The sequence below is a fragment of the Elephas maximus genome, chromosome 2, assembly GCF_024166365.1.
Source record: "Elephas maximus indicus isolate mEleMax1 chromosome 2, mEleMax1 primary haplotype, whole genome shotgun sequence".
In the NCBI taxonomy this organism is placed as follows: domain Eukaryota; kingdom Metazoa; phylum Chordata; class Mammalia; order Proboscidea; family Elephantidae; genus Elephas; species Elephas maximus.
Window position 1 is genome coordinate 62,562,924 of NC_064820.1, and position 576,716 is coordinate 63,139,639.

At 39.3% G+C, this 576,716-nt stretch overlaps 3 protein-coding genes across 4 annotated transcripts; 2 read left to right on the forward strand and 1 right to left on the reverse strand.

The window, feature by feature from the left end:
* Positions 1–24,389: 24,389 nt before the first annotated feature.
* Positions 24,390–30,324, reverse strand: PLK2 (polo like kinase 2). The gene is made up of 14 exons (XM_049864072.1): positions 29,924–30,324; positions 29,264–29,371; positions 29,003–29,119; positions 28,676–28,805; positions 28,367–28,454; positions 27,742–27,837; positions 27,437–27,635; positions 27,200–27,347; positions 26,748–26,845; positions 26,321–26,450; positions 25,942–26,182; positions 25,684–25,813; positions 25,299–25,409; positions 24,390–25,160 (listed from the first exon to the last, which is right to left on the reverse strand). The coding sequence occupies exons 1-14, from the start codon at positions 30,191–30,193 to the stop codon at positions 24,969–24,971; spliced, it is 2,058 nt and encodes a 685-aa protein (XP_049720029.1). The 5' UTR covers positions 30,194–30,324; the 3' UTR covers positions 24,390–24,968.
* A 26,400-nt stretch (positions 30,325–56,724) lies between these two features.
* GAPT (GRB2 binding adaptor protein, transmembrane) lies at positions 56,725–61,432 on the forward strand. The gene is made up of 2 exons (XM_049864108.1): positions 56,725–56,787; positions 59,597–61,432. Exon 2 carries the CDS (start codon positions 59,998–60,000, stop codon positions 60,472–60,474), a length of 477 nt encoding a protein of 158 aa, XP_049720065.1. The 5' UTR covers positions 56,725–56,787; positions 59,597–59,997; the 3' UTR covers positions 60,475–61,432.
* A 104,052-nt stretch (positions 61,433–165,484) lies between these two features.
* Positions 165,485–474,140, forward strand: RAB3C (RAB3C, member RAS oncogene family). Of its 2 annotated transcripts, none has more exons than XM_049864094.1 (5): positions 165,485–165,752; positions 195,100–195,327; positions 318,023–318,141; positions 430,145–430,269; positions 465,546–474,140. In XM_049864094.1, exons 1-5 carry the CDS (start codon positions 165,735–165,737, stop codon positions 465,731–465,733), a joined length of 678 nt encoding a protein of 225 aa, XP_049720051.1. In that variant the 5' UTR covers positions 165,485–165,734; the 3' UTR covers positions 465,734–474,140. The 2 variants fall into 2 exon arrangements, with proteins under 2 accessions (XP_049720051.1, XP_049720042.1); XM_049864085.1 differs by lacking the exon at positions 165,485–165,752 and adding an exon at positions 166,317–166,546.
* The last annotated feature ends 102,576 nt before the right edge of the window (positions 474,141–576,716 follow it).

Genomic DNA, 576,716 nt, shown 5'->3' on the forward strand with positions numbered 1-576,716 from the left:
CTCTTTGAAAAAGTATGGTGAAAGAATACAACTCTGATGCACATCATTCCTGATATCAACCCAAACAATATCCCCTTTTTCTGTTCAAACAATTGCCTCTTGGTCTATGTACTTAATTGATCACAATTAAGTGTTCTGGAACTCCCATTCTTCGAAATGTTATCCACAATTTGTTATGATCCATACAGTCGAATACCTTTGCACAATCAATAAAACACAGTTAAACATCTTTCTGGTATTCTCTGCTTTCAGCCAAGATCCATCTGACATCAACAACAATATCCCTTGTTGCAAGTCCTCTTCTGAAACTGGCTTGAATTTCTAGCAGTTCTCTGTCAATGTACTGCTGCAACTATTTTTGAATTATCTTCAGCAAAATTTACCTGTATGTGATGTTAATGCTATTGTTTGATAATTTACACGTTTGGTTGGATCACCTTTCTTTGGAATGGGCACAAACATGGATCTTTTCCAGTTGGTTGACCTAGTAGCTATCTTCTAAATTTCTTGGCATAGACGAGTTAGTGCTTCCAGCTTTGCATTCTTTTGTTGAAACATCTCAATTGGTATTACTCAATATCTGGAGCCTTGTTTTTTACCAATGCTTTCAGTGCAGCTTGGACTTTTTCCTTCAGTACCATTGGCTCCTAATCAAATGCTACCTCATGAAATGGTTGAATATCAATTGATTCTTTTTGTTACAATGACTCTGTGTATTCCTTCCATCTTCTTTGATGCTTCCTGTGTAGTTCAATATTTGGCCCATAGAATCATTCAAAATTGCAACTAGAGAAATGCTGAGCAATTCTTTCCTTTTGGTTTCTTCTTTGGCTTTGTTTAAATTTGTTAATAATACTGATTATTAACAGTACCTTATTTTGGTACAGCACTTTGCACTCTACAAAAATATTTCAGATCACTTATTCAGTGTGATTCTCACAACACTCCTACAGTAGATTAAAAAAAAAAAATCAAACCCGCTGCTGTTGAGTCAATTCTGACTCATAGCGACCCTACAGGACAGAGAACTGTCCCATAGGGTTTCCAAGGAGTACCCGGTAGATTCAAACTGCCGACCTTTTGGTTAGCAGCTGTGGCTCTTAACCATTATGCCTCCAGGGTTTCCTGATGTAGAGTTAGGACAGCATTATACTTGATTTGCAGATGAGGACACAGACTCAGAGATGATTCAGTCTAAGTCAAACAGCTTGTGAGTGACAAAGCTGACTTCCAGTGACTTCTATCATAATCTCATGCTGCCTGTTCAGCTGTGGCGAGTTTCAGAAGAAAAGAACAGGTAAACTGCTGGGATGACTCATCCTTAAATTTTGCTAATCCCAATGAATTCAGTGGCACTATGGCTCTTTGGTAGTCCCTGGGTAGTGCAAAAGGTCAAGGGCAAGTTGCTAACCAAAAGGTTGGTTGTTCTAACCCACTCAGAGGTACCTTGGAAGAAAGGCCTGGCAATCTACTTCAGAAAGATTGCTGTTGTCATTGTGAGGTGCCATAGAGTCAATTTCAACTCACAGTGATCCTATGGGACACAGTAGAACTGCCCCCATAGGCTTTTCTAGTCTGTAATCTTTACGGGAGCAGATCACCTGGTCTTTCTCCTGCAGAGTGCGTGGGTATGTTCAAACTGCCAACCTTTCAGTTAGCGGCCAAGTGCTTAATTGTTGCACCACCATGGCCCTTTCCAAAAGGTTACAGCCATTGAAAACTCTATGGAGCACGGCTGTACTCTGAAACACGTGGGGTCACCACAAGTTGGAACTGACTTGACGGCAACTGGTTATGACCTCTCCAAAAATGTTTGCATCAGGCGAACAAAGAGGTGAACTTTATTTTTCACTCTTTGTCTTCAGGTTCTATTTACTGCCAGTTCTGTTATGATGAATAAATTGTTAACGTCTCTGATGATCAGTCTCTCTGCCTTTAAAATGGAGAAGATAATATTTGCCACCTACTAACTTCACCAGAATGAAAGAACTAATGCTTCTAAAATGCTGTGAGAGAAATGCTTTCAAAGGGATGCTCTAGAAATAGAAATATGAGATTTACATTTAGTACATTTAAATGTGATCTTTTAACTGAAATTAAGTTTTCACCAATGCTTCTTGCCACACTGAACTCAGTATAATTTGTATTATAGTGACTATTTTTGTCTTTTTGGCTTTGAGTGCCTAGGCAGTAAATGTGCCTTCCAGTTATACGGATTCTGCCCTTTTACAGACCACTGTTGGAGGCTAAAATCCCCTTGTCTTATACCCTCTACCTGAGAGTTCATTTTAATTTGTTTATGCTAGTTAAAGATTGAAGAATTTTCTATTTCGCTGTACATAGGTAGCGACATGTTCTTTTGACACCGACTCGGGAAAAGAATAGGTAATGAAGCAGACTTTGCTTCGACATTAGAAGAGCAACTTTGCTATATAACCCAGCAATGGTGCAAAGGTGTTGCTGGCCCTGGTGAGCGCGTCACAGTGACAGTCTTCATTAGTCAAGCTGGCGTGCCTCCCACTAAAGGGGACTATAGGATGCGTAATCTCTCCAAAGAGAGTTTGCAGTACAACGACCAGACAGACAGCTGAAGTCTTCTAATGATGACTCTACTTCAGCAAGCCAGACTTACTAGGGATAAAACTATTAAGCCTCAGAGACAGCTTCAGCTTGCAGACTTCATATGGAATGCTTATTCTTCAGAGGACGTTTTTAGACAAGGAGTGCAAACTTTCACACTGGACTGGATTGTCTAAAGCACGTGAACCAACAAAATGTTTTCCATACAGGAGCTGTTGGCTGATAAAGTTGACCTTGCAATAATACAGGAGCATTTTTTTCTGAAAGAACCTGAAATTGATTAATAAGAATTTTTATGAATTATACATTATCCACTATGTCACAGGAGTTAGTTTTCTCTAAATTGAGTTAGTATCATTTACCTTTAGCTTTTTCCTTATCTCTTATTTTTAAGAGGACAATGAATTAATGAACTGTTACATGTTCAGATCCACCAGCCACTCTGTGGGCGAAAGCTATGGCAGACTGCTTCCTGAAGGATTACGGCCTTAGGAAACCCTATGGGGCAGTTCTACTCCGTCCTACATGGCTGCTATGAGTTGGAATGGACTCCATGGCAATAAGTTTGGTTTTTGTTTTTAATAAGTGTCTACCACAAAAGAACTCGTTCATTTCTCAAAGAATGTTATTTATTTGTTTTTTAAGTATAGGGAGCCCTCGTTCAAAGAACTCACAAATGTTCATTCTTCCTCATGGGTCCTACCTTATATTTTGGACATGTATTAGGAGTGTGCTTTTTGTGTTGTTTTGCTTTATTTTATAAAGTGAGCAATGATGTTCTATTAGTTTGTCAAGAAATTGTCTTTTAACTCATCTCAAGCCTGATTAAAATAAGTATACAATGTGTGAAAAAAAATTTACAGTAAATTCAAAATGGTCAGTACATTGGAATATAATCCAATGTTGACATTCTCTCTGCTTTATTGACCTAAAATTCTTTCATGTTGACAAGGAACTTGCCTTACAGACACTTGATGTGTTTTAATATCAGGCTGGTACCGTGGCAACAAAGGAGCCCTGGTGCTCCAATGCTTACATGCTCGGCTCTTGGTTGGAACTCACCAGCCACTCTGCAGGAGAAAAGATCTGTCAATCTGCTCCCATGAAGATTACAGCCTAGGAAATTCTATGAGGCAACTCCAGTCTGTCATATGGATCACTATGAGTTGGAATTGACAGGACAGCACACAACAACAACAACTATGGCAACCAAAAAAAGAATAACCCATTGTCCTAGAGTTGATTCTGACTCACAGTGGCCTTATAGGAGAGAGTAGAAGTGCCCCATAGGGTTTTCAAGGAGTGGCTGGTGAATTCAAACTGCTGACCTTTTGGTTAGCAGCCGAGTTCTTAGCCACTGTGTCACCAGGAATCCAACAGTGCTAAATAAATGATATCAATATATTTAGTACTTTCTGAAAAACTCATAGAGCTTCACTGAAAAAAAAGTCACTAAAAGACATTAAGAAATTAAGAAAATGTCTGTGTAACTGAAATAAATGATATTTTAAAAATCAATTACTTAGGCTATTTTGAAGCCGAAATAATAGAGTGGAAGATGAAGAAACTGAGTCTACTTTCCTTAGAGGATTTTTGGGTTTTGTGATATGACTTGTTGTCATGGATTGACTTATGTCCCTCCAAAAATGTGTGTATTAACTTGGTTAGCCCATGATCCCCAGTATTCTGTGTTGTCCTCCACTTTGTGACTGTAATTTTATTTTAAAGAGGATTAGGGTGAGATTGTAACGCCCTTGCCAGTCACATTCCTGATTCAACATAAAGGTCACTTGCCTGGGGTGTGGACTGCTCCACCTTTTATCTCTCAAGAGGTAAAAGGAAAGGGAAGTAAGCTGAGAGTGGCGGACCTCCTACCACCAAGAAAGCAGTGCCAGGAAGGAGCAGAGTGCATCCTTTGGACCTGAGGTTCCTGTGCTGAGGAGCTCCCAGACCAAGGGAAAATTGTTGTATCACAAGGACCTTCCTCCAGAGCTGGCAGAGAGAAAAAGCCTTCCCCTGGAGCTGATGCCCTGAATTTGGACTTGTAGCCTACACAACTGTGAAAGAATAAACTTTGCTTTGTTAAAGCCATCCACCTGTGGTATTTCTGTTATAGCAGCACTAGATGACCAAGACTCCTGTAATATCTTTAAAAATAAAATAAAATAAAATTTTAGGCTTTCAATAAAAGCACTGACAAAGCCCAGAGGGTTTTTTTTTTTTTTTTTAATGTATTTCTTTTGACTATTAATTCTTGGAAATCTAAGTGGCTTTTCTCTGAGCCTTCAGGGTGTAAGAGTGACATGACATGATTTCTTGACAATATCTTGTTATGTTTTTGGAAAGAAAAACAAAAATAGAAATAAAGGTTGGAAATGATAATAATGAAATTTAAGTCTCAATTTTCATTTCTGGGTTTTGTTCTTCTCTCCAAAAATATGAAAAGATAGCTTCAAGAAATCATGATACACCACCCTTACACACTGAAAATTAAGAGAAAAACCACTTTGCATTAGGGAAGCCCAAATGAAAATTTTAAATTGCTATACAGTACATTAAAAAGCCCTGATGGCACTGTGGTTAAGTGTTCGGCTGCCAACTGAAAGGTTAGTGGTTTGAACCCACTAACTGCTGCTTGGGAGAAAGATGTGGCTGTCTGCTTCCCTAAGGGTTACAGACTTGGAAACCCTATGGGGCAGTTCTACTCTGTCCTACAGGGTCACTATGAGTCAGAATGGACTTGACAGCAATGGGTTTGGTTTTGGTATAGAGTACATTACAGTGTATTTTCTTTGTCACTAAAGCAAACCAGCTGTTAATATGACTGTTATAAAGTATATTCTTGCTTTTAGTTCTTGGATAAGCCCATAAAATGTATCAGTACAAGTGTGGTTTTAAATGCATCATTACATAACATAGATGATGTTACAAAATTCAAGATAAAATTCTTTTGATGCGTCTAGGGACTCAAAACTGTATTATTTTACAACATCCTTCCCTAGATAAATAATTATAACACTTGGTATGTTTGGTTAGCATTGGCATTTCAGCTAATGCTGACCAAAGGAGCTAGTGTGGCTATATTTAAACTCTTATCTTCAGAATAGCTTCACTACCACTCCACAGGGTATTTTAAAATTAATGAGATATACTCTTCTCAGAATACTTTTCAGTTTCATCAAAGTGAACTTTACATTCATTCGTTTTCCTGTAGATTTATTTTTCCAGTTGTGTCCACTTAAATTGGCGGAAATCAATTTTATTTGAAACATGGACTGCATATTTCTATTTCGGTCCTTTCTCTTTGATCCCAGGATGAAATCATGTTGCTGTTTAATATAACCATGTACCTCAATGTTGAAAATGAAAGTAACTGATAATGAGTCAGAGTCTGTAAAAGATTAGTGATTAGAGAAACCATATCCTGCCCAAATACATTTCTTTCACTCTCATTTACCAGATGGTACTTTTATCATCGACAATCATTCGTAATTTTTACCTCCATAGCTGTATGTGGTCTTAACAAGCAGATAAAATGAAGAAATATATATATATATATATAATGTGTAGTAGGATAGGAATTAGTTTATGTAGACTGGATTCATTTTTCTGCTGTTCTGTTAAATAAAGCATAAAAATAAAGACATGGGCAAAATATTAAAAATCTGTATCACACTCTTTGTAAGAGAAGCAGTTGAAATCAAATTTGTGGCAACATGGAAATTGGTCCATGCTGGATATATTTCAGCCTTTTTAAACTCACATGGCATATTAATGAACATTTCAGAGGATAATCATATTATTCATCTTCTAACCAAGATATACTAGACTGGGACAAGGCATAGCTGGGACTTCCTCAGGCAAACCAAGGTGCATGGGCACCCTCTTTACACACAATATCTTTGGCAGGGAGTGGCCATACAATATCACTTAAAAAAAAAAAAAAAGCAAGAACCAAAATGGGACTATTTCATCTAGCCCAACATTTTCCATACCACGGAGCAGAAGTTGAAGGACTCTCCTCAGTTGAACTGAAAATATAAAATGATGTTTCAGGAACCACTTGAGATTTATTCAGTCCAGGTTTCCTGACTTCGTCACTGAACCGAGTTTCTGTATCACTTCTGAATACTTAACTCCTTTTCTCAGAATACCTTTAAAATAAATCTATTAAAGCTTACCCTTCTTCAATGATCTCCAGATAAAACTTTAATTTTAAAAATCTTACTCTAGGAGGAGGAGCCAAGATGGCGGAATAGACGGACACTTCCGGTGAACCCTCTTTACAACAAAGACCTGAAAAAACAAGTGAAATGAGTATATTTATGACAAGCTAGGACCCCAGAGCTTCAAAGACAAACTTAGAAAACGAACTGAGGGGTAGGGGGAGGAAGAGACGGGTCAGAAGCGGAGAGGAGTTACCAGACCTGAATCATGGGGAGCCCTCAGGCACCATTCCTGGAGCGGCAGCAGCGGCGGGCTGGTACTAGAGTTCAGCCGCAGTTTCCTCGGGGAGAAGCAGTCAGCCACACAGCCTACTCACACCTCTGGAACCAGAAAAGAACAGCACTCCCAGCAAAAGCTAATTACTTGTGTGTATTTTACCGCACCTCCCCACGCCCAAGCAGGCTTCAGTGGCTGAATTCCATGGGCCTGAGATAGGCACTGTTGAGCACCTAGAGCCATCCTCCTGGCCTTGGGGAGGGAAAAAATTTGCAATTGGGGGAAAAGATAATTTGCTAGCTCCACATACCAGGGGAGATCAGGACAGAAGTGGCTTTATCCAGGCATAAATAATCCCTGGACTTTGAGCACCTTTCCCTTCTGCATGGACATGTGTGAGCCTATTTTGGGAGAACACGCCCTTGTTGGCAGACTCCAGCCATTTCAGCTGTGCGGTGGAGAGGTGGGTGTTTAATGTTTGGCATTGCTTTGCCTATTAAACAAGGTCCTCTCCTACCCACATCAGGGACCTAAGGACTGGTAGCTCCACTCAGGTCACCCAGCCACCCGAAACAGGGGTCGAAAGATAACTGGTACCTCCCAGTCCTTACAACCAAAAACTTTGGGTGCCCATGGTCCACCTGCAGAACCCACCCACCTGCATGCTCTAGTGAACAGGGATGCGCTTTCCTCAGAAGACACTCAGAGGTCGGTTCTCAGCCCCTGCCTCCTTCAGAGCATGACCCCCTGCGACAACCAGATACCGGTATATATGCCAATCACCCCTGCCCCTCTAAGACTGTAGGACAGAGCCTGTACCACACACTTGATGATCAGCTACCTGGAAACCTGAGTTGAATTCATACAAGGAAACTGAATGGACTCCTAGGCTGATATACCTGATAACAGCTCTAGGCAGCTGGGGACAAGATATCAGACCTCCAAAGGTGAAAATAATCAAGCTAGCTCACTCAAGTAACCCATAGGGGTATGACAAAAAGAAACAAAGCAAGCAGCTATGACACAGTAAGCAAGGATAAACTAACACAATAACTTATAGATGGCTCAGAGAAAACAGTGAATATCAAGTCACATAAAGAAACAGACCATGATCACCTCAACAGGCTCTCAAAACAAAGAATCCAGGGATCTTCTAGATGAAAGTACATTCCTGCAATTACCAGAGCCAGAATACAAAAGTTTAATATACAGAACTCTTCAAGACATCAGGAAGGAAATGAGAGACTATGCAGAACAAGTCAAGGAACACACAGATAAAGCAATTGAAGAAATTAGAAAGATTATTCAGGAACATAATGAAAAGTTCAATAAGCTGGAAAAACCCATAGACAGACAGCAATCAGAAATTCAGAAGATTAACAATAAAATTACAGAAGTAGACAACTCAATAGAAAGTCAGAGAAGCAGAATTGAGCAAGTAGAAGCTAGAATTTCTGAAAATGAAGATGAATCACTTGGCACTAATATATTTGAACAAAAATCAGATAAAAGAATTAAAAAAAAAAAAATGAAGAAACCTTAAGAATCATGTGGGACTCTATCAAGAGAAATAACCTTTGAGTGATTGGAGTACCAGAACAGGGAGGGATAACAGAAAATACAGAGAGAATTGTTGAAGATTTGTTGGCAGGAAACTTCCCTGATATTGTGAAAGATGAGAAGATATTTATCCAAGATGCTCATTGAACTTCACATAAGGTAGATCTTATAAGAAAGTCACCAAGACATATTATAATCAAACTTGCCAAAACCAAAGATACAGAGAGAATTTTAAGAGCAGTGAGGGATAAATGAAAAGTCACCTACAAAGAAGCAAACAAGAATAAGCTTGGACTACTCAGCAGAAACCATACAGGCAAGAAGGCAATGGGATGACATATTTAAAAAATTGAAGGAAAAAAAATTGCCTGCCAAGAATCATATACCCAGCAAAAATGTCTCTTAAAAAAAAAAAAAAAAAGAAGGTGAAATTAAGACATTTCCAGATAAACACAAGTTTAAAGAATTCGTAAAAACCAAACCAAAACTACAGGAAACTCTAAAGGGAGTTCCTTGGTTAGAAAGTCAATAATATCAGGTGTCAACCCAAGACTAGAACACTGGGAAGAGAAACCAGAAGTCAACCCAGACAGGGAAATCCAAAAAAACAAAGCAAGATTATTAAAAAAAAAAAAAAAAAAGCTCCAAACAGGGTAACAGCTATGTTATTATATAAAAGAAGACAACATTAAAATAATAAAGAGGGACTGAGAAATGTAATTATACACCTGTAATCATACAGCAATACAAAGAAATAAATGTTAGTTTTAAATTTAGAAAAACAGGGATAAATACTAAGGTAACCACAAAGGAGACAAAGTATCCTACTCAGCAAAATAAAATATGAGGGAAAAATACAGACTCAGCAGAAACAAAATCAACAACGAATATGAGGAAAGGACAATATAAGAAGATAATCTACTCAGCGCATAAAATTAAGTGGGAAAAAGAAACTGTCAACAACACACAAAAAATGACATCAAAATGATAGCACTAAATTCATACCTATCCATAATTACCCTAGATGTAAATGGACTAAATGCACCAATAAAGAGACAGAGAATGACAAAATGGATTAAAAAACAAGATCCGTCTATATGCTGCCTACAAGAGACACACCTTAGACTTAGAGACACAAACTAAAACTCAAAGGATGGAAAAATATATATCCAGCAAACAACAATCAAAAAAGAGCAGGAGTGGCAATATTAATTTCTGACAAAATAGGCTTTAAAGTTAAATCCATCCGAAAGGATAAGGAAGGACACTATATGATGATTAAAGGGACAATACACCAAGAAGATAAAACCATATTAAATATTTATGTACCCAATGACAGGGCTGCAAGATACATAAAACAAACTCAATCAGCATTGAAAAGTGAGATAGACAGCTCCACAATAATAGTAGGAGACTTCAACACACCACTTTCAGTGAAGGACAGGACATACAGAAAGAAGCTCAGTAAAGACGCGGAAGATCTAAATGCCACAATCAACCAACTTGGCCTCATAGACATATACAGGACACTCTACCCAACAGCAACCAAGTATATTTTCTTTTCTAGTGCACATGGAACATTCTCTAGAATAGACCACATATTAGGTCATAAAGCAAGCCTTAGCAGAATCCAAAACATTGAAACATTACAAAGCATTTTCTCTGACCATGAGGCCATAAAACTGGAAATCAATAACAGGAAAAGCAGGGAAAAGAAATCAAACACTTGGAAACTGAACAATACCCTGCTCAAAAAAGACTGGATTATAGAAGACATTAAGGATGGAATAAAGAAATTCATAGAATCCAACGAGAATGAAAACACTTCCTATCAGGACCTTTGGGGCACAGCAAAAGCAGTGCTCAGAGGCCAATTCATATCAATAAATGCACACATCCAAAAAGAAGAAAGGGCCAAAATCAAAGAACTATCCCTACAACTTGAACAAATAGAAAGAGAGTAACAAAAGAAACCCACAGGCACCAGAAGAAAACAAATAATAAAAATTAGAGCTGAACTAAATGAAATAGAAAACAGAAAAACAATTGAAACAATTAACAAGACCAAAAGCTGGTTTTTTGAAAAAATCAACGAAATTGACAAACCACTGGCCCAACTGACAGAAGAAAAACAGGAAAGGAAGCAAATAGCCCAAATAAGAAATGACATGGGTGATATTACAACAGAGCCAACTGAAATTAAAAGAATCATATTGGGTTACTACAAGAAATTGTACTCTAACAAATTTGAAAACCTAGAAAAAATGTATGAATTCCTAGAAGCACGCTACCTACCTAAACTAATACAAACAGAGGTAGAACAACTAAATAGACCCATAACAAAAGAAGAGATTGAAAAGGTAATTAAAAAATTCCCAACAAAAAAAAAGCCCTGGTCCAGATGGCTTTACTGCAGAATTCTACCAAACTTTCAGAGAAGAGTTAACACTGCTACTACTAAAGGTATTTCAGAGTATAGAAAAGGACGGAATACTACCAAACTCATTCTATGAAGCCACCATATCCCTGATACCAAAACCAGGTAAAGACACCACAAGCAATGAAAATTGTAGACCTATATCCCTCATGAACGTAGACGCAAAAATCCTCAACAAAATTCTAGCCAATAGAATTCAACAAAATATCAAAAAAATAACTTACCATGACTAAGTGGGCATTCATACCAGGTATGCAGGGATTATTCAACATTAGAAAAACAATTAATGTAATCCAACACATAAGTAAAACAAAAGACAAGAATCACATGATTTTATCAATTGATGCAGAAAAGGCATTTGACAAAGTTCAACACCCATTCATGATAAAAACTCTCAGAAAAATAGGAATAGAAGGAAAATTCCTCAACACAATAAAGGGCATTTATACAAAGCCAACAGCCAACATCACCCTAAATGGAGAGAGCCTGAAAACATTCCCATTGAGATCAGGAACCAGACAAGGATGTTCTTTATCACCACTCTTATTCAATATTGTGTTGGAGGTCCTAGCCAGAGGAATTAGGTTAGATAAAGAAATAAAGGGCATCCAGATTGGCAAGAAAGAAGTAAATTATCTCTATTTGCAGATGACATGATCTTATACACAGAAAACCCTAAGGAATCCTCAAGAAAACTACTGAAACTAATAGAAAAGTTCAGCAGAGTATCAGGGTACAAGATAAACACACAAAAATCAGTTGGATTCCTCTACACCAACAAAAAGAACATCGAAGAGGAAATCACAAAATCAATGCCATTTACAGTAGCCCCCAAGAAGATAAAATACTTAGGGATAAATCTTACCAGAGATGTAAAGACTTATACAAAGAAAACTACAGTACACTTCTGCAAGAAACCAAAAGAGACTTGCATAAGTGGAAAAACGTACCTTGCTCATGGATAGGAAGACTTACCATTATAAAAATGTCTATTCTACCAAAAGCAATCTATACATTTAATGCAATTCTGATCCAAATCCCAACGACATTCTTTCATGAGATGGAGAAACAAATCACCAACTTCATATGGAAGGGAAAGAGGCCTCGGATAAACAACGCATTACTGAAAAAGAAGAACAAAGTGGGAGGCCTTACTTTACCTGATTTTAGAGCCTATTATACCACCACAGTAGTCAAAACGGCCTGGCACTGGTACAACAACAGATACATAGACCAGTGGAACAGAATTGAGAACCCAGGTATAAATCCATCCACATATGAGCAGTTGATATTTGACAAAGGCACCAAAACAGTTAAATGGGGAAAAGACAGTCTTTTTAACAAATGGTGCTGGCATAACTGGATATGCATCTGCAAAAAATGAAACAAGACCCGTACCTCACCAAAAACCAAAACCCAGTGCCGTCAAGTCGATTCTGACTCATAACAACCCTATAGGTCAGAGTAGAACTGCCCCATTGAGTTTCCAAGGAGCACCTCACACCATGCACAAAAATGAGCTCAAAATGCATCAAAGACCTAAATATAAAATCTATAACAATAAAGATCATGGAAGAACAAATAGGGACAATGTTAAGAGCCCTAATACATGGCATAAACAGTATACAAAACATTTATTAAGAATGCAGAAGAAAAACTAGATAACTGGGAGCTCCTAAAAATCAAACACCTCTGCTCATCCAAAGACTTCACCAAAAGAGTGAAAAGACTACCTACAGACTGGGAAAAAGTTTTTAGCTATGACATTTCTGATCAGTGCCTGATCTCTAAAATCTACATGATACTGCAAAAACTAAACTACAAAAAGACAAATAACCCAATTAAAAAATGGACAAAAGATATGAACTGACACTTCACTAAAAAAGACATTCAGGTAGCTAACAGATATGTGAGGAATTGTTCACGATCATTAGCCATTAGAGAAATGCAGATCAAAACTACAATGAGATTTCATCTCACTCCAACAAGGCTGGCATTAATCCAAAAAACACAAAATAACAATTGTTGGAGAGGCTGTGAAAAGATTGAAACACTTATACACTGCTGGTGGGAATGTCAAATGGTATAACCACTTTGGAAATCGATTTGGCGTTTCCTTAAAAAGCTAGAAATAGAGCTACCATACGATCTAGCAATCCCACTCCTCAGAATATATCCTAGAGAAATAAGAGCCTTTACAAGAACAGATATATGCACACCCATGTTTATTGGAGCACTGTTCACAATAGCAAAAAGAAGGAAGCAACCAAGGTGCCCATCAATGGATGAAAGGATAAATAAATTATGGTATATTCACACAATGAAATACTACGCATCGATAAGGAACAGTGAGGAATCTGTGAAACATTTCATAACATGGAGGAACCTGGAAGGCATTATGCTGAGTGAAATTACCCACCCAGTGCCGTCGAGTCGATTCCGACTCATACCGACCCTATAGGACAGAATAGAATTGCCCATTAGAGTTTCCAAGGGGCACCTGGCAGATTTGAACTGCTGACCCTTTGGTTAGCAGCTGTAGCACTTAACCACTACGCCACCAGTCAGTTGCAAAAGGACAGATATTGTATAAGACCACTATTATAAGAATTTGAGAAATAGTTTAAACTGAGAAGAAAACATTCTTTTGTGGTTACGACAGGGGGGAGGGAGGGAGGGTAGGAGAGGGGTATTCACTAATTAGATAGTAGGTAAGAACTACTTTAGGTGAAGGGAAAGACAACACACAATACAGGGGAGGTCAGCACAATCAGACTAAACCAAAACCAAAGAAGTTTCCTGAATAAACTGAATGCTTCGAAGGCCAATGTAGCAGAGGCAGGGGTTTGGGGACCATGGTTTCAGGGGACATCTAAGTCAATTTGCATAGTAAAATCTATTAAGAAAATACAACAGAGAGCTCCTGAGGGAGCAGGAAAGCAGTAGCATGCAGACCCCAAATTCTCATAAAAAGATCAGACTTAATGGTTTGACTGAGACTGTAAGGACCCCAGTGTTCATGGTCCCCAGACCTTCTGTTGGCCCAGGATAGGAACCATTCCCAAAGCCAACTCTTCAGACATGGTTTGGTCTGGACAATGGGTTGAAGAGGGATGCTGGTGAGGAGTGAGCTTCTTGGATCAGGTGGACACTTCAGACTATGTTGGCATGTCCTGCCTGGAGGGGAGATGTGAGGGTAGAGGGGGTTAGAAGTTGGCAAAATAGACACGAAAAGAGAGAATGAAGGGAGAGTACGGGCCTCTCTCGTTAGGGGGAGAGTATCTGGGAGTATGTAGCAAGGTGTATATGGGTTTTTGTGTGAAAGACAGACTTGATTTGTAAATTTTCACTTAAATCACAATAAAAATTGTAATAAAAAAAATCCTTAATATATCCAACATAAGGCATCCATGGCCTTGTTAGGTAGGTTTTCCATAGGAGACAGCCTGTGAGGGGGAGGTCTTACAACTTTTATAACAGTAATTTTCAGTACAAAAGACTTCCAAACCTAAAAGGTCTGTTGCAAACCAAAGTGAGCACGGACTGAAATTTATTTTAAAACATCTCAATTCTATCATTAAGGAAACAGAGATGTGAAAAAGTCAATTGCAGGTCACTCCTTATCTGGAGATGAAAAGTCTGCATTGTAAATTTAACTTAGCTACCTGGCCATCTGGTTGATTTCTGGGCCAGGAGCTTCTTCCTCTAGAAGGGAAATTTTCTTACTGAGACTTAGATAAGACATTGTTGGGCTCTGGAACTGTGCTGTCAGAGTTTGTATTAAATTTTCTATTTACCCAAATATTGTCCTACTGTCATAAAGATCTGGGCTTTCACACTAAGCTGTCTGACAGGTTCAAGACATTTTAAGAGTACATTTTGTTGATCCAGTACAATTATTACATACGTTGGCAAACGGTGTTCCAAGAAACGTTCCTTGAGATTGTAAAAGTAATTGCAGGAAAAACAGTGTGTCAAGGCAAATGAGTTTGGAAAAACCTTCATATTCTCTCCTTTTCTTGGAGATTCACAATGAAGATTTAGCATATTAAGTTTCCTGAGAAGTCTTGACTTAAAGAAAGTTGTTTAATTTTATTTACTGGTATTGCCCTAAAAAATTTTCCAGTAGGATGTTGGGTTTTTTTGTTTGCTTGTTATTTCAGGGGATATTGTATGACCTCAAGAAAATGTGCTATTCTTTAGAATACAGTTGGGGAATTTTCCTGAAGATAGTTGAGAAATGACTTCAAAAAGAAAAAGTAAAAAAAGAGAACTCAAAATGCAGGAAATGTTCATGTGAATTGCCTTTGATTTTGTCAGTCAAAAGAAGGTAAATTGCTCTTACTTTTGGGGACATTTCTCAACTTGCTTATCCCAGGAGCATCATAAATAAAACAATTAGTAATTGAAAACCTCTAATAATAATTTAATTAAATATTAGATACAGTCTTTATTGAATGGCAACAGTATAATATAATATGGAATATAGATAACCACGATGTTGACATAAATGAAGTAAAGAGGTAATATGCACAGGAAGATCTTAATAAATATACAATATTAAAATAAGTAGAGAGGGGAGAAAACTAGCATTTTCATTTCTCCTTTATTTTCTTATGTTGAACCAGAAGACATTACTTTTGTGGTGGTCAAAAATTGCCAAATATTCTCAATATCTTATTCTTCATCTTAATAGATTCTAATATAATTTTTATTATTATTTTTATTTTACAGATGAGAAAAATTAAAATTAAGTGGTATCTTATTCATGATTACTCTGGGAACCAATGGCCTAGCTGCTTCAACCTTGATACATGTGAACGAAATTCCAAGTTTTTCCTGCTGCACCATATATTTGCTTATTTTTGTTTGTTTGTTTTTAGGTACATAATGTTTCTCATTTTGGTAAATTATTTTTTGCTATAAGTTTTATATTTTAAACAAAAAGAAATTAAGTAGCTAATTTCCTTTGAGGCTAATAGTTATTTTTTCCCCACACAGTTGACACTTTAAAAATGTATTAATTTGCATGCTGATATTCAGGTCAGACAATTGTGTTTTCATTGCTATCCCTGAAGGCAATTATAAAAGCCCATTTTCAATGATATTTTCAAGTTCAGTCTGTGAGTATTAAAATAAAAAAAAGTGTCTCTACTGTTGACCACTTTCTTCTCACTTGAACAATTGTAAAGCAATTGACTTAAAATGTGCGTGCACGTGTGTGTGTGTGTGTGTGTGTGTATATACACACATACATGCATGGTACTGGGGAAAAAAAAAAAAACCTGAGAAGACTATATTAGATTCATTTATTACAAAACTCAAAATTTATTATGTTTCTTAATCAAATGGGCAGAAAATATTTGGGGAAAGATTTAACTGTTTCAACTGCAATTATATTATTTAGATAAAATTAGAAAGCCTAATGCTTCTCTTGGGCTTAACTCAATTGATTGCCCCTCCCTATGACTAATCTTTATTGAGAATGTTCCTCGGCATTTAATCTTCAGTCTCTCTAGTGAAACTATCAGCCATGTCTACAGGAAAGTGAATATAACATGGAAGTTTGTCATTAAAGAATACGTGGAAGTCAAACCCATGTGTGGCAGATGAAACTTGCTGCAATAAAGCTGTAGCTTCACCATCCACATATATTGCTTCACCTCCAGTGAAGCAATGATCTCTATCACAGGTAAAAGAAATGAAGAGAGTTCAGATATTTCAGAATTAGTAAATTGAGTCTGTCAAAGAGTCTGAAGAAGGAAGTGGTGATTATGCTACAGAAGTTTAAATTTGAACCAACAGTGTGGTTAAATTAGAAACAATTTTTTGTTGTTATTCTACTAAATTTCTAAATTCACCTTTATCCCAAATTTCATCAATTGAATGAGAATGAGGCAATATTGATTTAATCAACTCTAATCCACCTTTAAAACCACTTAGCTTAATCACATTTGAAAACCTCAAGAAGGTGCTATTGGTGAAATCCATACTTTCCCCCAAATTATCCAAAATACACTTCATAGAACTAAAACCAACTTTCATAATCAGTTTATCAGCTTTTGAAAATAGATAGGTCTCCTAAAAGTTTCATCTGACTCTAAGACAGAGTTCACATCCAAATATCTGGAGACACCAAGTAAGTGAAGCAGTCAGGTGAGAACCGTAGGGTAGGCTTGTCTTTTCTAGAGAGGGCAGGTGCTTCTCATCTTCAGCTGATTGTTCATATGTAGAAATGCAAAGCCAATAACGCTCGATCATGAAGTTTTTTCAAAAGAATTTTGAAATTTAACATTGTATCTGAAATCTCCATTGCAATTACTTGAGAATGTTTTAAAACGTTCCATGTTTTACGTAGTTCATACCCGAGTTTTAGTCAGACTAGCTGCTGTGCTGGAGCTGGTCTATACAGGCTCTGGAAAGCTGATGGTTAACATTTCAGAAATTATAAAAGACGATTATTAAACAGAGCCATTAATAAAAATTAAATCATATAAACTTATAATTAAAGTATATTGAAAATAAAGGTAATAAATATTCAAAATCCATCACTAATTGTTTTATCACATTTTACTATTATCTGTGTTCTTGAAGTTATTTACATCTATTGCAGTTAGTTATATGGAGGGAAATAATAGTATACTACTATGGATCTCTTTCCAACTTCATGCTCAGTGATGTGCAGAGGAGTATCTAAGGTATGGCAGGTATGGCAAGTGCCCTGGGCTCCACTTGGGTGGGGGGGTGATGAGCAGTTTCTATCGGCCATCTCGGTTTCCAGGGCCATCTGTGAGAGATGATTCAGTAATTTACAACTAATTGCCATAGGCGTTATTTTCTGTAGATACACCGCTGGTGATGTAACACTGGTAGCTTGATGTTCGCCATCGTGAAAGAATTTACAGCATTGAAATCAGCAAGGGCAACAATTCAGGGCTACCCCCAACCCAAGCAAACTGGTTGTTGAACATTTACAGCATACTGCTAGTTATATCGTTATCTAATTCTCTGTCTGAATTCCCTTCCAGGGATTTTTGGTCTGTTAGGGTTTTGCATTTCTTTAGCTCTTGAGATATTTAGTCATTTTTCATATAGTTCTGTCTTTGAAATGAATATAGCCCTACGTTCTTTTTTTGCATTCCTTCTGTTTAGTAGGACCACACAAATCAGATATTAAATTGATAGCTCACTGAAATTCTCTTGACATTGTCTAGTTATGTGGTCACAACTTTAAACACAATTCTACCACCATTGATCCCATAGGAGGACAAAAGAAAGGTATTGTTTATTTTAGTTCCTTTAGGACTGTTACCTGGTTTCTTGTAGCACTGATCTGTTACAAGTCTAGAAGAGAGCTCTTATTCTAACTTGTGTGGTTGGGATAAAGTATCTAATCATTCAGTATTTCACAGCATTAAGCAGCTCAGTAAATTTATTATTTTTATCTCAAATCAGAAGGGAAATTATTGCACTTTAATCATTAAAACCAATTTTGTTTTATATATAAATGTATTATAAGGCTAATCTCAGGAGCAAAATCCATATAGTCTATTTAACTGAACTCCAAACATTGATGAACCATGATATTAGATTCGAATGCTGCATATGGAAGTTTAACTTTTCAATTTAGTTTAACTAATATAATTTCACTGTGGCAATTCAAAGAAAGAAATGTTTTCCATTACTAAAGTTAATAAGGCATAAACAAGTGCTAGAAGAAAGCATGAATCTAAGCATCTATAGTCAAGAATCTCTTGCAAGTCATGAAAAAACAAAATGGAATCTACGGGTTTCTGTTTAATCTTCACAAATGAGAAAACTGAGGTTCAGAGAATCTAAGTACTTATTGAAGATTACATGACTAATACGTGATTGAACAGGAATATGAACTCAGGGCTAATTCCAAAGCTCAAAGAAAAAAAAAATTTTTTTTTTCTTTTTTTTCCACTGTAGAATGCTTCCTCTCAAGGAGCCCTGTTGGCGCAATGATTAAGTACTCAATTGATAACTGAAAGTGCAGCAGTTTGAACCTACCAGCAGCTCCACAGGAGAGAAGACCTGACATTCTGCTCCTGTAAAGATTTCAGCCTAGGAAAACTTATAGGGCAGTTCTACTCTGTCATATACAGTTGCTAGGAATCACTGAGCAAATAATCTGAGAACCTAGAGTATATGAAGAAAAAGGTGGCATCAGGATTGAAGAAATACTCATTAACAACCTGCAATACACAAATGATGCAACCTTACTTGCTGAAACGTGTGCATCATAACATATTATGGATAACATTTTAAAGAACGGAAATTCCAGAACACTTAATTGTGCTCATGTGGTACCTGTACATATACCAAGAGGCAGTCATTAGAACAGATCAAGGGAACACCGTGTGGTTTAAAATCAAGAAAGATTTACCTGGCCAACCAATTGGAAAAGATGCATATTTGTACCCATACCAAAGTAAGGTGATCCAACAGAATGTAGAAATAATCAAACAATATCATTAATCACATACAAGTAAAATTTTGCTAAAGATCGTTCAAAAGTGATTGCAAGCAGTGCATCTACAGGGAACTGCCAGAAATTCAATCCGAATTCAGAAGAGGACACGGAAAAAAGAATATCATTGCTGATGCCAGATGGATCTCAGATGAAAGCAGAGAATACCAGGAAGATGTTTCCTTGTGTTTTATTGACTATGCAAAGGCATTTGACTGTGTGAATCATAAATTTTTGATAATAATGGGAAGAATGGGAAGAATGGGAATTCCAAAACACTTAATTGTGCTCATGAGGAACCTATGCATAGGCAGTGTACGAAAAAAAAACTAGGGAATACTGCACGGTTTAAAGTCAGAAAAGGTGTCTGTCAGCTTTGTATCCTTTCACCACACTTATTCAATCTGTATGCTGAGCAAATAAGCCAATAAGGTGGACTGTATGAAGAGGAATGAGGCATCAGGATTGGAGGAAGACACACTAACAATCCATAATAAGCAGGTGACACAACCTTGCTTGCTGAAATGAAAGAGGAAACACTTACTGATGAATATCAAAGACTATAGACTTCAGTATGGATTACGCCACAACATAAAGAAAACAAAAATCCTCATAACTGGGCCAACAAGCAACATCATGATAAAAGGAGAAAAGATTGAAGTTGTCAAGGCTTTCATTTTACTTGGATTCACCACCAACACCCATGGAAGCAGCAGACAAGAATCAGATAAGGTATTGTGTTGGGCAAACCTGCTCCAAAAGGCCTCTGTAAAGTGTTGAAAAGCAAGGATATCACTTTGAGTACTAAGGTGTGAAAGTCTGACAATGAATAAGGAAAACCAGAGAAGAATTGATGCTTTTGAACTATGGTGTTGGCAAAGAATATTAAATACATTATGGACTGCCAGAAGAATGAACAGATCTGTCTTGGAAGAAGCACAACCAGAATGATGAGACTTCATCTCATATACTTTGAACATGTTTTCAGACTGTTATCAGGAAGTGCCAGTCTCTGGAGAAGGACATTATGCTTGGTAAAGTAGAGGGTCGGTGAAAAAGAGGAAGACCCTCAATGAGGTGGACTGACACAGTAACTGCAGCAAGGGTCTCAAACACAGCAACGATTGTGAGGATAGCCCAGGACAGGGCCATGTTTCGTTCTGTTGTACACAGGGTTGCTATGAGTCAGAACTGAGTCAATGGCACCTAACAAGAACAACACGAGTTGGAATCAACTAGAGGGCACATAATAACAACATTCTTCCTTCCTAGCAAACATAAAGTTACATTTAGAAAGCATTCTTGAAGAGTTGAGAGGACCAAGATATAAAAGTAATAATAATAATACGGGTTGCCATCAAGTCATCTCCGACTCATGGTAACACCATGTGTGTCAGAGTGGAACTGTGCTCCACAGGGTTTTCAGTGGCTGGCTTTTCAGCAGTAAATCACCAGTCCTTTCTCTGAGGTGTCTCTGGATGGGCTCGAACATCCAACTTTTTGGGTTTACAACTAATTGCATTAACCATTTACATCACAGGGACTTTAGGATATAAAAGCAATAAAGGTCAAATATCTCTTAAATGAGAAGTTAATTAGGAACACAGGTTACTACTGTGGCCACACCACACTTAGCTGAAAGTAGCTGTTACCACGTGTCAAAACTGGTACATCTTTAAAGACTACCTTTTATCTCACGCTATAAATTATTAGGATTTGGAATGGCTACAAGAGAAATATTCTTGGGGATCAAAGTAATTCATTAAACACATCTGTTATTTTGGAACTCTTCTTTATAGAATTCAGGGTTCCTTTGTTTGAAAGAGCATAATTTCATTGTGAATTCTTCATTCTCCTTCCCCCACTGTAAAGGTTTATCAACACTGCTAGGTTGCAAATTTTCTCAGTACTGCCTCCCCTCATCCCCCTCCACACACACACACAAAAATGCTGCTGGATAGAAGGGACCATGGAATTCTACCCAAACTCAGTTTTTTCCAAAATCTGGTTACTCCAAATCTAGCTCTCTCTTGAGATACAGATATGTATGCCCAACTGTTTTTTAGACCTATTTAAGTAACCCCATGCAGGTCTAACTCAACATGCCCTAAACTAAGCTCATTATATTTCCCAAATATGTTTTCTTTCTATATTCTCAATTTATTTCAGTGAATGGTACCACAGTATATCATCTTTCCCCTGTTGGCTGCCCCAGCCAATCATCCTAACCCCTGCACTCTTTCTCAGGTTCTACGGTCAATCAGATGACAAGTCCTACTAAATCAATGTCCTAAGCCGCGCCCCCCCCCACTCCACACACACACACACACACACACACACACACACACACACACTCATACATCTGTCTGCATTTACTCATTCATTCATTCAAAACTTGATTGGCTCATGCATGGTCTGGTGCCTGGCACTGGGGATACTGAAACGAACCAGACAAGCCAAAGGATCTACTACTGCTTGCCTAACTCTTTATTTGCTATTTTTCATGAGTAAGGCTCCTGTCCTTTCTCACCTGGATCACATTAATCTCTTTTCCCTTTGGGCTTTCTCCTTCTTGTTCTCCACCCATATCCCCTCTGCCCACAGAATGATTTATATCACTCTCCTCCTTAAAATCTCTCAGTAGCTACACATTGCCTTCAAGATACAACCTAAGTGCCTTGGAGTGGTATATGGGATACATCACTGTCTTATCTTTTCCAGCTTTTATCTATGATGTTTCAGACCTACCTACTTCTCCAGCGAATTCTCTCATACTAGGGCTTCTGCACATGTCATCCCCTCTGCTAAGAACACCCTATCCTAGCTCATCATTCTATTTAACCCCTATTCATCTTTGAAGGGGGGCAGCGGTAGTTCAGTGGCAGAATTCTTGCTTTCCATGCAGGAGACCTGGTTCGATTCCCAGCCAAATCATACCATGCGCAGCCACCACCGCCTGTCAGTGGAGGTGATGCTAGACGGGTTTCGGTGGATCTTCCAGACTAAGACAGACATGGAAGAAAAGCCTGGCAATCTATTTCCAAAAATCAGTCAATGAAACCCTACAGATCACAAAGGTCTGATCAGCAACCTATCCTGGGGATTGTGCAGGACTGGGTAGCAATTTTTTCTGCTGTGCACAAGGCCTGACTCCTCAGAAGCTAACATCTTTCAAAACTCAATGCTAAAATCCTTTCCTTCTCTGGATTCTATTATCTGAGTCCACCACCTGCCTGGTGCTCCTTCCTTATGATTCCTGTTCTCCATTCCCAGAACACTCAATGCATACCTAAAGCATAGTACAATAGCACTTATCAGACTGGTAGGTAAATGTACTGTCTTTTCCACTCTGCTGTGACTTCCTTGAGGGCAGGGAGAAGCACGGGTTCATACTCCATCTCCAATGCTGTGCCCTCGACCTGGCACACGGTGGATGTTCAGTACATACAAGTATGGCTAAGTGCATATTTTAAAACTGTGAAGTAATGTACCATGTTACCGTGTGAAAATCATTACTATTGTTCTTACTATTGGCAAACTCTTGTTTCATCTCTGCTTATAAGAATAAAAATAGATTCTACTTCTGCACACCCAGCTATTACAGTGCAATTACTTTTTTTTTTTTTTTTGAGCTATTACTATAAGCTATTTAACAAAGACTGAGGTTGTATACATGGCCAGAGAACTCCAGCCAGTAGGAGTTAACCTAGGACCTGTGAAATATGCACAATAAATTCCCCAACTTTGGCCTTTATTTATAAAATACACCAGGCTCAGAGTTTAAAGTACAATCCCCGTCCCTACACTGTACCACACAGTGTATACAGAGCCTACTGAACTCAAGGGCTCCTTTCCTAGTACCGTATTTTCCTTACAGTGGGGTTAGAGTTTAACAAAAAAAATTATTTGCATCTATTGCAGGTAACTCTGTAATTTCAGAGTAACAGGATGAGCAGCTTTTCTTTACAGTTGTCAAAGAGTAGATCCCTCTGGAAAAGAAAACCTCTTCTCAGACTTGCCTCTTGAATAATCTGATAGCCTAAAAGCATATCTTTGTTCCCACACCACTTCTCAACCACCATGCACTAGAGGAAAGGAAAATGACTTGTTTCAAAGTACTCCCCACTCCCCACTACTGCAATTGTGTGCTAGTACTGCCAGCAGCACTAGAAGTGTTTAGGCAGGTTCAAGCTGAGTAACACATTTAGGTGGTGCAAGGGTTATAATGCAGAGTTCTGCCCATATGAAGATAAACTTCCTGTGCTGATTTACACTTACAAACAGAGATCTGTTTACGCAGGATTATTCCAGCTTTCAATTCCTGGGTGGCACAAATGGCATATACTCATCTACTAGCCTAAAGGTTGGCAGTTTGAACCCACCCAGTGGTACCATGGAAGAAAGGTCTGGCAATCTACTTCATGAAGATTATCGTCAAGAAAACCCTATGGAGCACTTCTACTCTGTAACACATGGGGATTGCCATGAGGTGGAATCGATTCAATGGCAATGACTTTGGTTTTTGGATTTTTGTTTCTACAGGATTACTCCAGTTTTCAGCTCCAAGCTAAACTATTTTTGAGGGAAGACTCCGGAGAGCAATTGGTTTTCAATTTAGTAGGAAGCCTATATTTTGGTTGCAGGAAGAGTGGTATTTTTGTTAGTCTTTTCAAGCTAGATATACCCAGGAAGTTTATGATTGAACTTCTCATCAATTATGATTAGAAAAATTAAAGATCTTTGTCCATGTGCTTCGATACACTTGCCATGCCAAAACAGAGCCAAGAACCCATTATTAGAAGTGCTGTGATACAGTGATACACCACACTGAACACAGGAGAGCGGTTTCTGCTTTTCCATACTCTTTATTGCCAACAGTTTTAAATGGTCAACATAAAAAAAAAAAAAAGTTTTGATAATAAATACTGCTCTTTGGGCTGTAATAAATAAAAAGTTTATTAACAAGGAATGCACTTTTCCAGCCACTAATGTCTTCAAAAATTAACAAAAAAAAAAAAAAAAAAATTATATATGGCCATAGTTCACAGTTAAGCAGCCAAAAGCTGCTCCAATTACAGCCTTTAAACAACGTGGGAGCTTCCTCCCTTCTCCCTCCCCTTCAGGAAGTATATTCACAGTTCCAAGTCCTCTGTCTGAAATGCTCTCTTCAGAGAGAAGAGTCAACGCATCTTTCAGCAAAACTGTCTGAACAACCTTTTAAAAGCAGGTATATTGAGAAAAACTGCATCCTGGTTCACCCTTGGATTAGTCCAAAGTCAAGAATTGTATGCTTCAGCCTGCTCTGGTCCCACTCAGTCCAGCAGGCCACAGAGGCGTTGTTTTCGTACCACCACCTGTCCATCTTCTTCAACATGCTGTAGATCACTCTACTGGCTTCCCTGTAGATCTCACAGTGGAAAAGAGGAGTCCCATAGGGTCCATTCAAAAAGTTCTTTAATTACATCTCTGTAAGAGCATGTTCAGAGCATATTCCATACGATTTTTTAATTCTAACGAACAGCCAGACATCAGCAGGGTTGTCAGTCTGAACGTCGTCGATATCCTATCCTCATTAATGTAAGTGAGGAGGTATTCTTCACTTTGGCTACAGATGATGATTTTTGTATGATCATGGTAGAAATTCACCTTTAAAAAAATTAATGTAGAGATTAGATCTTTCAAAATACTCAAGAACTAGAAACGTCAAAGTCTAGTAATTACACTGGCCAGGTGAAAAATAGTTTTCAGGAAATTAACACTCAGTTTTCTGAAAGATGAATTTACCTGAAAGGTGCCATCGTTGAAGAGCATCATTAAGGCTTTGTCAGATTTGAGCCACTGAAGGAGGTAGAGCCGAGGTCTTCGAATATCAGTAACACTAGGCAGATCTCCACCCTGGAAGAGATTAAAAGAATTAGCTGGTGCCTAGAAAGATTTCGCAGTATATGCTCAATTCATCTAAGTGAATGTGGTTCAAACTTCAGGAAACATCTGAATCATGTGAAGATTTTGGGCCCTACCTCCCGGAAATACTGATTCTGTGGATCTAGGTCAGGACATGAGAATCTGAATTCTAACAAGCTTCAAGGTGATGCAGATGCTACTGGACTATGGACTACACTTCCAGACTACACTTCCAGTATCACTGGTCAAAAGCCAGAGTACTTACATCCATGAGGTTCTCCTCCATGTAATGAGAAAAGTACTTCAGCACCGTCACTTGACTAATGAATTGTTCAGGGGCATCTGTTGCTGGGAAAACAGAGCACTGGCCAAGCTCTGCGTAATAGTGAACTGTCCTAAAAAGCAGCAACGATAAGGAGAGAAGAGAAAAAATAAATAGAAGCAGCAGTTAGTTGCTGTTTTTCAGATTTCTTCAGTCCCAAGACTAAAGGCTAACGGGATTTCATTCACTGGATACACTTACTTTTTATCTGGAAGGAGACTCATGTGAGCACCATTGTTGAAAAGGACACCGACTGTATGGTCTGAAAGCTGATACCCGAAGCCGTACTTGTTGGAGTAATCAACCCATTTGGTGACCCACTGAAACGAGGTACTCAGCTGCTCTTTGGGAATGCTGTCAGCTTCTGGCATGTTTTCCAGACATCCTCGAAGAACCCTGGCCACTGTATCTGCAACACTCCCCATGGTACTGTCCTCGAGGCCTGAAAAATTGGAGAAAAATATAAATTTGGCTTTTTCCATGTGAAATAAAGCTTCGAAACAAAGTGACTTCAGTCACTTGGTATTTAGCACCGGCATTTACGGTTTTATTATTTAGAAAAAGAATGACAACCACTCACATTCACTGCTACTGCTGCAGCTGCCAAGGGTCCCTCTGACTATCATGCGAATAGCATCCCCAATCTGCTGCTTGTTTTCTACTGCGGGTGTTCCAGATCTGGCAACTGCAGTGGTAGGCAGCTGGAGCTCCTTAGGAGAGAGAAGAATCGTGCCATGAGTCAAGCATCTAAATTCATTTATGGCTGAGGCTTCGAGGTTAAGATCAGGTTCTGGCAATGGACACCAGCCAGATGAAAGACAGTGCAGTAACGCAATGGCACGCATGGTTAAACTAACAGACACAGGCATTCCTTTCAAAGGGTGAGGAGAAGAGCTTTAAGTCAATAGAACATGCTTGAGTCATGGTAATCACAGGCTGGCTGCTGATTAACAAAGAGAGGAAATGATACAAGGTATTTATGTCCATTTCTTTCTTCCCCAACATACCTCATCTGTCCTATGTTTGTTGGGTTGCTGAGTTATTGAAGTCTTTTTCAAATCATGCCTAAGCTTATAAATTTCTTCATCTTCTTTAGACACTCTATCTGTAAATCAAAGAAAAGAATTGTAAGCGTTACTCTACCTCATCAAGGTAGAAACAGAGCCAGCCATATTTCCTCCTCTTGCATTATTAAGCACCTTATAAGCATCCAAGGCAAAAACAGCACCTTATCACTGCCAGCAGCTGCAGTTATGCAAGGGGCACACGTTAATGGTTAAGAAACAAAAAGCTGCCAATCATAATTTCCAGTGAGGATTTACTATGCTATAAACGCCAATGTTCAATAGCATACAAACATACTAGCTAAATTATGCTAATATAAAAGCTTCTTTTAACTAATCTCTTGAATTTAAATATAATACTGAAAACGTAAAAGGGGAGAAGTCTTATAACTTACTATGTGTATCAATATATCTGGCTTTGTCTTTTTTGCCTCCGAAAAGAGCAGCAGCAGCTTTCTTAAAGAAGTTCTTAGCTGGGCTTGACAAATGGAAATCTGGAACTGTATGACAACAGCTAGAAGAAAGTCTGTCTGGAGTGAAGCCCTGTGGAGTATCAGAAAAGGCTGTCAGAATCCTGTTGCGTAACTGGGATCAATAGCATGTAATGAAAAGACATAAGATTACACACCAACCTGCAAAAAAAAGTCATGTCGAATGATGTCATCCAAACTAGGACGATCTTCTGGATTTTTGGACAACATGCTAGCTATTAAGTGCTTTGCAGGAGCTAACAAGGAAGATGGTATTGTATACCTTGCTTCTCTTATACATCTATATGTTTCTTTCAGATTTGTAGTTTCAAATGGGGGTCTTCCTAATAACATTGTATACCTGTGTGTGAAAAACACTTTCAGTAATAGTTATAAAACAATTCTCTTCAAGTGTTAAAATGTAATTCCAAATTTTCTTTTTAATTCACTCTGGAGCATTTACTTACATTACACAGCCTAAGGCCCAGATGTCTGATTCACAGCCATGTCCTTGTTTGTTGAGAACTTCAGGAGAGAGATAATTCGGGGTACCACATATTGTTCTGGAAGGACAAAATATCAAGATTTTGTTAGCAATTATTCAGGCCCGTTTACACTTAGTTCTCTGGATATGACTTGATGGGAAACAAAACCTTAAAAGTACTATGTTGAATTTCTATTTTGAAATATTTGATCTCAAGTGGCTTTTGATAACTTTTTTAATGCATATGCAATTTTTTCAGCTCAAGTGACAAAGTGTATTTAACCAACCCAGACCAGTGTGATTTCTAGGGAGAGTATAGTATTTTCATATATTTCATGCAAACATGACAGATTTCTTAGACTATCAACGTATGGGTATAAGGTACCCTGCCTGAGCCCATGTCGTTGTTGTGTGCCCATCGAATTGATTCTGACTCCTAACAACCCTACAGTAGGCACTGAATAAATGCTTCCTTAAATTAACATTGTTGTGTTTATAGATTTTATTATCAACGGACCTTCTCTGAAACATTAACTGGAAACTAATCAGGGCCTATTTGATCTTCTTCTCCACAAAACCCTAGCAAGATACATCCTGCTGACTCTTACCTTCTTCTATGCTCCAAGGGTTCCAGCCTGGCTGCCAAACCAAAATCTCCAACTTTTAGCTCCATGGCTTCATTGATAAAAAAGTTTCCTAAATGACAAGCAAAAGGAAACATGAATTCCTTTGAAACGGTGTCAGAACACATATTCACTCAGGAGGCAGGCAGCCAGTTGTTACATTAAAATCACCCATTCTACAGTAAGACTGTATAGGCCACATTTCAATTAATAACACTGATAAGAAAAAAGAGAAAAACAAAAACAAAAAACCTCTTTCTAAAATAAAAATCAGTCTTTGGGGAAAGGGCTTACCTAGTTTGAGATCTCTGTGCAAGATTTCTTGTTCATGAAGGTACTTGAGCCCCGACACAATCTGCCTGAGGTAGTATCGGACTTCTGGCTCTGTCAACACCTTTCTTGCTTTCAAGATATGAGCCATGGACTAGGAAGACAGAAGAAAAAGAGAGACAGAAGCTGTCAGACAAAGTTATGAAAATCAGTTTCCCTTTGCAGGACAAGTGATGAAAGCTGATGTTGCAGTATCATAACCACCATAGCGAAAATTCCGGATATAATGGAACGTGAATACCCTGTCAGCTTTAGGGAAGCAGATGTACTGAAATCGGAGTCAACACTTACCCTTCTGCTGCAGTACTCCAGGAGAATGTATATGTTTTCTTTGTCCTCAAAGTAATGATAAAACTGCACCACATGCTTATGGTGAAGAATCCTGTGAAGCTCTATTTCTTTGTCAATCTGAAAGAAAAAAGCAAGATAGGGCATATTAGCCTTCTGCCACCTCTGAAGAGCCAGCGCTTACACATGCAGAAGACATTTTCCTAACAGGGAAGGGCCATCCCTGCACACAAAGAAAATACTTTACTCAACAGTCATACACACCTTTTCTCTTTGATGAGGTTTGGCTACTCTGCTGTGAGGAATAATTTTTGCAGCATAGACTTTGTTGTTTGTCAAATCTGTCATCTCGTAACATTTTGCAAATCCACCCTGAAAGGAAACAAAGCCGAGACAGAATTAAGTATGGCAGAAAAATCGATGGCAGGCAATTAAATAATAATTAAAAAAAAAACCTATGGGGGAGGGAGGGTGGAAATAGGGAATGTAGTCTGGTTTATTAAAGTCACTTCAAGAGGCAGACGGCATTCGTGAAAACAGTAGTTAAAACAGTTTCTTATCTCCCTTGACAAAGAGAAGCTTTACGGAGGAGGGGAAAAGGTGAGGGAATTGTGTCTGAATAGATTTGTCAAGAAAGTCAATTCTCCGGGCAGGTGGAGGGAGATCTGTCGGGTGTACACAGCCTTCGTTTGTGGGCTCAAGATCAGTTTCCTGGGGCTGCGGGAAGCACACGGAGCAGTAGCTGAGGACGTAAATAAAGCAGATCCCCAGCGCCGTCAGCGCACAAAAGCCAGCGGAGAACAGGTGAGGCGCCCCGTTGCGCCGGGACCGGACCCCAAGAAGCCAAGAAGCGGCCGGGGCGGGGGCACGCCCGGGCAGACCTCCCTCCGCCTGCCTGCCAGCCCGACGCCCGCCGCTCGTCACCTTGCCCAGCACTTTGCCCCGGCAGTAACGCTTCCCCGTCGTGGGGTCGACAATAATCCGCGAGATCTCGGTCCCCGAGTGCGAGTGGTGGTGATGGTGGTGCGGGGCCGCCGGCTGCACCTGCAGCTGGGGCTGCAGCGCCTGCGACTCCTCGGGGTGCTGCTGCTGCCGCTTCTTCTTCGAGTCCCCTCCGCAAGCCTTGCCCAGCGCCTGCTCGCACATCTTGGTGCTGGCGGCCGGCTGGTAGGTGATAGTCCGCAAGAGCTCCATGGCTGCCTCGCTGCCCGGCACTGCCTGCTGCCGCTCCGAGGCGCGGACACACGTCCGAATTTGCCCCCAGCCCGAGATCCCCCCCAACCACCACAAACCGCGCCCGGCACCTTCGTCCACTTGTGCGAGTGAGAACGCTCGGCGGCGTCTTATATAGGGGCCCGGAAGGGGGCGGAGACTCGAAAAGCTCTGAGACGTCACGGACGACGCCCCGCCCATCGGCCTCCAGAGCGCGGGCAGAACCCGAGGTCGGGACGTGGAGCTCGGGAGCTGGCCGCTGAGGAGGCGGGCGCGGCTGGGAAGCCGTCCGCAGGGAGCTCTCGCCGCTACAGAGAGGCGCGCTGAGGTGCCCGGCCGTCTCCCGGACGGCCACTCCGTTCTTCCAATGCTCGGAGCTTGGGCGTTGAAAAAAGCAAACGAGGCTGACGCCCCGCCCCGCCCCCTCCTCGCCGCCCGCCCTGTCGGGCACTTTACTTCAGGTTCCCCCCCTACACCCCGCACAGATCCTTCCTGACGGACCCGCGACCTGACGCGTCTCGTGTCAAGGTGTGAGTGTGCCAGAGTCCATTAGACGGGCACGCAGAGGTCTCTCCCTGGCCTTCGGGGCTGCCGCCCGCCGCAGCGCCGCCCACCCGCGGCTGCGCCCCCAGGCTCGTACGGAACTAGCTCCCCTGTAGTTGGAGGCACCGAGGAAAGGCCCTGCCTGGTGAAAGGAAAGGTTCTTAGAGCGCGGTGTTCCGGGCTCACCGCCCGTTTGGAATGAGGTGGACTCCGGCTCGCAGGCAGATGTGCTGACCAAGCTCGGGTGGAGTTTGAGGTCGGTGAGGCCTCTGCCCAGCCCAAAGAGCGGGCCCCTTTCGGAGGTTAGGACTTGCCCTTAACGTTGGCGAGGGAGGCTGGCACCCCGCGAAGGCTTCCACTTCAGCTTGCCCAAAGACGGGCAGGCAAGAGCGCCACCTCGTGGAATGTTCCAGAAGTTCTGCTAGCGGTTCTGAGTGGGCAGTAGTTACAGTGTGGGACTTTCTGGAAAGGTGAAAAAAAAAAAAAGAAGGGTAGTGGTGGTAAAAGCGCTGTTGGTTCTAATTATGGTTTTGCAATCGAAATCATTTATCACTTAGAATTGGTTATTCAGAGTGTGTCGTTGAAACGGCCCATTAAGCTATGTTGCTGTTAGTTGCCATGGATTCCATTCTAACACCTGGTGACCCTGTGTGTGCAGAGTAGAACAGTTCCAGAGGGTTTTCAAGGCTGTGACTTTTCGGAAGCAGATCGCCAGGCCTGTATTCTGAGGCGCCTCTGGGTGGGTTCCAGCTGCCAACCTTTCAGGTGGCAGAGGAGCACTTAACCTTTGCACATCCCAGGGAATACTTAAGCCATGTGTTGTTGTTAGATGGCATCTTATGGGCTCTGACTCATAGAGACCCTATGTATAACAGAACAAAATGTTGCCTGGTCTTGCGCCATCCTCACAATTGTTGCTATGTTTGAGCCCATTGTTGAAGCCACTGTGTCAATCCATCTTATTGGTGGCTTTCTTCTTTTCCGATGACCTAGTTTGCCGAGCATGATGTCCTAATAAGAGGGATTGGTCCCTTCTATTAACTTGTACAAAGTAAGCGGCACAAAGTCTTACCATCCTTGCTTCTAAGAAGCATTCTGGCTGTACTTCCTCCAAGACAGATTTGTTAGTTCTTCAGGCAGTCCATGGGATATTCGATATTCTTCATAAACACCATAATTCAAATGTGTGAATTGTTTTTTTGTGTGTGTGTGTGTTCCTTTTTTATTCAGCTTTCTCATGCATATGAGACAATTGAAAAGACTGTGGCTTGGGTCAGGGCTCATCTTAGTTGTCAAAGTGACATCCTTACTTTTTAAGATTTTAAAGAGGTGTTTTGCCCAATGCAATACGTCATTTGATTTTTTTTATTGCTGCTTCCACGGGCATTGACTGGTGATTAAAGCAAAATGAAGTCCTTGACAACGTCAGTATTTTCTCTGTTTATCATGTACCTTCCCTTTCTGCTGGAAAAGTCAACCCAAGCCTGTCTGAAGAGGGCGTTGGTAGGATGAGGGGAGTTGCATAAGCAAGTGAGCTAAAACAGTGGGTTAGTCTCCAGTTCCCAGATGCTCCTGTTCAGTTTTACTACTTTGTCATTTTTGTTGTGTGCCTTCCAGTCAATTCCAACTCGTAGTGATCCTATAGGACAGAGCAGAACTGTCTCCATAGTATTTCCTGGACTGTAATCTTCATGGGAACAGATCGCCAGGTCTTTTCTCTACCGATTGGCTGGTGGGTACAACCATTCGACCTTTTGGTTAGCAGCCGAGCACGTAACCATTGTACCACCAGGGCTCATTTTACTAACCTAGGAACACCATATTTTTTCTTGCTGTAATAACAGTAGTGTAGCGTTTATTGAGCACTTACATGCAAGTGGCATAGAGGTTAAGAGCTACAGCTGCTAACCAAAAGGTCGGTAGCTTGAATCCACCAGGCGTTTCTTGGAAACCGTATGGGGCGGTCCTACTCTGTCCTGTAGGGTTGCTGTGTGTCAGAATCAACTGAATGGCAACGGGTATGTGCAAGGCAAGGAGCCCTGGTGGCAAAATGGTTAAGTGCTCAGCTGCTAACCGAAAGGTTGTAGGTTCAAATCCACCAGCCGATCTGCAGGGAATAAAGACCTGGTGATCTGCTCCTGGAAAGATTTCAGCCTAGGAAATTCTATGGGGCTGCTCTACTCTGTCCTATAGGCTATGGCAACATCTGTCCTCATATACATCGGTGGTCTGATAAGGTTATAATAGAATTCAGAAATCCCGATTGGACTGAACTGGGCATAGCAAACTCAACAGCTTCCCACATGCAACACATTAAAGAAACACTTCCAGATACACTAAAACATCTTTAACATAATATACAGTAATAATAATCATGTTTTGATGTATGTCGCAAAGTAGCACACATTATTATGAACCACTGTATGTACTTCTAATTTTTAATACAATAGGCTTTATGGGGATTGGTTCATAACTACTGCTTCACGTAAGTCAGAAGTTCATAACCCAGGGACCAAACCAAAAAAACCCACTGCCGTCGAGTCGATTCCGACTCATAGCGACCCTACGGGACAGAGTAGAACTGCCCCATAGAGTTTCCAAGGAGCACCTGGCGGATTCTAACTGCCGACCTATTGGTTAGCAGCCATAGCACTTAACCACTACACCACCAGGGTTTCTACCCAGGGACTGCCGGTATATAATATGGTGTTCGCACAATGTCCAAATCACATAACATATCCTAGACGTTAAGCAACACACGACCGTATATATTTCATCTACGTTAGAGTCATGTTTATTAGCAGCATACTTAAATCTTTTTATCTAAGTTAACAAGATATGGTAGTTTGTTGATACTGAATTCTAAAAAAAAAAAAAAGCCAGACCCGTTGCTGTTGAGTCAATGCCAACTCATAGTGACGCTATAGGACAGGGTAGAACTGCCCTATAAAGTTTCCAAGAAGCGCCTGGTGGATTCAGACTGCCAGCCTTTTGGTTAGCAGCCATAGCACTTAACCACTACACTATCCTACCAGGGTTTCCATACTGAGTTCCAGAACCATTTAAAAGACCAGATTAATGATGCCTTGGAAGGAATTTAGAAAAAGGATTTGCTCCAGTCGACTATGAAGTTTCCATATGTATAAAAAAAAAAAATTGATTAAATGTACATTTACCAAATATTGTCTCAAATATTTACAACATAACACAGAAATGAGGCCTCATTGGCATTACAAAGTAGGTAGGGAAAGTCTTTTCTCTCTCTCTCCTTTCTCATTATTCTTTAATAAATTCAGGGCAAGCCCAGGCATGCTTCTTACTCCAAAGATTATCAGGGCTGGAATAAGGGGTGGGGCTAGGGGGTGGAGAGGAACAATTACACAACCCTTTTCTTTTTTCATGAACCTAGGGATGACCTTTGCTCTCTAGATTTTTGCAACCGACTCGACTCATTAGCCTGTAGTTGGCTTGCCAATTTGGGAAGTACTACTTTGGAAACCCTGCTGGTGTAATGGTTAAGTGCTACGGCTGCTAACAAAAGGTCGGCAGTTTGAATCCACCAGGTGCTCGTTGGAAACTCTATGGGGCAGTTCTACTCTGTCCTATAGGGTCACGATGAGTCAGAATCGACTTGACAGCAGTGGCTTTGCCTTTTTTTTTTTTTGGACCTTAGTGTTCAAGAACCCCTGCTGGGGCAGTGGTTAAGCACTCAGCTGCTAAGTGAAAGCTCTCTGGTTCAAATCCACAAGCTGCTCCGCAGTCTGTTTCTGTAAAGATTACAGCCTTGGAAACCATATGGGGCAGCTCTACTCTGTCTTATAGCGCTGCTCGATGGCATCGGGTTACCTTAACGTCCCACCCCATTGCCAAACCCATTGCCTTCAAGTCAGTTTCAACTCATAGTGGTCCTAGAGGACAGGGTAGAACCGCCCTGTAGGATTTCCAAGGCTGTAAATCTTTACAGAAGCAGACTGCCACATATTTCTGCCACAGTGCCTGGTGGGTTCAAACTGCCAATCTTTCGGTTAGCAGCCAAACACTTAACCACTGGGCCCCCGGGGCTCCTCCTGTCACGTCCAGACCAAGTTTTACACCCAGCCTTTATTATATAGGTAAATAGTGAGCTTCTTTATGATATTTGTTTATGATCCTCTAAAATAGGAGTCCCTGGGTGTTGCAGATGGCTAAGCCCTTGACTCCTAGCTGAAGGGTTGGTAGTTCGAACTCACCCAGAGGCACCTCAGAAGACAAGTCTAGCAATCTGCTTCTGAAAGGTCACAGGCTTAAAAGCCCTGTGGAGCAGTTCTGCTCAGCATTCATGGGGTAACCATGAGTCAGAATCAACTCAACAACAACTAACAATAAGGTAAAATAATTGTAAAGAATAGGTTGTCATTGTTTTTATTATTTCAATTACAACTTCCTGATTATCATAAAAAAAATTTTTTTATATGTTTACCATATATACTTAATTATTTGATAGACTATTGAACTTTCCACATGAAATTCAGTTCTAGCCTACAAAATATGCAGGCATTTAATAAAAGTCTAACACTGTGTGTGTTAGGGTGTATCCTTTCCAACTGTGAAAATGATCATGAATCTGATTTTTCAGTTTGTAGTGCCATCATGTGGACAGGACCAATATTGTAACTCATAAAACAAAAAAAAGAAAGAAATGTAATTTCCTTTGGAGATAAATCCTTACAAAATATTTTTATATAAATCTGTAAATTTAATGCCATTACAATAAAATTCCAATGGGATTTTAGTGAAGCTTGACAAGCTGGTTGTAAAATTTATATGGAAGTGGAAAGGACCAAGAATAGCAAAGTCACTTCAAAGAAGAGTAAAAGGGGGAGGGGCTTTCTTTACCTGCTATCAGGGCTTATAATGGAGCTATAGCAGTTAAGAAAGTTTGGTTCCATCACAGGGATAGATAGACTGCCCAGTGGAATGCAGAACCTAGGAATAGAGCCTCAAATATATGGAACTTCGACATATGACAGGAGTGTCATAATAGATTGGTGAGAAAAGAAGAGACTATTTAGTAAATGGAACTAAGAATGAATGGTTTCTTCATAGAGAAAAAGGTAAATTCCTGTCTTATGCAATATACAAAAAATCTATTCTGGGTGGAGTAAAGATTCAAATGTCAAGAGCAAAACTTTAGAATATTAATAGAAAATATGGGCATATAACTATAGGGCCAATATGAGATGAGTTCTGAATATAGGGTAGGGAAAATTTTCTTAAAACACAAAAAGTACTAACTCTATAATAAAAGATTAATCTGACTAAAATTAGGAACTTTGATTCATCAAAAGCTACTTTAAAGTAAAACTATGCCTATAAATTAGGAGAAGGTATTTGCATTCATATAACCAACAATTAATACAAGAACATATAAAGAGCCCCTACAAATTTATAGGGGGAAAAAAATTACAACAGAAGCATGAGCAAAAGACACAAGCATTTCACAGAAGAGAAACTATTTGAGCAAAAAAGAAAAAAGGATGAGCTTCTTAACATCATTAATAATCAGGGAAATGAAAATCAAGACAATTTAGAAAGCCTAAAAATATCCAGAGTTGGAGAAGGTGTGCATGAACGATTTACTTATACAGTTCTGCTGGGAGAGTAAATTATCATTCTTATGCCCTACAACCCAGCCAGAAAAATGCTTGTACCTGTGTACCAGGACACGTACACAAGCATAGTCATAGCAGCACTTTTTGTAATAGCAAAACAACTGGAAACAGCCCAAATGCTCATTGATAGGAGGATGGATAAATAAATCCTGGTGCATACAAGTAATCAAAAAAAAAAAAAACCAAACCCAGTGCCATCGAGTCGATTCCGACTCATAGCAACCCTATAGGCCGGAGTAGAACTGCCCCATAGAGTTTCCAAGGAGTGCCTGGCGAATTTGAACTGCCAACCCTTTGGTTAGCAGCCGTAGCACTTAACCACTACGCCACCAGGGTTTCCATACAAGTAATAGGATATTAAAAAAAAAAAAAAAAAGCCATCGAATCAATTTTGACCCATAGTGACCCCCCTGTATTACAGAGTAAAATGGTCCTGACAGGTTTTCTTGGCTGTGACCTTTATGGAAGCAGATCTACAGGCCTTTCTTTCGCTGTACCACTAGATGGGCTTGAACCGCCAAATTGTAGGCTAGCAGCCTATCACACACGACGTGCACCACCCAGGGATCTTATAGGATATATTGCAACAGTGAAAATGAATGAATTACAGATATCCACATCAATATGGTTGAATCTTAATAATGTTGAGTTATAAAAAGACAAAATTACCCTTTTTATAAAATTCTAAAACTACATCTAAACAGTATTTTGTTTAGGCATGCATATATATCTGACTAAAAATATTATTTTAAAAAACTAAGGGAGTGTTAAACACACAATGGAAAGTAGTAGTAATATGGTGTGGGTGAGGACTGAGGAGGAATATTCAAGTCCATATAAGTTATTGTCAATGATCTAATCCTAGGGTTAGATAGCAGGTTCATGGGTGTTATTATAATTCAATTAAAAAAAAAAAAAAACACTCAAATGGGTCATGCATGCATGCAGAAACCAATGATAACTATGTCATGAGCCAAGAAGTCCAGCTAGGCCCACCTTAAATCCAAGTTAAAAAAAAAAAAATTACTTCTGCCAAGCAAGTGATGTGAGGAAAATAAAAGAATGAGAAAAACGTTTTGATATGTGAGTGTGTTCCCAAGAGGATTCGAGAGATAGGTTGGGCATGTTAAATCCTGCATGATCTCTAAAACTTCACCTGAAGAGTGAAAAGAATCCAAACCTAATTTTATATTCATGACAACATAGGTAATTGATTAGATATCTAAATTTAATGTCCAACTCTTTGAAAAGTAGCTTAATGAATAAAAAAATAATAGGTTAATTTTAGAATTTAAAATTAAACATTAAACATGTGAACTATCTTTTATGTTATGTTCATTTTACATGCTGGCATTTTGAAAAAGAATAAAAACCCTGTGGTAAATCTTGCCAGTAATCTTTGACAGAGGTTTATATTACACATATTTTAAAATGTTTGACCAAAAATGATTTTATTTCTTATTTATTACCTTTATCCACTCATCCATCCGCCAGTTTTTTGCATGTGATAATAACAATATTTCAGGACAACTTTTATTTCCCCATTCACTGTTGCACCAACCTCAGTATATTGTTGTGGACTTAAATCTCCCTTTGCTGATACACAGTGATAACACCAATCAATACTGTAAAGTTTTTAAGGTTTTTTTTTTAAATGCAGCTATTCCGTTAAGTCCTACTCACTGCGTTGTTGCCTTGGGCAGCACCAGCGAAAAAAAGAAATCTGGCATTTGAATCTATATTAGACAGCACAATTATTTACTTTCTAAGGTCAATTCATTTAAAACTTTATGATTAAAAAACAAATCATTCCATGAACATAACATAAACAAAAACAAGCTAAAGGTGCTTTAGTTTTTCCTCATTCTTGGAAGTGAAAACCTCCCATAAATATTTTTACTATTAAAATCTTGTCTTACTGACATGTTAAAAAAAAAAAAAAAATTAGAGAAAAACTTCCATTCTTCCCTGTTTGGATTCTTAACAGTTTGCTTATCCTCAGCGCATGAACTTCTAAATTTCCTATTCATTTACGACTGTGTCTTCAAATATATACTTAAAAAAAAGATGAAAACTTTTTTTTCTTACACTATACAGTCCATTGGAATTTAGACTCTTCAGAGTATTACCAACATCACAATGAAATCTCATTAAATTAGAATCTTATGCATACATCAGTATCAACATGAAAAAAACAAACTTGCCATCGAGTCAATTCCAACTCATAGTGACCCTATAGGACAGAGTGGAACTGCCCCATAGAATTACCAAGGAGTGCCTGGTAGATTCGAACTGCTGACCTTTTGGTTAGCAGATGTAGCACTTAACCACTACGCCACCAGGGTTTCCAAATATCCACCTATAGTCCCTTAATAGCATTTTCTTTAAAGAACTTGCTTTTGCCATTTCTGTTTTAACAGTGGAATTTTATGAGGTCCTGTTTTACTATTTTTAAGTCTACTTGAAAACACTAGTTAGTAATTGTTCGTTACCCCTGAAAAATTATTTTATTAGGAAATTTATGGGTACCTTAGATGGGAAATCAAAAGGTGGAGAAAAAAATCTGGGTAGATTTAGTTTTAGCTTCCCAGGACAACACAAAGACAAATAAAGATTATTAGAACTATTCCAAAATGCTGCTTTAAACACAGAATAAATAGCTAAAGCTATTGAACTTATATTTCTTATCAAGCTTGATAAACGAAGGGTGATTTAGCACACAATAACAAAGTGCACGCCCTCCCTGTCAGTGGATGGTTGTTTTATTAACCGGTTCAGAGAAAATACTACCCACTTTGGTGACTGCTCTGGAGTCCCTGGGTGGTGCAAATGGTTAAAAGCTTGGCTCCTAACCAAAGTGTTGTCCGTTTGAATCTACTCTGAGATGCCTCAGAGGAAAAGCCTGGCAATCAACTTCTGAAAGATCACAGCTATTGAAAATCCTGTGGGAAACCCTATGGAGCTCAGTTTTACCCTGAAACACATGGGGTCTCTATGAGCAGAATCTACTTGACAGCAATGGTTTGTGTGTGTGGTTTTTTTTTTGTTTTGTTTTCTTTTGTGACAACTATAACCCCAGGGTCTTTTTCCTCTTGAGGATTTCCAGTGAAGAACATGCATACATGTAAAACTGTTCTTTACTTTGAATATCCTGGTTCCAGTGCCTTTTTGTTCTTCCCAATAAAATCTCTTCCAGGGAGTCAAGGAGAGTTACAACTCAAAGTTGCTAAAATGCTTCAAAAGCAGTCACTCTGGAAGGGCCAGTTAGCTTTGTGCTTGCCTCTTTCACCAGAGTCTAGACTTATATTATTCTTTTTCCATTTAAGAACTGAACTGTTTTCATTAACTAAAGGTTTTTTGTTTTTTTAGTTCTGTCCCACTTATTCTGTGTGTGACCTCTGTCAAGTTATTTTGAGTCTCTTTCCCCGTCTATAAACTGGAGACAACACCACCTACCAAATAGGGTTGTTGTGAGGATTAAATGACATAGTCCATGTAAAATGCTTTCAAAAGTGTTGGAATATATTAAGTGTTCAATATATATTAACTATGAGGAACTTCTAATACCAACCACATCCACTGCCGTGGAGTTGATTATGACTCATAGCAACCCTATAGGACAGAGTAGAACTGCCCGATAGGGTTTCCAAGGAGCGGCTGCTGAATTCAAACTGTCAACCTTTTGATCAACGGCCTAAGCTCTTAAGCACTGTGCCACCAGGGCTCCCCAATAACAACATAGCTATATAAGTTAGCTTCCCCCCCACCCCCCGCCACTTCTAATCCAAGAAACTATCTAAAAGAAGAATGGATAATAAGACCACGACATCCATTTTTGGTATACAAAGGAGAAAGACTGTATTTGTACAGGCTGCCAAAAACAAGCATAGTTGTTCAGAATTTGCATTAGAAAATCTTAAACAACAATTGGATCAAATAAAAATTGCAAACCTAAACCTAAATTTCAGAGTATGTAGAAAAAATAATGATAAAATGTTATCAGGACCTAAGTTATACAGCTAAAGCACGTAGTTCTCAACTGGGGCAATTTTGACCTCCCTTGGGACATTTACTATGTCCAGAGACATTTTTGGCTGTCACAACTCGGTGGTGGAGTGGTATTCACATCTAGTGGAAAGAAACCAGAGATATTGCTAAACATCCTGGAATGCGCAGAACATCCCCCACAACAAAGAATTGTCAGGCCCAAAATATCAATAATACTGAAGCTGAGAAACTCTAGCTAAAGTAATACTCAGAGGCAAATTCACAGCCTTAAATACTTCTATCAGTAAATGAAGAAGAATGAAAATAATCCTGTGTATTTACAAACAAGTAATAAAACGTATAAAGTGTTAGCTAGCTCACACTCTGCTCCCCCCACAACAAAAGAGAGGTAAGGGAAAGAGTAAATATACTTAAACAGAACTGAATGGAAATGTGAAAGAGAAATGGCATTCTGCCAATAGCAGTGACTTTAGCCTGGTTCTGGGGGCTCAGCATGGTACCTGCAACCTGGGATATTCAATCACTGTGAAAGGAGAAAGCCTTGTCAAAGAGGTGATGTACTGGGGCAGCTGGCTGTGCACTGTGACGAGAAAAATTATCAGTGGTGACAGGCAGCAAAGAGTCTTATTTTTCGTTTTAGTAAATTTGACAAAAATTGAATTATATAGAAAGGTGGAAAGAAGAGTACAATGAATATTCATATATCTACTACCTAGATTGACTTTTTGCCATATTTGCTGCATCTCAAATCTCTCTGACGTACCATTGAAGAGTATTTTACAGATACCATAATACTATCCCTAAATACTTACTCATGTGTCTCTTAATATAAGGAAATTCTTATATGTATTTCCAATACGCTTATTACACTTTTCAAAATAATAACTCTTCAATATCTAGTGTTGTTGTTTTTAGGTGCCATTGTACACCTATGTACAACAGAAGGAAACACTGCCCAGTCTTGTGCCATCCTCACAATCGTTACTATGTTTGAGCCCATTGTTGCAGCCACTGTATCAACCCATCTCATTAAGGGTCTTCCATTTTTTTCCCTGACCCTCTACCAAGCATGATGTACTTCTCCAAGCACTGGTCCCTCCTGATAACATGTCCAAAGTACATGGGACAAAGTCTTGCCATCCTCGCTTCCAAGGAGCATTCTGGCTGTACTCATTCCAAGACAGATTTGTTCATTCTTCTGGCAGTCCCTGGTATATTCAAGATTCTTCTCAAACCCCATAGTTCAAAGGCATCTATTCTTCTTTGGTCTTCCTTATTCATTGTCCAGCTTTTGCATGCATATGAACCAAAAACCCTTGAAAATACCATGACTTGAGTCAGGCACACCTTAGTCCTCAAGGTGACATCTTTGCTTTTTAACTCTTTAAAGAAAGAGGTCTTTTGCAACAGATTTGCCCAATGCAATACATCCTATGATTTCTTGACTGCTGCTTCCATGGGTGTTGATTGTAGATTCAAGTAAAATTAAATCCTTGACGACATCAATCTTTTCTCTATTTATGATGTTGCTTTTTGGTCCAGTTTTGAGAATTTTTGTTTTCTTTATGTTAAGGTGTAATCTATACTGAAGGCTGTGGTCTTTGATCTTCATCAGTAAGTGCTACAAGTTCTCTTTGCTTTCAACAAGCAAGGTTACATCATCTGCATATTGCAGGTTGTTGATAAGCCTTCCTCCAATCCCGATGCCATATAACCCAGCTTCTCCAATTATTTGCTCACTATACAGATTGAATAAGTATGGTGAAAGGATACAACCCTGACGCACACCTTTCCTGATTTTAAAATATGTAGCATCCCCTTTTTCTGCTCAAACAACTGCCTCTTGGTCTATGTACAGGTTTCTCATGAGCACAATTAAGTGTTCTAGAATTTCCATTCTTCGCAATGTTATCCATAACTTGTTATGATCCACACAGTCAAATGCCTTTGCATAGTCAATAAAACAAAGGTAAACATCTTTCTGGTATTCTGTGCTTCCAGCCAAGATTCATCTGACATCAGCAATGATATCCCTTGTTCCATGTCCTCTTCTGAATTCAGCTTGAATTTCTGGCAGTTCCCTGCCCATGTACTGCTACAATTGTTTTTTAATTACCTTCTGCAAAATTTTACTTGTGTGTGACATTAGTGATATTTGATAATTTACAAATTCTGTTGGATCACATTTCTTTGGGATGGGCACAAATATGGATCTCTTCCAGCTGGTTGACCAGGTAGCTGTCTTCCAAATTTCTTGGCATACACAAGTGAGCGCTTCCAGCATTGCATTCATTTGTTGAAACATCTCAGTTGGTATTCTGTCAATTCCTAGAGTCTTGTTTTTTTTCAGTGCCTTCAATGCAGCTTGAACTTCTTCCTTCAATAGCATCAGTTCTTGATCATATGCTACCTCCCGAAAAAAAAAAAAATTGAGTGATGACGATGAGGAAAATAGAATATTATCTGGAAAGACCATTGGGGTTAAAGTTGTTTATTGCAGAAAGAGCAATTCAAGATGTTGGATAATGAAGGCTACTTGAAGAAATATGATCTCTGGCAGGGGTGGATTAACCAGTAAGCAAGGTACACACCGGCTTACATTAAGCAAGGTACACATGGGCTTACTTGTGTTTACTTCCTCATCTGTAGTGAACAATTTCACATGGATTTCACTGCATCTTTGATGTGATGGAAAACAGGTGAAATTGTTCACTACAGATCAGAAAGTATGCACAAGTAAGCCTTTGTATACGTTGTTTATTGGGTAATGCAGCCCTGGTTCCAGGGAGGGACAGAGGAGGAGGAGTTTGCCTTCAGGACAAGGAAGAAGCAAGTCTGCTCCTCTGAAATGGGCAGGAGTAATGAGAAGAGACTGGAGACAGCTGGAGAGAAGAGAAGTGATGAGAGCCCCCACTCAAGGCGATAATCATCTCAGTAAGTATAAAGTGAAGTCATGTGCTAAGAGTAGGGGTGTAGGAGGAGAAAAGAGAAGGTGTTAAACAACTGTTGGGAAGAGTATGCCAAGAAATCGATAGTAGAGGAATAGGAGAAAGCATCATTCAGGCTTGTTGCCCATCCTAGCTTTCCTGTGAGCTTTAAGTGTAATTTTATCAATATTGATCCCTTTAAAGTGTCTATATTTTTCAAACTTCCTACAATAAACAAGGAATAAATAATAATTTTTCAAAACAAGGCGTTTGAAAAAAAGATCAAGGAAAGGGAAGATAATCTCATCAGCAAGCCCGCTTAGTACTACAGTGTAAGAGGCTGCTGCATTTATGTGGAGTAATTTGATGATTCCTCAGGCTGTTTTGTCAGTCTCAGGTGGCTTAAAAAGATTCCCTCTTAAATAGTAGACAGTACATTCAGGGAGTCTATCCACAGCTGAGCAGACAAGCTAGAATGGTCATCCCTCGAACTTTGCTCAAGTTGTGCTGGCCGGGAGTATGATGCTTCCTATCGATCAGTTACGTAGAAGTCATCTTTGTAACAAAAACAGTGATAACTGGACATGCAGCCAAAACTGGATGTGAGACAGGGAAAAAAAGCACAACCCAAGATTTTTAGCCAGTAGAGGGCAGCCTTTTCTAGGTTATTGTGGTTAAACAGCATTTCCTCCCATATTGTGAGGTCCTTCACTTATTATCTTTTTTTCCCTACAGGTCGTATAATCAAATTAAAAAACCCATTGCGGTCAAATCCATTCCAATTCAAAGCAAACCTATGGGACAGAGTAGAACTGTCCCATGGGGTTTCCAAGGAGCAGCTGGTGGATTCAAACTGCCAACCTTTTGGTTAGCAGCACAGCTCAACCACTGCACCACCAAGGCTCTGGTGATACTGTAGAGGGTATGAAAAGTAGTTTAATGATAGAAATATAATTAAATACCCCCTTCTACAAATATAATAGTGTTGGTGCTTTGGAGCTGCACTGTGGCCTGAGAATTTGGGAGACAACTCCAAAAATAGCTACCTCTGTCCTCAGGAACTGGTTGCCTGGCTTTTTCTTTTCCCTTTAAATAATGCAGCAGAACTGAAGGGGCCACCAGTTGTTTCTCCTGCCCAGCATCCATTCCCTTCTTCTAGTCAGAACTTCATGGTATCCTTTGACGAACCAAGCACTGGTGGGGAAGAAGGAGTGGTTAACCTCACTCACCAGCTCCAGGGTGGGTATGATGCTGACCTAACACATTAGAAGACCACACACCTATAGCCACAAAGGTTTTCCCAAGGATTGGCTTGAAACTTGACTCAGGCCAATAGTCAGCCTAGGACTTCTGGAGCTGTTGAGAAAGATAAGCACTCTTGCCACTATACTGCTAGCTGCAAAGATATTAAGCCTGGAGCTTCAGGGGATCCCCATCTGGAGAGGGCCTACATAGAAAAGGAAACCAAGCAAGAGAAGGCAATACCAAGCTATGAAGTTGTTCAAGTCCCTGGACCCAGCCATTTCATTTTGTCTTATTTTGTTTTGTTGTATTTTATTATGAAATGTTTCAGATATTCATGAAGATTATTGTAATGATTATCCACATACCCACCAGTTAGGTTGAGAAATAACTGATTACCAATGAAATTAATTCATGAACTCTTCAGTGACGTAGGTCAATGAATACATTTTGCCTAAGCCAGCTTGAGTTGTAGCTCTGTCCTTTGCAACAAAAAACTGGTGGAATACACACATATTTTTGACTGCTGAATAAAAAGGACTTGAAGCACTTACTGATGAAGATGGAAGACCACTGCCTTCAGTAGGGATTACACCTCAACATAAAGAAAACAAAAATCTTCACAACTAGACCAATAAGCAACAGCATGATAAATGGAAACAAGATTGAAGTTGTCAAGTGTTTTATTTTACTTGGACCCACAATCAACACCCATGGAAGCAGCAGTCAAGAAATCAAAAGGCACACTGCATTGGGCAAATCTGCTGCAAAGGACCTCTTTAAAATGTTAAAAAGCAAAGATGTCACTTTGAGGACTAAAGTACGCCTGACCTAAGCCATGGTATCTTCAACCACCTCAAATGCATGCGAAAGCTGGACAACGAATAAGGAAGACCAAAGAAGAATTGATGCATTTGAATTACAGTGTTGGCGAAGAATTTTGAATATACCATGGACTGCCAGAAGAATGAATAAATCTGTCTCCAAAGAAGTACAGCCAGAATGTTCCTTAGAAGTGAGTGTGGTGAGACTTTGTCTCAAGTACTTTGGACAAGTTATCAGGAGGGACCAGTCTCTGGAGAAGGACATTGTCTTAGTCATCTACTGCTGCTATAACAGAAATACCACAAGTGGATGGCTTTAACAAAGAGAAATTTATTTTCTCACAGTTGAGTAGCCTAGAAGTCCAAATTCAGGGAGTCAGCTTCAGGGGAAGGCTTTCTCTTTCTGTCGGCCTTCTCATCACCCTTCCTTTGGACAAGGAGATTCTACTCATGGAGACCCCAGTTCCAAAGGACGGGCTCTGCTCCTAGCACTACTTTCTTGATGGTATAAGGTCCCCCCTCTCTGCTTGCTTCCCTTTCCTTTTAACTCTTGTAAGATAAAAGGTGGTGCAGGCCATACCCTAGGGTAACTCCCTTTACATTGGATCAGGGATGTGACCCTAGTAAGGGTGGTATAATCCCATCCTAATCCCCTTTAACATAAAATTACAATTGCAAAATGGAGGACAACCACACAATACTGGGAATCATGGCCCAGCCAAATTGATACACTTATTTTTTGGGGAACATAATTCCATCCATGACCGACATCATGCTTGATAGAAGGTCAGAGGAAAAGAAGAAGATCCTCAAGGGGATGGATTGACACAGGGGCTACAACAATAGCAAGAATTGTGAGGATGGCACAGGACCCGGCAACTTTGTTCTATTATATATAAGGTCTCTCTGAGTAGGAGCTGACTCAACAGTGCCTAACAACAACAACAATAGGAAGCTACTAAAGGGTCTTTAGCAAGGGGCTGATGTGATCTGATTTGTAATTTTAAAAATTTCACTCTGGCTGCTCTAAGGATAAAGTATTGTAGGATGACAAGGTTAAGATGAGGAAGACCAGTTAAGAGACTATTGCAGTTATTCAGGCAAGAGCTGATATGTTCTAGAATAAGCACATCCTTTGCATATGCAAAGAAGTGGAAAGATGTATTTTCAGCAGCTCACTAAGTTTAGTCAAAGCTAAACAAGAAGTTATTCCCATCTCTTCTACATAATAACAACAAGAATCACCATACACAGGCCCCATTTTGAACATGTCACTCCCCTTTAGAGAATTATACAGAAGAAAGATTCTTAGTCGTGGACTTCATGAATCTTATACCTCAGCCTTTCATTTTTATACCTCCTCCATTATTTACTCATAACCCTCATGTTTTATTAAGACCCAGGCAAGAGCTGTGCTCCAGCCAGTATACTGCGAGCCCTCCATAGTCAGGGTCACCATCTTTATCTCCAGTCAAATATTCCAAAATAGACAGGGACTCAACTAAGTGCACACAATTTGAAATAAAGCAGCTCTTAATCTGGGGCTTCTTCATAGGAATTTGTACGCAATTAAAGAATAAAAAAGTGAAAAGCACAGGCTCTGGGCTCAAGGTATGTGGCCCAAGTTTGAACTCAAACTCTGACATGAGCTGTATGACCTTGGGTAAGTAATTATGCTTACCTTACTCATCTCTAAACTAGAGGATAATACTCACCCTTATACTCATTGTGCAGATTGAAAAAAATAATCTATGTAAAGGGATTATCGAGCTGTCCTTCACATGCTCAAGCGCTCAATAAATGTGGGCTATTAACACTATTTTAGCCAGTATGCAAATGCATGTTTTTCTTAAATAACATATATTTCTTTGATGACCTTTGAGCACTTCACAGATTATTACTTTTTCTTTGCAACACTACCTCTCAAGTTCCCCTTTTTACGGTGAAGAAAGCTAAAGTGTTAAGTGGCTTACCCAAGATGATACTGCACAGAGTCATGGAATATTAGTTCAAAAAAGCCCTAAATGCTTCTCAATACTGGCTGCCTGGGACTTTTAAATACCTGGAAAACTTAAAAAATACTGATGCTCTAGTTTTACTCTCAGAGATTTTGCTGTAATTTTTGTGGCCTGGAACTCATGCGTTAATATTTTAAAAAGCTACTCAGGAGATTCTAATGAGTAACTAGAATTAAGAATCACTGACCCATTAAAATCCACTTTACAGATGAAGAAATTGAGGTGATATATGATTGAATGACTGGCCCAAGCTAGTTAATGTCAGAGACGGAAATAGATTCTGAAGACAGCAGTGAGATAATCTCAAAATTTTGATAAATTCATAAAGGGTGTATATCATTGTAAGGACTGTAAAGCTTTAAAAAGCAAAGATATCACTTTGATGACTAAGGTTCGCCTGACTCAAGCCATGATCTTTTCAATCTCTTAATGAGCATGCAAAAGCTTGACAATCAAAAAGGAAGACAGAGAATAATTGCTGCATTCAAATTGTGGTGTTGTCAAAGAATACTGGATATACCATGGATTGCCAGAAGAACAAACAAATCAGTCTTTGAAGAAATATAACCAGAACGTTCCTCAGAAGCAAGGAAGGTGAGATTTCAGCTCGCTTACTTTGGATACATCATCAGGAAAGAGCAATCGCTAGAAAAGGACATTATGTTTGATAGGAAGGCCCTCGATGAGACAGATTGACACAATAACCACAACAATGGATTCAAACATACCAACAATTATGAAGATGGCACAGGACTGAGCAACATTTTATACTGTTTTACATAAGGTTGCTATGAGTTGGAACCTACTGGACAGCAACTAGGAGCAACAACAACAATCATGGTAAGAAATACAGCTCTCTTAAGAAAGAATAACTTGACTTTAGCCTAATTTATTGTTAATACATCTAAAGGGAAGGCAGGAATCTACAAGGAAGCACAGAAAAATGGGCTTCAGAGATGCAGATTTTGCAGGAACATCACACCGGCATACCTGAGACCAAAAAAAAAAAAAAAAAAACCCAGTTGCCCTTGAGTCGATTCTGACTCATAGCGACCCTATAAGACAGAGTAGAACTGCCCCATAGGGTTCCCAAAGAGTGGCTGGTGGATTCCAACTGCCAATCTTTTAGTTTGCTGCTGAGCTCTTAAATGCTAGTTTGCCAGGGCTCCTACCTGAGTCCATGAACCATTTATGCTCCACACACTAAGGCCCCTGCATTCTGAGTGAGCTTTCATCAATCAGCCTTCTGAAGATGAATTTGTTTCCAAAGTATATTTGCCCCAGGGGGAGAAAAAAGGAGTCCTGACTATCAGGACTCTTTTAGACAGGTCCTTGGCCCCACCCACTCTGTTAGTGTTTGCTTGCTTTCTTTAACCTGTCCTATTCCGTGTTGGAATAGACTTATGCAAAGCACCATCCCAACTGGTAAAAAGAATGGATATGTAGTGGCTACTGCTCTCTGTCTGCCCTTGTTTCTCACCCAGAATCAGTGTTCAACTGAGATCATGCAAGGTCTTAAAGCAAAAAGTTCTGAGGAGTTTAGCTTCTTTCTCCCTGCAGGCTTGAAATTATAATAGAGATTGACGCTGTCCATGGAATAAAGGCGTCAGCTCTGCAGTAGTTCTTACAGTTAGTCTGACTAGAGTGTGCACTTTCAAAATATTTATTTTAAAATTATGACATATTATTATATACCTCCCTACATTTACTGAAAAAGTTGGAAGAATCAAAGACTGATATGGTGTCTGTTATTAATCCTAGTTTATAGTACTCTCATAGCGCTAGAAGTCAGAATCGACTCGACAGCAGTGATTTGGTTTTCTGGTTTTTGTACTACTCTCCTCCTCAAATGAACAAAAAAATTTGTTGAAATAGTTTATGAGTGATCTGACTTGTGAAATTGTATACACAGTTGAAGATGAATGGGATATCTACTATAAAACCTGTTGCCATTGAGTCAATTCCAACTGATAGTGGTGTGGAACTGCCACATGGAGTTTCCAAGGAGCATCTGGTGAATTTGAACTGCTGACCCTTCGGTTAGTTGTTGAGTTCTTGAAACCACACTACCAGGGCTCCATACCTACTATAAAACAATTAAAAAAAAACATTGCCATTGAGTCAATACCTACTAATAGCCACCCTACAGGACAGAGTAGAACTGCCACAAAGGGTTTCCAAGGAGTGGCTAGTGGATTCGAACAGCGAACCTTCTGGTTAGCAGACATAGCTCTTTAACACTGCATCACAGGGGCTCCATATCTACTATGGGAATCCTAAACCATGCAGCTTTCAATCTTATTTATAAAGAAGTAAAATGTTTTCTCATAAATTTTTTTTCATAATCAATGGTTACTCAAGTTTCCCAGTGTCTACTTATTTTTACTGGAAGGAACAAAAAAGGTGAGAACAAGAGAGAGGGAGTGTCACTCAACTGACATTGAAGCAAACCTCAAGTCATATCTGATCTGCTTTAGCAATTAGGAAAGACTTATGGTGAAAAAGGGGAGTTGGACCAAAAAGAAGTTCTGTACTAAACATGAAAAGCAATGTCAAACATCCTCTTCAGAATGTGATGATGGCCATTTTTATACTGTTCATTTGTACTCAGTAGATTTTGGGGAACCACAGGGATCACCCAATTCATTGTTGTCTTATGGGTAAAGAAAGCAACTCACAGAAGTTGTGTTACTTACCCAAGCCCCAGAATCATTACTTAAACGAAAAATTACTTTATGCCTGTATGTTCTTAGGTTGCTTAATTTTTTCAGAAATAGATCTCTTGAGTAAGTCAAGGTGTACCAATGACTGACTATATTCATGATCCCAGAAAGTATGAATTCCCTGCTTAGGCTCAAGATTCATTAATAACTCCCATCTTTTTTTACCGCAGTCTCATCAACCTCCACACTTGAGAAACTTCAGACAAAATTAGAGTTTATCTAGCTCAAAGTATACCTACAATTTAGCTAAGTATCCCTGCACTCAAACTAGTAGATCAATTTGCCAAAGATGGTAATATGAATAAATAAAGAACACATGTAGTCATCTCAATTTTTCATGGCTTTTGAAAGAATTCTGTGTCACTAATCATGACCTGGTGGTGTAGTGGTTAAGTGCTACAGCTGCTAACCAAGAGGTTGGCAGTTCAAATCCACCAGGTGCACCTTAAAAACTCTATGGGGCAGTTCTACTCTGTCCTATAGGGTCGCTATGAGTCGGGATCGACACAACAGCAGTGGGTTTTGGTTTTAATCATGACCAGTTTGTTTTGTTTTCTAAAATTAAGATAATTTACATAAAGAGCACAAGACTTTAATGTACAGCTTGATGAATGTTACATATAAATACACAGTGTAACCACCACCCAGATCAAGATATAGAACATTTCCAGCCTCTGAGACTACCACCTATTTGTCAGTTTGTTGTTCTGCAGTGGCTTACATGTTGTGGTGATGCTGGAAGCTATGTGGCCAGTATTTCAAACACCAGAAGGGTTACCCAAGATGGACAGGTTTCAGCATAGTTTCCAGACTGACAGACTAGGAAGAAAGGCCTGACAATCTACTTTTGAAAATTAGGCAGTGAAAATCCTATGAATTACAACAGAATATTGTCCATTATAGTGCTGGAAGACTAGCCCCCTAGGTTGGAAGGCGCTCAAAATACACAGTGGCCACACAATGGACTCAAGCATACCAACAGTTGTGAAGATGATGCAGGACTGGGTAACATTTCATTCTTTCATACCTGGGGTTGCCATGAGTCAGAGTCAACTTGGTAACTAAGAACAGCATTTGAGAAAGCTCCTTCATGCACCTCTCCATTTGTAATAACCACAGCTTTTCTTACCTCTACCATCATAGAGCCATAGATTCGTATTAATAATTTTGATCTCATGTAAATGGAATCATACAGTATGCACTTTTTTTGTGATGTGTTCTTTCATCCTACATTAGATTTGAGAAATTTGTCCACGTGGTTGTGCATATCCATAGTGTGTTCTTTTTCATTGCTGTGTAGTACTGCGTTGCGTGAATTTATCATGCTTTATTCACCCATTTTACTCTTGATGTACCTTTGGATTGTTTCCAAAGCTATAGCATATTATGAATAAAGTTGTTGTGAACTGAAATTTCTGTTGGATATATATCTGGTAGTGCAGTGGTTAAGTGCTTGGCAGCTAACCGAAAGGTTGGTAGTTCAAATCCACCAGCCGCTCCATGGGACAAAAATGTGGCAGTCTGCTGCCATGAAGATTTATAGCCTTGGAAACCCTATGGTGCAATTCTACTCTGTCCTATGGGTTACTATGAGTCGGAATCAACTCAATGGCAACTTTTTTTTTCTTTTCCTATACTTAGGAGTGGAATTCCTGGTCATTTTACTTTTTTTCTTTAAGTTTGTTCTTTTTTCAGTCCTAGACCATAATCTAGTCTTTCTAAGTTATCAAATGAACCATAACAACGTGCATCACTTTAGGCCTGAGAAGAGCAGGTGGCAGATTTCAGTTAAAAAAGGCTCCCCAGTTGGGCAACACCTTTCATGGTTCACTACCTCTGGCTCCCATGACGGGTTTTGCTCTCCCATTTCTCTGTCTCTCTCTTTCTATCGTAGTGTGGTGACTTATGTACTGCTACAATGCTGGAAGCCATGCTTACGAGTATTTCAAATAGCAGCAAGGTCATCCATGGTAGACAGGTGTCAGTAGAGCTTCCAGACTGAGATAGACTAGGAAAAGAGGCCTGGCAATCTAGTTCCAAAAAGTAGCCAATGAAAACCCTATGGATCACAGCTGAATATTTTCTAATACAGCGCTAGAAGATGGGCCCCCGTAGGTTGGAAGGCACTACACAATAGCTACAACAATGGACTCAAACATGCCAATGATCAAGGGGATGGTACAGGACTGAGCAATGTTTCTTGCTATTGTACATGGGGTCTCCATGAGTGGGAGTCACTCAACAGCAACTAACACAGCAATAAAAATCTTCCCTGTCACGTGTATTCTGACTCAGTGTGGGGGGGGGGAGATAATCTCTTGAAGGAGACATCTGAGAACTTTCTCCTCATTTATTCCTCATGGAGGTAGTATGGCACAGTGGAAAAGCTCTGGGTCAGAATCAGAGGACTGGGTTTTTATACTCAGGCTAGGTTATTTTCTAGGCTGGAGGGTATAAATTAAACCACATCATTTCTCCAGCCCTCAGTCAGAGGTCTCATCTGTGTTAATGGTTTCCAAATCTGGCCACAAATCAAAATCATCTAGGGAGATTTTAATGTTTCTTTTTATTGCAAAAATGTACAGTGGTAATGGAAAAAGATCAAATAGTACAGAAAAATGTAAAATAAAAAGTAAAAATTCCTCTTCCTCCCACAGTCTGCACAATCTCCCATACCTCTAACCCAGAAATTCCTTGGTGGTGTTCTTAAATTTTAAAATAGAGATGCTTGGGTCCTACACCAGACCTAACAAAATGGAATTCCAGGGCTCTAGGAATTCATTTTTGTTGTTGTTTTTAAGCTTCATATATGATTTTGATATACTTTCAGGTTTGGGAATGCCTGACTAAATAATATCTGAGATCCCTTCCATTAAAAAAAAAAACCCAAACGTTTTATGATTTAAGTTTGCTGGCTGCTAACAGGATTGGCCCTAAGCATAACAAAAGCAACAATGACTTTATTTTGACCTCTTGCCTCTCTTCTCACCCTCTGCTGCTCAATTTCCTCATTTAAAAATTCTCCTAACTCCTTGTCCCACGCAGTGAAATATTACAAGTTGAAATGACTCATTTCTTTAAAGCTCTAGTCGATCTGTAGTAAACATAAGCCAGCAAGTATTGATGAATTTGTTAGCTAATAAATATAGTATCTTTCCCAGGAAATATAATGCCTTATGTTAATATGTAGATTCCAATAACACCCTTAACAAGGGGCGTGGAGTTTTCAGTACCTTACAGAACATTCAGAAAGCTGCTTTTAGTCAGGCAGTTTTCAAATAAAACTCACACATACAAACATTTGTCAATGTGGTGCAGTGGTTAAATAAACGCTTGGCTGCTAACAAAAAGGAAGCCACTCAGAAGGAGAAAGATGTGACAGTCTGATTCTGTAAAGATTTGTTCTTGCTTTAAGGTGCCCTTGAGTCCGTCCTGATTCACAGTGGCCCTAGGTACAACAAAACGCTGCCCGGTCCTGCACCATCCTCACAATTGTTACTATGTTTGAGCCCATTTTTCCAGCCTCTGTTTCAATCCATCTTGTTGAGGGTTTTCCTCTTTTTCACTGACCCTTTACTTTACAAGCATGATGTCCTTCTCCAGGGACGGGTCCCACCTGATAACATGTCCAAAGTACACGAAACAAAGTCTCACCATCGTTGCTTCTAAGGAGCACTCTGGCTGCACTTCTTCCAAGACAGATTTGTTCTTTCTTCTGGCAGTCCGTGGTGTACTCAATATTCTTTGCCAGCACCATAATTCAAATGCATCAATTCTTCTTTGGTCTTCCTTATTCACTGTCCAGCTTTACTTGAATAAGCCATTCAGTCCCAATCACACTACAGAATTACCTCCAAGGCTTTCTACTGTCCATATCACATAACTGTAGAAGAAAAAGAAACCTAGGCACAAACTGCTGTGATTATAAAGGGAACTCTAGGAAGAAAATAAAAATGTGCCTTGCTTGGCGGAAGATCGGGAAATAGAAAAACAGAGCCCTAGAGATGATAGCTGATCCCTGCAAATAATAATTATACAATAATTTTATTTTCAGTGGATATAGCATTTTTTAAAATAAACTACAAGGATGATTATATCTATTACTCAAAAAAAAAAAATTCTTGCCTAGTGGAACAGGCAAGACAATAAATATCCTTCCCTTGTATTTATTGGTAAAAAACACTGAAGTGATACAGGGTTCAATAACTCTCAAGTTTAAATGGCAAAACCTGAATGAGCCTCCAGTTGTCCTGGTTTTTAGGGTGGATCACATTAGTTAATACAATGTATTTACCGTATCATGTGCAGATTGTATACGTATGTGGTATTTGTGTGTATTTGGAATGGTGGCTAATATTGAGGTTAAATATACTGATGACTGAGGAATGTATTGAAGTTCATAGACTCACAACTTCATAATCTCACTCTGAGGTCTTCGTCTGGCCTCTCCTACTACACCTGATTAACCCCTTCCTATTCTTCGAGAGGTGTTCCTTGGGGGTTCAAACAGTTAATGCACTGGGCTGCTAACCAGAGGTTGGAGATTCGAGTCCACTCAGAGGTGCCTCAGAAGAAAGGTTTGGTGCCCGACGTCCGAAGTCAGCCGGTGAAAGCCCTGTGGACCACAGCTGTACCCTAACACACAGGGTAGTCAGCCGCTGAAAGCCCTGTGGACCACAGCTGTACCCTAACACACAGGGTAGTCAGCCGCTGAAAGCCCTGTGGACCACAGCTATACCCTAACACACAGGGTAGTCAGCCGCTGAAAGCCCTGTGGACCACAGCTATACCCTAACACACAGGGTAGTCAGCCGCTGAAAGCCCTGTGGACCACAGCTGTACCCTAACACCCATGGGGTCAGCACGAGGCAAAGTCGAGTTGTCAGCAACGCGTTCGTTTTTTACTTCTATGAGGCTTTCGCAGGCCTCACCTTACCTGACCGCCCTGAGTTGAGTGCTGTTTTCCTACTCCCACAGTTATCTGTGCGTGACTATCCGTTCCTTAGCTCTTGCCCTCTTGATCTGAAACGAGCTGTGGATTTAGCCCTCTCTGGCGTGCCATAGGGAGCGCCATAAGGGAGTTTACCTGTTACTGCATCCCTGCTGCTTAGTGTAATGCCTGGGCACATTATTATTACTCTAATGACTGGTCGGTGTTTCAGTAACTAAATCCTTCTTTAAAAATTACCTTATTGAGCCCTGGTGGCACAGTGGTTAAGAGCTCTGCTGCTAACCAAGAGGTCGGCAGTTCGAATCCACCAGTCACTATGAGTCCGAATCCACCCGACAGCTTTGGTTATAGAAAGTTAACCCTCTGTGGCTGAAAAAGTTATAATACATTTTAGAAGAATTGTCATTACTTCATCATCTCATCTGCCTATGTCATTTATCATCTTTCTCTTTCAATATTTCCTAATTTTGTATTCCATAGAGCTGGTCTCTGAGAGATATTGAATAAAGTAGTCTGTGTGGCTAATGTGTTATTCAACCCAGCAAGGAGAGGAGTGCAGTGGTTTAGCACTCGGGTGCTATAGTCAGATTGCCAGTCCACACTAGGTGACATTATTTCACCTGTCTATAGGGGCATTGGACACACTGGTGACATAGTGGTTAAGAGCTATGGCTGCTAACCAAAAGGTCAGCAGTTCGAATCCACCAGCTACTCCTTGGAAACCCTATGGGGGCAGTTCTACTCTGTCCTATAGAGTGGCTATGAGTCGGAATCGACTGCATGGCAATGGGTTTTTTTTGTTTGTTTGTTTTGGTTTTATATGAGTTGGAATCAAATTGAGGGCAATGGGTTTTGTGCTTCCATCTCCATCTCTGTAAAATAGGAAATGACGGTGCCTCTCCCATAGGTTGGTGGCAGGGTTTACTGAGGGTTATGAAAAGGGGTTAGAATACTAAATTACTAAACAAAGTTAAACAGCTTTTCTTTCTTATTTGGTTTTGTTTTATTTATTTGCTGTAGGACTGTGCAGAGCTTTTAATGCTGGTATGCCTTTTGAATCACCAGGTAGTTTCTCATACTTACTTGATGGGAAATGTAGTAGAATATTCTAGAAATAGCATACCTCAGAATGTATTTTGGGAAATTCCAATCTAATCAATTTAAAAGAGTATCCTTTCAGAAAGAAAATTGGGACACTGGTTTGACAAGTACAGTTGTAACCTGAGGCACTGGGACATAGTATTTGAAGTATGGACTATTCTAGAAATCATACAAACAAATTTTTAAAAAAGCGAGATTCATGTTACTGCATTTAAAAATCTTTATTTTTGAACTTTAAAGTACCAGTGAAATGACTCATTGATTCTAAAGTGAGAACTTTCAGATGATATTCTAATAAAAAAACACGCTTCACGTATCATTTTCTGATAAGTTGAAGAATTGTTAGTTGGTAAAGACGAAGGCTTGGACTTCCTTATTCAAAAACTCAAGCCATTTATCTTAATTCTGGTGCATCTGAAAAGAACTTCCTCTAGGGCCAGGAAATCTTGCAAGTATGAAATAATCTGAAAAGAGGAGGTAAAAAAGGAAGTAACTGACCAAAGTGAAAAAGAGGAACAAGTACTAAACGAAAGCAGGCTTAATGCATAACTGCACAAACAAGAGACAGTGTACTATACCAGCCTGAAGGTAAGTAAGAACCTGGTTTAAGGTGTTTGGGTGATACAAAACTATAAGAAACAAGTTCATTTTTAACTAATGAATGCTCTTATGAACTCAATTTTTAGAAAAAAAAATTGCCTTAGGTAGTTATAGAAAAAACAAATTTATAACTGTTTGAGAGCGGTGTTAATGTTTTGTTACCAGTATGTACGCTCACAAATATAAGATCATGCTTCACAGCTGCCTTGTTCCCAAACAGAAGAGCAATATCTGATTTGGAAAATTTCAGAAGTTTGTCAATTATCTGTGATTTTAAAACAAATAAATAATTGTTAGATAACAGAACTGCTTTTCAAAACAAAACGAACACAGCCTTCTTCAAAACTGGGCAAACTTATTTATGGGTTAAACTATATCTGAAGTTTTCTTGTTTGAAATTCTTTTTTTTATTTTAGTATATCTTTGTTTTTCCTATAAAGTTGTTTTGATGAAAGGAAAGAATGCCTTTCTTTTCCTTTAAAAAATTTTCTTGTCTTTATCTCAGTGAACACCTCTTAGAAAAATTATTTTAATATTTGGCATGTCTGTGCTACATAGAACAGCATAGATGGTAAAAATAAATTCTCTTGGAAATCAAGAAGACCTTATTCTCAGCTGCAGAAGGGACAATAGCTAGACTTTCCCATAGTCAGGTCATGTTGCAGGCCTTGAACCTATTAAGCAAATGCTTGGTTTCAGTATTTTCAATTTATTTCAAATATTTGAAATGTATTTCAAGTATGCTCGCAAATAATTACTCGACAGCACTGGGTTATAATCATTTACACCATAAAATATCTCACGTATGATAGGTTCTCATCTGTTTCAGAGAAGGAAATGAGGTTGTAATGATTAAGTCATTTGTCAGACTTTCACCCTTAAACGAAGAATTGTATCTGGCCTTATAAAGGAGGGACCCTACAGATTGTAAATCTCATGCGGTGGACCATATAATTCTCAACCCCAACACCACTTCCCAGAAATTCGAAGAAGATTACAAAGTGTCTAGATCTGGGATGTCTGTCCCTATATTATGACCAAATACATTTCAAAAAAAAAATTAATTACCTGTGATATTCAATTTGATATCTCATATGAAATGCCAAATTGAAAATTTGCACATTGATGTCTTCTAACATTGAACACATTTAGAAGAGTTCACTGTCATTCATGAGTAGTCAGTGAGGGCAGGGCACAACTTGGTGGGTCTTTTTTTTTCCTCCTCTCTGTTTATCTTTACTATCCTGTGAGCAGATTCCTTCGTTCACTCAACAGAGATTTTATAATGAGCTAATCTGTGCCTAGTGCTAGTGCTGGTGACACAAAGATAAATAAGACTTGGTCCCCCAGCCATCAGGAATCTCAGAGACAGTCAAGTGATACAAATTTAGTGATGAATGCGCTTGATAGCCATTTACAGATATTTGGGTAAGAATAACGTTTTGAGGAAAATGTTTCTTGAATCCGGGTTCAGCCTCTTCTTGGCTGTTAGTCAAGTTATATAATATCTTTAATCCTCTCTTTTCTTACCTATAAAATGGGAATAACAATACTACCTATTTCATACGGTGGCTGTAGAATTAAAGGGGATAATGCATGTAAAGGATTTAGAAGTTGACCCAAAGTAAGCTCTCAATAGATACTACTGATGATTGCATTCGTTAGATGATGATAATCATTTCACAAGCACTTTTACAATATTGACTGTAACCATTTCTATGTCTAGGTTGAAAACATACAGTAATAATGTTTCATTGATAACGTCTTAATAGAACATTCAGCCTAGTTGAACAATTCCCATTTTGCTCCGCTTTGCCATTTTAAGCCAGTGACTGAAAAACCCTTTGCTTTCGAATCTATTCTAACTCATAGCTACCCTATAAGAGAGCGTAGAACTGCCCTATAGGGTTTCCAAGGAACGACTGGTAGATTCGAACTGCCAACTTTATGGTTAGCAGCCATAGCTCTTAACCACTGAGCCACCAGGGCTCCAAACACACTAAAAATCTTAACTGAAAAAAGTTATTTCTGTAAGGTATGAGAAGACTGGGGATAGGAAGGGTTTCAAAGATATTTTGTTTTATTTCAAAGAGCTATTCTCATCTTTTAAATACAAACTAAATCCTTTAGAAGACATACTTTGAATTTTAAACTATCAACTTAAGCAATGGGGTACTGAAATTGGGAGTCATTTGCTCATTTAATTTATTTGGTTATTTATTCAATAAATATTGATTGAGTGCCTTTTCTTTGTTAGGTGTTATGATACTCTCTAGAAATATAAAGATGAAAAGACTTGGTCCCTGCCCACCACTTGATCAGATAGGAAGACACACAGTTCCTTGTAACTTGAGGTTCCATGCTGTAGTAGAGAATGGGCTCATTAATATGGAAATAGAGAAAAGAAGCAGTGGTTAAGGAAAGGACGTGGTTTCTGCCCACTCCGACGAGGGATGAGCAAGGCATCACAGAAGAGGTAATGGGTAATGGAAAGTATATCATACATATGCTCTTTCCCCTTTCCTCCTACTGGGTTCAGAGCATTGTCTTTCACTTAATAATTGTTAGCCTTATTGTCAAAAAGCTTATTTAACTCTAAGTAATACAACCACTCAGGGCAGGGCAGGGACAGGTTACTCTAATTCATTTTATCTTCACACAGCAGCTGGTACTGTATTCTATATTAAAGCAGAAACTCAATAAATTCTGGTACTTAATGTATTTGTAGAAATCGGTGATTTTTTAAATTATGCTGCGTAATAAATATGCAATTAATATATTTTTAAATTTATAACAGGTTACTGAATGGCAGATCGTTCAACCCTCATTTTCTTGAGTTTTCTGTTTTGTTAGCATCTTCCATTCATTTTTGCTTCATCTTGTGATTCACTGATAGAAAAGGATATAGAATGGAGTAAAATCCCCTGCGATACTGTGCAATTGTACAGTAATGGTTGTAATGTAAGAAGCATCAGATGCAAAGAAAACTATCATCCAAGACAAAACTTACTCAATCTCTCCTCTAACTGCATCAGGACTTTGCCAGATAGTGTTTTTTCAAGGCTAAAAGGAAAGTGCCTGCAGGAGTTTCCAGAATTATTTTTGAACCGTACACCACTACAAAGAATTACGTTGGACTGTACCTGTGTATTCATTAAGGACAACATCAAGCTGCTAAACAATACCATCTGTGAAGAAATGCTGAAAAGCTGTGGGGATACTTCAGTGGCCTTTTCCATAGGAATTTTTCTGTTTTTACTCGTGGTGTTCTTGGGAATTGGGTGCTTTTGGCACTGGAAACACCCTGACACAACCCGATTTACCTTGCCAAAGTTTTTGCGACGAAGAAGCAGCAAGAGAAACAACTATGCTAAAACGCCCTCCTTGAGTTCCCAAGTTATTGGCCCAAAGCATAAAATCTCAGCTCAAACCCAAGATCACAGATCTGCTATGGGGAAAACTACCATACACGGCAACTATGAAAATGTGGAAGTAAGACCTCCCAAAGCTAAAGAAGAAACTGATAAGGAAATATATGAAAACACAAGGCAGTCCAGTTTTGAGGAGCATATCTATGGAAATCAAATATCATCTGACTATTACGACTTCCAGGAGCCTCATACTTCTGAAGCCCCTCAAGATGAAGATATATATGTTCTTCCAGATTCGTATTAACTTTTCAAAATACTGGATTTAGTTATTTGAGGATAAATATTCACTGGGGTTTTTATTGTACTAATATCATTATTAATCAAGTTCTTCTGATGAAATTCAGTGGCCGCTCATCTATCTCTACCCCTTTGAATCTTTTGTATGTGTATCAAGTAGATGAATTCTAGATGTCCTCTCTACCCTCTTTGCCTTTAGGTTAAATCTGTATTTATATTATTCTTCCTCCCAAATGTTACCTGAATTTATCTCTTCCTTCCGTTTCTACCGCTACCATTTTTTTCTGGCTCTGGATAATTGTCACAGCCTCTTCACCAGTCTTTCTGACCTTAGTTTCTACCCACTCAATTCCTCGTGATGCTGCCAGATTTTAATCTTCAGAAAATATCCTCAGTGTCTACATTACTCCTTTGCTTAAGAACTTTTAATGCCTCCTCTTTGCGAAAGACATAAGACCCATAACCCTAACTCCAGAATTCATGATTTTCCACAGTTGGGCCCAATTTACCTTTCCAATGACTTTTTCCTAGTAATTCCTCACTTCGCTGCTTTCATCAGAATCATCTAAAAACCTGCCAAACTCATCTCAACTCCATAGTTTTGCTTGTATGCCCCCCTCAAACCTGTCTTAGACCGTAAGTTCAACGAGTCTTCTGAATCATTTCAAACCTGCATTTACCTTTTTTTTTTTTTTCTAACTTCCTATACTTGTCCTGCCTGCTCAATGTCTTAGGCATTTAAGCATATCAATATTTGTTATAATATTTTATTACTAAATGTCATATGAAAATGCCTTAAATTCTCAGCTAAAGAATAAGGAACTGCCTCACATTCCTATTTTTATCCCCAATGCCTAGACCATCATATGAGGCAGTCAATACTTATTGAATTGACATGAATTGAATTGTATATTTTGCTAAGTAGCTTTGAGAAAAATCTAATAAATGAATTCATTACTCATCCACCCAGGCAATATTTATTGAGTACCTTCTGTCTGTTACAGTCCTGTGCACATGACCAGGGCAGGGGAGGGGAGCACAACAGTGAAAAGAGTGACTTGAATCCTGAACAGGTACAGTCTAGTAGGGAAGAAAAGCAATATACAAAACAAGCAAACAAATAAATACTGTTCTAGTTATTAACTATGATATCTCATCTCTGAACCTCCCTTCTATATGCTGCTCTGAATTGCTTGGGCTAGAACTTGTCAAAGTACATTTTTCCTTTGTCAGGTGACTCCATGTTAGGCTCTGCCAAAACTGGGTGCTAAAGAAGACTGGAAGACAATTTACCAGTTGCCATTAAGTCAATTCATACTTACAGTGACCTCATGTGTGTCAGAGTTGAACTGTGCCCCATAGGGTTTTCAATGGCTGATTTTTTCTGAAAGTAGATTGCCAGGCCTTTCTTCCAAGGTGCCTCTGGGTAGACTCAAACCTTCAACCTTTCAGTTAGCAGCTGAGGACTTAAAACCATTTATGCCATAAGTCAGAGCCAACTTGATGGCAAGTGGTTTGGAGCCACTAGGTGGTGAAAATAGTTAACACACTTGACTGCTGATCGAAGGGTAGAGGTTTGAATCTACTCAGAGGCACCTTGGAAGAAAGGCCTGGTGATCTACTTCTGAAAGATCAGCCATCAAAAATCCTGTGGAGCACAGCTCTACTCAGACACGCATGGGATTGCCATGAGTTGGATTTGGCTTGACGGCAACTGGAAGGCTATAGGAAAAAAAAAATTTTTTCTTACTGTCCACATCAGGTCAGACACCCTAGCCATGTTCTTTACTCCAGCATTAGCTGGAGTTTTTAGCTTCCAGTTTCTGGCCCCTTCCAGCATTCCCAGAAACAGTTTTATTGCCCCCTGTCAGAAGTACCAGCACCTGCGAGGCAGTACTCACTCCTTACAGTCTGAGGACCAGCCTCCCAGGACTCTTCTCCAAATTCCTGAGGTACTAGCAGGAGCCAAGCAGCACCTGCTTTTCAGAGTCCTGGGTGCCAGACCTGTAGTTCTTCTCCTAGGTTCCAACAAACCCCAGGCTAAGGGGTGGTAGCTGCTTCCTGAAGTTACTATCTCTGTGGTAACTCAGTGTCTCTTTTTTGCCTTTTCAATCTGCTAATGCTTGTGTAACTAATTCCCTAGATTAAATTCTCTCTGTTAAAACAAGCTGGTATGTTTGTTGGATGAAACTGAATGATACACACAAAAATGGTTGTAGATACTTTGAAGAAAAAAATAGCTATTTTTAAGAGCGATGAGGTTAACAAGCGAAGAGGATTTTAATTTAAATAGTCAAAGGAGGCCTCTCTTAGAACATGCTTAAGCTGAGGGTAAGAAAGAATCTAGTCACGTTAATGTGATGACGGTCAAAGTAGGGATGGGATCAGAATGTGAAAAGAACCTGAAGCATGAAAGAATGCATGGTGCTTTAGGAACTTAAAGAAAGCTACCGTTGCTGGATCTTAGAGAAGAGGGGTTGAAGCGACACCTGATGGGTTGGTGAAGAAGGGACTAGCAGACCATACAACCTCTCATAGGCCTTTGTATGCATCTTAGATTCTATTATGAGTGTAATTATAATGTATAAAAGAGATTTAAGCAAAGAAGTGACATGACAACATTTTTTAAAAAGATTCTGGATTGAGAAATGACTGTAAAGGGGCAAGATGGAAGTTGACAGGACAGTTAAGAAATTTTTGCATTTAATTTAAATTGGAGTGGTGGCAGCGCAAAGACATTGACAATGCTTCCCTATATTTTAGAGAAAATGCCAATAGTATGCACTGATGAACTGAATGTGTGTATTTGATTGGAGAGGGGTAAGACCTGGGATTGTGGGAAAGGGAAGAATCTAGAAAAGCCAACTCTATTTCTGGCTGGAGCAACAGGGGTGATTGTAAAGCATTTTACTGAAATGAAGAATATTTAAAGAAGAAACAGGTTTGGGGGTATATAAATTAAGCATGAGTTGGACTGTCAATAACAGAAAATCAGGCTACATCGACTTAGACACCTAATCATTTTATTTCTTTCACATAACAAGGAGACTATAGTTAGTCATCCAAGGGCTTGTTGTATTGGCTCAGTGACACCATCAGAGATCCAGGATCTTTCTATCTTTCCTCTCTGTCGTTCTTAGTGTTTGACTTTTACTTCATATGTGCTGTCTCACAGTAACCATCTGGCTACGGAATCTCCAGGCCTTACATCCATGTTCATGAGGAAGGGAGAAGGAGAAAAGGAAATATCAGGAGATATCTGTGTATGTCCAGAATTGTGTCACATGGAACTCTCTAGGGTGGGAAATTAAATTTTAGTCTTTTTTCATCTCATAGAGATGGAGGTAAGGGAGAGCAGGAATTGTAAGTGGAATTTGGGTCAGCCAACCTAAAGATTTGCCGCATGGTCAATAATCAATTTTGGACATGTTTATTTTGGTATGTTCTAAGACATGTATTAAGACCCAAGTAGAAATATGCAGTAGGTAGATGAATATACGTATTTGGATTTTGGAGAACAGGTCTTAGTTGGAGATGTAAATTTGAGACCTTTAAGCATTTAAGTGGTTTAAGCATTTACAAGAACAAGGATGTATGTAATCACCTGGGAAAAGACTATAGGGAGCAGAGAGTGAAGAACACGGAGAGAAGAAGGGGAGGAATTTAGAAGTTTCTCCCCAAAGCAATATTTAGAAATTAGATCAATAAGGAGAGTCTAGCGAAGGAGGCTGAGGAAGAGTGGCCAGTGAGAAGGGAGGTAAATTCTTATGAAATCTACAAATGGTGGTTGATATTGTGGAATATATTATAAATTGGAACTTATCTACTATAGTTAATTATCCAAAGGAGTCCCTAGGCAGTGCAAACAGTTAAGCCTTAAGCTCCTAATTGAAAAGTTGGTGGTTCAAATTCACCCAGAGGAACCTTAGAGGGAAGACCTGGTGATCTACTTCTGACAGGTCACAGCCATTGAAATCCCTGTGGGGCACATTTCTACCCTGAAACACATGGCATCACCATAAGTCAGAATCAACTCCATGGCGACTAGCTTGTTTTTGCTCTCCATTCTTCTCCCCATCCTATTTCCTAATTCCTCTTCTGTCTCTTTTCCTCCTCCTTCTTCTTTCTTTCTGTCTTTCTCCCCACCCCACTCTCCAGTTTCTATCTCCAAGGAGTGCTGATGGTGCAGCGGCTAAGTACTTGGCTGCTAACCATAAAGTCATGCTGTGGGAGAAAGATATGGCAGCCTGCCTCTGGAAAAATTACAACTTTGGAAACCCTCTGGGGCAGTTCTACTCTGTCCTACAGCTTCGCTATGAGTCACAATCAACTCAATGACAAGAAGTTTTGGTTTTTATCTACATCTCAAAAGTAAAAAAAAAAAGGCCAATGAGAAATAAAGATAATAAAGTTCATGTCCGTCTATTGAGAGCAGTTTTTATTTGTGTTATATTGTTAGCAAAAGTAACCACATGCACCACAATGAGAAGAGGAAGGATATTGGGGGTGGGAAAAGAGATGGTACCATCAAATACATTGAGTGTGACTTTGCTATGCTATGTACTTAGAAATGTAGGCATGTTTATATCCTATGACTCATGGCTAGTTACTGTAAGACATCACGGCCAGCATCCAGCAACAATGAGCACTTGGCTTTGACCTCTCTCTCAGCCTGTAATTTGAAACACTTCACTTCAATCTGCCTTATACTTCACTTCTTAACCTATTACTTATTTCCACAGCAACCCTAGCCCATTTGTAAGCTTCCTTTACAACTTCCCAGTTATTGCTCAGCCCAGACACTTGAGGGTGCTTCTTCAGCATCCATTTCTGGCTTCTTACCTCAGTGGTGGCACTTACTCTCCCCTTAGACAATACTCCCTCACTGTCCTGATTTAACTCCCCTACCCAATCCAGCCTAGTCCCCAGGCTCCTACTGAGACATAGGCCCTGGTGGTATTTCTGTCAGGTTCCTTTCAGCTGCTGTGATCGGGTACCAGATAAACAAAAAAAAAAAAATTTGCCTTTCAGCTGATTCTGACTCATAGCAATCATGTAGACAGTGTAGAACTGCCCCATAGGGTTTCCAAAGCTGCAATCATTACAGAAGCAGATTGCCACGTCCTGCTCCCATGGAATGGCTGGTGAGTTGGAACCACTACCTTTCAGTTAGCAGCCGAGTGATTTATCCAGTGAGCAATAGGCATGGATATTGATTATTCTAGCAAAAAAATGTCCTGTTTAGGACTTTAAAATTGTGGCCATCTTCTCCAAGTCCAATTCTGAAGTTGAGAGCAATATTAATACTTTCCTTCTCTAGTAGGCAAATAGAAGCAATTTCAAACATTGTCATTCATACTTTCTGAATTTTCATCAGTGGTAAGGTATAGAAAAATAAACCAAACCCAAACCCGTTGCCATCGAGTCTATTCTGACCCCATAGGACAGTAGAACTGCCTCACAGGGTTTTCAAGGAGTGGCTGGTAGATTTGTACTGCTGAGTTCTTGGTTAACAGCAGAGCACTTAACCACTGCACCACCAGGGCTCCATAGGGTTTCTGAGGAGCAGCTTGTGGATTCAAACGGCTGAACTTTTGTCTAGCAGTCAAACTCTTAAGCACTGCGCCACCAGTAGCATATAGAAAAATACCAAAAAAACCCCAAACCCTTTGCCGTTGAGTCAATTCTGACTCATAGCCACCCTATAGGACAGAGTAGAGCTGCCCCATAGGGTTTTCTAGGACTGCCTGGTGGATTTGAACTGCTGACCTTTTGGTTAGTAGGGTTATATTTTAACCTGTGTTCGGCTTTACTGCTTTTAAAGAAAATAAATATGACTTTGATAGTGTTAAGATATGGAAACCTCAGACCAAAATGAGAGAAAATCAAAACAAAAAAAAACAGGCCATCCAAGGTCTGGGAGTCCACTGACCATAATCAAGCTATTTTGTACCAAAGAATGTGAATAATCAGCCTTCTGTGCTTTAGAATCAAGAAGTGGAAGCTGCCAGGCATTACAGAACTCCTTAAAGACAATCAAAGAGCCTGGTGGCACAGTGGTTAAACACTGAGCTGGTAACTGAAAGACTGGCAGTTCAAACCCACCAGCTGCTCTGAGGGAGAAAGATGTGGCAATCTGCTTCTATAAAGATTACAGCCTTGGAAACCCTATGGGACAGTCCTATTCTGTCCTATAGGGTCTCTATGAGCCAGAATTGATTCGACAGCAGTAGGTTTAGCACGAGTAAAGACAATCACTAAACTGTCCATTGGGTTTTGTCCTTTGCTACAATATAAAGCCATCAGGCCCTACTGTCTCAAGAATGGAGTGGAATATGGTGAGACTGGTGTTGCTATCAGAGTAATGGTGACCTCATAGATATTCTGGAATAGTTAGTACAGCATTGGTATTATTTTTTCCTTAAATGTTTAGTAGAACACACCTACTTTACATATAAACCTGAGATTTTCTTTGTGGGAAAGTTTTTAACTACAAATTCAATTTCTTTAATAGACATAGAACTATTCCATTTATCTATTTTGTTTTGATTGTATGTTTGATCAATTTCAGACTGCGGAAGTTGGTAAAAATCTTCAATTCCCTCATTATTGGCATTAGTGGTTGGTGCGTAAATTTGAATAATAGTCATATTAACAGGTCTTCCCTGTAAGTATATAGGTATTATCCTATCACTCACAGCTTTGTACTTCAGAATACAGCTTGAAATGTTCTTTTTGTTTATGAACGTGACACCATTCCTCTTCAATTTATCTTTCTCCACATAGTAGACAATATGATTGTCCAATTCAAAATGGCTAATACCAGTCTATTTCAGCTCACTAATGCCTTTTTTTTTTTTTTAATGCCTAGGATATCGATGTTTATGTGTTCTATTTCATTTTTGACAATTTCCAATTTTCCTAGATTCATACCTCGTACATTCCAAGTTCTCATTTTGAGTTGTGCCACCTCAGCAACTGAAAGTCCTGAAAGCTTTACTTTATCCACGTCATTAAGGCCCACTGTACTTTGAGGAGGGAGGCAGTACTTCTCTAGTTGTATTTTGAGCTCCTTCCAATCTGAGGGGCTTATCTTCTGGCATTATATCAGACAACATTCCACTGCTATTTATAAGGTTTTCACTGGCCAATTTTTTCAAAAATAGTCCACCAGGTCCTTCTTCCTAGTCTGTCTTAGTCTGTAAGCTCAGCTGAAACTTGTCCACCATGGCTGACCTTACTAGTATTTAAAATATTAGTGGTGTAGCTTCCAGCATCACAGCAACATTCAAGCCACCACAGTGTGACAAACTGATAGATGCATGGGGTAATTACAGGTGATTGGAATGCAAAAGTTGGAAACAAAGAAGAAGGGTTGGTAGCTGGAAAATATGGCCTTGGTGATAGAAAAGACACCGGAGATCGAATGATAGAATTTTGCAAGATCAGCGTTTGCTCCATTGCAAATAGCTTTTTCCAATAATATGAACAGTGACTATATACATGGACCTTAGCAGATGGAAAACACAGGAATCAAATTGACCACATCTATGGGAAGAGACCATGGAGAAGTTCAACATCATCAGTCAGGGCAAACCTGGAAGCCAACTGTGGAACAGACCATCAATTGCTCATATCCAATTTCAAGTTGAAGCTGAAGAAAACTAGAACAAGTCCACGAGAGCCAAAGTATGACCTTGAGTGTATCCCACCTGAATTTAGAGACCATCTCAAGAATAGATGGGATGCATTGAACACTAATGACCAAAGACTAGACAAGCTGTGGAAGGACATCATACATGAAGAAAGCAAAAGTTCCTTAAAAAGAAAGAAAAGCCGAAAATGGATATCAGAAGAGACTTTGAAACTTGCTCTTGAACATCAAGTAGCTAAAGTGAACAGAAGAATGATGAAGTAAAAGAGCCGAACAGATTTCAAAGGGCAGCTCAGAAAACAAATTAAGTATGACAATGAAATATGCAAAGATCTGGAGATAGAAAACCAAAAAGGAAGAACACACTCGGCATTTCTCAAGCTGAAAGAACAGAAGAAAAAAATCAAGACTTGAGTTGTAGTAGCAAAAGATTTTATGGCCAAAATTAAGCATTTGTCTGCTAATCAAAATGTCAGCAGTTGAATGTACCAGTTGCTACTTGAAAACTTATGGGGAAGTTCTACTCTGTCCTATGGGATCACTATGAGTTGGAATCGACTTGATGGTAGTGGGTTTGGTTTTGGGTTATGGGCAAAATACTGAACAACACAGGAGGCATCAAAAGAAGATGGAAGGAATGTACAGTCAACTGTTCCAAAAAGAATTTGTCGATATTCAACCATTCCAGAAAGTAGCATATGATCAAGAACCAGTGGTATTGAAGGAAGAAATTCAAGCTGCACTGTAGGGAATGGTGAAAAACAAGTCTCCAGGAATTGACAGAGTAACAAACTGAGGTGTTTCAACAAATGGATAAAGCACTAGAGGTGCTCACTCATCTATATTAAGAAATTTGGAAAACAGTTTCCTGGTCAACTGACTGGAAGAGATCCATATTTGTGCCCATTCCAAAGAAAGGTGATCCAACTGAATGTGAAAATTATCAAACAATATCATTAATATCACACACAAGTAAAATTTTGCTGGAAATCATTCAAAAGCTGTTGAAGCAACATATTGACAGGGAACTGCCAGAAATTCAAGCTGGATTCAAAAGAGGATATGGAACCAGGGATATTACCGCTTATGTCAGATGAATCCTGGCTAAAAGCAGAGAATACCAGAAAGATGTTTATCTGTGCTTTATTGACTATGCAAAGGCATTAGACTATGTGGATCATAATAAATTAGGGATAACATTCCAAAGAATGGGAATTCCAGAGCATTTAACTGTGCTCCTGAGGAACATGCACATAGACCAAGGGGCAGTTATTCGAAAAAAAACAAGGGGATACTGCATGGTTTAAAATCAGGAAAGGTGTGCATCAGGGTTGTATCCTTTCACCATACTTATTCAATCTGCATGCTGAGCAAATAATCAGAGAAGCTGGATTGTATGAAGAAGGTGACATCAGGATTAGAGGAAGACTCATAAACAACCAGTGATACACGGATGACACAACCTTGTTTGCTGAAAGCAAAGAGGACTTTAAGCACTTAGCAATGAGGATCAAAGACTACACACAGCCTTCGGTGTGGATTGCACCTCAACGTAAAGAAAGCAAAAATCCTTACAACTGGACCAATAAGCACCATTACGATAAATGGAGAAAATATTGAGGATGCCAAGGATTTAATTTTACTTGGATCCACAACCAATGCCCATGGAAGCAGCAGTAAAGAAATGAAGACCTCTTTAAAGTCTTAAAAAGCAAAGATGTTACTCTCAGGACTAAGGTGAGCCTGACCTAAGCCATGGTATTTTCAATTGCCTCATAAGCATACGAAAGCTGTACAAGGAATAAGGAAGACCAAAGAATAACTGATGTCTTTGAATTATGATGTTGGTGAAGAATATTTAATACACCATGGACTGACAGAAGAACAAACAAATCTGTCTATCTTGGAAGAAGTATAGCCAGAATGCTCGTTAGAAGTGAGGATGGTGAGACTGTATCTCAAGTACTTTGGATATACTCTCAGGAAGGACCAGCCTCTTGAGAAGGACATCCTGTTTGGTAAAGTAGAGGCTCAGAGAAAAAGAGGAAGACTCTCAACGAGATGGATTGACACAGTGGCTGCAACAATGGGCTCAAACATAGCAATGATTGTGAGGATGGTGCGGAACCAGGCCGTGTTTCTTTCTGTTGTACATAAGCGGCTATGAGTTGGAATCTACTCGAGGGTACCTACAACAACTGTATAAGAACCTTAAAGCAATACACCTCTGTTTATCTCCTCCAAGCCTTTGTGCTTTCATTATCATGCTTTTTACTTCTACATGTGTTATAAATTCGCAAAAAACTTGTTACTTTTGTTTGAAATAGTCAGTTATCTTTTAAAGATATTTAAATAACAAGAAAAAGTATTTTACGTTTATCTACCCAGTTATTATTGTACTTATCATACCTAGTTTGCTTTATTCTTTGTGAAGATCCACGTTTCCGTATATCATTTTTCTTTTGCTCAAAGGAATTTTTTTGTTTGTTTAATCTTGTAATGAAGGCTGTTGCTAAATTTTTTCATCATTTGTATGTCTGAAAAGATTTATTTCACCTGTAAAAAAAACCTATTTCACCTGCATTTTTGAAATATGTTTTTGCTGGGCATATAATTCGATATTGAGAGTAAAGATGTTGTTCCCCTGTCTTCTGAACTGTCTTGTTTCCAACAGGAATTCTGTGTGGATTCTTATCATTGATATCTTCTCTAAGAACGTCTTTCTTGTTTTTTTAAATGCTTTTAATATTATCTCTTTATTACTGGTCTTCAGCAATTTTGTTACGATGTGTCTTGTATGTTTGCTTGTTTCTTTTTTCTTGAGTTTAGTGTTTGTTTAACATCTTAGATTTGTGGTTTTATAGTTTTCATTGAATTCAGAAAATTTTCTGTTATTAGTCCTTCAAATCTTTTACTGTCCTCCCGTTTACCTCTTTCCTCTTCACTAGAAACTACAATTGCATGTATATTAGGCCTTTAAAACAAACTAACAAACAAACAAACAAATCCATTGCCATCTAGTCAATTTCAACTCTTAGCAACCCTATAGGACAGAGTAGAATTGCCCCAAATGGTTTCCAAGGAGCGCATCGCATGGTGGATTCCAACTGCCGACCTTTTGTTTAGCAGCTGTAGCTCTTAACTGCTATGCTACCAGGGTTTCCATATTAGGCCTTAGGCCACTTGAAATTGTCCTATAGCTTAGTAATGCTCTGTTCAGTTTTCTTTCTTTCTTTTTTTTTTTTAGCTTTTCTCTGTTTCGTTTTAGGTAACTTCAATTGCTATGCTTTAGTTTACTAATCCTTTTAAAATGTTTAATCAGCTGTTTATCCCAACCAACAATTTTTTTTCTTCCCAGACACATTGTAGTTTTAATTTCTAGAAGTTTGATTTAAGGCATACATATATATTCCATGCCTCTATTTAATGTGCCAAATGTTTCCTCTACCTTCTTGTAAATGTGGCATACCATTATAATGGCTGTTTTCATGTCATTGTCTACGGCTTTTATCATCTGTGTCATTTCTCGGTCTGCTGCAATTATTTGATTTTTCTCCTCATTATGGGTCATATTTTCTGCCATTTTGTATAGTTTGTAGTTTTTTATTGGATGCCAGATATTGTGAATTTTATAGTGCTGGGTACTCAATGTTTTTGTATTCCTATAAATATTCTTGAGCTTTATTTGAGGGTGCAATCAGAAAGAGTTTGTTCTTTACAAGTTTGCTTTAAAATTTTTCTAGGTAGGAATACTTTAGTCTAAGACCAATTTTGTCCCACTGCTGAGGAAAAATGCTCCTGAGTACTCTACTCAATGCCCCATCAACTATAGTGTCCCATTCTGGTGGTGGGAAAAGGAACTATTCCCAGCCCTGTGTGAACTATGGAGAAGCTTTCCTCTAATCCCTTCAGGTGGTTATTTCTCTGACCTTGAGCACTTTCCTCACATGCTTGCACTGAGCAGTACTCAGCTGAAGACTCAAAAGGGACCTTCAGCATGTATCCAGAATTCTCTGTGTACCTCTCTCCTCTTTAGTATTTTGTCCTGGTAACTCCAGCCTCCTTTATCTTCCCAGTCTCCTAGATCTTTCTCTTCAACTCAGAGAAACCACTGAGCTTCATCTGAGTTCCTCGTGCTGTGTGATGCAAACTTTTCCAGGCAGAAAACCTAGAATTATCTTACCTAGGAATTACCTTGTTTTTCCTGTCCCCCAGAGATCACCCTCTGTCCTCCGTTGCCTGATGTCCAAGGTCTTGAAAATATTCCTCATATATTTTGCTAGTTTTTTAGTTGTTTCTGGTGGGAGAGTATATCTAGACCCTGCTACTTAATCTTTGCCAGGGGCCAAAGTGGTCATTGAGTCTGGAATATTAAAATGACAACAGTCTGACACTTGGGGGTAATATCTGAGGGAATAGGTGAGTAATTGTCTGGGATGGATGGGTGCCAAATGAATTTCAGCAATCACCCACACCTTTCTTCCTCAGGTATTTCATATGGATACACACACACATACAGAGAGAGAGAGAGAGAGAGAGAGAGAGAATGATGACAGCTATGCATCAGAACCTTGGAACGTTAAGGAAAGGGTACCTTTGGCCATGCAAAGCATGAAGAGAGTGGCCTTGAAAGCCAGTGTTGTTGGCAGGGTTGTAGAGTTCACACCAGTGACTCACTGATCAAACTCTCAAAGGTTACATTAGGTGGCAGTGAAAGGCAGTGTAGACCTGTATAACCTATCTCCTCTGCCTAGAATGCAAGCTCTACGAGTGCAGAAACATTGTCCGTCTTACTTTCTGCTTGATTGCCAGTGCCTAGAGTATAAGATATGCTCAGTTATGTTTGTTGATCAAATTAATAACCTTTTTTTCTTTAAGACTAACATTTTTATGTAATTACTGAAATATTATGGAAAATGACCTAATGGGAAGAATTACATTTATTATTTTAAATATCACTAACACGCAAGGATATATTAAGGCAGATTTTTGATTAATTCAGAGTCATATGTCTCCTTTGCTACCCATAAAACCCATTGCCGTTGAATTGATTCTGACTTATAGCAACCCTATAAGACAGAGTAGAACTACTCCATAGAGTTTCCAAGGAGCAGCTGGTGGATTTGAACTGCTGAGCTTTTGGTTAGCCACCATAGCTCGCTGTAGCTTTTAACCACTGCGCCACCAGGGCTCCCCTTTGCTTCTTAGTCAGATCAAAATCTGCTCCTGTGATTCCCAGTCACTAGAGCCAGGTGGTACCATGTCAGGTACTATGAGAGCAGAGGAGACCGGACACTTAGGTAGGAGAGGCAGTTGGGACATTGGGCTCAGTGGAAGAGGTAAAAGAAAGAAATCAAAAAGCGAGTGGGGAATGGGGCCAAGATGGCGGACTAGGTAGACGCTACCTCAGATCCCTCTTGCAACAAAGACTCAGAAAAACAAGTGAATCGATCACATATATAACAATCTATGAACCCTGAACAACAAACACAGATTTAGAGATGGAGGACGAACAAATACGGGGAAGCAGCGACTGTTTTCGGAGCCTGGAGCCAGCGTCCCAGTCAGGTAACCTTGGCGCTGGGCTTAGGTCTGGGCCCAGGGGAGCTGATCTCAAAATCTTGTAATGGCACAAACAAGGGGCACAGCTCTACCTCCCTGAACTGACCCCTGGAGGGGGCCTAGCAGGTCCGCGCAGGCGGCCTGGTGATGCGGCTGGTGGGAGAAGTCCCCGGGAGGCAGTGACTGGATTTGGAGCCAGGAGTGCAGCATCCCAGCCGGGGAACCTTGGCGCCGGGCTTTTGACTGGGCGCTGTCATAGCGCAAGCACGGGGTGCAGCCCTACTCCCCTGAACTAACCGCGGGAGGGGGGCCAGCCGGTCCACGGAGGCAGCACGGCAACGCCACTGGCGGGAGGAGAAGTCCCCGGGAGGCAGCGACTCATTTTGGAGCTGGGAGTGCAGCGTCCCAGCAGGGGAACCTTGACGCTGGGCTTTGGACTGGCAGCGGAGGATCTGACCGCGGCTTCAGAGGGACAGACCCTGGGGGGCAATCTCCACACAGCCTGCACACATAGGCAACACGCCCCTCGGGAATCTCAGATAAAATAGTCATTCCAAGCAAGATAAGCAACTTTGGCTATATTCCGAGGTGCTGCTCTCCTATTTCTCTGAACCCTCCCCCACCCTTCCTAGGCGGCCTCATTAACATTGGAATTTCCTGAGCCAGAGGGAGAACCCCTCCAGCTCCGTGGCGGCTTTGCTTTTCCCTTTTTTTTTTTTTTTGGTCTTTTCGTAACCCATTCTTCCGGCCTGAGAGAAGGGACCACAAAAAACCCAGAGACCAAAAATCCATCCCTAATTGGACTAAAAACACAGAACCAGCTACAGCCAAGCATATATGATCCAAATCTCGGACTTTCATCCTTACAGGGAACAAGGTGGCGGTTATAATCCAAAGGCAGTTCTGATAGGGATCTGACTGCATTTTTTTTTTAGCAGATTTTCTGGAAAAACAAGTTTCCCAGGTCTGATATCTCTGCTTATTCAACAGAGCCCTAACTGACCCACAACAGGGAACTGAGAGCTGAAGCTCCCCCCAGACCACCTAGCCTCTTGCCTTAGGGGTCTAAGGAGGGTGACACCTACCAATCAGTAGAGGTACTTGCATTGGGGGCCTAAGGTACAGCTGCAGTGTCCTCCCACCAAGGTGCTATAGGAATAGAGACACACCTACCACACTGACACTTGAGGGAAGCCTGTCAACATCCTACCCCCCCCGGAGGGTGAACCCCAGCTGCTAATAGAATCTGGTGCACACAACTATCACCACTACTTCTCGAGGTGGATAGGTGTTAGGGTGCAGCACAAACTTGATGACCCAAAATCAGATTCTACTCAAGAATAGTGAATAGACTCAGGCATATATATCTGGCAACAGCCCAAACCAGCTGGTAATAGGTCATAAGTAAGTCAAGGGCTACAACAAACAAGACAGCACAATCTAGTAGCCCATCCACGTATATTGAAAGAAAACAAAACAAGATAAGACTCAGTGAGCAATTATAGAATAAACCACTACCATAGTGATGGCTCGGAGACAGCAGTCAATATCAAACCACATAAAGAAGCAGATCATGACAGCTTCTACAACCCCCCAAACAAAAGAATCAAAATCTTTTCCAAATGAAGATACAATCCTGGAACTATCAGATACAGAATATAAAAAACTAATTTACAGAATGCTTCAAGACATCAGGGATGACCTCAGAAATGAACTAAGGTAAACTGCAGAAAAAGTCAAGGAACACACTGATAAAACAGTTGAAGAACTCAAAAAGATTATTCAAGAACATAGTGGAAAAATTAATAAGTTGCAAGAATCCATAGAAAGACAGCATGTAGAAATCCAAAAGATTAACAATAAAATTACAGAATTAGACAACGCAACAGGAAGTCAGAGGAGCAGACTCGAGCAATTAGAATGCAGACTGGGACATCTGGAGGACCAGGGAATTAACACCAACATAGCTGAAAAAAAATCAGATAAAAGAATTAAAAAAAAATGAAGAAACCCTAAGAATCATGTGGGACTCTATCAAGAAGGATAACTTGCGTGTGATTGGAGTCCCAGAACAGGGAGGGAGGACAGAAAACACAGAGAAAATAGTTGAAGATCTGCTGACAGAAAACTTCCCTGACATCATGAAAGACAAAAGGATATCTATCCAAGATGCTCATCGAACCCCATTTAAGATTGATCCAAAAAGAAAAACACCAAGGCATATTATCATCAAACTTGCCAAAACCAAAGATAAAGAGAAAATTTTAAAAGCAGCCAGGGAGAAAAGAAAGGTCTCCTTCAAGGGAGAATCAATAAGAATAAGTTCAGACTACTCAGCAGAAACCATGGAGGCAAGAAGGCAATGGGACGACATATACAGAGCACTGAAGGAGAAAAACTGCCAGCCAAGGATCATATATCCAGCAAAACTCTCTCTGAAATATGAAGGCGAAATTAAGATATTTACAGATAAACACAAGTTTAGAGAATTTGCAAAAACCAAACCAAAGCTACAAGAAATACTAAAGGAAATTGTTTGGGCAGAAAACCAATAATATCAGATACCAGCACAACGCAAGGTCACAAAACAGAACATCCTGATATCAACTCAAATAGGGAAATCACAAAAACAAATTAAGATTAATTAAAAAAAAAATGCTCATAACAGGGAATCATTGAAGTCAATACGTAAAAGATCACAATAATCAAAAAGAGGGACTAAATACAGGTGGCATAGAACTGCCATATGGAGAGTGATACAAGGCGATATAGGACAATACAAGTTAGGTTTTTACTTAGAAAAATAGGGGTAAATATTAAGGTAACCACAAAGAGGTATAACAACTCCATAACTCAAGATAAAAGCCAAGAAAAACGTAACGACTCAACAAACATAAAGTCAAACACTACGAAAATGAGAATCTCACAATTTACTAAGAAAAACATCTCAGCACAAAAAAGTAAGTGGAAAAATGAAATTGTCAACAACACACATAAAAAGGCATCAAAATGTCAACACTAAACACTTATTTATCTATAATTACGCTGAATGTAAATGGACTAAATGCACCAATAAAGAGACAGAGTCTTGGATTGGATAAAGAAACATGATCCATCTATGTGCTGCCTACAAGAGACACACCTTAGACTTAGAGACACAAACTAAAACTCAAAGGATGGAAAAAAATATATCAAGCAAACAATAAGCAAAAAAGAAGAGGAGTAGCAATATTAATTTCTGACAAAATAGACTTTAGACTTAAATCCACCACAAAGGATAAAGAAGGACACTATGTAATGATAAAAGGAACAATTGATCAGGAAGACATAACCATATTAAATATTTATGCACCCAATGACAGGGCTGCAAGATGCATAAAACAAACTCTACCAGCATTGAAAAGTGAGATAGACACCTCCACAATTATAGTAGGAGACTTCAACACACCACTTTCGGAGAAGGACAGGACATCCAGTAAGAAGCTCAACAGAGACACGGAAGACCTAATTACAACAATCAACCAACTTGACCTCATTGACTGATACAGAACTCTCCACCCAACTGCTGCAAAGTATACTTTTTTTTCTAGCGCACATGGAACGTTCTCTAGAATAGACCACATATTAGGTCATAAAACAAACCTTTGTAGAGTCCAAAACATCGAAATATTACAAAGCATCTTCTCAGACCACAAGGCAATAAAACTAGAGATCAACAACAGAAAAACTAGGGAAAAGAAATCAAATACTTGGAAAATGAACAATACCCTCCTGAAAAAGGACTGGGTTATAGAAGACATCAAGGAGGGAATAAGGAAATTCATAGAATGCAACGAGAATGAAAATACTTCCTATCAAAACCTCTGGGACACAGCAAAAGCAGTGCTCAGAGGCCAATTTATATCGATAAATGCACACATACAAAAAGAAGAAAGCCAAAATCAGAGAACTGTCCCTACAACTTGAACAAATAGAAAGTGAGCAACAAAAGAATCCATCAGGCACCAGAAGAAAACAAATAATAAAAATTAGAGCTGAACTAAATGAATTAGAGAACAGAAAAACAATTGAAAGAATTAACAAAGCCAAAAGCTGGTTCTTTGAAAAAATTAACAAAATTGATAAACCATTGGCTAGACTGACTAAAGAAATACAGGAAAGGAAACAAATAACCCGAACAAGAAACGAGAAGGGCCACATCACAACAGACCCAACTGAAATTAAAAGAATCATATCAGATTATTACGAAAAATTGTACTCTAACAAATTTGCAAACCTAGAAGAAATGGATGAATTCCTGGAAAAACACTACCTACCTAAACTAACACATTCAGAAGTAGAACAACTAAATAGACCCATAACAAAAAATGAGATTGAAATGGTAATCAAAAAACTCCCAACAAAAAAAAGCCCTGGCCTGGATGGCTTCACTGCAGAGTTCTACCAAACTTTCAGAGACGAGTTAACACCACTACTACTAAAGGTATTTCAAAGCATAGAAAATGATGGAATACTACCCAACTCATTCTATGAAGCCACCATCTCCCTGATACCAAAACCAGGTAAAGACATTACAAAAAAAGAAAATTACAGACCTATATCCCTCATGAACATAGATGCAAAAATCCTCAACAAAATTCTAGCCAATAGAATTCAACAACATACCAAAAAAAAATTCACCACGACCAAGTGGGATTTATACCAGGTATGCAAAAAAAAAAAAGGCTGGTTTAATATTAGAAAAACCATTAATGTAATCCACCACATAAATAAAACAAAAGACAAAAACCACATGATCTTATCAATTGATGCAGAAAAGGCATTTGACAAAGTCCAACACCCATTTATGATAAAAACTCTCACCAAAATAGGAATTGAAGGAAAATTCCTCAACATAATAAAGGGCATCTATGCAAAAAAAAAAAAACTAAAAACTTTTTTTTTTAGTTTTTTTTATGCAAAGCCAACAGCCAGCATCACTCTAAATGCAGAGAGCCTGAAAGCGTTTCCCTTGAGAATGGGAACCAGACAAGGATGCCCTTTATCACCGCTCTTATTCAACATTGTGCTTGAAGTCCTAGCCAGAGCAATTAGGCAAGACAAAGAAATAAAGGGCATCCGGATTGGCAAGGAGGAAGTAAAATTGTCTCTATTTGCAGATGACATGATCTTATACACAGAAAACTCTAAGGAATCCTCCAGAAAACTACTGAAACTAATAGAAGAGTTTGGCAGAGTCTCAGGTTATAAGATAAACATACAAAAATCACTTGGATTCCCCTACATCAACAAAAAGAACACCGAAGAGGAAATAACCAAATCAATACCATTCACAGTAGCCCCCAAGAAGATAAAATACTTAGGAATAAATCTTACCAAGGATGTAAAAGACCTATACAAAGAAAACTACAAAACTCTACTACAAGAAATTAAAAAGGGCATACTTAAGTGGAAAAACATACCTTGCTCATGGATAGGAAGACTTAACATAGTAAAAATGTCTATTCTACCAAAAGCTATCTATACATACAACGCACTTCCGATCCAAATTCCAATGTCATTTTTTAAGGTGATAGAGAAACAAATCACCAACTTCATATGGAAGGGAAAGAAGCCTCGGATAAGCAAAGCACTACTGAAAAAGAAGAAGAAAGTGGGAGGCCTCACTCTACCTGATTTCAGAACCTATTATACAGCCACAGTAGTCAAAACAGCCTGGTACTGGTACAACAACAGGCACATAGACCAGTGGAACAGAATTGAGAACCCAGATATAAATCCATCCACATATGAGCAGCTGATATTTGACAAAGGCCCAGTGTCAGTTAATTGGGGAAAAGATAGTCTTTTTAACAAATGGTGATGGCATAACTGGATATCCATTTGCAAAAAAATGAAACAGGACCCATACCTCACACCAAGCACAAAAACTAACTCCAAGTGGATCAAAGACTTAAACATAAAGACTAAAACGATAAAGATCATGGAAGAAAAAATAGGGATGACCTTAGGAGCCCTAATACAAGGCATAAACAGAATAGAAGACATTACCAAAAATGACGAAGAGAAACCAGATAACTGGGAGCTCCTAAAAATCAAACGCCTATGCTCATCTAAAGACTTCACCAAAAGAGTAAAAAGACCACCTACAGACTGGGAAAGAATTTTCAGCTATGACATGTCCAACCAGCGCCTGATCTCTAAAATCTATATGATTCTGTCAAAACTCAACCACAAAAAGACAAACAACCCAATCAAGAAGTGGGCAAAGGATATGAACACACACTTCACTAAAGGAGATATTCAGGCAGCTAACAGATACATGAGAAAATGCTCTCGATCATTAGCCATTAGAGAAATGCAAATTAAAACCACGATGAGATTCCATCTCACTCCAACAAGGCTGGCATTAATCCAAAAAACGCAAAATAATAAATGTTGGAGAGGCTGCGGAGAGATTGGAACTCTTATACACTGCTGGTGGAAATGTAAAATGGTACAACCACTTTGGAAATCTATCTGGCGTTATCTTAAACGGTTAGAAATAGAACTACCATACAACCCAGAAATCCCACTCCTCGGAATATACCCTAGAGAAATAAGAGCCTTCCCACAAACAGACATATGCACACCCATGTTTATTGCAGCTCTGTTTACAATAGCAAAAAGCTGGAAGCAACCAAGGTGTCCATCAATGGATGAATAGGTAAATAAATTGTGGTATATTCACACAATGGAATACTACCCATCGATAAAGAACAGTGACGAATCTGTGAAACATTTCATAACATGGAGGAACCTGGAAGGCATTATGCTGAGTGAAATTAGTCAGAGGAAAAAGGACAAATATTGTATAAGACCACTATTATAAGATCTTGAGAAATAGTAAAAACTGGGGAGAACACATACTTTTGTGGTTACAAGGAGGGGAGGGAGGGAGGGTGGGAGAGGGTTTTTTACTGACTAATTAGTAGATAAGAACTGCTTTAGGGGAAGGACAACACTCAATACATGGAAGGTCAGCTCAGTTGGACTGGACCAAAAGCAAAGAAGTTTCCGGGATAAAACGAATGCTTCAAAGGTCATCGGAGCAAGGGCGGGGGTTTGGGGACCACGGTTTAAGGGGACTTCTAAGTTAATTGGGAAAATAATTCTATTATGAAAACATTCTGCATCACACTTTGAAATGGGGTGTCTGGGGTCTTAAATGCTAACAAGAGGCCATCTAAGATGCATCAATTGGTCTCAACCCACCTGGATCAAAGGAGAATGAAGAACACCAAGGTCACACGACAACTGAGAGCCCAAGAGACAGAAAGGGCCACATGAACCAGAGACCTACATCATCCTGAGACCAGAAGAACTAGTTGGTGCCCGGCCACAATCGATGACTGCCCTGACAGGGAGCACAACAGAGAACCCCTGAGGGAGCAGGAGATCAGTGGGATGCAGACCCGAAATTCTCATAAAAAGACCATACTTAATGATCTGACTGAAACCTTCTGTTGGCCCAGGACAGGAATCATTCCCGAAGACAACTCATCAGACGTGAAAAGGACTGGACGGTGGGTAGGAGAGAGATGCTGATGAAGAGTGAGCTAATTATATCAGGTGGACACTTGAGACTGTGTTGGCATCTCCTGTCTGGAGGGGGGATGAGAGGATAAAGTTGGAAGGTGGCAAAATTGTCACGAAAGGAGAGACTGGAAGGGCTGACTCATTAGGGGGAGAGCAAGTGGGAGTACGGAGTAAGATGTATATAAACTTATACGTGACAGTCTGACTTGATTTGTAAACATTCACTTGAAGCTCAATAAAAGTTAATAAAAAAAAAAAAGCGAGTGGTAACCCTTGTTTGCACATTTTTAAACTGCCTTTCTAAGCCACAATAACCAGTTAGTTTTTAAAATTCAGAGGGGATAAGTCCAATACCTACTTCTTTGTGCTTACCTTGTATCTGTTTGCAGCATTATACTTTTGCACCCTCTTCTTTCCTTGTTAAGCTCCTTGGAAGGCTCCTTTTCCCTGTATACCCATTCCACGTAGTTCTCCATGATTCTTTCCTTGGCTATCAGATTCTTTCCTATCATTCTTTCCCCAGGTGACCTGAATGTTTAACATAAACTCACCTGCTCCAATATCTTTTCAGAGCTCTTGCCCCATATAGCTCATGACCTACTTGTGATGGTTAAGATTGTGTGTCAGCTTAGCTGGGGCCATGATTCTCAGTGTTTGTATGTGATCACTCACATGATGGGATCTGCTGTGAGTAGCCAATCTGTTGAAAGGGAGTTTCTTTGACTGCGTGGCCTGCATCAGAATATAAGTGCTCGTTCTGGGTTTTGTCTGCTCTGGGTCCTGCAGCTGCCTCTTCTTCGTCTAACCTCTGGCTCTTGGGACTTGAGCTAGCAGCTTATCTGCCAGTCTTGGGATCCATGGATCTTCACAGCCTGTGAGCAAGAGCCCTGCTCTCTGATCTGCCAATCTTGGGTTCACCAGGCCCTGCAGCTACATGAATCAGGAGAAGCCTTTCGGTCTTGCCTGCCATTCTTGGGATTTGTCAATCTTCAGAGCCCATAAACAAGAGCCCTGCTCTCCGACCCACCAGTCTTGGGTTCACCAGCCCCTGTGGCTACGTGAATCAGGAGAAGCCTCTGTCCTGATCCACAAACTTGGGATGTTCCAGCCTCTACAATCACATAAGCCATTTCCTTGATGTAAATCTCTCTCTCTGTCCCTCTCTCTCTCTCTCGTTCTCCCTCCCTCTCTCTCTTTCTCTCTCTCTCTATATATGTATGCTTTACTGGTTTTGCTTCTCTAGAGAACCCAACCTAAGATACTACTCTTTATTTCTATGTGAGAGTTCTTGGACACCTGAAGCTCAGCATGGGCCAAGTTGATGAATTGGGGTCCAGGTGGAGGTGTCACTCAGAATTAGAGATGGAATTAGTGATGGGTTAGGAGAAGGCTCAGATGTGAAGGGAGGATATCCATTGCACACATTACTTGCTAATTGAAAAAGCAGAAAGCTCAAACTGTCCTAGTGTCAAAAATATAAACCTTGAAATATAGCAGTAACAGTATACCATGTCCTGAGTGACTGTTTCTTCAAGATCAATGCCTGGCTCAAACAAACAAGGTTTGTCTCTGTGGACCCCCATCACTGGAGCCTGGTGGTATCACATTTAGAAAACAGCATGTCTTTTCCTGCTCTTTCCCTGCCTTCTGAGTGATGAACACTGTATGTGTAGTAGTAAGAAGGGGTCCAGGGCCATCAAGGCAGCAGGCAGAAGGACTTATTTGATAACTTCTAGGTGCATGGCTTGGTAGTGATTTATTCAATTTAATTCAACATTTTTCATTTGCTACTCATTTTTAAATTTCTTGGGATAGTTATATTGAGCTGGACCTAAAATCTATGGTTAATGAAATATATTATTTAAAAGAAAAAACAGAGCAGGTATTTTAGAATTTGTCCATTTTGAGTGAATGGATAGTCACTGATATCCTTCTGAAAGTTAAGAAGATGGCAAATATACTTTGAGTGAAAAACACTTTCTGGCAGATGACTGCATTGGGATAGACAAAAGGTTGCAAAGCATCAAGATCATGGAATTTATAACAAGTGTCCTTCATGGGCTAGTAGGGTAAATAAAGTGATTTCAGTCTTTCACAAGTAGTTATTGAGGATATTGAGTGTATCAAGCATTGAGAGGGCACTGGGAATTTAGCAGTGGGATTAGTGGATGGAAGGTATAGGAATAGATGTTATCCCTACCCTCAGAAGGCTTACAGACTATGAGGGAGTTCAAATACTTATGTTGTTGCTGTTAACTGTTGTGGAGTTGGTCTCCTACTCATGATGACCCCATGCACAACTAAATGAAATGCTGTCCAGTTCTGTGCCATCCCGACAGTTGGTTCCTCCAGTGTTGTTTCTAACCATTGTGGTCCACAGGGTTTTTGCTGGCTGATTTTTGGAAGTAGATTGCCAGGCCTTTCTTACTTGTCCATCTTAGTCTGGAAACTCTGCTGAAACCTGTTCAGTATCATAGCAACATGCAAGCTTCCACTGACAAACAGGTGATGCTACACATGAGGTTCATTGGCCTGGGTCTCATGCAGGGAAGGTGAGACTTCTACCACTGAGCCACCAATAACCTCTCAGATACTTGCACAGGCAAGCAAAATGTACTGTGGTAATAGTATGACAGTAGAGCACAGGCTGCAGTGGAAGACCAAAACCAAGCTTGGGGTTAGGAAAGCCTTTCTGCAGAAAGTGACCCAAAACTGAGACCTGAAGGACAATCAGAAGAGCCAGAAAAGAAACTGGGAGAACAATGTTCCAAAAAGAGCAGACAACATGCGTGAGGCCCAATGCGTAGGGTGAGTTATGGGTTGAATTGTGCTCCCTCCAAAAATGTATTGAAGTCTTCCTCTGTACCTGTGAATGTAATCTTGTTTGCAAAGATTTTCTTTGCAGATGTTACCAGTTAAGTTAACAAAGACATAATGAGTAGAGTGCATCCTAACTGTAATTCCTTCTGAGTGGCATCTTATAAAATAGAAGACAGATGTGAAAATAGTTGCACACAGAAGACAGCATGTGAGGATCCATTTACAAGCTAAGAATACCAAGAAGCTGAAAGAAATAAGGAAAGTTCTGTCCCAGGTGCCCACAGAGAGAGAGCATAACCCTGCTGACACCCTAAATCTTGATTTCTAGCCTGTAGAACAATGAGAAAATAAATTTCTGTTCTTTAACACTACCCACTATGTGATATTTTGTAATGGCAACCCTAGGTAATTAAGACAGGGTTTGGTCAAGACACTGAAAGAACATAAAAACTACTTGATTGTGGAGTGTCAGTGGGCTAGTGGGAGGCAGGACATGTGAGCAAAGATCAGACGATGCCAAGTTTTAATATGAGGTTAAGGAGTTTAGATGTTATTCTAATAGACCTGATACCCATGATATTAGAATACAGTAATGGAAGTCAGGACTTTTCCTTCCCCTTAGGACCTTGCAAGCAAAGAATTTCCAGGCTGCAGTAGAATACTGGGAGCCCGATTCTGAGGTTTAGGATACAGCACCTGATTTCAGGAAGCACATATCTATGAGTTATAAAATAAACAGGGCTCTCAGTGTTTTATTAAAGGAAAAGTCCTTGCCTGCCTTCATAGCTTTTCATTTAAATCCAGTTCCTGTAGTTTTGCATTTTGAGATCCACCTAAAAGAGATGGGAATTAGAAAAAAACAAGAGCAGCTCAAACAAAAGGAAGCGCTGAAGGTGGTAAATTACCAAATGCAATCAAGGTTAGGGAAGGTGTGACTACAGCTATTGACCTATGCTGTTGCCATGGACACCAAAGCTCTGTGGTCCTGGAGTGCTTTTCCTTTTTAAGAGGAGATTGTCTTTTGTGAGTAGTTAGGGCCTTAAATTCTGGAAGTTGGATCATCCACCACCACATGGACTCTAAATTTCTGTTAGTGATAGAGACAATGGTTACGTGGATTTGAAAGGAACTTTTTTTTTTCCCCAGTAGCCTAGAAGCTGTTAGAAGCATAAGGTTGAAGCTCAGCGAAAGGCAGAGTTTAGCTGTTGCCTCAGGCTCAGCTCCTCTCTGTATCAGACAGACATGACATATTGTGAGTGATACCCAGAAATTAAGAGGAGTAATACAACTAACTAGGTTTACATCAAACTAGACAATCTGAAACTCATCAAACAAATAAATTCAAATATATGTTTGGTTTTTCTTCCTAGATATTTCTGAGAAGATTATAGTCTACATTAAATTCCAAGCACTGGAGTGCCTTTTCAATATGGAGTGTCATAATAAGGATTTACATGAATTATCTTTCTTGATCTATCAACAACCTTATCATGTAAATACTATCATCATCTTCATTATACAGATGAGACAATTGAGACTTAGAGAAGTTAAACTTTGACCAGAGATCTTAGAGTCAATACAAAAATAGAAGCAGTATTTGAACCCAGTTTGTCTGATGCCAGAGACTTGCTCAGGTTACTTTATTATGATATTATTAGTAGATGATAGTATTTTCTGTTTTGCCAGTATGGCATTGCCATGAGTCAATTCTGAACATGGTGGCCCATTATGTCAGAGTAGAACTATGCTTCATGGGATTTTCAATTGCTAATATTTTGGAAGTAGATTGACAGACCTTTCTTCTGAGGTGCCTCTGGGAGGGCTCAAACCTCCAACCTCTCAGGTAGCAGCTAAGCACATTAACCACTTGCACCATGGAATTTTCTATCTCATTTTGAAAATAAGAACGATGAGCCCTTGAAAATCTAAGTGACATCCTTAAGCTCACACAGTGAATTAACTACTAACCAGGACCAGAACTCAGGGCTGCTGGTTTCCAGTTCATTGTGATTTTCAACATATGTTGCTGCCTCTCTTTTTGATTATGAAACTACAAAGTTTTTTTTTGTTTTTTTTTTAAATCCAAATATTCCTCATAGCATTCCTTTGAGTCCTAGTTTTAAAGATCTTTGCTTCTCTCTATTATATCTTAGCTGGGCATTCTCTTCTCTGCATCCAGAAATGACTCTGATTTTCCAGATGTTGAGCAAAGACAGCCCTAAGAGAGCAGAGTAGACAGCTTTCCTAATGTGTGTGCTCTTGTGTGACCGGAATTAAGTAATGAAGGCAATCAATCAGGGGTGCAGCCATGTACAACATGTCCTCTTCTGGCCATTAGTTCTGAAAACATGCTCTTTTGTCCTCCTGCAGGACTTGTCCAGGCTAGATACAGTTTTAACTCAATTATCTGATAAGAGAAAAACAATGACCAGCAGAAGAGCAGCATTAAGAGTGACAAGTACATTACAATGAGAGGGCTGAAGAGCATATTTGAAGGAATGGCTGATGACAAAGTAAATATCCTCTCTCAGCTGGCATGGAAAAGAACTAGAGGGTATTTTTAGTCTCTTTGTTCCAGAAGAAGGTGAAGGAGAATATTGTGAAATACCACCGCAAAGAAGAAAAAACCTGACGCTACATTTAAGGGAGAGCCTCCTTTCAAAACAAGGGGATGAAGGAACAATAGTAAAATCATAATGAACTTTTAATTTACTAGGTCAGTCAGTTAAAGTTTAAAGCAAGGGTTTGGGAGAGGACCAGAAAAGGGCATGGGAGAGAGAAAATTAAGCAAAAGAAGTAATGAAGACATACACAAATAAAGAAGGCATTGATAGAGCTATACTCCCTTGATAATAAGCCAAAGACAGAAAGTTCTGTCAAAAGTTGTAAACTCAGACATCTATAAGGGTTAGGCAGGGCCCATATAGGTATGAATTAGGTCCACTGAAAGGCAGTGGGTATCACGAGGCTTGTATTTTTGAGCAAGTGAAACACCTGCCTTAGTTGTATGCAGGGCATACAATATTCAAACAATATGTATCCCTTGGCTCTAAACTAAGATGTAATGGTTTGTTATTTCTATTTATATTGTATCATGCAGGTCTGTAGAAAGGATAAATATGGTTTTAATTTTACCTTTTTAGTAAAAGTCCTTTCTAATGAAATATTTTGTTGCTAAAGGAAGCCAGAGGGGAAGTGGGAATCTGTTCACTTCAGAATGTTTTTCATTTCCCTTTTTAATTAACTGCTTTGCTTAATATACTAATATCTTCTTCTCTCACATGTGTTGAAAAAGAAAGCTGTGAGACTTAATTTAGGAAACATCTCCTTGGTTGCACTTAAAGGCAGAATAAAATTATATGTGTGTATATATATATATATATATATATATATATACACAAAGATTTCTATTTTCAACACATGGATTAAGATCCTTTTGCTCCCTTTCCAAAGTCTAGGTTAAATCCCAGGTTATTCATCAAGCCTTCTTCAATACCAGCAGCCCAGACTGACCTCTCCATTTCCTGATTCCCTTCCTTTATCTATGTACCTATCAATGCATCCATGCATCCATGCATCCATGCACCATGCACCCATCCACCCATCTACCCATCCATCCAGCCGTCCATCCAGCCATCCATCCACCCACCCAACAAATATTTGTTGAGTATCTATTCTTTGTTAATGGAGTCCCTGTCTGTTACAAATAGTTAAGAGTTTGACCACTAACTGAAAGTCCACCAAGAGCCTCCTCAGAAAAAAAGGCCTGACAATCTACTTCTGAAAACAAAATCAGTCATTGAAAACCCTATGGAGTACAGTTCTACTCTGACACATATGGGGCTCACTATAAGGCAGAATCCACTCAATCGCAACTGGTTTGATTTTGGTTTATTCTCTGTTAGGCACTATGATAGGTGCTGAGGATTCACTCAGTGATGAACAAAACCACACAATGCCTACAGTCTAGTTGAAATAATTAAAAAAAAAATCACAGAACACATGCATAATTACAACATAGATAAATACTACGGAGGAAAGAGAAACATGATGGTATGAAAGCTTATAGTAAAAGAAATTGACTTATTCAAATAGCCAGGACAGACCAATTAAACTGGATCACTAATATACTAATCATATAGGTAGAATTTACCCAGAAAGAAAACAAGAACTAATGACTGCCTTTCTACAAAAGAGACCCATTATTTTCGAACATTATTATTTGTGCTGGGTTGTTTGTTTAAAAAGGATAAAATCTCAAATTGTTTTTGAAGGGCTTGTAAACTGTGATTAAAAAATTAGAAAGAAATGTGAAAATATTAGTTGAGAAAATTTCATAGGGATTACTTTTCTACCCAGGTCTGATACAAACTTCAATAATTTTAGGTAGTATAATAAAACGGGAAAAAATAAACGCTATAACATATAGCACATGCAAGCCTGAATCACAGTTCTCTGAATATTAGCTACGTGGTCTTGCAAGAGTTATTTATCTTCACTGAACCAGAAAATTCACAGCTGAGAAGTGGTAATAATAAGAGCTCGACAAGGTTATCATGAAAATTGAATAAGATAATGTGTGAAAATGCTTCAAATATTAAGATGTATTTAAATATTAATCTGTCATATTACTTGCTCAGTTATTTTACCTACATATTGTATGGGACTCCACCAATAAGGGCCACTCTTTATGATTTTCTTCTCCAAAGTTTCTGTGCTTTGAAATATTTTTCTCCATAAACTTTATTATATAATAATTCCTTTAAAATTTTTCAGCAATCATATGCTTGTAACTATCAGTCAGAACTTCTGATTAGCATGATCACACTGAATTTATGTATTTTTAAGTAAAAAAAAAAAATACAGAAACTGCCTGCACCATTTCTGTTATTTTGTTTTAATTAAAAATAACCACCCCTCGTCTGGGGTCTTGAATGCTAACAAGCGGCCATCTGGGATGCAACAATTGGTCTCAACCCACCTGGAGCAAAGGAGAATGAAGAAAACCAAGGTCACGCGATAACTAAGACTCCAAGAGACAGAAAGGGCCACATGAACCAGAGACCTACATCATCCTGAGACCAGAAGAACTAGTTGGTGCCCGGCCACAATCGATGACTGCCCTGACAGGTAGCACAACAGAGAACCCCTGAGGGAGCAGGAGAACAGTGGGATGCAGACCCCAAATTCTCACAAAAGGACCATACTTAATGGTCTGACTGAGACTAGAGGAATCCCGGCTGTCATGGTCCCCAAACCTTTTGTTGGCCCAGGACAGGAACCATTCCCGAAGACAACTCATCAGACATGAAAGGGACTGGACAGAGGGTAGGAGAGAGATGCTGATGAAGAGTGAGCTATTTGTATCAGGTGGACACTTGAGACTGTGTTGGCATCTCCTGTCTGGAGGGGGGATGGGAGGATAGAGAAAGTTGGAAGCTGGCAAAATTGTCACGAAAGGAGAGACTGGAAGGGCTGACTCATTGGGGGAGGGCAAGTGGGAGTACGGAGTAAGGTGTATGTAAATTTATAAGCGACAGTTTGACTTGATTTGTAAATGTTTGCTTGAAGCTCAATAAAAGTTAATAAAAAAAAAAAAAAAATAGCCACCCCTCATATGAACGGTCTCTTAAAAGCAACTCTTGGTCAAATTCTTTTTCAGGAAAATCAGGGCACAAATGTTGAACCAAGAGCAAGGTTAGGCTTGGGCTGGAGGTAGATGAGGTATGTGACCCCCAACATCTCTGAGAAGCCCAACTGGACTCCAGTGCAGTAGAAAGATTTAGCTAAATACTTAGTTTCAATATTCATCAAGGAAAAATTATGCCTATAAACTCAAAAACATATTCTTTGTTGTTTCTTAAAGTTTCTGTTGATTCTAAAGTTAAATCCTTGACTCACATATTTGGATTGATTCTGTCATTACAGTGATATCTCATCTTCTGAAGGTTGTCACATTCTTTTTTTTTTTTTTTTTAAATAATATTTTATTGAGTTTTTGGTGAAAGTTTACCCAGCAAGTTATGCTCCCACTCAAAAAATTTCTCACAAATTGTTTAGTGACATTAGTTACTTTATTACGATGTGTCAACATTCTCTTTGTGTTCTGTTGGTTCCATTTGTCACATTCATTTTTGTTGTGTTCTAAAAAATGTAGGAGCCCTGGTGGTACAGTGGTTAAAGCACTTGACTACCAACTGAAAGGTCGGCAGTTTGAACTTACGGCCGTTCCTTGGGAGAAAGATGCGGCAGTCTGCTTCCATAAAGATTGCAGCCTTGGAAACCCTATGGGGCAGTTCTACTCTGTCCTATAGAGTGGATCTGAGTTGGAATCAGTGAGTTTGTTTGTTTTGGTTTTCTAAAATATGTGTATAAAAATGCACAATTTGATTTATATTTCTCCTCAAAAGGTCATCAACTTCTTCTGTATCTTGCTGCCTTGCCTTGGCTGCTGCCCTTTGAAGAGCTGACCCAGTTGGAGCATTATTGAATGCCTCAAGGTATTCTTACAATGGACGTAGAAGTAATGCTTAAAGAGAAAATGCCCTTTAAAATTAACAGCCTCCCTTATTTGAACCATGACGTGATGCTCAGAGGTGACCTCTTTTCAATTACCAAAATGGCTCAGGAGCCCTGGAGTTATCTGCACACACCCTGCCCCCCACCACACACAATGATTTGCTAGTGTGAATGAGTACACTTGACTATGTGTAAAGCTAACAGAAGAGGCTATCACTCTAAAAAAAAAAAAAAATAGTCATGGTTAATTGAAGAATGTCAGCCATCCCCTTTACCCATAGCTCCTGCTGTCACAGAGTGTGATGCTCACACTATTACAATTTTCCCCTGCTCTCAGGAGTCTCCAGGGTTTCTTTGTTTCAATGAACATATCTTTGTGTAATATGCTTTTAAACCATCATCTGCTATTTAATACTATCAAGAGTTCATGTTTCAGGTAAGTGATAGGAATTTGTACGAGAGCCACCCACACATTTGAGCAACTGATTCAATGCTTTCTTCTAAGGAAGACAAGTAGTAGCTTAGCGCAGGAGTTTAGGGGTCTGGGCTGGTTCCCATGAAAGTTGAGATGGCTTTGGGTAAAAAGATACTGGCAAGAGACTTAGCCAAATTGCCCACATACTACTCCTATATTCCTGACTCCTGGACCCTGACTGTCCTTTTTAACCCCTAACTTTTGCCACCACTTCTGCTTAATTCACATCTCCTGCTGCCCTGCAGGTATCAGCCCATGCGATCCCCCAGCAAGATGTTAAGCTGAGGTATGACATTTGAAAGGCAAGTTCAGAGTTTGCTTCCTCGAGGGGACTCCTTGAAGAGTTTACAGTCTACTGAACCTTATAACCACATTTTTCCTCAAATCATGGATCGCTTTTTACTTTGCATTCTTAAGCCTGAAAACTCTCGGAGCCCAGTATCATTCTAGGTACAACATATATTGCTTTATTAAAAAAAAAAAAAAAATTTCCACATATTAGAGAACTTACTAGGCTGTAGTGATATAATCTCACAGACTTCACAGGTTATTGCGAATGTCACAAAAATAAAACAACAGTCTAGCACAAATATGAGTGCTATCTTCAGCAGAGGTGCAGATTCATAGGTATGTGAGCAGAGACGAGGAAGCCTAATTCTTCCCAAGAGGGCAAAATATGTCATCAGAAAGTCATGTTGAGCTGAGTTTGTGGGCTGGTACAAGACGTCATTAATTTGGAAGTCCCTGGAAATGTTAGATACAAGGTAAATGCATTTTCAAGTGAGAGAGAATCTGAGCATGGAGTCATGGAGTTAGAGAAGTATGGGAGCCCAGCAGGGGATAATGGGAAAACAGGGAGCATCATAATTAATTCTGGACAACTAGGGGCCAGAGAGGGTTTTGATGTCTGGAGAACACTAAAATTAGGGGACAGACTCGAAAAGGAGAGGTGAGAAGCTGATCAAATAAATATAAATGTATACTTAATGCTTGCAGAAAATGTATATATAAGTGTGTATACACATATACATATAACTCATTGCTGTTGAGTTGATTCCAACTCATAGCAACCCAATAGGACAAAGTAGAATCACTCCACAGGGCTTCCAAGGAGCAACTGGTGGATTTGGGCTACGGGTTAGCAGCCATAGCTAACTGTAGCTCACTGTAGCTCTTAACTACTGTGCCGCAGGGCTCCAGGGCTCCAATCTTTATGGGAGCAGACTGTCGCATCTCTCTCTTGCACAGCAGCTGGTGGGTTCAAACCACCAACCTTTGGTTTAGCAGCTGAGCACTTTAACTACTGTGCCAACAGGACCCCTGTTGTGAGTATATAGGCACTTCTAACATAAGCACTTCAAATAGTGCAAATTTAATAGAGAAGTTGGTTGCAGAGGTGTTGCAGGACTAGAGGAAAAAAGAAGGTAAATTTACTGAAAAGATCAGCAATTGCAGTAAGCCATTCCCTCCCCTACAGCAGGGAGAATCAAACCTCTGCCATAGAGTCAATTCCAACTAATAGCGTCCCTATAGGATAGTGTAGAAAACCCCCATAGAGTCTCTAAGGAGCACCTGCTGGATTCAAACTGCCAACCTTTTGGTTAGCAGCTGTAGCATTTAACCACTATGCCACCAGGGCTTCTCAGCAGAGAGAGCTAAAGGGAAATGGTGCTGCTGAGAGCTCACAATTACCATGACCCTAAGGCTGCTGCTAGTGGAATCAAGCTGTGGGAGCAGGAACCCAGGAAGCAACACTGAGCCATCATCGTTACTAATGCCATCACTGCCAGAGGTACCACCAGAAGCCAGAAATGGTGGCTTCTCACTTTCTCCCACCTTCCAATCTAACAGAAAACCAATGGGAGAGCAGTTTGAGAATTTGGGAAATATTTGCAGATTTCCAGCCGGGGGCAGATTAACCAGTAAGCAAGGTTCACACGGGCTTACATTAAACAAGGTATGTGTGGGTTTACTTGTGTTTACTTACTGGTCTGCAGTGCACAATTTTACGTGAGATTCACCACATCTGTGATGAAAAACAGGTGAAATTGTGCGCTACAGTTTGGTAATTAAGTGCAAGTAAGCCCATGCATACCTTTCTGATTGGGTAATCCCTCCCTGTTTCCAGCCTTGGTGGTACATAGGAGAATACAGACATGAGACAGATGAGAGACAATTGGCGCTATCTAACAGCTTCATGTCCTGACTTAGGCATTTCTTGGGCCCCTCCGAGATCTCCAACAACAAAGAACAAATGGAGGGCACACACGTACTTATTTATATTTTCATTATTACCTACATACATAGTTGTTTTTACTCTTGGAAAATTGTTCTAAGTACTGGAAAAAATTAAAGTTTGAGCAAATGAGAGAGATGCATATCCAGAAGTGAACCTTCAAAAGCAAGGAGAAAAGCTCCAGTAGTAATTATCTCAGAAAAATAAGTCTCTTCCTTTCCCAATCTCCACTTTACCAAGACACAGGCACAAAATCAGATACACTTATTTTATACATTTAGGCTTTCATTTTAATGTTTTTCGGTCACCATATCTGATTAAATCCCACTGTTAAAAATTTGAGTAGAAAATGAGTTGTATTTTTTTTTCCAATTCAACAGTCTCTGATAATGAAATGTGACAAAGCTAATGCTAATATGCAGCTATTCAAGTTGTTCAAATATGTTCTATTGTATGCATTTGGACAGAAAAATAAAATGCATGTTTCAAAAAGAGATTAAATGGGTAAAGATTAGAGAACAGTGACAACAGGGAAACTCAGTTGGAGAACAAAACAGACATAAAACCAAAGATAGAAGTTTGGGTTTTCAATTTTAAATTATGAAATAATTCTTCTCTTAAGAATAAATCATTGCTTTTGTTAATATTTAAAAGATTAGTATAATAATAAAAAAGTTAAAATAAGATCAGGAAAAATGATTTTATGCTTTTCTTTTTGCATTTCTATTTCCTCTACGTAACATTTAATTTTTAAAGGTACAACATACCAGTGGGACACACCTATACAATATTCTTTAGGGTCTATTTTAAATGGTAATTGGTGCCATTTGATTGAAAGCTCAAGTTGATAAACCAGGAGATGAAAGCGCCTGGAGTCTAAAGCAAAGTTCTTACCCTTACAATTAACTTGCAAAGTTATAAAATCATCCAAAAATTACTGGGTACTTGGGGCCAATTTGCACAGTATTATTGTGTGAAGGTAGCATTCATGGTAAGGAACACCCCTGACTATTTGTATTTTGTTTAATAGTAATTTATTAAATGTATATATTTAATAAATAAAACTGAAAATTTTTTTTATGGATATTTAAATATAAATAACACATTGTAGTGAAATGAGTTTCTTTGTGTGGCCATTTTCCTTCGTCCTCTGAAAGAAGAGCTTGGAGATTTTTCCTCTAAACCCTGAAGAGTTACTTTTGCCCCAGTTTTCTGTTCGAGAGGATTTGTTACTTTTGTCCAGATTGATTGACATTTCCTGAGTAGGCTATAAACAACTCATAGTTTGATACTTTTTATCTGGTCCTGGGCTGCAGCCTGTCCTATGATTGGCCTGCTCCTTGCAAGGATTGGTCAATAGACTATGCAAATGAAGTGACTACAGACTATGAAAATGACGTCACTATAGCCTGCTAAGAAAATGAAGTGTCTGCGGGCTACTGAGAGAGGATTGGTCAGTTCGTGGTGCCAGTGGCCAAGCCTTGAAATTGATGAGGAGTTTGTGTTTATATCCAGCCAAACCCACGAGGTTTTTCAGACAGGAAGCAGGAAGAAGCAGAAAGGAGAAAAAGCAAGAGAGAAGAAGCAGAGAGAAAACAGGCAAGAAACCTCTTAAAAGAGCTGGAACATGGGTCAACAGCTGTAACACTGAAGACCGTGACAGGCCCGGAAGGGGCCCTGCAGCAGAATCAGTGGTGACAGACATCAGGGCCAAGAGGAACCTGTCCTGAGGGGGCCAAGAGGAACCTGTCCTGAGGGGGCCAAGAGGAGGCCTGTCCTCAGGGGGTCAAGATGGGGCATGCACAGCAGAGAGAAGGGCCTACATGTTGACACTGCCGAGAGGAGCTGAGAGAGCTGTCCTGCACTGAAGAAGCGTGACTTTGCCGGCATGCTTCTTGATCTTGATCCTGAATTTGTAGCCTGTTGATCCTGACCCCGAGTTGTACTGTTACTTCCTTAATAAACCACTTAACTGTAAGAATGGTCTGTGAGTTCTTTGTGACCATTGCAATGGATTATCGAACCCAGAAGAGAAGAAGAAAGTGTCATGGAAGGAACAGCTAGTGTCAGATTTGGTAAAAAGGTTAGAGAGTAGAAATGTCTGACCTCCACCTCATGGGAATCTGCTTTGGGTTGATGCTGGTCATTATCCCCCCTGATGTTAGACAGGTTCTGATGTTACTACCACTCCTACCATTTTACACAGGTAAATAATTAAATTGCCTTTCAATTTAAGCTGGAAATAACGAATTCACTTGGACTTTTTGGATGCTTCAAACTTCATAAAAAGGCAAAACTTACTGTTCTACTAACTCATAAGCATTTCTACACCGCGATATGTGTTTCATTCATTCATTTATTAGTTCATACTTGCTATTAATATATTAGTTATGTTGTTGTTATTAGGTGCTGTTGAGTCAGTTCTAACTCACAGCAACCTTATATACAACAGAACGAAACACTCTTGAGCCATCCTCATAATCCTTGTTATGCTTGAGCCCATTATTGCAGACACTGTGTCAATCTGTTTTGTTGAGGATCTTCCTCTTTTTCACTGACCCTCTACTTTACCAAGTAGGATGCCCTTCTCCAGGGACTGGTCCCTCCTGATAACATGTCCAAAGTACGTGATGCGAAGTCTCACCATTCTTGCTTCTACAGAGCAGACCAGTGTGGCTGCATTTCTTCCAAGACAGATTTGTTTGTTCTTCTGGCAGTTCATGGTGTATTCAGTATTCTTTGCCAACACTATAATTCAAAGACATCAGTTCTTCTTTGGTCTTCCTTATTCATTGTCCTGGTTTTGCATGCATATGAGGTGACAGAAAATACCATGACTTGTGTCAGGCACACCTTAGCCCTCAAAGTGACACTTTCTAAAAAGGTCTTTTGCAGCAAATTTGCCCAATGCAATACATCATTTGATTTATTGACACCTGCTTCCATGGGCATTGATTGGGGATCCAAGTAAAAAAATTTGATATATAGCTGGCACTGCAGTAATATAATTTTGATAACTTCCTGAGGTTGGAATAATCTTACCAAATCCAAGAGAAAAATATCTTCTCAGACCAGTCAAGGATTTTCATTACCAACGACTGAGACAAAGAATTTGACTACTTTTCCCAAAGTGAGCTTGCTCTGAATGGGTACACTTTACTTGTTATCTCATTAAGTCTTTTGAAAGGCCTCACTCTTCATGTGGATATTATTATCATCGTTATCTTGCCTCCGGGTATCTTTCCCCGGACATAATGTACTTTCAAATACTCACTTAGCCAGCATTATATAACCCACTGTCTTGTCATCATAATATATTAATCTAGTCTGTTAGCATTATTAAAAACTGGTGTAGTCCTTGCTAGAGTTTTATTATTATCAATGGTGTTGTATAAGAGTTTCATGTTCCAGGAGATAAGAAATTAGCTCCAGGTAGTTAGCTCTCTTCATTAGGGACATTAACTTATTTTTTATACTGAAACAATGTTGATTCTCCTCTCTATTTGTGTTTGTGACCACTTGTTCTGATTACTTGTTAATTCTACTTTTCTGCCTGACTTTTCTGTTGGATGACCTGTATTGCTCACTCATTCCTGGTCTTGCTACAGAGCCTATTCTTCCCCAGAACGTCTTGGTCTTCTCCAGGTTTCTCTTTTTATTCTTTCTACTATGCACAGGTGAAAGCAAGATCATACCTATTTTTTATAAACAGACAGATTGCAGACACATAAAAAGAGAAGAAACTGAACACCTTTATATAGTAATTCTTCTATAGTAAATATAGCCTTTTATATCTACCTTTCTTTACACTGTATTTTTTATAATGTTTATACAAATTGTTCTCTTTACACTGTATTTTTTTATAATGTTTGTACAAAATTGCTGTCTTGGGAATGGCATTAGAAACTCAGTGACTTTCACAGATAGACCTTATTTAAGTTAACAGCAATGACCATTATTATTATTATTTAAAGTTTAAATTATCAAAACATGATCAATGAAACCTTTTTATGCAGGTTTTTTGTACTTTTGGAGCCCTGCTGGTGCAGTGGTTAAGTATTTGGCTGCTAACCAAAAGGTCAGCAATTCCAATCTACCACCCACTCCTTGGAAATTCCACGAAGCAGTTCTACTCTGTACTATAGGGTTACTATGAGTTGGAATCGACTTGAGGGCAATGGGTTTGGTTTCTTGCTTTCTCTTTTTTTGTTGTTGTTTCTGTCCTTTCAGACTGCCTTGCTTTTTGGTAATACTTGAACATATCCTGATATTTCTCTTCTCTATGACTAAGGAATCATAAGGAACCCATTACCTTCTGATGAGACCCATTGTGTCTTAGTGGAGAACAGTACTAGAGTAGAAAAAAACCTCAGTGCTCAGATTGCACAGAGTGTTGGTAGTGGGCAAAATTGTTCCTTCTGCATTTGTCCTATTTTCATTAGTGACAGAGGTTAAAAAAATGCTTTTTTTTTTTAAGGCATGAGTTTACCCTGATTTTTCAGTTTAAAATATATGAAGTTTCATCAAGTACCAGAAAGGATGTTTTGATGTGCCCACACTGATATTACGTAACTAGAGAAGAAAACTATTAGGCTAATGATAATAACACTTTACCCTGCCACTGCTAAATGATTAAGTCTAACCTTAATTCTGCAAACGATTAGGTTTTTGAAGCTGATAACTTAGTTTAGAGAATGAGTTTTACCCAAGCCTTAATCTCCTACTCAGGGTGCTGCATGGGTGTTTGACCTGTGCAGTCTCACAGGGCCTCTTGCTCAGAAGGACCATCGTTCAATGCTCTGCTGTCTCTGTCTTGAAATTCTTCACAATTTTCTAACACAAGGCCCTGCATTTTCATTTTGTACTGGGCTCTGTAAATTATATACCCAGTCCTGATCATAATAGAGTCGCTGGGTGGTACAAGTGGTTAACACACGTGACTGCTAATCGAAAGGGTAGAATTTTGAGTCCACCCAGAGGTGCGTTGGAGCCCTTGTGGTGCAGTGGCTAAGAGCTACAGCAAGCTATGGCTGCTAACCAAAAGGCCACTGGTTCATATCCTCCAGCCACTACTTGGAAACCCTATGGGGCAGTTCTACTCAGTCCTATAGGGTCACTAGGAGTTGCAATTGACTTGATAGCAATGGGTTTAATTTTTCTTTTGGTTAGAGGTGCCTTGGATGAAAGGCCTGGTGATCTACTTCTGAAAAGTCAGCCACTAAAAATCCGATGGAGCACAGTTCTACTCAGACATGCATGGTGTTGCCATAAGTGAGAAGTAACTTCACAGCAACTTCTCATAATGTATGAGATGTTAAATTAGAGTTTAAGGTCCTTGTTCTCTTACCTTTTATTCATCCCAAATAAAGGGCAAATTCTTAGCATGTGTGCTTCCAAAGAATAACAAATTTATTAAATCCAAGGGACTTACAATTGCCCTCTTTTCATTCAAATTCTATATAAAATGTATCACCACAGACAGAGGAAACTCAGCCTAAAGTAAGTACTCTAAGTATTTTACCCCTCACGAAAAATCCTTATAGAATTTAAAACCATGGTTTTCTGGGCTCCTCTCCAGACTGAATTCAAATCTTCTGGGCTAGAAAAGAGAAATCTGTAATTAAAAATTTTTTTTTTTTAAATCTTTAGCATTTTTTTTTTTAATTGCAATTTACATATGGATGGGGGAATAGAAACAAGAGGCTTCTTTAGGCTGTTGAAATTTGTAATGTGAGAGGCTTGTGTTACCATGTGGTGTGAAAGTTCTTGTTAGATATTAATCTGATACGGTTTCTGCCTACTTCCAATCCACCAGCAGGGTACCCAGTCCAAGAGGGAACTAATAGCTTCTGCTTATACCCACAGTGGATCTGAGAGCTCTCAGATTTTCTAACCATGTTCAGCTAATATTCCCAGGAAAACACTGGCAGAACAAGTCTCTTTTAGTTTTTCTAATATTACTCTCATTTATCACGTCCTCCTTCCCCTTTTGTGTCTCTATTTCCTCTGGTAACTATATCTGCTCAGTTCACTTTAAGTTATTCCCCTTTCTCTTTCCTGTATCTGATCTTAATAACAGCTGTTACTTTCTTCTGATCAGCTTTCCCACTTTTGTAGGAAAAAGAGAACAGAAGACAGAAGCAAAGCAGAAGCAAAAGTAGCATCTTAGCATTTACATCTGTGAAGTTACTGTTGCTGATCTCACATTTATGCTGCATAATTAGCACATAAGGGTGGCTGATTTCTCCTCTGCACTTGGGTTGTATTTATCCTTTAGGTACAGAGCCAATGGCCCATAACCTTTAGTTTTTTAAGTTTAGTGGGTTATTAGGGAAAGGATAAAACAGGGGATCAGGATCAACTTGGAAGTACCAGGAACAACTCAGAACACAGTTCCTCAATCAGGACAGCATCTTCTTGCCCTCTGCCGCAGGATGCTGCTGGGGACCTTCTAGGGCAAATGTTACACCTCTTAGCTCCTTGTGTCAGCAAGCCCCACTGCAGAGGTCTCATGCCGATCTCCCGGTTCCTGCGGTCTCATGCCGCTGTCTCTTGCTGTCTTCTTTTCAGGGAACCAGGACCTTAGACAAACAACCAAAAAAGGAAGTATTGGCTCTAACATGAAAAAAATAAAACTGCGAAATCAAAATTGTTGTTGTTAGGTGCCGTTGAATCGGTTCCGACTCAAAGGACCCCGTGTACAACAGAATGAAACGTTGCCTGGTCCTGCACCGTCCTCACAGCCGTGGCTATGTCCGAGCCCATTGTTCCAGCCGCTGTATTCATCCATCTTGTTGGAGGTCTTCCTCTTTTTATCTGACCCCCCACTTTACCAAACATGATGTCTTTCTCCAGGGACTGGTCCCTCCATAACTTGTCCAAAGTATTTGATACGAAGTCTCGTCTCGCCATCCTCACTTCTAAGGAGCATTCTGACTGTACTTTTTCCAAGACAGATTTGTTCACTCTTCTGGCAATCCGTGGTATATTCAATATCCTTTGCCAACACCAGAATTCAAAGAGATCAATTCTTCTGTCTTCCTTATTCATTGTCCAGCTTTTGCATGCATATGAGGTGATCGAAAATACCATAGTTTGGGTCAGAATCAAAATAAGTAAATACCAATTAAATATATGTTACATTTACTTAATTGCCACTATAAATATTCGCAAACACTATATTACATTTGAAAATATTTTGTAAGTTCTTTTTTTCTCACTTTGCAAGAATTCCTGAGTATACACGATTGCTGAGAAATCATTGCTAAATGTTAATTAAATGCATAACCCGTAGCCAAATAATTTCAAAAACAAAACTACATGATTCCTGTCAAAATTATTCATGCAAAAAATATATTTATGGGCACAGATGCCAAATGAAAGAATTACCAATGGCCAAACCTGGTACAATTTGAGCAAAAAATAAATAAATAAAGAGCATAGTATTGGGTTATAACACAAAGTATAAAACAACTAATACTGTTATAAATATATAAATTTTAAAATATATTTCATGTGGGATGTAGGTAATTTAATATATTTTCTAAAATATGGGGAGGCCATCAAACCTAATGCCAAAAGTCTACCATGGTTTTAAAATATCCCCATTAATAAACTACTATTAGGTTTGTATCAGTTTAATAAAACTTTGGAAAGTCAGATTAGAATTGCTGAAGTAGACAATTCATTGAACCTGCCGTGTTGTGGTATTAACTTCAAATATTTTATTAAAACAAAATTTTATTCAGTACTTCAATATTAAAAATATATAAATGGATAGATAGATGATAGATTAGACAATGGATGGACGGACAGACGGACGGACGGACGGACGGACGGACAGCTGATAGATAGATGAGCTAATCTTCCCCTTATCTCCCAGGTAGTTCTTCAGAATTTCGACGCTCTGTGGAACTCAGTTTGTAATTTTTTGGTACAGTGGGAAAAGCTGGACCTTTGAAGAGAAGTCATAAGACTTAGAGAATAGCTGCAATATATGTATCTGATATACGGCATGCATCCAGATTATATAAACAACTTCTACAGCTCAATAAAAAAAATTAAGATGACAAAAATCTCCACTTAAAAAATGGCAAAAGATTGGAAGAAATACTTTACCAAAGCAGATATACAGATGGCAAGTAAGCACATGGAAAGTTTCTCAACATCATTAGCAATTAGGGAAAAGTACATTAAAACTAAAATGAGCTATCACTACATACCTAATAGAATAGATAAAATTTATAGACATATATCACGTGTTGATGAGTATTTGGAGCAAGTGGAAATCTCATATTTTGAAGGTGGGAATCCCAAATGGTGGAGCCACTTTTGAAAAGAGTTGGCAGTTTCTTATAAGTTTAAACATACATTTACTACAAGATACCCAAAAAAAAAAAAATTTTTTTTTTTTTTACCATGCCTAACTGAAGATAAATGAAAATATATGCCACACAAAGACCTAAACGTGAATGTTTATAGCAGCTTTATTCTTAATGGTCCAAGCCTAGAAGCAACTAAAATGTCCATCAACTGGCATATGGATTAAAAAATTGTGATACGTACACACTGTGATGTAAGGCCTAAAATTAAGACCTGATATTATGAGCCGCCTTGACATCTGGTGAAATTGTGAGGGCCTTATCTGGCCTAACTGCAATTTCCCCTCCTGGCTCTGTTCCCACAGATAAGTTCCCCTACCAAACAACCCTCCTTATCAAAGGACCATGCACAGTCCCTGCTTATCCCTGAGTAGTCAGTTTCAGTTCCCTGTCAACATGTGGAATTTTTCAAATGAACCTATCAATCCTCCCATGGAAACCAGAGGGCATCCCATTCTCTCGATACTACAAAGCCTGCCTCCCTAAGCCCTTGGTTGTTCACTCTATTCCTGAGTACAGTCCTGGTGTGGCTCTGGATGGTGTGCCGTGTTCCCTTCCCCTGGGTTGTGAGTATATGTGACTAATAAACTATTGTCAATCTCATCTGTCCAGTGTTGGATGTCATATATTTGGTCACCTCATACCCTAGAGTGAGAATACCTCCCTCATTAACGGGGTGAATGGGAGGCAATTGAAATGCTTACAGTGGAACACCACTCAGCAATAAAATGAAACAAACTATTGATACATCCAAGAAGGTGGATGACTATCAAAAGCATTATGTTAAGTGAAAGAAGTCAGAAACAAAGGGTTACATGTTGTGTGATTCCATATATGACATTCTGGAAAAGGCAGAACAACAGAGATGGAACTTAAATCAATGGTTGGCAGGAGCTGGGGTAGGAGGTGACTGAAAAAGGATATGGGAATTTTTGGGGTGATAGAAGTGTTCTATATTTTGACTGTGGTGATGACTGCATGACTAGATACATTTGGCAAAATAAATCAAACTATTCACTAAAAACCCGTGAATTATACTGAATATAAACTATATCTGTAAATCTGAACCTCATAAGACACTGTACGGCACATGATGTTGTTAGGTGCCGCCCAGTCGGTTCCAACACATAGCGACCCTGTGTACAACAGAATGAAACACCATGCCATTCTTAAAATCATTGCTATGTTTGAGCCCATTGTTGCAGCCACTGTGTCAATCCATCTTGTTGAAGGTCTTCCTGTTTTTTGCTGACCCTCTACTCTACCAAGCATGATGTTGTTCCCCAGGGACTGGTCCCTCCTGATAACATGTCCAAAGTACCTGAAATGAAGTCTCGTCATCCTTGGTTCTAAGGATCATTCTGGCTGTACTTCTTCCAAGAAAGACTTGTTCAATCTTCTGACAGTCCATGGTATATTCGATATTCTTTGCCAACACCATAATTCAAATGCATCGATTCTTCTTTGGTTTTCCTTATTCATTGTTCAGCATTTGCGTGCATCTAAGGCAATTCACATGCATCTGATGGCACACGATAAATGCCTAACAAATGTTAGTTTTGCTTGAAAACTTCAAAAAAAATTTTTTTAACTTTGTGATTGTTTTTGGTTCTTATCAGCCTTGGTTTGACTAAGGGAGTTAAATAAAAGAGCAACCATATTTTACCCCTCTTCTTTTTGAGGTTTGTTCTGCCTTTCCCATTGCTCCCCCAAATTTTACCCCAAAAGATTGAAACAGAGATTATAATCCGATTATGAGTTTCTATATTAATAAAAGGAATCTGATTTTTTTTTGAAGCTGTATCCCAACATTTATCTTTGAAAAAGAAGACGAGCTATTCTACCTCTGAATATACATTCATTTCCTTAGAAGAATATAAACTCAAAAGCAAACAACAATTATCATAAATTGCCTTTCCTACCATGTTGTAGATTAAAAAAAAATTCCAGTTTGCTATAATGTTGTTTAAAAGTCAAGTAGTTCTTCAAGAACAAAGTACCATAGAATGACATTTTAATAAACAATTTAGACATTAAACATCACAGACTCATTACTTAATGTGTTCAGTACCGTATGTAAAGACCGTATGTAAAGCTAGCTAACTCAACACGTCTTCTTAACAACAAATAGATGTTGTAACATTTATAATATTTTTAAAATTATATTCTTACAACTGTCTAAGGTTATATTGAATTCATATTTTTTAAATTCCTATTGCTAGTTTTAGATTACCACATTTATGCAGATAAATGACAAAGTGAGCTGATAATGATAAAGTGATAATGGATTCTTACCTACCGTATCTAAGAATATTTTCTTTTTACACTTTGGTCATCAAGAGAGAAATGACAGTGCAGAGCCTTCAGGACACAGTTTTCTAAGAGGAATTAAAAAACTTTGCATGGTAGAGATCCCCCATTAGCAGATTCTCAGAATAAAATTGCTAAATCATCTGTTAAGCGCTCTCTTACATTTTCTGCTTTTTGCATCCTCTACTAAAACTAGAAACGCTTTCATAGTTTTCTTTGGGATAAGCTCTTAGAATTCTTCTGCATTTCTTTTAAATGAGATGGCGGCATCATTTAATTGTGAAACCTGTTTCTTTTTTCTCTAAGAATTGTTAATTTACCCACCATACATCCTAAGAATTTCGCAGCTTTGTTTTTGTGCCTTCTTTCTCCTTTCATTGTATTCTGTGTTTCTCCAAACTGGCCTTTTTCTAATTGACATTTATTGTTTTCTACCTAAAAAGTTGCCTTCAGTAACTTCAGGGGTCTCAAAAGAGGGAAAAATAGTGATATTTGACCCCCAAACCAACTACTTTAAGGAGTCCTGGTGGCAAGTAGAGCCCTGGTGGTGAAGTGCTTAAGAGGTTAGCTGCTAACCAAAAGGTTGGCAGTTCAAAAAGCTGTTCCTTGGAAACCTTATGGGGCAGTTCTGTTGTGTATTACAGAGTCGCTGTGAGTCGGAACCAACTCAACTGCACCTAACAACCTTAGGCCAAATTATGAAGTGACGCAAGCAATTTTATATTTGGCATTTCTTATCTTATAGGGTCGCTATGAGTCAGAATCGACTGTGCACAGCCATGAGTTTAATGAGAGTTTTTACCTTTCCTTTCAGCATGGCTCATTTTTTTCCTTCCTTCTCCCTTTTTTGGTACATTTTTCCATCTCTCTTCAGCTTCCAGCTCTTAGGCCCAAGTGCCAAACTCCTGTCTGTAAATTAATGTGTTTGCTAGCCACCATGGGAGATAATCTGGATTTAAGAGGAACTCAAACAACACAGTGTAATTTGAACCTCCTGGCAGCTTGCTATGGAGCTAATACAGGATGGAAGAAGTAAATCAGAGGAAAAAGGTAAAAGGATTTTTAGTTGTCAAGCCCCAATTTTAACTGCTTCACCAATGCATTAGGCTGGGCCTAAATCTTGCTAGATTCACTGGAGAATGGCTTGAAGTCATTGCCGTAATGAAAACGTGGTTAAAACAAATCATTTAAATATTTAATGTTAAAAGCTCACCATCTAATTTAATTTAATGGTAAGAAAAAATCTTCCTACAAGTTGATGAAACTGTTACTATTATTCTTATTTGCTCCTTGTACATTTCTTTCACTTCTCAAACAAAACAATAACCCTCAGCATTTCTTTTGCTACTACCTCCATGTGCTTCTCTCTTCTACTTACTATAGAGTTCCATGAGGAGAGGATGGCAGGTGTCTTGCTCCAACTGCCAATTCCAATCCATATTGCTTTCACTCGTCTTTTAAGTTCATGTCATCCATTAAAAAAGTCAAATAAACAAACGTGTCTCAGTCAGGATTCTCTAGAGAAACACCGGAATCAGAGGGATTTACTTCAAGGGTTAGCTCACTGGATCATGGGGGCTGGCAACTCCAAAATCTGCAGGTCAGGCAGTAGGCTGGAGACTTCTGCAGGCTTGCATCCCAAGATCTGTAGGTCAGGTGACAGAAAAAGTGCAAAGTGGAAAGAGAAAGAGAGGGCCAGTTCTGCCAAAATACCTACTTGTAGCCTGGAGGCAGAACATACCCTAAGGGAAACTTCCTTTTCAACTGATCGATTAATTATACTACATTAGATGGCGTTGTAGAAGGTGATTACATTACATTGCATTGCATTGCAGAAAAGCAACTAGTCTAATATTTTGCCAACCTACTAGCCAAGTTGACACTTAAAATTAACCATTACTAAACCCTTTTTTGTATAATGAGAGACAATAAGTTTAGCATTAAGAACATGAAGTCAAACAGACCTGAATTTAAGTGCTAGCCTTGTTCCTTCGTAACTGAGTAAATTTGAGCCTGTTACTAAAGTAAGTTACTAAGCTTCAGTTTTCTCTTCTATATAATGCAGGGTTAGTAATAATACCTTTCTCACAGGGTTGTAAATGGTAGCTACAACAGTTTTATACCAACTCTAAGACAATTCTGAATTTCTAGGAAAGTCTCCAAAATCTGTCTAAAAACCTAGAGTTATGCAGGACAAAATATGTCTGTGATAAACCTGGGGTCCATTATACTCTACAAAATTCTCTCTACACCATTTCATTCTATGGTGTCAACTTCCTGAGGGGACAGAGAATGCCTGTTCAGTTCAGCCATTACCTACCTAGTTGCTTTCAAATCAACAGGCTCATGCTTCTTTTCATCTTTCTGACATCTGTATTTTCTGCCAATAATTCTGGGGTCAGAAAGAGGCAAGCAGCAAAGAGGAGAGGGAGAGGTATGGATAGGAGGCAGGTGGGTTCAAAAGCTGGTTTAGAATTTAAGATCATAGAAATGAAGTTATTTCTGATGACGACGAGACTACTGGCGAAGCAGAGCCTTAAGATGAATAGCTTCAGGAACGATGAGACTCCATGAAGTGTTGCCTCCTGAGTGAAACTCCCTATCTTCCCCCAACTTGCAGATAAATTTACTTTATACTCCTCTGAGCTCCATTTACATTTGGACCTCACAATTTCATCACCTCATGTGCCCACATCAAATGCTGAGTTTAATCTATTTCTCTTAAAACACTTTCTTGACTGGGCTTTGGCACACCACTCTTTCTTGATTCTTTTTCTATCTTCTTTGGATTTTCTTTTTTCAATCTCCTTTGCTTGTTCCTCTCCATCTTTCAGATGTCCTTGCAGGTACCATGTAGAAGTCAGTAGGGAGGCTAGTAGAAAGAGAGGGCCAGAAGCATGATAGGTCTAAACTAGTTAGTAGTGAGCATTTAGGATAATGTCACAGGTCAAGGACTATTAAGGCTGCATACAATAAGGTGATGAGGACTAGAAGAATTGAGAACACCTCAAAATAATACAGTGAGGGCTGAAGTGTGGAGTCTGGGGTCTTAAATGCTAACAAGTGGCCATCTAAGATGCATCAATTGGTCTCAACCCACCTGGATCAAAGGAGAATGAAGAACACCAAGGTCACAAGATAATTATGAGCCCAAGAGACAGAAAGGGCCACAGGAACTAGAGACTTACATCATCCTGAGACCTGAAGAACTAGATGGTGCCCGACCACAATTGCTGACTGCCCTGACAGGGAGCACAACAGAGAACCCCTGATGGAGCCGGAGAACAGTGGAACGCAGACCCCAAATTCTCATAAAAAGACCAGACTTAACGGTCTGACTGAGACTAGAAGAATCCCGGCGGTCATGGTCCCCAAACCTTCTGTTGGCCCAGGATAGGAACCATTCCCGAAGACAACTCATCAGATGTGGAATGGACTGGACAATGGGTTGGAGAGGGATGCTGATGAGGAGTGAGCTACTTGTATCAGGTGGACACTTGAGACTGTGTCTGGAGGGGAGATGGGAGGGTAGAGAGGGTTAGAAACTGGCAAAACAGTTACCAAAGGAGAGACTGGAAGGAGGGAGCAGGCTGACTCATTAGGGGGAGAGTAAATGGGTATATGTAGTAAGGTGTATGTAAGTTTATATTATGAGAGACTGACTTGATTTGTAAACTTTACTTAAAGCACAATAAAAATTATTAAAAAAAATAATACAGTGGGGGGAGGTGATAAAGTGAATATGAGTATAGAAAAAACATGATTAGCCATTTGTTTTACATTTTGGAAGCTGAGTGATGGGTTGTTGTTATCTTTAGGTGCCATTGAGCTGGTTCTAATTCAAACTGACCCTATCTGCAATAGAATGAAACACTGCCCGGCCCTGCACCATCCACACAATTGTTATGCTTGAGATCATTGTTGCAGCCACTGTGTCAGTCCACCTCACCGAAGGTCTTCTTCTTTTTCACTGACCCTCTACTTTACCAAGCATGACATCCTACTCCAGGGACTGATCCCTCCTGATAACATGCCCAAAATATGTGAGACATAGTCTCACCATCCTTGCTTCTAAGGAGCATTCTGGTTGTACTTCTTCCAAGAGAGATTTATTCATTCTTTTGGCAGTCCGTGGTATATTCAATATTCTTCACCAACACCACAATTCAAAGGCATCAATTCTTCTCTGGTCTTCCTTATTCATTGCCCAGCTTTCACATGCACATGAGGCAATTGAAAACACCATGGCTTGGGTCAGGCGCACCTTAGCCTTCAAAGTGACACCTTTGCTTTCCACCACTTTAAAGAGGTCTTTTGCAGCAGATTTGCCCAATGCAACAGGTCGTTTGATTTTTTTTTTTAAGTTGTACTTTAGATGAAGATTTATAGAACAAACTGATTTCTCATCAAACAGTTAGTACACGAATCGTTCTATGACATTAGTTAACAACCCCACGACATGTCAACACTCTCCGTTCTCAGCCCTGGGTTCCCTATTACCAGCTTTCCTATTCCCACCTGCTTTCCAGTCCCTGCCCCAGAGCTAGTGCGCCCCTTTAGTCTTGTTTTTTCCATGGGCCTGTTCAATCTGGCTGAAGGCTGAACCTCAGGAGTGGCCTCATTACTAAGCTGAAAGGGTGACCAGGGTCATACTCTCAGGGTTTCTCCAATCTCTGTCAGGCCAGCAAGTCTGGTCTTTCTTTTTGAGTTAGAATTTTGTTCTACATTTTTCTCCAGCTCTGTGTGGGACCCTCTATTGTGATCCCTGTCAGAGCAGTCAGTGGTGGTAGCCAGGCACCATCTAGTTTTAATGGACTCAGCCTGGTGGAGGCTGGGGTAGATGTGATCCATTAGTCCTTTGGACAAATCTTTCCCTTGTGTCTTTAGTTTTCTTCATTCTTCTTTGCTCCCAAAGGGATGAGACCAGAGGAGTATCCTAGATTGCTGCTTACAGGCTTTTAAGACCCTAGATGCTACTCACCAAAGGAGAATGTAGAACATATTCTTTATAAACTATATTATGGCAATTGAGCTAGATGTTCCCCAAGACTGTTGTCTTACAGCCATCTCAGCCCAACAATTTGGTCCTTTGAGGAGTTTGGATATGTCTATGGAGCTACCATGACCTTGCCTTGTACAGATTGTGCTGGCTTCCCCAGTATTGTGTATTGTCTTACCCTTCTCCAAAGTTTCTACTTATCTATTGTCTAGTGTTTTTCCATCCCCACCCCTTCCCTTCCTCAGTGTTTTTCCATCCCCACCCCTCCCCTTCCTCATAACCATCAAAGATTGTTTCTTTTTGTATATAAACCTTTTCATGAGTTTTTACAGTTGTGGTCTCATACGGTATTTGTCCTTCCGTGATTCACTTATTTCACTTAGCATAATGCCCTCCAGATTCATACACGTTATGAAATGCTTCACAATTCATCATTGTTCTTTACTGGTGCGTAATGCTCCTTTGTGTGTATATACCACAGTTAGTTTATCCATTCATCTGTTGATGGGCATTTAGACTGTTTCCATGTTTTTGCTATTGTGAACAATGCTGCAGTGAACATGGATGGGCATTTGTCTATTCGTGTGACGACTCTTATTTCTCTAGGATATATTCCTAGGAGTGGGATTGCTGGATCATATGGTATTTCTATTTCTAGCTTTCCAAGGAAGTGCCACATCATTTTCCAAAATGGTTGTATCATTTTGCATTCCCACCAGTTGTGCATAAGAGTTCTGATCTCCCTGCAGCCTCTCTAACATTTGTTATTTCCTGTTTTATTGATTGGTGCCAGTAATGCTGGAGTGAGATGGTATCTCATTGTGGCTTTGATTTGCATTTCTCTAATGGCTAGAAATCATGAGCATTTCCTCGTGTGTCTGTGCGCCACTTGAATGTCTTCTTTGGTAAAGTGTCTATTCATTTCTTTTGCTCATTTTTTAATTGGATTATTTGTCTTTTTGTTGTAGAGGTGTTGGATTTTCTTATAGATTTTAGAGATTAGACCTTGTCTGATTTGTAAGAGCCAAAAATTTTTTCCCAGTCTGTAGGTTCTCTTTTTACTCTTTTGGTGAAGTCTTTTGATGAGCGTTTAAGTGTTTAATTTTTAGAAGATCCCAGTTACCTAGCTTATCCTCTGGAGCTTGTGTATCGTTTGTGGTTTGTATCCTATTAATGCCATGTATTAGGGCCTGTAGTGTTAATCCTATTTTTTCTTCTATGAACTTCGTGGTTTTTGGCTTTATATTTAGGTCTTTGATCCATTTTGAGTTAGTTTTTGTGTATGATGTGAGGTATGGGTCCTGTTTCATTTTTTTTGCAGATGGACATCCAGATTTGCCACACCATTTGTGAAGAAGTATCTTTTCCCCATGCGATGGACTTTGGGCCTTTGTCAAAGATCAGGTGACCATAAGTGGATGGACTTGCATCTGGGTTCTCAATTCTGTTCCATTGGTCAATGTACCTGTCATTTTACCAGTACCAGGCTGTTTTTTCTACCATAGTTACATAGTAGGTTCTGAGGTCAGGTAGTGCGTGTCATCCTACTTTATTCTTCTTCTTCAACAGTGCTTTACTTATCCAGGGCTTCTTCCCTTTCCATATAAAGTTAATGATAAGTTTTTCCGTCTCTTTTAAGAATGTTGTTGGTATTTGGATAGGTATTGCATTGTATTTGTAAATCGCTTTGGGTAGAATCGTCATTTTCACAATGTTGACTCTGCCTATCCATGAGCATGGTATGTTTTTCCATTTATGTAGATCTCTTTTGGTTTCTTGTAGTAATGTTTTATAGTTTTCATCTTATAGGTCTTTTACATTCCTGGTTAGATTTGTTCCCAAGTATTTTACTTTTTTCGGGGCTGTTATAAATGGCGTTGTTTTCCTGACTTCCTTTTCATTGTTCTCTTTATTGGTGTACAGGAATCCAACTGATTTTTGTATGTTTATCTTGTATCTTGCTGCTCTGCTGAATCTTTCGATTAGTTCCAGTAGTTGCCTCATGCAGTCTTTTGGGTTTTCTATGTATAGTATCATATCATCCACAAATAGGGGTGGCTTAACTTCTTCATTACCAATTCTGAAGCCCTTTATTTCTGTATCTTGCCTTATTGCTCTAGCTAGGACTTCCAACAAAATATCAAATAGGAGTGGTGACAAAGGGGAATGTTTTCAGCCTCTCTCCAATAAGAATGGTGCTGGCCATTGCTTTTGTATATATATCCTTTATTATTTTGAGAAATTTTCCCTCTATACCTACTTTATTGAGAGTTTTTATCAGGAATGGGTGTTGGACTTTGTCGAACACCTTTTATGTGTTGATTGAGAGATGATCATGTGATTCTTTTCTTTCCTTTTATTTATGTGGTGGATTACTTTGATTGATTTTCTAATGTTGAACCATCCTCGCATACCTGGTATGAATCCTACTTCGTCAGGGTATATTATTTTTTTTTTTGATATGATACTGAATTCTATTGGCTAGAATTTTATTGAGAATTTTTGCATCTATATTCATTAGAGATATTGGTCTGTAATTTTCTTTTTTATGGTGTCTTTGCCTGGTTTGGGTATCAGGGTTATGCTGGCTTCATAGAATGTATTTAGAAGGATTGTTTCCTTTTCTATGTTCTGAAATAATTTGAGCAGTACTGGTGTAAGCTCTTCTCTGAATGTTTGGTAGAATTCTCCAGTAAAGCCATCTAGGCCAAGGCCTTTTTTTCTTGGGAGTTATTTTACTACCTTTTCAATTTCTTCTCTTATTATGGGTCTGTTCAGATTTTCAACACCATTTTGTGTTAGTATGGGTAGATGGTGTGTCTCTAGAAATTTGTCCATTTCCTCTAGGTTTTCAAATGTGTTGGAGTATAGTTTTTCATAAACTATGATCCCTTTCATTTCAGTTGGGTCTGTTGTAATGTCCCCCATTTCATTTCTTATTTGAGTTATTTGCGTCCTCTCCTGTTTTTCTTTTGTCGGTTTGGCCAGTGGTTTGTCAATTTTGTTGATACTTTCGAAGAACCAACTTTCGGTTTTGTTAATTCTTTCTATTGTTTTTCTATTCTCTATTTCATTTATTTCTGCTGTGATCTTTATGATTTCCTTTCTTCTGATTACTGTGGGCTTCTTTTGCTGTTCTTTTTCTATTTGTTCAAGTTGTATAGTTAATGCTTTGATTTTGTTCCTTTCTTCTTTTCTGATGTGTGCATCTAGTACTATAAATTGACCTCTGAGGACTGCCTTTGCTGTATCCCAAAGGTTATGGTATCATGTGTTTTCATTCTCATTTGATACTAGGAATTTTTTTATTCCATCTCTGATTTCTTGTATTACCCAGTGGTATTTAAGTAGGATGTTACTCAGTTCCCATGTAATTGATTTTTTTTTCCTTTGTCCTCCTTTTTTTTTTTTTTTTAAGAGAACCACCATAAAATCTTAGCAGGTGTCCACTGGGATTCAGAGATGAAGGAGCTGGAGCTTGACCCATATTTGGAAAAAAGGCATGTCAGTCAGGGTTCCACCAGAGAATCAGAACCAGTAGGATATATATAAGTATGTATACATACTTATATATGTGTATGAGAGAGAGAGGAGAGATCATCTATACATTTCTATATCTAGCTATCTAGAGAAATAGATTTATTGAAAAGAATTGGCTCATGCAATGTGGGGGCAAATCTGAAATCCATAGGGCAGACTGTTAGGAAGGTCAGGCTGGAAACTCTCAGGCAGCAGTTACTGCTGCAGTCTCCAGACAGAATTTCTTTTCAGGAAAACCTCAGTTCTACTCCTAAAGGCTTTCAACTGATAGAATCAGGCACACCCAGATTATTGAAGATAATCTCCTTTACATAAAGTCAACTCACTGTAGACATTAATGGCATCTACAAAGAGCTTGACTGCAACACCTAGATCAGTGTTTGATTGAATAACTGGGCACCAGAGCCTAGCTAAGTTGACACATAAAACTGACCATCACAGGAGGTGCACTACCAGATGGGCAAAAAGCTTGTGGATGCATCACCCATGTCTAGGAATGTAGTGAGTACTGAGAAGAGGTCCATTGACAAAAACAGTCCACCTTAGAAACTGTCTTACCCAGAGATAGAAAATGATACTTGTGAAAAGTGAGCTTCTTGGATCAAGTAGACATATGAGACTATGCTGGTATCTCCTGTCTGGAGGGGAGATGGGAGGGCGGAGCGGGTCAGAAGCTGGCCGAATGAACGTGAAAAGAGAGAGTGGAGGGAAGGAGTATGCTGTCTCATTGGGGGAGATCAATTAGGAGTATATAGCAAGGTGTGTATAAATTTTTATATGAGAGACTGGCTTGATTTGTAAACTTTCACTTAAAGCACTCCTCCTGTTGTTAATTTCTACTTTGATGGCATTGTGGTCAGAGAAGATACTTTGTATTATCTCAGTGTTTTGGATTTTGTTGAGGGTTACTCTGTGGCCTAAAATGTGGCCTATTCTGGAGAATGTTCCATGTGCGTTGGAAAAGAATGTGTACATTGCAGCTGTTGGGTGTTCTATATATATCTATGAGGTTCAAGTTTGCTGAACTTTGGTTGATTGTGCTCTTTAGTTCTTCTGTATCTTTGCTGAGTTTTTTTCTAGGTATTCTGTCCTTTACCAAGAGTGGTGTGTTGAAGCCTCCTACTTTTATTGTGGAACTGTCAATTTCTGTTTTCAGTGCTGTAAGAGTTTGTTTTATGTATTTTGGAGTCTTGTCATTGGGTGCACAGATGTTTATTATGGTTAAGTCTTCATGATGGGTAGTTCCTTTAATCATTATATAGTGCCCCTCTTTGTCTTTCATGGTGGATTTTGTTTTAAAGTCTATTTTATCTGAGATTAGTATTGCCACTCCTGTTCTTTCTGGTAGTTATTTGTTTGATATATCTTTTTATCCTTTGATTTTTAACAAATTTATGTCTTTGTTTCTAAGTGTGTCTCTTGTAGACAGCATATTCATGGATCTTGCTTTTTTTTTTTTTATCCTTTTTGTCACTCTGTATCTCTGTACAGGTACATTTAGGCCATTTACATTCACTGTAATTATTGATAAAAAAAAAAAAAGATAGATGTGAGTTTATTGCTGTCATTTTGTAGTGCTTTTTTTGTTGTGCTAATGTTTTCTTTGTTCCTTTTACTTTCCTGTGCTGAATTCCTTTTGTTTGTGGATTCCTTCTTCTTCTGTTTTTGTAGGTTTTGTTGTTATTGAGACTTTATGTTTTTCTCTTTTTTTTTTTTGATGAGTAGTTTTGTTAACTTTCTTTGTGGTTACCTTGAAATTTACCCTTATCTTTCTAGGTTTGAACCAGTCTTTAACTGCCCTGCCTTCCTCTCCATTAGAAAGTTCTATATCTACACAGTTTATTCCCTCTTTTATTGTTCTGATGTTGTTGTCATTTACAGATTAACCTCTCTGGTTCCCTGTTGCAATTCTTTTGGTTTTGTACACTGCTTGAGAGTTTATTTCCTATTTTGGTATCTGGCTGGGACACTCTTGGATCCTAGATTCAGGCTGTGGTCTGAAGTAGTTTGTTCTCAGACTAAAGGATTCCCTTTAATAATTCTCGTAGGTTTGGTTGGTTTTTATATATTCCTTTAATTTCTGTTTATCTGGAAATGTCTTAATTTCATCTTCATATTTGAACAAGAGTTTTTCAGGATATGTTATTCTTGGTTGGTAATTTTTTTCTTTCAAGGTTTTATATGTCATCCCCTTGCCTTCTTGCCTGCAGGGTTTCTGCCAAATAATCAGTGCTTAGTCTTATTGCTTCCCCTCTGTATGTGACTTTTTGTTTTTCTTGAGCTGCTCGCAGAGTTTTTTCTTTGTCTTTGGTTTTAGTGAGTGTGATTATGATATGCCCTGGTGTTTTTCTTTTGGGATCTATCCTATATGGGGTTCGTTGACCTTCTTGGATGATCAGCTTTTCATCATTCATGATATTAGGGAAGATTTCTGTCAGCACTTCTTCAGTGAACCTCTCTGTGTTTTCCATTTTCTCTCCCTGTTCTGGAACTCCAATCACTAGCAAATTTTTGCTTTTGATTGTATCCCACATAATTCTCAGGATTTCTTCCTTTTTCTTCATTCTTTTTTTCTGATTTTTCCTCAAACAGAGTTGTATCCAAGTGTTTGTCTTCAATTTTGTTGATTCTGTCTTCCATCATTTCAAACCTGCTCCTCAGCCCTTCTATGACACTGTCCATTTCTGAAATCTTGTTGTTCATCTTTTGGATTTCTAAATGTTTTTGTATGATTTCCAGTTGTGAATTTATTTTGGCATTTTGTTCCTGTATTATGTTCCTGAATTGTTCCATTTTTTTGTCTGTATTTTCCATGAATTTGTCTGCCTTTTCCAAAAATTTGTCTATTTTTTCCTCATTTTTGTCAGTTCCTTGCTTCAACTCTTGGATTGCTCTGAATATTAGAGATTTGAATTCTCTGTCAGGTAGTTCTAGTGCCTTTTCTTCCACTGGAAAGTCATCTGGTGTTTAATTTTGGATGCATACTGGAACTATCCTGTCCTTTTTTTTTTTTTTTAATATGTTTTGATATTGTCTGCTGTCTTTGGGGCATTTAGTAATTATTTTCTTCATTTCTTCATTGTAGATTTGCTTGTTTCATCCTGATTTTTTGTTTTATTTGGTTATGTCTGAGCGGGGGGCTGTGCATTCTTTGTTGTTTGCTCATCTCTAGTCATGATACTGTTCATTTACTTGTCCAATGGGCAGGGCCAGTCACTCAGCTATGATACAGCTGGGCAGATCAAGCTGAAGGCAAGGGGCTGGGGTGGGTTGTTTGTGGCACATACTAGGGTTGACAGGGCAGACCAGGAATCAGTGCCAGGCAGGTTCCGGTAGCCTGTGCCCGTGCTGCTCAGAGGTGTGATGTTCAGCACACGGTCATCATTTGATTTCTTGACTGCTGCTTCCATAAGTGTTGATTGTGGATCCAAGTAAAATGAAATCCTTGACAATTCCAATCTTTTCTCCATTTATCATGATGTTGCTGATTGGTCCAGTTGTGAGGATTTTTGTTTTCTTTATGTTGAGGTATAATCCATACTGAAAGCTATGGTCTTTGATCTTCATCAGTGTTTCAAGTCCTCTTCACTTTCAGCAACCAAAGTTGTGTCATCTGCATAATGTAGGTTATTACTGAGCCTCCCTCCAGTCCTGATGCCCTGTTCTTCATACAGTCCAGCTTATTTGCTCAGCATACAGGTTGAATAGATATGGTGAAAGGATACAACTCTGACACACATCTTTCTTACTTTAAACTACGCAGTATCCTCTTGTTCTGTCTGAAGAACTGCCTCTAAGTCTATGTATAGGTTCCTTATGAGCACAATTAAATGTTCTGGAATTCCCATTCTTCACAACATTATCCATAATTTGTTAAGATCCACACAGTTGAAGGCCCTTTCATAGTCAATAAAACACAGGTAGACATCTTTCTGGTATTCTCTGTTTTCAGCCAGTATTCATCTGATATCAGCAATGATATCCCTGCACCCATGTCCTCTTCTAAATCTCACTTGAATTTCTGGCAGTTCCCTATTGATGGGTGATGGTTATATGGGATTTATTATACTGTCTTCCTTCCTTTTGTATACATTTGAAGTTTTCCATTATTTTAATATATTCATATGTATATATGCGTGAAAAGGAGTTCTGGTGGCACAGTGGTTAAGTGCTCAGCTGCTAACCAAAATGTCAGCAGTTCGAACCTACCAGCTGGTCCATGGGAGAAAGATGTGGCAGTCTGCTTCCATAATTTACAGTCTTAGAAATATGGGACTGTTCTACTCTGTCCTGTAGGGTCACTATGAGCCAGAATTGATTAGATAGCAAAGGGTTTTAGATATATATGCATGTATTACATACATATGTTTATGTTTGTGTTTGTATTTGCATATATATATGTGTATATATATGGAGTTTCTGAGTGGTTCAAATAGTCGACACATTTAGCTGCTAACGTAAAAATTGGAAGTTCAAGTCCAACCAGAGGTGCCTTGAAATAAAGGCCTGGTGATCTATTTCCAAAAAAATCAGCCATTGAAAACCCTATGGAGCACAGTTCTACTCCAACACACATGATGTCGCCATGAGTTAGAGTCAACTTGACAGCAACTGGTATATGTATTTGTATCTGTATCTGTGTATACATATGTGCATTTGTATGGATGTGTGCATACACATACACATGTAAATATAAATATGTATATGCAGGCAGGAAGAATAGAAAGTTGACTGCACATGTCCACACATCTTGGATAAGCTCTTTTTTTAATATAACTTATTTCATTTTTGTTGTTGTCAAGAATATACACAGTAGATCATACACCAATTCAAAAATTTCTACATGTATAATTTAGTGACAATGATTACATTTTCGAGTTGTGCAACCATTTTTACCCTCCTTTTCTGAGTTGTTCTTCCCCCATTAAGATAAACCCACTGACCTCTAAGTTTCCTATCTACACTTTCGAGTTGATGCTTCCAATTCGATCCCGTATAAATAGATCTTAAAAGAGCACAATGTTCAAGGCAGGCATTCTTTACTAGTTAAGATAAATTATTGTTTGTTTTTAAGAAAACTTCTGGGGATATTTTTCATTTACAGTTTAAAGGTTATCTCAGGGTAATAGTTTCAGGGTCTCATCCAGCCTCAATGGCTCCAGGAAGTCTGAATTCCATGAGAATTTGAAATTCTTTTCTGCATTTTCCCTCTTTTGACCAGGATTCTTCTATAGACTCTTTGATCAAAATGTTCAGTAAAGATAGCTGGACTCCATGCAGTTCTTCCAGCCTCATGGCGAAGGGAGTAGTTGTTCATGATGTGGGTGAGCTCTTAACATACAATTAACTAGTTTTGTGTTTCTGATTGCATCGTTAGTGAAACAATGATGCCCTGATAGTGGCAATCTTACTACTTCATCCTGGGTACATTAGGTGCAAGATTATTGTTGGGTTTTGCCTAAGTTCAGAATCAATTAAAAGAATCCAAAGAATAAACAAGATAGAGAGCAAAGTCCAACACTTATTACTGATATTGGCAGGTTTGGAGAAGTGGCTTTTGGTCTACCAGGCAAATTAGCTTGTTAATATTACAACACAAATTTGGCAGATTTATATATACAGTCACAAGCACAACTGGATATCCACAGCCGTTCCTTGTGGGAGCTTGCCACTATAAAATTCTGTACTTGGAATAATGAAAAATATGTGGTTTCCTGGTAACAGCTGGATCTTAAAAGAGCAAAGAGTCTGGGATATGTATGCCCAGTTCTTCTCTCCATGCTCACCAATAGCTTTTGGAGAGGCAGGGAAGAGCTAAGGCATATTCATCCACATAAAAGGAAACATTGTGAGTAGAATATAAGAGTTAAAATCATATAGATGTGTTAAATAGAAGCTTTTACTTGGGAAATCAATAAGAAGGCACTATTACAGTTTTAGTCATCAACTAAGTTATTAGATCATATGCTATGTTTATTATGACTACATTTGAAGACTCCTTTGTTGACCCCCATTAAGGGCATCTTGAGTCTTGAGGCTTTGCTTAACATCATGGTTCTACTTCTATAGCATATGGAAGCTGTATAGTCTAAAAAATGATGGTTCCCCAGAAGTATAATTTTTTGAGGGCCTGCTTAGAAGGTAAATTTAATTATTGGCTCAGGAAGATTTATTTGATGTTTCCAAGAAGATAATTCCTATCATATTGATTGTACTTTTTGGAAGACTGTTTAAAATTCCAATAGATATTTCTGGCATGGAGGCTATCCCATCTATCATTACTGGGGTATCAGTCTTAGTTTCCTAGGCCTGCCATAATAAAATCCCACAAAGTGTGTGGTTTAAAGAATAGGAATTTATTTTTTTATATTCTAGAGGCTGAAAGTCTAAATCAGTGTCTTGACCATGTTCATTCCTTCTGTGGGCCTCTCTCTTAGTTTTTTTTGGCTGCTGCAATACTTGGCATTCTTTTGTTGCTTATAGATGCATCTACCTTCATAATCACATGACATCTCTCACTGTGTCTGCTCTGCTTTTTTTATACTCAGCACTCAGAAGCGATTAGGTTTACGATCCACCCTAGTCTGGGATGACTGTGTTAACATAACAAATGGAAACCCCTACTTCCAAACAGGGTCATATTTATACATATAGTGTTAGAACTTCAACATAACTTTTTGGGAACCCAATTCAATCCATAACAGCATTTATTTTCAAAAAATATGGATCATTTTGACATTTGCCTTTAAGGCATTCCCCAAATATTCTGTAAATATGCTTAAGAATTGAGTACATCAAGAGATATTATTTCCCTTGAACTCTTACTACATTATATTTGCACCTCTCTTGTGATATCTTGTGATATTTGTTTAATGACATCTTTCACTTACTGGCAACTATTCTTGCCAATCCTGCACAATTAGAAACTCTTAAAGGGCTGGGACCATATCTAGGTCAATTCTTTATCACTACCAGCCTGAAGCAGAGTCAGTACTCAATAATTTTTGTTTTTAATGCATGAATAACCACACGACAAAGAACAAATCAAATTTCCTTTTTTATCATCCAGATTGTTTGCTGTGTTTTTCCCTTACAATTATTCTTTCCTGCACAAATCTTTCTGCCACTGAAGATCTTCTGCCTTCACGTATTTTTTCTGACATTATCTTTGTTGACTAGTATGTGATTTGTTCTATTTATTTCTATGTCCTCTAATCTTCAGATATTCTAGGCTTAAAATATAGCCGTGAGGAAAGAATGACTTTGGACAGAGAAAATAGAGTTAAAATGCTTTTTGTGTATTCCTTTAAAATGTCTATCAAAATAATACATATGCGGTAGTTTAAAAAATTAAATTGTCTAGAAGATTTTCTAGCAAAAAGACAAGTAATTGGTGACTGATGTTACTAGCCCTATTTTCCCTTCGTAGTTACAACCACTTTTAACAGCTTTTGAATCTTTTTCTGACTACTGTCACATTTCTAAAAAAAAATATGGTGATACCATAATTTATTGACTATTCATATGACAGGTGAGGTGTTATCTCACCTGCTCTGCCAGCCACAATCACCCCTCTAGCTCCTCCTGTATATAGATGCATTTTCTATTGATAATCATTGTAACTTTAAGTTTTTGTTGTTGTTAGGTACCATCGAGTTGGTTCCAACTCACAGCGACCCTATGCACAACAGAATGAAACACTGCCCAGTCCTGCACCTCATAATTGTTGCTATACTTGAGCCCATTGTTGCAGCCACTGTGTCAATCCATCTCCCTGAAGGTCTTCCTCTTTTTCACTGATCCTCTACTTTACCAAGCATGATGTCCTTCTCCAAGGATTGATCCATCCTGATAACATGTCCAAAGTATGTGAGACATAGTCTCGCCATTAAACGTAACATAAAATAGCATCCTTTAACCTTTTATTTCATCACCCATAAATGTATCTCAACATTTTTAATTTATTTTTTTTTATCATCACCTCATCACCTTCTCCTAAAGCCACCTATCGGTACACATAGCATATTTCTGTAGATTAGATAAAGATGCTCCTCCATGCAGAGTTACCCCATATGAGCATGGCTGATAGCTCTTTTACGTGAAGAAAAGGTACCCCTTGCGCTAAGTGTTAGCTTTCAGCCCCCATTGCTGTATCAGCTGGGTACCTTGGGCACTATACACTTGTACACTGACCCCAGACTTCACCCCTTTTTTCCTGCACTCTCCTTCCATTTACCACTAGTATCATTTTATCAATGGCACTTAATTTTTCAGCTCTTTCATTCTATTTTGTAACCATAGTCATCTATATTTTGTATATAAGCCAAATATTAATACTTACATTATTAAGTTGATGTATTCATGGCAGAAAAAAAGTGTGTTAAGATTACATTTCCTTTCTTTTCCATAGGTTTTTGTTTTCTTGGAATTGCTGTTTTTCATCTTTATCCTCGCTCTGCCTTTCTCTCCCTGTCCCCCTTATCCTCCTTCTCCTCCCCGTCATCCTCCTCCTCTTTCTCTTTTTTCTCCTTTCTCTCCTCTTTCTCTGCAGCTCTCTACCTTTCCCCTCTCTCTAGATATGTCCTATTCAGAGCTCTTCATTCCTTGCTTCAAGCTAGATTAATTAGTATCACACCTACTGCAGAGCTATCATGTAGGGTGTTTTCTAATTGTTTTCTTGGGTTTCTTTTTTTTTTTTTTTAATTTACTGCCTTGTTTTGCTAGATTGAAGTAGAACCTCAAGCAACTACCTATGAAAGGAAATAAAGTTCCTCATTTCTTGGACATATAAATTATCTCGGAAACCCTGGTGGCATAGTGGTTAAGTGCTACAGCTGCTAACCAAGAGGTCGGCAGTTCAAATCCGCCAGGCACTCCTTGGAAACTCTATGGGGCAGTTCTACTCTGTCCTATAGGGTCGCTGTGAGTCAGAATTGACTCGACGGCAGTGGGTTTGTTTTTTTGAGTTAATAAGTTATCTCCTTGCTGCCCTCACACTTCATTGATAATTTGACTGAGTACCGAATTCTAGATTTAGCACAATTGCCCTTATAATTTTGAAGTAATGGTCCCAATGTCTTCTAATATCTGTTGGGGTAGATCAGATGTCTATTCTCAGTCAGCTATCGTTTGGATCTGTTTTTCCCTGCCTTGTTCTGTGACCATACCTCTACCCTAATATAATTGTTATCATGTTCTATTTCTCCTCATTGCTTTAAAATTTCACAGTGGCACGTCTAGGTGTTGTTCTTTTTAAAATTCACTTCTATGATATTCTAGTAAGCTCTTTCAATATGAAATCTTGTGTCTCCCTTCAGTATCTCTTGGGAACTTCTCTTCAAATTTCTTTGTAATTTACTCACCTCCCTTTTCTCTGTTCTTTATTTCTGACACTACTCTCAGTCAGATATTAGATTGATTGGATAGGGACCTTATTTTCGTATTTTTACCCCTTTGTGTTTTAGGTACTATAATAGACTCTGGAACAAGACTACATGAATTCAAACCTCGTCTCTCCACATGTTATCTGTGTAACTCATGGAGGTTTCTCAACTTCTCTTGCTTATGTTCATTCATCTGTAGAATGGTCTAATAGTGATACCTTCTTCATAAGATTGTCCTGAGAATTAAATGTGTTGATATATTTAGCATTATGCCTGTCAGAGAATTAAGTACCTAATAAATGTTAGCTATAGCACTTTTTTTTTTTTATAGCACTGGGTTTCGGGGTTATAGTACTGAAAATAATATAGCATGGTATTAAACACATGGGCTCTAGAGCCAGACTGAGTTTTAATTCTTGCTCATTAGTTAAGCGACCATGGATAAATTGCTTAGTCTCCGTAAATCTCAGCTATAAAAAAGAGCTTCATACTACTATCTACATGTTAAACTTGGTGTGATGGTTAAAGTACTTGGAACAGTTCCTGGTACTTACAGCACTTAATAAATGCTAGTTATATGGAAAAGTTCTTTGACTTTATCTTTTAAACTTGATAAGAAGCCTTATATAATATATATATGTATATGCGTGTATATATACATGTAATTTCTATATAAACTAGTGTGACCCTTGTTGAAATTATATGTTTTAATATATAATATATATATTTTATATATTTACATATATATTTTGATGTATTCTGGAATTCATGTTCTTCACCTTGTCCAACAGGAGACATGAAGTGGTTACACATTTTATCCACGTAAAATGTTTAGTAGTGTACTCATAGAGTGTCATAGCATCCAAGATTTAGAACATGAAAATGAGATTCCATTTTAAGCAAAGATTCTATGTAAAAATGAAGTGCTTCTACCAGAAGAAGTGGAATATAACCTCTGCGTGGGCAGAAGTCATGGTGCACAGACTTCTGGGGAACACTCAGACACAAGATGATTGTTAGGCCATGCAAAAAGAAAGACATGTCCTTGTTTGTGACTCAGTCAGACACAAAAGCTGGGTCATAAACACTCTCAATTTCTGCTTTTGAATCTTGACACTTAGAAAGATATAATGGCAAAAAGTAGTTCATAATTAATTTCTCCACTTTTTAAAGTCTTTTACTTCAAGACTTCCATATTTGTATATAGACATACCAAGTATCAAAGATTTGACTTTGTCTGGGCCTGCTTAGTAGAGAACATCTAGTTTTAAAAAATCAGGTTTACTATTGCTGCTGTAACAAACTATGCAATGTCAGAAGTCTGACATGTGTCTCATCAGGTTAAAATCATGATGTCAGAAGGCAGCATTTCTTTCTGGAGGCTCTAACAGAAAATCTGTTTCCTGCTCATTCAGGTTTTTGGCTTAATTTGTTTGTTGCAGTTGTAGACTGACATCCCCACTTATGACTTTTATATTTTGTCAATCATATTTAAATTCTAAGACTTCCTTCACGTTCTCTGATAGTTCTTTTTTCATCGCATACTGTTCATGCTTTGTGGTTACAGTATATCTTCCCAAATTTCTCTGAGGATACTAATTCAACACTCTGTTCCCAGAATAATATTCATTTCTTTCTGAGAGATTCTAAAAATTTATTTTCTTCTTTTGCTTTTATTTAGAAAATTTCCCCAAAAAGCCTTATGCACCTTGATTGGTGATTTTATATTTCAGATCAGGGTCATATAAAGGTTAACTTGGGGTCCTGTGAATTTTTGTGGAGCATCTTAATGGTTACTATTGTTTTAGAATGAGTTGGCAAGGAGATGGTCAGTGGACTGGGCAAATCCCAGAAAGCAGTGGGCTTTGCTTTGGTATAACAATATTTACACTGGCTGCCTTTGTTCTCTCAGACAGTGTTTATTTAGTTTCTTTATGGAAGAACCCTCATGTTTTTCCTCAGGGATATGTCTGTCTCTGGCTGTCAGGACTGATATGGGAAAGTCGGCTACTCTGTACTCAGACATTCCGTTAATCCCCCACGTTTCACTCCCTCCACCAGGCCTTGAGTCTGAAGTCTTGCCAACACTCTACTGAGCAGGTTGTCAGCTCCCTTGGCAACATCACATACAGCATGAATTCTAGGCTGCATGCATCTTCCTCCCACTCAGCCTCTACAGTCAACACCATCTATTGCCTTTCTGTCTTGCAGAAATTTGTTAAATCTCTTTTCAGTTGATAATCTCTTACATTTTTTATTCATTTTCTACTGATATAATATAGACTTTGGGGAGAAAGGAGATAAATACAAATGTCCACTTTGCCATTTTTAATGAGAACTCTGGAGGTATATTTAAAAGGGTTTATCTTAGCCTCATTTTGGCACACTTTAGTTTTAATGTGTTAGTGCCTACATTATTCCTAGGTAGGGATGAGGAATGGTAAGAGAGATGTTTAGCTTTAAAGGCATTTGTCCTTAGTTTGTAAATACTAAGGAGTTTAATAAGGAAGCTAGTGGCACAATAGTTAAGCAATGGACTGTTAACTAAAATGTTGGTGGAGATGGAGCTCTGCTCTCATAAAGATTGCTGCCTAGGAAACTCTATGGAGCAGTTCTACTTTGTCACATAGGGTCACTATGAGTCAGAATCAACTCAACAACACACAACAGCAACAAGGAGTGTAATGACCCCTTCCTGCCTCTTGATAGTTGTAGCTCATGCCTCTTGGGTGTTAGGAAGCTTCTTCTTGTTGGTTTTATACCTTATTGGTTGCTTTCTGATTATCTTAACAAGATGTATTGTGGAAGATACTGGTAATATGCACATTATTAGCTGACCTTTTCCCCCTTCTAGTCTCTAATCTGTATGAAAGGTCTAGACAACAAAGAACCTTCAAGAAGCACCATTCTATACAGCCTAAAGCAGAGCTATACCTAAGAAACTCATTTGATATATATATTAATTTCTATTGGAAAAAATATTTTGGTATCTCTATATTTGGAGATACAGTGGAGAGTGGGATAGACATCGTCCTTCTCATTATAGAGCTTATTCCACAGAATTCTTATTAGTCCAGGACTGACTAGTTCTTATCAGCTTTTCTGAGTTGATCGCTTCTCAGCAGAATGCGCTTCCAGTCCCACTTACTATTTGGGAGAGACTAGAACCTGGGAACCAGTAAGAGCTTCACAGAAAAAAGTCATAGTGTACTTTGCAGCTCCCACCTAAGGTTACATTGTTCCCTCTCATCTTTATCCTTAGGATCCTCTAAGTTGAGACTGATTAAAGGTAAGCAGATTCTGTTACCAACTAAACCAAATGTTGTTAGAAACTTTTTATGCCTACCCCGCATTTTAAGATGGCAATGAGAGGAAGGTAGAAGTACATTTCCTGGACCAGTGTACATTGAACATCTCTCATATTTTCCTAAGAGAAGCTCCTGAACTACTAACTCAATAGCACATACAAATAAAGTCAAGAAGCACCAATAATGTTGTCTCTATTACATCTTCCACTCACCTTTTTGGTCACTTCAAAATTCCCTAGCTGTTCACATTGAATTCTGGGCATAAAACTCTTCAAATGATATACATTTGTTCTTTTTTTTTTTTTTTTTTTGATGAGGCTGATGGCCACTAGAGGCCCTCCAAGCCCAGAACTCAACAATGGCACTGGAATACTAAACAGCTCTCAGCAGCATATTCCGCCCAGAGGTAAACGTGGGGATGATTAATCATTCTGAAAGTACTTATTTGCCGGCCACATACACAACTGGCATATTAAACACCTGCAATCTCTTATGGAGCCTGTGTAGCTTCTTTTCTGAAGACTACTGTCTAAGAGAAGCACGTTTGTTATTTTTCACCTGTTCACTTTACATTTCCTTTGCTGCATTTTTTTAAATAGTCTTCTGTTTCAAAACAAACTCTCAATGCTCACTGCCCCTTGTGAGGGAGTTCACAAACAGGCAAAGATGACTCTGCTTTCCCAATGCTGATAACACTCATTGTTATTCAACAAAGGATTGGCATAATATGTTTCATTCTATGTCATAAATAATAATGCTGAGCTTTGATTCCCTGAGTCAGAAGGGGGATTAAGGTTGAGTAGCCTAGGTTATTTCTTTGCAGCTTATCTTTACATTATGTGAGTATACAGGGAACTAGTTAGGGGATAGTCTAGGACAGAGCTCAATGGTCTCTCTTGTTTTCCACACAGGCACTGTCTTAGTCATCTATTGCTGCTATAACAGAAGCACCACAAGTGGATGGCTTTAACAAAGAGAAATTTTTTTCTTCACAGTAAAGTACTCTAAAAGTCCGAATTCAGGGTGTCAGCTCCAGGGGAAGCCTTTCTCTCTGTTGACCTCCTCATCAATCTTCCCCCAGACTAGGAGCTTCTCTGAGCAGGGACCACAGGCCCAAAGGATGCACTCTACTCCTGGCACTGCTTTCCTGGTGGTATAAGGTCCCCCACTCTCTGCTTGTTTCTCTTTCCTTTTATCTCTTGTAAGACAAAAGGTGGTGCAGGCCACACCCAGGGAAACTTCCTTTACTTTGCATGAGGGATATGGCTTTAGTAAGGGTGTTGCAATCCCACCCTAATCTTCTTTAGCATAAAATTACAAGCACAAAATGGAGGACAACCACACAATACTGAGAATCATGGCCTAAACCAAGTTGACACATATTTTGTGGGGCTGCAATTCAGTCCATGACAGGCACCAATAGTAGAAAGAGACATTTCGTAATGGTTTTATCCTTCCAAGGTTGGGAACAAGATGTACATGCCAAGGCTGGCATAACTGTGGACCTGAGGAACACATTAAGCCCAAGTATTCTAGGCCAAGAAGATCTCCCCACTAACTACCACCTCAATATTGAGAGTTTGTAATGATATTTTATTTCTATCCTCATTAAGATTCATCTTATTTCCAGAATGGCCCAGAGCAGACTGATTTCTCAGCTGGCTGTCAATTTCCCTTTCAAACCATTTTCATCCTGAAGCTATATTACCCTTTTAAAAATGTCACATCATCACATCACTCCTTTGCCCCAAGTACTTTAATGACTCTCCATTATTAGATAAGTTTAGACTTCTTTATCAACTCATTCAAGGTTTCCCATTGTTTTCTCCCCAATCAAAACTTCTCTACTACATCTTCCACTTCTCTTCTTCTCATAGCTCTTTCTATCCAAAGTTCATCTTTGCTGTTATTGTTCACCCTACTTGAAATTCTGCAACATGTTTCTGTGACAAGAACTCTACTCAGTTACAAGAAGTTCACTGCTAACCAAACCCTATGCATTTCTCTTGGACTGAGAGTTTGAGACAAGAAGAAAATGTTCTGGTCTTTGGGAGTGACTCCATTCTAATCTACTCCTCTAGTGAGGTTCTAAGAGCCCTAGAATGTGGCAAATACACTTGCCTTCTAGGGACATGGGCTGCCATATTTAGTTTAGGTTATTTGTCTTTTGAGAGATACCTTAGAGTTTCAAAGAGCACTGATACACCTTGGAACTTGGAACTGAGTAAATTTTCACACAGAAAATACATTACTTGTAATTTATTTTAACTTCCTTAAAAGGTCATTTTTTTTTTAAAGGTCATACAATTGTAACTGTATCAAGAAAGGAGAACATATGCAAATAACTGCTCCTTTGCCATTAATTGAGATGTTGGTTCTATGATTAAATGCATTGTTCATATTGTACCTTAGATTTGCCCAGCTGTCTAGTCACTTAAGAGAATAATTTATTCAAGCACTCTTCAAGAGAAGAGTGCTTTAGAGTTTTTGATCAATTTAATCTGGCTGATAACAAGATGGCAAAATATCAAGATTCTGATCTTAACCAAATGACTTTTTTTAGTCATCAGATGGAAAGAATTTGGGAGTAACTGATTCAGCTCCTTAAATATTCTGTTTCTGGTGTGATAATTTCAAAAAGGAAGCAAATGTTTTCAGGGTGTTAACTTTTATTTGTATAGAACTGACCCAGTCATTTAACTTCCCAAATCTTAAAGAAAATGTCTTGCACATTAACATTGGTGAACTGTGACCTGTAATTGATTCCTTGTACCTTGATATTTTTTTTTACCTTGATATAGTGGACTGTTGACTTCTTGCTTCATGAGAATGTTTCTGTATTTTTAGTCTGAAATTCAAAAATTAAAACGAGCTATTCCCTACCACATTTGGACATGGCGATTTTAATAAGGCATGGTAGTGGTTTGCTGTTATCGTCACGACCTTTGACGCTGCATATGCACTAGTCACTGAAAAGAAAGAAGCTGAGAACAAAATTCATAATGATTAACACTGGCTGCTGCTTTTGTGAAATGGTAGATTCTGTTGCTGGGAAACTAAGTGAAAGGGAATGAGAGAAAACTACAGCTTTTAAATTTGCAGATTTAACGTATGTGGAAAAAAGACTTGTTGCAAGGGTTTGATTCTCTTTTGCTTGATTTAATTTAGTTGATTGTGAGACAAGGCATCTGCATACTAGCTTTTAATATTCTCAGATCATTTAGTGATATTTAGGTGAGGATTTGTATTTTTAATCAATAGTTTGGAGCAGATAATCTGAGGGATTAGGAAACTACCCAAGGAAAAAGCGTGCACGTGCTCATACACATGAGATCTAAAACGTGTAGCATTTGCCAGAAAGCAGAAAAATAACTCAATAAAATATGTGCTTCAAACATTGGCTAATCTGCGTGAAAACATCTCATTACTAAAGCTGAAACATGCTAGTGAAGAAAGCAAAAGCAGCTCTAAGATAAAAAATAATTTATGTAAAAATTTTGCTTTTCCCTACATAAGCGATTGCTCTAATTCACTACAGAGAGCTTACTGTTTTTTTTTTTTTAGTGAGAGTCACCTTGCATTTATGAAGTAATTATCTAAAAATCTCAAATGGCATGGATTAACTTGCATTTAAGAATAACCTGTATTCTTTGAAAACTTTCTACCTCCCTAACACAGAACTCATTGACTATAATTCATTTAGGGCCTGGATTAATTTCATTTTAGAGTCACCTGGAGAGCGTTAAAACAAACACAATAAATAAACTAATGACCCAGCTCCACCGCTAGATATTCTGATTTAATCGTTTTTTTGTGTGTGTGTGTAAGGCCAAAAACCAAAAAAACCAAACCCACTGCCATCGAGTCGGTTCCAACTCATAGTGACCCTTTAGGACAGAGTAGAACTGCCCCAGAGAGTTTCCAAGGAGCGCCTGGCCTAAACAAACTGCTGACCTCTTGGTTAGCAGCCATAGCACTTAACCCCTACGCCACCAGGGTTTCCTTGTGTAAGGCACAGGTATTTATTAAGCACTCGGTGAGGTGATTCTAACATGCTATGAGCTGTTGCCCTAAAGATGACAGCCTAGAAAACCCTGTAAGGCAGTTCTACTCTATAATATAGGGTTGCTCTCAGTCAGAATCTAGGGCACCCAGTGACAACCAGGTTTACTAACCCCTGGCCCAGCTGGTTCGTTTCTCCATTAGCCCCTTTCTCTTTCAAGCAGGGCTTCAAACCAGTTCTTCCCAGTTCAAACCCTTGCTGGAAATTTGCATTTCTAACAAGTTCCCTGCTAATAATTTACATTTTGACGGGAACCTGAATCTATAGTTTAACAAGATTCTCAGGTGATTCTTATGTATAACTTCCTGGGAACTTGTTAGAAATGCAAATTATCAGCAGGAAAACTGTTAGAAATGCAAATTTCAGCAGGGAACTTGCAAATTCTCAGCAGGGATTCGAACCACTTCAAAGCCCTGCTTTGAAGCTATCCTACACATTGATGTTATGTTTTATCATGCTGTTTTATCACATCACTCCTCAGTTCCAATTCCATCACTTGCTCACCATTACTGGACCATTATCAGCTGTCTAAAATGTGATTTATATCAATGGGAAGGCTCTACTGTGTATAACAGTCACCAGTTAATATTAATTTTAATGCTGGGAAAAGGTTTTAAACCTTCAAAAACTAACACACAGTATGACATAATGAATCTAAATGCCCACGGTCAGAGCTGGGTCCACTGTAACATATTAGTTACCTATGTCGGATAAAACATTTCTTGCTTTGTGAATCATGTCTAGAAAACTGAAATTCCAGTATCAAGGCTTTTTTTCTTCAGGTTAAAGAAGTAGACTCTATTAAACTACAAATATCTATAAGAGGGAGGTCTAAGCTGGGATTGCTTAGTATTTCCTTTCTAGCAGGATCCTTAAATGAAAGGAAGACATAATGAGGAGTTAGTAGAGAAACCCTGAGAACACTGGGTATCTCCTGGAACTCTCAGAATGAAGAAAAGCCTGCAACAGAGAAGGAGCGAGAATGCTGTAAAACCGTCTCTCTTCACTTCACGTTTTTCCTATAATGGTATTGATTTAAGATGTGTGTGTGTGTGTGTGTGAAATATGGATAATGGAATAGGGGAAATATTATTTTAAATTAAAACTATCCTCTAAACTTAGTTGTCGTTTAAGTAGCAGCAATCTTTTAGTTCAAAATTTTAAAGACAGAGCAATGAGAGAGAATTTGTTCAAATATTTAAAAAGCATTATACAGTTAAAAAAAAAATAACCCAACAGTTGCAACAACTAAAATAGCATGGGAGTAGTGCAGGACTATGCAGGGAGATAAAGGAATGGGGAAAAAGCCAATAAACAGATTTAAGTATACAGATGTATGTATACATGTAAATATTATTTAGTGTATGATAAAGATTGCTTAAATATCACAAAGCCATTAATATAATGTAGAAGTATATTTATTTGCATAGAGAGTTAAAGTATGAGGCTCTTGTTTTAAGGATAGATAGGTAGATAGACAAGAGACTGGTAGATAATTCTGGAAATGTGTACACCCATGCTAAAAGAGGTTATTTCCAGGTGGTGGAACTTTAGATAATTTTTATATTTTCCTTTTTCTTAATCTGAAATTTTTAAAATCTAAATTATACTCATGTTTTAAATTGTTATAAAATTGTTTATTATTTAAAAATTCTAAAACTGATAAGACTTTATTTTTATATTAGATGCTTATTACTCAGTGATAATTTATCCTGATAATATTTTATAATTATTTCGCAAGGGTTCACAGAAGCTTAGACTGCTTGTAAAAACACAAGAGACACAGGAAAGCCTGCGGAGTATAGATTCACATCTTCAAAGAAATGCGTCCCTAAAATCTCAGGGGAAGGTTGTGTAAATGTAGTAAATTCTAAGTTTAGAGAAAAACATGAACAGATGAATTGTCTTCCAGAAGCATGGACATGGAAGGTGAAAGTTCCAAAACTTTTACTGAGGCCTGAGAACTACAAGTTAGGTTGGAAGAACTTATTTTATCAATATTTCAAGATCAAAGAGGTCGGAATAAAGGGAAAATACAATTACTTTTTGCCTGTAATTTTCTCTGCCCTTTTTCAGGGACAAGCCAGCAAAGATTGAAAATGTGCACAGAATAACGCTGAGGATGGTGGCAACTCACTCACAGGAGAGAGCATGATCTGAGAACCCACACAGGATTGAAGTAGCAATATGTTCCAGCAAGCCTCTGCTTCTATTGCTAAGGGGACTGTATAAATCAGATAAATGCCAAACTCATAATTCTCTCAGGCCCAGCTTTTAGACCAATCAGGTCAATCCAATTATCTCAGAGCAGGGACAATGGAAGGAGCGCCTGAGGATGTATCAGGCAGTTTTCCACAGGCAAAAGGGGTAAAAAATACAGATGTTCTCCACTACCACCTATCCCCTTTCATGTGTCCAAATGGCTCCCAGTAATAACCTGTTGGCATCAAGTTGATTCAGATGTATTTGTGATCCTACACACACACACACACACACACACACACACCCAGTGCCATATAGGACAGGGAAAATCTGTGCCATAGGGTTTTTGAGGCTGTAATCTTCACAGAAGCAGGCTGCCACATCTTTCTCCCATGGAGTGGCTGTTGGATTCAAACTGCCAACCTTTCGGTTAGCAGCTGAGCACTTAACCACTGCACCATCAGGACTTCTTCCCAACAATAACAGCCAATACTTATTAAGAGTTTACCATATGTCAGGTACTGTTTTAAGCCATTTGCAATTATTACCTTATTTAATGTTCATAACCCAAGGTGGTACGTGCTGTTATCTCCTTTTCATACACGAGGAAGCGCAGACATCAAAATTAGGTAACTTGATCAAGGCAATAGCCAGTGAGAGGCAGAGCTAAGATAAAACCAGAGTCTCCACATATTAGGTCATAAAACAAACCTTTGCAGAGTCCAAAACATCGAAATATTACAAAGCATCTTCTCAGACCACAAGGCAATAAAACTAGAAATCAATAACAGAAAAACTAGGGAAAAGAAATCAAATACTTGGAAAATGAACAATACCCTCCTGAAAAAAGACTGGGTTATAGAAGACATCAAGGAGGGAATAAGGAAATTCATAGAATGAAACGAGAATGAAAATACTTCCTATCAAAACCTCTGGGACACAGCAAAAGCAGTGCTCAGAGGCCAATTTATATCGATAAATGCACACATACAAAAAGAAGAAAGAGCCAAAAGCAGAGAACTGTCCCTACAACTTGAACAAATAGAAAGTGAGCAACAAAAGAATCCATCAGGCACCAGAAGAAAACAAATAATAAAAATTAGAGCTGAACTAAATGAATTAGAGAACAGAAAAACAATTGAAAGAATTAACAAAGCCAAAAGCTGGTTCTTTGAAAAAATTAACAAAATTGATAAACCTTTGGCTAGACTGACTAAAGAAATACAGGAAAGGAAACAAATAACCCGAATAAGAAACGAGAAGGACCACATCACAACAGAACCAAATGAAATTAAAAGAATCATATCAGATTATTATGAAAAATTGTACTCTAACAAATTTGAAAACCTAGAAGAAATGGATGAATTCCTGGAAAAACACTACCTACCTAAACTAACACATTCAGAAGTAGAACAACTAAATAGACCCATAACAAAAAAAGAGATTGAAATGGTAATCAAAAAACTCCCCCCCCCCCACCCCCCAAAAAAAGCCCTGGCCCAGATGGCTTCACTGCAGAGTTCTACCAAACTTTCAGTGAAGAGTTAACACCACTACTACTGAAGGTATTTCAAAGCATAGAAAATGATGGAATACTACCCAACTCATTCTATGAAGCCACCATCTCCCTGATACCAAAACCAGGTAAAGACATTATAAAAAAAGAAAATTATAGACCTATATCCCTCATGAACATAGATGCAAAAATCCTCAACAAAATTCTAGCCAATAGAATCCAACAACATATCAAAAAAATAATTCACCACGACCAAGTGGGATTTATACCAGGTATGCAAGGCTGGTTTAATATCAGAAAAACCATTAATATAATCCACCACATAAATAAAACAAAAGACAAAAACCACATGATCTTATCAATTGATGCAGAAAAGGCATTTGACAAAGTCCAACACCCATTTATGATAAAAACTCTTACCAAAATAGGAATTGAAGGAAAATTCCTCAACGTAATAAAGGGCATCTATGCAAAGCCAACAGCCAATATCACTCTAAATGGAGAGAACCTAAGAGCATTTCCCTTGAGAATGGGAACCAGACAAGGATGCCCTTTATCACCGCTCTTATTCAACATTGTGCTAGAAGTCCTAGCCAGGGCAATTAGGCTAGACAAAGAAATAAAAGGCATCCGGATTGGCAAGGAGGAAGTAAAATTATCTCTATTTGCAGATGACATGATCTTATACACAGAAAACTCTAAGGAATCCTCCAGAAAACTACTGAAACTAATAGAAGAGTTTGGCAGAGTCTCAGGTTATAAAATAAACATACAAAAATCACTTGGATTCCTCTACATCAACAAATAGAACACCGAAGAGGAAATAACCAAATCAATACCATTCACAGTAGCCCCCAAGAAGATAAAACACTTGGGAATAAATCTTACCAAGGATGTAAAAGACCTATACAAAGAAAACTACAAAGCTCTACTACAAGAAATTCAAAAGGACATACTTAAGTGGAAAAACATACCTTGCTCATGGATAGGAAGACTTAACATAGTAAAAATGTCTATTCTATCAAAAGCCATCTATACATATAATGCACTTCCGATCCAAATTCCAATGTCATTTTTTAAGGTGATAGAGAAACAAATCACCAATTTCATATGGAAGGGAAAGAAGCCTCAGATAAGCAAAGCATTACTGAAAAAGAAGAAGAAAGTGGGAGGCCTCACTCTACCTGATTTCAGAACCTATTATACAGCCACAGTAGTCAAAACAGCCTGGTACTGGTACAACAACCGGCACATAGACCAATGGAACAGAATTGAGAACCCAGATATAAATCCATCCACGTATGAGCAGCTGATATTTGACAAAGGCCCAGTGTCAGTTAATTGGGGAAATAATAGTCTTTTTAACAAATGGTGCTGGCATAACTGGATATCCATTTGCAAAAGAATGAAACAGGACCCATACCTCACACCATGCACAAAAACTAACTCCAAGTGGATCAAAGACCTAAACATAAAGACTAAAACGATAAATATCATGGAAGAAAAAATAGGGACAACCTTAGGAGCCCTAATACAGGGCATAAACAGAATACAAAACATTACCAAAAATGACGAAGAGAAACCAGATAACTGGGAGCTCCTAAAAATCAAACACCTATGCTCATCTAAAGACTTCACCAAAAGAGTAAAAAGACCACCTACAGACTGGGAAAGAATTTTCAGCTATGACATCTCCGACCAGCACCTGATCTCTAAAATCTACATGATTCTGTCAAAACTCAACCACAAAAAGACAAACAACCCAATCAAGAAGTGGGTAAAGGATATGAACACAGACTTCACTAAAGGAGATATTCAGGCAGCTAACAGATACATGAGAAAATGCTCTCGATCATTAGCCATTAGAGAAATGCAAATTAAAACCACGATGAGATTCCATCTCACTCCAACAAGGCTGGCATCAATCCAAAAAACACAAAATAATAAATGTTGGAGAGGTTGCGGAGAGATCGGAACTCTTATACACTGCTGGTGGGAATGTAAAATGGTACAACCACTTTGGAAATCTATCTGGCGTTATCTTAAACAGTTAGAAATAGAACTACCATACAACCCAGAAATCCCACTCCTCGGAATATACCCTAGAGAAACAAGAGCCTTCACACAAACAGATATAAGCACACCCATGTTTATTGCAGCTCTGTTTACAATAGCAAAAAGCTGGAAGCAACCAAGGTGTCCATCAATGGATGAATGGGTAAATAAATTGTGGTATATTCACACAATGGAATACTACCCATCGATAAAGAACAGTGACGAATCTATGAAACATTTCATAACATGGAGGAACCTGGAAGGCATTATGCTGAGCGAAATTAGTCAGAGGCAAAAGGACAAATATTGTATAAGACCACTATTATAAGATCTGGAGAAATAGTAAAAACTGAGAAGAACACATACTTTTGTGGTTACGTGGTGGGGGGGAGGGAGGGAGGGAGGGAGAGGGCTTTTTATTGATTAATTAGTAGATAAGAACTGCTTTAGGTGAAGGGAAGGACAACACTCAATACATGGCAAGGCAGCTCAATTGGACTGGACCAAAAGCAAAGAAGTTTCCGGGATAAAACGAATGCTTCAAGGGTCAGTGGAGCAAGGGCAGGGCTTTGGGGACCATGGTTTAAGGGGACTTCTGAGTCAATTGGCAAAATAATTCTATTATGAAAACATTCTGCATCCCACTTTGAAATGTGGCGTCTGGGGTCTTAAATGCTAACAAGCGGCCATCTAAGATGCATTAATTGGTCTCAACCCACCTGGATCAAAGGAGAATGAAGAACACCAAGGTCACACAACAACTAAGAGCCCAAGAGACAGAAAGGGCCACATGAACCAGAGACCTACATCATCCTGAGACCAGAAGAACTAGTTGGTGCCCGGCCACAATCGATGACTGCCCTGACAGGGAGCACAACAGAGAACCCCTGAGGAAGCAGGAGATCAGTGGGATGCAGACCCCAAATTCTCATAAAAAGACCATACTTAATGGTCTGACTGAAACTAGAGGAATCCCAGTGGTCATGGTCCCCAAACCTTCTGTTGGCCCAGGACAGGATCCATCCCGAAGACAACTCATCAGACATGAAAGGGACTGGACAGTGGGTGGGAGAGAGATGCTGATGAAGAGTGAGCTAATTATATCAGGTGGACACTTGAGATTGTGTTGGCATCTCCTGTCTGGAGGGGGGATGGGAGGATAGAGAGAGTGGGAAGCTGGCAAAATTGTCACGAAAGGAGAGACTGGAAGGGCTGACTCATTAGGGGGAGAGCAAGTGGGAGTGCGGAGTAAGATGTATGTAAATTTATATGTGACAGACTGACTTGATTTGTAAACGTTCACTTGAAGCTCAATAAAAAAAAAAAAAAAAAAAAAAAAAAAAACAACCAGAGTCTCCTATTGTAACCTCCATAATGTGTTTTGAGAGAAAAAAAATTGACTTAGTATAAGCATATTGATATTAACAAGTCTCCAACCCCAACATAGGATCAATAAGTGTACTCAAATCTGACCAAATAGAGAAGAACTTCACCTCCTTGAAGGTAAGGATAGAGATGAGCAGAAAAAAAGAAATAAGAATTCAGGAAGAATGAGGAGAGGGAAATCTTAAGTCATTAAAAACAAGCCCCACAATGGTTAAGCAAACTGTGTGTTACAGATTGAACTGTCTCCCCCAAAAATGTGTATCAACTTGGCTAGGCCATGATTCCCAGTATTGTGTGGTTGTCACCATTTTGTGATCTGATGTGATTATCCTAACCCAGTGCCGTCGAGTTATTTCCGACTTGTAGTGACCCGCCAGGACAGAGTAGAACTGCCCCATAGAATTTCCAAGGGGCGCCTGGCAGATTCAAACTGCTGACCCTTTGGTTAGCAGCTGTAGCACTTAACCGCTATGCCACCAGGGTTTCCAAAAGCCTACAGCACCCGGTATTTCCAGGCGGTCTCCCATACAAGCACTAACCAGTCCAGAACCCTGCTTAGCTTCTGAGATCAGATAAGATTTGAGATTCGGGGGCATTTAGGGTGGTATGGCCCTGATTATCATCTGTGTTGTAAATCCTAACCTCTGTAATGTTAAAGAGGCAGGATTAGAGGCTGTTATGTTAATGAGGCAGGACTCAATTTACATTTTACTGTGAGATAATGTCTTTTTAAATTTAAAAGAGATAATGGAGCAGAGAGCAGAGGGACATTCTACCACCAAGAAAGAAGAGCTTGGAATGGAGTGTGTCCTTCAGACCTGCGGTCCCTATGTTGAGAAGCTCCTAGACCAGAGGAAAATTGATGACAAGGACCTTCCCCAGAGCTGAAAGAGACAGTAAAGTCTTCCCTTGGAGACGGCACCCTGAATTTGGACTTCTAGCCTCCTAAGCTGTGAGAGAATAAAATTCTGTTTGTTAAATCTACCTACTTGTGGTATTTATAGCAACACGAGATAGCTAAGGCACTGTGATTCATCCATACAATGGAATACTAAAAAAACAAACCAAACCCATTGCCATCGAGTCGCTTCTGACTCATAGCAACAGTATAGGACAGAGTAGAACTGCAGCATAGGGTTTCCAAGGAGTGGCTAGTGGACTTGAACCGCCAACCTTTTGGTTAGCAGCCATAGCTCTTAACCACTCGGCCACCAGGGCTCCAGTGGAACACTACTCAGCAATAAATGAAACAAATTACGGGCATGAACACACTCCGGAACATGAGTGAACTTCAATGCATTATGCTAACTGATGGAAGCCACGTACAAAATGTTTCATTCTGTGCAATTCCATTTACATGACGTTCTGAAAAAAGTCAAACCTTAGGGTTACTGATTGCCAGGGATCTGAAGTGGGAGGAGAAGTTGACTGTAAAGCTGTGTTTCGGATGATGGCCTATGTCTTGATTGTACTGATGGTTACACAACCGTATTCATTTGTCAGAACTCTCAGAAGTATAAAATAAGTGAACTTTACTATATTTAGATTATACTTAGTTACAAAAATAAAAATATAGGGCCAGCAATATCCAGGACAGCTTTAAAAGTACCACTGCACCGAATCGACATTTGGTTGGTATTCAGTAACCACTTAGATACTACATTCTCTCTACGGAAAAAGCTCTCTTTGTGATGTGTAGTGGGGTGAGGGTTCTTCTGTTTTAATAGTGGGTTTTTCAGAAATTTCCTTTTAAAATTATGGCCTTGAGAATCGGTCCAAAGATAAGGGATATGGCATGAAATATACAGAGCTCACGTGTGATGATTCTATAGTATGGCCATTGGGGTGGCCTCGTAACTTCTAGTAGAGCAGTTCGTGTTCCTTAGCCCAAACCAGCCGCTCCCAAGATTGTGGCATGAGATTCCTCCTAGAGCAAGGCCAAACTTTAAGTTTTGTACATGCTACACATATTTATTTAAAACTCTCTGAAGACTTTCCGTGCTGCCTGCAGGAAGGCATTCCATGTCCTGCCGCTTGTCAGTCTAGGTGTTTCAGGCCCAAAGATGTTGAACCATCCCTTCTTTGTCTTGAGAGGAGGCACAGCCATTTAATTAACTAAATGTAGTTAGTGTCTGATGACCCGGTAAAGTATCCTCCAGAGTCCAAGAACAATAGTTCATTCCCCTAATACAATGAACTCAATGAAAATAGACATATAATATCAAGAAATGCAAATGATTAAATATAATAATGTTTCCTGTGTGTACATGAACTGTACTGTTGAAATATGCAAGGCCAGAATATTCAAACGTAATGATAATTACCACCTACCATTTACTGAGATAACAGCACTTCAAGTGCTTTCATGTATAATTTCTCATTTAACTCTTTAAGCAACCATAAGAAGCAAGTTTTATTGTCCACGCCTTAAAAACTGGGCTCACAGCTTGAAAGAGCTTCCACTGGCTAAATATGGAACAATTTTTATATCAAAATAAATAATAATAGAAATGGATTATAACCCACTGGATAAGAATACATAAGCCTATATTGAAATATATGAATAAAAACATACCTGCATGTCTAAATGGGGGTAAAGAAAAGCTCTTCTTTACAGTAGAAAGCAAGATAATAAATGTAAAAGTAATGGAGTTTTTTTTTAAAAATCACCATTTCGTTGTCACCATAGTTATAACTATTCCTGCCAAAATTACATAAACTAAACCTAGTTATAGCGGAACCTCAGACAACCCCAAAGGGACATTTTACAAAATTGAAGCTTGAACTCTTCAAAAATGTCAGAGTCGAGAAAGTGCATGAAAATCTAATTCAAGAAAATGAAAGAGACATGGCAACTAAATAAAATGTGTGATTATAGGGTTTATTAGGGAAGTAACAGATTACAATCCAGGCTCTGGATCTCTCAGGATACAGTTCTTCCCATCAGGACAGCCCTCTTGCCAGCCATGCTTACAGGCACACCTCTCTGGCCCTCAGCCTCTGCCCTGTTTGGCAAGTGTTACAGAGCTCTTTTAGCTCTGCCGATAACTGCCCAGAGGCACCCCATTCCGTCGGTAAGCCTTGGCTCAAAGACACTCAACTTTCTCACTCTGTGGGCCAGGTGTGGGCCAGAAAGTGCACTGTACCATCTCCTACTGGTCTTTCCTGTCAGTTTCTCCTGCCGCTATTTCTCTGCCTTCATTTCTCACTGTCTTCAGTGACACAACTCTCTGTCTACTGGGTCCAGGCATTTCTCAGCACAGGGATCCTGGGTTCTTTGTAGTGGTAGGATCCTCTCCTTCCTGCCTCTGGGATGGCTCACCTCAAGCCCAACAGAATGGCAAAAACTGACCAATCCCCTTGGGGGGCCATGATTACCCTATTTGCACAGTCCTACCCAGTCACTTGAATGAGAATTACAAAACCAAGGCAAGAAAGGCCACACAAAAGCTACCCATCGCACCGCAACTGTCAATTAGGTAGTAGTATTGTATCAAGGTTAAATTTCCTGATTCTGATAACCGTACTCTGATATGTAAGAAAATATCTTTACTTAATCTCAAGTAGCTCAGAAAAAAATCACAGGTCTGCAAATATGTACATACACATACATGTATCACATAGAGAAAGAAAACCACAAAGCAAAAGTGAAAAAAAAAAGTTAACAGTGAATTGAACTGAGGGCACATATTTCTTTGTATTCCTCTTGCAAGTTTTCTGTAAGTTTGAAATTATTTAAAAAAAAAAAAAAAAACTTCATCCAAAAAAATCAGGGTTCAGAGAAGTTAAATAATTTATGAACAATCAGAACACTAGTATATGGATAGAATCAGGACTCAAACTCAGGATGGTCTGTTTACAAAGATCACTCTCTTTCCACTGATTCACGTTGATTTCCAACATGAGTCTACAGCCTGTCCCTGTGCCTCCGAAGTTCCACTATCAGAGAATAAGAAAAGAAAAATAATGATGTAGGTAGTTCACACAACAGTTCTAATGACGACAGCTTGACTGACACAGTAGAAATACTGCAAAACAACTGACATTTAAGTACTGAGATTAAGTAGCCCCATTCTTCTTTGTATAGTCTAGCTTCTCGTACTATTTGCTCTACATACAGATTGAATAGGTATGGCGAAAGGATATAACCCTGACACACACTTTTCCTGACTTTAAACCATGCAGTATCCCCTTGTTCTGTCCGAACAATTGCCTCTTGATCTATGTGCAGGTTCCTCAGGAGCACAATAAAGTGTTCTGAAATTTCCATTCTTTGCAATGTTATCAGTAATTTCTTATGATCCACACAGTCAAATGCCTTTACATAGTCAATAAAACACAGGTAAACATCCTGTGTCAATGCATGTCCTTGAGGACCTTCCTCTTTTTCGCTGACCCTCTACCTTACCGAGCATGGTATCCTTCTCCAGGGACTCATCTCTCCTGACAACATGTCCCAAGTCTGTGAGATGCTGTCTCACCATCTTTGCTTCCAAGGAGCACTCTGGTTGTAGTTCTTCCAAGACCGATTTGTTCATTCTTTTGGCAATTCATGGTACATTCAATATTTTTCTCCAATACCACAATTCAATTCTACTTCAGGCTTCTTATTCATTGTCCAGCTTTCACATCCATATGAGGCGATTAAAAACTCCATGGCTTGGGTCAGGCAGACCTTAGTCTTCAAGGGGACATCTTTCCTTTTTTAACACTTTAAAGAGGTCTTTTGCAGTAGATTTACCCAATGCAATGCATCTTTGATTTCTCGATTGCTGCTTCCATGGGTGTTGATTGTGGATCCAAGCAAAATGAAATCCTTGTCAACTGCAATCTTTTCTCTGTTTATCATGATGCTGCTTATTGGTCCAGTTAAGAGGATTTTTGTTTTCTTTATGTTGAGGTGCGATCCATACTGAAGGCTGTGGTCTTTGATCTTCAACAGTAAGTGCTTCAAGTCGTCTTCACTTTCAGCAAGCAGAGTTGTGTCATCTGCATAACGCAGGTTGTTAATGAGTCTTCCTCCAATCCTGATGCCCTATTCTTCATATAGTCCAGCTTCTCAGATTATTTGCTCAGCATACAGATTGAATAGATATGGTGAAAGGATACAACCCTGACACACACCTTTCGTGACTTTAAACCACACAGTATCCCCTTGTTCTATTTGAACAAGTGCCTCTTGGTCTATGTACAGATTTCTCATGAGCACAATTAAACATTCTGGAATTCCCATTCTTCACAATGTTATCCATAATTTGTTACAATTCACACAGTCTAATGCCTTAGCATAGTCAATAAAACACAGGTAGACATCTTTCTGGTATTCTCTGCTTTCAGCCAGGATCCGTCTGACATTAGCAATGATATCCCTGGTTCCATGTCCTTCTCTGAATATGGCTTGAATTTCTGGCAGTTCCCTGTTGATATACTGCTGCAGCCACTTTTGTGTGTGATATTAATGATATCATTTGATAATTTCTACATTTGGTTGGATCACCTTTCTGGGGAATAGGCACAAATATGGATCTCTTCCAGTCAGTTGGCCAGGGAGTTGTCTTCCAATTTTCCTGGCATAGACAAATAAGCACTTCCAGCACTGCATCCTTTTATTGAAACATCTCAGTTGGTATTCAATCAATTCCTGGAGCCTTGTTTTTTTTTGTCAATGCCTTCAGTGGAGCCTAGATTTTTCCTTCAGTAAGTTCCTGATCATATGCTACCTCCTGAAATGGTTGAACGTTGACCATTTCTCTTTGTGTATTTCTTCCATCTTCTTTTGATGCTTCCTGCATCATTCAGTATTTTCCCCACAGAATCCCTCAATGTTGAAACTTGAGGCTTGAATTTTTTCTTCAGTTCCATCAGCTTGAGAAATGCCAAGGGCGTGCTTCCCTTATGATTTTCTATCTCCAGGTCTTTGCACATGTTAATACCTTACTTTGTCTTCTCTAGAGGCCCTTTGAAATCTTCTGTTCAGCTCTTTGACTTCATCATTTCTTCCTTTTGCTTTAGCTACTCCACATTCAAGAGCAAGTTTTAGAGTTTTTCTGACATCCATTTTGGTCTTTTCTTTCTTTCCTTTGGTCTTTTTAATGACCTCTTGCTTTCTTCATGTATGATATCCTTGATGTCATTCCACAACTTGTCTGGTCTGCCGTCACTAGTGTTCAATGCGTCAAATCTATTCTAGAGATGGTCTCTAAATTCAGGTGGGATATACTCAAGGCAGTGCTTTGACTCTCATGGACTTGTACTAATTTTTTTTTATTTTCAACTTAAACTTGCATATGAGCAATTGATGGTCTGTTCTGCAGTTGGCATCTGGTCTCGTTCTGACTGATGATACTGAGCTTTTCCTTTATCTCTTTCCACAGATATAGTCGATTTGATTGCTGTGTATTCCATCTGGTGAGGTCCACATGTACAGTCACAACTTATGTTTGTGAATAAAGGTATTTGCAATGAAGAAGTCATTGGTCTTGCAAAATTCTATCATGCAATCTCTGGCATTGTTTCTATCACCAAGGCCATATTTTCCAACTACAGATCCTTCTTTGTTTCCAATTTTTGCATTCCAATCACCAGTAATTATCAATGCATCCTGATTGCACGTTCGATCAATTTCAGACTGCAGAAGTTGGTAAAAGCTTCAATTTCTTCATCTTTGGCCTTAGTGGTTAGTGCTTAAATTTGAATAATAGTCGTATTAACTGGTCTTCTTGTAGGTGTATGGATATTATCCTATCACTGACAGCACTGTACTTCAGTATAGATCTTGAAATGTTCTTTTTGATGATGAATGCAACACCATTCCTCTTCAAGTTGTTATGCCCGGCATAGTAGATCATGTGATTACCTGATTCCAAATGGCCAGTACCAGTCCACTTCAGCTCACTAATGCCTAGGATATTGATGTTTACGCACACTATTTCATTTTTGATGATTACCAATTTTCCTAGAGTCATACTTCATACATTCCACATTCCTATTATTAATGGATGTGTGCAGCTCTTTCTTCTCATTTTGAGTCACACCACATCAGCAAATGAAGGTCCCAAAAGCTTGACTCCATCCACATCATTAAGGTCAACTCTACTTTTAGGAGCAGCTCTTCTCCAGTCATCTTTTGAGTGTCTTCCAACCTGGGGGGCTCATCTTCCGGCACTATATCAGACAATGTTCTGCTGCTCTTCATAAGGTTTCCACTGGCCAAGACTTTTCGGAAGTAGACCACCAGGTCCTTCTTCCTAGTCTGGCTTAGTCTGGATGCTCAGTTGAAACTTGGGTGCCATGGGTGTCCCTGCTGGTAGTTGAATACCTGTGGCATAGTTTCCAGCATCACAGTAACACACATGCCCCCACAGTACAACAAACTGGCAGATGCATGGGGGTGTACTGGGTTAGATAGCACAAAAGTAGAACAGCTAAGATTTGTTGGTCTGGTTGTAGGGTCTGTACTCTAAATCATTCCCCTTTTCATCCTCTCAGGAAAGAAAAATGCTTGCCAATCACTTTGAAGCAAAGCAAACCTTCAGTGTCATGCATAAGCTTATGGCATCCATAGCACCAACCTTACCTCAAAGATGGAATGATAGATCCCACGGAAGTTAATTAAAGTATATAGGGGTCTTTCTCCATCACCAATATAGAAAGAAAATAATGACCATTTGATACTAAAGCAGATAATGAACGTAGTATGATGATAATTCATTTTGCCTTTCTTGTTCTTCTTGGGACAAAATAAAGCAAGTGTCTGATCATCATCTCCCGACAGTACCTGATGACTGCAATCAGGACAATACATCATATTTGATCAATTCCAACATGTGCATTTTTACATTTCACATTTTAACATGCTTGAAATTGGGATGCAACTTAGGTAGGAGCAAGGCATGGCTGATTGGCAGAGATTTTTTTTCTTCTTCTTCTTTAATGGTAAATAAAGTAATGATGTTTCATGCAGTGATGGCTTCTCAGAATTGACGAACTATGTTAATCTTCTCCCTTTCTCTCTCTGACCATAATCAAAGAACATGTAATATTAAAAAACATTATTTATTCTAGCTGATTTTCATTTTTTATTATACAGTATTTGCAGTATTGCAACATATATAACAGGAATTAGTGAATTTGAACTAGTTTTTAGATAATATAATAAGGGACAAAGATATTGTAGGTGGCTACATTAGGTCTTATTTCATAATTATTATAGTGTAGAAAACTGTATTGTACTGATACTGAAGGAAGATCTTTATTTACTCCCAAATGTGTATTTTCACTTCTTTGAGGCATTTACTATGAGTCTAAGATCAATTGAAATGGTGAACATGGGTGAGATTACCTAGGGAGACAGTAAAGAGAGCACAGGAAGGATATGAGGAATAACCGGAAGCAGCCCTAACATGTTCAAGGTGAGGAAGAGAAGAATAGCCCTTAAAAGAGAAAAGACTCTAGTTTTTAAATCAGGTTAAAAATAGGACTTACATGACAAGCCTCCTTTAGATTTAGAGATGAATTCACCTCAGTACCATTGCCTTTAATCGATAAAAATTTTTTTTTTTTCTCCGCAATTCATGTGTGGATGTGAAAGAAACCAGCTGAGATCTAAAGACATCAAATGTGTCTGAGTTGTGGATATGCTCTCTTCCTATACTAACATGGTCTGACCAGCATGTGCTTTACAGGTTGAAAACCCTGTTCACATGGACATATCCTTTCATTTAATCTGGAAAAAAAAAAGCCCTATAAGGTAGCAATTAGCATTATTCCCATTTTATAGACCAGGATGCTGAGGCTCAGAGAAGTTCAGTAAGTTGCCCAAGCTCACACAGTTCCATCCAAAGCCTCTGACTATCAGTCTTATCAGTATAGCTCTTTAAACCGAAAAAAAAAAAAAAAAAAAAAAAAACACCACTGCCCTGGAGTCAATTCTGACTCATAGTGATCCTACGGGACAGGGTAGAACTGCTCCATAGGGCTTCCAAGGAGCGGCTGGTGAATTCCAACTGCCCACCTTTGGTTAGCAGGGCAGCTCTTAAATACTGCACCACCAGGGCTCTGATAGCTCTTTAGTGAACACAATATTCAAAAATAGCCCTGGAGCTATGGTTGTTCCTGCTTTGTAAACAGGAAAATGAAGGCTCACAGGAGCACAGAGGCCAATCAAAATCTCTTTGGAAGTGGAGTAACTGAACTTGCCTTCAGCTCTCTTGGCTCTAATGAACTTTTAAAACCTGCAGACTCACAGTAAGCTGCTACTTAGTAAATCTTTATGGTCCATGACTTCTGTGACAGTTTTGTTTTGTTACATTCATTTGTCTGGGAATGAAACTGAGTCTCTAATTATCCTCAGCAAGCACTGTTTTTTTTTCTGGGAACTCACTAACTTTTTGCTGGAAGATACATAGTTCCTTCTGAAAACAAAAGAATAAGTAAATGTTAGCTCTAGTGATTATTTTTCTGCTTTAGCTCCAAACTCTCCTAGTATCATAAAGTAAAATTAAAATATGAGGGCATTATTTTGAAACCTTCAATTTTCTGCAAATGTTAAATTTTGTCATCAAGATTATAAGCATCAGTTACAAGAAATCAATGAGAAACAACAATGTAATTCAGTGGTTAATGCAGCAATACTGAAAGACCCTTGTAATATATAAAAAACTGATGAATCATTATGGAAGAATCCACCTACAAATGATTGATTTGCCCACCCTTCACCATGGAAGTGCATACCACTGTTAAAAACAGTGTATTCATCTTCCACCTATAAGGTTGTTTTGAGGATCGATGACGTAATCAGTAAGAATGTCAATGGCAAATGCCCTCATTATCAGATTTCTGTTTGTGAAGCAGGCCCATTCTGCCACAAAGCAAATCACCTTACTTAAAAATTCTTCACAGGTAATATCTGCATCCAGATGAACTCAATCAATCCAGAACTCCAGCACCAATGAAAAGAATATGCAGATTTAGGGTTTTTAGAAGGATGTTGTTGAAAGAGAAAGTGCCTCAGGGCCTTGATGAAGGCTCCTTTTTCACTTTTCCAAGGTTCTAGGTGCTTGGTTCCCAGGGCAATGCAAGTGCTGGAGTGCTGACCTGAGGAATAACCTTGTATTTCCTAGAATGGCGATTATGCCTAGCATAATTTGTGGCTTCTTTTGTAAAACTGGGTTCTAGTTTTGGGTCTTCCATTTGCTTGATTTATAACCTTATGCAACTCATTTTATCTTTGATTTTGTTTTCTCATCTATAAAATGAGAATTTCAACAATAATGTCTCTACCACAGTTGCTACAAAGGTATAAGGAATTATTACTTTATTAGTCTACTTTTTCTTCTGTGTGTGGAGCCCTCATGGTACAGTGGTTAAGCGTTTGGCTGCCGACCAAAAGGTCAACAGTTTGAATCCAACAGCGACTCCTTAGAAACCCTATGGGACAGTTCTGCTGTGTCCTATAGGGTCGCTGTGAGTCAGAGTCAACTTGACAACAGAGTTTGATTTGGAAACCCTGGTGGTGTAGTGGTTAAGTGCTATGGCTGTTAACCAAAAGGTCGCAGTTCGAATCCACCAGGTGCATCTTGGAAACTCTACAGGACAGTTCTACTCTGTCCTATAGGGTTGCTATGAGTCAAAATCGACTCCACGGCAGTGGGTTTTTACTTTTTTCTTCTGAGGTTTTATAACACTGCATCTTTCTCTTTGAAATGACTGGAATGCAACGTTACAGAATTATTAAAGGGAAAATATTTGTATATAAGAAGCAATGTAAAAAAGGAGCATATGTTCTCTCTGTATAATACCACGAACCTAATGAATCTCGGAACATATGAACTATTTTTTATAAATAAATACACATATTCCTCCTTTAAGTTTCTTATCTCAGGCTGTATTTTTATTTTCATTATATTTTGCATTGGTTATTTTCTTAATTCAAATTTTAGATTGTGGAGGGGCAGAGCCAAGATGGCGGAATAGACAGACACTTCCGTCGAGGTCTCTTTACAACAAAGACCTGAAAAAACAAGTGAAACGAGTATATTTGTGATAAGCTGGGAGCCCTGAGCAACAAAGGCAAGCTTAGACAACGAACTGAGGGGCAGAGGGAGGAAGAGACCATTCAGAAGTGGAGAAGAGTTACCAGACCTGATTCACGGGGAGCCCTCAGGCACTATTTCCCGGAGCAGCTGCAGCGGCGGTGGCAGGCTGGTACTAGAGTTCTGCCGCAGTTTCCTCAGGGAGAAGCAGCCAGGCACACAGCCTACTCACACCTCCGGAACCTGAGAAGAAGGGCGCTCTCAGCAAAAGCTAAGTACTTGCGTATATTTTACTGCACCCCCACCCCCACCCCCAAGCCGGCTTCAGCGGCTGAATCCCTGCACCTGAGATAGACCCTGGTGAACATCTAGAGCCATCCTCCCTGCCTTGGGGAAGGAAAAAATTTGCAATTGGGGGAAAAAGATAATTTGCTAGCTCCATTAACTGGAGGAGCTCAGGACGGAAGTGGCTCCTGCCCAGGCATAAACCATCCGTGGACCTTGAACACCTTTCCCTTCTTCATGGACCTGTGTGGGCCTATTTTGGGAGAATAGTCCCTTGTTGGCAAACTCCAAACATTTCAGCTGTGCGGTGGAGAGGTGGGTGTTTGATGTTTGACATTGCTTTGCCTATTAAACAAGGTCCTCACCTACCCACATCAGGGACCTAAGGACTGGTAGCTCCACTCAGGTCACCCAGCCACCTGTGATAGGGGTCCAAAGATAACTGGTACCTCCCAGTCCTTACAACCAAAAACTTTGGGTGCCCACAGTCCCTCTGCAGAACCCACCCACCAGCACGCTTTAGGGAACATAGATGCATTTTCCTCAGAGACACTTGGGGGTTGGCTCTCAGCCCTCTGACTTGTTCAGACCATGACCCCCTTCTGCAATCAGATACTGGTATATATGCCAATCACCCCCGTGCCTCTAAGACTGTATGACAGAGCCTGTACCACACACTTGATATCAGCTACCTGGAAACCTGAGCTGCATTCATACAAGAAAACTGATCGGACTCCTAGATTGATATACCTAATAACAGCTCTACCCAGCTAGGGAGAGGACACCAGAGCTCCAAAGGTGAAAATAATCAAGCTAGCTCACTCAAGCAACCCATAGGGGTATACCAAAACAAAACAAAACAAGCAGCTACAACACAGTAAGCAAGCATAAACTAAATACAATAACTTATAGATGGCTCGGAGACAACAGTCAATATCAAGTCACATAAAGAAACAGACCATGATCACCTCAACAGACTCTCAAAACAAAGAATCCAGGGATCTTCTAGATGAAAATGCATTCTTGGAATTACCTGATGCAGAATACAAAAGTTTAATATACAGAACCCTTCAAAACTTCAGGAAGGAAATGAGGCAATACACAGAACAAGACAAGGAACACACAGATAAAGCAACGGGAGAAATTAGAAAGATTATTCAGGAACTTAATGAAAAGTTTAATGAGCTGGAAAAATCCATACACAGACAGCAATCAGAAATTCAGAAGATTAACAATAAAATTACAGAATTAGATAACTCAGTAGAAAGTCAGAGGAGCAGAATTGAGCAAGTAGAAGCTAGAATTTCTGAACTCAAAGATAAATCCCTTGGCACTAATGTATTTGAAGAAAAACCAGATAAAAGAATTAAAAAAAAGAAGAAACCTAAAGAATCATGTGGGACTCTATCAAGAGAAATAACCTATGAGTGATTGGAGTACCAGAACAGGGAGGGATAACAGAAAATACTGAGAAAATTGTTAAGGATTTGTTGGCAGAAAACTTCCCTGATATTGTGAAAGATGACAAGATATCTATCCAAGATGCTCATTGAACTGCACATAAGGTAGATCTTAAAAGAAAGTTACCAAGACATATTATAATCAAGCTTGCCAAAACCAAAGATAAAGAGAGAATTATAAAAGCAGTGAGGGATAAATGAAAAGTCATCTACAAAGGAGAGCCAATAAGAATAAGCTCGGACTACTCAGCAGAAACCATGCAGGCAAGAAGGCAATGGGATGACATATTTAAAAAATTGAAGGAAAAAAATTGCCTGCCAAGAATCATATATCCATCAAAACTGCCTCTTAAATATGAAGGTGAAATTAAGACATTTCCAGATAAACACAAGTTGAGGGAATTCATAAAAACCAAACCAAAACTACAAGAGATACTAAAGGGAGTTCTTTGGTAAGAAAACCAATAATATCAGGTATCGACCCAAGTCTAGAACACTGGGAAGAGCAACCAGAAGTCAACCCATACAGGGAAATCCAAAAAAACAAAGCAAGGTTATATATATAAAAAAAAAAAACCAAAACAGGGTAACAGCGATGTTATTATATAAAAGAAGACAACATTAAAATAACAAAGAGGGACTAAGAAATGTAATCATACACCTTCCATATGGAGAGGAAGATACGGCGATACAAAGAAATAAAAGTTAGTTTTAAATTTTGAAAAATAGGGGTAAATAATAAGGTAACCGCAAAGGAGACAAACTATCCTACTCATCAAAATAAAATACAATGGAAAAATACAGACTCAGCAGAAACAAAATCAGCAACAACAAATATGAGGAAAGAACAAAATATAAAGCAAATTTACTCAGCACATAAAATCAATGAGAAAAAGAAACTGTCAACACGGAAAAAAAGACATCAAAATGATAGCACTAAATTCATAAAAAAAAAAAAAAAAAAATTACCCTGAATGTAAATGGACTAAATGCACCAATAAAGAGACAGAGAGTGACAGAATGGATTAAAAAACAAGATCCGTCTATATGCTGCCTACAAGAGACACACCTTAGCCTTAGAGACACAAACAAACTAAAACTTAAAGGATGGAAAAAAAAAAGTTTAGATTGTGAAAGTTGAGACAGAGATTCCTGGAGAGGGAAATTCTATGAGATTTGATTTTTGAACACGCACCTAATGAAAACAACTAGCAATTTGTGTGCTAGTTTGGGAACTATTTGTTTAAAATTTAAAAACTGAGAAAGTCTAGAGTGACAAAGCCAAGCACCAAACCTACCTCTCTGGTGTTGCAGAGAATTATTCAAGAACTTCAGAAAGTATCCTGCATATGTTTCTCATCATAACAGGGCGGGATACTTGTTCCCTTGTGGGAAAGGCCTGTGGCATGGCCGGATAAGCATGTAGCTCTGGACTTCGATGACCTGGATTGGAACCCTTATATTTTTGCTTCCAAAAGGCAAGCTTCTTAAACTTCCTGTGCCTCCTTACCTATAAACTGAAACCATTATAACATCTACCTTGTAAATTTTATGTGAATAGAAAATGATAAAATAATACATGTGAAAGGTTTAATAAACTCTCCTGAAAAGCTAGTTATTAAATGCACTGGTAGATTTTGTGCCTAAAAAATGACTTTGTCTTACCTTTGTCTTATCTGTGCCTATGATTCATAAGAATGAGACAACAAACAGGCCAGTAATCTAAACCTCATCATTCACGAGCATATAAAATATACATAATTCATAGGGCAAAACTTTTTCTTGTGTATCCTTATCCCCACTCTTCCAGAAATCATTTGAGCTGCATGAGTTAAACTTAAAATCACTTTGTGGATTCCAGGTTAAGGAAAGAGCTGACATAGCTGCTACTCTGAAGTCTTTGAATGCTAGGCTGGAGAGCACTTCTGAGATTATATATTCCATCTACCTCATTTCTTGAATAAGAAAATCAATTCTCCAAAATCTTGTATAATTTTTGTCTTTGTTCTCTATAGGCAAAACAATGAACACAGAAAAAAAAAAATTAATAATGGAGTGAGTTAAACTGAAATCCAATTCAATTCAGTTCAATTCCAATAGTGCTGAAGTGCTTAGGTGGGAATGCTGTGTTCCAATCTAGAATCTCCTCTGAGGGTTGAAAGTAATTCTCTCTCAAGTAGCTTCTGAGAGTTAAGAACAAAAACCAACAACCACAAAAACACTTTCTGTAAGTCCATTGGTAATGAAGGGAAAAACTTCCTACTTGAAAGTTCTTATAATCTGTGATATCACGAGGCATCACAGGTGACTTTGAGAGAATCACTTACTGTAGTATGCTAAAAGCAACATAAATTGACAAAGTCCAAGAATCCCTGGCCTCGACTGGCTACTATTCACAGAGGGAGTACTTTTTTACCAAGACATAATGGTCCATTAGTCATGGGATGAAAAGGTTAGATCAGAAATTGCATTTTGCCACACTAACTAAACGCAGCTAGAATTTATAGTCCTAGCAAAGTACAGAAAGTAAGCTGGTTATTTTTGTTTCTTATTTCTCAGTGTGGTAACTAACTTGCCTGGTTTATGCAAGACTTATAACACTGAACGTCCTTCAGTCCTGGCCAAACTGAAATGGTTGGTCACCCTATTTCCTAAACTAAGTCAGTCCTACTCTGAGCTACATTTATAGTGTAATATTCAGGATTCCAAAAGCCCCTATCCCCCTAAAACATCTTCATCAGCTTGAAATACATCATTTGGGAAGAGATAGCAGTATCATATTCATTCTGAGCTGTGGTCACAATTAGTATCACAATGGCTCAAGATCCTGCTTATAGGCTAAGTAAATGAGCCAGATGCAGAAGGACAAATATTGTATAGTTCACCTTCTGCAAAATATCTAGAATAGGCAAATGCAAAGGGATAGAAAGTAGATTAGTGGTTACCAGGGCCTTGGTGAAAAGGTAAATGGGAAATTTTGTTTAATGAGTACAAAGTTTCTGGTTGGAGTGTTGAGAAATTTTTGGAAATAGTGGTGATGGTTGCATTGTGAGTACAATTAATGCCACTGAATTGTACACTTAAGAAGTAGTTAACTATCATATTTTGCATTATATGTATTTTACTACCTTAAAAAAAAAAAAGCTCCCCATTGCTTATTGGCAACACAGTCATTCATACATCATTTGGCAACAATAAGACAGTCCCAGATGTCCAGGCACTTATTGTGGGGAGAGAGGCCATTACCCAAGACACCTCAATACACCCGGATAAGAGCTGTGATAACAGAAGCTCTGAGCACTGTAGGAGCATGGGGAAGGGTGTGTGTGTGTGTGTGCATAATATACCTGGACTGTGGAAGGGCCAGGAAAAACCAACCAGAAGGAGGGACATCTAAATGGAGATCTTAAAACGAAAATAAATAAAATTTATTCTTAAGTTAGGGCTAGAAGCCAACAAACAATGCCTTAAACTGAGAAAGGAAGCCGAGCAGGCAGGTTTTCCTGAACATCCTACTACCTAAAACAGCAGACATCGCTGGGGAAAGCAGGCGATCCAGAGTGGGAGGAGGGGGAATGAGGGAGAAATATAGGTGCAGGCACTGGAAGGAGCATAGTGGGTAGCTCCAAAAGAGACTTTTCTCTTATCATGTTTGCCTTGATTTCCTGTGAGAAAAAGATAGTCCCCAGGACTAAGTCCCTCTCAAGTCTAAAGTACTGAAATGCCCTTCCCATTCATACCTATCACGCTCTGTTCATGTTTCAGTGGACCTCTTAACATCCCTATTTTCTACCAAGCTTCCTCTGTCTACTTCGATCCTCCTTGGTCTTCATCCTTCCTGGCCTCCTCTTTACTGCGCGTGCCACACATTTATGAGTTTTGTTATATTTGACCGTCAGTATATGATTTTTCTTTATTATTTATTGATTCATCAATCCTTTGCTGAGGACCCACTATGTGCCAGGCACTAGTGCAGATACTGAATAAAAAGTAGTGAATAAGTCAGACACGATTCCTGCTCTCCTGGAGCTATAGTGCCTTTTTCTTCCCCTTTTTAAACAAGATAATAAAGAATGAAAGTTTCAGATCATGTCATGTATAGCTATGTATCCCTTAACTGCATACAACAGTCGTGGACACATATGAGGCAATTAATAAATACTTAATATCCTGAGTAATTAAAGCGCTGGGTAGTGAAATTGCTTGTATTAGGAAGGAATAATCAAAGTAGATGAAAGAGAGATGGTCCATAGAGGTTGCTTGGGGGCTGGTTACATGATGATGCAGGTAACCATCCCTTACATTGTAGTGCTGGGGATAATAAGGACATGAAAGATAAATGGTGAAATATAAGTATTTTTTCTCTATACCACACTGAATAGGGCAGTTAGCACATATAATGCAAAGAGAACTGAAAAGACTCAAGTTTAAACGGTTTTGCCTCTGTGACCTAAGAAAGTCATTTTTTTTTTTTTTTTTTGGACCCTCCAATTTGCTCATGTTTAAAATGGTGGATGTGCTGATATCTCCTGTTTGTCTTCCTTATCCACCTTTGTACACCCTTCAACGCCCTGCTCTGTATCTTAGGAGCAAATATGCACAGAAAGCATAGGCAGCCTCTCTGGGTTCTGGTTTCAGCTGAAAGAGAGCTAGCAGGAAGAAGAGGGTGGGACCCAGAGCGCTGGTTATTTCCTCCCACTGAAGGTCCTATCTCCTGCCAGACAGCCCTCTGTGATCAGCAATTTCTCCTTGTTCTTGTAAATGCTCTCTTCCTGTGCCTTGACCCTTCTGGCAACAACTCATCAGGGCTCCTTGCTGTTGCCAGTCCTTGTCATTTTTTGTTAACCCTGCCCACATCTTTGCAAATAGTCCCTTTATTAAATTCTCTACAGATTACCCAGTTTGAGTCATCTTTTCCTGTTGATACAGAAGACAATCATATTGACCTCTTGCTGTTGTAAATATTAAGTTAAACTATGCGATGTATCTGGCACAGTGCCTAATACAAAGTAAGTCTTTGATAAATGTGGGTCTCTTATTCTCCTTCCTATAGAGAACTCTGGCACTTATAGACATGGTCTTTATCTATGCTCTGATGGAATCTGTGGTTGATGTGATTTGTAATAGTTTAATGAAGTTCTCCTTGAAGAGGCTTTCATTACTGTAAAGGAAAACACTTGGGTATGTAAAGATCATTAGCAAATAAAATTAAGAGAATACATCTTTCCAAAAGTCATGGCATAAGTGGACAACAGTAACTCTAAAATGCAGGCAAGAACTTTAAAGGGCAGAGAGCATAAGTTAACAGTGGTGAGGCAACATGGCAGAGAAGGGGGAATAGTGTCACAATGTGAAGTATGTAACTATCGTCAATAAATTGTACATGTAAACATTGTTGAATGGGTATATGCTTTGTTGTGTATATTCTCCTCCTCCCACCCCCCCAAAAGTCATGACAATATAAAGGAAAACATATTTCAACCATAATTGTTTCAAAGAGAGTTAAATATATGCATTATAATGACATGATTTCCCCCCCATCAGGAATACTCATGTACACAGACTATAAGAGAGCTAGAGGACCAGATTGAATAAAAAGTAGATGGGAGCAGTCAAATTATTTGACAGAGACAAAATGTTTGCGGACAAAATATTGTTTACAAAAATTTGTTTTGGAAATGATTGATAACATGTTTAGCTCAAGTTTGTTATACATGTCCTGGCAGGGAAGTTAACTGAGAATTTAATATGACAGAATAGCTATTGAGAAATGACTGGGTCTTTTTTTTTTTTTTTTTTTCAGTAGGATGCTCACACAACAAAGAAAGATGTTCTCTATTTGCAATAGGGGTAATTAGGCTTGTCAGTCCTTCTGTCCAGGAGTTCATACTTTCCTTTCTTTCTCAGGCATATTTAACAGCTAGAAGGAGAATTTATCAGCTATTGTGGGTCCACTGGAAGGAATTTCCTGAACTTATCCTTGTTATTTTGTTCGAATAGAACAAAAGGAATACTGCATGGTTTAAAGTCAGGAAAGTTGTGTGTCAGGGTTGTATCCTTTCACCATACCTATTCAATCTGTATGCTGAGCAAAAAACCCAAGAATCTGGACTGTATGAAGAAGAACAGAACATCAGGATTGGAGGAAGACTCATTAACAACCTGCATTATGCAGATGACACAACCTTGCTTGCTGGAAGTGAAGAGGACTTGAAACACTTACTGATGAAGATCAAAGACCACAGCTATCAGTATGGACTACACCTTAACATAAAGAAAACAAAAATCCTCACAACTGGACCAATAAGCAATGTCATGATAAATGGGGAAAAGATTGAAGTTGTCAAGTATTTCATTTTACTTAGATCCACAATCAACACCCATGAAAACAGCAGTCAAGAAATCAAAAGACGCATTGCATTGGGCAAATCTGCTGCAAAGGGCCTCTTTAAAGTGTTGAAAAGCGAAAGATGTCACTTTGGCCTGACCCAAGCCGTGGTATTTTCAATTGCATCATATGTATGAAAAAGCTAGATGATGAATAAGGAAGACCAAAGAAGAATTGACGTCTTTGAGTTATGGTATTGGTGAAGAATATTGAATATACCATGGACTGCCAAAAGAACAAACAAAGCTGTCTTGGAATAAGTACAACCAGAATGCTCCTTAGAAGCGAGGATGGAGAGACTACGTCTCACATACTTTGGTCATGTTGTCAGGAGGGATCAATCCCTGGAGAAAGACATCATGCTTGGTACAGTGTCAGCGAAAAAGAGGAAGACCCTCAATGAGATGAATTGATGCAGTGGCTACGACAATGAGTTCAGGCATAACAACTATTGTGAGGATGGCACAGGACCAGGCAGTCTTTTGTTCTGTTGTGCATAGGCTGGCTATAAGTTGGAAGTGACTCAATGGCACCTAACAACAATCCTTGTTATTAAAGGCTTAAATAATTAGATTTGTCAAAGAGGAAATGTATCAGTAGAAGAACTGCAATTGAGGGTTGAAGAGGTGCCCTGTGTGGTTGATTATATCCCTTGAAACCAGGAAGATAGTGGTAGTTATGGTTTCAACAGCAGCAAAGGCAGAAGCTCACTTCTTCACTTGTGGCTCAAATGCAGAACCTCTGAAGTGGTAGAGCCTTGGTGTGGTCAGTTGACTGTGGTAGATGGCAAAGATGGTCCCAATTTTCCATGCCTTCTTATACTTATGTCTTTTGAAATGTGTCTTTGCAGCTCCTCATATTCAGAGATGGAGCCTATTTTTCCACTTTTTAAATCTGAGCTGACTTTTGACTTCTTTTGGTCAATATAATGCAGCCAAAGCAAAGCTATGCCAATTTCAAGCCTAGACCTCAAGAGACATTTTGTGTTTCTGCTTTCTTTCATGGAACCCTGCAAAGCTACACTGTGTACAAACCTGATATAGCCTGCTGGAATAAAAGAGACACATGACCTAGTCCCTCCCTTATCCCCAGCCAACATTCTGATAACCCCCAAGAAACAGAGCTACTTTGCTGACTTATAGCTGACTGCAGATGCATGACAGATTCCCACTGAAACAGAAAGAGCCACTCAGCAAAGCTCAGCCCCAATTGCCAACCCACAGAATCACGAATTAAATAAATGGTTGTTATTTACCTCACTATGTTTTGAGGTTGTTTGTTTTACAGCAAAGCTAACTGATGAACTATGCGCCTGTGATCTTGGGACTTTGGTCAGCAACTTTGTGTTTTTGCTTGGCATGAGATGAATGTAGCTTCCGGCCTGCAAAATGATCACATTATCCTGAAAAAGACAGCATCAGCAACCATCAAAGAGTGAGGAAGATGCCCAGTGTCCACCATTTTCCTGTTCTACCTATTCTCCAGAGTTCTTGTGCAATGCAACGGAGGAAGGAAGGAAGAAATCTCCCCCTCCCTACTCCTGCCAAACCAGTTAATACTGGACTTTATCCCACCCTAATATGTGGGTGACCTTGGTGGCACAGTGATTAAGAGCTTGGCTGCTAACCAAAAGGTCAGCAGTTCAAATCCACCAGCCACTCCTTGGTCCCATATGGGGCAGTTCTACTCTGTCCTGTAGGGCTGCTATGAGTCGGAATCAACTCGACACTAAAGTGTTTTTTTTTTTTTGGTTTAATATGTGGCGACTTGGGTCAAATTTAAACTTAATTAGAAAAATTATGAAACTTTAGTTTGGTAGCTTAATTGCTATGTTACATTTTTTTAATTATATATTTTTCAACATTTTCTAAGAAAGGATAACTAAATACTTTTTAAGTTCCTTTCAAATTCTCATAGTCTATGTCTCTCGTTCTTCATTTACCACTGGATGGCCCTCTTAAACATACAAAGGCATAATTTACTCCTCCATAGAATGTCCCCTAACTGATAACTCTCTCCTATAAATCTTTATGGCAAATACTGATGATAAGGGTGCACAGACAGTTAATCAGGCGCTGCTTTGTGTTATCTCTGTCACTGATGTGCTACTTAACTGTTAACCTGTTTATAAAAGGACCCCTGATGGTGTGATGGTTAAGTGCTTGGCTGCTAATATAAAGGCTGGTGGTTCTAATCCCCAGTGGAAGAAAAATCTGACAACCTGCTCCCTTAAAGATTAAAAACAAAACAAACAAACTCGTTGCTGTTGAGTCAATTTTGACTCATAGCAACCTAGAAAATCCTATGGAGTAGTTCTACTCTGTCACAGGGGGTCACTATGAGTAGAAATTGACTGGACAGCACCCAACAACAACAACCTGTTTGTATATCTGGTCTCCTGAACTAGTTTGGAGCCCCCTTGAGGATGAGGACAGTGTCTTACACCTTTTAGTGCTTCATTTTAAATTATAATAAAAACCAAAAAAATCAAACCCGTTGCCATTGAGTCCATTCTGACTCATAGAGACCCTATAGGACAGAGTAGAACTGCCCCATAGAGTTTCCAAGGAGCTTAGGTACCCCTAAAAATAAAATCTATAAAATGGATTGTATTAATAATGTGCAGAATACTTTCAGAATAGCTGTCTTTTGTCAAATATTTGTTGGATAACTTGTAGGCTTTAGGTAGGTCATTTTACTTTCCAAGGACCTAATTTCTTACCTCCAGTGGCACAGTGTTTAAGCACTCAACTGCTGTCCAAAAGATTGGCAGTTCAAACTCACCCAGCAGCTCCGTGGGAGAAATACCTGGCAATCTGCTCCTGTAAAGATTACAGCCTAGGAAACCCTATGGGGCAATTTTACACTGTTATGTGGGGTCATTAGCAATCAAAATCAACTGGATGACATCTAACAACAAAAACAACAATTTCTTACCCATAAAATGGGGGGCTTGAACTAGGTTATCCGTAAGATCTCTTCTTGGTGTACTAGTCCATCACACACACACATAGACTGTCCACCCTGTTACAAGCCCTCCCAGAGATGCTGCCTTTGGCCACCCTCTGTTCTTAGAGTCAATGCGTTGGATTGCATTTCTTTCAACAGGTTAGAAGGGTATAAACAGAATGCTTTACATCTAAACTGCGCATAAGTCAATCTGGTCTTAATAATAAAATTCTTATCAAAATTCCTAATAACTTTACAACTGTAATGATTTTTTTCTTTTAAGATAATGACAGCTCTGTCTTTGGAAGTACACCAAGGTTTAAAAAAGGCATAAGTCACATAACCCAAGGATAGCAATCTGAAACCTGCAGCTGACTAAGTACTTTGCAAGAAATGTGGGGATTATTGCTTAGTAATGGCTCATTATTTGAATAATTATTATCTACTTATTCTAAAATTGTCTTCCACGAGCTTCAAAAGACCTGAATTTGATTTTTTTTAATTTCTTAATAATAATATTTCTAATTAATCAAATGCATTGGTATTTATCTGAAAATGTTGATAGTTTTCAAATTATCAAGTGTCACATGAAAAGATATGTGTAACCCAATAATTCTGTGATAGGAATGCTACTATAAAATAGTATCCTCATTCCCAAGCAAGCTCAAAAACAACAAAAATTCAGTAAAACTTCTTTGTAAGAGATTTTAAAACACAATGTTTTGAAATAACATTATCTTCTATGAGAAAAACTGCGATTAGGAAACTAGGCTTTGAAATCAGATAGCCCTGAGCTTAAATCCTGACTAGTGAGGTGTCCATAAGCCAAATACTTAACCTCTCTATTTGTTTCCTTCTTTGTAAAATAATAATTGCACTATTATTTAGTATTAAATGGAATAGTATAGGCAAAGCGCCTACCACAGAGGGGGTGCTAAGAAAGAGTGGCCATCATTAATAGTATCACGTTTATGTTACAGAAAGAAAATACCATTTTCGTTTCATTCAGTTAAAGTGCATTTATTTGTATTTTACAAAGCGACTTACTTATATTGAGAATTTGTGAGGTTGGAAACATCATGAGCAGGAATGAGTTAAAATGACTTTCCTTTTAATTAAAAAAATCAATAATATCATAGAGACATTTAATTTCTTCAAAAGGGAACACTAGACGATTGATAGCATCTGTTGGTATGGTTGCTGCATAAAACTGAGATCAAAGCCAGCACAATACAGTAAGTCAGACAAAGGTAATTGAGCTCAGGCCAGAAAAGCCTCTCATTGGATTGGAAATGGTCCCAGAGTTACCAAAGATTAGACACCCAGCCACATCCTCTTATTATGAATTTGAGCAAGGCTTAGGTGAGGGAAGAAGTGAATTCCCAGGGACATCCATATCCCTTATACCAATTCTCAGTAATTTTACTTTTCAGTGTAAATCCTAAGACAGAGATAGTGACAGTGATGGAAACAAAATGTATATTGTTATTTTTTTTTTTTATTAAACTAACATCATCATTATTAATTGATACTTAGTTATCTTTGTTCTTGGCTTTGTTTTGTAAAATAAGTTATCCCCACTTGATCCTACTTGATATAATTTTACTGTTTAACAAAGCTAATGAAGACACGGACTGATAGTAACAAGGGGAATAATAAAAAAGATAGATAAATAGCAACACAAAGTAAATACTAGCAAATATTAAACCCAGAGTTGTAAAAAGCCAGTCAATAATAAATGGTGATGTGGGACAGTAAAAAGAAAACTGAGCCAGAAAAAAAAAAAAAAAAAAAATTAAGAGTTCTAACCCCAGCTATTCCTATAGTGGTTTGTGTAACCCTGGGTAGTGGTTGTTGTTGTTAGGTGCCTTTGAGTTGGTTTCAACTCGTAGTGACTCTAGGTACAACAGAACGAAACCTGGCTCCATCCCGCATCATCCTCACAATCGTTGTTATCCTTGAGTCCATTTTTGCAGCCACTGTGTCAATCCATCTTATTGAGAGTCTTCCTCTTTTTCACTGACCCTCTATTTTACCAAGCATGATGTCCTTCTCCAGGGACTGATCTCTCCTGATAACACGTCCAAAGTATGTAAGACGTAGTCTCACCATCCTTGCTTCTAAGGAGAATTCTGGTTGTACTTCTTCCAAAACAGACTTGTTTATTCTTTTGGCAGTCCATGGTATATTCAATACTCTTTGCCAACACCACAATTCAAAGGCATCAATTTTTCTACTGTCTTCCTTATTAATTGTTCAGCTTTCACAGGCTTATAAGCCTATTGAAAACACCATGGCTTGGGTCAGGTGCACCTTAGTCTTCAAGGTGATGTCTTTGCTTTTCAACACTTTAAAGAGGTCCTTTGCAGGAGATTTGCCCAATGCTGTACGTTGTTTGATTTCTTGACTGCTGCTTCCATGGATGTAGATTGTGGATCCAGGTAAAACGAAGTCCTTGACAACTTCAATCTTTTCTCCGTTTATCATGATGTTTATCATAATGTAACCCTGGGTGGGTTGCTTAATTTCTTGGGTTTCTACATTCTAAAATGGTGATATGCTCATGTTATATACTTCGTGATATTCACTGGTGGCCCTTTCTCCTAATTGTATTCTGATATCTGTATTCTGCTTTTTTGAATCTTTTAATATCAACTTCTAATTAAGGAGCCTGGGTGGTCAAGAAGTTTGTGATCAGCTGCTAACTGAAAGGTTGGCAGTTCAAACCCACCCAGCATCTCCATGGAAGAAACGCCTGTAACCTGCTTCTGTAAAGATTACAGCCAAGAAAACCTCATGGAGCAGATCTGCTTTGTCATCTGGGTTCCCCTGAATCAGGAAGTGACTTGACAGCAGCTAACAACAACTCCAGATTCATATGTAAGTGGAGGATGTTTCCTTCTTTCCCTGTTCTCTCATCAACAGTCAGAAAATTCTAACCTTTGGGCATCCTTTTAAGGCTTTGATTGTTGCTAAATTATAGATATTCCTGGAAATTAGTAATTTTTAAAATAGACATTTATACCTCAGTGTAATCGCAAGGGAGGAAAATGCTGTAAGCTTTATTTTACAGTCCCCTTTATCTTTTTTTTTTTTTTTATCCCATGTGGCATAGACTGACAGCTGTCTGTACCTTTTCTTTCTTTCTTCTTTTGTAATAGAACTTCTGATCTTCAGCTTGACACATATCTACCTGGAATAAAGACTATATTTCCCAGGCTCTCTTGAAACTAGGCGTCTTAGTCATCTAGTACTGCTGTAACAGAAATACCACAAGTGGATGGATTTAACAAAGAGAAATTTATTCTCTCACAGTCTAATAGGCTACAAGTCCAAATTCAAGGCATCAGCTCCAAGGGAAGGCTTTCTCTCTCTGTCAGCTCTGGAGGAAAGTCCTTGTCATCAATATCCCCCTGGTTAAGGAGCTTCTCAGGTTCAGGGACCCCAGGCCCAAAGGACATGCTCTGCTCCTGGTGCTACTTTCTTGATGGTATGAGGTCCCCATGTCTCTCTGCTCAATTCTTTCTTTTATGTCTCAAAAGAGATTGGCTTAAAACACTAATTTTGTGGATCTCATCAATATAACTGCCACTAATCAATCTCATTAACATCATAGTGATTTAAAACACGTAGGGAAATCATATCAGAGGACAAAATGGTAGACAATCATACAATCCTAGGAATCATGACCTAGCCAAGTTGACAGATATTTTGGGGGGACATGATTCAATTCACGACACTAGGTAGGGTGATATCATTAAGTCTTAGGCACTGGTGTGCTTAAAGGGATGAGAGATTGCCCTTCTGTATCCTTTCGTCCTTCTCTATGGCTGGGATGTGAATGCAAGAGCCTGAGCTCCAGCAGCCACCTGCTGACTTTGGGAATGGAATTTGGATGGTGGAGTGATTTTGAGCAAAGTTACAGTTTTGCTCTGACTAGGAAGATAATCAGCTCCAAGCCACTTTTATTTGTTTAGTTAGCTCCTGGCTAGCTTTACTTCCCTCAACCCACCTAAATATCCAGCTGAGACAACAGAAACAAGACAGAACTAAGTTTGTTGAAAACTTTTGCAACTCTATTTTTTTAACTCAATTTTCACAGGTTGTTCTTTGACAGATAAAAGACATGCTAGGAAAAAATAAAGAGGTATTATCATTTTAATAAACAATAAGAAGGGATGAACATTTCAAAGATTAGTAAATTTGTAACACTTAAATACTTGTAATATTTAAATATATTCTATAATACCAGACTCTTTGAATTCTTAGAAGTTTAGAAGGTGAGGGTATTACCAAAATTACAGGGAATTGTTCTGAAGAAACAGAGGCCCTAAAGTAGCTGGGCAAATATTTTACTATTAAATGCCAAAAAATTCTACACATTTAAGAGGCAGTGTTATTTTGTTAGTACTTCTCTTTCTTTTGTTATTGTTGTTGAGAATGTACAAAGCGAAACACACAATTCAACAGCTTCTACACGTACAATTCAATGAAATTGATTACATTCTTCAAGTTGTGCAACCATTCTCATCCTCCTTTTCTGAGTTGTTCCTCCCCAATTAACATAAACTCACAGCCCCCTAATTTTTCTATGGAATCTTTTGAGTTGTTCTTGTTCTAGATCTTGAAAGAGCACAATACTCAAGGCAGACATTGCTTACTAGCTAAGCTAAACTATTGTTTGGTTTTAAAAATTCAGGGATTATTTTTGCTTTAAGTTTCAGGGGTTCATCCAGCCTCCATGGCTACAGAAAGTCAGTAGTCCATGAAAATTTGGTATTTTATTCTTAATTTTCTCCCTTTTGATCAGGATTCTCCCACAGAATCTTTGATCAAAATGTTTGGTAGTGGTAGCTGGGGAACAATCCAGTTCTTCTCATCTCATGGCAAAGGAGGCAGTTTGTTTCATGGAGGCAATTAGCCATACATTCCATATCCTCCTCCTATACCTGACTTTCCTATTCCTCTGTTGTTCCAGGTGAGACCAATTTTTGTGCCTTGGATGGCCGCTTGCAAGTTTTTAAGACCCCGGGCTCTACAAAATGAACTAGGAGGTAAAATAAAAGCACTAAACACATTATTAGGTTGATTAACTGGGATGTGCCATGAAACCATCACCCCGAATCTTCAAACCAAGAAACCAAATCCCATGAGGTATTTGGTTGTATAAAAGCAGCTTCAGCAGCTACTGGTTTTTTTTTTGTGTGTGTGTAAGTATATATGTATCACAACTTTTGCAAATTCATCTTTTTACAGGTGTACAACTTACTGACAGCAATTAGTACTTGTCTTGAAGGAAAAAATTTGTAAAAAGGTGCATCTTTAGATATGTCTTAATTTAAAAAAAAATTGCATAAGTCTAACTTCTAATAGGTTGCTCCCGTTGAAGTATATCGTCATTGGATTCTCTTTTACTTTTGTTATTAGATAATTTAAACACAATTGCTTTAACCATCACATACCCCACAGCTATGAGGTAAGCATTTTTTAAATATATATTTTTTAATTTTTATTGTGCTTTAAGTGAAAGTTTACAAATCAAGTCAATCTCTCAAACAAAAATTTATATACACCTTGCTATATACTCCTAATTGCTCTCTCCCTAATGAGACAGCCTGCTCCTTCCCCCAAATCTCTCTTTTCATGTCCATTCCTCCAGCTTCTAACCCCCTCTGCCCTCTCATCTCCCCTCCAGATAGGAGATGCCAACATAGTCTCAAGTGTCTACTTGATCCAAGAAGCACATTCTTCACCAGCATCTTTTTCTAACCCATTGGCCAGTCCAATCCCTGTCTGAAGAGTTGGCTTGGGGAATGGTTCCTGTCCTGGGCTAACAGAAGGTCTGGTCTCAGTCAGACCATTCGGTCCAGTCTTTTTACAAGAATTTGGGGTCTGCAACCCACTGGTCTCCTAGAGGTGAGCATTTTAACATGTATTTTCTGAATAGTTACAGAAGCTATTTACCTAAGTGATAGTTCATTATTTTCTCACTGATTGGAAGATTAGAAGACAGATCTTAGTCAATTTTTTCTAAACCTAAAATTAACAGAGCATTTTGAATATGGTGAGGTCTCAATACATGATTGTTGTGTTTTGAGTCTATGCTGTGAAATTTTTGAGGTTTATATGTTTGAGAAAGTCTTACATACAAATCCTTCTAAGGCAGTATTTCTCAAATTGTGGTAAAGGAAGCACTTGCATCCAGAATTGCTGGAATATTTGTTAAAAACACAAATTCCTGGACCACTCATTTAGATCTAGTGAGTTGGAATTTCTACATGTGGCTTGATAATATGAATTTTAAACAAAACCCCTCCAAGAGATTTTCAAGCCGAATGTTTTTCTACTGCTTTTTTCAATGCAACGAAGTTTCAGGCTGATTCGTTATTTTTTCCATGCCTCCCTGCCAATACTATAACTATTGCTTTTCCACTGTGGCTTCAATATCATATTTTGACCTCATGCCAAGGCAGCGATCGAAGCTGGATTTAACTAACGTTTACTCCTGAGGGGAGTGGGGTATCTCTAGCGGGGTGAAGACATGGGTGGTCCTACGTATTAGTTAGCTAAAGAGAATTGGGGGTGATAAGTGTAGCAGAAGTATAGTTCCAAAATTTCAAAACCATTTTTACACTAGTCCAGGCGGAGTAGGATTGTAACATAAGGAATAACTGTTTTAAAGAAAGGACAGCCTAACTTAAAAAAGGTCTCCCAGCTCATTCTGTGACGGTGCTTCTGGGCTCTGGTGATGAATGTGTTCATGTTGCATGACTTGCTTTGGGTAAATACCCCAGTGCCCTATCAGCTCTGCAGCCCGCGGCCAGTGGCTACTGCGTGTGAGCGCTAATGACGATGGAAGGTGCCTGGGGGAGGGCCTGGGGAGGGGCTGCCCAGCGCGCTCGCGCCCCTGGCACTTCCTAGGAGACTCTCAGCCCTTTCTCTGCAGCTGCCAGTTGGAGACTCCAAGCTTCCCCTACAGAGGAAAGAAGCCGTCCATCTAAATCTGCTGTCCATTCCATGTCCCTCGTTTCTCCCTTCACCAGCTGCCACCCTTACCGCTTCCATTGTGCCGTGCCTTTCCAGTTCAGCCCCCCTTCCTGCGAACGACCCCAACCCGGTTTGTAGCAGAAAGGCTTTTTTGAGAATTTCGGAACCTCGGTTTGCAATGGAGCTGTATGGAAAGGTAAGCAGCTCAGCTTGCTCAGGGTGAAATTTCGTTCTGACGGACTTTGGAGTGTGTGTGTGTGTGTGTTGTGTGTTGTGTGTTCATGCTCATGCCTTCTCAATGCAATTGTGCGAATAAACCACTTTTCGTGTGTGTGTGTCATTTACCGTCTTTCTCCCCCGCGTTTGTTGAACGAGATTGTAAAACCACCCCACTCTGCCTATGGAAAGGTATAAACTTTCCCCATTTGAGAAGGGGAGGGGTGGAATGGAGAGTCTCAGAACGCAGCGCAGGCTTCGTTAGTATTAGGAATTAGCACAGGATACCGCGTGTCTTAACCAGGAAATCACAATCTGGCTTCGGAAGGCCATCGTTAGCGGAGAAAAAGCTCCAGCTGAGATGAGCTGGGTCACTTTTGCCTGCGTTTTGCGAGGAAACGGCCTGGGGCGGAGGAGAGCGCTAACTGCCGGGAGCGAGCCAGCTAGAGGAGAAGGTAGGCTTGGCGGCGAGGGCCGACTGGGGGAGCTAGGTTGTTTTATGCTTGTTTGCCGGGAAGTGTAGTTCGCGGCTGGCCGGTTTCCAGGGAAGTCCGGCAGGACGAGACTACAACTCCCAAGAGCGCACGGGGCTCTGGGCCAGTACGCGTGTGCGGCGCCAGGAGGGACAGCTCCGGTGCTGATGTTGGAGCCGGTTAGTGAACCCCAAGTGTGCAGAGTGTGGAGCGTGGAGCTGTGCACGCGTGATCCGGCCAGCTGTCTTAGCAAGAGATAAAGGACATTTTGCCAACAATGAGACACGAAGCGCCCATGCAGGTGGGTCTATGAATAAAGTGTGGCCTCAGAAGGCGTAAAGGGAGATGGTTGCTCCTCATTTCGGGCACGAACTGTGCCCAGCCGAAGGAAAGGTCTAGGCGGCCACCGGCGGAGACGCGGCTCCGGGACTGGGTCCTGGGGACAGAGTTGGGTTCTTGTGAGCTCATGGCTGTGACTGGTGCTGTCTTGGTGAGGGACAGGGATATTCGTTATCTTTGCGGGCTCCGCACGGAGGGTGAGAGGGTCTGTTTAAAACGAAAACCCCAGCAAACAAAAGTCAGAGGAACATGCAATCTCGTGCTGGCATTGATCTGCCCTCTTGGCTTCCCTGGTTTGTATTCAGTGTACAAAAGCACAGACTTAAGGAAGATCAGCCAGGTCCGGGGTTACGAGCTCTCCACTGGAGTAAGGAGAGATCGAATTCCTTTTGGATAGGAGCGCGTTAAGTAGGGGGAAGCCAATATTAGCGTCCGCAAAGCCCCCTTTCTTTAATTAGGGTCCTAATAATATCAGCGGAAAATGAGAAGCTCATCCAGGCTTGGCTCACCCTACAACTATACCCGTTGCTGTCGAGTCAATTTTGGACTCACACAGCTGGTTTACTCCTGCGTGCCGAAGAACTCCCTCTGAGCTTTCCTGTGTAATGTGCAGGTTGGTTGTACGCTCTGATTCCACATTTCAATCAGATGCTTAGATTTGCTCCTTCGAGAAATGCAAACGACCCCGGTGCAAAAGTGCTTTTGCTTAAGTTTTATTTGTAAGTAAAGATGAGTGATATTTTCTCCTTTGTATGTACAACCAGTTAACGCTAAACATCAGCCTGTGTTTGTTAACCAAACGGGGTGTTACCGTTGAGTAACAGAAAGGCACTTTATGAATGGGGTTGAGAGAATGGAACACACCATTTGAAATGTGTTTTCTCTTGAGAACCCTCCTCTGCTTTCAAATGCAACCATATAGGCATTTGACTTTATTTCACGTTTAAATGTTTTCCAATTGCTATCTTCTGAATCAAGAACTTTAAACTTAGGCTTCAATTTACTTTTAATTTATTTTCTGGGTTATGTATGTTAAGATACACTAACTGGACTATTAAGTCTATAGAATGTGTTTGTTGAAAGATTATATAATGGAAGCCCTCAAATTACCTTATGAGTTATTGAAATTTTGATACGTTCCATAGGACAGTGACCCCATTGTGTCTTCTAATACCTCTGTTTGTAACTTTGCATTTCATTATAGACCTGATGTGAAAAAATCTGGACAGACAATAAAGGTGCAGGCTGTTGCAATCAAGACCTATCGGCTTATGATAATTTTCTGATACTAGAGGGTCTGTCAGGAGCCAACAGATGAAATTAATCATACTTGATTAGAAATAAACATTGATGATAGACTTTAAAAGTAGCTTATTATATTTAAAGTCAATCCCGTGTATCTTCGAAGTGTTTGTCAAAATAACTAACTAAAATATTAACCATACTGTGTATTCATTTTTATTTTCTTACAGAAGTTGCTTAAAATGGTAAGAAAGGTTATTCTAATTTTACAGAACTGTATGAAATTAATGCCTTTGGAAATATTTTAAATTATTTCATGTGCCCACTAATTATAGTAGGCACTGTAATTCTACATTTTAGTTAAAACTTGAAGAAATAATTAATATAAAAATCAGGCAACATAAAATTAATCTTCTGGTAGATAGAGTTTTTTTCATATTTGTGATGGATTTTATCATTGGACTAGATTTTTGAAATTTAAAGATTTAAATACCCAACTGGTATCATGAATAATATGTACATTTTAAGAAACCAAGTACTATTTTTTTTATCATATTTTATTAAAGAATATGCATTGATTCAGTTTAACTAGTAAATATGCTGTTGTCATGGTGACTTTCCTCTCCATTACTATAAGGTTTTTAAAAAGATATAATGATAGGGGGTGCTCTGGTGGTGCAGTGGTTAAGAACTATGGCTGCTAACCAAAAGGTCAGCAGGTCAAATCCACCAGCCACTCCTTGGAAACCCTATGGGGCAGTGCCACTCTGTCCTGTGTGGTTGCTGTGAGTTGGAATCAGCTCGATGCCAATAGGTTTTTTTTTTTTTTATATATAATGATAAAAAAATAATGATAGGAAGAGTAAAAACTATAATGTGCTTAATTCTTTTTTAATGGCAAACAAGGTCTCGGCGCCCATGCTTGCTACTCATAATTGTATTTCAGGTGAGTTTGGTATATAAAAATGCAGTAAGATAAATAGTTGACATTTCATATTTTTCCATTTAAAGACTATACCACATCATCATTTTAAATATATGCCCAAACTATTTTTTACTTTGGTTTCCAGACGATGAGTCACAAGCAAAACCTCATTCTATAGTTTCATTATCCTAAGAGATTTGCTTCTCCTTTTGAAAATATCCATTTAGTTAATTTGCAAATATGAAACAAAATAAAACTTTTAGTTTAATTGTTGATTTTCTAATTTACTTATTATATTTCCTTAAAACAAGAAAGCCTTTTTGAAAATTACATAATGGCTTTTAGAAAGCATTTGATGCACCTATGTAGAGAGTTCGGTGTTCTGTTCAAGGTAGCTATCTTTGATATACGCATATTTTCTGGGGAATCTTTATTTCTGAATCAATGGAAAATGAGGGATACTAATTGTTCTTTTATAGTGATTATTAAAGCAATATACAATGATGGTCTTTGATATCTGTATTTCCTTTGCAACTAAATAACCAGGAATAGCATTTGGTAAGTGTTCCAAGTGATGAGCTTAGAATTTTAGTGCAGGAGATGGTCATTTTATGTCTTCTAATCCAGTGCCTACAGAAGTGGAGAAGAGCAGGGCTAATGACTTGAGGGCATGACTCTGGTGTAAAAACTGTCCTTTGATTCTGGAGCCAGACTGGATATATTCCAGTTTATCCAGTGCCTTGTCTGTGCCAAGTACTGTGTCTTGCCCTCAGACTTCATTTAATATTTATAACAATCCTTTAGCCTAATTACAGGCAAGATAACTGGAGCTTATGAAGATTAAATAACTTTCCTAACATGGTAGAGTCCAAATTCTACCAGATCTCTCTGTCTACAAAGCCTGTGTTCCTTCTTCTGTTATTTTTCGTTCCGCAAGAAGACCCAAAAGGGTAGTATAAAGAATGTGGACACTGTTGATATAATTTGATTCATTCGTTTTGTTCAGAAGACAGAAAGAATGACCCTGTCTTCTCTTTATAAAATAAATTGTGTGAACTTAACCAAATATTTGATATGGGCCAGTGTTTTATGTCTCCTGGATCTGTAATCACTTGCAGGACCAAAGTAGAATCAATTGTCTCTGATTAAATGCTGACTCTTCAGTTTTGTTATCCACAGGTTTTGTGGGTCATCTCATAAATGCAGAGCCTTCTGACTATGGAAAAACTTCAAAGAAAAATATCCAGCCAAAGCATGGAGCAGTGTGCTTGGAAAAAAAAAAAAAAAAGTTGTTTGGCTAGCAATGAGGTGGACTGAAAAAAGAATATAGTTGTAGGCTGAAGATGAAGGCGAGATGAAAACTGTAGAATATTAAATTATACAGTTGTGCTGTATGCAAAAACAACTTACAAAGAAAGTCCAAATATCATTGTTTCATTAGGCTATGGAAAGTACATGGTATTTTTGCATTTTATGTTGAATTTGTGACCATATCCAGCATCCTTGAGGATCCCTTTCTTTTTGTAAGAAATGGAAGTTTATCCTCATCCCTCAAAGAAACAGAGAAAATCCCTGGTGGGCTTTGGAGAAATAAGAAATTACTTTCTACTCCATTTGGGCTAACTCTTCAAGTATCTACCTGTCTTCCATAAAGCAAAGTGGTAGATACGGAGGGTACTTAACCCATAGTAAAAATAGATTTACACTGTGCAAGAATAAGTTTCCATTTCCAAGAGGTTGTAGATTTATTACATGGTGCCATTTTAGGCTTGCATTGGACCTGGATATTCCTTTCTTAACCACCATGAATTAAGAAGGAAATATATTTTATGCCCAGGCATGGGTTTTCCTGGGACTGCCCTTAAGCCAAGGACACCCATCTCAATGAGTACAAAAAACTGGGCCACTTGAAAAATATTCTTGTGTAAGTTAAATGTTGTCCAACGATTTCCCCCCTTTTATCATTCATTAATTTGGTTCAGAGGTTCTAAAGGAACCATTTTAGTAAGTCTATTACAAAGAATACTGCAACCTGTGAAGATTACATCTTTGAGAGCTAGATGGAATTATAGAGATCTATAATATTTTGTGTTTGTTGGCTTATAGTTTTTTGTTTTGAGGGAATATTTATATACATTGAAACACATAAATCTTATAAGTGAACAATTTGGTGAATTTTGATAAATGGATATACCAATGTTAACACATATTGCTAAAAAAATATAGGATATTTCCATCACCCCAGGATGTTCCTTCATGTTTTTTTTTTTTTTCCCCAAGTTAATCCCTCTACACAAAAAGTTTGGACTTTTTCACTATAAATTAGTTTTGTTCGTTTTAGAACTTAATGTGTTTCGAGAACATACAGTATGTACTCTTTTGAGTCTGGCTTATTTTGCTCAGCATAATGTACGTGAGATCGATTCATGTTGTTACATATGTCAGTAATCCATTCTACTTTATTGCTGAATATTATACTGTTGTATCAATCTATCACACTTTCTCAATTTATTCTCTTCTTTTTGATGGAAGACATTGAGGTGGTTTCCAGTTAGAGGCTACCATGAATGAGGCTATAGACATTCTTGTATTTTATATTATTTATAATAATGTGTGTTCATTTATCATGGGTTAATACCTAAAGAGTAGAATTGCTGGGATAAAGAGTAAGTGTATATTTAGTTTTATAAGAAACAGTCAAATCATTTTCCAAAGTGGTACTGCCATTTTACCTTCTCACAGAGTGTGTGAGTTTCAGTTTTTCCATATCCACACACACATGGTATCAAGGGTGTTTCTAATTTTGGTCATTTTAATGGGTGTTTTTTGGTATCTCATTGTAATTTGAGTATGTATTTTCCTGATGACAAATGATGTTGAGCATATTTGTGTGTGCTTATTGGCCATTTACATATCTTCCTTTGTGAAATGTTTCAGTGTTTTAGCCATTTTTTTGTGGAGTTGTTTGCTTTTTTATTGTTTAATTGTAGATTTTTATATAATCTTGAAAAAAGCCCCTAATCAGATATATATTTTGTGTTTTTCTCTTGGTTTGTGGCTCGTGTATTTATATATGAGTAGCATCGCTTGATGAGATTACTTTTATTTTTACTCCAGTTTATCATTTTTCATTTATGGTTATTGCTTTGGTATCCTATCCAAGAAATATTTTCCTATACACATGTTTCAAAGATATCTTCTCAAAATTTTTAGTCCAGCTCAAATTATTTTTTCTATATTGTAGAAGGTAAAGATTGAATTTTTTTCCCCCCATATATCAAGTTTTTCTAGCTTCTCTTGAGAAAATATTCCTTTCCCAACTGAGTTGCTTTAATGCCTTTGTCAGAAATCAGTTGACAATGTAAGTGCTTCTTTAGGTGGACTTTCAGTGTTCTATCTTTAGCCTGTTCATATTGACTCTGCTCCAGAGACCTTGCTAATTTTATTATTTCTAGTACTTTTTCAGAGACTCCTTATGAATGTCTACATTAATAATCATATCATCTGCAAATAGAGACAGTTTACTTCTTCCTTTCCAATGGCCCTAGTTTTTTTTTCTTTACTGATCAGGGAAGGACCTCCTGTGCAATGCAGAATAGAAGTAACGACAGTGGACATCCTTGTTTCCAATCTTAGAGGGAAATCATTCAATTTTTCATCATTAAATAGGATGTAAATGATTTTTTTTAACAGATACCTTTTATCATATTGAGGAAATTTCTTTCAATTCCTAGTTTTCTTTTAATATAAATTGATGTTGAATCTTGTCAAATGCTTTTTCAACATTTATTGAGGTGCTCATGGCTTATCTTCTTTATTCTGTTAGATTTTCACTGTCTTTTTCCAGTTGCACTAAAGGTTTTTCAATTTTATTTATGTTTTCAAGTGGCCAACTTTGGTTTTGTTAATTTTTTTGTTGTTTATTATTTCATTGATTTTGGCTATTTATACTTGTCTTCCTTCTGTTATTTTAGTAGAACCTCTATTTTAGCTACTTAAGGTGGAAATTCAAATCATTGATTTTAAATATTTCCTTTTTTTCTAACAAATGTAGGCATTTAATGTGATAAATTTCCCTCTTAAGTACTGCTTTAACTGCCTTCCACAAATTTCTGTGTGTAATATTTGTATTGTCTTTTATTTATAACTATTTTCTCATTTCCTTGTGATGTTTTTCTTTGGCCCTTGAGCTATTTAAAAGTGTGTTGTTTAATTTCCAACTATTTGGGAATTTTTAGATATTTTATTGATATTTATTTTTAATTTAGTTGCTTCCAAAGAACATACTCTGCAACATTTCAATCTTCAAAAAATTTTTAGACTTGTTTTAGGCCAACATGCGGTCTGTCTTCATGAACATTTCATGTACAATTGTGAATACTTCAATTTTGGTATATACCCAAAAGACCCGTTGCTTTTGAGTCGATTTGGACTCATAGCAACCCTATAGGATAGAGTAGAACTGCCCCATAGGGTTTCCAAGGCTGTAATCTTTATGGAAAAAGACTGGCACATTTTTCACCTGAGGACTGGCAGGTAGGTTTGAATTGCCAACGCTTTGGTTAGCAGCTAAGCACTTTAACCTGGTGTTGCTTAGATATTTTTATTTCGATTAAATTCTGGTCTAGTTATTCTATCAATTACTGAGAAAGAGTTTTTAAAATCTTCAACTATGATCACCAATTTGTTAATTTTATCTGTTAGTCCTTTCAATTTTTGCCTCATATGTTTTTGAGCTCTACCATCGAGTACTCATTTATAATTGTTGTAGTTTCCTGAAGAATTTTCCTTTTTGTTGTTACAAAATGTCCCCCTTTATCTCTAGTTATACTCCTTCCTTGAAGTCTATTTAGTATGAAATTGGTACAGACACTGTTACTTTCTTAACAGTGTTTTCATGGTATGTATACTTTTTCATATATTTATTCAGTTTATATGCATCTCTGTATTTTAAGTGTGACTGTCATGGTCAACATATTGTTGGCTCTTGCTTTATTATCTAGTCTGGAAACTCTCCGGCTTTTAATTACAATTTTGGTCCATTTTCCTACATTGCAATGATGAATATGTTAGATCTACCATTTTGCTATTTTACAATTATTCTTTCTGCTTATTTTTGTTTTGGTTTCTTCTTTCCTGCCTTCTTTTTGTTTAATTAAATATTTTCAAGTATTTCATTTAATTAAATATTTTAAGCACTTCATTTTAATTCCTCTGTTGGCTTTTCAATTATACATCTTTGTAATTTTTTAGAGTTTATTATAAGGATTATGATATGCATCTTCAACTTATCATAGTCTTTTTAGAGTTACTAATAAAAAACTAAAAAAAAAAATTTTTTTTTTTTTAGTTTTTTATTGTAATACTAAACACAAAATGTAGTAGCTTTGCAGTAACAGAACTTCATTGACCTCATCCTTTGTGAAATTGTTATGATATATACTACATTTGCACTTCTTAAAAATCCCCCCAAAATAATCATATGTATTTTTTAATTAAGATAAAAGCTATACACACACACACACATTTGTCTATCACCCAGTTAGAATTTCTGGTACTCTTCATTTCTTCCTATGGCAGCTGTTAAGTGCCTTCCAACTCATAGCGACCCTATGTAAAACAGAAAGAAACACTACCAGGTCTCGCACCATCTTCACAGTTGTTGTTATGCTTGAGCCTATTGTTGCAGCCACGGTGTCAATCTGTCTCATTGAGAGTCTTCCTCTTTTTTGCTAACCATCTACTTTACCAAAAACATGATGTCCTTCTCCAGGGACTGATCCCTCCTGATAACATGTCCAAAGTATGTGAGATGAAGTCCCATCATCATTGCTTTTAACGGGCATTCTGGCTGTACTTCTTCCAAGACAGATTTGTTTGTAGTTTTGGCAGTCCATGGTATATTCAATATTCTTCACCAGCACCGTAATTCAAAGGCATCAATTCTTCTTCAGTCTTCCTTATTCATTGTCCAGCTTCTGCATGCATATGAGGCGGCTAAAAACACCATGGCTTGGGTCAGGCACACCTTAGTCCTCAAAGTGATGTCTTTGGTTTTTAACACTTTAAAGAGGACTTTTGCATCAGATTTGCCCAATGCAATGTGTTCTTTGATTTCTTGACTGCTGCCTTCCACGAGCATTGTTTGTGGGTCCAAGTAAAATGGAATCCTTGACAACTTCAATCTTTTCTTCGTTTATCATGATGTTGCTTATTGGTCCAGTTGCGAGGATTTTTGTGTTCTTTTTCTTGAGGCATAATCCATACTGGAGGCTGTAGTCTTTGATCTTCATCAGTAAGTTCTTCAAGTCCTCTTCACTTTCAGCAGGCAAGGTTGTATCATATGCATATCGCGGGTTGTTGATAAGACTTCCTCCAACCCTGATGCCCTGTTCTTCTTTGTATAGTCCAGCTTCTCGACTTTTTTGCTTAGCATGTGGATTGAATAAGTATGGTAAGAGGGTACAACCCTGACTGACGCACACCTTTCCAGACTTTAAACCATGCAGTATCCCTTGTTATATTCAAATGACTGAGTCTTATCTATGTACAGGTTCCTCATGAGCACAATTAAGTATTCTGGAATTCCCATTCTTTGCCATGTTATTTCCTTATTGTCGTTCTGAGTTTCTGTCTGGTGTCATTTTTCTTGAACCTGAAAAACTTCCAGTAGCATAGTTTGTAGTGTAGTTCTGCTGGCAAAAAGATTCAGTTGTTTTTAATCTGATAATATTTTCATTTTCCCTTCCTTTTTGAATGATAGCGTCACTGCTTTTTGTTGTCGATTTGTTCTTTTTTTCCCTTTCAGTACTTTAAGCATGTTGTTTCATTATCTGCTGAATTCCATTATTATGTGAAGAAAGCTATTTTTCATATTATTACACTCTTATATGTAATAAACTACTTTTTCCCCCTCTGGCTGTTTTCAAGATTTTTTATTTAACTTTGAATCTTAACATTTTGAGTATGATGTGCCTAGGTGTAGTTTTCTTTATATTTAATGAATTCGGGGGCTGAATGAGCTCCTTAGATATTTAAATTTATATATATATATTTTACCAAATTTGGAAAATATTTTGACTATTACAGGTCAAGTATCTTTTTTTTTTTTTTATCTCATTCTTCCCTTTTTTCCCTTCTGAGACTCCAGTTACATGTGTATTAGATTTTTGCTAGTGTTCCACAAGTCACTGAGGCTCTGTTCATTTTTTTCTTCTTTCTGTTGTCCAGTTGTATAATTTTTAGTGGCCTATCTTCAGATTAGTTAATCTTCTGCTGTCTGTAGTCTTTAGTTAAGTCCCTGTAGGACTTTTTGATTTCTGGTATTATGCTTTTCATTTTAGATTTTGTATTTGTTTCTCTTTGCATAGTTTAAATTTCTCTGCTGACATTACCTATCTACCCATTCAATATGGCTTTATCTTCCTCTAATAATGCTTTAAAATAATTTCAACATCTGGGTCATCTTAAGTTCAGTTTCTGTTAACTGCTTTTTTTTCGTGACTATGAATCATATTTTTTTGTTTCTTCATATGCCTGTTTATTTTTTAATGTACACTGGCTATTATGGATGATTCATTGTGGGGACTCTATTTCAGTTATGTTTCTCTGAAAAGAGTTGAGTTTTATTCTAGCAAGTAATCCATTTGGCTGCATTTGAACTGTGGTCTGTGCTCCCTGCAGTGGGCAACAGCTTAAGTCTGTTTTTTTCAGCTTCCACCTGCTATCTTTACTAGGCCTTCTGGACTGTTCACTGTACGTATCTACTTCATTGATCATCCAAGAATTTGGGCAGAGTTTATATGCAGATTTAAGGCTAATTTTCCTGCAGCTCCCTTCTTTCCAGGACTTTTCTTCTACATTTGCTGCAGTACCAAACTCAATCCAAAGTATTCCAACGTTAGAATTTCATTGATTTGAGTAAAAATGATATTTCATAAAAAGACTTAGTGCTGGCTTCTTTTACATTCGAAACATATATTGTCAAGTGAAGATAGATATAAGCTCTTGGGATGAGATATTTGAATACTGAAAGAAATTATTAGGACTCATTTATAGTATTGTACAGAAACCAAGAAAGCACAATGATGAACTGAGCTTACAGAGAAGGTGATATAGAAATGTCAGTAATAATGTTAGTGCTTCGATTATTCTTTTAGAATTTTTTGGAAACGTATGTTTACATTTCAGTTTCTACATTTAAAGTATATTTCTATTGGTCATTGTTTCTGTGGTGCTGTACTTTTATCTTTGTTGTTTTGAAATAAAACTGTGGGCTGCAAGAGGATTTTTAAAAAATTTGAACAAGGTACAGAATTGTAAAAATAAAATAATAATGTTAACCATTACTTTCTTTTGCCAACTAATGTATTCCTTGACAGCTTTAACTCTGTGGACACAAAGTATCTTTTTCAACACTCCAAAACCAAACCAAACCAAACCCAGTGCTGTCAAGCCGATTCCGACTCGTAGCTACCCTACAGGACAGAGCAGAACTGCCCCATAGAGTTTCCAACGTGCGCCTGGTGGATTCGAACTGCTGATTCGAACAGCTGTAGTGCTTAACCACTATGCCACCAGGGTTTCCTTTTCAACACTAGCATGTTGCAGATTGGTTTGAAGTGTGATATCAGTTTTATCGAGGTTGTGAAGTGTCATTCTGCCCACTAAACAATGAAACCAGAGGGATAAATGTTCTAGATCTTCATTTATCTAAAAAAAACAAACCAAACACATTGCCATCAAGTTGATTCTAACATATAGTGATTCTATTGGACAGAGGGTTTCTAAGGCTATAATCTTTATGGAAGCAGCCTGACACATCTTTCTTCCCTGGAGAGGTTGGTGGGTTCAAACTGCCAACTTTTTGGTTAGCATATGAGCTCTTAACCACTGGGCCACCAGGTTTCCTCTTCAGTTATCTACTGAATGGTAAGAGGACAGGATCGCTGGTTATTTGAACTACTCCGGCATGTTGATTGGATTGCGTCTAGTATTAGGGATTTAGGTTTAGCAAACTTAAAAAAAAAAAACCACATTCTGTGGCTATCTGGCTTCATAACCAGGAAAAACTTGAAACTATAGTTACTTAGCTTCTACACACTGGGCTTTTTTGGGATCTGGGAAGCCAAATCACAGTTAACTTCAAGAGGTGAAGCATTGACCCTCTCATCATTTGTGTAGTTGCTTTTAACTCAGGGCTTTGATCTAGTTAGTTCAGGTTTGAACCTCTGCTGAGAATTTGCATTTCTAACAAATTCCCAGGAAACTATATGTAAGCATCACCTGGGGATCTTGTTAAACTGTAGATTCAGCATATCTTGGGTGGAAATGCAAATTCTCAGCAGGGAACTTGTTAGAAATGCAAATTCTCAGCTGAGGTTCAAACCAGAGTGAAACAGTTTGATGCCCTGTTTAGCTTAACTTTACTCCATCAAAGATAAATGAGTGTGACTTGTTAGCCAGCCAGTAGCTTGACTGGTATCTAAGGCTCATCAACTATAGAAAACTGTAAGCCAGCACTGATGAGGAACTTTTGTTGAAATGACCATAGCTTGAGGAACCTGAGAGAGCTTAAAGAAAGAATGTGTTAAGTACCAATTTGCAAACCTGTGATTTTCACATGGCACTAATCTACGACGCTAGCGTTAGCAGTAGAACAAGGCTTTTGTGAATGCTTGATTCACTGAACACCTGTCTGAGCGGTAGGACTGATGAAAAGGGATAATGGAAACACAGCACACCTGTGGATGTGAGCGCTTTTATAAATGTGCATGCCGACTTGTTCTTTGTAGTACATAATAGCAGTAGCTTTTGAACGAAAAGCAGAGATGATTATAACTAGAAAGTGATTCTGTAAGTCATCCTGACTGGTAAGATTGCACACTCTGGAAACACAGATATGAAGACTACTAAGCCACCAATTTCCTCATGAATGGTACACAAATCCTTTTGACTCATAAGTACGTGGACAAAGGATGATTGACTCTACACATAACCTACCCTGATGAAGGAATTAAGGGAAGATAGATGTCAAGATTTGGAAGCAGTCTCTAGAGCAAATATTTGGAGGCATTTTGCAAGGGCCCAAATGTTTAAAAAAATGTCTTAATGATGAAAACTTTCTGGGAAGCAAATATGTTGATATCAAAACTTAGTTTTTTTTTTTTTAATCTAAGGAATATTCAAAGTATTTTATTAGATAAATTTTGAGGTTTTTTTTCCTTATACCATTGTCTTAGGTTTGGTTTTCTAGAGAAGCAAAGCCAGGGAAGCATAGATAGGTAGGTAGGCAGGTAGAAAGAGAGAGATTTATCTCAAGGAAATGTCTCACACAGTTATAGAGAGTGGCAAGTCCCAAGTCTGTGGGTCAGGCATCAGGTTGGAGGCTTCTCCCGAGTCACGTAGCTGTAGGGGCTGATGAACCCAAGATCAGCAGGTAAGACAGTAGGCTGCTGACTCAGTCGGCAGAGGCTGACGAATTCTGAGATCAGCAGACAGTATGGCAGGATGCTGGCTCAAGTCTCAAGAACAAGAGGTCAGAAGTTGATGAATCAGATGCAAGATTCAGAGCGAGCAAGAGCCAGTGAGCTTTGCCAGAATGTTGATATATATCGGATGCAGGTCGTACCCCCGAGGAAACTCCTCTTGCAACTGATTGGCTGATCACATCAGATCACGTCATGGAGGTAATGACATTATATTACAAAATAGAGGATAAATATTACATAAGTGCCAAAGTACATCATTATGTAACTGCCAAACAATATCGTTGCATAACTGCCAAACCTCTAAGAGTCATGGCCCAGCCAAGCTGACACACAATCTTAACCATCATAGTCACATAGTCCTGGGTATGTCTATTCTGTTTACGTTTTTCTTTTCAGGAACAGATATGCTTATATCATTTTGTTTACTCTTTGAACACTGTCCTCCTGTAGGTGTGTGATGCTTTCTTATGGAGTGAGGGGAAGTAATGTCCAATTATGCATCATTTTAAAAAGATTCATCAAGAAAGTCAAGACTACCTTACTACCTACCTTACAGAGCTAAGCAGAGCAGAGGTGCATGTGCTCTGAAAATGTGATTACTGCTTCTTATGCTGCCATTCCTCTTCATAGCCTACCAAGGAGCTCAGTGAGTTATATCTCAGGTCCTCAGGAGGGTCTTGTTTTTAGTACCAGTTGCCACCGAGTCTACTCTGACTCATGGCGACCCTATGTGTGTCAGAGTAAAACTGTGCTCCATAGAGTTTTTAATGGCTGGTGTTTTGGAAGTAGGTCAACAGGTGGATTTCTACCTCCAGCCTTTTGGTTAGCAGCTGATCACATTAACCGTTTGCATGACCCAGGGACTGCCTGGCTCTTAATAGGAGAGAGATAATTCATTAGACACATTTCTCAGAATTCAGCTCACCTGGGCAGGCTGGACATTGTAGAGTGTAGACCCTTCTCAGCAAGAGTCAAACATATTATGGTGAGATCTGTTGTCACTGTATTGCTGGAAGAGGTGGCTAGTGACTACAGCAGCTGGTAGAGACCTCTGTGCTCTTATTTCACATCCCCTGGGATCTGGGCCTAAATGTCAGATTACTCAATCTCCTCTTACATACATCCCTGAGGCCTTGACAACGTGCACCTGCCCTGGCTTCCATGAGGCATTTGTTAATACATTGGATTGCAAGCCTTACTGATCAGAATCATAGGCGCAGCTTTAAAAACCATAGATTCCTGGTCCTTCCCTGAATATTCTAATTCTGCAGGTTACAGGTGGAGCTCTCTAAGTTTGAGATTCTTGAATCTAGTTCACCCTATGAGGATTCAGTTTTATATTCCTGAACAGTGATGAGATTATTTCAGGGAAAGCTTTAGTATACTTTACCCAGATCCATGAGAAAAGTTTTGAAGGATTCTTCTCATTTTGTAGCTGATGGAGAGGCCCTTTCATTTTTATAAATTAACATCTGCATACAGGAAGTGTGAATGTCAGAAATGTTTAATGATTATTTTTTACGTTTTAAGTTTAATTTTGTTGTGTCAAACTTATATATGGGGGAGGTAGTTCCTTGGCTATACAGAGCCAAGGAGGGATGTGGGGCTTGGGCTTTCAACCAAACCAAAACCAGACCTGTTTCTGTCAAGTTGCTTCTGACATAACAACCCTATAGGACATAGTAGAACTATCCCATAGGGCTATGGATGTAATCTTCGCAGAAGCAGGTTGCCACATCTTTCTCCCACAGAGTGGCTGGTGGGTTTGAACTACCAACCTTTCAGTTAGCAGCCAAGCACTTTAATTACTGTGCCATCAGGGATCCTTGACTTTCAGCCAGTCCTCCTGTTTTCCTGCCCTGGCGATCAGCTGTCCCACAATTCTGCTCTGACACACATGGGGTTGCAAGGAGTTGAAGTCAACTCAACAGCAACTGGTGTCCCACAAAACCACTCAGTTTTAGGCAAACCAGGACAGTTGGTCACCCTGGCTACGTCCCATAATCAAGATCTCTGTTGCTCTAATCCCTAGACCATTATAGATTCTGCAAGGTAAGTGTCTTGTGAGCTTTCCTAGCAGGCTTAGGATTCAGTGGTCTCTAGTTTATCTGGTTCCAGAACTCAAAATTTTGTTAAGCTTTCTTCTCTCCTGTTGTCTCTTTTCTTCTTAAGGATTTTTGCTTTTGCAGAAACATTTTTACCACTGTTTCAGAGGGGTTTGAAAAAGAATGGTGATAAACATCATGGGAGCCTCCAAATGATTTCTAACTATGAAATGAAAATATTGTGGACCTCAGTGGTTTTTCAAATTTAATATCAGAGGTTAGATTAAACTTCATTCAAAACCAAATCCAAGGCCATATGAGAAGGCAGAATTTTCTGTAATCTCTATCAGTTCCTGGGCTCCTTTTCTCATGTTTTTCTCACTGTACATTACTTGCATTCTGCTTCTTATTAGTCCAGAAGTGAAAACTAGCTCTCTCTCAATGTTCACAAAAGTCTACTCAAATCCAAGGATTTCATGAGTTTAGTAACTTTCCAGAAGTTTCTGGGTAGTAGGCAGGGTCATAGGGCAGGTCACATCACAGTTATAGGGCTTTTGGTAACGTCTTCCTCCTCATACCCCTTTTGGTCACAGAAAGCTTTCCATCTGCTTAGTTGCCTTCATCTCAGCATCTACCCTGAGCAGTATTTTGGTGAGTGCTGTCCATGTCATAATGTTTGAAATGAAAGAGTGTGTTAAGGTGTTCATTTCAATAATTATTAAAGTTTATAGAGTAGAAGTGTTGCGTGCCAAAACTGCTTGCCCTCTGAAGTTATGAAATAAGCATATTCTATGAAATTGATCATTTCTGTTTTGGAGAGTAGCATCAGTGGGAGTTGGGGAAGAAAGTGAGTGAATGGCGTTTGTATCATTTCAGTGTACCATAAGGGATAAGAAGGATGATAATGGCAGCTTTCATCAAGCACTTAACACATAACAACAACTTTAACTTGATGATCTCCTTTAATTTTTGTAAGAAAAGGTACTACAGTCATCCCTAATTAACAGATGAGGAAATTGTGGCTGAGAATTGTTAAAAACAAACAAGCAAGCAAAACACTTTGCTCAACATTACACAAGTAATAGGAGTCCCTGTTGTTGTTGTTAGGTGCTGCCGAGTGGGTTCCAACTCATAGCAACACTATGCACAGCAGAACAAAACACTGCCTGGTCCTGCACCATCCCCACAATCACTGTTATGTTTGAGCCCATTGTTGCAGCCACGGTGTCAATACATCTTATCAAGGGTCTTCCTCTTTTTTGCTGATCCTCTACCAAGCATGATTTCCTTCTCCAGGCACAGTCCCCTCCTGATTATCCTGATTGTCCAAAGTATGTGAGACAAAGTTTCACCACCCTCGCTTCCAAGGAACAATCTGGCTAAATTTCTTCCAAGACAGACTTGTTTGTTATACTGGCAGTCTGTGGCATATTCAATATTCTTCACCAATACCATAATCCAAATTGTCAGTTCTTCTCCAATCTTCCTTATTCATTATCCAGCTTTCACATACGTATGAGGCCATTGAAAATATCATGGCTTAGGTCAGGTGCACCTTTGTCCTCAGAGTGACATCTTTGCCTTTTAACACTTGAAAGAGGTCTTTTGCAGAGGATTTGCCCAGTACAATATGTCTTTTAATTTCTTGACTGATGGTTCCATGGGCATTGATTGTGGATCCAAGTAAAATGAAACCCTTGACAACTTCAGTATTTTCTCCATTAATCATGATGTTGCTTATTGGTCCTGTTGTGAGGATTTTTATTTTCTTTATGTTGAGGTGTAATCCATACTGAAGGCTGTAGTCGTTGATCTTCATCAATAAGTGCTTCGAGTCCTCTTCCCTTTCAGCAAGCAAGGTTGTATCATCTGCATATCACAAGTTGTTAATGAGTCTTCCTCCAATCTTGATGCCACATTCTTCTTCATGGTCCAGCTTCTCAGATTATTTGCTCAGCGTACAAACTGAATAATTATGGTAAAAGCGTATAGTCCTGGTGCACACCTTTCTTGATTTAAAACCATGCAGTATTCCCTTGCTTTCTTTGAACGACTTCTTCTTATCTATGTACAGGTTCCACACGAGCATAATTAAGTGTTCTGAAATTCCCATTCTTCTCAATGTTATCCATAATGTGTTATGATCTACATAGTTAAATGTCTTTGCCTAGTCAATAAAACACAGGTAAACACCTTTTGGCATTATCTGCTTTCAGCCAAGATCAGTCTGACATCAGCAATGATATTCCTGGTTCTGCATCCTCTTCTGAATCTGGCTTGAATTTCTGGCAGTTCCTTGTCAGTGTACTGCTGCATCTGCTTTTGAATGACCTTCAGCAAAATTTTACTTACATGTGATGTTGATGATATTGTTTGATAATTTCTGCATTCTGTTGGATCACCTTTCTTTCAAATGGGCACAAATGTGAATCTCTTCCAGTCAGCTGGCCAGGTAGCTGTCTTACAAATTTCTTGGCATAAATGAGTGAACACCTCCAGTGCTGCATCTGTTGTTGAAACATCTCAATTGATATCCCATCCCTAAGTGGCACAGATGGCTAAGTGCCTGGACTAGTAACCAAAACATTATCATTTCGAACCTACCCAGAGGTGCTGTGGTAACAAGGCCTGGTAATCATCTTCCAAAATGTCATAGTCTTGAAAACCCTATGGAGCTGTTCTACTCTGCACACACAGCGTAGCCATGAGTCAGAATCAACTCGATGGCAACTAACAACAACAACACACAAGTACAAAATAGCAGACCAGGAATTCTGTCTCAGGCAGCCCAGCCACAGAGACTGTGTTCTTTACCCATAAAAAAACAAAAACAAAACCCCAGTGCTGTCAATTCCGACTCATATTCACACAAAAAGGTGGAATGCTGTTTTTCATTTAGATGTCTGTGTGCACATCATTTCAGAACTGCTAGAGAAAATGGTATTTCTCGACCTCTCTGCATGCTGTGATTCCTAAGCCTGGATTTGTTGTACCTGGGTGCTCGCCAGCATCCCAGGCATGCACGAAAGATCCTCTGGCTTCAGCATCAGGGACGATGTGCTGGGGCTGCATCATGACAGCTGTCAGAGCTGCATTGTCAGAGTCCAGAGCCCTCTCCCAGCCACTGCAGTTCCCAGCAGACCTTACTTACAGTCCTCTGTGGTCGGGGTGTCTCCTTTATCCAGCTGCACAGCCCCAGCTCAGGCTCCTCACTTCTGTGAACCCTTCTGTACCCAGACCAGGAGAGAAGTGCAGCATGGGCTGAGAGGAAATCAATTGTCTTTGATACTAATAGGAACCATTTTTACATGGTTTGATAAATTTTGTTTCTTTTTTCTTGACATTATAGCATATGCATCTACAAATTTCAAAGTGGGTTTATTTAACAATCATAATGAATTTTAAAAATATATATCAAGTTTAGGTCATGTTTCTCTTCAACAAAGGAATCCATGCTTTGTAGAAGCAAAGAGAAATAGCTTCCTTGCCCCTTCCAACATTCTCCTCTGTGATTGAAGTTCCAGACTTGCTAATTTGGTGAAGAAAAGAGTGAACCAGCTGATCCTGCATATCCCTAACTCTTGAAAAAACTCATTTGGTCCAGGTAATCAGGGCTCAGTACGTTGCCTGAGAGGAATGAAGATAACTTTTTGAGAAACAAGAACCATTACACTTCAGCTTTCTCTCCAACCCATTGCTGTTGAGTCGATTCTGACTTGTATCGACCCTATAGGACAGAGTAGAGCTGCCCCATAGAGTTTCCAAGGAGCACTTGATGGATTTGAATTGCTGACCTTTTGGCTAGCAGCTATAGCACTTAACCACTACACCACCAGGGTTTCCAGCTTTCTCTCAGAGATCCTTAATTTTCTCACCTTTAAAACAGGGATACTAATAGTTATGCCTCCTTGGAATACCAAAAGGATCCTGGTAATTTATGTAAAGCACTTAGGACAGTGCCTGGTACATAATAAGAGCCATTATTGCTGTTATTACATTACTGTTACCCTGTACATATGCTGAGAGTTATCCACATCTACTAAGGAAGCTATGAGTGAGGTGGACACCCAGACAAAGGCTGTAAGGAGAATATGGGATTTAGCCTGAAGAATGCCTTTAAAATATTACAGTGATACACATCTTAGAAGCACCACTGTAACTTGGCATACCGTCATATTCATCCTTTCATGAGTCTTGTTGTTAGGTGCTGTTCAGTTGATTCCAACTCATAGCGACCCTATAGGACAGACTCGAACTGTCCCATAGGGTTTCCTAGGCTATAATCTTTACGGGAGCAAATTGCCAGGTCTTTTCTCCCTCTGAGCAGCTGGTGAGTTCAAAGCACTGACCTTTTGGTTAGCAACCAAGCACTTTAACCATTGTGCCACCTAAGATTTCTGAGTGCTGCTTCATTTATCCCAGACTGTTTATTTCAGAGGCCGGGGTTAGTTTAGAGTTTAAATCCGTTGGTGCCTTGGCTGCTTCCAAATCCCTGGACAGCATCCTCTCGGCTCAACAACAGTGACATAAGTAATGTCTTATTGCTTCTCAGCGGGCTTCTGCGAGCACAAACAGGAACAAACACATGGAGAGCTTGCTGGCCATGACTGCAGAACATCCCAGTCCAAATCGATCTTGACAGACAAGCAGACAGCCCCAAACCTGTGCCCAGATGAGGACATTGACCAGGAGAAAAAACTTGGAGTCCAGATGACAGCTGCCTGGAAATCCTAACCTTTAATATTCCCTTCTTGGTTTTAACAATTTAGTCTTTACTTTGAAGCTCCCAGCAATACTTCTTGTTCTTCCCCAGCTAACAACAATTGAGATTTGAAACTATTTTATGTGTTTCCACACTTCTAATACAATGTCCCATTCGTACTTTCATCCTTCCAATTTCAAAGAAGAATTTCTTTTTCTGAATAATTTAACCTTTCCTACCCCCATTGTCCACCAGGCGCTCCTTGGAAACTCTGTGGGGCAGTTCTACTCTGTCCTATAGGGTCACTATGAGTCGGAATCGACTCAATGGCGCTGTTTTTTTTCTGGGACCCCCATTGACCTTCAGGCTGTTACCCGTACTTGTAGCTGAAAAACAGTACATTTTTTAAATGACTTCTTTTTGTTTTCTTATGTCAGATCAGCAAAAAGGCTGAGTAGAGTTTAGATTTTTAAGCGCCTAAGTGTTTTCCTGAAAATAATTTGCTTCTCCCATTTATTTTGAAAAACAAATGTCAAAACAAGGAGGAACAATTTGGAATAAGAGGCTGAGGATGGTTGCACAACTTGAAGAATGTAATCAATGTCACTCAGTTGTACATGTAGAATTATTGAATTGGTATATGTTTTATTGCATATATTTTCAACTACAATAAAAAAAATACTAAAGTTGGCTGTAATTGAATATATGAGTCAGAGACATTCTATTTGGCCCCTGGCCAATACGACATCCAGGGAAACTAGAATTGAGATTAACAAATGGCATATCACTGAAATCCATGATTACCTGCTAATGGACCAAGGTACACCTAGAGCAGCAGTACAGCTGCAAGATTTCTAAGGCACCAACTCCCAAAGGTTAAGGCTTTACTTCAAACTCGCCAGAGTCCTTAATGACATATTGTGGCGGTCTCATCTATAAATTTAAATATTCAACAAGTAAAAACATTAATTGTTATTTGTCTATCAACTCATTAGCATTTTCATCAGGGTCTTAGATGAATATATATAAAATGTACCTTGATCAAATTTAGGAATGATAAAAATCTGGAAAAGATAACTAATATTTTTGATGATTGGACATAAAGCTACCAGATCAGAATCAAATTGTAGATCAAAACAAGCAAGAAGAAATTTAACAGGATCCATATAAGGGTCAGTACCACCAATAAAAAATAAATTCCCTAAGAGTAGGGTAAGAATGGGGAAGACCTATGTTCATAAATGTTAATATGGAAAAAGAGCTGAGCATTTTACTGTTAAGTGGATCTCTGTGGTGGTACAGTGGTTAAGAGCTACGGCTGCTAACCAAAAGCTTGGTAGTTCGAATCCACCAGCCGCTACTTGGAAATCCTGTGGGGCAGTTCTGCTGTGTCCTATAGGGTTGCTGGGAGTTGGAATCAGCTCGATAACAATGGGTTTTGTTTTTGCATGATATCCTCATTGTACTTTGCACTGACCAGATAAATATCTAGAATATTATGATCAATAGGGAGACATATATGGGACTGTGACAATCTGGAAAGATGTCAGTTTTAACCTGGCAGTTTGAGTGAGGTTTTTAGGGCATGTCCTATGGGAAAGAGGGGAGAGGCTAAAGCACTTGGGCTCTTTCAAGCAGAAGAAGAGGAAGCTTAAGTAGCATGACTGCATTTCTATCAGGTAGAAAGGAGTGGACTCTCTCTTTCTTGATTCAGAAGGTAGACTCTAGAGCACATGGGCAGAAGTTACAGGGAGGTAAATTTTTTTAAATAATTAATTTATTGTGCTTTAAGTGAAAGTTTACAAATCAAGTCAGTCTCTCATACAAAAAGTTATACACACCTTGCTATGTACTCCCAGCTGTTCTCCCCCTAATGAGACAGCACATTCTTCCTCTCCACCCTGTATTCCCCGTGTCCATTCAACCAGCTCCTGTCCCCCTCTTCCTTCTCATCTCACCACGAGACAGGAGTTGCCCACATAGTCTCATATGTCTACTTGAGCCAAGAAGCTCACTCCTTACCAGTATCATCGTCTATCTTATAGTCCAGTCCAATCCCTGCCTGGAGAGTTGGCTCGGGTAATGGGTCTAATCTTGGGCTCACAAAGGGTCCGGGGACCATAACTGCCAGGTCCCTCGAGTCTCAGTCAAACCATTAAGCCTGGTCTTTTTACGAGAATTTGAGGTCTGTGTCCTACTGTTTTCCTGCTCCATCAGGGATTCTCTGTTGTGTTCCCTGTCAGGGCAGTGATCGGTGGTAGCCAGGTACCATCTAGTTCTTCTGGTCTCAGCCTGCTGGAATCTCTTGTTTATGTGGCCCTTTCTGTCTCTTGGACTCATCTTTACCATATGTCTTTAGTGTCCTTTATTATTCATAGGAAGGTATATTTTAACTCAAATCTAAGAAAGAAATTTATAACAGATGGAGTTATTCAGCAATGAGATAAGCTGCTTCACAGTGTCGTGAGCTTCCTGTCACTTGTGTAAAAGACTAGACTAGACCCTTGTGTACCTAAGATGCTGAGATGTCATCACAAGGGATCCCTGCAATGAGTGAGAAGTGGGACTGCCCTGAAAAATATTTCCAAACTCTACGATTTTGTCCTTTCTGACATTCAAGATTAAGGCGACTTGAAGGGTTATCTTTTACATATATTTTATGAAATTCAATTTGCTCTCTGGGAGGTTAGTTCATGCCTACTCATATTTTCAAATTTCAGTTATATTTTCCCATTTTGAAAATGTTCACGTGATTTAGTATTTAGAGGTATCAGTAAATTTGCATAGTGACTGTCTTCAAGTCCCTTTGACATTCATATGCTGTCAAATTGTTTCATTTCTGTTCTCAGCAAGATTAGGGCTGCCACTTTCTCCATGCTCTGAATGAGGATTTATTTCATTGTTCTGGGGTTTTTATAAAACACACATACATTCCCATCTTTTTTGCTCTTTGTCAATTTTGTTTTATAAATCAGGAAATAGTAAAAAGAAATTGTAGTCTTCAAAAATAAGCAGGTTAGTTAACTCTTCTAATTCTTCAGGGGCTCTGCTCTGAGAATTGCACTGCATACACATATCCACCACCTCCATCCTCCCTAATCCTAGACAGCCTTTGTGCTCCCATTACCCCCTCTGCTGCCAACACAGCAAGGCATACTAACCCTTGAAATTGAAGATGCTGCTGTCCTGGTATGGTTTGCTCCATCCAGATCCCCACAATTCCATACCAAAAGTCTGTATTGCGGTGATGTGTATATTTCTTCAGGTTTTGGAATCAATCTAATTTTGGTATAGGACGTGGGATTGATAGCAACAGCGTTACCACGTTGTTTTGAATCAACCTGAAGATTCACAGGGCTGTGGGTGCAAGATGTGATAGGCTATCTGGCCAAGTAAATGCACTGCTCTAGGGAATTTATCCACCACCTGTCTTTCGGTTTGTCATACTGTGATGACTCGTGTGTTGCTATGATGCTGGAATCTATGCCATCAGTATTTGGGTTGGAAGGTAACAATGGACTCAAGCACACCAACAATTGTGAAGATGACACAGGGCAAGGCGGTGTTTTGTTAAGTTGTATATGAAGTGGAGCTGACGTGATGACAACTAATAGCAATAGTATCTCTATAGGGTCTCCTTTCTGGCAGTTTGTACAACCAAACAAAACACTGCCTGGTACTGCACTTTCCTTACCATCATTGCTATGTTTGAGCCCATTGTTGAAGCCACTGTGTTAATTGATCTTGTTGAATGTCTTCCTCTTGCCCTGGATATTTTTAATCCAGAGCCAAGAATCTGGGCTGTTTCATAAAAAGGTGGTAAGAGGATCTTATTAACAAAGGCCATTTGCAAGGCCTGGTTGAATGTAGCAACTACATAAGAGAAGGATTTTCATTGTCGAAAGGCCTGAGCCTTCAGGAAGAAGAGTGCCAAGCAGAACAGTTACCTGATTTTCTGAGGTATAAGAAGTTATCAAAGCAGGACATCATTGTTGAAATTGACAGTCGAGAAGTAATCCCACTTTTGTCCCTGGCTGTCTGCTTATATTAGGAGAGGTTAACCTTAGTAGATGAACTCTTGAGCCAGAAAGTGATAATATCTCCCTGTTTTAGTGGCTCAGTTTTTCTCACTGACAAACACTTGTTAAAAATTGTAACAATTGCCAAATAGGTAGGTGTGGTTGTTGTTGTTTTGTGCCATCGAGTCAGTTCTGACTCACGGTGACCTATGTACAATATGTTGCAGCCACTGTGTCAATCCATCTTGTTGAGTCTTCTTTTTTGCTGACCCTCTACCAAGTGTGATGTATTTCTCCAGGGACTAGTCCCTCCTGATAACATGTCCAAAGTGAGACGTGAGTCAAAGGCTACCCATCTTTGCGTCTAAGGAACATTCTGGCTGTACTTCTTCCAAGACAGATTTGTTCCTTCTTCTGGCAGTCCATGGCATAGTCAATATTCTTCGCCAACACCATAATTCAAACACATCAGTTCTTCTTGAGTCTTTCTTATTCATTGTCCAGCTTTCACATGCATATGAGGCAATTGAAAACACCATGGTTTAGGTCAGCCATGCCTTAGTCCTTAAAGTGATAGCTTTGCTTTTTAACACTTTAAAGAGGTCTTTTGCCGCAGATTTGCCCAATGCAGTATGTCCTCTGATTTCTTGACTGCTACTTCCATGGGCACTGATTGTTGGATCTAAGTAAAATAAAACCCTTGACAACTTCAAGCTTTTCTCCGTTTATCACGGTGCTGCTTATTGGTTCATTTGTGAGGACTTTTGTTTTCTTTATGTTGAGGTGCAGTCCATATCGAAAGCTGTAGTCTTTGATCTTCATCAGTAAGTCCTCTTCCCTTTCAGCAAGCAAGGCTGGGTCATCTGCATAATTCAGGTTGTTAATGATGATGCAGTGTTCTTCTTCATATAGTCCTGCTCCTGGGATAATTTTCTCAGTATAGAGATTGCATAAGTATGGTGAAAGGATACAACCCTGACACACACCTTTCCTGACTTTAAACCATGCAGTATCCCCTCGTTCTGTTCAAACAAATGCCTCTTGATCTATGTACCGGTTCCTCATGAGCACAATTAAGTTTTCTGGAATTCCCATTCTGCTCAATGTTACCCATAATTTGGTTTGGTCCACACAGTTGAATGCCTTTACATAGTCAATAAAAGACAGGTAAACATCTTTCTGGAATTCTCTGCTTTCACCCAGGATCTATCTGATATCAGCAATGATATTCTCATTCCAAGTCCTCTTCTGAATCTGGCTTGAATTTCTGGCAGTTTCCTGTCAATGTACTGCTACAATCTTTTTTGAATTATCTTCAGCACAATTTTACTTACCTGTGATATTAATGATATTGTTCAATATTTTCTGCATCCTGTTCGATCACCTTTCTTTGGAATGGGCAAAAATATGAATCTCTTCTGATGGGTTAGCTAGGCATCTCTCTTCCAGGTTTCTTGGCATAAATGAGTGAGCGCTTCCAGCATTGCATCCATTTGTTGAAACATCTCAACTGGTATTCTGTCAATTCCTGAAGCCTTGTTTTTCACCAAGTGCCTTCAGTGCAACTTGGACTTCTTCATTCAGTACGATCAGTTCTTGATCATATGCTACCTCCTGAAATGGTTTAACCTCGACCAATTCTTTTTGGTACAGAGACTCTGTGTCTTCCTTCCATCTTCTTTTGATGCTTGCTGCATCATTCAATATTTTGCCCATAGAATCCTTCAATATTATAACTTGAGGCTTGAACTTTTTCTTCACTTCTTTCAGCTTGAGAAATGCTGAGCTTGTTCTTCCCTTTTGGTTTTCTAGCTCCAGGACTTTGCACATTTCATTATAATATTTTACTTTGTCTTCTTGAGCCACCCTTTGAAATCTTCCGTTCAGCTCTTTTATCATTTCTACCATTTGCTTTCGCTACTCTATGTTCAAGAGCAAATTTCAGAGTCTCTTGTGACATCCATTTTGTTCTTTTCTTTCTTGTCTTTTTTAATGACCTTTTGCTTTCTTCATATATGATATCCTTGATGTCAACCCACAACTTGTCTGGTCTTCAGTCATTAATGTTCAATGTGTCAAATGTATTCTTGAGGTGGTTTCTAAATTCAAGTGAGATATACTCAAGTTCGTACTTTGGTTCTTGTGGACTTGTTTTAATATTCTTCAGCTTCAGCTTGAACTTGCATATGAGCAACTGATGGTCTGTTCTATAGTCAGCCCCTAGCCTTTTTCTGACTGAAGATATTGAGCTTCTCCGTCGTCGCTTTCCACAGATGTATTCGATTTGATTTTTGTGTATTCCATCTGGTGAAGTCCACGTGTATAGCTGCCATTTACGTTTTTGAAAATAGGTTCTACCAGTGAATAAGTCACTGGTCTTGCAAAATTCCGTCATGCAATCTCCAGCATTGTTTCCATCACCAAAACCATATTTTCCAACTACTGATCCTTCTTTGTTTCCAATTTTTACATTCTAATCAGCAGTAATTATCAGTGTACCTTGATTGCATGCTTGATCAATTTCAGACTGCAGAAATTTGTAAAAATCTTTAATTTCTTCACCTTTGGGCTTAATGTTTGGCATGTAAATTTGAATAATAGTCATATTAACTAGTTTTCCTTGTAAGGGTATGGATATTATTCTATCATTGACAGCATTGTACTTCAGGATAGATCTTGAAATGTTCCTTTTGACAACTGATGTGATGTCATTCTTCTTCAATTTGTCAGTCCCAGCATGGTAGACCATATGATTGTCTCATTCAAAATGGCCACTACCTGTCCATTTCAGCTCACCAATGCCTAGGATATCCATGTTTATGCGTTCCATTTCATTTTTGACAAATTCCAGTTTTCCTAGATTCATATTTCATACATTTCACATTTCAGTTACTAATGGATGTTTGTAGCTGTTTCTTCTCATTTTGAGTCATACCACATCAGTAAATGAAGGTCCCAAAAGCTTGAATCCATCCATGTCATTAAGATCAGTTCTACTTTGAGGAGGCGGGTCTTCCCTACTTGTCTTTTGAGAGCCTTCTAACCTGAAGGGCTCATCTTCCAGCACTATACCAGCCAATATTCTGCTGCTATTCATACGGTTTTTGCTGGCTAATTTTTTCAGAAGTATATGGCCAGGTCAATTTTCCTAGTCTGTCTTAGTCTGGAAGTTCAGCTGAAATCTGTCCAGCAAGGGTGACTGTGCTGGTTTTTGAAATATTGGTGGCATAGCTTCCAGCATCACAGCAACACGAAAACCACCATGATACGACAAACTGACAGATGAGTGGTGAATAGGTATAGTTATATGGATTTAAAAAGAGAAATGCTTAAGCTTACCTTTAATAAGAAAATGTAATATGTGATCAGAATCCTTATTGCTCTTAGCTTTCATAATGGATATAGATTTTCTTTTTGTTCTTATAATCTTGGTGACAATAAGTATTTGTAGAAGGGAGTGTGTTGTCTTATCATTTACCTTTTCCGCTTTTATTCAGTTGCCTGTAAACACACACACACACACACACACCCCTGACTTTAGTCAACCAGTGTCTTAGATGAGACCGAGCATTGTTTTCATTTTCTAGCATTCCACCATCTGCTAGCGCTTCTCCCTTGTACCTGTCCCTCTCAAGAGAGTAATTATTAATCATCTTTTATGGGAAATGAAATAAGGGATTGTCTAGACCAGTACTGTCTGATAGAAATTTCTGCAATTTTGATACTGTATATCTGTGCTGTCCAATACAGTAGCCATTAGCTACATGTGGCTATCGTGCTCTTGAAATGTGGCTAGTGGATTGAGGGACTGAATTTTTTATTTTAATTAACTTAAATACAAATTTAAATGGCCATGTATGACTAGGGGTTACCATGTTAGACAGTGCAGCAGTACCCAAAGAATTCATAACATAAGCGAAGTTGATAGATAAAATCAATAGTGTTTATCATTCTAAATAACTCTCTTCTATCTTGAGCCAAATGGCACCTAGAGGTAATGTACCATTATTTTTGATAGATGTTGAGATTATCATCAAAAATCTGAGGGAAAAAAACAACTCAAACATTTATAGTTAGTAATACAGTCTATTCTCTGTTCTGTGCTGGGTACTTTGCACATATCATCTATTATTTTCACAATTATTCCAAGTAAGATACATATTTTTTTCCATTTTATGTAAGAGAGGCTAATGAGGTACACCAATTTAAAATAGCAAACCTGAGGGGACACAGCCATAAATGGTGTAGCCAAGATTTGAACTAGAAAGGGTTCTTCATTTATACATCTCACAATGAATATTTCCCACACCGTCTTTTAGAGCACTTACACATATCTTCTTAGTCATCATTGGGAATATATTGTGGGAATTAAGAACATGGACTCTGGGGTCACACTGCCTGATTTGAACCTTGCCTCTACTACTTACTACCTATGTGAACTTAAGCAAGTTACTTAATATCTCCGTGCCTCAATTTCCTTGTTTTAATATATAATCAATAAAGGTCCCAGTTTGTAAGGTTGTTGTGAGAGTGAAATAAATTATCAGGACCTGGCATGTTGTTTGAACTGTAGTGTTTGCCGTCATCATTGTAACTGATTTGGAAAAGACTGTCATTTAGGATGCTGATTAGATGTGAGGTTAAAAGATGAAATAGAGATATTCTTTGGGTGTGCTTCCCTAGGAAATAAGACAGACTCTGTACTTCAGGAGGAAACGCCCTGCTGTGCAACCACTTTGGTGTCTGCTTCACTGAGATCACAAAGTTTCAGGGCCCACAGGCCCCTGCCAATTCTTCATAGCTTTGCTTTTCATGTTAACCTTATAGATGTCTCCTTTGGTGTCTTTGATTGGCTCTGAATGCTGAGCAGAGACAAACACCAGCACAGCTGGAAAGAGCTGTAAGACGTGCTGTTCTCCCTTCCAGCAGGGAATTATTGCCATGGATACCAGCATCAGAGAAGACTGGGGAACACTCTCGGCTTGCCTCCTGAGTGGTCTGACATCTGTTTCTGGCAAGGCCAATAATGAGTGTGCTGCTAGCTTCATATCAAATGGGAGATTGATTCACACCTCTTTTGTTTTTACCACAGATGGCCTCTGCCCAAGACTCCAGGTATGGCCAGAAAGACTCCTCTGATCAGAACTTTGACTACATGTTCAAATTGCTTATCATCGGCAATAGCAGTGTGGGAAAAACATCTTTCTTGTTCCGTTATGCGGATGACTCCTTTACATCTGCATTCGTCAGCACGGTTGGGATTGATTTCAAAGTAAAAACTGTATTCAAAAATGAAAAGAGAATCAAGCTTCAGATTTGGGTAAGTGACTTTGACCTGACAATGTTCTTCAGTCTGGGGTGCTGAATGTATAAGTGTGTAAGGGAAAAACTTTCTTCCTTGTTCTGTCCCCATGGGTCCACAAGCTTCTATTTCTAGGTTCTTCGCTGCAGAACATTTTGTTTCAAAGGCTGTAGATGATATATCTTTAAGGTATGCAGCTGAATTATGCCTTGTTGTAAAATGATACTCCTTACAAGTTTTTCAGAAGAAAAAAATCCAAACGTCTCTCTTGTTGGTGGTAGAAGGAACACTCAGTGAAAGTCTGGCTCAGCCTTTTGTTATCTGTGTGAACTTGAGCAAATCTATGAATCCTTCTATGCCTCTTTTCTAATCAACAAAATAGGCAAATTAGATCTAGCCTTTTAGTTCACAGGAATCAGCCTGTCCTGGACATTTTAAAGAAGATGGTCAACAGCTAAAGGCAGGGAAAGCTTAGGTTTAGTCCCTTCATAAAACCACTGGTACAACACTGAACATGGTCTATTTACACTTCACAGACGTTGTGTTCTTAGCTCTGAACCCATTGCCGTCGAATGTTTATACACACACTCAAACACAAACAGAGCAAAACAAAACAAAACACTTACTTGGAACAGGGTCTTCTCTATTCCAAATAAGGAAGGTTTCCTGATAAATTTTGAGACCATTTGTCTAGCTTTCTGCCTCTCCCACTCTGTCAGGATGAAGATCAGAGGCTTCTTAACTAAAGTGCTGGGATCAGTTTAGGAGAATAGCTAACAGTAAATAGAAGGAAAACATATGTGGATATCAGGTTGTTGTTGTTAGGTGCTGTCGAGTCAGTTCTACCTCATAGCGACCCTATGCACAATAAAACAAAACACTGCCCAGTCCTGTGTCATCCTCACAATTGTTGCTGTGTTTAAGTCCATTGTTGCAGCCACTGTATCAGTCCATCTCATCGAGGGGCTTCCTCTTTTTCTCTGACCCTCTACCTTACCAAGTATGATGTATTTCTTCAGGGACTTGTCTCTCCTGATAACATGTCCAAAGGACATGAGACGAAGTCTCCCCATCCTTGCTTCCAAGGAACGCTCTGGCTGTACTTACTCCAAGATGGACTTGTTCATTCCTCTGGCAGTCCATGGTATATTCAATATTCTTGGCCAACACCGTAATTCAAAGGCATCAATTCTTCTTCAGCCTTTATTCATTGTCCAGCTTTTGCAGGCATATGAAGCGAGTGAAAATATCATGGCTAGAGTCAGGCATACTTTAGACCTCAAAGGTGATATAAGAGATGAGATAACCAAAAAATTATTTATAACAGGAGGATTGTTGTTGTTGTTATGTGCTATCAAGTTGGCTCAGACTTAAAGTGACCTTATGTATAACAGAATGAAACATTGCCCAGTTGTGCACCATTCTTATAATCATTGCTATGTTTGAGCCCATTGTTGCAGCTACTATGTCAATCTGTTTCATTGAGGGCCTTCTTTTTGCTGACCCACTGCTTTACCAAGCATAATGTCCTTCTCCAGAGATTGGTCGATCCCTCCTGATGACATGTCCAAAGTAAGCGAGACAAAGTCTCATCACCTTCACTTCTAAGGGGCACAGTAAAAAAATGTATGAACATCAAATAATGCATAGTACATAGGTAGAAGGTTTCTGCAGTCAGTTCCACCTATACACCTGCCATTCTTAACTGATTTTAGCTATCAACAGGCATTTCCTACGAGGTGCTTTCTACCTACTTCTGAGACAATTCTGGTAGCTACTACCATCAAGACCTGGTGTTAGGGTTGATATATAGGACTAATGAGAAACCTTCCCCCTCAAATATAGAAATTTGAAGGAAAGATAAATTCCAGAGCACAGCATTTATATTCCTTTTATGCCCTGTGTTAAAGTATCTGTATGAACTGGGTGACCTTTAAATATCTTAAAGCTCTTAGAAGTAAAATTGAATGTTTTGCAGCAAAGAACCTGGAAATAGAGGCTTGTGGATACCATTGGGACAGATAGAGACACAGACAAGTGTCTTCTTAGGTAACTAATAATAGATTGTTGCTATTTCATTTAGCCTAACTCTGACATTTTCTAAGTCTAATCAGAACTCATTTAAGAACTTGGAAAAGTAGGCCCCAGGCTGAGTGTCTTTTCTGCTGTGCTGTTACCTAAAGCCATATTTATTAGGAAGGTCTTTCTTTCTTAGATGCTTTACCTCAAGGATGTAGATACCTATGTTTATAGAAGCAGAAGGAACCCTGTCCATGGCTTCACATTGGGGTCTAGGTTGTTCTCACATCCTTCTGAGCTTCAGACAACCAACTTTCATATTGAGATCACTTCGTATTCAGGTTTAAGAAAGGTCCCTGTACTCTAAAGAACTTTGGTGAATTGAAAATTAAATTAATTTGGTAACTACACACCTCTTAACTCCGTGACAGCTTTCTTTCTGGTGATATGAAAGAACAGTCATTCCTCTGGGTAACAACTTCTGTTTTCTCCTCCCTGCTTTGTATCTTAGAAATGTTTAAAGATGGTTAAAAAGAAAAAAAAGTTGTCAAGTCGATTCCAACTCATAGTGACTCTCTAGGACAGAGCAGAATGCCGTAGGGTTTCCAAGGAGCAGCTGGTAGATTTAAACTGCCAACCTTTTGGTTAGCATCTAAACACAACCACTGCACCACCAGGGCTCCAGAGATGATTATTGTGATAATTTAGATGAAACCCCAATGTGGTTTGTTAACTGAATACTATAATCCGTAGTAATTTCTCAATCTAGGCTTTTGACAGAAATTCTCTGTGGAGATATAAAATCATTTATCCTTAATCTAAAGCGGATATGTTTCAAACAATATAAATTATCTTTCATACTTTTTTTTTTCTTCTTCTTTAAAATGCTTGCAACGAGGCCAGAGCTAATTCAGTCACTTTTCTTGAGCTGTAAAGTTATTCTGTCTAGGTCTTATTTCAGAATGAAGGTTGCTCTTCTCTGAGCCAACCAAAACTCAACCCGGATACTTGGGATGCCTCTATTCTAACAGCTCCTCATGCTTTGTAATGTCCATGACATCACTCAAAAGCCTTTGAGATATCATTCTGTTCAAATTGATTTCTAACCTTCCAGGTCCCATAATTTATCTAAAACCCTCAATTCTCTGCATAGACCTATGCAGCCTGGGACCTCATTTAAGGGCTTCCTGTCTCCTATCCTTTGGACACCCTCACTCAGGAATTAGCCATTCAGGAACCCATCATCTTGGTCTCTTCTCATTCTCAACTGTATGTAAAAACTGTATGTAGATGACCATTATTATCTTTGTAATTAAAACACAAATCTATTTCTTTCTTTTTATGTACATTGGGAGCTCTTAACCCATATGTGATTCTGGGGGTAGAAAATGACATTTATAGTACTGTATGCAAACTGGCCTACCAAATTGTGAAACGTTCAAAAGGCATACTTGTCTTAGGCTGGGTTCTCTAGAGGTGCAAAGAACGTTCATATATATTGGATGCAGGTCATACCTGCAAGGAAACTGATTGGCTTTCAACTGACTGGCCTTTGGACTGACTGGTTGCTCACATCAGACCACTAAAAGGGAGATGATTACATAATATCTGCCAAGCCACTAAGAATCATGGCCTAGCCAAGTTGTCACATAACTTTAACCATCATAACACTATATAAAGATTTTACACTCACTGAACTTGTAATATAGTTTGAGAGAGAAATTAATGCTTATGGAATAATAACATATTTCTACATGTAAATGCCAAGTTACGTAAATATACATAAAAAAAGCCAAACCCGTTGCTGTCCAGTTGGTCCCAAGTCATAGCGACCCTAGAGGACAGAGTAGAAATGCCCCATGGGGTTTCCGAGGAGTGCCTAGTGGATTCAAACTGCCAGTCTTTAGGTTAACAGCCAAACTCTTAACCACTATGCCACCAGGGTTTCCATAAATATACATAGAAAGTGTTTATTGAACATATACTTATGCTAGGCATTATCTATGCCTCATTTCTAATTTTCACAACAACCCAAAATGATATTTATTATTCTTTCCCTTTTACATGACAAATCTGAAAAGCAGGATAAATATTTTGTCTAGGATCATACGTGATAATTGGCTCAGAGAGGACTCCAAGCCAGGTCTATCAGATTCTAATGCCTATACTTATTCCCCTTCACCATGCTGCTGTGATTACCATGAAGTCTTTTTGAATATACTGGTATTTTTGTGAAAATAGAAATCTTGGGAGAGACATCTTGGAACGTTGAAGGAAATGTTTCTGAAAGCGTTTGGCTATCTCAGTTAACTGAGGCATGGGGCGCATTCCCACAATAATTCTAAGAATCCTTGATTTATGCTATAAGTATGCTGAGAAAATATTTTAATGCAAAAATGTTTAATGACTTTAACAAATCATTTATTTTGAGGGTATGTTTGTTACTGGTGGGATTGTCATCTCATTCTGTTTTAATAACCAATTAACTGTACTTCCCAGCTCATAGTATTTTTATACACTTATCTTAATGTGTAACAAATTCATTAAGATGTGCACAATCATCTTAACCTGTTATATATTTCAAAGCAAGGGAAACAAAATAATTTTATAGTAATAAAAACCATCCTGGATTAGTGCAATGCACTATTACTTTTACCAGGACAGGTTGCAAATATTGATATAATTCTGATTACTGTATTAATCTTAAGCTGTTGACAAATAGAACTATTTCCAGGTTAGGAAAGCACAGTATAAGGAGCTTAAGTGTATTTGACCTTACCTTAGAGTTAGTGCTAGAGCAAAGCTAGAACAAATCCAGGTCTCCTACTAGCTGGGGCAGTCTGATTTCTACTACACCAAGTAAGCTCTTGGAGTAAGTGCTGTGCTGTAACAAATGTGATAAATCTGAACCTTGCTGTTCGTGGAATCCACCAGGCATAGAAAAATCAAACTGTATACTAGATTTCAAGTAGCATTTCTAAATATGTGAGTGAGGAACAGCCTGGGTGGGATGACTGCCCTGTGTTTCTGGGTAGATTGATGTGCTACTTAGCAGTTTTCTTTTTTTATTTAGAGGAAGGTTTACAGAGCAAATTAGTTTCTCTTTAAACAATTAATCCACGTGTTGTTTTTTGACATTGGTTGCCAACTCCATGACATGTCAACACTCTCCCCTCCTCGACCTTAGGTTCCCTGTTACCAGCTTTCCTGTCCCCTCCTGCCTTCTCGTCCATGCCCCTGAGCTGGTGTGTGCATTTAGTCTCATTTTGTTTTATGGGCCTGCCTGATCTTTGACCAAACGGTGGACGTCAGGAATGACTTCAGTACCTAGTTAAAAGGGTGTCTGGGGGCCATACCCTTGGTGTTTCTCCAGTCTGTCAGACCAGTAAGTTTGGTTTGCTTTTATGAGTTAGAATTTTGCTCTACGTTTTTCTCCAGGTCTGTCCAGGACCCTCTATTGTGATCCCTGTCAGAGCAGTCAGTGGTGGTACCTGAGCACAATCTAGTTGTGCTGGATTCAGTCTGGTAGAGCTGTGGTAGTTGTGGTTCATTAGTCCTTTGGACTAATCTTTCCCTCGTGTCTTTGGTTTTCTTCATTCTCCCTTGCACCAGTAATTAATGATTTTCTGATTCAGGAAACTCAATTACTAGATTTCTAATAGTGTACATTCAAATAAAACATTTTAATGGTTTTTAGAAACATCAACATCTCCTTCTGGAAGTGTTACAGCATCTCTCTGTGGAAGTTCATTTCTGTCTTAGGGTAAACTTGTTTATAGAAATATCATTGTTCATTTGTACTTAGTTAAAAACTTTGTCTTCCTCTAGTATATATATGAATCCCTCTATCCTTTACTATATTAACCTTTTTATTACCTTTACATTTTATTGTCATTTTTATGATTTTCAGATCACAAATTTTCAAAATTTTAGAGATCCCAAATATTTGGTTTGTATCTTTTATTATTGTGGCTGTTTAATGCTATTATGAATACATGAGAGATAAATTCAGTGTTGTTTTTCACTTTAATTACAGAAAAATATTTTACAGTGAGGGTCTGTGATATTTTACTTATAATTTGCAAAACAATTTAGCCTTGAGAAAGGATATATAGAGTGAATTTCTGCCCATTGAGAAGACTGAAAACAGTATAGTATCCATTCCTAAAGAGAAAGCCTCATGTATTTTTCGTCTAGATTACTAGTAAAAGAACATCAAGACTTATAGCAGATCTTTGCAAATTAAAGGAAATTATTAAAATTAGACTTTGTAGAGTGCCAGTCCTGAGACTATGGTTTCCCTGAATAAGTGGCAGTTTCTCTGGGTTAAGAAAGAACATGGATCTCCTTCTTCAACTACATCTGTGGTACATTGTTTAAGGCCAAAAATCACGGGTGACTCTAACTGATGGAAGGCTTAGCCTGCAAAAACCACAGCTTAAGTACAGAATATAGGTTTAACACGGGCAGGAGGCAGGATAGGAAAGATTACTGGTAAGAATTAGAACACATTTATTATTTTTAATGGTAAACTGCATTCATTCAGTTGAATGTAAGTTCTAATTATATTCTCTTTTTCCCACCCTAACCCTTTAACACTCCTTGTTTTTCCTCTTCCTCCATCCATGTTCCTGCTTTCTCCCTCCCTTCTTCATTTCTGAGCTCCGGCTGTGTTGAGTTAGTAGGAAAATCATCTTCAAAGTGGTCCGAGACCAGGGCTGCCCCACATAGATGTGCAAGTTGTGTACTGTTCAAGGGTGGCTGGCCAAAGGGTCAAGCAGGGCTGAGATCCAGCAAGAGCTCTGCTTGCTGAGCCTGTGCACTTGCTCAGGGCTGTGACTGGATCCAGGAAAAGGTGCTTCTTTCTTCTTTTAAAGGTGTTTTCTGTTTACCAAGTATTTGCCTCCTGGTATGCAGGAAACCAAAAGGTTTTCTGATTCTCATAAAGCAGCCATATACATAGGCAGTATCTCAGTCAGATGCTAATGAAGGAGATGGAGAAGCAAACTGAGAAGGACAGAAGCCCTGATTATCTAGCACAGGCCAGAAAAAGAGTGCAGTTTCTTGGAACTGTAGGAGCAGCCTCTTCCACTGACTCCATTCTGACAAATGTTTGTGATTTCACCCACTCTCACCACAGACTGGGCACATTTCTGAGTCTAAGTATTTGGAACATTAGATCAGGAAAACATCTTACAGATTTTCTGGCTCAGCTCCCTCACTTGAGAACACTACTAATAATAACAACATTTACTGAGCCCTTACTGTATATCAGGTGTGGTGGTAAGCACTTATGTTTATATGCATTTCTAAATTTATTCTTTGCAGCAAATCAATGAGAGAAGGTGATATTATTAGCCTCATTTTATAGACAAGGAAACAGAGACTCAGACAGATAAGGTGATTGCCCAAGGTCACTCTGGCCTCTATCAGAAACAGAATTCCAACCTGAACACTGAGTTCAAAACCTATGCATGTGGCATATAGGAGGTTCTGAAAGGGCAATTGATTTGTCTAAGGTCTTCAGGGGATCCAGTGTTAAATCCTGCATACCTTAGTCCTGAAAAAAAAAAAAAAACTTTTTCCATGCTATTTCATCACTCAATATCTTTCATAATTCCTTCATTGCCTGTTCCAAAAATTATGCACCATTTCAGAAAGGAATCTGTTGAAACTTGCTATGTGCCAGCATGAGTGGTTTGTGCATTATCTATTTTATGTTTAAAACACATATATATGCACGGAGGAAGGACTGGAACACATTCAACTATCTTCTTCATGCACGTCCTGGATTGCCTGTTTCTACTTTTTTTTACTGCTGGAGATATGCATAGGAGGAAGAGTACATGCTGGGAGGGGATTGAATAAGATGGAATAAAGACCCACAGGAAAATATTTCTGCCTGTAAGGCATTTGTGCTCATTTAGCCTATTCCCCCTGCCTGTTGATTTCAGGGATGGTGTCAGAATCATCTAGTCTATAAAGGAACCAATATTTCCTGCCCAGGCGAGTTCCTTAAGAGAACCACAGAAGCCAGTGACAGCTGCCAAGACCATTCCTGGTGCTGTCATTTGTATGCTCTTTTCCTTCATCGCATTTCTTCTAACTTAGCATCTGCTTTTCCTGAGAGATTGGGAAAGGCAAGATTTAGTTTCACTCTGGAAAGGAAACTGATACTCTGTGTGAAATGTCAAGATGCATGAAAACATTCACTTTGTTAGGCAGCCTCAAGTAGCATCTCCTGCATGCTGCTGTGTTTCAATCACTCTTCTCATCAATGACAAAATACAAAGGACTGTAAAGGCTTTCTTTATTCATAGCCTCTAGTAGAGTTGACCAGCTAAGTGGGAAGACAGGAGCATTATTAACATGGAAGAAAGTAACACCACATGAATCACATGGCCAAAAGGCAGTGTGGTCTAGCTACTTCAGAATGGAACATTGGAGCCTGGAGATCCAGGGATTCTGAACCTGACTGTCACTGCCTGTGTGACTCAGAGCTCTAACTTTTCTCTGTGCCTCCATTTACTTATTTGTGAAACCAGGGAAAATAACACCTACCACTTAGCTGCTAAGTATTTGCTATAATAAATACTTATATTTAGTAAAATACCTGGCAAAAAAGAAGCACTCTCGCTAAATGTTAGCTTTCAAAAAATTAATAAATGTTAGCTTTCTTCTTTTCTAAAAATAGTGTACCAACTTTCAGATTTTTGTATTTAATGGAGTAATTTACTTGACTCAAATTCTTGTTGGGTGCCTACACTGTGCTAGGTGCTGGGATACAATAGTGAAGGATATACAGTGTCAGCCACAAGGAGCTAATCATCTGGAGGGTAGATGAACAGGTAAAGAGAAAATTCCATCTGCTGAGATGAATGTCTCAATATGGGTGAGCACCCCAGTACACAGGAAAGATGCCTGATCTAGTCTTGGGGACTTAAGGAAGGCTTCCTGTGGCAATCTAGATATAAACTGAGAACTGACAAATTTACTAATCAGCATTTGAGTTTTAACTGTGTGCCAGACACTGTGAAGGAATTTAGAATTGCACATAAACACACAAAAATGTATAGATTGTGAAAGGGCTATGGAGAAATAACATACTCTGATAAATTAAAAACAACAACATAAGAGAGAAACCTTCTTTAGTTAGATGATTAAGGAGAATTTGTATAAGATGATAACTCAGCTGAGACCTGAAGGATAAGAAGGAACTGGTCTTTTGAAGATTCTTGTTGTTGTTAGGTGCTTTTGAGTTGGCTCCAATTCAGAGTGACCTCATGTACAACAGAATGAAATGTTGCCTGGTCCTGCACCATCCTATCAATAGTTGCTATGTTTGAGTCCATTGTTTCAGCCACGGTATCAGTCCATCTTGTTGAGGGTCTTCCTCTTTTTCTCTGACCCTCTCTTTACCACGCAGGTTGTTGTTCTTCAGGGATTCATCCCTCCTGATAAGATGTCATCCAGAGTAAGTGAGCTAAAGTCTCACCATCTTCTCTTTTAAGGAGCATTCTGTCTGTCATTCCTCCAAAATAGAGTTGTTTGTTCTTATAGTCAATATTATTCACCAACTCCGTAATTCAAAGGCATCAGTTCTTCTTTGGTCTCTCTTATCCATTGTACAGGTTTCACATACATGAAAAAAAAAGGCAATTGAAAATACCATGGCTTGGGTCAGGTGCACCTTAGTCCTTAAAGTGACGTCTTTGCTTTTTAACACTTTAAAGAGGTCTTTTGCAGCAGATTTGCCCAATGCAATATGTCTTTTGGTTTCTTGAGTGCTGCTTCCATGGGCATTGATTGCAGATTCAAGTAAAATGAGATCCTTGACACCTTCAATATTTTCAGGAAAATATTGAATTTGAGAATTAGAAGTGAGTTTTGGCTTTTGAAGGGGGGTATGGAGAGAGAGAACTAATTTTATTTTCTATCATAGTTTCATAAAGAGCATTTATAGCCTACTGCTTCTTTAGCAAATCTAGCTTTTCTTCAGTTTTGCCCTTCATTTGAGCAGGGATGCTTTCAGAGTATTGGGGCCTGAAACTTTTACAGTTTGGGAACCTTCTTTAAGGAAAACGGTAAAAAAAAAATCACTTTTGGAAAAGCAACAAAAAGCAGATACCCACGTGAATGCATTGCTGGGTTCCACTTCGAAGGAGAACTAAGGGTTAATCCTTAATCAAATTCATGATAACTCACCTCTGCTTTTGAGGAACACTTTACCTGGAGGTCAGTAGGGGTGAAAGGACATGTTTGGGTAAGGAGGAGCAGTTACATCTAGTGCAAAAGAGGAATGAACGGTGGGAGCGTGTGGGCAAGCCAGACAGAACTGTGTCAGGGCAAGTGGGATAGAAGGGAAGGGACATTGGCATAGAAGACTGGAGTCCCCACCGCACTGTGTGACCTTACAGCAAATGACTTAACCTCTCTGGCCATCAGTTCTGCAGTCTGTAAAATGAAGGAGGATGGACTCAAAAACAAAACTGCCATTCAGTGATTCTGAATGCGCCAAGCGTAATTGTACATGCTTTGTTAAGTCTTCAAATCCTCACAAAAACCTTATGAGATAGATGCTATTCTTATCTCCAGTTTATAGATGAGGAAACTAAGGTGCAAACAGTGTGAGCAACTTGCTCATGGTCATGTAGCTAACAAGCAGTTAGAAAACCTGGGTATGAATCTTGTAACTTTGAAGCCTTTTCCTTAAACCATTTCACTGCCTCCTCCATAACTGCTACTGTCCAGCAATTACTCTGGACCAACCACTGTGCGGATTTTTTTTCTGATGTGTGTAACAACCTCCAAATGTTGGTATTAATAACACTTTTAAAGATGAGGAAATTAAGGCTCAGAGAGGTTAAAGAATTTTCCCCAGGTCACATAGCTCTTTCCACTGATTTTGGAGTAATTTTGAACTTTATCACTCTTCTGGTTATTGGGGAAACAATCAAGAAGTAGTCCGTAAGCAGTGGAGGAATTTTTTCTTCCAGAAATGTATACATATGGTATTAATGGAGAAATCATGATGTCATTTTGCTACTAGAGATGTATCTTTCTTGATCCTCTAGTTAGCCTTTTTTTTTTTTTTTTCAATGACTTCTATCCCAAGACTTCTGCTCTTAAACCTTCTATAACTTGGAATACCACCTTCGGGAGCAGAGAATGATGATTTTGTGTAAGAGAAATTGCACATAATTGAAGCTTTAATTTACCAACATTTTAAACAAATATTTTAATAGAAATCCTTCTAACGTGTTTGTTGCACATTTACTAACCTTAAAAAAAAAAAACAAAAAAGACATTTCTGTCAAGTCAGTTTTGACTTATAGTGACCCTATAGGACAGAGTAAGAACTGCCCCATAGAGTTTCCAAGGAGTGCCTAGTGACTTCGAGTAGCCAACCTTTTGGTTAGCAGCCATAGCACTTAACTGCTATACCACCAGGGTTTTCTTACTAGCCTTAGAGGACAAAAAAAGAACATGAAAGATAACCATGTCGTCTTGGAGTCTCAGTATTATCAGTATGAATCCCTTGTGGATGTCTATTCCATTCAGTCATCTCAGCATGATATTTTCTGTATTCTAAATTTTACTTTTTTTTTTTTTAATTTCTTTCTCCAATGTCAAGCTATTCTCCTTTGTATCTCTAGCTGTCTTCATCTCCCATCCTAATTTGTTTCTTCCAGTATAGTTTTCTTATAAGCCAAGTAACCAAGTTTATTGTCATTGTTGGCAGAATTAAGAGGAAAGTGGCTCAGATTGTGAACATACGAATCTTTATTATTACCACGCATGAGCTTTGGTGTATGGGTGCTGAGAAATCTACTTTGACCTCACAGAAGTCTCCCTTTGCTACCATATTGATATCTCCGTCTGTTTACCAACCAGATGTTTTATCTGCCTGAACACATTGGTATTAGCTTGACATTAGGCCTATTCTAGAGTTCCTGTTGTTTCTGCTTTGTGCCATTGAGTTGATTCCGACTCATAGCAACCCTGTAGGATAGAGTAGAATTGCCTCCATAGGGTTACCTAGGCTGAGATCTTTATGGGAGCAGATCATCAGGTCTTTTCTACTGTGGAGCCAGTGGTGGGTTCGAACCCCTGACCTTTCAGTAAGCAGCTGAATGCTTAATCATTGCACCATTCTAGACTTAAACCAAAAACCAAACCTGTTGCTGTTAAGTTGATTCCAACTCATAGTGATTCTATCGGTCAGAGTAGAACTGCAACATAGGGTTTCCAATGCTGTAATCTTTACAGGAGCACATCACCACATCTTTCTCCCATGGAGTGGCAGTAGGTTTGAACTGCCAGCCTTTCATTTAGCAGCCAAGCACTTAACTCCTGTGCCACCAGGGCATTCTAGACTTAAAAAACTTGGATTTAAATTCCCCCAAGATGGTAGTATTGTGGTTTTATGATTTAGACTCAGAAACTGGGCTGTCTGGGTTCAAATCTTGGTTGTAAGACTTATAAATATTGTGATTTTGGGCAACTTAACTTCTTTGTACCTCGTTTTTTCAACCCATACACAGGGGGTAATAATAATGTTTTCCTTATTGTCTTGTGTAATTATTAAATAAATGATATTTGTAAATTTCTTAGCACAGTACCTAGCACATAATAAGTGCTCAGTAAATAAGTCATTATTGTTTCTCTCAGTCCCCTGCTCTTTACCAATACTGACCTCACCTATCTAGCCTCATACTCTCTGGAACTATAAATGGAATTTGAGGGTCATAAATTGCCAGTTATTACAGATGGACATTTATCTAAGGAACTATAATTTGAGTGTCCTGATACAGTTGTGAAATATACAAGTACACTGACAAGGTAAAACATTTTCTGGGCACTTGGGTTGATCTCACCATCCACTGGTAAATTTCAATATGCCCAAGTGTAGTCAGCTGTGCTGTTGAAGTATTCCGTGGTGTTTTGAACCATCTGTGCATCTAAATAGAGGCATCAGCTCCATGGGGGAGGCAAACCTATACAGCTTGTTTATTAAGTGCTAATAAAATTGATGTCGTGCCCCAGAACAAAACAATTATAAATCATTGGGTCCATAGAGAGCTATTATTAAAATACAGGGATACAATTTTCTCAGGATATAGCCTAGCTCTGCTGACAGCTTCTGATCTAAGAAGGCTGTATCTGTGTCACCAAGTCACTCATTGTTATTTTCTATTGATTTGTTTGAAGTTTTACTGAACTGACCAGTTGTTTTGGCATTATATAAAGACAGCCTAAATCTAGGTACAAATTAAGCATTTAATAACCTTCATGTTTATTCTTTAAGTTAGATTTAAGGAAAAAACACAAGATTTCCCTAGATAAATAGTACTTGGAACAAAATGATGCCAATTGTTGTCAAGTAAATTTCCTACTCATGGCTACCCCACGTGTGTCAAAGGAAAGCCATGCTGTATAGGGTTTTCAATGGCTGTGATCTTTTGGAAGTAGATTGCCAGGACTTTCTTCTGAGGGGCCGCTGGGTGGATTCGGTTAGTAGCCAAGTGTTTAATCATTTGTGTCACCCAGGGATTCCTTAAATAGTGCTTACTCTACTTATTTTCAGTACTAGAAATTTCTTTCTTCTCCGTCTAGTTTTGCTCTCCTTACACACTAATTTTACTAGTCTTAAACCTTGTCACTATAGAACTGAACCAGAAAGACACAAGAAATAACAAATGTTAGCATCAGTTGATACAAATCACTTTGTTCAAGCATTGACTGATATGCAGAAATGAAAGGCAAGTTCTGTGCTCTCAAGGAGTTTACAGTCTTTGAAAAGCAACTGGGTCAATTTTAGGATGTCTTTATAAAGCATCTTGTGCAAAATTATAGCATAGAAGCTAAATGTAAGTGTACAGAGAAGATATAAAAGTAAAAAGAATTAAGACTGGTGAAAATATCAGACAAATCTTGGCAAGAAACAAACAGGGTAATGTAGAAGAGTTTAATGACCCTGCAAAGGTATGGGCACGGTTTAGGGAACCAATGAAGAATAGTGCAGACTCCAGAGCTCGCACGTCAGAGAGCCATGACCATCCCTTGGACCGGAAGGGAAGAGGAAGGAGCAGTTGCTGGGACCAAGAGAAAGCTGGAGCAGTAGGAGAGGGCCATTAGACTGGAGCCTGGGCCTTTTAGAAGAATGTAGACACAGCTAATCAGTGGCTCAGCAGGGAAGGATCCAAAGGAATGAATAGTCTGACCTCTCATTCCTCCTGTTCTCTGATCTCTTACCAGTGCTTGTGTTGGCTGAACTCACCAGGAAGGTAGGACTCAGGGAGCTCTGCTTTAGCAATTCAAAACAGTTAGCCTCCTGGAGCACAGAAAAAAAAAAAAAAAAAAAAGAAATGGATAAAGCCCTTGGGTCTGGAAAAGGAAAAGAAACATACCCAGCACAATGAAGAAGGTGGTTTTTGATTAATATTTTCAATATAAAGCAATTCAATATCAAAGAAGAAGGAGTATGATGAACATAGGAGCTCAGCTGCTAACCGAAAGGTCAGCAGTTCCAATGCCCCAACTTCTCCTTGGAAACCCTATGGGGTAGTTCTACTCTGTCCTTTAGGGTCACTATAAGTTGGAATTGACTCAACAGCAACAAGTTTTAGTTTGATATGAAGGATGTAAGGAGCCCTAATGGTGCAACGGCTAACTGAAGGGTTTGTGGTTCGAAACCACCCAGCAGCTCCATGACAGAATGACCTGGGATCTGCTTCCGTAAAGATTACAGCCATGAAAACCCGTGGGGAAGTTCAGCTCTGTCACATGGGATCGCTATGAGTCAGAATTGACTTAACGGCAACGGGTTTTTTTATAATTTGGTAAATTTCACAATATATTTTATTTTGCTTTGATTGCCCACATGGTCTCCCATAACTATTTTAACAGGCATTCATTGGATAATTCTATTTATGCTTCATGATATTGTTAAAGAATCAGCCCTTTGAACATAATATGTTAATGAATGTGTGCTTCATAAAGAGACAAATTAATTTTCACTCAAAATTGGGTGAACCTCTTCATTGAGAAAATACCAATGAGCAAAGACTCTTTATCTAATCCTCTCTCACAAGCTCCTGTCCCCTGGAAAGGAAAAACAAGACAACAAATGGCATGAGAGCCTCAGCACACCTGCATTGACAGGTTGCTAAGTGTCAACACTGAGGGCTGATATGTCATTGCACTTTATTTTAGTCAACAGATCTGTCCTCCTCTTTTAAAAGAGAAAAAAGTACAGTAGGTTTTTTTTTTTTTTCTTTTTTCTTTTCAAATTTTGCAAAGCAATTAACCTCTGGGTCAAAACAAAGCTCAGAAGATTTCATCTCTACTGCTTAATTCTTCACAAATTTATAATCAATTGGAAACCAGAAAGTGAGAATTGAAAGTGTTTTTCTTACTTTGCTGTATGGCTGGCTTCTGATATAATGAGGTCTGTAGGTCTGGTTTTCAGACTGAAATTCTAAATTGAGTTTTGTAATAACATGGCTACCAAGGGCTGTAAGCAGGGATGAAAGGAAAGAGGCTTGTTTTCTCAGGGACTGAGGAACAATCAAGACCTGCTGAGACCTTTTAGCTTGGCCTGATTGATGGCACGGCAAGAGCAACATGAAGATGATTCTCAGTTGTGAGGCACTCAAATTTGCAAATAGGCTAATCTCAGAATGTGAGATAAACTCATGTATGAAAGTAACCAGACAAAGAAGTCTGTATAAAGCAGGGGCGATGAACAGTTTTGTTTCCCTGGAGTTCACAGTGTTATTGTTTCCGGAGAAATTTCTGGTCAATGATTTGAGCACAGAAACCATAACCTCTCCAGAGATAACATTCCTCAAAGTGTGGTCCCACAGTCTGACCCTTGTCCCAGTTGTTCTGGCAATTTGTTAAAAATATAGACTTTTGAACCTTATCCCAGTTCTGCTGAATCAGAATCTCTCTGTGAGCAGAACCAGGGTCTCTGGAAGTTTCCCAGATGAGTCTGATGCAATACAGTTTGAGAACTGTTGTCCTAAGGAACAGGTCTCAAGTGGCCTAAAGGACCTCCTGGCACATGTTGTCAGCTCATGTAGAGCAGAAGGTAAGTCCACTTGAGTCAGTTAATGGTGAAAATAGATCTGGGGAGGGGCAGACTAAGGTGCTCTTCTCAGACTGCGTCCTGACTTCTGGGGCTACAGAACAAGTGTTAAAAAACCTACTGCTGTAGATTCGTAGTGACCCTACAGGACAGAGGAGAACTGCCCCATAGGGTTTCCAAGGAGCAGCTGGTGGATTTGAACTGCTGAGCTTTTGATTAGCAGCCTGAGTTCTTAACCACTGAGCCACCAGGGCTCAAATATAAGAACAAGTGTTATGCTGGCCCAAATGTGGCTGCTGAACAGAGGCATATTCTTCAGCGTATCTGGGGACAAAAGGGCATACGCCTGGAAGAGTTACATCGACACTTCAGGGCCTTGAACACACTCTGTCTGACCACAGGTTTACCTACTCCTTTACCTCCTTTTCCTCTCTCTACCAGCAGATTGTCCATCCCTGTCTTCAAGGCCAAATACAGTCCAGCTTCCTATAGTTCACTAGCTTTGCTCTTGATTCCTGCTTCTCTCTCTTATTGGATTAGATTCCCCTCCTGTTGGCTCCTACATCCTTAGATAATTGAAGTCTGGAATCCATTCTCTCTCCATTCCCCTTCAGCTCAGGTTTCTATCCCATGTCTCTGAATATACCGTCAAGTAAAATGGGATGGGGCGGGTCTAGTGCTATCTCTGTCCCAAGCAAAGAGAATTTTGTTTCCTCAAGCAGTTGCCACAGTTATTTGCATGTATTTGTTAAGCCATGAATCATTTCTTCAAAGGAAGGCAAATGGAAAAGCCCATTAACTAGAGGGGACTGGCCTGTTTTCAGCACAGTAGAGAGTCCAGAGCCCTGTTCCTTCGTCTTCCCAACCCCATACTTGGATGAGGGCTCAGCCTAGAAAAATCAACGCTCTATGGGATCTTGTAGAAGGAAGGCTAAGGATTTTATAGGCCATGCCTCTTTCTGACCCCATCTGTAAGGCAAATTCCCTGGGAGATGGCATATCTTAATGAAAGAGCCCAAGGCCCCTTAAAACTTCGGCTAGGTTTCTATTCCATGTCTCTGAACATTCCATCAACTCAAATGGGATGATTCTAGTACTAGGTATAAAAAGGAAGGTGGCAGGGGAGATATAGGCTTAGGATATCCTACCCACAGGGCAACCTGCCATGACCTTAGTCTTCTAATTGTGTATGTTCGTATGAAGACGATTTGATCATAAATAGTGCCAGTGAAAACAATTAAGATGGATATTCTTTCCTGATAGTAGACAAGAAGAACAAATCAATATGAGAGCAACAGTTAAAACTTGCCATATCTAAGTAAAAATCATATTAACAGACATTTACCTGAACAATCTGTCATTTAGTTCTTGACTTTTTTATTTTCTTCTTCTACTACATTATGTGCGTCTAGGGAGGTGTACATTATCCAGCTCAGGGTTTCCAGCACCTCAGATGCCTGGTCTGTAGGAGGTGTCAGTGTGTGTCGTATACCCAAATGAGTGTATTATGACTGACAGGGCTACGACCATGCTTGTTAGCTCCATAGATATTTGTTGTCAAGTTTATTTGACTGTACTCCTAAATTTTATTCACATATTTTCATTTTATCATAATAATCACCAGTCTACCTTCCAATTGCAGGTAGTCCCTGCCTTATGTTGGAGTTGCGTTCCCAAGGACTCTGTCATAAGTCAATTCTGATGTCAGTCAAACACCTCTTCTTTTTTTTTTTTTTAGTTTTCATTATTATTTATAAATCCAATCTTTATTTGTCTTTTGGGGCTTGGTCCTTGTAACTCGAATACATCCTAAGTCAGGGACTACCTGTATTTCAGTTGCTCAGATTGAGGGATATTTGTTGTTACCTTTTGAAAAAGTGGAGGAATTATTGTAAGGGCAAGAAGATCACCTGGAGGAGCTCTGCCTCCCAGGAGAAAGTATAGCATCCTGGTTAGGAGCACAGGCGTTGAGGTCAAACTACCTGAGTTGAAAACCTGTATCTGCAGTGCTCTAGAAGCTTCGTAAGCTCTCAGGCTCAGTTTCTTCATCTGTAAAATGGGCATAATGAAAATGTTTACCTCATAATATGGTTTGAGGGATAATAAGGGTAAAACATGTACATCACTTAGCACAGAACCTCGTAGATGGTAAGATTCAATAAATGTTCACTCTTGTTATTATTTCAGGCTTGGATTAAATATAAAGCTCAACATTCAATCTCATAGAGTTGTGTTTTGTCTTTTTAAAGCTTTCTTCTGTTGTTATAAGATTACCAAGTCAGAGTGCCCTACCAACACCACATAGAATCACACTTCTCTGACTCTTTACCTGAGAAAGACTGGAAGGTCTAAAAGATGCAGGTGGGCCCCCAAATTGTATAATCCTCAGGCCCCACAAAACCTGGAACCACTCTTGCTTAAACTTCTCCTCCAGGGCAGTTGGAAGAAAACCAAGGAGTAACAGATAGAGGTACAGTGAGGGGTGGAGCCCTTGGCAGTATAGTAACAATACATTGGGGGTTGTTGATCCTCACTGCAGAAGGAACGGTCATTCAAGACACAGATTTAGAGCTGTACAAAAACAATAGTGATAGAGATAGTGAAGAAAGGACAGAGCGTCTTTTATGCAAAAGAATTCCACTTTTAGCTAAAGGTGCATAGTTGAATTCAATTCAATTTGGATGCCCACAGTAAAGGGTGATAAGGAAATTGTTATTACCATGTTCAATATGAGTTGAAGGGATGAGACATCTGAGCCATCTATCCTGCAGACGAAATGCTAGAACACTGACCTGTATGTAAAGCTCTTCTATATTTTCTCTGGTGACAAAATAGGAAGACATATGCTGAAATGACCTAGTGAAAAGCTTGTTGGTCAAATGCTTAGGGAAGAATGTCTTGTTTTGATATATGGAGAATTTGCAGTCCTCCCTTAACACAAGCTTTCCAAATGAATACATTTTAATTTGGCTTCAATAGTTTAAAGAAAGCGGAATATTAATCTGACAACTTATAAAGGTGCTTGCCTCCAAAAAAAAAAAAAATTTTTTTTTTTTAAATTGTGCTGTCTGGCATGTGGAATAAATCCCTGAGTTTACAGGAACAATTTTGACACAATTGGATTTATTTTTTTAGCCAGACGGAGAATTCTAATTCTGGGAAACAAATTCAGACTAATTGTGTCTGGACCTGGAAAGCGCCTGTGACCTGGCTGGTACGAGTGCCTGTCAGGACCAGGGTTTGTACATTTCTCCCTGACGTTTCTTCTAGCTCCTGAGGCTGTGCTGCAAAGCAAACTTTACTTCTAGAATGCTTGTTCCCTAGTGTTTACTTCCTGTCCTGTTATAGGTAGTCGATGATCATAATGTGGGTAACAGGGCTCTCAGAAGGACAGAATTTACTTGATGGTGGACAATACATGGGGTTGTGTAGTGGAAGTGCTGGGAAATAATGGGAAGGGGCACATAAAAAAATAGTGTTTATGCGTCAGATGTTTATCTTAATATGTTATTTAATTATGATGCCTAATTTATACTTGCATTTTGGAAATGGATTAAATACAGACATTGGAAGTCTCTGAGTATATTAAAATTGAAACACATTCAAATTAGGAATGCTTGAGAGAGGACCAGGAGTGTATAGCATTATGTTAATTATCTGTTTGGCTCATTGCTCCTGTATCTCTCAAATTTGCAAATATGGGACAGCTTAAATCATTACTTGTTATTTTGGTCCCACTTTGGGACCAGTCCTTTGTGGATGAAGGAAAATAATGAATCAAGACACACTTGTTCAAGTTTTAAGTCTTTTTTTTTTTTCTAGTTGGTCTTCTTTGTATCCCAATTTCCAAGAAATTGGATTTTCTTTATCCAGAATCCCAGTTATCTAGTTAGGTGGGTTCCTGCCTGGATCACCTTCCCTAGAATCTCACTCCTTGTGGGGGCTACACTCCTGTCCCTAATGTTAATCTCTGTATAGTCTGGACTCTGGCCAAGTGTCCATTAGGGCCTGACCTTTTAATCTGAGACCTATCTTTTGACTCATATCCTTGTGTGTCTGCCTCTTGATTAATCATCACCTTGCTTTTTTACTCACATTCCTTTATTTACTTTTGCCTTACCTTGTTGATCTGCCTGTAGGAGTGTTCCTGAGTTTTCTGATTTGACTCCCCATGTCCCAATCCATGGAGCCCTGATGGTGAAGTGTTAAGGGCTCAGCTGCTAACAAAAAGGTCAACAGTTTGAATCCACAAACTGCTCCTTGGAAACCCTATAGGACATTTCTAGTCTATCCTGTAGGGTCACTATGAGTGAGAATCGACTGAACAGCAATGGGTTTGTTTTTTTGTTTGGTCCCAACCTGTTGTTTGGACCCCATATTTGACAAATGCTTCTACCAGTCTATTTTCAGTTGTGGTAAGAGCCCTAGTGGCATAGTGGTTAAAGTGCTCAGCTGCTAACAGAAAGGTCAGCAATTTGAACCTACCAGCCACTCCGCTGGAGAAAGATGTGGCAATCCGCTTCCATAGGGATTTACAGCCTTGGAAACCCTATAAGGCAGTTCTACTCTGTCCCTGCAGGGTTGCTATGAGTCAGAAACAACTCTATGGTGATGGGCTTTTTTTTTTTTTTTGGTTAAGATCATTTTGTCAGTCTTCCTTGATGAGAAAAGATCAAATAGAGAGAGAGAGAGAGGAAAAAAAAAAAAAACAGGCCAGGATGGCAAATGAATCACCCATAAAGTGGTGAATCATAGTCCTTGGAGTCTTGCTTTTCATCCCCAGGGGCTCAGTGCTGCAATGTGAAGGCAATAACAGACCATCAAAAAGAAAGGCATATGAGAATTTTAACCTTCTTATTGATTTTGTCAGAGCTTTTCATGTGTGTGCTTCTTAATTCCATGCCTTTGTGTAATCTTCAGATTCAATGTATCACTTGGAAATGTTGGGAAAACTGATAAGGGCGTATAGAAATCAGAAGTATGATTAGGAAAAAAACTTTTAGTAATTGATCAGGCTACCATTTTTCTAGCAAATTCACAGTTCATGAGCAGTAACCATGGAAAGAACTTGGCCATTTGGAGGAAAAACATTATCATTGAATTTCTTTTATCCAAAGAACAATTTTTCCATTTCTACTATCCAGTTTGTACTTTTATGGTTAATTTCTTATAGCCCACCCGTGATAGTTCTTACACAGATAACTACCACATGTGGGAAACCGTGGGTCAGGCTGGTGACTTCTCCTGATTCATGTAGTCACAGGGGCTGGCAAACTCAAGTTTGGCAGGTCAGAGAGTAGGGCTGTTGCTCAGAAGCTGCAAAAACCAGTAAATCCCAAGATCGGCAGGTAAGATAGCAGGTAAGCTGTTAGCTCAAGTCCTAAGAACTGGAGGACAGATGAACAGGAGCCATCTGCAGGATCCAGAGCGAGCAAGAGACCATGAGTCTTGCCAGAAAGTCTACTTATATATTCTATGCAGGCCACACCCCCAAGGAAACTCCCTTTCATCCAATTGTCTACTCACAGCAGATCCTATTATGGAGGTGATCGTATTATATGAAATCTCATCATGAAAGCGATCACATCATCATATGGCTGCCAAACTGCATCATAACCGCCAAACCACTGAGAATCATGACCCAGCCAAGTTGACACATAACCTTAACAATCACATTAACTATAGCACTAAAGTAGAATTTTTGAAAAATAGAGTAATTTGTTTTTATTAATATTTAAAAGTACATACATGCATTGTAGACAATGTGCAAATAAGAGTAGAAAGAAAACCACCAAAAACTTTACTACCCAAAGATAATTATTAATAGCTTGGTGTATAACTATTCATTTTTTTTCTGTATGCATATTCCATATTTTAAAAACAAAATATATACTATATTCCCAACTGTTTTTAACTTATATATTATAAACTTTTTCCAAAATACTTAAGTATACCTTGAAAGTCTGATTATAAATAGCAGTATAGGAATAATTTATTTACTCGATCTCTTATTGCTAGCTTTTCATTTTGCTTCTGCTTTTTATTTTTCTGTTATAAATTAGTCAGTTTTCACTAATATAAATACCTCTTTTTGTGGATAAATTCAAGGAAATAGAATTAGTTTTTTCTTTTTTTAATTTATGTCATCCAGTTAACATCCTGGATAACTACGATTTTACATTCTCAACAAGACGTGAGAGTCCCATTTCCTTGAACCCTGCAATATATGGCATGATCACTTTTTAATTGCTAATTTTAAATCTGTTGTATTTTCCCTTTGAATTTTTTTGGAGGTTTTTTTTTTTTTCAAATGTTTGTTTTCATTTGCATTTTTCTTACTTAAATTACTAACTTTTCTATTGTGCTGTACACATTCTTATTGATTTGTGCCACTACTTTTTTTCCCCAAAATAAGTTTGTTCTTTCTGCAAGTAAGTTTTTCCTAATTCTTTGCCTTTAATTCTGTTAATGGAATTTTTTGGCATACTTTTTTTTTTTTTTAATGGAGTCACATTTATCACTTTGTCCTTTGAAATCAGAATTTCCAAAAGACAATCCATAGTAAAATCACACTACTATGAGACAAATACATCCTGTTGTTCTTTTGAAATTATAACCCACTTTATAGCTCAGGTATTTATGCCAGGATTAAGGATAATGGGAACTTCAGCAAAGACTTAGAACCTGTAAAACAGCAATGCCAGAATAGAGACACAAAGGAGTTTAGAATGAAAAATAACAGAATATGGACAACCCTCAAAATGTTGCTGGAGGTTCTAGATGTAGTTGACATCATCATTTGAAAATGGTATTTCCTTCTTCAGTGAATGTATGTAGCAGGTGCCTCAGGGGCCCCTTACTCATTTTCTTGGACTGCTTCTGATTTTTAGCTGCAGCTACAGTAAACAGTTACGTGCATGCTCAGTGTTCTACTTCAAACACATCTCACTTGTCTTTCTGCATTCTAAGGGCTCAGAGCATAGCTCACCAGGTCCATGCTTGCAAGCAAAATCTGGAAATGCAGGGACATGGATCACCCTATGCTGACAACCCTCTAGTTGCCATCCAGTTGATTTTGGCTCATGCCGACCCCATGTAAGTTAAAGTAGAACTGCTCCAGCAAGCAAGGAAGAATGAAGAACACTAAAGATAAAAGGGAAAGATTAGTCCAAAGGACTAATGGACCACATGCACCATGGCCTCCACCAGGCTAAGTCCAGAATAATGAGATGGTGCCCAGCTACCACCATTGACTGCACTGACAGGGATCACAATAGGGGGTCCCGGACAGAGCTGGAGAAAAATGTAGAACAAATTTCAAACTCAAAAAAAAGACCAGACTTGCTGGCCTAACAGAGACTGGTGAAACCCTGAGGGCATGGTCCCTGGACACTCTTTCAGCTTAGTAATGAGGCCACTCCTGAGGTTCACCCTTGGCCAAAGATTGAACAGGCCCATGGACCAAAACAAGACTAAAGGAGCCCACCAGCCCTGGGGCGGGGACTGGAAGGCAGGAGGGAACAGGAAAGCTGGTAATAAGGATCCCAGAGTTAAGAAGGGAGAGTGTTGACATGTTGTGGGGTTGTTAACCAATGTCATAGAAAAATGTGTATAGCAGCTGTTTGATGAGAAACTAATTTGTTCTGTAAACCTTCATCCAAAGTACAATTAAAAAAACAAACAAACTGCTCCATAAGGTTTTCAATGGCTGATTTTTCAAAGTAGGTTGCCAGGCCTTTCTTCTGAGGTACCTGAGTGGACCTAAACTTCTAAACTCTTAATTAACAGCTGACCCAGTTAATCATTTGTACTACCCAGGGACTCCACACCAACAACAACCCTCGCTAATAAAGCATCAGAGCCAGTGAATAAATCCTCCAGCCTCTTTTCTTTCAGATGGACAATTCGGAAAAGCTTTCTGCATGCTTTTCAGGAGATTTTAGCAGAATGGAGACCCTCTCCTTACTCACTGCAGTGACTTCAATAATATTTCCTTACATTGTCTTTTTCTCCTGTCTGTCTCAGTCTCCCTTTTCCTTTACTCCTGTTTTCTGGAATCACCTCCCACCTGTACTCAGTTCTCCTCTCAGGCTCTGCTTTTGGGGTTAACCCAAATTAAAACAATATCTTCTTAAAGACATGTGTGTTAATTGCTCTTGGATGAAATACCAGATTTCTTAAAGACTTATTTATAAAGGCATTTCCTCTTCCTTTCTGATGTTTGACCGCCAGCGTTTCCTAACACTGCCAGCCTCTCTGTGTTCACCAGATTCTGTCAAATAACCAATGATTTTTAGATGTTCTAGAGATATTTACTACATACAGAGAAAATACTATACACATAGGTATAATGTAAAAAACCGTGCATGCTATGTGTCCTTTCTGTGAAGACACATTTCCATCCCTAGTGCCTTTTCAAAGTGTGCTTGATTTCTTTCCCATCCTCATTCCAGCTAACAATGGAGTGGCGGTGTGGGGGGAGCCTCTCCTGGTTTCTTTCCTGGAGCCAAGTTCATTCTTGGCTCTTGGAATGAACGAGCTTCCAGCTGCTGGCAGTAAATTTGTCTGCCTGCCCGGGAGGTGTTTTACACCCACCCAGATCCCTGCCAGAAAGATGACTATCAGGAGTCGCTGTGTGAGCATCAGAACTTCCAAAGTAGTAGGATAGCCATTACCTCGCCCTCTTCCCCAAGCCCTGTGCATTCAAAATAGCCTCTAGGGCAGGGAAGATTCAGGCTGACTATGAAATCACTGCAGATTGCATTATTTCTATTCGGATAAGCAGTTATCCCCACAAATGCCAGGAAGGTTGGCAATCACCATTGCAGAGAGAGGGCCATTAAAATGTATGAGCCAGCATACCGTGAGGAAGTAATTATAAGTAATAATTACCATGATGCTCACTGTTATTTTTATTTGGAGTTGCCTTCCTTCAGGTGGTTTATAAGATGCAGCTGAAATATATGATTCTAGGAATACTTTTCTAAGCATGGTCTAAGGATTCCTGAAATGGAAGAACAGAATGAAAAATCAGATGGCTTTCAGGGGCACTGTTGTCAGAGGAAATGCCTGCTTGTGGGAGATGCTGGCCTCCCTTAATGTCGCTGTAGGATGGGAACAGCAGTTCTCTTGCTGTAAACCAGGACTCTAGTGCAATATTGTAATGACATTAACTTTGCAATTATGTGACAAGAAAGGTTTCCAAAAGACAGTTTTAGTCGCGTTGCATTATTGGCATTTTGCACTAATCTTTTAGGAACAAGAAAATAAATGTTTTCTTTATCACATCTTTCCTTGGATTATGGTTTATCTCATCAGACCAAGCATCTGGAATCATGTCAGTGGAAAAACTGCTTCCACTGCTTTTGATCTCCCCTTCAGGCTATCAGCCATCACCTGCAATCAACGTCGTATAATAGAATCCAGCGTGCTTTGTCACGTTTACATCAGAGTTGACCCGTCAGGCTGGGCTGTGCTGCTGGTACCGGCTTGCTCAGTAGTCAATAGAACATAGAGCAGAAGCTCCTTGGATACTTTTGCATCCATCAAAACTTTCCTACTTCCTCACTTTCTTAACTGAGAAAAATAAGAATCAGCCCTGCCAATTAGAATGGAAATACTAAAACAGGATGGCTTGTAAGTAAATCCAGGGGAGACAATTATTAAGAGAAGTAGGGATCCATCTGGACATAATAAGGAAAATATTATAAAAAATATAGGATTATAATATTTATATTATAAATATAATTGTATTATATTATAAATATTGGGCTTTCTACCCCCATATCTGCACCCAATATCTGCATATATTATCCTTAGAGCCCCAGGTAGACTAAAAACACCAGTAAAACCAAACCAAACTAGTTGCCATCGACCCCATGGTGACCCCAAGTGTTGCAGAGTAGAACTGCACTCCGTGGAGTTTTCAAGGCTGTGACCTTTCAGAAACAGATCACCAGGCCTTTCTCCCAAGGCACCTCTGGATGGTTTGAACCACTAACCTTTTGGTTAGTAGTAGAGCACTTAATCGGTTTTGCCACTCAGGGACTAAAAACAAGCAAAACAAAACAAATAACATTCTTATCATATTCTACATGAGAACTTTCAAAACAGCTTTCATACTTTTCTCATATCCAATCTCCATCTTAAAAACGTGCAGCCTTCCACATGTTTATATCATCACTTGCAACTTAGAACATATTTTCCTGTTTCGAAATATTAGTGAAGAATAGTTCTTCGAGAGAGCTACAAAAACCTATTTAGTTCATAATATAACAATAATAACAAGAAAATCAGGTTTGGGAACTATGTAAAGAACTTTGGAGTTGACTGGATACAAAAAGATCAGAAGCCTATTTCATTTTTGAGGGACTTGTATTGCCAAAGAAACCTATTTATATCCCCCAAATCTAAATCTCTGCTTCTGTGCCATATATGAGACCCACTAGACATCTCTACTTGATGTCCATCACATAGCCACTCAAACTTAACAGTCTAAAACAGAAGTAAATTACATTAAAATCTGCTAACTTTATCTTCCTGGTCCTTGGTGACCTCAGCTGTCATACTGACTGAGGCTTCTTGAGAACATTCCACCTACCATACAGGCAATGAGCTGGGCATCTTACCATTAAATCCTCACAGCACTATGCAAAGTCCTTATCACTCATCCCCATAAGGGACAATCAAAACTCAGAGAAGTGATTCTCTTATGGTCACTCAGCTAGCGAGTGACAAAGCTAGAAATTGAATCCAGTTCACAAAACTCGGGTGCTTAACCACTAGTCTGTTATCTCACCCAATTTCTCATGATTTTTAGGATCCTCTGTTTTTCTATTATTCTACACATATCACTTCATAAAAGACTGATACTTTGTGGCAGATAAAAATAGTATTCCTTTGGCAATTTAAATATACTTTTTATTGTGTTTTGTTTTTTAAGTTCTAGTTCTATCCCTTGCCATTTATGGACTATTCAACTTTTAGAATACAGTCCAATTTTCTACATATAGGTTATACTCATTATTTGCCCCCAGTCTGTTTTAAATTCACCTTTTCTTCTTACTTATTTTGTTGGCTGCATTTTATAGGAGCTGGAAAGATGAGCTGTGAAAACCTGAATGATCTTATCCTAGTTTCAGAGGTGGTATATTCCCATTATCTCTTGGGACAGGTTACCAAGACAACCTAGCTATGATTTAGACCAGTTCCTTGGATGACTCCGATAGGTGGGGATGTGATCCTTTCCCAGCATGAGCTGGGAATCAGCAGGAGAGGAATTGGTGGTGTGGATCAAGGGGAGGCATTTTGGAGGAGGCCAAACCTGCTTGGCCTATATACTTTGATATAGATGGAAATTGATGCTAATTGTTTTTATTACTTTCATAATCTGCATTTAGTCAGCCCTATGTAGCTGATTTAACTTCTATCCCAATTTCTACAATAATTAAATAGAAGAACAATTTCTGTTTGTTCTTCTAAAAGATGTGTGGAAAGAGAAAAAAAAAAAATCCTTGGACCCTAAAAATAGTCACAGGTGTTACTAGTAGCAGAATAGCTGAATGTGCATAGAAATAACCCGGATAACTGACTCTTGTGTCCTTTATCCTCAATTCACTGAAAAGGATTATTCCATATTGAAGTAGTACTGGAGACTTCAAAAGGAAAATGCTCTTTTAGAGGTTAATATCAATTATCTGCTAGTGTACTCAACCGCATACCCCATACTTGGGAAATCTAAGGTTACAACACGACAGGTATTTTAATGGTATGTAATTGGTAATTAGCTATAAAAACAAACTATTGGCAAATGTGCCACATTTTGCTTTTAGAAGTTTAGGCAAATTGCACTCAGTTAAAAACATACATTAAAATGTCTGATTTGGCTTCCAGGTTGATGTATGAGTGAAAGTAATGATTTTCTACCTTTTAAGCCATCCTTTGTGACCTTCTAAATTCCCTATTGTAAATTGCCCGTTTCTGAAATCATGCCTTTGTGTCGCCACATCCAATTAATTATGGTACCACTCCTGAAAAGGTTTCCTGCCTCACTCTCCATAAAATAGTTCATTAGCTTCTCAGGGATTTCACTCCAATACTATATTTAGTTTGCACTCCCTGAGATGTTGGAAACAGAAGAGTGAACTCCCTCAGGAGGAAGCAGCAGGGTTAGAAGAACAATCAGGAAATAAATATCTGGCTTTGAAAAATGTCCTTGGCTGTAAAGAACAAAGCATTACGAGGGATGATAGTAAGTCAACAGCACTGTTTCTCTAATGGGCTTTCTCTTAATGTGAGCTATCCCAGGCAAATCAGGCCTCGGCTTTCTCTAACAGGGAAAATTAGCTGTGAAGCTGAGGAGCTATACCTGCTATCACTGTTGTCCTTATGTTTAAAATGCTACTGAGGCCTAGTATTATACCCTTCTAAGTACCACGTGGTTGCTGACTAGACTTAATAGCTGCAATAAATGGGCAAGCAGAGGGAATGTGAGAAGAGCAGTTAATAGAAATCGTAGTTATGAGCGAGACAGCTTAATGTAGAAGAAAAGCCATTAGCTCTGGAGTCCAAACAGGTGGAATGTCAAGCCTTGGTTCTACCCCGTGTGACCTTGTGTGAATTATTTCACCTCTCTGGGCCTCAGTTCCACCTTCCATTGGAACCAGAGAACCAGTTGCTATTGAGTTGATCCTGACTCAAGATGCTCCCGACTCATGACAAACCTATGTATGTCAGAGTAGAGCTGTGTTCCATAGGGTTTTCAATGACTGATTTTTCAGAAGTAGATCACCAGGCCTCTCCTCTGAAGAGCCTCGGGGTGGGCTTAAACAGCCAACCTTTTGGTTAACAGCCAAACGCCTTAACTGTTTGTACCACCCCTGGATTCCTCTTGCATTGAACTAGGGCCTAAATCTAAGATTTCTCAGGTCTCCTTTAATTCTAGTATTCTGTGATTTAGTATGATGCAGGCTAAACAGATCACGTGTCTCAAATTAATGTTAGGCCAACAGCCAAAGCATCTCATCAAGCAAATGGTGTGGCTTAATAATAACAGTAATAGTACATGCAAAATAAGCACTGGGATATGCCAGGCACGTTATACTTACAATAACCATAGGAGTAGGTGTTACTCTTATTCTCTCCATTTTATAGAAAGGAAACCGAGGCAAAAGGAGTTCTGTAACCTGTCCAATTTCATAAAACTGATAAATGGCTATGAGCCTAGGCAGCCTGACCACAGAGTCTGTATTTTTAATTACTATACTTTCACACAGGCCAATTATTGGTCAGTATATTCCAAAAATGTTATTACATAAATATCATAAATAATAACATCCTTCCCCATCTGAGTTTTGAGGAAATCGAGGAAAAAAAGACAAAACTATTGACAGATAGAGACAAAAAACAAACAAAAAAACACCTTTAATAATTATAAGGCTGATATTGGAGGAATATTAAGTGTGAAAGCCCTGGAGTTAGATAGACTCATCCCTCAGTAACAAAATGTGCTGGTCTACATAGACCTCCCCAAAGGGCAGGTCGTCTTTAAAACTCCAGCCCCAAAGAGCAGTGAGCAAATTTCCCACAGGAAGAAGCAGTGCTTCACAGTCTTTGTCTATTTTGTTTGTTTGTTTTTGCTTTTCCTCAGACTCACTAATCAGCTAAGTCTGCCTGGGCAGAGTTGAGTGAGAGGCAGAAAGAGGCCAGGAGTGTTCTAGTCACTGATGGTCCCTCAGTTAGAAGGAAAAATCAGGAATGGAGAAGAAATGTTCCCATCTTAACCCTTTCTTCTGGTTCTTCATTTATAATTTAGTTCCTCATTTTCATGGTATTTACTTCTGGTGCTAAAATTATTTAAACTATTTTGACCAGCATGAAAAGAAATTAAGATGAGCACCAGCTGAGTTACTGTCGTTGCAGGCTTCCATGTCCTTCTGTCCTCACATTTGTAAGTGGGCCATGGCAGGGGGCTTGGAAAACTAAATAGTAACACACAGCAATGAAAGCCTGATCCATAAACACAGAGCACAGAGAAAGTGGTGAGTTGGCTGTTTGTTGTCTAATAACCAAAATGAGTGGTTCAAGAATCAGACAATATTGAGGAAGCTATTTATGATCAAAAGCAGCTATCATTTGGCACCTCGATTCCAAGATGGTGTCCAAGACAGTGGAGCTATCAGGAAACAAAAGGTTACATGATTCAGATGAAGCCCCTTGAATATGGCTTTGAGACAATTGAAAACATCAGAGGATGACTGAGCCTCAAATGAAATTAAACAAGTCTCCCTCTGCAAAGCTTATTAGGCGGCAGCCTGTCGGCAAGTGTCACTGGTTGATTATTAACACCACTGAATACAAATTGAGATATCACTGGATTTTAATTTTCTCTTGTAAGTCTCCTAAGTGCATGTGTGGGTCATAAATTTCCATGACCAATCATGTGTCTCACTTCTAAAAGAAAAAATATGCTTCAGATTTACATAGATGCATGAAATATAACTAGCTGAAAATACGGAAGAAGAAACTAACAGCAGTTGCTCTTGGAATAGGATGACTGTAGGAGTTCTCGGGATTCCTTAAAGACAACAGAAATATAAGGGCATAACAGTTTTTCATCCCTCCATCTGTCCATCCGTTCATCCATCCATCCATCTTTCCATCCATCTATCTAACCATCGATCTACCCATTCACCCATGCATCCATTCATTCTGTAATTGTGTTTGAGTATATACTGCTTACCAGACACTGTGTACAAAGAAAAAGAAGACATAAATCCTGTCCTTAAAGCAGACAGAGTAAAAATATAAGAGTGCCATTAGTGCAATTTGTGGTAAGCTTGAAGTAACCATGTTTGGCAAAGTAGCCAGCCAGTGCTGTTGAGTTGAGCAAAGTAGACGGCCGATGAAAACAAGGGAAACCCTCAGTGAGATGGATTGATACAATACATGCAACAATGAACTCAAACATACCAGTGATTGTGAAGGTGGTACAGGGCCAGGAAACATTTCATTCTGTTATATAAGAGGTAACATTAGTTAAAAAAAAAAACCATTAGTTAGAACCAAATTAATGACAGCTAACAACAGCAACAGAAGTAACCAAGCAGCGAGTACCAGGCGGAGCACAGAAAATGGGTATCTAACTTTTATGGGGAGCCCTGGTGGCACAGTAGTTAGGAGCTCAGCTGCTAACCAAAAGGTCAGCAGTTTGAATCCACCAGCCGCTCCTTGGAAATCCTATCGGGCAGTTCTATGCTATCCTGTAGGGTTGCTATGAGTCAGATTTGATTCAACAGCAACGGGTTTGGTTTTTTATGGGGGCAGTGCAGGAATATTTTCTAAGATATGATTGCTTCTCTGAGCCCTAAAGTCAAGAAAGAATGAATAGGGGGTAGGTTAGGTGGGGAGTAGCGAATTCCAGGCAGAGGGAGAAGAAAGGGTCTGAGGTGGGCCTGGGGCTCCTTCTGGCAGATATTATGGACACCATGGGCCGAGTAGGGCCTGATGATGAGTGACTTTGAGCAGAAATGTCATTCTTGGTGCTTCTCAAATTATTGCTAAGGCTACTCACCTCCACTTGAGCAGAGAAGAGAGTGACTTTAGAAACAAACTTCTTTCACCTTCACTTTGCCTGTTGTGATTTGGGCGGGACAACAGCTGCTCTCTGGAGCCTCAAGTCCATTCTACCAGCTCAGAATTTCACTAACGGCCTTTTGCTATAGAATTTTCAAGAAAGGTGAAAGCTAATGATTTTTTCTCTGCTGCATGATTACTACTTTGTTTTTTTTATTTTGGTTTGTTTGTTTTTGAATTATAGGAAGCCTCTGGGGCACTACCCGTGCCCATCCCAAGACTGAGTTAGCCACCCTTCTCTCTTCTCATAGCACCTTCTGTCACTGTACCTAGCAAAGTATGTTGTAAATAATGTTTAAAAATAGTTCCTGTCTCAGTTTCTTGAGGGGCATAAAACAATGTATATCCTTAACAATTGGCATGATGTTTGGCAGATATTAGTACTCAGTAATGTTCTTTACAAGAATGAATCAATGAATCCATGAGATAGCTGTTCTGATGGATTTTAAGAAAACCTGCTGGGTGTGACGTTTCCTAGGAAAAACCCTGTTAACAGGGCAAGCGTCACACCAGTAACCCATTCGGCGAAGCAGATACCATATTCTCCCCTGAGCTTTTTGCAGGCAACCAGGCTGTCATAAAAGGGAAGAGCAAACCCAGCTCACTCAGATGGTTGGGGAGGGCTGTATAAGGAGAGCAGGGAATCCACCAATGGAAATAGAAGGCATCAAAATCAATTTCTCCTGCTTCCCAGTGTTGCCTCTAGCCTCCCATAGCTGTCTCCCCAGCACTGTGGGGGCAGGGAAAGTCGGCCCCATGCATCACTAGCCTGGGCTTTAGAGCATCATTAAATGGAGAGACCAGTGATCAGTCATGGCTGACACATTCAATTAGGAGCGGAACAAATAATTCTTCTCAAGCTGCCCCTTGGCACCTTCTGCTGTATCATTTTAAAGTGCAGAATCAGCTAAGGAGAATAATGGTCACACTCCATATTGCTCATCTGTATTGCAGGCTATGACTATTAGTTCTAGGTCTACCTAGAAAGTGTCTAGATATAAAGGAGTAGTGTGTTACTTGATTCAGTATTCCCCTTCAGGAGCTGGAGGTCTGAAAGCAAAACCAGATCCTCTATTTTGAAGAGCTTTTGGATGAGGCCCTTAAACCAATTAAAAGAAAAGTCAGCATTCAGAATGAGTAAAAAAAAAAAAAAAATCCATACAGCAACTTTTCAGCTAATAAGATACTTCAGCTATTTTGTTCACCTGATGAACAGAATAATAGCATCCTGGACCCAAGACTTTGAGTTATGTATTTGTGCTGACAATTTATGCCTTCAGGCAACCTCACAAGCACATCTGAAAGCAGATGGTATTATGTTGAGTCCAGGATAAATAAGTACCATAGGATTTTTTAATGACATGCTCGACTTGATGGCAGCTGGTTACCGATAAAGTTAAAGATGATCCCAACCCTTAGATTCAATCATGCTCAGAGCCTCACGTGTACTGGAATTGACTAGATAGGTCTAGAGATTGAAGGTCACCATGATCCTTTAATATTGGAAACAAAATAGTACTTTGGTATTGCCTTTCATTCCCTTTACAGCGACTAAAAACCACCAAACCCGTTGCTGTTGATTCCAACTCAGAGTGATCCTATAGGACAGAGTAGAGCTGCGCCATACAGTTTCCAAGGAGTGGCTGGTGGATTAGAACTGCCTACCTTTTAGCAGCCGAATGCTTAACCATGGTGTCACTGGGACTCCTTACAGCAACCGGTTAAGGTTAAATGAATGTTATCATCTGTGTATTTCAGATAAAGAAAAACAACAGCAACTGAGATTAAAACATAAGTGATGCATTATGGGGAAAATAACACCATTCTTGGAGTATGAAAATCAGAGTTTTCACCTAAGTTTTGACACAGAGTAACTTCATGGGTATGAGCAGATCTCTTTACTTTCCTGGGCCAGTTTTCACACGGCAAAATGAGAAGCTAAAATGAAAAAGACATCTAAATCCTTCTAAGTCCACTGATTCAAGGAGAATTCTGCATCACAAAGTTAATTAGCAGAAGACCCCAGGTTGATCTCCATAATTGCCTTCTAATTTAATTTCTGCTAGTATATGGCTTTTCTAAGTAGCAATGACTTCATTTGTTCACTCAACACACATTTACTGAATCGGTCCAATAGACTCTGTGCTGTGGGTACAAAGATGAATGAGACACAGTCCCTCCCCTTAGAGAGATCACAATATAACATCACTTGTGCTGGCTTGGGATTCATGAAATGGGCCTATCCGTGTGAATGGAAACCCCTCATAATTCGCTGTACTACGGATGTAAAGCATGCTCCAAAATGTGAGAAAACAGAGAACAAAATCAAGCAAAAATCCTTTATTATTTCTGGGAAAAATTTTACCACCAGATCCAAGAACTTATTTCTTTAAATCCTTGTAGTTCTTCGGAGGTTCTACTTTGCTGAAAAGGGAACTAGGAAAGACCTGGCTGGGCAGCCACTTCCTAGAACACATCTCAGTTGTTCAGCCATATTCCTGTGGTAAATAGCTGCTGTCTCAAGTTCCCCAAGTGCCCTATCATCAGCTGGCCCACTGAGAACCTCTAAAACTCCCTACAGTCCAGAGACTAAAGCGTTAATACCCAAAAGGGTGCGTGCTCTAGGATTCTGTCCCACAGCTCTGCCTGACATCCCTTTTGATTGGTTGGTACCCATTTAGTGCTGTTGTTAGTTGCCATCAGTGGTCTCAGACTCATGGAGACCTTAGGTATGACAGAATGAAATATTGCCTGGTCCAGCACCATCTTCATGATTGTTGGTATGTTTGAGTCCATTGTTATGGCTATTGTGTCAGTCCATCTAATTGAGGTTTTCTGTCCTTTTCCCAGACCCTCTACTTTACCAAGCACGATGTCATATTCTGGCACTTGGTCTCACCCGATGAGGGGCCAAAGTAAGCATGCCAAAATCTCGCTATCCTCACTTCTAAGGAGCATACTGTTTGTTTTTCTTCTAAGACTGATAGGTTCATTCCTTTGACAGCCCATGGTGTATTAAATATTCTTTGCCAACACTGCAGTTTGAACGCATCAATTCTTCTTTCTTTTTCATTAACCAACTTTGGCATGCATATGAGGTAATTAAAAAGACCATGGTTAGTTGTTAAATATTTTGCTTATCACTGACCTCTACAATCTCATTTTCTCTATGGGAGCTCCTTTAAACTTGATGACTGATACTTTCCTGAAATTCTCCATCTTCCTTTGCCAGGATACATACCTAAAAAAAAAAAAAAAAAAAGTACCTACTTCCCTCAAAACCTCATTTACCAGCTATGGTCTATTCCCACCCTCTTCTTTGTCCATTCCTCTCCTGAGTCCCCTAACAACCCAGAAAGAGAGTTTGATATTCTCTCCAATGTACAAAGGGCCTTAATCTCCCTTGGCTTCTGGGTTCTTCACTGTCAGGCTCTACCAAGCCTAATACAACAGGCTTCTGGGCTCTTGACATATGCTGTCTCCCTCCAATAAAGAAATATTGCCAACCCCACCTCATCAAAATCTGCCAGGCCAATGTTGCTTTCCCTGGAACTCTGAACTCTATTAGCTAAAGTAATGAACACATGTCTGCTAATGTTTTAATGAATGGCCTGCATATCCCAGACAGCACATTTTCCTGACAACTGGAGACTGCTAAAGATAATGCCTTAACTCAAAACACCAGCACTTTTGCTAGTTCTTTCAGGCATTACAGCAGCTTCCAACTCGACTATTCCTCCCTTGTCTATGCTGGCCCTGATTGATTCTTTCTTTTCTGCCTTCCTTCCTGTCTGCCTTCCTGCATTCCTGTCTTCCCACCTTTCTGATTACAATTCACAATTTATATGAAAATAATTTTTCACCATCTGTCCATTACAACCTCAAAAAAAAAAAAAAAGCATAATATTCTTAGAATCCTATTTACATGGAATTAAAAACTGGACTCATTTGCCCGAACACTTTAAATTATCAAGTATTAATACTGACTTTCCATCAATTCACATTTTCTTAAATGTGACATGGGGATTTCTCTATTTTTCACTCAGATTTAAGGTGCAGTATTTTTATATAACTTGTGCTTGTAATTTAGAAAAAAGGATGATTGTTAGTAAATTCTTAGTAATGTCACATAAAAGAGTGGAGAGCAGAATCAAAGATGAAAGAGAGGAAATGAGAGAAATAAAGAGAGAGCTCTAAGGAAAGAGGGATAAGGGGAGAAGGCTGGTGAACCTGGGGAACAGAGTAACAGTCAAGAAAGATTACAAGAAACAAATGTAAAATTGTGGTGTTTGAATGAACAATGAGGAATAATGAATGATGGATTTAGCAAGTAATGAGGTAACTCTAGTAAGGAGGACCCCTGAGAGTTGCTAATACGTATGATAATTGGCATATGTATGCTAAAAGCTATATTATCAACTCTGCATTCACATATAATGAAGTCTTTTCATACCTCAGTTTATCAGCTTTCATAATTATATTTGTAAATTATAACTAGGGAGGCTAGTCCTTGAAAAATAAATATGGTCAGATTTGTCAAATTTCTATTTATTATCGTCTCAGAATCTCCTGTAGCTGTGTTTCTGCAGATGGTTGAGTACAAGCATTAGCAACCATGATTCCCCTAAGAATTACTGAGAATTGGCTTGGAAATCCCTGAGACCTGCTTTGAAAATAACTTCCACAACATACTTGTAAATTCCAGTTTGAAAAAGACTAAACTCCAAGACAAAGAAAATGGGAAAATTCCGAATTGAAACACAGAACAGCCTTGAATATTTGGATGAAGCAGGTTCATTCAAGATTCTCAGAGATCTTTTTTTTTGACCTGTGATTGGATTGGGTATCTGGTTCCATAGGAGCTGGTAATGTCTTTGCTTTGTAGCTTACATCAAAATGCATAGTCTGTAACATGTCACTGGCATGGGAATGTTGAATTTGGATAAATCTGATTCTACTTAAAGTCGGTGTTTTTTCCGTTTACCATGTAAACTGCAGGATCTGCAGTAATTAGTAGCAACCTCAAAGCTTTGACATGAAATATGTCATGTCACACATTGTGAGACAAAATGCTGGTGTTCGTTAGTTATGGCCACAGTACCCTTGAGACTCCTGCGGGTGTTCTTTCACTATTAAATGAGACAACATGTGAAACTTTTGGTGATTATCTTTAGAGCAGTAGTCTTCAAAGTGACAGGCGTGGTAGAGGTAATGGATGTAATGGAGGGGGTGAAGGTAATGTTCACAAGACAATCCATTAGCAGTAGATATGAGAAAATGTATTTACCCTTAAAAAAATTATTTTTAAGAATATGTTACCATGTACATATCACATCATATGTGAAAGCTGGCAACAAATAAGGAAGACCGAAGAAGAACTGACACCTTTGAATTGTGGTGTTGGTGAAGAATATTGAATATACCATGGACTGCCAAAAGAACGAACAAATCTGTCTTGGAAGAAGTACAACCAGAACGCTGCTTAGAAGCGAGGATGGCGAGACTGCATCTTACATACTTTGAACATGTTGTCAGGAGGATCAGTCCCTGGAGAAAGGACATCATGCTTGGTAAAGTAGAGGATCAGTGAGAAAACGACGACCCTCAATGAGATAAATTGACACAGTGGCTGCAACAATGGGCTAAAGCATAGCAATGATTGGGAGGATGGGGCAGAACTGGGCAGTGTTTCATTCTGTGGTACGTAGGGCCACTATGAGTCAGAACCAACTGGATGGCACCTAACAACAACAACAGATAATATACTAATACAGTGGTTAAAAAATAAAATAAAAATAAAAATTAGTTGCCATCAAGCCTATTCTGACTCATATAATTTATTATGTACATAAGCTTAAAACAAATAAAATGATTCATTATCAAGACTGAAATTCAAACCCAACTTATTTATTATTCATTCATTCAACAAACATTTGCCTAGCACCTGTTTTGTGTCAAGCTCCATGCTAGGCACTGGGGATACAATAATAAATGAGATAAGCACAAACCCTACATTCACAGCTTTCAGTCTACTTGGAATAGTAATTGTAAGGGTGATGGGTGCTATGTAGGCTTATAATATGGGGACCTGGCCTAGTCTGGGGCAGGAGTCATCGAGGAAGGCTTCTTAGGGGAGGGATGTTGAAGCTGAGCCTGAAGAAATAGTGATGTTCAATATTCATCAGTGATGTTTCACTCTTTGGTTGCATTTTATTCTACTGTGTTTTAGCTTCTGGTAATACTTGGGAATATTTCAATAATACTTATTGTCCTAATCTGAAGAATTAAATGCAATATAGTTCTTTTTTCCTCTTTGTCGCTGTTGTTATTAGGTGCTATTGAGTTGGTTCCAACTCATAGCAACTCAATGTACAACAGAACAAATTGATGGTGCTTTACCACCCTCAAAGTCATGCTTGAGCCCATTGTCATAGCCATTATGTCACTCCATCTCATTGAGGGTCTTCCTCTTTTTCACTGATCCTCAAGCATGATGTCCTTCTCCAAGGACTGATGCCTCCTGATAGCATGTCCAAAGTACATGAGACGGAGTCTCATCATCCTCCCTTCTAAGGAGCATTCTGGTTGTCCTTCTTCTAAGACACATTTGTTCATTCTTTTGGCAGGCCATGGCATATTCAGTATTCTTCAACACCACAATTCAAAGATGCCAGTTCTTCTTTGGTCTTTCTTATTCATTGTCCAGCTTTTGCATGCATATGAGGTGACTGAAAATACCATGCCTTGGGTGAGGTGCACCTTAGTTCTAAAACATCTTTGCTTTTCAACACTTTAAAGAGGCCTTTTGCAGCAGATTGGTTGTTTGATTTCCTGACCGCTGCTTCCATGGGTATTGATTGTGAATCCAAGTACAATGAAACCCTTGCCAACTTCAGTGTTTTCTCTGTGTATCATGGTGTTGCTTATTGGTCCAGTTGTGAAGATTTTTGTTTTCTTTGTATCAAGGTGCAATCCATACTGAAGGCTGTAGTCTTTGCACTTCATCAGTAAATGCTTCAAGTCCTTTCACTTTCTGCAAGCAAGATTATGTCATCTGTACATTGCAGGTTGTTAATGAGTCTTCCTCCAATCCTGATGCCCCATTCTTCATATAGTCCAGCTCCTCCTTAGGTTTTATAAATATGTATTGTTGGGAGTGGTGGACATAAAAGAGGAATGGACATTTTCTAATTCTAACATTCTTATGATTTTCCTTTGAAATTGAAATTAAAATATATTTCAAAATATTATCTACCACAATCAGTTTATATTCCCTAAGGAAGCCAAACCCATTGCTGTCGAGTCAATTTTGACTCATAGTGACCCTATAGGACAGAGTAAAACTGCCCCGTAGGGTTTCCAAACAGTGGCTGGTGGATTTGAACTTTGGACCCTTTTGGTTAGAAGCCGAGCTCCAGGGCTCCCCCTAAGGAAGAGAAAGTGATTTTTTTTTTTTTTTCTCACAAAACTTTATGAGTTATATATGCTCTTTTCTCCATTGTCTTCTTGGAAGTTGAAATCATTATTATATGAAATGTGGCGGCAGAAATACTATTATTGCTAAGCTTAGAGTGTGGCCCAGAGGTTGCCATCGTTCCACTAGGAAATAAAAGGATAAATACTGTTAATCATACGTTGCAACACATAGTTTCAAACCCTGTAACTATGTGTGTGTGTGTGTGTGTGTGTATATATATATATATACCCAAAACTAAACCAGTTGCTGTTCAGTCAATTCCGACTCGTGGTGTCACCGTGCATATAGAGTAGAACTGCACTCACTTGTATTTCCAAGGCTGTGACCCTTTGGAAGCAAGTTGCCAGGGCTTTCTTCTGAGGTGCCTCTGGGTGGGTTCAAGCTGTTAACCTTTTGACTAGCAGTTGTGTGCTTAACCATTTGTAACACCCAGGGCTGTCTCCCTGTCTCCTTTTCTCTCTCTCTCTCTCTCTATATATGTATCTCCTGATGTATTATATATTTAATAAAGCTAGCTGGTTGGAGACATGAAAAATAGCTAATAAGGTTTTTTTTTTTTTTTCTTAATAAGGAAAAGAAATTCGGCCACAAAGACAAACAGAAAAGATGAGATAAATTCACTGATGGCCATTTATATAAGCTTTTGAATTTTAATCATCTAAGTCAGATTAAAAAAAAAAAAAATTCTAAAGGAAAATACGTTTTAATAAAATACATATCCTTCAGCAAATTAGGTGACTTTTTTAGTTTAAAATTACTGTAATAAAAGTGTCATTAATCATTGCACTGTGCCCAAAATATAGTTCCTTGTATTTTATTGTATCAATTTCATAAACAGATAAACTGTTATATTTAAAGTTATTATTTTACTTGTATAGCAAATGAGATACACTGGGAATGAAATATAATAATTAATGAGTTTAAAACTTTTTTCTGTATACCAATCTACATAGTTTCTCTCTTTGTATATGAATTATGTGTTCTTTTCAAAATATGGAATTCCAGTTTATTTTTCTTTTGTAATGCTTTTGTAGGTATTTCCTAAGTTTATTCTTTCATATAAACTTTATTTTGTTTAAAATAGCTTTGTAAATGCTTTAAGTCCTCTTTTACAATTATTATACATGTTATTGTCAAAAAGGAGCCCTGGTGATGCAGTGGTTAAAATGCTCAGCTGTTAACAGGAAGACGAGTATTTGCAACCCACCAATCACTGCAGGAGAAAATGTGACAGTCTGTTTCCATAAATAGAACAGCCTTGGAAACCCTATGGGGCAGTTCTATTCAGTTCTGTAGGGTCGCTATAAGTCGGAATCAGCTCAACAGCAGTGGGTTTAGGTTTTGATTATTGTAAAAATTTCAAACAATACATAAATATTCAGAGAAGAACATAAAAATGATCAGAAATCTCGCTATTCCTGTTGGAGGATGATTATTGTTCTTATTTTGTGGTACATCCTTCTAGACTTCTCTCTGTATATTTATAGACTTGTAGAAATAGATGTAAAATTTTATAGACCTATTTAAATCTGCCATTTTACTCAACAATATTTCGTATCTATTAAAGCTTTGTTGTTGCTGTTAGTTGCCACTAAATCGGTTCTGACCCGTGGAGACCCCATGCATGCAGAGTAGAACTGCAGACTGTCAGGCCTTTATTCAAAGCTCCCCTAAGTGGGCTTGAACCACCAATCTTTAGGCTAGTGGTTGAGCACCTAACCATTTGTACTACCCAGGGACCATCTAGTAAAGCTTTTTCATATATTAAGGATTTTAATTCTTTGTCATTTGTTTTGTAGATTTTTTTGCAATATTCTCTTCATCAATCTTCTGAATTTTTTTTTTTTAAAGAAAGTACTACACTTCTAGGATTTCCAATATGTTTATCCATGTTTACTTCAAGTAATTTTTTATTTTGTTTTTTTAAATTTAAATCTTTGATTCTTATGGAAGCTATTTTGGGGAAAAGATATATGGATCCAGGTTTTTTGTTTTTCCCAATTTCACTGGCATTGTTGTTCGCTTTCATTGGGTGAATAGTTATCTCTCCCCAATTACTTTGGAGTGCCATCTTTATTTTTCTGTTATATATTTGTGTAGTTTTCTGCATACTGCTTTCACCGATCTGTCTGTCTAGTTCAGTGCTAGCGCCTTGCTTTTAATTATTCCAGTTTCAGAATATGTTTCAATATCTAATAGGACACTTTCTGTCTCCATATTGTCTACTGTCAGAAGCTTCCTCTATTACTCTTCTAGATAAACTTTAGTAAAATTTTGACAGCTTCCAAAGTAAAATTTTATTTGAATTTAATTTTAATTACATTGAATTTATAATTTAGGAAATTGTTGCTATCTTTACAATATTGAGTTCTTATAACAAAGGGAAAATACATTTCATTTATTCAGTTCTGTTGCATTCTTCCGTACAATTATACAACATTCTTTATATAAGACCTACACATTTTTTATCAAATTTAGTCCTAGATACTTAAAGCTTTTTGTTGGTAAAGTTACTTTTAATTTCTAAATTGTTGTTGCTTTAGAAAAGCTGTTAATTTTTGTTTTTATAAAGGTCTTTTTCTGGCTGTTATTTAAAAGTGAAATAGGTGACATTTTATTGTAACTCTGGAAGAAAAATTACAGGTCATTACTAATGCATTATAAGTGTTTTCAATGTATTCATAAAATAAGTGTTGCCATCGAGTCAATTCCGACTCATAGCGACCCTATAGGACAGAGTAGAACTGCCCCATAGAGTTTCTAAGGAGCACCTGGTAGAGTCAAACTGCTGACCTCTTGGTATGCAACTAAAAAAAGTATGACACAAAGAACAATGCAATGTCTTTACATAAACTTAGTTTTACATGTATACAATTATAAAACAGTGATATGCGAGAAGAATATTATTTTTATTTACAATGTTAAGTGATGCGAGGTGGGATGATGAGTTTTGGAAATGTTTCTTGTTAACAAATTAACGTCTCCCAAGAAGCATGGTATTTAGTAGCCTGCAGGAAGTGAAAGAGACATGATGGGAGATGATTTGGGAAGACTGGTTGAGTCCAGATTGTGAATGATTATCAGAAGTTTAAATTTTGAAGGCAGTAATGGCTGGCTTTGTAGCCCTGGTGGCACAGTGGTTAAGCATGCAGCTGCTGATCAAAAGGTGAGCAGTTCGAATCCAGGAGCTGCTCCTTGGAAACTCTATGGGACAGTTCTACTCTGTCCTGTAGGGTCACTATGAGTCGAAATCGACTCGACAGCAAGGGATTTGGTTTAATTACTGACTGGTAACTAGTTAAATAGGGAATGAGAGTAAGAAAGGAAGACTATGGGACTTTTTATTTGTGGAGCCAAGTGAATGGTAGTGTTATTGGCTGATATAAATAATACAGATAATACAGGAGATAGTTGAGTTTGTTTGGGCTCTGTTAACGTGATGATAGGTGATAAGATGGTGGTAAAACATTCGGTTGGTGATGTCCAGTGGAGCATTTCGAAGAGATGGGAACTGGTGATAAAGATTGGGACATCGTTGGCCTTTAGATGGTAAATGGAGCATAAGAAGATAAATTGTATTCTGATTGAAAAAAAAATTGTCAGAGTTTTGTGCAAACTCAGTAAGTCCCACAATCTTTCAATTACATATAACCTACTTAAATAAAAAAATAAAGGTTCCCATTATTCTTATCATAACAGCAGTAGGAAGAATAGGCAAAGTGTTTTAGAGTAAATAACCTTGGAAATAAAACCCATAGTTGTAAAAATTCATATTTAATTTAATGTTTTCTGCATTTGCTTTTCCCTGACCATCATTTTTCAGACCTGATTTCTTCTGTTTTTTTTTTTGTTGTTGTTGTTTGTTAGATGAGCTGGCTCAGTCTAAGCATTTGATTTTAAAGCTTATAGCTATTTAAGGTTTTCCAAAGCATTCTTCGATCCACTACTAGACTGTAATATGTCACGGAGGTAATAAATATTGCTTGGACAGTATAATTTACCCAAAGGAAATAGTTTTTAAAAGCAGATAATAAAAGGACTTTTCATGGTCAATGATTTATGAGCTCTTTCCTGTTTTTTTTTTTTTCCCCGGGAGCCCAGTTAGTTGAAATATATTTTAAACTTAGAAATAAGAAATATTTTCTAGAAGTCTTATTTTATTCTACAAAATTCAAGTCCCACTTTTCAGATAGGTTTTATGACAGGGTATATACCTGATTTTGTAATTTATAGTTATGATTTAATTTTTTAAGTCAAAGGCATGCTACAATTTCTACTGCAGAGAGGGTACTTATATAATTAAATAAATTTTCTTAATTTCAAATGAAATCTTTGAACTTGGATGAGAACATGCTTCAAGAAATTCTCAGTGTCATTAAAAGCCATTAATAGAAAAGTTCATGGAGCAAGCAGCAATTAAATCACTTCATATGTTTCATAGTAATAATTCAGTAGCATTTGTTTATTTTTTTTACTTGACAAATATTTACTGAGTGATTACTGTGTCCCAGGCACTGTCCCAAATGGTGGGGATATAAAGCAGAATGCCTCAGAGAGCTTATATTCTTGTGGATGAGACAAATAATAAACAAGTCATCAGATATATACACACATACACAAACATTTAACTTCTGTAGTAGTAAATAAATTATATATATATATAAAGTTCATTAAAGATTAGTAGTATGTAGAAAATGAAGTAGGCTAAAAGAGACAAAGAAAAGCCCTATAGGATGATGATTGCTTTCTAAAACCAAATCTTTTCTTTCATGGCCCCAAAGCTATGCAGATCAATAAGGAGAATAAATAAAAAGCACCTACAACTCATGCCTAAAGCATAATTGGGATACAGAGATACAAAACATCAGAGAATCCTATACTCAAGTTCCCTTCCTGTGGTACAAACTAGATGAGCTTTATCTAATCAAGAGATGAGTGGGGTGTCTTTGGCAATAAAGATTTACAGTGACCCTTGAAATAAATGGAAATCAAAGGTGGGACAAGAGTGGAAAAATAGCCTCTAAGAGTTTTGTGTTTTGACAAAGTAGAGATAACCAACTCAAGAAATCGAGGAGGCAGAGAAAAAGAAAAAAGTAGACTAAGCTCTTTGATTGCCATATAGGTAATAGATAGGAGGCCAAGGATGAAACTTAAGACTGATAAACCAAATAGTAGAAAGTTAAAAAAAGTTAAGTAAGGAAAAGGAGAAATAAGAGAATTACAAAAGATAAAGAATAAGATTATTGACTAAGAAAAAAAATGTAAGCCTACCTAATTACCAGAATTGGTTAAAAAGAAAAAGAAGTGCAAAGAAGCAGATTATTTGTAGGAAAAATAAAAATACAATTAATATAATACCATAGTAAAAATAACTCAAAATTTCATGACATAGTTGAAACCAGGCATATCTATCATATATCAGCTAAAAAAAAGAAACCAAACCCATTGCACTGTTGAGTTGATTCTGACTCATAGTGACCTTACAGAACAGAGTAGAACTGCCCCATAAGGTTTCCAAGAAGAGTCTGGTGGATTCCAACTGCTCACCTTTTGGTTAGGAGTGGTAGCACTTAACCACTACACCACTAGGGTTTCTAATAACAAAAAATGAGGAGAAGGGACAGACAGTACCCTTGGGGAAGTAGCTTTAGAAAGGGTGGCCAAAGAAGGACTTACTGAAGAGATGATGCTTGAAAGAGATCTGAATGATGATATGTGCACCATGTGAATATCTGGGAGAGGAACATTCAGACTTGGGGAAGAGCAGTATAATAGCCATAAAGGCAAGGATAAATATGGAGTTCCCATACACCAGTAAAACAGTCAGTTGCCTCCAAGCAAAGTTAGTGAGAAGAGTGGTGGGTGATGAGGTAGGAGAGATGGGCAGGGGCCAGACTATACTGGGTGTTAATAGGCTGTTATGAAGTTTAGATTTTATTGTAAGTGAAAGGGAAACCACAGAAGGATTTCAATCAAAAGGAAGATGTGATCTCACTTCTGGAATGCACCTTGACATAGACAAGGACTTAATCCTCCTTTTCCTCTAATTTGATTCAAATGAAAAAATATTGTTATTTGTTCATGCTATGCTCTTCTTCTAATTGCTAATTTTATTCGTAACATAAACTTTGGGAGATGTTAAATGTAGTAAACCTAGTGAAAAGACCCATGAATATGTTTTTGAAAAATCCAAGAAAAGAACCACTAGAATTAAAGTTAGCCAACCCTTTATCTCAGAGTGGTAGTTCCAGAACTAGTCAGTGACACGAGGGGCTGTTGATCATTTGCACATTTAAAAATAGAGGGAAAGAAAAGTTTGGGAGGAATAAGAACTGCTTTATAAGTCTCTATTATGTTTCAGGAGCCCTGGTGGATAGTAGTTAAGAGCTTGGGTGCTAACCAAAAGGCTGGCAGTTCAAATTCACCAGCCGCTCCTTGGAAACCTAACAGGGCAGTTCTACTCTGTCCTATAGGGTCGCTATGAGTCGGAATTGACTTGAAGGCAATGGGTATTACGTTTCAGGCATAGTATTGGGAAATTTATGTGTATTACGTTATTTAATTCTCCCAACAACTCTATGAAGTATCATCACTCTCATTTTACAGAAGGACAAAGTATAGAGAGACCAAATGCCTTCTCCAAAATCTATTTAGTAAATATGTGGGGAATTTGGAATTTAAACTCAGGCTTGCTTACGTGTTTACCAAGGTGAGTCCTGGAAGAAAGGAGAATTGTACATTAGTAAAGAGAAAGGAAAGCTTTACTTTTTAAAATAAATAGAATATTATTTAGCAACCTACTAAAAGCTGTGTTATGGTTAATGCAAAGATTTAAATATCTCTTACTGGTTGCATCAGTTATCTCTTACTGCTTAGCGAAACATGCTAAAGCTTAGTGGCTTAAAACAACAACCATTTATTTATCTTAATATTTTATGGGTTAGTAATTTGGGCTGGGCTCAACTGTGTGATTCTTTGAGTCTTTTTCAGGTTCTCTCAAGCATCTGCAGTCATCTTTATATTGGCAAGGCGGCTTTGTTTCTGAGAGTTGATTGGCTGTTGGTTGGGGCATCGGGGTAGTGGGGCTACTGAATCATGTATATATCATCATCCCAGCAGGCTAGCCTGGACTTGTTTACATGGAGTTTTGGCAAAGGTGAGAGAGAAAGGGAATAGAAAGAGAGAGAGACAGCAAGCATTCAAGACCTCTTAAGACCTAACTCAGAACTAGTACAATATCACTTCAGTGTTATTTATTGACCAAGCAAGTCAAATTCAAAGCCAACCCAACTTGAAAGGAATGAAGAAATAGCTACCATCTCTTGAACAGAGAAGCTGCAAAGTCACATTAAAAAGGGGGCATGGAGACAGGTAGGTTTGGAAAATTGTGACAATTTTTGCAACCTACTACATTAAGCAGAAACCCTGGTGGTGTGGTGGTTAAGCTCTACGGCTGCTAACCAAAAGATCAGCAGTTCAAACCCACCAGGCACTCCTCGGAAACTCTATGGAGCAGTTCTACTCTGTCCTACAGGGCCGCTATGAGTCAGAATTGACTTGATGGCAACAGGTTTTGTTTTGTTTTGTTTTTTGGTACTACATTAAGCACACACACACAAAAATCATTTCCTTTCGAATGAGTTAATCACACAGGAAAGTAATTCTCAGCATTGCTATTTGAGATACACACAAATATATACATACACGTTATATAGATTATATTTCCAGATTGCCTTAGGCTGGGTTCTCTAGAGAAGCAAAACCAGTAAAGCTTATAAATATATATATATAGAGAGAGAGAGAGAGAGAGAGAGAGAGGGATTTATATCAAGGAAACAGCTCACGAGATTGTAGAAGCTGGAATGTCCCAAGTCCATGGATCAGGATAGAGGTTTCTCCTGATTCACGTAGCTGGAGGGGCTAGCAAACCCAAGATTGGCAGGTCGGAGAGCAGGGCTCTTGCTCACAGACCGTAAAGTTTGACAAACCCCAAGATTAGCAAGCAAGACCACAAGCCTTCTCCTGATTCACGTAGCTGCAGGAGCTGATGAAGCCAAGATCAGCAGGTTGGAGAGCAGAACTCTTGCTTACAGGTTGTTAAGATTAATGAATCCCAAGATCATTGCTGCTAGCTCAAGTCCCAAGAACCAGAGGTCAGATGAGCCAGAGGCAGCTGCGGGATCCAGAACAAGCCAAAAACCTCAGCAAGGCAAGCGGGAAAGAAGTAGGCGGAGGGCCGAGAAATGAAGCCTGAGGGAGTGGTGAGCCACCACAGGCCCTGCCCCCAAAGGTACCATTCAGCAGATTCCATCATGGGGGTGATCACATATCAGATTTCAACAGGGAAGTGATCACAACATTATACAACTGCCAAAACACTGAGAGTCATGGCCTAGCCAAGTTGACACACAATCTTAACCATCACACAGATAATGAATATGAATATATTTTTTCAAATTAATAAAGATACTGAATCGAAAGTATGTCTCTTCTGCTGGAAGAAGTAATGTCTTCACTACATATATTTTCTCATTCCCTCTTGGGGATTTATGCCTGTCATATAGTAAACTCTCAACAAATATTGGGTGAAAAATTATTTGCAGAGTTTATACGATTTGTTTTTTTCTTCCTTTAGCTTTACAGAGGAAGAAGCAATTATCTATTCTTATATCACTAATGTTTGCCAATGAGGAAGGATAGACTTGATTGTTTTTCCAGATGACCTTGTACACCTCCAGTCTACAGTAGGGAGGAACATTTATTTATACCCTCGGTGCTACCCAGAGATCAATTAGTCTACTACATTTCTCTGACAGAATCAAGCTTTACCTAGCTGACTTTAATTCTAGGAATTAAAAAAAAAAAAATTTTTTTTAATTGCCAGTGTTTTATTTTCCAAGAAATAATAAAATTAATTTTTACTCACGCTCCTGAAAAATGGTTATAATCTACTGGCCGTTGATCTCATAATGACCACCTCTTTGCTTAAGTTCTTAATTTGCTGATTACCTTGCGTTGCAAAAAATAAAAGTGCAAAGAAACAGAAAGCTTACTATTCTGTCCCTGTCTATGCAATGTAGATAAATGTGCAATTTCTTATATGACTTCTTAGACCTATGACATTTTAGAAGCCCATTATGGAAATTCTAATTGTTTTGCCTGAGATTCAAGAAGTAAGAGATGAAATAGTTTCTGAGACTGCTGCTCTAGGGCATAAACTTCCCTCCTGGAAAGGGAAATATTTAACCTTCTTCCCACCAACCCCTGACCCCAAGCCCGCCCATGCAGAAATAACAGTAAGAGGATGATCTCAATGGATCCCCAAAGATATCTGCATTCAGTCTCTGGATTTGGAGGGATAACTCATCTTTTATATATCCCCCATACTTTAAAGTTTTGTCATTTTTTAGGGCAGAATGTTGGCAAGTAGTCTGCATTTCAATCTATCATCATTAACCCATTTTATCATATGCCACATTTTTACACAGATAACATGCATATTCTGTGTTTGTCAACCGTGCCCTCCCCTGTGAGTATTTTTGCAAGGGCACTATGCTAAGTTTTTTTATGGCAAAAATCGGCATAGAGCACTTATGAAAATACCTTGAGGGGGGAGGGTTGGCAAACAAATGCAGAAGATGTGTACATTATTTGTGTAAAATTACTGTAAATCAGATGTGAAAAAGAGACCATATTAGTCAGGGCAATTGATGGTAACACGGTAGACGAACCCTAAAGTCTTAATGAGGTAATACAATACACGCTGATTGATTTCCCATGTCATGGTCTGAAGCAGATTGAATAGTTTCTCTGTGTGGCACTCCTAAAAGCTTCAGGTCTCAGGCTACTTTTATCTTCCAAGTTGGCTATCTGGGAGTCCTATATTTTCAACCATTAAGGAAAGAGAGAGAGCACACGCAGAAGGCACCAAAAAAAGAAAAAGAAAAATCCAAACCCGTAGCAATGAATTGATTCCTACTCCTGGCAATCCCATGCGTTACAGAGTAGAACCACTCTGTAAGGTTTCCTTGGCTGTAATCTTTATGGAAGCAGATCACGGGTCTTTCTTCTCAGGTGCTGTTGGGAGAGTTGGAACCACTAACCTTTTGGTCAGTAGTTGTGCTCAAAACACTTGCACCATCCAGGGACACTGTAGAAGGCACACATGTTCTTAAAGGGAATGGACTGAAAGTGAGACATCACTTTTGTCACAATCCATTGGTGAGAGTGAGTCACAGGAACCATGTATAATGGATGCACTGGGGCTGGGGAATTTAAAGGAGTATGTGGAGATTAGGTGAAAGCTCACTACCTCTGTCACAGAGAGGTATTCACTAACCTCAACTCTATCAAAATAAAAACATGATAATGTTCATGCCCACCAAAACCTATCATTTAAAGGTTCCATTAAAGTCATGATTGTACTTCATTTCTCATAAAATAAACAACAGGGTATTTGTTAAGATGTGAAAGAGTAGAAACTCAAATTTACTTTGAAGTACAGTCATATGGTCTCATTAGAATTTTGCAAACCACAGCAAATATCATTATACTCAATGAAATAAGCAATAACCCGAGGCCAGGAAGGGAAGAGTGCTGACAAATTGTGGGGTTGGCAACCAGTGTCACAAAATAATATGTGTATTAATTGTTGAATGAGAAACTAATATGTTCTGCAAAACTTCATCTGAAGTACAAAAAAAAAAAAAATTGTTAAAGAAGCCCAAGACATATAACAAAAATTGAGAAAAATAAAAGGAGAAATGAAAAAAGAAGTAAATTAATGCATCACATAGAGTTATGTGCCCATATGTTACTTATGCTCTGATTTTTTTCTATGATGTTGTTTTTAATATGTATGTTGATGTTAATAATTTGTCATTCATAGTAAAACAGTTTGCACCAACCCAAAAAAAAAACCCGTTAATTTCCTAGAACCAAACATTGGCTACTTAGAGAAGTCATTGTGTACATTTTTTTCATACTTACCATTGCATTCCTGACTAAGCCACTAGAATAATCCAAGTGTGAAAGACCCTTCTGAGCAAATGGAGCTGCAGCTGATTGAACAGAGAAGCCCTAGATGAGACAGAATTAACTTTCATCAGACATATGGGCTCTGGCTTTCAAGTGCTAACCTTGAGGAGGAAGGGGTAATGGTAAGAGAGAGACGTTGTTTAGCCAGTTAAAGCAAAGTTAGTTAACTAAATCCATTAGCCCTAATCCTGAAAGATGCGAATTGCTGGAATTATTAGCCTCCTTTCATAACCCCCTCACCCAAGCTTCCTCTGAATGATGCTCATGTTATAATCTCGTGGATGCACAACAGAGGAAGAAATGGACCAGGGGGCAAGAGAATAAACTCAAAATGGGATGAACAATGGTAAAAGCAAAACAAAGCTAAAATATCAGTTAAAGATTTTCTGGTGTGAGCAGGAAAGGATTTGGGAGAAGTCACCAATCAGGGAGGACACATGTAACCCTTCCTGCCACACTTCATCTTTCACACCCAGTTCCTCATTTAACTGAATCAGGGCAGGAACGATAAGACTATTTTTAGAAGAAGGGAAGGCCTTTGCATTTAGTCTTATGTATTGACCTTTCTGGGAGGGCTTAGTGAGGCCTTTGGTTCTGGTCTCTCACTCCTTTTCTAGTCAGGAGAAAGGAGGACATTTTGCCCTTTTCTTGGAAGCCATTTGATCCTGGAAGGGGCAGAGTAGAAACTGGGGCAGAGAAAACAGAACTGACGGCTGCTGATTTGCTCAAGTCCAAAGGTGACAGGGAAGAAGGAGGCAGATACTTGGAGAATATTTGTTCAATAATAAAAATTATGATTGTAGAATTTCCTTTGTACTGATTTCTTTCATAGAACATGTCAAACTTGAATAATGTTTGCAGAGCTTCAGTAGTATTTTCTTCCTTTGATAAGCAGAGTGGGTAAAGGATAACTCCACAGTGATACAGATAAATGTATTGAGCACCAAGCCAAGTACTTTGACATTAATTCTCACAACAACCCCATGAGAAAGGCACTAATAAGACCATTTTCAGCTAAGGAAACAGGTTAAGTAATTGGCCCAAATGTCATGCAGCTTGTAAAGAGCTGGGATTCATCCAGTGAGCTGGGTGAATCTCAAAAACATTATGCAGAGCAAACGAAGCCAGACACAAAAGAGAACAGACTGTATGATTTCATTTATATAAATTCTAGAACAGACAAAACTTAATTTACAGTGGTAGAAATCAGATCAGTGTTTGTTCTGGTGTGGGGTGGGAGGGAACTGACTTCAGCGGGTCATCAGAGAATTTTAGGGGATGATGGAACTCTCAAAAACTCATCAAACTGTAATTAAAAAATAAGTATATCTTATTACATATAAACTTTAACCCAATGAAGTTGATTTTTTAAAAGCCAATGCACCTACCGGTATGAAACATTTTTTCCTCTTGAAGATGTTGCCACCAAGAGAGAAACTGTTTCTGCCCACATAAGGGGAGCAGGATAGAGAATATAAACATAGGATTGCTTGCCTTCAAAGGAAGAGCTAGATTGTGTTTCCTTGGTCTGAATCATCCAGGCAGTACTTCTGCATTTTTTGTATTTAACTGCTGAATGTTTCACCATATTAAACTAATAGAGACACTTACTAAAGTTATGTGTAAATATACAGAGTATGCAAAGTATAAAACCCAGGTAAACATTCTTTTGTTTAATTATCTACTTTCTTCAAATTAAAAACAAAACACGTTTTGTTGTTAGGTGCCATCAAGTTGGCTCCGACTCATAGCGACCCCATGTACAACAGAAAGGAACACTGTCCAGTCATGCTTGAGCCTCTTGTTGCAGCCACTGTGTCTGTCCATCTCGTTGAAGGTCTTCCTCTTTTTTGCTGACCCTCCACTTTACCAAGCATGATATCTTTCTCCAGGGACTGATCCCTCCAGGTAACATGTCCAAAGTATGTGAGATATAGTCCCACCATCCTTGTTTCTAAGGAGCATTCTTGTAATTCGTCCAAGACAGATTTGTTCTTTTGGCATATTTTAGGGAATTAAAATATTCACATGACTTTTTAAATTAATCTTAAATGTGTAGACATTGTATATGTGAAGATAAGGCTTTGTTTGCATAGCTGACTACTGCCTAGCTTGACCCCAGTAGGAAATGGAAGTTATAAAATTATGTCTCAGTTCAGATCAAAGGTATAGAATTAGTAGACTGGTCCTTGGCATAGACATTCTGCCTTATAAATACATTTCACAAAGAGATTTGGATAAAATTTTGTTATTATTTGTTGTAAAATTAATTTTTCAAAGAAATTAAATCTCTTTCTCCTAAGAACTTCAAGTTTAAAAAATTAAAGTACAACCAAATTTATTTGTATGAACCAGAAAAGGGAAGATTTATCCAAGTGTAACCATTTAGCTAAAAGTAAATATCACTTGGGGAAAAAAATCTGAACAGACATTTCACCAAAGAAGGTATACAGCTGACTGATAAGGATATGACAGACACTTAATATCATTAGTCATTCCAAAACCAAAACCAAACCCGTTGCCATCGAGTCGATTTCGACTCATAGTGACCCTGTAGGACAGAGTAGAGCTGCTCCATAGGGTTTCCAAGGAGTAGCCAGTGGATTCGAACTACCAACCTTCTGGTTAGCAGCCAAGCTTTTAACCACTGCACCACCAAGGCTCCCATTAGTCATTAGGGAAATGCAAATTAAAATCACAGTGAGATACCATGACACAGTTATTAGAGTGGCTAATGTAAAAGTAAAGTAAAACAAAGCAAAAAACTTGGTAACACCAAGTGCTGACAAGGTTGCAGAGTAACTGAAACTCTTCAACAGGGATGGCAGGAATATAAAATGGTACAGACATTCTGGAGAACAGTTTGGCAGTTTTTATAAAACTAAACAAGCCTACAATGTGACCCAGAAATTGCAGTCCTGGGCATTTTCCCAGAGAAATAGAAACATGTTCCTACAGAAACCTGTGCACGGATGTCTACTGCAGCATTACACTAAATAGCCTCAAACTGGGAACAACCAGTATGTCCTTAAATAAACTGTAGTGCATCCATAAATGCAACCACATAGGTGACTCTCCGGAGAATTACGCTGAGTATAGAAAGGCAACCCCCAAGGTCGTATATTATGATGCTATTTAAATAACATTCTTGAAAAGATAAAATTACAGAAACATAGATTAGTAATTCCTAGAGGTCGGGGGAAGCTCTGGTGGCATAGTAATTAAGAACTACAGCTGCTAGCCAAAAGGTTGGCAGTTCGAATCCACTTGGTGCTACTTGGAAACTCTATGGGTCAGTTCTACTCTGTCATATTGGGTCAAAATGAGTTGGTATTGACTTGATGCCAACAGGTTTGTTTTGCTTTGCTTTTTTAGAGGTCAGGGATGGAGGAGGGCGTGAGATGCGAACGTGGCTAGAAAGGGCAACAGGAGGGATCCTTGTGGTGATGGAAATGTTCTGTAACTTGACCATATTAATGTCAATATCCTGGTTGTGATACTGTACTATAGTTTGTAAGATGTAACCAATGTGGGAAACTGGGTAAAGGGTACACAGCATCTCTCTATATTATTTCTTACAACAGCAAGTAATAAAAAGTTGAATTTAAAAACAATACATCAAATCATGTTATGTTATTCCTTGTCTCAAAATCATCCAATAGCTTCCTATCACAGTAAAAATCCAAAAATCCTCAATATTGCCTTATAAAACCTGTTCATGCTGGCCCCTAGCATTCCCTCACAACTCATTTTTTACCATTCTCCTGCCAGCTGAGTTTGTACTAAAACCACATTTGACTTCTTTCCATTTCTCAAATACTCCAAGGCCATTTCTACTTCAGGATCTTTGCACTTGATGTCCCTGGCCCCTTGAATACTCTTCTCCCAAATTTTAGCATGGCTTATTCCCTCACTGTTCACATTTCAGCTCTGTAATCTCACTGATCTGATTTCGTTTGTGAAAATATCACCTCCTGAAAGAGGACTTCCCTGACCACTTTATCTAAGGCAGTACGCCCACACCCCATTCTCACAACATTCTCTATTCTCTGATGCTGCATAATTTCCCCTTTGGGTATTTATTATTCTTACTTAACATTATGATACCATTTTTATTTGTTTATTTATCATAATAATTGGTAATGTTAAGTTCCATTGTAGATGATCACTGAAAAAGAGGAAGACCCTTGATGAGATGGATTGACATAGTGGCTGCAACAGTGGGCTCAAACACAGCAACAACTGTGAGGATGACACAGGAACATGCAGCGTTTCATTCTGTTGTACGTGGGGTCGCTATGAGTTGGAGCCAAGTGGACAGCACTCAACAGCAATAACAGGGGCCCCATCTACCCTATTCACCACCAAATCCCCTTCCTCTATAATAAATATTTGTTAAATAAATATTTTTAAATTAATGAATGAATGAGCGAGCAGACAGAAGCAAGTTGGGAAAGTATACATACATATTTGACAGAATTGTAGATAAAATGTAGCACAAAAATCATTATATAGTATTTCATCCTTTTAGGCAGTTTGTGCACATTGCTTCACTTTATGAGTGACAGAAGAGGCTGTTACCTGATGGCCATTAGTGTTTTTGCAGAGGGTATGGGAGTATGATCTAAGGAAAGTATATTATGAACAAATTTGATAGCAACTCCTTTCTGTTGTAATAATTTTCCTAGTTATTTCTGTTAAGCTGTCCTGTAGATAAAGTAGATGCGATGGCCTTGTCCTTATAAAAATACACCAAAATTTGGGCCTTACCAGGAAACAGAATGTTGTTGATTATCTCCAAAGTATGGCACCAGTGATTTCAAATTTAAGCAGTATAATGAGAGGTCAGTTAAATGCTCTTGAATCTATGTGCTCTGATTCCATTATGTTATTCGATTAACTCCTCGATGGACTCTAGTTTTAGAAAAATCATCTTTCAAATGCAAGCCCTGGGACCAGTGCTCCTTGAGGTTATTCAAGCTCTGTAGTATTCATTTTATATTTCCTTGGCATCATCATAGTGCCTTGAATCAGAACGTTGCCTTGGTTCTCAATAAATAATGTTTTAGAACAAAGGAATAAATGATCAAAGAACAATGCAATTCTATTCCACATGGTTAGGAATGGGCATCTTTGATAAGCTTATTTCTTCTGAATCCCCATGATGTCATGGAATACCCAACTAGTAAAAAGAAATCCTTAAATGATAGATTTAGTAGGAAATCCTTATGTCCACTGAGGACCATGAAGTCCAACACCTCTCACCACATTCTTGAGGGAAACAAGGAGCTCTTTTTATTGCCTGCGTTGCCAATTCCTGTTTGCTGCAATAGCTTTCTATGACTATGTAATAGGCAATACTATATATTAATTCAATGCTTCCAGCAGATATCAACACGCAGGGGTGAGAGGGTGAATCAATATGTAGGCAGCTATGATTATTTGGTTAAATTGTATAGGGTGACATTCATTGTCCCTCAGGAAACAGCATGGCCCAATATAATTGACTTCATTTTCTTATGTTTGGAATGTTCTTGTTTTGCCAAGCCAGCTACGCTTCATCTTAATGCAATTAAACCAACAATATTTAAAACATTCTCTGCTTGTAAATGGTCATTGACAGAGAAGGCAAACAAGCTATTTCTTGTATGAATGATTAGCCCCTTTTTTTTATCAGCATCTCTATTTCTGCTGAGCGTTCAGGGTACAGATAAGCTGAAAACCCCTAGAGGAAAGGACGGTGTTTCCCAAATTTGAGTATAAACAAGAATCTCTGAAAGTTTGCTAAAAGTTGAGATTCCTGCACCCCACTCCCAGAGATTCTAATTCCATAGATCCAAGGCAGACACAAGAAATTGCATTTCTAACACAATCCCAGGTGATGCTCGTCCACAAACTACACTCTCTGGAGCTCTGCACTTGGCCTGGAGAGGACCATATACATAGAAATAGAAATGGAGCCTGCTGGTCATACTCTTAGCTGAAATTTTAGGTGAAAATCAGCTAGAGGCTTGAACTGAGGTAGGAGCAGAAAGGTCTGCATTTTCCCCTGGCGGGAGGGAGGAATTGCAACCTCTCTGAAGACGGATGATGAATATGAAGCTGATTATGTGGGAGATGACTCAGGATAATGGAAGTGATTCAGGGAAAATGGCGACTGCTCAATGGAACGGAGACGTGAGAACAGCAGTGAAGTGACAGTGTGCGTAGAATGTCAGACCAGAGCCACAGCTTTCTTTTATTTGCATTTGGACCTTTGAGCATTTAGTCGTAGGCAAATAGCAAATTGCCATTAGGATCAGAAAACAAAATTGTGTGATCCTTTGATAGAGTACATGATGTGTAAATTCATTCTAGTAATAGCTGTGGAAGACCCTCCTGGTTGTTTTCCCCATATCATTTCACCCACTCCACCTTACCAACAAAGCCACAATATCGTATTAAACTCTGTTGCTGTCAAGTCAATTCTGACTCATAGCGACCCTATAGGGCAGTGTAGAACTGCCCCATAGGGTTTGAAGGAGCAACTGGCAGATTCAAACTGCCGACCTTTTGGTTAGCAGCCAAATTCTTAACCAGCGTGCCACCAGGGCTCTACAATATAATATTAAGAAAAAAAAAATTTTTTTTTCTTAATATTATATTAACCGGGAGTAAATGTGAATTGGTTTTATACACTGATGGTAGTAACAATGGGACAGATTACTTTCAGTATAGCAATGTGCCCAGGAGCCACTAGTGGTTCAGTGGTAATTCTCTCTTTCCATGCAGGATTCCTGGGTTCAGTTCCCGGCCAGTGTACCTCATGCACAGCCATCACCTATTTGTAACTGGAGGTTTGTGTGTTGCTATGATGCTGAACAGGTTTCAGGAGAGTTTATATATTAAGCCAGACTAGGAAGAAAGGCCTAGCAATCTACTTCTGAAAATCAACCAGTAAAAACCCTGTGGATCACAATGGTCCAAGCTAAAACTAGTCATAAGTTTGGGGCAGAACTGGCCAGCGTTTTGTTTCATCGTGCATGGGCTCACCATGAGTTAGAGGCCAACTCAAAGACCGCTAACAACATTAAGCAAAGTGCCCAGTTATAAATTCGAATTCTTAGGCTTCTTTTTAGCTATGTGGATCTACATGCCTGAGTTCTAGCATGTGAGATATAACCAGAAGTCCGCTAGTCAGGCTTTTTGGAATCCTATTCTTTTCCTAAATTAAAGAAAAAAAAAAAAAAGACTGAGCTGGATCGTGCCCTTTGCCATTTCTTCCTCTTCCTTGCTTGGAACGTAGTCCTTAGGCCTGGAGACATAGGAGTCGTCTTTGGACGCATTAAGACAAAAGCCCTGTGGGAAATGGAAGGAGCCTGAGATTTTGACAGCGTAACAGAGCTTCCATACCAGCCCTGGGCTGCCCACCCCAGATTTCTTTTTGCATAACAAAAGTTTGTGCAATGGAATATTATTCAGCCATAAAGAGAAATGAAGTTCTCGTACATGCTATAACATGGATGAACCTTGAAAACATTATGTTAAGTGAAAGAAACCACCCAAAAGGACAAATATTATATGATCCTGTGTATATAAACCCTGGTGGCATAGTGGTTAAGTGCTATGGCTACTAACCAAGAGGCTGGCAGTTCAAATGTGCTAGACGCTCCTTGGAAGCTATGGGGCAGTTCTGCTCTGTCCTATAGGGTCACTATAAGTTGGAATCAACTGGACGGCAGTGGGTTTGGTTTGGGTTTTATATGAAATATTTAGAATAGGCAAATGCATAGAGACAGAAAGTAGATTAGAAGTTGCTAGCAGCTTGGGGGAGAGGGGAATAGGGAAATATTGCTTAATGGGCATAGAGTTTCTGGAAATGGTATTGGAAATAGTGGTGATGATAACACAATATTGTCAATGTTCTTAAAGCCACTAAATTGTACATTTAAAAATAGTCAAAATGGTAAATTCTAATGTTATTTGTATTTTACCATGGTAATTTTTTTTCAAGTGTGTATTTGGTTAAGTAGCTATTTTTTGTGTACCAGTTGCCTGTTGCTGTCGAGTTGATTTTGCCTCATAGTGACCCTACAGGACAGAGTAGAACTGCCCCATAGATTTTCGGAGGAGTGCCTAGTGGATCTGAACTGCCAGCCTCTTGGTTAGCAGCCATAGCACTTAATCACTATGCCACCAGGGTTTCTGTTGTTGTTAGGTGCCATTGAGTTGGTTCCGACTCATAGCGACCCTATGCACAACAGAACAAAACACTGCCCAGTCCTGCGCCATCATTACAGTTGTTGTTATGCTTGAGCTCATTGTTGCAGCCACTGTGTCAATCCACCTCGTTGAGGGTCTTCCTCTTTTCTGCTGACCCTGTAATCTGCCAAGCATGATGTCCTTCTCCAGGGACTGATCCCTCCTGACAACATGTCCAAAGTATGTAAGACGCAGTCTCACCATCCTTGCCTCTAAGGAGCATTCTGGCTGTACTTCTCCTAAGATGTATTTGTTCGTCCTTTTGGCAGTCCATGGTATATTCAATATTCTTTGCCAACACCACAATTCAAAGGTGTAAACTCTTCTTCGGTCTTCCTTATTCATTGTCTAGCTTTCACATGCATATGACACAATTGAAAATACCATGGCTTGGGGCAGGCACACCTTAATCTTCAGGGTGACATCTTTGCTCTCAACACTTTGAAGAGGTCCTTTGCAGCAGATTTACCCAATGCAATGCGTCTTTTGATTTCTTGACTGATGGTTCCATGGGCATTGATTGCGGATCCAAGTAAAATGAAACTCTTGACAACTTCAGTCTTTTCTCCATTTATCATGATGTTGCTCATTGGTTCACTTGTGAGGATTTTTGTTTTCTTTATGTTGAGGTGCAGTCCATACTGAAGACTGTGGTCTTTGATCTTCATTAGTATGTACTTCAAGTCCTCTTCAGTTTCAGAAAGCAATAGTTGTATTAACTGGTCTTCCTTGTAGCCGTATGGATATTATCCTATCACTGACAGCATTGTACTTCAGGATAGATCTTGAAATGTTCTTTTTGACGATGAGTGCAACACCATTCCTCTTCAAGTTGTCATTCCCAGCACAGTAGACTATATCATTGTCCGATTCAAAATGGCCGATACCAGTCCATTTCAGCTCACTAATGCCTAGGATATCAATGTTTATACATTCCATTTCATTTTTGATGATTTCCAATTTTCCTAGATTCATACTTCGTACATTCCAAGTTCCAATTATTAATGGATGTTTGCAGCTGCTTCTTCTCATTTTGAGTCATGCCACATCAGCAAATGAAGGTCCCGAAAGCTTTACTCCATCCACGTCATTAAGGTCGACTCTACTTTGAGGAGGCAGCTCTTCCCCAGTCATCTTTTGAGTGCCTTCCAACCTGGGGGACTCATCTTCCAGCACTATATCAGTCAATATTCCGCTGCTATTTGTAAGGTTTCCACTGGCTAATGCTTTTCAAAAGTAGACTGCTGGGTCCTTCTTCCACGTCTTAGTCTGGAAGCTCAGCTGAAACCTGTCCTCCATGGGTGACCCTGCTGGATCTGAATACTGTTGGCATAGCTTCCAGCATCACAGCAACATGCAACCCCCCACAGTACGACAAACTGACAGACACATGGGGTTTCTGTTATATAGAGCCAAATTTCCTAACTGATGAAATGGATAGCATCTATTGAGAATTTACTATATGCTAACTACTTTTTAAGAATTCCATGTGTTATATATAGAAAACCCTAAGGAATCCTCCAGAAAACTACTGAAACTAATAGAAGAGTTCGGCAGAGTCTCAGGTTACAAGATAAACATACAAAAATCACTCGGATTCCTCTACATCAACAAAAAGAACATCGAAGAGGAAATCACCAAATCAATACCATTCACAGTAGCCCCCAAGAAGATAAAATACTTAGGAATAAATCTTACCAAAGATGTAAAAGACCTATACAAAGAAAACTACAAAGTACTAGTGCAAGAAACTAAAAGGGACCTACATAAGTGGAAAAACATACCTTGCTCATGGATAGGAAGACTTAACATGGTAAAAATGTCTGTTCTACCAAAAGCCATCTATACATACAATGCACTTCCAATCCAAATTCCAATGACATTTTTTAATGTGATGGAGAAACAAATCACCAACTTCATATGGAAGGGAAAGAAGCCCCGGATAAGTAAAGCATTACTGAAAAAGAAGAAGAAAGTGGGAGGCCTCACTCTACCTGATTTTAAAACATACAGCCACAGTAGTCAAAATAGCCTGATACTGATACAGCAACAGGCACATAGACCAATGGAACAGAATTGAGAACCCAGATATAAATCCATCCACATATGAGCAGCTGATATTTGACAAAGGCCCAGTGTCAGTGAATTGGGGAAAAGATTGTCTTTTTAACAAATAGTGCTGGCATAACTGGATATCCATTTGCAAAAAAATGAAACAGGACCCATACCTCACACCATGCACAAAAACTAACTCCAAGTGGATCAAAGACCTAAACATAAAGACTAAAACGATAAAGATCATGGAAGAAAAAATAAGGACAACGTTAGGAGCCCTAATACAAGGCATAAACAGAATACAAAACATTACTAAAAATGACTAAGAGAAACCAGATAACTGGGAGCTCCTAAAAATCAAACGCCTATGCTCATGTAAAGACTTCACCAAAAGACTAAAAAGATCACCTACAGATTGGGAAAGAATTTTCAGCTATGACATCTCCGACCAGCGCCCGATCTCTAAAATCTATATGATTCTGTTAAAACTCAACCACAAAAAGACAAACAACCCAATCAAGAAGTGGGCAAAGGATATGAACACACACTTCACTAAAGAAGATATTCAGGCAGCTAACAGATACATGAGAAAATGCTCTCGGTCATTAGCCATTGGAGAAATGCAAATTGAAACTACGATGAGATTCCATCTCACTCCAACAAGGCTGGCATTAATCCAAAAAACACAAAATAATAAATGTTGGAGAGGCTGTGGAGAGATTGGAACTCTTATACACTGCTGCTGGAAATGTAAAATGGTACAACCACTTTGGAAATCTATCTGGCGTTTTCTTAAAAAGTTAGAAATAGAACTACCATACAACCCAGAAATTCCACTCCTTGCAATATACCCTAGAGAGATAAGAGCCTTTACATGAACAGATATATGCACACCCACGTTTATTGCAGCACTGTTTACAATAGCAAAAAGCTGGAAGCAACCAAGGTGTCCATCGATGAATAGTTAAATAAATTATGGTATATTCACACAATGGAATACTACACATCGATAAAGAACAGTGACGAATCTGTGAAACATTTCATAACATGGAGGAACCTGGAAGGCATTATGCTGAGTGAAATTAGTCAGAGGCAAAAGGACAAATATTGTATAAGACCACTATTATAAGTTCTTGAGAAATAGTATAAACTGAGAAGAACACATTCTTTTGTGGTTACGAGAGGGGGGAGGGAGGGAGGGTGAGAGAGGGTTATTTACTGATTAGTTACTAGATAAGAACTACTTTAGGTGAAGGGAAGGACAATACTCAATACACGGAAGGTCAGCTCAATTGGACTGGACCAAAAGCAAAGAAGTTTCCGGGATAAACTGAATGCTTCGAAGGTCAGCGGAGCAAGGGCGGGGGTTTGGGGGCTATGGCTTAAGGGGACTTCTAAGTCAATTGGCAAAATAAATTCTGTTATGAAAACAAACATTCTGCATCCCACTTTGAAGTGTGGCGTCTGGGGTCTTAAATGCTGACAAGCGGCCATCTAAGATGCATCAATTGGTCTCAACCCACCTGGATCAAAGGAGAATGAAGAACACCAAGGTCACACGATAACTATGAGCCCAAGAGACAGAAAGGGCCACATGAACTAGAGACTTACATCATCCTGAGACCTGAAGAACTAGATGGTGCCCAGCCACAACCTATGACTGCCCTGATGGGGAGCACAACAGAGAACCCCTGAGGGAGTAGGAGAACAGTGGGATGCAGACCCCAAGTTCTCGTAACAAGACCAGACTTAATGGTCTGACTGAGACTAGAGGAATCCTGGCAGTCATGGTCCCCAAACCCTCTGTTGGCCCAGGACAGGAACCATTCCTGAAGACAACTCATCAGACATGGAAGGGACTGGACAATGGGTTGGAGAGAGATGCTAATGAAGAGTGAGCTACTTGTATCAGGTGGACACTTGAGACTGTGTTGGCATCTGCTGTCTGGAGGGGAGATGGGAGGGTAGAGAGGGTTAGAAACTGGCAAAACGGTCACGAAAGGAGAGACTGGAAGGAGGAAGCGGGCTAACTCATTGGGGGAGAGTAAATGGGAATATGTAGTAAGGTGTATATAAGCTTATATGTGACAGACTGACTTAATTTGTAGACTTCCACTTAAAACTAAAAAAAAAGCACAATAAAAATTACTAAAAAAAAAAAAAAGAAAAGAATTCCATGTACGTTGTCTCATTTAATCCTCACAACAGCCCCATGAGGTATATTGTTACAAAAGCTTGTAAGAAGAATGAATGACTTTTAAAAAAAAAATGCACCTTTAATAATGCCAGGGTAAATTTACTTGGGTAAATTTGGGTTGCATTTATTTTGACCTGTCTTAACTATTTAAATAGTCTCCTGACAACCCATTTTATACTGATATTGTTTTATGCCTATTATAAGGACTTGTAATTATCAGTCTTCACTTTCCATTGCAGTGAGAAACAGGTGAAACTTCTAAAAACAGACCAATTTTGATTCTTGTAATGCGGACAAAGACGATGGAGAGAGGCTGTCTTAAGTAGAAACTGGCCCGTTGTAGGTGCTGTCAGTACATAACATAGATTACCCATGTTTATCCTGAAATTAATATTACATTCCAGCAACACAGAAGGTTTCATTATTATTTTTTTTTTATTGCAACTGCCTCCTTAAAATACTGTCTGTGTTAAATTGTGTTTCTCCCTCTCCTCTTTAAAGAAAAGTGATTAGAACATTAAGTGGAACAAAGTGACCTGAACCTCAGAGATAAATAAAGGGAGAAATTAGCTTGCAAAGAAATGGTTTGCACTATTTAGAATTTATTAGCAGCTTGGGTATGGGGGTGGGAGGTTAGGAGCCTGGAGACAAATTGAGAAACTGCTTTCAAATTAGATTTAAATGTCAATCTGGAATTCTAGTTAAATATCCTTAAAATGCCTGAAAATTTCTTTGGCATTGGCTGTTCTGTAAAGTCATTATTAAAACTAATAGTTTTAATAAATTCCACAGCATAATTCCATTTATGGAAGGTATCACCTGAGTTTACAAAATCGTATCTTCTGATTCATATCAGTTGTTATGGCCTGGATTGTGTCCCTCAGAAGTATATTGGAATCCTAACCCCTATTCCTGTGGATGTAGCCCTGTTTAGAAATAGATTTTTTATTTGTTTGTTTTGCTATGTCAATGAGACCGTGTAAGTGTAATGTTTTCTAAACCTAATCATTTCTGAGTTATAAGGATCAGCATAAAAACCCAAGAACCAGTTACTATTGAATCGATTCTGACTCATGGCAACCTTATAGGACAGAGTAGAACCACCCCAGAGGGTTTCCAAGGAGCAGCTGGTGGATTTGAACTGCTGACTTTTTGGTTAACAGCCAAGCTCTTAACTCCTGGGCCACCAGGGCTCTAGGAGCAGCATAGACACAGAGAAAAGCATTCCCTGCTGGGGAGGGTAGATGCCACGTGAAGATTGCCAAGGGACCTAGGAACGTTGGGACTGTACAAGTTTGACAACGGCATTCCCACAGAGCTGGCAGAGAGCCTTCTAGCCTCCTGAACTGTGAGAAAATAAATTTCTGTACTTTAAAGCCACCCACTTGTGGTTATTTCTGTCACAGCAGCACTAGAAAACTAAGACGAACATCTAGTATCTTTTTTTATATCTATTGCTGTTAGATGCCTTCGAGTTGATTTTCTACCCATAGCAGCCCCATGTGACACAGTAGAACTACCCTCATAAGGTTTTCTAGGCTGTAATCTTTATGGGAGCACATCACCAGGTCTTCCTCCATCAGAGCCACTGGGTGGGTTCAAACTGTCACCCTTTCAGTTAGCAACACAGCACTTAACCATTGTACTACCAGAAAAAAAAAAAAAAAGCCAGGGCCCCTAATATAATATCTAGTTTTGTATAAGGTGGCATGTAGCATCCAGTTTTATATAATAGTTTGCAAATGAAGACACTATAGCTGAGAGTTGAAGTCACCCCTGCTAGTAACTAAGTCAGGACTAGAATTCCTAATCTACATTAAAAACTATCCCATGATCTCCCATGGAAGATTTCCTTGGCATTTCTTTCTATATTCTGGGGATCACTAGGTGTGTATAACTTTTGAACTCAAGCAACTGATCGCCTTCAAATGTTTTCCTTTGCTGTTGCTGAAATCTAATCCCCATCCAAACTATGGTCACCTACAGTATCATTTCCTGTGGACAGAAAGAGAAAATTCCCCTTTGGAAGTATACCACTGTTCAAAGAGCCTGCTGCCCAGGTCACCCCAGACTACTCCCAGAAGCTGCTAGAATAGGAGAGAAGGCTTGTCAGCACAGAGGGATAAGCTCAGCACACCTGCTTGCTGACACCTTCTCTCAGCCCCAAATCAAAGGCACAACAAACAGTGATGGCATAAATGGCCATTTTGAGGCCAGCCCAGTGTCTCCGTGGAGGCACTAGTCCTAGGAATTAAGAAAAACTGGCTTTGGAGTCAGAATGCCTGGGATCAAAGGCCAGCTCCAGTTCTTACTACTTAGTTCATTGATCTTGAGCAAGTAGTTCATCCTTTCTGTACTCTGGTTTTCTCATCTGTAAAATGAAGCTAACTTTTAACTCGTGTAGCCCTGGTGGTGCAGTGGTTAAACGTTCAGTGGCTATCCAAAAAGTCTGCAGTTTGAATCCACCAGCCACTCCTTGGAAACTCTATGGGGCACCTCTACTCTGTCCTACAGGGTTGCTATGAGTTGGAATTGACTCGATGGCAAAGGGTTTTGGGTTTTTTTTTTTTTTTTTTGGTTTGTTTTTACCTCATAGAGTTAAAAGAATCAAGTGAGATGAGTCATAGAAGGATCCTGGTCCATAGTAAGTGATTCTAGCACTAGACTTTTTCACAATATGTGAATACTACTCATACAGGCGAGACAAAGTCACTCAAAACTCAGCCTCCAGCTCTCATAAAAGATGAACGCTTCACGTTTCCTTTTCTTTAACCAGCACATTTTCCATGAGATGTTTTGGAAACTTCTGAATACTTTACTCTGTTTTGCCCTCATCCTCTTTTGTCTTGGCAATCTGAGAGGTAACACCACCATTTAAACGTCTGCATGAATATTCCCTCATTAATGAGCCTATCCACAAGTCACCCTTTCACCTGTTTCTGCATTCTCAGCACTGATTTTATTTTTAAGGGGTCATAGAACTTTTTGAGAATCTGATAACAGCTGTTACCATCCCTCCTCTCACCAACCACTATCCCCACATATTACCTACAATTTCAGAGGCCCCCCCACCTTCTGATGCCTATTCATAGACCTTCTGGGAAGGTCAGTAATTACAAAGTCCTCTCTTCTACATACACTTCTTAAAATAAAGATGTTTTCTGAAGAATAGATTAAGAAAAAAAAAATGTTCAAACTTTAGCTAAGATATAATTTGAGAAAAAAATTTGGTAAACAACAGAAGTGATTTGTGAGCAACTTCAGTGGAAAAGACATATTCCTCTTCAGCTGTCTTTCCCTTTTTGGTGATTTTGGACTTCCTCAGCTAGGCTGAATGTGGTAATATTCTAAGTCAAATCTTTCTTCAGGGGCTGCAAAATTTCAAAGCAAAGTTGTGTAATTATACTCTTCCAACATATGGAAAAGTTAAAAGGTACACATGGAAACATGCCCCCCAAATGTGAAAATGTTAGCAAAGACAAATTATATATTTACCACCTCAAAGTTCTGATCATAGAGAACTGCAGTTATTATTTGTTTCAATTATCTACCTGAGATGTAACTGTTAAGCAGAGGCCTTATGCCCAATTTTATGGTAAAGATATTTTTAATATGTTTTACTATAGAACTTTCAAGTGGGGCTACAGCTACATCTTCAGGACCATATTAAGCTTTTGAAGTTGAACCTGAAAGCCCTCTAGCCACTGCCTGTGTGTGTCTCTTATTGAGTGGCTTTCTCATGCTCACCCAACAAGATTTGCTTCAACCTCAAACTGTCTCAGGTTTAGTGAGTATCTTTCTACAAGACTTCACTGTGAAAATCACTCATGGTTCATCCCATATTCCATTAATTTAGGTTCCTTGAGACTAAATTTCAGATGACATTCAATATGTCTCTGAAAAAGAGAAACATATTTTTCCTCCAAACTTAATTCAACACTTCCTTTATCTAACTCCCATTTCTGTAATAACACTTTTAAGCTAAACACTTTTAAGATTATTTTATAAAGATACATTTTTACCTTTCTGTATATCGTAATTTAAGTTTTCTGTTCCTTTCTCCCATCTGCTGTTCAGTTTGTTTTGTTTTTTTTTTTTTTTCCTCAGCAGAAAACCATGCCAGTGCTTCATATCCACACATGGCAGGCATTCAAGCATAGCGAACTAGAGTCACAGTTACCCTGAAATGAGAAGGAAATGTGCTTCCCAAGGCCCTGCCAGTGTCTCCACGAGAAGCCATTTGTCTTTTCTGCCCCCCATCCGTTTTTTTTTTTTTTTTTTTTGTCTTTTAAGCAAATGATTACTAAAATGATTATCAAATCCCAAATCAGTAGCACCTCAAGGATTGTTGTATACGTCACTGGATTTGATCATTTAAGGTTTAGAATTTCTATTAAAAATGGTGAATCTGAGCTGAATGTAGCATCTAAGCTTTCCTTTATTCTTTCTCAGCCTTCTCATTTTCATCTCATCCTTTCTTTAGTGAACCTTCTGCTGGCATCAGCTTTTCCTTCCAGGTGGTTCTTTTGGGCAGGGCTCCTTTCCATTCAGCTCGAGCCTGGCTCTTTTAGCAGGTCCCCATCTGCCCAAGAAATGACTCGTGCATTCTCACCCTGGGGTCCTGTGGAAGGACAGTCCTTTGGCTCTTCGCTCTGCAAGGAACATGCTCCAGTCAGCTTTTTACTTTTAGGCTGTTTTCAAGGAAAAATCCCTACATTCCCCAGGCTCCAGGGGACATGGACCCTGCTTTCTGAGTTGTTCTCTGAAGCGTTCCTCATTCAAAATCCCTTGAGGGCTGAGAAAATGCCATACCACTCTGAAAACTTTCTCTCTAAACTCTGAAGAACCCATCACCACCCTGAATTTCAACCCTTGCTTATATAGACTCAAGGTGGGGATGGGCTGATATTGGCAAACTCAGTTTTGATCACCCTCTTCACAAACCTTGCATGGATGACCCAGCGCCTTGATTAGTATGTGAGGATACTTGACATGGATTTCGGTCAGCTTTGGAACCAAAACTTAATTTCAAAAAACAGGAAGGTTTTTTTGTTTTTTGCTTCATTTTTCTTTCCTTTGCCAGACAAATTATTTTTTTACTCTCTATGTGTTCAAAATTATCAATTGTATGGCTAGATTTTATGTTTGCTTAGAATGGCCTTTCATATTCCAATATTTATTCAAATTGTCCCTACTCTTTTATATAACTTTCATGTAGCTTGATAGCTAGAGATAATCGACAGACAAAAACCAAAACCAAACCCATTGCCGTTGAGTCCGACTCATAACGACCCTATAGGACAGAGTAGAACTGCCCCACCAGGTTTGCAAGGAGCGGCTGGCGTATTCACACTGCTGAGCTCTTAACCACTGTGCCACCAGGGCTCCAAGGTAGACAGACAGATAGACAGACAGCCAGATAAGATAGACAGGAAGATAGGCTTGCTTTTTGTTTGTTTTATTCCCCCATTGGTGATGCGCTTGAACTTTATTTTGGTATAAGGAAGGAGATGGGCATAGGGATGCCCCTTGATACTTTGCAAAAGAGTTAGTGCTAGCTACAGTGTCTTACTCATTATATTATCCTTTCTGGAGCCTAGCAAGGTGCTTGAAACATACCAAGTATTCGATAAATAAATAAATTGAATCAAACTACTTTCTAGAAAGCTGAATTGTTAACTTTATGATTAGATGATACGTATCTACCTGCTGATTGTTCGAATAGGGTCTACCTAGAAGTTTGATCTCAGGTTGTGAAGAAATTCTAGAGAGTTGAAAGAGCCACAGCTGCAGTGATCTGAAAGGATATTGAGTTAAAGAAATACAAATATTTTTCTATTTATTGAAGAAAATGAACTTAGTTCTTGCTACATATCTTCTTTATGAGCCTAGAGGATGAAGTAGTGAACTAAATTTTAAGACTGATTTGCAATATAGATATCCTCTAGTTTTACTGCGAGGTAATAGTTAGATTGGAGCCCTGGTGGTGTAGTGGTTAAGAACTTGGCTGTTAGACAAAAAAAGTAGACAGTTTGAATCTACCAGCTGCTCCTTGGAAACCCAAGGGGGGAGCTCTACTCTGTCCTACAGGGTTGCTATGAGTCGGAATCAACTTGACGGCAACAGGTTAGTAGCTATATTAAGGAGCTCTGAAGGAACAATGGTTTAAGTGCTTGGCTGCTAACCAAAAGGTTAGCAGTTCAAATTCACCCAGTGGCTCCGTGGGAGAAAGACATGGCCATCTGCTTCTGTAAAGATTACAGCCTAGAAACTCTATGGGGCAGTTCTGCTCTGTCACTTGGGTCACTATGAGTTGGAATTGACTTGACTGCATACAAAAACAGCAACAGTAGCTAGATTATCTGAGATGTATGTATGTGTCTGTTAAGTTTATGTATGTGGGATGGGGTAAGGAAAGGTCTAAACCCAGCTATGGAAGCTCATGAAAATGTTTATAAGCACCATTTTAGAATAAGGACAATAAATCATTGTTTTGGATCCACTCTGAATTTGAAGCCTTAGAGAATCCTATTTTATGGTGCGAAATTCACAAGTATTTATTTTTCAAATAATACATTAAAGTGATGGAAAATATTGAAAACTAAGTTTTGGTGACTAGTAAGAAAATTTGTATGCATCGTGTTTGATATTTGGTAACAGTTATGTACTTGGAACATTACAATGTGAGTAACTGAAATTTATACAATATAATTTGTGTTCATGTCCAATCTGATTAAACCAAACCCATTGCCATCAAGTTGATTCTGACTTATAGCGACCCTAAAGGACAGAGTAGAACTGCCCCATAGGGTTTTCAAGGCTGAAATCCTTACAGAAGCAGACTGCCACATCTTTTTCCCAAGGAGCAGCTGGTAGGTTCCTACAGCAGACCTTTCTGTTAGCAGCCGATTACTTAACCACTGCCCACCAGGGCTCCTCCCAATCTGATTACAGATACTAATTTGTGTTTAAAGGAGTATATGGTCAGCTTTATCCTTATCCTTAAATGAAGATGCTTTATATGGCAAGATAACAAGATAAGTCACTGACTTCAGGCAAGTGATTAGCAAAAATATATGTTAAGAGGTCATGTCTTAGCAAAACAGTTCATTGCTTTTTGAAAATTTATTTAAACATGCTCTTCTCCCCTTCTCAGAGAGAGTATTAATGCTTTAGCTTCTAGAAACAGATCCTTCTTATATTATTAGCAGATATATTTTTCTAACTCTGCCTAAGAGATTTATTTTAAACTGAGTAGAAACTGAATTGCAACCATTCTGTTTTCTCTACATTTTAACAATAGCCTAACTGCAAGTCATCCCAATTCCAATATAATTGTGATTAAAGAAAAAAAAAAAAGAAACTTATATGAATTATGCCAAGTTTCTTTATCATTGATTCAAAAGGGTTATTCTAGTAAAATATTTTTCTTTTACTGTTTTTGCTGGATGTAGAGTATAAATAGAAAAACTCCGTATAACCAGGAAAAGGCTGTTGCTATCATTGTTAGGAGCCATTGAGTCAGTTCTGACTCATAGCAACCCTGTGTACTACAGAACTGAAACACTCTTCAGTCCTGTGCCATGCTCACAATCATTGTTATGCTTGAGCCCATCGTTGAAGTCACTGTGTCAGTCCATCTCGTTGAGAGTCTCCCTCTTTTTCACTGACCCTCTACTTTACCAAGCATCATGTCCTTCTCCAGGAACAGATCCCTCCTGAAAACATGTCCAAAGTACGTGAGAGGTAGTCTCACCATCATTGCGTCTAAGGAGCATTCTTGCTATATTTCATCCAAGACAGATTTGTTTGTTCTTTTGACAGTCTATGGTATATTCAGTATTCTTTGCCAATATCATAATTCAAAGGGAAAGGCTATTGTGTGTCAAATAAGACTTTTTTTTTCTATTTAGGAAACATTAGCATTTTATATTCTGGCTAATATATGCTTCCTGACCTGATGGACTACAAACTGGTCATATTTTGGCCCCTGTTGTACGCTTCCACCCCAATTATCCAAGCCAGAAAAAGGAGACATAGTGTGGGGTGCTGTGAATGAGGAGATGCAGTGTGTAGTGGTGTGAAAGAGGAGAGACAGTGTGGGGTGGTATGAATGGAGACACAGCGTGAGGTAGTGTGAATTAAGAGACACTGTGTAGGGTGATATGAACAGAGAGACACAGCGTGGGCTGGTGTGAACAAAGAGACACTGTGTGTGGTGCTATGAATGAGGTGGTGTGAATGAGGAGGCATAGTCTAAGGTGATATGAACAAGGAGACACTGTAGAATAATGTAAATGAAGAGGCACAATGTAGGGTGATTTGAATGAAGAGACGCAGCATGGGATGGTGTGAATGAGGAGAGACATTGTGGGTGGTATAAATGAGGAGATGCTTTGTGGGATGGTATGAATGAGGCGAGACACTGTGGGTGGTGTGTGGTGTGAACAAGGAGATGCAGCGTGGGATGGTGTGAATGAGGAGATGCAGTGTGGACTGGTTTGAACTTGAAGACAGTTTGGTGTTGACAGTGTGATTAAAGGCAAACAGTCAGGGGTGCTGTGAATGCCATGGTCCCGAGCTCAGGACTTGGCTCACTTTCTGTGGCTCTCAGTGGGTTCATTGATCGCTTTGAGTCTCATCTTCACAATTTGGACTAGATTCTCTCTACAGCCCTGTCTTAGTCATCTAGTGCTGCTGTAACAGAAATATCACAAGTGGATGACTTCAGCAAACAGAAGTTTATTATCTCACAGTCTAGTAGAAGTCCAAATTTAGGTGTCATCTCCTGGGGAAGGCTTTCTCTCTCTCTCAGCTCTGGAGGATTAATCTTCCCCTGGGCTAGGAGCTTCTTAGCGCAGGGACCCCGTGTCCAAAGGACACACTCTTCTCCTAGCATTACTTTCTCGGTGGTATGAGGTCCCCACGTCTCTCTGCTAACTTCTCTCTTTTATATCTCAAAAGAGATTGGTTTTAGACACAACCTAATCTTGCAGATTGAGTCCTGCCTCATCAAAATAACTGCTGCTAATCCCATTTTATCAACATCGTAGAGACAAGATTTATAATACATAGGTAAATCACATCAGATGACAAAATGGTGGACAATCACACAATACTGGGGATCGTGGCCCAGCCAAGCTGACACATATTTTGGGGGGATACAATTCAATCTATTACAGCCCTTTCTGACTCTCAGATGCTGTAATTCTATTACTCTGAACAGTGACTCCCCTGAAAGAGGATTCTTTTTCCTGATTGAGAGCGCAATATTTGGAGCATTTGAATCTCATTATTTTTGAAGTATAACTCTGTTAAATTATCAGCTGGTTTTCTTATTAACTCTGTTATGACCTATTAACATGGTGGTCTATTTCACATTAGTTCTGTTATGACTTTTAACCTTCTATGGTTTTTCCACATGTTATGATGCATTCAAGTTCTCCATAATCTCAAGCCTTCTTTCCTTTGACCAAAGGCATTTTTTCCAGTTAAACATGTTTTCAGTAGCTGCCTCCCTGAAAAGGGGGAAAAATATAAAATGCTTTCAGAAGGTGTCTGTACTGTATGTGAATGATTTTACCTCAAATTAAGCAATTTAATGCTGCTCTTCAGTTCAAAAATCAGAACCAGAGAATCCAAATGTGAGTTATCAGCAAAGGCATGCACACTCTCCTTTGCGCAGTGAAATGAGCAGAGGAAATGTTTTCTTCTGAGTCAGTGAATGGCAAACGTGTCCTTTAGGCAATGGAATGTTTGATTTTCGGTGCATAAATGTGTGCTGAACTTGGTCTTTTAAAGGTTCAGTTTGTCAGCAGATTTTCATGTCATTCAAATGTTTGTTTCTTTGGGAATTTAACATTTTTTTGTCTGAATATTTTAAATATCTTATGGCCACAACCTTATAAACTGAAGTAAATCAGAAAATTGGAGTTATTTACAAACAGTAAGCAGGGAAATGTGGCACCAATTTATAGCAGATAATAAGAATATAAAAATAGAAGGAGATTATACAATTTATGAATGAAGAGTTCAAAAATTTCCTATTTAAAGAAAATAGCATACCCCAGAAACAATACCAGCAATATAACTTCTTGTTAAGTGGGGCATTGAACCTTCCCTTGAGATTCAGGAATCTGAAAAAATAGGTAGCTTTGCCAGGCCATCTAACTAAGGAAAAAAAAACTTAACAGTGACCAGAAATCAGATCAAGAATGATTCAGAAAGATCACAGCTTTTGAATGTGATGTTATTGAATTGTGAAAAGAAAATGACCTGACTGCTCGGGAAAAGCAACAACAAAAAGCTAAGCAACTAACTAGGAAATAAAATATCACTTATACCCTGTGGTACTTTCTTATGGTGTAACAAGTTACCACAAGCTTATGGTTTAAAACAACACACATTTGCTATCTTACAGCTCTGGAGGTCAGAAGTCCAAAATCAATCTCACTTGACTAAAGTCAAGGCATTGGCAGGGCTTTATTCCTTCTGGAGGCCCTAGGAGAAGATTAGTTTCCTTGCCTTGTCAAGCTTCTAGGGGCTACCTGCATTCCCTTGGCTCCTGGCCCCTTCCTTTGAATGACATCATCCCAAATGCTGCTTCCTTTGTCACATCTCCTCCTCTGACCCTCATGTGTCCCTCCTACCCGTTGATACCCATTGCTGTCGAGTTGATTCCAACTCATAACAACCCTATAAGACAGAATAGAACTTTCCCATAGGGTTTCCAAGGAATGCCTGGTAGATTCGAACTGCCAACCTTTTGGTTAGCAGCCGTAGCTCTTAACTACTGTGCCACTAGGTCTCTATACATTGGGTTCACCCAGACTATCCAGGATAATCTCCCATCTCCAGATTCTTAACTTCATTCCATCTGCAGTCCCTTTCAACATGTAAAGTAGCACAAGTTCCAGGGATTAGGACCTAGATATCTTTTGGGGACCATTATTCTGCTTACCACATATTCCTTGCTTAATTCCACTGTTTAAAAACCAATTGCATAACCCTTAAAGGGAAAGGAGCTTTTTTTTTTAAAAACATTCATATATCTATCAACAGAGACCTGACCATGTTTGTGGGAAAAATATATGCTGTTTATATAAATTTTTTCTTCTATCAAGTGTCGCTTATTTCTAATCTTTGAAATAGATTAAAAGTGTCAGAAAAGAGATGATTACAGAAGGAATTAATGTCTCACTGCTTTCCATGTTCAAAGAACCTCCACCGCTCTTACAGCATGAATCCTGGGATCTTGCCAGTGTGAAGATCTGCTGTATCCTTGAAATGAAGGAAATTAAACATGTACTAAACTAGAATATCATTTTGGAAAATTGAATAGGCAGTTAGAGGAAAATTCATATTGTGATGAGGTGCTTTTATTTCCCATGAGAGAACTTTACATTTAAATAGTTACAATTAAGCAACTTCTTCTTAAATTAAGATGAAGTGGCTTAGGATACCTGAGCGAATAAATAAGATTTTGATTGCTCTGTTTCCTACAAAAATCAGGTTAAAGCTGTTAGGATGAATGTCTAGTATGAACCACCATGAGCCAAGATGAAGGAAACATTTGTATCTGGGAAAATAGTTGGAGTTGAGAATACATGAGAGAAAAAAGTCACCGTTGAAACTTCTGAGGCTATTGCATGGAGATCCTTAAATGCCAGACTGTAGACTAATATTGGTTTTAATAGAAAATGAGGGATGATTGGGAATTTTGAGCAAGGTTGTGATGTTTTTGGAAGTGTAATCTAACTATTCCGTATTATTAGATGCAGGTTGAGTTAATTAGAAAAGCAGTTAATGAGGGGCTAAGCAAGTTGTAGCCAAGGTAATGCAAGAGGAGGGGAAGGAAGATATCTGAGACCGAGCAGAGAGAGCGTATTCATAATATAGCAGCCAATTAGATTTGGATACAAGGGAAGAGCGTGACTCCAAGATGAGAACAAGGTTTCCAGCTTTCAAGCTTTGGTAATAGCTGGTGGCATTAATAAGAACTGTAAAGGCATGAGGGGAAACATTTGTGTGTGTGAGGTGGGGGGCATGTGTAAGTTCGGTTTGGGAAATGTTGAGTTTAAGGTGTCCGCAGACATGCCAATGGTGATGTCAATTGAACTTGGTGTGGGAAATTCAAGAAGAAAGGTCAGGGACAGAAAGGAGAATTGAGTCAATTGCTTAGAGGTTATGTACTAAGTCACTAAATGTGAGACTGGCTGTAAGGTAGACTGTTATTCATTTTTTAATCAAATTTCTTTTTGAACTTAGGTCATTTTCCTACTGCCGTTATATTTTAAAATAGCATGGAAAATACTCTCGTGAAGCAATATCATTTAAATACAATTTTAAGACTATTTCAGAAATATAGAAAAAGTCCAAAGAATATTTAGTTCCATTATACTGATGAAGTTTAATTCTCTGCAAATCGAACTCCACACTATATGATGATTCACTATTGTGATCAAAGTGTAAATGGAGGAATTATAAGTAGTTATGAGTATTTCAGACCATTTCAGAGTAACCTTTCCATAGATCCATGCATTGCTCTAGATTTTGGTATTGCTTAAAATATTCCTGAGAATCTACAATTCCCAGAGTTATAACACAAAATACTACTGCTGTGGATTGAATTGTGTCCTCCAAAAAGGTAGCTGAAGCCCTACTACCTATACCTGTGAATATGTCCATGGTTAGAAAAAGGATCTTTGAAGATGTTATCAGTTAGGTTGGCATGACATCATACTGGAGCAGGGCGGGTCTTAATCCTGTATGACTGGTGTCCCTATAAAAGAGGAGAAGATACACAGAAACAGAGAGACAAAGACAATAACACCATGTGACGCTGCAGCTGCAAGCCAAGGAATGCCTGGAGCTATCAGAAACTGAGACAGGCATGGAATATTCTTTCTAAAAGCCTCAGAAGGAATCAATACCACAAACACCCTCATCTCTGATCCCCAGCTTCCAGAACTACAAGAACTGAATTTCTTTTCTTACAAGTCATCCAGCTTGTGGTATTTTGTTACGGTAGCCCTGGAAAACTAACACAACTACATTATCAACTAGTAAGTCCCCTTACCCTGTGTTGTTATTGTATGTCGTTACACAGGAAGCAAATAGTAACTTCCCTGCCTGAATTAGACCATTTTTCTCTTTTCTCTTACTGAATGGGGCCTTGTTGTCATACCATCAGTCTACTTTGAGAGATACTATATGAAATAGCCATTTGGTACTTATTGCTTTATATATATTTAGAGATGTTGTTGAGAACATTGTTTATTAAGTTGCACTGTGTCCACTCTATGAGGATACACTGGAGAAATTTCTCCCTCATATCAGGATCAGGAATAAATATGTTTCTCATGAGCATTGTATATTATTGTGTGGCTCAAACACTGAATCTTGTATCACTTTGCATCATGTATATCTCTTTGCATTGGCTGCAGAAAAGCATAGAGAAAAATTTTATGACCATCTTAGCAAATGTTTAAACCTTAAAACATGTAATTTGGGTACTAATTTAATTCCTGGTTTCATTTTAGATTCTCTTTCTGCATTTCCACTTCTTTTGTGCATTATTTTTTACTTTCTTTAAAAAAAAAAAAAACTTTATTATGTACATTTTGTGGGCCATTTGGAATCATTTTTGTAACCAGTTGTATATGTATGCATTTTTGTTATATCTGCATACAGACACACATACAAACATACTTTGTCATCTTACTAGGATAATGTATTAGTTTCTTATTGCTGTTGTAACAAATGTTGTCGCTAGTTGCTGTTGAGTCGATTCTGACTCATGGCAGCCCCATGTGTGGAGAATAGAACTGTGTTCCATAGGGTTTTCAAGGTCATGACCTTTTGGACACAGATTACCAGGCCTATCTTCTGAGGTGCCTCTAGGTGGGTTTGAACCACCAACCTTCCTGCTACTAGTTGAGCACTTAACCTTTTGTCACCTAGAGACTCCTGTAACGCATTACCACAAACTTAATGGCTTAAAACATCACTAATATGTTTTACAGTTCTGAATGTTAGGTGTCTAAAATGGTTCTGCAGGGCTGCATTTCTTTTAGATGTTCCAGGGGAGAACCTCTTTCCTTGTTTTTTGCAGCTTCCAGAGACCACTTATTGGATCATGGTCCCCTTCCTCCATCTTTAGAGCCAGCAGCATAGCATCTCTTGTCTCTGAATTCTTGCCTCCCTCTTATAAGTACTTTTGTGATTACACTGGGCCCACCCAGGTAGTCCAGGATAATCTTCGCATCTCAAGGTCCTTAACTTAATTACATCTGTTAAATCCCTTCTTCCTAATAAGGCAACATATTCATGGGTGCCTGCAGTTAGAACTCGAATATCTTGGGTAAGGCGGAGGACGTTATTCAGCCTTCTATAGATAATGGCCTCCTACCTGAGGGAACTGGGCCAACCTGAAGTTGTTGTTGTTGTTAGGTGCCGTCGAGTCGGTTCTGACTCATAGCGACCCTATGTACAACAGAACGAAACACTGCCTAGTCCTGAGCCATCCTTACAATTGTTGTTATGCTTGAGCTCACTGTTGCAGCCACTGTGTCAATCCACCTCATTGAGGGTCTTCCTCTTTTCCACTGACCCTGTACTCTGCCAAGCATGATGTTCTTCTCCAGGGATTGATCCCTCCTGACAACATGTCCAAAGTATGTAAGACGCAGTCTCACTACCCTTGCCTCTAAAGAGCATTCTGACTGCACTTCTTCCAAGACAGATTTGTTCATGCTTTTGGCAGTCCATGATATATTCAGTATTCTTTGCCAACACCACAATTCAAAGGTGTCAACTCTTCCTCGGTCTTCCTTATTCATTATCCAGCTTTCACATGCATAGGATGCCATTGAAAATACCATCATGGCTTGGGTCAGGTGCACTGTAGTCTTCAAGGTGACATTTTTGCTCTTCAACACTTTAAAGAGGTCCTTTGCAGCAGGTTTACCGAATGCAATGCATCTTTTGATTTCTTGACTGCTGCTTGCATGGCTGTTGATTGTGGATCCAAGTAAAATGAAGTCCTTGACAACTTCAGTCTTTTATCCATTTAACCTGAAGTTAGTTGATATAACTGACTGTTCATCTGTTTTTGTAATACATTTATCAGAATTTTGTTGAGTGTCTACTGTGAGCTAGGCATTCTGCTAAAAGCTAAAGATACCATAGTGAATAAATCCAGTAAATTTCCTTATTCTCTCAGGGTTTAGAGTCTATGTGAAAAAAATTCTAGGCACATAAAAAAAAAAAAAACAACTTAGAATATATGTACCTCTCCAAGACTTGAACGGTTTTATTTGACAGTAGCAGAGTACAGGGAACAAAAGAATCAAGTTATTGTGAGCTATGCTAAGAAATTTGGACTTAATCCATAGGAAATGTTTTCAAAAGGGAGGTAAGTGACATGATTAGATATGTAATTTACAAAGATTCTTTTGGCTTAATTATGAATTAGAAGGAAGCTAGACTGGAGGTAGGAAGACCAATTAGAAGATGCTGCTTTAAGCCAGTGGATAAGTTATCTGAATTAAGGTAATAGCATAGGATGAGGCAAGAAGTAGAATAACTTAAGGCAGAACAAAGTGATTGATGATAATCACTATGGCAGTTGTAGAGCAACCTATGGAGTCAAATATGAAAAGGAAAGGGAGAAAGAAGGAGCCTGAAGGGAAGAAACAAAGGGAACAAGGAATTAGAGGTCTAGATAAAGTAGAAAAATAGGTATAGTGGGAGTGTCTGTGTGAGAAAACCGGAAGAATTAGTGGTTATAGTCAGAGAGGGAAGGTCTGACTTCAGGAATTCAGAAGAGATGACCAGAGTGCGATCATAAGAGTGGTCAGATGACCTGGACTTGGATGTAAAGATTGCAGGTGATACATAGGTCAAGGAAGTAAGTAAGAGGCTAAGAAATGAGCCATGATTAGGGACATCGAAGTTACTACAAGAAACACAGGTTGGGTGGGAGATTATGTACCAGTGTTCAGAAGTCTTCAATGAATAATTAGAAGTAACTGGAAAGGATGGAGAGAGGGATAACCAAAGAGTCTGAACCTCAGTGGAGCAGGGTAATATTGATCTGGAGGCAGCATTAAAGGTATTAGCCCCAGTGACCAGTCTTGAGCATGGCACAGTAATTTTCTTGGGGACAAATTGACTTAAGGAAAATTTAAGAATATACTCAGTGAAGAAGTTGAGGTAACATAATTTGTTAAACAGAATGGTAAAAGAGTGGATATTTATGGGTAAACATAGAAATTTGAGCACAACATTTATCTTCTCTACTCTCTAAACCGCCGGTAAAATAACAGAAATAAAGAGAACAGGAAAGGAAAAGAACATTTTATGAATTTTGGAATATGGAAAGCTATGGAAGGGAGCGGTAACTGACTTAACAGGTGGTGGAAGCCATAACTCAGATGCTAGGAGAGGATTCATTCTGAGGAATCTTGTAAAACCTCAGAGCTAGGTAACGCCAGGTACCATAAAAGGTGGAAGGGAAGATAGATTATCTGATGTGTTTTATCAAGTGACAATTGTGTTAAGAGGCCAATGGAGTAATTACAAAGAATTAATCATAGGTCCATACACTATAAAACAAGTGAAAAATCAGGAAATAATTAACTTCAGGAAAATCTAAAAGATGAACAGGAAAGGAACAGCACTTCTTTCAATGTGAAAAATAGCCACATAGTTATAATAATATAAAATTGACCGTTTGATTAAATGAAAGTTTGTACTATTTTGCTCTTAATTCATTGAGTTTGGGAGGAAAGAAAGTTGGGGAGTAGGGGGAAAATTGAGCTCAGTTCCCCTCTACTATAATAGGAAGCCAATAGATATGTCTGAAATTAATCAATTAGAAGTAGCAAGAGAAATATATTATTGAGAAATACGGGTGTCAAGATTGATGTTGTATGGAACATTGGGGCCTTTGACTGCTATTTTTCATAATATGCCTTTCAAACTAAGTGTACATATTGCTATGATTAAAATTAATATTTATCAGGAATAAAAACAAAAAGAGGGTCAGCCAGCATTATCCTAAATGGAGAAAGTCTGAAAGCATTCCCCTTGAGAACAGGAACCAGACAACGATGCCCTTTATCACTGCTCTTATTCAACATTGTGCTGGAGGTCTTAGCCAGAGCAATTAGGCTAGATAAAGAAATAAAGGGCATCCAGATTGGTAAGGAAGAAGTAAAAGTATCTCTCTTTGCAGATGACATGATCTTATACACAGAAAACCCTAAAGAATCCTCAAGAAAACTGCTGAAACTAATAGAAGAGTTCAGCAGAGTATCAGGATACAAGATAAACATACAAAAATCAGTTGGGTTCCTCTACACCAACAAAAAGAACATCGAAGAGGAAATCACCAAATGAATACCATTTACAGTAGCCCCCAAGAAGAAAAAATACTTAAGAATAAATCTTACCAGAGATCTAAAAGACTTATACAAAGAAAACTACAAAACACTTCTGCAAGAAAACAAAAGAGACCTACATAAGTAGAAAAACATACGTTGTTCATGGATAGGAAGACTCAACATTATAAAAATGTCTCTTCTACCAAAAGTGATCTATAGTTACAATGCAATTCTGATTAAAATTCCAGTGATATTTTCTAATGAGATGGAGAAACAAATCACTAACTTTATATGGAAGGGAAAGAGGCTCTGGATAAGTAAAACATTACTGAAAAGGAAGAACAAAGTGGGAGGCCTCACACTACCTGATTTTAGAATCTATTATACCGGCATGATAGTCAAAACAGCCTGGTACTGGTACAACAACAGATACATAGACCAATGAAACAGAATTCAGAATCTGGACATAAATCCATCCACATATAAGCAGCTGATATTCAACAAAGACTCAAAGTCAGTTAAATGGGGAAAAGATAGTCTCTTTAACAAATGGTGCTGGCATAACTGGATATCCATCTGCAAAAAAAAAAAAAAAAGAAACAAGATCCATACCTCACACCATGCACAAAAACGAACTCAAAATAGATCAAAGACCTAAATGTAAAATCTAAAACAATAAAGTTCATGGATGAAAAAATAGGACAACACTAGGAGCCCTAATACGTGGCATAAACAGCATATAAAACATTACTAACAATGCACAAACTCTAGGAGAGAAACTAGATAATTGGGACCTCCTAAAAATCAAACACCTATGGTCATCCAAAGACTTCACCAAAAGAGTAAAAAGATTACCTACAGACTGGGAAAAAATTTTTAGCTATGACATTTCCGATCAGCATCTGATCTCTAAAATCTATATAATACTGCAAAAATTCAACAACAAAAAGGCAACCCAATTAAAAGATGGGCAAAGGATATGAACAGGTACTTCACTAAAGAAGACATTCAGGTAGCTAACAGATACATGAGGAAATGCTCATGATCTTTAGCCATTAGAGAAATGCAAATAAAAACTACAATAAGATTCCATCTCACTCCAACAAGGCTGGCATTAATCCAAAAACCACAAAATAATAAATGTTGGAGAGGTTGTGAAGGGACTGGAACACTTATACACTGGTGGTGGGAATGTAAAATGGTACAACCACTTTGAAAATCGATTTGCTAAGCTAGAAATAGCAACTTCGCTAAGGCCACCTTTGATGCCATCTCCAAGACCTACAGCTATCTCACCCCTGACCTCTGGAAGGAGACTGACTGTGTTCACCAAGTCTCCCTACCAGGAATTCGCTGACCACCTGGTAAAGACTCACACCAGAGTCTCCTTGCGGAGGACCCAAGCTCCAGCTGTGGCCACCTCATAGTGGTTTTTATACAAGAAAAATAAAGTGAATTAAACCTGAAAAAAAAAAAAAGCTAGAAATAGAACTACCATACAATCCAGCAATCCCACTCCTTGGAATATATCCTAGAGAAGTAAGAGCCTTTACACGGTCAGATATATGCACACCCGTGTTCATTGCAGCACTGTTTACAATAGCAAAAAGATGGAAGCAACCAAGGTGCCCATCAGCAGATGAATGGGTAAATAAATTACAGTATATTCATACAATGGAGTACTACACATCAATAAAAAACAATGATGAATCCGTGAAACATAACATGGAGGAACCTGGAAGGCATTATGCTGAGTGAAATTAGTCAGCTGCAAAAGGACAAATATTGTATGTGACCACTATCATAAGAACTCAAGGAATAGTTTAAACAGTGAAGAAAATATTCTTTGATGGTTACTAGAGTGGGGGGGAGGGAGGAAGAGAGAGAGGTATTCACTAATTAGATAGTAGACAAGAACTACTTTAAGTGAAGGGAAGGACAACACACAATGCAGGAGAGATCAGCACAGCTGGACTAAACAAAAAGCAAAGAGGTTTCCTGAATAAACTGAGTGCTTTGATGGCCAGAGTAGCAAGGGTGGGGTTTGGGGACCATGGTTTCAGGGGACATCTAAGTCAAATGGCATAATAAAATCTATTAAGAAAACATTCCGCATCCCATTTTGGAGAGTGGTATCTGGGATCTTAAACGCTAGCAAGTGGCCATCTAAGATGCATCAGTTGGTCTCAACCCACATAGAGCAAAGGTGAATGAAGAACATCAAGGACACAAGTTAATTATGAGCCCGAGAGACAGAAAGGGCCACATAAATCAGAGGCTACATCAGCCTGAGACCAGAAGAACTAGATGGTGCCTGGCTACAACCGATGACTGCCCTGACAGGGAACACAACAGAGAACCCCTGAGGGAGCAGGGGAGCAGTAGGATGCAGACCTTACATTCTCGTAAAAAGACCAGACTTAATGGTCTGACTGAGACTAGAAGGACCCCAGAAGTCATGGTCCCCAGACCTTCTGTTAGGCCAAGATAGGAACCATTCCCAAAGCCAACTCTTCAGACAGGGATTGGACTGGACTATAAGAAAAGGATACTGGTGAGGAGTAAATTCTTGGATGAGGTAGACACATGAGACTACGTGGGCAGCTCCTTTCTGGAGGGGAGTTGAGAAGCAGAGGGGGACAGAAGGTGGCTGAATGGACATGGAAATACAGGGTGGAGAGAAGGAGTGTGCTGTCTCATTAGGAGGAGAGCAACTAGGAATATATAGCCAGGTGTGTATAAATTTTTATATGAGAGACTGACTTCTAAACTTTCACTTAAAGCACAATAAAAATTAAAAAAGAAATGTTCTTATGAAACCCTTGGAAAGATGTTATATTTCTTCTCTCCAATTTTCTTTTCCCACTCTAAAATTAGGGTATTTATCTGGGTCATTTTTGCTCAGAGATTTCTTCCTAACCTTTCAGTCAATAGGACTTTGTGAGTAATATCATCTGTAAGTGAGGATTTTTTTATTTTTTGAAAACCAGAGAGGAAAGTGAGCCAATTTTCTGTATGATTTAGGTGGAAAAAAATAAATGTGATGCCTAGATCATCGAATTTAGTTGTCTATTTTATTCAAGTTTTACCTACATAATTGTCTACACAATTGCAAACACAAATCCCCAAGTAATAAACTAGTAATTACCACTGTTGTTAGGTGCCATTGAGTCTGTTCTGACTCAAAGTGACCCTATTTACAGTGCAAGGAAACACTGCCTGGTCCTGTGCCATTCTCACAATCTTTGCTATGCTTTAGCCCATTGTTGCGGCTACTGTGTCAGTCCATCTCTTTGAGGGTCTTCCTTTCTTTCGCTAATCCTCTACTTTACCAAGCATGATGTCCTTCTCCAGGGACTGATCCTTCCTGATAACATGTTCGAAGTACATGAGATGAAGTCTCGGCATTCTTACTTCTAAGGAGCATTCTCGCTGTACTTCCAAACCAGATTTGTTCGATCTTCTGGCAGTCCATGGTACGTTCAATATTCTTTGCCAACACCATAATTCAAAGACATCAGTTCTTCTTCGGCCTTCCTTATTCATTGCCCTGCTTTTGCATGCATATGACATGACTGAAAATACCCTGGCTTGACTCAGGCACAACTTAGTCTTCAAAATGACATCTTTGTTTCTAATACCTTAAAGAGATCTTTTGCAGCAGATTTGCCCAATGCAATATGTCATTTGATTTCTTGACTGCTGCTTCCATTGGTGTTGATTGTGGATCCAAATAAAATGAAATCCTTGACAACTTGAATCTTTTCTCCATTTATCATGATGTTGCTTATTCGTCCAGTTATGAGCATTACCAGTAGTTGTCCTTAAGTGTTTCCCGTTTAGCTCCAACTAGCAAAAAATGTCTATTATTATTATGATCTGTGTCCTGTTGCTAGCTGTGTCTCTCTTTTCTATGCTGTCTCTGTCTCTGATTCTGTCTCTCTCTCACACACACACACACACACACATACACACATGAAGATTTGACTCATAGGGCCAGATTTCCTAATCAAATTAGGGGAAGAAGAAAAAAGCCTGGTCACTACCTTTCATCTTGAAATAATTTTATAAATAGCAAGTCCACTTCTTGGCCTGTATAGTTGCCCAATCCAGTGACCACAAAACCGGTAAATTTAAGGAGGATATATGCCTTAATTTATTGAACAAGATCTCTCTGACAACATTACCAATGTTGATGCAAGCCCAATAACCCTTAGAGTTAGGGGGGAAAAAAAAAAGTCTTAAATCTAAAGAGATTTCAACCAGTGACCTAGAGCTCAAGGACTTTTCCATTGATAGCGACTCCAACCACCCAGCTCCCCAGTGAATAATAATGTCAATGGAATCATCTTTGCTTCCGTTAATGGTTTATTGGGAACAGGATCATTCTGTCAGCCTTCATGATTTGAAGCTCTTCTGGAAATGATTGTGGTTCATTCTGTGCACCCACTAGATACCAAAATAACCTGCTGCCTTCGCAAAATGTGTATTCTCTCCCCAAATCGTATTTTATCCCAAGTTTGAGCAAAGAGGGAACCATGCCAGGATTCATTTTAAACCAAACTCTGTTTTCTATTTCTAGTTCTAGCTTGTGGTAGACAGCTGGAGAGTACTTCATTTAAGTTGATTTCATCCTTGACACTTTCTTTTCAGATATGAATTAGCTAGAATGGTGCTAAAAATGAAGTTATTTCATTCTGAACTAAAAAACAAAAAAAGGTCTTGATATGTGCTACATGCTACAACATGGGTGAACATTGAAAACATACTAAATCAAATAAGTTAGTCACAAAGGGACAACTGTTGTATAATACCACTTATGAAATATCTGAAATAGGCAAATAATATGTTATTCTTAATATATCAGCTATTTTAATTGATTCTTATAAATGCTTTAGAAAGGCCAGAATGTATGTTTTTTATAGAAATGCCAAAAATTATTGTTCTTGGTATTAAGAGGTATGGATTGTTTCCTTTTTGGTGGAGGTATTCTCATGATCGCTCTAGAGAGTCCTATGAAGAAGGAGTCCCATAAAAACATTAAACTCAGTTGACTGTTTTTCTCATTCATTCCTTCTCTTTCTTCTAAATGTAAGTTGCTCCCCACAGCTCTGACCCAGGCTGGCTAAAGTTTCTTTTCCCAAGTAGCATATTCCTTATTGGCAGTTCTGCACATCATGGGCCAACTCTACCTCTCCCTGCCATACTTCTAACTAAATAGGAAGATTTCCAGGACACAGAATAGGTCATGGACAACTCTAAATTGTGGCTTCCATTTTGGCAATTTATTTACCCCCATCCATTCTGTAGATTTTATCTGATTATATTCAGAAGGCAGTCTAATCCATCTATTTAGAGAGCAGCCTTTCTATGTCACTAATTTTGAAGCTGGTAACTAATGCAACATCCCACCCAAAAGGTTTAGTTCCTCAGTTTTCATAAGAACATATCAATACTACTGTTTTCTCAGGCCAAAGATTCTGCAGGAAAAGCAAGCAACCTTTATGTCCTTTATTTTATCACCTTATAGTCTATTTTAATAACTTTGCATTTTTATCGATATTTTATTAGCCTTTGAGTCTATGGACAGGAATTTATCATAGATAAGCTCTGTGAGCATATTACACATCTCTGGTTGTCAATGCCAATGACTTAATACTACGGAAAAAATTAGCAGAAATAGTCTCTTGAAGGATCCAATAGTAATTTCACTGAAATTAAATATATGTTTGCTTTGATTCACCTTCTTTGTAATTTATACCTTAATAATTTGTTATAACTTTTTGGTTAATTGGATATATAGATATAGATATATCTTCTCTGATATATATCTTCTATAATATATATCTTCTATATATTTGTATCTTCTGTAGTTTGTATCTTCTATAATATAGAGCCCTGGTTGCACAGTGGTTAGGAGCTCAGGCTGCTAACCAAAAGGTCAGAAGTTTGACTCCACCAGCCGCTCCTTGGAAACCCTGTGGGGCAGTTCTGCTCTGTCCTATAGGGTTGCTATGAGTCAAAACCGACTCAACAGCACCTAACAACAACAATAACACATATATATCTTCTATAATGGGGAATAGAGATATTATTAACCTTTTACTGTGTGTCAGGAATTATGCTAATCATTCTATATAGTTCATCTCATTTAACCCACACAGAAACTCTAGGAAGTTGATGCTATGTTTACTTCTCATTTTTACAAGTAAGGAAACTGAAATCCAGAGAGATTAGCAAAACTTAGACAACTTATCCTGCTCCCTAGTGCCAAAGTAATGTTTTACATCAAACATCTAAAACTAAAGGTAAATTTGGAAACCAATTCCTAAGGAGCTTGAGTTACGATTCTGAAGCAAGTTAGATCTTTCGGTTACATAGATGACTCTTTTGTAACCAGTTAACTTAGAGGGCACCCTGTGAAGTAATGGTCTCCCTAGGTAAGTATTATCATATATGCTTTAGTAAAGAAAAACACGTATGGCTCAGATGGGTTTCTGGTTATGTTTGTTCAAAGATTTGGGAGTAGATGGTAAAATCAGTGTAGCCATGCTTCATGGTAAAGACAATAAGGCCTCAATTACTCATTTATCTGTGTGATGGAGCAGATGCAAAGTTATTTCTTAAGGAGACTCATGGTCTTCTTGTATTCCCTTGACACACTTTGAGTGAGATTGAAATGTCCTGTCTTCAGGCTGTTATCAGCAGCCTCCTCAACTTCTCTAAGAGGATATAAGAGTTCTCCTTGTTCAGATGACTACTAAAGCATATTGCTTAGTGCTTAAGGGGTATCATAGACCAGTTGCTCTCCAGATTCTTATCTATTCTCTGTCACACAATATTTATCAAAAGCTCAGTTGAATGAAGCAGTATTTAGAGAGGATATCCTGAAGGTTATGTCTACCCATCCCTTTAAAGTGCTTTACAATCTGTTCTTTGATTTACACACACTAACAAAAAAATGTATATATATAACCATCCAAACCACCTCCTTCTAATAGAATGGCTTTTCTGAATTCGCACCTTTTACTAGAAGGGGTAGAAGTAAGATTATAGGGAAGCAACAGAGACTGCTGTATAGGCCTCCATGTCATTCTCTTCTGCATTAAAAATAAATACTTCTAGTTAAGTAATTCTATATTCATTTGAGTTCTTTTTTTTAACTTTAAGAGAATTATTTTAAAAAATAAAATAATAGTCACTGAATACATTGCTATTGCAGTTATTTGTCACAAGGTTACAAATCACCCAGAAGCTAAGTGGCTTAAAACATTTCACTGTTTTTTTGTGATTTCATGGGTCAGAAATTTGAAAAAGGAACGGTGGGGATGGCTCATCTCTCTCTACATGATGTCTGCTGGATTAGAATGTCCAAAATGACTTCTTCACTCACATGTCTCACGCTTGAGCTAATATGGCTAGAACAGCTGGGGTTGGCAGGAGTGACTCAAGTTGAGTTGTAAGTTTGTGACCGAGTATTTAATATAAGCATTCTGAAAAGGCAGTTTTGTCTATCATCTGGGTTTCTTAGTTTTTCTTCATGTTGTCTCAGGCTCTTTCCTTCTCTCTATGGTCTCTCCACACAGCCTTACCTTTCATGGGATCTTAAGGCTCCTAAAGGCACAAAAGTTGCAACTGATAGGCTTTTTTACTGATTAGGCTCACAGTTGGCACAAGGTTACTTCCAGTGCATGTATAGTTAAAGCAAGCCACAGTCCCAGCCCCTGTGTAGGTCTGAATGTCAAGAGGTATGGTTAGTTGGAGACCACCAATGCTACTGACTACCACAGTTCCATTAGGTTGTAATACAGTGAAGTAACTAATAAGATTTGTAATAAATAATAAACCCAATTGCCACATTTTAAAATGCAGCAGTTGATCATGAGATAAGAGGCCATTATTGGTGACAATCTGTAGAGGTAAATTTCCTGTGTTCCTTCCTCCACCACTTTGATGCCCATTGTGGAGTGAATGAATATTAAGCAGGGCATGATGGAAGGTCAGCATGTGGTAATTGATCCAACTCTCAGGAAATCATCTGGGCCCCACCTCTGGATAGTAACAGGAAAATGCCCCCAGATATCTAAGGCACATCTGAGACCCATGGCCATTTGATTTTTAATAGATTATCAATTTTGAAGATTCTATAACTTCCACTGGGATACAGATCTAGTGACTGTTGATCTTTTATAGTCAAATAATTTTTCTACACAAGTGAAATATTTACTGAAAACCTGTTAGGTTCTAAGCACTAGGCTTTTAGATTTGAAAGACTCAGTCTTTGCCATGAGCAACTCATGGTAAGGTGTTTAGTTAAGCATGAGACTAAATGATGTCCTTTCTAAAATGGTATTGTCTACTATATAAACCAAACCATGGGAAGCCATGGGGGAAAAGCTGTTTGGTTTGATCATCTTGACTTGAAAGTTGAAATGTTATACCTGTCTCTGCTGTTTGGTTGTGAAAACTGTGAAGGGGTAAATATGAACAAGAAATAATGGGTTCAATAGATGCAGGTTTCTTCTCATGCTGTGCTTTTAGGAATGGGTTAGGGCTACCTCCTTCATTTTAGCCATGTTGACTTTAAGTGGTTTAACTTTGAGAAGTGGTATGATGTGAGATCTAAATTATGAGAAGGAACTAGCCTTGTGAGATTCTGGGTGAAGAATGTGCCAGGCAAGCAAGATCACATATGTTATTGTAGATTATGTTGAAGAGTATGAATTATGTTTTAAATTCACTGAGAAGCCACTGGAGGACTTTAAGTATTAGAAGATTATTTGTCTGCTATGGGGGAATATGGAGTTGAATCTGCATTTGTTAGTACGTAGACTGAGGTTTCTCCCTCCAGATAGTAAAGAGCTTAACAATCAGAGTGCTAGAGACATGCAGATGGGGATTCTGATTGATGAATATCAGTAGAATCCACAGGAAATGGAAAGCCAAGGAAAGAAACAAGGAAGGGAGGAAGAGAAGTTGTTCCTGTCTGCTTGCCATTTGTAGAAGCTCAGCATTAATGCAAATGTAGGAGAAAATCAGCCAAAACACTTTGATGATCCTTAAACACACTAATTAAAGTTCTGGCTGGAATCATTACTGAACGTTTTGATCAAAGATTCCATAGGAGAATGCTGATCAAAAGGGGAAAGTGCAGAATGGAATGCCAAATTCTCACGGACTTAAGATTTTCTGGAGCCACGGAGGCTGGATAAACCCCAGAAACTATTGCCCTGAGATAATCTTTAAGCCATAAACAAAAAATATCCCTTGAAGCCTTCTTAAAACCAAGCAGTAGTTTAGCTTAATTAGTTAAGAATGTCTGCCTTGAGTGTGTTCTTTTAAAGAAGTATCTACATGGGATTAAATTGAAAGCAGCAACTCCAAAGGTTAGATAGAAAGCTTGGGGGGCAGTGAGTTTATATTAAGGGAAGAGGAACAATTCAGAAAAAGGAGGTAAGAATGGTTGTACAATTTGAAGAATGTAATCAGTGTCACTTAATTGTACATATAGAAATTGTTGAATTGGCTTATGTTTTGCTGTGTATATTTGAAAAAAGTTCTGGGTAGAAGGGGAAAATATGGATAATTACTAAGCATAATGGACTATCTGGAAGACTTTGGCTGGCACTCAGGATGAGCAGTCTTGGTATAAAATGTCTTTTCAGGGAACACACGTAGTGTCCCAATTCACTGAAAGTTTCTTGTAGGCAGAGAGTGTGACTTCATTGTACGTTGTACCTAGAACACAGGCACTCAGTGAATACTTAGTGGGCGTTTGATCGCAAGAAAAAAAAATTTTTTTTTTTCTTAATGTAGTTTTGAACTAGATTTGATCTATTTTCTCTTCATCTATGATGTCACTGAAAAAGATACATCAGATAAATTTCATTTATACCATGATTTGATTAGTGTGTGGAACTGGTCTTCCTGTTCTTTTAATCACAAATGAATCATTCTACTCTTCTCTTCACAAATGTCATTGTGTTCTGAAGATTGATGGATCCAAGTACATTTTGGACTAGGGGATCACAGTCTAGACTTCAGCTAAAGCAAGGTCGGAATACCCAGGATGAGTAGGCTTGATGCCTAATTCCCATTTAACAGACTAATCTATTACATTTGACATAAAAATAGCCCCAAAAGTTTGGATACTTTTGGAGTAATACAGCAATGAAAGAAAAAGATGGTATATACATAATTTAAATGCATCTCAAATATAGGTATTTGTCTTTTTATTGCAGTATTTTATAAGCCCTAAGTTTAGCTAACAGAATATTATTCAATGTGTGTTTAAATGATTGAATAGTGCATTTGTCAAAAAAAAAAAAAAAGATTTATTTATCATTAACCAGAAATGTAAGATACATATTTGCTAGTAAGAAAATAGTGCTAAGGGAAAAAAGGAAAGAATAGATGGATCTCATATTTATAAACAAATAGTAAGTTCAGGTATGACATCTTCTGCCAGTAGTTAGAATTTTATTGGGCCTCCTAGGTGGCACAAAGGTTAAGCACGTGGCTTAAAGGTTAGTGATTTGAATCCCCCCCAGAGGCAATTCAGAGGAAAGGCAAGGAGACCTACTTCCAAAAGATCATAGCCATTGAAAACCCTATGGAGCATGGTTCTACTCTGAAACTCTTGGGGCCACCATGAGTTGGAATCAACTCGATAGCAAATGGTTTGGTTTGGAATTTTATTTTGATGTTAAGCACAAAGTTAAGTCAACTATCCACAAGATATGCTAAATGTAAATAGAGAAAAACAGTTTGAAAATTAGAACACATTCCATTTGCTCCTGTGTTTGACCCATGTCATTTTTACTGCAGTAAACATTGAGGTAAAAATGGCATTCTATTTGAATATAAGTAAACTATTAGCATAAACCAACCTCCTATTACCACCATGTGTTTAATGAGACTCTTCCTTGGGACAAATTTTCTGGCATTGCTTTTCCATTTCTATTTATTTTTAAATTATTTTCCCAAAAATAAAGTACTTAAGACAATGGATGTAATACCTTAAAATACCTATAATTTACAAACCTTTATAAACTCAACATTTAATTTTTTAAAGCTATGTAATCTACTTGGAATTTAAATTTTAATATAGCCTGAGAATGAAATTTTTTTTTTCCATCTGTGAGAGATAGGGCATAATACATTAGCTCAATACCAACCATCATATTTTTCTACTTTTTACCCAAATCTGCCTTCTCAAGGTAGAGACCTTAATGACAAGGATGGAGTAAAGCTTTTGGGACCTCCATTTGCTAATGTGACATGACTCAAAATGAGAAGAAACAACTGCTAACATACAATAATAATTGGAATATGAAATGTATGAATCTAGGAAAATTGGAAATTGTCAAAAATGAAATGGGACGCTTGAAGATTGATATTCTAGGCATTAGTGAGTTGAAATGGGCTTGTATTGGCCATTTTGAATCAGACAATCATATGGTCTACTATGCCAGGAATGACAAATTGAAGAATGACATCATATCAGTTGTCAAAAAGAACATTTCAAGATCTATCCTGAGGTACAACGCTGTCAGTGATAGGATAATATCTATACATCTACAAGGAGAACCACTTAATACAACTATTATTCAAATTTATGCTCCAACCCTAATGCCAAAGATGAAGAAATTAAAGATTTTTACTAACTCCTGCTGTGTGAAATTGATCAAACATACAATCAAGATGCAATGATAATTACTGGTGACTGGAATGCAAAAGTTGGAAACAAAATAGAGGGATTAGTAGTTACAAAATATGGCCTCAGTGATAGAAACAACACTGGAGATTGCATGATAAAACTTATGACCTATTCATTGGAAATACCGTTTTTCAACAGCATGAACAGTGACTACACAAGTGGACCTTGCTAGATGGAAGACATAGGAATCAAATAGATTACATGTATGAAAAAAGACAATTGAGAAGCTCAATATCATCAGTTACAGCAAGGCCAGGGCCAGACTGTGGAACAGACCACCAATTGCTTATATGCAAGTTCAAGCTGAAGCTGAAGAAAATTAATGCAAGTGCAGGAGACCCAAAGTACAACTTTGACTATATCCCACTTGAATTTATAAACCCTCTCAAGAATGGAATTGATGCCTTGAACACTAACGACCAAAGACCAGAAAGATTTTGGAAGGACATCATACACGAAGAAAGCAAAAGGGCATTAAAACAGACGGGAGAGAAAGAAAAGGCCAAAATGGATGTCAGAAGAGACTCTGAAATTTACCCTTGAACATCAAGTAGCTAAGGAAAATGGAAGAAATGGTGAAGAAAAAGAGCTGAACAGAAGATTTCAAAGAGCTCCTTGAGAAGATAAAGTAATACAATGAAATGTGCAAAGCCCTGGAGTTAGAAAACCAAAAGGGAAGAACACTTTCAGCATTTCTGAAGCCGAAAGAACTGAAGAAAAAATTCAAGCCTTGAGTTGAAATATTGAGGGATTCTATGGCCAAAATACTGAATGATGCAGGAAGCATCAAAAGAAGATGGAAGAAATAGAGTCACTGTACCAAAAAGAATTGGTCAACATTCAGCCATTTCAGGAGGTAACAAATGATCAAGAATTGATGGTACTGAAGGTAGAAGCCTATGCTACACTGAAGGCATTGGTGAAAAGCAAGGCTCCAGGATATTACAGAATACCAATTGAGATGTTTCAACGAACGGATGCAAGGTTGGAAAAGCTCAGTCATCTATGCCAAGAAATTTGGAAGACAGTTACCTGGCCAACTGACTGGAAGATACCCGTACTTCTGCCCATTCTAAAGAAAGGTGACCCAACAGAATGCAGGAATTGTCAAGCAATATCATTATTATCACATGCAAGTAAAATTTTGCTGAAGATAATTCAAAAATGGGTACTGTAGTACATTGACTGGAAACTGCCAGAAATTCCAGCTGGATTCAGAAGAGGATGTGGGATGAGGGATAACACTGCTGATGTCAGATGGATCCTGGCTGAAAGTAGAGAATACCAGAAAGATGTTTACCTGTGTTTTATTGACTATGCAAAGGCATTTGACTGTGTGGATCATAACATATTATGGATAACATTATGAAGAAAGGGAGTTCCAGAAAACTTAATTGTAGATACGAGAAACCTGTACAGAGACCAACAGGCAGTCATTCGAACAGAACAAGGAGATAATGCATGCTTTAAAATCAGGAAAAGCACCTCTCAGAGTAGTATCCTTCTACCATACTTGCTCAATTTATATGCTGATCAAATAATTCGAGAATCTGGACTATATGAAGAAGAATGTGGCATTAGGATTGGAGGAAGACTCATTAATAACCTGCAATATAAAAATGACACAACCTTGCTTGCTGAAAGTGAAGGGAACTTGAAGAAGTTACTGATGAAGATCAAAGACTACAGCCTTCAGTATGGGTTATGCCTTAACATAAAGAAAACAAAAACCCTTACAACTGGACCAATAAACAACATCATGATAAATGGAAAAAAGATTGAAGTTGTCAAGGATTTCATTTTACTTGGATCCACAATCAATGCCCATGGAAACAGCAGTCAAGAAATCAAACAACATATTGTACTGGGCAAATCTGCTGCAAAAGTCCTCTTCAACGTGTTAAAAAGCAAAGATGTCACTTTGAGGACTAAGGTATGCCTGACTTAAGCCATGGGGTTTTCAATCACCTTATTTGCATGTAAAACCTGGGCAATGAATAGGGGAGACCAAAGAAGAATTGATGCATTTAAATTATGGTATTGGCTAAGAATATTGAATATACCATGGACTGCCAGAAGAACAAACAAACCTACCTTGGAAGAAGTACAGCCGGAATGGTCCTTAGAAGTGAGAATGGCGAGACTGCCTCTCACATACTTTGGACCTGTTACCAGGAGGGATCCATCCCTGGAGAAGGACATCATGGTTGGTAAAGCAGAGAATAGGTGAAAAAAAAGGAATCGTCTCAACAAGATGGATTGACACAGTGGCTGCAACAATGGGCTGAAACAGAACAAGATTATGAGGATGGCACAGGTCCAGGCAGTGTTTCGTTCTGTTGTACACAGGGTCACTATGAGTCAGAACTAACTCAATGACAACAAACAACGACATACATATACATACACACACACACACGCACACACACACACACACACCATTGCTGTTAGCTGCTATCAATTGCGTACTTGATTTATGGCAACCCATGCACAAGGAAACCAAGGAGATCCAGCCTTGTGCCATCCCCGTGATAGACTGCTGATTGCACAGTGTTTCCTTATGAACTATAGGGTTTTTTCATTGGCTGATTTGCGAAGTAGATCTCTAAGCCTTTTTTCCTAGTGCATTTTGGCCTAGAAGCTCCGCTTGATTATACTTTAGTTCACATTGGCATTTCCTTTCCAGGATGTTGCAATTGCCTTCTTACTGTTTTTCCCAGCTTCTAGGCTCCTCCTAACAAACCTGTTTGTATAGAACCTGAATTAATTAGCTACTGCTGGTATAAACTTAGTGGTTTAGATTAATGCAAATGTATTATCTTACAGTTCTTAAAGTCAGAAGTTCAAAATGACTTCGCAGACCTGTGTTCCTTCTGGAAGCTCTAGGAGAAAATTCATTTCTTCGGCCTCTCCAGCTTCCAGAGTCACCTGCATTCTTTTGCTCAGGGCATCCTCCTCCATCCTGGAAGCCAGCAATGTAGCATCTTCAAATACCTCTCTCTCTTTCTCTCACTCTGACCTCTGCTTTTATTGTCACATCTTCTTCTATACATGTCAAAAGTATGTACTATGCAGTCTCACCATCCTTGCTTCTAAGGAGCATTCTGGTTGTACTTCTTCCAAGACAGATTTGTTCATTCTTTTAGCAGTCCGTGGCATATTCAGTAGTCTTCGCCAACACCCCAATTCAAAGGCATCTCTCCTTTTTTGGTCTCCCTTATTCATTGTCCGGCTTTCATATGCATATGATGTGATTGAAAATACCATGGCTTGGGTCAGGCACACCATAGTCTTCAAGGTAACATCTTTGCTTTTCAACATTTTAAAGAGGTCCTTTGCAGCAGATTTGCCCAATGCAATGAATGTGTCTTTTGATTTCTTGACTGCTGCTTCCATGGGTGTTGATTGTGGATCCAAGCAAAATGAGATCCTTGACAACTCCAGTCTTTCTCTGTTTGTCATGATGTGGCTTATTGGTTGAGTTGTGAGGATTTTTGTTTTCTTTATGTTGAGGTCCAATCCACACTGAAAGCTGTGGTCTTTGATCTTCGTCAGTAAGTGGGTCATGTCCTCTTCACTTTCAGCAAGCAAGGTTGTGTCACCTGCATTACACAGATTGTTAATGAGTCTTCCTCCAATCCTGATGCCCTGTTCTTCTTCATATAGTCCAGCTTCTCACATTATTTGCTCAGCATGCAGACTGAATAATAATAAAAAAAAGGTATGGTGAAATGATACAACCCTGAAACACATCTTTCCTGACTTTAAAACACTCAGTATCCCCTTGTTGTGTCTGAACAACTGCCTCTTGATCTATGTACAGGTTCCTCGTGAGCACAATTAAGTGTTCAGGAATTCCCATTCTTTGCAGTGTTATCCATAATTTGTTATGATCCATACAGTCGAATGCCTTTGCATAGTCAATAAAACTCAGGTAAACATTTTTCTGGTATTCTTTGCTTTCAGCCAGGATCCATCTGACATCAGCAATGATATCCCTGGTTCCACATCCTCTTCTGAAACCAGCCTGAATTTCTGGCAGTTCTCTGTCAATATACTGCTGCAGCCACTTTTGAATGATCTTCAGTAAAATTTTGCTTGTGTGTGATATTAATGATACTGTTTGATAATTTCCACATTCGGTTGGATCACCTTTCTTGGGAATAGGTATAAATATAGATCTCTTCCAGCCAGTTGGCCAGGTAGCTGTCTTCCAAATTTCTTTGCATAGAGAAGTGAGCACTTCCAGTGCTGCATCCATTTGTTGAAACGTCTCAACTGATATTCCGTCCATTCCTGGAGCCTCTTTCACCAATGCCTTCAGTGCAGCTTGGACTTCTTCCTTCAGCACCATCGGTTCCCGATCATAAGCTACCTCTTGAAATGGTTGAATGTGGACTAATTCTTTTTGGTATAATGATTGTGTGTATTCCTTCTATCTTCTTTTGATGCTTTCTGTATCATTTAATGTTTTCCCCATAGAATCCTTCACTATTGCAACTCGAGGCTTGAATTTTTTCTTCAGTTCTTTCAGCTTGAGAAATGCCGAGCATGTTCTTCCCGTTTGGTTTTCTGTCCCCAGCTCTTTGCACATGTCATTGTAATACTTTGTCTTCTTGATCCGCCCTTCGAAATCTTCTGTTTAGTTGTTTTACTTCATCATTTCTTCCTTTTGCTTTAGCTGCTGGACATTTGAGAGCAAGTTTCAAAGTCTCCTCTGATATCCATATTGGTCTTTTCTTTCTTTCCTGTATTTTCAATGACCTTTTGCTTTCTTCATGTATGATGTCCTTGATGTCATTCCACAACTCGTCTGGTCTTTGGTCATTAGTGTTCAGTGCCTCAAGTCTTTTCTTTAGATGGTCACTAAATCCAAGTGGGATATACTTAAGGTCATACTTTGGCTCTTGTGGTCTTGCTCTGATTTTCTTCAGTTTCAACTTGAACTTGGATATGAGCAATTGGTGGTCTGTTCCACAGTCAGCCACTGGCCCTGTTTTGACTGATTATATTGAGCTTTTCCCTCGCCTCTTTCCACAGATGTAGTCAATTTGATTCCTGTGTTTTCCATCTGGCAAGGTCCATGTGTATAGTCATCATTTATGTTGGTGAAAAAAGGTATTTGCAATGAAGAAGTCCTTGATCTTGCAAAATTCTATCATTCGATCTCCAGCATCATTTCTATCACCAAGGCCATATTTTCCAACTACTGATGCTTCTTCTTTGTTTCCAACTTTCTCATTCCAATCAGCAGTAATTATCAATGCACCCTGATTGCATGTTCAATCAATTTCAGACTGCAGAAGCTGATAAAAATCTTTGATTTCTTTCATCTTTGGTCTTAGTGCTTGGTAGGTAAACCTGAGTAATAGTCATATTAACAGGTCTTCCTTGTAGGCATATGGATATTATCCTATCACTGATAGTGCTGTACTTCAGGATTGATCTTAAAATGTTCTTTTTGATGATGAATGCAACACCATTCCTCTTCAAGTTGTCATTCCCAGTATACTAGACTATATGGTTATCCAATTAAAAATGGCCAATACCAGTCCATTTAAGCTCACTAATGCCTAGGATATCAATGTTTATGCGTTCCATTTCATTTTTTACAATTTCTGATTTTCCTAGATTCATACTTTGTGCATTCCAGGTTCCTGTTATTAATGGATGTTTGCAGCTGTTTCTTCTCATTTTGAGTCGTGCCACGTCAGTAAATGAAGGTCCCAAAAGCTTGACTCCTTCCACTTCATTAAGGCTGACTCTACTTTGAGGAGGCAGCTCTTCCCCGATCATCTTTTGAGCGCCTTCCAACCTGGGGGGCTCATCTTCCAGCACTGTATCAGACAATGTTCTGCTGCTATTCTTAAGTTTCTCACTGGCTAATGCTTTTCAGAAGTAGACTGCTGGGTCCTTCTTCCTAGTTGGTCTTAGTCTGGAATCTCATCTGGAACCTGTCCTTCATGGGTGACCTTGCTGGTAACTGAATACCAGTGGCATAGCTTCCAGCATCATAGCAACAGGCAAGCCCCCACAGTATGACAAACTGACAGATACTGGGAGAAACAAACCCTCTAGAGATAATTATTAATATTCGTATATTTTCAATTAATCTTTTTGATATTTAGGTCTATATACTTCATTAAACAAAACTAGGATCATGCTATAGAATGGCACACCCTGCTGGGGATAGACCTGGCATTGGCCTGGATAGTGAGCATCAGTTATGACCAGAGATTTTATACAGAAAAATCCAGGGCAACCTATATATTGGGTTAAGGAATACCTAGGATATATGGTAATTAAAGGTGACTTCCATGAAGAGGAGAAATTTAAAGAACTTTTAATAAAAGAACAAAGAGCTGATTCAGAAATTTTATGTGGCAGCCAAAGTTGAACTCTGCAGATAAATAACATTATATGTATTTTTTCATAATCATATTTCTGAGGGCAAAAGAAGTTATTTGGAATTATTAGTATACCTTAATATCCTGTTGAGGCAGTTTTTCCAAGGATTAAGCCAGGGTTTTTGAGAAATTGCTTTGCTTCTTTTAAGTCACTAGCTCAATTTCAAAGTCCACAGGACACTTCCCAAGTAGTCTATCTCTGTCTCTGTCTCTCAGAGGCTATTAAGTGCCGATTCCCATGCCCCATCCTCTCTCCTCTGTCTTACTGAATCAGTCTTTAGTGATGGGGCTCAGAATTTCCACTTTTAGCAAGATTTGATGCATAATAAATTTCGAGCACTGAAGCTAGTAAAACCCTTAAATTAAAGTACTAAACAGCTTTTTAAGGGTTTTATACTGTGTGTGGAGTCCCTGCAAATAGTTAACATGTTTGGCTGCTAACCAGAAGGTTGGAGTTTTGAGCCTGTTCAGAGGTGCCTTAGAAGAAAAGTCTGGCTATTTACTTCTGAAAAATCAGGAATTGAAAACTCTGTGGAGCACAGTTTTACTTTAACACACATGGGGTCACCATGAGTCAGAATTGACTAAACAGTAACTGGTTTACTGGTACAGTGTGTGTTAATGTAAATTCTCCCTAGAAATCTGTTCATTTGTGTACATACATATATATATATATACACACACACACATATGTATGTATCTTGGGTACATGAGAATAGCAAAATAGAAAATATATTTATGGCACATGTTTTCATGAAATAGTTTTAAAAAACTTTTCGTTGTGTTTTATGTGAAAGTTTACAGTGCAAATCAGTTTTTCATTCAAAAATGTATACAAAACTGTTTTGTGCCATTGTTTGTAATTCCTGCAAATGTGTCAGCACTCTCCTCCATTCCTTTTCTACCCTGGGCTCTTCTGTCTGTTTGTCTGGGTTTCCTGTCCCTTCCTGCCTTCTCTACTTTGCTTTTGGACAGGTGTTGCCCATTTGGCCTCACATACATGATTGAACTAGGAAGCATGTTTCTCATGTGTGGTACTGTTCGTTTTATAGGCCTGGCTGATGTTTGGCTGAAAGGTGGACTTTGGGAGTGGCTTCAGTTCTGAGTTAGCAGGCTGTCCAGGGGCCATAGTCTCGGGCTCCTCCAGTTTCTGTCAGATGAAATCAGTTCCCTTAAAAAGGCTTAATCTTAGGAGTCTTTAGAACTGCGAGAGGTCTTTAAAATTTATTAATTCAGTCACCTCGTTTTACAATTAAGGAAACCAAAAAGATGAAGTGACCTCCCTGAAGCCACAGCCCTGAGTGTGGAAGAACCTAGCCTTTTACTCAGAAAGAACTGACTCCAAGTCTCTTCCACACTGGAGTATGTTTAATATGTCCACTGTATTATCTGTTTCAAGCCACTTTCATCACAGCCATTTTAATCCTTGCTTATTTGTTTTCTAATGACAAATCCTGAAGCCAATTTTTTTTTTATAAAAACACATTTTGCTGTTTAAGGAGAAACATGCCTGGCTTTAATGTAATGAAAACTGCAGAGCCATGAAACCTCCTTTGTCGATTGCATTCGGCTTGGGGCTTGCATGTAATTTGTTGTCCATAATTCTCAAGTTTGCCTGCTGGTGTACTCTGATAAGAGGAAGCATTGGGATCTCCAAATTAAAGAGCTCCAATAAAATAAACTGCAAGGGTATCTCTATTTCCAGAAAAGGAAAGAACTCTGCTTGTTTAGTGAGGTGAAACGTAATCTAAACAGCTGATATAATCTCAAGCACAGAATTCTTGAAAGCACTGAGAATCTGGTAGGAAAAATACACAAAAACAATGCTGTACTAATGAACTGTGCTGAATGTATGAGAGGCTGAGATTCTATTCCATTTCACACCTGCAGTCATAAAAAGGAATGTGATGAGCAGGTAAAATGACTTCCTTTATCTGAATTATTTTGTTCACTATTATTTTCATAGCTCTAAAGAAGAGCTAACTATTCTTCTATTTTATTGCTGTGACTTCCATTCTACTCTCTTGTTAGATAGCTCCAGGTTTAATTAGGAGTGGTGATCCCATTGCTAAACAAGAGAAAACCTGATTTGTAGGACAATGCCTTGTTCAAGATTAATTAACATAAGAAACCCAAGTTGCCAAATGAGAGAGAACTTCCAGGAAGTAACTAACTGTGGGAGTTTCCATGGATGGTAGATTCAAAGTGAGTCACAGTGCAATGTTGTACTGAGAACCAGTTTCATCAAAGCAAAGCAGATAATAATTCATTATTTTAAATGATCACTGCAATACTTCATTTTCCCCCTGGATATTTGTTAATGTTTTCCTAACCATGTAGTTATTATGGCATCATGTTGTATGTCACACCAAGGTAAGGTGGAAAGATATTTCTTCAAGGAATCTCTACTTTCATAGAACTTTTACAGTAAACAACTGACAAATAGAATAACTATATACCTTATAGAATACTTTTTAAGTTCTTATTTTATAAGCAAAGCAATCTTGACCTTTAGGGAAAATAGCTTCTCACAAATGAATTTCCTTATAGCAATTGGAGAGAGACGTGTCTGGTTCAAATGTGAACAAGAGTCTCCTGCTTTTTCCAACGTCACTGTTAGGTGAAATAGCCGGAAATCTACTAAGAATTGGCTTTCTCTTGTGAACTCTTAGAATATTTTAATGATGAGTTTTGTGTTGTGATATTTAGATTCTTTAGATAGGAGGTAAGAAGTTACTTGAATTTAGAATATGGGATAAAATAAATTTGTTTTTTGGTTAGCATTAGTAAGGTTCTGAGTTAGCAGGCTGTCCAGGGGCCATAGTCTCACGGGTTCCTCCAGTTTCTGTCAGACGAAATCAGTTCCTTTAAAAAGGCTTAATCTTAGGAGTCTTTAGAACTGAGAGAGGTCTAAAGAAAAGACTCCTTTTGGAGGTGAGTATAAATCACTTGGAACTGGAGGTATGGAATAGAACTAGATTATTCCCATATTTACAATTGGAAGAACTCCCTGATTAAAATGACTTGTTCTCAAGCACTTTTGTTCTCTCTCTCTCTCCTTTCTGTCTTTCTCTAAGGAGCTTCTGGTTCTTAACCCAATTTACCATGTTTCTGGAAATGAAGCAAATTACATTTTGTATATTAATTTCTTATGCCAAAGTATCTACCTCCTCATGACCAGGAGATTAGGGTTGCATTTGATCCCATGTTAGCCAGTCCATCTCCTGTTACTTTCACATTGCTTATAGTAACCTTGCAGTTTACTTAATCATAGCAGATACTTAGACGTTGCATCTTCAATATTTTCCATATAAAATTATGATTTTATGACCCATACTATTTCTCTGATTGTTTCTGGGATAACTGGGACAACCTGTAAAAATACAAATGAAAATGATCTAGTGCCAACAACCATTGGGTGATCTAGGAAGCCCTAATTCATATTCATTGCTAAGAGTAGTGCCCTTATTAGTGCCATAGAGCATCAATAAGTATAAAGGATATTCCAAATATAGACATATTTTTTGGTTAAGGAGTAGCTTATGGTGGCTGCCTCGAATGGTAAGCTCTACTGTCCCACCAAGTGAAAAGATCTCACTCAGTTCCAGCTTTCAAATGGTGAGACAGCTGCCTCAGAAGTCAGAGAGATTGGACACACTCTGGAGAAGCATATTTTCACCTGCTACTTTAGATGTCTGTCCCAAATTTGCATCTCCCTTTAGAGATAAATGGCACATCTCCCTCACTGAACCTTGTAGGATAGGAAAAGCAGAAAACTGTAAGTCAAAAAGTTTTTGGAAGAAAAAGTATATTTGTAATAAAATGGGAAAATACCTCTTTATAGATTGTTGGTTTTAGAACAGCTCTGCTTACAAGGTTCTACCTAGACCTAGAGTAAAACATGTCTAAAATCTGAGTTCCTTGTCTTTCCATAGACTTTCAGTAACTTCTCCACTCCTTCTGTAATTATCAATGACACCAACCTTCTAGTGGAGTCCTGGGCAGTGCAAATGGCTAAATGCTTAGCTACTATGTGAAACATTGGTGATTTGAACCCACCCAAAATCTCTGTGGAAGAAAGTCCTGGTGATCTGCTTCCAAATGGTCACAGCCATGAAAACCCGATGGAGCACAGTTCTATTCTACAACCCATGGGCTCACCGTGAGTCAGAATTGCCTTGAAGGCAACTGATTTGAAATATATATATATATATATACACCCATATATAGAACGGGAATTCCAGAACACTTAATTGTGCTCATGAGGAACCTTTACATAGATCAAGAGGCGGTTGTTCGTACAGAACAAGGGGATACTGATTGGTTTAAAGTCAGGAAAGGTGTGCGTCAGGGTTGTATTCTTTCACCATACCTATTCAATCTGTATGCTGAGCAAATAACACGAGAAGCTGGACTATATGAAGAAGAACGGGGTGTCAGGATTGGAGGAAGACTCATTAACAACCTTCGTTATGCAGATGACACAAGCTTGCTTAGTGAGAGTGAAGAGAATTTGAAGCACTTACTAATGAAGATTAAAGACCACAGTCTTCAGTATGGACTGCACCTCAACACAAAGGAAACAAAAATCCTCACAACTGGACCAATGAGCACCATCATGATAAACAGAGAAAAGACTGAAGTTGTCAAGGATTTCATTTTACTTGGATCCACAATCAACACCCATGGAAGCAGCAGTCAAGAAGTCAAAAGACACATTGCATTGGGTAAATCTGCTGCAAAGGACCTCTTTAAAGTGTTGAAGAGCAAAGATGTCACCTTGAAGACTAAGGTGCGCCTGCCCCAAGCCATGGTATTTTCAATCGCCTCACATGCGTGTGAAAGCTGAACAATGAATACGGAAGACCAAAGAAGAATTGACACCTTTGAATTATGGTGTTGGTGAAGAATATTGACTATACCATGGAATGCCAAAAGAACAAACGAATCTGTCTTAGAAGAAGTACAATCAGAATGCTCCTTAGAAGCAAGGATGGCGAGACTGCGTCTTACATAGTTTGGACATGTTGTCGGGAGGGTTCAGTCCCTAAAGAAGGACATCATGCTTGGCAGAGTACAGCATCAGCAGAAAAGAGAAAGACCCTCAACGAGGTGGATTGACACAGTGGCTGCAACAATGAGCTCACGCATAACAACCATTGTAAGGATGGCTTAGGAGTGGGCAGTGTTTCATTCTGTTGTGCATAGGGTCGCTATGATTTGGAACCGACTCAACAGCACCTAACAACAACAACAACAACATATACATATATATGTATGTGTATCTATGTAGAGGCTTTAAAAACCCCATACAATAAACATAAAGCATATTAATGTATAAAACTGCATATGAAAGAGAAACTTCAGAAAATTAAAGAAGAGCTGGGGTTTTAACGGCTAAAACATGTGTTCTCCCTTCCTGTGTTTGAGGTCCTTTGTCAAACAGGTTACCTGCATTAGCTCATTTAATCTTCAGCAACCTTAGGAAATAATCTATCATGATCCTCTTTTTAAAATGAGGAAACTGAGAGGTTAATTGATTTATGCAATGTCACACAACTAGTAAGTGATGGAGCCAGAGTGTGACTACAAGTCGTCTAACCGCAAATCCTCTTACCAGTTGTCTGGTATTGGTCAAACCAAGAGCATTCAAATCACCAAAGGTGCTTGGAGAAAATGCAAATCCCCACACTCTGCAGCCACACCTACTGAAGGAGAACTTCTGAGGGTGGGGTGCTACGTCAAGTTGCCAAATGTAATTTATAAATAACCCAAATAGAAGGAATAGGTCTCTTAAAACTTCCCTGATAATGAGGGATAAGGGGGACTCTCCATTGTATTTGTTTCTCCAAGTCAGCCCTGAGCTACATCAGAATTTGACTCCAAGAGGAGGAAACCTTGCCTCACCTGGTCATGTTCTCCAGTAGCTTACAGTAGTCTTTGGGTGCAAAGAATTACCCCTTCCTCTCCCTGTGAAGAATGGTTAATCTGTGCAAATCTGGCCTTACAGTCTTGCCCAACCTTCTGCCTCTCACGTCTGTGAAATAACTAGCCAGCTTGAGCAGATAGTTGGCACTTGGAGGGAGAGAAGAGCACGCAGGGATCAGACCCTGACCTTATTAGCACAGCGTGATCATCAGGCCTAGCAAAGCCCAGCCTTGGTGGTGCCCAGCTGGAGAAGTTTCTATCTTTCCTGTAGGAGAAGGGTCAGTCGATGCCAGTGCATCTGCTCTCTGACTCTGCTATCCAGCTATTCATTGCAATAGTCTGTTTACATGGTAAGCAAAATACATTTGTCTGGCACACAAGTCCTAAAAGAAATGTTTGCGTTGAAAGTAGGAATTTGGATTTTAGTTGGAATGCTAATACCCTTTTAGGCTTCTGATGTCAGCATTCATGTTGCCAGTGAAACATAAATGTGAAAAAAATGTTTTTATATTTTGTCATATTAGTAGACAAATGATTTAGGTGTATTTGGTCTAATGGCAATACAGCGATTTTTGTAACTTTTTACTATGAAAAAAACAACTAAATTGTGCTTTTTAAATGGGTTTTTGTTTTGTTTTTTCCCCCATTAATAATGATTTTCTTAGTCCTGACTAACCTTTCTTTTTAAATTTAAAATGCTAATTTATGGGTATATTGTATGTAATACGGCATATACTGCAGTGGCCTGCCTGCGCTCTCTTTCATACAAATCAGTACAGGTTCTTTGTCACGTGTGGCTTTTACACTCTTATCCTCTGTTGGTCTGGGAATTATGCTGTTGGTTCACTTGTAATGACAACTGGAAACTTACTGTTTCTTACTTATAGAGAATTTAAACCCTAAGTAGAATTCAGATTAAATAAATTCAGTAGATGCTATTCTAGATGTAGATTGCAAGTTTTAACACGAGTTTGGCTTCATTTTAGATTTTTTACTTTGGCTTCACTGATGGACTTTGTCCCATTCAAAGGCAGCATCACACAATAACAGTGTAAATGGGTGCTGGCCACTGAGACGCTCACTCTCCCCTTCTGGCTCTGGCCCTTCTACCTATCCAGAGGGCAGGGGGCTCTCCTCCACACAGGGAGAACACACAACTCATAGTCCTAGAACCGGGGTGCCTGACTTTCTAGATTCCCCAATTCTTGCTACCAATATCCAGGTCCTGTTTCCCTCCCAGTGACGTCCAGTTCTGTCTTGAATAGAAAAAAATAAAAAGCCTCCCATGCTATCAGAAAGACATGTATATCTTCCTAGCTTGTAGGAAACTGAGGGCTGAAGGAAGCCCCCTTGAATCTCTTTCCATTGGCACATCTCTCAAATGTTTAGTCCTCTTTGTAGCTGGCCTCTGCCCCCTGTCTCTGATTTCAGTTCCTCCATCCGTGGAGCTGAGCACCAGACTCAGCTCTGTATTGGTGTCTGATCAGAGCTGAACAACTGAAGCCATCTCTAGGTGCTTTCGACATAAACAAAAAATGTAGACAAAAAGCCAGTGCTTGTCATCTATTTAACCACGTGATCCTAAAGCCTCACCTGCAATTACATTCATCTTAGGAGGCCCTGGATGGCTTTGTGCCTTGTAAAATTTGACATTACATAATCTTATACAGAAATATGAGGTCACAAAGGTCACATGTGAAAGTGTTCCATGCCACGCAAGGCCTAAATCTAAGGGTCTCTGTTTCCTGAATGCCAAGCAAATGGGCTTAATATTTTCCACTATTAACAAATTGTGAGATAACTACTCAGCAACCCAAACTGTCCTTTGATGTTTAGATATTCCAGTTGGAACGTAATATCATCTCACTGCCTTCTTAGTATTATTTAAGTCTAAAGGCTGTTTTTAGGAGTGGTTAACCACCTGGCTGCTAACTGAAAGATCAGCAGTTTAAACCCACCAGTCACTCCCTGAGAGAAAGATGTGGAAATCTGCTTTTGTAAAAATCACAGCATTGGAAACTCTATGAGGTTATTCTTCTACTCTGTCCTAGAGGATCACAGAGTCAGAACTGACTCAACGGCAACAGGTTTTTTGTTGTTGTTAAAGGCTATTTTTAAATAAGTAAGTACTGTTGTTTTTTATTGTTGTTGTTAGGTGCTGTTGAGTCAGTTCCAACTCATAGCAACTCTGTGTACAATAGAACAAAACACCGTCTGGTTCTGAGCCATCCTCACAATCATTTCTATGTTTGAGCCCATTGCAGCCTGTGTGTCAATCCATCTTTTCTTCTTTTGCACTGACCCTCTACTTTACCAAGCATGATATCCTTCTCCAGGGACTGGTTCCTCCTGATAACACGTCCGCAGTACTTGAGATGAAGTCTCTCCATCCTTGCTTCTAAGGACCATTCTGGTGTACTTCTTCCAAGACAGATTTGTTCGTTCTTCTGGCAGTCCATGGTACATTCAGTGTTCTTCACCAACACCATAGTTCAAAGACATCAGTTCTTCTGTCTTCCTTGTTCATTTTCCAGCTTTCACATACATATGAGGCAATTGAAAATACCATGGCTTGGGTCAGGTGCACCTTAATCCTCAAAGTAACATCTTTGCTTTTTAACCCTTTTAAAGAGGTCTTCTGCAGATTTGCCTGATAAAATATGTCATTTGATTTCTTGACCGCAGCTTCTATGGACGTTGATTGTGGGTCCAAGTAAAATGAAATCCTTGACAACTTCAATATTTTCTTAATTTATCATAATACTGCTTACTGGTCCAGTTGTGAGGATTTTTGTTTTCTTTATGTTATTTTTTTTTTTTATGTTAAGGTATAATCCATACTGAAGGTTGTTGTCTTTCATCTTCATCATTAAGTGCTTCCAGTCCTCTTATAAAAGAGAAATGTATGTAATTTATTAATAGGAATATTATTTAGGTCAGTGAGGCATTGGTGGTTCAGTGGTAGAATTCTCACTTTCTGTACAAGAGACCCAGGTTTGATTCCCGGCCAATGCACCTCAGATGCAGCCACCACCTGTCTGTCAGTGGAGGCTTTCCAGTTGCTATAATGCTGAATAGGTTTCAGTAGAGCTTCCAGACTAAAACAGACTAGAAGGAAATTCTGGCGCTCTGCTCCTGAAAATCAGCCATTGTAAACTCTGTGAATCACAAAGGTCCAATCTGCAGTCCATCATGAGGATGGTGTAGACCGGACAGCATTTCCTCCTGTTGTACGTGGGGTCACCAAGAGCTGGAGGCTGACTCAGTAGCAGCTAACAACAACAACATTTGGGTCAAGTCAAGAAGCCTTTCCAAAGTAGACACTCAATCCTTGACATGTGTTCTTCTTGGCTTTCCAGTGCTGTTTCCAGAATCAGACAACCCCTTCAGCCTCTTGTTGCCCTCGTCTCTTGCACAGCCAGCTGCCTGCTGCAGTCTGGCTTTTTCCCTACAAGGAGTGCACAGTGAGATGCTGCAGCAACTTCTGTTTCTCTAGCATCTGATTTCTACATTTTCGTTTCCTTTGTCTCCCTGTATATTTTAGAGCATACGTTTGCCAGATATAATTTTTTTTGTACTTATTGTTAAATGATGTTTGTCAACCAATGTGAGCAGTAGTTTGAGATTGAGGATCATTGCTTTGATCTTGAAACACCGTTGTAATTCACTAGGCATTTTCTCTCAATGAGGGTCAAAACAATCATAAAAATAAGAGCGTGCAGAGGACCTTGAAGGACCCAGTAAGCATAATTAAGTGATCATCATGATAGAATTTTAATTGCGTATTTCACCTTTGAATTCTCTTCCTTTTTTATATAGTGAAGGGTGGAGCGAGTGAATGAGGGCATATGGATTTGGAGTGATTTTGAAGGACAGATACCTTTATTTTGCCTCTTCCTGCAGGGATGAGATGAGTAAGGAACTACATACAGTGTCCTACTGAGCAATCCTATTGCATCTTAACAGACATGTTCTAGTGGGATTTGATGGACTGGCTTCGATTCTTTCCTCTCATTAACACAGTCAGTAATAATGATGCTATTTATAGCATTTTATGCTTTACATAGAACTTTTCTTATTTGCAGCTTGCAATTCAACTAAGTATTAGGCATAGATTTCATTTTGGAAATCAGGAAACTGAGGTTCAGAGAGGTTAGGTGATATTTCCAAAGCCACACAGCCTATGAGTCTCAGAACAGGGTAGGAACCCATGTGTTCTAACTTCAAATTCCATGTTCTTTTGTCCAAACATTTCTGCTTCTGAAAAAATGGAAGTGTCATTCGTTGAGCACCTAGTGTGTGGAAGAAATGTTTGTATTTGTGATTTTATTTAACCCTCACAAAAACCTCAAGTTAAGGAGACTGATAATATTATCTCTATTTTAGCTAGGAAATGAAAACCCAGAATGCTTAAGTTACTTGCCCAAGGTCATACAGCTGGTCCTGGGTCATAGATTATATTTTCTCTCTTCCATTCCATATATGGATCCTGATGTAGAAGGAGCAAGAATTTGTCCTGTTGTCCCCCCCGCTATTTGTTATAGTTTAAAGAAAGAGAAATGGAAATCATACTACCAGTTGCAGCACCTGAAGAATTTTTAGATGCCAAACAAAAGCCTCCTGCAGTACTTAAAGATAAATATTGTTTTAATCATTGCAGAGGAAAAGTGGTGAGCAATGCACAAAGAATAAACAGTGTTTTCATTTCCTGACCCAAGCCCATGGCTTTTCCCATCATCCTGACTGTGGCTGTGTCACTCCTCTGTTAACCACATCTTCTCAGCTCTTCAAAGCCTGCCCATCACTGGGGATCTGCACAACCCTACCTTTTCTGCAGCTTTTTCCAGCTTTAGTCTGTTCTTTCTCTGATTCCTCTACCACATATTGCACACATTGTATTATAAACACTTCATACACAGCCACGTTCTTGGATTGCTTTATTTGCCTGTTTACAGAGAATGTAAATTCCTTGATTTAGAGATTGCCTCTCATGGACACTTATTTTGTATTCTTCACAGTACGCAGCGCAATACTAGTCATATGAATTTTCAACGTGCAGTTGGTTTTTAATGGGAAGCTGAGAGAGAATACTGACTAGGTAAAACAATCTGATTTTTGCCTTACGTAAATTTTGAAGCCCAAAGCTAAATTTGACCTAGGCACTGAATTACTTGGACTAAGTTAAAAACTAGTTTCATTCTTGGTTAGGAAGCTCCAGAAAAAGAATATTCAGTTAATAGAGTATTTTTACTTCTTTTTGAAGACATTCTTGGGTTCTCTTGAGCTTGAAAACACAAGGCTAAACGAATGGGTGCTTTGATGAATATACTTACGTGAAAAGGACACAGATATCAGGAAACATGGGGAGGAATTGGGAAATGTGGTCAAATTCTGACATGAAGGGTATAAAAAGAGGAATGAATACATACAATGAATAAAAAGAGAAAGTTGGAAAGGAATATTGGGCCAGATGAAAAGAACCTAAGGAATTTGAACTTTATTTCTGGCCAATTAGAAGACATAGGATGGTTTTGAAAAGGGAATAAAGGTTCTAGTCCTACCATCATGGTAGTATACTACTACTTATGATAGTGAGGGTGGTGGGGTAGTCTCAAACTGCAATACCTCCAGGGCCAGGCAACCACATAAAGGAGAGAAGAGAGCCAGATGAGAATATAAAAGGGGCAGTTGCTACTCAGTTCCAGCCTTCTGTGGCCACACGGTAATGCAGGCATCATTTTTGCCATCTCCTTTAATTTTTTCAAAAGAAATTAGAAATCTGATTCTTTATATAAAAATTCCCAGATTTTAAAACATTGGCTGCAGAAATTTTAAACACTATGTTAATCAAACAGAACCCTTTTGTGATTGAGATAGCAGTCTGTGATCTTGACCTGCAGAAATAACACAATCTCTTTTCACCATGGATAAAAGAAGAAAGCTGACCAGAGAAAGAAGTGAATTGAGCAGGCAACCTAATGATCTAACTGGATAGGGACTGAGTAAGGCACAAGAACTCTGCTATTCTAATATTAAACTCAGACCACAACCATATATTTGCACCCAGCTCTGGTTTCATTTTAAAACTAGCAAGGTTTGCACTGCCGTTACTCACCTGACCTTTAGAACTTTTTCAAACCTTTTTTTTTCAACTTTTTAGAACTGAGAGTGGTGGTATGACAGGAATCTATAAATGATCTCAGAAGCTATGGGTGTATTTTGAAAATCCAGACCTGGTTTCAAATTTGAATTAAAGTGCAGAAGTTCTAGAGAACTTTTGAGTATGAAAAGAGACAAATTAATTAATCAAGTTGGTATGTAAGCATGAATTGATCATAAACTGAGGCATTCCTGGGCTAGCCAGGATGTACAATGACCGTATCTACCTGGCATCTAGTTGGAATTCCAAAATAAAAGAATAATAAAAATGGGCTAAAAAAAAGAAAAAAAAAAGGGAGAGGGAGAGAATGGCTGAACTTTTTTCCCCCAGAATTGTCAAAAGATAAGAACCCTAAAAATTAGGAAGTAAGATGACCCCCAGCAGCATATGTAAAAGAAATATATATGTAGACTCATCATGGTGAGACTGGAGAACACCAAAGATGAAAAGTTCTCAAAGGCAGTTTCAGAGAAAAGATGTTGTATGAAAGATGTTGGTGTGTGCTGAAAACAATGGAGTAATGCTATAAATAGCAGAGGGACTATAACTAGCATTGTGTAACTAGATAAACATTAATTATGAATGATGGTTAAATATACAGTCAGACATACAAAAGCAGAGAAGTTATATCCTGCCCCTGCTAGAATACTCCATAGCCTATTGTGCCTCATTCAATAGACAACCCTCCTGGATGTGAGTCCATGATAAGATGCCTCAAGTGCAGCTACTTGCTGGCGTGTTCACTGATCCACTGGAAACTCACATAACCTAGCCGTGCTAAGCAATGAGATATCAACCGCTGTACTGCATCCCCCTCCTCAATCCTGCTGTCTCTCTCCAGGTATCATATACTTCAGCATAAAGCACAGAGCAGCAGTTCCACTGCTTAAGCAGGCATCCGTCCAACCATCCTGGCACATGGCTTGTGGGAGTGGAAGCTCCCCATTCCTTTACAAGGAGAGTCCTGATTTGAGTCTTAGTTGCTAATTCTCACGCAACAGTAAAAGACCCACTCCATAGCCTGTTATCCTTCAAAACAGTGTATTTAATCTGATGCAGGCATTTCTATAAAGAAAAAGCATTTCTATAAAGAAAAACACCTACTAACCTTGACTAAAAGCTCTAAGCTGCCTGCATTTAAATATTTATGCCCCAGGTTTTTTAAGAAGTTGAGTATAATCAAAATCACCCTGGAAGAAGCATGTCAAAAAGATTAATTAAGAAGGAAGCAAAAAATGGCATCTTCCCCTGCCTCTGTGCTAAGCATTCTTGGAAAACAAGCTCTCAAATAAAATGAGTAAAGACTCCTTTACACAGCTTTGATTGCAAATTTTGCCAAGGTCTTAAAGAGAATTCATCTGAGTATTTAAATAGTATTTACTAAAAAGCATCTCCAACTTTCATGAGCGTAAGAATATAATTAATAGATATGCCAGGGTATCATTGACGATGGAGTCAAAGGCCCCCTATAACAGATCTATATATGGCTTTTTCTCTCTTCAGGAGAAGATGAATTGCCATGGTAACACTGCCATGAAATAATAGGTCAAGTTTTATCATTCTGCCTTGGGCTTATTTTATTAGGTTTTACTTAAAAGTGGATGCCATTGTAAAATGGAGGTTTTGGTATTTCAAAGCTAAACATCATGACAAGAAAGTCTAATCAATAAAATCTGCTGGCGTCAAGAGGATGGATAAAGGACAATAGGTAGGAAGAACATTTAATTTGATTGAAGAACTATTTAAAGGTAGGTTTTTTAGTACTGTCTTCTAAAATGTGGGCTTGTTTTACAAATGCTAGTATAGCTAAGTGTGTGTAAATGAATTCTAACTGACTGTTTGCACAAGATTAATAGTGAAAAGAGGTTTGTAAATTTTATTTTATTGGAGGATTAACTGCTCTAAGGCAAAAACATTCTTATTCTAGGTCAAAAATAAATAGGCAAAAAGAAAGCATAAAATATTTAAGCTTTCTGTTTTGCTTACTATTTTTATAAGAATGAATTCAATGCTGCTTTATGTCTATTTATGGAAATAAAGAAGTACAGCTTGGGGAAAAGTAATATCATGCAAAAGAAGTGATGTGTAATAATGAGCATTTTGGGTTTTTTGTGTGTGTGTGTGCATTTTTGGATGTTGTGTCTCAGTATACATGATGGCTTAAAAATTTTCTGTAACAGTATCTCAATCATTTCAGGATGAAATTCCAGCATGAAGTAATATATGATTTTTGTCACTTCAAACAATGTTATTCAGTCCTTCTAGCAGTCTTATGCATAAACAGATAAGAGAGATGGATTACCAAAGATCTAGTTTTTAAAATAACAACATATCAAGCCACCTTCTTCTTTTAACAGAATTAATTTTACATAAATAGGATATAAAAATACATTTTAGCATAACATCCTTCATGAATTCACACAGTAAGACTATGTTAGACTTCCCCGTAGGACTACCTTTAATTTTCTGTATTTTGTCTTCTGTAACATAATAAAGGGGTGTGTTAGTAACTGTGAAATTTATACTGTTTTTGTCATGATTATGAAGATTGCAAACTGGAGTCAGTCAGTATGAATTAAAGGACCTTACCACTTAGTGAATTCTCTTCCTTGAGATTTTTAATTGTTATGCTGTCTGGTTCTTTAAAAAACTGTATTTTCAACACTATACGTAACCTTTTGCACACATGTAGGAAATATAGCATTCTGGTTAATAAAATTCTTCTAGAATATTTAAATATACAAAACAGGCCTAGAACAGACAAAATAAATTTAATATATACATACACAGTCCCTGGGTGGTACAAACGGTTAATGTACTTGGCTGCTAACTGAAAGGTTGGCCGTTCAAGTCCACCCAGAAGTCCCTTGGAAGAGAGGCCTGACGATCTAATTTCAAAAAAAAATCAGCCATTGAAGACCCTATAGAGGAGCAGAGCTGGGAAAGATGGTGGCGTAAACAAACCATCTTTCCAACCCTCCCCACAAATACAACAAGGAAACTGCTGGGCTTTGAGAGACTCTGAATAGGGGAGCAGAGGAAAGCAACAAATCAACATATCAACAACAGGTTGCATGCAGTAGGAGAATCACTTCTCCCACCGTCCCTGCCCCTCCCCAAGCCACACAGGTCGTGGCTGCTATGAACTGGGATAGTACCTCGGGGTGGGGGTTGGGGGGGGGGGAAGCCTGCTTCCCTAACCACCACTGCTCCTGTCTGTACAAAGAGACAGGACGCCAAGTTTCTGCCCTAAAATCAACAAGGCAGACGCTCCATATAGGTCTGTTTGCTGTATGACGGCCTCTCCTCACCCAGACGCTGTCACCTGCAATCTTGCCGTGAATTCCTACAGAAGGGCCCTGCAATGGAGTCAGCTCTCACAGTCAGCTCTCTAGATGCTCCCTGTGCACTCCATAGCTCTGGCCTCTGAAACCAACAGGACAAAACTACCTGGGAGTCAATTAGGGTTAGTCTGCCGCCACTTCCAGTTACTGAGGACTGCTGACTGAGGCTGCTGCGTGTTGGGAAGCAGGAGTCTTGAGTGGAGGCTGCACTTACAACCAACAATCCACCAGGGAGACTCTGATAGCAACAAGGCAGACTTCCACGAGGATCTGACCAGAATGTGACACTTCCTTCTCCACCTGGTAATTGTTGGCTGTCAGGCTGTTGCTAACTGCTATAGAAGGCCCCCACAGTGGAGTCTACACCCATATCAGAACTTTACTTGCCTTCCTATGCACTCCATAGCTCAGGCCTCTGAAACCAACAGGACAGATATCTCAGGGAATCAACTGTGTCTGTTTGCTCACCCTTAAAGATGTTACTGAGGACTGCTGACTGAAGCTGTGTGTGCTAGGAAGTAGGCATCTTGAATGGAGGCTACACCCACAGCCAGCATATTTCAGCATAGTACTGGGCTCTGATAGCAACAAGGTAGACTTCCCTAGAGATCCATTCAGAGTGTGACTACCCCACCCCAATTGGTAACTGTTGGCTGCTGGACTGATACGAACTCCTACAGAAGATTCCCTTCAGTGGAGTCAGGAGGTGGGTCATCTAAGCAGAGACTGCTCCCCCAACCACCACAGGGTTCACTGGGGCTCTGCAACCAATAAGACATAGCTTTTGTCAGTCCTTCTGGGAAGTGCCAGCCTCTCCTCCTCCTGAAACGAAGCAAATCTGCCTGTGTTTGCCCTGACTGCCAGCTCAGATATAAGCAGCCCCCACAGAGCAGGTAAGGAAACCAGAGACAAAACTGGAGGGCAACACCTATCCCCGAAGAGGGCTTGCTGGGTGTGGGTTTTCTGACTAAAAATGTGATTGCAGAAACACAGAAGGGAAGGGAGTAACATCCAGAGAAGGGACTGCACTACCTGGGGGACAGATTGATTAGTACACAGTATCTCACCTGAGTGGCAGTTCCCTCTTGTGGACAAAGTGACCGCAGCATGTTCTCTGGTCTGTTTGGGAGAGACTGAAAGTTGAAAAATGAGATCTGAAACTTTTGAATCCCAATTAAACCAAGGAGGGAGAAGGAGCTATGACAGAGAGAGAGGAACTGGTAAGCAAAGGCCAAAGGCTCTGCCCACCTTAGAGTTTCTTACAGAAAGTAGTGTGGCAAAAACATCAAATACAGGGAAAACCAAGAAAGTTAACACCCTCAAAAATCCCAGTGCCCCAACAAAAGATCACGAGACATACAAAGTTCAGAGAAACAATGACCCATCCAAATGAACAAGACAAAGGGAGTGAAAGCACATATAGCGATGACCAAATAATGAAAAAAAAAAAAAAAAGGAAGAATATAATGCAGCAACATTAAGGGAAAACATAGACAAAAGCTAAAAGAAATAAGGAAAATAATGCCAGAACAAAACGAGGATCTAAAAAAAAAAGATATTGCAACTGAAAGGGACATTAACTGAAGTGAGAAACACAATAGAAGTATTTACCAACAGATTTAATCAGGTGGAAAAAAGAATCAGTGAACCAGAGGATGTTGTTGTTATTGTTGTTAGGTGCTGTTGAGTCGGTTCAGACTCATAGCGACCCTATGCACAACAGAATGAAACATTGCTGGGTCCTGCGCCATCCTTACAATCGTTGTTATGCTTGAGCCCATTGTTACAGCCACTGTGCCAATCCACCTCATTGAGGGTCTTTCTCTTTTCCGCTGACCCTGTACTTTAGCAAGCATGATGTCATTCTCCAGGGACTGATCCCTCCTGACAACATGTCCAAAGTATGTAAGACACTTCTAAGGAACATTCTAGTTGTACTTCTTCCAAGACAGATTGTTCTTTTGGCAGTCCATGGTATATTCAATATTCTTCGACAACACCACAATTTGAAGGCGTCAATTTTTCTTCAGTCTTCCTTATTCATTTTCTAGCTTTCACATGCATGTGATGCAATTGAAAATACCATGGCTTGGGTCAGGTGCACTGTAGTCTTCAAGATGACAGCTTTACTTTTCAACACTTTAAAGAGGTCCTTTACAGCAGATTTGCCTAATGCAATGCGTCTTTTGATTTCTTGACTGCTGCTTCCATGGGTGTTGATTGTGGATCCAAGTAAAATGAAATCCTTGACAACTTCAATTGAACTAGAGGATAAAAAAAAAATAAGCGAGTAAAATTACAGGCACTGAAGAGCAATAAGAACAGAGGCTCATGAAGGCTGAGCTCAGTTTAATGGAATTGTGGGACAGCAACAAAAGACCTAATAAATACATCGTAGGAATTCTGGAAGGAGGTAAGAGAGAGGGAGAGACATAAAGAATATTTGAAGAAATAATAACAGAAAATTTCCCCAATCTAATGAAGGACATGAATCTACAAATCTAGGAAGTTCAAAGAACCCCAAGCGGGATAAACCCAAAGAGATCTACTCCAAGTCACATCATAGTTAACCCAGTGCCCAGTGCTGTCGACATCATAATTAGGCTCCCAAAAATTAAAGAGAGAATCCTGAAATCAGTGAGAGAGAAGCAAACAGCCACATACAAAGGATCTCCAATAAGATTAAATGCCAATTTTTCCTCAGAAACATTGGAGGCCAGAAGGCAATGAAGTGATATATTTAAAGTTGTACACCTGTAAAAAGTTGAATTGGCAAAAGTGTGATGGATGTATTTACAACAAAGCCAAAAAAAAAAAAAGGAGTAGCTGCTGGGGCTGATAATGTACAAACACACACCTCATGGAATTTGGTTCCTTGGTTTAGAGGTTTAAGGTCATGGTTTCATGGGACATCCCAGTTAATCGGGCTAATAAAAACATAGTTAGTGCTTCTGTTCTATCTCCTAGTTCATTGCCTAGTACCTGGACTCTTAAAAGCTTGCAAGTGGCCAGCCAGGGCGCAGCAATTGGTCTCTGTTCACTGGACAACAGAGAGAGAAGGACGGTCAGAAATAGGAGGAAGATATGTAATGAGTGGCTAATTGCCTCCATGAACAACTACCTCCTTTGCCATGAGACCAGAAGAACTGAATGGTGCCTTGCTACCATTACTGAACATTTTGATCGAAGATTCATAGAAAAATCCTGATCAAAAAGGGGAAAATGCAGAACAGAATTTCAAATTCTTATGGACTCCAAACTTTCTGGAGCCATGGAGGTTGGATGAACCCCTGAAACTATTGCCTTGAGATAATCTTTAAAAAATTTAAGCTGAAAATATCCCCTGAAGTCATCTTAAAACCAAACAGTAGTTTAGCTTAACTGGTAAAAAAGGTCTGCTTGGAGGATTTTGCTCTTTTAAGAACTATTTTTAAAAAACCCAGTGCCTTTTTGTAAGGGATCAAATTAACAACAGTAGCTTGAAAGATTAGATAGGACCCTTAAGGGGCAGTGAGTTTATTTCAGTGAGGGAGGAATAATTTAGAAAAGGAGGATGAGGATGGTTGCACAATTCATAGAATATAATTGATGTCATTAAATTGTACATATATAAATTGTTGATTTGGTGTATCTTTTGCTGTGTATATTCTCAACAACAAAAGCAAAATTTAAAAAATTTAGGAAGACAGGAAAGCCCCGTGGAGCACGGTTTACTCCAACACACATGGGGTTGCCGTGAATCAGAACTGGCTGGATGACAACTGGTGATGATTATGATGATAGTGAACTTGTAGTAGATATTCGCTAAATGTTTATTGACTCCATAAAGGAATTGATCAATCACTTTTAAAATTAAGCTATATTGAACATAGTTTAATCTTCCTTTGGTGATTTAAAATAATCCCTTCAAAAAACGCTTAATAAACAGTAGATAAATGGTAACTTTGGTGAAGGGTAAGACAGCACACAATACTGGGGAAGCCGGCACAGCCTGTGTGAGGCAGGGCCATTGTAGCTCCATAGACACACTCAAACTCCCTGAGAGACCGAATTGCTCGGCTGAGGGCTGTGGGGACCATGGTTTCAGTGAACACCTAGCTCAATTGGTGCAACAGAGTTTATAAAGAAAATGTTCTACATTCTACTTTGGTGAGTAGTGTCTGGGGTCTTAAAAACCTGTGAGTGGCCATCTTGGACACTCTACTGGTCTCGCCGCTTCGGGAGCAAGGAAGAATAAAGAAAACTAAAGACACAAGGGAAAAATTAGTCCAAAGGACTAATGGACCACATCTACCACAGCTTCCACCAAACTGAGTCCAGTACAACCAGGTGGTGCCCGACTACCACCACTGACTGCTCTGACAGAAATCACAATACAAGGTCCCGGACAGAGTTGGAGAAAAATGTAGAACAAAATTCTAACTCAAAAAGAAAGAGCAGATTTGCTGACCTGACAGAGACTGGAGAAACCCTGAGAGTATGGGCCCTGGACACCCTTTCAGCTCAGTAATGAGGCCACTCCTGAGGTTCACCTTTCAGCCAAAGTTTAGACAGGCCCATGGAACAAAACAAGACTAATGAGGTGTACCAGCCCTGGGGTGGGGACTGGAAAGTAGGAGGGAACAGAAAAGCTGGTAATAGGGAACCCAGGATTGAGAAGGGAGAGTGTTGACATGTCATGGGATTGTTATCCAATGTCATACAACAATGTGTGTACTAACTGTTTGATGAGAAACTAGTTTGTTCTATAAACCTTCATCTGTAAAAAGAATAGTTCAGTAAAAATAAATAAAATAAAATAATCCCTTCAGGTAAAATGTAGCAAGGCACAGGTTAAGAGATCTTCACTTGCTTGAATGCCAAATGACTGAGCTGTTATCCCATTTCACCTCTTTGTGTTCCTCTGGAAGCTCACTAGCTAATGTGTATTTTATGTCTTGTGTTGCAGTGTTCCTAGTCCCCATTTATACTGACTTTCCCTGTAGACTATTGCATAGCCTTCAACTTATTTCTGTAAGTTTAATTAAATTGCCTTTGTTGATTGATTAACACCAGTGTGTTCTCTCCATCTATAAAATTACTTAGTTCATCATGTATAAGGATTGTCCATCCTACTATCTATTTTTCTCTGTCTAGACATTCAATAAATGTATTTTGATTGTGTTGATATTGAGTTCTGTTTCTTTACTAATGGTTGGTTCCATTTAATTCAATTCAATACAGCGAGAAGTACCCGCCACAACAAAGAGCAAATTATAATACAACTCATACCTTGCAAATAAAAGCTATTTCCTCACTCCTAAAACTACATATTATTATCTCTGTTTGGCCTCCGGAGGATTTGAGAAGGCAGCACATACACAATTGAAAAAATAAAATGTTTCATTGGGGAAAATCTTTAAAAATATATAAAAACAAAGACAAAATGCCAAAATTCAAACTGACAAAAGCTATTCTTCTCTTGACAGTTAATGAAGTATTTGTTAATCAAACCTATCATTAAAGTCAATTTTTGTTCTTAAAAATACTACTGGAAAGTCAAAATATTTGACCCAAGTAAAATGATTTTAGTATTCTTAGAAAAGGGGAAAATGAAATCACTCCTGGAAGAAAGTTTTTATTTTTTTCAGGTGTTTCTCCTTCATTTTCTTGGTAAGAGATTTCCGGTTGTGTTCTTCAATCACTAGAAGACTACATTTATAGGAAATCAGCAGGTATTGCAGTTACTAGAGTCAGTAGGGGCTAGGAGGAACTCAAAGCCAGGTTTAGAGCTGGTTTCCTGAACAAGCTGAGAAAAGGTACCATTTTAGTCCCTTACTTTCGGAGATTGCTCACATTTAATTACATTAGTGGTACTTGGCATTATAAAATGGTCTTTTTTTTTTTTTTTTTTAAATATAACCTTCGGTCGTCATTAGTGAATGTAAAATATAATGAAGTGTTTTTCTGAGCTCTTTTTCTTCCGGATATCATGGAAGAAAATGCTAATGAGTTTATAATCCTGAAATTGTCTTAATTATCCAGAATCAATGCACAGCCAACTTGGAGTATGTTTATTAGTTTAGTTTTATTCTTTATATTTTCTTTACATACGGAGGGAAAAGAAATTCCCTCTGTGTTTTTTGCTACATTTTACTCATCTGGTGTGGTTTCTTATTCTTCTTAAAAGCTTTTAGGTAACAAGTACCTCCAATTAGATTGTGTTTCTGGGATTAAATCCATATAGTGTTGAAGATCCTGCCCCTTGCTGTGACTTGAATGCTACTGGGTGGCATGAACAGTTAACCACTCAATTACTAGCCAAAAGGTTTACAGTTCAAACCTACCCAGAAGGTCCTTGGGAGACAGGCCTGGTGATCTATTACCAAAAGATCACAGACTTCGAAATCCTATGAAGCAGTTCTACTCTGCACACATGTGCTTGCCATGAATTGGAATCAACTCAAAGGCAACTAACAACAACAACAACACTGCATATAACATTTTCTGTTTTATTTTTTCTTGAAAGCTGTTTTTTTTCCCCTCCCCTTTTTTTAAATTTTGATATGCAGTGGTTATACAACCCTGTAGTTGCTAGCAGTTTCCTGTAACATTTCAATCATAATATAATTGGGCCTTGATTTCAGCTCTCTCAGAGATTTAATACACCTACAATGTGAAATTAATATATTTCATAACGGTAGAGCTAGTTTCTTTACTGTCAAAATGAAATTAACATCTTAAGAAAAAGGGATGCTGTTCCTGGAAGAGGTCAAGAAGAAAGAGGTAAAGTATCATTTTTAATGTCTGTGTTGAAGACATGCTTGACAGGAAGGGTCCAAGTCACCTTTTAGCAGTGTCCTGGCTATATTGGCTGTTTTCCCCTACTGAGAAGTTGGGGAAAAGATGCTTATTGTATAGAGAAGGTAGCAGGTATTGGGTCCCCAACCTGTAAGAATGTTAATCAATTCCAAGAAGACATTTTGCCAAGAGAAAAGTCATTTAAAGTTTCTTCAAAATGGCGGGGGGCGGTGGTGGGGTGGGGATACAGGTAGATAGATGATAGACAGACAGACAGATAGGGAGAGACAGACAGAGCGTTCTGGAAAATAGGAACGTAAGTCAATCAAATGTCGAAAAGTTTAAAAATAGGCTGATTTTTTCAAGGGGATCTGCTCCCCAGAGACCTAAAACACATTACAAAATCTCTGATTATACTTTTTTAAATGTAGTCTTTGGGAATTTGGTTCTGGCATTTTATCCATGTTCTTTATCTCTCTTCTTTGTTTCACAGTAGGATACACTGTTAACTGAGTTAAATGTAGTGGGTATCCAAGAGTATTCACTATTAAGCTCAAGATTGGCTTCTTTTTTAAAAAATATTTATCCCAGTTATATACAGTTTCTAAGGTCTGTGTTTATCTCTAGTATCTACAGTTTCATTTTTAATATTTATAAAATAGTAAGCAAAGTACAATAAAATATTCAAATACTTGCCAGGTAAATTCTGTTATACAGGTATGCAACTCTGCTGCAAAACGAGAGATGATTCCACCCCATTTGCATTTCTGTTATTACTGTTGGGATTGAATTCTTTTACAAGTTAACTTACCATTTATGTGCCCATTTATAAATACTTTTTAATTAGAATATTTAACATTCACTTAATGATTTCTAACATCACTTAACATATTAAAGATATTAACTTTTGATCTCTCTGTACAATGCAAAAATACTTCCCAGTTGGTCGTTTGGTTTGATGTCATTTCAATTTTATTCATAGCATTTTTTTCTATATTCAAGAAATTGCCAAAATTTTATATTTTGAGATCTATACTTTCTTTCCTTTTTGTTTCCTGCCATTAGTATTATGTTCTAAAAGATCCTCCCCACCTGTTTTGCTTTATTTCTGCTATTTTAGGTACCATAATCTGTTCTCATCCTACCTTTGAAGCCTCATTTCTTCATACTACCTAATAAACACCTTCTCCCTGCTGCAAGAGTAGAATGTAATTCTTGCTAGCTTTGTGAAAAGTCACAACCTTAGCTAGTTTCCTAGTTCCGTTTCACGTCCTATTTTCTTCCAGAATCATTCACCGATTTCCCCAGCTTTCTTTCATCACCCCTCTCTGAGTTTTTAGGAGGCAAATAGGATATACCACACAGAATTGTAAGCAATCTTGAGTTCTCGTTGTTGATCTGTGGTGGAGTGAAACATCCAAACAGGAGGACACCTGTGGGTGAAGAACATTATATTCAGTGTGATCCTATCTCAGTTGTGATATCCACAAGATGCTAATTTTATTCTCATAGTAAAGGATCCAGTTCTGTATCATTCAATACATTAACATTCACTTTAGAACAAAAGAACTCTTGCCCTTGAGTAGACTTTGACTCAGGTCAACTTTGTGTTCCACAGTACTTTCACTGGCTGATTTCTCAGAAGTTGATCTCCAGGCCTTTCTTCCAAGGCACTTCTAGGTGGACTCAATCCTCCAGCCTTTCATTAGCAAGCAAGCCAAGTGTGTTAACTGTTTTCTCCACCCAGGGACTCTCTTTTTTATAGTTAAGCCATTTGCCAAGAACTGATTCCGGCTCAAGGAGATGCCATGTATGCCAGAGTAGAACTGTGCTCCATAGGGCTTTCAGTGGCTGATTTTTCAGAAGTGTGTCACCAAGCCTTTTTTCCGAGGCACCTCTGAGGGGATACAAACCACCAACCTTTCAGTTAGCAGTGAGCACACTAACCTGTACCACCAGTGACTCTTTCTATAGTCAGATGCTACTTAATAGGAGTGAACGTAAGTATAAAGTATTTGCGCTAGATCTTTGCCAAAAAAAGAATTTTTCAGAATATTGCAGAGCCACCCTATGAAAATCATTAGGAAAAACAAGACTAAAAAATATAAAAGAAATATGTAGTTATATTTTGCAAATACATTTTAGAATTTGTGCTATGGATTTTCAGAATCATGTATCACTCTGCAAAAGATGTTTTGCCTTATTTTTGAGAAATTATTACTGTTGTTATTTTTTAGGACACAGCAGGCCAGGAAAGATACAGGACTATCACCACAGCCTATTATCGTGGGGCCATGGGCTTTATTTTAATGTATGACATCACAAATGAAGAATCCTTCAATGCAGTACAGGATTGGTAAGTAAGAACAAATACTTCCATTACTAATAATGATCATTTTCATTCAACTCTTTCTTCTTCCCTAAAGCAATTACCATATTGCAGCACAACATATATTTTTATTATACTCTACAGTCCTGTTTGTCATTTATAAAACAAACAAATCAAGTTATGCTTGGAACCATTATGTAATGATTGATGACAAATCGTTTTGGTGTTTTTTTTCTACATTTTTTCAGTTCTAATGCTTTGCATTCTGTCATCCTTAGTTCCATGGAGAGTAGTACCTTGCTTTTGATTTTTTTTTTTTAAATGCAAATGATGAATGGTTTGAAAATTTACTAGTCTAGAACGGACATCAACAAACTACAGCCTGTGGGCCAAATCCGACCTGCAGGCCAAATTCAGCCCACTACCAGTTTTTATAAATAAAGTTTTATTAGAACACAGGTGGGTTCTTTTGTTTATTGTCTACATTGCTGACACCCTACAGTGGCAGAAATGAGTCATTGCAACAGAGACCATACGGCCTGCAAGGCCCAAAATATTTACTATCTGACCCTTTACAGAAAGTTTGTTGGCTCCTGGTCTAAAAGAGTTGCTAAATAGGTTCTTCAAAATGAAAAACTTCAAAGGAGTGGGATGAAGGAAAAGATAAAACCAAAACCCTTCCTGACTCATGCTACGTGAGACCATCTGAAGATAAATCTGTACATTATCAGTGTGACTGCAGGGGACAGATCACTACAACTTTCTGATGACTGCAGCTTTCTTCCTCCTTCCCCATCAGTGACTTGGGAAGAGACAGTGGAGATTTGACGGTAATGAAGTAAAGCGGTGAGGCTGAAGTGGGCTGTTTTTCTGTAGAATGTCCTAGAGTCTAACTACAGCTTTGTGTGACATTAGGAGGAAAACGAAATCCCACTCATGTGGATGGAAAATAGTGACGAGTACTGAACACACACCACATTTTAACTCCAAATACTGAAACAGGCAGTCACCCCTCGTCTGTGTAAGGGAAAATTAGAACACCCAGGTGAAGCACAGATCATTCTTTTTTTTTTTTTTTTAATCTGTTTTCCATGATAGTATTATCCAAAATGATTTTTTGTTACATGTCTATCACCTTACTGAGGGGCAGATGCTATAGAAACTTCAATTAGCTTTAGATTCTTTTTCATTTTAATTGTTCATCTGGGAAGACACCTACATTTTCCTCATATATACACACATACACACGATGCAAGAAATACTGTTTACGATAGTAACTCCAAAGGGAAATATGTAGTTATAAACTGAAAAGATTTAGGGCCTATATGGAAAAAAAAACACAAAACTATCTTTCATTGAAGGACATAAAAGGAGGTTTAAGTACCCTTCTCTTTAGAAGATGCAATATTATCAAAATGTCAGTTCTTAGCAATTTGTAAATTCAAGAATCCCAATACCAGAAGGTTTGATAGAAATAGAGTGAAATAGAGTCCAGAAACAGACACAAATGCATATGAAGATTTAATTTTTGATAAAAGTGGATTTCAAATTAGTGACAAAAAAAAGTTTTTTCAGTTAATAGTGTTGTGATAGCTAGCTAATTGTCACACATAGCTTCGACACATGTGTTGGCCAGTAAAATGGTAATTTTAACCTTCACCATTTCAGGAAATAATGGGACCCAGTGTTCCTAGGCAGGACATGTTCATGAATGAGGTTCCAGACTTTCAGGGTGTCAAATGCTCTTTGTACCCGTAGTTCTTCTTGCCCTGCTACTTCAATTAATTGACTAATGAGATTACACTGAAGAATGCACTGAGCTCATTAAAATCAAATGGCAACAACGCCAGGACCCATGCTGTCAGTATCCCTGAGTCTAGCTTCAAAAGTCATTGGAAAAGTTCGGCTTTCTTGTGCCTTCCTCCACGCCTTTCCTCTATAACCCCGTCAGTCTGGCTTCCACCCCACCAATGCTTCCTCACATGTCAACAGGACCACCTCCTCTTTCTCAGTCTTCTTCCTCCTCCTCAAATCCTGTAACTATTTGACTTTATCTGCTCTTCCTTTTGAAGCTCTATTTTATGTCTCCTGAAAGGCTACATTTTCCAGATTATTTTTTTCTCTTTCTGACAGTTCCTCTTTCTCCATTCTAGATCTCACTACCCTCTCCCCGCGACCACCACTACCCACCAAAAGCAACTGTGCCCCTGTGACTTTTTTTCGTGGGCTTATTCTTTGTTTCCTTGGCAATTGTATCCTCTTATACAGCTTCATTTATCACTTATATCCAGATGGCTACCAAATTTAAATTTTTGGCCCCCAATCTGTCTTCTAAACTGCCGTGTTGCCTTTCCAAGTACCCAAAATATTTCTCCACCTGGACACCCTACTCACACTTCAGAATCAATTATCATCACCAGAAGCTGCTTACCACCCTAGCATCATTATTTCTGTTCATTGAAGCCTCATTGCTGTACATCACCCAGGGTCCACCCCAAGTCCAGTGCTAACTTCCAGCATGCCAATCTGGGTCCTGATCTTGCATATTAGTTTTTTTCTGAATATCCTGTGAATCTGTTCCTTCCTTTCCATGCCTTCTGTGGCCATCCTTGTTCAGTTTATGATCTTTTGCCTCTGCCCTCACTGTAATCTTTCAACTAATTTTTATCCCTGTAGACCTCTTCCTGTCCCATTCTATCCTACCCACCGATGCCATAAGAATCTTCCAAAAGAACATGACTCTAAGGATCACAGAACACCCTGACTCAAAAGCCTCCCATGACTCACCATTGCCTCCTGAATTAATTAAAATTTACTCAGCTTGAGTTTTAGACACACCACATTATGGCCCCACTACATCTTTTGAAGCTTATCTCCCTTGCCATTCTAGAATGAAACTGGACTATTCACTGTTTCTAGAACCCAGCCTATATTTTTCAAATTTTGTTTTTTGTTTCTTTTGTGGTTCCCTCTGCTTTGCATATCTTCTTTCACAACTTTCTACACACCCCTCAACTGTATAGATCTGTCAAAAACCTACAAAGTCCAGCTTATAAACTAATTCTTGCTGATTTTTTCATCCTCAATTGGCTTAGTAGGTTCTTTTATTCATTCAACAAATATTTTTGAACACCTATTTTTTTTTTACTCTTTGAGAGTAAATTTTCTAGACATTGTGTTTAGTACCTGTTCCAGCATTTACTATCTCAGTTAATGAATCCACTAACACTCGGTTATCTGACATAGAAATCTGAGAATTATGTTTGATTTCTCCCTCTTTACCCATCACATCTCATTGACTATCAAGTCCAACCATTTTGACTTTCTAATTGTCTCTCAAATCTATTCCTGTCCTTTGTCCCTATTGCCACTGCCTTAATCTAGACTGTCATTAGCTCACTTCCATTTTAGGAACCTTCTATCTTGTCTTCTTATGTTCAGGTCTCATTCTTTCCAGATCATCCATCATACTGCCATCAGAGCTATCTTTCAAAATAAACTTGAACATGACTCTCACGTTAAAAATAAAACCTTTAATAACATCTTATTACCATAGAATCTTATTACCATCGAATGTTATTAAAGGTTTTATTTTTAACGTGAGAGTCATGTATTACCTACAGTAATGATTTGAGAGCACACCTGAATCACCTGTGGAGCATTAACAATGTGTAGATGCCCAAACCCCACTCTGGACCTGCTAAATCAAAATCTCCAGTGATAAATTTGGACATAACATGTATTTGTTTTATTTTTATTTTTTATTGTACTTTAGATGAAGGTTTCCAGAACAAACTAGTTTCTCATTAAACAATTAATACACATTGTTTTGTGATGTTGGTTGCCATCCTACAACTTGTTGACACTCTCCCCTTCTCGATCTTTGGTTCCCCATTACCAGCTTTCCTATCCCCTCCTGCCTTCTCATCCTTGCCCCTGGGCTGGTGTGCTCATTTAGCTTCATTTTGTTTTATGGGCCTATCTAATCTTTGGCTGAAGGGTGAACCTCAGGAGTGACTTCATTACTGAGATATAAGGGTGTCCAGGGGCCATACTCTCAGGGTTTCTCCAGTCTCTGTCAGACCAGTAAGTCTGATCTGTGTGTGTGTGTGTGTGTGTGTGTGTGGTCTGTGTGTGTGTGAGTTAGAATTTTGTTCTACATTTTTCTCCAGCTCTGTCAAGGACTCTCTATTGTGAGCCTTGTCAGAGCAGTTGGTAATAGTAGCCAGGCACCATTGAGTTGTGCTGGACTCCGTGTGAAGGAGGCTACGGTACTTGTGGTCCATTAGTCTTTTGGACTAATCTTTCCCTTGTGTGTTTAGTTTTCTTCATTCTCCTGTGCTCCAGATGGGGTGAGACCAGTGGAGTATCTTAGATGGCTGCTCACAAGCTTTTAATATCCTAGACACTACTCGCCAAAGTAGAATATAGAACATTTTCTTTATAAACTGTTAGGGACATATGTATATTTGAAAGCTCAAATATACAAAGGAATCTGAAGCCTGTTTCTGGTTCAGACTGCTGATTTAGAATGAAATCCAAATTCTCTAATACGGTGGACATTATAGCCTCCATATATCTTTTCACTAATATCATCTCGTACCATTTTCTTCCATGTTTCATTCAGACATAATTTTTCCCAATTTATAAAATTTCTGACCTTTTGATACCTCTGCCTAGAACACCTTCCTGTTATCTGCATAAATTCACTCTTCAAGCCCAATTCAAATGTCAACTCTTCCATGGAACTTTTTGAGACATCTCTACCCTTCTCCTACCCACCCCAATCTCTCATCTCTACATCCATCCTGCCATAAAGAACATAATGGACTATCTTAGGCTGGGTTCTCTAGAGAAGCAAAACCAGTAAAGCATGTAAATATATAGAGAGATTTATATCAAGGAAATAGCTCATGTGGTTGTAGGTGCTAGAACGTCAAGTCTGTTGATCTGCATAAAGGCTTCTTCTGATTCATGTAGCCACGGTGGCTACTGAACCCAAGTTCGGCAGGTGGGAGAACAGGGCTCTCACTCATGGGCTGTGAAGATCAATGAATTCCAAGATCAGCAGGCAAAACAGAAAAGCTTCTCCTGATTCTGTAGCTGCAGGGACTGGTAAACTCAAGATCAGCAGATTGGAGAGCAGGGCTGTTGCTCACAGGCTGTGAAGATCGACAAATCCCAAGACTGCAGGTAGGGTGCAAGCTCAAGCCCCAAGAACTAGAGGTCAGACGAACAGGAGCCAGCTGCAGGATTCCAGAGCAGGTAAAAGCCAGAACATCCACTTACATTTGGATGCAGGTCACACACCCAAGGAAACTGACTGACTACTCACAACAGAACCCATCGTGGGGGCGATCACATATCAAATCTTAACAGGAAAGTGATCACAACATTACACGACTGCCAAAACACTGAGAATCATGGCCTAGCCAATTTGACACCCAATCTTAACCACCACACTGATTCTTTTGTTATTTCTGTTAGACTATGAGTTTGTTGATCTTTTTCTGAAGTACCGAATCAGTACCAAATACAGTGCAATTCAATATACGTTTTGAATGGGTGATCCAAGGAACCATAGAGGGTCACATCCTTCCTTGATTTCCCGATAGAAAATATAGAAATTACTTCAGACTGACATAGTCAGGAATCAGTGGTTCTATTCTTTCTCTCAACCAAAGATTTAAGCTTGTGTATACATTGCTGCTATGGTACTAAATATATTTAGCTTTTTATTGTTAAGTTATACTTCTCTTAAGCCCCTACTATATTATAAACTACTTTCAGGGAAAGACTGTATCTTACTTGTTTGTATCCCCTAGTTAACATAATAACTAGCATAACACGGGTATTTTATAAAATACTTTTAATTGAATAAAAGTGTACAAAATGTTCCATCAAAAACTTGGGAAATGCTTAAGGGATAAGAACAGAATTACATAGTAAGAGAACACCTGTTGGGAAAATCCAGTTCAGCAAGTCGAAGTTGCTTCACATATACAGCATTATTGTGTGGGGTTGCGGGTGGGGAGCTTGCTGATAGTCAGTGATGACACCCTACTACTGGATATAAGGTATTCTGAGAGAAAAAAGCATGAAAGAACACATTCTTTAAATTACAGGTCTCCAGGTGCTTATCTGAAAGTTAGAGAAAACAAAATGGAAAGATATATGTAGTAAAAAGAAAAATTAATCAAAACTAGCCTACAACTAAAATTTCAAATATTCTTCATAACAAAATGTACTTTAATTATACAAAAAGATAAAATCATTCTTTCTGACTGTAATCTCAGGAAAATTCTTTAAATTAACTACAGAGAGATTTAGGTTAAGTATTACATTTCTTGAAATTTAACTACTCTCAAGGCATGGAGATTTTGAGAGTATACCAGTTGAGTCAATTCCAACTCACCTGTGTCAGAGTAGAGTTGTGCTTCATAGGTTTTCAATAGCTGATTTTTTGGGAAGTAGATTGACAGGCCTTTCTTCTGAGGCACTTCTGGGTAGACTTAAACCTCCAACCTTTCCATTAGCATTAGAGCACATTAAGCATTTGTACCACACAGGGGACTCCTTCAGAGATAATAGCCACAAGCGAATGGATTGCTTTGAGGAAATAGAGGCTACCCCTTTTTTAAAAAACAGAGTAAACTAGGCTTTGAATTTTCTAACAGAATTTTATTTGAGGAATTAAATTAAATGAACATATCCTCTTTGTTGTTGTTGTTGTTAGGTGCTGTCGAGTTGGTTCAAACTCATAGTGACCCTATGAACAACAGAATGAAACACTGCCCGGTCCTGAGCCATCCTTACAATCATTGTTATGCTTGAGCTCATTGTTGCAGCCACTGTGTCAATCCACCTCATTGAAGGTCTTCCTCTTTTCTGCTGACCCTGTACTCTGCCAAGCATGATGTACTTCTCCAGAGACTGATCCCTCCTGACAGCATGCCCAAAGTATGTAAGACACAGTCTCGCCATCCTTGCCTCTAAGGAGCATTCTGGTTGTACTTCTAAGACAGATTTGTTCATTCTCTTGGCAGTCCGTGGTATATTCAATATTCTTCACCAACACCACAATTCAAAGGCATCAATTCTTCTTGGGTCTTCCGTATTCATTTTCCAGCTTTCACATGCATATGGTGTGATTGAAAATACCATGGCTTGGGTCAGGCGCACCTGAGTCTTCAAGGTGACATCTCTGCTCTTCAACACTTTAAAGAGGTCCTTTGCAGCAGATTTACCCAATGCAATGCATCTTTTGATTTCTTGACTGCTGCTTCCATGGCTGTTGATTGTGGATCCAAGTAAAATGAAATCCTTGGCAATTTCAATCATTTCTCCCTTTATCCTGATGTTGCTCATTGATCCAGTTGTGAGGATTTTTGTTTTCCTTATGTTGAGGTGCAGTCCATACTGAAGGCTGTGATCTTTGATCTTCATTAGTAAGTGCTTCCAGTCCACTTCACTTTCAACAAGTAAGGTTGTGTCATCTGCATAATGTGGGTCATTAACGAGTCTTCCTCCAATCCTGATGCCCTGTTCTTCTTTATACAGTCCAGCTTCTTGTATTATTTGCTCAGCATACAGATTGAATAGGTATGGTGAAAGAATACAACCCTGGCACATACCTTTCCTGACTTTAAACCAATCAATATCCCCTTGTTCTATCCGAAGAACCACCTCTTGACCTATGTAAAGGCTCCTCATGAGCACAATTAAGTGTTCTGGAATTCCCATTCGTCACAGTGTTATCCATAATTTGTTATGATCCACACAGTCAAATGTCTTTGCATAGTCAATAAAACACAGGTAAACATCTTTCTGGTATCCTCTGCTTTCAGCCAGGATCCATCTGACATCAGCAATGATATCCCTGGTTCCACGTCCTCTTCTGAAACCGGCCTGAATTTCTGGCAGTTCCCTGTCGATATACTGCTGCAGCCGTTTTTGAATGATCTTCAGCAAAATTTTGCTTGTGTGTGATATTAATGATATTGTTCTATAATTTCCACATTTGGTTGGATCACCTTTCTTGGGAATAGGCATAAAAATGGATCTCTTTCCGTCAGTTGGCCAGGAAGCTGTCTTCCATATTTCTTGGCATAGACGAGTGAGCACCTCCAGCACTGCATCTGTTTGTTGAAACATCTCAATTGATATTCCATCAATTCCTGGAGCCTTGTTTTTCGCCAGTGCCTTCAGAGCAGCTTGGACTTCTTCCTTCAGTACCATCGGTTCCTGATCATATGCCACCACTTGAAGTGGTTGAACATCGACTAATTCTTTTTGGTATAATGACTCTGTGTATTCCTTCCTTCTTCTTTTGATGCTTCCTGCATCGTTTAATATTTTCCCCATAGAATCCTTCACTATTGCAACTCGAGGCTTGAATTTTTTCTTCAGTTCTTTCAGCTTGAGAAATGCAGAGCATGTTCTTCCCTTTTGGTTTTCCATCTCTAGCTCTTTGCATATGCCATTATAATACTTTGTCTTCTCAAGATGCCCTTTGAAATCCTCTGTTCAGTTCTTTTGCTTCATCAATTCTTCCTTTTCCTTTAGCTGCTCAACGTTCAAGAGCAAGTTTCAGAGTCTACTCTGACATCCATCTTGGTCTTTCTTTCCTGTCTTTTCAGTGACCTCTTGCTTTCTTCATGTACAATGTCCTTGATGTCATTCCACAACTCGTCTGGTCTTCAGTCACTAGTGTTCAATGTGTCAAATCTATTCTTCAGATAGTCTCTAAATTCAGGTGGGATGTACTCAAGGTCATATTTTGGCTCTCATGGACTTGCTCTGATTTTCTTCAGTTTCAGCTTGAATTTGCATATAAGCAATTGATGGTCTGTTCCACAGTCGGCCCCTGGCCTTGTTCTGACTGATGATATTGAGCTTTTCCATCATCTCGTTCCACAGATGTAGTCAATTTGATTTCTGTGTGTTCCATCTGGTGAGGTCTATGTGTATATAGTCTCTGTTTATGTTGGTGAAAGAAGGTATTTGCAATGAAGAAGTCGTTGGTCTTGCAAAATTCTATCATTCGATCTCCAGCATCATTTCTATCACCAAGGCCATATTTTCCAACTACTGATCCTTCTTCTTTGTTTCTGATTTTTGCATTCCAATCGCCAGTAATTATCAATGCATCTTGATTGCATGTTCGATCAATTTCAGACTGCAGCAGCTGATAAAAATCTTTTTCTTCATCTTTAGCCCTAGTGGTTGGTGCGTAAATTTGAATTATAGTCGTATTAACTGGTCTTCCTTGTAGGTGTGTGGATATTATCCTATCACTGACAGCATTGTACTTCAGAATAGGTCTTGAAATGTTCTTTTTGATGATGAATGCAACACCATTCCTCTTCGTGTTGTCATTCCCAGCATAGTAGACTAGATGATTTTCTGATTCAAAAATGGCCAATACCAGTCCATTTCAGTTCCCTAATGCCTAGGATATCGATGTTTATGCGTTACATTTCATTTTTGATGATTTCCAATTTTCCTAGATTATACTTCATACAGTCCAGGTTCTGATTATTAATGGATGTTTGCAGCTGTTTGTTCTGATTTTGAGTTGTGCCACATCAGCTAATGAAGGTCCTGAAAGCTTTACTCCATCCACATCATTAAGGTCGACTCTACTTTAAGGAGGCAGCTGTTCCCCAGTCATCTTTTGAGTGCCTTCCAACCTGGGGAACTCATCTTCTGACACTGTAAGTCAGTGTTCCACTGGTATTCATAAGGTTTCACTGGCTAATGCTTTTCAGAAGTAGACTGGTAGATCCTTCTTCCTAGTCTGTCTAAGTCTGGAAGCTCAGCTGAAACCTATCCTCCATGGGTGACCCTGCTGGTATCTGAATACCAGTGGCATAGGTTCCAGCATCACAGCAACACAACAACACGCAAGCCCCCACAGTACGACAATCTGATAGGCACGTGGGGGTATATCCTCTTTAATTTGGCTAAATTCCTCAATTCTGTGAAATTAATACAAAATTAGCTCACGTCAGCTTATTTACATGTTTATTTATAGTCTGTAAATTTTCAAAATGAATGTGAGAAACTAAAAACAAAAAATACATAAAAAGTAACTCATTGTCATCAAATCAATTCTGACTCATGATGTCGCCATGTGTTACAGACTAGAACTTCTCCGTGGGGTTTTCTTGGCTGGACTCTTTACAGAAGCAGCCCTGGTAGCACATTAGTTAAGCACCTGCCTGCTAACCAAAAGGTCAGTGGTTCAAATCTACCAGCCGCTCCTTGGGAGCAAAGACCTGGGGATCTGCTTCCTTGAAGATTACAACCTAGGAAACCCCATGGAGAAGCTCTACCCTGTTATATAGGATTGTTACGAGTCGGAATTGACTTGACGGCATACACCACCACCACCAACAATCTTGACAGAAGCAGATCGCTAGGGCTTTCTTTCATGGTGCCGCTGGGTGGGCTTGAACCATGAACCTTCAGGTTGAGCACAAACTGTTTATGCCACCCTGGAACCTCCAGAAAAATACACATGATATAGTTAATAATATAAGAATAGAAAGGGACTGAAGAACCAGGAGACAATATTTGTTTTAGTCCTTCTTCCCTAGAAAACAGATTATATGCTGATACTCTTTTGGGAAGTACAGTCCCAGGGAGGCAAGAGTGAGAAGAAGAGGCAGTACAGCAGTGAGGAAGGGAGAACAGCCACAAACAGGTGTGCTGCGAACCACACCACTCAATATCAAGTGTGAAGTGATCACTCATCTTGTAGGAACATGCCTTATGTCTCAGGACAAACCCTCTGGTCAAAGGAAGGGAAAATAATTTATCCGTAAGCTCTTGTTTTTATTGGTCAAAAGGTCACTTCTGGGGCCTTAACTCCTCCATACTTCCAGATTACATGTACCTGGGTGACTCATTACTTAGCAACAACAGGGAAGCTTCAGTGTGGGAGGTAAGAGCTGTGCTGTCTGGCCTGAGGTGAGGTGCTTTTGGCTTGTGCCCATTCCAAGTTACTAACAGATATAGTTGAGCACAACAGGTGGTTGGCAGCTGGAATGGAACAAGCGGACAAGAGTCCTGCAGAGAAGTGAGTCTGACAGGGTCTGAGGGGGCACATGGAAGGTGGCTGGTAGAGGATTTAAAAGCTTATGGAAATCCAAAGGGTAAAATGACTCGTCATGGTTGTTGTCGTTATTTGCCATCAAGTTGATTCTGACTCATAGTGACCCTCCAGGACAGAGTAGAACAATCCCACATGGTTTCCTAGGCTGTAATCTTTACGGGAGCAGGTCACCAGATCTTTTCTCCCTGGGAGCTACTAAATGGCTTTGAGCACTTAACCATTGCGTCACTAGGGCTCCTACTGTGTTAATATTAAGTTTGATTCTGAGCTTCCTGCAAACCAAGGCTAAAAAAAAGTAAACACAGTATATTATGTTATATAGGTCTCATTATAGGAAAAAAAAAAAGGGGGGGGGGAACGATGAAATAAAAACTACCAATCTCCCAGGACAGAGAAAGTTTTCACTGAGCTAAATTCTGATGGAAATGCCTTTTATTTGGGGCACATTGGGTTTATGTCAACAATGACTTTTACAACTGGTACTAAAAAAACCTCATGAGACTGCTTTTTATAGCACTTTGAAAACAGAGAAGGCAAAACATAAAAGCATCTTTCATGGAGGTCCCTATGAGAGGCTAGGCTAGTGTAACCCAAGCACATACACTTCTCCAGGTCGCAGATGACCCAAGGATCAAATGGTAACCACTCAAGGGAATGGATGTAGTGCATCCTACCTAGACTGCCTTCCCTAAACATTGTTTTTCTATCCTATGCATTTGACAGGCTCTGGATAGAAGGCAATATGAGGTTAGGCACTCTGAAGAGGGCCTTGAGTGCTTATATTGCATCTGATGCTTGGAAACCACATGCTGACGTTGTATTATTGTGCTGGTTAACTTCTTTGTAGTTTCTGAACTTCTTTCAGTCCCTTGGACTTCTCATGCCTGCAAGCCTCTCTTCCTGTGGACCTTCGCACATCACGAGCCTTCTGTAAGAAACCATATTCCTCCACCTTCTACCCTATCAAATTAGTTTCTTCCCACCCTTTAAATCTCATTTCCTCTAAGATTTTTCTAAGGTGACTCTCTGAACACCCTCTTCTGCATCTCTTGTGACATATTGTAATAGCTCCTTTAGTTATCTGTTTTCCTTCTGGAGTCTAAGTTCCCTGAACACAAGGACTATGCTTGTCTTCTTCACCTTTATATCCTCAGTGCCTTGTCTACTGCCTGGCACTTAGTGGCTGCTCAATAAGTATTTATTGAATGAATGAGTGAAACCTGCATGAAAAGTGCAGACTGAGCGAGGTCATCCTAATTAATTGGAGTGTCTTGTTAAATTACCCAGGAAGTTAGAATGGTTGAAAACAACTACACTGGAAGCAGCAAAGAGGCTTACAGTGTTCTTCAGATTTGTCCATGTGGTGAAATGTGTATAATCATGGTTGGTAACTAGACTAATTTGCTCGGAGACCCATTTGCTTAAAACTGCACTTCGTTAAGGTGAAAACTGGCATGGACTTGCAGAGGGAATAACAGCAATCTAGTGGCATCATAATTTTAAGAAAGTAAAATTTCGAAAACCAAGTATTCTGTGATTTGAATCCTCGCACACAGGATTTTGAATCCTCCAGTGAGGAATTAAATGAATTATTTGGCAAAGAGACTGGTTCAGAATAGGTTAAATAGTTATAGAAGCACAAGATCACTACTGAAAACATCTCTCCTTTTGAAATTTCTCGAGTAAGTTGTGGCCAGAGAGTTTACGGGATCTCAGCTGGAATGCAGCCTCAGGTATATTGAATGAGAACCAGTCGTCTAGATTTTTCTGGACATCTAGCACTGTGACTCCAAGTGTGTACACATTTTTTAGTGCATTTGAACTTGACTTACAATCTTCCCCAGCCCCCACTTTGAACATTTTTCGGTTCTGAGCGTGGCATGGCCACAGGCTGCTGTGTTTCCTGAAGGAGAATGTATTGACTTATCCTCTCCCACCTTATTTATTTACATTCTGCTTTTTATGACACAATGAGGAACTATAAATATAAGGTCTTTTTTTAAAGCAGGAAATCTGTTGAGCAGATTGATGTTTTTCTAAAAACTACCAGACTGAGGATAAAAGTCTGACACCATCTTCCCACCAGTTTTCAATAATTCATTTCTATGACTTTCAGGGTCCCTCTGCAGATGTGTTGGGACTGAAATGAAATTTCACCTTCAAATATTCACTTCCTCTGTGGTTTTTTCTCTCTTTTTATTTTCCCCCTCCTTCCAAAAATATGTATCGGTCTTAAGTTAAGGTGACCTCATGTTAAATAGGAAAGAATTTTAGTCTGATAATAACAACTAAGACATGATGAGCAATTAATTGCTAAGCCTTTTCTCGGGCTTCCTAATTGCTTCCAATGTTCCTATCAACTATAAAGTAGGTACTGTCACAGCTTGAAGGTGGCATCCATGGGTGTAGAGTGCAGGTGTCTGACTCCCGATCCATCACCACCTCCCACTGGCAATCAAGGAGTCCCTCTCTCCCTGGATGTGAATGACTACCTTTTGAAAGCTGGCCTGAGCTGGCCGTAAAACAATTTGCTTGTAAAGATAGCCCAGCATAAACTCAAGTTTATGTATAGAGGACAAATGGCTTCTAAACCATCGCCCCTTCAAAATAACCACCCCCGCCAAAATTTCCTCCGTGGTTTTTCCCACCTCAGTAAATGGCACCTCCGCCTTTCCAGCTTATCAGACCAAAAAAACTTTGGAGTCATTCTTTTTCTCAGACCCCACATCCAGTCCTTCAAAAAGTACCATTGTATCTTGGACCTAATTACAAAATAAATTCAGAATCCCACTGCTTCTTACCATTTCCACTGCTACCACTCTGGCCACGCCCCATCATCTCTTGTCTGGGTAATTGCAAGAGGCTCCTAATTGGTCTTGGTATTTCTACCACTGCCCCAGCCCTAGAGTCCTCCCAGCACAGCTGCTGGAGTGAGCCTCTCAAACTGTAAATCGCATCATGTCACTCCTCCGCTCCAAACTTTCCAGCTTCCACCACTCCTGGAATAAAGCCCAAGTCCTTGCAGTAACCTGTAAGACCCTCTGAAATGATCCACTGCCTCAACTTCTCTGACCTCACCTTCTGTTACTCTGCCCTCCCCAACCCAGCCTGGCGACACCAGCCTCCTTGCTATTGCTAGAACATGCCAGGCATGCCTCCATCTCAGGGCCTTTGCACCCACTGTTCCCACTGCCTGGAAGTCCCTTCCCCAGATATCCTTATGGCTCCCTCCCGCACCTCCTTCAGGTCTTCACTGTCATGTCACCTTCCCAGAAAGACTGTCCTTTCCCTACCCATTCTATATTGCAGCTGTCCTCAGTAATCTCTATCCCTTTTCCCTGCTGTATGTTTTTCCATCACATTTATCACCATCTGATATAGCATATAATTTGCTTATTTATTGAGTTTATTGGCTATCTCCCTAACAAGAATGCAAACTTCGTACAACAGGGATTTCGGCCCTTCCTGGTGGCACAATGGTTAAGTGCTTGGCTGCTAACTGAAAGGTTGGTAGTTCAAAGTTCCCAGCCACCCTGGGGGAGAAAACAGCTGGCAATCTGCTCTTGTAAAAATTAAAACCCAAAACCTATTGCCCTTGAGTCAATTCCGACTCATAGCGACTCTATAGCCTAGGAAACCCTATGGGGCAGTTCTACTCTGTTCTGTAGGCTCACTGAGTTGGAATCGACTAGAGGGCACACAACAACAACAACATACCCTCTGTGCCTAGATAGTCCCTAGCACATCAAATCAAAACCAAACTCACTGCTGTCGAGTCAATTCTAACTGATAGCAACCCCTAGGACAGAGTTGAACTGTCCCTTAGGGTTTCTAAGGCTGTAGATCTTTAAGGAAGCAGCCTGCCACATCTTACTCCTGCAGAGCTGCTGGTGGTTTTGAACTGCCGACCGATCGTTTAGTTAGCAGCCCAGCGCTTTAACCACTGCAACACCAGGGCTCCTCCCTAGCACATAAGATAAAACCAAAAACCAAACCCACTGCCGTGGAGTCGATTCCAACTCACAGCAACCCCACAGAGCTTCTAAGGCTGTAAATCTCTACAGAAGCAGACCGCCACATCTTTCTACTGCAAAGCTGCTGGTGGTTTCCAACCGCTGACCTTTCAGTTAGCAGCCCATTGCTTTAACCACTGTGCCACGGGCTCCTTTCTCTAGCACATAGTAGGTATTTAATAAATATTTATTGAATGAATGGGTGTCTGAATTACCGAAAGAGAAAAATGTAGGACACTCGTTTTTTGTCTCCATTATCTCCAGGCACATAGTGGGTCCTCACCAAATAATTTATGAGTAAGGGCTGGAATAGTATCACCTCATTCTGATGAAAAAAGTCAATATTCTCAATTCTGGCAGAGTAGAACTGCCCCATTGGGTTTCCAAGGAGCACCTGGTAGATTTGAACTCCCTACCTTTTGGTTAGCAGTCAAACCCTTAACCCCTTCTCCACCAGGATTTCCCAAATATTGTACCAAAAACCAAACCAAACCCTTTGCCATCAAGTTGACTCCGACTCATAGCTAACCTATAGTATTGTAGGCACCAAATCTGTGCTTGTATAGCAAAGCCACACCTTCCTAGGAAGATTGAAAGGATATGTGGGTAGGATTGATATAAAAAAAAAAAAAAAAATAGTAAACAAGAAATGTGTTTTATTTCATGTATTAGATAATGTGACTTGAAGTTATCTGGTTAGTCACTGTAGCACATTCCAGTATTAAAAATGGTATTTTTTGGCGGGGGGAAGGGGAAGGGTATTTGGGAAATGGATTGGTACAAATAGGTACGCAATTCAGGGCACCTAAAAAGAGCCAGAGATGTCATCTAACCTAATGGAAAAGATCTGCCTTTCCCTCCTGATCTCAGTTCAGTGTTTCTCTTGATTCTGCTTCCAATCAACTCAACTTTGTGCCTCTGGGTTCTCATCCCCGCCGCCCACCCTGCCCCTCCTTTATTTTCTGTACTTGGCTCTGTCCTATTCCAAGGAATTCCATAACCTGGCCACAAAATGGAAAGTAGCTCTATGAAGAATGCAGACATGTTAAAAAATGTGTAGCCTTAAAATGAATAATATCTTATTTAAGCATTTTATTTTATCTAGTATCTATCCAGACTACAAAGGGAAAACCTGGGCTTATATTCTGGTCACAGAAAGTCTTTTCTTTGTGACCAAGGAAATAGCAAATGGCTTGAAGACTGAAGTGCATATTAGCAGCTAAAGTGCTGATTATGTAGAGAAGGAGGTAAGGGAGCAGACAGAGGCACACGGCCTTTGTGGTATGGGTGCCTAAGTAACTTCAACTATACCTTGGAAGTGGCAATATTCCATAAATATTGACACTAATGTCAAAGCTAGAAGCTAAATTCCAATAGCTGCAGCTTTACCCCAGTCAGGCTATATAAGGAATATAGAGATTAAATAAAAGACTTGGCCTCTTGACTGAAAGGTATTATTTAAATGTAATTGCTATTTGTTCTGCTTCATTTATACTTTGAAAATATACTCGCTGGCAGCTTGTAATGTGTAGATTTGTGTCACAGTATTTATTACAAGTACCAGTATTTTCTAACAGGATTTCCTTGGTTTCTATCTATCATAATATACCTTCTTTTCTTTGAAATTAGTTGCCTGCCTTTTGAGGAGGGAAGGGAGATTTGTCTTCAAGGACAATAATTATACCTATAACTCCTCAGGGAAGGAGTTTGAGATAAGTGCCCATTTCCTGTCCTAGATATTAAGCTTGGTATCTGGAGGGCATTGTTAATGTTAGTTGCTTAAAGAGCAAGTCTGTGGGATTGTTGACGATTCTATTTGGAAAAACAGAATGCTAGGTTTTAAAAATGAACAGATGCACTAGTGACTTACTTGAATTTTACCAGTATTTTCAGGTCCATCATCCATATGATTTCCATGAAGTCTGCTTTCTAACTTCAAGGGATATACTTAGTATTTTATGATACATGCCGTCGATCCTTATTTTCTAATTGCCCACCAGCAAGTTCTTTCAGGTAAATATGCGCTCAGTCAGTGTATTATAAAATGAGTAGAAAGGCTAACTCTTCTGAGTTGATACAAGCCCATTCTAATCTCAACCCATTTCCAAATCCATGTCGCTTACTCTAGTGGAAGGATTTTGGAGCATGTCTGTTCATTTTCCCTTGAGGCGGGTTTAGTCATTTATCTTTGCAGTTCAGTAATTTAAGGTAATTATACTAATTACTGTTTGTAAACCACCCTTCTACACACCCACTTCTCTGAAACAGGAAACAAAAGAGAGCCATTGAAGGGTACCTTTCAAAAGAGATTAGAAATATTGCACAACATTTAGTCATTGGAGGGTTATATTTGGTCACCAGAAGAGACAGGGCATGGTATATGATGTCTGATTCCATTAATTTTAGACAGAGCCTAAATTAAATATTGTCATATACCTCTCCCTTTCTGGACCATCAGTTTCCAAAGCAAGGGTAAGAATTGCAAACAGCCCAACCATATGTCACAGTGTTCATATCCTCAGTCTCTCGTTCCTTAAAATCTCTTCTCTTTAAAAACAGAATAACCCTTAGAATAGCTCTTATTTGAAGTCTATCATGTCCTATAACCTAATTCATAATTTGTAAATGTCAAATGAATTTGTTTGTTATGGTTTTTCTCCCCATAGCATAGTGGATGGCAGGAGAGGGAAGAGACATCACAAGTCATGAATTTTCTAGATGGGCTCAAAAAAAAAAACCTTTTTTTTAACCAGATACCCTTAGCAATTAAAACTTTGGAGTAGCCATTCTAAAATATGTCCATTTATTTATTTATAAAAAATAAGCATGTTGTTGTTATATGCCATCGAGTTAGTTTTCAACCATAGCAAACCTATGTGACAGAGCAAAACTACTCCATAGGGTTATTTATCTAGGCTGTAATCTTTATAGGAGCAGATCGCCAGGTCTTTCCTCCCATGGAGCCACTGGTGGGCTCAAACTGCTAACCTTTTGATTAGCAGCCGAGCACTTAACCATCGTGCCGCCAGGGCTCCTTAATAAACATATACCACAGTGCCAAAATATTTAACCCATATAATTGATAACCCATATAAACTGTAATGTACATTACAAAACATAGAGAAAACTAGATATTAAAAAAGTATGAGTTAAATATAAATAGAGCTTCTAACATTTCCTTCCAACTCCCTGTAGAAGACCACTTTGGGAAAACCTGTGCTAGGAAACCCTGGAAGGCTGGCTAAAGTGGCACAACACCAGCTGCACCGACACTGGCACACTCAGTATTCTAGTTGTATTTCACTTTCCCTTGACATTCTTTCCCACTCTTGTTCTTGTTGGCCATTCGGATCTGCTTCATTGTCACTGAAGTGAAACATAAGCCAATATGACAGGTCATTTTGACATAGTCCTCATCAAAATGTCTGTGTCAAAATGTCAAAACATTCTTTGTGTATTAGCCAATAGTAGAACAACAGATCTTTTGACCCCACTCCATCTCTATGGAGTCTGATGGCACAGTGGTTAAGTGCTGGGCTGCTAACCAAGATGTCAGCAGTTCAAACCCAATAGTGGCTTTGTGGGAGAGAATACCTAGTGATCTCCTCCCATAAAGATTATAGCCTAAGGAGCCCTGTAAGGCAGTCCTACTATGTCCTACTGGGACACTGAGCCAGAATCAACTCAAGGGCACACGGCAACAATGACCCCATTCCTAAACCCATCTCCCCATCTCTGGTCAGACCCTTTCCCTTAGCCTCACACCCACTCTGAATCCCCTAGAGGCTTGATCCTAAACATAAAATTTTTGATATATTTGCTACCTGCCATTCAAAGAGTTAAATCTAGTAAAAACCAGCTGTGGCCCCCAAACCTAGCACTTCCTAATTTGCATATCAAACATTTCAGCAATGTGAACACATAGATGTTTGCTACAATAGAAATTATTTCCTTATCTTTCAGTTTTTGAAAAACCATGAATTTTAAATATGTATATTAACATGGTAATTTATGTAAATCTTTGTCTTCGTATTTTATATTCTGGAGATGAGTCCTTTCTGAATTGCTAGAGCACAGAATTTTACATTCGATGACCTTATAATACATATTGAAAAATACCAAATATGACTTAATTTGTGTAGCTGGATATAACAGATTTTTACCTTTAGAAAACTTTCTTTAAACTGGGAACAAAAGTTGCTTTTATTTTAATTCCCTTAACTTAAAACTGACGGAGGTAGGAGCCTGGGAGGGAATGAGAAAGGCAGAAAGAAGGCCACCAGTGTGGGAGTAGGGTTATTGGTTAAAACTCCATGTTGAGAAGGGGAAAGAGGCAGGCTGGGAATTTTGAGGCTTGTGAGGAGGGCTTGCAAGGGAAGCCTCAGAGACATTCCAGCCAAGGCTTTGTGAACCTTCCATTAATGTCCCTTAACTCAAAGTTCAACAAATCCAACAGAAGAAAATACTGTGTAACTCTGGAAATTTTTATAGTACTTTACCCTTCTCAGCCTTACTTGATTACCTGTAGAAAGGGGAAAACAATTCCTAATTTCCAAGCTGACTATGGGGAAGGGAAGAGAAATGTAATGCCCCTGGCATATCGCAGGCACTAAATGACTTTATCTCACCCTTAGGTCTATACAAGACAGTAGTCTTTAACCTAGACTGCACGTTAGAATCATTCCAAAAATCTTTGAAAGGTATACTTGTTTAAGCCCCATTCTATGCTGATTCAGTCAGAATCTCTGCAACTCCAGGATGAGAATTAAAAAAACAAAACACTCCAGGCGATTGTAATGTGAGGTCACATTGAAAGATGAGAGCTTTTCCCAAGGCAGTTTTTAGTCACAGATTATTAGAATTGGACTGTCATGTATTAATAATAACATTTTTGGAAAGTGTATATTTGATGGAGTTTCTTAATCTTTTGTATATTTAGATTCCGGAGAATGATTTTTCTTACTGCCCTTATCCTTAAAGCCAATTCATTAAAACCAGGGCTTTGAACTGTTTGTTCCGCTTCAAACTCCTGATAATTTGCATTTCCACCCCAGATATACTGAATTAGAATCTACAGTTTAACAAGAAATCATCTTGTTAAACTACATCAAAATGTAGATTCTGATTCAGTATATCTGAGGTGAAAATGCAAATTCTCAGCAGAGGTTCAAACCAGAAGGAACTGTTCCAAAGCCCTGATTAAAATTCCTGAAGCCTGCTTTTCGACAGGCCTCTAAAACAAAAAATAACACATGTGAGGAACGTGCTTCTTAGTTCAATCAGATATACAAGACCAAATGGGCAGCTTCTGTCCAAAAGCAAGACAAGAAGGCAGGAAGGGACAGGAGCTGGACAAATGGACACAGGAAACCCAGGGTGGAAAGGGAGAGCATGCTGTCACGTTGTGGGGATTGCAACTAATGTCACAAAACAATACATGTATAAGTTTTTAAATGAGAAATTAACTGGGGCTGTAAACTTTCACCTAAAGCACAATAAAATTAAAAACAAAAACTGACAACTCTATTCCACCTACTTTTAACTTTTTGACTTCAGCTTAATGCTATACTGTTTTCCAGTGTTTTTTTTTTTTTTTTTTTAGAAATTCTGTGATTCAGGTAGAGATATGATACAGAGTCTGGGCATGTGTCAGGGATTCAAACCAAAGAGTTTGAATTCAAGATTCTAATAACAAGCCCCAGTTATCATCAGTGAGGAACTACGGCAATGCCAGTTACTTTCTGGGGCAGGAGTTCATTCTAGTCTTCCTCCCAGCATGAGAACTGTTCTCCAAAGAAAGGTAGACTTGAACTCAGAGGCGGAATCAAGTAGTTTCCTCTGGAAAGGGTATGAGATGCAGTGACAAGAAGGTGTTCCTATCAAAGATTTATCATCAGTGACGGTTCTGCAAAGGTTTATGGGACCCACTGACTTACTATGAAGTGCTGCAGAAGAACTGATGTGGAAAAAAGTTTCTGAAGGCCTGGGGTAAATATGTCATCAAACGTAGCTGTCACGTGATTTACGGGAAGTTTATGGCATTTCCAGCTAATTCCGTCTAGGACAGAATTCTCGTGAGGTGACTGTTACATGTTGTGCCTCCTCCTGTTTTCCTTTTTTTCTCTGATGAGATAACTACACAGAAAGAGGCAAGGCCAGAGTCTCTGAATTTTGGAGACATCCTGAATTGGCAACGGTGGATGATGGTCAGCTTCGTAGCTTTCAAACGTCATAATTTTTGTTTGTTTGTTTTAACTAGGTTGTAAAGCCCATAGTAGGCTGAATATAGCATACAAGATTTCATTCAGTCAATAAGGATTGGGTTTGTGTTTTGTTTTGTTTGTTTTTGTTTTTGCAATCAATGGGTTTTTGCATGGCAATCACTGTGAAGGATACCCAAATGAATCATATTCTCTTCTCTGGGACTTCAGAGTCATTCAGGGGAATAAGACAAATAGTTCTGTGGCCACCAGGACACTATTGCAGAATCTACCTTTGTCCTTTGTTGTTGTTGTAATTGGCTGCTGTCTGGTAGGCCCACAACTCATACCAACCCTATGCACATGAAACAAAATGCTGCACCATCTCCATGATCCGTTGCGATGCCTGGCAAGCTACTTCTAAAAAATCAGCTGATGAAAACTCTATGAATCACAACAGTCTTTGTCCCTCACCCATTGCTGTTGAGTCGATTCCAACTCATGGTGATCCTTTAGGACAGAGTAGAAATGCCCCATAGGGTTTCCAAGGCTATAATCTTTACAGAAGCAGACTGCCACATCTTGTGGAGCAGCTGGTGGATTCAAACCGCCAACCATTCAGTTAGGAGCCAAGTGCTTTAACCACTGTGCCACCAGGGCTCCTCTTTCTTTGTCCCTAGGATTGCCTTTTTGACTAGTCTGTCAGCTCCTACATTTCCTTCCTCCCTTATATGTCACCAAAGCTTTCATGCCCCTCTGGTTTTCAATACTTCCCCTCTCCCAGGTGTGCTGCTTAGGAAGTAGAAGGGGTATAGTAACACATGCCCCTCTCCACTCCAGCCACACCAGACCACAGGCCTTTACCCAGATGTGTCTGCTCCTGGCTGCCTCTGTATTGTTCCATCAGAGTGAGGGGCTCCTTTCCTTACTGCTGGCCTCTGCAGTCCTCCTCTTCTTCTGTGGCTCCCTTCGACTACATCTTCCTGCTGAAAATGAGGGCAAAGTGCCTGGCTGAGGCCAGCCAGGAGGCATATACTCATTAGCTGTTGGTTATTTTGCCTTCCTCCTGATCTCCTGGCCAGAACCAATTGCTTTTTTCGGGCTCCTACAGCAGTTACTTCTCTATCTTGTAAGTACTTATTTCTCTGCCTGCATTGTCACCTGTTACCTCCTCATTCCTTCTACTATGTTATAAGGTTCTTGGCAGTTGAATATGAATTAGATTTATCCTTACATTATCCAAGGATAGCTCAAAGAACTTTATACTTATTAGGCACTCAATTAATATACCAGTGAATATAAATGACTGAATAAAAAAAAAATGAATGCAGAACAAATACCCATGCCTGACTCTACCCTACATAACATGCCCTTCTGCATGGTTGTCTCCCTATCTAAACAACTCCTATTAGCTGATTGCTTTGATACCTTCCAGGGACTAATCATATTAAAATAATTCACAGGATGTACAAGTTGACATTTGATTTGATAGGGTTAATGTGGACATTTGCACTTTAAAAGAAGAGCTTGGTATCCTGAAGCTAATCTTCACTTTCTAAAGGATTTATGGCAAATATAAACAGAAGATTCTTTTTGTTCCTTGCTGAGGCTAGGGAAAATAAAAACAAAACAAAACAAAAGCTACTTCTCATTCTAGACAAGTCACCTTCCTCCCTGTAACTAGTCTAACTAGAGAGCAGACACATGGAACCAGCATCATTTTGTGGCTTTCTCACTGCCTACCCCTTCTCATCACCCTTCCAAAGAGCTCTGCTATACATGGGACTTACTGAAAACAAAGACATCACTGAGGGGACTGAGGATGGGTGCTGAATATTTTAACTGGGAATCAGGAATCGGCTATGAGAGGGTGGCTGTACATATATGCCTATACACACAGCTATCCTTGTGGTATTTTCAGTGAAGTACATGTGGTAGCTTGAGCTTAGCATTAAGGACTTTGATTTATGATTTCTCATTAGCAGCTACTACACAGAAATGTGATTCAGTACCATCTTGCATAATAATTAACTCATCCATAAACTGACAGCTGGAATGAAAAGCAATATTTGTTTCCTGTTATCTCTGCAGCTGCAGAGGGAACTCACACCATTTTCCAAAAATCAAGATAATCTCATGTATATCTTCCTGAAATGGGAAGGTGTTTCACATAGTTGTTTTAGGAATCAAATGTGCTAACAGATTCTGAAAGAATTCTAAAACAGTAACACTGCACACGTAAAGATATTTATTAATTTAATAATTACCCTTGATATTTATGTTTCTAGATTAGGAAGACTGCTTGTTTGGATCCTTGAACTTAATAGCTAGTTGGTCTATTGGGAGACATAAGAAAGCTAGTAAGGGGACAGTGGACACTAGAACTGAATCAAGTACTTTCCTCTGGAAAGGGTATGAGATGCAGTGACAAGTAGATTGTCCCTATCAAAGATTTATCATCAGTGATGGTTCTGCAAAGGTTTACAGGACCCACTGCCTATCTTATTATGAAGTCCTGCAGAAGGGCTGATATGGAAAAAGTTTCTGAAGGCCTGGGGTAAATATGTCATCAAACATGTAGTTGTCACATGATTTACTGGAAGTTTACGGCATTTCCACTTCATTCCTCTCATCAATTAAAAACACTCCCTGAGGAAATATAGCTCTCATTGATCCAACACCTACAACTAACACTCTTTTTTTTTTTTTAGTGGCATTTCTTACCAAATCTGTTTTTAATGAGATTTGTTAGATGACAGTAAACATTTATTATGATACCATTTGAAATATCGTCAACAGAACTTTTAATAGGATGGCCAGATACAGCAAATAAAAATACAGACTATTCAGTTAAATTTGAATCTTAGATAAAGCAACGAATCAATTTTTAATGTAAATATGCCTCATGCGATGTTTGGGACATACTTATACTAGAAAAAGTAATTTTCTGTTCATTTCGTAACCCTACTTTTAGGGACATATAGGCAAATTGAGCACACTAGAAAAATTTTTAACATTCTAACATTTCTTTATTAACTTTCCTCTCACTGCTTCCTGCCATCTGCCTCTCCCACCTTCTGCAGGTCACAGCTGGTAACCAAAAACATGCTATTATTTAGTCAAAACATTTATCATTTCTACCAAAAGCATGTGAGCTTCCAAAGGCTACGGTGGGAAACTCTCACACAGAAAACAGCATACTGTGGGTTCACTGTTAGCTATTGCAGGTCTCCCAACTGACCCGATTTCTATGATTATGTCCCTATATATATATATATTTTGTTAATCTTCTCTTTATTTAAATATCTGCTTTATTTCATCAATAGAATTATAAAATTCCTTGGCTTGGGATGGTGTAAAGTAAAACTCTATAAATCCAGTAACGCTAAACACCAAGTTATTAAATTTGTAAATACTTGGTAAATACTTATTTTAGGTAACAGAAATTATTAGAATTGAAGCCTTAAAAAAAAAAAAAAAAATCCAGGGCTTAAATGGCTCTAAATGAGACTTGATATTGCCTATGTCCAACCCCTCCCCCCCATTAAAAACCAGTTGCCATGGAGACAGTTCCACCTAATGGTGACCCCATATGTGTCAGAGTAGAACTGTGCTCCATAGGATTTTCAGCAGCTCACTTTTTGCAAGGAGATCACCAGGCCTTTCTTTCAAGGCATCTCTGGGTGGACTCGAACCTTCAACCTTTCGGTTAGCACACCCCCTCCTAATTAAATCCTTGAATTCTTTCAGATTTTTAAGTAGTACATTTAGAGTCATCTTGGGGGAAAAAAAAAGTAGAGTTTATACTGTTAATACATGTGGCCAGAATGATAACTGCTGTATTACAAGATGGAACAACAATGACAATAGCCTCATTAGGGAGGTGGAGAACTTATCTCCTGCCTTTCTACCCTAGTCCTCATATTTGTTAATAGAGTGGAAGTGAGAGAATTCTTTAAAAGGCACATAGTCTATTCCATGTTATCCAGGAGGAACTTTAAGGGGAAACGATCTATCAAGCCAGAGAGAATGGTGAGAAACACTAAGAATGAGAAAGATATTTAACTTTTTAAGTATTAAAATTATTCTTATTTGGTCATTGTGTTTATCCTTCATATTGTAATTATCTGCTTTTGTATCTTTCTGTCCATGAGACTGAGAATTCCTGTGAGGTGGGAGAAACCCTGCCTCGTTTCTACAGGTCTTATTATTGTCTAGCATAGTACCTGGCTTCTAGTGCAAGCTCAGTAATTATTTCAAAAAGTCTGAGAACTGGTGCTATAACTAGGATGCAATTAAATTGGAAGAGTTAAGTACACGTACATAACTCCCTAATTTGGGAAAGAATCAAATCTCTAACTTCCTTGGCTTACTTATAGCTCCAATCTTGTGTTTTTCAAAAATCCTGAAGTCATATGTGTGTGTACGTGTGTGTATGTATATCTTCTATTATTTAAAGCTAGCTAGATGGATAAATAGACAGATACCAAAAAAAGAAAAAAGAAAAAGCCCAAACCCATTGCCATGGAGTTGATTGCAACTCACAAAAAACCTGTAGGACAGAGTAGAACTACCCCATAGGGTTTCCAAAGAGCAGCCAATAAATTCGAACTGCTAACCTTTTGGTTAGCAGGAAAGCTGTTAAGTACTGCACCACCAGGGCTCCTCCACCACACTTAGACTCCCCTTTTTTTCTATAGTATAGTTACTGGGAACTGGCTGCAGTCAGGGACTACGTTTCCCAGGTTCTCTTCGTGGGCCACATGATATACTTCTTACCAGCAGATTCAACTAAAGTAATGCTAAATCCAGGACACTGGCTATGAAATGAAATTGCTTTCTTCGCTCCCTTTTTCCCCTTTAACTGGCTCAATGCAGAGTTTTGGAAGCTGTGTGACGAAGATGATATAGAGCAAGGAGATGGAAGGACCCTGGGTTTCTAGAATCACTTGGCAATGAGCTTTACCCAACCCCCTCACTCAAAAACATGCATTTAGACTTTATGTGAACAAAGGAATAAATTTCTATTGTGTTCTAGCCATAGGTTTGTTTTCACGAGAAAATAGCCTGACTCTCAACTAATGTATTTTATAAGTAAGATATATTACTTACATCTTACTTATAACTTACTTCATGAAGTTCTTCATATAACTTCCTTCACGTAACTGACTTCATAACTTTCTATTGCTTTTACTTTTAGCCTTTTGCTGAACAAAACTTCCAGTTATTAGCTTATGTTTCAATAACCATAATTATATCTCATCCACAATTTTTTAAAGTTTGAGGTTTTTTTTTTTTAATCAAATTTTAAAAATCCATCTGGAATTTGTATTTAATAAATTATTTTATGCATTATTAATTCATTTTAAATATATGCTTATCAATCATTAATTATTTATTTACGTGTTCATTATTTTATTTCACATGGTTTTATTACTTAATAAACTCATAGACTTGATTCTACCCTAAGGGTTTCCGGTGTGTTCCATTATTGTATCACACAATTTTGGCATCTGGTACTTTATAATTACATTTTTATAAATGACGGGGAGTTACTCAACATTAGTCTTTCCTCTTACTCTTCCCAATTTAATATAGTGTTCGCTCAAGCAAGGGACCGATTCCTGAAAGGCACAAGTTTAGAAAAGGGTACAATTAATGAGAAGGATTTGAGAGGGTTAGAAAAAAGAAAATAGTAATATATATACTTAGGTTCTTATTTGGTTCTTATTTCTTCTGGCTATTACACATGCTTCAGGGACAGAGGTCTCGTTCTTCATTGTAACCCTATTTAGGACCTAAGAAAATAGATGCATAGTATACATGTTGAGTTGAATCACTGCCTGGTCTTGGCCCATTTATTTGCATGTCAGTAACTCTGTTCAAGGACCAACTGGGGAATGCTTGCATTCAGCAACTGTTTGTAAGAGATATAGACACTCTAAGAAATATTTATTAGAAAACATTGGAACTTTTAGGTTATGAAGACTTTGTAAAAGAAGATAAATTAAGCCTCTGGCTCTCTCAAAAGTGATTAACTGCATATAAGATTTCACTCTGAGTCATTTTAATATATATGGAAATTATTCCCTCAGTCCATAGACTGCAGATGGTTTAATCAGACTGCAAAGCTTTCACTTTGTATGTAGCTAATTGTAACCTATGTCTTTACTTTAAACAAAGTTTTAAAATTAGGTCAAATTTGGGAAAATTCTTATATTTATAAAAAGGAAAATGTGTGACCTCGTGTATGGTCCTTGACCATAATTCTGTTTGCTGACTGTTAGTAGAAGTGTGCACAGTCAAAAAAAAAAAAAAAAAAAAAAAGGCCAGATCATAGCTGAGACAGGAAGCCAAAGGTAGAATTCAAGTGTCTGGCTTGTTTACTGCCATATCTCTAGTACTAGAACGGTGCCTGCAAGATATACAGTAGGCGCTCAATAAGCATTTGTTGAATGATTAAGGTGATGCCAAGCCTAAGTCACAACCAGAAAAGTGGCTCACTAAAGAATTAATCAAAAAGTCTAAGTCAGGGAGGTTGCAAAGAAGTCAGGGAGCAGAATACAGGGTGGATTAAGGCAAGCAGTTTGGACAGAAGCCATGAACAGTGGTATGTGGTGGGAAAGAGAGTAGACTTCCTGGGTTTAAGAAGCATGACAGGATAACAACACCTGTGTATTGGATAAAAAAAGTATTTGAAATTTTTGCATTTCTTCCATTGTCCTATGGCTAACGTCTATTTTTGAAAGTACACTGAAATTATAAGTAACTGCTTAGTAGAAATGACTTCTGGTCGTATTAGTTATGTTGTGTGTGTATGAAGAGCTTATTTTGACTGACCTGACCTTATATTTGGAGGCTTGATGGTGCAGTGGCTAAGAGTTCAGATGCTCAACCAAGAGTCAGCAGTTCGAATCCACCAGCCACTCCTTGGAAACCCTATAGGGCAGTTGTACTCTGTCTTATAGTGTCATCATGAGTTAGAATCGACTTGACGACAATGGGTTTGGGTTATTTTTGGTTTTGACCTTGTATTTGGTGAAATAAAGTGTTTTTCAGAACTCTGAATAATGTTTGCTGTTTTATTTATTTTTAATTTTATTTATTATTATCTCATTAGTTTTATTTATTTTTAAGTAAAACTGTAAATTAATGATTCAAATGTAGGTCTGAGATGTAATTGTTGATTTTTCTTAATGATCAAGAGGCAGGTGTTCAGGTAGAACAAGGTGATACTGATTGGTTTAAAGTCAGGAAAGTTGTGCATCAGGGTTGTATCCTTTCACCATACCTATTCAATCTGTATGCTGAGCAAATAATCCGAGAAGCTGGACTATATGAAGAAGAACAGGGCATCAGGATTGGAGGAAGACTCATTAACAACCTGCGATATGCAGATGATACAATCTTGCTTGCTGAAAACGAAAAGGACTTGACGCACTTACTGATGAAGATCAAAGACTATAGACTTCAGTATGGATTACAGCTCAACATAAAGAAAACAAAAATCTTTACAACTAGACCAATAAGCAACATCATGATAAACAAAGAGAAGACTGAAGGTATCAAGGATTTCATTTTACTTGGATCCACAATCCACACCCATGAAAGCAGCAGTCAAGAAATCAAATGATGCATTGCATTGGACAAATCTGCTGCTGCAAAAGACCACTTTAAAGTGTTAAAAAGCAAAGACGTCACTTTGAAAACTAAAGTGTGCCTGACCGAACCCATGGTATTTTCAATCACCTCATTGGCATGTGAAAGCTGGACAATGAATAAGGAAGATCAAAGAATAATTGACGTTTTTGAATTATGGTGTTGGTGAAGAATATTGAATATTCCATGGGTTTGGCCAGAAAAATGAACAAATCTGTTTTGGAAGAAGTAAGCCAGAATGCTCCTTAGAAGTAAAGATGGCAAGATTTCATCTCAGTTACTTTAGATGTGTTATCAGGAGGGACCAGTTCCTGGAGAAGGACATCATGCTTGGTAAAGTAGAAGGTCAGCAAAAAAGAGGGAGATCCTCAATGAGGTGGATTGACACAGTGGCTGCAACAACAACGGGCTCAAACATAGCAACAATTGTGAGGATGGCACAGGACTAGGCAGTGTTTAGTTCTATTGTAGATGAAGTTGCTATGAGTCAGAACCGACTAGATGTCACCTAACAACAACATTCTAGGGCAATGCCTTTTGATGTCCTGATTTAATGTGGTTATAAGTCTGAACTAATTTTACGTTATAAATGCTTAATTGGCTACTTACTTCCAATTAACATTTCTGTTTAATCTAGCTTTTTTTTTTTTCATCTGGCATAGATTGCTATTCCTTAGGACAGGATGCACTTTGTGTTTTGTAAAATGGTGTGTTCATGTTTCAAGTAACCAAAAAAAAAAACCAAACCCATTGCCGTCAAGTCAATTCTGACTCATAGCGACCCTATAGGACAGAGTAGAACTGCCCCATGGAGTTTCCAAGGAGCACCTGGCAGATTCGAACTGCTGACCCTTTGGTTAGCAGCTGTAGCACTTAGCCATTACGCCACCAGGGTTTCAGGTAAGTCATTCCTAATTATCACGTTTCTGAATATTGAAGGGACTATGTCCATAGGCTATTGCAAGAGAGCATTGGGGGCTGGACAGGACAAGGCATCAGGATTAGAAGCAGACAAGACAGGGCAAGAGTGGGTGAGAGCATCTGGAAGATTGCAACATTGGGGAAAGGAAATTCCTGCGGCAAAGCTTGTGCTGCAGGAGGAAACCTACTTCTCATTGACATCCAGAAGGAGCAGCTGGGAGTCTCTCATTCTAAATGTTTCCACTGGGCAGCATTTTGGAACCCAAAGATTTGCAAAGTGGGAGGACTGCTGAGTACTATGGAATAGTTTGTAAACTTTCACATTATCACTGACTTTATTATCCTCTCACTTTTGAATTTAAAATGAATTTTAGTAGGTAAAATATGACACTCTGAAAAATTATGATTTAAAAGAGTGTGGCATGATACTTTTGAATACATTCTACCCCTTTTTAAAAGTTTTTTATTTGGAAATAATTTCAATGTTTTAGATAAGTTACAAATATAAAAATAGTACAAAGAACACCTGTATGCCCTTTACCCAGAATCGCTTAACGCTAGCATTTTCTACAATTTGCTTTGCAATTTGTATGCACTCTCTGTGGTTCTGTCTCCATAGATATTATATGTTGTTGGGTCCTGTTGAGTCAATTTCAACTCATAAGCCATCCCATATGACAGAGTAGAACTGCCATATTGGCTTTTCTTGGTGGTAATCTTTATGGAAGCAGCTCGCCAGGTCTTTCTCCCGTAGAACTACTGGGAGTGGCTTCAAACCACCGACCTTACCATTAGTGCTTAAGTATTTGTATTACCAGGGTTCCTTACATATTATATACATACATTTTTATTCTGAACGAGTTGTCACATACATCCTGATCCTTAGTCCCCAAACTTCAGTATGTATTTACAATTTTTGTTGCTGTTAAGTGCCATTGATTCAGTTTCGACTCACAGCAAACCTGTGTACAACAGAATGAAACACTGCCCTGTCCTGCACCATGCTTACAATCATTACTATGTCTGAGCCCATTAGTACAGCTAATCCATCTCATTGGAGTTCTTCCTCTTTTATGCAGACCCTCTGCTTTACCAAGCATGATGTCTTTCTCCAGGGACTGGTCCCTCCCAATAACATGTCCAAAGCACATGAGGTGAAATCTCACCATTCTCACTTCTAAGGAGCATTCTGCTGTACTTCTTCCAAGACAGACTTATTTGTTTTTCTGGTATTTTTTATGATATATTCAATATTCTTCACCAACATCATAGTTGAAATTCATCAACTCTTCTTCAGTCTTCCTTATTCATTATTCAGCTTTTGTATGTATATGAGACAATTGAAAAAACCACGGCTTGGATGAAGTACACCTTAGTACTCAAAGTGATATCTTTACTTTCTAACACTTTAAAGAAGTCTTTTGCAGCAGATTTGTCCAATGCAATACATTGTTTGATTTCTTGACTGGTGCTTCCGTAGGTGTTGATTGTGGATCCAAGTAAAATGAAATGCTTGACAACTTCAATATTTTCTCCATTTATCACGATGTTGCTTATTGGTCCAGTTGTGAGAATTTTTGTTTTCTTTATGTTGAGATGTAATCCATACTGAAGGTTACAGTCTTTGATCTTCATCAGTAAGTGCTTCATGTCCTTTTGGCTGTCAGAAAGCAAGATTGTGTCACCTGCATATAGCAGATCATTAATGAGTCTTCCTCCAATCCTGATGCTGGATTCTTCTCCATATAGTCCAGCTTCTTGGATTATTTACTCAGCATATGGATGCTGAAAACCAGAGTTGTGGGATAACATCGAGGACATACCAAAGTACACTGAAGGCCGGAGAGTTGTGGGAGGACTTCATACATGAAGAAACCAAAAGATCATTAAAAAGACAGGAAAGAGAGAAAGGGCCAAAGTAAATGTCAGAAGAAACTCTGAAACTTGCTAAAGCAAATGGAAGAAGTGATGAAATAAAATAGCTGAACAGAAGATTTCAAAAGGCAGCTCCGGAAGACAATGTAAGGTAATATAATGAAATGTGCAAAGACCTGGGGATAGAAAACCAAAAGGGAAAAAAACAGTCTGGGCATTTCTCAAGCTGAAAGAAATAAAGAAAAAAAGCTAATCCTTGGGTGTTGTATTGAAGGATTCTATGGGCAAAATATTGAACGATGCATGAAAAATCAAAAGACAATACATGGAGTCACTGTACTAAAAAGAACTGGTTGACATTCAGCCATTTCAGGAGGTTGATCAAGAACTGATACTATTAAAGGAAGAAGTCCAAGCTACACCGGAGACATTGGTGAAAAACAAGACTCCAGGAATTGATGGAATACCAACTGAGATCTTTCGACATAAGGATATAATGCTGGTAGTGATCATTTGTCTATGCCAAGAAATTTGGAAGACAACTACCTGGCCAACCGACTGGAAGAGATCCATATTTGTGCCTATTTTAAAGAAAAGTGATCCAACAGAATGTAGAAATTATCAAACAGTATCATTAATATCACACACAAGTAAAATTTTGCTGAAGATTATTAAAAAATGATTGCAGCAGTGCATCAGCAGGGAACTGCCAGAAATTCAAGCTGGATTCAGAAGAGGATGTTCATTGAGGGACATTGCTGATGTCAGATGGACCTTGGCTAAAAGTAGAGAATACCAGAAGGATGTTTCCCTGTGTTTTATTGACTATGCAAATGCATTTGACTATGTGGATCGTAACAAATTATGGATAACATTGCAAAAAATGGGAATTCTACAACATTTAATTGTGTTTATGCAGAACCTGTACATAGACCAAAAGGCAGTTGTTCAAACAGAAACTGCATGTTTTAAAATCAGGAAAGGTGTGTGTCAGGGTTGTCTCCTTTCACCATATATATTTTCTTAAGAATGTGAGTATTACGTAGTCCCAAAACAGTTGGCAAGTTCGGTAAATTCAACATTGACAGAATACTTTAATCCACACTTCATGTTTCAGCTTTGTCAGTTGATCTAATGAGGTCCTTACAGCATTTCCGATCTACCATAGAACCAATCATTGGTCAGCTGTTGCATTTAGTTGCCATGTCTCTTTAGCCCCTATCAACTGGTGTATTTCCACAGCCTTTCTTTGTCTTTTATGACATTGGCATTTTGGCGTAATTAAGTGCTCCCTCTCCCCTCCCCGCCTCTTGTAATAGAACATCCCTCACTTGGGGTTTGTCTCCATTTCCTCATGATTAGATTCAGGTGATGTAGTCTCAGTTGGAATATTGCACTAGGTGATGTTGTGTCCTACTCAGTATATCACATCTGGAAGCACACAATGTCCATCTGTCCCTCTCTGTTGTTGTTAATTTTGATCACCCAGTCAAGTATTTTCTTATTTCTGCACTATGTAATTACTGTTTAATTTTCTCTCTTGCAAGTAATAAGCAGTCCATGGGGAGACACTTTAATGCCATGCTAATATCTAGTTCCTCATCAAGATTTCCCCCTAGATTTACCATCTGTTGATGATTCTTGCCTGATCCAATCTTTAATGTAATGGTTGCAAAATTATGATTTTCCAATTCCAGCAATCCCTGCACATCTGCCATCAGCCCTTAGCTTTCAACTTTAAGCAGAAGCCCCCATTTATTAATGTATTTGTTTATCTGTTTAATACCAGTGTGGACTTATAACTTTTTTTTTCTCAGCGGTTTATAGTTTGAAATAAAATTTTAATTGAATGGCCTATTCATTCATTTATTCAGTGAGTATTTATTGAGAACCTGCAATATGGTAGGCACCCTGATACGTTTTAGATCTACAACTGTGAGCCAAAGAGATGCAACTTGTTTTTTCCCCATATATTCAGACATATTTATATATTTACATACAGAGGTTTGAGGACAAGCTATGACCGAGAACATTTTTATCAATACGTAAATTAAATTTGTTTATTCAACACATTCATCAAACATCTGTTTGCTGAGCCATGTCCTAGAAGCTGAGGGTACAGATTGGTTCCCTACTCTTAGGGAGTTTACTGTCAAATGGGAAGGCAGGCAATAAGCAAAAGGACAAATAACATCAAATGTTACAGATTTTGGAAGTACAGTGAGACAAAAAGATGTCCTCCTCTACCAGCTGATCCCTCCTGATTATGTGTCTAAGACAAGCGAGTCAGACAGTGTTCTGCTGTGATCCATAAGGTTTTCATTGTCTAATTTTCAGAAGTAGATTACCAGGCCTTTCTTCCTCGTCTGTCCTAGTCTGTAGGTTTCACTGAAACCTGTCCACCATAGGTGACCCTGCTAGTATTTGAAATCTCTATGGCATAGTTTCCAGCATCATAGCAACACACATGTCATCACAGTATGACAAAATGACAGATGGGTGGTGGCCATACCAGGAAGCAAATGGTCAAATAGTCAAACCAGGACAGTTAATACTACAGACCACCTCACTGAATCATTCAACAAATATTTAAGATGTGCAAGGCCCTGAAAGACAGTGGTGGATAAGACAGAGAGTAACTCTTCTATTTGGAATGTAGATTCCAATGAAAGATACAAACGATAGTCAAGGCACTCTGCTAAGTATAACCATAGTGGTAAGCACAAGGTTTTGAGGTTATACAAGGGATTATAACCTAGTATAGTGGGGGCAGGATGAACGAGAAGAAAAGGCTTTCTAGGAAACGGAGCACATATTAAAGGATGGCTACAAATTAGCCAGAGATTACAAGCTGTTTCCTATGTCCAGGTACAGGGAACAGCATATGCAAAGTCACAAAGGAAGTGAGCATGTGGGCCCTGATTCTCTAGTTCACCATTGTACCCCAGTGCTGGCACATAATTGACACCTAAGTATTTTAGGAAGAACTAGTGAGTACATGCATGAGGGATCTTTCACCATTGGAAGATGGAATAGCTTCATAAGATTCAACATAAAGTTCTTTAAAATATTCAGTGTATGAGATTCTACTTAGTTTTCTATCAATGGCACTTCCATACTATAGTTTTAATCCCATGTAAGAGAAGAGCATGGAACAGTTATGGAGTCTGCTGGTTTTGAAATATTTTGCTGATATCTTTAAATATGTGGGTTGTAAAGTACATAATTTGTACTAGAAGAACTGGCTTCTTTCACCCATTTAATTTTTCTAATTAACTGAGAGCCAGGTTGGCTTGGCTTTGGTTCACTCTTGTGGTTGAAATTTCGCATCATGTGTACCGATTAATTAGTGATGAGTCATTTAGCTTATAAGAGCATAAAGTTCATGGTGGAAAATTTAGAGGATGAAAATTAGGCCACAGAGGGAGTAATGCCTTCAAGTGCCATTCTTCGTTATTAAAAATGTCCCTGCCAAAGTGGAACTAATAGAAGAGCAGAGAGAATCCAAGGCAAGTGTTCCTTCTTCCTCCTCTGCCTTTTTGACCTAGATAGGTCATTATCCCATCCCAACTACCATTATGGCAATGTAATGAATAGAATACACGTGTAATGAATTTATGTGTCAAGAGAATTTGGGTGTTTGTTTGTATGAAAAATTTAGACTGTTATTTGTTGTCTACCATACCAAAACCAAACACCTATTGCCGTCAAGTCGACTCTGACTCGTAGCGACCCTGTCTACCATAAGCATATGAAAAACAGTCGTGAAAGTTTGGGAATATAAACATAGAAGTTGAGAAAAGGAGTTCTGAGTCAAATGCCTAGGTTCAATGCCCAGTGCCACTACTTAATACTCACAGGTCTGTTGTGAGGATTGAATGAATTGATAAAGTACTTAGCATGGTGACTCGCTGATGCTCTCTAAGCTTCCTGTCAGCATTATGATTCATCAAATCCCAAAAGTCCATACTCAGCTGAACATCACCTCTGACAGGAAGTATCTGAGGAATTATTATTTGTAACCAATCAATTTGTCTGGTGTTCAAGACTAGAATATCTTGCATAAGCAATTAAACAAAAAAATAGTTGTCAAGTCAACTTCAACTCATGGTAACCCTGTGTGTGTCAGAGTAGTCAGGGTAGAACTGTATTTCATAGGGTTTTCAATAGTCGATTTTGCAGAAGTAGATTACCAGGCCATTCTTCCATGGTGTCTCTGGGTGGACTTGAACTTCCAACTTTCAGTTAGCAGCCAAATGCATTTACCGTTTGCACCATGCAGGGACTTCAATTATTATACACTGATAAAATAAGAACTATTATTGTATTTCTGAGAACCTGCCATGGACATATCTCTATGCTAGATTCTGTAGTACACTTAAATATGACTTGCTTTCTGCCCTCAGACAGCTTACAGTCTAATTAATGGAGACATGGCATGCACACATGTGTCTAACAACTCCAATACAGCTGGTCATATTAGTACATTAGGCAACAGAGGCTGCCTGGCAGTGTCAAGACTCTCAGATCCCAAAGGAAGACAATACTGTAGTTATGCTTTTCAAAAGCAGTTTATATAGTAACATGAGTTGTATTATGTCATTCTAATGCAAACACATACACACACATATACCAAGAATGAACCTGGAAGGATGTACATCCTATTACTAACTGTGGACACCTCTGACAGAGGGGACGAGAGTGGGAGTAGGAGGCTACTTTTCACTTTTTATTCTTTATCCTTTTGTATTGATTGATTTTTTCTTTTACAATAAACATTTTATATTTTTTATAATCAGAAAAATAAATGAAATTATTTAATAAAAATATACAGAAAAAAAGTCCCTGAAAAAGCACAGTCTCTCACATTAATGAGTTTTTACTTGATAGGTATATATTTTGTTCTTTCACTGTAAATGAAAATTACACAGTTAATGTATGCATTTGCAATACACAGAAACAATTTTTTACTTTGGGGAGATAAACACCATAAATCCATATGCTACTTGCTCTGAAAAGAAAAAAAAAAGAAAAGGTCAATTTTCAGGATCTTGTTTGATCTAAGAATTCAGACTGTTTCCAGGGTAACCAATCATATCTGTAGAACGTTTAGCCAAGCTTATGCCTGTTTCTTCATTTTGAATGCTCAGCTCTTTTCATTTCCTCATGGAAACCTTGCACTTTCACACTCAAATACACACTCCTGATTTTGCTTGCTTTCCATTAAGGATAAAAGGTGCAACAAAGCTAAACATCTGGTTATTTGTTTTTAAACCATGTAATGTAGCTGTTCCAGTATCTTTTCTGCCTTTATACACTGAAAGGATGGCAGCTAATTGTTGTGTGATTGTTCATAAGAAGCAGCGTATTAATTTTGCATGAATTCCCAGGTAACTGCTCTTCAATTCATGATCTTTCATTATTCTTGCTTTGCTTTGCCTTTCTTCAGTGTAGATATTGAACCCAAAGAATATCTCATAATATTTAGTAAAATAATATTAATTTTTGTTTTTGTTTAACTCCTTAGACTAGGCCTGTGGCATAGAAAAATAATGTGAACTACATGTTTAATGTTAAAATCACTAGTGGCTATGTCAAAAAGGTAAAAAGAGACATAAAATTAATCTTTAAGATGTATTTTATCTAACCCAATTTATTCAAAATTATTTCAACATATAATCAATATAAAATTATTAAGATATTTTACCTTTTTTAAATACATTTTCAAAATCTCATGTACATTTTATTTACAACACATCGCAGTTCAGACTAACCACAGTTCAAATCCTCAGTAGCCGTCTCTGGCTTAAGGCTACCATATTGGACAGTGCAAACATAGATGATGGTTGTTCCTTCCTTAAAGCTGTTTATTATCATTTTATCATTGGGATATTTAAAGATATAAGATACCATTTTACAGGATTTTTTTTTCCTTTCTGAAATTTAGTTTATAAAAACTAAATTAGAAAAACACATGAAAAAGGTTAAGTTTACTCTCTTAATAGAAATTTTTTTTTTTTTTTTTTACTTTTCACAAGTATTTGTCCTTTTGGTTATTTTTTCCTACCAATAACTAGTCATCTGAGAAAACTATAATATAAAATATTTGTTACTTAGTATCTGTTAAAAGATAATTTTTAGGAAAAAAAAGTAAAATCAGGACTCATACAAAAATAAAATGAACATTTGTTAAGGTATTTATTTTACCTACACGATATGATAGAACCAGGCAGATGTTATAACTGGTGCAAAGGAAAAGTCAAAACAGTATAAATTTATATAGAATAAAGAAATATTGAGATGAATTGTAAATGGAGACAAAATGGGTTTTTCTACAGAGGGAGGAAGTCAATCAAAATCTCTACCAGATAGGCCAGAAGAGTACCTGTACTTATAGAGAGTTGTAAAAGAGCTCAAAGGTCATAAACAGGGCTAGAATCAATAACTTAGGAAGATATACTGTAGATGATACATAGTTTTCATTGAAATACAAAATGTTTTTTCTACATATCAAAATAATAAATCCTTACATTTCGCTTATATTGACTATATTTTGTTCAGATACAGATATAACATATTATGAATGTACAAAATATATTCTGATGACGGGAGCCTATCAGCATTTATTAGATTTTATGTATATTGATACATTTGCTACTGAACTCATATTTTATTAAATTATTCTTATTAGAAGTTAAAAAAAAAAACAGTTGCCAGATGAGAAGGCTAGGAGAGGAAGGAAGCAAGATTAATGGAAACAGATCAAACAAAACAGAAATATTGAGAATGTTGACACATTGTGAAAATTATAAGTAATGTCATGGACAATTTGTATAAAAATTGTTAAGTGAGACCCTAATTTGCTACATAAACTTTTACCTAAAACATAATAAAATATTTCAATTTTTTTTTGCTTTTGAGTTGATTCTGACTCATGGTTGCCCCATGAGTTGCAGAGTAGAGCTGCTGCGTAGGGTTTACAACAGCTGATTTTTTTTTTGGAAGGAGATTGCCAGGCCTTTCTTCAGAGGTGCCTCTGGGTGGACTTGAGCTGCCAACATTTTGGTTAGTAGTTAGGCACTTAACTGATTAGACCACCCAAGGTCTCCCCTAAACACTTTAGAAGTATATATATTCAAACCTGATTTTCCATAGTAATGGAAAACTTGGATAACTTTTCAAGATAAGACTTAAATATGTCCTCATTTTGTCTTTGAGTTTACTATCTGCTTCAACAAAACCTTTTATCTTAACTGCTAGGAGGTTACTATTTTAACTGAGCTGAGGTTAGTTCTTTTCTTCCCCGAAGCATTTCGATTGGTGGGCCTAATAATAGTTGAGGGGAAAATAGGTAGCTAGAGGAGAGAGATAAAATAACACAGAGAATCCACATTATAAAATATGAGAACTAAAATGTACTCGTATTTATGTCTTCGGATTTGATAGTTTATATAAAGCCATTTAGGCCTCAAGTCCCAGCTCTGCCCCAAAACTATGGAATAACCTTAGACAATTCAGAGAGGTGATAGTTCACTGTGATATCCTTATTAATATCTGAGGGGTGGTGTTAGATGTTCTATAAGCCCTTTTCTAGAAATATGATTTTTTGAAAAGAAAATCTCCAAAAGTACATTTTTACCTACACATCTCCCCTGCAGGTACTAAAACAATGGAAAACAGAAGCAGGCGCCATCCCGAAAGCAGGGCCCCTGAACTAGACTGTTAGGTCCGGTTCTTTCCAACAATCTCCCAGGCTTCCTCATGATGTAATCAAATGCATACCGTAAGAGTTTGCAGTTCATCAGAAAGGAACAGATGACCAAGCCTCTCACACATCTGGGTGCTTACCCCTCTGTTTGCACTCCCACTGAAGAAAGGGTACTACCTTCTTGGTTTGCAATATATACATGTAATAATAAAATTTGCCTCCCCAGAAACATGGGAAAAAACAAACACAGCAACTTAGAGAAGAAAACCATTTGCTGTCCCACTAGCCAGGCGAAAAGGCAGTAGAGTGATCAGGATATCCTGGTGGAGAGGGAAATGGATGATGCCACCATGATAGCGTTCAAGGGCATATTGGGAAAATTCTTGTAGGGCAGGGTGATAGAGTGGAAGAGCAATGGATTGGAAGTCAGGGTCTGCACCTAGCTCTGTTGCAAACTTCACTCATTCTCGGGAAGTCTCTCTCAGCTTCCCCTAAGTGAGGTCACGCCCCTCTGACTGGATAAAGGTTTTGTTTTTAACTACTTCCTTTAAAAGTAAGAGTGGAAACACTTGGACAGCATTAAAATAAGTCTGATGTTCTGGCATATATCAATCTTTGGGATCCTTTGTTAGAGCCCAGCGTAAAAATCTGTGCTGTAAGGATGCAGAAATAGTGTCAAACTTCAGAGAAGAGACGGTTTCCTTAAATTACTCATTCAACCTAAGGACTAGGAGTCTCACCTCCATGTAAACTTCCAAATGTCTACCCACCCACCTCCACCCCCACCCCCAGGATGTTTCCGAATCTAACCTCCATCCCATGTGTTCATGGTTAAGGCCTTTAGGTCATAATGCATGGTGATGTGCTTAGAAAGCAGTTGCTCTACAAGGAGTCTTGCGGTGGAGGTGAGAAACCAAACAGGGTCACATTTGGTACAACCCTCAGCCTTCCACCGTGGGAGATAACTACTGCTGGATGGTACCCCAGGGTCTGAAGGAAGTATCACTGCCAGCCACAAGCCACTTTCAATTAAACAGATGCGTCAGTGGTATCTGGAGTACTTCCTGCCATATAATGTTAAAAATCCACTTGAACTAGGAAGACCCTCAAAGCTAAGAGGCATTAACTGCCAGTCTTTAAATGAATATACAGTTTAGCTTGTCCATGTTGGTAGAACTGAACCCATCTCATTGGACTATTCCCTTGTTTTTTAAATTAAAAAAAAATCTCTTAATAACATGGTACATTTGCATTATCTTTTGTTCCACATCTGGAGTAAGTCACTTGTCTCTAGGGCAATCAGTTTGGAGGCTTTCAAGGTGAAATACTTCCATGGACTGATTTTATCAACTGTTTCTTTTTTCAGTCTTGCCACTTCCTATTCTATGCTATGATTTCTTTTCTAACAGAGGGAAGCATTAAGGAGAATATTGCCCTTAAGACATCTTCTTTTTTTTTCAGGGGGAGTTGGGGGGGGTGCAAGTTGTTGTTGTTAGATGCCATATAGTCTCTTCCAACTTATAGCTACCCTATGTGCAACAGAACGAAACACTGCTTGGTGCAAGTTGTTGTTGTTAGATGCCATATAGTCTCTTCCAACTTATAGCTACCCTCTGTGCAACAGAACGAAACACTGCTTGGTCTTGTGCCATCCTCATGATCGTTTTAATGCTTGAGCCCATTGTTGCAGCCACTGCGTCAATCCATTTCGTTGAGGGTCTTCCTCTTTTTCAACGACCCTCTACTTTACCAGGCGTGATGTTCTTCTCCAGGGACTGGTCGCTCATGAAAAGATATCCACTTCTAAGGAGAATTCTGTCTGTACTTCTTTCAAGAAGGATTTGTCTGTTCTTTTGGCAGTCCATGTTATATTCAACATTCTTTGCCAACATCACAATTCAAAGGCATCAGTTCTTCTTTGGTCTTCTTTATTCATTGTTCAGCTTTTGAAAGCATATGATGCAATTGAATACACCATGGCTTGGGTCAGGCACACCTTAGTCCTTACAGTGACACCTTTCCTTTTAGCACTTTAAAGAGGTCTTTTGCAGCAGATTTGCCCATTGCAATGTGGCATTTGATTTTTTGACTGCTGCTTTCATACGTGCTGATTATGGATTCAAGTAAAATGAAATCCTTGACAAATATAATCTTTTCTCCATTTATCATGATGTTGCTTATTGATCCAGATGTGAGGATTTTTGTTTTCTTTATGTTGAGATGTAATCCACGCTGAAGGCTGTAGTCTTTGATCTTCATTAGTAAGTGTTTCATGTCCTCTTGGCTATAAGAAAGCAAGGTTGTGTCATCTGCATAACGCAGGTTGTTAATGAGTCTTCCTCCAATCCTGATGCCCTGTTCTTCTTCATATAATCCAGATTCTCAGATTATTTGCTCAGCATACAGATTGAATAAGCATAGTGAAAGGATGCAACCATGATACACACCTTTCCTGACTTTAAACCACACAGTATCCCCTTGTTCTGTTTGAACAACTACCTCTCGATCTATGTACAGGTTCCTCATGAACACAATTAAGTGTTCTGGAATTCCAGTTCTTCACAATGTTATCCATAATTTGTTATAATTAACACAGACAATTGCCTTTGCATAGTCAACAAAACACAGGTAAACATCTTTCCAGAATTCTCTGCTTTCAGCCAGGATCCATCTGACATCAGCAATGATATCCCTTATTCCACATCCTCTTCCAAATCCTGCTTGAATTTCTGGCAGTTCCCAGTCAATGTACTGCTGCAGCAGCTTTTGAATGATCTTTAGCAAATTTTACTTGCATGTGATATTAATGATATTGTTCTATAATTTCCACTTTCAGTTGGATAACCTTTCTTTGGAATAGGATCTCTTCCATTCAGTTGACCAGGTAGTTCTCTTCTAAATTTCTTGGCCTAAACACGTGAGCAATTCCAGCGCTGTATCTGTTTGCTGAAATATCTCAATTGATGTTCCGTCAATTCCCAGAACCTTGTTTTTCACCATTCCCTTTAGTGCAGCTTGGACTTCTTCCTTCAGTACCATCAATTCCTGATCATTTGCTACATCCTGAAATGGTTGAACCATTTGAATGGTTGACACCAATTCTTTTTGGTATAGCGACTCTGTGTATTCCTTCCAACTTCTTTTGATGCTTCCTGCATCCTTCAGTATTTTGCCCATAGACTCCTTCACTATTGCAACTCGAGGCTTGAATTTTTTCTTTAGTTCTTTTAGCTTGAGAAATTGTGCGTGCGTTCTTCTCTTTTGGTTTTCTAACTCCAGGACTTTGCCCATGTCATTATAATACTTTGTCTTCTTGAGCCACCCTTTGAAATCTTTTGTTTGGCTCTTCTACTTTATCATTTCTTCTGTTCGCTTTAGGTACTCTACATTCAAGATCAAATTTCAGAGCCTCTCTGATATCCATTTTGGTCTTTTCTTTCTTTCCTGTCTTTTTAATGACCTCTTGCTTTCTTCATATATGATGTCCTTGATGTCATTCCACAACTCATCTGGTCTTTGGTCATTAGTGTTCAATGCATCAAATCTATTCTTGAGATGGCCTCTAATTTCAGGTGGGATATACTCAAGGTCATACTTTGGCTCTTGTGGACTTGTTCTAATATTCTTCAGCTTCAGCTTGAGCTTGCATATGAGAAATTGATGATCTGTTTTTGCCACCTCATAGTTATTATTTTCAAGCATTTGCTTTTTGGAAAAAATCATATTTTTGAAGTATTGTATTTTGAAATTCAATTGACTTTCTTCAGAACTGCCAAGAAATTCAACTAGAAAGCAGGAAAATTTTTGCAAAAAGAAGGAGAAGAAAAGTGGAGAAACTGATAATGATTCTATGATGAGCATTATGCATGATCATTTGAGGTACTGTTTGGGAAAAGTAAAGCTAATAGCAAACAGACCCCTAGCTTTCTAGCCTGTCATAAGCTGCATTCATAACCGGTACCTCCTGCCCCTAAGGTAGGAATAGGCCCAGATTCTCAGTGTGCCTTTGTAGGCCTGGGTCTATTAAGCTATGACCGGCACAAATTTGTCCATTTTCGCCTCCCTCAGCTAACATTTTCCTTTAACTTTTACATTATTATGAATCAAAAACTAAAGGGTCAAATAATGGGCCCTTAAAAAAAAAAAAAAAAACAAACCCACTGCCATCAAGTTGATTCTGACTCATGGTGACCCTATAGGACAGAGTAGAACTGCCCCATAGAGTTTCCAAGGAGCATCTGGCGGATTCAAACTGCCAACCTTTTGGTTAGCAGCTTTAGCATTTAACCACTATGCCACCGGGGTTTCCATGGGTCCTTAACATAAGTTTTATCTTTCTTTCCTCTTTTTAATTGTGTTTATAAAGATAGCACTTAATAATTTGTTGAAAATGTAAATACTACGTCATGTATACAGAAGAAAACACAGATACCCTTAATCTTACCACTAGTAATATTTGCTGAGCAACATTTCTCACCTCCTTTTATACATACTTTCTGCTCTGGTTTCAAGGGACAGCTAAATTTTGTTGGTGCTGCTAATTTGGGAAAACCAGGTTATCTGTGGAGACTTCACAGTTCTTATGATAGCTCAATAGGTTTTAAAGAAAATTTTAAAGCAGTTGTTTCATGAATTGAAGTGATGCAGGCAGCCAAACTCAGAAATTAGGCCAAAATAATTCGCTTGGTAATTCTCAGCTCTGAAAGGTGGGCTGAGACGTTGCCAAGCAGTCTAGTTTTGTTCTGTGATACAGTTCTGGCAAGCACCCAACCAGCAGATCCTTAGCCTTATTCTAGATACTCGTTTCATTCATTCATTCACTCCTTCAATAAATATTTCTTGAGAACCTGCTATGTGTCAGACACTCTGCTGTGCACTGCAAACATAGATAAATAAAACACAGTCTTCACTCATTTCAATGAGAAGAGAAATCATACCATACCACAATTGCAAGAGAAAGTGGCTGAGGTATATTTGGGATAAAAGAGAAAAATTTTTCTTTTTCTTTTTGCAAAGACAGACCAACATCATTTTACACATCAATAAGAGACTTTTCGTGGGGGTGTGGATAAGCATTCTGGTAATATTTCAACTAGCACTTCTTAGGTACCCAGTGGATTCAGGGAACTAAGCTCATATTCATGTTTAAGAATCGACTCTATGGCAAGTAGTATTCTCTCTAAATTTCCATGCTCGCTTTCTCCTAATCAAACTAGGGGTTTTCAAGGAGAGTACCACAGATGTAAAAACTAAAGCCAGGAACTTGCTGAGTCCAAGGAGCAACAAAATGGCCAATGTGACTGGAGCTTGGAGAGCAAGGAGAGTGTGTCAGAGGTGAGGGTGGGAGAGGTGACATGCCCTGGATCATGGAGAGCTTGTTAGTTGTGTTGGGAAGCCAAGAGAGTGCCATAGTACTTGTATTTTTATAAATCACTCTCAATGCTGTATAGAGATACACTGTGGGAATCCAAAAAAGGAAACCTAGAGGCCAATAAAGAGACTGGGACTATGGCCTGGGGAGAATATGATGGTAGTATGGACCAAGACATTATCATTGGAATGAGAGAGGAGTGGTCAGATTCAAATATATATTGAAAACAAGCCAGGCAGGGCTTGATGATGATAGGAGAGAGCAAGGAGAATCAAGGCTGGATCTTAGGTTTGGTTCTGAGCTACTGGTAGACAATGGTACCAGTAACTGGTAGGCAAGACCGAGAGGGAGGAGCAGTTTTGGTTGGCAGTGGGGGCAAGGGTGAAGGTAGAGATAGCAGTGTGTAGAGCCACACCTTGGGCATCTCACATATTCAATTTCTGTGGGACATCCAAGCAGAGGTGTTAAGTTGGCAATTAGATATTTGAGTGTGTACTTCAGGAAAAGTCCTCTTCACTTTCAGCAAGCAAGGTTGTGTCATCTGCATAATGCAGGTGGTTAATGAGTCTTCCTCCAGTCCTGATGCCCTGTTCTTCTTCATGTAGTCCAGCTTCTTGTATTATCTGTTCAGCATACAGATTAAATAGGTATGGTGAAAGAATACAACCCTGACGCACACCTTTCCTGACTTTAAACCAAGCAGTATCCCCTTGTTCTATCCGAACAACTGCCTCTTGATCTATGTAAAGGTTCCTCAAGAGCACAGTTAAGTATCCTGGAATTCCCATTCTTCGCAGTGTTGTCCATACTTTGTTATGATCCACACAGTCAAATACCTTTGCATAGTCAATAAAACACAGGTAAACATCCTTCTGGTATTCTCTGCTTTCAACCAGGATCCATCTGACATCAGCAATAATATCCCTGGTTCCACGTCCTCTTCTGAAACCAGCCTGAATTTCTGGCAGTTCCTTGTCGATATACTGCTGCAGCCGTTTTTGAATGATCTTCAGCAAAATTTTGCTTCCGTGTGATATTAATGATATTGTTTTGTAATTTCCACATTCGGTTGGATCACCTTCTTGGGAATAGGCATAAATATGGATCTCTTCCAGTCAGTTAGCCAGGAAGCTGTCTTCCATATTTCTTGGCATAGATGAGTGAGCACCTCCAGCGCTGCATCTGTTTGTTGAAACATCTCAATTGATATTCCATCAATTCCTGGAGCCTTGTTTGTCACCAATGCCTTCAGAGCAGCTTGGACTTCTTCCTTCAGTACCATCGGTTCCTGATCATATGCCACCTCTTGAAATGGTTGAATATCGACTAATTCTTTTTGGTATAATGATTCTGTGTATTCCTTCCATCTTCTTTTGATGCTTCCTGCGTCATTTAATATTTTCCCATGGAATCCTTCACTACTGCAGCTTGAGGCTTGAATTTTTTCTTCGGTTCTTTCAGCTTGAGAAACGCCGAGTGTGTTCTTCCCTTTTGGTTTTCCATCTCCAGCTCTTTGCACGTGTCATTATAATGCTTTACTTTGTCTTCTGGAGAGGCCCTTTGAAATCTTCTGTTCAGTTCTTTTACTTCATCAATTCTTCCTTTTGCTTTAGCTGCTCAACGCTCAAGAGCAAGCTTCAGAGTCTCCTCTGACATCCATCTTGGTCTTCTCTTTCTTTCCTGTCTTTTCAATGACCTCTTGCTTTCTTCATGGATGATGTCCTCGACATCACTCCACAACTCATCTGGTCTTCAGTCACTAGTGTTCAATGTGTCAAATCTATTCTTGAGATGGTCTCTAAATTCAGGTGCGATATACTCAATGCCATATTTTGGCTCTCATGGACTTGCTCTGATTTTCTTCAGTTTCAGCTTGAACTTGCAGATGAGCAATTGATGATCTGTTCCACAGTCGGCCCCTGGCCTTGTTCTGAGTGATGATATTGAGCTTTTCCATCGTCTCTTTCGCAGATGTAGTCAATTTGATTTCTGTGTGTTTCATCTGCCGAGATCCATGTGTATAGTTGCCATTTATGTTGGTGAAAGAAGGTATTTGCAATGAAGAAGTTGTTGGTCTTGAAAAATTCTATCATTTGCTCTCTGGCATTGTTTCTATCACCAAGGCCATATTTTCCAACTACTGATCCTTCTTCTTTGTTTCCAACTTTCTCATTCCAATCGCCAGTAATTATCAATGCATCTTGATTGCATGCTGGATCAATTTCAGACTGCAGCAGCTGATAAAAATCTTCTATTTATTCATCTTTAGCCCTAGTGGTTGGTGCGTAAATTTGAATAATAGTCGTATTAACTGGTCTTCCTTGTAGGTGTATGAGTATTATCCTGTCACTGACAGCGTTGCACTTCAGGATAGATCTTGAAACGTTCTTTTTGACGACGAATGAAACACCATTCCTCTTTGAGTTGTCACTCCCAGCATAGTAGACTATATGATTGTCCGATCAAAATGGCCAGTACCAGTCCATTTCAGCTCACTAATGCCTAGGGTATCGGTGTTTATGCGTTCCATTTCATTTTTGATGATTTCCAATTTTCCTAGATTCATACTTCATACATTCCAGGTTCCAATTATTAATGGATGTTTGCAGCTGTTTCTTCTCATTTTGAGTCGTGCCACATCAGCAAATTAAGGTTCTGAAAGCTTTACTCCATCCACATCATTAAGGTCGACTCTCCTTTGAGGAGGCAGCTCTCCCCCAGTCATCTTTTGAGGGCCGTCCAACCTGGGGGGCTCATTTTCCAGCACTATATCAGGCAATGTTCCACTGCTATTCATAAGGTTTTCGCTGGCTAACGCTTTTCAGAAGTAGACTGCCAGGTCCTTCTTCAAAGACCACAGCCTTCAGTATGGATTACACCTCAACATAAAGAAAACAAAAATCCTCACAACTGAACCAATGAGCAACATCATTATAAACAGAGAAAAGACTGAAGTTCTCAAGAATTTCGTTTTACTTGGATCCACAATCAACAGCCATGGAAGCAGCAGTCAAGAAATCAAAAGACACATTGCATTGGGCAAATCTGCTGCAAAGGACCTCTTCAAAGCGTTGAAGAGCAAAAATGTCACCTTGAATACTAAGGTGCACCTGACTCAGGCCATGGTATTTTCAATCACATCATATGCATGTGAAAGCTGGACAATGAATAAAGAAGACCAAAGAAGACTTGGCTCCTTGAATTGTGGTGTTGGCAAAGAATATTGAATATACCGTGGACTGCCAAAAGAACAAACAAATCTGTCTTGGAAGAAGTGCAGCCAGAATGCTCCTTAGAGACAAGGATGGTGAGACTGTGTCTTACATACTTTGGACATGTTGTCAGGAGGAATGAGTCCCCTGGAGAAGGACATCATGCTTGGCAGAGTACTGGGTCAGCAGAAAAGAGGAAGACCCTCAGTGAGGTGGATTGACAGAGTGGCTGCAGCAGTGAGCTCATACATAACAACGATTGTAAGGATGGCGCAGGACAGGGCAGTGTTTCGTTCTATTGTGCATAGGGTTGCTATGAGTTGGAACCAACTCGATGGCACCTAACAACAACAACAACAGCTTCAGGAAAGAGTTTAACGTTAGAGATACACTGTAAGGAGTCATCAGCATGTAAAGGGTATTTAAAGATGTCTTTAAATATCTACACTGGCACTTCCTTCTTGGCACAGAGAGGGGTAGGACATGTCATACATGTGCTGTTCCTTTCCTCGTAGTCTTTTTTCTCCAGGGGAGTAGATGCTCTTAGAGAAACCATATCTGCTTGGAAAAATAAAGAGAATCCTAACAACCTTGTCTTTAACAAAAGAAGAATTGTCAAGACTTGATTTGAAGGAGCTTCTGAAGTTCTGACTTAATCTTTCAGCGCATAATTTTAGTAGATTTGGGCTTATTTCCTTCTGCCTTTATGAACCTGCTATTCAGCTGAATTCTTATATATAATTTGTACCAGGAGGTAAAATTGTTTATGCATGTTTCTTTCAGAGAAATTTAATCATCTATAACATTTTTCAAGATATAAATTTACATTTACTCTTCTCCACTGGGAAATACTAGTAATATACAGTGTTTTCAGCAGGTTATTTCTGATAAAATATGGATGCTCTGGAGAGTGTTAATAAAAGTAACTAAATCACGTCTAAGAATGACAGTCCATGATAATAAATCTAAAAACACCTAGTTTAGAAGAGTAGAGTGTGTAGACAGTGATGCTGTGATCCATTCCAGGATGACAATTATAATTATTTTTGCTGGATTGTTTCTGTGTAATGTTAATTATTCACTTTGACACAGAATAATATTATTATTAAAGGATAAAGATTATTAATATGTCCTGCCTTAGGGTGGGTGCAGAATGTTTAATTAGTGAGCTACCCTTGTCACTTACCTTATGGAAGGCTCATTGATAAGATGCATGCAGTATAGCAAGCTATTATGTGTTCAGTCCTGCTAATGGACTATCCAAATCATTTTCTCAATGAGAGTGGAAAAGAAGTCACTGTCTATAACCCAGAAATGGTATTGGCAAAGAAACTGAATAATAAAGAGAATGGCTTGGAATAGTGTTTGTTCTGGATGGCTAACAAAATACAAAGAGGGAATGAAGTTCTTCAGGGCTTGATACAAAGCTGAATTCAGTTCAGGCTTTCTTGGAAGTAGCTTCTTTCTTCGCCTCAGATGTTCCTTATCTTGGAGGGTCTCTAAAAGATGTTTCTTTGAACCTGTTGATAGAAAATGTCTTTAATAAATGGCATTTTATTGTAATTTGCTTTCTTTAAAGACTATAGGAGCTCTTCAGATCTTCAGCAAAGGAAGAAGTAAAATTTGAAAAGCTATCACTAATGTTGTTATATTCCACAGTCCTTGCCCAAATATGAGCCACAATTAATCTTAATTAACAAGGTATTCTTTCTTTTACTTTAAATGCATCATTTTTATACCTTCTTAATATTCATATAAAATTAATATGAAGCAGTTAAACACAATTTCGAATATTTTAGGAATAGACTGGATTCTGAAACACACATAGTCCCATAAACTCACACACAAAAAGACATAGATATCATGTAGTTATTCATAAATTCACATTTTAAATTGAAGTTTCAGAAATACTTAATGAATACTCCAAGTTTTCAAAAAGACTAAAAATGTTTTATTACATATGCAGTCTGACCCACAAAGAGATAAAAGTGTCTCACTATTATATTACCTGACCTATATTGGGGCCAAATTCTCAACTTTAGTGTCACCAGCTCCTGTTCTGCCAAGGCCAATTAGACATTGGTATGTCTTCATAGGGACAAAAATCATGAGTAAGCTGCTAAAAATAGTCATTCTACAATTACTTATTGGAGAAGGGACAATGCTAGATACTGGGTGACTGATTATATGTGTATGTATGTATGGAATCCCTGGTGGCATAGTGGTTAAGAGCTATGGCTGCTAAACAAAAGTTGGCAGTTTGAATCCACCAGGCGCTCCTTGGAAACCCTATGGGCAGTTCTACTCTGTCCTATAGGGTCACTGAGTCAAAATCGACTCGACGGCAGTGGGTTTTTTGGTATATATATATATATATATATATTCTGATCTAAGGAGATTCCAGTTTGTAAGGGAAGAAGTAAATATTTAACTAAATACTGTAATTTAAATGAGACAAAAATTCTCAAGCTATTGCTTTAAATAAAGAATCCATCAGATTTGTAGGCTCATTGAACTTTAATTTATGAAATGAGAAGAAAATTCTAAAGCTCCTCTTCAGTTGCTTAAAAAAATTGCAAATATTTGTAACTTAAAATATTATATAACAATAAATTAGTAGGCAAGACAAGTGAAAGCTACTGGCATCTGAAGTCCTCTAACTTTGTAAGGTGGATGGATAATCAGAATCAACATCAGCCCAAACCTGATTCCTGTAAGGGGCAGCTCAGACATACTCCTACTCTCCAATCTTTTTTACCAGGTCTGACACCAGCTGTCCCTCCCACAGCACTCTCTACTTCTCTGGTGTGTTTATTAACTCAAAACATTCCAATAGCCATACAGAACTCACAGACCATACTCATGATTATGGGGTTTATTAGGGAAGTAACAGGTTACAAAGGAGCCCTGGTGGTGCAGTGGTTAAAGAGTTCAGCTGCTAACCAAAAGTTGGCAGTTCAACCCCACCAGTAGCTCCACTGGAGAAAGATGTGGCAGTCTGCTTCTGTGAAGGTTATAGCCTTGGAAACCCTGTGGGGCAGTTCTACTCTGTGCTATAGGGTCGCTATGAGTCAGAATTGACTCAACAGCAATGGATTTGGTTTTTGGTTTTTGGACATGTTACAATTCAGGATCAGAACCAACTTGAAAGCAACAGGAACAACTCAAGAGACAGGAGACAGTTCATCAATCAGGATGGCTTCCAACCAAGACAGCCCTCAGCCCCTACTGCCACCAGGCCCTTCTGCTCGGGCCTGCTGCCCTGCTCAGCAAGTGATATAGCTCTTTAGCTCTGCCCACAAGTACCTGGAGGCATCCCACTCTGTCAGAAAGCCTACTGCCCTAAGGCGCTCAGCTTGCTCACTCCATGAGTCTGTGAGCCCACTGCAACCACACTGCTCTATGGGCTGGGAAGCCAACTGTAGCTGCCTCACACCAGTCTTCTGGTTCTCACCACTTGTGCCATCTTGTGCCATCTTATGCTGTCTATCTCCAGTGTTACAGCTTTCTCTGTCTCCTAAGTATAGGAAGTTCTTAGCACAGGGACTGCAGATCCAAAAGATGTGCTCCACTCCTGACTTTTTTTTTTGGTGGTAGTGAGGCCCCCATAATCTTTGTGGATTTGGCTCTTTTAAGCCTAGTAGCAGGATGGCAAAACTGAGCAACCCCTTGGTAGGCCACAGGCACCTTATTTGCATAGTCACTGTCCAGTTCCTGTAAGAGTTTTACACACATTATTTGCACAGGCCCAGACAATCATTTTGTGGAAGTTAAGAGACCATGGCTAGAAAGGCCATATACAAGTCATTTACTTCCACAACAAGCTATTAGAAACTCAAAGTTTTAGAAGAAAAGATTAGAATTCTTAGGACGTAGCAGTAGTTGCTGAGTTCAGGGGTACTCTAACCCTTTTTATAAGTAACACTTGCAAGGACAGATTTTATAGTAACAGAAATCAGAAAAGAATGGTTATAGTAACACAAGCCTCCACACTGGAACAGAGACTTTAAGACTGGTACTCTTATGAATGTTCTCAGTTGTAGAATTCTTCTATATGATGCAGAATAGTATCTGCATTTCTGAGTCTGCAGAGGAAGTAGAAACATCTCGTTATTTTTTCTTGTCATTCTTTTCACTGGCAGATGTTAATAGGAGAGTAAGAATCTCAAGGCCAAACACTGTAATTCCATTTGTTAGCAGCAGAAGAAGACCTTAAAGCTCAAAACTTAAAACATGGAAATAGAAAAGAACAATAATGAAACATGAGGAATGAAAAGTTTTCCTCCTACACTACAAAATAATATAAGTGCTACACTTTAAATGTTGGTGTACTATGGTAGGAAAAAATTATAGTCACAAGACGTGAGTTTGTATAATGATTGTCTTCCACCTGTATGTCCTTGAACAAGATACTTAATCTCAATGAGTCCCAGTTTTTGCATGTGGAAAATGGGCATAAAAATTCTTCCCTAAGGATCTTAAATTCTTTCGGTAATGAAAATACAAATAAACAAATTAGTGAAATAAAAATAGAGCCTCACAGTGTTGGTTTAGAGACTAAATAAGGGAATCTTGGTTCTTGCTAGGGAACCTGTACCTGAATTTCCACATGAGTGATACAAAGTTCCAGTGGGTAAAAATTACAGCTCATTAGTTAATCAAGAGAAATTCAAAGAAGAGGTGATATTTGAGCTGGACTGTGAAAAATGGGAAGTATTTATTTAGAGGCAAGTAAAAGCATAAAAGGTGGAAACTTTTAGCCAGAAGAAACAGCTTGAAGAGAGCAGAGGAAGTGTGGTGGACTGTTACAATGGTAGTCCCAAATAAACATGCCTCTTGGTATTTACAGCCTTATACAGTCTACTTTCACACTGACTCTGAGCTTGGCCATATGACTCACTTTGGCCAGTGGGACATTAGCAAGTGTGTTATAAGCAGAGGCTTGATAAGTGCAGCTTGCTCTGTTGAAATGGTTGCTCTTAGAGCTCTGAATCACCACCTATAGAAGTTGGACTTCCTTGAGACCACCATGTTGTGAAGAAGTCCCAAATAGCCATATTGAGAGAACACTTGGAGGAGCACAGAGATACTGATGTGAGTGAGGATTCCCCAATAGATACCATACACAGCAGATGAACTACCCAGATGATCCCAGGTCATTTGCAAAAATAATAATTTTGAGAAATAGTAAATCATTGTTTTTTTATGCCACTAAGATTTGGGATGCAATAGATAACTAAAGCTAGAGGAAAGAAGGAAGGAAGGGAGGGAGGAAGGGAAGGAGAGAAGGAGAGGGAGAAAGGAAGGAAGAAAGAAAAATCACTAAATTGCATATAATACGATTTCACTGAATTATGAAGTTTACAAAGAAAACTGTAGAGATAAGACTAGAGAGAGAAGTTGCACCTCAATTATAAAAGGTGTTAAATGGCAGAATCAGAATAATGTACGGCATTTGGTTAACAGTAGGGAACTAAGTGAAGGTTTTTAAGCAAAGGATTGATGGACTCAAAGTAGTACTTCAAAAATATCAAAAAATTAGCAATAGATATTGGTGATGGCTACACAACTGATTGATGTAATTGATGTCACTAAATTGTACCTGTGAAAAATATTGGATGGGCAAATGTTGTGTTATCTATATTTTTACAACAATAACAATATATATATGAACCTGATAATGGTGTGTACAATAGAGTTACATGGAGAAGGACAGTTGGGAGAGGGAGAGCAGGGATAGGGAGAACATTTGGGTGGTTAGCATTATCTAAGTGGGTCTCTATTAAAATAGAAGAGCAGATAATCACACTGTTTATTTAAAAAAAAAAAAGGACTGTTATTAGGTGTCATCAAGCAAATTTTTGACTCATAGTGACCCAACATGAGAGAGTAGAATTGCCCCAAAGTGTTTCCTGGGCTGTAATCTTTACAAGCACATATGTTGTCATTGTTAGGTGCTGTCGAGTCAGTTCCAACTCATAGCGACCCTATGTACAACAGAACGAAATGCTGTCTGGTCCTGTTACCATCCTCATAATTGTCGTTATGCTTGAGACCATTGTTACACAGCTACTGTTTCAGTCCATCTCGTTGAGGGTTTTCCTCTTTTTCACTGACCTTCTACTTTACCAAGCATGACATCCTTCACCAGGGACTGATCCTCCTGATAACATGTCCAAAGTATGCGAGACATAGTCTCACCATCCTTGCTTCTAAGGAGCATTCTGGCTGTACTTCTTCCAAGACAGGCTTGTTCGTTCTTTTGGCAGTTCATGGTATATTCAATATTCTTCACTAACACCATAATTCAAAAGTATCAGTTCTTCTTGGTCTTCCTTATTCATTGTCCATCTTTTTCATGCATAGGAGGCAATTAAAAATACCATGACTTTGGTCAGGCACACCTTAGTTTTCAAGATGACATCTTTGCTTTTTAACATTTTAAAGAGATCTGTGGCAGCAGATTTGCCCAATGCAATATGTCTTTTGATTTCTTCATTGCTGCTTCCATGGATGTTGATTGTGGATCACAGCAAAATGAAATCCTAAACAACTTCAGTTTTTTCTCCATTTATCATGACGTTGTTTATTGGTCCAGTTACGAAGATTTTTGCTTTCTTTATGTTGAGGTGTAATCCATACTGAAGGTTTTAGTCTTTTATCTTCATCAATAAGTGCTTCAAGTCCTCTTCCCTTTCAGCAAGCAAGGTTATGTAATCTGCATATTTGCAGGTTGTTAATGCACAGATAGCCAGGTCTTTTCTCTTTTGGAGCCATTGGGTATGTTAAAAACCAACAATTTTTCAGTTAGCAGCTGAGTGCTTAACTACTGCACCACCAAAAAGCAAAAACCAAATGCATTGAGTCGATTCTGACTCATAGCAATCCTATAGGACAAAGTAGAACTGCCCCATAAGATTTCTAAAAAGTGGCTGATGGATTCAAACTGCCAACCCTTTGGCTAGCAGCCCAGCTCTTAACCACTGGATCACCAAACTAAACCCATTGCCATTGAGTCGTTTCCAACTTATAGCAACCCTATGGGACAGAGTAGAACTGCCCCATAGAGTTTCCAAGGAGTGCCTGGTGGATTCAAACTGCCGACCCTTTGGTTAGCAGCCATAGCACTTAACCACTGTGCCACCAGGGTTTCCACTGCATCACCAGGACTCCTTAAAAAAGAACTACAAGAAAAGAACTGAAGTGCCCCAGTGATGCAGCAGCTCTTTCCAGCCACTAGGGGCAGAAGTGGAGGGCAGTAGCCAAGCCCTTGGAGATGATACTCTCTAGAGCTAGATCAGTTTCTCCTAAGAGCTGATTTTCCTTATGGGTTATGCGTGTGGGAACTTTTGAGTCTCTGCTGATCCATGTAACCAACTGTACATAAGCTGGACCAGGAGTTACATAAGACAATGATATCTAAGTTACTGAACAGTTTAATCAAAGCTTATCTCAAGAAATTGGAACATATTCTAAATACCATTTTAAGGTTCATATGCTCACTGTTCCTAGGCTCTTTCCTTTCATTGTCATGAGAACAAAGAAGACAGGAAGGCATGCTCATGGGTCTTGTCTCTTTTCCTGATATCCCATGATGGCATACTCCAAAACACTCCTTTGGACTCTAGACGTTTATAACTATGCCAAATGGGTCAGTTCCAACACAGTGATCCAAATCTTTGTGGTCTCCTGAATTCCAGCATTCAAACATCAAAAATCTTAAATTGCTTAGATTTTACATATCAAGTGAGAAAACCATAGGTCTATTGTTTAGTGAGACATAAAAATACAGAATAGAGAAGTAAAGTATTCAAAGATGACAAAATACCATGATGCATTCATAGGCCATGAAGCCTATGAGAGATTGTCAGGTTCCTGATAGAAAGGAAGGGTGGTCACCAGAAGCAGGCATTTTTATGGCTCTTATGCATCATTTGACTAATTCTAACCCAGAAGTATACATGAAGAGATTTTCCAAAAGAGTATCAGACTCACACTGTGTACCTGGGGAAGTAATCATAAAAATTTTAGAAAAAATTCTAAGAGATCCAGGCAAAGAGGAGAATAAATCAACCTGGCTCATCTTAACAGCATCTTGTAAACAGTCACTGTGGACAGGTAAAACCAAGGTGAGTCTGGGGCCAGGGAACTAACCAACTGTAGATCTGGCCCAGAGTAGAATACGTACTGGTTCAAATCATTTTCAAAGAGGTATAGCAAATAGAGACTTGTATAACAGAGTACCTAGACACTGATTTAACTTGTATTTCATGATTTTTCCAGTTGGGAGAAAGATTGCTGCTTTGTTCTTGTTGTTGGGTACCATTGAGCCGATTCCAACTCATAGTAACCCCATATGACAGAGTAGATCTGCCCCATTGGGCTTTCTCGACTGTAATTTTTACAGAAGTAGATCACCAAGTCTTTCTCCTACAGATCCGCTGGGTGGGTTTGAACTGCCAACCCTCTGGTTAGTAGACAAGTACTTAACCGTTACACCAACAGGGCTCCTATCCATCTACTCCCCCCTACTCCAGTTGCTGTCGAGTCAATTTCTACCCATAGCAACCTTATAGGACAGAGTAGAACTGCCCCATAGGGTTTCCAAGGAGTAGCTGGTGGATTCAGACTGCCAACCCTTTGGTTAGCAGCCATATCACTTAACCGCTGTGCCACCAGGGCTCCAACTTAAAAAAAAAAAAAAAAAAAAAGGAGATGTAAATTCTCCTTGAGCAATTAAGACCTGATTTGAGGGGAGGGGAGGTGAAATAGCTCCTTTGTCTTAGAAAAGGATATAATTAGCCCTTTTATATTTGAAAGAAAAAGTCACCCACCTCTGAAAATATTGATCTCTAGGGAAGAAGAGAGGGCATTGGTTTGCAAGTGTCTGCAAGTTATAGATGCCAAACCACACAGTGTTTCTTGGTGTTTGTAACCTTGGACCAATTGCTATAATAGGACTGAAAAAGCAATCGCTCAGAAGTATATCCTTGGGAATTCAAGTAAGAAACTCTCTTAAATGAACATGGAAATGACACGTTAGAGTCATTCTCCTTTAAAGGACTTCAGCTGCCTGTTCCAGAAGCTAGACAAATAAGGATTCACCACAACATGGGCCAAAATTTCTGCCCTGGTGGCACAGTGGTTGAAGCATTCAACTGCTAACTGAAAGATTGGTGGTTCGAAACCACCAGCAGCTCTGTGGGAGAAAGATGTGGCAGTCTGCTTCCATGGAGATTTATAGCCTTGGAAACCCTACTATGAGTTGTAATCGCAGTGGTTTTTTTTTTTTTTTTTCTTAGTGATGGATCAGGTTTCAACACGTCATTGTGTGGACATTAAATGGATACACCCCTTTTGGATAATTTATGGGAGATAAGGGGAGTGGAGGCCCAAGAATATATAGATCAACATTTCTGTTATTCAAATTTTGTTGAGTAATTCACACTGGTTACACTTGTTTGAGGCAAGTACCAATCCAAGAGCAGTGGGGGGGTGGGAGGAGCCACAGTTGTCTTATCAGTGGCATTATTCCAAATCAGGTGAATGACATCAAGGTGTTTGACAAGGTAATGGACTGTTAGGTTTAGGGACTGATAAGTTAATCCCCTACCCCCAATCCTTGACATCACCCTCTCCTAGCAATCCTCAAGACCAATTTATTCCAACCATCTGCTTTTCTCTGCTTCTGCTTCCAAGCTGCAACTACTGCTGGAGAAAACCAGATACCTGTGCCAACAGGCACCACTACAACCTCTGATGGGCCCTCTGCGCTGATCAGCAGTCCTTTCACATGTCCTCACCACCTCCCATTTACAGTGCCTAGAGCAGCTGTTCCAAACCCTTTACACTCTCCTCAAGTTTCCTGTAGCTCTCCTTTCCCCTCATTCTCAGCTATGGACTTTGTTCCTACGTAGAAGAGAAAATAGAGGGCATTGCCTCTGCACCCCTAGCGGCTAGTATAGTACCCAGCATACATGGGGTGCAATAAATCAATGAATGAATAAATCTATGTATTAGTGAATGGTAATTGGTAACAGTCAGCTTCCCATCCTCACCTCCTAACCTGTACCAGTACCTATTCTCACCTTCTTCCCACCTACCTGAAAAGGAGAATTCTCTTTCTGCCTTTACAGGGCCAGCACCTCCACCCAGGCTCTTTCTCCTACCTGCTCCCATCTTGCCCAGGATCATAACCTACCATTTATGTGCTCTATTTCCTGTACTTCTCATTCCACTTTCTATCCACACTTCAGCCCACATAAGTCTCTCTCTCTTCTCTGTCTCCAATCTAGCTAGTATGTACTGAGCACCTATTATATGCTAGGTACTACTCTCAGTGCTAGGGATATATTAGTGGGAAAAAAATACACAATTTCTATACTCCAATGAAATACAGGGGAGCCAGAAATAAATAAATTTAAAATAGCCCAGTATCTATAAATGCCTTGTGGAAAAATTACCAGGGAATGTGGACAGAGTATCCTAGGAAGGGAGCAGGGCAGTGGGGGGAGACTACTCTAAGTAGAACAGTCGGGTATAGGTGATATTGGGCCACAGACCTAAAGGAGGTGAAGGAGTAATCCACATGGAATATCTGGGGAATAGCATTTGAAGCAGAGGGAACTGCCACTGTAAAGATCCTGAGGCAAGGTGGGAGCGCTCCTGGTGCAAGTTAAGGAGCAACAACGAAGACTGGCTGGAGCAGAGTGGGAAGGGGAAGTAGGATAGGAGGTCAGGGAACAGGCTCTGAGGACCTGGTGAGACATTGTGATTAAAGACTTTGGCTTTTATTCTGGATAAATTGGGAAGCCTCTGGGAAGGTTTTGAGTAGAGGGACGACATGATCAAACCTACCCTTGAAAGAACCCCTCTTGGCCGCAGTGTTATGAGTTGACTGCAGGCGACAGAGGTAGAAATGGGGAGCCTTGTTAGGAGGTGGCTGTAATAATCCAAAAGAGAGATAATATAGGCCATCTTTCCTTCCATTTGCCACCACGTTTGTGTAAAGAGAAGTTCTACCTATTGCCTCCATGCCCTCAATCCTCATTTAGTCCCATCTGGCTTATGTCCACACCGATCTTCTGAAAATACTTTTGGCTGAGGCCACAAATGACCTAACCACCAAATGCTAAATCTGGGGCCTCTGTTAAGTGTCTGGTGTTCCTTTAAGAATCCTCAGAGCTAAAGCAAGCTGAACTGTGTCTTGACCTATTAAAAACAACGCCAAGTAAGAAGATACCTCCGGAAGGTTTAGTGAAATCACGACAGCCACAGAGACTTGAGTTTCCCGTTTCTATTTTCTTAGAGCAGAGCTTGCAAATGAGTTTTACATCCAGAATGTATTTGTAGTCTTCAGCAGTAAAAAAGAGAGAGAGTAAGCATTATTTCTTAAGGACCACATTCTAGGACCACATTTGCCTTTCAGATGTAAAATATGAAGCCTTTTTGTTTTAACAGCCCTCTATTGCATTATGTCCTATAACATTATTTATTTCAATTGCTTCGGTTCTTTCTTGGTAGAAGATGACTATATAATCTCCCTTGATTTCCAAGAGATGTAGGTTGTAGATACAAACACTACTTATGTACGTATTCGTAACTATTCCTTTAGGCTTCAGTATTTCTCAAATGTTTCATCGGTGTAGTGCTGGCTGACTGAATGAGTGTTCTTATACTTATTCTGTCCTCTCCTCATTAGAAATTAATGAGAGCCCAATACAGACGCATACATGTTTACAAAACACAAATATTCCCTACACCATATCTGTAACAGAGATAAGATTTTTAACACAATCCCATATGAGAGGTTCAACAAGTGAACTTTTTTCAGATTAAAGGTTAAAAAAAATCCTTACTTCAAGCTTAGCAGAGTAGAAAGTGTATTATCTAATTTTTATATGGTGAGAAAATTCATATTGGCATTTCAATCATTTAGAAAAAATGAATGTCTGAAGTACAGGAATAAAGACATGTGTGAATTATATAGAACAAAAAGATTTTCTCAAGCGCCTGGTACACCAAAAACAAATCTGTATTTTCTTCAGAAGAATTATAATTTTTTACTATTATATATTCCAGATAAGTAATTTTTGTTTCTTCTGAAGCAGGGAACACAGAAAACCCATTAGTTATATTTTAAGTGGTTCACGAAATACCGAGAGAGGAAAGAGGCAAAGTGCTTTCCACATGGCGCTTAACCTGGCTTGAATACTTTTAAAGTAAATGCAGTAATGAGTATACTGTGATTCATGAAGGCACTTATCCTATAGGCATGTTTGGGTATGTGGCCAGGCATAATCTGGGAGTCCACTAGGGGATTAAAACTTAAAACCCTCAACCATTGAGTCGATTCCACATCATATCAATCTTATAGAACTGCCCCGTAGGATTTCCGAGGAGCGGCTGATGGATTCAAACTGCCAGCCTTTTGGTTAACAGTCAGGCTCTTAACCATCGCACCACCAGGGCTCTAACCATGGAATTAGACATCGAAAATCTCTCTTTTCTTCTCTCCTCCACTTTATCTTCTAACCACAATTTTCCTCAAGTTTCCTGAGCAAACAGCCCAAACTCTGAGAAGCTATTGTTTTCAACCTTAATGTTGGCTTGAGTTAAACCCTTTCGTGGTAAATAGAGCATTTTTGTGCCACTTTGAGGCAAATAAAAGTCATTTGGAAGACAGAAAGTAGAAATGGGACTTAGATTTTGTTGTGAGTCAAGAGTCTGTGGATAGAGATGAGGGAAGACACTTTAAAGGGTAGCCATGGGATGCTGTGCCAGGTGCTCCTTTCAAGGTGGGGCTGTGCAGGGTCCAGAGTGGCAGTCAGGCCATGTCAGCCATCCTTGACTGGATGAAGATCCATTTGCCTTTCTTGTTTGAAACCAAAAAAAAAAACTCCAACTCATGGCAACCCTGACTCATGGCAAACTGACTCTTGTGTCAGAGGAGAACTGTGTCCTATAGGGTTTTCAATGGCTGAGTTATCGAGAGTAGTTTGCCAGTCCTGTCTTCTGAGGTACCTCTGGGTATACTCGAACCTCCAATCTTTTGGTTAGCAGCTGAACTCGTTAACCATTTGAAACCATACCTTAAAAATAAATGGGTATAAAAGCCTAACCCACTTCAAAAATTAGGAAACAATATACATTTTCATTTTCATTTCATTTAAGCTCTGGGCTTAATCCATGACTGTTTTTTCATTAAAAAAAAAAAAAAAGTGTTGCCAACCGACTAATAAATTATCTCAGATGTCACCAGACATCTTCATCATGTTTCTTAATGCTGGAAGAGAGGGAAAGAATCAAGAAAGAGACATTGAAAAATGCTAAAAGGAGCATGTAAGGGAGAAAAGAAATTATCTACCTTTGTCTTACTTCCCCATTACGTCATTACCATGTTTGAAAAGAATCAATGAACTTAAGGATCATTAGCATGCTTTCATATACTTTGTGAGATGAAGTTGAATATATTTAAGAAAGTATTTCAGTTCTAAAAATGAGCTTGGAATTGCCTATCTCATTCACATATTCAAGGTATTGCCTCTGGTTGCTTATCCATGTCTGGTGTGCATCTCCGGGACTTTGAACTGGTTCATTCTGGTTTAAACCCCTGTGTTGATAATTTGCATTTCCACCCCAGATATACTGAATCAGACTCTACATTTTAGCATACATATGTATGTGTAAGAATCACCTGGGGATCTTGTTAAAATGTAGAGTCTGATTCAGTATATCTGGGGTGGAAATGCAAATTCTCAGCAGGGGTTTGAACTGGAATTAACCAGTTTGAAACTCTGTGTATCTCACAGGAAACTAGTGGATAATGTAAGGGTGAAAAGCTAGAGTCAACTTTTTCTCTGTAGCAGGAAGAGGTGGACTAGATTTTGCATCTGGAAATAAGAGTGACCAGTTATCCCAGTTTGCCCGAGACTGGGATTTTTCTGGCATGCAAGACTTTTGGTATTAATACTAGAATAGTCTTGGGCAAACCAGAATGGTTGCTCATCCTGAAAACCTACAATTTAGACTTTCTTCACCATTGAACAAAAAAAACAAACCAGTTGCCATCATGTTTATTCTGACTCATGGCAACCCCATGAAGACTGTGCTCATAGAACTGTGCTCTGTAGGCTATTCAATGGCTGATTTTTTCTGAAGCAGATCCCCAGGCCTTTCTTCCCAGGTGCCTCTGGGTGGACTTGAACCTCCAGTCTTTTAGTTAACAGCTAAGCACATTAACTATTTGCACCACCCAGGGACTCCATTCACCTTTGAAATTCTTCTAAATCCTGAGCTTTCAAAGCTGGGTTGTACATTGGAACCGTGGGGAGTTTTAAAAGAAACCGATGCCAGTGTTCCACCCCCAAAAATTCTGATTTAGTTGGTACAGGATGCAGCCTAGGGGCTGGGAGTTCTTAAAGCTCCCTAGGAGACTCTAATGTGCAGGGCAATTTGAGAACCCCTGACTAAGGGATTTTGCTAAATTATTTAACCTCTTGGAGCCTGAGGGTTTTTTTTAAGTAAAATTTTGCCTACTCATTTGCATATTAATTTTGCAAGCTATCATAATTTGGAATTTTCTAAATCAGTGCATAGGAATCACCTGGGGATCTCATTAAAGTGCAGACTGTGATTCAGTGAGTGTGGAAAGGGGCTAGAGAATTTGCATTTCTGACAAGCTCCCAGGTGATGCTGATGCTGCTGGTTCATAGACAATGAATGTCTTTGAGTCATAGATTTAGAACCAAAGGATGAGAAGGATTTTTCAAAATAACTTCCACTTTCCTTTGAAGATTAGTAAAAGCTAGCCGAGGTGTCATTAAGGGGTATAAGAAATCAATAGATAATTTGTGTGTACATTTTGGGTATAGTGGTAGGAGAATAATGACCTCCCAAATGATCAGCTGACCTTAAAATGAGCTGATGATAGTGGATCATCGAGGTAGGCCCAATATGATTACAAGGGTCCTTAAAAGCAGGAGTAGAAGACAGAAGAAGAGTCAGTGTCACAGTGATGTGATGTAAGAGAGACTCCACTGGCCACTGCTGGCTTTGAATATGGAAGGGGACCACAAGCCATGGCAGTCTCTAATAGCTGGGGAAGGAAAGAAAACGGATTCTCTCCTAGAGCCTCCATAAATGAACGCAGCCCTGCTGACACCTTGATTTTAGCCAGTAAGACTTGCATCAGATTTCTGACCCACAGAACTGTAAGGTAATAAAGTCGAATTATTTTAAATCTTTGTGGTAAATTTGTTACAGCAGCAATAGAAAACTAATACAAGTATGACATCAATCTTCAAACTTGGGTGGACAAGAAATACAATTTCAGTTTTCATTAAGTCAGTTTCTCACTTTGACTTCCCACTCTCCCAGACCTGAACCTCAGTTCTTCATGAAGTTTTGAACTCTTCACCCCCATCTCTGGGTTTGGGTACAGTTCTGGAATACAGAGTAGGGATAGGTTGAGGGAACCAGGCCAACCTGTCATCCTTTTTCCAAATGGCCCATTCATAACTGTGTTATTCCTCGGCCAAACTCCAGGGCCTGGAATCTTGGCAGGGCTGCCTTTGGGGTGACCCATCCACCATGCCGCCGTGTGGGTCCTGCAGATTCCCAGACATGCTGAGAAGAGGTGAAGCACAGTCTCCACTGCACCCTTCTTCTTTTCCTCCCCACCTCTTTACGGTCTCACCTCGTCTTCCTTTGTGGTTCTTCAAAGCGCTCTTTGGAAAATAAAATCCAGAAAAAAGTTTAGGTTATTTTGATTTTCCCCCAGACCACATGGCTCCCCTGAGGCTAAGCAAGAAATAGTTTAGAGTGGGTGTCTTGCTTTCCTAGGGCTGCCATTAACAGAATACTACAAAAAGGTGGCCTAAATGTATTTATCTCAGAGTTCTGGAGCTAAAAGTCCAAACCAACGTGTTGGCGGGATCATGCTCTCTGAAGGCTCTAGGGCAAAGATCCTTCCTTGTCTGTCAGCCTCTGGTAGCCCCAGTTCCTTCACTTGTAGCTACAGTATAACTCCATCTCTGCATCCATCTTCACATGCTTGTCTTCCCTGTATGTGTCCCTCTGTATCTCCTCCTCTTTTATAAGGACATCACTCAGCTTGGATTAGAGTCCCCTACTCCAGTATGACCTCATGTTAACTGATAACGTCAAAGACCCTATTTCCAAACAGGGTCATTTTCACAGGTACCAGGAGTTGGGACTTCAACTTATCTTTTGGGGAGGACACAAGTCAGTCCATAAGAGTGGGGGTAGAGGTTGCTCTGTCTTAGTCATCTATACTGCTGTAACAGAAATACCACAAGTGGATAGTTTTAACAAAGAGAAATTCATTCTCTCACAGTCTGGTAGGTTACAAGTCCAAATTCAGGACACCACCTCCAGGGGAAGACTTTCTTTCTCTGTTGGCTCTGGAGGAAGGTCCTTGTCCTCAATCTTCCCCTGGTCAAGGAGTTTCTCAGGTGCAGGGATGCCATGTCCAAAGGACACACTCTGCTCCTGCTGCTGCTTTCTTGGTGGCATGAGGTCTCCAACTCTCTGCAAAGGTAGGGCAAGCCACACCCCAGGGAAACTCCCTTTACATTGGATCAGGGAGGTGACCTGAGTAAGGGCCGTGTAACAATCCCGCCCTAATCCTCTTAACATAAAATTGCTATCACAAAATTGAGGACAACCATGGAACACTGGGAATCATGGCCTAACTAAGTTGGTACACACATTTTCGGGGGACATAGTTCAATCTATGACAAATGCCATGGAGAGCCCTTCATGGTAGTGAAGCACATATCTGGGCTCACAGTCACAGCAGGTGAGGAGGCCCAGGAATGTGGGCACTGCCTTTGAGCTACTCCACCCACTTCCCACATCCCTTAGGGTAATGGGGAGGGGGAATGCTAGGACCAAGAGGAAGGAACCTGGTGGATAATCACCTCTGTCTTTTCATTGTCTGGAAAGGAATGGGATGGTGGGCAAGGAAGTGCCCAAAGAGGACTTTTCAGTGGCCTTTCACCCTGGCCATCACCTTAAACACATCTCAGGGCCCACAGGCCCAGGTGCTCACAGGGGCTGCTAAATCTAATTTTCCCTCTGTATCCTCCCTCCACACACACATCCTCCCTCCCAAGAGGCAACTCCTAAGCTTCACTGCCTGTGCCTTTGGAAATCCTGTGAGCAAAGTCTTTATCATGAGGGCAGGTTGAGGGGTGGAACTGCCACCACTGAGCCTGGATGAGCCAGCAATAAGCCTTGAATCCCCCATCCCCAATCAACTGTAAGGGTTGACGGTTGGGGGAATACTGTTACCTCCAAATATAGACTTCAAAGGGATATATCTGCCAATCTTACTGGGCTAAGACTAGAATCACCATTAGATCCTGTCAATAATAAATACGTTAATAGGAATACAAATGACACATTAGTAATACTAATTACAATAGTAATACTAATGATACTACTAAAGACATTTTTAGAGTTTTTTGATGTACATGACCACATTTGCATCTGCATATTGTCAAAGTTCTGTGCAGTAGGCAGGAATTACTGGCTCATTTTCCAGGTTATGATATCAGTGGCAAAGCCAGTACCAGTAAGTCAGTTGTCCAAATTCCTTTTCCAGGATGCTGAACACTCCCTTCCACTATTGTAGGTCAAGGGCTACAAGCCAAGCTGCGATGAAGCCTGTCCTTTTCTGAAGAGGTGTTGTAGATAAGTCTCCAAATACAGAGAGAAAGGAAACACAGATGAAGGTTGGGGGAGGACAGAGCCAGAGGGAGACAGCAGCTCTCGCCTACCTTCTGCCAGGCCGAAAGTCACCCAGGTCACCGTTTATTTCTCCACCAAGCCTGCTATTAGCACTAGGCCAGAAAGCTTTGAACTTAACTGATGCACATAAAGCAAGCTGTTCATTTAATCTGCACATTTAATTCAGCCTGCTCTGCGTGCTGCTCCAGTCTGGCTTCTTTCCATATAAGGAGTTCGCAGTATCTTTTGCAGCAGCCCTGCCCCTGTCTTGGAAAACAGCCAAAGATAGCTTTGTGTTTAATACATGTGCTATAGGTTTCGCACCTCAACTGTACTGCTACCACCTTGCTCCCTCCCTCCGAGCCAGGTAAGTCCTGGGAGGTCCATTTCTGTTTCTCTCTCAAATGAGAATGTGCTCGATTCTCATACTTTGGCTTTTTTGATGGGAATGAATGGGAAGAAAATCAGTTTGAATTTTGCCTATTTATGAGGTTATATCAGGAACAAATACATTTATAATTTACAACGTGTGTATAATTTTCTGTTGGTGAAAATGTGGTTTGATCTGCTTTCGTGTATCTTAGGGCAGATTGGTTGAAAGCTGCAGGCACGGTGTTCAGAGAAATGCATTCCAAATGCTTTCAGGTCTGTAGGAATGAATACTGTGTGGCGGGGAAAGGAAAGGACATTTTCTCACTCGTACAATGTACTGTTCTAAATAAATACTGCCAAAGTCTGCATCTAATCATAGTTTTATTAAAAGGTGCCAAGAGGTTAGCATAGATGATTGTATTTTAGTGCATATCACAAATAAGCAGTATTTGTTGTAGAAATCTCATATTTTTTAGATAATAGTCTGTAAATTTTCCCTTGTCTCTAAGTGGTTTCTATGGTTTAATGCCTGTCAAGTGTTTGCGAAATATCTGCAAAACTAGATGATGCTACTGAAGCGAAGGAAAGAGATGAAAAAATAGACTAGATTTGGAAGCTGTGCTAAGGGAACATGGACGCAGGCATGGTGGGGGTGGGGTGGGAGTGAAAGAGTACGGCCTAGGGAAAAGAAATAGTAATTAAAAGGCACGTGAGAAGGGAAAGGCATTATAAATACATACATATGTATACACTTACACATATAAAATACATATGTAAATGCAAAATGGGAATGGAGGAAAGATGGTGTTGGTGGAAAAAAACAAGGAACTGCTGCCTTGCTTGGTTAGGCCTTATCATCACTGCTCTGCTGGGTGCATCAGCTGCCTTACTTAGGATCCATTCTTCTCACAACATTAACCAAGGTTAGAGTATTACAGAACCCTGACAGTGCAACTCAAAATATACTGTGGATGTCTCCTCAGGGATGGCTGTAGACCTCAAGTGGAATGAACTGAGCTTAAGACTATTATCTGCAGCATAACATATATTTGTTCCTGTCTACTATGTGAACTATATACTTTTTTGCAGCTGTTATTATCAATATTTTTAATAATTTTTTTTTTGTTGTTGAGACTATACACAGCAGAACATACACCAGTTCAACAATTTCTACATGTACAATTCAGTGACATTGATTACATTCTTCAAGTTGTGCAACCATTCTTACCTTCTGTTTTAGTTATCTAGTGCTCCAAGTCTAAAATCTCATCTTCTGAATTGTCCAAATCAAGTACAGATGGGACTTTAGGTGTATTCCATTCAGAAGCAAAATTCCTCTTCATCTGCAAACCTGTGAAATCAAGACTGCAAGATACCTGTTTCCAAAGTACAATGGTCGAACAGGCACAAGGCAGATATATTTCCTTTACAAATGAGAGAAATTGGAGGGAAAGAAGGGATAACAGGCACCAAGTGAGTCCAAAACCCAGCAGAATAAACTACATTAACTCTCCAGGCTTAAAAATAATCCTCTGTTCTCTGAGACCATCTGGGCAATGGCCCTGCCTTCCAGACTGTGGGTGTTGGCTACACCCTCTGGATTCTGGGTGAAGGTCCCTCAGCCTTGGGCTTTGTCTCCACCTTCCAGGCCTACTGGGATGGCAACTTTTCTTTCTTGGCTTTGAGCGGCCCCACTCTCCTAGTCCAACTGAGTGGCAACCCCACCCCCTTGGCCCTTTCAGCCCCTGTTCTCCCATCTTTTGGCCATGACAGCCCTGCCCCCTTAGCTTTGGGTGGTGGCTACATCCCCCTGGCACACCTTAATGGCAACCCCACACTCTGGAACCAAGTTGGCAAAAATCTGACTCTTTGAAACCTAGGAGGCTGTGTGTGGCTCTACCCTTTGAAATCCAGGAGATGGTGGTCCCACCCTTTGAAGCCAAGAAGGCCCTGCTTCCTGTGCCCCTTCCAACAGTTCTGCTGATCTCTAAGCTGCTCCAAGAATGCTCCTTTTCTTTTCTTGGAGGACAAAAGATGTAGCTCCTTTGACCTGTCTCCTGCCTGTAGAATTCCAAGAGGGAGGCAGTGTTCTTTCCTTTCATTCTTTCTCTGTCCCCTTCAGTCTAAGTTTATGGGTTTTCTACTGTGGTAAATGGTTAGAACCATCAGTCATAGGCTTAATCTCTTTAATGAAAGATTGTGTAGCCGTGTCCTTTGTGAACATTCTAGGACATGTGTCCTTAGTTCGAACAACAGAATTTTCCAAATCTTTTTTTTTTTTCATTTTACACAGCCTATTTTTAAGTCCATCTCTTTCCTCTTGCATTTTACTATAAGCAGCAAGGAGAAACCACCTGGCCCTTTTAAGATCTTGCTTCAAAATCTGCTCAGCCAGATATCCAGGTTCATCACTTACAAGTTCTACTTTCCACCAAACATTTGGACATAATTCAGACAAGTTCTTTGCCACTGCATAAAAAGCATTGCCCTTTTATTGTCCAATAACCTGTTCATCATTTTCTTTTAAAGCCTCACCAGAAGCACATTTAATGTCCACATTTCTAGCAACATTCTATTGCTGGCTGCATATGTATTCTCTAAGATGATACTTTATCTATAGCTCTCCTCACTTTGTCTCCTCACAAGAATCATCTTTGACATCCATAGTTCTATCAACAGTCTCTTCAAAGCAATCTAGGCTCTGACTGTTAGGCACTTTAAAACTTTTCCAGCCTCTACCGATTACCCAATTCCAAAACCAGTTTCACGTTTTTTTGGGGGGGGTATCTGTTAGAGCTGGTGGTGTAGTGGTTAAATGCTATGGCTGCTAACCAAAGAGTCGGTAGTTCGAATCCGCCAGGTGCTCCTTGGGAACTATGGAGCAGTTCTGCTCTGTCCTATAGGGTCACTATGAGTTGGAATCGACTCGATGGGATTGGGTTTGGTTTTTTGTTTGGCTAGAGCATCACTCAGCTCTTCCAATATCAAATTCTGTTTTAGTTATCCAGTGCTGCTATAACAGAAATATCACAAATGGATGGCTTTAACAAACAGAAATTTATTTTCTCATGGCTTAGGAGGCCAGAAGTCCAAATTTAGGGTGCCAGCTCTACAGGAAGGCTTTCTCTCTCTGTCACCTCTGGAGGAAGGCCCTTGTCTCTTCTAGCTTCTGCTCCTGGGTGATATTCATGTGGCTTGGCATCTCTCTTCCCTATCTCTGCTTTTGACATGCTTGTTTAATCTCTTTTATATCTCAAAAAAGACACAAGACACACCCTACACTAATCCTGCCTCATTAGCATAAAAAAGACAACCCATTCTCAAATGGAATTATAACCACAGGCATAGAGTTTAAGATTTATAACACATATTTTGGGGGAAACGCAATTCAATCCACAACACCCTCCTTTTCCAAATGGTACCTCCTCCATTAACATAAATTCACTGCCCCCTAAGTTCCCTATCTAATGTTTTAAGTTACCATTATCAATTTGATGTCACATAGATAGATCTTAAAAGGACACAGTGCTCAAGGCAGACATTCTTTACTAGTTAAGCTAAACTATTGTTTGGTTTTAAAAAGACTTCAGAGGGTATTTTTGGTTAAAGTTTTAAGGTTTGTGCCTGGTTTTTTATTTGAATTCTCTCCTTTATTGCCTACACCATAATAAATTTATGCTTAAACTTAGCATTCTAAAAGTTAGTACTGACTCTCCCCATTTTTACAAATAAGAAAAATTAAGACTCAAAGGATTTAAGTATCTTAGTTGGGTCACACAGCTCACAAGTGGAGGAGGCAGGATTTGAACCCAGCTCTACCTACTAGGGACATCTCTATGTTCTTTCTATTTTTATGTAGCCTCTTTCGCTTTAATTTACAAATTTCATAGAATTATGGGATAAGAAAAAGTGGAAGAAGGGACATACAAAGAAAACCACATTTGGTAAAATTGGAACCACAACCTAAGTCAATAATTAAATCCCAAAGTGGTTTGATTTATTGCCTATATTTTCCAGTATGTTGAAATACTAGCCAGAAAACCTGGGGCATTGTTTCTCAAACTTGGTTACACATTGTGCTAACCTGAGAGCTTAAAAAATACTGGTGTGTAGTTTGTACTCCCAGAAATTCTGCTTTAATTGGTCCGAGATATGTCCTGGACATGATTTTTTTAAAAGTTCCCTAGGTGACCTTAAGGGTAAGCAAACAGGTACCTCCCCAAATTGTCCCCCTTCTAAAGCCTAGACCCATAAGTTGAACTGATTCTTAGCCGTATCTAACTTAGTATCCCTCAAGCATCTCAAACTTAACATGTCTAAAACAGAGCTTTGTCTTTTCACTTAAACCTGACCCTTCTTTTCCTACATGTCTTTTTTTTTTTTTTTCTTCTTTTTTTGAGATATCAAACACCAGTCAGGGTATTGAGTGGAATAGATTATTATTCCAAGTTATTCATATCTTAGGTAAATAGAGTCCTTAGGTCAAAATAGGTATGCCTGACCACTAAGTAACTACTATATAAATTTGTAGGGCTTCTTTGAGATTTCGAAAGCCTAGCAACTTCCAGCACCCACTGTAATGTAAATGTTAAGATATCTTCCTCCAGAATCCAAAGGAAGAATGATGCTCAAATTAAATGTGGTACATCAGAAGGTTAGTTGAAATGAACATGTGGGTCTTATTGTCCGTAAGAAAGTGAGCCACCTATCAAATCTCAAGTATTTATGAAATTTTTACTCTCCCCAAGGTACAGTATTTATGGAGTATTTGTACCCAATTTTTTATACCCAAGGTATGCCATGTTCCACAGGGACACAAAAACCAATATGACTTTGTGGGATAAAGAATTTAACTTTACCCGAAGTCATTTGATCTTTGCCCTTGTTTCCTGAGAGACAACTCTAAAACCTTGTAGTTTCCTGAGTAATTTAGGTACCTTTGTTATCTAAATCACACCTGAGGGTTTGTGCTGATGGATTGGGGCTGGCCTGACCGGAAAGACCACCACATGGTCTGATATCAGTGACCTCAGGGGAGGGAGAGGAGAATGAAACCAATAAAGGTTCTGGATACAGAAGCCCCAAAACTTCCTGGTTGGTAAGAGACATCAATGCACTTGCTGAGCGCTTAAGCACTGCACCACCAGGAGCCCTACTTGAGAGAGTCCTATTGCCCATAATTGTCTAGTCAATTCTGACTCATAGAGACCCTTTAGGACAGAGTAGAACTGCCCCATAGGGTTTCTAAGTCTGTAAATCTTTACGGAAGCAGACTGCCGTATCTTTCTCCTGTGGAGCAGCAGGTGGGTTTGAACCACTGTCCTTTGGGTTATCAGCCGAGTGCTCAACCACTGTGCCATCAAGGCTCCTCCTTGGGAGGTAGCAAGCCTTTTTTGAGATTGGAAAGGTTTGTATTGGAAAACCCTCCCAGACCTTGCCCTATACATCTTATTTGTGGTCGTCCTGATTTGTATCCTTTTTGCCATAATAAATCTGTAATCGTAAGTATAGCACTTTCTGTGAATATCACTATTATTAATAATAGTAGTGGTATTGAACCCAAGCAAATAGTGGGAGCCAGCAAGTCAGAAGTGAGGGAGCCCAGGAGGGCCTCAGGCTTGCAGCTGGCATTCTAAAGGGGTAGAGCGGGACCCCAAATTTGTAACCAGCAGGTCGGAAGTTAAGGTGTCCTGTGGACTCTCAAACCTGAGCTGGCTTCTACATATTTGACAGTCTGAAGGACAATGTCCTTCTTACTTATGAGATCCAACCTTCAGGTGGCTAAAGTCAGAGAAAAAGTGCTGCATGGGTGGCTGGTGTCAGACAGAACAGCATAGCCCTTTGCTGTCAAGTCGATTCCAACTCATAGCAACCTTATAGGACAGAGTAGAACTGCTCCATAGAGCTTCCAAGGAGCGGCTGATGGATTCAAACTGCCAACCTTTTAGTTAGCAGCCAAGCTCTTAACTACTGCACTGCCAGGGATTTGTTATAGCCTCATAGCTGAGGACAGACTAGTGGGATCCTGAGATTTCCAGTCAACTGAGGCTCACTCTCTGCCTTCAAAAAGCTTGCCATCCAAACCAAGGGGATTAGGTGGCTTCACAGGTAAAAACTATATGACAGAAAATGGGACATGATCTCAGAAGAATAAACTGATGTGTTTGCCTTAGCTATGGCTATTGGAATTATTTCATGAAAACTCAATTTTTCTGGAGCAAAAACCTGAAGCTATTGACTCAGGGGCATAAATAAATTCAGAAATTCAAACCATGGTGACACCAAAGGTCTCTGTCTCCCTGGATCTCTCTCTTTCTTGACTCTGCTCTGCCTCAACTTTGGCTTTACTCTATCATGCCCTTTCACCACAGTGGCTCCCCATAATCTCCCCCTGCCCAGCTCTTAGTCCACCAAAGCCATTTTCTCTATTCACAGCTGTCTTACAAAGCATTTGAAATTGAGGTTCATTGGACCTGCCCCTGAAATAGTCACTGTGGATAAGGTAGTTTGTTTAGCTAGGCTTTTACCATATGCTTGTCCCTGTACTTGGGAGAGTTGGCCCAATCAAACTACCTGGGACTTAAAAGGGGAGAAAGGTGAGTCCACATGGAAAATACAGGCTGTTTTACAAGAAGAACGATCAGATTTGGTTGGGAAAAAGTGAGAAGTCCCCAATGCTGCCTCGACAGTTTAGCAAAAAAGACATCTCCACTGGAGGGTGGGGGAAGCAATAAAAGGGGGTTCAAGGAGAAGATACTATTTGGGAAGGATGATCTTGGGAGGATGGACAGGGTAGGAGAGGAGATATAAAAAATAATTAAATACTTAGTTTACACTGACTGTACTTTTTTTGAAATATAATTCATATCCCCCACTTCTCCCTCTACCATTATGAATTTAAGAAGCCACTTAATCATCTAATGTCTAAATCAAAATGTTTGTGTTCCTCAAATAAAGGTTCTATTCATAATGAAGGAGACCATATTACTTAGATACTTAGATATGTCGACCTACATTGTTAGGTCTTATAATGTCTTGTAAAATGACTGGTGAGGAGTGAGCTTCTTGGATCAAGTAGACACATGAGACTAGGTGGGTGGCTCCTGTCTGGAAGGGAGATGAGAAGGCAGAGGGGGTCAGAAGCTGGCTGAATGGGCACAGAAAAACAGGGTGGAGAGGAGAGTGCTGTCTCATTAGGGGGAGAGCAACTAGGAGTATATAGCAAGGTGTATATAAATTTTTGTATGAGAGACTGACTTGATTTGTAAACTTTCACTTAAAGCACAATAAAAATTAAAAAAAAAAAAAAAGACAAAGCTCCCTAAATTTGGGTTATTTTTTCTGTCTGTCTTTTTACACATAAGCATTGAAATGTTTTGAAACTATGAAAAAAAAGTGAGAACTCATTTAAATAAAGTGTTTAAGCTTAATGTTTTGTGAGTTCCTCCTACTTGATTCTGAATTTCTCCTGTACAGAGGCAGTCTTGTCCTGTGAATTCCTTTCTATCTTTCTCTAACTGTAAAATTGGGATGAACATTCACTAAATCTCGTTTACCAGAGAGTCAGAGCTAGCTTGCTCTGATAATGAAAAGAATGTTTGCAATGGCATTTAGAGGCAATATGATGTCAGGGAAAAGAAGTCAAATGAAAAATTTTCTTTCTGCCACTTGCCTTTCCATATGATTTTAGGCGAGTCATTTACATGGTTTACTTATTTTAATAAGGAGATGATATTAGATGGTATTAACAATAACTGGTAAGATTATTAGAAATATCAAGTGGAGTAACAAATGAAATTGCTTTGCAAATAGCAAGTACTACAGAAATAAATGTGAGATGGTGTTATTGTAGTGTTTTTGGAAGCAATACCTTATGTAAGGAAATTAGATGTTAATAGGAGTATCTCTTTTTTTTTTTTTAATTGTAAGCCACCTCCATTTTATATTCATTAAATTCACCACCAGAGCTTATTATGATAATTTAACATTATGGGTAAAGTCTGTTACTGTTTACCTTGGAAATATATAACCCTGGTGATTTCTACACCTGGAATAATGCCAGGAATTAAGGGAAAGGCGAGAAAGAGCAGCTTCCAAGCAACTAACAGTAACGGCCTTGGCTACAGGGTACAGAAGAGTCTTCATCGTGTGGTAGGTGGGTTTTCTCAGCAGAGGTAAAGGGTCCTTCTCACTGGCTGGCAGTGATGATCAGATCCCAGCATTAGGCGAAGGAGTCAAGTACATAGAAGGAAGCAAGAAACTCTACAAAAGGAAAAGGGAAAGCAGGAACTAGGAGAAGAGAAGAGCAAATTCAAAAGCAGGGGACCTTTTAACAGTGAAGTGGAGATTAGACCACCAGGCAGGAGCCGTGACCCACAGAAACTCTGCCGCTGGGAAGAGCAGAAATGGAGGCCAGCTGCAGTGTGCCTGCCTGATAGACACCCAGATACGCAGAGCAGCCCGTTTCCTGACAGCCCGTCCCATGTACAGCAAAAGCACCTTCACTGATAATTAAGATGTGAAACAAATAAGAATAATGACCGGAAAAGAAACGCAGTGAAAATATCCTTATACTGAACTTTGTGTATATGATCATCCAGTAAAATTAAATAGGATTAAGTGAATTTATCAAAACTGAAACATCTGCCACGGAAACAATTTTGGCAACAACTAAATTGTCCACTCAATATTTAATTCTATCGATTTGTTATTTTTCAAACAAGTAATTTAAATACTGAAGTTTATTTTCACTTTAAAGTTATTCAAATGTTGCAAAACAGTCTGCATGAACTAAAATTTGCATTTATCAAAACACAAATTAAACCTTGCTGTTCACATTCTATTTCAGTGTTTTAAATTTAACTGCAAATAAAAACTCCAAGTGGTCATGTAGAATGGCACATTGAAGGAACTCAAGGTCTGATTCTTTTGTCTTTGCAAGCACTGAACTATCATAATTTGAAAATATTGTTCAAATATAGAAATATGTAGAAACACAGAGACTGGAAGGTAATAGTGCCTGTAGGGAGCCTAACAGTTGTTTAGAAACTTTATGATCTGACTCTGGAAACAAACATAGGTAGCTGAGTTCACCTGTGTCTGGGGCCAACTGTGTTAACTGTGAGTTCTCCAAATTTACTTCCGTATAGAGTAAAATGGAAACCCAGCGGCGTAGTGGCTAAGTGCTACGGGTGCTAACCAAAGGGTCAGCAGTTCAAATCTGCCAGGCGCTCCTTGGAAACTCTGTGAGGCAGTTCTACTCTCTCCTATAGGGTCGCTATGAGTCAGAATTGACCGGACGGCAATGGGTTTGGTTTTTTTGGTATAGAATAAAATTGGAGCGTGGTGGCATAGTGGTTAAAGAGCTTGGCTGTTAACCAAAATCTCAGCAGTTCGAATTCACCAGCTGCTCCTTGGAAGCTCTACGGGGCAGTTCTACTTTGTCCTTTAGGGTCTCTATGAGTGGGAATTGATTTGACGGCAGTGGGTTTCAATGGGTAGAAAAGAGTTATCCTCATTTAAGCTTATATGAGTGTGAGATATATGTGTTTGTGTATATATATATACTTTTTTTTTTTTTAACAGTAACCGCAGCAATTGTTTAGAGTTTAGACTAACAAAAGATTTTTGAGGGGAGGAGTATTTTATCATTGACGTTGTTGAGAATTGCTGGTACATGGCGATAACAGAAACGTTTAAATAGTTTTGTTATTGTTGTAAAATCCTCTACAGAGAGTGCACTCTCTTATTACTTGCGCCTGAGGGGGACCCCTCCCACCACTGGAGGAGAGTCAACAGCCCAAATAGAAAATGTTTGGGTCATTCTGCAGAGAACAGACACCCAGCCTCAAACCTCCCAGTGACCTCTAAGGGCTTTGCTAAATTATATAAAAAAGTGCCAGGCAAAAATGAGCACTCAACTTATCCCATTATCTTGATCCCTAGAACCCTGTGGATATACAACACCAAAAGAGAAATTTCAGAATTTAATAGTAGGAGAAATTTGGCTTCTTTAGTGTTTTCTACTATAAAAATTTCTATTATGAGAATTATGGAATTCATTTTGAAAACATATATACAAAGTATGTGTGTATAATCACCTTATGGTCTACATTAATTGTTATGAAATGTAGAGGAGAGCTTTAAAAAGTACAATTTCTGGGCCTCCCATCTGAAGAGATTGAGTCAGTATTTCTGGGATGAGACTCAAGAATGTGTAATTTTTTAAAGCACACCACATTTCTGACAGTCACGTAGGTGGGGGAATCAACTGGTATCTAGATTTGTATTTTTCTAGTTCTGTTCTCATAGTATATATTTTACTTCTGTTAAATTTCTCTGGTCTTGATTTTATGTTTCTATTTTGTCTTTTTTTTTTTTTGTCTATGTTCTTGTTTAGGCTTGGAGATTACCTTAATATAGAATTATACTTTAATTATTAAAGGGAAAAAAAAAATCCCCTCTTTTGAAACCATGATTTCTTATAATTGTGGGCACAGGATGCGAACTCGCAAGGTTGAGAGGTCATAAATCAGCTGCAACTTTCTCAGCAGGGTGTATATTAAAATGTAAGACCTTCTGTTCTTCTAGTAGATCACTATAGAACTTTCCAAACCAGCAAATACAATGAAAATCATAGTGCTTTTCATATACTCACAGGTTTTTTTTTTTTTTAATATATTACTAGATTCTCCCTCAGCGATGTATAAAACTATTTAGTCTATTTAGGTAATAACCTTTTCTGGTCCTTTAGACAAAACTCACAATCCCAAAAGAAATAAAGGGAAGAGAGAAGGATAAGAAGAAAGGCGAGCAAAACAAAACACAGAAGCTTCTGGGAAGCATGGTAATTTATTACTTCATTTTTCTAGCTGCGAGATTGTATGAAACATAAAAAAAGCAATATACTATGATTTTTCTGTCTCTACTGATATAGGCACAGAAACCATGATGGTTGGTTTAGAGCTACGGCCGCAAACCAAAAAGTCAGCAGTTCGGATCCACCAGGTGCTCCTAGGAAACCCCACGAGGCAGTTCTACTCAGTCCTTTAGGGTCTCTATGAGTCAGAATCGACTCGACGGCAATGGGTTTGGTTTTTGGTTTTTTTGTTTACAGGCGTGATCCAATTTGTAGCTCAGGTATTCTAATTGATATGCCTTTAAAAACCATTCTTTCACTGTGTGAGCCTTTCTTAAATACCAAACGCCAGTCCACGTGAATACAAGCAGTCCCCGAATTATGAACAAGTTCTATTCATTAAGTCGGTCTTTAAGTAGAATTTGTATGGGAGCAATTAGGTACGTTCATATCTAGCTTCAGTTAGTCATATGTTTGTCTTAGTATATAGTGTACCTTTCCATGTATTAAAAAAATTAAAGAAACACTTCCAGATATACTAAAACATCTTAACATAATGCAGTAATAGTAATAATGTTTTGACAAGCGTCACAAAGTAGCGCCTGTTTGTCATTATGAACCGTTGTATGTACCTCAAATTTTTAATATAATAAGCTTTACTAGGGTTGGTTTGTAACTATGGGTTATGTAAGTCAGATGTTCGTAACCCAGGGACTGCCTGTACTAACCGATTGATTCTATTTTATTATATAAGAGTCATTGGTTTTAATACTTATTAAAACTACCATTTATTGAGAGTATTCCAGGCATCGGACCAAATGATACTTTACTTTCTACAGCACCTCTGTGAAAGAGATATTCTCCCCATTTTACAAATGAGGAAGCTGAGGCTCAGAGAAGTTCAGTAACTTTCTCAAATTATTTAGCTTACTAATTGTAGAGTTGAAATTAAAACCCAGATCTGCTGGCTCAAAGCCTATATTTATATTCATAATGCCAGTTGTTCTTTTACTTTGGTATACCTAAGAGTCTCCTCTGAGAATTGTTTAAAACGTTGATTTCTCCCTAAAGACGCTCCTCCTATAGGTCTGAGTGATAGCCCAGAAATCTGCCTTTGTAACAAGCAAAAAGATGAGCCTGAAGCAGATGGTGCTTAGACCACACTCAGGGAAAGCTTGCACTGTGGGCCCCCCTTTCAGGAAGACACCTCAGCATTCAGGACATAAGAAGTCCATAACACTGTGCTGTTTCTGTGTCATCACTTGGCTTTTGTCCCCTCAGATCTCAGGCCCCAGAAATACACAGCCCAGCCTAACCACCTTAGCCTGCTGGGTGTCTTTCAACTAGAAATTTTCTTAACAGATCATGTGAGAGAAAAAAAAAAAAAAAAAAAGTACTTAAAATGCAAAATGAACTTCACTTAGGATAAAGGGCCAAAAGAACCTTGTGAGAATTATTGAGAAAGTGGAAGTTGAGAGAGAAGACTCAGGAGGAGAGAAGATAGGAGTAGCTTTAACTGTCTCACTGGGCCTCCCAACCTGTGGGCCTCTCATTTCCTATTAATGGTAATCTCCTTTTCTGCCTCAAAGAACAGCACACTCACCAAAAACTGAGGTAGCTTTGAGACAAGGAAAAAAAAAGAAATTCGACAGCAATAGTAGAAAAAAAGATAGGAGGTTGGGCAGAAGTACAGGCATAAAGAAAAGAGGAAAGAACAGGAAAAAAGAGGGAAGATAGAAGAGATAGACCCATAAAAATTACAACCAAGGAAACTCTATGGGACAGCTCTATTCTGTCACATGGAGTTGCTAGAAAGAGACTCATGGAGAGTTTACTTCCAAGGATATTGGCAAGGAAAAGAATTGGGATGGTGAGGCACCTGGAGACTAATTACTGTAGGAAACTATTACTACCCGTACAGCTGAGGGCACAGGGAATGGGAAGAGATTTAGCTATTATCCAGTGAGAGCGGGAGCTATGGAGGAGAGTGCTGCAAGAGCTGTAGTTGTGATGAGACCCAATTACTACCAGAGAAACAGGGAGGAAGTAACCTTTTTATCCTCCTGCCATCTGACCTACTGTAGGACCTTCCTATTACCAAACCCAATAGGGAGCCAGACTGTAAGGAAGCCCAGGTGACATAGTTCATAGGAGTCAGCCTCCCTGGGCACAGAGCAGGGCAGGGATAGACACAGAATGGATGTGGAAGGAAGAGGTAAATAGGAGTTATTCGATAAAGGTATGTATGCTTCTCAACTCTAATCCACCAAGCGCACACACACATACTAACTACCTCCTTGTATTTTCAAATAAAACTGCGTGTCTAGGGCTGGGAGAAGCAGTTTATATTTAGGTAATAAATCCCACTGATAATTATTTGCCAAATGCAGTAATGAATTCGAGCTAAACATTGCTTTTCCTTCTCCCAAACCTCAGGACCATTAGTGGTTATGTACTTGACAAGACATATTAACTCTTGGACACAAATTCCATCTATAAGTTATTTAAATATCCTTTGGATCCCTGAGAGAATTAATGTGCTTCCCTAAAGACCTTACTAATTTATTGCCAATGACTGAATTCAGCACCAAGGATATCCGACTCCCTAAAAAAAAAAACCCACTGCCGTTGAGTTGATTCTGACTCATAGCGACCCTATAGGACAGAGTAGAACTGCCCAAGAGAGTTTCCAAGGAGCGCCTGGCGGATTCGAACTGCTGACCTCTTGGTTAGCAGCTATAGCACTTAACCACTACACCACCAGGGTTTCCTCCCACTCCCTAGTAGAGTAATAAGAGTTATTAGAAAATGGGCAAGCAACTCACTGCATATTGCTACTGCCTCTACTTCCCAACTACTGCTGTTTCCCCGAGACAGCTTGTTTAGGTAGAGACCCTGGGAGATGCAAAAGGTTAACATCATCAGCTACTAACCAAAAAGTTGAAGGTTTGAGGCCATCCAGAAACACCTCAGAAGAAAGACTTGACAATCTACTTCCAGAAAATCAGCCACTGAAAATGCTACAGAGCACAGGTCTACTCTGACACACATGGTATCACCATGAGTCAGGATTGATTTTCATGGCAATTGGTTTTTACTGGTGGCTTGTTTAGGTAAGGAAATCCTGGTGGCATATTGGTTAAGTGCTATAGCTGCTAACCAAAAGGTCAGTAGTTCAAATCCACCAGGCGCTTCTTGGAAACTATAGGGCAGCTCTACTTGGTCCTATAGTGTCGTTATGAGATGGAATCAACTCAACGGCAGTGGGTTTTTTGGTTCTGTTTAGGTAATGGCTTTTCAGCAAACTGGAGCTACCTCCCATTTGAAAGAATGACCCTCCCCACATTCACCCTTATGTTGTTGTTATTAGGTGTCATTGGAAGAAAGGCTTGGTGATCTGCTTCCATAACAATTACAGCGAAGAAAACCCTGTGGAGTACTTCTACTCTGTAACACTGGGGTCACCATGAGTGGAAAGCGACTCAAAGGCAATGGGTTTGGTTTTAGTTGGTATAGGTAATACAGTGTTTGGTGAAAAAATGAGTAGTGTTATTGATCCTACTTTTTCAAAAATGGAAACTGAGCTTGAGATCACCCAGCTAGTACAAAATGCTGAGTCTAATAATCAAACTCAGGTCTTTCCAACTCTACGAACCTTTTCCATACATTTGGTCCTAGCATAATCAGTATGCAACATGGTCAACAAGAAACAGTCTTACCAAAGAATTCTATTTATTTCTCTTAGGTTCCTCATGACAGAAACAGACATAGGCCACTCCCTGAGGGATAAGGACCTGGCCTTCATTTACAAGTACACTTCCCTCCTGTCCCTGGTTAAGGAGATGAATATTACAGAGACTGGTTTTGAATTCATTCAACATAACACCAGTTATTAAGGTCCAATGAAAATTTGTGGAATGCTGGGATCTAAATTAGTCCTGACTTTTCAGTCATCTCATGATAAAAAAAAAAAAAAAAAAAAAGTAGCAGACAACAGAAGGTAACTTTGCATATAACCTTAGTAGAGGTCCATGTAACACACTGTTATTGTGGACTTATTTTACAGTGATAACATCAGAACAAAAAAAAGAGAATGAGGAAAAGAGCATTTCTTCAAGCCTGTTGACCCCCTTTATTCAAAGGGATTATCAGTTATTTATGAAAGCAAATATTTATTATGTTGTTATGGTGGTTAGCTGCCATCAAGTCAGTTCCACCTCACAGCAACCCTGTGTGCAACAGAACAAAACACTGTCCAATCCTGGGTCATCCTCATAATCATTTCTATGTTTCAGCCCACTGTTGCAGCCACTGTGTCAATCCATCTTGTTGAGGATCTTCCTCTTTTTCACTGACCCTCTACTTTACCAAGCATTATGTCCTTCTCTAGGGTCTGATCCCTTCTGATAACGTGTCCAAAGTACGTGAGACAAAGTCTTGCCACACTAGCTTCTAAGGAGCATTCTGACTCTACTTCTTCCGAGACATATATGTTCCTTCTCCCTGCAGTCCGTGGTATATTCAATATTCTTCACCAACACCATAATTTAAATGCATCAATTCTTCTTCATTTTTCCTTATTCATTGCCAGCTATTTTTCCTTATTCATTGCCCAGCTTTCACATGCGTATGAAGCGACTGAGAATACCACGACTTGGATCAGATTGCCCTTAGTCTTCAAGATGACATCTTTGCTTTTTAACACTTTATCGAAGAGGTCTTTTACATAAGATTTGTTCAGTGCAATACATCATTTGATTTCCTAACTGCTGCTTCCATGGGCATTGATTGTTGATCCAAATGAAATGAAATCCTTGACAACTTCAATATTTTCCCCATTTATCATGATGTTGCTTATTGGTCCAGTTATTTATTATATCTGGTATATATGGGGTGCTTAATCATAAAATAATGTACTCTATTGAATTTGAAAGTATCTGTCTCAGGTAATGCCTGCTTAAACCTATTGCAGTTGAGTTGATTCCAACTCAAAGCAACCCTATAGGACAGAGTAGACCTGCCCTCATACGGTTTCCAAAGCTGTCACCTTTATGAAAGCAGACTGCCACATCTTTCTCCCCTGGAGTGGCTGGTGGGTTCAAACTGCTGACCTTTCAGTTAGCAGCCGAGAATTTAACCACTGTGGCACCAGGGCTCCTTTTAATGCCTACTTGGTGTCTGTGAATTTAGATAAATCTGCCCAGACTCCTCAGTGACTGGTGTTTAGAAGTTTACATTTTTGTCTAACTCATTATATTTCTCCATAATAGCATATTCTTATGGCATTTGAGTAAGATTCTCACTTAAAGGTTTTAAGTCAATAAAGGTTGGTTAGAAAGGAAACTCCTTCTTGGGTGGTTTACGGGCAGCAGCCCCATATCTCTATATATGTGTGTTGTCTATTTTTACTGTACACATAGTTTTTAGATTTTATAAGTAGCCAACAGGAGACAGATCTTTTTTCTGGAAAGTTTTTGGTGCAGACAGGAGGGAAGAACTCACACTAGGCTAGTGGTATCATTAGAAATTTTGTTCCTTATAGGACAAGAAAATATAATCAGGTTTTTTAAGCTATTAATTCTATAGGCTAGTACTTCCTTCCCAGCAGGAAACATTAATTTTCTCCACCCCTGAAGATGGATATATATAATTTTTTAATGTTTGAGCAAATCCCTGCCGTGCCTGTGTCCCTGTAAGTATAATGAAAACACTGTGCTTCAGTGCCACCTGTGCGGAGTGCACCAGGGTGAATGCAGGGTCCTAAGTCGCGTCTCAGTTATCACACATGGAGGATTGTTGTTGGTTACGAGCCATCAAGTAAGTTCTGACTCACAGCAACCCCATGTACAACAGAACAAAACGCTGCCAGGTAATGTGCTATCCTCACAGTCGTTGCTGTGTTTGAGCCCATTGTTTCAGCCACTGTGTCCATCAATCTCTTTGAGGGTCTCTTCTTTTTGCTGACCCTCTATTTACCAAACATGAATTCCTTAACCTGGGACAGGTCCCTCCTGATAACATGTCCACGGTATGTGAGAGGAAGTCTTGCCATCCTCACTTCTAAGGAGCATTCTGGCTGTACTTCTTCCAAGACAGATTTGTTCATTCTTCTGGCAGTCCATGGTATATTCAGTATTCTTCACCAACTCCATAATTCAAATGCATGAATTCTTCTTTGGCCTTCCTTAGTCATTGTCAAGCTTTCACACGCATATGAAGCAATTGAAAATACCATGGCTTTGGGCAGGCACACCTTAGTCCTAAAGGCGACATCATTACTTTTTAACACTTTAAAGAGGCCTTTTGCAGCAAATTTACCCAATGTCATAGGTTGTTTGATTTCTTGACTGCTGCACCCATGGCACTGATTGTGAATCCAAGTAAAATGAAGTCCTTGACAACGTCAATATTTTCTTCATTTATCATGATGTTGCTTTTTGGCCCGATTGTGAAGATTTTTGTTTTCTTTATGTTGAGGTGTAACCCATTTTGAGGGCTGTGTAGTCCTTGATCTTCATCAGTAAGTACTTCAAGTCCTGATCACTTTCAGCAAGCAAGGTTGTGTCATCTGCATATGGCAGGCTGTTAATGAGTCTTCCTCCTATCCTGATGGCGTGTTCTTTTTCATATACTCCAGCTTCTCAGATTATTTGCTCATTATACAGATTGAATAAGTGTGGTGAAAGAATACAACCCTGACACACTTTTCCTGATTTTAAACCACAGAGTATTCTCTTGATATATGTACAGGTTCTTCATGAGCACAATTTTGTGTTCTGGAATTCCCATTCTTTGCAATGTTATCCATAATTTTTATGATCCACACAGTCAAATGCCTTTGCATAGTCAATTAATCACAGGTAAACATCTTTCTGGTATTCTCTGCTTCCAACGAAGATTCGTCTGACATCAGCAATGATATCCCTCATTCCACTTCATCTTCTGAATCTGACTTGGATTTCTGGCAGATCCCTGTCAATGTACTGCCTCAACCATTTTTTAATTATCTTCAGCAAATTTTACTTGTGTTTGATATTAATGATATTGTTTGATAACTTCTGCATTTTGTTGGATCACCTTTCTTTGGAACGGGCACAAATATGGATTTCTTCCAGTCAGTTGGCCAGGTAGCTGTCTTCCAAATTTCTTGGCATAGATGAGTGAACGCTTCCTGAGCGCTTCCAGCATTGCATTTGTTTGATGAAACATTTCAATTTGTTATTTCATCAATTCCTGGAACTTTGTTTTTCACCTATCCCTTCAGTGCAGTTTGGACTTCTGCCTTCAATACCATCAGTTCTTGGTCATATGCTACGTCCTGAAATGGTTGAATGTTGACCAATTATTTTTAGTACAGTGACGTGTATTCCTTCCATTTTCTTTTGATGCTTCCTTCAGTATTGCAAGTCCAGGCTTGAATTTTTTGTTTAGTTCTTTCAGCTTGAAAAATGTTGAGCGTGTTCTTCCCTTTTGACTTTCTATCTCCAGGTCTTTTCACATTTCATTATAATTATTTTGTGTTCTTGAGCTCCCCTTTGAAATCTTCTGTTCAGCTGTATACTTTGTTATTTCTTCTGTTCACTTTAGCTACCCTACATTTAGGAACAAGTTTCAGAGTCTCCTCAAACATCCATTTTGGTCTTTTCTTTCTTTCCTGTCCTTTTAATGACCTTTTACTTTCTTCACATGTGACGTCCTTGGTGTCATCCTATAACTCATCTGGTTTTTGGTCATTAGTGTTCAATGCATCAAATCTATTCTTGTGATAGTCTCTAAATTCAGGTGGAATATACCAAAACTTGTACTTTGACTCTCATGGACTTGTTCTAATTTTCTTCAGCTTCAACTTGGACTTGCAGATGAGCAATTGATGGTCTGTTCTGCAGTCAGCCCCTGGCCTTGTTCTGACTGATGATATTGAGCTCCATCATCTCTTTCTACAGATGTAGTTGATTTGATTCCTACGCATTCCATTTGGTGAAGTCCATGTGTATAGCCGCCGTTCATTTTGTTGAAAAAAGGCATTTGCGATGAATAAATCATTGGTCTTTCAAAATTCTATCATGTCATCTCCAGCATCATTTCTGTCACCAAGGCCATATTTTCCAACAACTAATCCTTCTTCTTTGTTTCCAACTTACCCATTCTAATCACCAGTAATTATCAATGTGTCTTGATTACATGTTTGATCAATTTCCAACTGCAGAAGTTGGTAAAAATCTTCAATTTCTTCATCTTTGGCATTAGTGGTTGATAAATAAATTTTAATAATAGTCATATTAGCTGGTCTTCCTTGTAGGCGAATGGATATTATCCTATCACTGACAGCATTGTATTTCAGGATGGATCTTGAAATGTAATTTTTGACAATGAATGTGATGCCATTCCTCTTCAATTTTTCATTCCCAGAATAGTAGACCACATGATTATCTGATTCAAAATGGCCAGTACCAGTCTATTTCAGCTCACTAATGCCTAGGATATTGATCTTTATGTGCTCCATTTCATTTTGGACAATTTCTAATTTTCTTAGATTCATACATTATACATTCTATGGTTCCATTACCAGGGGATGTTTGTGGTAGGTTTTTTTTTTTTTTTTCCTCATTTTTAGCCATGTCACATCGGCAAATGAAGATACTTTTGAAAGCTTTACTCCATCCACATCATTAAGGTCAATTCCACTTTGAAGTGGCAGCTCTTCCCCAGTTGTATTTTGAGTGTCTTCTGACATGAGGGGATCATTGTTTGGCACTGTATCAGACAATGTTCTGTTGTTATCCATAAGGTTTTCACTAGCTGTTTTTTTTTTTTTTTTTCTCTTCAGAAGCAGATTGCCAGATCCTTCTTCCTAGTCTATCTTATTCTGAAAACTCTCCTTAAACCTGCCCACCATGGGTGGGTGTGCTGGTGTTTGAAATTCTGGTGGCTTAGCTTCCATCATCCCAATAACTCATAAGCCACTACAGTGTGACAAACTGACAGCTGAATGGTGGATAGAGGGTTAAGGACAGGGAAAATCACATTTTGTGGAGGATCGTCCACATTTTTTTATAATGGAATTCTTTAGCAAGCTTGAGGAAAATTAATAAGGAAAAAAGAGAGAGTGAGAATGTGGGAGACTAGAGAGAGGCAGGGTCCCCAGATACTAAGCTGAGCTCTGAGTGACCTTGGATGAATTCTTTCATCTCCCTGAGTGAAATGAGAGGGTTATAGGTAAATGAATTTTTAGGCTCTGTCCAGTCATTCTTTGGACTTACCCCATGAATTCAGGGTGTCTTTCTTCCACCTGAAATGATTACCTTTTCTCTTACATCCATTTGATCGTTACCCACACTCACAAACACCCTGTTAATCTCAATATTCTGAATTAGGGAGCTTCTTTTTTCATATTAGTAATGGAGCCTATGTTCTTTACTAATGGACCAAAGTACAGTAGTTCCAGGTTCAAAAAGATAACAAATAGGTACCGTGCTGTTTCTTTATTGTCAGTGCTTATAAGAAAACGCATTTGTGTGCACCCTGCCAAAGGGCAGAGAAATAAGTGATGCAGAAACCTCACTTTCAGAATTCACAAAAAGAAATGTCAGCTCATAACTAACAGCCATGACTGCTGTCAAAGGACAGATAATAATTAGACTGGTAAATTTTAGAAATTGCACTGGTCTTAGAACTAAGTAATGCATTAATAATTTGATCCCATTAGCTTCAAAATGACTGGCCCTGAGAAGAATTTTCCAGCTTCTGTGAAGAGGTAAGAATTTGCATAAAGAGATTGTTCCAGATGAAAGTTATACCGATAGGTGGGTGCAGATGAGGGCGTGTGCTGAACATGTGCAGATTTAGTTAAAGAATCCTGTATTAGGTAGTATAGAAACTAAGCTGTTGAATCAAAAAGACCCTAAAATACAAGGCTTAATGACACAAGACAATGCTTTCTGTCTCATTAGCATGACTAGACTAAGGTGGAAGGGGAGTCATGCTCATGAGGTCATTCAGAGACACGGGTACTTCCAATTTGATGCTTCAGTCTTCACTAGAGCCTTAACCTCGTCTGCATGGTGGAAGCTTGGTTACCATCTCAGCCACATTCCTGCAGAAATGAGCAAGTGAGGCAGTCCAGGGCAAGCGCATCTTTTACTCAAGCAAGGAAGAAGCTGTGCCCATCCATTCCATTCACATTGCATTGATCAGTGCTTGGTTATTGCCTTAGTTATCCAGTGGCTGCTGTAACAGAAATACCACAAGTGGGTGGCTTTAACAAACAGAAATTTATTTTAGGAGGATAGAAGTCCTAATTCAGAGTGCTGGCTCTAGGGGAATGCTCTCTCTCTGTCAACTCTGGGAGAAGATCCTTGACTCTTCGGAGCTTCTGCTCCTGGACAGTCTTCATGTGGCTTGGCATCTCTCTTCCCCTATCTCTGCTTGTTTGCTTGTTTAATCTCCTTTATATCTCAAAAGAGATTGACTCAAAATGTACCCCATACTAATCCTTCCTCGTTAATGTAATCCCATTCCCAAATGGGATTATAACCACAGGCATAGAGGTTAGGATTTACAATTCAAATTTTTGAGGGACACAACTTAATCCACAGCAGTCATATATAGCCATATTTAGCATGGAGTCTGGAAAATTGTGTCTCTAACTGGTAAAAATTTCCCAGAGGAAACTGATTTGGAAGGGACAAATAGCAGTCTACTGTCTGACTTATAGTTCTGTCTACTAAGAGTCTTATTCTCTATAACAAAGACCTGTTTCTAAGAGTGTCATGATGATACATAATGGAGCTCTCCCAGAGAAATTCAGATAGATTTCTATGTCAATTTAATAAAATGCTGTGACAATAAAGCCTTATTCCCATGTTGAAGTGTCAACTCTTTGATATACACTTTTCTTGTATTAATGGCCTGTGCAGAGTATACCAGTTACTGGGTTTCCCCATTTTCCTCTCTTACTCTCTATTTTCAGCTGGGATTCTGATGCCAGAAGCATTAAACAAGCAAGCTTCATTTCTGGGGAAAGCCATTAATGAAATAAAAACAAACTCAATGCATTAGACTAAGAGTTTAGGTTTTTGGTTTTCCCTGGTGAGATCATAAGTATCTTTTGATGGTCATTTCAAACTGTCCAAAGTGAAAAGTGGCTTGTGGTGTCCTAGAAGCAGTTGGACTGCCTCTGAGGTGTGCAACAGATTTACCAGATAAACCTGGGCTGCTCACTGTCAGAGATAAACTCATTTTCTTACAGACACCAGCTCTATAGCTGTAAAAATAAGAACAGCTTCCGGTTGTCTATGTCAGACCCATTTTCTCGTGACCCGCCTGCCTCCTGCCAATGATCCAGAACTTCGTTAGTGTCACATCTGCTTCAGAGGCTCAGGGGGGATGATTTATTGTGCAGCCAAGTTGGAAAGGGTAACTCCTGGTTGGAAAATAGCTAGGGGACCAGGAAGACAAAGGTAGCCAGAACAATGAGCTTAAAAAAAATTCAGACTATTCTCTGAGCTTCTTAAAAATACGAAATTTTTATAAACAGTTGGGATCTTTAGTTAATTGTCTTTTTCTAAATCTGGTGATCTGTCAATGGATTTCTTCAGTAGAAATTATTAGTCCTAGAGGACCAACTTTTTTTTTCCCTCTCATTTCTAGGATGTCTGATAGATAGCAATATACCAGCTATTTTTCATGTCTCCCTCCACATTTAAGTGCCAGGAGCCCCACGGATTTTAATTGGGTTTTTAAATCAGTATATTTCCTTTCTTGTGTGTTTTGCATTCCTTTTCCCTCCCCTGGAAACCCTGGTGGCGTAGTGGTTAAGTGCTATGGCTGCTAACCCAAGGATCAGCAGTTTGAATCTGCCAGGTGCCCCTTGGAAACTCTATGGGGCAGTTCTACTCTGTCCTATAGGGTCACTAGGAGTCAGAATCGACTCGATGGCACTGGGTTTTTGTGTGTGTGTGTTCCCCTGATCTTGAAGAGTCCCCAGGAATTGCTCCTGCTCCACTCAGATTTCCCCCTCCACAGGCAAACCCCCCATCAGGAAAGGGGTCTGAGCAGAGTACTCAGGGCTGCACTTCAAATCACATGAGTTCACAGTTGATTTCTTACTTCCACCAGGTTTTGTCTCATTTAGCACCATTGCTAGCACCTCTTTAACACTTCCCTAGCAATAAAAGCAAGTTTAAAGCAAGTTTAGAGAAGATTGTTAATCTAAAGCTGGTTTGGCCTGAATGCCAAGGAAGAAACAAAATCACTGTAGACAGTGGGGGTGTGTGTGTGTGTGTGTGTGTGTGTGTGTGTGTAGTCACACGACATAAAGCATCCCAGTACCTTTTCTTCAGAGCAGTGTTCATATGCACATACTAAATTAAACGAACATGCCCTTTATGTAGAAAGTACTAAGAATGTGTAGACTATGATTTCTCTACAAAACAATAACAACTTATATTTTGGTACTAATAAATGCCTAAAGATAACATGTTTTTGTTTGGTTGTCTGCCTATTTATCATCATAACATCCTTTGACCTATACTAGATGTTTCACATTATTTATAAATGTTGTTAGTTGCTGTTAAGTCAGATTCAACTCACGGTGATCCCGTGTACAGCAAAACAAAAGTTACCCAGTCCTGCACCATCCTCATGGCTGTTGGTATGTGTGAATCCAATACTGTGACCACTGTGTATTTTTAGTGAATATGTTAGAGATTTCAGTAGTAAAAAGAGTTAGAAGCAGGAAGAAGTAAAGGTATTTTTATTTATCTAGGTTTTAATTTAGTCTTGAAAAACCAACCTTTTTTTTTTTTTCTTTCATTTCTAGGGTGGCTGACAAAAAGCAATTTACCAGCCATTTTTCTTGTCCTCCTTCACATTCCAGTGCCAAGAGCCCCATGGATTTTATTTAGGTTCTGTTTTCAGAGCCAGAATCGTCTTTTTCTTCCAAACTGCATTTACTCACATCCTTTATTCAATCATTTTCTTAATATTTTTCGGGCACTGTTAAATACTTTGGAGAATACAAAGAAGTCTAAGAGCTCCTATTTTCAAGAATCTGACTTCATAATTCAGGGGAAAAACTACTTGTGTGTAATGCGTTATAACGATACCAAATAATACTCCCTAGGATTAAGAGCCAAAAGAGCAGTATAGAGAGCAAGTACTGTAAGAACCGAGAAGACGGGATATATCACTTGAAGAAGGTGGAACTTGAGCTGGGAGTTGAAAGATGGATAGACTTTGAGTATATGGAAAGAAGACAGAAGGTATTCCAGGCAGAGAACATAGAAAAATGTGCCCTGCTAGAGATGAGGTAGCCCTGTTGGAGGAAACATGAACAACCTGTGAGAGTAGAGAAGTAGCAAGAAGTATGCTGGAAAGGTAATGTGAGTACTCAGCCTAGGTAGGCAAAGGTGAGAATATCGTAGGTAGAGTACTAGAAAACCTGTCACCCCAAAAAGTGACTCCACCACGTGCAAGGGAGTATAGCTGGGGGGGAGACGTCTATATAGGGCAGCTCACATGAAGTCCACAATGTGGCCAGGGTCCTAACTTTTCCAGTTTAATTTCAAATGCATAAATGTTTGAATTTCTAGAATATGAGTTTCTAGCTCCCTTCTTATTTTTCCTGTCTCTTTAAGCAACCTGAGTGTAGATGGATTCACATCCAACAGAAATTTTGTAAAAGGAGGAAGGGAAATGTATCAGAGAGATAGAGTATCTTATCCTCCAAATGCAATGTCGGTACAGAGGTAATGTGTGCGGACTGATTCCCTATAATACCTCCATTTATTGCTGTGAAACTCTAGGCAAGGAGCTTAAACTCCCTGTGCCTTATTTTCCTTAACTGTAAAATGGGGACAACAGGAATCTCATCTCATAGGGTTGTTTTGAGTATTAAATGGGACCAAACACACTAAAATTCTTAGAACAGCTCCAAGTACATAGTAAGTGCTCAATTAATTCTAGCTATTACAATTATTCTAAGGAGGAAGAAAGGACGTAAGCAAACAATGCCTCAGTTTTAGAGTGGGAGGAAGAAGGACTGAGTGAAAATCTAACTATCTTGGCTACATGTAGTGATAAAAATGATGTAAAAAAAAAAAAACTCTGATAAACCGCGGGAAGGAAATTGGAAGGTTTAAACCTATTCTGTCTAGTTGCAGACCTGTGTGGCCTCAGGAAAACAGGAGGCCAACGTATTGTTGTTTTTTAATCTGAAAAATGCCACCCCCCAAAAAATCATCCTATTTTAAAGAACAGTCTATTCTCTCTAACATTTTGGATATGTCTTTTTACTTTTCCAGTAAAGCAATAGCTGTTGCTTGCTGCCAGGTAACCAGTAGAGTTTTATGCTTCTTCAAAGCAGCCCGAGTATCTTTCTTGAGTGGACTGGCATAAAGAGTTCGTTTGAACTAATCACACCCCACCACTCTTCCGTTATACCAAGGTGAAGCACCAGCTCCCTCAGGAAGCAATTATTTAAGAAGAGAAATCTATTGTATCTGTTCAAATAGGGCTTTTCAACTGTGGCACTATTGACAGTTGAGGCCCGATAATTCTTTGCTGAGGAGATATCCTGTGCATTTCAGGATACTTAGCACCATCTCTGGTCACACTTTTCTGGTCACTATCCCCTAGATACTAGTAACAGCTCCTTCCTCCAGGCATGACTATCAAAAATGTCTCCAGATTGCCAGCTATCTCCTAGGGGGCAAAATCATTCCCAATCAAGAACTACTGTTTTAGAATCACTAAATGGAAACCCACTGCTTGTGTTTTTCAAACAAAAGAGCGTAATCAAAATAAATACTGGTGCCTTTCATTCAAACATTGGCCCATGCCCACTCAAATAAACCAAGGCTTCCATCACAATGGGTTCATTGGTCAGTAATCAACCACTTCATGTCCCAGTGTTAATGGCAGGTGGGTGGTGAGGCGAAGATCATCAACAAAGAGGAGGAGTGGGAGATGAACTGATGACTTTGTAAAGTTTGAGTAGTGGCATTTTTTCAGCCAGCTGGAATGATCTGGTAGTGACAGCATCACCTCTCCTGCAGAATGGGGAAATATAAGAGTAGCCATTTTTCTTTTAGAAAGGGTTACTTTGATTCATACCTGAATTTTTCACTGATAATAGGTATCTTAGTTATCTAGTGCTGCTATAACAGAAGTACCACAAGTGGATGGCTTTAATAAAGAGAAATTTATTTCTTTACAGTAAAGTAGGCTAGAAGTCCAAATTTGGGGCATCGACTCCAGGGGAAGGCTTTCTCTCTCTGTCAGCCCTGGACTAGAAGCTTCTCGGCACAATGACCCCAGGTCCAAAGAATGTACTTTGCTCCCATCACTGCTTTTTTGGTGGTATGAGGTTCCCACTCTCTGCTTGCTTCCCTTTCCTTTTATCTCTTGAGAGATTAAAGGTGGTTTAGGCCACACTCTGGGGAAATTCCCTTTAAATTGGATCAGGGATGTGATCTGTTAAGAGTGTTACAATCCCACCCTAATCCTCATTAACATAAAATTACAATCACAGAATGGAGAACAACCACAGAATACTGAGAATCATGGCCTAACCAAGTTGATACACACATTTTTGAGGGGACATAATTCAATCCATGACGGTAGGTATGTGAATTTGCGCTATATTTGACGCTTCTTGCTTCCTCAGGTGTGATGTGCTTTTTAAGGCAGCATGTTACTACAGGTGCTTCAAACGACCTTTCTGGCTACTAGGGTTCTGTTTCTGCCTAGCGAGCCCACAGCCGCAACGCTGCACTCATTTTCAAGTTTCAAGGTCAGATATATATACCTTTATATGTAAAGGCATAGAGATAAAGGTCAGCAAATATACCTTTAGGGAGTTTTCTGTAAAGCTCACTATTCTTATATTGCTTGTCTCTACCTAACACAAACTCTGAAATCTGCTAAAATTCAAGGGTCATATATTTCTCATTTTTTATTTTGTGTCACTACTAAGCTTTTTTTTTTTTTTTTTCCTCTCAGAAAAGAGCTTTCAAAACTAGAAAACCTTTTTTCTTTCATCAAAGGTCTGCCTTCAAGGAGGCTCCCGGAACAAATTTTCAGTGGTATTTTGAAGGCAAAGGTGCCTTTTCCAGAGAGAGGCATGATTCCCCAGGGATTCCTTTCTACTCTTTTTTTTTTTTTTAATCTAAGAAGGAAAAATTGGCGGTCAAAATTAAATATTTCAAACTCAGAATAAGTCATTTTACACCACAGAATTTAATATTACACTCCATTCGTACACAGTGTTCCAGTTACACTAAATATCAATATTCCCCGGGTACATCACATACTTTCATTTCCCTGGGCCTTTGCTCTTGTTCCTCATGCTGGAATGTTTTTAGCTAGAAAAGCTGATGACATTCTCTTCTCATATTAAAGCAAGCACAGAGAGGGTGGCAGAAACCTATGACTACCAAGAATGGTACATGGGATTAGGGAGGGTCAGATGTTAGCTCTGCAAATAGAATTTTTATGAATTTGATTACTGATACGCTAAGTCAACAGGGCAGGAGAGCTAGTTATGTTTCTAACGCTAAGGGGAGTGATACCATCCTCTGTGGTTATGTCTAGAAATGTTTCTAAATATCATGATAATGAGGCCAGTAGAAATCAAAGCACACAACAGTGGACAAATACGAAAGAGTACTCACCATGTAGCAGAAAATCATCAAGAATAAAAAGCTTTTTAAAATCATTAGGTTTAAGTCTGAATGAAATACAAATTACATATAAGTAGAATCTCTTCAAAGTAATTCTATTATTGATCTCATTATAAATTACTTAATTGTGTTACGAGTCAAAGAAATTGGAAAGAACTCTTGGGCCACTCAATCTAGCTACCTGTCAGCATAAGATTTGCCCTATGGGTTTATTTACCAGATCAGGCTCAAATAATGGGGGGAGAGGGAGTAGTACTAAGATAAAAAAAAAAAAAAAAAATCTTGTTGAAAATGTTATTTTTATTTCTTGGTACAAAGATCCAACTTCCTTGCCTTTAATTTCATCTTTAAGCTCTTTTCTCCTTTGGAGTCAAGCAGGAATATTTATTCTTTCTGCAGCTTTCCTCTGTGCACTGGGTTGTCAAATTCTCAAAAAATGCTGTATTTTTTTTAATCATTTTGTAATTCATTGGTTTTGCCCGAAACCAGCTAAAATTATTTCAAATAGCTCAGTAAACACTACAGTTTTAGAATTTTTACCAAAATTTTTTTCTTTAACATAGCCTATATTTTTCTCCATTTATAATTATTCATTTCTTCCTGTTGGTAATGTCATTTTATTTTTTTTAAATTTGTTGGATAGTGCCACTGCATAGTAGCTATAAACTAATATCTTAGTTACCTAGTGCTGCTGTTACAGAAATACCACAAGTGGGTGGCTTTTAAGAGCAGGAATGCATTTTCCTACAGTTCTGGAGACTGAGCCCAAACCACGGTCTTGACCATGTCAGTTCCTCTGTGAGCCTCTCTCTCAGTTTCTGGTGTCTACTAGCAATTTTTGGCATTCCTTGGTGTCTTTCCCCTTTGTGTATCTGTGTCTACTCTGGTCTTTTTACAACTCGGAAGTGATTAGGTTCAGGAGCCACCCTACACTGGTATGGCCTCATTAACATAACAAAAGAAAAATCCTATTTCCAAACAGGATCATCTCCACAGGTACAATGACTAGGAGTTTAACACATATTTTGAGGGAACACAATTCTATCCATAACACCTAGTATACAAACTTTAGTGTTCTCACAGATGACAACACATTCATTAAGCTAAATGTGATCTCCTTGGGGTTGATAAATTACAATGGGAGACCTCTAGGTACATCAGCTTTATTACTCACTGATCTTCCATTCCAAATTGAGCATGGCAGATGTAGCTTCCACAGCAGTTGTAAATATGAAGCAGCCTATACTTTTGGAGCTACAAAATAATGTTTTGTTTCCTGAATAAAAAATTATTGAAATATTAATACAGTATATTAGTGAAGGTCCAGTCCAGAAAACAGACCTGAGCCAAATCATTCAATAGAGGGAATTTAATCCAGGATAGTTGGGAGCAATGAGACAACCCAGAGATTATTAACTCCTCAGGTTTGAGGGGCCAAGCAAAGAGGCTATGTTACCAGCACCCAAGAGCGGGGGTGGCTGCCTGGCAAGATCAAAAACCATAGAGCTACTTTACCTCCTAGAGAGGCTGCCCAAAGCTGAGCACCTGAGCTTCCCTCCTCCTTCTGTCCAGTCTCCTGCTGGTTTCCTCTCATTGGAAACCAGCTGTCAATATAGCCTGGAAAAAACAAGAGTGCAAGGGTCAACCTCCTGCCTTAGAAAGCACAGCAGGGAGGGCAAGCATGCATCCTAGAGAAAATAGGCAGATGACTGACAGATCTGGAAAATACTGGTCAAGAAACAGAAGTGCTCCTATTTGTCAAAAAGAAAACGCCATCCATGTGCTTTTGTGTGTGTGTGTGTGTATACTTTTTTGGAAGTTATTTTGTTTTGTTCATTTTAACTTGTGATATGATTGTTACTAGTTAATGCAATGAAGAAATATGGTGATATTGAACAATTTCTTCTGAAGCAGGAATAGAAGGACTCATGTATACTTCAAGAATGTATGTTATTATGTGTTGTGAGTTTCATCTCCTTTTAGTAGATGTATTGCCCTTAGACAATGTGTCGCTTGTCTTTCGTATTCATTTTAATGGTGGACATTTGGGATTCGCCCCACCGGGATGGTGCAACCATGGCCTTATCTGCCCCAAGGAATATAGTGTGAACATGAGTAGCTGTGGTCATAAAGAGGCATAGATTTGACGCACCATTTCTCCATTGCACAACAAAGTGTATTAGCACAGTGCTACAGCTATATGCACGGCCTGCAGCTAGATACATTATTGGACACATTATTTGACGTGGGATCTGAAAGACTGACTAGCAATTACTCTCTGCAACCAAGGGCAAATGGCAACTGTCGAGCCTGGCCTTTTCGTATTTTCTGGTTTCCTGAGGCTAGAGTTCTCTACAATGACAAAAGCACTCTGCTCTGGTTCATTTTAAAACTGTTGTCATTTTAAAGGTTAGATTGTGTGTGGGCATGGGTGTGTGTGAGAGAGAGATGACTTTGCAGTGATTCTTATAGAATTCATAGGAAAATGCAGAGAGCATACCATTCCCAGCTCTTCCAAATCTGTTTTACCGGAACCCAAGGCTTAGAAAAGGCACCAGCAGCAGTCTTTAAATAAATCTATTACTTGGCCCTGTAGCTAATCTCTCCTTGCCTCTCTGCTTATCATTTCCCTTCCCTTTTCACACCTCTCCCCTTTTTCCACTACACAAAGCTAGCTGGGAAGACCCTTTACCTACACCCCACCCCTTTTCTCTCTCCTAAAGGCTAAGGGCTAAACACCATAGTAGTAAACCATTCAGAAAAGGACCGAGGGCAAATCCCAGACACATCCTCCCTCTACTGCCCCACATGTTCCCACCACCAGTGCCAGACATGATGCCCCCAATCAAGCCTCAGTTCCTCAGCCCCTTCCCCAGGCCTTCACCCCAGAGATTCCAACCCTGTTCTGTCCCCTGTGATCCTCTGTTTCAGTCTGAGCATTTTTCTGACTGGAGACTAAATCTAACTTTCAACTTCTGAATATTTGTTGTTGTTAGGCACCATTGAGTCAGTTCCAACTCATGGTGACCCCATGTATATCAGAATGAAACACTGCCCGGTCCTGTGACATCCTCACAATCCTTGCTATCCTTAAACCCATTATTGCAAACACTGTGTCAATCGATCTCATTGAGGGCCTTGCCCTTTTTTGCTGACCCTCTACTTTACCAAGCATGATGTCCTTCTCCAAAGACTGGTGACTCCTGATAACATGTCCGAAGTATGTGAGATGTAGTCTGAATACTTAAGCACCCATAATTAGTTTCTTATTCAAATTTGACTGACTTTCTGGACCCAAAAAAAGCATTTAAAAAAAAAAAAAGTAGTACAAAAGAATTATAGAGAGAATGCTTTACTCTGTTTATACCTCTCCTTTGTGGCAAACAGGAAAAAAAAAAACTCTTACAAAACTTGGATATGACTATGCACTCATTCAGAAAAAAAGAGAGAGAGGCTGGGGTGGGGGCGGGGGGTGGGAAATGACCAAAAACACATCCTGGGGTCATAAAATGAAGTAGAAAATCATATGAACCTAATATCCGTCTCCCACCCTCGCCTCCACCACCCCAGCAAATACCTCACCCTTTTGACACCCCCACCACTTCTGCAAATATCTCATCCTTGTGAAAACCCTGGAGTCCCTAGGTGGCATAAATGGTTGAACACTGGACTATCAGCTGACAGACTGGCACTTTAAACCCACTCAGAGGAACCTGGGAAAACAAGTTGAAAAATCTGCTTCCAAAAGGGCACAGCCGTGCAAAACCTATGGAGCAGTTTCACCCTGCACACATGGGGTTGCCATGAGTCAGAATCCACTGGACAGAACTAACAACAACAGCGATGGAAACCCAGTGCACTAGTCCCTGTCGTACATTGTCACCACTCCACCTGCTTCCTACTTTGCAGAGGTCCAATCCCTGTCCCTCACTCAGTCCAAACACATGCCTTCTTTCTACCACTTGTTACCACTAATTTTTTTTAATAAGGTAAAATCACACCTCTCATACAAATATAAAATAAACACTTTAAAGATTTTATTTAACTCATTAATTAATGATGGGGCCAGTAAGATGTTACCACTGGTTCAAAGGAATGTTCAAAGAACACGCACATATAGGCAATCAAGAATGCTGAAATGGATTTACAAATAGATGCAAAATGGGATAATATCCATGGGGCAGTAATTAATTGCATCCCACTAGACACAATTCGTTTGTACTTCTGTGGACAAGAATTCATTTATATTATTTTCAGTTTTCTACCATCAACAACAACAACAACAAAAAACAAAACAAAAAACCAAACCCATTGCCATGGAGTTGATTCTGACTCATCATGACCCTATAGGACAGAGTAGAACTGCCCCATAGGGTTTCCAAGGAGTGCCTGGTGGATTTCAACTGCTGACCTTATGGTTAGCAGCTGTAGCCCCTAACCACTTTACCACCAGGGTTTCCCTACCATCAACAGGGTTGTAAAAATAGCTCAGAGACAATGAAAGGCACAGATAACCTGGAAAAGTGTGTTCCTGACAGATCTCAAAGGAGCAGACTAGCGACAGAACAGAAAATATGACTATATCCAATGTCGTTATCTCCCTTTCTGGAAAGTAACCTTCACAGTCCTTTCAAAAGACTTAAGTGGACATTTCCCCTTTCTCTATCTTTATTGTTGTTCTTGTTAGTTGTCATCTAGTCAGTTCTGACTGATGGCAACCTCATGTGTGCAGAGTAGAACTGCATCATAAGGTTTTCAAGGCTGTGAACTTTCAGAAGCAGATTGCCAGGTGCTTGTAATCCAAAAAACCAAACCCGTTGCTGTCAAGTCGATTTCAACTCATAGCAACCCTAAAGTACAGAGTAGAACTGCCCCATAGAGTTTCTAAGGAGTGGCTGGTGGATTCAAACTGCCAACCTTTTGGTTAATAGCCGAGCTCTTAACCACTGTGCCACAAGGGTTCCCATTAGTCATTAAAACCATTGCTGTCTGGTCAATTCCAACTCATAGCTACCCTATAGGATGGAGTAGAACTGCCCCACAGGGTTTCCAAGGAGTGGCTGGTGGATTTGAACTGCTGACCTTTTGGTTAGCAGCCAGGCTCTTAGCCACTATGCCACCAGGGCTCCCAGGCACCTCTGGATGGGTTCAAACTGCCAATATTTCTGCTAGTAGTGAGTGCTTAACTGTTTTTGCCATCCTATATTTCCTTTTAATACTTCATTGGTTCCTGCAGCAACCAATGTCAAAGTCCCACATACTAGTGGCTTCACCCCTTCTCCTTGGAAACCCCACCTTTCTCACAAGAGGAGGAAGATCCCTCCTTCTCAGACCTATCTTCATATCTTCCAAACGTCGGTGCTCAGGCTTTGGTTGAATGTGAACAGTTTTTCCTCCACACAGCCACTGGGACTCTCAAGCGGAAGGAGACAATTTGAAATCTGCGTAAGGGCAGAGCAGATGCTAGATTTTAAGTTCAGCTTCCCCTCAGCAAGAGCTGCCTGATGATCTTACCATTAACCTAAGAACCATTCGCATCTTGTCAAAAGACAATTCACTCAAGGACAACACAATCTTGCCTAATTTGAAAGAAGCATATTTCTATTAACATGACTTTGGCCTTATTCTTTGTGAAAGAATGTTGTTGTTGTTGTTATCATGTAAAACAGAACCAGCAGAATTGACCATTGTGATCCCTAGGGCTTTCATTGGCTGATTTTCAGAAGTAGATCACCAGGCCTTTCTCCCTAGTTTGCTTTAGTCTGGAAGCGCCACTGAAATCTGTTGATAATAGCAACACATGAGCCTTCACCGACAGGTGGTTAGTGGCTGTGCACCAAACATGGATCTCTTACATGGACGTCAGGAGTTCTACCACTGAACCACCAATGTGCCTCACACATTCTTAAGCTAAGGAACATTTGACCCTTTCCAGGGTCAGACTTCCATTGTACTTACTGAAGGAAGACCTCTCTTTGTTGTCCAGAACGGTGATGCTTGCTCTACCAGTTGTATTTTTTTTTTCCTTGCTTGCTTGCTTAGGAGAGAAATGTCCGATTGTCTCTGCCATACCTATGATTTTAAAAAAATAGACAAAATTTGTCATCTTGTAAAATCAAAAGAAGATAAGAAGTCATATAGAGCATGATGGAAATGGACCTAACCTAAAAAGGCTGAATTTAGACTAATCTTACTGGTTAGTCTAGAGGTGGTGGCTCCAGTATCCCACTGATCAAGAAGACTGCTATCTGAGTTCTTGAAATAAATTCTCAGATTGACATTTAGCAACAGACTTACTGCAGAAAAGTAGATCAAACAGATCTTTCAGGCACATCCAGTTCTGTTCATTCCCAAACACACAGCCTAATGACAGTACTGTCTATAAAGAGATTCAGGGCTTTTGGTTTCCATAAGAGATTTTTTTTTTTTTTAAGATAATCAAATATTTTCATATGAATTTCTTACCAAGTTCCACGTTCAATAAAATGTAGTCATTTTTCTTCCCTGTGAAAACAGCATGTTGTAGAAAAGTCATTGGGAGCCTTGAGTTGTAGACCCGCCTCAGCTGCTAGTTAGTTGTGTCATCTTAGTGAGTTGTATCATCTCGAGTCTCAGCTTTGTCATGTATAAAATAAAGGAATTGAACTAGGTCCCCTCCAAAGCAACTATTCCACAATGCCACGTTACTCGGCGGTTCTCTGAGATGTTCTCTCCCTGACTGTTTGGGCTAGATTGGAAAGGAAAACTTGACTCCTCTAGACAGGAATGAATAGCTAGTCACAAATATGGCCTTGGAAGGATGTGGAGGAGTCAACACTTGCCTTCCTTTACCACGGACACTGTCAGGGCATAAAAGGCCGGGGAAGAGCTTTGCCAGCATCACTTCCTACAGGGTGCAGTGGGGCCTTGACATTGCATGAGATGGTGATTTCCTGGTATCATTTTTATTTTATACTTATATTCTGAATTATCTGAACTTCTTAGGTACTCTTGCTACATTTCAGTCTAGACATTTGCTGAATGCTGGAGACATAATGGTAAGCAAAACAATCAAGCTCTTCACCCTCATGGGATCCCTAGTCAGAGTTGGGGGGACGCTTGCAGACAAGTGAAAAATGTCATGGCCAGTGACATATTAGGGGCCCAGAGGAATATATATGCTGAGATGAGATGGGAGAGGTTGAGAACCTGACACAGAGAGGATAAAGGTGTTTTAGTTAGATGACACATGTGAAGGCTACAGGTGGATTACTTAGGAACCTAGTGGAGCTTAAGTTATAGTGCGGTACTACTAGTCAATAAGCTCTTTGCAAAAAAAAAGGAAAAAACAAGGGAAAAAAATCCTCGTTTGTAGCATTTTCTAATTTCCATGGTATAAATACTCCCACCATGGTCAATTTCCAGCTACAAACAATTTAACCATCAATTTGAAAAAGTTCTTAATATATAACAACCAGCTCTTACGAGCCAGGACTGCCATCTCTAGCACGCCCCTACTAGTAAGCTTGGCCTCTTATTTGCACAAGCCCTTTCCAAGTGTCTTAGTTGGGATCTCCCCAGAAGTAGGCTCTAGTCAAGGATTTGCATACAAATAGTTCATTTGGGAAGTGCAAGAAGCACCCATGGGTGTTGTGAAGTGGGACAGGAAAGGGAAAGCAGCCCATAAAATGTGCATTTTCAAGGCAGCTACCATTGTGGGTAACTCAGTGGCATTATTAGGGGGGTGCAGAGGGTGTGAAGTGCACTGGGTGACACTGTCAGAGGGGTTGACACCAAAATGACTGTCTATAAAAATTTGTGCAGTGTTTTAGCAGAAATTTATTATTTTTATAAAAATATCTCTGTAGTTAGTTATTAACAGCAAAAAAATTCTTTTGTAATCCCAGCTTACATGTATCAATATACCTACAAGGCTAAAACTAAGCTAATTTACTTTCTGAACCTTCTAATGTACTCCAGTCAGAGCTGTCATTACTCAGTTAGAGTGATGCTTCAAACCATGTGGTTTCAGCTATACATACTACAAACACATTGCTGCCAGTGTTTTTATAGTCACTGACTTTGTCAAATTTTCTGGTGTTTTAGCTACAATATTGTGGTAATTAGCATGAGGGGGTGACACCATGAGTTATCACACTAAAAACTAGGTGACATCAATCCTAGTGACACCACTGGAGTAACTAGAGCTTAGTCCTGCTGGAAGTTTCTGGGAAACAGTGTAATTGCACACCTCCTGTCAGTCATTGGCTGAAGTCTGCTCCTGGGGCAGGTTGTTTCTCTGTTAATTTGGTGTTCCCTGAAAGGGCAGAGTGGCTTTACATTGCTTTGGGAGAAGTTGTAGAGCGTAGAGATGCAAGTACTAGTAGTTGGAAGTCAGCCAAAAAGCACAGACGTCGTAAGGCCTAGGGGATATGGGCAAAGCACCAACAGCATCTGCTATAAAATGACCTGTACCTAATTTAGTATTTGTAATTTTCTTTCTTAAATTGGGCCCTTGGATTTTTATTCATTTCAGGCCTCACAAAACCTGAATACCCACAGTGATCCAAAACCAGAAAAACTCATTGCTGTTGAGTCGATTCTGACTCCTAGTTATCCTATAGTGATAGCCTCTACTTATCGAAAAATGCAGCACGTATGGGGGATTAAAAGAAATTTAATAGGACTTTATCACAGTTGGTAGTAGGAAAGACAGCAAGAGATGAAGCTAAAAAGGTAAGTCAAGGCCATACGAAGGGCATTTTGTTAAACTGGGCTCTCCTCGGCTTGGCTAAGATCTGCTGGCTTCTGTGTGACTCAGCTGGACTCCTTGTGGCATCTATTCCTGGGCCAGGTGGACAGACAAGCCTCTTTCTGGGACAGGCTGTTATCATGATGAAAACTAAGAACACAAGAGGGCTGATGGAAGCTCACAATGCTTCTGACAGCTATTACTCACAAGTGGCACATGTCAAATCTCCTCATAGTCCATCAGCAACACAATTCATTTGGCCAAGTCCAAAGTCAGTGGGGCAGAGAAATATAGTCCACATACAAGGAAGAAGATGACTTAGTGCGAACAGTAATACAATCTACCACAAGATTTGCACCAAACGTTCATAGTGGTTAATTGGGAACAGTGCCATTTCTGATTTTTTTTTTCCTTGTGCTTTTCTCTATTGTTATTTTCAGTGAGAATGTAGCAATTTTGCCCAAAAATGTAAAGCTATATCTTTAAATAATAAAAGATAATCTCAAATATTGGAGAACATTTGAGGATACCTTTTTTAATGTTCCTTTTTAAATCCTTTTATTAAATACGTTAATATACATATAAAGAACCTAGCTTCTCAACTTCTTGAGACTGTCAGTTAGCATTGATAAAAAAAAAATTTTATAGCAGCAGTAAATTATCAGAGTTTATTATGTTCCTATTTCTGACCCCATATTACTATTTTCTCATTTTAAAATTTCTTTATTTTGTGTGTGTCTTTGTAAACTACTCTTGAATAATTCGTGAAATTAGATGGAAAATAAAGAAACAGATTATTTAAAAACTAAAAAAAGAAAAGGTGGAGGGAGTCATTCTAGTGATACTAAGCTCTGGTTGCACACACAAACCGCCTAGTGAGATTTTTTTAATACCTGTGATGAAGCCTCCAGAGATTTTGATTTAATTATTCTGGGCTGGGGTAATTTTAAAAGCTCTCTGAGGAGTGAGAAAAATTGAATAAATAAATGATTAAATTAGTGAAAACAGCACGATGAGCATAACCAAAGTCACTGAATTGTACATATAAGAAATGTTGAATTGCCAAATGTTTTGTTAATATATATATTAACCACAAAAATAATTTTGTAAAAAAAAAGAAATTAAAAATTAGGATATTGAGGATCCCTGGGATTCGGATTTGAAAAAATAGTGAAAACAAAACAAAAAAAAACCCAAACCCATTGCTGTCGAGTCAATTCCAACTCATATCAACCTTATCGGACGGGGTAGGAGTGCCCCATGGATTTCCAAGGCTGTAAATCTTTATGCAAGCAGACTGCCACATGTTTCTCCCAAAAACAAAACAGAAGGGTCAGTTTTACTTGAGGAGCACTAGCAGCTTGGGAAGCTACCTTACAATTTTGAAGTATGCTGAGATGCTGAAAAGTTGAGACTTCTGAATATTGAAGAGAATAAGAGAAACGGATACAGTGGAGAAATACCAGCTTCCAGTATGAAGGAAGGGATTCAGACAGGTTAAGACCTCTCTGAGCTTGACTGGGTTAGGGAGACTGAGTCATAGTCTCTCTGATGCCTATTCTTCCCCAGGCACAGCCCAAAGTCAGACCCTACGAGACAGTTGCTTTTGGGGGTCACTGAGGTGCATTTTGTGCTGTGTTCTTCAGAACCTGGTCACTAGCAAGAGTCTATTCTCTGAGAAGAGGTTGAACTCACAGGAAATTATTTATATACCCAGGACAGGGGAGGGGGAATAGAGCTATTTTAGGAATTTGGTTTCTTTGCTTACGACTCTCCATACTTAACTATTTCATTCCATACATAGTTCAGTTATTTATGTGTAAAGTATTGAAAACTTTTTTTTTTTTAAATCTCCCTCTGATCTACCTCAACTTTTTCGAAAGTCTCTACTTTCATATTTAACTCAAACTGAAATGAGGGTAAATTATGCTTTCCTTCTCTCTCTCTCTCCCCCTCGTTGCATGTGTGTAGAGAGAGAGAGTGCTTGTGTTAGCTAAATGACAAATAACAGCTTTTTAGTAACTGTGTTCTGGTACTGGTAAGGTCTGAGTTAAGTGCCATTTGTGAGGTAACCATGGGGAACAGCATATTGCTTCTGAATCCATTAATCTTGCTGAGATTAACCGTAAATCCTGAAGGATCTTTTGTAATGATTCAGAAATAAATCATCTTTTCACCTGTGTATTATTTGATTACAGCCACTTTCTTTAAATATGCATTTCTAACCAACAGAGAATAAGACTGCCCAGACCCTCTAATGAGGTGATTAGGAACCCATCCCCCAAATAAGAAATTATACAAAATACAGCAAAATGACCAAAAAGTAACTATATCGAAATACACATGAAAAGGAGGATTTATTCACAGACGTTTGTCATAGTCCTAATAGACATATCAGAAGAAGGTCATTTTACTCAGAGAAACTTATCTGTTTAGAACCCCAGCCTAGAGAAATGAATAGGAGACAAAATTTGAGACTCTTTGATAAAATATATAGTCAATTATTACTTAGATTATAGGAATTAGAAATGATTAATTGAACTGAATTTGGGAAGAGAAACAGCTGGTTGTCCAGGCTAGGGCTAACATGTACTCTTTGTAAAGAGATCTTTACAACACAGAAGGTGCAGTGTGTTCCCACCTCAAACCAGATTTGCCCTGCAACATCTCCAGAAAGTAGATAGAAATGTGCTAGCTCCATTTTACAGATGAAGGTATGGGGCTAAAGAATGCTAAGTGACTCCCCTATACTTGCTTAGTATTAGAGCTTTCTCTTAAATTGACTAAATAAATTGTTAGGATTCTGAATTGGAAGAAATTATATTTGGATTAAGATCCCGATATTCTTTTGACATTAATTCACATTACAGGCTAGGTGAAGTTTGCATAATTCTTGGTCTTTCTCTCAAACCATGGGGCTTATTCTTCCTTATCTCCAAGTTTATCTGAGTTAAGAAAATAATTTGACCTCTTATTTCAACCTATATCTTCATATGTAAAAGAAATACCAAGAAAAAAAAACAGCATTTTGTTGGACCTAAGATACACAGTTTTTCGTATATTAACATCTCTGAAATTGGGTCTTATAATCAATTTGTAGATAGTGCAAACAGTTAACTACTCAGCTGCTACCTGAAAGGTTAGAGGTTCAAGTTCACCCAGAGGTACCTCAGAAGAAAGGCCTAAGAACACACTTCCAAAAAAAATCAGCCATCGAAAACTCTATGGAAGACAGTTCTACTTTGACACACATGGGGTCACCATGACTCAGCATCAACTAAATGGCAACTGGTTTAACCAATAAATTATTGTAATCACTATGCAGAAATATCAATCATGGATGTATTACCTGTGAATGCACTAACTTGGTCATAGCTGCCTATGTTTCCATCACTTCAATTATGTTAATAGGGGAGGAACAACTCAGAAAAGGAAGGTGAAAATGGCTGCACAGCTCAAAGAATGTAATCAATGTCACTGAATCGTACATGTAGAAACCATTGAAATGGTGTGTTTTGCTGAATATATTCTCAACAGTAACAGCAACATAATAAAATTTTTTTTAAATGCTAAGTATAAATTGTGATAAGCTGTTATACACAGGAAGAATAACTAAGGATTTTTGTTAAATAAAAGTTTGATGCAAATTAAAAGTGAACAAAAATAACCCTTGTTGTTAGTTGCCATGGAGTCAATTCTGACTCATAACAATCCTTTGTATGACAGAACAAAATGCTGCCCAGTCCTACGCCATCCTTATAATAATTGTTATACTTGAGCCCATCATTGCAACCACCATGTCAATGCATCTTGTTGAGGGTCTTCTTTTTCACAGACCCTCCACTTTACCAAACATGATGTCTTTCTCTAGAAACTAGTCCCTCCTGATAACACGTTCAAAGTATGTGAGACATAGTCTTGCCATTGTTTCTTCTAAGGAGCATTCTGGCTGTACTTCTTCTAAGACAGATTTGTTCATTTCCCTGGCAGTCTATGATATATTCAATATTCTTCTCCAGCACTGTAATTCAAAGGCATCAATTCTTCTTCGGTCTTCCTTATTCATTGTTCAGCTTTCGCATGCATATGAGGCAGTTGAAAATATCATGGCTTGGGTCAGGTGCACCTTAGTCCTCAAAATGACATCTTTGTTTTTAAAGAGGTCTTTTGCACCAGATTTGCCCAATGCAATGCGTCTTTTGATTTCTTGACTGCTGCTGCCATGGGTGTTGATTGTGGATCCGAGTAAAATGAAATCCTTGACAACTTCAACCTTTTCTCTGTTTATCATGATGTTACTTATTGGTCCAGTTGTGAGGATTTTTTTTTTTCTTTGAGATGCAATCAGTACTGAAGACTATGGTCTTTGATCTTCATCAGTAAATACTTCAAGTCCTATTCACTTTCAGCAAGCAAGGTTATGTCACCTGCATGTCACAGGTTGTTAATGAGTCTTCCTCCAATCCTGATGTTGCATTCTTCTTTGTATAGTCCAGCTTCTCAGATTATTTGCTCAACATACAGATTGAATAAGCATGATGAAAGGATACAACCTTGACACACACCTTTCCTGACTTTAAACCACGAATATCTCCTTGTTCTGTTCAAATAACTGCCTCTTGGTCAATGTACAGGTTCTTCATGAGCACAATTAAATACATTAAGGTACATCACAATCTAATTGCTCAAAACCAATGGTAAATAGTCTCAAAAGCAGCAAGAGAAAAGAGAAATGGCATGAAGAGAAAAACAGTGATAAAGATAACAGCAGATTTCTCATTAAAAAAAACAAATGCAAGCAAGGAGACAGTGGAGCAATATCTTTAAAGCACAGAAAGAAAAAAAAAAAGCCACCACCAACAAAAACTTGTCAACTTATAAGTTTATACCCAGCAAAAATATCTTTCAAGAATGAAGATAAAATAAAGACTATTTCAAATGCACAAAAGCTGAGGGACTTTATCAGCAGACTCCCATTACAAGAAAGGTTAAAAGGAGTCTTCCAAGCAGAAGAGGATGATGTCAGATGGAAATATGGATCTAACAGTGGAATAAAGACCACTGTAATGGACTGAATCGTGTCCCCCCAAAAGATGTTTTGCACTGTGCATGTAAACTTGTTTGGAAATAGAATCTTTAAAGATGTTATCTGTTAAGCTCATATGAGGTCATGCTGGAGCTAGATGAGTCCCCATCCAACAGGAGTGGTGCCATTATAAAAGAGGAGAAGAGATACAGAGAGAGAAACAGAGGGCACGGCCATGTGAAGATGAAGGCAGAGATTAGAGCTATGTTGCCACAAGTCAAAGAATGCCTTGGCTACCAGTAGCTAGGAGAGACAAGAAAGGATCTTCCTGTAGAGCCTCAGAGAGTACATGTCTCTGCTGACACCCTGAATTCAGACCTCTGGCTTCCAAAACTGTGAGACAATGTGTTTCTGTTGTTTTAATCCACCCAATTTGTGGTACTTTGTTATAGCAGCCCAAGGAAACTAATACAAGCACCAAAAATAGTAAACACATGAGTAGAAAGTTATTGTGTATACAGAACAAAGTATCGGTTTGATATTTATACTGCAAATACTCATTTTGGAATTTTTTTTGCTGTTCTTCATTGCCCTTGAGTAAATTCTGACTCATGGTGACCCAATGTGTACAGAGTAGAACTACTCCATAGGGTTTTCAAGGCTGTGACCTTTCAGAAGGAAATCACCAGGCTTGTCTTTCAAGACACTTCTGGGTGGATTTAAACCACAATCTTTCAGCCAGTAGTTGAGTCCTTAACTGTTTACACCACCCAGGGGCCCTTTCTTTCTGGAGTAGTGAGTACCATTTCATATTTTCTTGTAAAACAACAACCTAATGCTCCTCAGGACGAATGAAGGGAAGATACCCACAAACAGATAAAGCATGATAACTTTATTATTGAGATTTGTTGTTGTTAGTTGACATTGAGTTGGCTCCAACTCATGGTGACCTATGTATAACAGAACAAAATGTTCCCTGGTCCTGTGCTGTTTCCGTGAGTCTTGGTATGTCTGAGTCCATCGTTATGGCAATTTTGTCAGTCCATCTCACTGAGGATTTCTTTTGCTTTTGCTGACAACTGCTAAACAGGATGTCCTTTTCTAATAATTGATCTTCCTGATCAAGCATCCAAAGTAAGAGAGCAGAAGTCTCACCATCATGAAATAATTGTCTATCATCCACTAAGCAAAGCTACTAAAGGCAAGAAAAATTGCTAATAACCTCAGAATACATGAAAGAAATTTCAAAGCAACAGGAAGCTGATCTGACTGACAAATGTGTTTAGCAGGACTGTTGTTAAAGTGTTGTGTCATAGTTTAATTGGCTGCATTTTTTTACTCTTGGCCATTCATAAAATAATTTTCATCTTATGATTGATAGATTCTTAGACTCAGTCAACATTGTTCTGATCGCCTCTTGCTGATAATGGAACTGTACCTGCAGCTACCTTCCCTGCTTTGTTGATGGGTGACACATCAGGAAGTCCAAAGTAGTAAAAATCAAAGCCAAACATTGAATATTTAAAGCCTTGAGTCCAACCATGAAATTCACCAACTCTAAAAGCAAATTAATCTTTCATTTACCTTGCAACAAGTGTTCCAGACCACAATTCTTATTTGGTTAAAAAGAAAAAAATTTCTCCATTGGCTGTGTGATGGGTTGAATTGTATCCCCCCACTCCCAAAACACTTGTTGAAACCCTAACCTCTATACCTGTGGATATAAGCTAATATAATGTAATGACCTTACATTTAATGTAATCACCCTTCATAATGAATTCTAATGTAATGTGATCAATCAATCAATTGAGGTCATACCAGTATAGAGTGGATCCTAAACCTAATCACGTCTGAGTTATATAAAGAGCAGCGTAGACACTGAAATACACACATGGGGGAAGACAGATGCCATATGAGGATTGTCTACAAGCCAAGGTACTTCAAGGAACCAAAGAACACCCAGGGCTACTGACAAGGAAGGAATCAACATGGTGGAGACCCTGATTTGGACTTTTAGTCTCCAGAACTGTGAGAAAATTTCTGTTTTATAAAGCTACCCACTTGCAGTATTTGTATCGCAGCATCACTAGGAAACTGAAACAGACCGATTAGGGATGGTTCTGATATATTCACGGAAAAAAAAAAAGTATGTTCTTTCCATATATTTTTACAAATTTTTAGTGATGAGGAAAGTTGTGTATGCATAAGTGTATATTTGGTTGCAGTAGCCCTTGACTCCTTGGGTTATTAAGTCAGCATAACTTAGATATTCAGTCATGTTTAATGGCAGAGCAAGAATTCAATTAACTTGGCTAAAGGATACAAATTAGCTAGTACCTGCTGAATTATGTACCTTCCTTACCTTCACAAAGGCACAACACAGCCTGAGGTGATTTTATACAGTCAGGGATGGAGTAGGATCTTTTTGCCCGGATCAGAAAGTACTAAGTTGCCTGAAGTTAGGCATTTGCTCCGAGGATCTGGCCCCGACCTCTTTCTTACACAACCATGACACTCTCTTGTGACTCCCATGTCACTAAACTCATTCTAAATATCTGATTTCTAGCTGTGCCACCAGGCCTAGAACTTTCTCCCATTAGCATAGAGGTTCTCTACCTAGAGCCTTTGCAAGCACAGGCCTGGCCTTGGCCTCCAAGGCCTATAGGGGCAAAGGGATAATAAAATAGTTAATAAGGAAATCTGATCAGATTCTGAGTTCTTTAAAAGAACTTTTGGAGTTTCTTTGTAAGACTATGTTAGCACTTGATGTTTAAGGCGTATCTACGTGTGGGATATTTTTCACATCTTAATTCACTGTGAAGTCATCATTTCTCATATACTTAAAACATAGGATGAGGTAAAGAAAAAGTAGTAGTTTAGAATCTCTGCTTATTTTCCCCAGTCCTATATCCCCTGCTGAGTCTCACTGTCACTAGAGGACTATGTTATTCACTCAGGTCTCAGAATTAGAAAGGTCATGTCACCCAGATTTTTCTGAGACATCCAGGTGGAATCAAGAGTACATTTCACCAGACATTTCAATTTCATTTTAAAACTTGTTTCGGAGGAATACTCTGAAATAATACCCTATCTGCCTCTTAGCTCTCTCCTTTCTTCTCAGGAGGGAGAAACAGTGATCACATCTCATTGAAAGCTCTTCTACTGTAGTTTAAAGCTATTTGCTCTTATTCTCTCTTCAGATTGAGAACAGTTTGCCACTATTTTCTATTTAATAATCCTCAAGGATTTGACAGTTGTTAGTAAGGCCATCCCAAGCTTCTCTTTTTGACACTTTACAAATCTATTCCTTTAAACTTTCCTCTTTTTTATTTTAGCTTTTCAACTTTTCAGTGACTCTCCCCTGACTGCCCACTGGGTGATATGTCTTTCCCACCTGTCTTAGGTTGTTATTCTCAGATAAGAATGTAGCCAATATAAAGGGAGGATTAGAGAATATGACTTTCTGCTTCCTCTCTGAGATGACAATAAATACACTAAAACTTTACTTCTCAAATTTTTAGTAAGTAGTGTGAAAATGTGTTTAAGAGCACAGGCTTGGAGCCATAGTGCCTGGGTTTAATTTCCAGATCTGCCCTTACTAGCTAAGTGATCTTGGACAAATTATTTAACCTCTCTATGCCTCATTTTCCTTAACTATAAAATGAGGATACTAGTATCCCTACTTAGTTATTGTAAGGATAAATTAATTTAACATAAATAAATTATATAGAATGACACCTTACAATGTTAACTATTAAAATTATTGTCTAAGTTTAAAAATCAACAGTAGGTTGTATACGTCATAATCCATACCAGAAACTTATTTTGAATTCTAGGTATTATATTTATAGTAACTTATAATGCCAGCCCACTATATTATAATTTTGATACTAATCAACCTAGCACTTTTTTATAAGAGAAAATGTGAATGAAAGATACATACATATTTATTCTTATGATTCCTTTTTAAAATGATTATTATCCCAGATTTTCTGAGCCCTGATTGCCTTAGCTTTTCAAGTTGTGATTGTAATAAGGAAAAATGTTTTGGTGAGATGAGTTGTAAATGGGAGGACTAACCATTTTGAAGGTTTGCCTGGATCTGAGGGGTTTCTTGGGACGTGGGGATTTTACTGCTAAAACTTGGAAAATCTTGGGAAAACCTGGATACTTGGTCACCCTAGCCGTCAAGGTAACTAGAAAATGTTACCTTGACGGCTAGGGTGACCAAGTAAAATTCCCACATCCCAAGAAACCCCTCAGAGGAAAAGGAAGAAACAGTAGTAGTAGTAATCTCATCATATACAAAAAATTCTTAATACAGCATCACTGTTCTCTTGATTTTAGACTAATGCAATCCTAGATGAGTATCTCAAGAGTGAAACTGAACTGAATTAATTAATTCTAAATGTCAGGAGTTTGGGCTTCAGTTTTTGCTGTTATCAGAATCTGTGGGATATATTTCTTCTCCTTTATGTATGCTGTTCAGCTTTCCTCTGATTGTTTTGTGCTTGTTCTTTTTCTTTTAGGTCAACTCAAATCAAAACGTACTCTTGGGATAATGCCCAGGTTATCCTGGTTGGGAATAAGTGTGACATGGAAGACGAGCGGGTCATCTCAACCGAGAGAGGCCAACATTTAGGAGAACAGCTTGGTAAGAAACAAATTAATGAGAACAAGAACTTGGTAATTACGTGTCACACTGTACAGAGTCTCAGCTAATTGCCAGGGTTGGTTTAATAAAAGCTTGTCAACCTGACAATAGAAAGTGGCGCATCCGCTCTAAGTGGTAAGTGCATTTCCCTCCCACTTTCTTGTGGCGTCATTAGAATTTAAACACTGTTGCAGAAACAAAACTGACAGCCAGAATTTGGTTCAGTGCAAAGTATTCCAATTCTTATTCCATGAGAAACACAAAGTTTTGTATTAAGCGGATACTTTATTTTATGGCGTAATTGTAATTATTCTCAAAGGAGCCCTGGTGGCACAATGGTTAAGCATTTTACTGCTAACGGAAAGGTTGGTGGTTTGAACCCACCAGCGGGTCCATGGGAGAAAAGAGCTGGTGATCTACTGCTGTAAAGGTTACAGCCTAGGAACCCGTATGGGGCAGCTCCACTCTGTCCTGTAGGGTCACTGTGAGTCAGAGTTGACTCAATGGTACACAACGGCTGTTATCAAGCTTCCTTTGGAGGAAGGTAGTGTGGCACAGAGTAGGTCACATTCTAGATTTTGATTCTAGGGACACCATTAACAAGATACCTACTGTTAACTGCCAGTCTTCTCATCTCTCAAGCATAGTATCATAATCCATGCCTACTTCACCAAGTCCTTGTAGATAAGATCAAATGAGAGAATAGATGTGAGAGAACTTTAGAAATGCAAAGCTATTTTAAACACAAAACATTGTCTCTAAGGAGAAAAATGCTAGAATGAATAGGATAGTTTCTGTGCAAAGGTTGGGATCATGATTGATTCATTAATTCAAGACATTTTAACTGAGCATGTATTATATGCTCTGCACGTATGCTCTACATTATGTGCCAGGCATCAGGTGGAGGGGATACAGAAAAGTGTGATCTCTAGTCCCTCAGGAGCTCTTAATTAAGTGGACAGACTAGATATACATGCACAAAAGCAGAAATAGAGGGCAGACCAAGATGATGAAGTGAGTGGATGCTCCTGTGTTCCCCCCTAGCAACTAACCCACTGCCCAGTGCATAAGAACAAGCACAGACTGAGATCTCAGTACTCCAGATGGCAGCTGAAGTGTTGGAGAATCGGCGTGATTCCAGAAGTGAGGGAGAGGAGGAGCGGGGACAGCATAGAAGCTGGGCAAACCTACCCACTAACATCTGGAGCACTTGCTCATCACAGTCATTCTGGGATGCGGCTGCTGGGCAACACCCCAAACAGGCAACACAGAAAGGGACCTAGCTAATCTGACGAAGCTTCAGCCCTATTTTTTAAGGTACCACAGGTTGGTCGTGGAAGTTTGTGGGCTGTGCAAGTAGGAGGGGGAGAACGGAGACTGTGGAGCAGCAAGAGAGTGCCTTTGAACCTTCCTGAGGCCCAAGGTGGTCGCTAGAACCAGGAGGAATTGCAAGAGCTGCAGGGTGAGGGGACTACTTCGAATGCCTCCCCATTTACAGCAGGACACCATGGGAGAGGCTGTTCAGGGGAATCCACAAGGGAAAGACACAGAGGGCCCCCATCTTTGCCACAGAAAAGTCCATCTCGAACCCCACCACTTAGATCAGCATCTGCAACCAATGAACCACACCCCTTTGTGCTTCTTGAGTTCCAGAGGTGAAGCATCAAGAACTCCTGAAGCAGCGGTGAGGAAACCTAAGGGTAAGAGTGCCCTCCAGTGGCTCTCAAGAGAACGTATCAGGCCCACTACCGCTGGGCCAACTGACCCACGGGCACCCTGTGGGGCAGAGTGGAGCTGTCCCGTAGGTTTTCCAGGGCTTGTGAGCCTTTGTGGAGGCAGGTTACAACATCTTTTTCCTACAGAGCAGCTAGTGGGTTTGGGCCCAGCCTTTTGGTTGGCAGCCATGCACTTGGCCACTGTGCCACCAGAATGCCCAATCACAAAATTTTCCACAAAAACCAGAATACAAAATTTAAAGCCAACAATAATAATAACAAAATGGCCCAAGCTCAAAAAAATAGGGAGAAATTAAGACATTCCCAAACAAACAGAGCTCTGGGAATTTGCTACCACCATACCAGCTTTGCAAGTATTACTCAAGGAAGTACTCCAAATGGGAAGGCAAGAGCATTAAATAAATTCTCATATATATACACAGGAAAAATAAATAATGAGAGAGAGATCGCCAAAAAAAAAAAAAAGAGCAATCATAAAGACCATAAACTCCATAATTAAATCCTGCAAACAAGATAACATCAAGTTTGTAAGAAATAAATACAAAGTAAACTTATCAAATATAGGTTGTATATTGATGTTAATGGAGACACGTCAACAGAAATGGAGGAGGAGGGCATATCATAATAGATTCATTATGTTAAAGTTTGTATGTTAACTGTCATTCATATGTTAAATGCTGCTGCAGTTTTAAGTTGTATAACATATTTGGTAACCACTGAGAAATCACCAAGAAAAAAAAATTCAGAAGAAACAAAGGAAGAAAGCAAAAAGGCTCATCATAAGAAAGCAACCAAATACAAACAAAAACAGAAAAATCAGAATAAAAAGCAAAAAAAAAAAATGAAACACTCAAAAAACAACAGCAAAATGAGTGAGGTAGACACCTCAATTTCAGTAAAAACTTTGAATTTAAAATGCCCCATACAAAAGGTAGAGAGTGGCAGAATGGATAAAAGAATATGATTCATCCTTTTGCTGTCTATAAGAAACACCCTTAGGTGTAAGGAAACAATAGATTGAAAAACAAGGATGGAGCAAAATATTTCATGCCACCAGTAAACAAAAAAGAGCAGGGGTAGCCATACTGATATGACATAAAATAGACTTTAAATCAGAATCTATTGCAAGAGGTAAAGAAGGACGTTAAAAAAAAAAAAAGGACGTTACATAATAATAAAAGGGTCAATCCAGCAAGAAGACATAAAGATCATAAATATATATGCATCCAACAGCAATGCTTCAAAATGCATAAAATACTGACTAATGTGGTAATAGAAAAGGAGAAATAGACTACTCCACAATAACAGCACTTCAACACACCCCTTTCGATTATAGATAAAACATCTAAAAGGATCACTAAGCTGACTGAGAACTTGAATAAAACCATAAGAAAATTGGTCCTAACAGACATATATAGAACACTCCACCCAACATCAGAACAATATACATTCCTCCATTGCACATGGATCATTTTCTAGAATAGACCAGATGCTAGGACACAAAACAAGTCTCAACAAATTTAAAAATATTGAAATCATACAAAGCATCTTCTCTGACCATAACAGTGTGAAGCTAGAAATCGAGAACAGGAAAAAAAAAAACAAACAAATACATGGAAAATAAATAATATACTACTTTTTTCTCTTAGTTATCTAGTGCTGCTGTAGTAGGAATACCACAAACAGAAATTTATTCTTTCACAGTCTAGTAGGCTAGAAGTCTGAATTCAGGGCACCAGCTCCAGGGAAATGCTTTCTCTCTATGTTGGTTCTGGGGGAAAGTTCTTGTCAGTAATCTTCCTCTGGTCTAGGAATTTCTCAGTGGTGGAACCCCAGGTCCAAAGGATGTGCCCTCTCCCCACTCTTGCTTTTTTGAGGGTATGAGGCCCCTCTCCTCTCTGTTTGACTCTCTCTTCTCAAAAGAGATTGATTGACTGAGGGTATAACATGATCCTGTAGATTAGGTTGTGCCTCATTAACATAACTGCCTCTAATCTGGCCTCATCAACATCACAAAGCCTCATCAACATCACAGAGGTTAGCATTTACAACACAGGATAAATACATCCGATCACAAAATGGAGAACAACCACACAATACTGGGAATCATGGCCTAGCCAAGTTGACACACATTTTGGGGGGACACAGTTCAATCCATAAAAACTACTAAAAAACTATTGGGTCATAAAAGAAATCAAAAGTGAAATTTAAAAATTCCTTGAGTCAAACAAAAATGAAATTACAACATATCAAAACCTTTGAGACACAACAAAACCAGTACTCACAGGGAAATTCATAGCAATAACTGCCTATATTAAAAAAGAAGAAAGACCTGAAATTATTAAACTGACAACTTGAATAGAAAAAGAACAAAAGAAGCCAAAACTTATCAGAAAAAAAAAGGAAATAGTAAACATCTGGGCAGAAATAAATAAAATAGAAAAACCATAGAAAGAATCAATAAAACCAGAACTTGGTTCTTTGAATAGATCAATAAAATAGACAAACCACTGGCTAGATTGACAAAAGAAAAAAAAACAGTAGAGGCATATAATTAAGAAATGGAATTGGTGACATCACAGCTGATCCAACAGAGATAAAGATCATAACAGATTATTATGAAAAACTGTACTCCAAATTTGATAACCTAGGTGAAATGAACAAATTCCTAGAAGGATACTACCCACCAAAACTAACACAGAGGTAGAAAATTTAAACAGAGCCATTACAAAAGAAGAGATTAAAGATGTCATCAAAAAATAGCAAAAAAAAAAAAAATTCCAGGACCAGATGGATACACTGGAGAATTCTACCAAACATTTAGAGAAGAGTTCACACCAATCCTACTTGATCTCTTCAAAAACATAAAAAAGGAAGGTACACGATGGAAGTCTTTCTCTGAAGCCAGCATAACCCTGAAACCTAAACCATGCAAAGGCACACACAAAAAAAGAAAATTACAGAGCAATATCCCTTATGAACATAGATAAAAAAAAATTTCAACAAAATTCTAGCCAACAGACTTCAGCAACATATCAAAATCATATGCCGTGATCAAGTGAGATTCATATCACGATTACAAGGGTGGTTCAACATTAGAAAATCAATCAGTGTAAACCACCACATAAATTAAACAAATGGAAAGAACCATATAATTTTATCAACTGATGCAGGGAAGGCATTTGACGAAATTCAACACATTTTGCTGATAAAAACTTTCAGCGAAATAGGAATAGAAGGGAAATTTCTCAACATAGTTAAGGGCATGTATGCAAAACCAACAGCCAACATTACACTCATGGAGAAAGGCTAAAACCTTCCCTTTGAGAATGGGAACGAAACAAAGATGCCCATTATCACCACTCTTACTCAATACTGTACTGGAAGCACTAGCCAGAGCAATAAGACAAGAAAGAGAAAAAAAAGATACCCAAATTAGAAAGGAAGAAGTAAAACTATCACTATTTGCAGGTGACATGGTTCTACACATAGAAAACCCTGAAGATTCTACAAGAAAACTGCTGGAACTAATGTAATAATTTAGCAATGTTGCAGGGTACAAGTTCAACACACAAAAATCAGTTGGGTTCCTCTAGACTAACAAACAGTACTCCTAAGAAATCATTAAAACAATGCCATTGACAATAGCCTTTGAATCAATAAAATACCGAGGAATTAACCTAACCAGGAACATAAAAGACTTATGCAGTGAAAATTATAAAATACTACTATAAGAGACTTCCAAAAATGGAAATATATCTTGTGCTCATGGATCAGAAGACTTAATACAGTGAAAATGTCAATTCTACCTAATGCAATATACAGATACAATGCAATCCTGATATAAATGCCAACAACATTCTTTACTAAAATGGAAAAACTGATGACCAATTTTATACAGAAAGGAAAGAAACCCCAAATGAAAATTATAATGCCAATGCAATATTGAAGAAAAAGAACAAAGCAGAAGGCCTCACGCTCCCCGAAATCAAAACATACTATACAGCCACTGTAATCGAAACAGCCTGGTATTGGTTCAATGATAGACATAAGAACAGTGGAATAGAATTGAGAACTCAAAAATTAGACCCAGCTCTCTATGGACAGGAAACCCCGGTGGCATAGTGGTTAAGTGCTATGGCCACTAACCAAAAGGTCAGCAGTTTAAATCCTCCAGGAACTCTTTGGAAGCTCTATGGGGCAGTTCTACTCTGCCCTATAGGGTCACTATGAGTCGGAATCGACTCAATGGCAGCGGGTTTGGTTTTTTTTTTTTTTTTTTAATCTATGGACAGTTGATTTTTGACAAGGGATCACAGTCCATCCAGTGGGGCAGAAATGGTCTTTTTAATAAATGGTGCTGGCAAAACTGGATAGCTACCAATAGAAAAATGAAACAGGACCCATACCTCACACAATACCAAAAACTAACTCAAAGTGGACCAAAGACCTAAATGTTAAATCTAAAATCATAAAACTCCTGGAAGAAAACATAGGGAGAAAACCATGGAACTAGTCCACAAAACATATAACATAGATGGATCTGGAGAATATAACCCTAAGTGAAATAACTCAAGTATATAAGGACAAATACTGTAGGATCCCTCTTTCACGGAAGACAAGAATATATATATATATCATATATATACGTATTTTTTTTTTTAAGATAGAAAGCAGAAATAACAGGACAATGAGGAGATAATAAGTAGAAGGCAGATGCCAAGAAGAAAGCACCAGAAAGAGGGAGGCAGACCCAGAGAGAGAGAAGGCATTGCCAGAAGGATGGAGGTATAGGAGTGGAATGGGACAAAAGGCAGATAAAGAACAATGCAGAGGGGACACCTGGAGTGATAATGTGCAGAAGTGGGCAACACAGCCAGGAAGAGGCGATTGATGAGAGGAGATAGAGATCACTGTGGGTTAAGTGACAAGATCAGACTTGAGCGGTCCCCAAAGGAGAGTAGAATTGAAAACCACAAAGAGGAGGGGAAGCATTTTGAGTAAAGGACGCAGTGGAATGGGAACACTGAGATGGGCATAACGTGAGGGGACAGCGAGTAAAAAAATTGGAACACAGCGTAATGTTGAAGAAGTGGAAAGTGGATTAAAGGATCAATTCCAGTTATCAGAGGTAAAAGAGCTGGAATTCCTTTTGTTTGTTTTAGACAACAGAGAACACTGAGGGATTCTTAGCAGAGAAAAGCCTGCTAAGTCTTCCCAACCTTCTCAACCAAGATCCACAGTAAGAAATACATTTTACCTGGCAACCCGGTACACACATACATATATACAGAAAGAATGAAACAGAAAAAATCACAAAACATATTTCCCTTTGCTTGATGAGATTCGCTCTGATATTCTATCATACATGCTTTCTTTCTTCTTTTCCTTTTTTTTTTTTTTCTTTTATAGTGGTCTCAATCCATTAAGCTGATCTAGGACCCAATAATGAGTCTTGACCTGTAATTTAAAAAACACTACTATGAAAGGCATGCTTTGGGGTGAATCTGCTGATAGTGTGCAGAGTGGATTGGAGAAGCAGACACCCTCCTAATAGGTCATACTATCGCTTGGTAATCTCAGTCTTATCACTTGGTAGGCATAGTCCACTCTGAGAGCTTCACTGTTTCCTCATGAGATTAATGAGCTCATTAGACTAACATTTATCATGTGATGACCTCAAGTACCCTTCTATCCAATGTTCTTAGAGCCACTCCTGTAAAGTCACACAGCTGATTTCTGACCTCACTGTGACTGTTCTTGAGCCTTTATCTTCTTGGTCATAGGGCCTCTCCCAAATGTATCAACTAACAATGTTTTAAAAGTCTGAAAAATTTGGCAGTCTTTCCTTAGTCCTCTTAGTACCTCAGGAAGATACAAAAAAAGAAAAAAACCTGTTGCTGTTGAGTCAATTCCAACTCGTAGTGACCCATAGGAGAGAGTAGAGCTGCCCCACAGGGTTACCAAGGAGTGGCTGGTGGATCCAAGCTGTCGACCTTCTGGTTAGCAGCTGAGATCTTACCTACTGCACCAGCGGGGCCCTTCAGGAAGACAGGGATGGGAAATAATAGATCCCCTAGGGAAAAGAGAAGGGAAACATGGGAAAGGATTGTCAGGGTGGCCTCCTAAGAACTGTCTCTTCCCTCCGTGTATTCTCTTGGCCAGTCAGGCACATACCAACGGGGGAGAATGTGCTGCACAGTTGCAGGTTGTCTCTATAAATAAACATGGATATTGTTTGGTTCAAAGAAAAATAGATTGGAAGCAAGGATAGTTTAATGCTGTCTACACAGTAGAAGCAGGTGACGGCTTAATTCCTTACCACTCTTATAAATTACTTTGGAAACCCAGGTGGTGTACTGGTTAAGTGCTACAGCTGTTAACCAGAAGGTCAGCAGTTCAAATCCGCCAGGCGCTCCTTGGAAACTCTACGGGGCAGTTCTACTCTGTCCTATAGGGTTGCTATGAGTTGGAATTGACTCAATGGCAGTGGGTTTGGTTTTGGTTTTGGTTATAAATTACTTGGAAACCCCGGTGGTGAAGTGGTTAAGAATTCGGCAGCTAACCAAAAGGTCGGTAGTTCGAATCTACCAGGTGCTCCTTGGAAACCATATGGGGCAGTTCCACTTTGTCCTATCAGGTCGCTATGAGTTGGAATTGCCTGAATGGCAACGGGGTTTTAGTTTTGTAATTTACTTGGATGTTGAGTTTATCAGATATAGAAGGGAACATTGATGTGACAGAAATTCACCAAGAGACTGACTTCCCATTGAACTCCACCAACTGTCACATACACAAACCCTTCCCATGCAGTACACAAATGTGGGAAAGCTCCTGAAATTTCAAGGCAAAATGTTTTATGTCCCTGTGCAAGTTCTTCCAACGGTTTCTAATTGATTTCTTGCTCTTTAGTCAATAAAAACCAGCAGATGTCATAGCAACTGACACAAGTACATTCCTGAAGAGTCATTTACCTCCTTTATTGTGGTTTGTTCTTCTCATGACTACACATACTTCCACAAACGATCATGAGAGACAGTCAAAAATGAAAAGGCATAACCTGACAATCTAAATCTAAAGGTTTTAAAAGTCTTTGTTCTTCTTTTTTTTAATTATAGTAAAACCTCTTTGTTCAGAATACTCTTACACGCAAAAGTTAGGCATTGTTTTTTTTTTTTTTTTTTTTAAATGGTATTACCAAATCCTGGCAGATGGCTCATCAATCAGATTACAATTATATCCTGGCAGATGGCTCATCAACCAGATTACAATGAATTCTGTGTAGTGAATGGTTATATCCATATAATGTTTGCTCACTCTAATGGCGCTTAATAGAACTCAGTTGTAGTTGAGCTCTTTAAAATTCTTTTATGGCAACTGCCTTTGCCAATCCAATCCATGCATTTTTTTACATTTACTGTTTTTTTTTTTTTTTTTGTATGTACATGGATCCCTGGTGCCACAGTGGTTAAGCATTTGGTTGCTAACCAAAAGGTCGGCAGTTCGAATCCACCAGTTCTGCACCTTGGAAACCCAAGGGGGCAGTTCTAGTTTGTCCTATAGGGTCGCTATGAGTTGGAATTGACTCGGCAGCAAGGGTTTTTTGTTCTTGTTATATGTATAAAACAAAAAAAAAACCAAACCCACTGCCATCGAGTCGATTCCGACTCATAGCCACCCTACAGGACAGAGTAGAACTGCCCCATAGAGTTTCCAAGGAGCACCTTGCAGATTCGAACTGCTGACCTCTTGGGTAGCAGCCGTAGCACTTAACCACTACACCACCAGAGTTTCCGTTACACGTATATACCCCCTAATAATTATGTTTTGTGGTTTTATTTTATATAAAATTTGCAATATGGCAATAGGCTATATATGTCAATCTCATAAATTCATATAATGTAGGACTATTAAGCATTAAATGAGAAAAAAATCTGAAGTTATGATAAAAGTTTTTTTTTTTTTTTTGCAAAAATAGAGTTTAACTGGGAATAAGAACAAAGAAAGGAATTTATGGAGGACAAGATTTAGATTGCCTTGCAATTGTAGTTAAAAGAATACTTGGACCATTTTTACAAGCTCTAGAAGGGAAAAAAACAGCAGAAACTCTGGGGTTTCCCAAAAAACATACTCAGAGAAACAGACTGCTAAAATTGCTTCTTCAGAGAAGTGATTATGTTTTATTAATAAATTCATAAGGAGCCAGTTTTCAAGTGCTTTTAATTTCCATTAATGTTTCTTCTTAAAGAATATCAGATACATATTCCCTATTATTCTGCATTCAAATAATTCTTATGATATCATGTGTATGTCTTACTAAATTCCAGACCTATTATCTGCATCCCTCCCCCTTGTTTCACAGAGACCTACTTCATTGTGATTTCTGACAACACAAACTATTCTTACCCTTTACCGTCTTCACCAGCTGTACAAACTCGCTCTTTTCCCATTTAGTGACTTTTTTTATTATTCATATAACAAATACTTATTACACACCTATAATAATATCAGAGGCATAAAACATATATCTTCCCTCTTCTGAGCTAGTAGTATGTTCTGTATATTAGAAAAGCATTCATATGTCATGAATATATAAATATGACAGGTCTGAAAAACATCAAAACAAGTGGGTAGTCATGAAGTTCTATGAGTGGACAGTTGTTTCTGTTTTAAGAATATGTTCCTTTTGTGAGTTGCCATCAAGTCGGCTCTAACTCATGGCAACCTTATGTATAACAGAACGAAATGTTGTCCCGTCTTGTGCCATTTTCATGATCATTGGTATGTTAGATTGTCAAAAAGACATATTTTGTGTCTATAAACTCTGAAAAGTGTTGATATGGTAAATACTGGATAATTCAACAATTCCGTTAAGGAGATAACCTCTTGAAATAGAAAGAGGTACATTTAGGACAAATGAAAAAAAGATACTCTTTTGCATAACACACGTACACCAGTGTAACTGATTGTCTTTGAGTTGGGAGATAGTACAGGCAAGAAAGGTAATTACTTCCCAAAGATCTAGATAAGTCAAAGGGTACAGATCTACCATGGCTAATAGAGGGAGTTTAGATGCTCACTGGGATATTTGAGTCCTATCAAGGATAAGAGTTTAGGAAGATTGACAATGCTGTCTCACTTCCTTTGCCTTGGCACTATTATTAGAGATAAGGTGGCTGGGTGATTGAAACATCATTATAATTCAGCAAGGAAAGTCCACTTCCCTAGATTCTAGTAACCATGCTTCTGATTCCTGCTGAGTCTAAGTGACCTGGATCAAAGTTACCTGATTTGGGAAATCCAATTTTGATGTTCTATAATCTGCTTAGTGTAGACCACCCCTGGCCCATTGGCAGCCCAGGTAAGAGAGATGGAGGCAGTAGCTGCTACATGAAATCAAATTCTCCTGAGAACCTTGAACTTATGGATACATGTGTTCTGACCCTAAGCAATCAGAACTTTTCAATACATTTTCTATCAAAGAGAATTATAATAACAGTATCAGGCCTTCCCTGACCACTAAACTAATACTCCAGTCATCATACCCTTGACACAGTCTTGAGTTAGGTGATAGGTCTTCTGTGAATTCACTTTTCTATCCTACGATCCAGCCAGAAATCAGGGCCTATGTAGCTGGTAAACCTATTTAAACTCTATTCTTGGGCCCATAATATTCCTGATGTAGCAGAATGACCAGAAAATGACCAAACCATTATTAAGGATAAGTCCTCAAAAATGTAATTTTATTCAAATACATAATTTCTCTTTTTAAAAAGTGCTCAGCATTCTATGTTCTCTCCAGCTAATCAACCGGAAAACTGGCCATCGCAGCTACGTCTGCATTGTTAACTTTCTCTTTAGTAAAAGGCTATGGCTGATTTAACGGTTTGTGGTGCTCACAGTTTTATAGCTAATCTCATTTCATTTAGCTTCCAAGGGCCATTTGCTTAGCTCAGGTGTCAAAGCCAGAGTAGCCTGGGTGGTGGACTTGCTCCTACCTTGGCCATTTTAAACCTTTTCTCTTAAGCGCAGTCCCACAATGCTTTCTCCAACCATCTGACTTTAGTGAAGGATGATTTTTTTTCTTCCAAATTTTTAATCTTTTCCCGCTTGTCCCTGCAAAAACAATTCAGTAATAAAGCCAGGTTGAGGAGCCAGAAACTCTAATATGGATAGCATTGCTCTGAAACCTATTTTTAAAACTCAAACCACCTGCTCCAAATGTGCATTGATTCTGTTCTTCAGCAGCATTTAAAGTTTTATTTAAATCTTAATTGTAGTGTTTATGAAAGAATGGGGATTGCCAATTTCTGGATTCAGCAGGGAGCCCCAACAATGCTATTCAAATGCTCTAAGTACCTGTCTGCACAAAGCTTTCTGTGGAGAATCATTGCCAACCTACCATTATTTCCACTGGCTCATGTTCTTCTTGACTAAGTATTCCCAGGAGTTGTAAAATAAACCAATAGGCTACATTTTAATGTGTCTTGGTTGGTTTAGGTGTAGTCATACTCATGGGTAGGGGTAAGAGACTCGTACTTCCTCCTAGTCCTCATCTCCTTTGAGCTCCCCAATTCCTTTTAATGATTGATCTCTCAATTATTCCATGTTGTTGTTAGTCAGCTCCAACTCATGACAACTCCACATACGACAGAACAAAATGTTGTCTGGTCCTGCACCATCTTCATGATCATCGGAATACTTGGGTCCGTTGTTGTAGCCACTGTATATTTTGAGTGCCTTCCAACTAAGGAGGCTTATCTTCCAGAACTCTATCAGATAATATTCTGTTGTGATCCATAAAGTTTCCACAGGCTAATTCATTAGATTGCCATGCCTTTCTTCCCAATCTGTCCTAATCTGAAAGCTCTGTTAAAACCTATCCACCATGGATGACTCTATTGATATTTGAAATACCAGTGACATAGCTTCCAGCAACATCACAGCAACACAAACCACCACAGTATGATAAACTGGCAGAGGAATAGTGGCCATTATTCCATAACCCTCAATTATTCTATAACTCTAGGAATCTCCACTCTCATGACTGGCAGCTGAAATTCACTCTCCAGTATATGTCTGTTCCTTGTGGATAAAATGACAATACATCTCAGTTTTCCCAGGACAGTACCAGTTTATGCTTGTTTCTCAATGTAGGGTCGCTATGAGTTGGAATTGACTCGACGGCACTGGGCACTGGCTTCTCAGTGTAAGTAGTAATAGCACCTCATTTCAATCTCAAAAGTGACTCCCCTTGAATGATAAATTTTATGGTCATCCTACTCATGAAACCCCACCCAGGCAGCACCTTTGGGAGGCAGATTTAACTTCCTCACTAGCCTCAGAGTTCCACACGCTTCCTGCCTTTTCAGCCTCCACTCTACTTACATCCTTATATTCCCCAATGAATGAATTTTCCAAAAACTGAAAACCAAGCCCATTGCCATCGAGTTGATTCTGACTCATAGCCACCCTATTGAACTGTCCCATAGGGTTTTCAAGGAGCGGCTGGTAGATTCAAACTGCCTACCTTTTAGTTAGCAACCAAACTCTTAACCAATATGCCACTAGGAATCCCCAAAACCTTGGAAAACCTGTCTTTTACTCATTGCTTTCTTCAGCCTGTTCATTAGCTTTATACATTTGCCAATGTCATTTCCTTTCTCTCATGGTAAATATGTCAGAGCTGGGAACACTTGGGGAACAGATCATACTAACCAAACTCATAGGAGACTGATTGCTAAATAAAAATGCCTCTTATTATTTGTGCTGAGAAATGTAAATGCTACGTAGATCATAATATTCCTGCCAGATAATGAGTACATCTTTTTATCGATAGAAAGAATACCCTCAAGAAAGGCAATCAGTTTTGTAAGGTTGCTCAGTAACTCTAGATCAAAGAAAAGGAAGTCCAATTATGTTCATGCATTTGTTCCTTATTCTGTTGAGTGCTTACTATGTGCCAAGCTTGTGACATTAAGTAAATACCATTGAGCAAATAGAATGATCTCTTCTTCCTGAGAAGCAGGCAAACCCAAATACACTGCTTAGTACAAGCATCTTCTCCCCTGGACAAAACACTTTCATCTCTTTACTTTTCTATTTTCTTGACACTATCCAGACCAAGTCAGTTTCCTTTTGATGATCTCATCTTGACAGTTTTACAATTCATTAGACTGTAGGTAAGAGAGAGATCTTGTTCTCCCAGAAAGAAATCTATAAGACACCCTAGTCCCTTGATGGATTTTGGGGAGTGTTGTGGATTGAATTTGTCCCCCAAAATATCTGTCAACTTGGCTAGGTCATGATTCCCAGTATGAATGATTATCTACCATTTTGTCATCTGATGTGATTTCCCCGTATGTTGTAAGTCCTATTACTATGATGTAATGAGGTAGATTAGTGGCAGTTATATTGATAAGATCTACAAGATTAGTGTCTTAAGCCAATCTCTTTTGAGATATAAAAGAGAGAAGCAAGCAGAGAGAAATGGGTACTTCATACCACCAAGAAAGCAGAGCCAGAAGCAGAGCGTGTACCGTGGACCTGAGGTTCCTTCACTGAGAAGCTCCTCAACCAAGGGAAGACTGATGACAAGGACCTTCCTTCAAAGCCGACAGAGAGAGAAAGCCTTCCACTGGAGCCTGCCCCCTGAATTCGGACTTCTAGCCTACTGGACTGCGAGAGAATAAACTTCTCTTTCTTAAAGCCTTCCACCTGTGGTATTTCTGTTATAGCAGTACTAGATGACCAAGACAGGAAGTGTCTTGGTCTCACCAGAAAGTCATTTGCTAACCCTATCTTCAATTGAGTTACTCATACAGATGACTAATCTTATTCACTTTGTATCACTTAGTTACTTTATCATCATTGGGTGACTTTTTTTATCTCATTGCCAAATTCAAAGGATACACTCTATTTGGTGCCTGAAGGCACCCCTTCCTCACTCCATGTACCAACTCGTTGTTGTTGTTATTGTTGTTAATTGCCGTCAAGTTGATTCCAAATCATGTTGACCCCATGTGTGCAGAGTAGAACTGCTTCATGGGTTTTCAAGGCTGTGAATTTCCAAAGCAGATCACTAGAGGTGCCAGAGTATCCAGGGTACCTCTGGGTGAGTTCAAACCTCCAACCTTCTGGCTAGTAGTTGAGTGCAAAACCGTTTGTGCCACCCAGGGACTCATATGTACCGACTTGTTGTTACATAGTTAAGTGCTGTCAAGTCGATTCTAACTCACAGTGACTCCATGTATAGCATAACGAAACGCTGCCCAGTCCTATCCCATCCTCACAATCATTACTGTATTTGAGTTTGTTGTTGCAGCCACTGTGTCTACCCATCTCATTGAGGGTCTTCCTCTTTTTTGCTGACCCTCTGCTTGACCAAGCATGATTTCCTTCTCTAGGGACTGGTCCCTCCTGATAACATGTTCAAAGCACGTGAGACAAAGCCTTCCCATCTTTGCTCCTAAGGAGCATTCTGGCTATACTTCTTCCAAGACAGATTTGTTTGTTCTTCTGGCAGTCCATGGTATATGTGAATACCATAATCCAAATGCATCAATTCTTCTTCAGTCACCCTTATTCATTGTCCAATTTTCACATGCATATGAGGTGATTGAAAATACTATGGCTTGGGTCAGTCACACTTTAGTCCTCAGAGTGACATCTTTGCTTTGCTTTTTAACACTTTAAAGAGGTCTGCTTCCATGAGCATCGACTGTGGATCCAAGTAAAATGAAACTCTTGACAACTTCAATCTTTTCTCCGTTTATCACGATGTTGCTTATTGGTCCAGTTATGAGGATTTTTGTTTTCTTTAGATTGAGGTGTAATCCATACCAAAGACTGTAGTCTTTGATCTTCATCAATTAGCACTTGAAGACCTCTTGGCTTCAGCAAGCAAGGTTGTATCATCTGCATATTACAGGTTGTTAATGAATCTTCCTCCAATTCTGGTGCCACATTATGCTTCATATAGTTCAGTTTCTCTGATTATTTGTTTAGCATACAGATTGAATAAGTATGATGAAAGGATACAACCCTGACACACACCCTTCCTGATTTTAAGCCATGCAGTATCCTCTTGTTCTGTTCAAAGGACTTCCTCTTGGTCTATGTACAGCTTCTGCATGAGCACAATTAAATGTTCTGGACTTCCCATTCTTCTCAATGTCATCCATAATTTCTTGTGATCCACACAGTGGAATGCCTTTGCATAGTCATTAAAACACAGGTAAACATCTTTCTGGTATTCTCTGCTTTCAGCCAGGATCCATCTGATATCAGCAATGATATCCTCTTCATTCCCTATTCTCTTCTGAATCTGACTTGAATTTCTGTACTGACTAAACCATGATATTTCATCCATGGAAGCCATAAGAATAGAAGTTTTCCCTACTAAGTCTAGATATTGTTGTTAGTTGCCATCAAGTCGATTCCACTACTGGCAACCTTATGCAACAGAATAAAATGTTGTCTTGTCCTGCCTGATCCTTGCAACTGCTACCATATTGAAGTCCATCATTGTGGCTATTGTGTCAATTGAACTCACCAAGTGTCTCCTACACTGTCCTTGGCCCTCTACTTCACCAAACATGATGTCTTCCTCTAGCTATTGATCCCCCTTGATAATGAATCCAAAGGAAGCAAGGCAAACAATGTTCTGTCATGATCCATGGGGTTTTCATTGGTTAATTTTTAAAAGAAGATCACTAGACCTTTTTCCTAGTCCATCTTAGTCTAGATTTTACACCTTTTTTCTGTTTCTCTCTTTTGCCTTTAATTTAAATTAACCAACATCACCTGGTTTGGTTTTAGTTGATGAAACCAAGAAACAGGTTTAAAAACTTTAGGATTCCTCTTTAATCTCATATTCTGCCTTCAGGGTTCAATGGATGAACCATCTGCCACTGGAGAGATAGTTGCTTTTCCAGATACAAGATTCATTAAGAGAATGAATAACTTAACCACAACTTTAAGAACCTATCACTCTAGGAAGAAGAACCATTTTTGTAAGCATCACGTAGTTTTCCATGTCTGCTCTGGACAAGTGGACTAGGCTAAGCTACTGTAGAAAAAAGAAGAATTTCTGATATTAAGAATTGTTAAACATTGAAAAATATTACTTAGGGTAGATAAGAATCCCTGGAAATATTTTTATGAAGCCAGCAGCTATCATTCTGTGATGTACGTGTGTGGCACTGCCAGAACATAAGAAGACAGATGTTAGAAATATGCAGGCTTTAGAGTCAAACATTAGTTCTTATCCTGGTGTACTAAAAGTGTGACTCTACACCATATCTCAACTGTGAAATGGGCATTGTAAAGGTACCAACTTCCTTAGGGCTGGTTCCAGGATGAGAGAATGAATTCAAAATGTCTAGCACAGTACCTGCACATAGTATGTGCTCAATAACTGTTAGTTGTTTGTATATCTCTGGGTATCACAATGAAATCTCATTAGTTTGGGCTCAGCTAAATGAAAATTTATTATGCTGTTGGATGTATTTAATATTCATCCTTCACAGCAAAAATAACCTGCTAACTGATAATACATATAAATACTATTGTAAACTGAAAATCCTCTACAAATAAAAGTTGTTGATGTTTTTGTTAGCAATTCATACAGAGGCCTGGCTGGAAGTTGTTTCCTTTATCTTTGATAGCCAATAAAAATGTTAAGAGAGTACAAAGGGAATATTTAACAGGTTTAAGAGAATAAACTTTGGTTTTAAAATTTATTTTTTTGTTGTTGAAAATATACATGGCAGAACAAACACCAACTCAACAATTTCTACATGTATAATTCAGTGACTTTGATTATATTCTTCAAGTTATGCAAACATTGTCACCCTCATTTTCTAAGTTGTTCCTCCCCATTAACATAAACTCACTGCCCTCTAAGTTTCCTATCTAATCTTTCAAGTTGCTGTCATCAATTTGACTCCATATAGATAGTTCTTCAAAGAGCATGATATGCAAGGCAGACATTCTTTACTAGTTAAGCTGAACTATTATCTGGTTTAAAGAAGACGTCAGGTAATATTTTTGGTTTAAGGTTTAAGGATTATCTCAGGGCAATAGTTTTGAGCATTCGTACAGCCTCGATGGCTCCACAAAGTCTAGATTTCATGAGACCTTGAAAGGCTGTTCTGCCTTTCCCACCTTTTGATCAGGATTTTTCTATAGAATCTTTGATCAAAACAAGACCAAACTCCTTGTAAACACTTAGTACCTATTTGCACACAAATAATTACTCAACCAATCATAAATGATCCTTATTTCTTTAGAACAAGTCTCACAAAACCTCAGCTTCTTAAAACTTCAACAGCTGTTAGTTCGGATGTTGATATGAAACAACCCTGCATTTCTTCAAATTTTTCAGTAATGTCTCTTTCTTCACAGTGGAATAGAGCAGGTTTAATTTGTTTTATATCATGGATTTCCCACAGGGAAAAAACAAAATGATATTAATGTGTGTGCTAGCCTTGGTTTTACCCCACCCAGAAATAACTTAGCTGACAAAATAGCTGACAGGTTTAGTCACTTGATAACTATGAACAAAGGAAAAACGGATCCTCCTTCTTTCCATTTCTCCATCCTCATCCCCTCTGCTTCCTCCAGCCAGTTAACTGCAATCAGTCCTTTAATTAGCAAACAACTGCTCATGCAGGGCACTGTGTTAAATATTTGGAGGAATGCAAAGAGACCTTATGGGATGTACAGTCTAATTGGGGAAGCAAAATATGCCCAGAATGCGGGAAGAAGGGAATCGAGAGTGGCCACCTAATAGGTACAGGTTTTTTTTTTTTTTTTTTTAACTGTGCTTTAGATGGAAGTTTACAGCACAAGTTAATTTCTCATGCACAATTTATATGCATAATTTTATGTGACCCTAGTTGCAATCCCTATAACATGACTGCACACACCGCTTTTCCACCCTGGGTTGCCCGTGTCCATTCAACAAGCTCCTGTCCCTTTCTGCCTTCTCATTCTGCCTCCAGACAGGAGCTGCCCATAGAAGCATACTCTTCACGAGTATTATTTTGTGTTTTATAATCCAGTCTAATCTTTGTCTGAACAGTTGGCTTTGGGAATGGTTTTAGTTCTGGGTTAACAGAGAGTCCAGGGGCCATGTCTTCTGGGATTCCTCTAGTCTCAGTCAGACCATTAAGTCTGGTCTTTTTACATGAATTTGAGTACTGCAACCCACTTTTTTTCTGCTCCATCAGGGGACTCTCTGTTGTTTCCCCTGTCACGGCAGTCATTGGTGGTAGCTGGGCACCATTTAGTTCTTCTGGTCTCAGGCTAATGGAGTCTCTGGTTTATGTGGCCCTTTTGTCTCTTTGGCTAATATTTTCCTTGTATCTTTGGTGTTCTTCATTCTCCTTTGCTCCAGGTGGGTTGGGACCAATTAACGCATCTTAAGGCCACTCATTAGCTTTTAAGACCCCAAACGCCACTCAACAAAGTGGGATGCATGTCATTTTCTTAATAAACTTTGTTATGCCAGTTGATCTAGATGTCACACAAAACCATGGTCCCCAGACCCCTACCCCTGCTACTCTGTCCCTCCAAGTGTTTGGTTGTGTTCAGGAAATTTCTTAGCTTTTGGTTTAGTCCAGTTGTGCTCTCTTCCCCTGTATTGTATGTTGTTCTTCCCTTCACCTAAGGTAATTCTTGTCTATATTTAGTTAATGAATTCCCCTCTGCCTCCCTCCGCACCCTCATAACCATCAAAGAATGTTTTCTTCTGTGTTTGAATCTTTTCTTGAGTTCTAATAATAGCAGTCTCATACAATATTTGTCCTTTTTTAACTGACTAATTTCACTCAGCATAATGCCTTCCAGATTCATCCATGTTGTGAGATATTTTGAGGATTCATCATTGTTCTTTATTGTTGTATAGTATTCCATAGTGCGAATATACCATAATTTGTTTATCCATTTGTCTGTTGATAGGCACCTAGGTTGTTTCCATCTTTTTGCTATTGTGAACAGTGCTGCAATTAACATCGGTGTGCATGTATCTATTTGTGTGAGAGCTCTTATTTCTGTAGGATATATTCCAAGGAGTGGAATTGCTGGATCTTATGGTAGTTCTATTTCTAGGTTTTTAAAGAAGTGCCAAATTGATTTCCAAAGTGGTTGTACCATTTTACATTCCCACCAGCAGTGTATAAGTGTTCCAGCCTCTCCACAACCTCCCTAACATTTTTTTTGTGTGTTTTTTGGATTAATGCTAGCCTTGTTGGGGTGAGATGGTATCTCGTTGTAGTTTTGATTTGCATTTCTCTAACAGCTAATGATAGTGAGCATTTCCTCATGTATCTGGTAGCCACCTGGATGTCTTCTTTGGTAAAGTGTCTGTTCATATCCTTTGCCCATTTTTTAATTGGTTTATTTGTCTTTTTGTTGTTGAGGTTTTGTAGTATCTTGTAGATTTTAGAGATTAGACCCTGACTGGACATGTCATAGACAAAATTTTTTTCCCAGTCTGTAGGTTGTCTTTTTACTCATTTGATGAAGTCTTTTGATGAGCATAACTGTTTGATTTTTAAGAGCTTCCAGTTATCTAGTTTCTTCTCTGGTGTTTGTGCATTGTTAGTTATGTTTTCTATTCTGTTTATGCCATGTATTAAGGTTTCTAACATCGTCCCTATTTTCCTTCCATTATCTTTATTTTAGATTTTATATTTAGGTCTTTTATCCATTTTGAGTTATTTTGTACATGGTGTGAGGTATGGGTATTGTTTCATTTCTTTTTGTAGATGCATGCCCAGTTATGCCAGCACTATTTGTTAGACTGTCTTTCCCCCATTTAAGGGACTTTGGGCCTTTGTCAAATATCAGCTGCTTATATGTGAATGAATTTACATCTAGATTCTCAATTCTGTTCTATTGGTTTATGTATCTGTTGTTGTACCAGTACCAGGCTGTTGATGACTACCATGGCGGTATAATAGATTCTAAAATCAGGTAGTGTGAAGCCTCCCACTTTGTTCTTCTTCAGTAATATTTTACTTATCTGAGGCCTCTTCCCTTTCCATATGATGTTGGTGATTTGTTTCTCTATCTCATTAAAAAATGTCATTGAAATTTGGATTTGGATTGCATTGTGTCTGTAGATCACTTTGGGTAGAATTGACATTTTCACAATTTTGAGTCTTCCTATCCATTAGCAAGGCATCTTTTTCCACTTATGTAGGTCTCTTTTGGTTTCTTATAGTAGTGTCTTGTAGTTTTCTTTGAATACATCTTTTACGTCTCTAGTTAGATTTATTCCTAAGTATTTTATCGTCTTGGGGGCTATTGTATTGATTTGGTGATTTCGTTTTCAATGTTCTCTTGTTGGTGTAGATGAATCCAACTATTTATGTATGTTTATCTTGTATCCTGATACTTGCTGAAATCTTCTATTAGTTCCAGTAGTTTTCTTGAGGATTCTTTAGGGTTTTCTGGGTATAAGATTATATCATCTGCAAATAAGGATGCTTTTACTTCTTCCTTACCAATTTGGATGTGCTTTATTTCTTTTTCTTGCTTTATTGCTCTGGCTAGGACCTCCAGCACAATGTTGAATAAGAGTGGTGATAAAGGGCATCTTAGTCTGGTTCCCATTCTTAAGGGAAATGCTTTCATGCTCTCTCCATTTAGGATGATGTTGGCTGTTGGCTTTGTATAAATGCCCTTTATTATACTGAGGAATTTCCCTTCTATTCCTATTTTGCTGAGGGTTTTTTATCATGAATGGGTGTTGGACTTTTTCAAATGCGTTTTCTGCATCAGTTGATAAGATCATGTCGTTCTTTATCTTTTGTTTTATTTATGTGATGGATTACATTGATTGTTTTTCTAATGTCAAACCATGCCTACATAAGTGGTATGAATCACACTTGGTCATGGTGAATTATTTTTCTGATATGTTGTTGAATTTTATTGGCTGGAATTTTGTCGAGGATTTTTGTGTCTGTGTTCATGAGGGATATTGATTTGTCTGTAATTTTTTTTTTTTTTTTTGTGGTGTCTTTACCTGGCTTTGGTATCAGAGTTATGCTGGCTTCATGGAATGAGTTTGGAAGTATTTCTTCCTCTTCTATGCTCTGAAATACCTTTAGTAGCAGTGGTGTTAACTCTTCTCTGAAAGTTTGGTAGAATTCTACAGTGAGGCTGTCAGGTCCAGGGCTTTTGTTGTTTTTGTTGGGAGTTTAATTACCTCTTCAATCTCGTCTTTTCTTATAGATTTATTTAGTTGTTCCACCTCTGTGTTAGTTTAGGTAAGTAGTGTGTTCTAGAAATTTGTCCATTTCCTCTAGGTTTTCAAATTTGTTGGAGTACTATTTTTCATAGTATTCCGTTATGATTCTTTTAATTTCATTTGGATCTGTTGTGATATTGCCCATCTCATTTCTTATTCAGGTTATTTGCTTCCTCTTCTGCTTTTCTTTTGTCCATTTGGCCAATGATTTATCGACTTTGTTGATTTTTTCAGTGAACCAACTTTTGGTCTTATTAACTCTTTCAGTTGTTTTTCTAGTCTGTATTTCATTTAATTCTGCTCTAGTTTTTATTATTTCCTTTCTTCTAGTGCCCGTGGGTTTCTTTTGCTACTGTCCTTCTATTTATTCAAGTTGTCGGGTTAATGTGTTGATTTTGGTCCTTTCTTTTTGTATATGTGCATTTATTACTATAAATTGACCTCTGAGCACTGCTTTTGCTGTGTCCCAAAGGTTCTGGTAGGATATGTTTTCATTCTCATTTGGTTCTGTGAATTTCTTTGTTCCATTCTTGATTTCTTAAATAACTCAGTAGTTTTTGAGCAAGATGTTCAGTTTCCATATATTTGATTTTTTTTTTCCTTGCTTTTTCTGTTATCGATTTCTACTTTTATGGTTTTAGGGTCAGAAAAGATGCTTTATAATATTTCTATGTTTTGAATTCTGTTAAGGCTTGCTTTGTGGCCTAATATGTAGTCTGTTCTGGAGAATGTTCCATGTGTGTTGGAAAAGAAAGTATACATGGCTGCTGTTGGGTGGAGTGTTCTGTATATGTCTGTGAGATCAAGTTGGTTGATTGTGGCATTTAGATCTTCCGTGTCTTTACTGAGCTTCTTTCTGGATGGTCCGTCCACCAAAAGTGGTGTGTTAAAGTCTCCTAGTATTATTGAGGAGATGTCTATCTCTCTTTTCAATGCTGTAAGAGTTTGTTCTATATATTTTGGAGCCCTGTCGTTGGGTTCATACATATTTATTATGGTTATATCCTCCGTGTATATTGACCCTTTAATCTTTATATAGTGTTCTTCCTTATCTTTTGTGATGGATTTTGCTTTAAAGTCTATTTTGTCAAAGATTAATATTGCCACTCCTGCTCTTTTTTGATTGCTGTTTGCTTGATATGTTTTTGTTTTTTTTTTCCCATCCTTTGAGTTTTAGTTTGTGTCTTTGAGTCTAAGATGTGTCTCTTGTAGGCAGTATATAGATGGATCATGCTTTTTTAATCCATTCTGCCAGTCTCTGTCTCTTTATTGGTGCATTTAGTCCATTTACATTCAGAGTAATTATTGATATTTTTTTTTTATGAGTTTAGTGTTGTTATTTTGAAGTATTTTTGTGTGTGTGTTGTTGACAGTTTCTTTGTTCCACTTGATTTTCTGTGCTGAGTTGTTTTTCTTTATATATTTTATTTTCATCTTTTTTATTATTGTTGATTTTGTATTTGCTTAGTCTTTATGGTTTTCTTCTTTTCTTATTTTGATGTGTAGGATTGTTAGTTTCCTTAGTGGTTACCCTTAATATTTACCTCTATTTTTTTAAGTTTAAACCAGTCTTTTATTTCTTGATATTGCCTTGACTTCCTTTTCATATGAAAGTTCTGTGACTGCATTATTTAGTCCCTCTTTTTTGCTTTAATGTTGTCATCTTTTACATATTGACATCTCTGTTTCCCTATTTTCAGTGTTTCAGCTTTGATTTTTGTGTGTGTGTGTGTGTGTGTGTGTGTGTCTTCCCTCTGTGGGTTGATATTTTGTTGTTCTGGCCTGTGTTCTAGTCTGATGCTACTAATTTTCTGACTGGAGGATTCCATTTAGTATTTCTTGTCATTCTGGTTTGGTTTTTACAAATTCCCTTGACTTCTTTGTATCTGGAAATGCCCTAATTTGCCATCATATTTGAGAGACAGTTTTGCTGGATATATAATTCTTGGCTGGCAATTTTTTCCTTCAAGGGTTTTTATATATCATTCCATTACCTTCTTGCCATCATGGTTTCTGCTGAGTAGTCAGAGCTTAGTCTTATTGACTCTCCTTTATAGATGACTTTTGTTAATCCCTAGACACTCTTAAAATTCTCTCTTTATCTTTGATTTGGCAAGTTTGGTTATAATATGTCTTGATGACTTTCTTTTGGGACCTACCCTGTATGGGATTTGATGAGCTTCTTGGATTGGTATCTTCTTGTCTTTCACGATACAAGGGAAGTTTTCTGCCAAAAATTTTTCAACAATTCTCTCTATATTTTCTGTTATCCGCCCCCCCCCCCCCCCCGCCCCACACCCTGTTCTGGAACTCCAAGCACTCATAGGTTATTCCTGTTGATAGGGTTCCACATAATTCTTAGGGTTTCTTCACTTTTTTTTTTTTTTTAATTCTTTTATCTGGTTTTTCCTCAAATAAGTTGGTGTCAAGTGCTTTATCTTCGATCTCACTAACTCTGACTTCCATTGCCTCAGTTCTGCTGCTATGACTTTCTATTGAGTTGTCTACTTGTGAAATTTAATTGTTAATCTTTTGAATTTCTGTTTGCTATCTCTCTATGGATTCTTGCAGCCTGTTAAAATTTTCATTATGCTTTTGTATAACCTTCTTAATTTTTCTTTGTCTGTGTGTTCCTTGTCTTGTTCTGCATTTTGTCTGATCTCCTTCCTGATCTCTTAAATATCTTGGTATATTAATCTTTTGAATTCTACCTCAAGTAACTCCAAGACTTTATCTTCCTTCAGGAGGTTTGTTGGTTCTTTGTTTTGGTCACTTCCTAAAGCCACTATGGTCTGCCTTTTTATGTGATTTGATATTGACTATTATCTCTGACCCATCAATAAGTTATTATATTTATTTATTTTATGTTTGCTTACTGTATCCTAGCCTCTTGTTTTGTTTTTGTATGCTCAAATAGGCTGGTAGTGTGAGCTACTTTGATTATTGTCATCTTTGAAGCTCTGACGTCCTGTCTCCCTGTGGTTAGAGCTGTTACTAGGTATGTGAGCCCAGGAACCCGTTCACTTTACTTGTGTAGATTCACCTCAGGTGTCCAGATAATCGGTCACTAAGTGTGTGGTGCAGGCTCTCACCTACAGTCCTAGATAGGCAGGACTATGCAGGTGTGATTGGATTAGCACAGGTATTTAGCTGCAGTAGGGAGTTATGTGCTGAGCAAGGTAGGGGGCTGTTGGTTGCCCCTGATTGCCTGGGTAAAGGTGTGTCCCTGTCCTCTACAGCACATACTAGGCTAGGTGGAGTGGGTGGTGCCACCAGTCCTCACATCCCTGATCTGGGTAGGTGAAGACCCTGCTTAATGGGCAGGGTGGTATCAAATGTCTCAAATCTACTACTCCCCTTGAGCTGTTGCAGTTGAAAATAGGCTTCGGGTATATACCCTGTTGTACTGTGCTAATGAGGGTCTGTGCTGTTGGAATAAGCCCACACGGGTCTAGGCTAGGGTGAAAGGCATTCAAAGTCCACGGACCCCTTGTGCCTGTGCCTAGGCAAAGAGGCTATGCCTGCCCTGAGTTCCCAGCTTAGGGGAACTGGCAGATTATTTTTTTCCTGTTTGTTAATTTATTCCCTCTCCATAGCAAGGAGAATGGCTTAGGGCATGCAACAGGTCCCACTTCCAGCCTAGGAGGTGTGGCAATCACTGAAGACTGACAAGGACCAAAGCAGAGCTGGGAGGGGGTGGGTAAATGGGAGAGGTACTTCCCAGAGGAGGGAAGAGTTTTTTGATCCCAGGCAGTAGGTTAGACACTTGCACTTAACTTTCGCAGATTCAGCACCACTTCTCCCTGGTTCTGGAGGCTTGAGCAGACTTTCTGCCCCTCAGTTTCTCCCGATGTGGAAAACATGTCCCTAGAGTTACTGCTTGCCTCAGTCCATATGAACCAGCCCATCCAGGCTACAGTGTGCCAGCCAGGTCAGGTCTGGCAAATCCTCCCTGCTTCTGAACTGTCTCTTCCTCCCCCTGCTGCTCACTTAGACTCCTCAACTTTGTCTTTGATATTCAGGGCTTCTAGATTGTCATATATAATTGATTCACTTGTTTTTTGGGGTCTTTGTTGTAAGAGGGACCATAGGAAGCATCTGACTACTCTGCCGTCTTGGCCCCACCTATGGGGTTTCTTTTGGAGTGATAAAAATGATCTGGAGTTAGTGGTGATGGTTGTACACCATTAGGAATGTACGAGACGCCACTGAATTGTACACTATAAAGTGGTTAAAATGGTGACTTTTATGTTATCTGAATTTTGCACCTAATACAAAATTGCAACTAATAAATTCCAAATATATGGTAGAGAAAAAAATGGTAGGGAGCAGGTAATACTCAATAAGCTACAGTCATCAGGTAAGACCTTATAAACTAGTTGCCTTCTAGTTGGTTCCAATTCATGGCGACCTCATGTGTGTTAGAGTAGAATGGTGCTCCATAATGTTTTTAGTGGCTGATTTTTCAGAAGGAGATCACCAAGCCTTTCCTCCAAAGTGCCTCTGGGTGGACTCAAACACCCAACCTTTGAAACACATTAACTCTTTGCACCTCATGACCTTATAGCTGAGTGGGAATTCACCTAGGCCTTGAAGGCTTTAAACATAAATGCCTACAGGGTAAGTGAGGTGATGTAAATAAGTAAATTAGTAACTCTGCCAGGTGTAAAATCCAAACACAATTTGTTTGCAGACATAGACAAATGTTTCACAAAAGTAATGTACTCTCTCATTTCACCTGAAATAAGAAGTCCTGTCTGTGTAGCATCCATTTTCTGTTAATAAAGATGAGTGCAAATGCAAAGAGAACTGACAATTGAAACATGGATTTAATGCCAAGGAGACAGAGAGATAATGGTAAACTAGAGAGAGAACACCCTTCTAAAGTGGACCAGCCACAGACATCTGGATGGGCTATTATGGACTCACTGAGTATCCCAGTTTTTAAAGATAAGCCCCAAATCTGGATTTTTATGTGAAAATCTCTCTAAAGTTTGGTTTAACATAAAATTTGTAATAGTTAGCAACCTCTGTTTTGAAGATTAAGTTGGCCTGGGGAGGGGGAAAGGATGAAGGAGTTCTTCAAGAAGAATCACAGAAGGGCAATGCTGTAAAGGGACTGTGTGAAGCCTATTCACCAGACAGGGAGTGTACAGGCTAGGCTGAAGTGGAGGGTTTGAGATGTGAGTGCAGGTGTTGGGATGAGATTGGGTCATCTTCGTAGTTAGCTGCAGTCAAGTCAGCCCACAATTCATGGGGACCCCATGCACAATGGGATGAAATGCTGCCCAGTCCTCCTCCATCCCCATGTTCATTTGTGGACTAGACCTTTGCAATCCATAGAATTTTCATTGGCTGATTTCCAGGCCTTTTGTCTTAGTCTTAGTCTGGAAGCTCAGCTGAAACCTGTTCAGCATCATAGCAACCCACAAGCCCCCAGTGACAGGCAGCGCATGAGCAGGAGCAGATTAACTGGTAAGCAAGGTACGCACGGGCTTAATGTGTATACTTACTAATCTGTAGTACACAATTTCACATGGGTTTAACAACATCGAAGATGTGGTGAAAAATGTCTTTTCTCTACATCGACCAGAATTTGTGAAGGTCAGAATGACTCTTGCACATTGACAGAAGCAGGAGAAAGCTACCATCCAGTCAGGCCTATCTAAGGACAAAGACTCAGAGGCTAAAATACTTGAACAATTTTTAGCAACACTCGTCTCTGGCCCATCTTCTGCTCTTGCTGCTTTCCAGCCCTGGTCTGCTTCCTTTGGTCCTTCTTCAGAAAAGTAGGTCAGATCCTTACCCGTAAAGTCTGTCTGAAGGCTGTGACCCAGCGTGGATAAGCTTACACAACAGCTCGTCCCACTGCTCAGCAATGCCTAGTTCTGGTCCAAGTGTCACCCAGCCGAAGAGAGACCTTTTCTTACAGCTCTGGCTTAACAAATTCCACAGGAAAGGGAAGACAATCATTGGACCTGCCGATCGAATCTGGAAATATAAGGTCTTCTCATTTGGGAGTTTAGGAATTTAAGACCATATCATGGATTTTTAAAAATTAGAGATGAAAATGACTTAGTGCAGTACGAGTTTAGCAGTTACTTTCCCTCTACAAAAAGAAATAACAGTTGGAATTTTTCTTTAAAGTAAAGTTAAAAAGACCAGTCAGAGTGTCCCAAATGCTGTTTAGGATTTTTCTGGGGTGGAAAAAAAAAAAGCAATTCTCAAACCAGCTTATGAAAACAAAAGGCTTTTCACAATATGGGATTCACAATTGATATATGGGAATGAATGAAATGCTGCCTGTAAAACTATTTTAAATGCACTGGAGAAAGGGGCTGGGAAAGCGGTTGCTGAATGCTCAGTATTGCAGTTGTGATTATGACCGGTAATACAGTGCAGTTTCAAGTTGAATGGAGTCTCTCGTGGGGTACTGTGACATTTCAGTACTCTTCAAGTGCCAGAGTGACAGCCTGCAGCCTGCCACCTCAGTGAGCAGCATGCTTTCGGCGTAAAGGCCCTGCTTGCTGCCCTGTGGGTGTTGGTCTGAAAAGGTGCCAGACTTCTCTGAGGCCCCAGGCCTCCCAGGGTCTTCAGGGAGCAAAAGGAGAAAGCAGTGCCAGCAAGCCAGGCCCATGCCTGCAAGCCAAGCTGTATGGGGTTCATGTTCTTCATGTTCACCGGAATGTATTAAAACCTACTCCCCAGGGGCAGATTATCCAACACGCAAGTAAGCACGGAGCTTATCTTGCTTACCAGATCATCTGTAGTGAACAATTTTACTTTTTTTTTTTACCACATCGAAGATTCTGCTTCTAGGTATGGCTGCCACTGTCTCTCTCTCAACCCCACAGACCTTCCTACAAAATGAAAGCATTTTTTAAATTTACAATTCCTGACAGGGGTGGATGACTCAGTAAGCAAGGTAAACACAGGCTTATTTGTGCTTACTTAGTAGTTTCACCTCATCCTGTGTGAAATTGTTCATTACAGATGACCTGGTAAACAAGGTAAACACTATGCTTACTTTGCTTATTGGATAATCTGCTCCTGCTACTCCCCAATAAGCAGGTGCTCTCTCTTCTTCACTGAGACCACAGCAAAAAGGAATTGAATTTAACATTTGTATGAAGGGTTCATGCTGGGCATTTGGGAGACATGTTCTGTTAGAGGAATCTGTCAGCCATTGGAATGGTTTCACCGTTAAAGCATAAGATTCCTTCTGGAGAGATCTCTGACAGGCAATATGCATTCTCATTCATTTAGGACAGTGGTTCTTTTATTTTTTTCTTAGTTGTAACAGCTTTGTTAAGATATAAAAGGAGACTTGGTGGCATAACGCTCAAGCACTTGGCTGCTAACCAAAAAAGCTGGCAGTTTGAAGCTACCCAGCAGTTCCATGGGAGAAAAACCTGGCAATCTGCTTCCATAAAGATTATAGCCTAGGAAACCCTATGGGGCAATTCTGCTCTGTCACATGGGGCCGCTATGAGTTGAAAGTCAACTCAATAGCACCTAACGACATTGAGATATAACTCACATACCATACAATTCACCCATTAAAAGTTTATATATCAATGGTTTTTTAGTACATTCATAGTTTTGCAATCATCACCACGATCAATTTCAGAACAAGCAATTTTCATTGACTCAAAAAAAAAAAAAAAAAACCTTACCAATAAGCAGCCGCTCCCATTTCCCCTCATTCTCCCCCAAACCTAGGCAACCACTAATCTACTTTTGTCTCTATAGATCTGCCCATTCTAGATATTTCATATAAATGGAATCATACAAAATGTGGTCTTTTGTGACTGGCTTATTTTATTGAGCATAATGTCTTCAAGGTTCATGTATGTTGTAGCATGTATCATTACTTCATTTCTGGCTATTGTTGAATAACATTCCATTGTGTGAATACACCATATTATGTTTATCCATTCCTCAGTTGATGGACATTTGGGCTGTTTCTTTTTACCTTTTATCTATTGTGAATAATGCTGTTATAATCATTCATGTACAAGTTTTTGTGTGGACATATGTTTTCATTTCTCTTGGGTCTGTACCTAGGAGTGAAATTGCTGGGTCATATGGTAACTGTATGTTTCTCCATTTGAGGAACTGCCGGACTGTTTTCCAAAGAGGCTTCACCATTTTATATTTTCTCCAGCAAAGTGAGAGGACAATAATTCTCAACCTTTTACATGTATAAGAAACCTCTTCAGAAGCTTGTTAAAAATTTATATTCCAAGGCCCAATCCACTCCTTGTAATGTCAGTTCAGTAAGTCTAGGGTAGGAGTCCCTGGAGCATTTGGCTGCTGACTGAAAGTTCGGAGGTTCCAGTCCACCCAAAGAAACCTCAGAAGAAAGGCCTGGCAATCTACTTCTAAAAAATCAGCCATTGAAAACCCTATAGAGCACACTTCTACCCTAACACACATGGGATCGCTGTGAGTCAGAATCAGCTTAAGGGCAACTGGTTTTATGTCTGGGGTGGAGTTTAGAAGTTTCATGCACTTCAGGTGATTTTAAGCTGGTGGGCCTCCATCGTATGAAGTCGGGATGTAAGATCACAACCACTGGTCACCACAGTGTGTTCTGATTTGCAGGGCCTCTCTCTGCCACCCACTCAGTCATATACACAGTATGAAGAGGACAGAGTGTTGTCGTCGTGCTTTTTCCCCTCTTTCTTCAATGTAACTAACACATTTTTCCTTAAGAAATCTTTCCCAAGCATCTATGTTGGTCCCTGGCATGGAATGAAGCTGAAGCAAGGGTTAAATGTAGATTAGTGCCCAGCAGTGCCTGTAATGGCTTCTGGAAAGGGCAGGAGTGATCCTTCCAGAATCAGACATAAAAAGGCCTAAAACAGAGAAGTGCTGAGTGGCAGCTCAAGGCTTATCCAACTCAGGAACAGTGCTATCTCTGCCAGAGAGAAATTAGAAAGGTTCTAATGAGAGAAGAATGAGACAGAATAATTGGAGTTTCTCTGGTTAATTCAAGGTGCCCACTGATTCGATGAGGAAGTCATATGAGTACACTGAAGTTATTAGTATCAGATGATGTAGTCTGAGGGACCGGTGTCTGAGGCTGGAAGCTGAATCAGTAACCTATTTATCAGGAGGTCTTGGTCAGATTTCGCAGTTGGCTTGCTGTGTGACCTTGGGCTACTTACTTGATCTTGCTTAACCACACTCTCCTCCCAAGCAAATTGGAGGTGATCTTCAGAGTCTTGTAAGAAAGACTGGCTCTATAGCTGTCATTGACTGACTGCTGGCTCCCACTGATGTTTGTATGTATAGTGGAAGGTTACAGATTTCTGAGAACAAGTTGTTGTTGCTATAAAAAAACAAAAAACAAAAAAAATCACTGTCAAGTCGATTCTGACTTATCTCGATCCTATAGATGAGGTTAAGATACTGAGATACTGGGAGGTAAAAAAAAAAAAAAGCTGTAAAATCCAACAAAGAGTTAGTGAAGGAAAAATGCTATAGTGCTCGGGTTTCTGTTCTGATTTAGGCCATGAGCTTTAAACACCTGGTGGTGCAGCAGTTAAGTGCTCGGCTGCTACTGAAAGGCTGGCAGTGTGAACTCACCCAGCAGCTTTGTAGGGTAAAGACCTGGCGATCTGCTTCTATAAAGTTTACAACCAAGAAAACCCTATGGGGCAGTTCTACTCTGTCACATAGGGTTGTTATGAGTAGGAAATCAACTTGACAGCACTTAACAACAACAACAGACACATAAAGGTGTGGGACTTATGTGGCCTCACAAACGGTTGATGGAATAAAGATGCTCATTGACCTCAATGGAGGATCATTTATTGCACAGTAAACTTTCTTTTGCCCTGAACCAAAACCATTAAATGCTAAAATAATACTGGCCTTTATTTTGATCCTGAATATCTCATTTTGTGACAAACTTGTGACAAGTGGGACCAGCATATATGATCAATGAGAGGCAGTCTAATTTCCAGAACCAACTCTAGAATTCTATATAGAGATACACCTGCCATGATGGTCGTCATGGTGAATCTTAAGCAGTATAAGATGTCAGAGTACCTTTGGAATCATTAAGGAAAGATTAAGTTTCATTTGGTGTACTGGCAGTGTTAAATCTAGTTAACTGCATTTTTATTATTTAAACTGATGATTGTTTATGGTATATAAACAATTTGTTGTGTTGTTTATGGAGCACCTGGCGGATTTGAACTGCCAACCTCTTGGTTAACAGCCGTGGCACTTAACCACTATGCCACCAGGGTCTCCGTGTTTTAAATAGTACCTGCTATATTGGGATCACTTTTTTTCAATATATGTTGGTTTATTGTTGTCGTCGTCATAACATTTTCCAGTTTGCCTGGCACTGTTACATATGTTTATATATATATTTGAGCCTCATAATAAATACCCCTGTAAGGTAAGTAAGACAAATTTCATAAATAAGAAAAGTGAGGATAAAAGAAAGTGAATTGCCCATAGTTCGAAGCTGGTAAGTGTTGATATTGGGGCTAAATCACCCATCTCTTGACTGGTGGTCCATCCCTCCCCCCATATCACAGCATCTCCTTCTCCAGCCACTCTGGATAGATGGAGTGCTCTTATAATATGGTTTTCTGTTCCTCAGACACTTAGTGGTTGTGCCTTCCTGGGGTGCCAGGTTAATGTTGAGGAGCTTGGAGCTTGATAGCTCTCAGGATCAAGGATTTGAGTTGTTCACTAACATCACAGGGTGTCTGGAAGCCCAGATAGGAGTCCCATTTGACAGCAGATTATATGGATTACCACCTTTACACAATGGCTAAATCTTTTTTGATCTCCTTCAAGTTCAATGGCTTCCCAAATCACACTAATAAGTAAAAGAAGTGTTAGCTGAAGAAATGTGAAAATCGAACCTGTAAGTGAAATCTTTGTGCCAAATTCTGAGTTTTTTTTTTTTTTCTGAAAGTCTCATCCAGGAACCTTCTTCAGTGGGTTTTTGGTATCTTGTGACATAAAGCACTCTCCTGTTAGCACTGAGATATTCCCCACAAGGATGCAAACAGTTCTGACATCTTAGCATCAAAGATGCTGCTTAGATCCATACTTGCCCTCCTTAAAATAAAATCTGGAAACCAAATGGGTGGAAACTGAATGATCTAGCCCTACAGACTGTGCAAATGTTAGAAAAGAAAGTTTTATGTGGCAGTTCTACTCTGACTCATAGGGGCTCTGTGAATTAGAATTGACTTGACAGCAATGGGTTTTTTGGTCTTGGTTAACACCAAATGGTGTTATCTGTAGAAAGAAATGCATAGTGTAAGACAGCCATAAAAGGACTATTCAAGGAGACAAATGAAAGAGAAATACATATCGAAGCTAGTTTGAAACATCCACCAGTATTTTATAGAACCTGGCTCTCCTGATGCTTCTTCAACCCAAATCCTGCAATTATTCACTTGATTTTAACAACAGAATACACAGTAGTTGGTAAAATTCAAGCTCAGATGCAGTTCGTCCCACCAGATAGTGTCATAACTAAATTAGCAATTTTAACACACAAGAATTGCTTTTTGTAGTCTAACCTTCAACACTATTTAAGAAAATAAGTATCTCTGGGTTATCATAGGGGTTTTGACATGGATTCTTTCTCCTTTGGCCTCATAAGCTAGGATGAAATCACATGATTTAATTGCTCTGAATCCATGTGGCTCCACTGAGATAGGGCCAGATGCAACCAGAAGGATTTATAGGCTGGAAAATTTGGAATGGATTAGAAAAGCATTTCTGTGTTCTGCCCAATGCATCCTAAATCAACGGCCCCAGAATGGCCCAGAGTGATCTCTGGCTTGTCTAGTGGGAACGTTGTCATGGCAACTGACTGGCAAGCTCAGCCAGTGGAATGTGAATACAAACAATAGAGTGATAAGATTGTGTACAGAGCAGCATACAGAGAGAGCTGCTTCTACCCAGTCAGTGATGCATCAGTGGAAGTGTAAAACTGTCGCTGCATTTTGTACCTTTTTGCAATTCTGGCAGCTCATTTGAAATTTATCAAGTGTCTCCTCCCAAGTGTCTGTAAAGCATTGCTGCTGATAGATAATGGAAGCTGTGGAAAAAAATTGCACCAGTAGATAGGTGCAGTGGTATACAAAGCCCCAGAAGGCTGTTAGGCTAACACTTCAAAATATCCTAATAGAGGAAGAAGCACACCTAAGGGAAATCCTATGACTCTTTAGTGCCACCTTGTGTCTTGTTAAAAACCAGTTGCCACCGAATTGATTCCAATTCAGGGCAACCTTGTGTGTGCAGAAGAGCACTGCTCGCTAGGGTTTTCAAGGCTGTGACCTTTCATAAGCAGATTGCCAGGCCTGTCTTCTGAGGCACTTCTAGGTAGGTTCGAACCACCTACCGTTTGGTTACTAACCAAGCACTTAACCATTTGTGCCACCCAGGGCCACCCTATCTTGTTACTCAAAACCAAACCCTTTGCTGTCGAGTTGATTCCAACTCACGGTGACCCTATAGGACAGGGTAGAACTGCCCCATAGGATTTTCAAGGATGAGAACTTTAAGGAAGCAGACTGCCACATCTTTCTGCTGAGGAGTGGCTGGTGGGTTCAAACCGCCTACTTTCAGTTAGCAGCTGAGCGCTTAACCACTGCATCACCAGGGCTCCGTGTCACTGGAAATTTACCAAAAGCTCACCTTCAAACCCTTCACTGGGCAGCAGCAAGCATACATTGAAAAAGTTGGAGGTGGATCCTGTTGGAGTTTGTTAATTCCTTTTGTAGAAAAATACACATGTGAAGTCTTCTAGGCCTCAAATTGATCATAAAAATGAAAATTAATAATTTTGGTAAAACCTGGGAATGGGAAAAGAAGAAAGTGCCAGGTAACACCAGTCCCAGAAAAGATTGCAAGTGGCTACTTAGTGGACTGGGGATCGGGGCCAGAGATGGTAAAGACAAGCCAGTATTGAGGTTTCTTGATGTTGCCATCACTAATAAATACTTGCAAAGGAATTTCTAACCTGTTCAGACATGCTGATAGCATAAATGAATCAGTGGAGAAAAATAAAATTTGGACATCACCAATTCTACTTTATAACCCCATTGTTCATAGTTAATGGGGAGCAAGATGGTAAGTGGAACCTCATGCTCACCTCTCATTTCTTACCCAAACCAAACCCACCACCCTCTGCTGCCCCACCATCAACCATTACCATCAAAAACCATAAAGTCCCACTTAATTTCAGCAGAAGCATGTAATGACCAAGCTGTGCTTCTGTGTGTTTCTTCCAGGGTTTGAGTTCTTTGAAACAAGTGCCAAGGATAACATTAACGTCAAGCAAACATTTGAGCGCCTTGTGGATATCATCTGTGACAAGATGTCAGAGAGTTTGGAGACCGACCCGACCATCACTGCCGCAAAGCAGAACACAAGACTGAAGGAAACCCCTCCCCCACCACAGCCCAACTGTGGCTGTTAATGTCCCCATACGCACAGGCAGCTCCAGTGGGTTCATCTGCCAACAAACAGCATTGATAAATGGTCGATTAGCCTTCATTTATACTGCCTAATAATTATTTGAGGGAAGTTTTTGATGTTGATGGCTCATACATGCATTCAATACTTAGGAGATATGCTGTGTTCATATGTGGCAAATGTGTGATCTTAAATTTGTAAGGACTAGCCATCTATAAACATCTGATATTTGCATGTGACTAGGTATTTGTCTTCTAGGCTTTTTTTTTCTTTTTTCTTCAAATTTCTTCTCAGCTAAGCTACTGTTGTGACCTCAGACAATAATATCACCACAACTGACTTTTGTGCCACAGATTCAAACTATGCTCTTCACTTATAGAGATGATAACTGAGGGACTGTGTGTGTGTGTGTGTGTGCACGGGCACACTTGCACCCATGTGTGTGTATGCATGCGTGCACATACATACACATAAGCAGAGAAGATTTCAGGAGACCTCATGTCTTCATTTGCTTTACTCTTAACTAAAATTAAGTGGAAATATTACTCACAATCAGGGAGACTGTCATGGGGCTGGTTAGTTTACTGCTCAGGAAATGTGTCTATTTTTCTCTGTTAATATCTGAGGAGACCACTGACTATAAGGAAATTGAAAAATTGTTTTTATGGTCCTTGAAAATTTCCTAAGGCATTAACATGACTGGAACTAGAATGAAACAAATTTTAGTTTACATGTTTAAATAAGCAATTGCTCTAACCCAGGATTACTATTTCCATGGGCTCTACCCAATGTTCTGAATATTTGGGGGGCATTAAACAGACTGAGGAGTCTCTGAGGGATGCAAACGATTAATATGCTCGGCCGCAAACCTAAAGGTTGGCAGTTCCAGTCACTCAGAGGTGCCTGGGCAGAAAGGCCTAGCGATCTACTTCTGGAAAATCAGCCATTCCAAACCCTGTGGAGCAGTTCTACCCATACACACATGGGGCTGCCGTGAATCCGAGGTGACTCTATGGCGGTTGGTTGGTTGGTTGGTTGGAGCAGACTGAGACTTATCTGCTAAATGCCAATTATGCAACAAGCTTTTTTTTTTTTTTTCTTTTTAGCTAAAGAGGGTATGAGTATCTGTAGAATTCCAAGGTCTGGTCTCCCCCCGTTTTCTTAATGTCTTGCCCCTTATCACATACACACCACCACCACCACCACCACCATGGTCACTTTCTTGGAACCATCACCAGCTCTTGAAATGGAGGATTCGTTGAAGCTTTCTTACACTCCTCGTCCCATAGGGTGTAGGCTTACTTCCCCAGCCATTGCCTTCCACTCAAAACACAGCTAAATTCTAGTACCTAATTAGATGTTATTTAAACACTGTCTCAGTGGGTCCCAGGTTGAAGAAAAGACAATTTTCATCTCTTTTTCAATGAAGCTGTTCATAACTCTAAAGAGTATCCCCATTGCGTAAGCTCTAATCATGCTTTAGTTACTCTGAGAATCCTCTTTGGAACAGAGGATTACAGAAACACTCAGAGTGCCATAAGCAATTTGAACATGGGAGGAAAACCATTCAAAAACCCAGATATTTTATTCTAGATTTCCCGAAGACCATTATGAATAACAAGCAAACAACAAATTCCACCAACTGGGCTGAGCCCTGAAGGGAAAGCCGGCTTCTGTATCCTTGTCCGGCATTAATTGCAGCCGGGATCATAAAAAGGCCGCAGATACTGTTTGGTGGATTTGGAAGGACAGGTCCATCAGATCGACTTTCCTTTTTTTTTTTTTTTTTGGTGGTCATGTTAAAGGTTTTTCTCTCTCTCTCCGAAAATAGAGAAGCTTCCCATGAAAATATTGGGTGGAATTTATTGGGCAAAGGTACTGATCAGGAAACATGCATGTCTAAAGATGTCTCTGTAAGATAAATGCCTCGTCAGGAAACTAGGTCACGTACATTTAGTAAATTGTTTTTAGCTGCCTTTGAGTCAGCACCCAGCTTATGAAAGCCCTGGGTACAACTGAAGGCAACACTGCCCAGTGCTGCACCATCCCATGCTCAGTTGCCAATCGAACCGTTGTGATCCATAGGGTTTTCATTGCTGATTTTCAGAAGTAAATCCCCAGGTCTTTCTTCCAAGTCACCTCTGAGTGGACTCGAACCTCTGACCTTTCGGTTAACAGCTGAGTGCATTGACCATTACACCACCCAGGGACTCCTATTAGTAAGTCAGAAGATGAAAATTATAGAAGAGAGCATTAGCGATGTTTTAACCATGTCTGTGTTATTTCTCAACTTTTTAGCTTAAAATTCCACTAGTTGGTAATAAATTTCCACTTTGGCACCCTGCAAGGCAAGCCTTACCTCAATGAAGATAGAACAACATTCATGTTTTATTAGGTTTTTAAGAACAATCAGCTTCAAAGTCACAGAAATTAATGTGAGAGTAGAGGGAAAGAGGGGGGCATAAAAGCAGATTTGTTTGCAACAGTAGCCCCAGTGTCAAACATGCCAAAGTTTAACTATTTTATGCCAGTCTGGGGAACATGATGCAGCAACAGCAAGTGAGTCAATTGCCAAGAAATATTTAATACTTTCTATTGCCCAGCCCCCTTTGGAAGTGAAGCCTTCCGGGTTGATTCTCCGTCCTGGAGCATGCACCGTTTTGTAAACTCCATTTGGAGTAATCGAATGAGAAATTTCCAGAGAGGATTGTCACAGGACTCTGTGGAGGAATGCCTGTGTTCCTTCTATAAAGCAGTGGGAAGAAAGGATTGTCTCTCCCTTGATCTCATCAAAAGATCCTGAAATTAAAATCAAATTTGGCAATTGAGGGACAAGCCCAGGGTTAATTAAGTGAGCTTCTATTGGCATCAACATATATTACTTACAAATCACAGTGCGCGTGAACGCACACACACGCGCGCGGTACACCTACATCAGCTCCATCTGCCCCAGCAACCAAATTACCACAGGCCATTTTTACCAAAGACCCATAAACCTATCTGAATTTACATTTAAAAGAGCAAGACACCTTGAAAGGTATATGCTTATGTTAGTTCCTAAATCCTAGCTATCCACCCCTTGTTGTCCTTGATGCAATTAAATTAGTGTTTGAGGTATGAATTTCTTTTGCTCTGCTGCTTATCTCACCACCACCACCACCACCACCCTCCAATTGTTTGTCAGAAACAAACCTTGAGTTGTTTTGAGCAGGTGCTTCCAAGAGCTCAGGAGTTGGAACATTCCTTTCCTTTCCTAATTCAACTGAAACACTGGATTGGAAATCATCTCCTGTAAATAGCCATCCTCAGAGTAGACCAGCGTTTTAGCTTTTGGAGATGAGAATAGATGTAAAAGGTGCATGAAATATCTTAAGATGGCAGTTTAAAAAATTAACATCACATCTATGGGCTCAAAAAAAACCCAAACCAAACTCAGTGCCGTCGAGTTGATTCCGACTCATAGCGACCCTATAGGACAGAGTAGAACTGCCCCATAGTGCTTCCAAGGAGCACCTGGCGGATTTGAACTGCTGACCCTTTGGTTAACAGCTGTGGCACTTAACAACTCTGCCACCAGGGTTTCCTCTATGGGCCCCTGAGAGGAATTACTTCAGGACAATAAATCAGTTCCTTGTGGCTGCCCCCACTGCACAGCTTCTACTGCCTTGATAAACTTCTAAGGACTGAGAGAACCAGAAGGTTCTTTGGCTCACTTGATGTCAGTAGCCTGGTAAATCAGTGCTAAGATTTTAATTTGGAAAGGAAACTCTTGAGTATGCCTTCAGTTGTAGCAGACAGCTACAGCATGGTCATGATAAAAGTGAAATCTAATTTCTACAATGTTACAGCTCAAATTATACAAGGCACTCAATAATGAAATACATATTTCACCAATTTAACTCTTAACCCAGATTAACTGTAGTCTTTGTGTTTAGCTTATATTTTTTAGGAGTCAATTTAAACTTCCAATTTTAACCACATCTATGCTGACAATAAATTTTCACGTATACAATGTTCTTTTTTAAAGGTAGAAATCACCCACTATTAACTGAACTTCTATAAAGCAACATTAATGTTGGAGTGTGATCTTTCATAATCAGTGGTTCATTGTGATGTGCTTTACCCAACACACATCTTAGTACATGGCGAGGATGTACTATGCCATCCTTTAGTCAGCCATGTGGCATTTGTGGGACTATATTAAAAATGTATCCGAACTCTACTAAGCTATACTAAGCTGAGAAAGCAGCTGCATGTGAAAAACTGTGATAGAAATTTTATTTTAAAGTCATGACTAAAATCCTTCTGGACCAAAAAGTTACTCTATGTTTCTTAATAATTTTCTTAGATTTTTGGAATGCTCTACTGGGTATTCTTGGTATTGCATTCTTGGGAACTGACCTGTCCTTCTCTCTGAAGAGTCTGTCCTTTTTCCCTAAATTATAGTTTTCATGACCGGTGACTTGAACTCTCAGTTCCTTGGCTGTAGACTCAGTGTGCCAAGTCAGGGTGCATGTGAGCGACTAGGTCCATGTGGCCTTTCTAATCAGCCTGAGAGGTGCAGTTTCTACAACTTTGCTTAGCTCTGCCTATCTGTACATAATACCCATGCTTTAGTTTGCCAGTACAATGGTGAAGTCTTTCTGACGTGCTCAATCATTTTATTATTAAGGTCAGCTTTTTAGAGTTCTTCATATTTTAGGTGAATTTTTTACCAATGTTAGTTAAGGGCATAGACCTGTTTTATATCCTGAAATGAATTGGGACAAATTAGGTAAAAGATGAAGTTTATGGCCAGAAAAAAAGGGCCTTTTTCCTTACATTGCACCTGAAGGGCTCTAGATTCTAGAAATACAGTATCCCCTACGGGGTCAAAAACAGGACTGGGGAGTTTATCTAAAATATATCTACCTATTGTTATTGGTATTTCTAAATAAATGTAGTTATTTTTTTTCTTAAAAGAACCTTTACAGAGATGCTTGACACTCCAGTCAAATAATATTTCCCTATATAGTAATAATATTATAAATAATATTAAGATTAAAATATTTACCCTTGGACCACACACATAGTGCTGCCCTCCCAACACACACACTCACACACAGAGATAACCTTTTTTAATTAAGGCAAAATTCCACATATGGTGCTTTCTCAGGGCTGGGGAAAAGGGAGCCTTTGTTATGTTCCAACTCTAACACATGTTGCTTAAAAGGGTCCATGAAATAGGTCCTTGACACTGATTTGATTCGATTAGTCTGTGTGCCTGTGAACATAATTAATTCCTGTTGAACAGAGAGGGTAGAGAGACAGCATTATTTTGCAAATATTCTAAACAACAGAAATGAATTTAACTTCAGCCAGGACTAAAGTATTGTGATCAATACCATCTAGTTAGTGGACAAATCAAATATTCTATTTGCGATTCTCTTTTCCGTTTCCTGATTTTGGGTTATCATATTAATTTTTTAAAGTACCATCTTCATAGAATGACAGGACCAAGAATAGAAAAGTGACTCAAGTTTCGCCATTTACCTCCTATCAGCAACCATTATTAGTGGAATCTCAGCTAGTCATTACTCGCTCAGTTGAGGTTTGGGGATTTTACCTGCACATTTCATTCCCCTGTGCTCATCTTTCCTTCATCATGGACAACTGAGAGTTGGCTATGGCTTTATCTCTTCATGGAACTATTTCCTGTATTCATGTTGTTTCAGGCTAGGGATTGCTTAGGTTCATGAATACTGTTCTTAAAAGACACAGACGTACATGAGCCACAGAGACACCTGGCCTTTCAGGGATGTGAGCGTGACCTACATCTGTCTGAGAGTTTCATACTTCCTCTTGTAAAAATGAAGTCTGGGGATTGTTTGCTGTACCCATGTGATAGCTTGCCATGCATTGTCTCCTCAACCCTAAGATGTGTGCTGAATGAAAACTGTCCTGTAATTCATGTTAATATATTGTTAATGTCAGACGTGATGTGATACCTTTGGACTGTCCAAATGTACAACTATTTAATAGTGTTTGTGGAACTGAAATGTCTTAAATGTTGCATGAAATATGTTATAAAAATAGATTTGTTTTCTATTTTTCAACACCTCATAATTGAGGGTTCATGGGCCAATAAGTGCAATATTTAATGACTTATCAGTGTATATAAACTAGTGTGAAAGAGTGAGTGGTAACGAATGTGTGAAGCGCTTTGATTGCTGTGTAACTTATTCAAATGATTTCTAGTAGCTGTATTTGTCTAGTGGTGCAATTTATACAGTAAATACCTTATTGGTGTCATGTGAAACTCCTCTGTGCCTATTTCAAAGTACTTTTTTTTTTCTATAAGACCAAGCACTTAGTATCTGTGAATACATGTCAATCTTATAGAATTGTGGAGTTTATTTTCAAGACAGAATGGCTGTTAATTTAATTTTATAAAGGCATTTCCTTCTTTATTTCAGAATTCTCCCAAAGCCTCTTATAAGATTGTACATTTTATTTAATTTAGGAACCTAAGAAAAAATATGCATGTAAGGAAAAGTCACTTTTTTTCTTCTCGGAAAGGCTGAATTCATGTTCTATCTACTAAGAATTTTTGCTCTTGTATTTGTGTGTGTATTTTATTGGTACTCAACCTTGTATTTTGTTTGCAAATTTAACATTATCAACCCTGGGAATCCTAAAATATCAATGTCTTTTTAGGTTGTAGCTAATGTTACATTCACTCTCTATTCTCGATTGTCCACACTGGTGATACAGGAGAAACAAATATCAGAATCCTTAAATCACTTCGGAATGTCATAAACTCATGTATTCATCCTCACATCCTCTTGGTTAATCCCAGAATTGGTGGCCTGGAATGTCACTGAGCAGGAAAAACAAGAAATTAGCCCTGGTTGCTGGATTACCAAAAGCTGTTAACGTTTATGTGTGTGATGTTTAAAGTAAGTCAAGCACCTTAAGCTCTGTTTCACCATTTCAATTTGTAAAGCAAAGCAATCATTTTAATACTGTGCTTTGCCTTTTCATTTAGTTAGCAGAGTAAGCCATGATACCCTTAGAAAAAAAACAAGTTATGAGTTGTCCACTAACAGTGGTGGAGGGCAGCTGGCTCTACAAGGCCATGGCCATCTGTATGTCATAAAAAGCCTTCAGTTTTCTCTGTGGCACTTGGCCTGAAATTGATACATGAGGATGTGCCAATCACACTAACTGGCTTTGGGCTACCAAGGGTGACATCTGGCCCTATATTAAATATGATAGCCTGAAATTTGTACTCAGCTCTCAAAATCCACTGAAGAAATCAAGTGAAGATAGGTGAAACAAGGAGATTAGTGAGGACTTCGTGCCAAATTTAAGAAAGAAAAATGGAAGATGGTAGTTGACATTAGAATGATAATTTAAGAGTGTAGTTAAACGTTTAGGTAGTCAACACAGTTATTGAACACCTACCACGTGCTCAGTGCTGTGGAATCAAACATGGAAGAGTTACGGCTCCTGCCCCTGATAAGCTTACTGACTGAATGAGGAACAAGACAAAATACTAGGACATAATCTAGGTGCTAAATTATGTCAGGGTATAGAGCACAGAGAAAGGGGGACTTATGAGGACTGGAAGAGCCAAGGATTGCTCCATTGAAAAGGTTAGGCAGGATCCTAGGAAGAATTAGGTAGCGAGGAGATTGTTCCAGACACATAAGCGGGAAAGGTCTCAGTGTGTTCCCTGAAAAGGGAAGGGTGAAAGACCTGACAGCTATGGGTCATTGTTTTTCTCAAGAGCACCAAACTGGCCTTTGAAAACCCCAAACTAACCTAGTTTGGCTCCCTGTGCTTTAGTCCCCGTGAGGAACACAAGATGTCGCATTGTCATATCCCTCTGTGCTGGTAGCCCAGAAGAGGCCACAAAACGCAAATTGCTTTAAAGCCACCTTAGAGCAGTTGATTTAGACATTTTACCAATGTACCAAACCATGAGACATTGTCTAACATAGTGTCACCCAGATAGATGTGTACCCAGAGGCTTTTCTCTATGCTGTCCACAAAAGGCACTAAGAAGTAAACAGATGAAGACTTCCTTTTGTAACCGGGCACTTTGGACACCTTCTCAGTGAATGTACTGTGGAACTAACTCTTCTCGAGAAAAAAAAAAAAAATTGAGTAAGAGCTTAATGCTTTCATATAGTGATTGTGATGTTTAGCTAAAAACTACTGCTGCGCGGCAAATATCGTGACTCTTCATGTCTCCACAAGAGCTCTTGTCTGGGTTTAAAGCTATGAAACTTATTCACATTGTGAAGTTTTAATTCTCCTTATTGAAATTAATTGTGTAAAGACTGTGTGCTCTATTAGGTATTCAGTTTGTATGTGAATTCTGTATGGAAAGTGGTTTTTGTTCTTTGGATTTGTCTTGTTTTATTTTTTGGAGAATACAATAAATATCTAAGAGACTATATTCCTGAATTCCTCGGCCTTAGTCTGATGAATTTTTTCATCTTCCTTCAATTTTCCTTACTTTTGGTCCTAGGATATCTATTGCCATTGCCTGTTACTTCCTTCTTCTACAACCCTGGGTAGAACACTGAAGCTTGAATTAGAGACACAAAATGAATAAATTTTAATTTAGGGCTATGAGTATCCAGCAGGGGAATTTGGACTTAGGTAAGGTATAGGAGTTAATTCCAAAACTTAAAACCTTTTAAGGTAAGTTACTTTTTCTGCCTGATTAACTCTGCATTCCTGAGTTGCAAAGCCCTTGACTCTAGAATCAAGAATGACACAAAGGTCATGTGTACACGGTCTAGGCCTTGGTGATCATTTTGGAGTGCTATTGGCTCAGGGTGAGAAAGGAGGAGTCAGCAGGAACAATGTGTGGATGTGTGAGTGGCTTGGACTTCTTTTAATGTCACAGTGCTTGATGAAATGATGTCAATTGTTGTTCAGGCTCTGATTGGTGTTAGGCTTCAGGACATGGCGAAGCAACTAGCTACTGCAGCATTCATATCACAGCCAACTTATTACCAGTTTTGAGATCCCTGAGGGTTCTTATTGTGCCATTAATGCTAATTTTACTTACGTTCTTACAAATATGTCTCTCATGGCCATTCCCAGGACTCTGCTGAAAATAAACCAAGTGAGAAGAGCCACACAAGTTGAATTATCTTCTTGAACTGAACTCAGTGACAGGAGGGCCACTGACTGGGGTAGACAAAGCAAGTAACATGCAAGGAATTAAAAATATGGGAAAAAAATACAAAGTTAAGGGCCATTCCAGTAATATTGTCAACAAACATTTACAGAATGCCTTCTATATACTAGTCTCTTTGTTACATAAAAATAAATAGGGTCCTAGCCCTCAAATAACTCATGCAACTGTGATGGAGGTAAGCAAATAAATTAATATTAATGAATTATGAATTATCAGTTTATAAATTTAATATTCCCTAATACTTCTATCTAATGAATAATTGAAATGTACATTAGAAACTTGTTTAATATCAAAAGAGCATACAAAAGTATCTTCTTTGAAATGTTATAGAATGTATTTGTTAAACAGTTACACAGTAGCAATAGGGCAAAAGCACTACATATGTTTCCTAGCTATCCTGAGGTTTTTGTGGCTTAATCAAATCCAACTTGCTTTATCCACAGTGCCCTCTACCTTCACTCCTCAGTAATAACACTCTTGCTTTGGATTTTTTTTTTTTTTTTTAATTGTGCTTTAGGTGAAGGTTTACAGAGCAAATTACTTTCTCATTAAACAATTAATACACATATGGTTTTGTTACATTGGTTGCCAACCCCACAACATGTCAATACTCTCTCCTTCTCAACCTTGGGTTCCTCATTTCCAGTTGTTCGGCTTTCCTGTCCCCTCGTTCTTCTCATTCTTGCCCCTGGGCTGGTGTGCCTATTTAGCCTCATATACATGGCTGAGCTATGTATATTATTGTTTGTTTTATAGGCCTGTCCAATGTTTGGCTAAAGAGTGAACCTCAGTAGTGACTTCAGTATTGAGTTAAAAGGGCGCCTGGGGGCCATACCCTTAGGGTTTCTCCAGTCTCTGTCAGACCAGTAAGTCTGGACTTCTTTTGTAAGTTTGAGTTTTATTTTACATTTTTCTTCAGCTCTGTCCAGGACCTTCTGTTGTGATCCCCATCAGAGCAGTCAATGGTGGTAGCTGGGCACCATCTAGTTGTACTGGATTCAGTCTGGTGGAGGCTGTGGTAGTTATGGTACACTAGTCCTTTGGACTAATCTTTCCCTTGTGTCTTTGGTTTTCTTCATTTCCCCCTTGCTCCAGACAGGGTGGAACCAGTAGACATATCTTACGTGGCTACTCACAGGCTTTTAAGACCCCAGACACTACTCATCAAAGTAAGATGTAGAACATTTTCCTTATAAACCATGTTATGCTGATTAAGCTAGATGTCCCCTGAGACCATGGTCCTCAGCCCTCAGCCCAGTATTTCTCTCCTTCAGGGAGTTTGGATGTGTCTATAAAGCTTCTATGACTTTACGTTGGCCAAGTTGTGCTGATTTGTCCTATATTGTGCACTGTCTTTCCCTTCAGCAAAGTTGACACATCTACTAGCTAATTAATGATTTCCCCTCCCTTGTAGCCACCAAAGATTGTTTCTTTCTGTGTGTAAACCTTTTCATGAATCTTTATAATAGTGTCTCATATAGTACTTGCCTTTTGTGATGAACTTATTTCACTCAGCATAATGCCCTCCAGATTCATTCATGTTATGAGATGTTTCACAGACTCATCATTGTTCTTTATCATTGTGTAGTATTCCATTGTGTGTATGTAGCATAGTTTGTTTATCCATTTATCTGTTGATGGACACTTAGGTTTTGGATAAATTTTTAAAAGGAAGCTATTATGTGGCTCTTTCTCAACAGCTTTTGGACTGTTACCTGAAAAAGAACAAACCTGTCACCCTCAGAAGATGCTAGCTCATTTGCAGCCTCCTGTTGCGTTTGAAAAAAGATCTTCTAAATATAAGGCCACAAGGCAGGCACTAGTCTTTGAAAACTTCTCAGGGACCCTCCAGCTCTTAGTTCTCTTATTCTCCTCTAACTTTCTTCTCATCCCCACTCTCTAGTGTCAGTTCAAAGAATCTTTAGTCTGGTGGAGATGTAGTCAGGCTGCTCAACTTTTCTTAACTATTTTTATGCATAAATATTAAACTCAGGGTCCTTTAGGGATAGGCTTTCTTGTTGCTGTGTATTAATTCTAAATCACAGGTAATTTTGACTCAAAACTATGTTCTCTATTTTTGTTTAATAAATTATCTCCCCCCTAAAGCAATTCTGCTGACTGATTTGAAGAAAGGTAAAGGGTATGGAAAATGTAAGGAAGGTGGTGATGGGGCGTGGGGGAAGAATCTGAATTAATATTTCAGAATAACATCCTACTAAGCAGACAATGATAATGTAATTTGACAACATAATATAAACCAATATAGAGGTTAAACACCAGCTATTATGAAAGCACAGAATAGGAGCAATTAACCCAGACTGAAGGCGAGGGTTGGGATGTTCCAAGAAGGCCTACTAGAGGAAATGACTCCTGGGCTAAAACTTATAGGAGGTGTAGTAGTTGTGCAGGGACAGAAGAGAAAGGTGGTTCCAAGCTGAAAGAACATCAAGTACAAACAATGGAGCTGTAGCAGAGCATGATATATTTAGAGAACTCTAAACCTGTTTATATAGAGTGACCAAAGGGTGGGAGAAAAGGAGGAGTCCAGGAATGAGATCATGTAACTTGTCTGAAATGCTTTGAAAATCTGGATTTCATCCTCTAGCTCTAGAGAACTCTTGAAGGAATTTAAGCAAGGAAATTATTTGATTAGATTTAAATTTTGAAAGACCTCTCAAAAATGAAAAGTAGACTAATAGGGAGGCAATAGTATAAATAGGAAGACCATTAGAAGCTGTTATAGTAATTTAGTAATGATATGCTTGAATTAAAGTTGGGACAATACTGTCACAATAGGAGTAGAGAGTAGGGGGTTCGTGAAATTCAATTTAGAAAGTAGGAAATGATGACCAGTAGGATTAAGGAAGAGTGAGAGTTAAAAATCAAGGGTGACTCTCAGGCTTCTGGCTCTGTTGATTAGGTGGATGTTAGTGTCATTAGCTAAGAGAAAAAGTAGAGCAGGAGCAGCATACGAAAGGGGGAAGATGAGCTCCATATCAGAAGGTTGTGTTTGATGTTTCTGTGAACATGGAAATGTTGAACTTCAGTAAGCATTTGGGTGTATAGTTCTCAATCTCAGAATAGAGATATGGACAAAAGACACTTCTGGGAAGCAGAAGTGATAACCATAGGTGATGATATACAGATGATAGTTGAACTCTGGGAGTAAAGAAAATGAAATGCGGGAGAATGTTTTGAATGAGAAAAGAGGGGACTGGGGGCTAGGGTATACTACATTTATAGATAGCTGAGAAAGGGAAGCTCAAAAAGGAGACTTGAAAAAGAAGTAGCCAAGGATATGGAAGGAGAATCAAATGAGAGCAGAATATGACAAGCCAAGAGAGGAGAGAGTTTGGAGAAAGAAGAAGTGATCCACATTTTCATATTAAAATATTATGTGGAGTAAAATTAAGATTGTCAGTAACCTGGGCAGAAGCCATTTTAGGACAGACACGGGGGAGAACAACAGATTGGATTGAGATGAGATGTAAAGAGTGATGATAAAGACTGTATACTATTCTTTCAAGTATTTTGAAAGGAGGGGTCTGTGGAATGAGGAGAGGCTAAGGAGAGTTTTATTTCCAAAATGAGAGGCTTATACATAGTTATAGGTTGATGAGAAAGCCAGTAAAGGTAGGATTTGAAAATACAAGCTAAAATTTATACTCTCCTACCCAAGTCTTATTCTCCCATTTCTACTCCTGTTCCTATCTCCTCTACTCCCTCCCGATGTATCTTACCAAGGTTTATCTGCAATCATCTGAGCTGACTGTATATTCTCCAAATTGCTGCTAATTCTGTAGGGTACAGAACTTTCCACAACTGTTAATGGTGAAACAAGAACAACCATTTTTGAGGTTTATTCTTTAACAGAAGCTAAAATTGTTTATTGATTTTTTTTTCTTATAATTTGCAAACCAAGAAAGTTTACAAATTATAAGAACTAAGGAAAGATCCCCCCACATGTCTGTCAGTTTGTTGTACTGTGGGGGCTTGCATGTTGCTGTGATGCTGGAAGCTATGTGAAGAGGACTTGAAACACTTACTAATGAAGATCAAAGACCACAGCCTTCAGTACGGATTATGCCTCAACATAAAGAAAACAAAAATCCTCACAACTGGACCAATAAGCAACATCATGATAAATGGAGAAAAGACTGAAGTTGTCAAGGATTTGCTTTTACTTGGATCCACAGTCAACACCCACGGAAGCAGCAGTCAAGAAATCGAAAGACACATTGCATTGGGCAAACCTGCTGCAAAGGACCTCTTTAAAGTGTTGAAAAGCAAAGATATCACCTTGAAGACTAAGGTGCACCTTACCCAAGCCATGGTATTTTCAATTGCATCATATGCATGCAAAAGCTGGACAATGAATAAGGAAGACCGAAGAAGAATTCATGCCTTGAATTGTGATGTTGGCAAAGAATATTGAATGTGCCATGGACTGCAAAAAGAACGAACAAATCTGTCTTGGAAGAATAACCAGAATGATCCTTAGAAGCAAGGATGGCGAGACTGCATCTTACATACTTCGAACATGTTGTCAGGAGGGATCAGTCCCTGGAGAAGCACATCATGCTTGGTAAAGTACAGTGTCAGCGAAAAAGAGGAAGACCCTCAAGGAGATGGATTGGCACGGTGGCTGCAACAATGGGCTCAAGCATAACAACAACTGTGAGCATGGTGCAGGATCGGGCAGTATTTCGTACTGTGGTACCTGGGGTTGCTATGAGTCGGAACTGACTGGACGGCACCTAACAACAACAACAACAAGGAAAGCTCTACCCCTGCTCAACAGTGCTGAATACATAGTTCAATGTAATAGAAGCCAGAAACTAGTCAATCAGTTAAGTGGGTGACAAGCCCAACTGAGCTGAGGTTTTAAATTGTTCTGTTTCCACCAAATCATAAGCATTTGCAAATCATTTGCGGTAATAATGAAGGTGATCATGTTTCTGAAAAGCTGGAGCTGCTCCTTTATAATTTTCCTCTTATTGGGCTGCACCAGGTGTGATGCATTCCTTGTAGTCAAAATCACTTCAGAGCCAGTATAAATTAGCATATCCCTCAGCATCTTTTTGCCCTCACCTCTATTCACGGAGCAGAAAAATCAAAAAAGAGGGGTCACTCAATGAAGAGCAAGCCAAAATTAAAAGGGTATTTAAAAATAGAACTCTGGAGAGACGAATGGTGTTGGTAATGGAAATTCTGGAAACTGACACATAATCATAGGCTTAGCAAGGAAAAGGAAGGCATTCGGAAAAGAACATCTGTTGACACTTGAGCTGAAGGGGAAGTCAATTTTGTAATGGGAGGAGGAGGGAGACATTTCTTACTAATAGAGTTTTGAGAGTTTGAGCAAGAAGTCAAAGGTTGGTTTTAAAAATACAAGTGTCTTGGAAAACCAATTACATCCTCTGGTGTCATAAATTCCAATACTAGTACTGCAAATAAAGTCTTGACAAAAATATTCTTCAAGGATTTTATGTATTATCAAACATAAAATGCAATTACTCTTAAGATACACTTACATATGTGGGTGTTTTCCTTAACAGCCTCTAGAATTTACAAAAAAAAAAAACTCTTTCTAATGGACATTTCAATGTTTCTCTCGTATACCTGTCTGTCTGTAAATGGATAAATGTCTAGAAGGATTTTGCTGTACTGTCAGTAGAAAAGACAAAAAAAAAAAAAAAACTTCAAATGACAGTGTGACATAGAAAAGTGCAATTACAGCTTTTTGGAATATTTTCAAATTAACTTAATTTCCATTTTATCTCCAGGCCAGCGCCATGAATACAGTGATCTGAGTTTGAAAGAATCTACTTTTGAGTTTAAAGTGTAAATCGTTCATTATTATAGCCACCAGAGTTACTCCATGATCTAATAATTAAAATTAAGTACAGTTTTACGGTATCTTCGAGTTTTCTTTCAGGGGCATCAAAGTGTATTATTTGATTCATCTCTTCACTCAATATTTAAGAGCCTTTTTTTTTTTTATGCATCAGGAACATACATATAGTTCTTCATAACCCTCTGAAATTCTTTCCCATATGAACAGCAAGTTGGCCAGTAGTTAGCTTTAGCCTTGTAGGGGAAAGCATCAACCAACCTAAGTCAGCTCTGTGGGTAAGATCCCTGTCTCTGCCTTGCCAATCAAACCAGAACCTCCGGGGATAGGGTCCAGGAGCAAGCATTTTAGCTTCTCAGGTCTTCTTCCTGTGGTCCAATGTTCTGAAGCACTAAGAAAAATCAACAGGAAATAACACAATTCTGTACAGCTTTCCCAAATATGGAGCAAATAACTGCTTTCTTCACCCTCAAGAGTTATCCAGTTCTTTAGGGATAAGTACACTTTCCCTTCCACCGGGTCCCTATCCTCGTTCAACCAGGAGTTATTAAGTCTAAAAGTAGCAGTTGTGTTATTTGCATTAAGCTCAACAACTGAGAGTACAAATTTAGCGCTGGAAGAGCTAGTTAAGCCACGGCAACATTTTGAGAAACGATCCACCAAACCAGCCCACCAAACACACTATGAATGGAGAATTAACCATCAAAGTGGTTTTACTGGTCTTTAGGAATCATCTCCCTTTTTCTTTTCAGGCCATTTCTAATTTCTAATGGTGCCCCATAAGGTGTCCATTCCTCTTGTCGTAACAGTGCAGGAGCATTGCATTAATTTTACTTTTGGTAGAATTGGCAGAGGGACCCTAAAGAACGTGCTTTCCTTGTGGCTATGAGTAAGTCATTTATTCTCTGCACAGGCCAATGTGAGAGGCGGCCTCTAAGATGACCTGCAATTATCCCACCTCTGGTAGCCATGCCTGTATAGTTTTCTACTGCTGCCGTAAAAAATTACAACAAACTTAGCAGCTTAGAATAATACCACTTATCATCTGACAGTTCTGTAGGATAGAAGTCCTATACAGATCTCACCAGACTAAAATCAACCTTTGGGGGCTGCATTCCTTGCTAGAGGCTTTGGCGATAAATCCACCTCCAAGCTCATTCAGATTGTTGGCCCAGTTCTGTACGTTATGGTTATAGCACCGAGTTCCCTGTCAGCCAGGAACAGTCATTATTCCCAGAGGCAAAGGCAGAATCCAGATAAGAGAAACCAACATTACCATAAACTTGGGACTGGCTTATATAAATTGGAGGAGGAAAATCTAAGGTGGCAGTATGTTTGCGCACACTGAGAAGAAAGACATTGCCTTTCCCTTTGTTAGCTGTAGCACTTACTCAGGGAAATGTTTCTCAAAGTGTGATCCATAGAGCCATTCAGGATGGTTGAGCTTCCAAAACTATTGCCCAGAGATAATCTTTAAAACTTAAACCAAAAATATCCCCTGAGTCTTCTTGGAACCAAACAGCAGTTTAGCTTGACTAGTATAGGCTTGCCCTGAGTCCGAATTGACTTGACGGCAGTGGGTTTAGTAAAGCATGCCTGCCTTGAACATTGTGCTCTTTTAAGAACTATCTATATAGGATCAAACTGAGAACAGCAACTCGAAAGGTTAGATAGGAACCTTATTGGGCAGTGAGTTTCTGTTAATGGTGTAGGAACAATTCAGAAAAGGAGAGTAAGAATGGTCGCACAACATGAAGAATATAATGAATCTCACTGAATTGTACAAGTAGAAATTGTTGAACTGGTGTATGTTCTGTTGTATATATTCTCAAAAACAACAACAAAATATGTATTTTTTTTAAAGTGAAGCCCATGGGCCACTTAAATTAGAATCACCTACAATGGTTGTTTAAAGCGCAGGCTCCTAGGCCTTTTTGATTAGAATCATCAGGGAGGAAATATGCCTTACTAATAAGCTTCTCAGATAATATTTATTCCCATAGAAGTTCGACACTGATTGACATGGTGGTTAGGGATGCAGGCTTTGAACAATCTACATTCAAATCTCACCTCTTCCATGTAACTCTGAGGGCATAGAATTTTAGCTGTTTAGTTCATGCAGAATCCCCAGCATTTAGGACAGTGCCTAGCACATACGTGATACTCGAAAAATATTTAATGAATGAATGACCAAGGGGGCAATTGTCTTAAATTCACCAATTTTCTTAGAATAAAAGATTAAAGATGAAAATAGTAACCCTATCTTATAAAATTCTTGTAAGAATTAAATGAGCTAATGTATATACAACAGATACCACTGTGCCTGATAGTTATACAAAATGCACAACATATGTTGGGTGGCTTTGGCACTGGTGTTAATATGGCCACCACATAGATGCTCTGACAGCAGCAATTAGAGGGAACTATTTGCTCTCAGAGAAACCCGGGAGCTAGATAATGTGCTCTATATACGCTTGTTGTTGAAGAGATGCCAGGAGTGAGGACACATTCCACTATTTCAGAAGAAAGTTTTCTTCAGAAGGCCCAAATAATCTTCTTTTCAAGTGAGGATATGACATAGGAAAATATAACTTATGTTCTTATTTATCCTCTGCTGCCTCCTTTTCCCTTTCCTTATTCCTAAAATAAGGAATTTTGATATTTCTGGCCAGAAATTGCTGGATGTTTTATGGCTTCTGACATCAAAGATGTGTCAACTTCACTAAGAACAATTTTGAAAACTCTTTAAAAATAATTCAGACTTCGCCCCATCAGGAGAAAGGGAGAGTGAAGAGAACCAATGATACAATGAAAAGATTAGTCTAAGGACTAATGGACAACAACTACCACAGCCTCCACCAGACTGAATCCAGCACAACTAGATGGTGCCTGGCTACCACCACCAACCGCTCTGACAGGGATCACTATAGAGGGTCCCAGACATAGCTAGAGAAAAATGTAGAACAAAATTCTAACCCACAAAAAAAAGACCAGACACTGGCCTGACAGAGATTGGAGAAACCCTAAGAGTATGGCCCCCAGAAACCCTTTTAGCTCTGTAAGGAAGTTACTCCTGAGGTTCACCCTTCAGCCAAAGATTAGACAGGCCCATAAAACAAAAGGAGACTAAATGGGCACACCAGCCCGGGGGCAGGAATGAGAAGGTAGGAGAGGACAGCAAAGCTGGTAATAGGAAACCCAAGGTAGAGAAGAGAGAGTGTTGACATGTCATGGGGTTGGTAGCCAATGTCACAAAACAATACGTGTACTAATTGTTTGATGAAAAGCTAGTTTGTTCTGTAAACCTTGATCTAAACACAATAATAACAACAAAAAAAGAAAACGTGAGAGGATTCTTACCTATTAAAATAAATAAATAATTCGGGCTGAAAGGTACCCTGTGAATACAAGGAAACAGTGATATTTGGGGAAAAAAAAATAACTTGTGTAATTTAATAACTTCTCTAGAATTAATATATTAGGGACAATGGCATTTAATTTGGTTTACCAAAAACCCCGTTGCCATCAAGTCGATTCTGACTCATAGTCACCCTGTAGGACAAAGTAGAACTACTCCATATGGTTTCCAAGGACCACCTGGTGGATTTAAACTGTTGAACTTTTGGTTAGCAGCCATAGCTCTTAACCACTACTCCACCAGGGTTTCCTAATTTGGTTTAGAACTTGATTAATATAGGATATATTCATTATCTCAATTGTGTTACTGGTTTCATGGGTGTGATGATTTTAAGATATATTCGCAATGTTTTTTATACTCCTCCCTTCAAGATGTAGAAGTTAATCCTCTCCCCTTGAGTGCAGGCTGAACTTGGTGACTTGCTTCTGATGAGTTGAATAGAGTGGAAGTGACGATAGCCTTCAGAGGCTAGGTCACAGGAGGCACAGCAGTTTCCTCTTGCTTGCTCTCTCTTGGGTCCCTCATCCTGGAGTAAGTTAGCTCCCATGCCTTAAGGATGCTAAAGTAACCTAAAGCCTACTGTGAACAGCAAGCAAGAAACTGAGGCCTCTTGCCAACAGCCATTAGAGTGTACCATCTTGGAAGCAGACCCTTCAGCCCCAGGCAAGCCTTCAAATGCCTGCATCCCCTGCTGACATCTAACTGGAGCCTCATGAGATAGCCTGAGCCTGAGATACCCAGCTAAACCACTCCCAAACTCCCAAAGCCGCCAAGTTCAGCCTGTACTTACGGGAAGAGGAATTAGATTCTACATTTTGAAGGGAGAAGTATAAAAGTAATTGTGAACATATTTTAAAATCACCACACCCATGAAACAAGTAACAGAATCTGTGACATAACAAATGTTTATTGTAAGCCACTGACTTGGGGGATAATTCATTATACAGGAATAAATAATACTACAAAAACCAAACCAAACCCATTGCTGTTGAGTTGATTCTGACTCAAAACATGTGTATACGTATATATTAAAATGTGTCCAGATATACACTTTAAACATGTACAGTTTATTATTTGTCAGTTATAACTCAATAAGGCTAAAAAATATTTTAAAAAACATAATATAAGGTAAAACTAAAATCCTATCACTTATTATTGAAAGGGTATTTGACTCTTTTTACAATTACCAATCTGCAAATTAAAGCTAGCTGTAGAACTGGCTTTTTGAAAAATCAGACCAAATAAAGAAAAAGAATTCCAGGAAAGACAAATAGGAAAAGAGTGGAATGTTTAATGTTACTATATCACCTATGCACTAGAACTAAGCATTCAGTCAGAATTGCTGGATTCATACCCCTGTTGGCCTTCAAGGTCTTTTCCTTATTCAGCTCAACAATCCATGATAGGCTAAAACAAAAATGTGAACACTTGACAATTTCTTTCTGACAGTAGTGGAGATGGTTTAAATAAGAACAATAAGTTCCTGATTATGTGAACTAATGGAGGAAAAAAATAGCTCCGAAGTGACTTAGAAAATTCTGTGTGATTTTGAAGGAGAGTAGCAATCAGGAGTCAAGGAGAAATTGCTCCATGGGACAGGACATGTGTCTACCACTTTTATTCCATTTTCCTGGCACCTAACATATATATATATATTTTATACTCACTTTCCCCCTCTAAGAATTGGCACAATCAGAATCAAGGCAAACCAAGGAGCTTTGGTACAATGCAATTCTAGATAGAAAGAGACTCCGCATACCAACCCAGGAGCTATGCTGAAAGCTGATTAATCTTTGCAAAATGAAAGTGATGGCTATCTTGTAGAGAAGACACTTAGGTGCTGAACCATAGTGAGAGCTTCCTTCCACCCTTACCTCATCCACCTTCAATATCTGAATTTTCTTGATCTTCCTTTACCTACACACACATACGTACACACACACGTGCACATCCACACACATCCAGTATTGAAATTGCGTGGACCTGAAAATCTGACAACCCATGCCAGATTGAGTAAATAGAGTGGTGGCTAGAAAAGGGATAGAACAAAGGTTAAAGGTGAACAAAGGAGCCACAGAGCAAAGGGGAAAGAGAGAAAAGGTCCAAAGGAAAAAGATCCCAAACAGAAAAGTGAAGGCCATGTTGTAGTGCAAGTCTGGATGGAGGAACTAGAGTGAAGGCCTCTATGATCAGTCGGAAGTTTAGACATCAACTGTACAAAGCAGAGAAACTACGCCCAAATCTCTACTTCCTGAAGGCCCTGTAATGAGTTGGGATATATGACTCAAGGTTGAATTTAAAGAACTTCTTTACACATTTTTCTGAACTCGAAATACATGCTTGACTACTTAACCTGTAACCTCCTGCCACTGAGTCAGATCAGACTCATAGGGAGGACAGAGTAGAACTACCCTATAGGATTTTCAAGGAGCAACTGGTGGATTCAAACTGTCAATATTTTGATTAGCAGCTGTAGCTGTTAACCACTGCACCTCCAGGGCTCCTCTTGATTACCTAATAGCAAATTTTTTTTAAATAAATTCAATCATACCTCCCTTGAAGATCATAACATAGAGCTTGCGTTTACACTATCAATAGTGCCTGGGAAACAATGTCAGGTATCAGGGAGTTTACAAATCTCTGTGGATAAGTAACTCACAGTGCAACTAATTCACCTGCGATTAAATAGAAGTTGACAATATGGCCACTGACTCTTACTTCTCTGAGAATCTGACTATGGTTGTGAAAAGATCTAAGTTCTTGTTACATATCAGTCTGAACTACACGTAGCTGTCTTCAACCTGTAAATCCATAGAACATCAATGCTGAAAGGGGCCTTCAGTCCAGCTATCCACCCACCTGTCTAATACACAATTACCTTTCATGACAATCCCACCAAACGGCCATGTGGGGATACTTCTAGGGTCAAAAAACACATAGTTGCTCAAGGCTGCCCCATGTACTTGAACACCTCTGGTTATCTTGGGAAACGCTGGTGGCGTAGCAGTTAAGTGCTATGGCTGCCAACCAAAAGGTTGGCAGTTGGAATCCACCAGGTGCTTCTTGGAAACTTTATGGGGCAGTTCTACTTTCTTTTAGGGTTGCTATGAGTTTTTTTTTTTTTATGAGTAGGAATCGACTCGATGGCAACAGGTTTGGTTTTTTGGTTATCTTAAGTCATTTTGTTCCCAGTTTATCCCCAGACATTTACAATTCATTAACTAAAACAGAAAAAAGCAAAAACTAAATAAATAAAAAAAAAAACTGTCTAAACATTTTAAATGACTTCTTTCCACTCATCTGTGTACCTTTTCTGTTAATATCTATCAAAAGCGGACTCGGGAAAAATATAAAAATTGTATTTTTTTCCTGTTGCTTACATTGATACACATAATTTTTTCTCAGTATCCTTGAGTTTTATTATTTTTATGTTGTAATTTGATATACACAAACATGCTTCATTTGATATCATTTGTTTCTGTTTATAAGTGACAATATATGCTCATTATTTTAAAATACAGAAAATAACAAAGAAAAATTATTCATACCAGCACCACCTAGAATGCCATCATTACCTCAGATATTTCCCTCATGATTTTTGCTGTATTTATGCCACAATGTATGTGTATAACTTGAATATATAATAAACACATACATATTTTTAAAAATGTATATATATATATATACACATCTTTTTAACAGTAATTTTGTATTCTGGTTGTCTTTTTCCATGTATCATCACTATGTTGTGAGCAGTTTCCCAAGTCATCTCCTACCTCATATAGTATAAATACTATAATGTATATGAACAATCCACTATTATTCATACTTTGATTATTTCTACCTTTCCGGTAGTTAATAATGTTTTGACAAATGTTTCAGCTACAGCTTTGTTCTCTTCTGTCTTCAAGACACATGTGAAAGTAAGAGTTCAACTTCTATGAACATTCCTTTTTTTTTCCTTGAGGGTGATGGACATAGTCTATATTTTGTTTAAAATAATTTTTATTGTGCTTTAAGTGAAAGTTTACAAATCAAGTCCGTGTCTCACATATAAACTTATATATACCTTACTGCATACTCCCACTTACTCTCCCCCTAATAAGTCAGCCTGCTCCCTCTTTCCAGTCTCTCCTTTTGTGACCATTTTGCCAGTTTCTAACCCCCTCTACCCCCTCATCTCCCCTCCAGACAGGAGATGCCAACATAGTCTCAAGTGTCCACCTAATACAAGTAGCTCACTCCTCATCAGCATCTTTCTCCAACCCATTGTCCAGTCCAATCCATGTCTGATGAGTTGGCTTCGGGAATGGTTCCTGTCCTGGGCCAACAGAAGGCTTGGGAGCCATGACCACTGGGATTCTTCTAGTCTCAGCCAGTCCATTAAGTCTGGTCTTTTTATGAGAATTTGGGGTCTGCATCCCACTGTTCTCCTGCTCCTCAGGGGTTCTCTGTTGTACTCCCTGTCAGGGCAGTCATCGGTTCTGGCTGGGCACCATCTATTTCCTCTGGTCTCAGGATGATGTAGTCTCTAGTTCTCTATGAACATTCTTGAAGCACTTATTACAAATTACCAAATTGCTTTCCAAAAACACCATGCCAATTTATACCTCATTGATGTGATATAAAAATCCCTGTCTCAACACATTCTTGCCAGGGTTATGAAAGTATTTTAATTGTGCCATTTATTTTTCATGAGTTTCCAAGGCATTTAAAAAAATTTTTTTTACCATTCCCACAACAGATTGAAAGCAATTCCTTAAATATAACATTATTATCAAAGATTGCCTGGGGAAAATAGTTGCCAAAGAAAATAAGCAGATCAATCATTTCTTAATCTTGTCAGTGTCTCACTCCCGGCAAACACATTGACTTGGATATATATATTTCTTCCAGAAAAGCAGTGTACAGTGGATCAGATATATCACCAGCCAGTGTAGTACTATAGATCGCTTTCAGAAATACCAAATTCCATCATCGTTTGAAAGGAATGAGTAGCCAAATGATGCTTGACATTTAAATTGGCCCTCTGGAATGAAGTATGTTTCTCCTTAATTACTAGATCTTTCAAACAAAAATTAAGTCCTGGGTAATTTTCCTACCTTACTAGCTTAGAACAACTCTCCTAGTTGATAAGATAGACAAACCCTCACACCCACTATCAAACTATCAAACATGCTATCAGGGCCACAATCTACCTCAATCTATTAGCTCATCAGGCTAATAGGTTGCTGGGAAAGCTGCCATGGAAACAGAGCTTCCATTAGCTGGTCTGCCCTCTCTCCTCCCAGAACCCCTCCCAGGTGTGCAGACGTAGAACCTGCCAACGATTGTAGGCTTTCCTGTCTGTTACTAATGTGGAACTCTACTTCCTAGACCTTACTTTCTGTCTTAGTCATCTAGTGCTGCTATAACAGAAATACCACAAGTGAATGGCTTTAACAAAGAGAAATTTATTCTCTCACAGTCTAGGAGGCCTGAAGTTTGAAGTCAGCTTCCAGCTCCAGGGGAAGGCTTTCTCTGTTGGCTTTGGGGGAAGGTCCTTGTCATCAATCTTCCCTGGTCGAGGAGCTTCTCAGCTCAGCAACCCCAGGTCCAAATGATATACTGTACTGCTGGCTTTTGTTTCTTAATGGTATGTGATCCCCCTGTCTCTCAGCTGGCTTTTGTCTTTTATATCTCAAAAGAGATTGGCTTAAAATACAACCTAATCTTGTAGATTGAGTCCTACCTCATTAATATAAATACTGCTAATCCCACCTCATTAACATCATGGAGATAGGATTTACAACACATAGGAAAATCACATCAGATGACAAAATGGTGGGCAATCACACAATACTGAGAATCGTGGACCAGCCAAGTTGACACATATTTTGGGGGGACACAATTCAATCCATAACACTGCCTCAGGTCTCCTGTCCCCTAGGACTCTTCTCAATAAGTACGAAATGCCCATCTCTGAATCTCATGCATCAGAATCACCTGTGTGTGTATTGGGGTGTGGGGGTATAAGAGTGGGTGGAGGGTTATTAAAATTACACATTCCCAGGTACAGCCTCAGACCCACTAAGTAGACTCTCCCAAACTGGATGTCAAGAATCCATAATTTTAACAATTTTATTAGGTGAATCTCATAAACAGCAGATTTCAGAACTGCTGAGCTAGATGAGAGCTAGCAAATTGTGCATCATAACAATAATACTAAATTTTCCACAGCATTTACAGTGTGCAAAGTGACTTATCATGAATTTTCTCGCTGACCCATCGCAGCCAGACTTATGGGATAACTATAGCCTCAAGAGGCTACTAGCATTGCTTGTTTTACATGCATTGCCTTGTATTCTCTGTGAAGTAGGTTCTGATTAGGATTATTTTTCTAGATGGATAACTAAGGCTTAAAAAAAAAAAAAAAGACATGATTGTCTAGGATCAGATTCTAGAAGTGAGTTAAAGTTTGAATCCAGACCCTTTAACTCATTCCATGACACAACACAGTCTTGCTAACTTCTGAAATGGACAGAGGCAGGTCTCACCTTTCAGAGTAAGGAAATTTAGCTCTAGAAGGTCCAAGACAAAACCAAGACCCAGCTCCTTTCTGAGTACCTAATGCTTAATTACCTTGACAAAAACATTCTTTAGAGGTAGGTTAAATGTTCTTTTTATTATTTGTAAGGGTGTTCCTGAGGTGCTTGCATTTGGAATTACTTTTCAAACAGCAGAAATAGGTTTGGAATCACTCAGCCATATTCTTCCTAGGTTTTCTTAAAAATAACCTTTCAGTTGAATGAGATATAGACAGAGATTGAGGAATCTATAGCCATAGAAGACTCAAAAGATGATAGAATTCCAACCTTTACCCTTATAAACTAACTGTAGCACAATGTATTTTCCAGAAACAGCCACGGCAATATTTCCAGTCCCACTTACATTTCTAGAACTTTACCATTCACCCATCAAGAGGTAGGGTCTGTGCCCCCTGCCCTGATCCTGGGAAGAATGGTGACTGCTTCAGTCAATAGACTGTGGCAGAAGCTATATGACTTCCAAGCTGGGTCATAAAAAAGGGAGTCAGGTTCTGCCTAGCTCTCTCTTCTTGCGACACTTGCTGTGCACAGTGTGAGGAAGCCCAAGTTAGCCCATGTGTAGATGGACTGGAACTCCCAGCTGACAGCCAGCACTAACCCCCAGGCATGAAAATGAGCAGGGCTTCAGCTGATTCCAGTCTTGCATCTTTCCAGCTGACACCCTGGACATCTTAGAGCAGAGACATGCCAGTCCAACTCTATCTAGTCTGAATTCCTAACCCACAGAATCTGTGAACATAAGTACTTTTCACTCCACTAAATGCTGATGTAATTTGTTACATAGCCATAGAAACTGGAATTTTGGCCATAGTCAGCTCCATATTTAGACTCAACTAACATTCAGTATTTTTGAAAAAAAAAAAATCATCTAAACTGAAGTGAAGCGACTTATCAGTGCCTTTCAGACTTTTTCACTCAAAGTATCCCTAGGCAGAGTTGAGAGAACAGGCCCCCCTGTGAATATGGGGATGTAGCCACTACCAACTGCTCTGACTAGGATCACAACTGAGTCCTGGACAGAGTGTGAGAAAATTATAGAACAAAAAACCAAATTCACAAAACAAAGACCAGACTTACTGGTCTGACAGAGTCTGGAGGAACTCGTGAAACTATGGCCCTAAGACACGCTTCTGACCTAGAACTGAAGCCATTCCCAGAGACCACCTCCCAGGCAAGTAATAGACAAGCACATAAGATAAACAATAACACCCGAGAGGAGCGTACTTCTTAGAACAATCAATTGTATACGATCGAAAGGGTATTATGTGCCCAATAGCAAAGACGAAAAGACAAGAAGGGATAGAAAATCAGCATGAAAGAAAATGGGGAACCCAGGGCAGAAATGCGGAGAGTGCTGACACATTGTGGGAAATGAAACCAAGGTCACGAAACACTTGATGTACAAACTATTGAATGGGAAACTCATTTGTTCTGTGAACTTTCATCTAATGCACAATAAAAGATAAAATAAAATAATGCTATGTATTCCTTATCAACTTCCCTTTGGTAAGGTTCTAACCACCAACATTTTGGTTAGTAGTTGAGCACTCAACCATCTGTGGCACCCAGGGGCTCCAATATCAGTGGTGGGAAGGCATTCTGAAGGGCAGGTGAATTATTTACATTTCTATCCAATCACGTGAAGGAAGCTGACACTTTGCACAAGGGTAAAGCACAAGTTCGACCGCACCCCAGTAGCTTCTAATATGGAGCAAAAGGAATTTGGGCAATTAGCTAATTTCTCTTCGTTGGCCACCTGGATTGTTCAGAAGGAAACCGTTTTAATTAGCAAAACTCAATCATGTAACTTTTTTTTTAGTAACCCAGCATGACAGAGAACTACCCCAAAGGGTTTTCTAGGTTGTGATATATATACATATATTTTTAATAATATTTTATTGTCTTTAAAGTGAAAGATTGCACAGCAAATTAGGTTCCCATTTAATAACTTATACATAAATCATTCAGTGATATTGTTTACATTTTTCACAATGTGTCATCATTCTTATTTATTACATTCTGGTTGTACTAGTTCCAATCCTCTAGTTTTCCTTTCCCCTTACCTTCTCATCTCTTCTTTAGAGTAATTTTTGACCATTTGGTCTCCTATACATGATTTTTTAAAGGAGCTCATTACTCAGAGGTGATATTCTTTATTTTATGAGCCAATCTGTTATTTAGCTGAAAAGTGACCTAAGGCGTAATTTCAATTTAAGGTTTAAAGACTATCTCAGGCGAATTATATAACTTTTAAAAATATTTTTCATGCTTTCTAAATTTAATGAGAAACATTCTTGGTGTCAATGTGTATATGAAGGATATAAACAAAACAGCTATATATTAACAAGATGGTGTGATGTGGTATTTATAATTAGTTTTTACTATCCAATCACAGCATGTTTCTTTGATACTGGAAGCTTTGCCACCAGTATTTCAATACTAGCAGGGTCACCTTTGGTGGACAGGCTTCAGTGGAGCTTCCAAGTTAGGACAGACTAGGAATAAGGACCTGGTAGTCTACTTCTGAAAAAACTGACCAGTGAAAATCTTATGAATAGCAGCAGAACACTGTCTGGTATAGTGCCAGAAGATGAACTCCTCAGTTTGGAAGACATTCAAAATACAAATAGAGAACAGCAGCCTCCTCAAAGTAGAGTCAATCTCAATGACATGGATGGAGTCGAGCTATCAGAACCTTCATCTGCTGATGTGGCACAACTCAAAATGACAAGAAAGAGCTGTAAACATCCATTAATAATCGGAATATGAAATGTATGAAGTATGAATCTAGGAAAATTGAAAATTGTCAAAAATAAAGTGGAATGCATAAACATTGATATCCTAGGCATTACTGAGCTGCAATAGACTGGTACTGGCCATTTGGAATCAGAAAATCATATGGTCTACTACGTCAGGAATGACAAACTGAAGAGGAATGACATCGCATTCATCATCAAAAAGAACATTTCTAGAACTATCTTAAAGTACAACACTGTCAGTGATAGGATAATATCCATACACTTGCAAGGAAGACCAGTTAATACAACTATAATTCAAATTTACACACCAACCATTAAGGCCAAAGACAAAGAAACTGAAAATTTTAATGAACTTCTGCAGTCTGAAATTGACGAAATGTGCAATTGGGATGCATTGATAAGTACTGGCAACTGGAATGCAAAAGTTAGAAATTAAGAAGAAGGATTGGTAATTGCAAAATATAGCCTTGGTGATAGAAATGATGCCAGGGATTGCATGATAGAATTTTGCAAGACCAACGACTTTTTCATTGCAAATACTTTTTTTTTTCACCAACATAAATAGCAACTATACATGTGTACCTCACCAAATGGGATACACAAGAATCAAATCAATTACATCTTTGGAAAAAGAAAATGGAAAAGCTCAATATCATGAGTCAGAACAAGGCCGGGGCCAACTGTGTAACAAACCATCAACATGTGCAAGTTGAAGTTGATGAAAATTAGAACAAGTCCATGACAGCCAAAATACGACCTTGAGTATATTCCACCTGAATTTAGAAACCATGTCAAGAATAGATTTGATGCATTGAACACAAATGACCAAAGACCAGACTAGTTGTGGAATGACATCAAGAATATCATATGCAAAGAAAGCAAGAGGTCATTAAAAAGACAGGAATGAAAAGACCAAAATGGATGTCAGAAGAGGCTCTGTAACTTGCTCTTGAACGTCTAGTAGCTAAAGCAAAAGCAAGAAACGATGAAGTAAAAGAGCTAGACAGAAGATTTCAAAGGGCAGCTTAAGAAGACAAAATAAAGTATTACGATGACATGTGCAAAGACCTGGAGTTAGAAAACCAAAAGGGAAGAACACGCTCAGCATTTCTCAAGCTGAAAGAACTGAAGAAAAAATTCAAGCATTAAGTTGCAATATTGAAGGATTGCACAGAGGCGCTGTGCCAAAAAGAATTGGTTGACATTCAGCCATTTCAGAAGGTAGAACCGGTGGTGCTGAAGGAAGAGGTCCCAGCTGCACTGAAGTCATTGGCAATAAACAAGGCTCCAGGAATTGACACAATTCCAGTTGAGATGTTTCAAGAAACTGATACAGTGCTGGAAGTCCTCACTCTTCTATATCAAGAAATTTGGAAGACAGCTACCTAGCCAACTGACGGGAAGAGATCCGTATTTGTACTCATTCCAAAAAAAGTTGATCCAACAGAATGCAGAAATTATTGAACAGTATCATTAATGTCACACACAAGTAAAAGTTTGCTGCAGATCATTCAAAAGCGGTTGCAGCGGTACTTCAACAGGGAAGTGCCAGAAATTCAAGCTGGGTTCAGAAGAGGATGTGAAACTAGGGGTATCATTGTTGATGTCAGATGGATCCTGGCTGAAAGCAGAGAATAACAGAAAGATGTTTCCCTGTGTTTTAATAACTATGCAAAGGCATTCGACTCTGTGGATCATAACAGATTATTAATAACATTTCAAAGAATAGGAATTCCAAAACGCTTAATTGTGCTCATGAGGAACCTGAACTTAGACCAAGAAGAAGTCATTTGAATAGAACAAGGGGATACTGCATGGTTTAAAGTTAAGAAAGGTAAGTGTCGGGGTTGTATGCTTTCACCATACTTATTCAGTCTATATGCTGAACAAATAACCCGAGAATCTGAACTATATGAAGAGCAGGGCGTCAGGATTGGAGGAAGACTCATTAACAGCCTGCATTATGCAGAAGACACAACCTTGCTTACTGAAAGTGAAGAGGATTTGAAGCACTTATTGAGGAAGATCAAAGACCACAGCCTTCGGTATGGATTACACCTTTCAACATAAAGAAAACAAAAATCTTAACAACTGGACCAATAAGCAACATCATGATAAATGGAGAAAATATTGAAGTAGTAAAGAGTTTTATTTTACTTGGATCCACGTCAACGCCCAAGAAATCAAAAGACACATTGCATTGAGCAAATCTGATGCACAAGGCCTCTTTAAAGTGTTAAAAAGCAAACATGTTACTTCAAGGACTAAGGTGAGCCTGACCCAAGCCATGATGTTTTCAACCACCTCATAAGCATGTGAAAGCTGGACAATGATTAAGGAAGACAGAAAAAATTGATGCCTTTGAATTATGTTGTTGGCACAGAATATTGACTATACCATGGAATGCCAAAACAAACAAATCCGTCTTGGAAGAAGTACAGCCAGAATGCTCATTAGAAGCAAAGATGGTGAGACTGCGCCTCATATACTTTGGACATGTTATCAGGAGGGATCAGTTGCCAGAGAAGGACATCATGCTTGGTATAGTAGAGGATTAGCAAAAAAGAGAAAGGCCCTCAACAAGATGGATTGACACAGTGGCAGCAACGATGGGCTCAAGCATAACAACGATTGTGAGGATGGTGCAGGACCGGCAGTGTTTCCTTCTGTCGTGCATAGGGTCGCTACTTGTGAGTTTTGTAGACATAACCATAGCCTCAACTAGCTGTATAACTTTAGGAAAGTCATATCACCTCTCTGGTTCTTAACTATATTATCAAAAGTGAAGAATCTAAATTATTTAAGTCTTAGTTTCTAAGTCTAACATTCTGTAATTTCAGGGCCCAGACTTTGTCTTCACCAGAGCCATAAGAAGACTAGTTCCCAGGGAGGACTGAACTAGAAAACTCACCTTCGACTTTATGCCAGGAATCAACTCTTTTCACTGTATCATTTAGGATGCATTTTGCTACAAATAGCAAAATCTAACTCAAAGTGACTTTAAATATAGATTTTTTGAAAATCCAATATAACAAAAATTCCAGAAGTAGGATGGGTTTTAGGACTGGTTGATAGAGTTGCTTAATGATACCAAGACTCAGGATCTTGTAGCCTTGATGTTGACTCCACCCATAGGCAGGTGACCAAACGGCTTCAACAAAATGAAGCATCACTTCCAGACAAAATATCCTAAGGAAGAAAAGAGAATATCACCTTCTGAAACTTCCTCTCACATGCAAGAAATTTTCCCAGAATATCACCATTTCACCCATTCCCAATCAGCAACAGTAGACTTGTCCTTTTGTTTCATTGACCAGAGTTGAGTCATTTCCTATTCCCTGAATCCTCTGCCCAGAGGAATGAGGGTCCCTGGTTGGCATAGACTAAGCTTGTTTGGTGCTGTTGAGTCAGTTCTGACTCATAGCCACCCTATACACAGAACGAAACACTGCCTGGTCCTGCACCATCCTCACAATCATTGTTATGTTTGAGCCCATTGTTGCAGCCACTGTGTCGATTCATCTCCTTGAGGGTCTTCCTCTTTTTGAATGACCCTCTACTTTACCAAGCATGATGTCCTTCTCCAAGGACTGATCCCTCCTGATAGCATGTCCAAAGAATGTGAGATGTAGTTTCGCCACCCTTCCTTCTAAGGAGCATTCTGGTTGTACTTCTTCCAAGACAGATCTGTTCGTTCTTTTGTCATTTCATGGTATATTCTATATTCTTTGCCAACATCATAATTTAAAGGTGTCAATTATTCTTCAGTCTTCCTTATTCGTTGTCCAACTTTCACATGCATATGAGGTGACTGAAAACAGCATGGCTTGGGTCAGGCACACTTTAGTCTTCAAGGTGACATCTTTGCTTTTCAACACTTCAGAAAGGTCTTTTGCAGCAGATTTGCCCAGTGTAATGCTTTTTGTGGTTTCTTGACTGCTGCTTCCATGGGTGTTAATTGTGGATTCAAGTAATACAAAATTCTTGACCACTTCAATCTCTTCTCCTTTTATCATGATGTTGCTTATTGGTCCAGTTGTGAAGATTTTTGTTTTCTTTATGTTGAGGTGTAATCCATACTGGAGGCTATAGTCTTTGATCTTCATTAGTAAGCGCTTCAAGTCCTCTTCACTTTCAGCAAGCAAGGTTGTGTCATCTGCATAACTCAGGTTGCTAATGAGTCTTCCTCCAATCCTGATGCCCTGTTCTTCTTCATATAGTCCAGCTTCTCAGATCATACGCTCAGCACACAGATTGAATAGGTATGGTGAAAGGATACAACCCTGATGCACACCTTTCCTGACTTTAAACCACTCAGTATGCCCTTGTTCTGCCCAAACAACTGCCTCTTGATCTATGTGAAGGTTCCTCATGAGCACAATTAAGTATTCTTAGCAATGTAGCCTATAATTTGTTATGATCCACACAGTCGAATGTCTTTGCATAGTGAATAAAACGCAGGTAAACATCTCTCTGTTACTGTCTGTTTTCAGCCAGGATCCATCTGACATCAGCAATTATATCCCTGGTTCTATGTCCTCTTCTGAATCCGATCTGAATTTCTGGCAGTTCCCTGTTGACATACTGCTGCAGCAGCTTTCGAATGATCTTCAGCAAAATTTTGCTTGCATGTGATATTAATGATATTGTTTGATAATTTCTGCATTCAGTTGGATCACCTTCCTTGGGAATAAGCATAAATATGGACCTCTTCCAGTCAATTGGCCAGGTAGCCGTCTTCCAAATCTCTTGGCATAGAGAAGTGGGCACTTGCAGCACTTCATCCATTTGTTAAAATATCTCAATTGATATTTGGTCAGTTCCTGGAGCCTTGTTTTTCACCAATGCCTTCAGAGCAGCTTGTACTTCTTCCTTCAGTACCATCCGTTCCTGATCATATGCTACCTCTTGAAATGGTTGACTGTTGGCTAATTTTTTTGGTATAATGACTCTGTATATTCCTTCCATCTCCTTTTGATGCTTCCTGCATCGTTTAATAGTTTCCGCCATAGAATCCTTCACTATTGCAACTCGAGGTTTGAATTTTTTCTTCAGTTCTTTCGGCTTGAGAAATGCCGAGCATGTTCTTCCTTTTTGGTTTTCTATCTCCAGCTCTTTGCTCACATCATTATAATACTTTATCTTCTCAAGCTGCCTTTTGAAATCTTCTGCTCAGTTCTTTTACTTCATCATTTCTTCCTTTTGCTTTAGCTGCTCGACATTCGAGGGCAAGTTTCAGAGTCTCCTCTGACATCCATCTTGGCCTTTTCTTTCTTTCCTGTCTCCAATGACCTCTTGCTTTCTTCATGTATGATGCCCTTAATGTCATTCCACAACTCATCTGGTCTGCAGTCATTAGTATTCAATGTGACAAATCTATTCTTGAGATGGTCTCTAAATTCAGGTGGGATATATTCAAGGTTGTACATTTGCTGTCATGGACTTGCTCTGATTTTCTTCAGTTTCAACTTGAACTTGCATATGAGCAATTGATGGTCTGTTCCGCAGTTGGCCCCTGGCCTAGTTCTGACTGATGATATTGAGCTTTTCCATCATCTCTTTCCACAGATGTAGCCAATATGATTCCTGTGTGTTCCATCTGGTGAGATCCATGTGTGTAGTCGCCGTTTATGTTGGTGAAAAAAGGCATTTGCAATGAAGAAGTTGATGATCTTTCAAAACTCTATCATTCGATCTCTGGCAGTGTTTCTACCACTAAGGCCGTGTTTTCCAACTACTAATCCTTCTTCTTTGTTTCCAACTTTTGCATTTCAACCACCAGTAATTATCAGTGCATCCTGATTACATGTTTGATCAATTTCAGACTGCAGAAGCTGATGAAAGTCTTCAATTTCTTCATCTTTGGCCTTAGTGGTTGGTGCATAAATTTGAATAATAGTCATATTAACTGGTCTTCCTTGTAGGCATATGGATATTATCCTATCACTGACAGTGCTGTACTTCAGAATAGATCTTGAAATGCTCTTTTTGACAATGAATGCAATAGCATTCCTCTTGAAGTTGTCATTCCCAGCATAGTAGACTACATGATTGTGTGATTCAAAATGGCCAGTACCAGTCCATTTCAGCTTACTAATGCCTAGGATATTGATTTGTATGCATTCTATTTTGTTTTTTATGATTTCCAATTTTCTGAGATTCATACTTTGTACATTTCATGTTCCACTTATTAATGGGTGTTTGCAGCTGTGTCTTCTCATTTTGAGTTGTGCACATCAGCAAATGAAGGTCCTGAAAGCTTTACTCCATCCACATCATTATAGTTGACTCTACTTTGAGGAGGCAGCTCTTCCTCAGTCATCCTTTGAATGTCTTCCAATTGGAGGGCTCGACTTCCGGCAGTACATCAGCCAATGTTCTGCTGCTATTCTTAAGGTTTTCACTGGCTAATTCTTTTCAGAAATAGACTGCTGGGTCCTTCTTCCTTTCTATGAGATCAACAAAAACAATAAAAAATAACAACCTATAAATAAATGCCATCTGTCCCGACTTATACTCTTTTCAGACTTCATCAGAAATAATTGAAGAAAAATAATCCTATATGGTGCTGACCTGCATTTGCTGACCCCCAATGCAGTTTTGAAGCCATCCTGGTAGTGCAATGGTTAAGCACTTGGCTATTAACCAAAAGGTCTTCGTTTCGAACCCGCCAATCACTCTACAGTAGAAAAGACCTGGCAATCTGCTCCCATAAAGGTTACAGCCTAGGAAACCCTATGGGGCAGCTCTTCTCTGTCCTATAGGGTCACTATGAGTTGGAATCCACTCAACAGCATGCAACAACAATGTAGTTCTACAGTAAATGCATCTTCCCCAACATACTTTAGCAGAAAGTTCATGTTTTACAAAAATTAGATGTATTCTGACATGCATGGATTCACTGCTTTGCAATCAAACATTACCAAGATTTAAAATGATTTTCATTCTTTAGTTTGTTTTAAAATGGATCTTGGCAGCACTCAAACTCAAACTCTTGTAGGACAAAGAAAGAAGCCACTAAATCTGCCCCTTCCCTACCTATGTCAAAGATAGATTAAAAAATAAAAAATCAACAATATTCTGCCCATAACATACTAAATTTTCAAGTTGTTTCTTTCAACTCCTATTGGTTATCTCACCTCAAAATAGATAGCTTGGATAAAGTAAAGTTTGAAAAGAAAGAGAATATTATTCTCTTAAAATGGAAGTGAAAAGTTCTGGGTCAATTTAGAAAGAATGATATAAATAATATGAAAATAAACTGGGGCAAGGGAAGTGCTATTTCATCCATCTAAAACCACACCAAGCCAAGGGGGGAACTCTTCTGTGAGCCAATGGATTGTAAAAGGAGAGGGCAAACCACCTCACTCAGGTCCTTCCAAACTGAGATGGGAGGAAATAGAACACTTAGGTAAAAAGCCTACTAAATATTTAATAAACCAAGTTCATAAAACTGTTTCTATCTTTATAGTTTTGATTGCTCCTACTTTTATCTTTTCTTTCTTCCTGTCCTCTGTGAAGAAAACAATCTCACCCACTCACACAGCTTTAACCCAGCACTCTCAAGCCCTTTAACTCTCACACCCCAGGGCACTCGATGCCCATAGCTTTATATTTTAGTTTCCGTTTTACAACTGTCTTCTAGACCTTTCCTCAGCTCCTCAAATGGAACATTTCCTATGATCCAACTATTCCATCCAGCTCTTTCTTCTGATTTTTAAATTTCTCTTTGTGGCAACAATATCCCCTGGTCATTCAAGCTTGAAGGCATTCATTTCACTCAGAGCTTCCAACCTGTTTCGTTCTGGCGAGAACTCCTGCTGAAAATTTGCATTTTCCACCCCAGAATAGAAACAGAGTCTAACGAGATCCCCAGGTGATTCTTATGTATAATAAATTTTGAGAACCTCTGCTCTATTCTACCTGTCTTGGAAGAAGTACAGCCAGAATGCTCCTTAGAAGCAAGTATGGTAAGACTACGTCTCACATACTTTGGACATGTTATCAGGAGGGATCAGTCCTGGAGAAGGACATCTGCTTGGTAAAGTAGCGGGTCAGTGAAAAAGAGGAAAACCCTTGATAAGTTGGACTCACACAGTGGCTGCAACAATGGGCTCAAGCATGACAATAATTGTGAGGATGGTGCAGGACCAGGCAGTGTTTCCTTCTGTTGTACATAGGGTCACTGAGTCGGAACCAACTTGATGGCACCTAGCAACAACTTCTACAAATTGTTAATTTTACTTCAAAATATTTCAAACAAATAGAAAATCACAGTGAATAATCTAACAAACTTTTGTTCCACCCAATGTTATCAATTCTAAAGATTTTGCCACACCTACATTAAAAACCCAAAAAAGTAAAACATTACAGATGTATCCAGGGCTGGATAATCCAATAGGCTTACCTTGCTTACTAGGTTATCAAAGATACGGTGAAATCCATGTGAAGCTGTTCAGTAGATTAGTAAGTAAGCACAAGTAAGCCCACGCTTACCTGGCTTACTGTGTCATCCAAACCTGTCAGGGATTGTAAATTTGAAAAGAGGCTTTGATTCTATAGAAAGGTGAGAGAGATAAATGTTCACCATACATAGAAGCAGAATCTTTTCTGATGTGGTAAAATAACTTGAAATTGTTCACTACAGATGATCTGGTAAGCAAGGTAAGCGCTGTGCTTACTTTGCCTATTGGATAATCCCCCCCGGATATATCTGAAGCACCTGTGGACCGCTCCTCAGAACTCCCCAGAGTTAACCACTGTCCTGAAAGTGGTGTGTATGATACCCTTGTGTTTTTAAAAGGATAGTATCCAAGAAAAACAAGGAAAGTCTAGAAACTGTCATAGTCAAGAGGAACCCAAGGAGACAGGACAACTAAATGCAGTGTTTTACGTAGATGGGTCCTGGAACAGAAGAGGACATTGGGTAAATGTCAGGAAATCTTAATAAAGGGTGGACTTTAGTTAGTAATAATGTGCCGATATTCATTAATTGTACAAATGTAGCACACTAATGTAAGATGTTAATAATAGGAAACACTGAGTGTGGGGTATATGGAAACTATCTGTACTATCTCCACAATTTTTCTGTAAATCTAAAACTATTCTAAAATAAAAGCCTTATTAAAAAAATATTATCAGCTGTGTCTGTATGTTTTCAAATTTATGTAAATGCTGTCATATTACACATTTAATTATAGAACTTGCTTTTTTTCATTGGTTTGTCTCCAGTGCTTCCCCACTTTCACTCTCTGTTCTTCTCCAGGATGCTCTGTGCCCAAAAAGACTGACTTCCATGGCCAGCATCCTCAGGCTTCCTTCCTTCTTCTTCTGGTTGGATTCGCCCATTGAGAAGCAACAACAGAAGACTGGAGAGTGGCAAAAGAGAAGCATGGTGTGGCAGGCAGAATAATGGCCCCCAAAGATGTTCATTCTAATCCTCAGAACCTGTGAATATGTTACCTTATAAGGCAAAAGGGGCTTTGCACATGCAAATGTTTAAGGATCTTGAGATGGGGAGATTATCCTAGGGGAGATTTTCCTTTGTGATTATATTGGGTGGCCCCAATATAATCACAAAGGTCCTCATAAGACGGTCAGACTTACGGAGATAAAGATTGGAAGACGATACGCTGGTAGCTTTAAAGGTGGAGGAGCGCCCATGAGTCAAGGAATGCAGGCAGCTTCTAGAACCTGGAAAAGGCAAAGGAACAGAGTCTCCCCTAGAGCTTCCAGAAGGAGCACAGCCCTGCCAATGCCTCTACTGTCACCCAGTGTAACCCATTTCGGACTTCTGACCTCCAAAATTTTAAGATAATAAATTGTGTTGTTTTAAGCCACTAAGTTTGTGGTGATTTCTCACAAGAGCAATTGGAAGCTAATACATGTGGGGTATGTATTTCTCCTGCTACCTCCCTGTCTGGTTGCAGTTCTGGCAATGGCTTCTGGCAATAGCTTCATTTCTGGTGATAGATCCCTTCTAGCAAGCTCTCTTCTACGGCGTCAGCTCTCACTAGCTCCATTAACGACTATCCCTCCCTTTATAAACTCAGACTTAAAGGTTTGAGACCCATCTGTCTGTTTGTTGTACTGTGGTGGCTTGTGTGTTGCTATGATGCTGGAAGCTATGCCACCAAAATTTCAAATACCAGCAGGGTCACCCAGGTTGGACAGGCTTCAACGGAGCTTACAGATTAAGACAGACTAGGAGCAAAGGCCTGGAAATCTAGTTCCAAAAATTAGCCAATGAACACTCTATAGGTCACAACAGAATAGTGTTTGATATACTGCTGGAAGATGAATCCCCTAGGTTGGAAGTCACTGGAAATACGCAGTGGCCACAATGGACTCAAACATACCAACAACTGTGAAGATGGTGAAAGACCAGGAAACTTTCCATTGTGTTGTATATGGGATCACCATGAGTCAAAATCGACTTAAAAGCACTAACAATGGAGGTGGTAAAGCTTTCCCATTGTTGCTAGTTTCTGAGTGCTTTCTCAACCCCTCTGGTTCTATTCGCCCATTCACACATCTAAATATAGTCTTTTCATTATATTATCTTCAGTGAAACCCTGCAAGTGAGCTGTTTTCTGATGGGACCCTGAAAATGTACTTTTTTTCTCTTAACATTGTTTTTATTATAGATCCATGCTAACACATGTAGCTTTAACTCATTTAATCTAATAGGTATATCACATTCTATCATATGAACTCTACTGTATGAAAATGCCACCTTTTATCCATTCTCCTGTAGATGGACATTTAGATAGATTTCATTTTTACCCATTAAACATTCTTGTATATGTTTCCTTAAGTACAAGAGTCAGGTTTTCTTTAAAGTATAAAATTATTGGTGGAATTGCTAGGTCATTGACTATACATAATTTGCAATTTTACTAGATATTACTGATTGGCTGTCCTATATCCTCTCCCAAATATGTATCCATTAAAATCCTGCCCATTCTTCAAGGCCCAGCTTCATCCCACCCCCTCCTCCATGCAGCCTTCCTTGACTCTCCCAGCTTTAACGCATTTCATCTTCTCTGGATTCTCATAGCACTATTTTAGTAACACTCACACGTCATGCACCCTCATCTCCTTCCCCTTTTTGCTTCATTATTATTATGTGTATGTCTCATCTGTCCTAAAAGCAAGAACAACGTCTTTCTGCAACTTTGTGCAGCAAATTACATTTGTAACCTAAGCAATATCTATCAGCACATCTTTTTCCCAAACCAATTTCTTTTCTTGATTTCCATCTTTCTATTAGTAATATCAAAGTCCTCCTAGGCACAAAGTTCTGAGGCCTCAGACATCTTAAATTATTTTTGCTCCATCTCCTGCTGAATTGTCATTCACTCAGGACTGTGGCAACTATGGCCACCATAGCTCTTGAGCCCAACCCTTCATTCCATTCCCATTGCTGCTCCCTTGGACCAGACCCTCTACTTCTCTTTGGACTTCTGGAATGACTCTCGACTGGTCCCCCACCTTTACCCAAGATGCTATCACCCTGTGATAGCATTCCTTTCCTGCTCACACACCTTCGGAGCTCAGCACTGACAACAGAACCCTCCAGCGGGCATTTAAGGCCAGGCTGAGCCTAAACCCACTTATATTTCTCCCTCTTCCCCTGACCCATTACAACTGGGCCCTTCATCTTTTTCAAAATATGTCTCATCTTTCCCCTGCATCTGTGCCTTTATTCATTCTCTACCTTTTATCTGGAAGACCCTCCCTTTTACCTGTTAATTTTTTTTTTCTCTCTCTCTAAGACCTTTTCTAATGTCACCTACTTCACAAAGAAGGACCTGCTTCTCGCTCCCTTCCTACTTCCACCTCCTGCCCTCATACCACCACCGCCAGATCTGGATATCTTCTCACCTTCCTTAGGAACCGACGATATTTTGTAACTTGTGATTCCTTTCATGGCATTTAGTTTATCATCCCCAGCATTATGGTCATGTGTAGATTTCCATAAATTCTAATTAGGGGAAATAGTCTGCTTCAATATTCTGTAATTCTCCAATGACACTTACCATTGTGCTTTGCATATAAAGTAGATGCTTAATTCATACAAAGGTATGAAGGAGAGAAAAATGAAGAAGAAGAATCTGTAGATTTGGGAGAAATCGTGGAAATGGAAGAAACTTTAGAGACGATACAAACCAACTCAAGCTGTGTTCTGATTCTCCCTTCCTTAAATGCTCCAATGACTACTGAAGTCAAAATTCTCAATGTGGCTTGAAAATTCCACATGGTCAGGTCCCTGCTCCTCCCTGGCCTCATCCTGGGTCCACTCCCCCACACTATTCCACTCAGCCTTCCCCCTTCTTGCCTCAGACCCTCACTGTGCTTCTTGCTCATTCTCTACTGCTCTTCTCCTGGCTTCACTAAAGTAGCTCACATTCATCCCTCAGATCTCAGCCTAAACTTCATTCACTCCACAGTATTGGTTAGGTGTCTACTGTGTACCAGGTACTTTTCTAGTCCCTGGGAAAAGAGAAATGAGCACTACACACCAACATCGCTACCCGCATGGGGTTCATATGCCTCCTCCAGGAAGTCTTACTTGCCTCCTCCCCAACACACACACACACACACACACACGTGGTCTGTTTCCCCCTATTATATGCAGTCAGTGCACTCTGGGTTTCTCTTTTATAAAACATGTGCCATTATAAGTACTTACCGATTTCAATATTTCATTAACGCCTATCTTCCTTTTTTTTTTTTTTTTTTCTTGTAGGATCACTATGAGTCGGAATCGACTTGTCGGCAATGGATTTATCTTCCTTGGTAAACTGAAAGATTCTCAAGAGTTGGATTATGGTCTCCGTTCTTTACTCTTGTATCCCCAGCACCAAGCACAGTTCTTGTAGGTCCTCAGGAAATTTCTTGAATAAATGAATGAAGTAACAAAATTTAACCCTCACTGTACAGACAAGTGGTACAGGGTTGGAGGGTCACCAGCCCCTCCACATAACATAATGAGGTAACACGATGAGGGAGGGACTGGACTCAAACCTGAGCCACCTGACTCCCATGACAGTGCTTTTTTTTTCACTTTAATAACGTTGATATGGTGAAGGTGATGTAAATGAATTGGGGAAGAGGAGAGGGGGAAATGTGAAAGATGAAAGTATGCCAAAAGGAGAAATAATTAAAATGTATTATTTTGTAAACAAAATATAAAAAGAACAGAAAAAGGGAAGACATGTGTCTTAGTTATCTGGTGCTACCGTAACAGAATTACCACAAGTGGATGGCTTTAACAAATAGAAATTCATCCTCTCACAGTCTAGGAGGCTAGAAGTCCAAGTTCAGGGCACCAGCTCCAGGGGAGGCTTTCACTCTCTGCCAGCTCTGGAGGAAGGTCTTTGTCATCAATCTTCCCCTGGTCTAGGAACTTCTCGGCACAGAAACCCTGGGTCCAAAAAATGTACTCCCCTACTGGCTCTTCATTCTTGGTTGTGTGAGGTCCCTGTATCTCTCTGCTTGCTTCTCTCTTTTATATCTCAAGAGATATTGACTCAAGATACAACCTAATCTTGTAGATTGAGTTTTGACTCATTAACATAACTGCCTCTAATCCTGCCTGATTAACATCATAAAACCCACTGCCATCGATAGGGGTAGGATTTACAACACATGGGAAAATCACATCAGGTGACAAAATGGTGGACAATCACACAATACTAAGAATCATGGCCTAACCAAGTTGACACATTTTTTGGGGACACAATTCAATCCATGACCACATGTTAACAGATGAAGAGACAACTTGTGTGGGAACCCCCAAGAGACGATGGTGGGCAGCAGCACTATATGTATTTCTATTTGGACCCTTTGCCTAGAATTTTGTAGTGAATATTTATCTTTTGGGGAGAGGCGAGGGGACGGGGCATCTAACACCTTAGATGGGAATGTTGGATAGTCTTCATTTGCCCCTGCAGATTGACTCTGTGGTTGAAAGGCTGACCTCCAATGACTGTGTCATGTGCTCCCTGGCCTTCTAACCTCTGACTGGGTTCAGCCAATGAGAGGCACCAGCAGGAGACAAGCCACAAATTGGCAGTATCTGCCTTCCTCTCTGTGAGGCCACAGGTCCTACAGCAACAAGTCTAATATTTCACTAATAACTCCTTATCCTTCAGGGTCTGCGGGTGGTAGTGTCTTCCCACTGTTGCTGGCCCTGGGAGGTTTCACTATCATTTGTTGGTTTTCCCTATTGCAATTCACATCTTCGTAAGTACAGTAGTTCTTTATTAAACTTCATTAAACTCTTTGAATCATCTACTTCCTGCGAAGAATCTGATGAAGAAATGAGGTTTGGAGAATTTCACCATCTTAGGAGGCAGAGACAACCTTGTTTAGAGATGCCTGATGCTCACTCTCCCAGTCTTCCTTGCAGCGAGGGTAGAGCATGTGACCTGGGCCCCACCACTTGGGAGCACCAATTGAGATTTTGAATCTGAAACTGGAAAAGCAAAAGGATGAGTTGTATGGCTTCCATTCTGGGGAGGAGAACTGCAGAGCTGACAGTTCCTGGCTATTTAGGCTCAAAGCCTGATTTTTCAATCCTTGCAAAGATTCTGGAAACCCTATTGGCCTAGTGGTTAAGAGTTCAGCTGCTAACCAAACAGTCGGCAGTTTGAATCCACCAGGTGCTGTTTGGAGACCCTATAGGGCATTTCTAATCTGTCCTATAGAGTGACCGTGAGTTGGAATCAGCTCGATGGCAATGGGTTTGGTTTTTTGGCTTTGCAAAGATTCTAAGAATAATGTCTTCTGCTTCAACAAGCCAGAGTTAGATTCTCCTATTGGCCACTAGAACTATGACTGATACTGCCGTCTCCTATGTCCCTTAAGTCTGATACCTGGCTGATTCTCCTGACTTATTTTCTCATCTTCCAACTAGAAGTTAGGTTTGACTTCAAAATGTCCTCTTCCTGCACTGGAAAAAAAAAAATTGTTTTCTTTGCTTCCAATTATGGAGATTGGTCTTATAAAACTTGACTTAAAAAAAAAAATTATTGTAAAAACTGATCATTCGGAAACCAGGAAAATAGAGTTGCTCCCTATATGGTCTGCAGGCTTTCTCTGCAGGAGGCTCTGAGTCCAAGCACCCTCCTTTTCTTCCTGCCAACTCTAACCCTGTTCATTTTTGGTTTCCATAGAAACTGTACCTCTGGCTTCTCGTCCTCACATTCTACAAAGGTTGACCATGAGCAGTGACACAACAGGGCTATTTCTGACCCTGGCCTTTGCTGCTTTTCAAAGGAGGCTGACTAGAACTCAAATTTTAAAAAAAGGAGAAAACTCCTTTTAAAATAGAATTTTCACCTATATTATTACTTATACACTGTGGGTTTCCACTATGCACAACTAATGGCAAAGCACATGTGCTCAAGTACACAGTGTTTTAGCCCTAGCGGACTAGAGAACAGATCCCAGGAAGGAACATTCTTTTTCTTCTGATAAGCTGTTCAAAGACTGGACAGGGGAAATTTCATTTGTGCCTCAAGATGCCTTCTTGAGGATCCCAAGTCAGTTAGTCCGTTTCACACAGGGCTAGAGAAAATAAGGAGCTTAACTGATCCATGTCCTGAAGGTAGAGTGCACAGTGCAGAATGGCATGAGTGAACTTACCAACGCCTGCTAATCATTACTGCCATTTTTTTTTAAATATCATTGCTTTCACAAATCACCAACACCTAATATTCTGAGTAACAGAAGGCTTAAAATTCATGGTTAAATTCCTTCATTTTATAGATAAGGAAACCAGAATCCAGAAATGTTAAGTTCGTGCCCAGTCAGACAGCTGCTAAAAGGCTGAGCTAGACACCAGCCTGATTCTTTTTTGGCTCCTAGACTAGTGTATTTTGAATCTCAGGAATCTACCCCTCCAGATAACAGGGGGGAAAAATTACTTCAAAGATCCATTAAATTTGTCTGCAGAATATATTTTCTGAAAGAAAAAAGTGGGAATAATATGCTATTTACATTTTAGGGTTGAGAAAATTAAAGAGTAGAAAGAAAGTAATTTAGGTTTATGCTTTTTGCTACAGTAGCAAAACTAAGCACAAAATCTGGGGAGCATACGTGGTGAAGTGAACCATCTTTTGATTGTAAATGTGGTTACAGGTTAGTTGAAAATGGTGACTCACAAAGAAATCAAAATGCCAGCTGTGGAACCTGGTGAGTGTCCCCATCTGTGGCTGAGTGATGGGCAGTTCTGTGCTCTACACATCATTTGCTTAAGAAGACAGGATGCGGTGGTGGCTGGGAGCGTGGGCTCTACATTATGACCCTTCAGAGACAGGTCCCACTCCATGGTTATCTGCATTTAATCTTTGCCCATAAGGGATCTTCTCTGTACCTCCATTTCCTCATTTGTAAAATGGGAGACAGTTATGTCTACCTCGTGATTAATATGAGAAATAATACATTTAGGATCTGGCATGCAACAAGTGCTCAGTAAAGCTAGTAATAACCATTCTCAACAAAAGAACCTAAACAGATCTAAGGGTTCACACAGGGCTTGTCTTTTTCTAAGTTTGGTGGGCTAGGAATTAAAAGAACATGCCCTGAATAGCCACACGAGGGAGCTCTCTGGTCAGGTTGGAACGGTAGAGGGCTTGCAGCAAGGGCAGCGGTACACTGATGGCGTGTTCTCCTTCGGTGTCGGCAAGACATCTGATCCTAGAGAGAACCAAAACACCGTGAAGCTGAGACCCACGGGATTTGTAGATCAGATGCCCACTTGGAGCTGAGGCTTCTGAGGAAGATGGTTTGAATTTGTCTCTGAATTGCCCTTCTTTTAAATTCAAGTTGCCTGAGGCTGCAGTTCTTCACAGTAATCAGGGCTCAGTTGTGAAAAGAGTTATTGATGATTTGTAAAAACACTGAGGTACTTTAATATGAAGATCACACACACACACACACACACACACACACACACTTCCTATATGCCCTGGGTGATGAAAACAGTTAAGCACTGGACTACTAACCAAAAGGTTGGAGGTTCAAACCCACCCAGAGGCACCTTGGGAGAAAGGCCTGGTGATCTCCTGAAAGGTCACAGCCTAGAAAACTCTGTGGAGCACAGTTCTACCCTGCACACAAGAGGTCGCTGGGAACCAGAATCGACTCAACAGCAGCTGGTTTGTTGGGTTTTGTTTTATTATATATATATATAAACCACACCAAACCCATTGCCATAGAGTCAATTCTGACTCACACCAACCCTATAGGACAGAGTAGAACTGCCAAGGAGCAGCTGGTGGATTCCAACTGCCGACCCTTTGGTTAGCAGCTGAATACTTAACCACTGCACCACCAGGGCTCCTATATATATATTCCTCCATCATATATACGTGTGTGTATATGTGTGTGTGTGTGCATGTGTGTAAATAGATATATACATAGAGAGAGACCAGAGTCACAGTGCTCCATTTATAATGTCACCACACCTCTCGCATTTCTGATTTCTGAGTGTGAAAGAAAGGGAGGGAGTAATTGTGGGAGCACTGGAAATTCATGGGAGTTTGGGAAGATAAATCTTCTAGAAGTTCAGGACCCAGGTCTGGGGCAGGGAGAGCCAAGCTGACTTCTAAATGGCACAGGCACCTGAGAAAGACACAGACTGGTGTATAAACTGCTGCCATTGAATCGATTCTGACTCATAGTGACCCTACAGGACAGAGTAGAACTGCCCCATAGGGTTTCCAAGGAGCACCTGGTAGATTCGAACCGCCAACCTTTTGGTTGGCAGCCATAGCTCTTAACCACTACTCCCCAGGATTTCCATCCGGGGCCTATTTAGGTGTAATTTAGACAAAACGTGCACGTTCTCTCAGAGTGGGGACTAGGTGGGGCAAGAGAGACACCTAGGGTGAAGATTAAAGGAGGCAATCCCCCTGCAATCACAGACCCTGACAGAGAAGGAATGTTCCCTTCAGTCCTGTGCTCTGGGCACTTCCCTTGCCTCACCCTAGTCCTGGCCTTGTGTTCTTGTCCCCACTTTGCCACCTCCAAGCCCTTTGCAGGCCCAACCTTGGGCTTAATATTCACTCTTGCCAAATCCAAAATGTCAAGAGACAACCTGATTTAGTCATTTACCTCTCAGTTTGACTTCGGGACAGCATTCATTCTTTCAGAAGCATTTATATTTTAACACTTAAAAAACCAACAACCTGTTGCCGCAGAGTCGACTCATAGCAACCCCACAGGACAGAGTAGGACTGCCCCACAGGGTTTCCAAGAAGCAGCTGGTGGATTCAAACTGTCGACCTTTTGTTTACCAGCAATAACTCTTAACCTTTAACACTTAGGTGTATTTTTTCTACTTTAAGGCATTCTTTTTCCTGTCTCCCTTATACCCTCGTCTTCCAGCATCTTAAAGTCATTTCAGGGGTCACCTCAAGCTTAGAGCAGCCCTCACCAGCCGACTAAAGGTTTTCCCAGTGAGGTGCCTTTACTCGTTGCTTCTGTAGGTTCCCAAAGACAAAAATAGGGACAATTACTTTATTAGAGACTATCCCTCTGGTTTCCTGCTCGCTAGCAAATTCTGTCACTAAACCCCAGGCCCAGCTGATTTAATCATGCTGATAAGTACTTCTGAATTGGGAGTGGGGAAATATGGGTGGAGGCAGAGGGATATCACCAACCTGCTCCAAGTCAGGGCTCAAAGCATTAGGTGGCCTCTCTTGTCATTTCTCTCAGAGAAGGCCAAGGCCTTGCCACCATGGGCGTGAAAGAGTACCCTGACAGTCCTACGGTTTCCACTTCTAATCCAACGGTTGACCTTTGTTTGAGCCTCTTGGAGTCTGGAGAAGCTGAACCATTTCTCTGCTGGCCCTGTGTCCAAGCTCTTTGACTTTTAGGTGCAAATGGTGTCTGGACAGCTGCTGGCCTTCTCAACTTAGCAGCTGGTCCTCTGGGCTCTGCCCAAGGGAAGGCTGACTCACGTTGCTCGGGTTTTGTACCCTTCCTGTTTGCTTCTCACCTCCTCTGCCTTGTTCTTCCTCCTGGGCTCGGACACTGAGCTGCCCCTGGCCCCTCTCCTTACACCAAAGATCGCTTCAGCCTCTCTTTGTCCCTGAAAACTCAGTTTTTTCAAAAGCCCATTTATATACTCACAAGAATTTTTCCCAAATCACTAGCCCTCCTGATCAGCATCCACCCCAGCCATAGGGTCCGATCACCACATTCCTCTACAAGGATTTATAATAAAAATCAACATGGGAAAGATTAACTGTCATCTTTCCTTAGATGGCCCTGATAATCTTCCCTTAATATTTTAAAAATATTGGAGCCTACAATTGCTTCTTGAGGAGGGGGTGTTGTTGGCAGTGTGTTTATTTTTCAACTAAAAGCCCCTTTTATCTCCTTTAAAAACCATACCACAAAAATAAGTCAACAAATAAAACTAAAAAGCATTCCATGTAGGCTGCATTGTCTTAGCAATGCCTCCCTGAAATAAAGCCAGCACAGGTTTTGTTTCATTTGTCTGCAGAACTCTTCCATCTCCCTCCCAAAATTCTGACGTCATTCCTGGGCACTCTGGAATCGAACCTCTAAGACCAGGAGACCGGAAGTGGTGTTGGGGTGGAAAAAACACAGCCTTCTTTTTCAAGGGTGTTTAACTCGCTGCGGAAAAAAGGAAAACACAAACCTAGAGCAAAGTGGGTTTTTATTGCTTTTGCCACTTGCCTCAAGTAATAGTTTGCTGTTGCTGCTTTCAGGGCATCCAGAGTATACAATTTTGTCAGCCCTTTAACCATAGTTTTAGTAAATGGAACAAAATTCAGCAAAAAAAGAAAAAGAAGGTTCTATGACAGATCTCTCTTGTTACCTTTAGCTGCGTTAAGCCGGTGCCCAACTCATAGCGACCCCGTGCACAATGGAAAGACACGCTGCCGGGTCCCATGCCATCCCTGTGATAGGCTGTGGATCAGACCATTGTGATCCATAGAGTTTTCATTGGCTTCAGAAGTAGGTCACCAGGCATTTCTTTCTAGTCCACCTTAGTCTGGAAGCTCCGCTGAAACCTGTTCAGCATCATAGCAACATGCAAGCCTCCACCGACAGGTAGGTGCTGGCTGTGCTTGGGGACCATTGGCCGGGAATAGAGACAGCCCGAAAATTCCATGTTTCCTTTTTTCCTCTCAGAAAAGCTACGACGGCTTAACTCTGTGCTCAGATACATACCATTTGTGCTTCCATTTCTGGTCTACCCACAGGATGTGGACAACAGCTGAGACTGTGCAATTGTAGAGGGAAATTCTCCACTACCCAACTGTGTGCACAAACAGCCTGGACCTTTATGCCTGGGAGTAAACCTTGTCCTGTTGGTGTCCTCCCTAATACCTAAGACACTGCATGACTGGCTCATTAAACCTTAGGGGTGGCAGGCAGGTAGAGACTATGTGATCAAACACCTCCATTTCCCAGAGGAAAAGACAACCCTGTGATTATCCTGAGGCAGGGTGGAGGGGAGGAAGCATGGCCTCTGGAGCCAGGCTGCCTGGGTTGGAATCCAGCTTCTCAAATTCCTAGCTGTCACTTAATAATTCCTTGGGCATACTACTCAACAATTCTGCGCTCAGTTTCTTTCCTTGTAAAAATGAAAATAATGACGGCCTTTGCCTCGTAGCGTTGTCAAAGTGAGTTAATATATGCACAGGGCCTGGAGCTGGGTGAGCACTTGCTATAGGTCAAACCTGAAGACGTACTTCTGAAAACTCAGCCATTGAAACCCCTGTGGAGCACAGCTCTAGTCTGACGAACACGGGGGCACCGTGAGTTGAAGTCGACCAGATGGCAACTTATAATTCATCTCGCTTACTTTGGTTATGTTTTCGGAGGGACCAATCCCTGAAGAAGGTCATCATACTTGGTAAAGTAGAGGGTCAATGAAAAAGAGGAAGACCCTCGATGGGATGAATCGACAAAGTGGCTACAACATGGGCTTAAGCATAGCCAAGTATTGTGAGGATGGTGCAGGACCAGGCAGTGTTTCCATCTGTTGTACATGGGGTCACTATGAGTCAGAAGTGACTCAAAGGCACCTAACAATAGCAAGGACAGCACCGAGCCAAGGAGCCCTGGCGCCGCAATGGTTAAGCTCTCAGCTGCTATCCAGAAGGTTGGCAGTTATAACCCACCTGACAGCTCCATGAGAGAAAGACCTGGCAATCTGCTACCATAAAGATTACAGCCTAGAAAACCCCTCTGAGGCAGTCCTACTCTATCACGTGGGGTCACTATGAGTCAAAAACTGACTCAATGGCACCTAACAATAGCACTGAGCCATGTGCTGAGTATTCAGTTGCTTCTCAATAAATACATCATGAATGAATAAATAAATAGGGATTAGGATACCCACTTTACAGATAAAGAAATGAGGCTGGAGAAGTTAGGGAACGGACCCTAGGTTACAAACGTAATGATAGGTGAAGCAGGGCCCCAGACCCAGCTCCTGGCCCCGTTCCCTGACCCCACTCTGTTTCCCTTTGACAGTTACCACGTGCAGCTCAACAACAGCAACCTGTAAGGTCACCTCTTATCCCGCCTGACTCCCACTGACACTCGGCCCAACGCGTGATCCGCCCTCATGTGGCAAACAGAGCTCTGCCTACAAAGTGCCAGCTTTAACCCAGCTCCTCAGGCAATTCCCATAGCGCTATCCACTGAAGAATTATCGCTGTGACATTCCAGGGAGGAAAACCCCAGCACCTGCTGTTACTGGCTCCTTCTTTTTTAGACCAAATTGTCAGGCTGGCCGCCTCTGCCCTCAGCAGCCTCCCACAGCGCTGTCACTGCCACCGAAGCTGAGGATCCCAAAGTCTTTGTTCTCTTTGTTTGGAAGGTGGCTATGTCTGCAGCCCACTCCTACTTGCTCAGCTCAGGAGACTCTGTCTGGAGAGCAGGGAACCCCCCTGTATAGTTCTCCTCTTTCCCTCTCTCCTCTCATCTTCCCTCCCTCCCTTTCGCCCTCTCTTAAGTATCCCTACCTTTCTTTCCCATCTGTTTTTCTTTGCCTGTTGCTCTTAGTTTATGCCCTCTCTGCTTTAAAGAGAAAAAAAGAAAAAGACTTCCAGTGATAAGCCATTGGCTCCCGGTTCCCCCTGAGCATCCTAATGAGAACGGGCCAGTCCTGACACTTCATCCTAGAACTATCAAAATGTCCTATTTGCCATTTCGTTGCACAGCGGGGAGATTAAGGGCATCTGTTAGGAAGCATAATTGTCACTGTTCAGTTCCATTATCCCAAGGAGCTGCCTCCTCTGACGTTACAGTGAGTGACCTTGAGCCGCCCGAGAAAAATGCAGTGTCTGTTCTAGCGTTCCCGGCCGCCAGAATTCCCCCAGGAGCAGTTGCGTCAAGGATGAATGAGATCAAGAGCAGCAAAATCGCATCATTCATCTGGTAGAGAGCGAGGTTTCAAGCTTTGCTTTATGTGGTTCAGAAGCGAGTTTTTGTTTTTTAAAGAGAATTTCTTTCTGGGGGAGGTGAAATTTCACCTTGTGGTATCAGTATTCTGTGATGACACCCAGACACCAGGGAGAAAGGAGCACTCAGGCCACCCTCCAGCCTGGCCCTTTGGCATTTCTCAGTGATGAACACGGGCCGGAGATAATTGGAACCCAGGAGACACAATTCTTGTTTGCTACGTGGTTCTGTTTTAGTCACGTCCCTGGATAGTGCAAATGGTTTGCACTCAACTACTAACCTAAAGGTTGACGGTTTGAACTTACCCAGGGAAGTTACAGAAAAAAGCCCTGGTCATCTCCTTCTGTAGAGATTACAGCTAAGGAAACCCTATGGAGCAGTTCTATTCTGTAACACAAGGGGTCGCCAGGAGTCAGAATCGACTCAACAACAACAGGGTTTGGTTTTTGTTTTTGCTTTCTGTTTTAGTCACAGTAGGGCCTTTCGGTCCAGATTTTTGTTTAGTCTCCCCCTGTCTCTCTCTGTACCTGCCTGTCTTACCCTTCCCTCAGCGATCCCACTTGTTTCTCTGCTTTCTGCACTCCTTTGTTTTCTATGGGCCATGTGAGTGTCACTCTCTCTTTCAATCATTGCCACAAAATGAGCTTAGGTGACCTCAGCCTGAGAGAGACCTAAGGTGCTGCAGCCTAGTGACGCTAACAGATGAGATGACACGCCCTGGTAACAGTGGGATAAACACTGCAGGTCCAAGTACTTACCACCAGATGGCACACTACTAAATTCTTTGCAGATGGCTTGGCTCTGAGAAATGTTTGTTCAAAAAAAAAAAAAAAAAAATCAGTGGAAAGAACGAGAGGCCCCTCAGCCCAGTGGTCTCCAAATATATATATTTTTTATTTCTCACCATATTAATAAATTTTTTTGATCATGCACACATGCATCCATTGATTTGTAAGTATATATGTACTGCTATCCATCTGGAAACCCTGGTGACGTAGGGGTTAAGAGCTTCGGCTGCGAAACAAAAGGTTGCCAGCTGGTATTTACCAGGCGCTCCAGGGAAACTCTGTGGAGCAGTTGTACTCTGTCCTATAGGGTCACTATGAGTCGGAATCGACTCGACTGCAGTGGGTTGGTTTGGGTTTAGTATCAAACTGGAGCCCCAGTAGCACAATGGTTAAGAGCTTGGTTGTTAACCAAAACTTCAGCTGTTCGAATCTACCTGCTGCTCCTTGGAAACTCAATGGGGCAATACTACTCTGTCTTATAGGGTCACTGTGAGTTGGAATCGACTTGATGGCAATGGGTTCAATCTACATTGGTCGCATGTAACAACAACTATCAATCTGTATTAAATCTTGGTAAAGCTTAATAAAAATGTGTTTAGATAAAAAATTGAAATGGCTACAGAGACATTTTAATATTTTATTCGTAGAGTACAATGGACACCTCCCAGGGAGATCATTACTCTACCCCATATTTCCCTTCTCCAAAAGGGCCACATATCAATAAACATGTATATTTTGAGGACCTGTTGTATACTTGGAGCCCTGGTGGTACAGTAGTTAAGCACTTGGCTGCTAACCAAAATGTGGCAGTTCAAATTCAGGGTTCCTTGGGAACCCTGTGAGGCAGCTCTACTCTCATCCTGTAGGGTCGATGGGAGTTGGAATTGACTCAGCGGCAATGAGTTTGGGTTTTTTAATTTGTTTTGTTTTTAATTGTGTACTCAGTGTGTGTGTGCTTTTGTTTTTTTTGTTTTGTTTTGTTTTTTATTGTGTACTCAGTGTTTTGTGCATTGTGCAAAGGAGGAAAAACTATTTTAAAAAAGGACAAAATGTGTTCTCTATCCAAAAGGTTCTTATAGCTGTGGAGGCAGGATAAAGCATTAAACATAGAAGCTTTAAAGACAATATAAAACAGTATGCATGTATTAGCTAAGACTCTTGGTTGCAAAAAAGATAATCTACCCTTGGTAATTTCAGCACGAAAAGGAGATTTATTAGGAATTCCTTAGGTAGCTTACAGAATCTCTTGCAGGACCAGAAAACCAAGTTTAGATGCGAAGCAGCAGCCAGGAGACATAATCAACCATCCAAGGGCTGTTCTGATGGAAATCACTGGTACAATTGCCTGTCACTCAGCACCAATGGTGCCAGGAACCAGAGAGTGGAACCTGTACTAGAGGTTCAAAGTGAAAACTAATACACTGACCACTGTATTTGCAAAAAAAACTGAGCTCCCTGTAGGCAGCCACTCTTTTGCAAGGGTCACTTCCACATTCCAAGTCATATGTGGCTGAGCCTGGACCTCATCCAGAACCAAGCTTCCAGGGAATCTGTTTAATTCTCCTGCTTCTGCTGTAGGGAAAGGAACAAGAAGCTGCAACAAATGTCCAGTGGGCCAGTACACAGCACTCGCCACATTGCAACAGTGCCAGTTTGAGGAGAAAAGAGAAAGTGTTTTGAGCACTCCGATGTCATCTGAGAGGCTAATTCAGGACCTGTGAGCTGTGACCCCAGGCTCTGTTTGGGTGGGTCTCAGTCTGAGCCAACCAAGGATTCCTGCTACAACAACAACAAAAAAAATACAACAGGGAAGTTGTAAAAGTCTTCGCTACCTGAGGCAACTTCACCTAAAGTACCAGAAGTTCCTTGTATTTATTCTGATACGTCTACTTTTCCTCTCCCAATTGTACATCTGGTTTTCACCCTCTGCTGCATTTTAACCTCCAGATTCTCCTTTGCTCTTCTGTTTTTACTTATTTGCCTGACTTTTAAGCTCAATTTTATATTGACCTCCATTTCTCCCTGTTTCTTGGCTCCTCTGTGCAAACAAATATTTGATTCATTGCTTCGCCCTAAAACTTTGGCTTTTATCTTACCCCTTGTCTTGCTCCAGCATCATCCCCTGCCTCTGCCTGAATCCCACCTTACTCCTCATCTCCTTAATCTATATGGGCTCAGCCTCAGCCTTAGACCTAAAGGAAGTGGTCTCTGAGAAATGGGTTATATGGATAATTAGAGGAAGGGTATTCTTCAAGGGGACAACTGGGGGCAGGGTTACTCTATGGCTGGCCTGGAGGGCAAGGCAGAGAGCTAGTGACAAATAAGAGTATGAAAAGGCCTAGATAAGCAGGAAAAAAAATACATATCTTTATAAGAAAGTTGAAATAAATGATATAATTTACCAAAAACTGAGTATTCCTTGATGTCTTAGTTAGATTATGGTGACAAAACACTGAGCACTAAAATAAAAGTGGTTTAAACTGCTCAAAGTTTATTTCCCTGCCATAAAAATCCAAGCAGATACCGTAGCTCTGTTCACAAAAGGTGTCAGGATTCAGCTGCTCGTTAAAGTTGTCCAGGCTTCAAGAAATGGCTTCCAACTCTAGGCTTCCACCATCTTGTCCAACAAGAAGAAGGAAATGGGAAGGGAAACCATGCTCTTCCCTTTAGGAGCACATCCCAGAAATTGCACACATCACTCCCTCATAACTAATTGGCCAGAAAGTAGCCACCTGACCACACGAATGTGCAAGGGAAGCTGGGTAATATGGCTTTCACTGGTCGTGTGCTCAGCTAGAACTTCTATTGCTATCCAAGAAGGAGAAATGAATATTGGAAGATGACTAGAAATCTTTGCCACATTTAGTATTCCTCTTTGTGACTAGGCTTTTGGAGCAGTTCTCAGGGAAAGATCACCACTGTCTCTCAGGATAAGAATTACCAAGGGAGTCTTCCTTTCTCAGAGTTTGAGTCAATGAATAGCCAATGCCTTCTTAGAAGGAGTCCCTGAGTGACACAAACAGCAAAGTGCTCAGTTACTAGCCAAAAGACTAGCAGTTCAAAGTCACCCAGAGGCATCTCAGAAGACAGGCCTGGCTATCTGTTTCTGAAAGGTCACAGCCTTGAAAGCCCTAGGGACCACAGCTCTACTCTGCACACGTGGGGTTGCCATGAGTCAGAATCGACTCAACAACAACTAACAACAAGACATGTTAGAAAACATCATAGTTACTGAAGTACATGGTACCCTCATATAGGAATTAATAAAGGCAGAGGAAAGAATGCAAGCTGACCTTGCACTGTCACCCTCCACTGACAACCCTAATCCACAGCCTGGCTGAGAGCCTAGGGGAGCACTTCAGAGCACTGAGTCAGGCCACACAGCTCTAGGTTGAAACCCCAGCTCTCACACCAACTACCTGTATGATCTTGAGCACTTTGCCTTCCCTCTCCGTGCTGCCATTTCCTCATCCATAAAAGGGATAGTAATAGTAAAATAGTACTGCCTCATAAAATTGGTCTGAGGGTTAAAGCAGCTAAGGCATACGCATAGGACCGTTGCTATAGTAATAGCTCGATGATTCTTGGCTATTAATATTTTACTGACTGCAAACATAAAAACACCTCCTCTCACCCCCACCTTTTGGTTAGCAGGCAAGCTCTTACCCACTGTGCCACCAGGGTTCCCGTTGCAAGGTAGCAAAAAATAAATTTAGAGAGTTCAATTCAAGCATTCATCAATAAACACTGATAAAATGTGAAACCATCTAACAATGAAACTCTCCAACTGTTTCCAACCCATCTGAGAAAGAAATTCTCAGCACCTCCTATGGCAGTGGGAACACTTGCTACAACGGTCGCAACTAAGCATCATCAGGAGCATAATTAATAAGTCTACGCTTTAACTCCCCAAATGGGTCTCTATTTCCTGGTTTACACTACCGTATCTTGACCCAAACTATCTGGAAAAACCTTGGAAAATTAGAAACTATGTCCATATATACCCTTCCCCCAACTCCCCGCAGCCTACTGCATTTGTTGAGTACAAAGGTGATTCTCGGTGGTATGGAAGGAGAGTAGAGGTCCCTTTAGCAAACTTCTCAGAATCACCTGGGGAACTTTTCAACCTCGAACTACATACATCCTCCCACAGACTGGAATACTCACTCACTCACTAATGATATGCTACAGCCAGCTTTTACTAGCTCACAAGAACAGATTGTATACGTCTCTTCCAGGTTCAGTGACATCCCGTTAGTAGCTTGAAATCAGATATGTTGAGGGTGTTTACACCATGGACATTGGCAATCATTACAAACCCGTACTTTCCTCCTGTCCCCAGATAGTTTTTTTTTTTTAATGTTTACCAGAAGAATTCTGCCACCCACTGTTGAGAATCACTGTAGTAAAACCTGCTGCCATCGAGTTGATTCCGACTCATAGTGACCCTATAGGACAGAGTAGAACTGCTACATAGAGTGTCCAAGGAGCGCCCGGTGGGTTCGAACTGCCAATTTTTTTTTTTTTTTGGTTAGCAGCCATAGCTGTTAATCAATGCTCCACCAGTGTTTCCCACCGTAATAAGGACTCATGTTATCAATGAAAATGTACTATATCAGCCTTTTGGCATGTTGTGGTGGGAAAAAGGTTGAGAATTCAATGCTCGACAATATATGAAGAACTTTTGTTTTTATGCTGGGAGCTGCACGGCCTCTGTTCTTCAAAATGGTCAGATGTGTGATGATTATAGGCTTCCATGAAAAAGCACCTTTAGGTGAAGATACCCAGGGAGTATCAGACACAGTCAGTGCCTTGTATGATAGAGAGTACATATACCATAAAACAATGACTGATATGTAATACACAGTAATATATGGAGAGGTACCAAATAACTGGTGTAGATAATTAGTACGCAAAGGAGTTAAAGGAGGGTTGATTGAGTGTCTCTTCTGGGTGCCACGCACAGCGGTAGGTTCTGGGTATTTTACAGAGCAAAACAGACCAGGTCACTTCATTCCCACCTAGTTTCGTGTCTTTCAAGGTGTGGTCTGAACCAGTCATATCAGAACCATCAAGGATAACAATAAAAAAAAAAAAATAGCTATCATGTATTAAGGATGTGCTATGTGCCAGCCACTGAACTAAGTGCTTTACATGCATTATAATTTCATTTACAGACTGTGTTAGTCATCTAGTGCTGCCATAACAGAAATACAAGTAGATGGCTTTAACAAACAGATGTTTATCCTCTCACAGTCCAGTAGGCTAAAGTTCAAAGGCAGGGTGCCAGCTCTGAGGAAAGGCTTTATCTCTCTGTCAACTCTGGAGGAAAGTCCTTGTCATCAATCTTCCCATGTCTAGGAGCTTCTCTGTGCAGGAACCTCATGTTCAAAGGACATGCTCTGCTCCCAGTGCTGCTTTCTTGGTGGCATGAGGTCCCCATGGCTCTCTGCTTGCCTCTCTCTTTTATATCTCAGAAGGGATTGCCTTCAGACACTACCTAATCTTGTAGACCTCATCAATATAATTGCTGGTAATCCATCATATTAACATCATAGCGATAGGATTTACAAGACGTAGGAAAATCTCATCAGATGAGAAAATGGTGGGCAATCACATGATACTGGGAATCATGGCCTAATCAAGTTGACACATAGTTTGGGGGGACACAATTCAATCCATGACACAGACCAACCCTATATTTAATCTATTATTGCTATCCCCATTTTACAGAGAAAACTGAGACAAAGAGAAGCCAATTACCTTGCCAAAGGTCACACAATTAAGAAACAGCACAGCCATGACTCATACCTGGAAGTCTGGGTTCAGTGCCTGTGTCCTTAACTACTACATTAAAAAGACAGATCCCTGCTACTAGATCCCAAGAATCTGCATTTTTAACTGGTTCCCTGATTGACTGTGATGCCTACAAATAGTTAGACCAATGGCTTGGTGGTGAAGTCAGCCAATTAAATAAGCAATCATAGGAAAATAATGCTTGATAGAGGCACGGAAAGGGGAATGTTATGGAATGAATTGTGTACCCAAAAAGTATATATTGAAGTCTTAATCCCTGTACCTATGACTGTGGCCCTGTTTGGAAACTGAAAGTTTCTTTTGTCATGTTAATGAAGTTATACAGGGGAAGGGTGAGACCTAAATCAATTCCCTTCTGAATGGTGTCTTATAAAATGGGAAGAATAGACAGAAAGACATAAATAGGTGAAGACAGACGTCATGTGAAGATACATCTACAAAAAGTCAAGTAATGCCAAGAAACTTCAGGGGCTATAGAAGCAGAAAGAAACAAGGATATTCTCCTAAAATCCCCAGAGAGAGAGAGAGCCTAGCCCTGCCAACAATACCCTGAATTTGGACTCGTCACTTCCAAAACTGTGAGACAATAAATTCCTGTTCTTTAAACCCACCCATTTTTGGTACTTTTTGTTACGGCAGCACCATGTAATTAAGGCAGGGAAGTACAAGATGCTAAGGAAGTATAAACGCATGATTTCTTTAATAAGAATCAGCACAAACCTGGTTCCTATGAGCTGGAGATTAAAGATGTCCCAAATGCCCAATTTCTCCAAGCCGCTGTACCACTCCATCATCCCTAAAATCAGCTATTCCTCCTCACCACCCATTAGTCTCCCTCCTGTCTTTGGGTTCCGTAATTCACACAACGTCTCATAGAACCCAGGTACTGTCCTTACAGTTAAGAAGTATATTGGGAAAGTAACAGGTTACAGCTTGGGATCAGGTTCCACCAGGAAGTAACAGGAACAACTTAAGAAACAACCAAGACAGCTCTCAGCTCCTTCTTAGGCGCACCTGCAGGCAGGTAGGAAGGTGAGGCCCCAGTCAAAGAGACAGGTAAGAGAGACAGGTGAAAGTCAGTAAGGGTCTCCTGCATATGGTGGGGCTGTCTGTGCACAGCATAGAGTGGCTGCATCCATCTAGAAAAGGCCGTTTTTGTAATTCATCCTGTCTTCCTGCAGTGGTACAAATGGTTAACACACTTGGCTACTAACATAAAGTTTGGAGGTTCGAGTCCACCCAGAGGAACCTCAGAAAAAAGGCCTGGCAATCTACTTTCAAAAAATCAGCCCCTGAAAACTCTATGGAGCAGAGTTCTACTCTGACATCCACAGGGTCACCATAAATTAGAATGGACTTATCAGCAACTGTTCTGTTTTTTTCTACATACCTTTATGCAAGTTGCACAAAGATATGGCATGGGTCTGTCGAGAAGGGCTTCATTTATAACCTGGATTCAGTTAGGATAATGGGTAGCTGTTGAAGGATTTTTAAAACAGGAGTGACATGGTCAGATTTACGTGTTTGAAGGATCATTCTGTGAAGGACACAGAATTCTATGAGTATATATATAAAAAAAAAAAAAAAACTGTCACTGCAGAGGCAATCTCATGTGTTACAGGGTAGAACTGAGCTCCATAGAGTTTTCTGTCTGGTAGGAGCAGATTGGCAGGCCTTTATTCCATGGCGCCACTGACTGGGTTTAAACCACCAGCTTTTCAGTTAGTTGTTGTTGGGTTCCATCGAATGGATTCTGACTCATAACGACCCCATGTGACAGAGTAAAACTGCCCCATAGGATTTTCTTGTCTGTGATCTTTAAAAAAACAGATGGCCAGCTCTTCCTTCCCAGAGTCACTGAGTGGGTTCGAACTGTCAACCTTTTGGTTAGTAGCCGAGAGCAAACTCTTTTTGCTACCCAGGGACCTCCTCTATAAGCACCAGAAAACCAAAAAAAAAAAAAAAAAAACCATTCTGTCCAGTTGATTCCAATTCATAGTGACCCTATAGGGCAGAGTAGAACTGCCCCATAGGGTTTCCAAGAAGCAGCTGGTGGATTCAAATTGCTGACCTTCTGGTTGGCAGCCAAGTTCTTAACCACTGTGCCCTGGCTCCTCTATGAGCACAGAGGTTGTAAATCTGACTCCTTGATGAGGTCCCCCTGTGGCTCCTCCTTTCCCCTGAGGCTACAGATTCCTACCCACCCACTGAGACGCTGAGTTTTCTCACTTACACTCCAAGATGTCACTCAGTCAGACTTACCCACTCTTAAACTGTCTATGTGCAGCAGCACACTTAATCCTCACAACTGCATTTACACAGAAAGAAACTGAGGTTCAGAGAGGTTAAGTGATGCCCCCAAGGCCACACAACTGCGGAAACAGAATTTGAAAACAAGTTTTTTTCCCCCCAAAAGCTCTTACCTCTGTACTCAGCTGCCTCCAACCCCACGTAAACTGAGTGAAACCAGACTCTCCTAGGATTCCTCGTTAGTAAAACCCACCGGGGAAACTCTGAAGCACTCAATTTCTTCCTGAACCTTCCATGCCACAGATAGCCATGAATGAATCAAAGCTACTTGTAACGGACAGGACTGGTTCAGCTCAAAGTGACAGAAACACAGCTCATACTGACTCAAGCCAGAAATTTAGATAGCTCATGTAACTAAAAAGTCTGATTTCAAGCCCAGTGGGTCATAAGGCTTGGTGACTCTCTCTCTGTCTTGGTTTTGCTTCTCTCTCTGTGTGCCTTGATCCGCAAGCAAGCTTTCCTGGGGAAACAAGGACAGGCAATAGCAGCTCTAGCTCCTTAGCCACCTGGGGGAGGGGGCGGGGATGCCTTTCTCAGTGGATCCAGAGAAAGTCCTAGCTCGAGATTGCGTTGGCCAGGCCTGGTGCATGTGCGCCCCTCTTGAGGGGGATAAGGTGAGCCCCACTTGGTCACATGGTGTGAAAGTGGGTGAGTAGTGCTCTGCAAAGGAAAATGGACATGCTATTAGCAAAGAAAGGAAAATCCAATGGAAGTCAGGGTGAAAAAAATAGGTGTTCAGAGCCCTACAGAATTTTCTAATCCCTGCTACTTAGACCTGCCAAAAGCACACTTTTCCTACAGATTTCTGGGCCTTTCTGATGGCAGTGATAATTCAAGACCCTTCCTGATGAGAACTTTCAACAAAAATGTCTGAATTTCTCTTTTCAGTTTTTCTTATTTTTGTTTTTTAGCATTTTAACATAAGAAACAAATTGAATGAAGTTCTAAGGGAAGTGAAGTCATTGATTTTGTGAAAATATTCAAGAATGTACTTAAATAGTTAGAAGTGTAGTAAGACAGTAAAAAAAAAAAAAAACTGAAGAAAGAGAACACTGTTTAGTTTAACAAGGATCAGCTGCCAAAAAGAATGAACAAGGTAGGAGACAGAAAGGAAAAAAAAATTTTTTTGAAAATTGAGATTTCAGAAAAGGGAGGCTAGTCAATGATGGACATTTCAAGAAAGCAGAAATGCACCAACTTAATCAAGGCTTTTCTACCTTAAAATGCCTGAGCTAACTGGTATGCCGCTTTTCTTAACATGAAAGGTCGTAGAGTAAACCAAGCAAGCAGGAAAAAATTTTTGCCGCACTAAGTGCTTCCTCCATCACCATGGCAACCTCACAAGTGGAGAATGGTGAGACTGATGACGTTGTAATCTGGTCATTTGTCTCTTCCACCTTCATTATTTTTCAGTGTTCAGGATGATGATAATAACATTCCTTTACTTTCTTTATTCCATGCAAGCTTTTCTTACTGAGGTTGTTAGAAATTGTAATTGCTATTCTGTATATTTCATTAAAAAAAAAAATTTCATAAAGATAATAAATCATTTAGAGAAATTTAAAAAGGATTTGAGAGAAAAATAAAAGAAAATTCCTTTTTTCCATGTTTGACTTACTAGTGGTTTATTATTTTAGGATAACTCTATCCAGCTGTATGGGAGAAGTGTCTCACCAGTGGTCATATGTATTCACTACCACCCAGTATAGACGCATTGAACATTTCAGGTGCGGATAATAACATTTTACAGTTGAGTGATTTTGGGTTTTGTTTTGTTGTTGTTGTTTTAGGATAATAACATGGATGGTTGTGTTAATTCAGTCACAACCATCATTATTATCTTTGAAATCATCAAAATAGTTACTGCGTATTAAGTGCTTTTCATGTGGTAGTCACCATGTTAAAAGCTTCCTGTGTCCCCATTTTACATGTGAACAAACTGAGGCTTAGAGCGCTCAAATAACTTGCTCAAGAGGATGGATTTAGGGAACAGTAGAACCAAGATTCACGCATTGGGCTGGTTATCCAGGTTAGCACCCCACATTAATGAAGGCTTCATTCAGGAGCGCTAGTGTCACAGTGTTTAAAGCGCTGGGCTCCTAACTGGAATTTTGGTGGTTCAAACCCACCAGCCTCTCTGTGGGAAAAAAATGTGGCAATCTGCTTCCCCAACTGTCCTACAGGGTCGTTATGAATCGAATTGACTAGACGACAGTGTGTTTAGTCACAGATTAAATGTTTTGTTGTTGTTGTCGTCAAGGAGTCGTGGTGACCCCCGTGTGTGCAGAGTAGAGCTGCTCCAATAGGATTTTCAAGGCTGTGACTTTGGAAAACAGATCACCAGTTCTGTCTTCCAAAGCACCTCTGGGTGAGTTTGAACCTTCTGGCTAACAGTCAAGTTCTTAACCATTTGCGTCACCCAGTGACCTGATTAAATGCTTACTGAGACCAATTAACCTCACAACGTTCTGAAGCAATTAGCCTCACTGTGTTCTAAGGACAGGGAGTTCATTCTTGCCCCTTGCCACTGAAACAGCTAAGGCAGTGTACGTTCTTCAACTACCAGACGTTCACCTCACGATGTGCACAGCTAATAATCCGCATCATCCCCATTATATGGGAAGCCTAGTGTATGATTCGTCTATGTTATATTTATTATACTAAATTAAGTTGCTTGGGATTTTTATTTATTGACTGCCTACTACGTACAAAGCACTGAGCCAGCAACTTCAGGAAGAACAAGTATGGATAGGATGTAATCATTGTTTCAAAGAATTTATAGCCTGGAACAGGGTGGGAAAGGTGGGAGAAGCTACAATGAGCACTCTATGAGTAAAACAAGCCATAATTTGAAGAGCACCATTAAAAAAAAAAAAAAAGCTATAAACCCAGTGTTATAGGAGTTCAAAGAGAGGGGAATGGTGTCCGTTTGTGGAAAGGCTTCAGAAAGGATGTACCATTTGATTTGGTCCTGGTAGATTTGGCAGGATTTCAATATGCATGGAGGGAAGGAGAAGAGGGCATGCCAGGCAGAAAGAGCAATATAAGAAAAGGCAGGTAACGTGAACGTGTGGTCACACACACACACACACACACACACACACACACTCACGTGATGAATGAAGGAACCAAATCTAGTTGTAGATAAATATGTGTGTCTGGGGAGTAATAAGAGGTATGGCTAGAAACAGACTGGCAATTGCATTAGTTTCCTGTGGCTGCCATAACAAAATTCCACAAACCGAGTGGCTTAAAAGCACCAAAATGTACTGTCTCACAGTTCTGGAGTCTAGAAGTCTGAATTCAGGGTTTTGGCAGGGCCATGCTTTTTCTGATGGCTCTAGGGAAAGATTCTTCCTTGTCTCTCCCAGATTCTGGTAGTCCCAGACCGTCCTTGACTTTGGTAGCATAACTCTAGTCTCGGCCTCCATCTTCACGTGGCCATCTTTCCTATACATCTATGTTTCATCTCTTTTTACAAGAACACCAGTCAGATTGGATTAGGGTCCACCCTACTCTGGTATGACTTCATGTTAACTAATAACATCTTGAAAGATTCTCTTTCCTAACAAGATCACTACATTCTCAGGTACCAGAAGTCAAAAGTATCTTTTGGAGAGACCCAGTTCAACCCATAGCAGAGATTCTGTGCCTGGACTTTATTGCCAAACTGAAAGGTTGGGCTTGCTTTGTTAGGTCATGGGGAAGACCTGCAAACCATTGAGCAAGAAGCAACTGGACTAGATAGCAGTAAACCAATTGGACTGGATATGACCAGGTTGTTATGACGACTACTTACAAAGTATTTTAGGCCAGCTCTTCTCAAACTTTGACATGCCTAAGAATCATCTGAGGAAAACCTGGTGGCATAGTGGTTAAGAGCTATGGCTGCTAACCAAAAGGTCAGCAGTTCAAATCCATCAGCACTCCTTGGAAACCCCATCAGGCAGTTCTACTCTGTCCTATAGGGTTGCTATGAGTTGGAATCGACTCGATGGCAATGGGTTGGTTTTGGTTCTGTGTAAGAATCATCTAGGGATCTTGTTAAAATGTGGATTAGCATTCAGTAGTTTTGAGATGGAGTTTGAGAGTCTGCATTTGTAACAAGCTCTGAAGTGACATCAGTGTTGCTGGTCCCCAGAACACACTTCGAGCGGTAGCAAGGGATTGGAGTTTAGACAATTACACGAAGTAGAAAAGTTGAAATAATTTCAATTTTTTAAAGCTGGTTTTCAAATAAATTTACTCTAAAACTTTCTTACTTTTTTATTAAGCCAAAAACTCAAAAGCCTAAGTCTCTATAAAGTAATTCCTTAGACATTCTTAGGCAGTTTACATCATTTGTTATTCCCAGACTTTTCTCTGCCCAGTTACGTTATTTGCTATTTTGCATTTTCAACTGCAAATCTGAAATTTCTACCCACATCTCCTCCTGTCCCCCCATTTTTTTTTTTAACTATATAAATACAATCTTGAAGAATAGGAAGAAACAAACAAATTAAATGAGGTCATTTAAGCAATGTGTGGTTTCAGCTGCAGGTTTTTGCAATCTGCAAGGGAAGCAGCAAGCATGTGGATGTATAAATAGAGGTGTGGAACAAGTTCACGGAAATTTATTCTCTCGCTGTATAAGGATGAGCTAACATTTAGAATGCAGGGCTCATAGCTGGTTGTCTTCGTGAGAAGTGGGATACTGCTTACACAGAGGACAATTTGAGCAATTTAGGTCTTTCCGTCACTTGCTGTGGACCAGGTGCTGGGCTTTGGCCTCTGGAGCAAATTAAACTGAAGGTATTTAATAGCAGCCTACATCTTAAAGGCTGAAATAGGAAACACAGCAGAGGACTTGAAACTAGGTCAAGGAGGGAACTCTAGTGAATCTCCTGAAATGGCTTCCTTTTCAAACGTTATAATTATCAGATTAGCCATTTTCAAATGGGAAGCATGTTGTCCCCAGTGGTATCCTTCCTGAACCCCTAAAGCAAGATATGTAATTAGTTGTGCGTAGAGAAATACGGGAACAAAATGAAAGCCAGCCATGTACCCCTCACTTCTACACTGTCCAACTTTCTGTTCCTGTCCTTTCCCCTTCCATGTTATACTGCTTCCTGGCCACATGGTGTCATGAAGATGGGAGCAAATTGACCTGGAATGAGAAACAGATTAATTCAAAGTTTGGGATTTTTGTAATTTAATACACTATGGATGGATCATCTGGCCGATCTGATTGACTGAACAGATGATAGCAGTGTACATGCACAAGCCCTGGTCAATCTCCTGTCCAATGTCCACTTATATACCAAGGTAGAGATTGTTGTTGTCGCATGTCATCAAGTCGATTCTGACTCATAGCAATCCTCTATAGGACAGAGTAGAACTGTCCCATAGGACTTCCTAGGCTGTAATCTTCATGCGAGCAGATCGCCAGGTCTTTTCTCCTATGGAGTGACTGGTGGGTTTGAACCCTCGACGTTTGGGTTAGCAGTAGAGCACTAATCATTGTGCCACTAGGGCTCCTAAGGAAGAGATGAACTGCCAGCCTGAAGCAAGGTTAGAGGTTTCACTTATACTTTCTAAAACCCCATTAGCATTCTCTTACATGTAATGGCATTTCTTTGTGAGTAAAGAAATAAAATCTTGCCTATCCAACACAAATATTTCCTTCTAGAACTTAATGTATCACAAAAAGGACATATTATAAAGTGAGTAAGCAATCATTCTTATGTCAGATTAAAATATGTGAGACAAGACATTGAAGCCATAGGTGCTTTCATTGAAAACAGGGTTTATGGCAGACAGCCTGTTATGGATTGAACTGTGTACACCTCCCAAAAAGTTACGTTAAGCCCTAATCCCTTTACCTGTAAATATGACCCTGTTTGGAAAATGGCTCTTCTTTTGTGATGTTAATGAGACCATAAAAGAGTAGAGTGAGTCTTAAACCTCATCACTTCTGAATGGTGTCATAAAAAGAGCTGAATAGACACAGAGACACACACAGGAGTAAGACAGACACCTAGGAATACCAAGAAACTCTCAAGGCTACTGACAAGGAAGGACTCTCTCCTAAAGCTGATGCCCTGAAAACTACGGGAAAATAAATTCCTGTCCTTTAAAGCCACCCACTTTTGGTAATTTTTGTTATGGCAGCACTAGGTAACTAAGACATAGTCATTGTGTGATGCCACTATGTCCTTTGAGGAAAAAGCGCCCCACTGAGGAAAGGGGCCCCAAGCAGGAAGATCAGTAGGAGCAGCAATGTTAAGGTCATTATCACCCACCTTGATATAAAAGCTACCAATCTCTAGCTGACTTGCACTTACTCAAGTTACCGCCTTATTTGACTCACACCTTTTGTCTTACAAGAGATGAAAGGAGAAAGAAGCAAGCAGAGAGAATAGGGACCTCGCTACCACCAAGAAAAACAGCCAGGAGTGGAGCATGTCCTTTGGACCCGGTGTCCCTGTGCTGAGAACCTCCTAGACCCAGGAGAAAATTGATGTCGAGACACATGGAGATCTCCAAGGAATGCCAGGTCCACAGATGTTGAAAGGAGACAAGGACCTTCCACCAGACCTGACAGAAAAAAAGCCTTCCCCTAGAGCTGATGCCCTGAGTTTAGACTTTTAGCTTCCTAAACCGTGAGAAAATAAATTTCTATTTGTTAAAGCCATCCACTTGTGGTATTTCTGTTATAGCCACACTAGATAACTAAGACATTCCTCAACCATCTTTCCTACTCACTACGTTCCCAAACGGTGTGCTTAGTCCAGATATTTTTCAGAATCTGAGCTGTATGAGTGCAGTGAAGACAAAGAAATGGTAGAAAGTTCTCTAAAGCTTCTGGGTCATTGTTTCAAAAAAAGAATTTCTTTGCAAAATAATTTTTCCCTTCCTTTTTCTGTCATTCCATGACAGCTTCCCCTGCTATTCAAAGCCTTCGTGCCATCATTTGGAATGCAGCTTGCATCATTGGTGAGCACTGTCATTGAAATCTCTCTCAAGGGCTGTCATGAGGAGAAGATCCTCGGTGAGTCTCAGAGCTATTGTCTGTGACTACAGTGAGTGTACAGATCACCATGGCAACACATGCTGTGCAAAGAAGAACAGCATTATTATTCCCTCATCGGTGATGCTACAGAAAGAGCCTTGAGTTCTCAGTCTCAACCTCTTATATATCCTGTTAGGCCTTTCACCACCTCTTGGTGCTAGAAGCCACCTTTTCCTTCCTGGTAACTAGATTGCAGTCAACGTGCTGGGAAATGCTAGATATAAAATAGATATATCAGTGCATCATCTGCTATGCATCTGAGCATACCTAAAACACTATATATACCTAAAATGGAGCCCTAGAGGGAAGGGGGAGTCCAAGAATTCTGAATCATTTTCCTAAACGCCTGTCTTTAAATTACTGAAAAAAAAGGATAACAAGATCTTAAATTTTATGTCACCTACTGTCTTGCATTTAACACTTCTCAATATTTTTCTTTACGTTATTACCAAAATTCTAAAGGCTATTAAAATTTCTTATCACCAATGAAGAAGGGACTATGGTGAGGTTGAAGACAACAGTACCTACCTTTTGAGATGAAATCTGCAAAAACTAACATGGCTCTTTTTCCTTCATAAGAGTTATACTCTTCTCTTTTCCTTAGAGAAAGCAAAATTCCTAAATAGGCAATTTTAACTCAAAACATATAGTCAGATCTTACACAACCTTCTAAATTTGTATGCGACAGTGTGGTGCGGAGTTAACACCTAGCTGTGTAACTGTGGTCAAGTTACTAGCTTATCAAGTCAAGAGAACTTGGTAACCTTGGTCAAGTTACTAATCTCTCTATCAGGGGAACTAGGTTGTAACTACAGTATTATCACTAACTCTTCATATGTTCTTGTTGTTAGCTGCCATCAGTCAGTCTCCAGCTCACGGCAACCCCACGCACAATGGAAAAAAGAAAAAAAAAAAACACTGTTACTTGGTCCTGTGCCATCCCCATGATAAGTTCTGGATCAGATCTTTTTGATCCACAGCATTTTTATTGGATAATTTTCAGAAGTAGCTCACCGGGCTTTTCTTCTTAGTCTTAGTCTGGAAGCTCTGATGAAACCTGTTTAGCATTATAGCAACACACAAGCTTCCACTGACAGACAGGTGGTGGCTGTGCGTGAGGTGCATTGTCCAGGAATTGAACCCAGGCCTCCTGCATGGTATGTGAGAATTCAACTACTGAACCATCAATGACCCCTAAGTCTTCGTATAAACATGAGCAAATCAATTACCACACCTCATTTTCCACAAATATCAAATTAAGGCAAGACTTGGGCTCAATTATTTTGAATGCAACATCAGGAAAGACCAATTGCTCGAAAAGGACATCATGACTGGTAAAGTATATAGTAGCAAAAACAAGGGAAACCCTAATAAGATAGGTTGACACAATAGCTTAAACAGTGTACTCATACATACCAACAAGACTGGACAATATTTCATTCTGTTATATATAAGATGGTTAAGAGCATAACTGCTAACCAAAAAGGTCGGCAGTTCAAATTCACCGGTTGCTACTTCAAAACCCTATGGGGAAGTTCTACTCTGTTCAATAGAGTCACTACGAGTTGGAATTGACTCAAAGACAATGGGTTTGGTTTGGTTTATGAGTCGGAGCCAACAGCAACATTGTTGTCTCCCTATTTACCTTAAAGCAGTGATCCTTAGCATTTTGCCCATCAAGGTTATAACTATGGACAACAGTTACAACTTGGATGTCATGGCTCACTAAAGGGCCAAGTAAGCAGTGGTGTCACCAGGGTTGGTGTCACCCAGTGTAGTAATACATGATGTCACCCCTTCACCTATGGACCTCCTCCCTTACCAGACCACAGAGAATCCTTAGGACACCCTCTCCTCACTTATGGGCATAGCTAGGTTCCAGAGACCAGGTCATTATGTGAAATCAGTGTTATGCAAAAATAGAGGATGACCACATTAGAGCACAAAATGGAGGATGACTACGTCATTACATAACTGCCATATTACATCATTACATAACTGCCAAACCACTGAGAATCAGGTCCAATCAAGATGACACAACTTTAGCCATCAAAGTGAGCATTACTCTTGCCTTGCACCCCAGCATTTGTTACTGTTCATTACTGCCAGGTGTACATCATTAATGCACGAAATAGTCAGATAGAAGATTTTTTACTAGTGTTGTAATGCAAAATGTTGGATAATGCAATAGTCAATATAAGGAGAAGGTGTAATTTTTTTTGTACTAATGTTACTCAAATCGTAATTCCTGTATATCACTCCTTCTTTTCCTTTAATTACTACTTCATCCTCAAAAAAGTTATTGATATAGGTTCATGAATACTAATTACCACAATGTTGTAGCTAAAACACAAGAAAATTTGACGAAATCAGTGAGTATAAAAACACAGGCAATGTGGAAACAACAGAGTGTGCTTGTAGTGCATGCAGATGAAACCATGTTATTCAAAGTATCATTGTAATACGGTAATAATAACAGCTCTGACCAGAGACCATTTAGAACGTTCAAAAAGTAAATTAACATAAAGGTTTAGCCTTGGAGGTATATGGATAAATGTAACTGGGCTTACAAAAATGTTTTTATTGTTATAACTAACTACAGGGGTATTTTTATAAAAAATAACATATTTCTGCTAAAATACACGAAACTTTTATAGCCAGTCATTTTGGTGTCACCTCCTCTGACAGTGTCACCTGGTGTGGTCTGCATCCCCCACACACACACCTCTTCATCCTCCCAGTGACGCCACTGCAAGCAAGTTAGATTGCAGGTTATTCTCAATTCTCCAACTGACACTAACTCCTTCTCTTGCTGATCCGAGATTTACCAGTGTGGCAGGCAGCCTCTAAGATGGACCCCAGTAACGCTTACCTCCTGGTATTCATACCCTTGCACAATCTCCTCCTCTTGGGTATAGCTGGACCAAGTGGCTTTCTTCTAACCAATAGAATTCAGCAAAAGTGATGGGATGTCATCTCCATGGCTGTGTTGCAAAAAGACTGTGACTGCTTCTTACTCACCCTCTCTTGCCTGCTCGCATGCTCACTTTGATGAAGCCAGCTGCTTTGTTGTGAGCTGAGGTGTGGAAAGGCTCTCATGTTAAGAAACTGAGGGAGACCTCCAGCCAAGAGAAAGCAAAAAATTGAGACCCACATAGAACAACTAAAGAAACCTATAACAAAAGAAGAAATTGATTCCCAACAAAAAAAAAGCACTGGCCCTGATGGCTTCACTGGAGAATTTTACCACACTTTCAGAGAAGAGTTAACAGCACTACTACTAAAGATATTTCGGAGCACAGAAAAGGATGGAATACTCCCAAACTCATTCTATGATGCGAGCATAACACTGATACCAAAACCAGGTAAAGACACCACAAAAAAAAAAAAAAAAGAAAATTATAGACAAATATTTCTCGTGAACTTAGATGCAAAATCTTCAACAAAATTCTTGCCAATAAAATTCAACAACATATCAAAAAAATAATTCACCACGGCCAAGGGATGCATAACAGGCATGCAGGGATGGTTAACATTAGAAAAGCAATCAATTTAATCCATTACATAAATAAAACAAAAGATAAGAACTACCTGATCTTATCAATTGATGCAGAAAAGGCATTTGACAAAATCCCATACCCATTCATGATAAAAACTCTCAGCAAAATAGGAATAGAAGGGAAATCCCTCAACATAATAAAGGGCATTTATACAAAGCCAACAACCAACATCATCTTAAATGGAGAGAGTCTGAAAGCATTGCCTTGAGAATGGGAACCAGACAAGGATGCCCTTTATCACCACTCTTATTCAACATTGTGCTGGAGGTCCTAGCCAGAGCAATCAGCCTAGAAAAACAAATAAAGAGCATCCAAATTAGTAAGGAAGAAGTAAAAAACTCTAAAGAATCCTCAAGAAAACTACTGGAACTAATAGAAGATTTCAGGATATAAGATAAACATACAAAAATCAGTCAGATTCCTCTACAACAACAAAGAGAACATTGGAGAGGAAATCACCAAATCAATACCATTTACAATAGCCCCCAAGAAGATAAAATACATAGAAATAAATCTAACCAGAGACATAAAAGACCTATACAAAGAAAACTAAGACTTTACTGCAAGGAACCAAAAGAGACCTACATAGGTGGAAAAATGTACCTTGCTCATGGTTAGGAAGACTCAACATTGTGCAATTGTCTATTCTACCCAGGGATACAATGCAATCGCAATCTAAATTCCAATGGCATTTTTTAATGAGATGGAGAAGCAAATCACCAACTTCATATGGAAAGGGAAGAGGCCCCGGAAAAGTAAAGCATTACTGAAAAAGAAGAACAATGTGGGAGGCCTCACACTACCTGATTGTATAACATGTTATATTGCTGCAGTAGTCAAAACAGCCTGGTACCAGTACAACAAGAGATATATACACCAGTGGGACAGAATTGAGAATCCAGACATAAATTCATCTACCTATGAGCAACTGATATTTGAAAAAGGCCCAAAGTCAGTTAAATGGGGAAAAGACAATCTTTTTAACAAATGGTGCTGGCATAACTGGATATCCATCTGCCAAAAAATGAAACAAGACCCATATCTCACATCTTGCACAAAAACTAACTCAAAATGGATCAAAGACCTAAATATAAAATCTAAAGTGACAAAGGTCATGGAAGAAAAAACAGGGAAAATGCTAGGAGCCCTAATTCATGGCATAAACAATGTACAAAACATTACTAACAATGCACAAACACCAGAAGAGAAACTAGATAACTGGGGGTTCCTAAAGACCAAGCACTTATGCTCATTCAAAGACTTCACCAAAAGAATAAAAAGACAACCTACAGATTGGGAAAAAATTTTTGGCTACGGCAAATCCGATCAGTTTCTAATCTATAAGATATTGCAAAACCTTAACAACAAAAACACAAATGACCCAACTAAAAAATGGACAAACATATGAACAGGCACTTCTCCAAAGAACACACTCGGGTGGCTAACAGATACATGAGGAAATGCTCACAATTATTAGCCATTAAAGAAATGCAAATCAAAACTATAATGAGATACCAGCTTACCCCAACAAGGTTGGCATTAATCCCCAAAACATGAAATAATAAATGTTGGAGAGGTCGTGAGAGACTGGAACACTAATACACTGCTGGAGGGAATGTAAAATGGTTCAACCACTTTGGAAATAAATTTGGCACTTCCTCAAAAAGCTAGAAATAGAAGTACCATACGATCCAGCTATCCCACTCCTTAGAATATATCCTAGAGGAATAAGAGCCCTCACACAAATAGATATATGCACACCCATGTTCATTGCAGCATTGTTTACAATAGCAAAAAGATGGAAACAACCATGGTGCCCGTCGACGGATGAATGGATAAACAGATTATGGCATATTTACACAATGGAATACTATATTACACAACGATAAGGAACAGCGATGAATCCGTGAAACATCTCATAACATGGAGGAATCTGGAAGGTATTATGCTGAGAGAAATTAGTCAGTCACAAAAGGACAAATATTGCATGAGACCACTATTATAAGAACTCAAGAAAAGGTTTCTTTGATGGTTATGAGGGTGGGGAGGGAAGGAGGAGGTATTCACTAATTAGATAGTAGACAAGAATTATTTTAGGTAAACAGAAGGACAACGCACAATACTTGTCATCAGGAAGGCCCTGTTCCTGGAGAAGGACATCATGCGTGTTAAAGTAGCTGGTTGGCAAAAAAGAGGAAGACCTTCAATGAGTGAATAACACAGTGGCTGCAATAATGGGCTCAAGCATAGCAATAAGTGTGAGGATGGCACAGAACTGGGCAGTTTCTTTCTATTGTATATAGAGTAGCTATGAGTTGGAACTTACTCTATGGCACCTAGCAACAACAACAAGCCCACGAAAAACTTATTCCTGCCAACAAACATATGCATGAGTGTGGAAGAAGATTCCCCTCTCCCTCAACTGAACCTTCAAATGAGACCACAGTTCTGGCCAACACCTCCATTGCAGTCTTGTGAGACACACTGAGGTAGGTGCACCCAGTTATGTAGTGCCCGGATTCCTGACCCACAGAAACTGTTAGATTATAAACGGATATTGTTTTAAGCCACAAAGTTTTGGCATAATTTGTTACATGAAGCAATAGATAACTAATTTAACTAGTACAGTCAGTTATATTAGTCAGTTATATACCCCGCTTAGGGAAAGGAAGGGAAGGAAAGAGAAAGGAAGGGAAAAGAAGGAAGAGAAGAGAAGTGAAGGAAGTGAAGAGAAAAGAAATAAAAATTCATTATAAATGTTAAGGGTAAATACAATATTACAAAATTTTTATTTTATATATATTTTACACACTAGGTCATGATGTAAAATGTATTTCTTACAGCGAGTTGGATCAAAAAATGTTTTAAAGGGCTGTTGTAAAACTCAAATGAAATAATCAGCAAAATCCAACCAAATTTTAAGGCTTGGCTCAAGTCCTACCTTTCTCTAAAGCCTCCTTTCACCACTCTAGCTCACTGGTTTTCTCCAACTCCTCTTGGAATATAAGACCTACAAGAATTTAGTGTCAAGGATGCAATGTCTTGTGCCAGTTATATAAACATAAATTGTTATGCATGTTGTGCTTGGCGGGGGGTGTGTGTATTTCTATCAAAGTAAGTGGCAAGATACTTGAGAACAAGAGCTGTAATATCACTTTCTAGTAAACTCCATATTATATATTTTGGTGAGTATAAAGCTTATAAAGGAAACGCATTTGGATCACCTTTGGCGATAGAGCTTTGTTGTAAAGAAGTACAGGAATGCAGCATAGCACTGCAATTGCTCTCTTGTGGTTGACTGAAAAATGTCCCCCAAAAGATATCCATGTCCTACTTCCTGGAACTTCTGGCTGTTATGTCATATTGAAACAGGGTCTTTGTAGATGTGATTACGTTAAGGGCCTTGAGATGAACAGATTATCCTAGATTATAAGGGTGAGCCCTAAATGGAATCACATACATCCTTTTAAGAGAAAGGCAGAGGGAGATTTGACATAGACCAAAGAGGAGAAAGTGATGTAAAGACAGAAACAGAGATATAGAGGAGGGATTCAGCCATAAAGAATACCAACAGCCATCAGAAGCTGGATAAGGAAGGAACACATTCTCTCCTAAAGCCTCTGGAGGGAGTGTGGCCCTGCTGACACATTGATTTTAGCCCAGTAATACTGATTTAATGAATGAAGATGAATGTGGCATCAGGATTGGAGGAAGACTCATTAAGAATCTGCAGTATGCAGATGGCGCAACCTTGCTTGCTGGAAGTGAAGAGTACTTGAAGCTCTTACTGATGAAGATCAAAGACTATAGCCTTCAGTATGGATTACACTTCAATATAAAGAAAAACAAAAATCCTCACAGACTGGACAAATAAGCAACATCATGATAAATGAAGAAGAGATTGAAGTTGTTGAGGATTTCATCTTACTTGGATTCACAATCAATGCCTATGGAAACAGCAGTCAAGAAATCAAATGACATATTGCATTGGGCAAATCTGCTGCAAAAGACCTTTTTAAAGTGTTAAAAAGCAAAGATGTCACTTTGAGGGCTAAGGTGCTCCTGACCCAAGCAATGGTATTTTCAATCGCTTCATATGCATGTGAAAGCTGAACAATAAATAAGGAAGGCTGAAGAAGAATTGATGTCTTTGAATTATGGTGTTGGCCAAGAATACTGAATATACTATGGACTGCCAGAAGAACAAACAAATTTGTCTTGAAAGAAGTACAGCCAGAATGCTCTTTGGAAGCAAGGATGATGAGACTTTGTCTCATGTACTTTGGACATATCATCAGGAGGGACCAGTCCCTGGAGAAAGACAACATGCTTGATAAAATAGCAGGTCAGCAAAAAAGAGAAAGACCTTCAAGTAGATGGATTGACACAGTGGCTGCAACAATGGGCTCAAACATAGCAACAATTGTGAGGATGGTGCAGGACCAGGCAGTGTTTTGTTCTGTTGCACATAGGGTAGCTATGAGTCGGAACTTACCTGATGGCACCTAACAATGACAACAACAATACTGATTTTGGACTTCTGGACTCCAGAACTGTGAGAGAATAAATTTCTGTTTTTCATAACCACCTAGTTTGTGGTTATTTGTAATTGTGGCCATAAGAAACTGATACTCTCTTAATATTCTTTTTACCGTTGGTTGCAAGAATTCCCAACATTGTGATATGCAAGGGGCTTTATAGACTTCAAAACCATTATTTCTTCACCTTTCTCAGGAGAATAACCTGAAATGCAGTAACCAACTTTCTCTCCAAAGGAAGCTATTAGAGGCTTGGTTAGTTTATTGCCACCTAATATAAAATTCCCCCCAAGTGTCTGTCAGTTTGTCACACTGTGGGGGCCTGTGTGTTACTGTGGTGCTGGAAACTATGCCACCGGTATTCAGATACCAGCAGGGTCACCCAACCAGGACAGGTTTCAGCTGAACTTCCAGACTAAGACAGACTAGGAAGAAGGACCCGGCAGTCTACTTCTGAAAAACATTAGCCAGTGAAAACCTTATGAATAGTAGTGGAACATTGTCTGATATAGTGCTGGAAGATGAGCCCTCCAGGTTGGAAGAATTGACGATTAAAGACCACGGCCTTCAGTATGGATTACACCTCAACATAAAGAAAACAAAAATCCTCACAACTGGACCAATGAGCAACATAATAATAAATGGAGAAAAGATTGAAGTTGTCAAGGATTTCATTTTATTGGATCCACAATCAACAGCCAGGGAAGCAGCAGTCAAGAAATCAAAAGACGCATTGCATTGGGTAAATCTGTTGCAAAGGACCTCTTTAAAGTGTTGAAGAGCAAAGATGTCACCTTGAAGACTAAGGTGTGCCTGACCCAAGCCATGGTATTTTGGATTGCGTCATATGCATGTGAAAACTGGACAATGAATAAGGAAGACCGAAGAAGAATTGATGCCTTTGAATTGTGGTGTTGGCAAAGAATATTGAATATACCATGGACTGCCAAAAGAATGAACAAATCTGTCTTGGAAGGAGTGCAGCCAGAATGCTCCTCAGAGGCAAGGATGGCGAGACTGCGTCTTATATACTTTGGACATGTTGTCAGGAGGGATCAGTCCCTGGAGAAGGTCATCATGCTTGGCAGAGTACAGGACCAGTGGAAAAGAGGAAGACCCTCAATGAGGTGGTTTGACACAGTGGCTGCAACAATAAGCTCAGGCATAACAACGATTGTAAGGATGGCTCAGGACTGGGCAGTGTTTCATTCTGTTGTGCATAGGGTCGCTATGAGTTGGAACTGACTCGATGGCACCTAACAACAACAACAACAACAATATAAAATATTCCTAGTAGGCAGTGATCTTGACAAATTATCTCAAGGCTATCGGAATCTTTCATATCTATACCATTTTGGTAACTTTTGGGTCATTCCAGTCTTAATCAGTTTCCCTAGATGCAGAGCCTGAGACAGGGATTTTTGTCCAAAAGATTGATAGGGAGATGTCCTCAGGGTAAAAGGAGTGAGGAAAGCAGAATAGAGGGAAGCAGAGCAGATAGGGGGTAAACTAAGTCAGATGTGATCTCAGCTAGAGACTAGCTTTGGTCTGATCACACATGAAGGCTCTGGAACAAAAATCATAGCACAAACTTAGTCCCAATATGAGGCAATGGGGCCAGGCTTTGTATCCCTACCCTGTCACTCCAAGATTGGGAAAGAGGGGTTGGGCAGGGCCAAGATGGTGGAATAGCCAGACGCTTCCTGCGAACCCTCTTACAACAAAGATCCAAAAAAAGCAAGTGAAATGATTATATTTATGATAAGCTTAGGAGCCCTGAACATCAAAGGAAAAGTTAGAAAATGGTTTGAGCAGCAGGGTGTGGAAGGTATGGTTCAGAAGCAGAGAGGAGTTGCTAGACCTGAATAACTGGGATCCCTCAGGCACTATTCCCAGGAGCAGCTGCAGTGGGCTGGCACTAGTGTTCAGCTGCAGTTTCCTCGGGGGAAGCAGCCAGCTGCACAGCCTACTCACACCTCCGGAACCAGAGAATAATGGCACTCTCAGCAAAAGCTAAGTACTTGCATACATTTTACCGCACCCCTCCCCACCCCAAACCAGCTTCGGTGGCTGTTGATTTCCCTGGGCCTGAGATACGCCCTGTTGAGTGCCCAGAGCCATCCTCTCAGCCTTGGAGAAAGAATAAATTTGCAGCTGGGGGAAAAGATAATTTTCCAGCTCCACTAACCTGGGGAGCTCAGGCCAGAAGTAGCTCCTGTCCAGGTATAAACGGTCAGTGGAATCTGAATACCTTTCCCCCCTGCATGGACCTGCGTGGGCCTATTTCAGGAGAATAGGCTCTTGTTGTCAGACTACAACTGTTTCAGCTGTGTGGTGGAGAAGTGGGTATTTGATGTTTGACACTGCTTTGCCTATTAAACAGGGTTTTCACCTACCCACATCAGGGGCCTAAAGACTGGTGGCTCCACTCAGGTCACCCAGCCACCCATGATAGGTCCAAGGATAACTGGTACCTCTCAATCCTTACAACCAAAAGCATTGGGTGCCCATGGTCCATCTACAGAACCTACCCACCTGTATGCTCTAAGGATGAGGTATGCGCTTTCCTCAGAGACACTCCAGGGATGGTTCTGAGCCCCTTGCCTTGTTCAGAGCATGACCACCTGCTGCAACCAAATACAGCTACCTATACCAATCACCCCTGCCCCTCTAAGACTGTAGGACAGAGCCTGCACCACACACTTGATGATCAGCTGCCTAGACACCTAAGCTGAATTCATACAAGATAAGTGAATGGACTGATATACCTGATAATAGCTCTAGCCATCTGGTGACAGGAAGTCAGAGTGCCAAAGGTGAAAATAATCAAGCTAGCTCACTCAAGCAACCCATTTGGGCATATCAAAACAAAACAAAGCAAGAAACTAATATAGTAAGCAAACATAAAATAAACTAATACAATAACTTATAGATGGCTTGGAGACAACAGTCAATATCAAGTCACATAAAGAAACAGACCATGATCGCCTCAACAAGCTCTCAAAACAAAGAATCAATGCCTCTTCTGGATGAAGGTGCCTTCCTGGAATTACTGGATGCAGAATTCAAAAGATTAATATACAGAACTTTTCAAGACATCAGGAACGAAACTAGGAAGGAAATCAGGCAATATGCAGAACAAGCCGAGGAACACACGGATAAAGTAGCTGAAGAAATTTAAAAGGTTGTTCAAGAACATAATGAAAAATTTAATAAGCTGCAAGAATCCATAGAGAGACAGCAATCAGAAATTTAGAACATTAACAATAAAATTACAGAAGTAGACAACTCGATAGAAAGTCAGAGGAGCAGAATTGAACAAGCGGAAGGCAGAATTGGTGAACCTGAAGACAAAGCACTTGGCACCAATATATTTGAAGAAAAATCAGACAAAAGAATTTTTAAAAAATGAAGAAACCTTAAGAATCATGTGGGACTCTATCAAGAGAAATAACCTACAACAAGTGATTGGAGTGCCAGAACAGGGAAGGATAACAGAAAATACAGAGAGAATTGTTGAAGATTTGTTGGCAGAAAACTTCCCTGACACTGTGAAATATGAAAAGATATCTATCCAAGATGCTCATCAAACTCCACATAAGGTAGATTTTAAAAGAAAGTCACCATGACATATTATAATCAAACTTGCCAAAACCAAAGATAAAGAGAGAATTTTAAGAGCAGCGAGGGATAAATGAAAAGTCACCTACAAAGGAGTGCCAATAAGAATAAACTCAGACTACTTGGCAGAAACCATGCAGGCAATAAGGCAATGGGATGACTTATTTTAAAAATAGAAGGAAAAAAATGCCAGCCAAGAATCATACATCCAGCAAACCTGTCTCTCAAATATGAAGGTGAAATTAGGACATTTCCAGATAAAGAAAATTTTAGGGAATTTGTAAAAACCAAACCAAAACTACAAGAAATACTAAATGAAGTTCTTTGGTTAGAAAATCAATAATATCAGGTATCAACCCAAGACTAGAACACTGGACAGAGCAATCAGATGTCAACCCAGACAAGGAAATCACAAAAATAAATCAAGATAAAAAAATGTTCAAAACAGGGAAACAGAGATGTTATTATGTAAAAGAAGACAACATTAAACCAATAAAGAGGGACTAAGGAATGTAGTCATAGATCTTTCATATGGAGAGGAAGACAAGGTGATGCAAAGAAATAAAAGTTAGGTTTAAATTTAGAAAAAATAGGGGTAAATATTAAGGTAATCACAAAGAAGACAAATCATCCTACAAGTCAAAATAAAATACAAAAAAATAAAATAAAAATAGAGACTGCAGACACAAAATCAACAACAATGAATATGAGGAAAAGGCAATATATAAACTACTCAGCCCAAAAAATTAAGTGCGAAAAAGAAACTGTCAACGACACACAAAAAAAGACATCAAAATGGCAGCACTAAATTCATACCTATCCATAATTACGCTGAATGTAAATGGACTAGATGCACCAAAAAAGAAGACAGAGTGGCAGAATAGATAAAAAAAAAAAAAAAACAGGATCCATCTATACGCTGTCTGCAAGAGACACACCTTAGACTTAGAGCCACAAACAAACTAAAACTCAAAGGATGGAAAAAAATATATCAAGCAAACAACAATCAAAGAAGAGCAGGAGTGGCAATATTAATTTCTGACAAAATAGACTTTAAAGTTAAATCCACCACAAAGGATAAGGAAGGACACTGTACAATGATTAAACGGACAGTATACCAGGAGGATATAACCATATTAAATATTTATGCACCTAATGACAGGGCTGCAAGATACATAAAACAAACTCTAACAGCATTGAAAAGTGAGATAGACAGCTCCACAATTATAGTAGGAGACTTCAACACACCACTTTCAGTGAAGGACAGGACATCCAGAAAGAAGCTCAATTAAAACACGGAAGATCTAAATGCCACAATCAACCAACTTGACCTTATAGGCATATAAAGAACACTCCACCCAACAGTAGTCAAGTATACTTTCTTTTCTAGTGCTCTTGGAACATTCTTAAGAATAGACCACATATCAGGTCATAAAGTGAGCCTTAGCAGAATCCAAAACATTGAAATATTACAAAGCATCTTCTCTGACCATAAGGCCATAAAAGTAGAAATCAATAACAGAAAAAGCAGGGAAAAGAAATCAAACACTTGGAAACTGAACAATACCCTGCTCAAAAAAGACTGGGATATAGAAGACATTAAGGATGAAACAAAGAAATTCATAGAATCCAATGAGAATGAAAACACTTCCTATCAGAACCTTTGGAACACAGAGAAAGCAGTGCTCAAAGGTCATTTTCTACCAATAAATGTACACATATAAAAAGAAGAAAGGGCCAAAATCAAAGAATTATCCCTACAACTTCAACAAATAGAAAGAGAGCAACAAAAGAAACCCTCAGGCACTAGAAGAAAACAAGATTGGGAAAGAGGAAGAGTTGGAGGGAATTATGGTCTCTCAGATAAAGAAATGCCAGTTCCATTGGCTTGTTAAAAAAAAGACTGATAAAAATATTTGTAAAGAAAACCACACATGCAAAGCATTATATAAACAGTTAATGAGTTTAATCATTATAAGGAATTGCCTGGATAAATTTAGTTCAGTTCTGATGTGCTAGTTAAATGCGGTCAATGAGTATTGTTTATCATCCCTGACTTTGAACTTGTGGCTCCTCTAGCCAGTGGCACAGCATTTCAGCCTGAAAAACCTTGACCAGGTTGCAAAAAAAAAAAAGATCCTGCAATAGAATAACAGTGGAATGATACTCAGCTCAGAGAATGATTGTAAATGGCATTACACAAAGGTGAAAACATATTCTTACAGTCCTGTGGAGAAATCTCTCCGTGACAGGTAAAGTCTACAAGTCAACTAAAGCAGCCTCTGAGGGGTTTATGACCACATTATCACCCTTATTTGAGACCAAGGTGAAAGGCATGATCCAAACATGGCCTAGATGGATACAGGGCTGTTTTTTTTTTTGTTGTTGTTGTCCTTCAGGCAGACAGAGTGAAACAGCAAAGTATCCACAGAGGTGTGAATTCCACTGCTCGTGTGGGAAAATGTGTGACCTTCAAAACGTAGATTTTGATCATTTAAGTCCAACACTTCCAGGAAAGTCCTTGAAATTTAGAAAACTTTTTGTGGATTTTCAAAACATTTTTGAAACATACTAGACGGCTGCATTTGCTGAACTCCGCTAGGAGCAAGAGTCTGGGCAGAGACCGGACAGTGAGGAGTGGAAATCACTACCACAGGGAGGCTAGTCATTCTTCACCAGAGTCCAGTGACCGAAAACACAATGCCCTCAGCTCTGTTCCTATCTGTCATTTACCAAATAGATTCTTGGATTTTACTGATGGATAAAAGTTAAATAGGTAGGTAGATAGGTAGATATGTACACAGAGAAAGAGAGAGAGAGAATGATAAATGGAGACTGAAACAACATTGCAAACTCTTATTTTTTAGGATATTTTAACACAACAAAATATCAAAAATATCATTCAGTATCATCATTACTGTTGTCATCAAGTCGACTCTGACTCATAGCCCTGTAAAACAGAGTAGAGCTGCTCCATAGAGTTTCCAAGGAGCGACTGATGGATTCCAACTGCCAACATTTTGATTAGCAGCCAAGCCCTTAACCACTGTACCACCAGGCCTCCACTATCATCATTAGTACACAAATAAAAGCCATTTGTATACCAAAAAAGAAGGAAGCACACAGTATCAGAATAAAAGGCAACCCTTTAAGTTGACATTTAGTTTTAGGACAAAATCTTTATATGCTTACTTTTTCATTTTATTCCCCATCAGCACTCTAAGTGCTCTGACAGCCACAATTTGAGACTTGAGCCCCTTTAAGCTTTCTCTTCCCATTCTTCTCATACAAACTGAAAAGAGCTAGGCTCCTTCTGGCTTTAAATCAAACCAAAAACACCAAACCCATTACAGTCGAGTTGCTTCCGACTCATAGGTCATGGAAACTTTTAAATCAGCCATTTCCCACTCTGGTTTTCTGAATACACGAGGGACTTTTAGATTATCAGTAGGGCTGCTAGGGAAAGTTTCAGTAACCTAGAAACTGAAATTTAACTTTTGTTTTAGATGTCTATGTCATTTAACACTATTAAAACTAAAGTTGAAAACATTATTTGTTCAACATTAACTGAGTGCCTGACTATGTGTCAGGTGCTATGTCAAGACATGGGGATTAAGACATGCATTTTTCCCTCACTTAAAAAAATCGCTGTAATAAATTGCATATGTATAATTAAATGTGCTCTTTTTACTGTACAATTCTAGGAATTTTGACAAACACATAAGTTGTGTAACCATCACCACAACCCAAATATAGGACTGTTCCATCAACCCCCAAAATTTCTCCACCTCTTTTTGCAAAAAGGGCAGTTGGAATTTTGACAGGCATTGCATTGACTCTGTTGTTCAATATGGGGAGTTGTGCCATCTTCACAAAAGTAAGTTTGTCTTCCAATCCATGAACATGGAATGTTTTCTATTATTTAAGTCTTCTTTAATTTTTGATAATATTTTGTGGTTTTCTGGGTATAAGTCTTTGTCTTCTTTGTTAAATTTTTTCCTAAATATCTTACCGTTTTATGCTATTTTAAATTGTTTTCTTAATTTTACTTTCAGATTAATTATTGCTGGTGTATAGAAATACAACTGGCTTTTTTATATTAATCTTGTATTCTACAACTTTACTTACCTTGTTTATTAGTTCTAATCATTTTTTTGCAGATTCTTTGAAGTTTTCATATATAAGATCATGTCACCTGAGATAGAGATAATTCTACTTTTTCCTTTCTAATCTGGATGCCTTTTATTTCCTTTTCTCTCCTAATTGCCTTGGCTAGAGCTGCAAGTACAATGTTGAATTAAAGTAGCAAGAGCAGACATTCCCAACTTATTCCTGAGCTAAGGGAAAAGCATTCAGTCTTTCACTGTTAAGTATGGTGTTAACTGTGGGTTTTTCAGAGTTGCCTTTGATCATCAGATAGAGGAAGTTCCCTTCTGTTTCTTGTGTTTTGAGTGTTTTTATTATGAAAAGGTGTTGGATTTTGTCAAATGCCTTTTCTGGGTCAATTGTGATGATCATATTCTCCAATTACCAATATTTGATGCATGATCTGAGAATATTGAGAAATAAAAAGAAATGAAGTAAGGAGGAAAGTACACATGGAAACGCTTTGGTGGAGCCTGGACCTATAGCTTTTGGCCTTCCCCTTCCGAACTTAAGCATAGGGCAAGGTGTTTTGACCTTGGTGGTTTATAGACGCTAATATTGGGCAAGAGGCTTTAAACTTCTTCCATGTGGTATTTTGACCTTAGCCAGTGATTAATGCTTATACAACTTTGTCCACAGGCAAGTGGCCAATTAATGTTAGAGAGACAGGAACTAAACAAAGAACAGGCTTTTGCAAAGAATTGCAGGGGAGAGGGGGCCAGTGCAAGGGGCACAAGAGGGCCTGACTAAGTGGGCAAGCTGGCTCATAAAGGTCCTCAGCAGACATGTGGTTGGCCATGTGGACCATACGCCAGCAAGCCCCAGGGGCTTTACTGAGCAGGTCCAGCTGGGCAAGGATTGCGGGCCCATGGGACCTTTGATAAGCACAGAAGCCTCAGGCCCATGATGGTTAACCCTAACTCAGCAGGCACGGTGGGGCAGAGATTCCACAGTAGAGAAGAGAGCTGACAAGCCTCTTAGGCATTGGCCAACTGAGCAATGTTTGCTGCTTGTAGACTACAAGGCAACTCTTCCACATGTGTTAGAAAGCACTACTGAGGTTCTAGTTTTGAAACACTAGTGCTGGGCCCAGGCAGGCAGTGCTGTATCTGTTGCCTCAAATTCTATTCTGCATTCAGGGCCGGGAGAATACTAGAGGAATTATCAAATGAATTCATGTGGTTTGTCTACAGGTTCTTAAAGGTTACTGCCTACCACAGATTCTCAAGTTAGCTCTGGACTGGTTCATCATGTAAGTGTTCACCATGGCTGTAGATTTCTCAGGCCCTAACTGTGGCTTCAGGCATACAAGTTAGATAATTTTATTCTAAGGAGGATATATCCCCATTTGTCCCTTGAGTCTAAGGAAATCTCAGTGAAAGTATTGTAAATCCCAAAATAAAATTATAAAAACATCAAGAACCTAGGACATTTCATTTGCTCAGGAAATCAGAGAGATACTCGAGGGGTTTGAAAAGTAGGCCTACAGAAAAGAAACAGGCTTAGAGAAATCGGGAAAAAACAGACTTATTAAAGTGGAGGAAGAAATCTTTTTCCTTGAGAGAAAGGTTACAGTTAAAAAAATTAAAAATTAAACAGAAGTGATGGGGGAAAAGAGGTATTAGCTTCAGGATAGAATAATGGAAAAGGCAATAGGAGAGTCATCAACATCTAACTGCTCTTAAGGAGGACAACTGTAGTTTAGTTGCTAGTGGATCACCTAAGGAACCCTGGTGTCACAGTAGTTAAGCACTGTTAACCAAAATGTCATCGGTTCAAACCCACCAGCCCCTGCTCTTTGGGAGAAAAGAACTGGTGATCTACTCCAGTAAAGATTAAAGGAAAAAAAAAAAAAAAAAAAATGCCATCAAGTTGATTCCAACTCATAGAGTAGAACTGCCCCATATGATTTCCAAGGCTATAATCTTTACGGAAGCAGACAGCCACATCTTTCTTCTGCAGGGGGGCTGGTGGGTTCAAACCTCCAACCTATGGGTTAGCAGCTGAGTGTTTAGCCATTGCACCACCAGGGCTCCTTCCCGTAAAGATTACGAATTATAAGAAACTTTATGGGGCTGTTCTACTCTGTCCTGTAGGGTCGCTGTGAGTAGTAATTGACTTGGCAGCACACAACAACAACAGATACAATGACCAGGACTGAAAGAATTCCCTTGGAAGGTGAGAGGCAAGATCTGAGAAAACAGAATGTAGTAACTCCCCCAAAGGAAGTAAAGGGCCTAGAAATATTTTAAGGGTATTCTTGAAAGCACAGAGGGATAGTTCTTGGTAGACGCACTCCTTTAAGATTTAGATAGCTCTATTCAGTGGGTACTAAAACCATCTGGACAGATTTGAGAGGGAAGTCTAGAAAGAACTGAGTAAAATGCCTAAAGCCTAACTGGGTGGATTAAAGGTCACAGCTATTGGAGAATTGCCCAGACTTCAAGGGAACATTCCCAAGAACTTTGTGGAGTTAAGATTTTAAAAGAAAGCACGGCAAACTGAAATGAGAGCCAGGAAGGACAAATATAGATTGAGACCAAGCCTGAGCTATGCTAATTTGGTGAACAAATATCTTCCAGCAGGGATTACCCAACTCAAGCAGGGGAAGGCAGACAAAATTTGTTTAAAAACAAAGATGTTTTTCACAGACCCAGAACTTACTGGCTTCATATTTTTCATTACAGGACACCTCATAATACAGTGGTATGCCTGAAAACAAAGGCCGGGACCAGAAAGCATAGAAAATGCAAAAAGAAAGCAAGCGGTGCTGAGAAAGAAAGAGGCCAGTTTAAGGAACAGATGAAGCTGTTAGAGGCTGGCTTAATTTTTTAGTGCTGCTGTAACACAAATACCACAAATGAGTGGCTTTAAAGAGCAGAAATCTATTCTCTCACAGTTCAGAAGACTAGAAGTCCAAAATCAGGGCACTATAAAAGAAGGCTCTCTCTGTTAGCTCTAGGGGAGGTTGCTTGTCTCCTTTAACTTCCGTAGCCCTGGTGTTCCTTGATTCCTCTGATACCTTCACGTGGCATCTATCTTCTCCCTTTTGCGCTTGCCCGCTTCTGCATATATGCTGCTTCTTATAACTCAGACATGACTAGGTTTAGGATGCACCCTACACTGACTGTCTTTTTTGAGTTAAACTTACCAACATAGGAATTTTGCTTTCTCTGAGGGAAAGAGGAGAGCATAACTCTTACGAAGGAAGCAAGAGCCATGTTAGTTTTTGCAAATTTCATCTCAAGAGGTAGGCACTGTTGTCTTCAACCTAACATAACAAAGAAAACCTTATTTCCAAACAGGATTACATTCACAGGTAAAGGGGTTAGGATTTCAGCACATATTTTGGGGGGACATAATTCAATGCACACCAGAGACTAAACTGAACATTCCCCAAAGTAGAAAGGAAACCAAAAAAAAAAACAGACCCAATGCCATCGAGTCGACTCTGACTCATAGAGACCCCATAGAACAGAGTAGAACTGCCCCATAGAGTTTCCAAGAAGCACCTGAGGGATTCAAACTGCCAACCCTTTGGTTAGCAGTCATAGCACTTAACCACAACGCTACCAGGGTTTCCAGAAAGAAAACAGCCAGGGAAAATAAAACACTAGAGGTATAATCCAGTGCTGTAGGGAAAGAGCTGACGGAGAAAATGCTACTCAAGACCATCCAGTGCTGTAGGGAAAGAGCTCACGGAGAAAATGCTACTCAAGACCTGGAACATTCAAAAGCAGACAGGATACAGTAACAGAAGGTGTACTTGGCAGAGTCTTTGCAGGCCTCTAAGCCCCAGGGAAGGAGCCCTGGTGGTGCAGTGGTTAAAGTGCTCAGCTGCTAACCAAAAAGTCGGGGGGGTTCGAACCCAGCAGTCGCTCCGTGGGAGAAAGATGTGGTAGTCTGCTTCCATAAAGACTGCAGCCTTGGAAACCCTATGGGACAGTTCTACTCTGTCCCACAGGGTCCCTGTGAGTCCAAATTGACTCAACAGCTGTGGGAAGCCCCAGGGACCCAAGCTTTCAAAGCAGCTTCAGTTCAGGAATTTATTTAACCTGGTTGTCCAAATACAACAAATGGAGAAGAAAGAACTTCCTCCAGGAGGCAGATTTTCAGACCTGAGCAATGTCATAGCAAGAGCCCATGAAAAATAGGCATTAAGCAAAGAATAGAAAATGTCTGCTTTACAAGCAATCCAGAATGCTCCTTAGAAGCAAGAATGGTGAGGCTACATTTTACATACTTTGTACTTGTTGTCAGGAAAGATCAGTCCCTGAAGAATGACATCATGCTTGGTAAAGTACGGGGTCGACAAAAAAGAGGAAGACCCTCAACCAGATGGATTGACACAGTGGCTGCAACAATGTGCTCAAGCATAGCAACGATGGTGGGCATGGCACAGGACCAGGCGGTGTTTTGTTCTGTTGTACGTAGGGCTGGTATGAGTCAGAACCGACTCAACGGCACCTAAGAACAGCAACAAGCAATAGTAAAGTCGAGGTCACAGACAGATGTGATGGGATGGGGGGTGAGGAAGGGGACAGGAACATAGGGCACAAAGACATAATTGGAATGAAGAAGTTTTGATTATAGTCGAAAAACCTTGTACGGTCACATACGTGTGTATATAGGCATGTATGGGTATGGGTAGACAGAAGCGTGTACATAAGGGGACTCAGAAGTATCTATATGTATACATACATACTTACAGATATGGGTGTGCATGCATATATATTAATAGAGGACACAGTTACAGATATTTCTCAGATATAACCAAATACCTTGTGAGATTGGTTTTCTGGGTTTGAAGGCTTAGGACCTTAATCTCATGGGACAACTCAGTCAACTGGCATAACCTAGATCATAAAGTTCATGTTCTACATCCTAGTGAGGTGAGTACCATCTGGGGTCTTAAGATCTTTTAAGCAGCCATCTAAGATACAGTTATTGGTTCCCACTTGTCAAGAGCAAAAGAGAAAGAAGTAAATCAAAGTCTCAGAGAAGAAAATAGTCTACAGGGTTAATAGCCAGGACTTCATCTATCTTGAGACCAGAAGAACTAGGTGGGGTCTGGCTACCATTAGTGACCATTCTGATCAGAACCACAGTAGATGGTCCATGACAAAATGGGAGAAAAACACAGAACAGAACTCAAATTCCTAAAAACTCCAGCCTTACTGGACCAGTTGAAACTAGGGGACTCTCTGAAACGATTGGCCTGAGATACTTTTTAAACCTTGAACTGAAACTATTCCCTGAGTTCACCTTTTAGAGAAATAACAGATTGGCATGCAAAATAAAGGCTATTACCCATGAGTATGGTGCTCTATTAAAAAACCATCTGTATGAGACCAAAAGGCCAACAATTACTCTAAAGCAAAGATGAGAAGATAAAGGGGCAGGGAAACTAGAGCACTGGAAATGGAACAACCAGAATGCAACTAAAGAGAATGTTGACACATTGTGAAAAATGTAACTAAAATCACTGAATGATTCATATAGAAATTGTCAGACAAGAACCTAATTTGCTGTATAAACTTTCACTGAAAAAACAATAAAATATTTTTTAAAAAGAAATTTTGATCATGCTATATAGAAAAGCATGGCAACTCAAATAACATGTGATGGCTAGGGCTGCCTCCAATGCAAATTTAAACAATGAAAGAAGGTAGCTATAACCTCAAATGCCACTTTCAGAGAGGAGAGGGTATACATAGGAGGATTTTGTCTTTGAGACAAGGCAGTGTATAGTGCAAGAAGATTTCTCCCCAGTAAATTTAAGTTCTCAGGTCATGGATTCTGGACAACTAGCATTGACTGACTAGCTTTTTAAAGAGACTGAAATCAAAAAGAGTTCTTCTGTCTTCCCTTCATCACTCAGAAACCACTGAAGTTCTGACTGAGACTAAGTAGAATAAGGAATTTGTGAGGATTGTTTTTGGACTTTAAGATCAGCAGCTACAACTTGGGATCAGGAACAGGAGGCACGTAGGCAGTCTCCCTTCTTTAGTGCAGGACAGCTCTCCCAGCTCTTGAGCATACAGGGCTCCTGTTGGCTCACTGAGGTCAGGCTCCTCTCCACCACCTAAGGACAGTCTCTTCTCCGCCCCCTGAGGACAAGTCTCCTCTTGGCCCCCTCTGGAGGGGCCTCCTCTCTCAGCCTTTATCCTAACCTCTGCCCTACTCGGGCAGGTGTTACACAGCTCTTTTATCTCTGCTGGTAAGTGCCATTCCAATGGCAAACCTCCTGCCCAAAGGCACTCAGATCTCTCGTTCTGTGGATCGGCTCACTCACTATAGCTGCCTTGCTAGAGGGGCCGAGATGTCCATTGTGCCATCTCATGTCAGTATCTTGGTTCTGTTGCCACTATTTCTCTGCCACGCTTGCCATCACTTCTTACCATCTTGTGCCTTCTCCAGTGTTACAGCTCTCTGTCTCCTGGGTCTAAGAGGTTCTCAACACAGGGACCCTGGATACAAAGGATGCACTCCACTCTCAGCTCTTCTGTCTTGGTGGTACTGAGTTCCACTCTTCCCATCTCTGGGATGGCTCATTTTAAGCCTAGTGCGATGGCAAAACTTCCAATCCCTTTGTTAGGGCTCCGTGCACCTTATTTGCATGGTCTGACCCCTGCAAGAGTTCCATGCACCTTATTTGCATTGTTAGCAAGCTGTCCAATCCCCTTGGTGGACCACAAGCACCTTTATTTGTATATTCCCACCCAATTGCTCTGTGGGAGTTACAAGACCATGCATGGCTGAAAGGGTCATATTAAGTAATTCACTGCACTGCAACTGTAAATGTCCCCTTATAAGAAAAAAGTGTTGTTGCAGGTGTGGTGAAGTTAGAGAGTTTGAGATGGAGAAATTATTTCAGAAGATCCAGGTAGGCACTAATGTAATCACAAGTGTTTTTATAAGACAGAACCAGTGGGAGGTTTGACCACAGAAGGAAGAAGGTCATGTGATGGAAACAGAGGGAAGCTGGGTCAGAGGGAGGAAATGCTACACCACTGGCTTTGAAGATGGAGGAAGGGGACATGAGCTGAGTAATACAAGGAATGCAGCTCTAACCACTGGAAAGGGCCAAGAAACAGATTCTTCCCCAGAGGCTCTCAAGGGAGCATGGACCTCTCCACACCTGATTTCAGCCCAGTGAAACTCATTTCAGACTTAACCTGAGAACTGTAAGAGAATAAATATGTATTGTTTTAAGTCACCAAGTTGGTGACAATTTGTTATGCAGAATAAGAAACTAATATATTAAAATGAATAAAATGGGTATATGCTATATTGAATTTATAAATATAGAAAAGACAAAAGGAGAAAAGGGGTTGGGCTTGAGTGAGACTGAGAAAGACTAGAGAAGGTGCTGGATATAACAAAAAATGAAGCTCGTGAATTCAGAAACAAAAGGCAGGAGGCTGAAATTCACAAATATCAGACAGCATCCACAGTAGTCACAAATGGAAGTCTTACTAGTCACGAAGATACAAGAACCCAAAAGGAAGGAAAAAAAGTTGAGTGAAAGCATAATTACACAGTGCGCGGGATTATTAAACCAGGATTATGTTAACTTTATTCCTACTATTTATTTAATTTATTTATACACTACCTTTAATGAGTCAGAATCAACTTGACAGCAAAAGGTTTGGGTTTTTTTGGTTTTCCTACAAAGACTGAAATGGAAGAAACTAGTTCATTTTTTAAATTTTCTTCTCCCTCTTCCGAGATACATAAACAAAAACCAGAAGAATGGCACAAAAATGAAGAAGAAGAAATTGCTTTTGGCTAAAGGCATGGAGCCGTACAGGAAGTCAGAGCACCTCTTTGTTCAGGGCAGCTTGGCCCCTGTGATGAGCTTAGTGAAAGGACTAGTGTCAAAGGCAAAAATTAATAACAGACATCTTACTTTGATTTTAAGGTTTTTCATACCCACGAAACCAAATATTAACCTTAAAAAAATTAATCCAGACAGCAGCTTTTTTCACTCAGTTTGTTAATCTTTTCTTTCTTGTTGGAAGCCAGGCTTACTTAATTGAAACTTCAAAAGATATCATGGCTGCAGGTGGCTAGAGAGCCAAAGACCACTTTGTGACCTGCTATCAGTTGATTTCAGTAAAAGGGAGAGGACAGGCTTCAACCAATCATGTTAAGTTTAGCCAACAGTTGATATTCTATTCTTCTTCTTCCTCTTTATAAGCTGCATTGTAACTAGCCCACTTTGAGCCATTTATTTTTGGAATCAGAAATGTTTCACTATATGCATAGAGAAGGTCTGCTCAGAATAAACCTTATGTTTTAATTTCTTTCAGTTTTGATTATTTTAATGCTAAATAGATCATTGTCTTGCTGATAAAGCAAATTGCTGCAAGAAAAATCATCAGATTTGAAATGTTATCCAGGCTTCCAAAATTAACTAAATAAAATTAAAAAGAAAAAAATGCAAAGCAATTTCTGACTTTGGACTCTATATAATAATACCATTACTCCAGCAACAGAAAACTCAACTGGGAAACAACCTGATTCCTTGGTGTTACAAGTAGAGTGCCTTTGCCAAGTGCTGTTCCATGTGATCCCTGGATTTTCATATAGACTTTTTCTTCCCATGTCCCTCAACCTTGGAAATCACCAAATGCTCTCTTAAAGGAGAGAATCCCTTTGCTGCTTTCCTCCTTTTGCAACATGAAAGGAATGCAATTGTATAGGATCATCCAAACAGTATAATTAGACTCATTCTTAAAAACAAAACAAAACAGGAAATGATGACTTTCAAAAAGAATTATTGCAAGAATTATTGGAGGGCAAAGGGCTAAAGGGAAGGGAAGGAAAGGAGCGTTGTGATCGGAGGGAGGTCATACAGGTGAGAGAGACAAACAAGAACTAAGTCTGTGTTCCTACTCCATTGAATTAGAGGTCTGGAAGGGTTTGAAAGGCTGAAGTGAACTCATGAGAAAACATTGAGGTGCTAAAGACTGTTGGAGCGCTTGGTGGCGCAAAAAGTTAAGCGACTTTTTTAACTACTGAACAAAATGTTGGGGGTTAAAATCCACCCAGAGATTCTTAGACAAAAAGCATGGTGATCCACTTCTGAAAGGTCACAGCCATGAAAACTCCCTAGAGAGAATGAAGAAAACTAAAGACACAAGGGAAAGATTACCCCAAATGACTAGTGGACCACAAGCACTACAGCCTCCACCAGACTGAGTCCAGCACAGCTAGATGGTACCTGGCTACACCCACCAACTGATCTGACAGGGATCACCATATAGGGTCTCAGACAGAGCTGGAGAAAAATGTAGAACAAAATTCTAACTCACAAAAAAAGGCTAGACTTACTGGCCTAACAGAGATTAGAGAAACCCTGAGAGTGTGGCCCCCAGACACCCTTTTAGATCAGTAATAAAGTCACTTCTGAGATTCACCCTTCAGCCAAAGATTAGACAGGTCCATAAAACAAAATGAGACTAAATGGGCACAGCAGCCCAGGGGCAAGGATGAGAAGGCAGGAGAGGACAGGAAAGCTGGTAATAGGGAGTCCAAGTTCAAGAAGGGGAGAGTGTTGACATGTTGTGGGGTTGGTAACCAATGTTACAAAATAATATATGTACTAACCAGAGAAGCTGGACTATACGAAGAAGAATGGGGCATCAGAATTGGAGGAAGACTCATTAACAGCCTATGTTATGCATATGACACAACTCTGCTTGCTGAAAGAGAAGAGAACTTGAAGCACTTACTGATGAAGATCAAAGACCACAGCCTTCAATGTGGATTACATCTCAACATAAAGAAAATAAAAATCCTTGCAACTGGACCAATAAGCAACATCGCAAAAAATGGAGAAAAGATTGAAGTTGTCAAGAATTCCATTTTACTTGGATCCCCAATCAACACCCATGGAAGCAGCAGTCGAGAAACCATAAGATGCATTAAAAAAAAAAAAAAAAAAAAAAATCTGCTGCAAAAGGCCACTTTAAAGTGTTGAAAAGCAAAAATATCACCTTGAAGACTAAGGTGCAACTGACCTCAGCCATGGTGTTTTCAATCGGCTCATATGCATGTGAAAGCTAGACCAGAAAACCGAACAAGAATTGATCCTTTTGAATTGTGGTTAGTGAAGAATATTGAATATACCATGGTCTGCCAAAAGAATGAACAAATTTGTCTTGGAAGAAGTACAACCAGAATGCTCCTTAGAAGCAAGGTTGGCGAGACTACATCTCACAGACTTTGGACATGTTACCAGTAGGAATCAGTTCCTGGAGAAGGACATAATGCTTGGTAAAGTAGAGGGTCGGCAAAAAAGAGGAAGCTCCTCAACAAGATGGATTGACACAGTGGCTGCAACAATGGGCTCAAGCATAGGAATAATTGTGGGGATGGCACAGGACCAGGCAGTGTTTTGTTCTGTTGTGCACAGGGTAGCTATGAGTTGGAACTGACTCAAAAACACCTAACAACGACAACATTAATTGTTTAATGAGAAGCTAGTTTGTTCTGTAAACCTTCATCTAAAGTACAGTTAAAAAAAAAAAAAAGAAAACACCCCAAAACGGTTCTGCTCTGCAACACATAGGGTACCCATGAGTCACTATCAACCCTATGGCAACTGGCTGAAAAGTTATTAAAGAAAGGGTAAACAGTCAGGTGTATCAATCACATGAAGTTATTTCCTGAGTTGATTGCAATTGTTAGAGGGAACATGTTCTATCTAATTCTGTAAGGGCCAAGAAAAAGGAGGGGTCAAGTGCCAAGAGTCAGGCAGGAGCCTACCTGGAATTTAGTCAAACTGAGGGGAATGTTAATGCTTTTCCTGGTCAGCCATTTTCCAGAACACAAAAGAATGGGGGGATTCCCAGGATCACAGAGTTTGGGTAAAATTCAACATTGACAGCCATAATTATATGCAGTGAGTGCAGTTGACTAGTAGATACAGCTATGGTTTAAAGACATTCAATAAGCATCTGATCATTTCAGTTCCCTTTTTCTGTTTAGGAATCAGGATTATTTTGGGGGACTCAGATATTTTTATAAACCCTACTCTGCCTAAATATTAAAAGGCTACAACAGGCCAGAAACTTTGGTCTTCTCACTGCATGCCCACTTGTTTCCTCTCCTCCCTGTGATATGACCCCATTTTGGACACAAGAAAACCTTTTATGGGGTGCCTGTGGGTGCAAATAACAGAACTCTGACTCACATAGACTGAAGCAAAAGAAGGAAATGTATCTCATGTAACAGGAGCTCCAGAAGAAGGGCTGGCTCCAGTACTACTTTACTGTGATTCTCTTGGCTTTACCGTCAGTGAGATAGCTACCTCCTCTAACTGGCAAGATGGTGGCCAGAGTCCCCAGCTGACAACATGGCTATCTCAGCTCCAGGCTGAAAACAAAGTTGCCTCAACTCCAGGCTGGCAAAATATATACTACAGTTCCTGGGTGACAAGATGGCTGTCATGGTTTTGTCCTAGTGGAAACACTGGACTGATGCACCGATAGAAATTAGAACAAAATTTTTATTGAAGGTATAGTTTCTTTCTGCAAAATGGAGAAATGCATGGCAATCAAACAGACTGCAGCACATGTTTTGCCTTGCAGATAGAACAGTGGGGTATTTAACAGGCAGACAAACAGTTTCACATCCAATAGGAGTGGAGCGGAAGGAAGGGAAATTTACAAGGGATAGTTAAACTACAAACTTTTTAACATCAATTTTTAGCCTAACACAAATCTCTTATTCCTGATACAATTTGATGGAAGTACTATTTCTAAAGTGAGTCGTATAAACATTCTTGATGTAGGGGGTTAGTGATAGATTGAAGGCTGAGTCAAACGTAGTTGGAGTACTGGAAATGTAAAATTGACCATTAGTTAGGAAAGTGCGAAGATTAAATCAGCTCTAAATCTGAAGTCCTTTGAAATGTAAACATTTACCGTCCAACTAAGGAGGGGTGAGTTAGGGCCTGGGGATTCACTGGATGAATTCCCTGAAAGCAGTTAAGATAGCAAGTTTACTTACCTAAGTTAAAATCCAAATCTCTGCACTCTTTTGTGCCACAGTTATTTACAGCTGTTGATCTGCCTCCTTATTTTAACAAACTTAGTCTCTAGCTAATTACAAATTGACAAAGAACTGTCAGAGATACAGTGGAAAAATTCCAATGAGTAATAATTAATTTGGGAGTCAGGACGTGGAACTAAGGCTTGATATATACTTATCTTGGCCATGAAGTTATTTACCCATCTAACTTCATTTAAAATTATCAGTCCTATTTCCTACCCTTCTGTTAAGCAAGGTACATTCTCTGGGGCCAACTGTGTAAATATTCTGTATAGGCACCAATTAATTTTTTATCCAGGTTAGAATCCTGACTCCAGTTTTCTTTGTTTTTTGTTTCTTAAGCACTAAAACCTTGACAAAAGGCTGAATGGTTTCTTTAAAAAAAAGAGTAGAAATGAAAATCTTAGTTTAATTTAGAGTGGAGTTTTTAATTTAGGTCTCAAGCCACGCAATTCAGATATGCCAGCACCCCAATGTCTAATATTCACGTACACAGTTCCAAGCTAAGATAGTTGCCATAGCTTCAAGCTGACAAAATGGCTGCCGTGACTCCAGGCTAGCAAGATGGTCATCATGTCTCCAAGCACAAGATGACTGCTCTGGATCCAAGCTGGCAAGATGGCTGCTGTGTCACCGTGCTGGCAAGACTAATGCTAAGGCTCACATGAGAAATGCCATTGATCCAAGCTGGCAAGACATATGCTGTATTTTCAGCCAATAAATCCAGCTAAGAAGGTGCATGAAAGAGACTGTGTCTTCTAGTATCTCTCTCTAGAAGCATGGAAAACTTTCCAAAAAGACCTGAACAAACTTTCTCTCAGGTGCCATTGATCAGAAGTGGGTCACTTTCCTTCCATTAAAATCTTCACAGTTCGGAGTGGGAACTAAAACCATCTACAACCAACTATAGCTTGCTGGCTATATTAAAATGAATTTATTATTTCACTGTCTTCATCAACATGACTTTACTATTCCATGAATCAGTAGCCCAGAAAGACCAGAGCTGCAAATGACCCTACTGGCTGACCTCAGGAAAATCCATTTAAAACTGCACAACTTTTCAATAAGTAACACCGTGTCAGCTTAAGCACCAAGAGTCTTTGAAACCCTCACATCACTGTGACCACCAATCTTAAACTATTATAACTTGATCCTTGTTGTTGCTGTTGTTAGGTGCTGTCAAGTAGGTTCTGACTTTCTGACTCATAGTGACCCTATGTACAACAGAATGAAACACTGCCCAGACCTCACGATCATTGCTATCCTTGAACCCATCATTGCAGCCACTATGTCAGTCCATCTCGTTGAGGGTCTTCCTTTCTTTCACTGACCCTCTACTTTGCCAAGCATGATGTCCTTCTCCAGGGATTGATCCCTAATGATAAAAATGTCCAGGGTATGTGAGACAAAGTCTCACCATCCTCTCTTCTAAGGAGCGTTCTGGCTGTACTTTTAAGATGGATTTATTTGTCCTTCTGGCAGCCCAATACTTCAGTATTCTTTGCCGACACTATAATTCAATTTTTCTTCATTCTTCCTTATTCATTGTCCAGTTTTCACATGCATTTGAAGCTATTGAAAATGCCAAGGTTTGAGTCAGGTGCACCTTAATCCTCAAAGTGACATCTTTGTTTTTTTAACACTTTAAAGAGGTCTTTTGTAGCAGATTTGCCCAATGGAATGCCTTGTTTGATTTCTTGAATGATGCTTCTGTCATGGATTGAATTGTGTCCCCCAAAAATATATGTATCAGTTTGGCTAGGTTATGATTCCCAGTATTGTGTGATTACCCACCATTTTGTCATCTGATATGATTTTCCTATGTGTTGTAAATTCTAATCTCTTCCTGTGGTTAATGAGGTAAGACTAGATTATGTTAAGGAGGATTAGGGTGGGATGTAACACCCTTGGTCAGGTCTCATCCTTGATCCGATGCAAGGGTTAGTTTCCCTGGGGTGCGGCCTGTACCACCTTTTATCTTACAAGACATAAAAGGAGAGAGAAGTGAGCAGAGAGACATGGGACCTCATGCCACCAAGAAAGCAGCATCAGGAGTAGAGCTCATCCTCTGGACCCAGGATTCTTGCGTGGAGAATCTCCTAGTCCAGGGGAAGGTTGATGACAAGGACCTTCCTCCAGAGCTGAGAGAAAGAGAAAGGATTCCTCTGGAGCTGATGCTCTGAATACAGACTTCTAAGCCTACTAGACTTGACAGAATAAACTTCTGTTTGTTAAAGCCATCCACTTGTGGTATTTCTGTTATAGCAGCACTAGACGACCAAGATAAATTCCATGGGCATTGACTGTGGATCCAAGTAAAATTAAGTCCTTGACCGCATTAATATTTTCTCTGTTTATCATGCTGTTGTTGATTAGCCCAGTTGTGAGAATTTTTGTTTTCTTTATGTTGAGGTGTAAGCCATACTGAAGGTTGTGTAGTCTTTGATTTTCATCAGTGAGTGCTTCAAGTCCTCTACACTTTCAGCAAGCAAGGTTGTATCATCTGCATAACCAGGTAGTTCATGAGTCTTCTTCCAAGCTGATGCCCCATTCTTCTTCATATAGTCCACCTTCTCAGATTATTTGTTTAGCATATGGATTGCATAAGTATGGTAAACGAATACAACTCTGACATACATCTTCCCTGATTTTAGCCCCGCAGTATCCCTTTGTTGTTCTGCCTCTTGGTCTATGTACAGGTTCCGTATGAACACAATTAAGTGTTCTGGAATTCCCATTCTTCACAACGTTATCCATAATCTGTTGTGATCCACACAGTTGAATGCCTTTGCATAGTCAATAAAACACAGATAAACATCTTTCTGGTATTCTCTGCTTTGAGCCAAGATCAGTCTGACATCAGCAATGAAATCCCTCGTTCCAAGTCCTCTTCTGAATCCAGTTTGAATTTCTGGCAGTTCCCTGTCGATGTACTGCTGCAACCTCTTTTGAATTATCTTCAGCAAAATTTTACTTGTGTATGATGTTAATGATATTGTTCAATAATTTCTGCATTCTGTTGGATCATGTTCCTTTGGAATGGGCACAAATATATGATCCTTACCCAATCCTAATTAAGTCCTGTATTAAAAGATCCACTTTAAACCAAAATCTCAAAACCTCAATACCCCGATTTTGTCCCCACTCCCCTTCTGTATTAGGATTCTTTGAAGTAAGTTTGTAAACAACAAATCCAACTTTATCTTATCAACAGGTTGTTTTGGTGATATTTTCAGGGAACAAGCATTTAACAAAATGTACATGAGTCAGGTGCTTATTTGAGAGCAGCTAACAACAACAAGAATCACCATGCAGTGGACTGAAACCAATCAGGATAGATGTACCACTGGAATAAATCTCCCCTGAAGGGGTGAGAACTTTCTGCCAACAAGGAAGAAAAGGGAATAAATGTCAGAGAGACAACCAATACTGTTTGCTTGGAAAAACATTTAAGCAAGGTCCTTGGATTAAATGTTTGTCCAAGGTCACTCAACAAATTGCCAGAAAAATCTGGCAGGAGAATCCAGTCTTCTCCACCCAAACTCTAAATTTTTTTGCCTGAGCAGGCATTGCTATTTTCCCTCATTTCCACCAGAGGCCTGGTAGGTTCCTTCCCTGCATCTCCCTAGGCACTACTGCCTCAGGGTGACTCAGGAGGAAACTCCTGTCCCTAGCCCCTCCTATTCTTCTTAACAGATTATAAAACCTGGCAGTGGGATGGATCACTTTTACATGGCCCTTGTTGCCATGGTCTCATAACTTCCATCAAATGACTGTGTGGGACTATGCAAATGAGGTGTTTGTGGGCCACCAAGAGGATTGGATAGGTTGCTAAAAATGCAAATAAGGTGCATGGAAAATTTGTGGGAGTGGGACCATGCAAATAATGTATATGGAACCCTAATGAGGGGATTGGTCAGTTTTGCCATCCCACTAGGCTTAAAAGAGAGGCAATCCCAGAGCAGAGGGAGACCTGACTACCATCAAGAAGAGATGGGAGCAAAGCACATCATTTGGACCCAGAATCCCTGCAATGAGACCCTTCTAGATTCAGGAGACAGAGAGAAGTGTAACACCAGAGACATTAAGATGCCAAGAAACGGTGGCAGAGAAACGGCAACAGCAGAGGCAGCAGAACCAGGAAACTGATAGGAGATAGCATGGTGAGCTTCACAGCCCATGGAGCAAGAAAGCTGAACACCTTTGGACAGGAAGCTTACTGGTGGAGTTGGGTGCCTCCAGGCATGTGGTGGAGCCAGGCTCGCTGGTTCACAGAACAAGAGAGCTGAGGGCCTTGGGGTCAAGGCTTACTCGTGAAGTTTGGTGCCTCTGGGCATTTATTGGCAGAGCTAAAGAACTTTGTAACACTTGCCCCAGTAGGGCAGAGGCTGGGGGCAAGAGAGAGGCCTGCCTGTGGGCGCAGCTGAGAAGAAGCTATCCTGACTGAAGAACTGTATCCTGAATTGTAACCTGTTACTTCCCTAATAAACTCTGTAACTCTGAGTACAGTCTCTGAGTTCTGCGTGGCCATTGCAATGAGTTAACAAGCCCAGCAAAGAAGTAGAAAGTGTTGTGAGAGGGACAACTTGTGTTAGAATTGTTAAAAGGTTGGAGGGTAGAAGTATGTCTGATCTCTGCCTCACAGGAACAGCCTTGGGCTGTTGATCTTGATTCTCCTTCCCCCTTGTGAAGTTACAGGGGGTCAGATGCCCCTCCCACTGTGCCATTTTTACAAACCTAAAACATTTACCATTCTGTGTACCAAAAAACCAGAATTAATTACTTTGATGGGTCACGATAATAGATTTTAATGTATGAGTTTGCCGTTAAGAAAAACATAATAGGGTCATAGTCCTCTTTTTCTTTTTCGTTTTCCATAGCCCGATTGTTTGAGGGCCAGCTATATTTCATTTTGGAGCCCTGATGGCACAGAGCTTAAGAGCTTGGTTGCTAACCAAAAGGTCGGCAGTTGGAATCCAGCAGCCACTCCTTGGAAACCCTATATGTCAGTTCTTCTCTGTCCTATCGGGTTCCTATGAGTCAGAATCTACTCGACAACAATGAGTTTGTATTTCATTTTGGACCATCCTTGTTACTGTTGTTGTTAGTTATAGTTGAGTTGGTTCCAACTAAAAGAAACCCCGTGTATAACAAAATAAAACGCTGCCTGGTCATGTGCCATGTCCTCACAATTGTTGCTATGTTTGAGACCATTATTGCAGCCACTGTGCCAACCCATCTTGTTGAGAGTCCTTTCTCTTTTTCACTGATCCTCTACTTTACCAAGCATGATGTTCTTCTCCAGGGATTGGTCCCTTTTGATAACATGTCCAAAGTATGTCAGATGATGTTTTCCTATCCTTGCTTCTAATGAGAATTCTGGCTGTACTTTGAAGACAGATTTATTCATTCTTCTGGCAATTCATAGTACATTCCACATTCTTTACCAACACCATAATTCAAATGCGTCGATTCTTCTTCAATCTTCATTCTTCCTTGTCCAGCTTTTGTATGCATATGAGGCTATTGAAAAAGTCAGGTACACCTTAGTCATCAAGTGACATCATTGCTTTTTTAAGATTTAAAAGACGTCTTGCAGCAGATTTGGCCAACTCAATATGTCATTTGATTTCTTGGCTGCTGCTTCTATGGGTGTTGATTATTGATCCAAGGAAAATGAAATCCTTGACAACTTCAGCATTTTTTTCTGTTTAACATGATGTTGCACTTGTAGTGTTTCTGTTACAGCAGCACTACATGACTAAGACAGAATTTGGTTTTAGGAGAGTGGGGTGCTGCTCCAACAGATATCTACAATGTGAAAGCAGATTTAAAACTGTGCATGGGCAGAGCTGGAAGAGTTTTCAAATGCCTAATAGTAAGAGCCTAGATTGCCCTGAAGAGACCATTGGTGGAATTATGGACATCAATTCTGGTGAGGACTCAGAAGGAAGTGAGGAGAGCTGTTACACCAGAAACTGTGCAGGCAACGAGAAGCAGCAGCAGAGAAAAGGGAGCAGCAGAGCCAGGAGACCGGAGTGAGACAGCTCTAGAGCTGACTCACGGATGGAGAGAGCTGAGTGCTTTTGCAAAAGAGGCTTCCTGGCAGAGTGGGGTGGCTCTGGGTACTTATCAATGGAGCTAGGCTTGCTTACCCATGACCCACAGAGCAAGAGAGCTGAGTGCCTTCCAGACAAAGTTTACCAGCAGAGTGGGGTGCCTCTGGGCACTTACCAGCAGATCCAAAGAGCTTTGGAACACTTTCCCCAGGAAGGCAGGTATGGACAGTAAGGCCTGAGGGGCTAAGAGACCAAGGACCCAGGAAGCAGAAGCTGAAGAGACAAGGAACACAAAATGCAGAGCAAGCTCAGTCTCAAAGGGTAGGGCCATGACCTCTGGAGTCTCAAAGGGTATAGCCATGGCCTTGAGTTACTAAGGGTGGGACCACAGCCTCCTAGCTTTCAAAGAGTCAGATCTTTGCCAGCTAGGTTCTGGAGTGTGGGGCTGCCTTTCATGAGTGCCAGTGGATCGAGCCAGATCCGCTGCCCAAAGCTGAGCAGATGGGTTGCCATGCCCAAGGGGCAGAAGAACAGGGACTGCCAGGGCTAATGGGGTGGAGTTGCCACTCAGATGGACTAGAAGAATGGGACCACCTAAAGCTGAGGAAGCAGAGCCTGCATTCCAACAGGAATGGAAGGTGGAGCTGAAGCCCAGGGCTGAGAGGCCTCCATCCAGAATCCAGGGAGTGTGGCCACCACCCAGAGTCTAGAGGGCAGGGCCATTGCCTAAATGGTCTCAGAGAACAGAGGGTTACTTTCAAGCCTTGAAAGCTAATGTAATGCATTCTATGGACTTGCTTGGTGCCTGTTATCCCTTCTTTTCCCCCAGTTTCTACCATTTGCAGTGGAAATGTGTACCTTGTGCCTGATCAACCATTGTATTTTGGAAGTAGATAACTTGTATTTTAGATTTCACAGGTGAAGAGGAATTTTTGGATTTTGGGCTTGGAGTTGATTTAAGACATATGATAGGGTGAACATGTTTTACATGTGACAAAGTATGAATTTGGGGGGACTAAAGGGTAGAATGTTAGAGATCAAATTGTATCCCCCCCAAAATGTGTGTCAACTTGGCTAGGCCATGATTCCCAGTATTGTGTGATTCTCCACCATTTTGTAATCTGATGTGATTTTCTTATGTGTTATAAATTCCACCACTGTGAAGTCAATAAGGCAGGATTGGAGGCAATTATGTTAATGAGGCAGGGCTCAATCTATAAGATTAGGTTGTATCTTGAGTCAATCCCTTTTGAGATATAAAAGAGAGAATCAGCCAGAGAGACAGGTGACTTCCTACCACCAAGAAAGCAGAGCTAGGAGCAGAAGGTGTCCTTTGAACCTAGAGTCCCTGAGCTGAGATACCCCCAAACCAGGGGAAGATTGACGAGGACCTTCCCCAGAACTGACAGAGGGAGAAAGGCTTCCCCTGGAGGTGGTGCCCTGATTTTGGACTTCCAGTCTCTTAGACTGTGAGAGAATAAATTTCTGTTTGTTAAAGCCATCCACTTGTTGTATTTCTGTCATAGTAGCACTAGATAACTAGGACAGTTGCTTATTGGTCCAGTGGTATCAGTTATAGTACCACTTGTTGACTAAGACAGTTGCTTATTGGTTCAGTTGTGAGAATTTTTATTTTCTTTATGGTAAGGTGTAATTGGACCATCTCTTCTTCTTTTTATCTGAAGTCTTTTCTTCTGTTAATGTTAAGATCAACTTTCTCCAGAAGATTTTGTTGTCCACCTTGGATCATCTGACTAAGGTGACCATATAATTTATTTTCAAATTGATCTGAAAACAGAGCTGCCTCAACTCTAGGCTGACAACATGAATACCACAGTTCCAGGGTGGCAAGATGGCTGCTATGGTTCCAAGCTCATAAGATGGCTAACAAAGATCCAGGCTGACAAGATGGTTGCCATGGTTCTAAGCTGACAAAATTGCTGCTGTGGCTCCAGTCTGACAGGATAGTTGCCATGGTTTCGAGCTGACAAGATGGCTGCCATGGTTTCAGGTTAAAATGGCTGCCATGGCTCCAGGCTGTCAACCAACACTTCCAGGCAAATCAAGCTATACCATTTCTGCAAATGGCCTTGCTTTGTTTATGGTCTACCTTCTGAGTTGACTACGTCATTAGTTAACTTTTCAAGTATCAATCCTGAGTCAAGTTTTTCTAGTTGCACATAAGTAAAACCCCTTAAGCTAGCTTAAGCCAAAAAAGAGTGGGGAGGGGCAAGGGATTTATTTTAAGGTGAGTGGACAATCCTATGGAATCCAAGAGCAAAGCGCACAGTAGGTTTCTTGAGCCCTTTGCAGAGCCAGTAGCAAGGAAAGTTTGGGAGCCAAAGATATTCATCAGACTGTGATCTGTGTATTCTCTTCAGGCGGACAGCCAAAACAGGGGCTAGATAGTGGAAGGGAAGGGTTAAGCTACACATTCTGACTTCGTTCTAGTTCCAGGAGAAACCACTAGAGTGAAAAATAAGGGGCTGGGGCAAATACTGGACAGAGTCAGTCTGAGATGCCCACGCAGGCACAGAACAACACACGCATGTGCAGATAGCCTCAACTTGTCCTCCAGGTGACATATTACAGAGATGTCGCCAACAGGGGAGGGGGATTAAGAGGAGCTCAGCCACCATTTTCCCTTCTCCAAGGCCATTTTTTGAATCCTGAACCCCAATGCAATTGTGTCCACTTGATGACAACAGCATTGTCATAGAAGTTGTCCACCAATCCTGATTGACCATGTTCTTAAATACACCCAGAAGAAAAGCCCCCACTCTGTTTCCCTCCCTGTATAAACCCCTGTGCCTGCTAATTGAGGAGCCATCTTGGGAAGGCAAGTCCGCATGTGCTCCTTTGCTTGACCAAACAAATAAAAGTTTTCTTTTGCTTTCACCCCACTCATGTCTCAGTGTTGTGCTGAGCAAGATCTGGAGGGTGGGTCCACTTCTCTCTGTTCATCAGCTTTAGACTTCTCTTTCTCTGGGAACACAAATAGAGAATTTGTGGGAAACTGTGGGGTGCAAAACTTCTGGCTCAGATGAATGCCTTCAAAAAGATGCCTCCATGCTGACTGGTCATGTGGTTTCCTAGTTCTTCATATTCAGCTATGCAAAAGGCCTGAGGTTTTTGTATTCACTGACTGCTCTGTTTTATACAGTTTTTTTAACTGCCTCCCTCACTTCCAGGGGGGTATTTGAAAATGTGTATGGGAATGTGAGGTGTTTCTCAAAATGTTGGGGGAATCTGGCACTTAATGAGAGTTAAATATCTGTCAATCCCCCGCATGTCTGTCAGTTTGTCATACTGTGAGGCTTGCATGTTGCTGTGATGCCGGAAGCTGTGCCACCAATATTTCAAATATCAGCAGGGTCACCCACCGAGGACATGTTTTAGCTGAGCTTTCAGACTAAGACAGACTAGGAAGAAGGACCCAGCAATCTACTTCTGGAAAGAATTAGCCAGTGAAAACCTTATGAATAGCAGCAGAAAATTGTCCGATATAGTGCTGGAAGATGAGCCCCCCCCGATTGGAAGGCACTCAAAAGACAATTGGGGAAGAGCTGCCTCCTCAAAGTAGAGTTGACCTTAATGTTGTGGATGGAGTAACGCTTTGGGAACCTTCATCTGCTGATGTGGCATGACCCAAAATAAGAAGAAACAGCTGCAAACATCCATTCATAATCAGAACCTGGAATGTATAAAGTATGAATCTAGGAAAATTGGAAATCATCAAAAATGAAATGGAATGCATAAACATCAATATCCTAATGCCTACAAAGAAAACCAGTTAATATGACTATTATTCAAATGTACGCATGAACCACTAAGGCCAAAGATGAAGAAATTGAAGATTTTTTTCAGCTTCTGCAGTTTGAAATTGATCGAACTTGCAATTAATATGCATTGATAATTACTGGTGATTGGAATGAGAAAGTCAGAAACAAAGAAGGATTGGTAGTTGGAAAATATGGCCTTGGTGATAGAAATGATGCTAGAGATCACATGATAGAACTTTGGGAAACCAATGACTTCTTCATTGCAAATACCTTTTTTAACCAACATAAACAGCAACTATACACATGGGCCTCGCCAGATGGAATACGCAGGAATCAAATCAACTACATCTGTGGAAAGAGAAGATGGAAAAGCTTAGTATCATCAGTCAGAACAAGGCCAGGGGCCAACTGTGGAACAGATCGTCAATTGCTCATATGCAAGTATCTCAGTCATCTAGTACTGCCATAACAGAAATACCACAAGTGGATGGTTTTAACAAAGAGAAATTTATTTGCTCACAGCCTAGTAGGTTACAAGTCCATATTCAGGGCATCATCTCCAGGGAAAGGCTTTCTCTCTCTGTCAATTCTGGAGGAAGGTCCTTGTCCTCAATCTTCCTCTGGTCAAGAAGCCTCTCAGGTGCAGGGACCCTGTGTCCAAAGGACACTCTCTGCTCCTCATGCTGCTTTCTTGGTAGTATGAGGTCCCTAACTTTCTGCTTGCATCTCTTTCCTTTTATCTCTTGAGAGATAAAAGTTGGTGCAGGCCATAAAAAAAAAAAAAAAAAAATACACCAGGGAAATTCCCTTTACATTGGATCAGGGATGAGACCTGGGTAAGAGTAGTTGGTGTTATAATCCTACCCTAATCTTCTTTACATAAAATTGTAATCACAAAATGGAGGACAACCACAGAATACTGGGAATCATGGCCTAATCAAGTCAATACACACATTTTTGGGGGGACATAATTTATTCCATGACAGCAAGTTCAAGCTGAAACTGAAGAAAATCAGAGCAAGTGCATGAGAGCCAAAATATGACCTTGAGTATATCCCACCCAAATTTAGAGACCATCTCAAGAATAGACTTGACACGTTAAACACTAAAGGCAGAAGACCAGATGAGTTGTGGAATGACATCAAGGACATTGTACATGAAAAGAAAGAGGTCATTGAAAAGACAGGAAAGAAAGAAAAGGCCAAGATGGATGTCAGAGGAGACTCTGAAACTTGCTCTTGAACATCAAGCAGATAAAGCCAAAGGAAGAAATGATGAAGTAAAAGAACAGAATGGATGATTTCAAAGGCAGCTGGAGAAGATAAAGCAAAGTAGTATAATGACATGTGCAAAGACCTGGAAATAGAAAACCAAAAGGGAAGAACATGCTCAGCATTTCTCAAGCTGAAAGAACTAAAGAAAAAATTCAAGCCTCGAGTTGCAATAGTGAAGGATTCTATAGGGAAAATATTAAATGATACAGGAAGTATCAAAAGAAGATGGAAGGAATACACAGAGTCACTATACCAAAAAGAATTAGTCAACGTTTAACCATTTCAGGAGGTAGCATATGATCAGGAATCGATGGTACTGAAGGAGGAAGTCCAAGCTGCAATAAAGGCACTGGTGAAAAACAAGTTTCCAGGAATTGACAGAATACCAATTGAGATGTTTCAACAAAAGGAGGCGGCGCTGGAAGTGCTCACTCATCTATGCCAAGAAATATGGATGACAGCTTCCTGGCCAACCAACTGTCTATTCCCAAGAAAGGTAAGCCAACTGAATGCAGAAATTATCAAACAATATCACTAATATCACACACAAGCAAAATTTTGCTGAAGATCATTCAAAAGAGGATGTAGCAGTATATCAAAAAGGAACTGACAGAAATTTAGTCTGGATTGAGAAGAGGACTTGGAACCAGGGATATCATTACTGATGTCAGATGGATCCTGGCTGAGAGCAGAGAATACCAGAAGGATGTTTACCTGTTTTATTGGCTATGCAAAAGCATTCAACTGTGTGAATGATAACGAATTATGGATAACACTGTAAAGAATGGGAATTCCAGAACACTTAATTGTGCTCATGAGGAACCTGTACCTAGATCAAGAGGCAGTTGTTCAGGTAGAACAAGGTGATACTGATTGGTTTAAAGTTAGGAAAGGTGTGCATCAGGGTTGTATCCTTTCACCATACCTATTCAATCTGTATGCTGAGCAAATAATCCTAGAAGCTGGACTATATGAAGAAGAACAGGGCATCAGGATTGGAGGAAGACTCATTAGCAACCTGCGTTATGCAGATGACACAACCTTGCTTGCTGAAGTGAAGAGGACTTGAAGCACTTACTAATGAAGATCAAAGACCAGAGCCTTCAGTATGGATTGCACCTCAACATAAAGAAAACAAAAATCCTCACAACTGGACCAATAAGCAACATCATGATAAACAGAAAAAAAATTAAATTGTGAAGGAGTTCATTTTACTTGGATCCCCAATCAACACCCATGGAAGCAGCAGCCAAGAGATCAAAAGTTGCATTGCTTTGGGCAAATCTGCAGCAAAGGACCTTTTTTAAGTGTTGCAAAGCAAAGATGTCACCTTGAAGACTAAGGTGCGCCTGACCCAAGCCATGGTATTTTCAATCGCATCATATACATGTGAAAGATAGACAATGAATAAGGAAGATGGAAGAAGAATTGACACCTTTGAATTGTGATGTTTGTGAAGAATATTGAATGGACTCCCAAAAGAACAAACAAATCTGTCTTGGGAAGAAGTACAACCAGAATGCTCCCTAGAAGCAAGGATGGCAAGACGGCATCTTATGTACTTTGGACATCTTGTCAGGAGGTATCAGTCCCTGGAGAAGGACATCATGCTTGGTAAAGTACAGGGTCCGCAGAAAAGAGAAAGACCCTCAATGAGATGGATTGACACAGTGGCTGCAACAATGGACTCAAGCATAAAACACTCGTGAGGATGGCACAGGACCGGGCAGTGTTTCAGTCCATTGCCCATAGGGTCGCTATGAGTTGGAACCAACTCAAGGGCACCTAACGACAACAGCAACAATGAAAGGAGGGGAACAAGATACTAATTGTTCTTCATTGCAAGGGACAGCCATATACAGTACAATGAATTGCTCAATCCCACCCCCATCTCTACCCTATCAGCACCTCCTACCCTACTAAAATGCCAATAATGCTCTCACTGAGAGATACTGAAACACCCTGCTGCCGGCAGGAGCCTGGATGCCCAAGTGTGAAATATGTCACTGGCTTGAAATGAAGCATAGTGTTCTATTCAGATTCTGTCAGCAGGCAGAAAAACACTTTCAACGGTCCTCAATGCAAAAATGAAAACTATTTATTAAAAAAGTGAATTTTGTTGTTGCTGCCTTTATACACTAGCTGACCTCTGTGTGCCAGATGTCACTCAGAAATATTTCTGGTCCTGACTATGTTAAATGAGAGCCACTGAACGAAACCTCATAGAAGAGCACTGAGAGAAGTCATTCCCACACCCCCAGGACGCTCCGACCTTCTTCAGAAAGAAAACTTAAAAATTTCCCAGATTGAGCATGCTATGTAGGCTGACAAAGCTGGAGGGTGTTAAAAATAGCCTATGTTGATGCCTGGGATATTTCATCCAATCTGATCAAAGCACTTGCCAAATGTCAGATCCTTCTATCACCTGGTTTTCTTCAGCTTTCCTGTCTGTTGTTTCCCACACTGAGTTGAGGGGGCACTTGCCCTATAAACCACAAGGCTTTGAAGCACAAAATCTAGATGGACTTGAACTGGTTCAGTTAGTGGGTCTGCAATTACTTCTAAGATGGAATTTTTGGCTTTGCATGTCATAGATTCTTGAAAGGAGCAACTGAGCAGAGAACCCTAATGCGTACATGAAGTCTCAGTGGCTGGCACTGTTCTTCCTTAACCCCACCCCCATGTCCAGGGTACATGGCCTTCCTCACCTTGTGCTGTGACTCAGCCAGGCACGTGGTTATGGGTGGAACCTGGGCTCCACCCAAGCTGATCTTTTGGAGAATACTTCAAACTGCTTATATCTAGTATCATGAAGCAGGGAGGAGGCTTACATTGACATCTTCAATAGCTTTCCTGGATGACAGAGGAAAAAGAAATCCTGAGATGCAAAAAAAAAAAACCTCATCAGCTTCATCAAACTTCACAGCAGAACAGCTTCACTGCCTTTATTATTAATGAAGTCAAAAAAGAGTCTGAATTTTCCATACAGGAAGCACAAAGGGTAAACGTGATAAACACTCTTTGCTTACCAGGCTCAGGTGGACACTTTTCATGACAGGCAGCTCAGTGTGTGAGCAGCTGGCCTGCAATCTAGCTGCAGGCCTGCTGTGTGTGCAGGCAGAGGCCCAGTGCACAGGCCTCACGTAAAATAATCTCAGCTCACCTGCACATTCTCTTAGGCAGAATTCAGGGCAAGAACCAATTCAGGTCTGCTTGGTCATACAGGTTTTTGATGACAGAGTTAAATTTTACCTGAGGCCCATGATCCTGGAGAGTAGGTTGACTAAATAAATCCTTCCACCCTTCTGTTCCAGGAACCTGCTTACTGAAAACAACTGAACAAAACAAAGTTACTGATTTCCTCTGTTTAAATAAACTTTAAAATATGCTTTTATTCTTACTTTATCTCCCCAACCTTCCTCTCTTGCTCTGTCTTTACTATCTTCAGGCATGTAATCCCTTATCTCCTTCTCCTTTCCCTGGGTCTCCCCAGGTGGTCTTAAGAAAAGAAGACATTTCCAGCCAAAAGGCCCTAATTTCAAACTCTGTGAATCACTCACCTATCCCAGTGATCGACCCCCCTTGATTTTCATTTTCAAACCTCTCTGTTCTTTGACCTGGAGTCCCTGGGTGGTACAAACAGTTAAAACTGAGCTACTAGCTGAAAGGTTGGCAGTTCAAACCTACGCAGAAGTACTATGGAAGAAAAGCCTGGAGATCTGCTTCCAAAAGGTCACACACAACCTTGAAAACTCTATGGACCAGTTAGTTCTACTCTGCGTCAGGTGGTGTTGCCATGAGTTGAAATTGACTCTCTGGCAACTGGCTTGACTTGGTTTTTGAGTGTTTGTCCCAGTTGAGTGGCAGATTCAGATTCTCTCTGGCCTCTTTCCACCACAATAGTATTCCACTCCTACTGTGGCGTACCTTCCCTTCGTTCTTTCCCCTCAGAATAATCCTCTTGGGTGAAGTCATCCTTGCCCAGCGCAATTATTTCTTTGACGTTGGGTTGTGACTGCTATTAGTGTCTTCCTCCTTCCAACCAGGTATGAGCACGTCCGTTGTCCCAGCACACTGAGTTAAACTCTTTTTATCTTTATCCTGCGGACTCATGTCATTTGAACAGCAGTTGTAGTCATTGGTGTTACTCTGTTCACTGAACAATTGAAACCTTTCAGCGCATTCTAAGACAAATGATAGTTAAGAATAAAGAGCATGCTGGGTACTAAAATTTGTCTTAGCTTAAGTCGTGTCTTGTTTTTAGCTTTCCGTTCTTTTTCTCTGAGTCAGACATCTGGAGAGTTGTTTTTCTTTTTTTTAATTGCTTAAATTTAAAATGCCTAATATTACATGAATTGTGTGTGAAATGTCAAGCCCATAAAAGGAAATTTGGTGATGGCTGCTCAACTTACCATTTTGTAGTTAGAGCTAGAATTCAAGCTAGAAAACTTACACAAGATCACATATTTTACACGCACGAATTCAATATTCCAAGCATGTCATCCCTATTCCAAGATGAATCTTCCCCCACCATCTATCTTGCCTGTGATAATGATGTGTTGGCTGAGTATAAAATGTCACAGGAACGTCTGACCTCCTCTAACTTCAGGAGAGGGAGAGTCACCGTCAGCGTCAACAGCCCAAGGCTGATTCCTATTAGGCAGAGGTCAGATATACCTCCTCGCGCCAATCCTTTTACCAATTCTGACACCAGCTGTCCCTCCCATGGCACTCTCTACTTCTCCATGGGTTTGATAATTCATTGCAATGTCCACACAGAACTCACAGACAATACTCACAATTATGGGGTTTATTAGGGAAGTGACAGATTACAGTTGAGGATCAGGAACAACTCAGGATACAGTTCTTCAATCAGGACAGCTTTTTCTCAGCCATGCCCACAGGCAGGCCTCTCTCTGGCCTTAGACCCCTTGGCCTGGCCTCTGCCCTGCTCAGGCAAGTGTTACAAAGCTCTTTAGCTCTGCCAATAAGTGCCTGCAGGCACGCCACCCCACCCATTAGCCTGCTGCCTGAAGATGCTCAGCTCTCTCACTGCAAGGGTCCTCATGCTGGCTGTAGCCACCTTGCTCTGTGGGCCAGGAATCCCACTGTGCTATCTCCAGCCACTCTCCTGATTCTACCCATGCGGTCAAGCTGATTCCAACTCATAGCGACCCGATAGGACAGAATAGAACTGTACTATAGAGTTTCCAAAGAGCACTTGGTGGATTTGAACTGCCGGCCTTTTGGTTAGCAGCTGTGGCACCTAACAACTATGCCACCAGGGTTTCCCAAACCATTGCTGTTGAGTTGATTCTAACTCATAGTGACCCTATAGGACAGAGTAGAACTGCCCCATAGGGTTTCCAAGGAGCGCCTGGCGTATTCGAACCACCAACCTTTTGCTTAGCAGCCATGGCTCTTAACCACTATGCCACCAGGGTTTCCCGATTCTACTGCCGTCATTTCTCTGCCACTGCTTCTTGCCATCTTACACCATCTTCAGTGTTACAGCTCTCTCTCTCTGTCTCCTGGTATAAGAGGGTTCTTAGTGCAGGGATCCTGGGTTCAAAGGACGTGCTCCACTCCCCGCTCTGCTTTCTTGGTGGTAGTATGGTACCCTCCCTACTCTGAGATTGGCTCTCTTTTAAGCCTACTGGATAGTAAAATTAACCAAACCCTTAGTTAGGGTTCCATATA

Bases quoted from the DNA above. Each gene is read 5' to 3' on its own strand.
- PLK2 (XM_049864072.1), bottom strand. From the start codon at position 30,193: ATGGAGCTCTTGCGGACTATCACCTACCAGCCGGCCGCCAGCACCAAG. The intron at 28,455-28,675 runs GTAAGCCCTTTC...CTTGTCATTTAG, and splicing joins GCACAGAGATCTCAAACTAG to GAAACTTTTTTATCAATGAA. The intron at 26,846-27,199 runs GTAAGTTATAAG...TTTGATTTACAG, and splicing joins CAGATATATTGATACACATA to ATAGAGTGTCTAAAGAAGAT.
- GAPT (XM_049864108.1), top strand. From the start codon at position 59,998: ATGCTGAAAAGCTGTGGGGATACTTCAGTGGCCTTTTCCATAGGAATT.
- RAB3C (XM_049864085.1), top strand. From the start codon at position 166,523: ATGAGACACGAAGCGCCCATGCAG. The intron at 318,142-430,144 runs GTAAGTAAGAAC...TTTTTCTTTTAG, and splicing joins TTCAATGCAGTACAGGATTG to GTCAACTCAAATCAAAACGT. The intron at 430,270-465,545 runs GTAAGAAACAAA...TGTTTCTTCCAG, and splicing joins ACATTTAGGAGAACAGCTTG to GGTTTGAGTTCTTTGAAACA.